The 506,997-nt window shown below is 34.7% G+C and overlaps 38 protein-coding genes and 4 long non-coding RNA genes across 68 annotated transcripts in view; 22 read left to right on the top strand and 20 right to left on the bottom strand.

Moving 5' to 3' along the window:
• LOC119068193 overlaps positions 1-6,891 on the bottom strand; it is a 132,951-nt gene extending 126,060 nt beyond the window's left edge. The window contains exons 1-2 of the mRNA XM_037171692.1: positions 6,200-6,891; positions 4,926-5,007 (exon numbers count right to left, since the gene is read on the bottom strand). The gene's annotated coding sequence lies outside the window, so the exon portion shown is untranslated. The remainder of the gene's footprint in view (positions 1-4,925; positions 5,008-6,199) is intronic.
• A 12,823-nt stretch (positions 6,892-19,714) lies between these two features.
• Positions 19,715-21,722, bottom strand: LOC119068174 (CAAX prenyl protease 2). Its single transcript, XM_037171662.1, has 4 exons — positions 21,561-21,722; positions 20,998-21,242; positions 20,701-20,937; positions 19,715-20,635 (listed from the first exon to the last, which is right to left on the bottom strand). Exons 1-4 carry the CDS (start codon positions 21,674-21,676, stop codon positions 20,361-20,363), a joined length of 873 nt encoding a protein of 290 aa, XP_037027557.1. The 5' UTR covers positions 21,677-21,722; the 3' UTR covers positions 19,715-20,360.
• Positions 21,723-23,222: 1,500 nt separating this feature from the next.
• Positions 23,223-24,796, top strand: LOC119068176 (60S ribosomal protein L10). Its single transcript, XM_037171664.1, has 5 exons — positions 23,223-23,332; positions 23,506-23,534; positions 23,795-24,100; positions 24,324-24,486; positions 24,553-24,796. The coding sequence occupies exons 2-5, from the start codon at positions 23,512-23,514 to the stop codon at positions 24,718-24,720; spliced, it is 660 nt and encodes a 219-aa protein (XP_037027559.1). The 5' UTR covers positions 23,223-23,332; positions 23,506-23,511; the 3' UTR covers positions 24,721-24,796.
• Positions 24,797-31,934: 7,138 nt separating this feature from the next.
• Positions 31,935-33,327, top strand: LOC119068177. The gene is made up of 2 exons (XM_037171665.1): positions 31,935-32,239; positions 32,776-33,327. The coding sequence occupies exons 1-2, from the start codon at positions 32,234-32,236 to the stop codon at positions 33,283-33,285; spliced, it is 516 nt and encodes a 171-aa protein (XP_037027560.1). The 5' UTR covers positions 31,935-32,233; the 3' UTR covers positions 33,286-33,327.
• A 1,923-nt stretch (positions 33,328-35,250) lies between these two features.
• LOC119068175 (endoglucanase-like) lies at positions 35,251-36,576 on the top strand. The gene is made up of 6 exons (XM_037171663.1): positions 35,251-35,400; positions 35,479-35,562; positions 35,707-35,824; positions 35,888-36,178; positions 36,249-36,312; positions 36,384-36,576. The coding sequence occupies exons 1-6, from the start codon at positions 35,392-35,394 to the stop codon at positions 36,487-36,489; spliced, it is 672 nt and encodes a 223-aa protein (XP_037027558.1). The 5' UTR covers positions 35,251-35,391; the 3' UTR covers positions 36,490-36,576.
• Positions 36,577-38,943: 2,367 nt separating this feature from the next.
• LOC119068172 (protein aubergine-like) lies at positions 38,944-45,997 on the bottom strand. Of its 3 annotated transcripts, none has more exons than XM_037171657.1 (12): positions 45,838-45,997; positions 43,382-43,505; positions 43,267-43,320; positions 43,146-43,187; positions 43,041-43,079; positions 42,729-42,969; positions 42,128-42,639; positions 41,595-42,067; positions 41,322-41,525; positions 40,457-40,633; positions 39,658-40,395; positions 38,944-39,589 (listed from the first exon to the last, which is right to left on the bottom strand). In XM_037171657.1, the coding sequence occupies exons 2-12, from the start codon at positions 43,481-43,483 to the stop codon at positions 39,325-39,327; spliced, it is 2,847 nt and encodes a 948-aa protein (XP_037027552.1). In that variant the 5' UTR covers positions 43,484-43,505; positions 45,838-45,997; the 3' UTR covers positions 38,944-39,324. The 3 variants fall into 3 exon arrangements, with proteins under 3 accessions (XP_037027552.1, XP_037027553.1, XP_037027554.1); XM_037171658.1 differs by having other exon boundaries at positions 43,382-43,495; positions 45,838-45,979; XM_037171659.1 differs by lacking the exons at positions 43,041-43,079; positions 43,146-43,187; positions 43,267-43,320; positions 43,382-43,505; positions 45,838-45,997 and having other exon boundaries at positions 42,725-42,963.
• Positions 45,998-47,917: 1,920 nt separating this feature from the next.
• Positions 47,918-63,285, top strand: LOC119068171 (protein piwi-like). Of its 2 annotated transcripts, none has more exons than XM_037171656.1 (11): positions 47,918-48,064; positions 48,178-48,213; positions 58,476-58,538; positions 58,598-58,939; positions 59,007-59,717; positions 60,436-60,908; positions 60,965-61,168; positions 61,235-61,420; positions 61,491-61,598; positions 62,024-62,647; positions 62,711-63,283. In XM_037171656.1, exons 1-11 carry the CDS (start codon positions 48,017-48,019, stop codon positions 62,973-62,975), a joined length of 3,060 nt encoding a protein of 1,019 aa, XP_037027551.1. In that variant the 5' UTR covers positions 47,918-48,016; the 3' UTR covers positions 62,976-63,283. The 2 variants fall into 2 exon arrangements, with proteins under 2 accessions (XP_037027551.1, XP_037027550.1); XM_037171655.1 differs by having other exon boundaries at positions 47,929-48,064; positions 58,598-58,948; positions 62,711-63,285.
• A 9,816-nt stretch (positions 63,286-73,101) lies between these two features.
• Positions 73,102-107,488, bottom strand: LOC119068173 (decaprenyl-diphosphate synthase subunit 1). The gene is made up of 8 exons (XM_037171661.1): positions 107,015-107,488; positions 85,605-85,748; positions 82,319-82,458; positions 82,026-82,167; positions 76,928-77,017; positions 75,277-75,408; positions 74,944-75,138; positions 73,102-73,502 (listed from the first exon to the last, which is right to left on the bottom strand). The coding sequence occupies exons 1-8, from the start codon at positions 107,216-107,218 to the stop codon at positions 73,281-73,283; spliced, it is 1,269 nt and encodes a 422-aa protein (XP_037027556.1). The 5' UTR covers positions 107,219-107,488; the 3' UTR covers positions 73,102-73,280.
• Positions 107,489-110,725: 3,237 nt separating this feature from the next.
• Positions 110,726-111,950, top strand: LOC119068170 (NKAP family protein CG6066). Its single transcript, XM_037171654.1, has 2 exons — positions 110,726-111,237; positions 111,310-111,950. Exons 1-2 carry the CDS (start codon positions 110,834-110,836, stop codon positions 111,923-111,925), a joined length of 1,020 nt encoding a protein of 339 aa, XP_037027549.1. The 5' UTR covers positions 110,726-110,833; the 3' UTR covers positions 111,926-111,950.
• An 863-nt stretch (positions 111,951-112,813) lies between these two features.
• Positions 112,814-122,384, bottom strand: LOC119068166 (eIF-2-alpha kinase activator GCN1). The gene is made up of 6 exons (XM_037171648.1): positions 122,287-122,384; positions 122,104-122,206; positions 120,106-121,076; positions 116,111-120,037; positions 113,924-116,054; positions 112,814-113,868 (listed from the first exon to the last, which is right to left on the bottom strand). The coding sequence occupies exons 1-6, from the start codon at positions 122,299-122,301 to the stop codon at positions 113,033-113,035; spliced, it is 7,983 nt and encodes a 2,660-aa protein (XP_037027543.1). The 5' UTR covers positions 122,302-122,384; the 3' UTR covers positions 112,814-113,032.
• A 1,545-nt stretch (positions 122,385-123,929) lies between these two features.
• LOC119068168 (protein spindle-F) lies at positions 123,930-125,882 on the top strand. Of its 2 annotated transcripts, XM_037171650.1 has the most exons (3): positions 124,013-124,075; positions 124,148-124,982; positions 125,045-125,882. In XM_037171650.1, exons 1-3 carry the CDS (start codon positions 124,013-124,015, stop codon positions 125,386-125,388), a joined length of 1,242 nt encoding a protein of 413 aa, XP_037027545.1. In that variant the 3' UTR covers positions 125,389-125,882. The 2 variants fall into 2 exon arrangements, with proteins under 2 accessions (XP_037027546.1, XP_037027545.1); XM_037171651.1 differs by having other exon boundaries at positions 123,930-124,982.
• Positions 125,883-128,927: 3,045 nt separating this feature from the next.
• Positions 128,928-134,648, top strand: LOC119068167. Of its 2 annotated transcripts, none has more exons than XR_005086099.1 (9): positions 128,928-129,372; positions 131,795-131,837; positions 132,952-133,025; positions 133,093-133,303; positions 133,359-133,411; positions 133,475-133,564; positions 133,654-134,146; positions 134,268-134,334; positions 134,458-134,525. XR_005086099.1 is itself a non-coding variant. In XM_037171649.1 (9 exons), the coding sequence occupies exons 1-9, from the start codon at positions 129,217-129,219 to the stop codon at positions 134,617-134,619; spliced, it is 1,344 nt and encodes a 447-aa protein (XP_037027544.1). In that variant the 5' UTR covers positions 128,933-129,216; the 3' UTR covers positions 134,620-134,648. The 2 variants fall into 2 exon arrangements, 1 of the variants encoding a protein (XP_037027544.1); XM_037171649.1 differs by having other exon boundaries at positions 128,933-129,372; positions 133,654-134,141; positions 134,458-134,648.
• On the bottom strand, positions 133,203-148,501 carry LOC119068169. 2 transcript variants are annotated; one of them, XR_005086101.1, is made up of 4 exons: positions 148,366-148,501; positions 148,228-148,297; positions 148,013-148,017; positions 133,203-133,214 (listed from the first exon to the last, which is right to left on the bottom strand). It is a non-coding gene; the product is annotated as an uncharacterized LOC119068169 (long non-coding RNA). The 2 variants fall into 2 exon arrangements; XR_005086100.1 differs by lacking the exon at positions 133,203-133,214 and having other exon boundaries at positions 148,015-148,169.
• A 3,335-nt stretch (positions 148,502-151,836) lies between these two features.
• On the top strand, positions 151,837-179,161 carry LOC119068162 (putative uncharacterized protein DDB_G0271606). Of its 2 annotated transcripts, none has more exons than XM_037171639.1 (2): positions 151,837-152,130; positions 176,024-179,161. In XM_037171639.1, exons 1-2 carry the CDS (start codon positions 152,122-152,124, stop codon positions 178,358-178,360), a joined length of 2,346 nt encoding a protein of 781 aa, XP_037027534.1. In that variant the 5' UTR covers positions 151,837-152,121; the 3' UTR covers positions 178,361-179,161. The 2 variants fall into 2 exon arrangements, with proteins under 2 accessions (XP_037027534.1, XP_037027535.1); XM_037171640.1 differs by lacking the exon at positions 151,837-152,130 and adding an exon at positions 166,543-166,654.
• A 2,310-nt stretch (positions 179,162-181,471) lies between these two features.
• LOC119068165 lies at positions 181,472-183,187 on the top strand. Its single transcript, XM_037171647.1, has 7 exons — positions 181,472-181,750; positions 181,818-181,958; positions 182,023-182,177; positions 182,247-182,352; positions 182,420-182,447; positions 182,708-182,852; positions 182,908-183,187. The coding sequence occupies exons 2-7, from the start codon at positions 181,881-181,883 to the stop codon at positions 183,092-183,094; spliced, it is 699 nt and encodes a 232-aa protein (XP_037027542.1). The 5' UTR covers positions 181,472-181,750; positions 181,818-181,880; the 3' UTR covers positions 183,095-183,187.
• LOC119068164 (probable chitinase 2) lies at positions 183,082-185,328 on the bottom strand. The gene is made up of 9 exons (XM_037171646.1): positions 185,204-185,328; positions 184,970-185,146; positions 184,625-184,725; positions 184,455-184,564; positions 184,248-184,397; positions 183,864-183,975; positions 183,616-183,801; positions 183,426-183,551; positions 183,082-183,299 (listed from the first exon to the last, which is right to left on the bottom strand). Exons 1-9 carry the CDS (start codon positions 185,280-185,282, stop codon positions 183,171-183,173), a joined length of 1,170 nt encoding a protein of 389 aa, XP_037027541.1. The 5' UTR covers positions 185,283-185,328; the 3' UTR covers positions 183,082-183,170.
• A 5,764-nt stretch (positions 185,329-191,092) lies between these two features.
• LOC119068163 (fatty-acid amide hydrolase 2-A) lies at positions 191,093-202,089 on the top strand. 4 transcript variants are annotated; one of them, XM_037171645.1, is made up of 7 exons: positions 191,093-191,255; positions 199,911-200,091; positions 200,162-200,672; positions 200,746-201,202; positions 201,270-201,510; positions 201,583-201,660; positions 201,924-202,089. In XM_037171645.1, exons 2-7 carry the CDS (start codon positions 199,915-199,917, stop codon positions 202,014-202,016), a joined length of 1,557 nt encoding a protein of 518 aa, XP_037027540.1. In that variant the 5' UTR covers positions 191,093-191,255; positions 199,911-199,914; the 3' UTR covers positions 202,017-202,089. The 4 variants fall into 4 exon arrangements, with proteins under 4 accessions (XP_037027540.1, XP_037027536.1, XP_037027537.1 ...); XM_037171641.1 differs by lacking the exon at positions 191,093-191,255 and adding an exon at positions 193,162-193,973; XM_037171642.1 differs by lacking the exon at positions 191,093-191,255 and adding an exon at positions 193,165-193,973 and having other exon boundaries at positions 201,583-201,696; positions 201,900-201,998.
• Positions 202,090-204,037: 1,948 nt separating this feature from the next.
• LOC119068161 lies at positions 204,038-205,072 on the top strand. The gene is made up of 5 exons (XM_037171638.1): positions 204,038-204,174; positions 204,269-204,345; positions 204,418-204,506; positions 204,674-204,769; positions 204,843-205,072. The coding sequence occupies exons 1-5, from the start codon at positions 204,115-204,117 to the stop codon at positions 205,013-205,015; spliced, it is 495 nt and encodes a 164-aa protein (XP_037027533.1). The 5' UTR covers positions 204,038-204,114; the 3' UTR covers positions 205,016-205,072.
• A 4,861-nt stretch (positions 205,073-209,933) lies between these two features.
• LOC119068160 (dnaJ homolog subfamily C member 16) lies at positions 209,934-213,577 on the bottom strand. The gene is made up of 9 exons (XM_037171637.1): positions 213,212-213,577; positions 212,921-213,124; positions 212,336-212,848; positions 211,889-212,103; positions 211,415-211,827; positions 211,123-211,354; positions 210,885-211,062; positions 210,616-210,820; positions 209,934-210,546 (listed from the first exon to the last, which is right to left on the bottom strand). Exons 1-9 carry the CDS (start codon positions 213,376-213,378, stop codon positions 210,316-210,318), a joined length of 2,358 nt encoding a protein of 785 aa, XP_037027532.1. The 5' UTR covers positions 213,379-213,577; the 3' UTR covers positions 209,934-210,315.
• A 2,296-nt stretch (positions 213,578-215,873) lies between these two features.
• LOC119068159 (c-Myc-binding protein homolog) lies at positions 215,874-217,308 on the top strand. The gene is made up of 2 exons (XM_037171636.1): positions 215,874-216,035; positions 216,151-217,308. The coding sequence occupies exons 1-2, from the start codon at positions 216,024-216,026 to the stop codon at positions 216,772-216,774; spliced, it is 636 nt and encodes a 211-aa protein (XP_037027531.1). The 5' UTR covers positions 215,874-216,023; the 3' UTR covers positions 216,775-217,308.
• Positions 217,309-222,485: 5,177 nt separating this feature from the next.
• LOC119068154 lies at positions 222,486-225,806 on the top strand. Of its 5 annotated transcripts, none has more exons than XM_037171629.1 (10): positions 222,486-222,648; positions 222,712-222,831; positions 222,893-222,928; positions 223,013-223,366; positions 223,603-223,677; positions 224,052-224,096; positions 224,320-224,565; positions 224,627-224,896; positions 224,971-225,075; positions 225,133-225,806. In XM_037171629.1, coding segments are annotated over exons 1-10 (1,863 nt in total). In that variant the 5' UTR covers positions 222,486-222,646; the 3' UTR covers positions 225,743-225,806. The 5 variants fall into 5 exon arrangements, with proteins under 5 accessions (XP_037027524.1, XP_037027523.1, XP_037027520.1 ...); XM_037171628.1 differs by having other exon boundaries at positions 222,890-222,928; XM_037171625.1 differs by having other exon boundaries at positions 222,890-222,928; positions 223,010-223,366.
• Positions 225,807-229,154: 3,348 nt separating this feature from the next.
• LOC119068158 (MICOS complex subunit Mic10-like) lies at positions 229,155-230,974 on the bottom strand. The gene is made up of 2 exons (XM_037171635.1): positions 230,733-230,974; positions 229,155-229,590 (listed from the first exon to the last, which is right to left on the bottom strand). Exons 1-2 carry the CDS (start codon positions 230,821-230,823, stop codon positions 229,445-229,447), a joined length of 237 nt encoding a protein of 78 aa, XP_037027530.1. The 5' UTR covers positions 230,824-230,974; the 3' UTR covers positions 229,155-229,444.
• Positions 230,975-231,676: 702 nt separating this feature from the next.
• On the top strand, positions 231,677-244,279 carry LOC119068156 (glycerol-3-phosphate dehydrogenase [NAD(+)], cytoplasmic). 3 transcript variants are annotated; one of them, XM_037171630.1, is made up of 7 exons: positions 231,677-231,961; positions 233,880-234,057; positions 238,996-239,202; positions 239,275-239,647; positions 239,719-239,872; positions 239,949-240,041; positions 241,967-242,239. In XM_037171630.1, the coding sequence occupies exons 1-7, from the start codon at positions 231,915-231,917 to the stop codon at positions 241,998-242,000; spliced, it is 1,086 nt and encodes a 361-aa protein (XP_037027525.1). In that variant the 5' UTR covers positions 231,677-231,914; the 3' UTR covers positions 242,001-242,239. The 3 variants fall into 3 exon arrangements, with proteins under 3 accessions (XP_037027525.1, XP_037027528.1, XP_037027527.1); XM_037171633.1 differs by lacking the exon at positions 241,967-242,239 and adding an exon at positions 244,034-244,279 and having other exon boundaries at positions 231,678-231,961; XM_037171632.1 differs by having other exon boundaries at positions 231,678-231,961; positions 241,973-242,239.
• A 2,191-nt stretch (positions 244,280-246,470) lies between these two features.
• On the bottom strand, positions 246,471-247,905 carry LOC119068157 (methionyl-tRNA formyltransferase, mitochondrial). The gene is made up of 6 exons (XM_037171634.1): positions 247,662-247,905; positions 247,390-247,593; positions 247,269-247,332; positions 247,132-247,206; positions 246,913-247,075; positions 246,471-246,847 (listed from the first exon to the last, which is right to left on the bottom strand). Exons 1-6 carry the CDS (start codon positions 247,850-247,852, stop codon positions 246,501-246,503), a joined length of 1,044 nt encoding a protein of 347 aa, XP_037027529.1. The 5' UTR covers positions 247,853-247,905; the 3' UTR covers positions 246,471-246,500.
• A 6,104-nt stretch (positions 247,906-254,009) lies between these two features.
• Positions 254,010-261,747, top strand: LOC119068153 (carbonic anhydrase 9). Its single transcript, XM_037171624.1, has 5 exons — positions 254,010-254,237; positions 259,940-260,058; positions 260,235-260,325; positions 260,405-260,818; positions 261,419-261,747. The coding sequence occupies exons 1-5, from the start codon at positions 254,189-254,191 to the stop codon at positions 261,676-261,678; spliced, it is 933 nt and encodes a 310-aa protein (XP_037027519.1). The 5' UTR covers positions 254,010-254,188; the 3' UTR covers positions 261,679-261,747.
• Positions 261,748-266,132: 4,385 nt separating this feature from the next.
• LOC119068146 (Y+L amino acid transporter 2) lies at positions 266,133-274,316 on the bottom strand. Of its 3 annotated transcripts, none has more exons than XM_037171615.1 (12): positions 274,053-274,316; positions 271,031-271,244; positions 270,568-270,675; positions 270,469-270,501; positions 270,323-270,404; positions 270,142-270,260; positions 269,956-270,081; positions 269,789-269,888; positions 267,496-267,664; positions 267,079-267,429; positions 266,828-267,005; positions 266,133-266,759 (listed from the first exon to the last, which is right to left on the bottom strand). In XM_037171615.1, exons 2-12 carry the CDS (start codon positions 271,197-271,199, stop codon positions 266,701-266,703), a joined length of 1,494 nt encoding a protein of 497 aa, XP_037027510.1. In that variant the 5' UTR covers positions 271,200-271,244; positions 274,053-274,316; the 3' UTR covers positions 266,133-266,700. The 3 variants fall into 3 exon arrangements, with proteins under 3 accessions (XP_037027510.1, XP_037027511.1, XP_037027512.1); XM_037171616.1 differs by lacking the exon at positions 274,053-274,316 and adding an exon at positions 271,579-271,772; XM_037171617.1 differs by lacking the exon at positions 274,053-274,316 and adding an exon at positions 271,301-271,426.
• A 1,097-nt stretch (positions 274,317-275,413) lies between these two features.
• Positions 275,414-285,904, top strand: LOC119068152. The gene is made up of 3 exons (XR_005086097.1): positions 275,414-275,479; positions 284,805-284,808; positions 285,894-285,904. It is a non-coding gene; the product is annotated as an uncharacterized LOC119068152 (long non-coding RNA).
• LOC119068151 (V-type proton ATPase subunit F) lies at positions 278,396-279,523 on the bottom strand. The gene is made up of 4 exons (XM_037171623.1): positions 279,364-279,523; positions 279,136-279,217; positions 278,830-279,035; positions 278,396-278,739 (listed from the first exon to the last, which is right to left on the bottom strand). Exons 1-4 carry the CDS (start codon positions 279,415-279,417, stop codon positions 278,695-278,697), a joined length of 387 nt encoding a protein of 128 aa, XP_037027518.1. The 5' UTR covers positions 279,418-279,523; the 3' UTR covers positions 278,396-278,694.
• Positions 285,905-288,551: 2,647 nt separating the features above from the next.
• On the bottom strand, positions 288,552-339,141 carry LOC119068144. 5 transcript variants are annotated; one of them, XM_037171607.1, is made up of 9 exons: positions 339,129-339,141; positions 332,588-332,589; positions 331,765-332,018; positions 315,931-315,977; positions 300,702-301,067; positions 300,337-300,624; positions 299,711-300,268; positions 299,400-299,619; positions 288,552-289,302 (listed from the first exon to the last, which is right to left on the bottom strand). In XM_037171607.1, the coding sequence occupies exons 5-9, from the start codon at positions 300,875-300,877 to the stop codon at positions 288,565-288,567; spliced, it is 1,980 nt and encodes a 659-aa protein (XP_037027502.1). In that variant the 5' UTR covers positions 300,878-301,067; positions 315,931-315,977; positions 331,765-332,018; positions 332,588-332,589; positions 339,129-339,141; the 3' UTR covers positions 288,552-288,564. The 5 variants fall into 5 exon arrangements, with proteins under 5 accessions (XP_037027502.1, XP_037027503.1, XP_037027504.1 ...); XM_037171608.1 differs by lacking the exons at positions 332,588-332,589; positions 339,129-339,141 and having other exon boundaries at positions 331,761-332,488; XM_037171609.1 differs by lacking the exons at positions 331,765-332,018; positions 332,588-332,589; positions 339,129-339,141 and adding an exon at positions 331,394-331,740.
• On the bottom strand, positions 333,807-334,917 carry LOC119068149. 2 transcript variants are annotated; one of them, XR_005086096.1, is made up of 3 exons: positions 334,506-334,917; positions 334,092-334,431; positions 333,808-334,043 (listed from the first exon to the last, which is right to left on the bottom strand). XR_005086096.1 is itself a non-coding variant. In XM_037171621.1 (2 exons), the coding sequence occupies exons 1-2, from the start codon at positions 334,828-334,830 to the stop codon at positions 334,157-334,159; spliced, it is 600 nt and encodes a 199-aa protein (XP_037027516.1). In that variant the 5' UTR covers positions 334,831-334,917; the 3' UTR covers positions 333,807-334,156. The 2 variants fall into 2 exon arrangements, 1 of the variants encoding a protein (XP_037027516.1); XM_037171621.1 differs by having other exon boundaries at positions 333,807-334,431.
• A 2,757-nt stretch (positions 339,142-341,898) lies between the features above and the next one.
• On the bottom strand, positions 341,899-343,577 carry LOC119068147. Its single transcript, XM_037171618.1, has 2 exons — positions 343,406-343,577; positions 341,899-343,348 (listed from the first exon to the last, which is right to left on the bottom strand). The coding sequence occupies exon 2, from the start codon at positions 343,324-343,326 to the stop codon at positions 341,962-341,964; it is 1,365 nt and encodes a 454-aa protein (XP_037027513.1). The 5' UTR covers positions 343,327-343,348; positions 343,406-343,577; the 3' UTR covers positions 341,899-341,961.
• A 1,576-nt stretch (positions 343,578-345,153) lies between these two features.
• LOC119068143 (acylamino-acid-releasing enzyme-like) lies at positions 345,154-351,097 on the bottom strand. Of its 3 annotated transcripts, XM_037171606.1 has the most exons (13): positions 350,864-351,097; positions 347,909-348,191; positions 347,672-347,835; positions 347,458-347,612; positions 347,146-347,404; positions 346,730-346,887; positions 346,492-346,672; positions 346,379-346,428; positions 346,072-346,318; positions 345,782-346,002; positions 345,623-345,702; positions 345,346-345,570; positions 345,154-345,283 (listed from the first exon to the last, which is right to left on the bottom strand). In XM_037171606.1, exons 2-13 carry the CDS (start codon positions 348,181-348,183, stop codon positions 345,166-345,168), a joined length of 2,133 nt encoding a protein of 710 aa, XP_037027501.1. In that variant the 5' UTR covers positions 348,184-348,191; positions 350,864-351,097; the 3' UTR covers positions 345,154-345,165. The 3 variants fall into 3 exon arrangements, with proteins under 3 accessions (XP_037027501.1, XP_037027499.1, XP_037027500.1); XM_037171604.1 differs by having other exon boundaries at positions 346,072-346,428; positions 350,864-351,094; XM_037171605.1 differs by lacking the exon at positions 350,864-351,097 and having other exon boundaries at positions 346,072-346,428; positions 347,909-348,199.
• A 1,027-nt stretch (positions 351,098-352,124) lies between these two features.
• LOC119068148 (probable iron/ascorbate oxidoreductase DDB_G0283291) lies at positions 352,125-353,280 on the top strand. Its single transcript, XM_037171619.1, has one exon. It carries the CDS (start codon positions 352,183-352,185, stop codon positions 353,188-353,190), a length of 1,008 nt encoding a protein of 335 aa, XP_037027514.1. The 5' UTR covers positions 352,125-352,182; the 3' UTR covers positions 353,191-353,280.
• Positions 353,281-354,825: 1,545 nt separating this feature from the next.
• On the top strand, positions 354,826-359,513 carry LOC119068142 (pyridoxal-dependent decarboxylase domain-containing protein 1). Its single transcript, XM_037171603.1, has 11 exons — positions 354,826-355,032; positions 355,222-355,640; positions 355,710-355,882; positions 355,950-356,173; positions 356,236-356,307; positions 357,702-357,905; positions 357,965-358,033; positions 358,102-358,718; positions 358,796-358,916; positions 358,988-359,178; positions 359,258-359,513. The coding sequence occupies exons 1-11, from the start codon at positions 354,934-354,936 to the stop codon at positions 359,424-359,426; spliced, it is 2,358 nt and encodes a 785-aa protein (XP_037027498.1). The 5' UTR covers positions 354,826-354,933; the 3' UTR covers positions 359,427-359,513.
• Positions 359,514-362,165: 2,652 nt separating this feature from the next.
• LOC119068145 (protein tweety-like) lies at positions 362,166-364,791 on the top strand. Of its 2 annotated transcripts, none has more exons than XM_037171613.1 (6): positions 362,166-362,798; positions 362,871-363,048; positions 363,121-363,428; positions 363,495-364,252; positions 364,312-364,490; positions 364,638-364,778. In XM_037171613.1, the coding sequence occupies exons 1-6, from the start codon at positions 362,667-362,669 to the stop codon at positions 364,724-364,726; spliced, it is 1,644 nt and encodes a 547-aa protein (XP_037027508.1). In that variant the 5' UTR covers positions 362,166-362,666; the 3' UTR covers positions 364,727-364,778. The 2 variants fall into 2 exon arrangements, with proteins under 2 accessions (XP_037027508.1, XP_037027509.1); XM_037171614.1 differs by having other exon boundaries at positions 362,167-362,798; positions 364,650-364,791.
• LOC119068150 (protein tweety-like) lies at positions 364,731-366,638 on the top strand. The gene is made up of 2 exons (XM_037171622.1): positions 364,731-365,307; positions 365,395-366,638. Exons 1-2 carry the CDS (start codon positions 364,997-364,999, stop codon positions 365,600-365,602), a joined length of 519 nt encoding a protein of 172 aa, XP_037027517.1. The 5' UTR covers positions 364,731-364,996; the 3' UTR covers positions 365,603-366,638.
• Positions 366,639-374,604: 7,966 nt separating this feature from the next.
• On the bottom strand, positions 374,605-376,497 carry LOC119068141 (DNA primase large subunit). The gene is made up of 3 exons (XM_037171602.1): positions 376,007-376,497; positions 375,331-375,936; positions 374,605-375,266 (listed from the first exon to the last, which is right to left on the bottom strand). Exons 1-3 carry the CDS (start codon positions 376,399-376,401, stop codon positions 374,654-374,656), a joined length of 1,614 nt encoding a protein of 537 aa, XP_037027497.1. The 5' UTR covers positions 376,402-376,497; the 3' UTR covers positions 374,605-374,653.
• Positions 376,498-378,207: 1,710 nt separating this feature from the next.
• LOC119068140 (DNA polymerase subunit gamma-1, mitochondrial) lies at positions 378,208-382,366 on the top strand. The gene is made up of 5 exons (XM_037171600.1): positions 378,208-380,040; positions 380,105-381,195; positions 381,263-381,422; positions 381,484-381,749; positions 381,810-382,366. Exons 1-5 carry the CDS (start codon positions 378,289-378,291, stop codon positions 382,039-382,041), a joined length of 3,501 nt encoding a protein of 1,166 aa, XP_037027495.1. The 5' UTR covers positions 378,208-378,288; the 3' UTR covers positions 382,042-382,366.
• Positions 382,367-387,359: 4,993 nt separating this feature from the next.
• LOC119068139 lies at positions 387,360-404,383 on the top strand. Its single transcript, XR_005086095.1, has 4 exons — positions 387,360-387,369; positions 387,764-387,767; positions 396,855-396,861; positions 404,030-404,383. It is a non-coding gene; the product is annotated as an uncharacterized LOC119068139 (long non-coding RNA).
• On the bottom strand, positions 398,796-401,868 carry LOC119068138 (beta-galactosidase-like). The gene is made up of 9 exons (XM_037171599.1): positions 401,691-401,868; positions 401,259-401,576; positions 401,126-401,189; positions 400,798-401,064; positions 400,589-400,742; positions 400,460-400,533; positions 399,921-399,980; positions 399,509-399,849; positions 398,796-399,367 (listed from the first exon to the last, which is right to left on the bottom strand). Exons 1-9 carry the CDS (start codon positions 401,820-401,822, stop codon positions 398,807-398,809), a joined length of 1,971 nt encoding a protein of 656 aa, XP_037027494.1. The 5' UTR covers positions 401,823-401,868; the 3' UTR covers positions 398,796-398,806.
• Positions 404,384-408,526: 4,143 nt separating the features above from the next.
• LOC119068137 lies at positions 408,527-426,227 on the bottom strand. The gene is made up of 3 exons (XR_005086094.1): positions 426,053-426,227; positions 417,433-417,437; positions 408,527-408,538 (listed from the first exon to the last, which is right to left on the bottom strand). It is a non-coding gene; the product is annotated as an uncharacterized LOC119068137 (long non-coding RNA).
• A 52,385-nt stretch (positions 426,228-478,612) lies between these two features.
• On the bottom strand, positions 478,613-480,844 carry LOC119068136. The gene is made up of 2 exons (XM_037171598.1): positions 480,121-480,844; positions 478,613-479,896 (listed from the first exon to the last, which is right to left on the bottom strand). The coding sequence occupies exons 1-2, from the start codon at positions 480,823-480,825 to the stop codon at positions 479,606-479,608; spliced, it is 996 nt and encodes a 331-aa protein (XP_037027493.1). The 5' UTR covers positions 480,826-480,844; the 3' UTR covers positions 478,613-479,605.
• Between the last annotated feature and the right edge of the window lie 26,153 nt (positions 480,845-506,997).

Below are 506,997 nucleotides of genomic sequence, written 5' to 3'. Positions count from 1 at the left end.
ATCATTTCCGTTATGTAAATCAAAGCTGCAATTTTTCAATATTGGTTTTTATTTCGATGAACCCGATTGATAAGAAATAAGACTCTATGCTTAAGACATTATACGGATAGATAAATGTGTTGGATTTCAATTGTAAAAGTTTTGCGATTTCAAAGTTTTTTTTTTTTTTAATATCAATTGCACTTTATAACTATTGTCCGATCCATGCGAGAAAAAAATGTAGATTCTGAGCAGGAAGTTTGTGCAATTTTTCATTGTCTACATTTATCGTATTCGTTGTTTTTTAATTAATGTAAACTACATTTGGACTTATCTTATTCCATCATTACTCTAACGAAAGTCGTGTTGTGTGATTCAGCTCAGCACAACATAATAAAGTACATCAGGCAGGAGAATTCGAGGCAAATACATTCATTTAATAAAGGGACCTAATTCCCGTTCCTAAATCCTGTTATTTCATTGCAAGCTGCAAAATCATTACATGAGGTAGTAGTTTTGTGATGAGCATAACTTAAAACTGTGCTTTTCGTTTATATATATCCGAGTCGAGGGCGAGTTATGCAACAACCTTGTCAAAAAAACGTGTACCGAAGCAAGTTGTGCAAAAAAGTTTAATCAATTACGTAGCAGCATTCAATGTTTTCTGGTTTAATACCTGCCCTGCCCTATGCGAAAGCTAATCATTTTCGCAGGAGACACGCAACCGCCACGTAATGGTCAAGTTTCGCATGGGGCAGGCAATATAAAAAATCATCGAAAAAATATTGGTCTCACTGTTGTTACGTCAAGTCGTTCCAAGTATCTCTAAACTACTACTGCACTACGAAGGACGCACCAAAAATCACCAAATAAAAAAATCCTTCATGAAACATTTACACATAAAATTTGTTATATTTTACTAACACGGTGGGGTTGAAATATCTGTATACATTTCTATAGATGTCGATTGGCGGTTTCTTCACAAATAAATGTCAATTTCATCCAAATAGCACTCAAACGACATTGACAATTACATCTTCCCCGAGAATTACGACAATAGACCGTGTGCAGTATAAATAATTTATTTTTAATTGATGTAGATTATTATTCTGTAGAACAAAAGTGTAAACAGAATATCTTAAAAATGTCTGCTTGATTTTATATCTCACTTTAAAAGCTGTAATTTGAATGAAAATAAAAGGATATCCGAACCATTCTAATTCATTCTAATTGGATTCTTACTAAGATTCTAATAAGTGGGATGGCATCGGGATGGCAACAATATTTTTCAATAATTTCTATTAAAAAAATTAAATATTTTTTTCAATGGTTTTCATGGTAAATCTTCTTTTTATTAAAATATGAAACTTTTTTCTCAAAATCGCACACGCTCTATTGTGTCAATCAAAGTGAAATGTCACATCAATTCCCATTTTGAGATGAGTATGACCAATCAGAACTATTCAAAACTAATCCAGTTGAGTCGTAGACGAGCATTGAAGTAGGTATACTTCAATGTGTAGACGGATAACTTTCTTCTCGATTTTCTCGTTATACTGGAAGTGTCAGACATTTTAGACATTCAGACATTTGCAGTTTACTTCAGCTGAGCAAATTAGCGTGTATGTATTCCATCACCTGCTTTCACGACTTTACCGCTTCGACAGCCATTCCTTTCCTCCTGTTTTGGTGATTCCCGATTATGGAAGAAATTATATATTAGCTTTCCCTCTGATAGCTCAACCAACAGTTAAACTATTGGGTATAGTTCTCTGCGAGACAATGCCAAAAGTTCAAAATATCTCTTAAATGTATTGATTTAACATAATGCCAAATGTCTATAACTGAACCATAATTGATAATATTGATACTAGCATAAACTAATGAATAATTCAAGAGATTGAGATTGAATTTCCCTAACGATGAGTCCCCACATCAGTAAGGAGTGCATAAATCGTATGAGGATACAAATAATCACCTCGAGAGATATATCAACTGCATCAACCGATATCTACATTTCGTAATCGTTTATTAATTACCTTTGGATTTAAAACAATTCATTGGAAAAGTGACTTCATGAATTTTGTATTGATAACTTCGTTACAAAGTCAGATAAATGATGTCCCCTTTTTTGTAAACCAAGTGCATACTACAATGTAAGTGCGAAATAAGAAAGAGGGAAAAAGTACATATATCTGAGATAAGAAAATTCATTCTGAAAGCTTCTATAAATTACTTATCGGAAATTTCATATGAAAATGTACCAGGCGCCACAATATATCTCTTGAAAAGTGCATCTCTATGCAATGCTTTTCGAATTTTTTTTTGTGTGCTTTTTTGTGTGTATGTGTGTTATATAAATGAAAATGAAGTCCCGCAGGTATTTCATATATTACTTATATATGTAACACAATTATTATGTTGCATATGGGAAAATGGGAAAAAGGAATATCTAAAGCGGAGAAAATATGGAGTTTTAAAACAAAGTTTTGTCATATTTTTATTTAGTATTTTTTTTCCTTCGTTTTCGTAATATTCATTTGTGTCGTTTTGCCTTAAACTGTGCAAGAGGTAACTGACATTCTGTTGGAAAAGCTTTACAGTATTCATATGTGAGAGGTTACTGACATTTAGGGTAATTTGTATGATCGCTGAAATTAATTGTATGCTTTTTTTCCCCCGTTTGTTGTTTTCGTTTTATGAGTTTTCACCATTTCACGTTTTATATGTCACACAATGCATTTTTATTTCGAGTACGGGAAGGGAGATAATGTCCCGCACAGATATTGTTCGAAATGATAATTGTTTATGTTCACTCAATGGTCAAAATCATGTTTGCGCTGATTTTTTGTTTTGTTACAAAAAAAAAACCGTAATAAGTGACATAAGCGACACATGGGACGTATAGAATACACATCCGATTATTAAGTTATACCTTTTTTTATCAAAGTTATTTAGGTCGACTCTCTAAATTAATGAAATTGTGTGCATATGTATACATTGTATGGGAATGTAAAGGTTTTATTTAATGGAAATACGTAGCTATTTATGCTACAAGAGCTGTATGTTATGTGCATTTTTCCGAGTAGTAGATTTTGTGTTGAGTATGTTATTGTTCCTAAGGAGTGATGTCAATATAATGGTTACGGTGTGACAGTTTCTACCAGAAACTTTCAAGGGCCTAAGACGGGTCCGTTTATTTTATTTATGCAGTGAGCGGATCCCTTGACGTACTGGTAGATTAGGAGCTCTTAGAGATTATCAGGGACCTTTTTTGGGAAAACAGTTTCCCATTTTTTCCTAAATTTTCTCAAATTTTCTTCTTTTTTGAAATGTGAGAAAACTTAAGAAAATTTGGGAAAAAAAATCGCAGGTTATTGAGCATCGAAAATTCCAAAATTTTCAATGCTTGAAAAAGTAATTCGTAACTTTCAAGAATTCGTTACTCTCGATCACGCACAACTTTGGAGTTGTTGCAACTCTCGAGAAGAGTTAGCTCTCGAGGATAAACCAGATTGTGGTTGTTATGTGAAGGTCTCGATGAACCATCATTCCTACGGTTAAATCTATAGAGAAATGGTTTTTGCAAACTAACTTGAAGTTCAAAAATTATGATCAATTGATTCCTATTTTCATATTTTTACAGAATTTCATTTCATCACAGATCTCCTAAAATTTTGAATTCAGTCAATTTTTATGAAATCACATAGAAAGCATCATGGCGACCACTGAACATATGTACACAAAGTTCTCTTTGAATTGATTGAAGTTGGTCCTCTTGAAAATGATTCCCTCCAGCAGTACTAAAAAAGTTTGTGCTTGAATATACTGACGGCCAACGTACATGCTGAATGGCTACGGCTTCTTCAAAACTATTCTTGTGGTAATGACAAGAGCATATCCTTGAAGTTTTATGTAGCTGATGCTAGCAGGGAGCAAAATCTTTTACATTTTTCCAAATTTTCACAAAAAATATTTTTGGAAAATTTAGGACAAATTTCTGAAAATTCACGAATATATGAGAAAGTGTTTTCCCAAAAAATAGTGGCTGGACATCATCGACTGTATTACCACATTAAATGTTTAAACGCGGGATTGACTGAAACCGATCTGTGTTGTCTTAAAACATCAGGACCTGTCCATGAATACATAATTAGTGCTTGACCAATTCCAGTTATTCTTGCGCTGTGCATTTTGAATATTCTGTCAGTATATGTGTCTTCCATATCAATATCCTATTATTACCTTTATGGTATCGAATAAAACAGAACATTTCCAAACATCCACCCACCCACATAAAACGTGTGCAGAAAAATACTAGTAAAAATAACTGAGACAAAGAAAATGGAATTCATTTTCACCCAAGTAGCAACAAAAAATAAATAATCGATTGCCCGAATACCTACTGACTGTTGAACACATTTGATAAAAGCGGATAAATCATCGAATGGTTTGTATAATTTCACACGATTAAATAATTATTTATGGAACAAAAAAAGTGCAGCAAAAATGTCAAGGTAGTTTCAGTCTCACTCAACATTATATGAGATATTTAACAGCTTTTTGTGAGTATGCAACGAGTTAATGGTCAACAATACCACTTAAGAATTCTGTCTCTTAATCATGGCGGATTCTTTACAAAACATTCATTCATGATACAGCCTTCAGTCATTGTCGACCAAAAATGCATTTTTTTTTCATACTCACTCAATATCGACGAATTGTAACGTAAGGACGGACTTAAATGTGAAATTTTTTAATAAAATAAACTGCATTTTCTATCTGGTCACTGTGTCACTTAGACTATGTATGTACTTATAATCTTGTCTGAATGCTCTATATTCTAATCGATAAATATTGATGACTATGACTAATTGAGTGGTCCCTTCAACCACTAAAAATACCATTTCTGATAAATGTGTAGCATATGAAACAAATGAAATTACCCATATATAAGTTCAGTGTATAGTTGATCGTGTATAGTTGTAGGTGTATCAATCGACTTTTAAAATTTATAGTTGAAAGTTTCTGTTAAATAAAAAGAAAATATTTTCTTGTTAGATTCTTGTTTCACATTCATAAAAAGGATGAATAATTTTTGAGTGTCATTGTACGAGGCGGAACGTAAGTAGTATACGTCTTAAGTCATAATAAAAAATGCAACAGAATTTGCAAATAAAAAATTCCGCCTTCGAAATTCATTGTAACTTTTATGAAAAGTTAGAAAAAAAAAACTTTCAACCCAACTTTAACTTTTTAATAATATTGACAACTGTACTTTTCACCTAATAATGATTTACCATCGTCAGAGCAGAGTGTTTCATTGCGGAGAACGAAAAAGGTAATATACAAAGAACGAAGCAACGATTACACGTTCTGTACATACCATAAAATAAACTTTAACTTTCGGATAAAATGTTTTACGTTCTACCCGTTCAAATATAAGTAAATTTTGCGCAAATAAAGTACCAGCGTAACTAAAATATAAAATGTTTTTTGTCTCATTGAAAAAAAAAAGATTTGACGTCTCATAACGGATTTTATATAAATTTTAAAAACCAGTTGAGATTCACACGAATTAGGGGAAGCTTTACAAGTTTAAGACATTTTGTTAAATAAGGGAAGAAACGTGCAAAAATATATAATTATGTTAAGTATCCACTTAAAGTATGCTTACAATTTTATACGAAGTTTTTTTTTTTTGTAAAAGAAAAAACATTTTTGTACTTTTCGATGGCAAACATTTCACTGCTTGAATATACAATAAGCATTTATGAAGTATAAAGCTTATTATATACGCAGAATAATAAAAAAAATTGTGTGTATCTAGATTCGATTTTAGAAGACAAAACTGAATTGAATTAAATTTCTTCGTTTATTTTTTTAAGTAAAATTTGCTTAATAAAACATAAGCAAACAATAACAAAACACCATTTATAAAAATTAAATACGAATTGAATCGTTAAAGAATGAATTGTTAAGAGCGAAAATTTTCGTTTTTTTTAGAATAGAAAAAATTACTCAACAAACAATACGACCCTCTTATAACAATTCAGCACAGAAATAAATAAAGATAAAAAGTCTGTCTCTATTTTGAGGAAGAACAAAAATCATCATTGAAAGCACAAGGAAACTCTTTATTTAATTATTCAATTTACAACAATAAAAAAAACGAATAAAAAATCAAAAAAAATTGAAGAAAATACAATTTAAATCCTACCTTTGTTAAACGATTTCCAAGTAGTAAGTCCAATATAATCTACAAAAACAAATCATCCACTCTGTAACCGTTTACATTATCAATTTGATTTTTTCCATTAAATTTTTTTTTTATTTTATTTTATTTTTATTTTCGTTCACTTCACAAAACAATTCAAACTTCAACACAGAACCTCCCTAACACAACTTTTTTTTTCCTTTTTGTTCCCCATTTCAATTCACAATCAATTGCCAATTCATTCGTTTTAATTTTATTGTACACAAGGGGCTATAACTATATCCTCTTCACCATAGAATGAAAAAAAATGTGTCCATGAGTATATATTCAGTTATAGGCAGAGTGCTCTATGTCATTCAAGAACTTCAAGAGTATATTTTTATCTATACACACATATTATCCGACAAAAGCTTCCAATACCTAAAAATTTCTCCTCTTTATATTGTTGTATGTTTCGAATCGCTTTTATTTTGTCAATCTCGACTTTTTCAATTCACATACTGATTCCAGTGTATTATAGTCGGAAATCACAGCATCCACTCAAAATATCGTCAAAGATATACGAAAGCTTTTTTTGGTTATGCCCTTTTTCCCACTGTTGATGGTTTTTGTTCGGTGTCCTTTTCCGTTGAACGCTTAATACTAACTGAATATCCAACTGGGAAAACGGTTCGATGGTAGTCGGTCGGTCGGTATAGAATGGTGAATATGGTAGGAAAAGAAAATGTTTAAACACAGTTTGCTGCGAATATACGAGAGCATCGAAAAGGATAGAAATTTCGGTACAAGAAGAGAGCTACATTTCTGCGGGGGTACATGGAAATATGTTGTTGATGCAGGAGCGGTGTATACATTTATGAGAACTAAGATGAGCAAACGATTCTTTCTTCTCGTTGCAACAACAAAAAAAGCAGCACACATAACAATCTCAACGAAATGAAATGTGCAATACACAACGAAATCATAGTACCAATTAGGGCTCTGAAGAGATAGCATGATATCAAACGTTTCGTTAAGTGAGCCGAATTTTTATTTCGAAATTATTGCTGGAAATGAATTCAAAATTTTGAATTCGTTTCGTATCCTATTTTGTGTACAAAAAATAGTTTTATGGAGATGTTTGGAGATTTATTAATTTAGTGGCATTCACTTTTGGGTTAGGAATAATGCCAAAGATTACAATTTGTATATATGTAAAAACATCACACAATAACATCACTCCCACTTTTAGAAACCTTTGACTTAGGCTCGTAAGATTATACACCTCTAAGCCCAGTAAAATGAACGTCACTGAGGTAACTTTATACGTCGCACACGTTAGAGAGTAGAATTTCCGTACTACGGGACCACTTTTTCTCAGTTTTTCGTCCCTTTGTATGAAAAGTTGTATACGTATGGTTTCGCTTGTACAGCTCGTAAATTACCAAAAATCAATCGTTCAAAACAGGTACGTAGATAACTATTCAATGAAGTTTTGACGAGCAGCGTATTCTCCAGTGGTAGTTTGTTTCGTGAGCGACGTATGAGGTCAAGGATTCATACAAATTCAAAATGAGCAACATTTTTTCCAGCTAAAATTCCAATTTGTATAATTTTAACACCATACACCAGCTGTACACAACTGCGAATGCTGAGGTAGATAGGATAGATAATGTCTCAGAGAATGTAATCTTAATCGTTTTTGCAACCATAGATATTCTACCGAAACGCCGACACATCAGATGGTTGTTAAGACCGATAATGAAAGATTATAATGACACCAATTAGAGCAGCAAAGTTTATGACAAACACTTCAGTGGGTTGTGCAATTTGTAAAAGACTAGCTATTCATCCATAGCATGATAGCTGTTTGAAATAGATGAATCATGGAAAATGAAGACCGAATCGTAATAGGTATACCAAACGATTCGCTATTGGAAACGAGGAGGATATAATCGTTAATTTGAGTGAATTTCTATAAAAGAAAATCCTCAGACGATATGAAGCCTTTTTCTTGGAATGTTAGAGGATTTTTGAAGGAGTTTTGGGGAATCAAAAGATTTTTCCAATTTTTCAAAGAATGATTTAAAGATTTCCATAGGAGTGACAAAGGATATTATTCTTTATCCGCTCCTCAATCAGAATTCGAACATCAACATCACATCCGTAGCGCTTATTTTGGGAATTTTAATTCCGAAAAATTCTGCCTTTTAATCAAAAAACTTAGTGACATATTTCTGGCCAAGACATTCTTTAAATTGATTTTTTACCATGAAGCCATGATGGCTCATTTTTGGTCAAATGGAGAAAAATGTAGAACACAACCAGATCTACATTTTTCTCCATTTAGGCAAAAATGAGCCATCATGGCTTCATGGTAAAAAATCAATTTAAGAAATGTCTTGGCCAGAAATATGTCACTGATTTTTATGATTCATTCGAACAAAATGAGGATCAATTTATGAAATTCAGTTTCTCAAATTGATCATTGATCCAAAAGAAACATGAACGCTGATGGCAGTATAAGAAAGACTTTTTCTAAATTCAAAATTAGAAATGTTTATTTGACACAGTAGAGGGACATATACAGATACGGACATATAAGAAATGGTCTCCGTCATTGTTAGCATCGATGCTAGAAAGAGCATTGCCGTTAAGTTCTAGTTAGGTCATGGTACTTTCGGGGCAATAGTAGTTGTGTTGACGAGGAGGATCAATCCGGGAGTAACGATTTCCGTCTAATTTTAGAAAAATTTGAGAGCTCTGCTACGTTCTCCCCAGTTACGAAATTTTGTAACACCCTTGATTCAGTCTTAACTGTCTTAGAATCCATATGCGCAGCCATAAATTTGGTATGGTCAAACATATTACGAAAGACATTGTTACAACCGGTGTTGATACATTAAAAAGAGAATCACCTCAAACGTATAGTCGGATTATTAAAGAAATTTAAACTTTCAAAAAGCTTTTACTGAGCTTTTAAAATGTTGTAACTGAAACTTAGTTATGTAAATCAATTGTCTTGAAATGTCAAACTTGCGAAAGCTACTTTCGGCGTAGCGTAAACAGAAATCAATTCATTGAACTTGTTTGGAAAATCACAGTTTCGAAATTTGAAAATTTTGAAATTTGCGAAATGAAATCAAACGTTTTCGAATCCTATCGATTGAATTAAAAGAACTCTTCAAGAAACGTAATTATTGCAAACATTCTAACTTCCACATAACTACTTATTACGCTAATTATTACAAATTCCGTGATTTTTCATGCGTTTTTTTTATTTAAGTAGACATTTTTTGTAATGGCTATTCCAGTATGTCTAATATTGCTACAGTAGCAGGAAAAAATAACGAATTCCGTAATTGGCGTAATAGGTGGATAATTAACAGTAATTTAATTATGAAACGTTTCTATATTTGGATGAACGTTACCTACCTGAGTACTTAATAAAAAGGTAATTTCCGTAAGTGCAAAATTATTTTATCACTGAGGGAAACTGTAACAGTTTACCGCTGTGATAATATACATAAGATTGAAATTGCATCGGGTTAGAGATGATTTTCGAAAGTTCTGATTCCGCTAAAGTTTAAATTTTTAATTAAAATCCTAAACTTAACCGTTAATCCGACTTATCACAATGCACAACTTCAGCAAAATGTAATAGTAAAAGAGCCCCGGTTCTATAGTAACAACAACAACGAAAATGATACAAACATGTCACGTGATAAATGTTTGTACTTTTAATTGAAGAACCAGTCTGTTGTATAAGGTGTACCGTCACAGAAAAAGGAAGTTTGTTTTTCACTGCACATACTATGCATACCTGGTGATAAATGATACGGTAGCATGAAATACGTTTTGGTATTCTACAAAGACATTTTCTATTGTCAATAATTAAGTAAAGTTGTATTTCAATTAGTAATGAAGTTTAAACTTATATGTTACTAAGGTTTTGGAGTGCAATAAATGCTTGCATGTTCATCTTCTGAACTGTTCAAGACTCGCATGAACGACGAAAGTTTTGCCAACATTCAGTTTTTGTTATTCTTTGGCTGTTAAAGTTTCAGATACACTCCAAATATGTAAATTTGAAATACAGAACACGGGGGTGGAGACAGTCAATCACAAAAGTGCAATGCTCAGTGAGGTGTAGTTGAGCACGTGACAGTCTCAAGCTCAGTGGCACACAGTCAATTTTATATAAATAGCCGAGAAAACAAAATTCCATCGTTTAATTTCCCCATACTGATTTTCGTTGCAACTTTTTTCTTCCAACTTCTTCTGTTCAACATTTGAATACTTTTTTCTTTCTCGCAGCAAGTTTGATTTTGCATACGAAATGTAAAATGTTTTCCCCATTCCTTTTTATATACTTTGATTTCTTTTTGGAGTGTTTTTCCTTCTTCTTTTTTTCGTTTTTGTTGATAGAAATAACACTCATAAAAATAACTTATTCTTCAATTGAAATTGTTACCTTCGTGTATGATAATCGCTATCTGAGAGGTTGTTTTTCATGCTGATGTTTCTCTATTTTCGTAATAAGAAGTACGGGTGGAAAAAAATTCGCTAAATACATAAATTATGCTTGAAATACGCTGGGTTATGTTTCATTAAAAGATCAAATTTCTGTAATTTATAAAAAAAAAGTTTTTTTCGAGCTTTTTTGTGGTTAGCTGTTAAATGAACTTTAAATATAGATACGGAACATAAATGGAATTTATCAAAAGTTGCTAAAAGCGATATACTCTCAACCTTGATGGAAATGTTTGCATTTTTAACTCAGTTTGTGGTTTTAAAATAACTACTTCGATGCAAATGGCGATGTTGGTTGCGAAAAATTCCGTTTCGCTACGTCCAGAGCCGGGCTAAGCCTTCTCAGCGCCCAAAAAATTTAATTTATTCAAAAATAGATTAATTTATTTCATTCAAGACTTTCCAGCGCCTCTATTTTTCTAGTGCCCTGGTGTTACTTGGTATGAAGAACGAGAAACGCGAATCGACTTATTTGGATTTTTTTTTTATTTTCTCCTAGAGGTGAGCAGAACGTTAAATTAATGCCGTTTTTATCTCCGAAACAAACACATCAATTTGTTGCACACCATTCTACTAAACAATAACGAGGTGAGGTGACGGTTACGGAGAAATCAACAATAGTTATTTATGTCTGTGTCTTGGACGATGGATTTTAGGAAATTTAAGGAAATTTTAGATAAATAGCGTTTCTATCATTTTCGAAAAGGCCTTTTCACATCGCACTTTGTTCCGAAAATCATTTTGCTTACTTCAGAAAAAAGTAAGAAAATTCGTTTTATGACTTGTGGCCAGAGCGTAGCGATACCATCGAATTTAAATTTCTGACTCTTCTTTTCCCCTCCGTGAACAAATAACTATTAATTGAACACTATTTTAGAACATACCTTCGGCTCGTGCCCTTCGCTAATAAAAAGTCGTTTAGCATGTGCCAGAATATGTTGTTTTTCATACCTAGGACCCGAAAAGTGTGACTTCGTCGCACTTTTTCTCAGTATGAAAAATATTATTCGTACCACGGACTAAAAGTCTTTTTTAGAGTATTCGATTCCAGACCTCGCCTTCGGCTCTCACACGCTAAAAAAATACTTTTAGTCCTAGGTACGAAATATACTATTACGCACACGATTTGTTAACCATGCAAAGAACACCATTTCGGTACATGCATCCAAAATAGCTATTAATATTTGATAACCAAAAGTGGTAGTTTTGTTGATCGTGATTGAAAATTAGAGTTTTTGTCTTGCTCAATTTATCGTTTATCGTAATTATTGTTTTTTATTTGGTTAATGGATCGATAAATTGAGCAAGACAAAACTCCAATAGCTATTAATGTTGTTTGTTAAATGTCTTCTTCTCCAAACGAAAAAGGGCTCTTCAAATTATGTATTCAGTAAAAAAAACGATCTCTGCAATATCATCAATAATATTGCTATCTGAAAATTATGCTCAGCGGCCTGGAAAATATAATTAATTGAATAGTCACCATATTGTGGGTACGTGCAAACACTCGTGAATCTATTCTCTGTACCAGTATCAGGAAACAAACAGGTATTAGGAAGTAAACAAACCGTGCAATGAATAAGCATCGGTACAGTCAATGCATGGATAAATTAAATGAAAATTAAATCCAATTCGAAACAACAAGGTAATCAGGTAATATTGTCTTCCATCAACGTTAAGGCAACGTTCCGCTATCGAATAGTTAAATTATCAAGTCAAGTCATGCCAAGTCATTTGCTAGAAATATTGAAGATTCCTCAGTCGCCGATGGAGTTAGTTTAGGTATCTGTAGGTATTAATCGTTTCACTGAACATTGAATTCGCTGGAATTAACTCTCGAGGAATATTCTCCAAAATAAAAAAAATTGTTCATCAAAGTATTTTTCGTAGCCAAACTAGTATCCAAATGGTTGATTTTTCACAGGAGATGTGAAAATTGTCAGTACGTACGAGACAACCTGACCTGACAACACATTTTTGTGCACCCATCAAAATGAATATTTCCACACTGGAATTTATTTTTTTCGAAGCTGTTATGTGAAAAGTTTTACGAAATAATCGAAAGTCATGCAGCGAAACTTTTCAGAAGCAGATGCCACTGTATGTGCTGATGAGATGCAGACTCAGCGCTGCTGATGAACCAGTTATGCTGGTACGTCATTTCTCGATATTTCTTTTTCCGAAAAAGTAAAAAAAAAATTATGTGCAACTTTAAGGGATTTTCATTTTCTCACAACTTGAAACTGAAGAGGGATTTTGCTCGTTAGAATTTTGGAAAAAATATTTTATTGTGGTTTGATTTGAATTCCGAATGGAGTCCCGGAGATGACACTATTTATACATTTTGTATTTTGTATTATTTCATGCGTGTATTTCACATGCCCAACGAAAAGAAAAAAATTCAATATAGAATCATCGAAAGTAGTTCAATAAATCAGTTTTTTTTTTCTTCTTCTTCTCTTCTCTCCTCCAGTCAATTCGGATTCGAATAAATTATTATTTATTTTATAGCCGCAAATATTATACCTTTTCTTTAAACGCCTTCAACATTTTTCATATTTATTTCTCCAGAAATAATTCAAATCGACAATGAATCTCAATAAAACGATTTTTTGACATAATTTCGCATTTCATATTCAAAACGTTATAAATCGATTAAGTCTATGAAATATTCATAACCCTTTTTTTACACTTCGTTCCTATCTTTTACTTGACTTATATATCACCGAACATATGATGTTCTATAGAAAAAAAAGAGTCAAAAAATATCCTCATGAGAATAATAAATTTAAAAAAAAAAATGTAAAGAAATCCTCATTTCCACACGGGCATATATCCGTATTAGAATGGGACTTCTTGCTTCATTCTTCGTCTTGTTTTTCATCACTTTGTTCGGGGGATATTTCTTTTTTCTTTTTTTTTTCTTTCTTCTTTTCGTGAACTAGTGGCAGGCAGAGGATATAATTCAAATTTTATATCTATGGCCTCATTTTCCCACCTTAACATAACATAACACATATTCGTATAATATTCTCGCGACTAGAATATATTTGTCGCATTATACTTTACTTTTACTCCCCTCCCCCCCATATGCAACACACACATATCATACAAACTACACGCAACAATATTCAATATATAGGCGCGACGGATCAAAAATATATCTTTGCCATGATTCTACTGATACTTAAATCCTTACCGAAAATATTACATAAGGAGGCTAAATGGATGATTTCTTTCATACCATCAGCAGCTCTTACCGTGAGCACTGAAAAAAATATACAAAAATAATACACCACAGTAATACAGTCAGATAGATATGGTAATATAGAAGTAAGCGAAGGCTATTATATATATATATGTATATACTAATATCACATACTCTCTCCTATACTGGCATCAACTTACTTACTTACATGCGAAGCAAAGAAGGATTTTTCAACGGGTGTCTATATTCATTCGAATATAATAACATGCCGCTGTAAGTTAAGTTCAAAAGTTGCGATATGAATGACTATGTTGAAAAGCGTGTCTAATAGAATTTTATATTCACCGAAAAATATTCCTCCGTAATATTCCTTTTTGGTTCTATATTTATGATTGCTGATGTGGAATTTTCGTCATCACAAAATGAAAATAAAAATGTAAAACCACCGAAGATTTAAGAAAAACAAACTTAACTTGAGACATGAGAGAGAGTGTGTCTATGTTGTGTATATATATGTAATGTTAACGAAAATTTCAATGGAATGGCAATAGCAAATCTCATACACAAAACAGGCGCTAGCACACAAGTTTGCTACACGAGAGTAGAGAAAGTAAGATAGAATTTTTTTTTATTCTGCTTCGTCTTAAACCATCAAAAAAAAAACTTGGTACCGCGAATATTTTTGGTCGAGATGGTGAAGATGATTGATGGTTTTTCAGACTCAATTTTATTGGCTTTTATGGATGATATATAAATGGGTAATGGAAAATGTTGGCAACATTTATTTTTCGGAAAATTATTACTAAAACGTCACTCAGTATACATAATATGCGTGTGTGTTGTCTATATTTAATGATAAATTATATTTTCCGTGTTCTTTTATATTTTTACTTTAAACTTTTCACTTATGCAAATCACTTTTTGTCAGTTATTGTATTATGTGTGCTATAGAGTTTAATTGGAGATGTGCAAGACGACAATATATTTTGTGTATGTTTGTTGGGGGTTTTGTTTGTACAGCGAACATAAATTTGTCGAAAATGCAAACGAACACAAGCAGCATTTTCACTTATTCAGCTGAAAAATTCATATTTTTTTTTGGTTGGTAAAAATGAAATAGAAGAAAAGAATTAAGAAGAAACTTATTACAAAATATAAAAATGAAATATTTCCTCAGCATATATTGTGGCAACGTATGCAACATTAATGGAAACAAAATTTATCCGTAGAAACCGGTTGAAGAGCTCCCCCTTCATGTCTTTACCGGAGTTGAGTGGAGTAGAGAATAAAAACAAATCTATTGTCATTGGAAATACGTCGACTTCCCAGTAGGGCACTGGCGAACAATCGTCTCTTTATGAATATCGTTTTCGACTCTTTATCCGTAATTTTATTGCATTTCAACTTATGCATTCAAATTCTAGCAATCAAACTTGGTCTTCAAAGTTAAAATTACTCTGTAGTTTCGTATTAAATTCGTTTAGATAAACAATTTTCGGTACTGGGAAGTATTTGAACGTTCGTTTAAAATCGGGCCAAATTAAAATAGAAACTCACTTTTTGCATGATGAAGTCTATAAAAGTGGTTGAACAAATTGAAATAACAAATGCAAAATATGTTGGTTGGAGTTAGATGAGCGTGTCAAAACGCTCCCCTTTTGATATTAGCATCCTAATAAAAAAAAATTGATGAACAAACTGAAGCACTCATGCAAGTAATACGAGATCTCAATGGAAAGTATTATTGAAAGCAAATCGTTCAACGTTCAAAATTGGTAACATAAACCTCATTTAATCTAACGTACAAAAGTTTTGCAGAGGTCAAGCACCAATAAAATCACTCTATAGTTGAACCTTTGACCCTCTCCCACAATGTTTGTTACAAATTTTTTTTATTTCATTCATTTTATCACAACTTTTGTTAAATTAGACCACTTTTTTGTCGTTACTGTCGATAACAGATGGTTAATAGCCTTAAAGAATTTTCTCCAAACATTCTGACTCCAGTCAATTATTTTTTTGATTTTTGAAGTGCGCGCGCTTTTCCATTTGGACCAAACTCACCAAACTGTTAACTTTTCAAAAAAAAATAAAAAAACATAGCTAACGCCGACCCGTACGAAACACCTATTCGTATCAAAAGCCTTTAATGTGAAACTCTTCATTTCTCTTACTTCATTTTCTTCTCTGCTGAAAAACTATTCTCCCTTTAAAATCACTTACATTATCCACTCTTTGCCTTGTTATCATATACAACTAAATTGCCGGAGGCAATATAGACAGCCCCGTACGAAGACAAATTTCATAAATTCCTATTTAAACAGCTATATACCGCTATATTTAACTATATTTCACTATAAATAAACATTTCACAGATAAATATATGCTATTATATAGCTCTACATGCCTGTATATTGCTCAATATAGCTGTATATAGGTATATTTAGATGTCCGTATATGGAATCCCTGAAACCCCACACACATAACAAATTATTTCCATGTTAACAGAAACTCTCTAAGCATCATTTTTCCCACTTTATATCGTTTTACTAAAATCCAATATGGCCGCCGGCAGCCATTTTGTTAGGAGACCGGAAATAGTACCGACGCTTTACATTCGTTAATACCTTTCAAACAAAAAAAAATTCATGAAATTCGGTCAAAATTTACTTGCGATATTGTCAAAATACACCACGTTCACTGTACTTCCGAGTAGCCAGATAAGAGCTCACTCCAAGAGACCTAGCTCACGCTCCGGAGAACATAATTTCATAAATTTTTTTTCCCTGATTGGTACAGTCAATACCTATCTAATAAAGCTAAAACAGACGAAATATGTTGAAATGTGGCCGACCTACAAGCAAAAACTGCTTGCCGCAGTTGTAGCTGAATATGACACATGAAGAAATGTCCACTCACTCACATTTGTTTCAGCTAGTTTCGGCTAGAGGTTTGGCCACTGACTTCGTGATTTGATCAGTTGTCTTAGACTGTTCTTCTACAAACAGTAGAAATAGAAAATCAGATATGTCACAGATCAAAGGTCTTAGGTGCAAAGAAGGGCTGGGGCTCTGATGAAAGTAGTCTCAGAATTCCACTTATAACGTCTCCATTGGATACATTATTTGACTTCATTTTGAATCTTGTATTTCAGTTTTTTAAACATTTTTTTTTACTATTTATATCAGATCACATCAGTTGTCGTTAATTCCTGAAGTTTTTGTCGATGGCAGATGATTCAATCAATGAAAACAATCGATGAAAATTGTTGCACTGTTCTCGCGATGTATTTCTTGGGATAAAAGAACAAGCAAACTTATATTTGAGTAACAAAATCTATATTTTCGGTTTTATAGTTAAATTGGAGCTAAAATAACTCATTTTAAAATAACAAGTGAAGTATAAAAGTTAAATTTTTGTTGTTTTCATTCTCTTAGAGGCAACTGTTAACATAAAATACTTTTTTCACTCAACGCTTTGTGCTTTATTTATGGTAAACAGAATCTATTCTCTGGAAATTATTTCCTCGAATTTCGTCCGATTTTATTCTCATTTGAAACTAGAAACTTAATGAGATTTAGGGAGACGGACAGAAAACAAAAGGAATTTTTAATTCACAAAAAAATGACTCTGAAACTAACTAGTTGTTCTCACATTGTGCGGTTGCGGGATATGGCTATTAACATTTATTAAATATTCACATATAAGTATTCATACCAACCAGCAATCCGGCAATTAAAGTATTAGTACTTTTTGATGTGTTTATGTGCCTTTTATGGACTTATTCGACATTTTGACTAAACGAATAATTTTCATCGACTATATTGAATAATCTAATTACAGATTTGCATAACGATCTGAATCATCTTGGAGATGATGCCAGTCAAGTTTACATTTATCGATTTTCGATTGAGCTTTCGAAAGTTTTCTTTTTCTTCATAGCAGAGCGATTAAATAAATGACTTGTTAGCTTCATTTAAATCGAAAGTTTTCTTTTTCTCCGAATCTTGTTCCTTTTAATTCATTTACTTCGTGGTAATGTTTCGGTTGAAAAATGTTTTCGTTTCGTCTCAGTACGGATTATCCGACTCTTTGCGACAATCACAATCGATCTTTAGATATTACTTTGGCAATCTATTAGCAAAATGTTCACACAGGCTGTATTTCTGGGATGTAGATTCACCGAAATGCGCTAAGATCACACGAAATTCGCTAAGATTTGCTTTAAGTTCAGTCTTCGTTTAATTTTAGCAGTTTTGGTAAATTCAGTAAATCGACCCAAAAGTTTTATTCTGCATTCCGCTTCAAAATATTCCGGTTGTGTGATGAAATGTGTTCAAGTTGCAAGACTGTTATCAATCAGGAATTAACTTGAAATGAGAAATGAAATAGCTAATTATGCCACCGAGTGAGGCCGTAGGCCTATTTATCAACAACGATTTGAGTTGAAAAATAGTATATTTCAACATACCACGATGCACACAAGATGTGTGTGCACTGTGCACGCGCAGGCGAAGGCGAAACCCAAGAGAAAACACACATCGAGTGTGTGTTGGGGTATTTTGAAAGATATTTTTCTGTAATAGTGAGAGTGTGTTGGTGCATTCCTTCGCTAATTTCTTGCATTTGTAAATTTCAGCCAAATTTATTTACCCGCAAAGTAAAGTCGAATCACGGCAGAGTGAAGTAAGATTTATTTTACTCTGCCGTGGTCGAACACGATTCCTCGAACCCCGATAAATGATTATCCAAATAAACATCGATAATAAACGACTCCATTTTAAATATTAATCAAACGGTACGCTACTTAAAACTGATAAATTTAATCGAAAAATGTCCTTGATTTTAAAACACTACTTAAGAATTAAAATTGATTAATGAGTTAAGTTGCATCTCAGTTAATTGTGTCTGTTGATTTTGAATCAAAATTTTTGATTATTTTTCTTAGAGTCGGTTTCTCACTCGCTCTAATCTACATAAGAATGCAAGAAACTGCTGATGCGAGATCGCGTAGTTTTCTCGTCATCATTGTGTGAAACTACAATTACAATTTATTTTAACTATTAAATAAAATTCTTCTTTTGTGCTTCGATTGTTTATTTACATTTAAATGTTTGTTTATTTTTTTAACTTCTTTCACATTCGACGCAAAGGAAAATAATTCAAATTTTCTATTCGTTTGTGATTGACAAACTTGACCAATGAAAAAAGTAAAATTGGAATGAGTCTCCTTCACGTCGCTATGTGTAGTTTACTGAGTAAAGTATGGTTTCCACTCAACAAAATGGACTCCGTGTGAGAGCCGTGAGAGAGCTAGCTAGCCGTCAAGTAAACAAAGCAAAAATTGAAAAAATTCAATTTGGTCTCTCACACGGAGTACTTTTATGGTAAGTGGAAATCAAGCCTAACTGTAGCTACATATTGTAACATGAAAGAGACCTACTTCAAATTTTTCGTTTGTTCTGTTGTCAAACTTGACAGTTTAAAAAAAGTAAAATTTCAAATAGGTCTGCATCGCGACGCTATGTGTAACTACAGTAATAGTTGAACTGAACGTATATTTCTTAAGGGAATGAAAAACGCCACAGTTAGGTAAAATTCGAACAACCTCCTTTAAGTGGTTGAGCCAAGTAAAAAAAATCAATTTTGAGCCGGTTGCAGTAAGTGCGACTGAGAATTTGAATTTGTACCAAACGAGCGAGTGGAAACAAACCGAAAAAATATTTCAACGTGATCTGAGGAGATATCGAAAAAAAATGAACCGCTCCTCAAAACCGTAAATACATTTTGTTAGAACTGAGTTGCTAGCAACTCAAATGTTAGATCGAATCGCAGTTGAAAACATTAACAGAGACTTCATAATTTAAAGAAAACAATTTTTTATTTGGCTCAACCGACAAAGGAGAAGTCGAATGATCTTATTTTCTTCTGTCGATACAATTGTTATCGGGGGACATCCGTAAATCCTCTTAAATTACAATTCCCCGTGTCACTTCTAGGACAAAAGCAAATTCACTTTTATGACACTAGAGTCTAAGCCCCTTCCCCTTAAAAATCCGACAGGATTGATGGATATCGCCTTTCATTAAAGATCCATACGCACAAACAACCGGAAGTAGAAAATATCGACCTGTATTTTCAAAATTCTCTATCTATACACCTAAATAGTATTTAGTACAAGTCAACACAACACAACAACGACAAGTCTATCAACAATTTTTCAATGAACAATCAAAATCAAAACGAAAAACTGTCACTTAATATCTTACGTGGATGGCACTTGATGAAATTTTGTCGTCGACAAATTGTTTTGTCTATAAATATGCGAAAGTTATGAGTCTGAATTGCTAAATTACATGTCAATTGTCCAACAATGTTAAAAATCGTTAAAAGTGTCACTTTCGCCTCTCGACCGTAATCACACATCATCACATGGACCGCAACTCAACTACTTTCCTTCGTCCAATACAAATCGTTGGCATACCAGGTCGGATCGGTGACGACCGGCAGTAAGTAGATCCATGCAACGAATCCAATGACATACGTTGCCAACAGAATGTGTTTTGTCCGTGTTGGCTGATTCAAAACTTCATTCACATCCGGAAAACCCATATGATTGCAAAATGCGTGTGCAACAACTGGCGCCATGAAGTGGCCAGTTCGGGCGAATAGGTACGCAGCATACATACCGAATATTGAAGTGTAACAGAATTGTATGCCTGATGGAAGAAAATCGGTTGAATTACCGATAATAGCAGGCCGATTTGAAATTGTAATCGCTTACCGGACACAATCAGAATCGTCTTTAAAGGCAATCCAGCTCTGAGCCTTTCGATTATGTGATGTAAATGACCGATGCCAAAAAACATCGGAGTTATGGCTACAGCTGACAATGGCTTAAACGACTGCAGTAGCAATGGCATCATACAAGCTCGAAATGTGAATTCTTCGGATAGTGGGGCGACTACATGGTTTCGAATCCACAGCAGGTTTTGTAGACACATTGCCCAGTAATTGGGATCTGGAACCAATACAAGGGACTCAGTATTCGTTCTAAAAACTATGTTTTAGAAGCAATAACCTGCATAGATGTCCCAGATTCCATTTAGCGCCTGTGTCATCAATGGTCCCAAGAATAAGATTGCAGTTAGAATGAGCGGTGTGAACAGAGCCATCCACAAGCCTTCGGTTCGAAAACCCATTACCGCCCATATTGACCGACCTTCTAATATCTCGTTCGATGTGAATAAGTAGATGAATGCAGGAGAAATTAGCATGACAATAAAAACGCTGAGGAAGCGTTTTTTAATCGTTGTCGGATGGTCCCTGAAAATAATAGGCGACTTGTATTAACAGATTGGACGCAATGCATCGTCAACATTCAGTCGTCATGCTCATCATTCATAGATCGTCACAGAAATATTTCCGAATGAAATTACCCGACTAGCTTAACACTCGATTTTGAGCGGAATTTCAAAATCAAAACAATGACCTGCTGCAAGCTATAATCGGCCTGCGCGACAAACAAAAACATCAACACTTGCAGTCACACATCACACAATAACATATTGCAAGGGATTTTTCTTGGAACGAATAAAACCGTTTGCATATGGAGTTCAAACACGATTTACAATTTTTCTTTACCTGTTGTGTTCGGTGCTCCATACGTACAGACTCGATACATAAATTATCGAAAGAATAATGCAGGAGCTTACGGATAAAATCGGAGATATTTTGTGGAGTAGGACATTCGAATCCATTTTTTTTGGTCGAAAATATGTGTATCTGTTGACAGTGTTTGACAGTTGTCATCATCCAGAAATAACAAGAGGTATCAAATTCACTCTCTCTTCTTTCATCAAAATATTTCTTTTTTGTTATACAAGCGCGAAAAATTTAAATTCAAGAACGACTATAATGTTTGCTTACAGAAAGAAATGAAAACTCAACTTTGTATGCAAAATGTTTCATTTCCTATTTCTAATCATTAATTTTTTTCCCGTCTGGGGCCGTCCATAAAGGACGTCCGCGCTTAGGGGGGAGGGGGTGTCCGAATATAACTTAAAGAAAATCAAACCAGTTGAAACGAAATTGCGATTTAATTTTCAAAAGAAGCCTTTTCTACTCTTTGTTAACACGATAACTGGAGTAAATCTCAAAGGATTAAAAAAACTTGTTTGGTGAAGAACGGAATTTCTGACGTCAGGTTCCAAGATAGATTATGTTGGTCTAATGATCTAGCTGCTTTTGCTAAACGAATTTTTCCATCTATTTCAATAGTATTTTTCTTGTTATGTGATTTTGCCTTGTTAACAAAAACGAATAAATAGAACAAAAATTACGAGTGTGAAGTTTACGGTCATGCGCCATTTCTTACTGGGGTATTTTATCGCCCAAAACCACTTACAGTGGAGGTGTGACGCAAGTCCTGTTATCCACTTACAAAAGAACTGATATCGGTGTAGGTGACGCTTACAGATTCGACTTGCGTCACGGCCCTTCACTAACCTAGGGCCATGATAGACAACGTTTCAGTGAAACTAAACAGAATCAAATTATTGATGAGGGATTTAGACCGTTCATGTAGTTCTTCTTCTAAATAAGTTTTTGTGGCAGTCAAAACCCTTCACTAAAATAAATCCATAAATCATTGCCATTAAAATACTATTGAGAAGTTCAGACAGTCAAGGGATATGACCCACCCAACAGGTAGTATGTTTAAATTGACAGATCTTCGGTTTCGAGTTTATTTCAAGGTTCTGAAAGAACAGGTTAAGACACTTTCGAGTTAATCACGAAGGGGGTGTGATCAAAATTTTCCTGTAGCGCCAACTAGGTTTGGAAAATTTTATATGACGATTCTTTCAGAACCTTGGTTTATTTGATTTTTCTTTTGTTGTCACACATTGACGACAAGTTCGGAAGGCTACGTAAATTGCGTGGTGAAACGTTACACATATACAAATTAAAGATTTTGGACCTCTCCGGAAAATCATGGCACATAGCCCAGAAAAGTCGCTACACAAATACACTTAAAGTCAAAGTCATTGGCTCAGCTTGACTCTCAGCTACATACAAATTCACAAACCTAGTTTGTTGACCGTTTTGGACACTATAATAGAAGTAACATCGAGAAACTTAATTTCAAACCTGAAACCCCTACAAAACAAGCACATAACGAACGAGCCGATCTTAATCCATTGCGCAATGTGAGTAAGACTTTTTGTTATACAACCAGTGCACGAAACAGACAAACCATAATGTGTTGGTGCGTTTAATAACTTGAGATTCTATCAAACGACTTCAATGGAATCAAACGAACGACTAACAAAAAACTGATTCAACAAGAAACCGTCATAAGCAGATGGCACTGTCTTTCGTTCTTCTCTTTCATTTTGTTCGAGTTTGTGATAGACGTAAGTTAAGACGACGGAGCAATTCGTCATTTTAAAGTTTTTTTAATTTCAAATCATCCATTCATCTGCTAAAGTTTTTCGTTTTTTCTAAATTGCATTCGATATTACCATTAGTTTTCTAGCTGTGCGTGCGATTATTTTACTAATTTAAACGAAATTTTCTTAAATTTCAGGCCAAGATGGGTCGTCGTCCAGCTAGATGGTATGTAATATTCCAGTAAATATAGTGTTCCGTGTACCCTTTAATTCATTGATTAAACAATGTGAAAGTGTCGAAATGATATTTAACGCATTCCATGAATGAAGGAAGATTAAAAACACGCCATATGGGTGAGGTGGAAAGGTTTCATAATTTCTAACCTCAATGTGGTTGTAACAAAAACAACACAACGCGGATGTGATTTTGATTCAATGACGAGTGTCGGCAATGATTCACAATGACTTTTACTTTTCCACTTACAGTTATCGCTACTGCAAAAACAAACCATACCCGAAATCGCGGTTCTGTCGTGGTGTACCCGATCCAAAGATCCGTATCTTCGATTTGGGCAAAAAGAAGGCCAGCGTAGAGGATTTCCCTCTATGCGTGCATTTGGTGTCCGATGAATACGAACAGCTCAGTTCGGAAGCCCTGGAGGCTGGACGTATTTGCTGTAACAAATATTTGGTCAAACATTGCGGCAAAGATCAATTCCACATCCGCATGAGAGTGCATCCATTCCACGTCATTCGCATCAATAAGATGTTGTCGTGCGCTGGAGCTGATAGGTAAGGATTTTTAGTTTATTGGCGCATTCGCTTCGGCTTTGACTTGGGAATGTTTGGATGACATAAAATGAGGAAAACGCACTGGGTTATGAATCTTCGTGATTAGTCAACCATTTCACTTTGACAACTTCTGATTTAGTTATCCAAACTTGCAATGGTTCTGTCGAGCACGCGTGCTGTTGAAAGCTGTCTCGACTAATGAAAATTTCTTCTAATCAAACAGGCTTCAGACTGGAATGAGAGGTGCTTTTGGTAAACCACAAGGTACAGTTGCTCGTGTACACATTGGTCAACCAATTATGTCTGTACGTTCGGCTGATCGTTTCAAGGCACAAACTATTGAAGCTCTTCGTCGTGCCAAGTTCAAGTTCCCCGGACGTCAAAAGGTAAACGTTGTAACCACGTTTTGACGGTCGGACTGTTGACTCTGACAAAAATTTCGTTCGTTTCAGATCTTCGTGTCAAAGAAATGGGGCTTCACAAAGTTCGATCGTGCTCGTTACGAGGAATTGCGTGATGAGGGACGTTTGGCTCCAGACGGTTGCAACGTCAAATACCGACCAGAACATGGACCCATTGCCGTTTGGGAGAAGACACAAACCACTTTGTATGGTAACTAAGAACTTGCATTGTTGGCTTTCATGAGGAAAAATAAACATCCAATTTGTACACATGAACTATGTTGACGACAGTGTATGTCAGTGTGTTTTCTTATCGAGCGGATTGAAGAAAAACATCGTGCAAATTCCCTCCATCCACGCTGTGTGCTTAAGTACGAGATGAACTGGCCACTGGTTCTTAAAATCATTTGAAACTTGCCTCGGTCATCGAATTTAGTGGAAAATTTGTCTTAGAATCAGGCATCGTTTAAATGTTGAAGGGAAATGTCTTGGACAATCGAAGGCGATTTTTTGAGAAGACTTCGCCAGATCTGTTAACAAAATTCGTACCATGAAATATTGCTCAAGATAGTGTTCAATGAGAGATGTTTTTGTGTCTGAACCATTTAATGTTCAAAATGAATTGCAATATCGCAACTTACCTTTAAACTGCCTAAATCTCATGGATAGTGGTTATGTGACCAATCAATCCTCAAATTCTGACTTGAAGTGTTTGTACAATTGCTTACTCTCGGTATAGGCTGGGTATGTACGGCAAATGGTGCTGTGGCTTATCACAACTTTATTTCGTCAGAAATTGTAATACGAAGAGAGTGTATATTGCAGGCAAGGCCTTGATTGCAAGGTCATGCTCTAATATCAGTAATCGTTTCAGAGGTGTTTGTGAAAATGTTGTCTTAAGTGGTTATATGCGTCCAAATTGTAACAGTCGTAGTGGAGTCGACAGACTTTAAATGGAAGCATTTTACAGGCGATATCACATAGCGTTCAAGACCTTGCCGTTTTGCTTATTTAAGTGTTGGTATTGAAGGCACCTTTGGAAGATCATTGCTTTTATTAATTGACGTCGCTATCGAAAGCGGATGAAGTTTCATCTCTAAATATAAAGTACAGATGAACAAGAGTGTTTAAATTAACGAAACAAATTTTTTTCGGTCGTAATTAAATCGATCGGATTCGATAATTTTTAAAGAATTTTATTAATTTAAAGACTGATATGTCTAAGGAATCGATAACAATAATTTTGGAAGATGTTTATTAGTTGAAAATTGTCAACGAAAAACGTTCGATATATGAAGGATGCATTCCATTTTACAAAGAAAAGTATTTCATTTCATTTATTTCAGTTTAAATGCGATTACAAATACAAAAAAAAACATCTGCGTAACTCTAGTGTGACGAAGTCAATTCGAAAGAGCTACGATTAAAAACACATACAACTACAGTGACTGGACAGTAAAAGGGTTATGGTTCGGAACATTTGGCGAGAGCGTTTTAAAATTTTTCGACCATTTTAGGCTAAACAAATCTAAATTAAAGTCAATGACAGAAGAAATTTTAAGTGCAACATCATACATAATCACATTTATAATTAATTTCAAACTAAAACTCTAAATTCAACATATTGTTAGTAATTATAATATCTTTTGATCGATCGATATGCTGTGTAGTAAAGCAACCTTATTTAATTGGGCAGCACATTTATTGTTAAAATAAATTATTCTTCTGGCTTGAAGTGAATCAAACGTAGTTGAATCGCTTCTTAGAAAGCTCGACAATAAAAATCTACTAATGGTGTGATTTGTAATTGGTATCAGTGATTGCATCAGTTTTATACATCGTTGGTGCATTGGAAAAAGTATTGAATCTCTAAACAGGTCAACTTCAAGTTCATTCTTACCAAACAGCATGGAGTTGACCTGATTGAAGAAGTTCACTCTTGTAGCACCGACCCAACGAGAAGAGCTAGTCTAGCTCAGCTAAACATCAACGTTTTATCTCCAGGTAACCTGGCAATAACTGCCATAGCTGAACGCTTCATAGAAAAACAACAACTGGAGACAAAGTTACCCTTTTCAAACTTTTTTTGTCAGTGTACTAATTTCGATCTATTGCCAAAGTCTATTCAGTTAATGTTCCTGTGACCTGTCCTGAAATACGATGATAGAGTTGCCTTAGTAAGTATGTTCATTTGTTTAAATAAGAAGTCATCCAATAATAGTTATTTACGAAGAAAGTCAAGTGAAAGTTCCTACAAAAAAAAATACAAAAATGGTGAGCGCACTGAAAATAATCGAATATATCCTTTACATGCGTCGAAAACCGTTACATAACTAGGGATACAAATGAAAAGTCACGTTTTCGTGTGTTTATTGACCTCGGCTTCGCCTCGTATCAACAAAATATCACACGAAAACTCTACTTTTCATCTTTTTATCCCTAGTCATGTAAAATACTATTTACAAACAGCATTTAATCTGTAAATCTATTTTTATATAACATGTTTCTGCATTATATTACTGAACACTAACCAGAGCTCACAAAGCATTTGTTCGTTGGACAGTATAGGTAAAATCCAACTGTGACAAGCTGAATCGCTTATGTATAAATATTTAACGAAAAATATTCTACGTGTGAGCTGCCTTGATACTTTTGTTGCGAATTTTTGGCTATTCTTGTGACAGTGTGGGTGGAATCAAAGAATTTGATTTGTCAGCATTTTGGTATGCTTTATTTAAATGAATAAAAAAAATTATCGACAATTTATTTGTAAAGACTTCTGATGGTGTTTGATGTTGTAACATCTCCACATTATGTAATGTGGAGATGCCACCACATATCTCTGCAAGTATTTTAGTATAGTAAAATACTGTTACACTGCTTTAATTAATGTATTGCTGAGGCTGATGTGGGCATGTCCGGAAGCGATACCATTTAAAAAAAATCAGGTTGTGCTAAACAAGTTAAGCATGAAATCAATACCCTCTCTAGCAAACAAACTTCGTTTTGACGCTGTCACAATACCACCTTATTCCTTTGTTCGTAGACTCATACACTTGTTGACTAATTTCTAATTTTACATGTAAAATGCAAAGGCTATGTTGCATTTTTACCACATTAATTAATGTAGTTAGGTTACTAGAGAGGGTATTGAATTGGGACGAAGTAAGGATTCAATGCAACTGATCACAACACAGATAATCATGACCCAGTTGCTTGGTTATGATGAACTAATTCAAGTTCTCAAAAGTTTCTTATGATCTAGCGTCGATGTTGATGGAGATAAATTCCGTTTAGTACATATACGTGACATAAAATATCTGAACAAATTCTGCCAAAAATCTTTCTTCAATATAGTCGTCCTCTATCACGTTTTAACTAGTAAGCTAAAAATGATGCTACATTCTCTTGTAAGGTATTGCGAGACGCAAACTGTAATTTTATTTCGTTCTAAAGACGCATCTCGGGAGTATGGATTGTAAATATTTTAATCTACTCCCTTCACAGACGAGACAATTGAGGCTAAATTGATTGGTTTCGATAAACTTCTCACCGAAGTATAATGCCATGGAATGAAAGTCCAGCAAGAGTCCAGGAATGTTGTTAGCGAATATTTTTTTGCCAGCAAACTCGGATTAAACCTAAAAGCGGTGCTTGTTAGTGTGTACTTTAATCGATGTAAATTCAACAGATATGTGTTCGAATACGAACCATATCTTTACGATCCCGACGGCCCGGACATTCATTATCCATATGTTCACTTCAGCTGAGTACAGCTCACTGTCCTTTGATCCAGAACTGGGAGATTGAACAACAATTGGCAAAGGGCATATCGGTGGCAGGCCAAACATGACCCTACAATTAATTGCAGTGATTTTCTCAGTCCGCTGGAGGCTGGAATCTAAAATTGTAGATGCTATGTATTGAACGAACATTCAAAAGAAATGGAACTTACCATTCGGCGATAACTGATTCGATCAATATAGGACACCTCTTTATATGAAATGGAACCCGATTGAAATCCAACATCGTGACCAATGTGAAAACCAATTTCTACAAATCAATTATACGACCGATTTTATGCTATGCTTCACCGATTTGGGCAAACCCATCGACTACTTCGTCATCACAAATGGAACGCATCTGGTTAGCCGAAAGGAAAATACTACGGTCTACCACTAACACTAAACGAAACGCAAACGAGGCAGCTTCATGTACGCTAACAACTCTCCTTCTGAGTTTCCTTACATTTTTGCTTTCCTTTAGTATTCAGAAGATTTCTGCTCTTTAATTTTTCCTATTTAATTTTCATGTGCGATACTTTAAAATGAGTCAAGTTCAACGTAAAGTAGAAGGGTTTCCTTTGCTTGAAAATGTTTTGTAATGTTTTAGTCATTTGAGAATTTCCACTGAGAATTTGCTCAATCGCAAACTGGCAAGCAATAGTAATGGATATAATCAAACAAATTTAACGTATTGTACAAAAACAAACGCAAATCCGAAGAAAATAGAGTAAAAAAAGTTACTTTCTTGATCAATTTAATAACATTTTTAGTAGAAGCAATTATTGGTGGCTCAGCTCTAATAGCATAGTCTATGCAGTTCAGATAATAGCAAATGAGGTGTCGTTGTAAAGGTAAGACGTGAGGCTATCAAGTGGTGAATGTGGCATCAAAATATATGGACTTTCACAAGTCAAAAACTTTCAGTAGGGTTGACAATATTTTCAAATTGACTTTTCTCAAAAAAGTACCGTTAACTTTTTTTTGTTAATTATTGATGTAATTTCGTCGCATGGTCCTAAATAATTATCCATAAAAAAAATTCGTATGCAACGACTTTTTTATTTAGACATTTTTCAAGCTCACCGTGCACAATGATATGTTTTAGATTGTATTTGTTATATAAACAAATAAAAATGGAACCAGATTGAATCCGTTGGCTGCACGGTAGGGTTCTCCGATTATTTCTTCCAACAATCGACTAATTTCAGCCACCTCGATAATATAAATGTAACTTTTATTCAAGTAGTAAGAATTTTTTGATTTGCTTTATTTACATAATGGCTGTATTTACATCACTGCCATCCACTGTTAAATTTATCCGATTATAGATCTCACGTCTTACAGTCCGGACGGAAAACAATGAATCTGGTCTGGTTATTAGTACTTAGATAAAACTGGGTGTATGGGTTTTCGATCTTGAAAAAAATATTCTTAGCTGTCTGATTGATAAGAACTGATTTACAAAGTGACATTGTGCTGTATATGATTTGATTTTCTGTTATTTTCCTTTTATTTATTGTCTTTCAAAGCCATTGTTTCTCACAGTGGCCCTCAATATTTTTTTTTTTTTTTTGAAGGATCAGCTCAGATATACACAGTGAAACGGTAAAAAATCGAAATTCAAAAAATGTTGTATGAACGCCACCGTGTTCTGTTGACATTACAAAATAAGAAAGAGATAGCAATTTCAAGAAACACTCTTATTTTTGGTATGTGTTTTACCTGAGTTTTTGAATTCTCCATATAAAAAAGATACAAAATTCACAGAAAACCAGTAAACCACCAAACAGAAAATGTGTCTCGTTTTCGTGTGTTTATTGAAAATTCACACGACAACTATATATGAAAGAGTGATATATACAACAAAGTTGAATATTCGTGGAACAAAAAAACCTATGTTGGTAGTACCGAATTTGAGCTAGTTAGCTGTCAAAATATATGAGACTTCGTAGCTCCTACAGCGCTTCAGCGCATCGCTACACCATCGTCTCATACAATTTTGACAGCTAACTAGCTCAAATTCGGTACTACCAACACATAAAATTTTAGCCTATGTTTTTCTTCTACATGTCGTTTATATCTCTCATTCATATATGCGAAAACTCTACGTTTCAACTTTTTATCCCTCGTTATGTAATATATATTCTACTATAATGTGTACTCTATTTTATCACATAAGCGAAAACGAGACAACAACATAGAACTGAAGTGTAATGTTTGAATTAAACTTCTAGTGAAGTAATTTTGACATCCGAACAGATTTAAAATAAGGGGCCTACTCGACGCAGTAGTCAGAATTTTTCATATGAATTTAGTTTTTTTTGTTAATAAAATACCACTGCGTGGACCAAAATATAATAAGAGGCTTTTTGACTGTTAAAAAAATCTGTTCTTATGCGTTGTGCCTGTTCTTGGAGTTCGTTGTGTTAATGAAACATGTTTGGTTTCTTTCGCTTTTAACGGTTACTAAACTACAACGGAAAAGTAGTTCAATTTCAAGGTAAAGAAGGAACAATGAAGAAAAATAGAAAATTGATTTCAAAAGAAGGTAAAGTCTGTAAAGTTCTGTTACGGCACTTAGATGTCAAATTTGGGGTACTGGAGCATGTGTGAGTTTACGTTTTACGTAGTTGAAAAGTTCGTTGTTTTAGCACCATGTGTCAAATTACCCCACGCAAATCGCGCAGTATAAGGGAACCTTAAATACTGCAGTTTTTGAAATCTATTAGAATTCACAATATCAAAGAATATCTTTTTTAACAATTCCGTAAGCTATTTCTAATACCATCCAACAAAAGATTTCTTTTGCAATAGAGTCCAAAACCTACTCCCCCTTGAAGAGCTGACGGGATTTCCAATGCCTATTGTAATTGTAATCATTCATACGTACATAACTTAGTAGATGCCTGTAGATTCGATTCGCAACAACACTTTTTCTCTGTTCCTGCAGATAAGATTAAGTGAACACTTAATCAGCACGTGGATCTGTTCATTATACCCTCACGAAGACCCAGAGAGAACACTTATAAAATACTTTAAAAATAGCTCCAAGGAAGGGCTCATTTGTTGTAAAAAGTACATACATGACTTAAATCAGACGAGCGTTATGTTGGTTCTGGGTAACGCATACAATTTTGTTGTGGGCAAAGTTTTTATCGAATTTATTCAAAATTATGTATTTCAAGAACTGCGATTTAAGCGCTATAGTGATATAAATAGTATATTACTATACAAAGGAAAGAATTTGATATTTAGTATCCGTATGAGTAAAAGTGTCCGAGGGCTTTAACCCGAGGTACTTTTACTCATCGTAATACGAAATATCAAATTATTTCCCGAGTGTAGTATGACGTTTTCCTTTACGAAGGAGGGAAAGACTTTCCCTGGTGACGGAAAGTCTACTTACCCTCTCTAGTAAAGGAAAAATAATATCTGACCTGTGTCTGACCTCAAATTATCTGAACATCAATTGAATTGACTTGAAATCTGAAAGGTAGATTTTTGGACTAGTTTCTACCACCCCCAAACATATTGTTAACAATTCCTGATTTAGTGGATACAAATGGCTTGCTGTCAGGTGTGGAAAAATCCGCTCTAACTCTAGTGCACTTGATGAGCAAATGTTTTGCTGATTTTTTTTCAATTATCAGCAGATGATCACTTTTCCTCTCACAAGCAAATAAACATTGGAATAAGTATCAAATGAATGACTCAATTCACAAGTTCAAGTTCGGATAATATACAAAAATATTGTAGTTTATCATTAAACTACACAGTGATCGTGATTTGTTGGTGCTAATTTCCATCTATTAAATTCTACAATATTTCCGTCGAAATATTGAGACTAAAGTTCCCAGTCTTGTGTTGAAAGTGAAGCAGTTCACTGTTGAATTTTTGTAAAGCATCAATAGATATTAGGGATATTGCTTGGATTACAATTCTTCGGAATGAAGGTGAGTGTTCTTTGAAATAAGGTACATTATCAAGCTTTATTCTTCTGGCATAGGACTTAAATTCTACCAATTTAATTAAAAAATTCTCGAAAACTCAGCATGTTTTAGTAATGTATTCCAAAATTTAAATGGAATTCAGAGTCAATGATGAGAAAATCTTAATCTCGGTATTTATGTTAAACATAAATATGATCGTTCGGCAGAACCATGAAACATAATAGTTCAACGTTTGAATTGTGAACAACTTTGAACCGTCAGTTTCACCTTATTTTGGTGTTAAATGCATGCTAATTTTCATAATTAAACCGAATAAGATGCGATTCGTTGTTATTTGATATTAAGGTAGTAAATAAATTTGTAGATTTATTTACCGTCGTAGTATTACTAGAGAATTTATTTGCTTTTTTAATCAGACTTTGGAGTTTTATCTGAATCACATTTGTATATTTAGTTCCAGGTCAGGAACTCTTGTCCAAAATAGGCTTCTCAAAATTGTGGCTCATTTAATTTGATCTTTAATTTAATATTTTTGCCAGACTACCGTCTTTGATGTACTTACCTTGAGTTGCTGTTTTTATGGACTACTTACCGTTAACAGAGCATCCGGCGACAATGTAATAGATCAAACCATCAGTTTACCATTTGATATGACAACTAATTCACTAAACAGAGTAAAGCGACAAGGAGGTGGAGGTTTCATACCATTTCGGCCACTGTTCGTTTACCGACAACAGCAACGGGAACGACAGGAAAGATGGAAAGAAATTGAAGCTAAAAAGAAGCTAAAGGAGCAGTATCAACAATACGAAGATTCAATCAAACAGAGTCAATTGTATTCGAGTCATCGTCCATCGACAACTGGCATTTCCTACAGTGGTCCGGCGACCACACAATATACTTCTTACAACAAGTATCCATACACACGGTACCCATCGTATTCTCCGTCGTACTATAATCAATATCAATATGAGAAGGATCCGTATTCAAATTATTATCAAAAATATTATCAGAATTATTATGATGGCTTTGATTACTCGTATTTTTAGCCATCGAAGTTATTGTTTTCAATAAAAATTTCAGATAAAAAAGTTTTTTTCAATGCTTCAATTCCAACACAAGCAGTGCCTTTTAACCTTTGGAAGCAGCCCTACGATTCACTACAAAATTTACTCAATGCAACGTAGTGTGCGTCTAGCACGTAATTGCAGTATTGTGTCAATTCACCTTCGACTCGATCAACCACATACAAACACAATATTACATGCTTTTATTTCGTATTTATTTCCTTATTACACACCTAGGGAAAACAAGAAAATTGCACACAAAATCCATAACATATTTCGGGATAAAAATGAAAAGTCTTGTTTTCATGTGTTTATTGAGCTCGGCTTAGCCTCGAATCAACCAAATTTAGACGAAAGCTCAACTTTTAAACTTTTTATTCTTTATTACGTAAATAACTATTGCATCAAGTTGCATACAACGTTTTATGCCACAGAGGCATCTAAAGTTTGCAACTTTTGCATATTATGATGCTGAGTGGCATAATAGTTATTTATCTACCAAGGTAGGTATGAAGGTATTTTTTCGAGCTAGATGTCGATTGTCGACCTGAGGCGAATCCGAAATTCATTTGAACGATCCAGAAGGCGGCATTATAATACACATTGCAATGCGATGTAAAGAGACGCGTTGAATGAAATCGAGTAGTCAATTCTTAGTATATACGATTCAACAAAACGTTCGGTATAATTGTGTGACTCTACAGCCCAATTGCTATAAACGCTGCTTTGTGTTCAAAAACCTTTTGGTGTTAATGGAAGATTTTTATTTATAAAAATTTAGTCTTCGTTGAAGGTAATAGGTTCTTTAGCGTGCGAAAAAGAGTTCATATTGGACTGCGTGCGAAAAAAAAGTTCATAGTGCACTGTGTCCGGGAATAAAGTGAAATAAATACCTTCAAAACAACATTAAATGGATGCATGGAAAGGTGATGATTATGGACCGGAATTGCGAAAATAACTATTTCGCTTTACTATCAACGGGTGACACCGTTTCTTTTCGTTCATAATAACGCGTAAAAATGTTACGTTTTATGCGAGGCATTTTACTTGTCTACTCGGGAGATTATGTTGTATTGTCTTCGACTTGGGATAAAACTTCCCCCTTGTAGATGCTAAAAGCGTCAATAACTTCTTCTATCCATAAATCATTGAGTCAATGTTTACGTGGTAGATAAAGTGCTGTAAAAACAAACACTTCCAAATTTCGATCAATTAATTCATGCGGATTACTCTATTGACTAGAATCGATAGGTTAGCATAGGTCAGAGATTAACGAATATTGAAATAGTAGATGGAAATTAATGAGCATAAGATTAGATAAGACAATTGCACATGGGGTATCAATATTGTGCAATCTAATAGTAGCAATGATTAAAATAGATTATGTTGAAGAATGTAGCAGGATGTAGATTTTACTATTTCATTTTTATATTACAAAATTTACCAATTCCAAACACATTCTCCGCAGCAAACTTATAATATTCTTTACATGGTACGCTACATGCGTCGAAAACCGTACTTTCCATGTTTCAAGCACTGTTTTCGATGCCCTTATCATGTAAAATCCATTACATAGCTCGGGATAAAAATGAAAAGTCTCGTTTTCGTGTTTATTGACCTCGGCTTCGCCTCGGATCAACAAAATTCACACAAAAACTCTACTTTTCATCTTTTTATACCGAGTTATGTAATGGATTTTACAAGCTAAGAGTGTCGAAAGAAGTACTTGAAACATGAAAAACGGTTTTCGACGGAGTGTCCGAGTGTGTAAAATAATACGGCGCTCTAGTTTATAATTAAAAATACTTTAAAATCATCGAATGGTGCATCAGCCTCTGGAATCAATGTTACTGATAGTGTAATCTAATTTTCTCTTTCAATTCGAGCTACGCGGGAAAATTTTGAGACTTATGAAATCCAAAATAGCGCTTATCTTCAACTGCGCACCAAAACACTCCGTATACTTATCTGGATTCAGATTGATTAAGAGAAGCTGATTGAAAATCTGTCTATCGGTTATATAAAGTAGCAGTCTCCCATGGCGTGTTAGGTATTCCGATTTCACATATCATTGAATTCGTATTAGCAATGATGAAGGTAAAGTGAAAATTCTGTTTATTCATTTGTAATAGTCACATTAAAGTTTAAAAAATAAAATAAAAATCGTTCCTCCAGATTCTTTTGGTGGCATTAGTTTTGGTTGCGGCTGTTAGTGCCCAACGTACCGGACAATCTACTCGATACTGGGATTGTTGCAAAGTAATTTAATTTTTGTTTTTTCTCGTAAATTAGTAGTATCCGACGGATAGCCTAACTGGGTTTTCGCGATAGTTTTGAAATATTTTTTTCGTTAATTTTTCTTGATTTGTCTTGAAATTTAAGTTGCGTGTATGTTCCTTTTAGCCATCTTGTTCATGGTCGGCTAATGTAGGAAGTCATATCAGCAGACCAGTAGCAACATGTGCTGCAAATGGAGTTACTGTACTTCCCTTGAACGTACAAAGCGCTTGCATCGGCGGAAGTAAGAAATAGAGAAAATGAACAATTCGGCGACGTGCAGAATAATTTAATCGAATTTGATTAGGTGCATTCGCCTGCAACAATAACGCTCCTTGGGCTGTAAATGATAATTTGGCTTACGGTTTCGCTGCTGCTGTTATTGCTGGACAGACACAATACGACTGGTGTTGCAGCTGCTACGAATTGACTTTCACAAGTGGCCCAGTTGTCGGCAAAAGAATGATTGTTCAAGTAACAAACACCGGTCACGATCTTGGCTACGATCATTTCGATATTCAAATCCCCGGAGGTGGCGTTGGATATTTCAATCAAGGATGCATGGCTCAATGGAACACTGGACCTGATGGATGGGGAGGTATAAGTTCAAGCATGCTCTATTTACCATTGCACTACACGTTTCACCATTATTTCTAAAAAATTTATAGCACGATATGGTGGTGTAAGTTCTGAAGCCCAATGCTCTCAACTTCCAGCAGTGCTACAAGATGGGTAAATTGTTTTTGTCGATTTTTTACATTAATTCACAGCTGAATGAGTTTTTTATCGCCTGAATAATACAGATGTAGATGGAGATGGCAATGGTTTAACGGTGCAGACAATCCATTCTTCAGTTTTACTCAAGTTGCGTGTCCGGCCGAAATTCTTCAAAGAAGTCAATGTCAATAATTTGTTTTTTATCATCTCTAATTGTGCTAATAAGCAAAATTGGAAAATAAAGAAAATTGGCAAGAATAGCAAAGAAAGCAAAGAAAACGACTATAAATGTCTGTGAATTGAGCAATCATTTCATTTGGCCCCACAGCAGTTTAAACTATGGTATAAACGAAGGTGTTGAAAGAAGATTTGACCTATTTCCAAGTCATGTCTTCGTAAAAATCCTTTATTTTGCCTTTATTGTCAGTTCTGTATTAAACTAGTCATCGGCTAGTTATCTGTTATCAACAACGGTGGAACATCGATAAAGTCTGTCAACTGCTTTTCTGTATTGTCAGTCCTCTTCCACACTAGAGTCCAAATCCCCTATCCACCCACTGGAAACTTCTAAAAAAGATTTATGTGAATAGCATGAATAGTGTCACACCCTTGTCCCCATCTCAGAAAGCTGATAATTTGAACAAGTATTGAAACCTCAATAACAATGATACAATCGCTAAATCAAACTGGTGTGCATACGTTATTTTGCACCAGTTGGTCCCATTTGGAATTGTATGTGACTAGCTGGTGCAAAATAACGTATGCACACCAGTTCGTTTTAGCGATTGTATGCAAACTGGACGCCTTTACACATGACGCCGTAAGAACTCTTCAGTTCTTTCAAAAATGTTTACTCCAAATTCAATTCAAAGACTAAGATTAAAGTTAATTCAATCTCAAAAGACATGGGAGAGAATTCAGGAATTCAGCATTGCCATTTTCTAAGATTCACTATCATACAAAATAATTCACATCCCATGTTGTGGTGAAATGGAAGGTAGGTTGTGCATCTGTATTGACGCTATATGAAGGTATACCGAAATAATGGTGCTCTTGAATGCTCAACTTGCATTTCTATTTTCGGAAACTGTTTATGATTGTAATGATGATATTCTGCAATTTTTTTAATGTAAATATGGCACTTTTGTCATATATGGCTAATTCCAATCGTGCTCAACATTTTTATTCGAAATTTTATTTTTGGAAAACGATGAGGTTGCAAGGCATATATACTACCTAAGACGAATAAAGATTAAGCAGACCTTTACGTTTATTGAGGTACGACTTACTTAATGTATAAGGTCAACATTGTCTCCTCTCAAAATTGTAACGAGCCTAAAACCACAGTAAATTAGTTCCAACGCTTAAAATAATTCCAATAGACGTTCAAACAGCACAATTAGGTTCAGAATAGATTTTTGGATTACATTATTACATTTAACAGTTCATAGACATTGCATATTCTTAGCCCACAACGTCCAAAATTGGAGAAAGGACTGGTGTGCAAGAAAAACCCTTTCGACAGACATCGCCCAGGTGCGTAAAAGAGAAAGACCTAAACACAGCTGGGCTGTCCAAATGCGACAACAGCGATTCGGGCTAATGCAACAAGAGAAAAATGAAATTGCAAATACGAGACTCCGTAACACGATCAATGAGGAACGCACCTCAGCCTTAAATTAAATTAAACGCTGACGATGAAAGTTAAAATTACTAGAAACTAGGAAAATTTTTGCGCACATTAGTCATAAGCAAAAATAAAGCGAGAAGGCGAGGTAAACGCCAAACAGCGAGGTATGCGCCAAACAGTAGACACTGTGAGTGTTATGTTTTGAATGTTTTTAAATAATAGCATAGTCACACACACGCATGGTGTCGATGTTATTTTTACATGCCTGCCTGGGTATGCCCATGTATTTTTTGGGTGCCGATTAGGATTCGCACCACCATGTCACATCTCGAGTTTAGCTCTATGCAAATAACCCGTCTTAACAAAGTGAGCCTCTAAAACTGCACCAATGTTGAAATAGGTTGAAATTTATATGACAAGGGATAAAAAGTTGAAAAGTCCAGTTTTTGTGTGAAGTTTGCTGATCCGAGGCGAAGCCAACAAACCAATCTTTCGACTCTAGGGAAATCAAATGTGTAAAAAAATGTGAAAAAAAATGTTTACCATGTTCTCAAAGGGCCATAGAATTGCCCATACATATTCTTTTCGTGCCTTGGGGCCTACATGGATGTCAATTTTGGATATTTTCTCTCTATTTTTTCCCTCTGCTTGAATTTTTTTTTTTTGAGTACTTGGTTTGGACAAGGTTTTTAGCTATTTTCAATTACAACTCGCGAAAATAGTTTACATCCAAACTTGGTCCAAACCAAGTGCACAAATAACTTTTTCAGCAAACTTCGTAGCGATTAAAGAAATAGGTGCTATAGGACCGTAAAAGTACTAACTTTCAGGTCATTGACTTTATTAATGACAAGGGCTACTTCATTGCGGTTTCGATCACTAAACCAGAGCCTTGATTTAAACTCTAATTTTGCTGCTGATGGATAAGCTGAATTTAATTAATTGCCACAAAATGATTGATTGCCATGTGAGGCGATTCCTTGAATTTTCGTAAAACAATAAAGAAAAACTTTTGGTAAAAAAATTTAATTAAAAAAAATATTCGAACATTTTTGGCTTACTCTACCGATCTTTATAGTAACAATTGGTGTTGAGAGATTTAAAAAAAATTAAATATGAAATCTGAAATTATTTGAGTTAAAATAGAATAAAAATTAAAATTGTAAAGAATAAAATGAATTGAATGAGACACAACTTAAACTTAAACATCACGTGTAATGCGTAAATTTGAAGAAAAATACCACGACAAAAATGATGTATGGCCGATTACAAACCAAATGTGACTCGTGAAACAAATCCCAGTGGTTGGTGAACTGTCGTTGCGAGTTGCATTACAAAAAAATTTGTAAAAGAAAAGAATTTAAAAAGAAAATGTTGGCCTGGAACACATTCGTAACTCAAAGGAAATACAATTGCTTTTCCAATAAATGCGACGGTGATTGATGGATAAAGGTACCCACGAGGAACGCTAATTTATGCGCGTATTGGCATACAGCTGGCACAGCCAAAGTTGACGTCCAATTGTAGTACAGATGCGTCATTTTGTACGTAAACTTCTGAATATCATCCGATGATAGTCCGGACGTATTATAAAGGATATTATAATTGGTTGGACTAACGGTGCCCTGTCTGACTTTCTGCGAAATCATGAAGAAATCGTGCCTGCAATTCAATTTTTAATTTGATTAATTTCACGCTGCTTAATGTAACTGAACTATAATGAAACTAACCGTTCCGGCAATGTTACAACGTCATCAACAACTGTTCCCGGATTCGGATTTGATGTACCTCTGAAGAAACGAGTGTTGATTCTCTTCGACACGACGACAAAGAGTAAATTGTACGGTGCACCTTTATACATCTTATCCAATTGGGCTTTCACGGCTTTGATCTCATGTTCACGAACATAGTCGGTCTGACCCTCTCCAACACCATCGCGGTAAATAAAAATCCTCTGCGGTAAAACTCCGTGAGTCGTTCCGTAACATTGTACTGCCTTTGCCATATGCAAAGCGAACGAATTGCACAACTCTTCGCCATTTGTATGCGCTGAAACCGCTGAAAAGTAGCTCGCTGATGTCTTCATATCCATCGTAGAAACGAGTGCACCATATGATTTGCTTTTATCATTGGTGTCATGGCACACATCAAATCCGACCACCATTATTCCTGATACAGGTATATTGACCATCCATGGTGCTCCACCTAACTTGGCGTTGATTTGGATTGCCACTTTTGTACCAACGGTCATTAGCGTACTTAATGGTTTACCATGTTTTGGAGTAATCGTCCTGCTGAGCATGACCTGAGATGGAACCGCCCTTTCCACACAACATTTCTTTTTGATCGCGGTGTATTTGTCAGAGTAGAGACCTTGCATTATGCACATAACAAGCTGCGGATCTCTGTTTAGTGACGTTTCTATAGCATTTACGTAAGATCTACCAAAATCATCTGCAATTTCAACCCTGAGAAAGAATTACGGTAAAAAATTTCATTTCTTACAAATGCCCGTAATTTAGAATTTACCAGATTGGGTTTTGGATTTCGTATCCCATTCCGGTCGCTGCATCTTTTAAAATACCTATGAAGTCTCGAGCTTCTTTGACTTTAGTCCTAGGTACAATTAAAACCCAGTTTTTTAGCGGTTGTTGACTATACATAGACAATTTGCGGAAGCCAGTCGACCAATCGTCGTTTACGACTCTGTAAAATTAAGAAAATAAAAATAATTAAGTGATGGGGACGAACACAAAATCCAAAGGACCGCCTCTGTGGAGAGCTTCCATGAAATTTCAAAATAACAATTCCTCAATCCGATCTGATCAAAGAATGATTGATCCAATGAAATGGGATGTCTCGAAAACTTTCTTGTAGAAACGATTCTGGTTCAATTGATAAAGAAATTAGTTTAGGAAGCAGTGACGGACTGGACATTCAATCTGTTTTTCAATATCCGGAACGGGATAGAGTGATTGGAAACACAATTTTTTTTAGGATGATCTCCTGCTTTTCATTAACAGAGACAAAACGGATCATTGAAAGCTGTCAAATAGTAAAACCTTGCGCTGGCAATCAGTATGCAGACTGCAGACATCGAATATGTACTTCCCGAGGCGGCTGCACAATCAAACACTTACCGTACGACTGTTTTTACAAGACAGACAAACACACCACATTTTGTGGACTTGGCAACTCTTTGCTAAAAAACTTGAACACTGAATGCATCGAGTCTAACAATCTAATAGTTTACTGCATTGCGTACCGGCCACAGGGCTAACTATTTCTGTTAAAAATTGTGAAAAGTCTGATATTTGAGGAAGAGCTTGTCGTCACCGTTATTCTTAATTACTTAGCACTGGATACACCTGGAAGTATATCATATAACACTTACTTTTGTCCGTTAGCAAAGAAAATTGGTTCCATCGGCAGCTGACGACCGTTGAGCTGAACCAATTGTGTGTCTAATCGGAAATTCCACTGTTCAAAGTTATCCACACTTTCTTTGGTCGACTGAAGTCGTTTATTGAAATCCATTAGCTTTTTGATGCGCTCACCCGGACTCAATCGTGTATGTATTGCCACATCTTCCATCAAGCTGTAATGAAGACCATTTCGTAATCAATATGAAGCGAGGATTTCATTTGAACCAATCAATACTGCGTACCGTCTATTATTTCGCATCTCATCGGTGAAACCTGTTGCTCGGCATAATTCCGGAACCAAATAAATCTGATCTGGTTCACCGCCTCTAATACTGCGAGCTTTCGATTTAATAACCAACATCGGCTGGTTCGGATAGTTGATCTTCAAGCCGTATTTCTCTTTATAATATTCAATGTATGTTTTTTCCCCTGTTTTTGTATTAAATGTGTCCATTGGAGACGATTCGAATGCGATATCATCCACAAAGTAGGTTTGGTTATTGTATTCTGTTAACACAATCTTTCCAACAACAGCTTCAATGCATCTTGTTTTGAAATCCGAAATTCCCCAAAGCCTATGAATGATTGTGAGGACGGTTTCGGTGCGCATGACTTTAGTCGTTACTTGGGCACACAACAAAATATCGGTTTCATGTTGTCGAATGGATGTCTCATAGCCCGGCCACAATTGCAGATGATACAATGCCATATCAATCTGTTGTATAAAGTGAAACAGAGTTAATTTCGCGTCTTAAACCAATAAAAACAATCTTACCTTTGCGAGGGCATCGAAAAAATTACGTCCAACTAGCTGTAGTTTTAATGCTGCCATACTTCGCCGCAAGATCAAATTCAATATTTGGATTGATTCACCATTTAACATGGAAATCAATTTAACAAATTTCGCTTTTATTTGAATTGGATTGTCATCACGATCCTTCGACATAAACTCAGTGACGTCGTTATGCAACTTCTTGGACAGGAATAGGATCGTTCCATCAAACAAATATCCACCCAAATGGGCTTTCTGTTCTTTAATCAATTTATTCATGAAACCTTGTAGCTCTATCAGCGGACTGAAATCCACTCGGTATTGGTACAGTTGCCAATCCGGTCTTTTGATAAGACGGAAATGATTGGTCGTTAAGGAAACCACCTGTCCAGTCTTTCCTTGCTTAGTAACGCCTTCGTTTTTGGTAACAACTAGGTCTGGATACAAGATCTGTCTGTCTCTTACTGATCCGCGATCCACTCTTTTTGCAGTACCATTATAGCCAACGGATGTGCCTTTATAGACAAAATGTGAACAAGTGAAATTTGAAAAGTGAAAATATTAGCAAGAAAATAGCAAATGACATTCGCCCTGTTGAACTCACGTGGTTCTCGTTGCTGTGATCCTTGCTGACGCGGTTGTTGCTGTGATCCTTGCTGACGCGGTTGTTGCTGTGTTCCTTGCTGACGAGGCTGTTGTTGTGCCCCATCCTGCTGTTGCGGTTGAAGTGGCTGATCTCGAGGCCTTGGATCGCTTCTAGACTCTGCTGCTGATCGAGACGATGAATTGGTATTTACTGGATTTGGTGTGGATGCTGGAGAAGGCTGTCCCCAGGCCGACTGCGTCTTTGAATTGTATAAATAATTTTTCATTTAAAGGAGTACGGTAATTGAAAATGGAGCAGCTAACTACATACCGGTGCTGCAGGCGCTGGTCTTCCCCATGGTGATTGAGTCTACATAATCGATAATTTGTTATCAAAAAATGGTTTTTTAGGTTATTTCAAAATAGGTTGACTCACTGGAATTGGTGCAGGTGCTGGTGCTCCCCATGCCGATTGTGTCTGTATAGAATAGATGATGAGTTGAAGAAAAAAAGCTTCCAAAAACTAACAATAGTAAAAAGGCAATTTAGATACGTACAGGTGCTCGTGCTGGTGCAGATGCGGGTGCAGACCTTCCCCATGCTGATTGTGCCTTTAAGTGGTTATAAAATTCATTATTTCATTATTTCGTGGTGCAATTGAAAAAGGAGTACCGGAGTAGGAGCAGGATTAAATTGTGCTGGCGGAGCATTACCACGTCCAGCTCCTGAACGAGTATTTGTTGTTGGCTTTCCACGCTTTCCACGGCCACCCATTATATTAGTTGTCTGTAAAAATTCAAGTCGAAAAGATTTTTAATTTAATGGAGCTGAAAACAATGAGGATCTGACATCGATATTAGGGGAGTTAACTCACAATTGATGAAAAAAAAAATTTGATAACACTGTAAAACCTTAACACTGTTAACTGCTACATAGGTTCATAAAACAATCCTATTAGCAATTCTCCTCAACCTTCGTTTGAATACAGAAAGCACTTATCTAATGGTAATGATCATGCAGGTATACAAACGTTTTCTTCCTATCAATCGAATTAAATCACCAATCCGAGATCGGTACGAGTTTTTTCTGTCCGTTCGAGAGCAGGTAGCAAAAATGTCATTTCTTTTCTCCTTTTTGTTTCAACTGTATTTTAGTCACCTAATTCTTGTCCCAAATGTAATGAGTTTATTTCAGATCTTCAGTCGTTTTGTGAACACATCTGCTTGCAAAATGTGTGAAACTTTTGAACAATTTATTTATGTTGTTTCCACAACTGTAATTATAATATTCTCACTATAATTTAAGTAAAGCACTGGGTACACATAAAAATGTGTCATTCGGGTTCGGTAGACGCTCTTCCGTCTTAAGCTTATTATGTTTATGTTAGCGGACTGCTCACCATCTAAGCAAAATATCATAAACACTCGTTTAGATAAGTGTAAGCCATTTATGAACACGAGAATGTAAAACAAACCATGGCTCGCAACGATTACCACACTCTCGTCAGCGTAAAATGTTAAAATATCAAACAAATTTTACCACCACATATCACATTGCATAGCTTATTATGCGCTGGTCAGAACGTATTTCGTAAGAATTTGCGACATCAGTTTTCTTTTACATAAGTGTTCTTACGTCCGCAGGCTACTCACACAGTTGAGTTTCGTTTTTAATTCAATCTTTCTTCCTTTGAAATAGTTTTTGGTATTGAGTCTCAATTTCAACGACTACACATTCGTAAAGAGCCGTTGAAATGGCAATGATATTGAAACTCTTTACGATATAATTGTTAAGGGGTTCGCTATATCGAAAATAGCAGATTGAACAAGTGTTTTTTTTTTTTTTTGAACAACAAGCTTTGGTAACTGCCTTGTCGACAAGTGGAGTTTGTAGATCCGAGCCGAAGGCGAGGTATACCACTACACCACTGTACCAGTACCACTACACCGTATTTTATGCATTCACTTGTGCATCATTATCCTTGAATTTATAGTTATGTGTACGGGTATGGGTTCAAATTATAAAGCTACGCTGATAATCACGTAAAAGATGGACAAAAATTGGTGACTAAAAATGTTTTCAAAATTGATATTTTAAGGATCAACGAAATGGAATAGAATCTCGGAATCTCCGAACGTGCGATATGAAGTATCATAACTCGTTCTTTGTGCGGGGTGTCAAAAGTTTTGACTATTAGATGCGCGGGAACACACCTTTTCCATTCAAACAAATTCATCAAAATCGAATTAATATCTGCGAGACCTTCCCAAAGTTTTGCAGTCTTGCTAAGAAATCCCTTTTTATTGTTATCACAAGGTGCAGAACGACTGTACAAAATATTTGTCTTGCTGTGTCTTGTGTTGTCTTGCTTCGGCTAAAAAAAAAACATAATTCTCTCGGTATACACGATGCTCTTTGTTCTTAATCTCTTTGTTTAAAACAAAAAATCGAAAAATTAGTTTCTTCAATGCTTTTCCCGCTCGCTGGTTGTTACGTCATCCATTATTCTTTGATTGGATAAGAATTTTAGGATGCTTGGCGGACCAGCTGAAAATCAGCTGAAACATAATCTACTATTTGAATTGATGGTCAATAAACGGGAAAAATGTTCTCGACAATATCCCTTAAATGACTTATTTTTTAAATTGAACCAACGCACAGTGCTTTGATTGAACCAATAAAGTCACTCATAACGGATTATGAAAATGCACTTATGAGGTGCCATTTAAAGGGTACCGAAAATCTGAGAAAACTGCAAAATGCAACAAGTAGGCACCCTCAATTTCGCTAAACTACAACACCATAACAGTGTTGCTTACCACTTGTTTCTTCTTACGAAAAATATCAAACCGATAAACTACATAGTACCACTGTTGTTATATTCAAATTGGATTATCTGCAACATTGTTGCAACAGATTCGCTTATTATATTAAGGCTATTTCTGTCTCGAATCACAAACGTGTCTGAACAAGATTCTAAAGTAATAATAGGTATATAATAGGTGACCTGATCTAAAATGCTTTGACGATGAAAGTTAATCATCAACATTCAATAATTAAAACACGCAACTTGTTGATAAGTTAACAGTTATTGAAGGGTTTTTGATGAAAGTGTTGAAATAACTTACGGGTTTCGTTCGTTCACTCCGTTCACTCACAATAACTTTAGCATAAAGACTTGACTTCTTCGCGTTCTGATACCGAATGAGTTTTGTGTTTTGTGGAGCTCCATTAGCTATACATACGTCCCATTCGCACTATAATCTTTGTTTGTGCATGTGCATTATAGTAAATGTTGATTAAACACGATAGCTGTTTTGTTATTATATGGGTGATGTGATAGATGCGTACTTTCAAGTGTTTCGGTTTAACCGGTTATTGTAATATTTAAAATATTGTGCGGGGTTTTTGTTCGGAAATGTTAGAACGTGTCTGGGCGACGATTATCGTATCTTCGTAGCTCATAATATTCGTAATCAGCTGCATGTATAAAATCTAAGAACTGTTAAGTTCTGAATTCTTTCAGTTACGAACGGCATGGGAGTCTACGACCTAAAATGCTAAATCTGTTGCATCGAAATATATGTATTATACTAAAAATAATGTCGTACAGGAAAATATTTGATAATTCAACAGATTCTTGTCGTTAAGTTTATCGAACGATGTTTGCGGATTATACGAGTTACCGTAACTTATCGAATAATTTTGTTTTTTTTACAATTACATGAGGCAAATCACATTTTTCTCTCTTGTATGACGTCATTTTTTAAACACCAAAGAGGAGTGCATGAAACGTTTTGACGCAATCATGAATAATAAGTGAAAATACTGAAACGTTAAATTTAATTGATTTTCAATGTATAAAAGATGAAATTATAATTGGTTCTTGTATGGCGTAAAGTGTTTATACTTACAAGAAAACCATCCAAACATTTGTTTTTTTTGAAACGTGAACAAAGTGCCTGCTCTTTTTTAGTGCATTTATTTTCAGGTTAAGTTTTCTGTCGATGATTTTAGACATTTCGAATATCATTGGACTTGATCTATGGTCAGAACCCACGACGTCAATACATGCACATTTTTAATATGAAGTGGCAGTGATTATAACCATTCCAAATCACTGTAAACCCGAACTTTAACAACATGAACGGCAACGATTTCATCCACAGCAACATACATACATTTTACATACAAACGTTGATGGGGTGGATGAAATTTCACAGTAATTTGACACTTCTAATGGCCTTGGAACAAACCTATACAGACAAGCTTTTACTCCGTTCAGATTTACCTTACGGTTACTTTTCAACAATGAGAAGTGGGAGGAACTTCGTTCGTAAACATATCGTAGCAAATATTGTTACACCAGATCGGTTCTCTTTACGTCACATCGCAATGTGTATAATAATGCAGTCTATGTAGACCATTGAAATTAATTTTCATGCTTCGGGGCCGAAAATGAGGGCAATTTTTCGGGTTTCTGGCACTCTGCATGAAAACTTACATGTGCACCTGTTTGGGACGGTTGATTTAAGGCACTTTCGCTTGTAAGCCTCACTTCGTTCGGCCTACAATCCGCGAAATTGCCTAAAATCAATCGTCCAAAACAGGTACATAAATAACCATTATGTTTTCATGGGAGTTATTCAATTGAACCAAATTTTCTATCTTTTATTATTTCCGAGATATGCGAGGAGATATGGCCCATACATAGCTCACACTTGCAATGCTCATAGCTTCCAAATTGGTGATTTTCGAAGAAAAAAAAAAGTGAAATACGTGTCGACTACACTGATAAAAAATTTCGTGATCATACGTCCAGTATGTATACAATGGCTGGCAGACAGCTTCATTTCTGCCTTACTTCGGATATGTATTCCAACGTCTCGCATGTATGTATATCGTACATGTTCGAATTTTTATTTTGACGAGTGAGAATACATCCCTCCCCTTCGGGTCGTACCATAACGTCTCCACTCGTCAAAATAAAAATTTGAACCTCGGACATAATGTACTAATGCAAAAGCCATTCTTTAATTTATTCAGTTTCGTATATCAAACTTTCAAACGAATCGGTAAAAATTTCGAATTCCAACGAGAAGAACGCACTCATAACAGTTAACACTGATAATGTGTGAGTGTGGATTATTTCGTAAAGAATGTCATTGGAGGGGATAAAAGAAGAAGAAGAAGTATAATAAAAAAAGTGAATCTTTCATGGGATACATTGTTGTGACAAGTAGATAGAAGCTTCATTCCTGTCGACGTGATTATGTACGTAGTGCGAAATTAAAATAGAAACGAAACATGGACGGAGATAACAATCGTCCTGAACAGAAAGGCTATCATGGCTATGTAAGTGTAACTAAATTGTTGACAGCAATAGTCGTGTGGCAATTATTCTTTTGCTTCCATGATTTTGAAAGTATTTTCCAATAATATGGTTTTTTCTTCTTTCTTTTTTGCAGCGCTCACGGGATGACCGAAACGAGCGAGACAGATCCGTAAGTTTTGCTAATTTTTTTCTTACAAATATTTAGTGACCTTGTACATTGTGTTCAGTACACAAGTTCCTTAACTTCCCGTTGGTCGAAAATTTTTCTTTATTATGTTCAAACATATGGTATCCTAACTAGGTAATGCACACATTCTCACCAATCGTGTCATTCGATCAATTTTTTTTTTTTAAATCAAATGGCGGCAACATAACTGTAAATTATTATCACTTAAACTGCATGCTTGATGAAAGGCAAGGGTAACATGATTAGGCAGAAACATTTTTTTATCTTCAAAAATGAACAAGTGACCTTTGAGTGTTGAAATCAATTTTTTCTCTACAAAAATTTGACGATTTGTCGCAAGATTTTGTTTCTAGATTCGTTTTTCAAATTATTATTATATTATTGAATATTGCTGGGTTACCAATTTTTAATTTTAATTTAATGGCAAATACTTGGCGAGTCTACAAGTGACTACCAAATATTCCTGGTTCTTTGCTTCTAAAATTTTGTTTTAAGGTGTTCTGTATTTGTATGAATTTAAATTGTTTTTGTGTTCTTAAGGCAAAACATCTGGCATAGATACGCAAAGTTTCCTACGTCAGTAACCTGTCGATATTTTTCGCGACCGGCCTTCATATGCCAAACGTACTTGTGTTAGCTTACAATTCACTCAAACGAAAAAAGGGTTCCCGACAACTTATTCAAGATGTAAAAAAAATGCGGGGAGAGGTGAAGATTTCCGATTTTAATGGGCACTCGTTTCAGAAATGATTTCAAATGAAAATCGTGTTTGCAAAACGGTTAATACAATTTTGAGACGTATTGTGAACAACATTTAAATTAGCAACGGAAAACCACAGCTTTAGTTCTTTAGTGCGCAATGATCACTCGTCTTCATAGTGGCAAAAGGCGTTCCGATAAGTTGTCAACCATATTCCGAAATGTTTTTTTCAGTTACGGTCGAAAGCCCCGGTTAAACCAATTTGTATCGAGTTAAATGTCGAGCACGTCCAGCAATTGATATTCTCGTGGTGCAAATATGTTATATGAAAAAGGTGTCTTTGTGCCGCACAATTTTGCCAGGAAAGCGAATTTTCATGCCAGTTGTATTCGTTGCAAAATAATTGCATTTTATCCATCATACAGCACATATAGTGCCACTATATAGATTCATCGTTCACAGTTATACATTTCTCACTCTTCAGTAGCTTGCATTTTTCGTTAATTATCTGCTATATTGTGCATAGAAATCCCAAATCTGCATATTTTTAAGCACTCATTCTCGTATGTATGTTGAATGAATCACTACATCGTTGTTTGTATACATGTGAAGTGAAGTTTACAATTGGCTATGCTTTACTACAAAGAATTTCAAACACAACAATTTCCACTTTTTTATTATCGTGACATGCGCAACGTTTCGCGCCAAATTTTTTTCCTCGTACGAAGTATAGCACAGAGATTAAGAATCGAGCGGATTTCAACTTAATTGTAATTATTCAGTTATTAATTTGGGATCATGGATTTTAGTGAGCAACTGGATAATGCGCTCCCAGGCTCACGGCTGTCCTCAACGAAGATAAAGTTTTTTGAAAATGTACCCACAAAAAGCGAAAAATTTTACTGACTTGCCGTAGAACAATTTTTTGCTCAGAATAACGGTCTTCATCGATAAAAAATATAAAAACGCCATTAAGCAACAATTTTTTTTCGTCGTTTTCAGAATAGTCGGGAATGGAGAAAATCGCTTTCTTCGAATTCGACATGGGGAAGGATCTAGGTGAAGACTAAGTAAAGTGGTTTTGATCTCTATTTAGGTCCCAGAACTCAGATCTGAAGTCATTTTGTGGGTACATTTTCAAAAAACTTTATCTTCGTTGAGGACAGCCGTGGGCTAACTTAAATAATTTCTCGTAAAGAATATTTTGCGAGGTAATTACTCAAAAAAATCGACAAATTATGTGGACTGATACTTATTTCGGAAATATCTTCCTGAAAGTTAATTCATCAGAGCTTGATAAATACAAAAAGAAAAGAAAATTTCTACTAAAGAATCGTTCCCTTTCATAAACGGCACATTCAACTTCACCTGTATTCCAATTACCCAATTACAGATTGTTCAATTCTTTTACGTGTTACGGCATGTTTCATTATCATTACATTGCCTAATCACGTAAAGCATTGTACTTACGAGGTTCCAAGTTGTATATTTGACAAGTGGGGAATACAGCCCTCCCCTTCGGGTCGGGCTGTAACACCCCACTTATCAAATATACAACTTGGAACCTCGGAACTAATACTATTAACCACTCTTCCAGTTGAGACGAGGCATTTATTACATTTTCTGATAGGAAATTAATATGAAATTTACCATCAAATTATTGTCAGTAGAACTTTCAATTTCACAGCAGAATAATTATCCTCTGTTCACACTTTGTCATCAAAATTTCACAAAAAACATAGCTAACGCCGACCCGTACGAAACACCTATTCGTATCAAAAGCCTTTAATGTGAAACTCTTTCATTTCTCTTACTTCATTCTCTACTTTGCTGAAAAGCTATTCGCGCTTCAAAATCACTTGCATTATCCACTCTTTCCTTTTTTTTTTAAGGATAGTTGTTCATCTACAAGTAGGTGAACGCGCACTCTTTGCCTTGCTATCATCAACAAATAAATTGCCGGAGGCAATATAGACAGCTCCGTACGAAGTCAAATTTCATAAATTCCTATTTAAACAGCTATATACCGCTATATTTACCTCTATTTCACAATAAATAAACATTCCACAAATGAATTTGCTATTATATAGCTCTACATGCCTGTATCTTGCTCAATATAGCTGTATATAGATATATATAGAAGTCCACATACGGGATTCCTAAAACCTCCACACATAACCGATTACTTCTATGTTAACAGAAACTCTCTAAGAACCATTTTCCCCAAGATACTTCAATTTTACTAAAATCCAATATGGCCGCCGGCAGCCATTTTGTTAGGAAACCGAAAATAGTACCGACGCTTTACATTCGTTAATACCTTTCAAACAAAAAAAAAATCATGAAATTCGGTCAAAATTTACTCGAGATATTGACAAAATACTCCACGTTCACTGTACGGCCGAGTAGCCAGATAAGAGCTCACTCCAAGAGACCTAGCTCACGCTCCGGAGAACATAATTTCATAAACTTGTTTTTTTCCTGATTGGATCAATACCTATCTAATAAAGCTAAAACGAACGAAATATGTTCAAATTTGGCCGACCTACAAGCAAAAACTGCTTGCCGCCCTGTGCCTGTTTCACATCAAGGGGTCTAACTCACAAGTCGGTCATCCGATTTCCATAAACTTTTTTTTTGTCGATCGGTATTGTAAATATCTTTCATTCGATGTATCATTTACGAGTATAGCGTTTAAATGTCCGGAGATATCTTCGAAAAACCGTAAAGCACTTATTGGGCCCCAGCTCAGGAGGGGTCGATCCAAAATCACTCATCTTCGAACTTAGCCTGTCTTTTGACATTACCAAACGGGGAAAAAAAGAATTTTCAAAATCGGATGCGTTTTATTCAAGTTATCGTGCAGACAGACAGACAGACAGACGGACATTTTTTTTCTTGCTGATTTGGCATCTCTGGACAACCACAATAGGTTTCCCCTTACTCAGGGAGTCCAATTCGACGTGTTACAAACGTATGCGTAAACCTATAAGACCCCAGTACTTCGTACGGGTCTAATTAATACAGACTCAACCGCAGTCATAATAAAAACAACAAACAAACGACTGCACTGAACTTAATTAGAATTGAAAAATTAATTTAATGAAATTTTGTTAAACCATTCTGTTCATACAAACATCTGACTGTGTTTCGTGTTGTACGTGTTACAGTTACAACTGGAGTATATTGTGTAGATTGACCATAAGGTAGAGGAAACCCCGAAGGACCTAAATTCTCCGATAGTTCTAAGAGTAATTTGACTTCCCGCTGGCCAAGCCTGATACACACATTACTTTTCATACCTTGGTCATAAATTTCGGAATTTTTCTCGTAATTTAAGCGCTCAGATACGTAAATAACTATTTCATGTAAATGACCGAAAAGTTGAGACAATGCAAAACTCCCGTTCTCGTCCCCGATACATGAAACACCAATTTATATTTGCCACTATGTGAATTACAAAAATATTTTTTTATGCCTTTCGCAACCCTCTCGGATTGTGCGTATCAAGGGGAGAGTAGTGTTTTACACCTCCAAAAAATCGTAGAAGTTTCTTATGAGATCACGATGGTTTTAGAGTAAGAAAAAAATAACTTCATCTCTCCCCAACCAACGTTGTCTTATGAGAAACTTCTACGATTTTTTGGAGGTGTAAAATGGATCGAAAAAACTAAAAACAAAATGTTAGGGGTCTCCCCCACTGACATTTTTTTTTTGTGTCACAATGGAATAGAAGGAAAAAAATACCTAAAGTGAGAAAAAATCTGGTTGCATCATGCAACCTTTGCCTTCGGTTTAGCAACAGTCCACATTCGCCAAAAAAAACGTTTTTTAAGTAACTATTGTTATCTTACGTCCTGATTATGAGGTTAATATAGGGAACTGAACAACTCCATTCAAGGTATACGGTCCTGGTGTCCTAAAAACAAATAACGTGAGCTGTTTATCTCAACAGACTATAATAACAATACGTAGTTCGAGTGGATTTATTGGGATGCTATAAATATTTCTATTTATCGCTAAACAAACTTATGTTAAATGTTGCTGAAACGCTTTCTGTATTTTATTATCCTTTTCCGTTGCTATGATCTTATCCATAAAAATTTACAGAAAAAATGAGTGCATAAAATACCGGTATTAGCTTAACCCCTCGGCCTCGGCACATGTTGATTGTAATTTAAATTTTTCCACTTTCTTTATCTGCTTTCGTTGACCACACTGACAGTGCACATGTCGTAGACGAAAAAATCCCCATTGACGATGCAGGTAAAAATTCAAATTGTAAAGCGCTGGCATTTTGTATTTAGAAAGAAAAGAAATTGATACAAAAAAAAACCATTTTTCCATGATGTGAAGCGATGTTAAGCGAAACGATTTTATTGCCTAATATTGCAGAATAATTTCGGTTAATGTTACGTGAATGTGAATCAATTTGTGATAATCAACCTTCTAATCGGACAGGCACTGAACTAGAAGACATGACTACATAATGTATTAATTCGGAAACCAGTTTGTGATACCCACAAACGCAATCGCAAGTTTTCGAGGACCTGTTTTTCGAAACTTTACATTTGTCGAAACAACTGTTACCTAAGCTAAATAGAGTTTCATAACTATTTCGCAATTCCGGTCCATAATCATCACCTTTCCATGCATCCATTTAATGTCGTTTTGAAGGTATTTATTTCACTGTATTCCTGGATACAGTGCGATATCAAACGTTTCGTTTCGGACGCTACAGAACCTATAAATAACGAGCCGTCAGAACAGTCGGAGCGTTTGCTGCTTTACATTCGTTAGTACCTTTCAAACAAAAAAAAAATCATGTACGGCCGAGTAGCCACATATAAGCTCACTCCAAGAGACCTAGCTCACGCTCCGGTAAACCGAATTTCATAAACTTTTTTTTTCCCGGATTGGTACGGTCAATACCTATCTAATAAAGCAAAATCTATCTAAATCCGTTCAAATTTGGCCAGCCTACAAGCAAAAACGGCTTGCCGCCCTGTACCTAGTTTACACCAAGGGGTCTAACTCACGAGTCGGTCATCCAATTTCTAAAAACTTTTTTTTTCGTCGATCGCTATTGTAAATACCTTTCATTTGACGTATCACTTACAAGTGTAGCCTTTAAATGGCCAGAGATATCTTCGGAAAACGTTAAATCACTTAATGGGGCCCCAGCTCGGGAGGGGTCGACATAAAATCGCCCATCTTCGAACTTAGCCTCACTATTTTGACTATCTTTCAGGGAAAAAAAAATTTGAAATCGGATTTGATTTACTCAAGATATCGACGTGACAGACGGACGGACAGACGGCCAAAATTTTTATTGTGGATTCGTCATCTATGAACATAGGCAAACACTTTGCCCTTACCGTCTGCTTCGAATTCCATCAATTACACACGGCATCGTAATCCTATAAGCCCCTTCGTACTTCGTACGGGGCTAAAAATCTTGCATTGATCAGAAATTGAACCCCCGACACCAAAAGCTTTTTGAACACAAAGCAGCGACTATAGCCATTCGGCTATAGAGTCACACAATTATACCGAACGTATTGTTGAAGCGTATATATACTAAGCATTGACTACTCGATTTCATTCAACGCGTCTCTTTCCATCACATTGCAATGTGTATTATAATAATGCAGCCTTCTTGATCGTCCAAATGAATTTCTGTATGCACAAGAACTTTGGAACAAAATGTAGGACATGTTTTGCATTGGAAAGGTGATTATGGCCCGAAATTGCGAAAAACGTTGTATCTACCACGGTAGGTATGTCGGTATTTTTTCGCACACGCCGTCTTGTCGACCTCGGCTTCGCCTCGGGTCGACAATCGACATCTAGTGCGAAAAAATACCTTCATACCTACCTTGGTAGATAAATAACTATTAAGCCAAAGTCCGTAAATTGACGTCTGTAAATTTGGTGTACATAATAGTTATTTATGACATTGAGTGCGAAGTCCTTTATTAGGCTCTAGATGTATAATTATGACACTTCGCACCGAGATTCATACAACGTTTTATGCCAAAATAACAAAATAGCTATTTATCACAAAACTGTTGCCTCATGTTATTTTTTTCGCAGCAGCCAATGTAATCTACTGCTATTGCAATAGGTTTGTTCCAAGTAACTGAAAACACGAACTTTGACAACCCAACCAATGACAATTTCATCCACAGCAACGTCAATGACATTTTATTTATGTTCTCTCCCCAATTTGTCACTTTTTTTTTGTTCCGCGAAGAAAAACGGTTAATCACACCACCAACACATGGAAAACGTTATAATCTCCTTGGTAAACAAATAACTATTTCATTTAATTTTGTTTGGATTTTTTTTGCGACATCATGAAGTCGTTTGTGAAATTATACCTAACTTCATCTGTCGATTGTTTAACGGACGCATGTAACTGTGTGGAAAGTTCGCGCATAACGACATTGAATCAGATCAGACAGCATGAATTCGCACACGCAACAATGTTACGTATGAGCATCAGGAAATGTAGTAATCCTGAATGTATACATCGCGTTATTATATGTATGAACGCATAAAGCGGATGAGTATAATGTAAACTACATATGGCGAATTGTATACATAAAGTTTTTCATTCAAAAAGAAATTTAAACAGAATCGTGCAGTGTAGGGACTATACCAACATCATATACATTTGAACGAAACGTGTCCATGTATAGTATATTTTAGGCTAATTAAACTATACGTATAAGATAAGATAAGATAAGATAATCATTTATTTAGCAACTAGCTATTATAAATACAATTTACAAATTCACAGGTAAAGGACTACAATACAGCACAAGTCATACTTCAAATCAATTTATAACCAACTTTCGTCTCCGAATCAATAAAAATCACAAATTGCTGACGTCCTTTAAAAAACTTCTCAATTTAATAAAAATATATTATTTAGATTATTTATAATTTATAATATATTTTAATATAAAAGCTGCAAACGAACGAATTGTTATCATTATATCAAGCGTCAATTCAACAACAATGCAAAATGTGTATGCATGATCCCCTGAAACTTTTCCAACGAAACATTTGGGTAATATTGCGTCGACTAAACATAAATTTCATTATTTTGCCGATACATTATTGCAGCATTTTATGTCACATAAACTATTTTTGTTTTTGTATTCAACGTTAAGTAAATTCTGTACGGATTGTTGCCGGCAATAATTTTATTGCATTTTTTGCCCTTCGAAAATCAGTACTATCCTTTGGCCAACCCCTGCCGTTGCATCAAAAAAGAAAGAAAAACCAAATTTATGACCATGATGTATTGAATTTTGCTTAACAACTAAAGAAAAAAAAAATGTGGGACAAAGTGCGGACAGAGATATTTCACTTAGTTATTGTTGTTGGCGTTGTTTTCGACAAATTTTTACAATCTCAGATATAAGTTTCTTTAGAATATGACTAGAATTACGTGCTGTGTTGTTATATCTCGAAAAACTGAGATAACGTCTTTCTAACTTACTTCAACTTAAACTCTCAGAAATTTAATTTTCCTTACTTATACTAATTCGCGTCTGTCTGAGGATTACAGAATTTTCAATTTGACTCCTATGCACAATGTTTTTCAATCGGTTCAAGTACCACACATGTTATCCATTACATCTCCGATTCTTATTTTTTATTTCGTTTCTTATCTGAAATGGTAGAAATTTTCTTAGATGGTTAACAGTTTTTTTTGTAGCCGACCTCATAGTGACACTCAAATGTACAACTCAGCAATATGTTACAGTCACAGTTTTAATTTATTTAAATTATAATTGCTGCAGTTTGTAGTGTGATGAGATTAGTTCGACCAACAACACGTAATTCCTATAATGGTTAGGTCTTAAAAAATTTCGTTCGTTTTTTTTTTTTTTTTTTAAATAAATGAATCGAAGTATTTATTTACAATGTATTTTGAGGGTTTGGGAGGTCGTAAAAAATGAAATTTATTATTTGTTCTTTTAATTACTGTAATGTAAACAAACCTGATGGGTATCCCATTACATGGTGATGTTTTTGTTAACGATATTAGAAAATCGTTAAGAGATTTGTATTATTAGAGTGGTCTCGTCAAATGATTTATTGTTGCCTTAAGTTCGGATGCGGGCAAAATTATTTTCTTTATTTCATTGTTGTTTCATTTTGTTGAAAACTACTTAATTCGATCATCCGAGATATTTTCAAGTGTAAAGCTAAATTTTCGAGAAAAGAAAGAACGCAGAATTGCGTGAATGTTACTCTTCCGTGACTGTTCCACTAAAACGCAAAATAAAGCAATAAAATTGCACAAACAAACAAAATTCTATTTTCCATAAATGGTCTCTAAATAAACAGACTTACAACCGGGCTATACTTACAACATCAAACATTAGCATTAGCATTGAAATTTGTTTTTTCATTCAATAAAATACGGACGGAAACTAAGCAAATCATTAGCCCTATCTGATAGCAAAAAAAAAACATTTCATATGAGAAATGTAGATAAGTTAACCGAATTCTTTCCGCTTTTGAAGATATAAACTGGCTCAAAGAAATAATAAACTAGTTATCTCACATTGCTTAAATCGTCGTGAGAACATTTTGAATACTTAAACAATAGAATCTGAATACAGAAAATGTTTATAAAGTACTCGAAAGTGGGGTATTTCTACTCGCTTACGTTTTTCGGAGTGGACAGCTGTGAGATTTTGTTAATCGGCCCAAGCCTCAGCTTGGGGTTTCGATGACGTTGTGGAGCTTAAGTTTGCTTAAGCAAACAATTAGACATCAATTAGAGGAATCATCTTTTGAAGGACACCAGCTGCATGCAAACTCAAAGTTATAGTTCGGATAATGCCATTTTTTGCGTTTTGCTTACACTAGATCAATTGCTCTGTTGTGCTGAATTTGCAACAGCTGGTCTTTCATCTTTCATTAATAAGGTTTTTATTGATACGCGAAATATTACTGATTCCTTAACCTGTCACATACGGTTATTCATCTGTTATCGATAACGACGACAAAAATATTGACAAGCTTTGGGCAATATGGTCCTTCATATAGTAAAATGCGTGTTAAAAATATTGAAGTACAAGATTTGAAATCAACAGATTAAAAATTGATCAATGGAAGTAATAGACCCGATAATAATACTGGTCATACGCTTGTCGTCTGTAACAGGTTAAGGATGTTATGTCAGATTGTGTTCCACTTTGAATTATGTGCTTTCATGCGTAAATTTCAACAATCAGAAAATTGTAGTACTTCGTAGCACCTGATCCATCTAATCAATTTTAGAAATTGTTAGGCACATCGCTGAATGACGTTTGGATTCGCTTAATTGATACCAATAAAAAGCCTCACCTCTGTGTTTAATAAATTCTTTGAATTGATTCTATTCAACTGTTCAAACGATCTAACCTTTTTCCAATTTACCCAGATTCAAATATGACAAAACCGCGTTTCGTACATTTCGGAAAAACTGACATGAACTAAAAGCAATTTACAATAAAATTCACTTTTCGTTTTACAGGGCCGCGAACAAGGCGGACGATATGAAAGATCAGATCGACCATCGTATGGCTCGTCCTCTCAGGTAATTGAAACAGAAACCTTTTGCGAGAGTTTGTGTAAATATCCGAACAATTCAATTAGGGTCAGAGTTCACGAAATCCTTTTGTCGGAGGTGGAAATGGAGGAGGATATGAGGATGGCGGTCGCGATCGTTACGGTGGTAACAATGGTGGCAGTCGTGGTGACCGCTATGGCGGAGATCGCGGTGGGAACCGTTACAGTGGAAACGGTGGAAGCCAAAGTTACTCAGGTGGTAGTGGCGGCGGTCGTGATCGGTATGGTGGAAATAGTAGAGGACGTGATCAGTACGGTGGAGGCGATTCATACGGCGGAGGAAATGGAAATGGAAATGGTGGAAGTTATGGCTATGGAAGAGGTAACAACCAAGGATATGGTGGTGGCGGACAAAGACAAGGATCATATGTAAGTGAAGTAACTAATTGATAAGATTTGGGAAGTGCATAGTTTTCAATAAAAAAATGTTTTATAGGACAGACGAAGTGGATCTGGTGGATCTGGCGGAACACACGGATCTGGGGGAACGCACGGATCTGGCGGAACACACGGATCTGGAGGATCGCCTTATGATGCAGGTCCGAGAAAAAGACCAATGGATGACGATGCCAGAATGGGGCATTCTCCGATGGATCAAGATCGTCCTAATAAAAGACACCAAACTGAAGCAGGAGCAGGTCCATCTCGTGCTAGTGGACGTAGACCCCCAGGCGAGAAAAGAGACGGAGAAAAGCGAGATCGTTACGCGATAATAAGAACAAGGCCAAATGATGCACCTCAAAAGCAGGGCAGTTCCGGTGAACCGATACGACTAAGGGCCAATTACTTTGAATTGATACAACGGCCGAACTATGAAATGGTTATGTATCGTGTTGACTTCGAACCGGAAGTTGAGTTGGCGCCTGTACGAAAATACTTGATGTACACGCAACGAGAGCTCTTTGGCGCTTACTTATACGACACAAAAAATTCCGTTTATCTAACACATCGGCTACCTCACGATATACTAACGGTCGAAACGACAGATCGAGAAAAAAATCCATACAAAGTGACAATTAAATTCGGCACCATCGTCTCAATGGATACAAGAGAAAGTCTGCAGGTCTTAAATTTAATTCTACGGCGGGCAATGGAAGGGCTCGATTTACAACTGATCGGACGGAATTTATTCGATCCTAAAGGCTTGGTAAGTTTATTTAGCATTTATTTTCGATTAGTGATGGATTCATCATTATGAATTTTATGAAAATGTAAGCTTAGAGATTCATTTGATCTCGTTGATCTCTTTTAATTCATGAAAACTGGAAAACTAGATCATTGTTCGCTAGCTTCAACCCATTTATTTGCTCGCTACCAAAATACCAATTTAATACAGAGTTTTTCAGAAACTCTTTGGTTGGCATAAACTGCAACACGCTAAGATCACAGACAACATTTTTTTGAAATTCTAAAATTAAAATTCAAACTCAAAATATTTCGTCAAAATATTGGAGTTAATGACAGGCCATTACCGTCTGAGTGTGTAATTGATGTGTTCGCCAGTTTGCATAGAAATAAAATCCGAAAAGTTTCGGTCTACGCGACGCATTATCCTGTTGATTCAAGTGGTTATTTTATTGCATAGCATTGCCTTTAAATCATTTTCATAGAAATAAAAAGTCCAACAGAACCCTTAAAAGGATGTTTGACGATTATTTACACAGATGAAAGTAATAAATTTGTGCATACAAAGTAGTTAAAAAAAGAAAGGAACATTGAAAACAACATGTTGCGTTGCGAACCGTGTACGTTGTTGATGATGCAGCATAAAAAAAATACGATTACCATAGTCGACTCATGTTTCTCTTGAAATGGTCATTGGATGATTAGGTTTGAGTTTTTTTTTTCTCATCTTTCAATTCCAGGTCAATTACAACAATTTCCATATTCAGTTGTGGCCGGGCTACACAACGTCCATACGGCAACATGAGGAAAGTGTGCTACTTTGCGCTGAAATAACGTCTAAGGTTATGCGCAATGAAACCATTTACGATATTCTGGTACAATGCCGTCGTGACAATGACTATAAAACGCAATTTAACAATGAAGTTCTTGGCCTGATAGTCTTGACTGATTACAACAACAAAACGTACAAAGTCGACGATGTCGATTACAGTGCATCGCCATCGGATACATTCGAAAGAAAAAATGGTCCGATCTCATATGTGCAATACTACCAAGAAAAATATGGCATCAAGATCAAAAACCATACCCAGCCGATGCTGATAACTCGATCAACGGATCGTCAGCGACGTGGTGGCGAGCAAGAAACCATTTCATTGATCCCAGAACTATGTCGCCCAACTGGTCTTACCGAACAGCAAAAGAACAATTTTCAGTAAATCAAATTTTCGATTTCCTTAATGGAATGGTTGTACATTTAAAATCGTTTAGATTGATGAAAGCTATCGCTGACCAAACACGCATGGATCCGCGGAAACGAATGAATGCGCTCGGTCGATTCAACCAGCGGCTTCAGACCACACCTGCCAGTCAAGATATACTGCGAGCCTGGAATATGGATTTGGATCGCCAATTGATCAGCCTTGATGGTCGCAAATTGAAAAACGAAAATATCATTTACGGCAATGACGAAAAGTTAGTCCACATTTCGCCTGGTTTCAGTTAATTTTTTTAATCAGCCGCTTTTCGTTCGCTTTTTAGAGACCTCACCGGACCTTTTTCAGATTGGCAAAATGCATTCAAAACTAAATCAATGTTTCTCTCCTATCCGTTGCGCAATTGGGCCATTATTGTGCCGGGTAAAATGAGAGGTCAGGTCAATGGCTTTTTACAAATGATTAAGAGAGCGTCCAGTCAAATGCGATTCGATGTTAGCGACCCTCAATCGTAAGTTGATTGATGAAACGTGGTAATAGTCGCTCACAGTCTCATCATCGTTGCAAATTTTCGATTTCAGGTATGACGTTGATGACCGACTTCAGTCTTATGGCCAAGCATTTGAAAATGCCAACAATCGTAACCCGCAACTAGTGATGGCATTCGTCAACAACAATAATGCTGACAAGTAAGTTGCTGAGCTAAGAATCAGAGCGCTATCAAATGTTGCTATGTGTTCCGCCGCTTTCGCTATACGCACCATGCGAATATATGTTTAAGGGATACTACATGTCGGATCGGAACATTTGAGTTTATTCGATAAATTGTTTGAAGTACAAGATTTGTACACACAATTTTATTAACTTGACAAAATCCTGTCGTACGCCATCGTCTGACCATTTTCTAATACGTTTCACACGGAATATGACTGTTACATTCCTTATCCAAGCAAGATGGGTCAGTTACTTGAAACGTGCTATTTCTGGCGAGTAATTCTTTAAAGCTTGTCAAAGCTTGAGCACATCAAAAGCGGCAATGGATTTTAGTACTGACACTGATCCATTCAAACTACATTACTGCCGTAGATGCTAAACGATTTCGTTCAATTTACAGGTATGCGTCCATCAAGAAATTGGGTTGCTGTACGTATGGAACGCCAACGCAAATTATTGTGCAAAAAACGTTGAACAACAAGAGTTTGATGTCAATCGCCACCAAAGTGGCCATCCAACTAAATTGCAAACTGGGCGGCACACCGTGGTTGGTTTCCATACCAACGAAAGGTCTGATGACTGTTGGCATCGACGTGTCACGAGACTCCAAAGACTCCCAAGTTTCATGGGGAGCTCTGGTGGCTTCAACGGACCTAACAAGTGTTACCAAAGAATCGTTTTTCTCATGCGTAAGCCGCCACACAAATCAAAATGATTTCACCACGCAATTGGCGGTTGACATGACCAGAGCGTTGAAAGCGTTCTATGAGCATAATGGCGCATATCCAAGCAAAATTGTTTTATATCGCGATGGGGTCGGAGACGGCCAATTGGAATATGTTTACCACACGGAATTGGCTGAAATAAAATCCCGTCTGGAGCAAATGTATGCCGAAAACAGTGCCGTGCTGAAGTTCGTGTTCATCATTGTGTCCAAAAAAGTGAATACCCGCATTTTCGGAACAGATGAGAGAAATCCACCATCCGGCACCGTGGTCGACACAAAAATCACTTTGCCAGAAAGGTAATAACTTGATTGAAGCACTGCAATCATCGACTAACGTTTCCACTTTTCCGATTCTTACAGACAAGACTTTTACCTGATCTCGCAGACGGTGCGCCAAGGCACGGTCTCACCCACAGCATACAATGTGATTTATGATTCGCTGCGACTACCTGCTGATAGATTGCAGCAGCTGACATATAAGCAATGTCATCTTTACTACAATTGGGCCGGTACTGTGCGTGTGCCGGCGGTGTGTCAATGTGCACACAAGCTGTCGTTCTTAGTGGCGCAATTTTTACATCAAGAGCCGCTAGCAGAGCTTGAGCGCAAGCTATACTTTTTGTAAAAAGGAAACCACCGTGTCTACCACAAACGCATTTTCTTTTGTAAATTTTTCGCTTTACTATCGGAAAAATGCGTTGTAAATGAAGCACACTTAAAAACAAACGCGAATATTGTTTGTTGTCAGCCATGAATGGAGATTGACTGGAATCTCAATTTTTTTTTCTACCAGAAGAACTTTTTATTTGAAGAAAAGACATAGAAAATTTTATTTTTCTTGTAATGAATTAATGAAAAACTGTTACACTTTAAGAAACATTAAATTTAAACAAACTGAAATAAAAAGAATTTTTTAATGTTTTTTATGACAGAGTTGTGTTTGATTATAATGCAAAATAAGAATGTTACCTCCACCAACAACATTATGCTGTTCATTATGTTCATTAATGACTCATTAGCTTCACTGCCATCCTGCTCAGGTTTTGCGGACGACCTCAAGCTGTTCAGAGCGATAAGCACATCTTATGATTGCCAACTACTTCAAGATGACATTGGAACGGTAGTTAAATGGTGCAAGGAAAATAACATGTTTCTTAATGTTGAAAAGTGTGCAGATATGTCTACTACTCAAAGTCTAAATAAGATATCGTTTCCCTATGCTGTTGATGCAGTAATGCTTGAACGAGTCTCAATAAAGACGGATCTTGGAGTCATTATGGATGACAAATTATCGTTTAGTGAACATATTGATCAAATGGTTCGTAAGTCATACAGTACACTTGGCTTTATATTTCGTTGTGGAAGATATTTTACTAACCAGTCTAGTCTACGGCTACTATTCTCATCACTCATCAGAAGCCGGCTTGAATACTGTTCGTCGGTCTGGAGTCCTTGGAGTCATAATGTGATGCAGCAGATTGAGGAAGTTCAGAAGAAGTTGTTAAGAATGGTCTATTTCAAGTTTCGTATATCACACCCGAGGCCTCCGTATCATGAACATCTGAAACTTCAAAAGATAGTTCATAATCGGGTGGATTCTGTGCTTTCTCAGTGTCTCTCCTTTCGGCATCCAGCCAGGACCACGAGACAGACAGATGCATTTTATCTTCCAACGATGGTCACCAACTATCAGTCGAATTCACCGTTTCATAGGATTCAACGGAACCATAATACGTTCTTCAGTGACCTCTACATAATCAACAATTCATCAGTGGTATTTGCTAGATCAGTAAGAAGGCAACTCAGCTGTTAATTTTAGAAAAGATGCCATGTTCATGTATCTCCGGTCTTCTATAACTTGATTAAAAATAGTGGAAGAAGCCGAAGTGTCAACCCTTCTCGAAAACATATGGAAGTGGTGAATTTAAAGCAGATGTTTGGGTGACAGGTGTAACCTGTATAAGACGGAAAAGTAAACAAAAACATAAACAAAAATCTCGATCGCAAAAGCGACGTGGAAGGTTCATGTGAGCCAAAAGGAAAAGTTTTACAGTTTATGGTGTATAAAGTAGTAAAAGTGAGTTTTACGAAAATATGGTTATATAATAGCTCTAAGTAATTGAAAACCGTGTATCTGTTCGGTATAATAAATACACGGCAAAACCATCAATTCTTGGAGTTTCATTTGTCGTTTCCAAGCGAAACAACCAACAACCAATTTGGATTACAAGCGACAAGCAATACAACAATTTATCAATCAATATGATTTACAGGGTGAAATGAGCTCGTCAGAAATTTCTTTGAGGAAAACAGCATTGGGTCAAATTTGCCTATCCTTTTGAGATAAAGAAAAAGGGTGGTAATAAACCGATCGACAGAAAATTCATTTTGATCGACCAAAAATAAAATTGTACCGACTGAAAATTACAATTTACCGACCGAAAGGTGATCGACTAAAAATTCAAAATAATCGACCTTAAATTAAGATTGGATCGACACCGTTGGTACCTTCCATTTAATAAATATTCCCGACTAGAATTTACCATACGAATGCCGCTGATCGACTCAGAAATATGAATTACCGACGAAGATGGTAGTGAAAGGATGGGTACGGTAAATTTGAATTTTTGGTCGTTATTTATTATTTTGTCCGGTAATTTGCTTTTTTTGTCGATACTTTAATATTTTGGTCGATCGTTTTTTGTCGATACATAATTTTTTTGATGGGTCAATTACAGTAGGTGATTTGAAATTACTTGGCGGTACCTAATCTATTTCTGTCGGTCGTAATGAAAAAAAAACCTGAATGTTATTTACAACCGATCGCAAATAGTTACTTTCGACTATATTTATTCCAGGGGTCCAACATTATGTCGCTCGCTTTGATATGATTTTTTTTTTTTACAGAATTTTGTCCTTATTTTTTACGAAAGGAATGTCCTTATGTCCTTAACCGATTCTGTGGGACCCCTGTTATTCCAACCCGAGAGCAATTTGTACCAGAAATGAAGACGGTATGGTTTAACCCAGAAATAGGCTTATCGATGGAATAATTATATCGCCAAATCGTGAAATAAATAAAAAAAAATCTTAATTTAATTGAAATGTTCATATTTTATAGACAACGGGAATGCAGCGTGAATGAAAATTACAAAAAAAAAATATTTTATCGGTGACGTACCTAACAGCCTGAATTAAAATTACGAAAAACAAAATTATTTCATTATTTCATTCACGAAAAAAAAAAAAAATTCAATGAAGTTACAAAATGAAAAATGAGAAAAGCAAAAGTAAAAAAAAATGCAACTTCTAAAAATAACACAAAGTTTACTGAACTAGCAAAGCTTTCCGTGCTTTTGATGGTCTCCCACGTTTTCGTTTTTTGCCAATTGGAACGGTTTTGGCTTCAATTGGCACTTCAATCAGATTTTTCCAAATTGCAATCCCTACCACATGCTTACATATATACTTTTTCATGTATGCAGGACAATTGCAGATGGAATTTCGCCAATTGTCTTCCCAAATAATTGTCCAACCAATAAATGCTCGGTTCTTGAATTGATCAAAAGTGGTCCAACTGTCAACCAACTTGAAATCAACATGTTTCGTATCATCTCCCGCTGAGATTTTGTAGCTCCTGAATCCGTTAGCATCGATTGAACTTTTTAATGGTTTGTTCAAGCGAGCCCAATTGTATGACTTGGTATATAAGTCCAAGTCAATTGTCGGAATTTCGATGACTTTTTTCGCTCCACTTGAGTACTCCTGTGACCATTGTAAATGCCATTCAAAAAATAGGTCGAGAAATTGGTTGAGTGGAAAACGATTTCGGTAAGTCTTCTCTTTCTTGATTAGGGAATTCCAGGATTCCAAAGAATTATTTGTGCTTGGAGATGGTATTGGTGTACAGCCCTCGTACCAATTACGATTATCTATCAACCAAACATCGTTGAAATACTTCACGAATTCTTCGTGTTTCTGGTACTTTTGAATGAACATCTTCGATGCTCTGTTGAAAATATCGGGATTCTGAGATAGCTGGAGTACATTGACATCGGACAGGATGGAATTCTCGATCACTTTGTCTTTGATCAATCGAGCTAAGTTCAATTTTAGTGCCTTCTTCATTCTTTCACGCGCTTTTAATTTCAAATAATTTTTTTCGGGTTGAAAGCGTGAAGAACTTACAAAATAGTAAAATTAAAATACCGAAAATTAAATAGATAATACCGACTCAAAAATCAGTACAGCATCTTATAATTTATTTATACCGTAAACGTATACGAAGAATACCGACCAAAATTACCGAAGAAATAATAAAAATTAACGACGCACAATCTGCAAGTAACGACTATTAAAAACAACGACTGACCATTTAATTAAAAAACTGACCAAAAAAAGAAATTACCGACCGGAACAGATCGACAGAAATAATAAATTACCGACGGACAAGTGATCGACTATTAAATTAGGTTAACGACAATAAATTCAAAGTTACCGAAACGTAAATCGAAAGTACCGGAAACATACCATCGACGGAAAATACGAAACTACCGACTGAGAATTTTATTAACCGGTCGATCAAACACATTAAACGGTCGATCGAAAAGATTTTTGGCCGGTAGTTTTACCATTTTAGTCGATCTTTCGTTTTATTGGTCGGTAATTTTCAATTTTTTGTCGATCTACTTCTGTCGGTAAATTTGATTTTATTTTCGGTGAAATTGAATAAATGGATGGTATTTAATAATTTCAGTCGATCAATTCAATTTTTGGTTCGATACTTTCGTTTTATTGTACTCGGCCAATATAATGTTCCAAAGAAAAATTTACAGAAAATTCCTGTAGTAACATTGCAAGACCAAAATGTCTTAAGCACATATGTCTTAACATTACAAGACAATAATGTCATAAGCACAAATGTCAGTAGACGTTTGGTCCAGTCCAAATCTGTTCGTGTTCGATATAGGAGCCTATTCGAATCCATTGGGCTTACATTACGGTTTTGCTTGTCCATTTGACATTGCTTCGTGGCTTCGTATGTATTCATATTAAATCGGATTTATATGCTTTGCAAGTAAATGACACGACGGAATCATTCAATTATATCACTGCAGTCTAATTGAGTTCACTGTAGTGAAATTGCCCATGTTACATTTTCGTTTTTGCATCTTTTTCAATCAACGATTGTCACACATATAAGACGAAATGAGTCAACAACTAATCGTAGACCATCAAATATTGCAGATATTTTTGAATTGATCTACCGCCAAAAACTGGCTGAATAATCATCATTACATAAACGTTCATACAAAAGTACTTAAAACAATACAATTATCACAGTTATCATAATTCCCAACTTTTCAATCATTTCATTCTTAAAAGATAGTCTACTTTCACACTTGGTCACATCAGATTTGCTTTGATTAATGAGCCTAATTAGACGAACTAACTGTTGATTAGTAAATACACACTTGTTGATAACCTAGCTTCAACCAGCAATGTTACCGCAGATTCTCTCAGATCGGATGCACCAACGATTGTCTGAATAAATTTTGGAGATATCAAATCGTCGACGATGACGATGTTACCCTTGTAGATGTCAAAAGCCGAGCACCGCGTCTGCTGCCGTACAACGTGCATCCAAACTTTGTAATTTCAGCTGCCTCCATCGATCCTCATATGGTACCAGCCTATATGTCGTCGCATTTCGTCGTTATATTTCAATTTCATGCACAAAATTTCGCTGGAGAAGGACACATTTCACTTATTCATCCAACATATTGGCATTGTTGACATGAGTCATTGCATGTGTGGGGTCGATGGACGCTGACACTTCCATCATTTCAGAATTAATCATATTAATTACAAAAAAATTTAATAAGTTTGTTTCAGGTGCCTTTGAAACCTGCAAATTTTACCAAATATGAGAGAAAAACTTTGAGCTACTGTCGGCCTTTACGTAGAAGTTGGTCTTCAAAAATAACTGTTTATTAGCTTCATTCCTCAAGTATCCACGCTTCTATGACTGTTTGAAAATCACGTTCTTTCAACTTTAGCGTGTCTCTGCCGGCTTCACTTGCACTTAGGGTAACAAATTTTTGTACAATTGTTATTAGAATTTCAGGCACTATCGATTGAAACCACAACCAGTTTTACACCAATCTCTCTGTAGACAGGATTGGCTATGCACCAATGTCAACGACGGTACGGATGAAAAAAAAATGTGGAACCTTGTTCAGTGCTCCGAGCTGACTAATATTATCAAAAAATATAAAAAGTGCATCGAAATGCTCAGTTAAAATTCATTTAACCGCACCATGATCGCCTTTCCTTTGCCTCATTGATTTACAATTTCCCATAAATTTTGTACTTGATGATTTCGATGATTTGTTTTGTTCAATTTTTCACTTTACAATCATATTAGAAATGAGCGACTTGCCTTTGCTGCATTTTATATAACCCACGACAAACCTCGAACCCCATTGACTGTTGAAGTTATCAAAAGACATTGAAACATTCTTTTATTTTAAAGGGTTGCAAACAGAATCGCGACATAGCTTATTAGATATTAACACAGGAAGTGGACAAACATACAATGGTTATTTGTGTACCTGTTTTGGACGATTGATTTTAGGCATTTTCACGGATTGTAGGCCGAACGAAGTGAGGCTTACAAGCGAAAGTGCCTTAAATCAACCGTCCCAAACAGATGCACATGTAAGTTTTCATGCAGAGGGCCGGAAACCCGAGAAAATTCGAAAAATTGCCCTCATTTTCGGCCCCGAATCATGAAAAAATCATGAAATTCGGTCAAAATTTACTCGAGATATCAACAAAATACTCCACGTTCACTGTACAGCCGAGTAGCTAGATAAGAGCTCACTCCAAGAGATCTAGCTCACGCTCCGGTGAACATAATTCCATGAACACTTTTTCCCTGATTGGTACGGTTTATACCTATCCAATAAAGCGAAAACAGACGAAATATGTTCAAATTTGGCCCACCTACAAGCAATAACTGCTTGGCGCCCTGTGCCTGGTTCATACCAAGGGGTCTAACTCACGAGTCAGTCATTCGATTTCTATAATTTTTTTTTTGTCGATTGGTCAATACCTTTCATTTGACGTATCACTTACAAGTGTTTAAAATGCCGTTGATATCGTCGAAAAACCCTAAAACACTTATTTGGCCCTAGCTCAGAAGTGGTCGACCCAAATATGCCCATTTTCATATGGGGTCTTGCCATTACCTATCAGGGAAAAAAACTATTTTTGAAATCGGTTGAGTTTTACACAAGTTATCGTGTACTAGACGGACGTTTACGGGGCTAAAAACCAGTTGAAAACTCTATTAGGAATGACTGATAGAGAAATTAGACCAATATTGTCTATCATTTTATTCCTCATCGATTGGAATCAAATTTATGAAAATTACTCCAAGTTTTTTTCGTTTTTGGCCAACACTTCATAAAACTGATCATTGTGAACTTCAAGACGTTATTTCTGATGTAAGACCCTTGATTTCACAGTCAATAGAATAAAATTCACAATTACTGCTAAAAGCTAATGTTACGTAATCAAATTTCCAATAATGGACCCTGGTTTTAAGGAGTTAGAAGTGTATACGAAACGTACGAAATATTGTCCAGTGTCTCACTGCTTCTTTTGCGCTTTGTTTTTGTTGTATGCAAGATCGTTGTCCGTTGTTTGGTGGTCGCTAACATCTTCGCTAAACGTAAATAAAAACACAATCGATTGCATCCATGACAAGTAGATTTTATTATGCAAGAAATACAAAATGTTTTTTTTTTCTGAACAAAATTTGCTGGTTCTTTTCGAACTCTTAATTTTGTTTCTATTTTTAAATTAATTTTAATTTGAAAAATACTCAGCTTTTTAATTTCATTATTTACAAACTTGGTTGATTGGTTTTTGGGTATAAAATATTTGCAACAAAATTGAAAGAAAAAAAAGGAAAATTAAAATTAATTTGAAAAAAGTGTGTTAAATTTTTAAACATTATACTTTTCGATCGATCGGGAATGACTGCACCCAAAAAACATAACAAACAGAAAAGAGTAGATAGCAATTTTAGATAGACAAAACATAAGATTTTTTTTTTCAATATAAAGAACGGTAATTAGTAAATAAAATTAAATTTGAGCGCAACTATCTATATAATGTTAATGTATACGTACATTACACACAATTGGTGTTACACACACCATTCCTTAAAAAAATGAAAATTGTTTAACGATAGATTTTTATAATTCATTTTTCTAATAATTTTGAATTTTATTTACAATAATTTTACAATTAAATTGGTATATACTACACTCACTCAATGCCAGACGCACAATTATATCCACTGTGTCAATTGACAATATTTGGAGAATATTTGCATCAAATTCTTTTTCAATTTTACAAATTCTAATCATGACCATAAAACTGATGGATCTAAGTTATTTTAAGTAAAATTTTGTCTACCTTCTAAATCAATCAACATCATTTTGATATGCACACAAAATGAGTGAAAACTCAAAAGGTGCATTTCACTTAAAATAACTTAAACTCGACATGGAACATTCGACATGTAAGTTGATGCTGATCTCTAATCTCTTTCATTCGTCAATGACTCACCGATACAAATCTGCATCGAAATCGGTACATTTTTGTTGACCATTGAATGGAACCGATTTGCACTCACGCTGTATTCACATACGCACACGAAATAAAATAAAGAAAGGGAAATGGAATTGTTACAGATGTAAATTCAATCGAATTATGTTGAGTATGGACACCCAGATCGGACTAATTAAGACAAGTAGCGATAGGCTCCAAAGTACAACACCGTGTCGTCTTTTAGATTCATTTCGTTGAGCAGACTGAGTCGACTCGAATGGGTAGATAAACACCTGCGCAGAAACATAACATTTCTGATGGAAGATGAAATGATTTTTTTTTGTGTTTGTGTGTGACGACGGAGTTATATAGCCATTTTACGTAGCGGGTCTGCACCTTCTGAATAGTCAATAGTCTCGGGCATCTACGTCCTTGTTTTGACATTTTTATTTTGATGAGTTGGAGCTCAATGCCAAAACTCGAGGACTATAATCCCACCAGCTCAAAGTCATAATGTCCAAACAATTTCGTAAATTCTTTTCCTCGAGACACCCTGCGGCAATGAATATTACCGGAAAATGTCATCAAATAATGAATCATCACCGTGGGGATCTGAGATTGAAAGAGAAATTCCTTGACAAAGTGTCACATCTTTTCTCACAGTAAAAATCAGAAGATATGTCTGGCAAGACAAGAGAGTATCAATTCCTAAGAAAAAATGGAATTTTTCAATATTTCGATGAATTATTTTTGGCAGTGATGGGATATTATTTGTCAATTTGTCTCTAAAAGGATATTCTTTCAATGATTACCATAAAAACTCTGAGATGAAATTAACCTATCGAAATGAAGAGAAAAGGAAAAAATCCGCGACTCTTAACGTCAATTGAAGTTAACGATGATCGAGTGAATAGAAAAACGGGACATGTCACATTAGCGAATTATAAGAAAAAAGAAATTTTTTAATAGAACTCCGTTTCAGATAGGTTGACGATGTCAAAGAAAGTTTTTTGATAGTTTAAAACCTCGTAAGCTTATTAGGGAATACTTCAGAAAATTCTAAAAAATTATGAAAATTGCGAAAAATTCTGAAAAAAAAGAGATTTTTTTCTAAAATAAGCCCTTGTGCCTGAAACGGAATTAAATTAATGAAATTTCATTTCTCTGATAAGTCACCAATGTTTAATTTCTGCATTTAACTCTTCAAGTGTGGTGTGTAGATAAACTTATGGCTAATATTCAAGAATTTAAAAACAAACAAAAATAAAGTAACGAACGAACACCAATCACTCTCAAAACTCATTCAACGATGATTCATAATGTTTTTTTAGTACAACTTAACTAAAGTCGAAAACCTTTCGCTCAGTAACACACTATGCGCTTTTTGTCGGATAAAATTAATGTTTCCATTCAAATTTACCACTGTGGTTGTTTTGTTAGAAAAATATTAAAAATTTCATTATCATCGAAATTGTCTAATTTAATCGATGAAAAGCTTTTATTTTTCGTGTGTGTATGCGTATTGATCTAAGTTTTATTATTATACACGGCCCGCCTTTTATTTTCCTTAAAATGGTTTTGTTTTGTGTGTGCACACTCTTTTGGTGGTAGAATGCACGCAACACACCACAAAATCCGTTTAATTTAAAACAAACAAAAAAAAAACTTAGTTTCTTCTTTCGGAAAATGTTTTAACTTATAACAAAAATCGGCAAATCACTCTCGCCATTTTTAATTGTTTTTTTTTTACATTTATATAATTATTTATCTATTATGCACATTTCCGAATATGCACATTGTGTTCCACATCTAAATATCTAATCAAAGAAAAAATAAAACAAAAGAAAAACAAGAAAATTGTGGAAAAAAATGTTTGCCATTTTTCCCACTTTTAGCTTTTTAAAATGAAAGCAAAATAAAATGATCGAGTCTGGTTTTTGGCAATTGAATTTCAATTGTCAAAAACCAGAGTCGATCATTTTATTTTGCTTTTACCTTATATAAATTGAAAACAAAAAAAAATTTATAACAAAAGAAAAGAATTCTATAACATAACTCTAACTAGCAGTATAATTAGTACTGTAACTACAATCCCCCCCATCATCTCAGCTCATCATTTTCATTGATTTTTTTTTGATTTTTTATTTTTTTTATCGAAATAATTTAACTACGGATTTTATTGCCTCTTCCAATGGGCGACGAGTTTATTTTTGTTGTTGCATTTTCTCCTTCTGTTTATGGTACACACGTAATAGCTTAGCCATTTAGTTTTCATTCTCTTCTTAATTCTTTCTTCTTCTTCTTTTTACTTCATTCGATTGAGAACGAAATCGTTGACCACAATCAAACCCTTTTGGTACGGCGATTCGGACAATTCTTGGGCCAGTCGAATGGCTTCGATGCAATGCTTTCGCGCTAGGAAGCGCGTCTGTTCTAGGCCTTGGGATTTATGTACAAGTTCGAAGGCTCGTTCAACGTCGCCTGGTTCTTCGAAGCGTCGCATTATCATTGGATTTAGTTCGGGGAACTGGAATGAAAGAATTTGGAGAAATTAGTTCGGGATCCATTCGTGAAATTTGCGATTGGAAAAGTATTTGAGTTTCTCGAAATTAAATGGTCGAATCGTACACTTTTTAGGACTACATCCATAGTTGTAGGTGGCGATATGAATAGAATTTTTAGAATCATTTCCTCGGACTCTTATCTCTTCTCTAACTGTTTGTTTCACCATTTGTACCATTGATAAAACAGGAACTATTTTCGGGGAAAAGGTTTCCTGTTTTTTTTTCAACACAATTTTCCAAAATTTTTCGGAAAAATAGTGAAAAATTTGAGGAAAATTGTGAAAATTTAGGAAAAATATGGAAAACGTTTTCCCAAAAATAGTCCTTCGATATAAATAAATCAATCACCAATCAATGGGACTTGCCATTAACTCGGTGCTCACTTTTAACGCAAGACACAACAACATTATCTGGATGTTTTTGCATTGCTACCGAATGTTAAACGAGAGTTCGTCTCAATTACGACATTAATTACGTTTAAGCAATGAAGAAAAAAAAAACAAAAACAACAAACGGGACTATAGAGGAGCGTCTTCTTTCCTGTATGTTTCACGTCGCGGAATCAAAAGTTATGAACGTTTTTGCACAATATCTCCAATGGTAACATGTAGAAACATCCGAATTTTAATTTCCCACGCCTATCGATAGCCAAGCACATACTCGTACTCGCATAACTAGTTCCACTTTCACATTCTAAACATCATTGTATGTGTATTGCCTCACTGTAATTATCTTTTAGAGATTCGGAAAATGATTTCATTAAATTGGTGGAATTTGAATAGAGTTGCAGTAAAAGAATAAGACGGAAATCATTGAACATGATTTGTCATCGTTTCGGTTCAGAAGGTTGACTTAGTTACGTAGGTTAGCGTATGCTTATGGTATGTTTCCTTGTAATAAAGTTATCAAAACAAACATTATTTGAAGGGGTCATCGATGTAGGATGTCAATATAATTTTCAGCATTTCGAATCTCATCCCCCCTCGTCCGCATGTATCCATATGTATTGAAGATACTGTGGATGTTATGGATGGCCAGTTAGAGGGGGAACTTTACTTGAAGTTCTTTTGGCATTACATTGCCCTGCTAGATTAAAAAAGGAAACAGAATAAAGCCGCAGCAGAACGCACATGCCGTCTAAACCGTCGAGAAATCTACTTTTTTTCTGTCAAATCAAACATACTTTGACTATTTGACTATTTAACGAGAAAAAAAACATCACACACACGCACACCTCAAATTTATTATCACTTTTGATATTGAACTCTTGAGCGCAAATATTTGATCAAAAAATCAAACAAAGATCATCTTACGTAATATCTCACATCTAAAATAAAATCCAATACAACACACCACGAACAGCATCAAACAAAAAAAAGAAGAGAATTTAAAATCTTAGTTTACCTTTTCACATGCGAAAAGTACAGGCGCTGTTGCCAATCCCAATTTTAAATCAGCTGCAGTTGGTTTGCCCATCGCTTCGGCAGATGATACAAAATCTAATAAATCATCGACTAGTTGAAAGGCTAATCCAACATTGCGTCCATATTGAAAAGCTAAATTGGCCATCGACTCATCAGCACCACCCAATATTGCAACCTAGAGTTTTCGTAATATTTTTTGTTTTGGTTTATTTTCAAAGAAAATGTGTGGAAAAGCGAGCGAAAGAGAAAAACATTCTAATTAAACATCGTCAGCGATTCGCTGATTGGTTCTCTCGCTGACCAAAATATTTACCGATTTCAAACTGTTGGCGATTAGCGATGCTGTTTTTCTGAACGTCTTTGTGAGGTAATGGGCAAATCTTTCGTTTTCGGTTTCTTTAGCTCCTAACTGCATAAATTCTCCTTGTACTAAATCTGTTAATATCTGTTGGGAAGTAGAAAACATTAAAATTTCAACAATTCTCATCATCAGCAATGTTGTGAGCAATTGCAATAGACAAAATCGAACGGAACTGCGAATCACATTATTGTCAAAGATATTTCAAACTCAAAGACTTCGAGATACCACTCAAACGAATGTCGCTTTATTACAAATACTGTAGCGGTGGCAATCGCTTCCACGTCAACCATGTCACAGATATTTGCAACGACTAGAGGTTTTAACAGTTATCGAAAATGTATGGTGAACGAAAAACCAAAAAAACATTAAGCAAAATCCTAAAAAATTACGAATCTTCGAGAGTCTCTCAGACATATGAGACTCCTGGAATGTAACCGTTATTCATTCTGAATGTTTTCATCAAAAATGTGTCTTGGTCTTGTAATTCGAGTGTACGAAGAAATCACATACCATTAAAATGGCCTCATAGTCATAATCCAATGTTGAAAATGAAAAAAAGAGAAGAATAACGGCACAAGCAAACATTCTTAGTAACTCGTCCAATTTCCATAAAAAATTGAATCAACAGAACGACGAGCGACTAAAAAATTGCGCAAATATTTAGCTATGGTTCTTTATGTTTGAGAAGAGATTTTATAAATTCTAAAATTATATTAAAACTAATATCGATTCATTCAAATACATGTCTGTTCGCTCTCTCATCGCTCAAATCAATGACCCTGGGAAAGGTGGCACTATAAGTTCTAGGCGCAACAGTTTTGCATGAAAATTAATCCAGTTATTGAAGACTAGATGTGAGGATTATAAATAGACTTTTAATTGAAAGCTCAATTATTTGAAATTGGAGTCGCATTAGCTGAATCAGCCGAATAATGTCTCAATGTACTGTTAAATTCAATTGTCCAAAAATGATGGTATTGATTACCGTTTGGTTGGGTATCGAACGAAAAATACCTCTAAACTGGTGAGAGGTGTAGCATCGGTGAAATTACAACATTCATTATCTTTATCACTTGAATCATATACCGCCAATATTGTTACATAATTGCAGAAAAAAAGTTCCTTTCGGTTATTTCAACTCGTAAATTTTGGGTTTTTTAATTTTATTATTTGTTGTAATAACATTAAGCCGTCCTACATCACCAGCGCGTTAATACTTTAATTCAATTGACAAACATTGTCATTTACTTATTAACGTACAAATCTTTTAGACCACTTACTTAAGGTCATTATTCAGTTTGTCTTTGAATTTTTCCTGTATTTTTACGAAAAAAAAAAAATAAATTTTGAAATATCTTTAACACGCGGAAACGACAATTTTGTGTTTAAAAGCAAATAAAGGAGGATGGGTTTAATGAGATGAATGGAAAGGTTGTATGTGATGGTGTATGGTGGCGAAAGAATGGTTAATGATATTAACCTTGACGTGACAATTCAAATATTGCTTTTATTTGAACAAAATCATACACAAATTGAAATGAAAAGGCGAGAGGGAGAGAGAAAGAGATTGGTTTTTTCTTCGGTAATTTCGTTTCAAACTTACCTGACTTAAAATTAAAGTAACATCATCGTTTTTTAAACGAGAAATCATTATTGAAGCTATTGATAAAATGTAGTCCCCGGTCATTGTGACCTGTAAAAGAAAGAAACAAAAATTTATTTACTCAGTCGTCTTTTTACCGTAACCACACAGAAATGATAAATAAAGTTGCAAAATTAATTCGACTTTAATCAAATTAACGACATAGTTACACACTCATCGTCTGTGTATTATATACCGAAAACAAGAGAAAACGAGCCATCAGAACAGTCGGAGCGTTTGCTGCGACTGAGCCCCGTACGAACCCGTACATCTATTACGTACGTGACCCTAGTTCGCCGGAGCCTTACTCTGACCGTAAACCTATTGCATAGCGCGCATAGCGCAATTACGAAGCCCCGTACGATCTTTCTTTCAAACTGACCTAAAATTTTATCGATTAGAAAGAAATTGCCGGAGGCAGTACCGACAGCACCGTGCTTAGTCAAATGCAATAAATTCCTATTCAAACAGCTGCATACAGCTATATTAACCTATATTTAACTATTAATAAACAATTTACTGATGAATATGCTAGTATATAGCTCAATATAGCTGTATATATTTATACATATATGGGATGTTTAAAACACCCCACACACATAACCAATCACTTTCCACTTTGCAGGAACTTACTATGTACCAATTTAGCAAAGTTACATCATTTTTCCTAAAATCCAAGATGGCGGCCGACGGCCATTTTGTTAGGAGGTAGAAAGTAGTACGTCTGCTTTACATTCGTTAGTACCTTTCAAACAAAAAAAAGTTCATGAAATTCGGTCAAAATTTATTCGAGATATTGACAAAATACTCCATGTTCACTGTACGGCCGAGTAGCCGGACAAGATCTCACTCCAAGAGACCTAGCTCACGCTCAGGTGAACCTAATTTCATAAACTTTTTTTCCTGATTGGTACGGTCAATACCTATCTAATAAAACAAAATTCATTAAAATCTGTTTAAATTTGGCCAACCTACAATCAAAAACGGCTTGCCGCCCTGTACCTAGTTCACACCAAGGGGTCTTACTCACGAGTCGGTCATTCAATTTCCATAAACTTTTTTTTTGTCGATAGGTATTGTAAATACCTTTCATTTGATCTATCTCTTACAAGTGTAGCCTTTAAATGGCCGTAGAAATCTTTGGAAAACGTTAAAGCACTTATGGGGCCCCAGCTCAGGAGTGGTCGACCCAAAATCGCCCATCTTCGAACTTAGCCTCACTATTTCCACTACCTTTCAGGGTAAAAAAATAATTTTTTTTTAAATCGGATTTGATTTACTCAAGATATCGACGTGACGGACAGACGGACAGACGGACAGACAAAATTTTTATTGCGGATTCGTCATCTATGAACATAGGCAAACACTTTGCCTTTACCGTCTGCTTCGAATTCCATCAATTACACACGGCATCGTAATCCTATAAGCCCCTTCGTACTTCGTACGGGGCTAAAAAAAGTCTCCTGCTGCAAGTGAAATTGTCCGAAAACTTTAATCATCTCGAACAGCATAAAAGCGGTCTTCGGTCGTATATTACATCGATTAAATAAATCTTTTGTTTTGATCGCATTCCGGATGTTGGTAACGAAAAAAGTAATCATGATTCGTGTTAGCCTTCATGTAATTTATGTTTTCTGAATTTAAAATGGCCTATCAACAGTGTCATAAGAACACTTGTCTGTTGGATGAGGCTATTGACATTGCTGTTTTATTAATGAAATTCACCATCAAATCGTTGCAGATCGAATGAAAAAAAAAAAACTTTCTACGAATAAAACGATCGAAAGATAACGAAAATTTTAAACGACGCACCACCGGATTGGATTAATTAAATTGCTTTTTAGAATTGGTAGACTTGGTCGAGTTGTGATCAAAAGATAAATTGCAGGGTAACGAATGATTTGTCGTTGCTGAACTCGTTGCTGAATGGTTAAACTAAGAGAATTGCTGTGCAGCATAATCTGTGGCATGTGCGTTGTGAAATGTGAAAACATGAGATTTTCTAAACATTTTAAATTTGCAAAAAAAAGAACGCGGTTTGATTTTACCAATTTTCTTGCTTTTTAAATTGGTAGCAAGATTTACTTTAGCTTAAACCTTGTAGTGGGCGATGATACTAGGCTTGTACTAGGCGATGATAGACGTTGCCTTTATATAGCAAAATGTTTGCTAAGATTATGAAATAAATTTTTGAAGTAGAAGATTTGCTCATATAAGTGGGAAATTTTGGTTATCTACAAGCTGAATCCCGGACAGAAGGCCGTAGAAACAATCCCCTAAGTGGATATACCGTCCAAACTTAACTGAACAAAACGACAAAGCAAAATTTGCAGGTGAAGTAACGAGCTATTTTTCCTCCTAGACGGACACGGTGTTGAGTAAAATGGTTATATCGTGACACTCTTTGCCATTTATAAAAGATTAAAAGTAAAATTTGAAAAAAATATTCTTCAACACGCAAGCAAGGCCATTCGGATGACAGCTCACTAGATAAACTTGAAAAGAATTCAATCGAATGAATAGAGAAAGTGGGAAAGTGTGGTTTATATGCACCATTGCGGTGTAGCAGTAATGTATATAGTGCTCGCTAAACTTACGCGCGGTTATACGATCAATTACAAAGTGTAATAACAACACAAAAGAAGAAAAAAAAATTGAATTGTTGACCATGTCGTTTTGTTGATCGTGTAGATTCGCAAGAATTTCGAAGGTTCAATGAGTCCGTTTAACTGGGAATTTGGGCAGATTTCATGTCTATGTGAAAACGAATTTCGGAGAATTAACTCCGTTTGGTCACCCAATTAATCCCGCAGAGTCAAATTAAACAATCGACATAAATGTTCTCACAACAAATTGTTCAACCGAAACAATTATCAAAAAATTAAGTTTAACGAACGGTCTAATAATATCATCGAGTGTTGTCATAAACTGTAATAAAGAAAACTCGCTCATTAACACCTCGTCAACAAAACTAAACATTAATGCCCAAAGATGTTGATTGCAACAATTTTTCTGTTGTTATTGTTGTAATACATTAGGTGTAAATTATGCAATGATGGTGTTATACTCATCAGTGCTTGTTATGGTTACGTTTTTGTTGAAAATTATACAAAAATTTAATGCCATAGATCACCCAAAAAAATAAAAACCTTGAATTGAATGTAATGTGACAATTTTCTTTGTAAATTTTTCGTAAGGTGAAATTAGTGTAGGTCGATGAATTTCGTTTGGCTCATATTTTCAGTCTCAAAGGTTTGTTTTGAAATGGATACACATATGCTCGCTCACTATAAGCACAATAAAATTGGGCAATGTGTGTTAGCGCGTTGACTAATTCAACTCATTCGAATCGACAGCTAATTGTAAATTATTTGCGAAGAATGCAATGCATTGATTACAATTACAACAAATTTGGCAGTAAGGTAAGTGGCAAATTATTGAATGTTCTGCTAGAGAAGTATTTGAATTTCCTAATTTTACAAGATCAATCAAAGTCTGGAAGATATCGAATTTTGCCTTCCTACCTAGTCATAATTCGTTAGTATAGTTAGTCAAAATTCGTTTGGGCTCTGATAATAATGAACCATTTAGTACTACGGAGGACTGACTGTCGGCTGTGATAATATTAGCTGAACAAAGGCATGGGACCAGTGCCTAATTCTATGCATAAATGTTAGCTCTTTCGAGGAGTTACGTAAACTTTTTGTTCTAAATTTTTTATGTCAAAGCAATGACAAAACGTATGAAATTCCATTGAAAATCTCCTTAAATCGTCGTTTAACAACAGCGGATAAAACAAGCAGCTCTCTATTCAGTTGTCTTTTATAAAGTGGTAATGAAGTCAAAGATTAGGAGAAGTTGTGGAGACCTGTTGTGCGACAGGTCAAAGATTTTACATGAAAAATTGAATGAAGCTTTTGAACAGTAATCTGATTAAGCGGCGTATCGATTGTTAATGGATCGGTTGGAGTATGCCACGTCCTGACCCTGAGGAACGAACGTTTTAGTTTATGATTTGAACCTTAGCCTTCTGTACAGTTTCCAACGTTCTGGACGAAAAACGTGCGAATAACAACAGGTGGGAAGGAAAACAATAAAAACGAATGTGAAAAAGCCAAATGACAATGTCAGAATCCACTTTCAACAGCGTTAAAATTAGCAAACGCGTAATATTCACAAATGGAAAATTGAAAACTTTTCGCTCCACAAAAGCGTCTTTTATCTACTCGGTAGTCTTGGCACTCTTTCATATGGCTCATGCCATATCACTGGTTCTCTATACATAAAAATTGTCGTTTAATCATGAAAAATTAGATCCCATTCGGTAATTATTATACGATCTACCACCATTGGCATCGATTTTGAACATTGTGAAAATTTTTATTGGAAAATTATCGGCAAAACCGTTTTGTTTATTGTATACGACCAGACCATTTACCTTGTTGCTGTAATTATACCGAAAACGTTTATCGTATTTAATAGCAAAAAAAACGGCATGTGTGAGATACATTTTATGAACGAAAAAAAAAAACAGCAACAGCAGCAGTAACGCAACATGAATGGATATTGTATTTTCTACAACATTTGTTGTTGTTATTGCTACTAACTGAACTTGCTCTAATAAATGAATTGAATGCAACTCGTTGAAATTGTGGTAAATGAATCATATAATTAAAATTCGAAAAAAAAAATCTTTAGTTTGATCTTAAGACTAACATTGTATCGCAACCGAGGTTAACAACTTTTCCATTGTCGAATGGAACTTGATTTTCAAAAAAAAAAAATGAACTTAGCCGAAAGAAAATTTCATCCCCCGTTATTGTTTTAATAATCTTGTCATAACCTCGTGATTTTGAATATGTTGTTAATTGAACAGTTCGCTGGATGAACTGTTCATCAATGGGTTTTTATTTTGCGCAACAGGTGAAACACTCGTGACTTCACAATCATGACCTTTTTTTCTAAAGTCGTTCCAATACCGGATTGTCTTGTATTAAATTGACGCAAACTTTAAACGTTAATTGGCAACTGTTTAACTCTCGAGGCTACAATTACTCACCTTCCTGTGATTCCATAAAACATTTACGCTGGGTTTTCCCCTTCGGAAATTTGACTGATCAATTACATCGTCGTGTATTAAACTAGCTGAATGGATCATCTCTGATATCATAGCTACATGCATTTGACTTTTCATTGGTTCTCTGTAAATTTATTGGTTATAAGAAACCAAAGAAAAACAAATTAAATTAAATTGAAAAAGCATTGTGTTCAATGGCATGATGGGTTTCATATTTTTGTCAATTTTAATCGTCTTGCAATTTCGTAAAAGAGATTTTTAACACATTTAATTACCTGTTGTCTTTGTGTATGTGATAATTAATTGCTCTAGCCATTAACATGGCAACCATCGGCCGTAACGCCTTTCCTTGGCCATCAAAATAATATTTTGCAATTGTGTCTAATTCTGGTTGATTTGTCCCACTTTCGATTAACTAAAAAAAACAACGGAAAAGAGCAATGGTCAATAATAATCCGATATTTAATCGACCAACGAGTTAGATCTATTTTTGGACGAAATGTTTATTCTAAATCTTTTGAATGACATAACAGCAAACCAGTTCTCTATCCAAAATAAATTAGAATCTCATTTGGAATATTTCCGTTTAGATTTTTTCTTTTGCATTCCTAAATTATATGAAAGCGATACTGTTAGTAAAGATAGCTAGGTTATTAATGACGCCCTGATTCGGAAGTGCTATACGAAATTGGCGTAATAAAGCGCTTAATTAAACGATCAATAAGACGAAATGCAGTTCCATTTCTCAACTGAAAAAAAATGCGGAAAATAAATAAATTGTAGACAAACAATCATCAATTATCATCGGGAAATTCTGCCTACTCATGCATTTCACCCATATATTTTTGGTTTCATTTTTTTTTTTCTCTATCTTCTAAACACTTCAGGAAATCGGAGGCTACACTTATGCGTATATAAATTATGCTTGATCGACGGATGTGCTTGCGATGAACGGTGTTAACAATATTTCTTTCTCATTTTTCTTTTTTGTTGAAATCTACTTGTAAAGTGAGTATTCAAACAATTAAATACTTATTAACAAGTGCCACATCTGCATGAATTTGATTAGACATTCGATTGGAACATGCGCGTAGTTTTTTTGTTGTTGTCATTACATAAAAACTACAAAGACATTTCTGGTTTTTCTTCTCAGAAACTCTTGACAGTATTAAGTCTGGGAGGGGAAAAATAGCAAGATAACTGAGAACGTTACAAGGAATATAATGGCAAGAATACTTCCATAAGAAGCAGTTCTGATTCGTATGGGTTGTATTCCTCAATTGGAAAATCCTCAGGTCAGATCTGAATACCATAATCAGGCTTCAGGTAAAATAAGGTCAAGTCTAGTCATGTTCACTGACAAATATCATCAATCGCTGATAAAATTTACAAATATTCGATACTATATCAATCGAATGTTTAATCGATAATTGATAAATATCCGAATGATAACCGAATTGTTAGTCAATATTTATCGAAATATCAGTCGACATTTACCAAGTATCAGTTGAAATACATCGATTTTATCGATAAAACCGAGGATAAAACATTCGATTGATTTTTTGAAAATATCGATAATCTGTTTTAAGGAAATAATGGGTAATCAGTTGAATTGTCCAAAATACTTCTTCAAGTCAAAATTGATTGAATTAGGTTCAAGTCAAAACAAGTTCAGGTATTTTCAGTTGAGCTTCAGGTTGATCTGACCAGTTCAGAGCCTTACGAAAACTCTTGATCCTAACTTGAGCTTTAACGGAAATTTTACGCATACGATGTATTGTTAGCCTCGCCGTCGCATCAATTCAATGGAACCGATTTTGTTTTTAAAAAGTGTCATTTTCTGCATAGTACTTCAGGGAAGAATGAGGAATTTCGAAAGTATCTACGCCATTATGGTTTTTAGTCTCAAACAGAAGTTAATTACTGCATTATCTGACCGGTCTCTTTTAACTTCATCACAAAAATGTCTTTCATTTATACTTCTCATGATAATTTTCCGATTTTTTCACTTTAATTGGATTACGTCTCGTCAAATCAACTTCGATTGATTGACTTAAGTTGAATTTTTAAATAGATAAAAGAGTTGGATGCATTATGTTAATGGCTTCCACGTTCAATTCAATTGAACAAATTACAGATTTCCAACCACATTGCAGAAATGTAACAAATATCCATTTGGAAATTGAGTTATAAAACGAAAATTGAACAAAGCGAAAAATTTTTGCTGCACACAAGATGGAAACAATTTTTAATGTACACTAATCTCTCGTGTAATTAGATAATGAATTATAACAATAAATACAAATCGAAATGGATTTTAACCGTTGCGCTATCTATTAGTTGGATTTCTTTGCGAAGTTGCAAGTCACTTGAGTGTGTGTATGTTATAAAGAAAGCATAAATTGCATTTTACTGAATCATATCGAATAAATCACAATCGGAATAATTTTATTTTGTTATTTTGTTATTGCAAAAAATTCTCATTTACACTAATTAATTACAATTTACCATTCGTTACATTCACAGGCAATTTGCAGTTTTTTTCTTTCTTTCTTCTTCTTCTACTTCATCTTTCCTGCGAACTTTTTTTTATATATATTAATTTTGTTACGATTTATATTATAAAAATTCGTAAAGATCAATAAATCAATTCGCATTTGATCATCTCGCCAGTATACAGTAACATACGATGGGAAATCGAAAACCGTACCGAATGTCCACTTTTACTCTCTCGCAAATGGTTTAAAAATGGACACATGTGTGGAAGTGTGTATGGACTGAATATGAAATATAATTTAAAAGATTAAAAGATTGATCGAAAAATGAACTTCATTAATTGTTTGAAGCCCTTCGGCGATTTTCGCTTTAAATTAAAAGAACACACAGCACAATTTTATTGTACGTAATGATGTGTGTGTGTATAAGTCGTGAAGCGCATTTTCTTATAAATTTATTTCATTTCATTTTATCGAGAGAGAAAGGTATTTTTCAATGGATAAATTGTAATTAAGAAATAAGGAGAAAAAAAACTCTTACTGAGAACGGTTCATTATTCGGACAATTTTAATCACATCGTTGTTACAGAGACTGCAAATTTAGAATATTTTTTTTTGCCGACATCGCAATGATTTATCGTTGAAATGAGTTAGAAAGAAAAAAAAAACGACTGACCGACCAATTAATTAGCCTAGCTATCCAGGTGACTGAACTGAATTCGTTAACTATAGACGTCATAATTCAAGAGCCTAATTAATATTAAAATGTTGTTTGAACAACTGGAATTACAACAAATAAAATTAACTTGAAAAAAAAAACCAGGTGTTAGATTTTAATACGTGTCATTAGCACAATTTGATTGGATCTAAGGATGCAAAACTAATTAAGCAAATTTAATTATCATTCACGTGTTCTATCATACAATTGCGGACTAGATTTTTTTTTAAATTTAATTCACTTGATTAAATAAATTCTGAAAGGACGGTATGTGGCCATATGGGTATTTGCTTCTAGCAGAAATATTTCATTTCATTTTATTAGTAGAAAAAACTGACAATCACTTACATCACGTATGTCTTGTGTAACATATTTAATATCATCGTCTAACAGTATGTATGGATCCAATTCAATTTCTCGCACTGGACCGGCAGGTTGTTGAGTGTGAACTGAACTGTATCCTCGCATGCATGGGTGTATGAGAGGTAGTGCCTGGAAAATAGAAAAAATACAAAAAATTAATTAAAATCAAAAAATTGGTCGGATGGTCTTTTTTTAAAAGTAAATTCAGTTTGCCGTTCAAAATGCCGTTTCATAATGAAGAAATAATTGAAATGGTGCATTCGTTATCTGATTGCTCTGTGCAATCTTACAGAGTTGATTTTTAATTGTATAAGGCGTTAACAACCGCAATACGCGGAAGATTTCTGTTGTTCTTTTTTAAAATACAAATTCAATTACTTTTGAGCCTTTAGTTTCTTATTGTTTTCAATTCTCTCGAAAGCATCTTAAATTTCGTAACCTTAAAATGATCACTCACCTAGCAAAATCGGTTAATTTGATTTAATAAACGTAACAGAAGGAAGGTAAAGCTATGACAAATGACGGCCAGTTGGTTGAGATCGAGATGATGTACCAATGTGCGGATCTTATTAAGTACGAAATCATCAAACCAATATTCATCTGCTGTTGTAACGTACAACATTGCACATCGACATCCTTCCATATTTCCGATTACAAAAATATACCCTAGCGAACTCAAGCAGTACACAACAAATTGTTCGATCGTTGCATCAGTGCATCAAGAATCAATTAATGAAAATAATAATTTTCCTCAGATCGTCTTCCGGAATTACTGTTATAAATATCCTTGTCGAAAAACGAATGAAGATTGTCATCGCCATTGTCTCTGTTGTTGTTGCTATGGTGGAGAATCATAGAAAGTCTTATACGCAACACAGCTGCATAATGAAAAGCAAACGGTAGCTTCTTGTTCCTATATTGCATGCAACATTATTGACGAATGAATGACAATTTAGCTAGCAGTTAAAAGCCATTGTTCATGATTCCATTCGCGACACTACACTCCACTTTAAATTATCCATTGCATTCATTGTTTGATTGCAAATGAGAGTTTTTTTTGTCTTTGAAGAAAGAATAAGACGAAAGAAAAATGCAAGAAATGAAGTGAGAAAAAAACCGTCGAGGAATCACCTTGAAAAAATACGAACCGACATTCTTGGGCATTATACCTATCATGGGCTACCGTTTCACGGTTAAAATAAATCGGGTTATCAGTCCAGAACAAAATTTATATCCGACCCGAATCGGTAATAAAAATTTATGAAAAAGTTTTCAACTTAATTAATAAATCAAGATTAACTGACACAAAACACTAATTTATTATATAATTGTCGACGGTATAAACGGTGCCAATTACGAGCGTCGATGCGGATTTAATTTATTTCGATTAAAATGTAAATTGAATAACCCATTACTCATGTAAGCAGAAATGCGGATAATGCCCTTCTTTTACGTTAACTTCGTTAAAAGCAATTTACCTGCTGCAACTAACCGGGTGTACTGTCATCATATCATTACCTTTTAACAATAGAAGGCTACATTCCAAGCATGTAAGCATCAGATTAAAATAAACAATAAAAATTATGAAAAAAAAAACAGATTTGATGGGTAAGCGCAACTTATGTATGCACAACGATGCTATTTTTCCAGTTGTTAATTATGCCACAATCCACAATGTATTTAGATGTTGAAATATCGGAAGTAATAACATTGCTATCATTTATCCGCTTGAAAGTGAAGTTTAGTTGGTGCTCAGTTCGTACAAAACTAAATGTAAGAATCAAATTCATTTTTTTTTGCCATAGGATGGATACCATCACTAGATATGTAGTTGTGTGTGTATTAAATTAATCGCAAAATGTTTAGTGTAACTGCCCATTCAGCTTATGGAACAGTTTTGCAACGTATCGTAATGCAGTTGTGAGCTGAATTGTAGCACGAACTTGTTAAACTCTATTAATGAAAATTGACAATGATAAATCGACATTGACATTGCAACATTTCAATCAACACAACTATCCAGTCCACTTCGTTATGGTTGCACATTAACAGTGTTCCTCGACTGTTAGAAAATTGATTTTTAATTTATATTCGTTCAACATACAAGGATCTGTAGCAGGGCTGGTGGATTTTCTGGGGCTCAAAATAATTTGAGATGCGTTCAAAGGTTCATTAATTTTAAGAATTCGCCGATCTACGAATGCTGATGTTAAAGGTACTTCCTCAGGGAATGCTTATTAAGCAACCTTTCGAACTGTACTTCGAACACCTGTCAAAGTCAAGATTGTTTCTTTTTCATACTTTTATATTTTGTTAGGATAGTGTGGACTGTATAAAACAGAAAAACGAAAATTCCGAATAAAATGTCTTAGTGGTCGTCTAATAAGACAGCACGCTATGAATTTTTTGAACATCCTATTTTCACGCAAAATGGGTCAAAAATAGAGTAGATTTCATAGAACCGTCACAGTTTCTTGAACATCCCTTCCTCAATATAACCACACTTTATAATGAACAATCTAATAGCCTAGTCATTAAATATATCACAAGGATGACATACCCTTAACTGTACCACAAGGATCAGTGAAAAGTAAGCTTGATGGCACGGTCCGATTTGTACCAGTGCATTAGTGCTATATAACAGCTGGTAGACATTGGTTTATCATTCAGAGAAAAATCTGCTTAACCAATGGTTTGTGTTCACTTTCGCTTAACTTCATAAAAGATGAAAAAAAAATTAGATTGCACATGCATTGTTCATGTTGCTTGTTTGATGCGCCTCATAAATTAAAAAAATAAATAAAAGATCATGAACACCAAACGATTTCCAAAGCAAGTATCAAAATGAACGATCGCTAAGAAACGTATATATACAAAATGCATTTCAATACCATTTTGTTCAATTAAACGATTACAGGTTTTCTTAGACTGTCAACAAATAATATTGCAAAAGAATTCAAGAAAAAAAATCGTGTTGAATACAAGTTTGAACTTAAATTATCATTGACATCAAATGCCATAAATATTATCTAGAACGAATCTAATGTACGTTGTGTATTTCAGCACCTCACACACAAACATTCTCGCGAGAGAGACGAAAAAAAAAACTCTACAATTTGGATAAAATTGCAATTATTATTCAGTTTAAAGACATCTGTACAGTAAATAATATACTGTGTAGTATGTAACGTATGTAACATGCATTGACTGTTCGTAGTACACACATGCCTTGCAATGCGTTCGAATTTTCAAAGGTCTTTCGTCCAGTCACCTTCTCATATTTTCAATCATTTTATGCATTAGATAATTATAGACTATGAAATAGTAAAAAAGAAAAAAAAAACTATCCAGGCGCGAGAATGAAACTGTGCTAAAATAAATCAAAATATTGCTCAACCGAAAACAAGTTCACGTTATCGTATATTATGCTAATAAAATAATGCTTTTTTAAACGGTGAGTCTCTATATTATACATATACGTGCAGAATATATACCACCTGTGTGTGGTATCCTAAGTCTAATCGACTTTACTGCGAGAGACACTATTAGCTCCATTCGGAATTCAAATTACATTTACAAAGTATTTTTATTGGTTTATTCATTGATTCGTTGCTTGCAAAAATAGATTCCTTCATATGTGATATATTAAAGTCGACCTTTGTTGTAGAAACGATGCATGAATAGAAGTTATAAATTTAATTATGTGATGATGATTAAAATATGGTATACAGTGTACCATACTATACACAAATACCATTTCAGCAAGAAAAAAAAATATTTAAATAACTTGGTTAATTAAACATCTTTTAATGAACGATAATTGTTAAAAAGATTGGCAGGGTATGAAATACCGCGATAACGAAAAAAAATCGATCTTGTCTTTTGAGGTTATTGGCAAAATGTACAAAAATGGATCCGCTTCAGGAATTTTCCGATTGATTATCGAAACGATCACGATCGATTAACGTAACATTTGAGCATATCTATCAATAAGAAAAACTTTCCATGTGTGAAGATCTTATGAATAATATTTTTAAAAAAAAATCCGGTCTCATTTGACGCATTCAAGTCTGCTCAATGTTTTAAAAGCTGTGACGTTTACAAGATATTTACCATTTTAGAGGTGTGAGATTCATCTAAAATCAGCAAATACATGACCCGACACAACCGGTTTTCGGTTATATTTCATCTGATATTTCCTAATGTCAGATTTGTCTAGGTCTCGGACTTGGATCAAGTTAGTGATAAACAGGATCCTTTTGTTCTTATCAATTCTAGAATTCTTTCAGAACATTGAGGATTGAGGTGAGTCAATAGAAAACATGTTAAGATAATGGAACAATCAACAAAATCGGTTTTTTTTTCGCGAAAAAATTCTAACGAAGCAAACGATGTGAACAAATTTTATTTATAGGCTTGGTAATAAATGCTTTTTTAGGCACACAAATTATGTGTCACAGTGTTCCATCTCAATATTGAATTTGGATAGTACGGTTTTTTGTTTTTTTTTTTTTTTTTTTATTTCGACAGTTGGTTCAAAATGTTTCAAAAATATGCATTCGGATTGGATCGGATTTCGAGAAATTCTCGACCCGTGCAGGCTAGACCACGCAAGTGTTAGGTATATTCGGTATATTACTCAAAAACGGAAGGTAAAGTGCCTGGGTTATAATTATAATTGTGCCTGGTGTTTCTGAAAAATTCCATACTCCAACTCAACTGTATACCAGCCTTAAAAATTGTTTTTTTTTGCAAGTTTCTAGATTTAAAAAGTGACAATAGCGGACCTAGTTCCATTATCGAACAATAAAATGATTAGAATCAACCGACAGTAAATACATGGATAATGTTGTAAACGATTAGTACTTCCCCCGATTCCATTGAACAAGATATTAATTAATGACAAAAATAAATTTGATGTCTATATGTGTGTAAAAAATGTCATCAATTTGATAAATAATCAAAACAAAACGATTCCTTCTTGTGAAAGCGAAAGCAAAATTAATCAATAAGGTGCAAATTTTTATTGCAAACATGACACATAACAGTCATTACGATGACATACAATTCGCAAATAAGTTTTTTTTTTTCTCTCTTCATAATAACGTATGTACACACACGTCGAAAGTAAGGAGAAAAAAAATACCTTCAGTGGTGTCTGAAATTAAAAAAAAAAGATCGATATGAATGAACATAAAAGCGCTAACAAAATTGTTGACGTACATGTCTAAATATGTACATGTTATCAGTTGCTAACTACATATTTGTAAAATGTATGATTTTTTTTTTCGTTTATATACAGATACGTAACATCAAAATATGTTAACTTTATATAAGGAGCAAACACTTTTAATTCTTGAATTTATGTGCCACACTGTCTACCACAGTTTTCTAGTTTGTCAGCAGTTATACAATAAATCAACGAATATTTTATTTGCGACACTTTTTTTTTCTCTACTCTAAAATTATAAAACAAACCGGTTACAACACGGGTTAAACGATCAAATATGTGTGTAGGATAATCATTTATATTAGGCAGGTATCGACTTGTGAATTGGACTACATACAATCTAACGAACGAAGAAAAAAAAAAGAAATAATCAAACACCTTCTTATGTAAAGAAGAAAGACACACAAAAAAAACGTTTTCTTTTCTCTCTTGATACATACGCAGAGCCCGTAATTAAACTCTCACTTTAGTAGGTAAGTCATATTGGTAAATCTGAAGACGTTCTATTTAAAAAAAATAAAAAATTTTGGCATATATGTTGGAAGTTGTACACACAATGGTTTAAAAACCACCAAAGGTTAACAATCATTACAAAAATTTGTGCGTTGATTTGTTGTATAATTTCGTCGTTTTACCATACGTTGAAGTCTTTTGTTTTGCTTTGATTTTTTTTTGGCATGCAATTCAAATAAATTTTTCTTTTTTGTTTTTCGATCAAACGTTTTTAAAAGAAAATCTGATAAAATTTTAATTGATTGGTTGATCCGACCAATGAGTCGATACATATCGAACCTACACCAACGGTAATGATTATTACATTTATTGATTATCTTTCGTGGAAACCGTGATTTTGTCGATCAACCTTGACATGAAAAATAATTAATGTTTGTAAGGTATTTACATTCATACATGAGTAATAACCAGCAATACAGAGAATTCGACGATTACTTTTTTTTCCCATTTTTCTTGAAGCATGTAACGCATATATGTATACATTGGCTTCCTAATATACTAAGCAATTGATTGCACACATTACACACGAAAATAAAGAAGAAAAAATCCGAAGAAATATATTGTACGTTGGGTAATCGCATATGTGCACCGCGCAGAAAATACATACCAAAGTTGTATATCATATAATCAATCGAATAAATATTTGTTACAAGGATGATCGTTTTCTGGTCGCTCCGTAATATTACCATGTGACGATGTATTTAGTCTATAAGGTGTGCCTAAGCATACGACTATGTTAATTTACATAGCACACATAAGCTATTTAGTGCTTAAATGTGTTCAACAATCAGTAATGACCCTTTAATGATAAGACAAATATTTACATTTTTGACCTTTAATTGTTGGTAACGTCAACGATTAACAAGGTGGCTGTACGTACGTTATAAATATTGAGTATTGAGTATTGAAACCAATAAACGCTTTGTTTATATAAAGAGAGAAAAAGTGATCTCAGTACGGTCTGCAAGCATGCAATTCGTACCCTCATTTAAATTATTCACCAAACGGTTTCATAACGATTTTTATGTTGATAGTTCTTAGTGGAACATAATTTTGTTGTTCAATTTTTTTTGTAATTTATACAATCAGAAGGTTCATGCAGTTATTCAATGTATTTGACGGTTCGTTAATTTCTTTTTTTTTTCATTTATAATGGCATAATCGATTCAAACTGAGCGCAGGTTCATAATTATTTCATTTAGAAAATCGTAAAGAAAATTTTTCGATATTTTTTTTCCTTTGCTTCACATGAATTTAATTATATAAAAAATATGGTAACCGTTTATCGATGAATTATATCAAAAGAATGTTGTGTGTGTACACACACAGTATAACATACCTGCCTTTTTTTTAAATATTATTTTATTTATTAAAAAAAATCCATTTTTTCCAATTGATTGTTGGTTATTCTATATTGCAGACCTCAACAGTCCATCTACACACATCATTGTTCGATATAATTAAACAAGTAATATACAAGAAGTAATGCAAAACGTGTAAAGAATGCATTGAAAAAGCTATTTTATAGCTTTGATCAACACAAGTTTTTTTTTCTTTTCAACATTAATGTTTCGGTTCCGATGTAACACATTTGCATAACAAATGAGGCGTGATTTTATTAAAAACGTTAATTCACTTTAGAATGGTTCACTGGGTTCATAAAAAGCATAATATTAAAATTCTGATGAGCTAGTAAAACATTGGATATACATTTATTAGACATTGATTTATGGTGGCTGGATCGAATGATCGATGGCTATCTTTTTTCGCAATTTTTTTATTTTATTGTTTTGACAAATAAAATTCGTAACAGAAGTTAAGGTACTGATGATTTACGTCTTTTAGAAAGTAGAATGGAATATCAAACAGGTGCTTCCATAAGGTCTGTCACACCTATTAAACATAAAGATTTATCATCTGTTATCGGAAAAAAAGCAATGAGCTTTCATTGGTAATGTGACCTTTTACAGCAAAATGTATGTTAAAACTAAAGAAATAAAAGGTCTTTCTGTAAATCTGTTGAAAATACTTAAAACATAGGACGCAACAGGTTGAAAAGGCTTCGCGAGTAAATCCAGGATCCAGCAGACCTACTGAAGCCTATGAGTTTATATGAGGTATTGAAATGAATAAGCTAATCGAAAAAACATGAAACATGAAAAACATAGAAAATTATAGCAAAAGTTCTATTTCGCCGATTAAATTTGAGAGAAACTGGCAGGTAAATTTCCGAATTTTTGATAATTTCGTCAAATTTTAATGACAAAACAAGTAAAGCAAGTAAGGTCTCATATAACAGAGTTTGTGACGCATCTAATGAAATCTTCGGAATTTGCATGGATCATCAGTCACACAAATTATTAATTAATTAATTATTAATTTAACAGCTAAGATGATATGCTTGCTGTTAGTAGAGAGATCGCAATTTCTAATTATAGTTAAGAGCTTCCTTAGAACATTAAAATTGGAAGTAAAACTTCTTCGTACAAAATGTATGGGTGGACTCCACTTATAAATCACAAGTTTTACGTCAGCCTTACTCACACAAATTTTTTAAATAAATATATCAAAAAGACGTTATTTCCCTGTCAGTCTTGTTATGCCTAAAACACGTTTACTGTTCTAACAACCGAATCACAGTCGCAGAAATATCGCCATCAATTCATTTAGTCACACCAAGAATGAAATGTTCTTTTTCTGAAAACAAAAGATTTACCTAGCAAGTCAATAACTCTGTCCAAGCAATTTTTTTAGTTAATTGTTTGGAATTTAAGGTGGATGATTTCGCATAATAAAAACGGATCAAACACAAAAAAATAGTGTTTTATGTATTCCAAGCAGCAATGGCTAATCTATTTTCAGTCCACTTCAAACAGAACAAAACAATCGTACACTTAGTATTCTATCCTAAGCACATTAATATAATACGCTGTGTACGCTTAGATATGCGAGAGATATGTTATTAAGATATTCTATACTGTGATTATAACTTTTCATCATCCGATTCGGACGAGTACACGTGCATATTATGATTGGAATAGAAATGGATGGAAAAAAATAAAGTTTATGAAACGATGGAATAAAATTGAAATTAAATTCCTAAACACCTGAACAGGAACATTGAGTTTTTATTGTAGTTTCACATAAATGCGTAACGAAATACCATTGTTTTCGAACATTACCCGGACACAAGAGAAGCTAAAAGTAATTCGAGGCAGAAAAGACTTGCAAATCGAAAGACATCGACAAAGACACGAACGTTCGAAGCTAATAAAATTGTAGTTGGAAATAATGTAAATATTCAAGTGTCAGTAAATTATATTCAATAAGGAACCAAATCCATTTAGATATGCTACAGTACGACTGTATGCGTATCCTCTTGCGATACAGATATTTCTATAACGAATAGTTAACAATATTTTGTGTACATCAAAGAACTTGAAGCAAAAAAAAACTTTAATTGATTTATTGTATCAATAAAATGAGTAGGTATACTCGTACACAGAAGTGTAAAATAAAATTATTAACTTCATATAAAACATACCGTATTTACACACGAAACAAAAAAATGAGTAGTATGTGTATATTGGATAGTTTAATATAAATTTTACTTTTATTTTACAGTTAAAAGTGTAACTTGAAGTCGAAAATTTAAAAAGAGAAAGTAAGTACATAAAAAGCCATACGAAGAAAAAATACAGTGTCTGTGCGACGCGGCGTGTGGTGTATAATATAAAAGTGTATAAATACTGTATATGCAACAAGTACAAACTGCTGCGGATAGTACAGGTGGCCGGTTTGAAATTTTTGAAAAAATCTATTGACGATACATATTTGCAATGATTCGAAATTTGATACACTCAATCAAGTTCGATTTTCTTCTCTGATACATGTTCATTGATCGAAAGAATTTCGTATTTGGGTGTTTGTGGAAATGATCCGCAAGTCTCATATAGAATAGGACATTATGATGAACCGACGGTCGATGACAACGATAAAAATGAAGCGATAAAGCGGCTAGTTTTTTCTTATAAAGCAAAATGTATGTTAAAACAAATGAAGTAAAAGATTCCGAAGGAAGTAAATGATCAACGATTGTATCACACTTGCGGTGAAACCTTGTACGACACTTGGAAAGAAGGAGCGAAAGATTAAGAAGATTAGGGCAGATAACTAAGAAAGAGACTTTTTAAGCGTCGAGTGTACATAGGAACTCTGCCTTTGTTCATTGATCGAAATAATTTCCTATTCGACAATGAACTTATGTGAGTACGGATGTTTGACATATGACATACATATAATTTTGGAAGAGACTTCATGGGTTGTTGTCGAGTAAAACTGGTTGGTTTTAAGTGTTAAGTGTTATTAAGAATTTTTAAATTACGTCTCTCCGATTTTAAATGTAAGAGAGATATAAAAGCAGTTGTAGGGACAGTAAAGAGGATTATTGAGACATAATAAATTGTCAATTTTTAGCAATAACAATTCAAATAGCATTTGGCTTCGAAAGAACAATGTTCTTTGAAAGTTAATGAACATGAAAGTCGAGTCTGTAATTTTGTTGGCGAATATAATTTAGTAAATGTAACTTTGACTGGTTTTTACTTTACATAAATTAAGACCAGCAAAAAAAATGAAACGTCATTCGATGCAAGTAATTGAAAAGGTAACAATAAAAAAACCCGAATCTATCAACCATAAACTATTTCCAAATGAAGCAAATTCATATAAAATTTCAGTTACGTTACAAAATCCATGTAATATAAAACGTACAAAACAATGTTAAGTTCAGACAAAACTCTGCTATGCTCAAAGATGCTTAATAGCTTTCGTGTTGTATGGTACGTACACACATACACACACAGACCACAGCAACAACAACATTTTCATACATGAAAGAAAGTTTTTAAGAATGAAAACTAACATTCTTCATAAAGATTTACCATTAACCACTGTTCATTTCACTTGTCTGTCTGTCGTTTTAGCTGTAAAAGCGATCGTACCACAATCAATTTACATGTGGTGTGTGTATTTATGTGAATTTGGATGCGTGTTAGTATAATTTATGATCGGAGCTTAATAAGCGTGAAAAGTTTTTTTTTGTTATTTCTCGGATTCTAAGCAATTTGAAAATGAAAAATTAACAAAAAAAACTTTATCGTTTCAACAAGTGAATTTAATAAAATATAAATTGATTATGATCATTAAAGGCGGGAGATTCACTACGTCATCCTATAGTATACTCGCGATACGACGCAATGGCTACAATATTGCGTTACTGGTAGCAACGATGAATGGACAATCGATCATTTTTCTTTTTAATTGTATAATTACGCTGGTGATACATTATTCATTAAATCTGTTACTTCTTTTGTTTGACGTATTGATACAAAATCTTGTAGTTCATTTTTTTGTAGAAAAAAAAATAAGGCAATACCAGTCACATATCATACCTTACATTAGTCATCACTATCGATAGCAGATTGCCGGCCGTTTGTTGAAAGGATAAATCCATCGTGGGTACGATAGGTATGAAGGAAGTCCGGTGTTATTGTCGAAAGTAAAAATAAGACTTGGACCCATTAATATTGCAATGAAATGAAAGAACAATTTCATTGATTAAGTGTAAAAAATTCTCGGCACTTGTGCCCCGATTTCTTTTGTTTCAATATTTAAAAAAAAAAGAAATTACGGGATTTTGATTAATTGAACAGATGAAACTAGAGATGATATGGCAATAATATGTCTACAACATTGTTTTATCATAAAATTTCTACAAATCTATACGTAACAATGGAATTTTTTTTTCCTGATTTATTTGTGCCAAAAATATAAATAAACAAAAATTAGCAGAAGAGAAAATAATTAAAACTCAATTATTTTCCAATTAGATATGCGCATCATCATTGTCGAAACGATTCACAATTAAATTGAGGTAAAATATGGTTACAGACTAAAAAGAAGTGCAATTTACAGTGTCTGAACGATAAATAAAACCGTTGAACAAAAACGAGCCAAAGTATCCGCATCGATCGGATTTCATTTGATTTGTGGATGTACGGTACACACCACAAGATATGAATAATATGCAAAATAGTACTGAAAAATGTTTAATGAATATTAAAATCGGCGTGTGATTTACATTAATAATTTAATTATCAAAAATTATGCCACACACCAAAGAAACTCTATCCAAGGTAAAGGAATACAGACGGTTTCTTCGTTCATACAAACATATATATATTTCATTTAAGCATTTCAGTGATATCACCGCATAGTGAATGGAATATGAATTAATGAAATTCACTGCCCATATATCCATAATATAAAATACAATGACAAAATATTTATTTTATACGAAAAGTTTTGGCTGACGTGCGCCTAAGCTTATTTTCGTTATAAATATATTACAAAATATAATTTACAAAAAAAAAAAACATATACAAAGCCCCATCATCTTTGGTAAAATTGCGAGAGTTCCGGATATATTTCACTAATAAAGGTATTTGGAGCAATGCCGAACAGCAAAAATGAAATTCAATTCTTATATTAAACGGATAAATTTATATTTATTTTGACGACGATGATGATGATGGCGATGACGATTATGATTTTTTTCTTAAGTATTTAAATAGAAATTCGTATTTTTTTGCAAGTTAATTGAAAACAAGGAGTGACGATTGGCAAAATGGATTTTCGTGTTATAAAACATATGGCGGTCTTTTGTTGTTGTTGTCGTTGTCTTTTTTTCATACTCGTTGAACAGATCAAATAAATTATGCAAATTTTTAGCGACTTCTAACATTTTTAATGTTGAGGGGTTTTTTTTAAATGAATATTATGACAAATTAGAATAAATAAAAAGTAACAATAAATTTCACGCGTTACTTTGAAATGTTTCCAGCCAATTCAATGTAAAATTTACATAAGTAAAAATTTTAAAATCTATTTTCGCCAATAAGCAAAATGATTAACAAAAACCGAAAGACTCGGTGACGTTGGAAATACGAGTCGGATCAAGTTATTCGCAAATAATGGATCGCCCATTTAGTCCTCGAGAGCTTAACGTGTTTTATTATCGTCATCCCAACTGAATAATTTATAGAATTATTATACTGAACAGATTGTCGACCGTTGAAAAGGATTTTAATATTCTGGTTTTTTCAGCAATTGACGTTCAAACTAAAACTTTTTTTTTCAGTTGAGCCTCGAGTTTCAGTTTTATTTTTACCTTCGCCTCCAAATTTAACCGAAAATAGCAACAAACACCGAAACATTGAGTTGGAAATCAGACTTATAATCATACGACTATAAAACAATTGTGTTGGAATAAAAATAGATACGGCTAATGGTGGCTCATGATTCATGAGTCACGAATTGTACTCTGACCTTAAGCCGCGATCAGCAGCTAACAACGCCTTGTCCATTGTAGCTGTACTGAAATGTACTGAAAATTCATTATTACGTTTATGAGCATGTTCAGTCATTGTGTGGACTGTGGAACAACTAAATAATCCCTTTTGCACCACACTGTGAGAAGCTAGACGGCAAGATTTTACTGGTAAGAAACACGTGCACCTATGATTGACAGAAACAAAACAAAAGCTTACCTATCCCAATAATGGTCACTGTATGGAACCGTAGAATATTGAAGGTCAATGGAGTTAAACAACAAATTTATTTCTATCCAACGATTAGAAACAAAAAATTATCTACAAATGTTCGCATAGTTGATGCAACAGCTTCTCGAACGCTTTTTTATGTAGAATGTTTATTGAGTCTAATGACTAAGAAAAAACGTTAGAACTAAAACGTCAGAACAATTTGCTGATCATAATTGTTAAAATATAAAATCAAATAACAAAATCTTGGTTTGTAAAAAAGACTTGTTTCGATCCATTTTTTTTTTGCTTAAGGTGAAAGAGGATGTGGTTAGCATAATGGGAATCCAGAGCGTATGTAATGTAATGTAATATTTGAAGGAACAATATAACACCAACACCAACAGACAAAGACAGCACAGTCGGATACTTTTTCGCATTTGGATTCAAATAATCAAATTACAGCTCTCGTGTAATCTAGATTAGATTAAAGTATAGGTAAGCCTACCTACCTTGAGAATCCAGATCAAAGATCTTTTGCTTTCCACTCCCTGACGTCATTTTAATTATCAGAGAAATTTCCCGGTTTTCAATAAGATGTTGTTACGACCCTTTCTAAACATGGCAGGGTTTCATCTTGAAGCTCACAACACAAAAGTGCAAAAGCTGAGTTGTGGACAATACCTAACGATGTATACGTACACCAGTCTCAAGTACCAGAGCACAAGAACATAGATCGGATCATTAAAACAATCGATCAATTTTGGGGAGATGATCGTTTCTACGATACTGCGATACCTCCAATTTTGATCGATCACCTGTAATACGCATATTACAGCGATAAGACGAAATTAATTAAATTGTTAATTGAGATTTAACTTATTACTGAAACACATTCTTTTGACATAACAACCTGAAATACATTTAGTGGACGATTGATCGTTTTTTATTTTCAGTATAATATTGAGAATTTTGCCGATATGTAAATTTGAAATTTATTGAAATATTCAAATAATATGGAAATTAGAAAAAGTTACGATTGAGTTGCTGTCATTATTATACAAGTGAAGAAACAAGACACTTTATGGTGTGGGAAAAATAGCTGGCAGTTATTTATTATGTATTATGATGAAGATTAACATACATAAAAATTTGGGTGTGCGTACGAGATATTATATGCAATATATGTCTCTTATAGATGGATATGTCTCTTGACAAAAAGACAAGAAATAATAAAAAAAAAATCGTAACCACAATGAAAATAGGTAAATAAACATTGAGAATCGGTTTTTTTGTGTTGTATATTTTGCTAATATTCACATTACACCTTGCCGTATAGACAATTTTTTTTTCTCATTTTATTTTACGGATGTGAAAATTCGCGGTTATGCTATTTAAACAAAAAAAAAGTGTATTTCCACACCAACATTCAATAAGCAAATTTTACATGATTTTAATTAATATTGTAATATGCGTGTGTGTGGCCGAATCGTTTTGATCATCGATTAATGGGTGACATACATTTTTGTCTTACATAAAAAAAGCAAAACGATCGAAAACAAAAGTCTGTGAGAGAGTACAATCAGCTCTTCGTAAACTTGATTTTTTTTCTGCGTATAAATCTTGATTTAAATTATGCGTCTGCATTATGAACCTATGCTTGGCTGGAGAATATACATATTTAAGTGAAGATGAAATGGAAATTCAGTTTTTGTTGTTTTCTTTATAAAAACATTTTTTTTTCGTCTGATATTGCATAACGCAACATAAATATGAAGAAAAAAAAATGAGTAAAAACAATAAAAATGCGAGACTGTAAGACGATTTTTGGGTGAATTCATCGATTAATGATGAGATCTCGTCACACACATCTTCGTGACATTTATTGTTCATGAAAAATTATCTCTGGGTTTTTTGTTGTTGTTAATGTTCAATTTGATTATAAGGTTTTTCATTGAATTTGAATTGATGGCAAAGGAGTCGAAAAAAAAAAACATTTGGAAATCAGACTGGGTAATCAGAGTTTCATCACCCAAAAATTAAGCAAAATCATCAATTCATTATTATTTACACACATCGCATTGTTTCAAACGGTTAAGTATCCCATTCATGATGAAAGCATTTATTATTTGTAAATCGAATCAAATTTTTGTGAACAAAATTTGTTTCGATTAATGTGATGATGATTATGTTGACGATAGTATTGATTCATTAATAAGAACTGCGGGGAATTCAATATTTTACGAACAGCAAAAATGCCAACAACAGCACCGAAATTTTTGTTGAAGTAAAAATACCTAACATTTTAATATTTCGTTTTGATGTAATATCGTCAAAAATTCGTCGATTCGAAATAAAGAAAGTGACGACGAAAAATTTTTATTTAAAAATTGAGAAAGTCGCAATATTATACTTTAATACATATGGACTGTTGAGTGTGGTATTATTACATTACATTATTAACTCAAGCTCAGACTTATAGATGAATCCAATTGCTTGTCTTTTATACACAGTATTATAAAGAATGTGTAACCTACTTAATGAATATGTTTGATCTTTGAAGTGCGTGAACACTTTTCAACCAATTTGTTTTTTTTTACCCAATCGAATCAATTATTTTTTTTTACTTATTCAATAAACACCTGAACTTAGACGATTAGGACAAAGATTTTTCATTGTATTGAAGATCGAAGAATTTTGTAAATCGAGGTCATAAAGTGACGCACCTCTCCATTTAGTAATTTTAGGAAGGAATCAGGTATGGTTATTCCGAAATATGATGACAGGTTACCTGAACCTCAACTGACGTGAAACTGATCTCACCTGAACTGAAACCTGTCAGTAATTTAGTAACTAGGTCAGGTCTCAGACTTATCTGAAAAAATTGTAGAAATTTTCAAGTATATCTGAGACCAACATAGTCAGGTTTGGTATGGTTGACCTGGTTTCCGAATCTTACATTCTATTTAGTTCTAGAAGTGCATCACGCATGGTTGAAATCGATAGAAAATCTATTTGGTTCATGGTTCTAAGCTTTACAGTTGATTTATGCGAACTGAATTTCAGGTGGAGAGAATTATTGGTTTACACATGTAAAACGGATGGAAATCGATAATTTTCCAAGATGATCTCCGTGTATTATGTAATTCAATATGTAGGTAAAACTGTCGAGTTGCTACCTATTCAATATAATATTCAAAATCTTTGACCAATTTGACTAAAATTACAATAAATAAATTTTAGCGCATTGAATGAAATATCAAAGAGATTGTATATTTACCTAATAAACATTAAATGAATTTTCGATAAAGAAAATATTTTTCGAAAAGAATGTTAATGAACTAGTTTTTCGACTTTTACTTAATGACCTAGATAGTTGCTTAAACATTCAAAAAAAAATATTGCAAATTTCTTTTAAAAACCATGCTATCAACCTCTATGTGTTATGGGTGATCATCGATAGCTAACGGGTAAATTTCATTTTTATATTATCACAAGTGTAACACCTTCCGTTTTTAAATATTTACACATTTTCGGTCAATATAATTAGTCCGAATGTGTGCACCACGGGTATATGTTTGATATATAACTGGAAATGGGGTTCGGATATATAATAACAACAACAAGAAAAAATGTGTAACTCAAAATCAGTTTTTCATGTGAATCAACATTCTGTAGAAGATGATTCGAATATAATTTCGGTGAAATAAATAAATAAAAAAAAACTTTCACTTAAAATTCACATTTCTGAAGCAGAAGAAGAAGTTTTCGCATCCTTCATACAATATCTGTCGGATATGCACATACGAAAAAAAAACGAAAACCATCACAATGTGTATGGATGACTTCCAGCATACATTTTATTAACTGGATTTTTTTTCTCTTAATTTTTATTACATTATTGGATATAATTTTTTAAGACCATTGAAAACGATTATCTAATTCATTAGACAAACAATTTTATTGATTTTTATTTTCATCATCTTTTTTGTGGATGTTCCATCTCATGATATGAATAATATTTAAATAAATATTTAACGTGTGATAGAAAAAGTGAAAGGAAAAGCAGACTTCGGTTTGCTTTTTTTTTTCTTTCTTCTGCTTCTTCGGCACCGAAACCGATTTTTGTTAATGAAAATTTGTGTTGTGTGTGGCTTTATAACGGAGTTGTGAGTTTGTGCCATGAATTAAAGACGACTAAAATACACACCAAAATATGCCGCTCAAAAAAAAGTTGCAAGTTCATGTGGACTCGAAGTATCCCATCAACAAAAGAATTTTTTTATATTTTTTTTTTATTTACTTTACATAAACCGTTGTTGATCAATACACAAATGAAATTTTTTTATAACTAAAATTGAATTAGCACTTCTCATTCGGTATGCTTCCAACAAAAACAATTGGTAATTGTCAGACCATTAGATGGCTACGTTGAGTCCATTAATAATTACATTACATTTTGTGTATTAACCAAGTGCATCAAGTTTGCACCTCACGACAACGCTATATATCCAATAAAAAAAAAATTGTGAGCGAAGTATTTTAAATGAATAAAATATTGTCGTGTATGTATCATACAAATAAATATAGATTGCATATTTACACACATATTTCAAGTGAAAGTGTCCTTGCATTTTGTATTTTACGCAGTTTGCAGTTTAATGTCAGAAGAAAAAAAAATTTTCAGACCATGATCATCATCAACATTTTTATCAACCGTTGCCCATCTACGTAGAGCCATTTATATATCAAAAACGTGTTATAATTTATTTAAGACAATATTTACAGTTTTAAATTGAATTTCTTTCGTTTCGTTTGCGATTTTTTTTTGTAGTTTATACCATCCTCTTCCATTCATACACCATGCTTACTTAATTATGTGAAAGAAGAAACAAATTGGTATTCTTAAGTGATAAAATGGTTAAAATTGGCATTTATATGGTTTCAACAATAATCGCAACACATGGAACAACAACGACGACGAGAGGGAAAAAAAACAGTTTTGATTGTGTGGCATTAAGCGTTCATAACGTTAATTATGACCGAAATTTTGACCCGACATTTAATGTTAATTCGGTTGGTTTCATTCTACTTTTTTGTGGCATATGAGAGAAGTCAATTTATTTGGATGATACTTATATTGACTGTCGCGAATAAACAAAACGAAAAAATTTATCTAAATAACACGATCATAAAAATCATTTTTAATCGAATTGGGTTGATGGTTGGATTAACACTTTTCTGATAATTTACTTTGTCAAGGCTGATAAATTATAGCAGCAACAATTTTGCTGTTCTACATTTTCGCTTTATCAAAAAAAAAATCAACTGAACATGGCATTGACATTGAATTATGCAGAAAAAAAAGAACTGCTAGCGCAGAACCTTTACAGAAACGATATTTTGTAGAGTTCCAATTATAATAATGAACGCGAGGAATAACGAAAAAAAAGAAATCAAAAATGATGCGGACGCTATGACTACATGGATTCGGATTAGCCCTGATTAGGCGAAAAATTTGTTTGTATGGATCATCATTTATTTTAGTCTAGTTCAACATATCATCTTATAGAAATATTTGATTCAAAATCTTTTACTTCATTAGTTTAAGCAAAAATTTTCATATCCAATACAACATTACCAGAACGCAACGCTCAATTTTGCCATCTTTATCGATAACAGACTACACTAAAGAGAAATTAATTAAGTTTTCCCTCTAGGATCTAACCTTCCAATATTGTGCAACTACCGGATACGAAACACCTGTCTGTGCAATCCGTAATTTTTCAATCAATATCATTGAAAAGGTACGAAATGTCAACAGCATCAATAGACGCAATAAAAATAGCTTTTCATATCCTATCTGAAGCATTTTAGTCAAGGCTTTAGCAAACGTTGACGTAAGAACAACGAATTCATTCATACTACACTGCTAAGTAAACCTGCGATCGAAAAAAATTTGCAGAAGTAATTAGTTAATGCAAACTAGTTGAAAAGCAAACATTGAAAAACGACTTTAGAGTATCGGACGGGATTTTGTGTTTTATTTATACAAGCGCTTTATTCCGTAAAGTAGGAAAACTTGATAGATGACTCGAAGTTGGAAGAAAAATAAAAAAATGCGACAAAAAGTTTCGAAGCTACGACTGAAATTATTGATTTTTAAATTTAAAAAAGAATCTAGCTGTGTTTGGGTGGGTATCATAAGCTGATAAATGAGTTTCGCTCTCGGTTTCGCTACTTCTTTGTAGTCTTGTTTAGATGGCTATGTCATCTGTTACTAAACAAGCGATAAGCTTTAGCTGCTGCGGTTTTATATAGCAAAATGAAGTAGAAGATTTTGCATTAGTAAAATGACTTAGATTAAATTAAATCTGAATTTTTAGAAGTAAAGAAGAAGTAAAAGATACGGCAATTGAACGAACTAGTGATTAGTCTGTGAAAAGGTTGTATAGTAGAAAATGTGTCTTTATCTTGAGAAACGAAAAGCCAACCTTCACATAGCGACTTTTTTTTTTAAATTTTTATGAATGGTTGTGAGTGTACACATTCTCGCTTCAACATTTCTGTTATGTCTCACAATTTTGCCCGTTGGTGTCATTTCGTCTTTGATGAATCAATTATTACACAAGAGCTGTGAATTAAATTTACATGAATACATCAAAAAGCAAGTATCTGATACAAAAATTCGAAAACCAACAAGGTCATTGAATTGAATTTTATGTATATTCACAACTGTTTTTCTTTCAATGAAAACGAAAACGAAAATTTTTAGCGAACGTTCTAAGTTGCATACGGGGAGAAAAAACAAAATCCTGCTCAAAACCAGATGCTCGTGTAAAAAGCGTCAGAAAAAGTTCAGAGTTGCTGATTAGCAATAAATTTATGTAATTCACGATGTTGACTGTTGACATTCGTTTTGGATAACAAACAACAAGACTTTTTTTTTTTTGTTCGGTATCACCGTAATATACTTGATTGGTACCACAGGCACCTTAATAGCTCGTTAAATGAACGAATATGTTATCGTCGCCTGAGTCGTATATATACACACAGGTTGAATCTATATACAAAGATTACATTCACTTAAAATGAAAAGTGGTTTTTGTAACATTCATAATAAATATTAAATTTAAATAAAAGCGCAAAGCGCCGATATCGCTTTGTTGTTTGTTGATGTTTTCTTCGTAATTTTTTTTTCCTGCCGTCTTTTTACTTCGAATCGAACATTGAATGTATGTAGAAAAAGAGCGAAAATTTTCACCACTTGTAATAATTAGTTGTGAATATAAATATTTCATCCAGCCCTATTCACTAATGCATCTTATACCTTCGTACACAATCGGAATAGTTCACGTTTTTCGTACAATTTTTTTTTTTGGTGTGATTTACATATGTATTGACATTTTTCGTACGGAACAGTAATGTGCACACCGAGCGGTTGGAATAAAGTCAAAGCGGGTTGAGGTTAAGTGCTAATATAGGAAAAACATTTCATAGTGCAAATGAGAGTGAATTTTATGACTGAAAGCGAAGTCCTTACATAACGACCAATTCGATTTAAAATCAGGCGCAGTTAATTGAACTAGGTTCGGAATTCAATTACCACAATCATTCACTGAAACACAACGTATATAAATATGTATATATACCATACCGTGTATACAAGATATACATTCGATTGAAGATTTTTACAATTAAAAAATATCAAGGGGAAAAAACACTTTCTTTTTTCGTGTAACAGAAAAATTATATTAATAAATCCACTGACTGAGTCGCGGATAGATCGGCTTTTAGTTTGGTGGTGACACAAATATCAATATTTTTTTTTTGTCTCTCTTCGAAAATATAAATTCATTAGCTTAAAAAATAACATAAATTTTTTTTTTGTTGTTTAAATAAATTATAATAATTTCATAATAACGCAATCAAAAACTGATGAAATCTTATGTAATCACACACGAAATTTCCCAATAAAAATTGTATTGAACCAACCAACAAAAAAAAAAGAAATATTTTGATGTGAAATAAGATAATCTCTGATCACTCACCTGTTTGCCACTATTGAAATTCCTTGTCAAATAACTGAATCCATTTAATGTTCTGGCTTGCGGATTCGATGTGAATACCGATCCAGTAAGAAACTTCCTCCGGGATTGTTGTTGAATCGTATTTTCGATGTTTGCATTCAAAAACTGACACAATGTTTCTTTAATCACACGGGCACATACCCGATTTGAACTTATACACGCCATCGTTAAAACAGTTGTGAGACGTTCTGTTGGTTAGATTTAACTTGGCACGGCTTCCTCTCGTCGACCAAGAGGCCCTACTCAAAAATCACAGTTCCCTACCACTTCATTTCAACCATCACTGAGATATATTTTTATCATTACAAAAATTTTATTTGATCTTTTTTTATTCGCAATGACTTTCTTGACAGTTTCACCATATGGTGTACGTGCGGTGTCAGAAATTTACGGCGGTAAAAGTTTGAAATATTTGAGAAGTAGTTAGTAGTTTCACAGACTAAAATAATAAGAGTTTTCGGTTAGCTTTTAGCAGCATGCAGTATGAAACGAATGAAGTAAGAGATTTAGTATCAAACACTTGATACTATAAACAATTGATGAGTCACATTTGTCAATGTATATTGAATTTTTGGTGTATATGACGGCTCTGTATCATATGATCATGATGGTTGTAGCTTGGTATATGTGTGAAGGGTCTGAACATAGAAATTGCATTGGACTTTTTGTATGAAATAGGATATTCGTAACGAGCAATATGTTTGCAGCGATGAGATTTGCAGTTCATATCATGTTAAATGCGAAAGCTTCCGGAATGTTTCTATTAGTTCAGATTATGAAGTCGACGATCACTGGTCGTCAGGAATCTCATCGCTAAATTCGAGTTGCACGAGATTTATGGGAGTTGGGTGGTTGTTGGGAAATCACGTATTGGAATCGTTGATGATTTATATACTTCCCTATTTTACAGACGGCTAACATATCATCAGTATAATTATGGAATCTGTCTTCGAATCTGTTGCTTCATTTGATTAAAAATTCATTTTGCTATACATGACCGTATTAGTCAGAGATCTTCATTTATTTTTTTAATCAATAACAGACGAATAGTCGCATTCGGTCAATCAAATGTACTGTGAATGGACTAGAGTCACACTTGTCTAAAGTTTCTGTAAACCTTTGTATATACACAAAAATTGTAAGCAAATAAAAGATATTTCATGGAAAACCACTTCCAGTGTTTGCGACTTTTCCTTCTTGAAGGAAAAAAACGGAAGGTATGACGTTCAAAGAAAATGTTACTTTGCAAAATAATTAGCTCGAGATTTGCTCTAATGTTCAAGACATCATCTGTTATCGACGGTGATGACGAAAATAAGGTGTGATTTCCTGTGTGAACAGAAGAAGTAATAGAAACTCGATAAAATTGATGATAATAATGGTGATATGCCTATAGTATGTGGAACTTAAATAAACATCTACATGACATAATGATCTATTTGTTATACAGATATCTATATTTTGTCGTCGTTCTGATATAACTTTAAACTTAGAAATGATTTTGCAGATTGTGACCGTGGTGAAAGTTCAACGATTGAAGAATTGAAGTGGCCTGGGAACCTGACACACATGAATCAAAACATGGCCTCCTAAATCGCTATTCCGATGCAATCGGCGTAGAATGGGGTAGAATCGGATCTATTGGTGCTAGCACTTAGGAACTGGCAGACGTTAGCTCAGCTGGAACGTTGGATAATTTCGAACAGGCCAAGACCCATAAGTGCATGAAAGTATAAAATAATGCGAGTTCGTCAGATGAGCTTCGAGAAATTAGTTCTTATAGTTCGGATTTTTTTTTCAGTCGTCAGGTACATATACTCAAAGTTTTCTTTTTATTTTTAAGAATAAAATTGCAAGTAGGTGTGTAGAGTTATAGTCTTATGTGTTTATTACAAATTATAATCTAGAGAATTACAGAGAAAAGACTTCTATCTTTTTTAATTTGAAATATTTACCGATACATTTTAGAAATTTTTTGGTTTTATTATTACACTCGCGGAATTTTGAAAACTGACACATTTACTGTTTCGTGGTTTACTGGTTTTTTGTGAATTTCGCATGTATTTTTATATGGAGAAATCAGAAACTCAAATAAAACACAGAAACAGAAAATGTGTCGGTTTTCAAAATTCCGTGTGTGTATTTGAACAAATAAAGAAACAACCTGTTGTTACCTAGAACTCTTCCTACATTTCCCGATTGCCACATTACGACCAATCTAATTCGCACAACTTACTTACATATAGCTATATATATGTTTTCATGCATTAACACTTAACAAAAGAATAGCTTACACCCACGACGTTTTTCACATTTTCACCACTTATATTACAAAACCCGAATCTAAATCGTAATACGAATCAATTTAAGATAATAAATTGTAAGGTCAGTTTGTTAACAATATTGTTGTATAATAATGAAAAACATTAGTAAATAATTGCGCAAAAACGCATCTGTGAATATCATAACACGTGCAAATGGAACATATGTTTACACTGTCAAAAATATTTAATAGAAATTTCGAAAACACTGAAACTCGTTTTACTTAGAAACATGAACCGAAGACTTAATTTACTTCAACGCTAAGCATGATTTTATATCCGGCTCAGCGATATTGATGATTAAAAATTTCATTTTCTTTTGTTCATGAAAACTCATGTCACAGTTAAGGGTAACCACTTTGTAAACATTATAAAATGAAAGTTACATCGTCTTCGTTTAGATTAAAAGTTTGTGTGACCAAAGACAGTGTGCCATTGATGATTTTTTTCAACATTATTAACAATTAACAATACATGGCTGCAGACTTTGGCGATTGATTGAAAATCACATTTAGGAAGCGCAAGACACATCTGTGGTAAAGATACGCAAGTCCTCGATTGTGTTTGTTTATCGAAGCTTCAAAGACCTAACAAGTCTACAACACCAAGCTAAGGGAAGCTCACACCTCCCACACTGAAGATAACTGCGGCTCGCTAAATATCGGCTCCCTCGATTGCTGTTAAGGAGTCAGGACATAGGTTTCCCAGAAATTACATGGGCACCCAGACATGATTAAAAATGACAGCGCCACCATGCCATCTGTTGAGTGTAACTCTATGTACGTTTCTTCCAAGGCCGTTCGAAATGTCAATCGTCATCCACAGAGAAGCCAACACAACCTCACTTTGAAATTTTCACGAATAAATTTGTTTAAGTTGCGGTTACGTTTGCTTCTGTGGATGACGGTCGGTTGTTTTCGGCCTGTCAAAATTCGTTTTTACCGTACGATGGAAGAAACCTATACCTCCGAAAAAATTCTAAAAATCTAGAATTGTATCTTTCATTTTTATAAATTTCTTTTGAGGTGTTCCCTGACTCCTTAACAAAAATCCAAGGAACCGAAATCTGACCAGCCGCAATTGTCGGCACTGTGCTCTTTTAAGTTAACTATGGTTACGTACGCTTTAAGTCGAGTTATTAAAATCAAATATCTGAAGTCTTGAACCTTCGACTTTTTGAAAGAAAGTTATAGAGGGCCCAATCTACGACTTTCCTAACTTTTAACATTAAAACAAATCAATGAGGAATCGTGATCCCGAGAAACTCGAACAATTTGTTGAAATTCGAAATCCCGCGTCGCGTCGAACCATTGTGAATTATCTGTGTCAGAACATTTTGACAGCTTTAACAATCTGTCAGAAAATATTTGCTAACGATTGTTGTGTGTTGTGATTTTCGATTTCTTTAACATCTTCGCTGCTTTTCAATCATTCAGTCAAACGTTTAAAGGAATACACGATGAGATCCTCAAGTTCATCACGGTCTCGATCACGGTCAAGATCACGTTCAGCGTCTCGCGATAGACAGAAACGCTCACGATACGACAACGATCGGAACAGAAGAAATGATCGGAATCGGGACACAGAATCGCACAGAAAAAGTAGTGACAGAGACTCCCGAATAAAAAGCGACAGAAATGATGTTGAACGGTGGCCAAATGACAAATACTTTGAAATGGGTCGAGATGGTGGAAGTAGTCGCGACGTCAGCAGTAACAGAGATCGAAAAGGCTTCGGATATCACAAGAATAATATTAGAAAGGATAAGAATGACGATTTTATGGATGCAAGGCGACTACAACGGGAAGCAATCGGTGAAGAAGGTTCAATGGCATGGGCTAAATCTCCAGCACGTCCAGAAGAGTGAGTATTACACTTTGTAGCGGTAGATGTATTTTTGGTCGATGATCTAATAAATGAATTTTCTAACTGCAGGTCTTCCGACGATGCAAGCACAAGTGTTCTTACTGACCGAAAAGCTAAAAAGAAGCATAAGAAAGAGAAGAAGCAGGCGAAAGCAAAGAAATCGAAAAAGTCTAAAAAGAAGAAGAAGAAAGCGAAGCGCAGCAGTTCGTCTAGTGATGACAGTGACTCCGGAGGCGATGAAGAAGTTTGGCTAGAAAAAACGGCTGTTAAAAATTCCAGCAAATCGAGCAGTTCAAAATCAAAAGACGGCGAAGATGGTCAAATCGGGCCAGCTGTTCGCCAAACATCCAGTCTTACGCACAAAGATTTCGGACATGCACTGTTACCAGGTGAAGGTGCAGCAATGGCTGCATATATTGCTGAAGGAAAGCGTATTCCACGGAGAGGTGAAATTGGATTGACTTCCGACGAAATTGCAACATTCGAGGACGTTGGCTATGTGATGAGTGGAAGCAGACATCGTCGCATGGAAGCCGTACGTATTCGTAAAGAGAATCAAATCTATTCGGCTGACGAGAAGCGTGCTCTGGCTATGTTCAGTAAAGAGGAACGACAGAAACGAGAAAATAAGATTTTATCACAGTTCAAAGAAATGATTCACTCGAAGTTACACCAAGACAAATAAATTGGCAAATTTGCTCAATGAATTCGAAACATTTTTTTGATATGAGAAGGAATTGCCGTTCCTGAAAAGGTTAATCGAAGACCACAACATTTTTTGGCCAATATCGAGTGGAATGAAGAACAAACAAACACCATCGGGTTTCTAATTCCTCAGAATTTTTTGTTAAGTAGACGAGATACAGCTTATAGACCTAAGTCTCTTTGTTAGTCCATAATTTAGTTACTCTGCCTAAGAGGAAAGTTTTTTCTTTCACAATTTTGTTTGCAAGCCTTAAGAAATCCCTACAAGAGCCTGATGTATTATCTCAGTTATATTACGTCTTATAGAAACCAAATTTATTTGTATCTCAATTTGTGTCAAAAGGAATACAATTTTTAAAAAATTATTGAAAACTCTGCTGTGCCGGACAACTTGAAAGTTCCTCTCACACAATCAACCTTTCAATATTTTTTTTAAAATTTCATACTTCGTTAGGTAACAGTGACTCAGATAATACACTGTAGTTACCACAATACCTACCTACACATTGTGACATCAGTTTGGTTCCTCTACGATGGAAGGTGACTCAGATAATACACTCCACTTCGGCTATCTTCTTTAGGGCTATTCTAAAGCTTCAGTGTCACAACAAACACCTTTAGGCTCAAGCAGTGTAACAAGAAGACAAAGACTTGAAGCCAAGGCGATTTATAGTTATTTATGCTCTGGGCCAATAACGGAATTTACTGAGTGTAATGTAGGATTTCAAGTTACTCTCTCAAAACATAGAGAATCAGCTACAACGGGAAAGGCTTTATTTGGGACGAGAACTTACTGCTGTTCGAAGAATGTATTGGAGTGACAACTGGCCACATAGCACAGTAATCGGACCTAAATCAAACGCACCGATGTCATTCTTGTTGTTGTACGACATTTATTGGAAAACAAAATAGGATCAATTAACAACCCAGTTTCACTTATCACGAATGCGTCAGCGACATGGGCATATAGGCAGCATGAATAATGCAAAATTAAAGTCTCAATTGACATACACATACTTGTGATACCAACAATAAATAAGTGTGTGATCAAAACAGTGGAAACGTTTGCGATTGTGCCGAATGGTAATCAAGACAAAAGTGTATCGTCCAATTCCTCCTCTTTTCCAACGGGCTGTGCGGCGACTTTCTGCAAAACTTTCGTAACCACCTCCGAGAGTGAATCACGAGCGCCAGCTTCCAATATCTGCAAACATTTGCGATATGTTTCTTCGCCGCTTCGTAGCCGAAGAATTGCGATCAATGCGATTTCCGAATTTGATTTTACGTAGCCGTTCTTCTCTTTTGTTCCATTAACCAGCATTGGAATGAGAGCTTTAAGCAGTTCTGGGGGAACTTTTTCCGGCGAAGTTGCCTTAGCCAAATAGTTGCAGGTCTTGGCCAGTAGCTGTTTCACTTCGTTGCTCGTATGATTCATAGCACGAACGAACGGAGGTATTACTGGTTGAGGTAACGGTAGTGACTGTGTCATGCAATGTTCCAGTAAATAACCGATCGATCGTATTGAATTGCTGGCAATGGGTATCTTCTCGGAAACAATGTTGTTTGCAATGGTTTTGAACAATTTCGGTTCATATTTCGGCAAGAACACTACACCTGGCGCTTCTTTGAGTGCTACAAATAATGCTGCAGACTTTCCATGTTTCGATGTCCAATCGTCTACGTCGTCGTTCAAAATGTAATTTAACATGGCATCATCCAGCTGTTCAGGCGACAAATATTTGCACAATGCACCCAAACAGCCACCGACAGCACTTCTAGTTATATCTTCTGGATGGTTCAGCATCGATACCAATGTCGCGTAAATTTGTTTTCTCAGGGGTTCAGTCAATTTGTCACCAGCAGGTGTAATTATACCACGTAAGGCCTGAAGCGTAGTCTCACGTTCGGCAGAGTCGTCGTTGCCTGTTATGAATTCGGTTATCATTTTGTGTACGGAAAATTGACTTTTTCTTCTTACCTTTGATACCATTGTGCATTTCGACAAACAGTGGATCAGCCCTCGTATGAATTACGACCAATTTAGCCAACGCATAGCCAGCCTTGATTCGAACGATTCGATTCTGGTCGTGCAATGCTTTCAAAAACGTTGTCTGCAATTGCGGTAAAAACTGCTTCAGCATAATACCAACTTTGTATAGCAAAATTGCTAGCGTCTCCAGCACAGCTGCTTTGACGCCGGCATTGAAACGATCGCCCAAAATACGAATCAATGGACCGGTGATATGTACAACTGATGGTTGCAACGATTGTGCACTGGTCAACGATATCACTTCACCCAGACCTTGAGCAGCGTTTTCCTTTTCCTCCGGTAATCCGTTCAAGATGGCTTCACGGAATACAGGCAACAATGGAGTGATGCCTTTTGGTAAACAAAAACCAGGTAATTCGTCGCCTTTTAAATCACTGGCAGCGAATCGAACCGCCTGTCGAACATCCGAAACGTGGGCAATTTGCTGTGTAGAATCTAGAGTGCGAGTAACGGCATTCAGAGCATCCCAAGACCGTTGCAAGACATCCTTGTCAACATCAGCGAGTAAACGAAGTAATCCACGTAGTAGTTGAGGTATGTACTGAGAATAATCACCCGGTGAATGTGTACAGAACGCAGACAGTAGTGCTGCGGCCGCTCGTCGAACGTCAGTTTGATCGGATTTGGTTGAATCCATTAGTGTGTCCATGATAGTTCTAACACCGACTTCATCGCTAACCGATAGTATGACAGCCTGACAGTATTCCATCTCTTGGGTCTCATTAGGCGTTCCTTGTGCTGCTGCCAATGCTTGAAGTAATGCAGGTAGAATTTTAGGCAAATATTTTGTTAGGGCTTCACCAGCTACGGAGGCTAGAATAGACAAAGCCTTTGTATTCACTGGGCTTGCAGTCAACTGTGGCACAAGATAGGGAAGAACAACACGAGATTTGATAGCCATGACTTGTCGTAAACCGTCTAGAGTACACTCAGCTACTTCTGGATCCGGATCGGATAAACCATTCAACATACTTGGCAAAATGTCGTCTAATGCTCTGGATCCTACAGTTGAGTGCAGAGAGTCAAATGTTTTTGCTGCTGCTTGACGAACTTCTGGCAATGGATCACTAAGCGCTTTTCTTACAGTCGGTACCAAGCTGTTAACGAATGATAGAACCATATCCTTCGATGTCGATGCCATGATTTCAGAGAGTCCGATGCAGACACCTTGTCGCTGGTCAGCTTGATCAGAATTCAGTCCACGTTCGAGAATTGGAATGATTTCAGGCAGTACACGTTCACCAAGTTTTCTAACTAAATCGCCTAATGTGCGTGCAGCAACTTGTCTTTTATCGTAGCTGGTGCTGGCTAGGCATCCTAACAGTAGGCTGAACAGAGTAGGCAAAATTTCGCGCAGAGTTCGAGGTGTGTTGGTCACAACAATTTTCCACACATGTAAGGCAGCTTGACGAACCATTAACGATACATCACTTCGTCCCATGTAAAGTCCAGCCAAAACACGATTTCGTCGTTCAGCTCCCAAGAAACGAATAATCGCCGAATGAGACTGCTCCGTACCGAAATTATCGTCTTCGCTGGCTGTTTCTGTTGTCATTTTACCGGATACTCCAGAAATTCGATACAGCAAATCGCCAAGTAATTGCACGGAACTGAAACGAATACGCCAGTTATCGTCGAACAAGCCTTTCTCCAATTCTGGCAGCAATAACGTCACAGCCGATTCCGCATACAAATTCACAATTCGTTGTCCGGCTTTCAACGCTGTGTCGCGAACAAATTCATTTTCGTCAGCCAAAGCTTTCAAAATGGGATTGATAATCAGGCCAATGTATGGTGTAAACTCATTCGGGAACGCTCCAGGCATGTAAATGAACATCATAATGTAACCGTCTTTGACATGTGGAGCAATATCGGTTCGTTCGGCTGTGGCTATTATTTCTGGCATCAGTTTGTGCAGTTTTTCAACTCCAAGACCGCCAACCACTTCGGATAATCCCTGAGCGGCACCAGAACGATCGACGCTGCTTGATTCCGATGTTAGTGTTTGCATCAGCCATGGAAGTAGATCTTCGAAAGACGATTCTCCCATTCCTTTCACCTGTAACGGCAACAATTAGAATTTTCAAGGAAAAAAAATAATTCAATATGACCTACCATAGCACCCAATGCTCTTGCTGACACAGCTCGCACTTCTGGTACTGGATCTAGCAGTGAAGTTTTCAAACCCGGAATGATGTTTGGTAAATACGGCGTTAGATCCTTCTGATCAGTTAGCGAATACATGTTACCAATAATCTGCGCAGCCATCTTCCGTGTCTCCGTCGATCGATCCATGAAAGCCCGTTGAACGACAGGCATTATCAACGCCAATGATGGTGCATCAATGAAATGAACAAACTTCGTTTCCAACAGACTTTGCAAACATTTCGATGTATTCGCTGACGGATCTTCGAGAGCTCTAAGCAGCACCGGCACGATGGCCTGAATTTCTGGATTTTTTATTACAGATCCGATTACTTTCAAGGCATCGCCACCCGCTTCCTGGACTTTTGTATGAGAATCGCCCAACACTTCGATCAATTTCGGTACGATGCTTGGCAAACACGACGACAATTGTTTCGGTGCACAGTATGCCATTGCACCCAACAATTCGACGGATGCAGTTTTTGTGCGCCACGAGTCTTCATCCAAGGCATTCAACAGTGAAGGCAACACCAATTTTACCCCATGTGCCGATAATTTACCCATCACTACTTTAGCTGTATCATCGGCCGCTTGACGAACATACTGACTGGAATCCCCAAAGCATTGTAATAAATGCGGCAAAACGTGGACAATGTAGGGTTCGAATAAGCGTCCCAGTGTTGTACACAACATTTCAAATGCGAACAAAGCTCCTTCGCGTGATTTGTAATTCTTCTTCTCTTGGATATGATGGGTGAGTTTGGACATAATGTCTAGCTGTTTCAACGATAAAATTCCTAATCCCTTCACAACACCAGCTATGCCATACGCAGCACCTCGCCGTTCTCCATACTTTTCTGATTTGACTAATTGATTGAGGAGTTTCTTGATGATGGATGACGCCTCGTCCTTTACTGATGGCATTAAATGTGGTATACAATTAGCTACAGCTTCTTGAACCTGCTGCGATGGTGTAGATAATGCAGCCAACAGACGTTTTACAATGGGTTGAATTCGCTCATCTTCTTTGTCTAAATGTCTGGCCAATGATCCCATTAGGATTACCACTGCTTGCCGAATGTTATCGTACACACTTGACTTTGGTGCCTTGTCTAAGAAATCTTCGAAAACTGGTAACAGTTTCGCAATTGTCTCTTTGCCATGCAAATCCACGATAGTCAATGCTGCGGCCAACATTTCTTTATGAACGATTTCTTCACGATCGCCGAGACCTTTCGAAACCATAAACTGCATCACTTTGTCCACATCAGATAGGTTGAAGAATTGAGCAATTTGACAAATCGCAATAGCTACACCTCGTCGCGGACCCCATTGATCAATTGCCGGCTCAATTTCTCGATCGAACTGATCTAATTTGGCTGGAATTTTCGTTAATTTGTCGTGATAAATTTCCAGCAGCTGATCCAAAACGCCTTGCACCAAAGACGGATCATCCTTCAGAATAGAGACTAGCGAAAATGCGGCTGCTTTCTGAATGCATGGCTCGGGGTGAATCACATCCTTCAGCAATTCATCGCACAATACAATCGGCACTTCAAACTTTGCATCCTCCCACAACGTATTAGCCAAATCTCGATTTTCCTCGGATACATCATGTTTAGCTATCCATATGCGTCTAGTCATGCACAATCCAAATTCGTAGTCGTCCGCCATTGTAGGCAGTGTCTTCATTATAATGGTTAGAGCACGTAACGCCACATCTCGTACAGCTTCCAAATGATTTTGCAGAGCAATTAGTAGACACTCTATTTCTAGCCTAGTGGCATCTGCACAATAATCATTTCCAGAACTGCTTGCGGCTACATCTAATAATGCTGCAACGGCTTGCGTCTGAATACGACCACGATGGATTTCGATCAATTTCATCAGCAGTACCATCATCTCATGCCTTGGCAAATATTTCGGATGGCGATAGTCGCATAAATCTCCATTCGGTGTCGTTCCTTTGATTTGAGCATGTTTCCCAATCAACTGAATGCCAAGTAGTAAGAATTGCTCGTTTTTCGATAAATCTTTGACGAAAACGGCCTTTTTAACAAATTCAAATCCATAACAGAATGCCGGAGCGGTCAGCAATGATGGTTCGAGCATGTTTCCTTCCGGGTCATTACTGTCGTCACTGGTTTCGCTAACGAACAGTTGCATAACGTTTTCGATTTCTTCAGACAGATTGTTTTTCGTCCACTTTTCTTCCAAATCACAGTGCGGTTCATGTAGTCGTAACGTCAATATCGCCAATTGTTCGCCCAATTCCTCCAAACCGTCAGAGAAGCAGGCCAAACGAAGTTCGTAGTAAAGTTTCGTAAGTGTAATCGCAGCCAACGGTGACTTAAGAACTCGCAGAATGTTTGTCAACAGTTGGCAGAAGTACAACGACAGTTGTTTCGGATTGCCGCTTTTGACACCATGAATCAGCGACACTAATTCCAATAGATTATCGTTGAGCACTTTCAATTTGTTCTTAATCGCCTTCTCCTTATCCGTTTGATTCTTAATCGCTTCCTGTTGCTTGGGTGTCAATTGTGGTGGTTTCCACTTGCCTTCCTTACGCTTTTTCTCTTCAATCTCGCGACGCAGCTGAATCTCTTCCAGTTGTTCTTTGTACGAATACACTTTGTTTTCTCGCTTTTGACTCAAATCCTTGTAGATGTCATCGGCATTCGGTATAACACTTTTATCGTACAGTTCGCCATCCGGAGTCAAAAACGTGAAATACTCGTCGTCCGTAACACAGGACATTTCTGGATTTCTCAAATGCGACGTCACTTGTTCAATGACTAACGGAACGATCACTTCAGGACTCAGCTTGCACAGCGTAGCAATGGTGTTCTCAAATATCGGTATCGGTTTGTAGTTGTCGATGACATTGATTTTGATTTGTTTCGAATTCAGCGAGATGAATGATTTAGCGTCCAATTCAAGTGTTGCTAAAATATCCTCCCACAACGACGGCGCATGGGCCACGACACACGGATGATGACAACAGATCAAATTGCTGAGTGCGACGATTTGTGAATCAGCCGACGATCCCAAGTTGATGGAAGAGAAAGCGCGTATCGATTCAGCAACCGATTGACCGGAAGTGCTGTTTTCATCCGCAGCGTCACCATCTGCATGAATTTTGGATGTTTGTATGAAGTGCAACAATTCCACGAATAAATGTTTTGAGATGTCTACGCCACTGCTGCTTTGAACCAGTTCACGTACATGCGGCAGACAATAATTTCGAACTTTCTTCGATGAACTATTCGCAGCGTAGATGATTGCCTTGTAGAGTGGTTCCGGTGGACCTTTCAACTTTGCGTAATGTTCTACCAGCAGAATTTTGCTCATTAGCATTACATAAGCCTGTGTATCGTTCGGAGCGGCCGAAATAAATTTCTCCGACACAAACACCTGTTTTGTCATATCGAGAACTACACCCCAGAAGCTCTGAAATTTGTTTGTACCATCAGCAGGCGATGATGCTTCCGTTCGAAGTAATATACAAACGGCACATATAGCCTCGGTCAGCAACGAAATCTGTGTCACATTCTGTGAGGCCTTCTCGACAATTTTGATCAATGACTGCGATATGTCAGCTCCAGTTGACAGTTTGCTGTTCTCGAGGCACGCGAGTAGCCATTGCAAATAGCTGACACGCACCAATTGTGTAGCAGACTTCGATTCCATTCCTTTCTTGAACACGTCGATGTATTTCTGGGGCAATTCACCGGTTAGATATACTGACCACAAGCTGAACATTTCCAGACCGTGACAGAGGACTTTTTCGTGAATTTCTGTTTCCAACATTTTGACGAACAGCTCTGTGACCGTTCTCAAAAGTGAATCCAATGATTGTCTCGGAATATTGTTGCAGCTTAAGTTGCCAGCACCCTATACAGACGACATATTAAAGAGGTTAACTGTCTGTTAAACCACACAAATCTATCGGTTCAACTCACCTGCAAAACATTGATGCGATACTCAGCAACCGTAATCTTTCCATCCGATCCATTCAAAACGGCAAAAATTTGTTTCATTAACGCTTCGATGGCCTTCACATCATTGCATTTCATTGCAACTTGTTTCAGCGATTCGACCGCTTCGCCTCTCGCACAATCGTCTTTCGAATACAGATTTTGAATCAACGTCTTTCCCATATCGAACGAAAATTCGCTGACGTCAATATCCAGTTCCCGAACAATGGCACCGACTCCTTGCAGAATAATTTCCGGACTCCGTAGCATCGCCCGTTGTAATGCGGGCAATATTTGTGATTTGAATTCGTTGTGAGTAATGGATTTTAGTATGACGGCACACAGTGTAACACAGTTGGCATTCGGCTTCACTTTCACCGTTATCAATCCTTTGATGAAATGTTCGATAACTTTCTCCTTGTTCGCCGTTAACGTGTCGCTGTTTCCATGTATCTTTTGTTTCAGCGTTAAGATAACGGACATCAACAACACGACTCCACTGGATGGTTCAATCGCTAACAGCTTTTGTAAGTAGACGTCCATCAGTTCCTCGTTCTGTTCGAAGAATGTGTTCAAAATTTGTGTCGCTTTCTCCGACACCTTGCTATTATCACTCGATACACCCAACTGATACAGGCCCGATTGGATTTCGATCAGTTTCGGTAACTCTAAGTTTGCCACACTGGATGCATGGTTCACATTCGATGCTATTGAAATTGACCAGCCCAATGCTATGACAGCCGCTTGAGATGCTTTCAATGCTGGTGCCGAAGCTAGGTCTTTATTGAGGATCCCTTTCAAAACATTGTTGAAATGTTCGAACGATGTGTCCGGATGGTGTTGAACCAGCGAGACAATCAAATTTTTGACTAAATTTTGCGATGGTGGATCTTTGTATTTGGTCAATGTTGTGCCAATCACTTTGCAAATACCGCGAACAATAGTAGCATTGATTCCTGAAATTTCAAACGAGCAAAATTGTTACAAGTTTTGGAACTCGTTACTGAAAATTTCATTTTCGTACTCCTCGACATGGATCTACTCGGAAAAAAAGTGAAAGTCGAACCAAAAGAAAATCCGATTCTACTGAAACAGCTGAACGATCGGGTAATGGAAGTATTCAAAATCTACGATTTCTTTGACGTGAATTGCATTCAAATCGAATCGGTTGGAAATGTTCTTCGTATGCTGGGCTGTGTGCCATTGGAATCGGACATTGTTAACTTTACCGCCATTTGCGAAGACTCAACGGAAAAAGGGAAAATTCGATTCGACAATTTTTTCAAAAATCTCTTCGCTTGGCTATTGGACGACAAAATGAAACCGGCCGATGAAGACCGATTAATCGATTGTCTCAAGCTAATCGATACCGGTAATGGCATAACAGCTGACCGATTGAAAGAGGTTGCTTTAGAGTGCGGTGAATCAATGAGCGACGAACAGCTGAAAATGATGTTAGCTATTGCCGTCGACACAAATACGGACAATGTAGTCTACGACTCGTTTGCCTGTAAGCTTCATCGTAAGACATCAATTTACGACTTGGCCAAAGAAATAGTTAAACCAATGGAACCAACTATTACACCTGAAACAGGTGATGCGGCTAAATAACAAACAAATTTTTGTTACAATGGAAACGAATCGACAATAAAAATTGCATCGTATGGTGAAATAGCTGCAGCATTCATATTTGTACAGCATGCGTACTCGATTCGTGATTTAATGTAGCAGATTTTCCGCTTCGATGATCAAAAACCGATTTTGTTTTAATCAGAAAATTAGCAAGATATGGAAAATGTACACGTTTCATGTATCGATCATAAAATTGGCAAAGACAAGGTTATGTCACGCGAAATGTACACACTCTCGTTTCGCAATTCAACTACCGGGCCAGGTAACAATATCATCGGCCATCAATTCGGCCAAGATTACGTGTTCACATTTATTTTAATTGTCCGAGGAACACATAAGTAACATCCTTACCCGGATTTTGTAGCACGCCAGACACATTCTGAAATAGTTCCGGCCTTTCATCAATAGTAACATTTAACACCCGATTTGGTAGGTCACGTAATGCTTTCGATAACTAGAACAAAAGTTTTCATTATTTTAGTGGCGGTTTCTTTGATAAATTGTGAGAAATGTGCGAAAAAATTGATCACAAACCTCCGCATCTGCCATTTTAATCAGAGAAAAACAAGAAATTTATTTTCCGATCCGTCAAAGAAAGGTATTCTGAATAAATAGGGTGCGTTCAATGTCTTTCAGTGAAGGTGTGTGAGCGTCCGACTTTGTTGCACAAACATCTCGTTGAGAAATTAATTTAATCAAAAAAATTTAATTTGGAGAAGAAAAATGCAAAAGCGAGAACACAGTTCGCGAATAATTCCTAAAAATGGTTACATATCTGCATGAGTTGACTAAGAAAACTATCACAGTCTATCACAATTAACCGTTCCAATTAAGAAACTAATTTCGGGATTAAAGAAATCATTTTCATCCTCCAATTTCTTCAACAATTCATTTAGCTCCGTATATAGGTACAAATACAGTTTGAGTTAGAATATTAGAAGTCATAAAATTTAATCTGCGAAAACCTAACATCAAAAACCAATTAAGAGGAATCTTCACTTAACAAATTTGTGGCCTACATTTGCTCGCAAAAATGTTATATTTTTGATGATAATTTTGCACTCGCCTCGCCTCCTTTTTTGGAAATAATAAAACCATAGTGCTAAAATGGGTTGGTGGAGAAAACTCAGAATTTTTCGGTTTTAATGAATTTTAGTGAATATTGCGTTTTCTCGTAGTATAGGTTACACCACCACAAACATTTATTATTTTTGCTCAAAGCCTACCCATTTTGACACAAAACGATGGTCCCACTTTTTCCAGAAAAGACTCAGATACGAAGTTATCATCGAAAATCTGTCATTTTTTCGCACAAATTTAGGCTACAATTTAGCGTTGTATCGATTCGTCTTAAGAGTCATCGGTTCTTAGCTAAAATTGTTGCCTACATTTGCGTGTCTCGTATTCCATTTATGATGATATCTCTTCACCAGAATGAAGAGATTTGCTTGTAGTCGTTTGACTGGCTCTGAGAAACGTAAATAATTTAACGAAATTTTCATAAACTGCTCAGTCTTCTCAGCGCCGGTCAAACTGCTACAACCAAATCTATTTTTTGTTGAAAGCCAACAAATTCGTGGTCCACGGTGAGCTTGAAATTTTTTTTAGTTGAAAGTGGATTTACCTAAAATGTTATGTCTGTTATTGCTGGAATATGCTGTAAACGGTATCATTGGAAAGGCTAAGCCTCAGGCTAACGGATACAGGAGTTGAAAATTGTTTGAAAAATGGTTTATCTCCCCGTTCAAGCTATTTTAATTTTTATTGGAAAATATTCAGGCCCCTGTCCTCTGCCATAAACAGCAATAACATTTTGGATACATCTACTTTCAACTAAAAAAAATTCAAGCTCCTATATAACGAATATACATGTCGTAGTTAGTCGGGCTGTACGCCAATTGAGGGTCAGTTCCTTGTGTGATTGTCCTTTACCACTTACCTGGTTGGCATAGCGTAATCTAGGATTCATAGCGATTGAAATACATCGCTCGCTAGGTGTAGTGAAGTCGGAGTCGGAACAGCTGTTACATGCTTCATGGTCGAGAGAGGATTTCGTGGTTTCGCCGCTATGCATATAAAGTTGTGTAAGTATCTGTTTTTGACGGTTGGTTTTAGACCCTTTCTCATGAACTACATTCAGAAAAATTGCCTAAAATTAATCCATCGAAACAGATGCATTAAATAACTATTGTTGTTCTTCATTTAAATTTCGCCTCCATCATCTACTGCTCAATCAATTTACGGCTCACAACTTTCACAAATGTCAAAATATTCAATCCACTACACCAAAACACAGCTTGTACGAGTCGTACTGTTCTCTTTGGTAACTTTTTAGTTTGTGTTTTTATTTATTGAGGTCTTACATCTAAACCATACAAATACATTACGTTATCAGTTGCATCATCTGCAAACCATCCGGATCCATTTTTGTTTGATACGTGATACGAAAATTCGCACAATGAGTGCATCAAAGCAGGAAAATTCGAAAGAGGATGTGGCTGCTTACTGTGCATTGCATGTCGCCCTACAAACAATGAAAGAAAGATGTTTAGCCCTACAAGAACGATTGGTGTCCATTGAGAACGAGAATATAAATTATAAACGGGAGGCTGAACCAGATAGCAAATCGAACTCATCAAACAATGAACAAAATGGACGCAACGAAATTGAATTATTGCGAATGAAAGTGACTGAATTGACTCGACAGAAATCCCAATTGAATGAACACATATCGATGATAGCCACGGAAAATCGTCAGCTGTGGCAACGGCTAACGAAACTGACAAAGGACGGCCAGAGTGTGGAAGACATGCAAGCTATCATTAAGGATATGACAAATAGCACAACTAGTGCGACACATCAAAATTTGATTCGGTCGAAAACATTTACACAAAATTCACCAAATCCGATGCTCAGACAAAAGTTGAGTGTGTTGGCCAACGTACGGGGTGAGGAGGAGAATGGTAGTTTGGAGGAGATTTCGTTGAAAGTGTTGAATGACTTTCTGCAAGGGAAGGCCGATTTTGAGAAGAAATGCGGCGAAATAATTCCAGCAACGAACGTACAGCCCAACTTATTGGGATTTGGTTATTTGAATGATGAAGCCATTGATGCTGACCTGCAAAGTGATACAAAGAAATGTTTGGATGGAATGTCGGAAATAAAGAAAGAATTGCTGCGACAACAAAGCGATTTGAAGGTAGCGTTAAGTAGTCTGCGACAAAGGAAAGGTAAACAAAGAAATTGTCCTACGTGGTGCAGTCAACTCAATTTCCATGTTTTTGTTATCCAGTTTTAGAGATATGTTCGACCTGCCAAGCCAATCCGAAGAAACCAGCCACCGCCGATAAGCTCATCGAAACTGAAGACATTCTGACACACCGTTTGGATGACAAATCAATGATCCTGAAAATGTCGAGCGATGAAACCATAGCTCAAATCGATTTCGTCGAGGAGAAACGGGTGGCCGATTGCATCGATAAAATGTGTCCAATGTGCGGCAAGGTGTACAGTGGTGGAATCAAATTCGATGATTTTCGGGATCACGTCGAATCGCATTTCATCGATGATAGTGATTTGGACACGAGTGTGGAGAGAAATTATGAGATTATTTCGCATGCTGTTGGCAATTTTTGACGAATTCCGAGAAAAGATTTTTTTTATCCTTTTTAGTGGCTGATGTGGTGGACGATGATGACGTATTATTATGAATGTAGAATCGTTCGGTAATATTTAGATTTTTCCCTGTCATTTTTCAACTGAGGACATTTTTTATTTGCCACTGTTCATGTGAATTAAGTTAAGTTTTAAGTTTTTAATGGTCGCACACCTCACATCATAATAATATCGGTCGTTACCATTAAAATGGGGGAGAAATTTTATGTTATTTAGGTTAATTACCGCGTTAGAGAATTTAATTTTGGATGTTGCGAAGTGTGTCGAACCTTGTTTCAGCTGTTTTCAATCAACTTGTTGTTCAAATCGGTTCCAACAACAAAACTTAGCTGCATGAAAACAGCTGAAGTGGAGGGGTTTAACATTGTCTCCATTTGTATGTGTTGCGGGTTAATTCCAACTGACTGCAAACACAAGTTGCAATTTATCATCAATAAACGAAAAAATAAAAGGAAATGTTTACTTCTCTTTAGTTTAGTACAGGTCTCTTTTCCAAATAAACATACTAGACTCTGGAGTCTGGAGCGTCTGGAGTCTGGAACTTCTTTGCCAATTCTATTTTTCAGTTTCTTTCGAACCGAAAATAATCGATCTTACCAAAATGTTTACTTTATTCACTGATGTGACGCGGAAACGACCCTTCACGTTTTTTTTTTCATGGTTCTATTCGAGTAAATGAGACATAGTGCTCTTCAACGATACACGGCGAACCAATGAGGCTTTTTCAATAACCGGTAATTGCGTCAGCCGGAGTCGCTGGAAGTGTGGGGACTCACGGTTCGCATTGGGACAGTTCAAGTGTTCAATTCTACAAGCCGTTCAAAAGTATAATGTTAGCTGATAGTACTAATTTCACGAACCCAACATTTTGAAGAGGTTATATCTCTATGAAGATTTTTATCCGGTAATTTCTCCGAACATAATAACGTATGAATAGGTAGAAAGAAGGACTACATACTAGCTGTTAAGGTTCACTTTTTATTTTTTTGTTTTTTTTTTTGAAAAAAAAAGTCTCTTGATTTTTTCAATTTTCTTGTATTTTTTACGATCTTTGATTTTATAAACCGATCCCAGATACACGTAATTAATGTAAGAATTGCTTCAAATAACTTAAACCACTTATTTATGAAGAATGTAAAGATTGGACTGCAGGCTGATCAGGCATTATTGTTTTGTTGGAGACACGTCGTTTAATAGAGCATGGCATCCTCTACCAATATCGCCATTCAAAGAGTTTCAAACTCTCTTCACCTTGCACAAATCACGATTAAAAAATGTCAAAATTTCAACTCGTAGCTGGCTGTGGCTACGTGGTCAGGTTGTCGAGGGAAGCCATTTTAACATGAATTAGCTTAGAATTAGTCCATCTATCCGTATTCAAATTGACTCGTTGGTCCGCACGGCCATGAGTGCCGGTTCTCCGAAACGGCTATATGGATCCGCGAACTGAATGTGGTTACTTATAGTTGAATGTGCCGGATATAAGCTCAAAGAACTTCAAACTCTGTAGAACAGATGTATCAAATCTGTGTATCGTTTGGACAGGTAAACATCAGCCACTTATCTGTATAGCACTGGATTACTTCCAATTTCTGAGCTAGCTAAATTTGAGAGAATAGTCGGCATCTACAAAAAGGTGAACTCGTTGACTAAAAACAACTTTCGATTCACAATAAACTCTGACGTCCATGGTCGCACGACGCGAAAGAACTCTCAGATTCATACCTACAATCAGCAATCTGTGATGAACTCAACGAATGCCGGATTATCTACGGCAATTAGTGAATTAGTGAAACTCGTCGTTTGACGGGCCTAAGAACATTTAAGAGTAGAGTAAAACTGAAAATCATGGAAGACAGTACCGACTTTTCTGTGATATCTCCTTTCAGATTTATTAACTGAATTGGCTGTAACCTCTTGTGTAATGTCTTATTTTATTATTAACCAAGAAATTTATGTAAGAATTCAACGCCCTAACTATGTTCTAGACTAAAATACTGACGATGAAAAGAAACTATAAAGTATAATCCACAACTAAACCTAATCTGACACAAGCCAATACAAAATAATACAAAAATTAAGATCAAAACTAATACAAATTTAAACGACGATAATATAATACAATCCTAAAAGTCAAACTTGAAACAGTAACTAACTCTTATAATTGTATTCCGCACTATATTTATAATTGGAATGATAATAAAAAACTTATTTATAAAAAATAGTATTCGAGTCCCTAAATAAGAACATGAAGAAAAATCAGAGGTGGTATCGCGACTCTATTTAAGTTGTGTTCAACCCCCGTGCATTATCAGTGAAACTATTTATTTGATCGTGGATTTATGCTTCGCTTACTGCAGCAATATTTTTGCTGAAATAGAAAGATTTCAGCAGATTTTTAGATAATTTTTTAATAACAGTAGTACTCCAACATCATTTTTCATAGTGACTCTGATGAACCTACGGACGAAAAAGTTTGAATATTCCGGTAATTAGGTGCTGATCCTACAAAATTTAAAAAACAATGAACTAATGAGAAAAATAGTGACATTAAATGTGGAATAAATATCGCCGTAGTCAAGCGATAACAGACAAAGGTTAATGATACTTAACTTTTCACCTCAACTCCTTTATATTGAGTTTATTACACCACTAAACTACTTAATTTGCCAGCTAAATGTCTTTAAATCATAGTTAATTCAATTCAATAATAACTTTTTACTCAAAAACGTGAGGTAAAGTTAACTTTACTTCACGAAGACGAATCTTAACCTCAAGCTTTTTTTTGTCAAATGGGACAAAATTATGGAAATGGTATTTCATGTGTGAAATTTACCACTAAAAGTCGAAGATGAATGTACTAATGCTGCTATATCATCTGTTATCACCAACGACAGGAAAAATTAATAATTAGCTTCGGCTAACGTGCGTCTTTATATAGCTAAATTTAAAACAAATAAAGTGAGAGAGTTTACGGTATCCATTTCATTGTGTCGAAAATACTTAGATCAAATTGATCAAATAGATTCGATAAAATTGTGTCCTTGTTGTTTGGTGAACAGTTTAAATAAAGAGTCGAATTTGGGCGAATCAATGCTGATGCGAATGATTAGCATGATTAATATACAAACCATCATTTTGCATTTGTGTTTACCTTGAATTATGTTGAAGGAAAAATAGACCGTGCACAGACAATAATCTCCTTTGATTATTTACTTTGCCAACATTTATACATATAAAAAGCACACACAAACAACGTAATATAAATAGATGACTACCCTAGAAAAGTAGAACCACTTTACTACTAAATATAGTGTATGCTATAGTTGGATATATATACTCAAGCGTGTAGTTAACGTTATAGCGTTTTTATTTAAAAAAAAATTTACATTCAAGTTATCGCAGTGTAATGGAATTTACTCAACGAAATCCCGTACTAGGTACGGATTTTCCATACACGTTATGTGAAATCGTGTGTATTTCCGTGATATTTTTTTCGCTCTGAATTCAGTTTTTCTTGAATCATCCAATAAAACAGATGGGAAATCATCAATTGGTTGTGCTGAAGTTAAAAGTTAAAACTGTATCTTGAACTGTAAATTGTTTTTTTTTTTTTGATTTTCCGATTTTTTAAATCCTCTCGCAGCTATGAACAATATTTTCATTGTCATTTTTAAAATTCTGTTATATTCGATTGTTTTAATCTATTTCTCGTGACGAAATTGTGGTGTTTGATTGCATTGAATATCAAGTCCAGTAACTACACGACGATGAAGGGTTAGTAGGGTGATGGCAAATTTTTGTCACGATCAATACGATCATCCACTACTTTGGTGTGAAGACAAGCGACGGGCTGAAGAACGAAGAGTGGCTAAAGAAAGTTTGGCATTGGTAAAACATCGAAAAGAAATTGAGCAAGCTAAAAAAATACGGGATCGCAATGAGGTAATGTTGGTAGTATACAACTAGTGTAATTACTAAATTGCTACTTTGATATAGCTTTCTCAGGGATAATTTGTTTATCCACTCGAGGGATTGTGGACCTCACTTTTGGTTCGAGATGCAAGCTTCCCCTTCGTAGATAACCAAATTTTTGCATAGATATGTAATATACTGTTGCATGACGTGAGAGATTAAATTCGCTTTGTCATACGACCTTTTTGGCATCATATGAGCAACTGATTGAATATCTTTCTCGTTGTTCTTTATATTCGACCCAAACTATCAATAGTTGAGGTATACGCTCAACCCCTTCTTTCATTGTATGTGTGTTGTAGTTTACATGTATTTACAGCATTCAACGAAAAAGAACAAAATGACCTTCTTCTACTTCGACTTTCTAATAATTCCGTAAAAGCATAAAAGCATTTAACTATTTAAAATCTTATCATCGTTTATTATTGTCTTCGCGGTGAATAACAGATGACTAGTGTCTGCGAAGGGTCAGCATGTTGGACCTTGTCAGGTCTGTAGATTTTGTAAAAAAAATTATTTGTCGAACAAATAATGAATTTTGTGAGAAACACCTTGCTCTTCAAAATGTAAAAATATACTCAAAGATAAACAAACTCTACCATTTACAAAACTAGCAAAAAATTCCATTGTGTTCCACAGGTCTTTGCCTTTCTAATGCTGATTTTTGGTCTTATAAGTATGCTTAACCTGCAAATGACCAGTATTATAATCAGGTCTATTACTTCCATCGATCAAAGTATTTTTAATTGGTTGATTTCTTATATTGCACTTTAACTTTTTTAACATACATGTTACTTATATAAATGACCATATTATCCAGAGCTTGTCATTATTTTTGTCGTCGGTATCGATAACAGATGAATAGCCGTATGGGACAGGTTAAACTCCATATCTCCAAATAAACAAAAAAGGTGAAGCTTTCAGAAATTCCATTCCACAAAGACCTTGGTAAATAATGATTCGTCCTTGTTTATGTGATCCAGAACAACTTACATCATTTAATCTGCCAATGATTTGCTTCATCATTCGTCGCCCATTTGATATCCTAGATAACTGACATATTCAGTTAAAGGTTACACCTATAGGTCGAGACCCAGTTCAGTAATGCAAATCGTGTTTATTTCGGACGTTGATTTTTTTTAAATATATTTTTTTTGAATTTTCTGATGCATGCATTCTCAATCAAAACAAACTGCCAACCTGCCAATAATTTTTAGAGTAAATGGCAATAAATGTTGATATGAGGACATGAAACATTTTTCAATTTTTTATTTGAAATTTTAAGTTTTGTAATGCATTCAATACGACATGATCTCTTAGACATAATCTATATGATACACATCAGTGCATTATATTAATTGTAAATATTTACCTTCGATATATTCTAACTAGAAAAACACAAATGTGTAAAATGCAAAATATTTCCGTACAATCCACGTAAAACTTCAATACTCCAACGGAACATAACTCATTGAATGAATGAAAACTTAGCGCCAATGATTTCACTTAATTAACATTCCTTTTTGCACGAGTAAATCGTCGAAATGTTTGTCAAAACATAATTTGTTTTTGTGTATTGAACCAACCTCCAGTCATGCCAAAACTTACTTCGACAATAAATAAACAAACAAAATTCCCAGATTATGTTTTTTCTAAAAATAAATTTTTCCAATCATGCCACAATGGCAGCTATATAAATACATAATTTTTATGTTGCCAACAACGGCATAGTAGCATTGAAAGGATTCGGTAAATAAATTATTAAAAAATGGTAAAAAATGTCGTTAGGTTATTTTTATATGCAAAAATAATATCGGAATGTCGTGTATTACATGGTTAGATGATTACTATTTCAATTATCAAATTTATTAGACGGAATATAATCGGGAAACGATTTTTTTACGCATATCTCAAAGCACATCCTAGTTGAAAATATTAAATCAAACTATATTAAGGAAGAAAAACAACATACCAAAGGCTCCGTTGTGTAATATATAGGACACTCTAGCGCCGTAGTAAAATTCAAAGAAAAGTCGCATTCATTGCGTGACACACAACGATCGAAAACCAAAAGAGAGAAGAAAAAAAAAAACTTTTTATTCTTCCGTAGTTTTCCAAGTTTACGAAAAGACCGTGCAATTAAACGTATCAGACAATGGTATTCGACATAGGTGTCTAGCCTAAAAACAATGTAAAAGTTGGATAGCAACACCATTCATGAATTTTGAAATTATTTAGAAATTCTTTGAAGCACATGAACTTGTATAACACTCCCCCAATCTTGTAATCAAAGTAAAGAATTTCGAAAACTTGAAGTTCAACTTTGCACAACTGTTTTAACAAAAACATGTCTCTCTAATTTATTTTATTTTTCCATTGCAAACTTTTACAGTATCGTGATATGATTGTGAAGCATTGTCCATGGGGACGTCCAGGTAATTGTAATTAGCGAATATGCACTCTAGAGACACGGTCTAAACTGAAGATACAGTAATTTTCATAGTTGTTTGTGTTGACATCAACTGAAATCATTGCTTGAGGTGATTAGACAAATTTTTAGAGGTTTTATAAGATTGGTAGGCTACCAGTTTGGTGATATATCCATTCAAAGCTTTGATCCATTCCAATTATTCGTGTCTGTCGAATCTTTTGATCTAAGCAATTTGAACTGATTGATACAAAATTTGTTACATACATTTAGACGACATCGGAGTTTATCGCTTATTCTTTTGTAGTAGCCGTCGTTAACAAATGATAATGCCGAGATATCCAGTCCGTCCTTTTATTTGTCTCATATTGGACATAGTGGACAGCACGACCTAGGAACAAGATTTGTACATATGTAGTACTTTAGTACGTGACAGTCATTTACGGCCATTTAACGATTGTTACGAGAGAAAAAATCGCAATGATCTTTGTGGAAAGAGGTCCACCCAAAATATGTATAGACCTTGCGGAATAATCAATCTTCGATACCAGTTACGACAATAGTCGACAGTTCCGAATTTTCTCGGAACTATAAACCAAGGTTTTGACTCGCTATAGCTTTCGTCTCTGAATCTCTGCAGAGAATCTCCTAGACTTCGCTTAAAGCAACAAAACAAACTTCAATATCTAACCTTTTCTACGAGTTTTATATATCTCTAACTTGGCTCTCCTTGGGAAACTTCAATTGAGTAGGGAAGCGTTAAAAGATTAGATTAAAAAGGGCAAGGTCGTTGCGTTTGTTAACAAATATAGTTGCTTCTAGATAAGTATATCAGCACTTAAACAATCTGTTTCTTTTTCTTGATAAGAATTATATCTTTTGATTTGTTGACCTTTAGAAGAGGAGTTGTAACTCGAGTGACTATTCAGTTCCCAAGAACTTAAGAAAATTGACATTGCCTTACAAGTCTATTTTTTTAAATTTTACGTTGCAAGACTAAAAACGCACAACCAGGCAATGAAGTGAGGGGTTCAAGAAAGTCAGTAAAACAAGATGGCTTCATTATTGTATGATCCCATAGTCTGTTCAATTTTATCTTTACAAAACTTTATTTGTAACAGGCGGAGGTGCACCAAACGAACAAATTAGACGAGGAAATATTTTACTGGAAGGACTTTATCCGGAATCAGGAAACGTAACAACCATTTCGAATCCCCAGTTCTTACTAGTTATATTAAATTTAAAAAAAAATCTGATTCAAGGACTGTAGAAAGTACATTCTACCGCCGTGTACCAAAGTAAATAAAATTGGTGGCGGAGGAGCGCCATTACGTAGTGCTTCCGGTCGGATATTAACACAATTTAGAGATGATCCAAATATATGCTTCAGCGATTCAATGAGAAATCACGTAGATATCGATCTGCGATACAAATCATCGCCGAAAAATAAAATGACATACAAGATGCAATTAGGTAATTGAGTGAAGAAACGTATATCCTTCAACAGTAAAAACCTTTTTTGGTGTAGATAAAATCATAGCTGAAAAGGAGAAAATGAACCAAAGAAGAAGTTCAGATCTGGTGAGTTTAATGGGCTCATTTGTCTTTGGTGTCAGTGTTAATAAAATTTGATTTGAAATGTAGCTTAAACATGATCCATGGGGGAAAGCTGGTCCTGGTGGCGCTCCATGGCGGAATCCTAGGGAAATAGGACAGTCGTTCATGAAGTCTATGGTATAGTTCCACTATTATCTCCATTTACTTCAGCAATTTGTGGCTAAAAACTAATTTATTCTAAAATCTCAAAACTATTTTCTGATCAGGGATGGACAGATAAAAATACGCTTCAATCCCTTGACACTGAAAATAAAAAGATGACTCCGCCTGACATACAACCAAAGAACCATGAGTCAATACGTGAAAATCCAGAACACTCAAAACCATCAACGATGCATGAAACAAGCACTTCAATAATTCCACAAAACTGTTGTTGTCACAACTGTTGCTGTGGCTGTGGTACTAAATTTTATCCCAACAAAACATCACCGAGAAACGAAAATCAAAGTCCGAACAAAAAATGTGGCAATCCCCAAGATTATGACGGAAGCAATCAGAAGCACAAAAGCAAAAAATCGTCGAATAATCAGAAGAGTAAATCGAGCGGGGAAAAAGAGCGACCGCCTCGGATAAAACGACTATGTATGCTGAACGGTGGTGTGGAATTGGTGCCGCTATTAGCTCGTCGCAGAGCCATGCAACGTCCAGTCAATTTGTCTACAACGGATGTGACTAAAAATCCAAATGCCAATAAGTAAAGTAATTTCATTTTTAACATTCGTTATCATACTGTGATCCCTGCTGCACTTCCCCTCATTTCACCCATCATAACATCGACTACCTGATGAAGAACACAATTTGCTGATTGTTGCGTTTTCAGGTTGGAAGAAAAGGATCACCTCAATGAACTTTGTAGACAAATCAACCAAAAGCAGCGTAGAATTGAGGTAATTATGCTATTGGTTTATGTGTCATAGTGGCTATTCAGTCACCCTGTACATAAGGGGCTTGTTGAATTCAACAGCTCAGGACTGATTCACAGTATTACCATTATATCGAACTGCTTCCAGATCAACAAAGAAATCGATAAACAGTCGAGCCAGAATCACTTCGAGAATCTGGATTCATTTTGGGGTCGTCCGGGACATGGGGCACCAAAGTCAACCAGAAACAAATTAAATTTGAACGATCTACTTTATCGGGTTCCATTTAAAGCAGAATTTGTTCTCTAAATTTACATTTGATTTGATCGTACACAGCAATAATAACAGACGATTTATGAAACCTACATTACCTACACGTACAAGGAGTAAATACAATCGGTTCAATTTTGTGTAAATATAATAATAATTGAGGCTTTGCATGCTTATTTGGTTAGAATAAACATGTTAAGACGCTGGTAACAGATCGAATACGTAAATCTAATGTATGATATTGTTAAACAGAAATTGTTAATTGAAAATAAAAAAAAAAAATCAATTATAGAAAATATAATATCCATACCGTATGTCCATCGATGGTAAGCACTTTTTCGCTGGTTTCATATTATTCATTCAATTCCATTTAATTCAAATTCCAAACAGAAATGGCCATAATCATATCATTAATGAATTAACCTATTAATAGAGGTCAACAATGATGAAAGTTGCGTGGGTCGACAAGTTTATGAGTTACTTTTTTTACCATAAAGACAAATATTTTTTTGTCTCTCTTTCTGATTCGCTTGACTTCGATCAAATTCATTAAGCTTTTAAGTTTTTGCGACCATTACGTGGTGTTAACATTTTATTACTTTTTCCATTTGTTTTGAAATTCTAAACACCGCAATGGCTATACACACAATAGACAACATTTTTATTCCTTTTTAATGATCTTCATTCGCCTTTTTTTTGAATTTATTTGTGACATTTACGATCGTAATACTAATGGTTCTTCATATAATCGCGTAGGACCTATAGAGCATACTTATAATCGAACAATATTTTTATATCAAAAAAGCTCCTAGAAAGCGAGAAACCCAGAGGCAGATTAACCTATGCCCAATCCGGGACATTGTCCATAGCGCTATTGGAGCTGTTCGATAGCTAACATACACTTAAGCGAAAGTGTTCTTTCCTATCTTTCCAAAGCAATTTTTAACTCAAAATCCCGTACTCGAAATGTATAATAGAACCATACACTCGAGTGGTGTTATGGTGGCGCAGCATGTCTAATTTCAAAATTTGCAAAATCCACCTAGGGCCGAGTAGCCTTCCGAGCCTTCAGAACAGTTGTGTGGCAATCCTGACAAGGAAGTTGGAAGAAAATAATGGCATGGTGACTCATGTCAATGAGATGAACAAACTATTTCAAAAATTGTTAGCTCTCGGTGAAACCAGAAGTCATTCTCCGTGCGACTTTAATTAGTTCGCTACCAGATAGTTACGATGCGCTAGCAGCAGTGTTGGAATCTCGTGACAAAGAACTTACTTCGGGTATTGTATGCTCAAAGTTGATCGATGAATACCAACGACGAAAAGAAAGAACTGCAACTGCTACAAGTGAAATATCATTTCGGTAACTACAAGCCTCATAATGGAAAACTCGCCGAAATATCTATCAAAAACAAAACTTGTGGTGTGACAAATGAAATTGCTAAGGTAATACCAAAAGGGAAAAACCAAATTTTAAATTTACTGACCACCACAATGATTAAAGTGATCGAAATCTTATACCGAAACAAAAACAACATTCACATGGAAATATCTCAGGAAAAAATTTAATTTATTTATAAATATAATTGTAGGTTCAAGATGTCCCTTTAAAATAATAAATATAAAATTCAATTGCTCCAATATTTTTCTGGAATTTTGCGAATTACCGAATGTGACCGATGCTTTCGTTAAGCTCATATTATTAGTACGCAGAGCCGAGTACATATATCCTCTTTAGTTCATGTTTTTTGTCCGCCGCCGCCCGCCGCAATCGTCTTTCTTTTGGCCGACGCAAACGAGATATGTGTACTGTAATTGTCCATCGGACGGATTGTCATTCAGATTGGGGTCTTCACTAGATTCGGAATTGCACATGTGCATGTCCAGTAAAAGAGATAAATTCTTGATGTTAAATTGAACGATTCTTTAATGAATAGATTACCCAGAGGTCATCATTGTAACTATTTCGGGTGTGATTATCATATTTTGTTCATCCTTGTTCATACTTTCTTTTCCTAAAACTAGAAATCAGGCATGTGATAGCGATTCGGTAAACTAGATTTACAAATCGGAGTTCTCTTGCTTATTGCTTTGACATGCTCTGCTCGGTTAGTACAACTAAAGGTTTTAGCTTTTCATGTCTTAACATTCCATGTTGCCTGTTTCCATTGTGTTGATGTGCGTTAACACTAGTTTCGTTCGTGGAATTGAATTTTAAAGACATGAAAAGTTGAAATTGTATGTGCGTCTAGTCTACTGTAATATAGTGCCATCATATCGGATCCTAATTTTTATTCGGTTTTCCATGAGCTTACGAGTCTGTAGTCTTGACAAGTAATGACTGCGATTTGCAAGACAACCGACAACGGGTTTCATTACAAGAAACAGTAAGACACTCGTCCGTCAATGGTGATCAATAGCAGTTAGATCCAAGTCAATGGCGTTAATTCATCAAGCAAATTATACTTTAGTTAACCCTTATTGACCACCAATGTCACAGCATTGGTTTATTGTAATTGAGTTTCTATTCGACCGAATAATATATGCAACGTTAGGTTAAAACTCTGTGTGTGGCATGCTGAGAATCGTCTTTAAACAAATAAAAATTTACCATCAAGATGCATAAAAGAATGCATGAAAGCGAGAAACCGAAAACAAAACATTTAGAAGACGAAAAAAACTAAAAAATTAATTAACAAAACCGTAGAAACAACCATTAAAGCTGGCTCATCAGGCATAGTGGACAATATTATGTTTATATGTGATGCCTGTCTGAGATGACAAGACATTTAGGTAAAAAAAAATTGCTGTTAAACATACAATATTATGCTGTAAAGTAAACATCAATTATTACATAAACGACAGTATTAGGCATGTTAAATTTGAAGTTGTAAATATGCCGCGAACTTTTAACGGTAATTAACATTTGAAATGAATTTTGCGTCAAAATATCTGGTAAGTAGTGGATACGTTCCTAAAAAGAGTTAATAAACGTGTGAGGTGTTGTGTGTCCGATGTGTTGCAGAGATAGAAGAGCATAACGTATACATATAACTCGAAGATGGACAATTTTTTTTTCTAACTTCTTCTTCATTTATTAAAATGACGATGATGAGATGAATACATAAATATAGTATGTGTTTAACCTCATAGAGTGTAGCATGAATATGATGATTCAAATCGAAAGTGTCGTATGTCACAGAAATATGCCAATAAATGTGAAAACTTTCGCAGCCCAACCTATGTATGATATGCGGCATTTGGAATTTTTTCTTTAAAATATTTTTAATAAAAAAAATAAACAAAATATTAATAATTAACATTGATGTTGTTGTGGAAGATGTTGAACGAGGAAGCCGAAAGAATCGGAGAGACGTATGAAAAAAAAAAAATTGCATAAAAAGGCAACCGATTAGCTTTTAACATATTTTTTTGGGGACCAAACCTATTCATCGATTCATTTGTTAATTGCAAAGAATTAGCTATAACTCATGGACGATGTCGTGCGCTGCGCGCGATGGATTCGATTCAATTTTGAATTAATTTACTAGCAAAAAAAAACACAATCAAGTCAAAATGGACCGTATGTGATGATGTTTCACTATTTCGCTATTCGAGTCTTTCGTAATTGTTATGTATAGGATGTAATAGGTATATGTACTACTTAAGAATTTATAATTTATTGCTACAAATGATAATCGTGTTCGCTGTCTTTGACTCCTTGTATATGCATGCATGCGGGCATACACAAACGTATAACTTACTAAAATTAACAGATTTGCGGACCACTCCTTGTGATTCGGATTAGTCGATTTGAAGCTGGCTATTAATGTCATTTTCCCACGATTCACCCTCGTATGGCAGGCAATTACGGATTTTATTATAATATTAATCAATTTTTTTGCAAAATCACCACTTCTTGATTGTTTAATTTGTAGGTGAGCACAAGTTCATGAGTATAATTTATATTATTAGTGTGATAGTTGAAAGCGTTTGGCAATAAATTTCTTTCAATGAAGATGAAATAATTTCTTTTTCTGCAAATTGAAGAATACTGTTGTATGATCGCTCAGGTGGTAAAAACCATTAAAAATTGCACGCCGCTGGCAAGGTGTTTGTAAATTAAATTATCCAAGAAATCAAGAATGACTAACATCTATGGTCACCAATTTAATTTGGCAAGAGTTTGTTATACAACTGGAAGTATCTAAAATTCTATTCTCAACTCAGTGAGGAAAATAAAAATAAAAGTTTTGTTGTCTTTGCTTTGAAAAACGTTCTAGCTCGGTGATAAATGATTTTTTTAGGCAAACGATATGTATTGTCACTAGAGATCGCCGGCCTAAATATCTAGTGCCTCAAAAAGCAAAGAATTTACCACTCGGTTGCATAAATAATTTATTTACTGGTTGGACAACGGCAGTCACAGAGAACGGACGTGTTTATGCGTTGCTCTCTAAAAGTGTTTCTTTTGTGTGGCTGTGTGTGAATTCATTTTCGATTTTGTCTAATTTCTGTGCCAACTTTTACGGCTTTGGTGTTTTTATTTTGCTGTAATGTTTAAATGGTGAAATTATTTTAAAGGTTTTATTAACGAAGTCAAAGTGTTGTTCTCGTAGGTCATTTTCTCTTTGATCAATAAAGTCGTTCTCGCCTCATTGTGCGATATCAACAATTGTGTTATTTCCTTTGTTATTTAACATGTGCTTCGTGGCGTCGGTTTACGGATTAACAATCGACTCTACCAGAAGCTAATGCTAAATTACGTGCTCGATTAATGTACGAAAATGACACATTGCCGTATGGCATCTGGCAGTCAATTTTAGTGCAGGTAAGGTACAAACGCTTCGGGTTCTCATTTGACACCCCAAAACCACATAGCAAATTTTTACAAATTTGCTGTGGTACAATCCCAAGATACAGAAACTATCTTGTACTCCAAAATGACCGCGAGGTTTAACAGATCTATTGATTGATACGTTGTATGGATGTCAAGGGATATGACGAAATACGAATCATTCAGACGCTACAACCTGCAACGCCAGAACGAGTTCAGTCACATGGTGGCATGGCGATTTATACGAAGAGGCAACTCATGGCCTATGGTGATTAGACACTTGCTATTACCTAAAACTAATAGCCGTAACCGTAACAAAGTCGGAAATATCAAAAAACCCAACATTCGCTTTCTCCATAAAAGAAACCATATCGACATAATGTCAATAGTAGAAAGAGCTACAACATGACAATGTTGATAGCGCCATCTTTGGGAAAATGTACAGGTCAATTAGTGATGGTTGTGGTATTCGCATACCACCCACGGCTTGGAGAATTCACAACGTATGGGACGTTAACACACGGTCGATTTGTGAACAATCTAAGTCGGGAGAGATATGATGTAAAATCACAGTCCATATGATCAAGAGACTTGTACAATAGCACAACAGGCCCATCTGAGGCTTAGGTGCTGGGCTTACACCCTCCCATCTAATCTAATCTAATCTAATCTACTGGTCGTGACACGAAAACATACGAAATCACGCGTCCAAAATCAAGCGAAACCTAAACTTTTAGTTTTTTTAAAGGTTTTGATGATACACATCAATTCTGTGGTCTTTGTTCGCCATCTCTCAGGAAGGCTCATATCAGAGTATTCTTAAGATAATTACACTTCTTTTTTCACAGCTTAATCTACTGCACTTATTTGTCAACCCGACCTACACGGAAAACTCATATATGCACCCCAGACGAAGAAATCGGGAACAGCTTCACGATTATAGAACATTAGTTGTGTGCTGCATATTGATCTGAGGATCATACAATGCCCGCCTAATGAATATTGTTGTTGTGTGCTGGATATTATTTTTCAGCGTGCAGGTCTTAGCTGTATGCCTGTTTTATAATATAAAATGACGCCATTTTTTTCAATTCAATAAACAACCTAATTTATCGTTTAATAGAAGAAATTGATTTAATTAACTTTATCAATTTTATTTGCGTTAGCAAAAAAAAAACAAAAAAAGTTTTTCGATTTTTTTTTTCTATTTTATTATTATTATTTGTTTTTAGCCGTAGATTTATATTTAAATTCATCATATTAAATTGCTAACAGAATTTTTTTTTTTTGCTTACGTTTTTTCCGGTCACCCACCCAAGTACGGACCGCGACCATCGATGCTTAACCTCAGTTTCTGACTGCCAACGACTTTACCACTGCTGCTATACTGCTTGCATATAGTGGCAGTCTTATTTCGAACCGTTGTTACTTTGCTTTATGCAGCACACAGGCATATTTATACCTGCATGCTGAATATTGACTAAATGAATAAAGTCGTCCGTATTTAGAATGGGTTATGCAACAACATTTAATTGAATTTATTTTCTATGAAATGTAGTACTTCTCCCCACTAAGCAATGTCATCGGATATTATTATTTTAATTCTGAGCCTGGTTCTGAATTAGAGGTTTTTTCAATCGTTCTACAAAAAAACTTTTCACATTAATAGTGAGCATCTATTACGCGAATTAATAAATTAAGATTGGCTCACCTAGTTTGTGTATATTACGTAGGTGGAAGCACGGGGTTTCAGGGGGTTTCGAACATTTAGTTTTTTCATGTTGCAGATATTGCAGTGTCAAATTCTGTCCAAGATGTGACATATTTGCAAGGTATTGGCCTTTTTCACAAAGTATAATCAGCGTAACCTTCGTAAAAAGAATCTTGAATCTGACAAGAGCACGTGTGCCAACGTGTAAAAAACAAATGTTCAAAACCCCCTGCTGAACCATGGCGATCCTCTTGTCAAACGGACAGTACATAAACAAATTCCATCATTTATTGCTGAATACCACCAACTATTTCTGTTAACATTTCAAAAGCCTTTAACACCGAAAATGGATTTAAAAGTTCGTTCGTCAAAATTTCTATTGAAATACATAAATGTAACATTATCATTGCATATTAATTCGGTAAAAATAGAAATAACTTTAAATGAAGGAATAAAATTAGATTTGATAATCATCTTTATGCGTATGTTCTTGAGATCTTCCTTTTATTTCATTAAAACAATAATTTATTGTTGCATAGTCCATTCTAAATACAGACGACTTTATTCATTTAGTCAATATTCAGCATGCAGGTATAGTTCGATAGTACCATTTAGACAATATTCGGCATGCAGGTAAAGTTAAGTAATACATCCCACAACTAATTTGAAGATATAATTCAGCACACAGCAAATATATACCTGGGAACCTCACAATATTCCTACGAGCTGAATAATATTGTTGCCGGAACTATATTTTGAAAATATTCATATTACATGTTTATTGTAATACAACACACGGGAACATTATTCAGTCTGCAGCAAATATATGCAGCACACAACAAATGTCGAATTTGCCGAATTTTCCGTGTAAGAGTACACTTAACAAAATTAACGAATTATCACATTTTTATTAAATTAAGTTGTAAAATGTGGTTCCAACCTGACTATATCAACACAATGATTATAGTCATATCGGGATTACGTTTTTGCGCTCGAAATACTAGTCTCGGTATAATTGGTCTCGGAATCGAATTAGGTTCTCTCCTAAAAAATTTTGTATTTCATTTATTTATTTTTATATTTTATTTGGATGTCGAAAATTATTTTCAGCGTTTTCATATTCTATCTTACATCAAAATTTTCTTCTTTGTTTTCCAATCGTAAAAAGTATTGGTAAAGTTAGCACAAGAAGCTGTTACAATTTACATGTAAAAGTATCGGGATTTTTAGCAAAGGCTCAAACCAAATCTCCTTTAAATTTTAGAATTTGACCCTTTAAATTTTGTTATTTAAATTCGTCACTTTCAATCAACTTTATAAAAAAACACACATTTTTTTGGCATAGTGTAGAATAATTTTTAGTTGATCCTTGTATATGGAATTAGGTTCTCGCATATGAATTCCATACACAAATAGCAACTAAAAATTATTCTACACTATGCCAAAAAAATGTGTGTTTTTTTTTATAAAGTTGATTGAAAGTGACGAATTTAAATAACAAAATCTGAAGGCTCAAATTCTAAAATTTAAAGGAGATTTGGTTTACCTCTCTGAGACAAATCCCGATACTTTTACATGTAAATTGTAACAGCTTCTAGTGAATAATTAAGATGGCGCGCTGGTCGCATGTTGACGATCGTTGGTAATTCTGTTAATTTTACGAATACTTTTTACAATTAAAGGATAAATAAGCAAAATTTTGATGTATGATAGAATATAAAAACGCTTACAATAATATTCCACATCACCACATCAAAATAAAATAAAAAAATTTTTTAGAGAGAACCTAATTGAAATAAATTAAGTTGCAAAATCAGAGTTGATTTGAAGAGGACAAAGAAAGTAGAAATGCCTGTCCTTAATATACGAATCAAACTGATCTGTAGTCGCTTAGTTAAAAACATTTTATCTAACAATTCGCATCATCGTTGCATAAAGTTTTCCAATTTCCCTAAATATAAATTTGATAACTATGCGTCGGATTTAGCGTAAACATTAACATGACTTGACCCATGTGTACAATCTGCATCTGTGTAAGCAATGATGATATAAAACCTTTGTCGCCAAAGTATTAAGTCCTCTATTTCACATATTAAAAATGTATGATATTTAGTAAAACTTATTGTTCGTTTAACTGAATACAATTTTATGCAACTCTTTGGTGTATACCGTGACGTGACATAAGAGGTTTAATGTCTTTCTTTCCGAGACATTCCAATTTGTGAAGTAATGGAAATTGGAAATGAAAATTGTGTTTGTTTGTTTGGAGGTTTGTTTGTTTTCTTCAAACACCTAAGAATACATCGCACAAAAGAAGGCAAATAGGTGAAGTCATTTAAAATGCAAAATTTTTTACACAAACAAAAATTTAAATGTTCGGCTCTGCGTTTATACACATAAATAATAACTGTGTGTGCCTCAAAAACTGATAAAATAAAATATCCGTTTTCATAAGCAAAAAAGAGAAATTATAATATATTGGCTGGTTTATAATGTGATAAAGCATAATTTTTTGATTTTAAGGTTTCTTGTGGCGCGTTTGATAACTGGTTTCATTTTTATTGATTTGTTTCTGTGAAATTGTTATTTTAATAAATCAATCAAATCTTTTCATTCAAAAAAAAATGTTGCCCGTTGAATAGATAATCGATCAATATGGCACATTTTCTTATTATACATATTACCACTCTCGTCAATTTTTGTTTTATTATTTATCTTCACAAAGGTATTAGGTTTCAAATAATTTGAAAGATCATCTCTATATGGGCACTGACTGACTTCTTTTATGAACATATTTTTAGAGAAAAGTGATTATAAAATAGTCAGCATTGCCAAACGATTTTTTTTGTATTTCTTCTTCCTCGTATATAGACAGAAGAATAAAGAAGTAAAAAAAAAAAAATTTTTGCAATGAATGGACGAAACACTTATATGGGATAATCATATTGCTTGACAGCAACGTTCCTTCCATGGATTACATTTAAATCATTATATTGATGATTGGTGATATCATAATCTAATTTATATATTCAACTGTTCGCCTTGATCACGTTTCGCAAACCATTAATTATTGATTGAAGTAATGCAAAATGTCTAAGACAGTGTTTGGTATGATAGCACATAAATTACGAAATTATCTTTTCTTTGAAAAAATAATAATTACAAATGAAAAATTGGATATAGAAATTGTTTAAAAAAATATTCATTTTTGTAATACCCTACCCATATAACCCACCTTAACATAAAATTCATGTTCGGTTGAATGGATTCCGATATTAGGACACGCATTAAAGCTGTAAAAGCTCTTGTCTTTGTCTGGTCAAATTTATCAGTTACTGGTGTGTAGATCAATATAATTTATCGGTGCAATAAAATGAAACTAATTATTTATTTATTGACCGAATTGCTATCAAAATGTTCAATGTTCATAGTTTTATTGCACGTCCAGTTTTATTGGGAAAGTCCATTATTCAAATGGTTTTTATTATCAACAAAATCGGAAACTCTACTCTGGTATGAAGGGTTTGTGGCATATTTTGAAATCTCTCATAAAAGATTTTATTTTCAGCGATGAACATTTTGAAATGCAACTAATTGTTTAACTTCGTGGAACAATATAAGTATGCATTCGTCAATTCGGGCAAAATAACTTCTTGATTTTTTATTCTTCATAGCGGAAAATGAAAGAACCAAACTAAATTTGCACGTTCAGCACACATATTTGAAATGTGCGATAATTTAGTCTGTTTTTTTATTGCATGAAAAAAAAAATTGTCGGAAACCGAAAACCATTCACCACTAAAATTATCGGGGTGAAGTTAGCCGAAAGCCAAAATCTATACTAGGAACAATTTAACCTTATGTGTGTGCTGTATGTGTATGTGTGTACATAACAAATCCTATTACATAAAGAGTTATGCTACGGCATTTATATATAACATGTTATGTTATTTACTACGGATCGTACATTCTATAATCCGATTGTCTGACAAGATATTTAGTCACTCTTGACAGGTGTGTATTTTGGTCGGTCCAAAATATTGAGTTCTCTTGACTGTGGTGCGTATTTTGGTCGGACCAAACCATTCAGTTCTCTTGGCTGGTGTGTATTTTGGTCGGACCAAGATATTCAGTTCTGATGGCTGGTCGGACAAAGATATTCACAAAATTTGCTGGGAAAACTTTTCAAAATAATAGACCGTGTGAAGTATAAATAATTTATTTTTAACTGATGTAGATTATTATTCTGTAGAACAAAAGTGTAAACAGAATATCTGAAAAATGTCTGCTTGATTTTATATCTCACTTTAAAAGCTGTAATTTGAATGAGACAAAAAGGATATCCGAACCATTCTAATTCATTCTAATTGGATTCTTACTAAGATTTCTAATAAGTGTGATGGCATCGGGATGGCAACCATATTTTTCAATAATTTCTATAAAAAAAATTAATTATCTTTTGCAATGGTTTTCATGGTAAATCTACTTTTTATTGAAATATGAAACGTTTTTCTCAAAATCGCACGCGCTCTATTTTAATTTATTTTTTTCAAAATTGCCTTTGGTAGAGAAAGAAATTGTATTTAGAATTGGAGAAGTGGTTATTTACCGATTTTTCTTTGCTGTTAAAACACGACGAAAAAAAAATAATTTGAGATGTTTTCTCCGGAAAAATATTTTCAATGGTTGTTGAATTCAGAGGCAAAAGGCTATCAGCCGATTGCATAAATTCTGCTCCGGTCACTCTACTAGTTCTACAACTATACTGGTGGGATATTCTCCCCAGCTCGAAAGCGCCATTAGGACTACTTTTGAGAAACAAACACCTTATTTAGGGCATGTTGCCCTTTCAAGCTTCGTATTTGTTCTAATTTTATTCGGTGCAACTACATCGTATTTATACCCATTTCTAGGGTATCTCGATCTGTTTTAATTCAATTGCACCCTTTGATCTGTAGTGACCCGTAAACGAGTCTCACACATGCACGTATGTATCATATCCAGCGTCGTGAGATTATGTAATGAGAACTAGAGTCAGTCTACCATTAGCACTCGATCAGTTAACAGGCACAAATAAATAGATCAAACAACCGACTCGTCTTTTATCATAATGCCAACGCCATTAAAGATCCTTTTAATTTTGTAGAGTGAAAACACTCTACATTCAGGATTTAACAATGGTACTAGGTTTACAGTGTTCGCCAAAAATTTCTATTGCAATAAAAAACCAGGTATGAGCTTACTCTACAGGTTAGATGACCACCATTTATTTAATATATATTCTTCAAATAATTTTTTACCATGAAGCCATGCTACATGCAACATGTTTCTAGCGATATTTAAAAAAAATCGTACAAGGAAAGAAGTTTCTTCAAAAAAAAATTTACGGACAAATTTCAGAATTTGAAATTGGCAAAAATGTCGTAAATTTGTAAAATCTAGTACCCCAGAAATATTGAGAATAGGACATCATCTGCAGTTCATCGCTTTTATCTTTGTAAAAACGTTTTAAAAATGTTATTTACAAAATTTGTGAGGAAGGAGGGTAGCTGTGACAGCTGCTTCATACCTAATCGAATCATGTTAACTTTAAAGAAAAAATCAAATAATGTAAATCGAATTCTACCTTAATAATTTTCTTTACACTTAAATTTGTGCATCTAACATCGGTTTGGTTTTCTCAGATGTTCAGCGAAAAGAACTTTACTTTTTATGCACTGAACCAAACCATATCTTCAACTTAACTATCTTTTTTTTCTGATCGGACACATAATTAAATTCATCTGAAAAAAGTACATTAAAAAAAAATTGTGTACACCTGCGGTGTGTTACAACAAGATGTTATAGGGACGTAGGTATGTAAATTGTAAGTGCGTTTCGAGTTAATTGATCATGTAAATCAAATAATTTTTTTTTCCATTTTCTGGAATGTAGTTACTGTCGGTGTAAAACGAAATAATAATTATCTCATTAGATGGATATGTACATGATGACACATGCAACATAATATCTGATGACTAATGATAGGCCTGTTATTCGACGAACTTTTTTCACACTCTTCAAAGATTGTTAAATAAAGATTGTTGTAATGAACACAATAACGACTGCAATAAAATGGCTAAATTATATAATTAAGGGGCAGGAAATGTTGCGGACTGCTGGGGCATGACTGATTTTAAGGTTTCATATTGACAAATTATCCAATTTCTACTGCTTGCACATTTCTTCACACGAAAAATGAAAGCCAGGGCCTAACTGTGCAATATGTGTTCCTTATACCGCATTCATCTTTGAAATATTTATCGACTAGGAGGAAAATACGAGAATGAGTTTGTCTTTAAATCGAAGTCCTAGATTGAATTCAGACCAGTTAGAGGTAATATTTTTCACGTTTGAATAATCTGATTATCTCAACCACAGCCCTGCTCCTAGCATGAATACTGAATTGACTAGTGTCAAATTTGGGGACTTTGGTAATAAGGGCTATCGCTTAAGATTGTTTGTTTTATCACTTCAAGGTTTTTTTTAAATCATCTGTGCTGCACTATCTAAGAGAAGAGCTTTTATGGTATTAACTTTACAACGTAGAACATTCTTCCTGAGAATTGTTATCAAAAGTAAAATGTCATTACTCATCCATTTTTCCAAAATCGACCAACTAAAAAGTGAATTTTGTTTATTTTTTTCGTTCGATTAACAGTAACATTAAACGAAAAATCACTTTAATTGATATCCGCCCATACATTTAAGAACCAATCAATTACTGTATGATGAGCCGAAATTGAAGTAAAAACTTTCTTCAAAAATTGTATACATTAAATAAACCAAAATTTAACCTTCTTTTTTTCTTAGGCGGACTTATAGTTTTCTCACATGGTGTTTACATACACTGTACTACAACTAAAAAAGTTGTTTTGCTAACATTAAAACTGTGTAGAATAATGTCTAAGAATAGTTGAATAGTTAGCTTAAATGATAAGTTGATGTGATGACCATGTTGGAAATTTTGTTGTTCGGACACCCTATGAGATACACAATACACTGCAATGAAAGAAAAAATATAAAGCAATTGCAGTGAAAGCAAATTTTTGTGACTTACCACAACTTTTCGAAACAGAACGCCATTTACAGCTGGATTCGATGAACTTCTTGGGATTTGCGTGATGTGGCTGAAATTTCAAGAAAATATTGTTAATTTTGATTGACTCTACCGAGTTAACAAATATTGTGGATTTACCTAAAAGTCTTCATCGCTCGTGTCACTGTCAGCAACTGTTGCAGTGGTGGCTCGGGTCAATGTTGGAGGTGTCGCGATATTGCTAATTGTGGGTTTTGTAATTGCACAAACTCCCTTGACAATCATGTTTCGCGCCGCCGATATGTCTCGATTCCAAACCGTTTTTTGTACGGCCTTGTGAATTGCTGGATTGAAAGGAACCTTCTGGAATTGATTTTTTATGTTCGGGTAGAAATGCGAACTTTATGTTGGCCAACTGCGCTGATTCGTTCCAGGAGATGAGCGGATTGTTTTGATATATCAAATGGCGCACTTCTCGTTCCTCCGTTTGCAGTTGAGACTTTGGTGCTATAATTGTGTTCGGCAGACTGATAATTCCAGCATCCGGATGGCAATCGTCACACACTCGATGGCGAATTTTTCTCGTGTCCCAATGTTTGTGTTTCGGCTGATCGAATCTACGGTAACAACATCCGAAAGCTTTCGAGGTATTGTATTCATCGACAAACATAGCGTCGCAAACTGGTTTCAGGCATTGGAACAGTTTACGTATGCCGGGGCACCTTCGATATTTTTTAATTGAACTTGATGGGTTCAACGGCTTCCCTTCGATGCAAACGAGTATACGACCATTTCCAACATTGTCGATCAAGTGTGAACGATGGAATCCATTGACTGCTGCGTCCTTATATGTTGATTGAGGTGCAAACGGCTGTATTTTCTCGTAGTGTATATTTCATGGCCTCGATGGAAAAACTTCATGCTTGATGTAATTCATGTATTGTGGAGTGACTGATGACGGATATTCGTCGTATACATTGACATCTTCTCGCTCCAATTTCGCTGCAGTTTCGTGTTCAGCCGTCCATTTCTTGCTCTTCTTGTGACGGTTATTTTGGCGAGTCATCGAATAAAAGCTCTTCGACGTGATTTTAATGTGTTTCTCCTCATTCGTTCGTGTATCCTTGATTAGCGCCGCGATGTAAAGTTTATACCCCGGGTCGACACCGATCATTAGATCATAAGTTGTTTTCCCAATTGTAACCGAATTGCCGGTACTTTTCCGCCTGCTTAGTCACTAATTCTTCGTACGATTCTGGTGATGCTTCGCCATTTTTTCGCCGAAATTAAATTGATACAGAAACTCCATCCGTGACTATTTCGTAATCAAATTCCTTGCCACTTCTTTCCATGTGTTTGATTTTATTCCAATGCAAGAAACTGAACCAATGCGGATTATATTCTCTGGTTGGTTGCTTTGCATCTTTAACTCGCGCATCTATGAATTTTGCATCCGATAGTCTATTCTGTCTCCCAGTTGCCGGGTTCAATTTGGATGGATGTATTTTCAAATGTTCCATTATTCGTTTAAGACTTACACTGCCGACCTTGATATGTTTCCGTCGGTGACTGTGTAACGGAACCACTTTGAAGTTGCGTACTCGAATTATTTTCCCATTAAGGTGACAGTCATGTTGATAAGCTGCAATTGCCCGCTGAATTCTCATGAATAATGGTACAAACGCAAACCACTGGATTTTCACGCAAAGGCACATGAAACCGCGAGTTTCTGTGCATCCGATTTCAATATCATTGGGATTCAGTATATACCAGAGAATAAAATCTATAAGTCCCTGATCTTTGCCACACTTTGACTTTGGGTTGAACATGAAATTCAGTGTGTTGTTTATCTTCCTTTTCATTGTAGCGTCCGGAATACCGACATTAACTTGAATCATTCGTAGTTTTATTAATGTGCACAGTCGCCTTTTCGCATGGACGACGATGTTGTTTTTGAAGTTGGTTTCGTAAAGCTGATTAACGTGTTTCAGTGCATTATTCAGTACTGCTGTGTCCTCAAAAGCGATACCATTTCGGGTCATCAACGATCGAAAATTTTCGGTCATGAACGGAGGATCTAGTTTTCTTCGTTAACAACTTTGGGTTACCGTCTGGAAGCATTCGTTAACAAGCTTCATCGAATTTTGTATTTGCCATATGCAACATCATCAAAGAAGCCACATAGCAGATCTTTGTCGTTCTGATGGCCATTTCGATGATTACTTCTACGATCAATTTGGAGTTTGCATCTGCCTGAACGATTGAATTTAACGAGCATTTTACGTTGGTGAATGACTCGTTCCTCTTATCTGCTTTCTTTGTGTACTTTCCAAAGAATCCAGTCCGGCAATCGTCGAACTGTTCGTGCGTGGAGTACAAATTCAGGAGCACGCTAATTCAGCATTCAGCATTCATCTCCGAATTGATTGCGCCGGATCAGTTTTACATTCAACTCAACAATGATATGGAGGCAGCCATGACGTCTGCCAATGAATTTCCCTTGCTGGAAGATGGTCACAAATGTACCGGACAACTTTGTGCTGCACTGTGGTAGGATGCATTTTACCGAGCTGAGATTTTGACGGTTGGCGAAGACGGTAAGTGCAGATCAAATTGAGTTGGACAATCTGGGTCCTGTCATTCATCGGAACATAAAAGTCCACTTCATCTACTATTGAAACGAATCGTACGCGACCGATCTACGAAAGTTACCCGACAATCTGGAGAAAATCGAACGAGTCATTATTACATTAAATACACCAAAATTTAACCTTCTTTTTTTCTTAGGCGAACAAACCATCATATTCACACTCATCATATTGATATTATATATGTTGGCTTTAAAGGTAAATATTGTGGTGTATTTTTTTGGTACAATGTTGTCAAAAGAAAATAGCAAATGTCAATCATGTCAGATTATTTTAAAATAAATTTATTTTAAAAATCATAAAAAATGTCTATTTTCAAAATATATTGCAAAATGATTCTTAATTTGTTCGATGGACGATGTCTGCACTCGGTGAATTATTGGGAATAATTTCCGTCTATAATACCCGAAAAGAGTATCTTGTGTATTAAATGTATACTCAAAAATAGTCAAATGCCAAATACGTGCAATTTGTAATCTTCGCCTGATCTGGTGTGTATTATGTTGCAATTATTAAGTTAAATTTATTAAGCCGATATGCGAATGGATATTCTATAACTCTTTTCGCAGCAAAATGTTTTTCTAACTTGTCCATTTACATTTGTTTATTCATTAATCCGCTACCGAGTGTGTGAACGCATCGAACAGCCATACAGTGGTGTATATATGCAAAAGAGTTTTTGTTAAATTAACTAAAAACCATCTCACCAAAAATTCAACTCCCACCGTTATGTTCAAATCAAAGACCAAAGAAGAAGAAAAGAAGGAAAAAAACCAATATCATCCATGCAAGTCAATGCTAGTAAAAATCTTTTTATCAAAGTTTGACCATCGAAAATCCATGATTGTATTTTATGAAACATTAACATCGAGTACCATATGAGAGTTTTATATATATACATGTGCCATTACAATAACAGTGGTGCAAAGCAAGGTACAGCATCTTGCGGTATTAATCAGTAGGTGAATGTCTTTCACGGTGTAAGCATTGATATTTTTGGAACGCGGTTCTTTCAAATATTTTTTAAAACTAAAATATTTTGTGTAAAGACAAATTGAGAGAGAAAAAAAGAATTTTTTTAAAAATTTAAATAAATTAATTGACTGTTAACCGGAGGAAGCGTACTTTAAATATTTATACGAAAGTGTTTTGCATCCGTCGTCAAATTAGTATAAAATAGTTGTTGTGGTTTGCAGAATTGATTGTACAGTGGTGATACCCATTCAGAACGTTTTTACACATTTCGGATTAATATCCAGATCACAAAATGAATTTGGCAAGTTTTTCTTCTTTTCTTTCTTTCTTATTTCCATCAATTAAACTCCGACTTTTTATTTTTTAACTTTAATTTTATTCAATTTGATTTAATTTGATTTTGTTTTTGGTTGCGATGAAAGTGTTTTTTGTATATTTGGTTTTTTATGAATTTAGGAAGCTCACATTAGACACAGATAATGGACTTTACTTTATACCAGCAAATTTATGCTTATTTCGAATTCAACAAATTTTTGTGCGAAATTGTATACAATTTATTGTGATGAACAGTTCACGGAACATCCAACGTCTTTGTTTTGATTAGATCTTGTTTTCTATTTCACATTTCACTGTTTTCTCAATGAGAAGTAGAATCAATTAATTATAAACGGAGTACCGAAATACACAATAATCGGATTGTCCCATAGGAGAAAAAGGAAATCAAAACAGAAACGAATTTTAGGGATAAATGTGCGAGCTATTTTGAACGATGGCTGATGTCTCTTTCGTTGTTTGCAACTAATTTCTATATTGGCTCCTAATAATACTGCACAAGCCCCATGAACATTTTAATAGTCCGTTCGTTCCTCGAATTTTGTTCCAAAATCTTCATATTATTTTAAGCCCATTCCAAAAAATTTTAATTTGGTTGGGGAACATATTTTTTGCTCAATTTTATGCACAATATTTTGATCGAGTTCTAAACTCCATTCAAAATAATAATAAATAAATATGAAAATTGTTACGGCGCAGCACGAAAATCTAATTCTTGAAGATTATAAAGTCATGATTCATGCGATATGATTGAGGTATTGAAAGATTTAGCCGTTTGCTGTGTGCAAAAAAATCCAACTTGCTGATAGAAAAATGATCTCAAGTTCTACAATCGCTAAACCGAACTGGTGTGCATACGTTATTTTGCACCAGCTGGTCCCATTTGGAATTGTATGTGACCAGCTGGTGCTATTTTGCACACCAGTTCGGTTTAGCGATTGTATGTCTTTTATCTGTTTTTTGTTGTTGCAAATTTACAAACTACACGCACGGAAACCGTTTGAAAGCCAGTAAACCTCAAAACAGAAAATGTGTCAGTTTTCAAATTTGCGCCCCTGCAATTCAAGATGAGCGGACTTATACTTTAGTTAAAATTGTTAAAGGTAGTTTTTTGGATAGTGGAGCCTAGATGTCATCGATAAATTTAAGGAAATTTAATCTAACATCATTTTTCTGTTCAATTATCACGTAATTAGTAATCTTCTAGTAACGAAACTAAAAAGTTGAAAAACGTAGCCGGAAGAGATATCTGATTAATTCTAATTGAGACATTCACGCAATTACTTAGTTGTCCATGTCCATAAATGTCATTTATATATTTTGCAACTACTGTGCAACTTTATATGTCTCCTCCCTTTAAACTTCTCAAGATACGTACTTGCCGTATCTTACTACTAAAACTGTTAACGTATGACTATCATAAATACATGCTTGGACCTAAAAAAGTACATATGTTCATAGTTTGAGACAAGAAAACCTTAAATTAACGTTAATAGAATAAGGATTTTGTTCTCATATTATTCGTTCGTCAAGCGAGTCGCCACCGGTCAGAAGTGTGTTTAATTTTTTTATTTTTAGAAGTTGGCACACATATATTTATACATACCCTTTTACCCCTTAAATACCCCTTAGGCATTGTCATCTCTCATTGACAACGACAACTACAAAATCTATAAACTTTGAGCAGTGTTCACCTTATAATAGAGAACGTTAGCTAAACGGCCGCTAACGCTAATTTCCAACGCTAAATCCCCCGCTAACGCTAAAATCAACGGTAATGCCCAGTCAATAAATGGTATCATTGTGAATGCATACACATGGACGACGCAATTTCGGTGTGTCTCGGTGTCGGTGTGTCTCGGTGTAACACATATATTGGCGAGTTATGAATCACTTCAGGTTATACCTGGGCCTATTTTAAGGAAATTAAATTCCCACAAATTCTCCAATTTTTCCATCACTTTTCGTCATTTTATCTAAAAACACAACAGATTGCATCGTAAATGTTGTTTTTACTGCCTTTTTAGTTGTTTTTCATGTCTTTGAGCTTAACTGATTACTTTGGAATGACATCTTTCAGAAAACCAAATTTAGAAATTTTAAGAATTTTTGTGAAATTTGTGAAATTTTGGAAATTTTTGGAAATTAAATTCCTTAAAATAGGCCCTGTGTTATACTCTTCAATGAGTATATAGAAGAGAAACGGGCAAGACAGGTAACAAACACACCGAGTCGTCCCTGATGAGTCCCCCAATGTGTTTGTCTTTACTTCACATTTCACTGGAATTGTAAAGATGAACTGCGAAGTTTTTGAATTTAGCGGAACAAAACGGTGTCTCTGGGTACTCTAGGGTAAACGAGACTCGGACGACTTGGACTTAGAATATGGCCCTTCTGTCGTGGTTTTTATTGTTCTGTTTAGCTCGGTTGAAGTCTTGAATATGGTAAAAAACTGACGCTGAGACTGAGTGAACGGTGGATCAATGGACGAGATTCTTTTCTTACACAAATAATCCGTAGACGCTCTAAACCCCTATGCGTCTTTCTTAATACGACAGGTCCATTCTCATTGCGAGATGTATCAGATCAGAGCATTGTTTTAACTGTATTTCTATATGCAGATGTGGTATTGGGTTCAGGAATGAATGTATTAAGAGGTAGAAAAGACGAGAAGAAGACGATTGCTTCATGGATCGGCGAGTTATGGTTCACTTCAGGTTATACTCTTCAATGAGCATATGGAAGAGAAACGGGCAAGACAGGTTTAGTTTTAGTCCCAAACACACCGTGCCCCAAACACACCTGAAATAATTTTGTGATTATTACTCCCACAATGTGATCGGATTAACATTTTATCAATAGAATAAGTAGATCTGACTTGTAGGAAGCCAGCGGTATTAAGCTGGAAACGTTTTTTATTCTCTTTTTAATGTTACAAATAGTATCCTCCACACGACGAACATGCAGTTGGAAAATGTGATTCGTAAAACGTTTTATTGCAATCAAAAGTGAATAAAACTTTTCCAGCTTAATACCGCTGGCTTCCTACAAGTCAGATCTACTAATTGCATTGATAAAATATTGATCCGATCACATTGTGGAAGTAATAATCACAAAATTAATTTCATGTGTTTCAATTGCAGGTTAACCACGTGTTTGTTGTGTAGTTGAGGATGTTTGTCGTCGAACAGCACATTGTAAAGTTTATAGATTTTTTCCAGCACAGTGTCGCTGCCTTCCTGCAAATTAGATCTACGGATTGCAGTAATAAAATATTGATCCGGATGACCTTTTAAATTAATAAATGAAAATAAATCGAAAATTGCGTCGTCCATGTGTATGCATTCACAATGGTGCCATTTATTGACAGGGCATTACCGTTGATTTTAGCGTTAGCGGGGGATTTAGCGTTGGAAATTAGCGTTAGCGGCCGTCTAGCTAACGTTCTCTAATAGCAAAGCGTATGTTACAACCATAATGATTTCGAGCGATAAATAGACTTATCAACTACATCGCGATACCTTTCATTTGAACTTCAATTAAATTGTTCGAAAATGTTGAGGAGAACTTCTCCCTTTTTGAATGTATATAAAAACGTTTGCATTCTGCATACTGCGACCGTAGGTCTAGGTCTAATATCTCCATATATTAAATTACAGAAAAGCGATACACAACATAAATAACACTAACATCGTTTTATCTACGATCTGATTTCTAAATATAAATTTACCTTATCTGGCTAGAATGTCTCTAGAGATCTAGAATTTACTCATTAGACCACTACCACCGGGAGGCAAATGGCCACGACTGATCATAAATCACGTATATTAAGATTGTTTGTTTTTGATAATTGTTTACGTCAAGCACATGTCCAGTTTTCTATTTTTTTCTTATTTGCCATTCGAGAAATTTTCGAACATTTTTTTTTGTTGATTTTTAAAGTTTACAACTTACGCGCAGCGTACACATTTTTCGCTTATTGAGTTGTCAAGTGCGTAAAAATTGTAAAAAAAAATCTGTAGAAAAAAAATTCGCGGCCACAGAGCAATACATCAACGGTTCATTTTGAAATTTTCATTTCTAATATTTCACTTTTAATCGAAGTATAAATTTACATAAAAATTAACAACCGAACAGGTTTTTCCAATATTATTGTAAAATTTATGCCACCATACAGAAAATATTTGTGTGTTTTCATATAAATACATTTTAAAATCCGAATAATTTTTTTTTTTTTCTCATCAAAACTTTGAAGAAAAAAGCACATAATTTCTCCCATATTTGTTGAATATATTTACAATATTTATATGTTTAAACATGTCTTTAAAAATGTGTCCATTTCTCGTACAACACTCTAATGCGAGAGAATGATATTGAAATGTTGTGCAGTTCATTTTGTATTAATTTACATAAATATGTATTTTCTTTCTAGTATATGCCGTGTTTCAATAAAACCATTTAACGATGTCATCATCAGAAAATACAAACAGTTATTATTGGCTGAGTAAATAGTATAAATATACTTTTTGATGGCATTTTTCCATTGATTATTATATGAAGAAAGTGCTTGTGACGACAGTTAAATTAAATTGACTGGCTGGTGCTTTTTTTGCACAATAAAAACTATTTCGTTTAAACAATTTCGACGCTTCTATTGAATGTCATCAATGCTACACTAAAACAGTTTAATGATTTACACCAATTAAGATTTTGTGCCCAAGAAGTCAGTTGTTGTCTCATGACAATTGCAGTTGAAACAAGTTTCTCTTTATCAAAGAATGTTTTAGTTAGGAAAATTTGTTGTCGATCGGCATCAGTAAAAAACAATTTAAAAGAATTGTGCATGCAATTGTTATAATGCTATCTGTTGTTGCCTTTAGATGATGCAGTTTCAAAGCTGTCCTCTTGGCGTACGAAATTATTGGTGAGGCAGAGGGGCATATGTACACAGAAAATCCTTTTGCACTCACAAGAATCTTTTGTTGAAAATATCCTCAAATTCGCAAAAAAAACTCACAAAAAATCCTTTAAATTTTATGAAAATCCTTGAAAATCAAACAAAAACTTCTAAAATGCTTGAAAATCCTTTGCAATTGACAAAAACTCCTTTCGAATCCTAGAAAATCATTTGAGGATTTTCTTTTAGAAACTCATTTTGCACTCAAGGTACACGATTACCTGCCCCTCTAGTGAGGCATCAAATGCACATAACTCTTAAAACGATTCCTTTTTTTATATAATTTTTATATTTAAAACAAAAAAGTGTTGCTCAGTGTTCGCTTACCATAGAGTGTCATCGATTAAAGGTCAATTAGCTCATAATTTCGTGTATTTATTAATGTATTAATTGAACCCGAATTAGTGCTAATCCTGGTTCATAGAAGTATAGAAACGACGTACAAAAACAAAATCATAAAATCTGCTACTTTATGTTCAAAGTATCGCGAAATCTTTGGTACATATTCTTTCACTTCGTTTGTTTAAGCATTTAATTAATACTTAAAAAAGAACATTACCCAGAGACCTTCATTTATTACTGCCGTCTTTGACGTAACAGATGGAAGACCGTTTCATAAAATATTTCATGTATAACTAAACAACGGTTGCATTCGAAGTCTTAGTTTAAACTTAGAGGTTTTACCTAAAATATTTTGCTTGTAACTCGTGGCCTTCAAAATTGCAAAGCTTTCCAAATCGTTTCGTGTGTATAAATATTTTATGGAAATAGAGTCAACTCGCCCCTGTTACCATTTCGATTAACTTTCTTTCCCACGAAACCTGTGATTAATATTGTTGCAGAATCCTGATGAGTAATTTCTCGAATATTTAAAAACGCACCAATGTATCTGATAACAGGGCACGGCACAATAGTCATTAATATTACTATTACAATCAAATTCAATATTACAACTTTTACGTTGGATACATTGTCAAAGGTAAAAGTTCATGCCACTTTCCATGTTCATATCTCACATACATTGTATGCATGTATTATATACAAACATCCGCACAGCTTCCTATTTTATGTATAAATTGCGAATATAAAACATGTTTGCAATGGTAATATATCTGCTTCCAACAGCAATCTAACTTTCAATTCTTTTTTTTTCCTGTCTATCTTTAGGTGTGTAATGTTAACTAATAACTGGCTAAATTGCGATATTAGGATGTGAATATATATTAATATATTCAAATAAACAATTGAGCTTTTAATAAATTTATTAATTAAATTAAGTGAAACATAAATATTATTTGAAGAAACGAAAAGAAACCACACTTCGTCATTTCGGTAAAGTAAAGGAAAACGCAAAAATTTACAATAATCATGCTCAAGAATGTTTAATCATTAATTAACCCACATTTATAAGATATATATGTTGACACAGGCGTATACGCGCATCGATCTTTTTTCTTGTTTTCTACACCTTCTTCTGTACATATTTTCATTTTACCATATTTATAGGTGTGATCAGATGTGATAATGACATGGGTATAGATAGAAAAAAATATTAAGATTTCAAATTCATAAACGTCATTTTATTGGTGATTTATGTTAATTTTAATGAGTGCGAGAATTAAGCTGTGTCTGCACAAATTGTTAGGTAAAAAGTTGATTAAATTTTAAAGAGAAAACAGTGAAGGATACCGTGCCTTTGAACTTGTACTTCAACAAAAGAAAATATTTTGTAATAACATTGAAGTCAGAAATGATTGACTTTCGTACAAAATTACTTATTCATAATTTATTACGAGCATTGCAGCCCACCCGATTGTATTGTAACAAGCAAATGGGAATCTTTTTTTCTGGGAAAACAATATCTCAAGGACGTTCTATTGATCTGCCTGAGCATAAAAGTGTTTTAAACATTGAAAGTTGCATAATTGTACATGGAATCATTACGACGAGTCGAAATTCAGTCTAATTTACAAGAGTATGTGGCGTGAGATATTTTTTCGATTTTATGAAAATTTCTAGTACAAATTATAGTTACGGTTAATTAGGCAACCGAAGCAAACTTCATTGAATGATAAATATTTTTCTAATTGAAGTCCTAGATTTTATTTTATGATTAGTTGACAAAATGTTACTTATTTTGGCTGTTGTGTAGGGAAATGCTTTTTGCACCATTTCTATTACATTTCGTCATAAAATTACCAATGTCTAACTTCAATGAAATTATTTCACCAGAAATAGAGCGCAAAGAATAGAATACTGAATAAGAAAAGAAACGAATTGTGACACCTCAGCGCCTCTACAACAGAGGGTTCCTATCAACTGAGTCTAACTAGACCCTAAATTTTAGTACATTAAATTGATGATGGGCGATGATGCCCAAGAACATTGAGTTTCAATTGTGATTTATACCTTTTTCAATTCACAAATTGTTCCTCATAATGGTGGTACGCCTTCGATACGATCATAAATAGACGAACGTCACTTAACATACCGCATACGAAGACACTTCTAATGGCCGTCTTAATTGATTATCGCTTTTCTGTTCAGATCTGTATCTCTACAATTCGAATTCCTGTCTCACAAATTGCTATCACGATCAAAAAGTTCCCATATCTTACAGATTCTTTAAATTAAATGTAAGAAAAGAGCTATATAATAACCTAAATGCCATGTTATTGCGCGCTCACTCTGCACGTGGTAAGAAATTTCCGTATAAAATCCAGAATTCATTTTTTCGTTACCTTTCATAATAAATGAAATTTATGCTCATATCGCATATGCATATAGATATGACAGGCTGTACATAAATTATAATAAAATGCATGTCTGTGTATAAAATGTATTAAATATTAAAGAAAAAGAAGAAAAAAAAATTCAAATTATAAAATATTGAAATTTAGCCGTTAAAAATATACATCCATGCCCTTCTTAAATCGTGTCGCGCTTACGTTATAAAACACCTACACTTTCTTTTTAAGCAAAAGATTTATTTAATTTCTAACCTCTTCTTCTTCTGCTTCATCTTCAGTCTTAAATAACTTAATAGCTAAATGCATTCGGCTCCGTAAAACTTGTTCGTGAATATAAATATAAACAAAATTTGAGCAATTAGTCAAGTCGAACTAGAATTACTATATAAAATCCATTTGAAAAACAATATAAGTAATACCGTGGAAGATCTAACATTATGTACGACGATTAAACAACATTATATTATTACACAGTATACCAAAGCCAAGAGAGTATACGGTACAGCTTCAACAGATGAATGTTGGTGTACAAAGAACTATGTGCACAATAAAAACGGTATAAACTCTTATAAGGTTGTTCGAGTTCGTGATAACGTAAAATGTCACGACTTTTTTTTATTCTTTTGCGGTACGTAAAAAATAGTTTTTACGGAGACACAAATGGTTGAAGGGACGATCGGCCTTTTATGTGCAACGTAAATGTTGTATAATAGAAATTACAGAGCAAAATTGTTTTGCGATATAAATAGGCAATTATAGCCCCAGTCGATAAGAATAATAAAAAAAAACTACAACGATGAACAGACCGATATTGTATCCATCAGTTAATTTCAATTTGAAGATGTTGTTGTTTTCGTACAGGCTCATGGAAAGAATTATAAGAACCGACAATTTCAGTCCAATTCATAATATATTCAGTTCACATACAACGTTACTCTACATGAACATAATGTTGTTCACTAGTTAGGAAAGACAATTTTCGACAGTTGAAGATGTGAGTTATACTTCTGTTCGGTTGAAGTATGAGATTTTTTAAACACACAAACGGTCGTCAAACATATCACCAGTTTTATCGAATCTGATACTTTTTTCGAAGTATTTTATAATCCATTTATACAAAATCTTCTACTTCATTTGTTTCCTATTAGTGATGACGTAGCCGTCGAGGTAGCCGTGTACCGAACGTTAAACTGGGAATGGCATTCTCAAAACAACGCGTTACATCATGTTTTCAAAAGAAAATGTTATTGTAATTGCAACTCCTCCTACAGAAAGTAAAAGAGACTTTTAACAAACAAACAAAATTAAATCCAACCAACTTACAATTTTTTTCACCGCCAATGCGGCAATGATTTGGTGAAAAAAATATATCCAAAGCTCTTTAATACTTCGCTTCAAGTTTCCGAATTTGCATTACAGTTAACGTGCTGTAAAACATTTAAAAATCATTTACTTTTGAGTAATACATAATACAAGTATGTCCAAAACTCAATGAGATGTTATATTGTGTATACTGATAGATACCGTAAAAAAAGTTCCCACGATAAATCTTGAATTTTGTTTCTTTGAAATAAAATATAATAAAAAAAAACCAACAATAAAACCTACCAAATTAGATTAATTCTATTTTATTTCAAACGTTTTTTTTCCTTTCGTCGTATACCTTCATTTCATTTTGTCATTTCCATTCGGTTATAATTCACAACAGTTTTGTATACGTTTTGTTGGATGGATCATAATTAAAACATTTTTTCTGTATCACATACCCATTTCTTTGACGTGTTTATATCACTAACGTATGAGATAATAATCAAGAATAATAATAACATTACGACTGACTTATGAATAGACCGATAAATACTTAACACCTACTGATGTCTCAATCTCAACTCGTAGGAATCATTGCATGTCTCTATGGGACAAATTGTGAAAATTGTGTGAGACGTGTTAATCAGAGCCGATGATGAAGACAATAATTCACTGGGACGTGTTTTGTACACAAATGGTGAGTTGGATGGACTTCGGTGTCCTGAGTACGAAACACGCACCCGTTAGTCCTAATGTCGTCTGAGGTTCCCCTGCATCCGCATTGCGAAATAATTTAAAAAAGTAATGGTAACGGGACAGTTATCAGTGCAGGAGTCTAGGTTGCATCGAGTTGAAACAACCATTCCAAAGGTCTTCACTACATATCGTTAGTCCGTCTACCGTCGATATTGTGCTAACGATTTGAACTCAAGGCACCAAAGACTGTTTCGTTCCGATTACTAAAAAAAAATAATTAAACGGCTGCAGCGGAACCACACACGACATTGGGACCGACGGATGCGTGTTTAGTTATCAGGGCACCAAGACTTATATAACATGCAATGCCACCATATGCGAACGTTCCTATTCCTAAAATTCCAAATTGTTGTACAAAACTAATTTTTTATCATGTTTCTTCTTTCTGTGACCAACACGAGGATTGCCTATATGTTTTGCGAGCAAACTAATAGAAACGTACTTTGTCGATCGTAAGTTTTAATCGTACCACTAGTCAAAGTGAAGAGTTTCCATGCGGATCATTACAATAATTTTTCATGCTTGCGGCTATCAGAAATACGAAAGTCCACAGTTTGTGAGAAAGACAGTAATGACGCATTTTCTTGTGGCTGTAGCATGATAATAAATTAATTATATAAGATTGATCTATTTATTCACACCCAATCCACCAATGAAAGTACATTCATTTAGCCAAGGTGCTGCCAATTAGTATCCACTTGTAAATGACCACAATAAGTAAAAGCTTTCGTTCAATGCAAACAGAAGAAAAAAAACTCTTCCGATGTTAAAATCAGAAGAAATTTTTTCCAGCTGATCAATGGCACTGATTGAAATTTATTTGTGTTATTTCACTCAATAGAAACGTAATAATGGCTAGTACATCAACGATTATATTTCATAAAACACAAATTTGAATGGAGTCCACGAATGGTTTTTACATAAAAAAAATATTTATCAAAGTGCTGAGATAAAATTTTTGATATTCAAATACAAACTTGACTGGATAATGGGTTGTTTCAATTAAATAAAAAAAAAAAAAAATCTGTATTGACTGTGCAGAGCAGCAGAGTAACTCTATATTAATGCAATGCATGGATTATAATTTCAATTATAAATCCATACGTCGGAGTAGAGTATATAATGTTTCAATGCTTTGGGACATAGATCGTAATCGAGCATCGACCATAAAAACAAATTAATTAAATCTCCACTGAGAGCATTTGAATTTAAAGTTATTGACCGCCGTGCGCGCTATTCACAAAAAAGACGTATAAATCTTTCAATGCTTCGAAATTTCGCTTTGTGCACATATCTGAACCAACAGAGAGATATATTATAAGTGCAGAGTCAGTGTGCTATCTATATGGACTTAGATTATAATAATATCGGTAAAGAAACATACACAAAAAAAAACCGTTGTACGATTCAACAAAAAAGAGCAGTGCTCAAATATAATTATACAATTATGTTGCTCATTTAGGAATGCAGATAATACACCAACCATTTTCTACGAAATATTTTGAAATTCGTAAAAAACAAAGTTTTAGTTTTTCTCTTAAAAACAGAGATATTGTTTGAATGATTGTAAGCTTAGAAACACACAAACACACTGTCTTTGCATTAGATGCTTTGTTTGATTTATGGAATAAGCTATAATGAGATCCATTTAAGGACTTTTTTTTAAATATAATCCTAAAGGCGGAAAAAGGTCACTACCTTATAAGGTAATGTCTTAGTGAGCATAAAACATGAGCTTTAAACTGTAATTAAAGATCTTTGGAAACTTAGGTAGGTTACAAATGAAAAAATATATTTTTTTTTTGTTAAATTTTTCTGAAATTTCCAATATTGATCATTAGCCTGAGTGAGTATCAGTCCTTTGTCACGGCTTATAATAACGACTTATTATTTTAAAACCTGATATGTCTCTAATGAGGGCAAAATAAAAGTATTGACCTTAAATGGCTGATGATATTTAAAAATTTAATTATTTTCGTAAGGTCTGTATAAGTAGACAAGTTGAAATAACAACCTTCTGATAAAATATTTTAGCTTTGTCATAAATCGGATTTACTACTTTTTGTGACAGGTATGATATACACTAGACCTATCCTCGCTAATACACTCGTAGCGTACAAATATAAAAGTCCTCGAACCAACATTTTTCATATCACAGTTTTCAAACCTAAGCCTTACGATGAACTGATATATACGCAAGCTCTTTGCCTATTACAATTTTCTTTCCACAGTCTTTAACATTTAAAATGTCGCACAGTCATTTTTTTCAGACAATGTCGTTGTCAATTCGCAAATGGCACAATGAAATTTTCAGAAAAATTTGACAGTGCGACATTTTAAATGTTCAATAATCTACGTACATACCGGAAAAAGGTACAAGAAAAAGGTTAAACAAAGTTACAAAAACGATATGAAAATCACGAAAACACTTTCCTCCTAAGAGTATACCCTGCACTGTGCAGTGCACCTATCTGATAAACTAACATTGTCACCTCAAATCTTCTAAGCGATACTTACGTTACGTTAATAAATTGTGGTGATTTATAAAAGGTCTTTAACCGACCGAATGTGCTTTTGTCGAGTGGTTTTTTTTATTATTCGTTACAGTGTGCGATATGTGTATGTTTAGTTTTGCTGTAACACAGTACGTGTACACCTATATAGCAACGATCATACAAGAATTTTATATACAAGAAAATGTTTTGATAACTGTTCAAAGCACTCACAGACACTTTCCTTTTTAACATCTCTTTATTGGTTTGTGGGAGAAAATTATTTTCATATTTTGATTTATAAGAGTTTCGAAGATCAACGCAAATTATTCATACCAGTTTTAGATTTATTTTACTGATAAGCCTTCAAATTTCACTATCTATGTAACGATTAGGTCAGAACAAAACGTACATTCAAGTCGGTATTTCAATTGCTCCATTATAGGATTCTAATAACTATAATCGACGTTATACATGATGGAGAGACTCTGCATATTTTGAATATACAAAGACCAACCGCTGTTGTTTTTGGTTTCTCCATTGAAAAATTAATATTTCTCTTCTTATACGTGAAAAAAATCCGCATCATAAACAGTGTGGGTGTTTCACTACTTTATTTATATTTATTAAACAGTTGAAATGGTCAAAACAAAATTTTATTGATAATTTCTCCATATCAAACATTGTTAAAATATTGGTTTTTATACACACCCACCTAGCCAGAGGTTTCCGAATGTAATTAATTTTAAAGAGATTCACTGGCATTTATTTGTTGTTTTCCATATTGTGGAACTATACTGTTGGTGGAAAGTGTTTACCTACAGCTACTGACCGCAACATTATTCATTCATATACTAGTCATAATGACATTGTTAGGAGATGAGAAAAAAAAAACGAAGAAATTTTTATTGCCATCGTTGTCATATCTACACGATTCCTCACTCTTTTCGGTCTTGTTAATAAATTTTTTTTGTGTAAAACTCTTGCATCGTCCATAAATTCACATGACCATCTTTCCGAGTGTCGATAGAATAGGTAGAAAGGTATAGCCTTAAGTCAACGATTTATGCTCACACATCAAATTGTCCATATAAATTCACATGTCCGCATTTTTTTAATGGTGATAAAATAGGTGACCTGTTCAGTAGCTTCGTGTCAACGATATTATGTCTACTGTTGATTTCCCGTTTCTCTCGTTATTTCATACGACTGGCTCAATAGTTAACAGCTATTATAGCTACCGTGTTCTTGAAACGCTGATAGTTTCTATTAGCATTGCTCACAAAATTAATTGAATTGTGCAGATCAACAGTAATAGATTCATACATGTACTTCCAGGCATTCGTTGAATCTATTACTTCTTTTTTGTTAAATCATTGCATAGCTATTGCTACTTCACTGGTTTTAACATAAACTTTGCTGTATAGAGAACGCTAGTCAGAGTTCATCCGCACTGTTTTTATCGTTGTTGTCGATAACAGATGGGTAACCGTTTCCAAAAGATTTTTCTTGTGACGCTTTTTCTAACCGACAATAGTCATCATCAATCATCAAACCAATGAGTTCTTTAAGTTTGAAAATATTTTCATCAATTTCATATCGCACAGGCGGGCCTGTATACAAAAAAAAATAATCAAACATCTAAGTATCTAAGCATCAATCTCTGGTGGATATAAAATTTAAAAAATTACCTCGAGGCGTCGCACGTTTGTAATGTTAATGCGTGACAAATTTTTTGCTAAAAGACTAAATTTGATTTGACTGGTTTTCTTATGAAAAAAATCGCATTTTCATTACTGAGTTTATAGTTGTGTCGACGGCATATATGAAAAAAAATATTTTTTTTCTTCAAATATCAACAACGAAACCAAACCATTTATATCGAAATCATAATCAAAACGAAACATTTTTTTTTTTCCAACTTCTCTCTTCTTCGTTTCGATTTATTCATTACGCGAATTTCACTTTCGCTGTTTTGTACACAAAACCGTTTTACCACTGCAAGGAAATACACGTCTGACGATCATGTTCGATTGTTGCCAATAATATTTATTCTTTGATTTTTGCTGTTTCGTCTGCAGCCAAATACATATATACCAACAATATAATAGTAAACTTTACATTTTTGCAGAACTTTAGGATCTATGAGGCGCGCATTAAAAATTATAGATTTATTTCGAAAGATAATCAATCAATTTTGTGTGTGTATTAAATAGGATTGTCTGTATGGTTTGTAATGGTTTTATCTTGATTTATTTATGTTTTATGATTCGAGAGATATAATGTGATGAATTAGCTGTTGGAGAATATATATTTCTTTTAAGATCGAATATGTTAAATATTTTATTAACATGTAATTTTCAAGCAATCAAAAATTAATCAGCCGAAAGAAGATTAAGTGCTGCGGTATTGATGGTAAAAATGACTTACTCTGATGACAATGATTTTTTTTTCTTTATGAAATTCACTTCTCGGCTAATTTCCCAAATTCCATACCGCCTCAACGTTGAAACTTTTTAAGTTTAAGTTCAATTATTTTCACCTATGATTTTTTTTCGGTCGGTACAATGAAAAATGAAAATCATATTTGAAAGGTCAATAACTCTCTACAAAAAACATTTTATTCGAGTTACGCTCGTGCTTCAATTAAATAAGCACCATAAACCAACCAATTTTTTTTTTGTTTATTTCGAAGAAGGCGAAGAAAAAAAAACCATTACGAATGGATCATACATTTTATTAACATCAACTTTTATCGAGACTTTTATACATGGAATAACAACTTACCTTATGTGTGCCATATATCTTCATTTTTTTTACATTTTAAAAACACCTCGTTGTCTGTTCAGTGAACATGGAATTATTGTCATTTGTTTTGGAATGGTGTTTTTATTCCACAAATTAAATTGATGCCTAAAGTGGTATGAATTATTTAGATTAAAGTGTAAATTGGAGTGAAATTTCTCAGGAAGTGCTTGACGAAATGAAGGAATTATTCTGCAACAATAATCGACCGTACATCCACGAATGTATTTTGATTCATTTTTCTTCTTACATATGCATTGCAAACAACGCATCCCTGTTTCGATTGGAAAAGAAAGAAGACGTAACCTGTCTCAAATTACATGTTCAATGTTCATTGCCGAGCATTTTTATTTGAATGAAGCGGTCTCATTCAACCATAAAAGTTTCCGGAATGATTTGTTTACTTTAACCTCAACTAACACGTCTTAACTGACAATATAAAAAACTTCGTTTTTTCGAGTTAAATAACTTTAGGCCTAATGTTAGAAGTTTTTAATGTGACATTCGTTTACATACAACTAGTTATAGACTGGTACTTCTTTTGATACTTTCATCTTTTACCTCGAAAATTTCAATAAACCATTTTGTATAAAAGCCTTCGTTACCCGGAGTCGGAATTTAATACTTATATCTGTTGCCACTGTCGATAACAGATGACATTTTGTAAACCGTCCAGAATTTCGATTTTTTTTTTAAATTGTGACAACTCGTTGGATCAAGTTGGGATCACAGCTCCAATGTTTAAAATTTTAAACACACGAGCATACAGTTGACGTCAGTGAAATTTAGACTTGAATTTGCTTAAGCTTTTCTCACCTAATCTTTATACAAAACTTTTGTGTTTAAATGTGCACTACCACATTCATGTGTGTAACTATTTCACCCGTCTAAAGACGTATGCGAATTCATCTCTAAATTTCGCTGACGTCAATTGCAACAACATTCTTTCATTCACTGGGATTAGCATTCTATCTAATACTATAAGTCATAATATTCAGTTAACACTCCTTCAATTCAATGTTATCTTATTATTAAAACGGTGCATCACACTACTCTCTACATTATTATTTTTACACTGATTTTCACAAAATTGTGCATCTTGCATTTGAAAACAGAATCATGTAAGACAACGCCATTTAAAACAATAAAGTCATTATATTTTGCATAAAATCCATTGAAGATAGTGTCTTCATCGATGATGAATCATCATCATATATACCGTCATTTTACAATTATGCCTTTGAAAATCGAAAACAAAGAGGTCACGAAGCAACACTTGTTTTCGATCACAGAAATTAAATGTAAAAAGCTTAATTTCTTCACAATATTTCGTATTAGATGTGCATATAGACCTGTTTATAAATATATATATACATCACACGTATATTTTATTCACGTGATATGAACACAACAGATTCGATATTTTTGTCTTCTACTTTTTTCCCTGTATTAATTTCGTACGTTTCATTCATAAAAAAAATATTAAAATTTCCAATAAAATCGAAAAGTGTGTTATTATCTTAACCTCTAAAAAAAGTTACTAATTTCAAATGTAAATAATCGCAGGTACTTAAATGCATAATATGCGGAGATGTGAGATATTTCTTCTTTTTCTTCAGCCAATAAAAAAGGCGATATTATTAAACGGATATTAAGACGAATTTTTTTCATAAATTCCGACAAAACTGTAAAGCAAGAAATTTGTCTGAAATTGATTTCAAATTACTTTATTTATTTAAAAAAAAAGTATTTGTATTATTGAAATATTTTATGCTAATACGAAATTTATTGGCCATTTAATAAGTATAATTTTTGGGTTATTTATTTGAATTTGAAAGAAAGTTTTGCACGATTTAAACATGTTTATCGGATCGGTAGTTCATAAGAGAATATGCACACACACATGGAAGAATCTATTTTGATTTATTGAAATGATAATAAAAACCGGAATGGCAAATAATTTCGGCAAATGATTAAAACTTAGCGAGATCGATGGTGACCCTTAGTAGTTTTTGGTCGAGTTTTCGATCGTAAAATACGACACTACAGCATACCATCAACTCCTAAATAACTGAGATGTGATTAAAACTTGTGTACCATAAAACATATGCTACTTAGAACAAATAAAGAACGAGACAGAGGCATGTTCTATTTTTGGAAAAAAATTCTTAAAAATTCCAAAAAAAAAAATTAGAAATTCTTAAAAATTACTGAAATAAAATTTTTATTTAATAAAGAATTTAACCACACTCGGCTCGGTAATACTATCTCATCCTCCAAAACACATGAACCTTAAACCTATTAAATTAGATATTGATATTGTTTACAAATCTAATAATCTCATATTTGAGAGTTCAATGCGAATTCTTGATCAACATAACCACAGATACTTTGATTTAATTAGAGAAGTTCGAGTTAATCATGTATAATGATGACTTAGTTATCCGTGGCTGACAATTCAACAATAGTAGATGCATTATATCTATAAAAGAATCAAAAAGTCGCATGATTATGTAACCTATGAAGGTTTTAAAAAACTTTCATGGGTTCGTTTATATATGTGCAAACCCCTTACTGTAGACATTATTAACTCTTATGAAATAATAAATGTCTTAAAACTTCGAAAACAGCAAACATTATGCAACAAAATCATTAAATCTGTTACTTCATTTGTTGAAATATGTTATTCGAGCTTGAAGAAAATCTTTTACTTCCAAATGTTTATTACTTATTATTCAATATAATAGGAAACTATACAATCCTCCTATTTTATTCTTTTCGCCATTGTCGATAGCATATAGCATATATGTCTAGATTTTCGTTCATATCCAATAATAACTTTTTCGTGTGATCTTCAAAATATTTGATTGGAAATTCAATATTCTGATATACATCAAGCAATAGCATCAGATCCAGAAAGATCTTTCTTTTTGTGTTAAGTTTGTTGGGGCGAAGCCGAGGTCAACAAACACAAGAGTTTATACTGAGTTAAATTCTGTGGACGACGAGTTGTACTGATCTCTAAATTTCTAAATTATAAACTGACAACTCATCTTTAAACGGTTGCGGTTTTGAAATTAAGTTTGAATTGTTCATGACCTAGAAATTTCATACCGGTCATCTATCTATCTACTTTATCGTCTTGTCTATTAATTTAATTACGACTCACTAAAATCTTATCCATAATTTCTAGTTTGAATTGAATTCACAAATTTAATTCCGAAAATTTAAATGATAATTTTGACCAAATTTGTAAATCATTTTTTTAATATCTCATAAACCTTAAGTGGAATGAATTTTCGATTTAATTTAATTTGTGGTTAATTTCTGAACCACTTTTCGATTTTAAATTTTTATTTTATTTTTGTCTTAAGTCTAAAAAAAATTGATTCACATTTAATGAGATAGAAACCGAAAATTTGTTTTTCTTTTCCTTTATATTTCGCTGGAAACGATTGAGAGCTATGAGAGCTATATTACGCGTAGAGAAAAAAAATTAAAAAGAATTGCGCGCGTTATTTACATTAAAATTCTCTATTCTTCATGTTATACTTATTTGTTTAATTAACTTTCTTTCAATTTTTCTTCGTAGTCTTCTTCGTTTACACTCTCGTCTCTCGAACGTAACAAGAGCTTAATTATATTTTTTTTTAAATATTTCTTTTCCCAAACAATTATTTTGTAATTATTGTTTATGTAAAACTTAATTCTATTTTCAGTTTCTTATTTATTTGTTATATTGTGTGTGCGCAGGGAAGGATTATACTGGTTTCATTACATTGAATTCAATTGAAATAAAAAAATAAATAAAAACTCTGAAATACACACACACAGAATTTGATAAGTATGGCAGTGAGTCAGGGGAAAAAAATCACAAAAGACAAATAGAAAAAAAAAACGTTCACCAATCAAAATTAATTTATTTAAATTATAACAACAATCTGACGATAGCAATTATTCGAATATAAATATAAAATCCAAATGTGTAAACCGAATGTACAAGTTGTTCTCTCATCCAGTGTGATGTGTGGCGCACAAAGAAATTTTACGCAACCGTCGATGTCTTTTTATTATTCGTTTGCTTAATACAATGCAAGTACAATTCAAACATCTATTGCCAAGAAAATATTTTATCCGATAAAATGCCATTTTCTTTGCTATCAATCATTGACGTCAAAATAAATAAGAATTCGTTCCCATTGTCTATAACAGCTAAATTGATGATAAGCAGCAAAAAGCGCCAAACAAACAGAAAAAAAAACAATCAACGGACTAAAAAAACCTACTACTTTATATAGTCTGTGAAATTGTGAATCGATAAATATAAACACGTCACGCATTTTCTTATATCGAATGCATTTCAATATACACAATGGGATCTCAATAAATGTGTGCATAATACATAATAATGCAAGTGCGAGATAAAAACACAAATTTCTAAATAATAATAAAAAAAAACTTCGAGTCTTGTAATAGGTTTCGGGTTGATTAAACTTTTGTATTTACCTTCATGGTAGATATAAAACTGACCAAACGATAAAGTGTATTTTATTTCATCGTGAGCGTGAGGAATTAATAAAAAAAAAAAACGGCCACAGAAAACCCATTATCATGAAGTGCAACTTTTCTTATTAGCAATTTTTAATAAAGCAATGTTAATATTTCTGTCGGATTTTAATTACACTGTAGACGTTGATGATGATCGGAACAGTCGGTTGGTGAAACGTGTTTTCCTCTAACTGAACCTATTATGAACCCGGCAAACGACTGTAATTTAAAACGTTTAAATAGTTCGTTAGACGATTGCAACATTACTTTTGAAGATAATCTGTTTTGTAATGTAACAACCAGTTGAGCATAGAAAAAATGGATTACTCTGTATCTAGGGTGAGCGAGAAGTCAGGGGTGTCAGAGTAATAATTTCGTCTTGGTCAGCTGTTTGTGTCATCAGTATCATCAGTTATTTTTATCGCCAGCTACTCTATTTTACTAACTGAAAATATTTTCACTATCGCCAGCTACTCTGCTTTATTGCCTGTAGCTCTAATTGAAGTGAATTTTACAAGCCCGCGTAAAAAAGCGGAAAAATTAGCGAATCTAACACATATAGATAGGCCGATCATGAACATTGCTTTCATAAATTACCGGTATCGCAGTGATTACCGGTCACAAAAAATTACAGTGATCCCCAAAATTGCTTTATTAAATTCCGAGTCATGTTTATATCCACTTATGTACTTATTGGGTGGTCAATAGTATCCACAACGCGCTTCACAATATGCATACAGTTCAACAAGACAATAACACCTTTACGATAAACTTCATTTATCCCTTGCGGGTACATAATATTTAGCAAGTAACTAGAGACTTCCACAAAATAAGTCAATAGTTCAAATCGTAAAATGGTTTTTTTTTTTGTTAAATAAAATTACGGACAACGATGATTCTGTATTTGCCTGTGGTATATCTGATCGATTGCAGTACCAATAAAATTGGAATTTATAATAAAAAGTTTAAGATGAAGAAGAAAAAAATCGTTGTGTTATCTCAGAAGAAAGTTTTGCAGACATAACATTTAACCAATCATTTTGTTTTGACGACATACAGCTACATCATCAGTCTGATAATACAGACAAATTGGTTTTTTTTTTAAGAAAAGACTTTTTTGCAATAAAAATAAAAATTTATTTTTTAACTAAGGAACTACACAATATAAAAAGATGCGCGAATTTTGTTGAGAAATCTTTTGTTTATTAATCGATAAATATTCGATCGAAATATATAAGAAAAAAACTTATTTCCAGAGGAGATGCGTCAACAATTTCACTTTTATGCAAAATGTAATTTATTACCGCATTTAACGAGAAAAAACGTATTTTGAATATTTAAAACTGTGTGGACAACTGTTTTTTTTCCAACGAAATTTATCGGATAGCTATGTCATACATCCTTTCGATCGTAAAAATCATATTACTTAACCACATTCGGTAACTTTTTAATTCAATAAAATTCTAGAAGCAATTAAAAAAAATCCATTCGAAAAAAATCATAATAAATTGTGGCTATTGATTTCGTATAAAAATATTTTCTTTAGGAAAAAAAAAGTGTGGTCGGTCTTTTATTGTTGACTATTAAAAGCCAGATATTTTGAAATAAAAAAGGAAAGAAATTATTGATGCACATAATAATAATATTAATTATCATCGCGCATCGCACTTTTTATTCAACATTGGAATGTTCTTTTATTCGCTGCTTTATTTGAACCGCTAATTACAATGTTATAATCGAGTTTTTTTTAAGGCAATTTACTATGCCTACGATGTCTTTAGATTTAAATAAATAAACTTTTTTTTTGCGACATTGGTATTAACATTTTCGCCGAAATTTTACTTTCTTCTTCTTCTTCTTCTTTTTCAGCCTGTTTCTATCCACTGCTGGACGTAGGTCTCCCCAATTCTCTTCCATTCCGAACGATCCGTTGCCACTTGTTGCCAATTTGCGCCTGCAATTCTCTTTATACCATTATTCCATCTCTCTGGTGGTCTACCTCTAGGTCTTGTTTTAGGTGGTCTCCAGTTCATGATCTTTTTAGTCCAACGTTCGTCCGTCCTTCTTGCAATATGTCCCGCCCAGCTCCAGTTTAAAGGTGCTATTCTTTCCATGACATCAACGACTTTTGTCCACCGTTCCATGGCTCTTTGTGCCACTCTTAGTTTATTTTCGGAAGCTTTTGTTAACGTTAACGTTTCCGCTCCATATGTGAGCACGCACAGGAAGGACACACGTATCGAACACTTTACGTTTCAGACTATTGTTCATTTTGCTTTTGAAAATTAACCTGAGTTTTCCGAACGCTGCCCATGCAAGACCAATTCTACGTTTTATGATGTCTAGACCCAACTTCAATTTGTGATCTAGGTACCCGTAACTGTCGATACGTTCAATGACAGCATCACCAATTTTAATGTCTCTGTCATCGACAATGTTTGTCATGATTTTCGTTTTCGACAAATTCATCTTGAGACCGACTTTGTTAGACTCCTCATTCAACTGTTGTAACATAATTTGCGCCTGATCTAGATCAGCTGTCATCATTTCATTCATTTATTATTCATTTTCAGTCGTCTTAATACAAGCGGACTATTAGAGTGTAAAATATAAAATTGTAAAAAGTGTAACGTATCAAACATAGTTAGAGCGTTTAGAGTCAGTTTCTTAAAAATACTCTCCAGAATCGATGTGAATAACTTAGGTGATATGGTATCACCCTGTCGTACACCTCTGCCAATTCTGAAATTTTCCGTTCTTTTATGGAGTTTTATACACGACGTAGCGTTTTTATAGGCGTATCGAATTGTGTTGGAGTACCTTGAGTCTACTCTGCACTCGTCTAATGAGTCCAATATCGACCATATTTCCACTGAATCAAAAGCTCTTTCAAAGTCTATAAATATCAAGACCACAGCAATCTTGTATTCATTGCATTTCTCGATTAGCGTTCTCATCACAAGTAAGTGGTCGTTCGTGCTGAATCCTGATCTAAATGCAGCTTGTTCAACAGATTGGTAGAATTTTACTAATACACATATCTCTCTGCGGAGTACTTTCAAACATTAATTGGCTACTAGCGAGATGAACCTCCGTAAACTCCAATTTTGTTTTACTTGTTTTTTTTACACAGTTTTCGAGGTATTTGCTTGGGTAGTTGATATATGTCACAGAAATGTGAAATATCCTTCGTTACCTCGATTTGTCACAGTCGACAGCCGGTCACAGAACATGTGGTGTGTATTGATACATTCGATTATACAGTCACACCGTGGCACTGCTCCTAGTATTAACATCGAAGTATAAAATTTTACATCTATTGCACATAATTTCTGCTTAGAAAAATCAAAAATAGCTATGTAAGAGGTTTCAAAAGGATTCATTTTATGAATTTTATAAATTTCTTTTTCCCAGTCAAACGTACGAGTTCTGTAGTCGTACAGTTGAAATGAAATTCGTTCAGACATGAATCTTATGAAATGAATTGTTACATTCGTAATTAAAACGTTTAATCTTTTTTTTGCAGTTAACTTAATGACTTAATGATGTACAAACATTTGTCCACTTAAATCAAGTTGAGTGTAAAGTGTAATATCTTTAAGTTTTTAAACTTAATAAAATTAGTAGGTTCGGGATTAATGTTCCAGCCCGATCAATTAATCTGAACACTGAAACCATGTATTCGTAAACCGAAGTGAGTTCACCTTTATTTGCTGTATGTACGTATAAGCAATGATGCCGATTATATTTACTATTATGTTGTATTGACGACGACGCAATTATTTTAATCTAAAATAATTAAAATCGAGCCTGATGATAAATACGATCTCCATATCTAATGTCTACCAGTAATATCACAAAATTATTAAATTAATCTCGAAATTAATGGAAAAAAAGAAGTGAAATTTTGCTAATGTGGGAAAATCTACCATAATATTTATGCTAATACATCATGTATAGACAAACATCAGCAAGGTCATAATTACATTATCTATATACCAACACAAAAAGAAGCGCAAAAAATAGATAAAAAATTTCTCGGGCAAAAATTTTCCATTTTATTACAATTACAACACTCGGTGCTATGTTAATTGTAATTTCAGTAAAATTGGTCTGCCATTATTGAGATAATGATGGCTCATTTAGTTATAATAGAAAAATGACCGACAAACATTTTTTTAAATATCGACAGCCGATGAAATAAACCAAAAATTTTAATGTTTTTCATTTCATTTTTCCTTACAGATCTTTCTGGTCGGTCTTTTGACTACTGTGGCGCTGGTTTCACAAACAGCAGCTCTTCCCGATAAAAATGATGTTGATGATAAGTCGCCATCGGTAGTAAGCCGATTGGATCCGGTACTACGAAAAGCCTTATTGCAAGCCTTAAGTAATTTAGAACGGAATTCATCAGAGGATGAAAGTGGCGATGCTGAAGAAACCACTCTCACTACGATCAGCGATGAAATCTTAGAAGAAAGCACTACATCGGATCAAACGCCAGCCGTTCAATATCATTCGTACGTAGTCGATGCCAACAACGAAACAGGAACGACCAACGATGACACCGAAATCATTCAGACAATTATTGTTAAAGCACCTCGACCAACTGTTTCATCATCTTTGGATGTAGATGAAGTCAGCGAACAGAGCGATAACGATGTCATTATCAAATTCGATAAATTGGATCCAGTTAAAGAAAGTGATATTCGTGTCGAAACAGTACAAGTTGCTCGAAGTGTATCGCCGTCAGACAAAGCAAACGAAATAAACGGTGATGCAGATGATGAAAATATTAACGAAAAATCGATCACTAAACAATTGAAGAAAGTGACCACGTATAAGCCAACTACAACCACGACCACAACAACGACAACTGAAGCACCGACTCACAATGAAGATGGTGAAAATATTGAGCATGTTAAAGAAAATGACGTAAAAATCTACCAAGCACCGTTGGTCACGGCCTTTACCATTCAGCAAGATGGAAATGGACTACCGAAAAATGTGATTCCATTATATAAGCAGGACGTAGTTCCAGCTAGCATGTCATTGCCAGTCGAACAATTTTCGTTCTCATCTCATTCTTCCAATCAAAACTTCCAAAATGTTCAATCAAACCGTAACACCAATCCAGCTCCTGCATTTTCGATTCAAACCTCCCATCAACCCCAACCGCCCGTTTTCAATGCCAACACCTATTCGTTCTTGGAACAAAAGCAAAAACAGCTTGAACAACAAATCGTTTTCTTGCAGGAACAACAGAGAAAACAGGAGGAATTATTTAGACAACAACAATCTTACCAAGATCAGCAAGCACTTCAACGACAAGCTCAACTGTTATTGGAACAACGTTTGCGAATCGAAGAGGATTATCGTTTGAGACAGCAAAAATATGAACAGGAGTTGAAAGCTTACAAAGAAAAGCAACAAGTTCAATTACAGGCAAGATTCAATCAGCCTTCTGTTGTTGTAGAGGGACAGACTACGCCAAATACTCAAGCGGATAGTGTGAAGGAAGCACCACTTGACCAAGCTCAAATTACTCAACAACAATTACAGACCCAGCAACAACTTCCCGCACAGCAGCAACTTCCTGCACAGCAACAGGCTCCTACACAACAACAAATTCATACACAGCAACAATTTCCCGAGCACCAACACCTCCCCGTACAACAACCACCGCAGCCTTTTGCGCCAGAATCAAATCAGCAAAACGTTCAAGTTCAACATCAAACAGTCACTGAGGTACAAAATCAGCAACATCTTCAAGTGCAGCCCTTACAACAACACCGTGAACAAGATATTGAACTTCAACGACAAATAGAACGACAAAATGAAGAATATCGAATCAAAACATTAAAGTATGAAGAGGAACTGAAAACATACAGACAGAAGATCCAGGCTCAACAGTATGCTGAACAACAGTCTCAACAACAACAACAACAACTCTTCTCTCGGCAACAGCTTCCATTCTTACCGGCACAACAATTCGCTCCCGCTCAACAAATATTCACCCAAGGACTACCTCAACAGCAACAACCGGTCCGATTCAATAACAATCAACCACAATTCCGAACAAACGTTCAAATCGTGCCAAGCGTGCAGTTCCAATCGTTCCAGGTTCCTACTCAACAAATGCTGCCGATCCGCGAAGCACAGACCTTCCGATCTCGTTCTCAAAGCGAATTCCAGCAACAAACAAACATTCCCCAACTATCCCCCGTCCAGGAACTTCCACAAAGATCCTTCCAGCAATTCCACACATCCGGTCCAGTCATTCAAAATTCAAACATCGATCCAGTCATTGCAGCACCACCAGACGCCATCCAACGAAACCGAGTCTTTCGTCAAGAATCGGACACAGCCAATTTTTTCAACAACAACAACCGAATTACTCTCAATCCGGTAAACAACAATGCCGACAATTATTTGCAGAGCTTATTGTTCCAATCGGGCATTTCCGGTCGACAGAACGAAGATCTGAACATTATCACCAAGGTGCTGGCTTTAAATCATGGCATTCAACAGTCGCCAAATGATCAGCAACAAATCCGTTTTCCACGACGTGAAAATGTGTAAGAGAAAATTTTTATTTTGCGTTTGCTGAAGAAAACGTGTTTTAGCGATTTTCTTAATGTCATTCTGCTAAATGTTTTGTTCAAATGATTGGAATTGAGAATTTGTGCGTGCGCAACAATTTTATTTTTGTAATACTTATTTTAGCAACAAAACTTAAGCGCATGAAATGAATTTAGGAAATCAATTGATTAAATTGCTGCAACAACAATTTTATTTAATCCATGCCATTGTGACAATGCTTTTCGTTTAAATTTCGATAAAAAAAATTTATTGGAACTTTTCTTTAATTAAATTATTTATTTCCTGCTGCTGCTTTTAAATTCTCAATTAAAAAGAAAATATTGTAGGTAAGGATGGAATACGGTAGTTTTAACGTTGCATTATACAGTATGTCTTTCGATATGGAGGTATTTTTTGTTAATCATAAGATATAATACGATGAATTTTATGACCAGTGACTACATCACTACATCTTGTGATTAACAAAAGCGTACTTTTATTCAATGAAATTACAATTTTAAAGAATTTATTACATCTAATCATACTTGCGCAATAGGACAATATATCTATTCGACTAGATATTAAATTGGGTCTGTTTCATATTTTACCGTTGAAAATTATTAATTGTCGCGTTCATAACAAAATACAAACACATTTTTCATGTAAATATAATAGAAATAAAAAAAAATTCCCAACAAACAAATCTATTTGCCAGATTAATTAATTAAGTTTAAGCTTTTCGATAGAGGTATTTATACTTAGATTTAATTAAATTATTTTATTGAACACAATACAACAAAAAAATGAATTGAAAAATGAACAATGTAATTTAAAGTTTAAATAAAACAATAAAAAAACTAAAACGATTCATTCCTCGTTTGGACTTGCGACATGAGATATTAAGAGCATATGTCACTGAAATTGTAGCCCACACTTTTGTCATTTTGACTAAAAAATTTAAGAAGACCATCACGACCACAAATATGTTAGCTTCGAATAGAAAATTGATTTATCCGTGATAGTTTCATCTGCTGTAAGAAACTTGAGCAGTTTACCCAAATTAGCGCAAACTGATCCTTGAAAATCCAACAAAAACCGAGGGGTGACGCACTTCCATTTAATCCATTAAATCCATTAAATCCATTTAATCCATTTAATCCAAAAAAAATTTTTTAGTTTTACCGAAATAATTAGGCTACCGACCTGAAAAATTTGTAAAGTAATTGCGAAAAATAGATTTGCACGAGCCCCAGCTCGTTTAAGTACTCGTGAGGTATAGGAAAATTTTTTTTGTGAAAAATGGTATTAAATTTATTTTATCCGTTTAATCCATTTAATCCACTTTACACCAAAAACTCCTAAAAGTGGATTTTTTCGCTTTTTAACATTGTAGTATGAGTTGTAGTACGTGGTTCGATCAAAATCAACAATTTTTAAGACTTTTACAGTATTTGGTAAAATGAACTTTTTTCCTATTTAATCCATTTAATCCAATTTTTATTCCATTTAATCCATTAAATCCATTTAATCCATTTAATCCATTTAATACCATTTAATCCATTTAATCCATTTAATCCATTTAATCTAGAAGTGAGTTACCCCTCGACAAAAACTATAAAAAATCCTCCACAAATCATAGAAAATCTTCAGAAAATCATTGAAAATTCTCAGACGATTTTCTTTCGATAGTCAACGAAATGTACAAATTTCCCGCACTCGCATATATTTAAAGACCCAGATTCTTTTTCTAAGCATTGGTTTTATCCAGAAACTACTTTTAGGAATCCTTCCTCCCTTTTTTTAAATTTTCCAATATTTTTCTTACAGTTAGAGGAAGTGAAATTTCAGTATGAATTTGCTTCAGATATTTTTACATGCAATAAAATCTGTTTCTACTTGTATACAACGTTTTTCGCAATAAGGGCAACGGGTCCTACTTTTCGTCACTTGTTGTGAAAATCAATAAACTGTTCCCCTATCGATTACATCCACAGATCTTATTTTAGTTAAAACAAAACAAAATTGGAAGCTCTGCAATATTTTTCAATCATATATAAGTGTTTATCTAGGTCACCTGTACTGTTGTAACGGTACCTACATCACATTCGAAACTAATTTTCATATCTAAACTGTCCACAAAATTTGCCACTTTACAACGATAAATGGTGAGAAATTCCTAATTGGATCGACGTCAAAAACGTCTCAACATTGAATTTAATCGATTTCTTAAAATAGAATAAATGAACAACAGAACAACATTGTACCCGTACTGGTTTTGTTCTACTTTTCTTATCTTATCGTCAATATTGTATCCATCAATTGTTTCAACAACTGAAAACGACACGAAAAAAATATTATGCGAAACATAAAATGTACGAAGAAATGAAAATTATTTGCGTACAAGAAAAAAACTTCAATCCTTTCCACGTAAAATATCGAAATTTGCGTGACTTTAATTTATTCTGTTTGTTCTGCAAAAAGGATTCGGAAATATTTCACGTTATCCGGCTATGGTGCAAATCGTACCTAGGAATGATACATCGACATTGTCATTTAGTACGAGTTTCTATTAGGGATTAAGATTAGTTGACTGAACAGTCCAAGGGTTCAATCACTCAGTTCTATCTCTAGACACTTTTTTCTCTAGAATGGGCGAATTTCATTTTTTTTTATAGTGAACTAGTTCTATGCATCTCACTGCAAAGGATCCCGGCTGACGGCCTGAGGTTATTTGCTTTTTTTATTATGATTATCGTTCAATCGTTTCGAGACGTACATTTTCTAGTCGTCAAAACTACGAACTAACTAAAAAAACTGACACTACTGTCGATCTAATTCAATATTTCTCCAACTCGAATTTCGATTCTTTGCCTCAGTCCCTTGCCCTTTTCGTCAATTGTTATACCACGAAATTTCTGTACGAAAAAAAATTCCATAGCGCAATGAAATCCATTTTCCAATACAAAATTTATTGTTATCAATGCTTTATTCTATAATAGACATCGAAAACCATTTATAACAAACGAATTCCCATTCCCATAACCGTCGTACAACTATATTAACTTCAATGAGTACGTTATACGTCTATATATACACACACAGCGCCTGATTTATACATCCAATAAAACGGAGAATATGAAAATCATGATTGCATGCACTTTAAAACTTGGATTTCAATATTCGAAATGGAAATGCTCCGACAAAACGAAATCAACATTTTTTCCATTACCATTAAATGAATCGGTTTAGTTGAGGAAGTAACAATCCGTCGAACAGAAGACAGATAGGTTAATAATCATTAATTTTTCGTTCACACTGAATCAACAATGGAAACAACTCAGGAAAGCGTTGGCAAGATTCGAATATTTTCAGGATTACACAGAGGAGCAAGTGAGTCCATTCACTCTGGATTATGATGATATTCCTTCACTGATAACATACGGTTTCGGTTTTCCAGATCGACCAATGTTGTAGCCTTGGACAACTGAAACAGTACAATCCGAATGATGTGATATATGCAATGGATAGGGGTCGTTTGAATAGTGTGTATTTCGTGTTAAGTGGAAATTGCACAATTTTACAAACTTTAAAGTTGATGGTGTGGCTATAAACCGTTCGATTAAATGAATTTCCATTCTAATTGCTTACATTGTTCGATACAGTATACGAATGTACACCAAACGAGGAAGTACTATTTGGCTGATGTTGAAGATCTGGATTCACCGGCCCGGTTGTTACTGGAAAAATTACATTGTGAAGCCGATAAAAAGAGAAAGTTCTCGACAATACCAGCAGGGAAAACGGAAAAGAAATGGTTGTGAGATATTTTCGAAGCTTTCATTGACACCAACAATATTAATTTAACTACATCTCTTCATCTCAACAGGGACACAGCGAAAGCCGACCGAAAAACAACGTGTCGGAATGATTCGAACGAAAGTATGTCGGGAACAAATGATCAGTTGCATATACCGAATGTGACGGAAGAGATGGTAGTATTTGATTGTGCTTACGAAAACTGTGGGCCTTTTTTATGTAAAAGTGAAATTTTCGTTTCAGCAAAGCGAAGTAAAATTTGTTCACGTAGGTAAGCCACCACACGCCCTGTAACATTTTTTTCAACTATTTAGACGATAATTTGCGCTCATTGAAGAGTATACTCGAACCAGAATACGACGAGCATGTATAAACCACTATCACTGACAGACTCTAATTTGTATATTCTCTTGCGACCATCCGGTTGGCTGGCTGGATTTTGTTTCTTTGTCACACTGCTATCATGTTCTTTCCTTATGACGTCCCGAATATTAAATAAAATTAAAAACGAAACCTATCTTCCGTGTACAGGAACATTCAGTCCTGGTTCTGTATTTGGATTAGGCGAAGAAATGATTGACAGAGCCATAGTTGCTAGAAATGTGGTTCAATGCTTAGAAATTCCTCGCTACCTCCTGTTTCAAAAAACTCAGAATTTGGGAAACATCTGGCAGAGGTAAGTTTTTTTTAGCTTCTTGGAACATGGAATCACTTACTTTCATCTACTCAAGACTGAAGATGTACCTCAATTCGTCCATACCATCGAGACAGCAGTTGTTCGAGGATTTTAATAGAACGAAAAAATGGACAGAATTCAAAGAGCATTTGGTCTACGAAATATTCAAAGTAAAACCATCGTGTAACACCACCCGAATACATGACATCCCCGTACTGTTTCGCATCGATGCTGGATTATAAATATTTTTTATTGCATTAAATTTCTCAATTTTATGGTTGAAATAATGATTTTTCATTCGATTAATCTGGAGTAACGTTAATATAGTTCTCGGTTGATTGCACTTAATAACGGGTAAGATTCACCGAAGCAGTCGCCATGAAAATCATCCGTATCAATTGACCAAAGCATAACACCAGCCAAGTTTTTCTCTTTCACGAAGCGGACCTTTAAAATGAATTCGAAATGTGATTCTAAGTGACCAAGCGATCTACTTGAATTAACTGATCTCCCGCTTTAAATAATCACCCGCCACATTAATTAACTGATCTCGCAACGATCTAAATTATTCACCTTTTGTTGAACTGTGTCAACGTCATCAAAACTGATCCACTGATCACCCTTCGATGCATACTTGGCAGCACTGTTCCGAAGGTAAGTAATCTTCCAGCCATTGTCTGACCTCACCTCTTCACAAATCTGAGTAGTAAATTTTTGATCAATTGAAAATGAGATCCCATGTCTGTTGTCTGTGCAAACTAACTTCGTTGTATCCTAGAAAACCTTCGGATTGACTAAAATTTCCTGCCCTACCAACTCCTTTAACCAATGCATTTAATCCAGTTGAATACTGTGAATACAACGTATAGCTCCGTCCGAATGCTGGTATACCTAAAACTAATTTTTCTTTCGGGCAACCGCTCTTGAGCAGATGTTGTACAACGGTTTCCTACAACGTTTTTAGTTGGCATATGGGGAAAGGTGACGCATAAATCAGAATGTAAAATTTACCAGAGTCTCCTTTTTCGATGGATCGCTGTTTTCACGTTTTAATGGGGCATGAACGCTGGTCTTGTCACGCTGTTGCATATCATATCCCATAATGTTAAGTAAATCCAAATTACTGAAATTAGCGGCAGTTTTAAAACAAGATTTTCGCAACTGATGTATAGTTTTCCACTAGTGATAAAATGGGTATCGATACCTTCGCGAGCACGATCTCTTTTTATCGAAATTCGTGCCCTCTCTATGGACTCTCACAAGACAAATTCTAACAGAGTTGCTTCTATTGAAAAGTTCGTAATTCTTGATGAGAAGCAACTCTTGATAGGTCGTTACTCTAGACGAGTGCCTAGACTCAGACTCCCTTCATAATTTACAATAAAGTTAACTAACTTGCACATGACTTCGAGTTCGTATGCCTTATTGATTGTGTATAAATTTGCGGGCACCGCTGCAGTTAAAATGCGACCACGTTTCGACAATTCCTTGTGCAACATTTCCAAAAGCAGACTGTAGTTTTCTCTATCATCTACAATGCCACCCCTAAAAATTACTCCATATAAACGTGTGCGTACAATCGTATACCGTATGAAAAAATACCGTTCGGTTGGATACTCCCAGTTAATATCAAAGCCATCAAAGTTAAAGTGGATTATAAAGCGAATCACACTTTCAACAAATTCCTTACGGCGCTCCTCATCTTCTGCCATCTAAATTTTCGTGAAAATTGTTTTAAAATGGACTGCGACCTAGAGTGTGCGAACACATACATACGAATACTTTTCAGATCCTTCGTTCCATCCTCCAATAGCGAGTAGAACCTTAGCACAAGGATACTCTTCCTTCAACGCAATAACCTTTTTATATCCACCTTGAAAGATTTATTACATACAATCACACCCCTCAACTTAACCATGTTTAGACACAATGCACTGCAAACGAAGCACCAGAACAGATTTTGTTAACGGTCATTTTTGACTCCTTATTTTGAGGCATTATACCAAAATTAAAAACTTAATATAAATGAGAATATCTGACTACTACGTCTAGCAGACCCATAACTTAAATTCTGTTCTGGTGGTTCGTTTGCAGTGCGTTGATAGACACCATGTTACCCAAATTAATGTCGTTGTGGTAATCCAGTGAGTCGATGACGCCATTCAAATTGATACCGGCGAAAGTGTATACGAAATGTGTACAGTACTCTAAGTCGATATGTTCGATTTTAAAGTTGCCTAACCCTGGTCGGTATATGGACCAACTGCCCCAATAACATATCACAGCCTTTTTGTCTGTTCAATTTCTATGTGAGTTATTCGTTGAAAGAGGTAATTACAAGGTTTAAGTACCAGTAGGACATACAGCTTCTGACTGGACACTTAACACGAAGCAGTAAAGCGACAAGAAAGAAATTAATATATTCTTCATCTTCAACGGGTTTTCTCAAAGAACTGTCAGCAGATGGGTGAGAATTGGGAAAAAATATTCTTATCAAATCGGTTCATGATAACAGTTTTTGGAAGAAATAAAAATTTACACAAAAATTCAATAAGCAACCAGATTTTAGTCAGATATGAATGAGCTCTTTCATAAGTGATTTGAGGTGACGTTGTCTGAATGAAGAAATGATAAAAAAATTACAAGAAAACATGGGAAAGTAACTAACAATAAGCAGCTTACCTTTTAACTCGGCTACGCCTTAGTAGGGACACTATGTTAATTACGATCTTCTTTACGCGATGTTATTGAAATATTAATATATTTTTGCTACGGTCAGGGTTCCCAAAACAATCGGTTCAAATATATTGTAATCCCTACGTTCCTGATTCTTCCTTTTTATTGTATGATAGCAAAATCATATTTCCACGTTTGGGAAGCTCTTTGAGTCGATCGTGTGCGATCTAATTACCGACCGCTTAGTGTCCTCTGTCTCTCCTGCCCAGCATGGCTTTATGGTTAATCTTCTTGAGTTCACCAGTCTAGCCATAGAGATCATTGAATCGGGTGGTCAGCTTGATGTTATTTACACCGACTTTCAGAAGGCCTTTGACAGATTGTCGCATAAGGTTCTGTTGAACAAGCTTAGGAGTATCGGTGTTGAGTCTGCGCTCTTGGGTTGGCTGTCCACAGTTAAATCGCTTTCCGATGCTATCCGTCTTCAATCTGATATTGATGCTCTCTCTCGTTGGTGTAAACTGAATCGCTTGGACCTGAACGCAGGCAAGTGTAAAGGGATGTCTTTTTCAAGGGTCCGTGATCCGATGCGCTTTCAATATTCTGTGAATGGGATAATTTTGTCTCGAGTTAAATAGGTGCTTGATCTCGGGGTTTGGCTGGATGAGAAATTGACGTTTAATGGTCACATTGACTTCAATCTGCAGGCAGTTCACTGATGTTCGAGCTCTGAAGAGTGTGTATTTTGCTCATGTGCGTTCTCACTTAGAATATGCCTCTGTTGTTTGGGACCCTCATTTACTGACGTATGTGAACATGATTGAGTCAATCCAAAAGAAGTTTCTGATTTATGCGTTAAGAAGGTTTCTGCGGAGAGATGCTGATTATCGTCTGCCTCCTTACTTAGATCGATGTGTCTCGATGGGGATTGAACCTCTTTGACGTAGGAGGATCAGTCTGTCCGCGGTGTTCATTTTTGATCTGTTGCACCGTCGTCTTGATGCCCCTGCGTTGTGGTCGTAAACCCTCGAAGAAGGTTGAAGATCCCTGTACATCCGCTTAGGAATAATGAGTTTTTCTTTATTCCGTTCCATCGGACCGACTATGGACAGCAAGAAACCCGTTAATACGATGCTTAGGATTTTCAACTTTTTCTCACAGTTTTACGCTGATGATGTAAAGAGGAACAAGTTCCGCTAAGTTGTCAGATCTGTGAAGCTTACTAGTTCATTCTTGTCCCAATTGGGGTTCCCTTTTCTCTCGGATGATGATACTGGCTGATATGAACAGTGTATTCATCCAGAGACTGCTGTCGACGCTTAAAAGAATCTTGTTCAATTTCGTCCATTCACTTTTATTGCCTTTGATTTGATTCGTGAGTGGAATGTGTCTGATCGTTCGTGAGTAGCCTCGTTTTTCACAGCCTTGTCGGTATTTTTGTGTTCTTTGTTCTTGAGTCAAAATATTATAATACTATGCAATGTAATGTAGCCAGGTATCTTAAAATAAGCGGTTGGTGTAATAAAATAAAAACATTAGAAATTAGAAGACTTTGTCAATAATTGGAATTAGATGCGAGACCAATACTAAGTTTACTGCATATAAGCAAAAAGTAAACAAGAGAGACACAACGTTCAACACAATTACAAACATTAACCTGTAGCCTACAGTTATGTTAGATAGTTAAAATTAACTTTTGAAGAATATGATGCCAAGTTTCGTGTTCACAAAAGTGTTTGCATAAATTTTTTAAGGCACACCATCGTCGATGAATGGTTCGAAACTAAGTTTCTATTGTTGGAATTGCATACATTTAGGCTTCATTTAAAATTTTATTTTTAATTTAAAAATGTATTTGGAAAACTCCTATCGTAGACTTGTTGATAAATGGGTAGAAATGAGTATAGAAGTTTTTGTGCTAGTTGAAAGATTCACATTTTCAAGTTTTCGAAATTGTTCAATCGATCGCTTTTCGTGAATATTTATGTTTCCAAAGCTGAATTAATAAACATGTATATTCAGTACATTAGTAACTAAACTAAGAAGTGCTCTGTGAATTCGGCATAAATTTTTCATTTCACTTAATGTTTTACGGACAACGCAATCCAACCGGTGAATAATAATTAACAGACGAAATCAAAAGTTAAGAAGTGAAATCCTACAACTTTCCTGACTTTTACACAAAGAAACCCATTACGTTAAACGGCTGTTTTGTAGATCGGAAGAAAGTGGAGGATTAAAGGTAAGTGCTTTTGAAGATGTGTTTGCTAATGTTTTGGAATCTGAATATTATTCAACTATATTATTCACGCTATGAACCCTTGTTATTTAACGAAATCGGATTCTTATGAGAAATTTTGACAACAGAAAATAATGATGAACTGCCAACTTTTGGATTTCAAGTTAAACATGTAATTACTGAAAAAATTATTTACGTAAAGCTATATCAACTGTTATCGACATCGACGACAAAAGTAACAAACTAGACTTAGCTACGATCGTCTTATATATCCACAACATGCATGCTGAAGCAAATGAAGTAAGAGATTTCTTTTTCAAAATTATTTGGATTAATAGATTCAATCATGGCCCTACGTTGGTGAAGGGCCGTGACGCAAGTCCGTTCACACTGAAAAATTTTACAAAAAATTTTCCGCAGGACTGAGGAACTTTTTGACTTTTCCCCCTTTGCTCCTACTACCCCCAAAGTATTTTATTCGTAATCTGGGCGTCCATACGAGTTCAACGAGCTATCACACGCCTCATAGGGTTAAGATTTGGCCGAGATATTACATTTCAAAACTTGGAAATTTGCAGAAATTTGTATGAAGAAATTAATTTTCATACATTTTGAAATTGATGAATTTTACCAACCTTTGTTACTTTGTTACTTTGTTACAACGAAACTTTTGAATTTACCGGTGAATTTGGCTGAAATTTTCAGGGTATGTTAAGGACGTAATTCTAAGAAACTAATTTGAAGGAATTTTTATAAAAGCTTATAATTTCGGAGCTATGAGCGTGTTAACCTATTGAGCTATGGGGCCTATAACTCGGAAAATATGGCAGATAGAAACCTCGTGTAAAAGACAAAGTTATAGAGTTTTAGATTCTAGTCGATACGTGTTTCATGGTTTTCCTAAAAAGTCGTCTATTTGGGAGCTATGAGCGTTTTAAGTGCCAGCTATGTCAGCCACAACTCGGAAAATACTGCAGATAGAAACCTCGTGTAAAAGACAAAGTTATAGAGTTTTAGATTCTAGTCGATACGTGTTTCATGGTTTTCCTAAAAAGTCGTCTATTTGGGAGGTATGAGCGTTTTAAGTGCGAGCTATGTCAGCCATAACTCGGAAAATACTGCAGATAGAAACCTCGTGTAAAAGACAAAGTTATAGAGTTTTAGATTCTAGTCGATACGTGTTTCATGGTTTTCATAAAACGTCGACTATTTGGGAGCTATGAGCGTTTTAAGTGCGTCAAATTTTCGATTTTCGTCAAATTTTCTATTTTTATCAAAGAGATCAAAGAGAAAGTTATACAATTATGTAAGAAGAATATTTTCGTTCAAACTGCACAATATGATTGTCTATTATCTGCGACCAAATTCTAAAAAAAGCACAACTTACAAAAGAGCTGATATCGTCCAAAACCACTTACAGTGGAGGTGTGACGCAAGTCCTGTTATCCACTTACAAAAGAACTGATATCGGTGTAGGTGACGCTTACAGGTTCGACACGCAAAAAGGTATGCGTCACAAATGGCAGCTGATGAGGAAAGTACGCGAAAGTTTTATCAACAAAAATTTACCAGAAAAATTTTAGGAAGAAAATTATAATAAAAAAGTTTGCGTCACAAGTGGCAGATGTTGAGGAAGGAAAATTTTAAAAATTGTGAAATATATTCCTAAAAATGGAATTCAAACGGAAGAAAGCCGAATCATCTGCCACTTTTTGACGCAAACTTTTTTATTATAATTTTCTTCCTAAAATTTTTCTGGTAAATTTTTGTTGATAAAACTTTCGCGTACTTTCCTCATCAGCTGCCATTTGTGACGCATACCTTTTTGCGTGTCGAACCTGTAAGCGTCACCTACACCGATATCAGTTCTTTTGTAAGTGGATAACAGGACTTGCGTCACACCTCCACTGTAAGTGGTTTTGGGCGATACCCAAATAATATCCTAATTGAGTGTGAAAGGTCTTTTGTTCAATTACGAATTGGTAATCGAGGGGATCGAGGTTCTACGAACTCCTTTTTGATTGACCTGATTATCCAGTGAATCAAAGTGCTTACCATCTCGATTTATATTTTATATTTCCATTGTGAATGAACAGACGAGAAGTAATAATCTACGGATAATATTGCCCCTTATCCTTGCTTTAGTTTATTGCGTGTGACAAAGACTGACACTGATGTTTTGATACGTTCACCCATAGGTTGCGTAATTTTTACATGAAAATTGCCAATTTGGATAATCAAAAGGGAAATGTTATCTTAGTAAATGACGAAAGCAATTATCACGCGCTTGCACAAATAACTTCATTTTCTCAATATACATTATATGGCCATTACCGGCAAACATACCTGTTTCAAACGTGTAAAACTATGACAATTAATTTTTTCCATTTTTATTTTATTTGGAGTAATGAACCTGTGGCTATGCTTGTTTAAAACTAACTAACTCCAATGTCATTAGTTATGTAGTGCAAGAATAAGAAACTAGTACCAAAATTTAGTCACATTACCTATTAACTTAACTGAATTTAAACTAAGAAAAATGTCTTAGACAGTCAAGTATAATGTTTGACACGATGATATCTTCTAACTTTCGTTAATATTGTTCGAATGCACACCAATTTTTGCATCAATTTTCAGCTATCATCAGATGTTTAAGACAGAGAGTATTCACAGAACAGTAAAAATGTGACCTAAATGATATGCAGTAAGGACAGTGTTGGTAGTAATTGTTCGAAAAAATAAAAAGATAAAATGAGGGTGCGAAATGACCTTTTTCGACCATAAAAGGGATTGGAATTTTCCATTATGCACTGTCATTGGCTAAGGGAAAAAAATCTGTTTCAACTCGACTATAACACTGTATTGCAATAATTTTATAGAAAGCCATCAAAGTGTCACATAATGTAATGTTACAAAAGGACAGAGTGATGTTTGTAAGTCGCCGTTAAAAAAATGCGCTCGTTTTTGGTACTCTCAATTAAATTCATTAATAAGACAAAAATGATCAAGCTTTGTCGTCATGTACCCTAAATTGTCAAAGAACTGTAAGATATCTTTTATGAGCGATGGTTCTCAATTAGCTGAAACAAAAAACTTTCATTAGAACCGTTTCGTTCTAATTGATGAAAATTCTACTGCGAACCATTTGGTAAACACAACAACAGCAATACAATTATGGAAACCTTCTTGCAGTGGCTTGAACACGGTTAAATGCTATAAATAAAATAAACTCGTTTAAATCTAGGTTTAAATTTGTCTATCATCGTCTGAAATTGACCTCGAATATTGTTTGACCGTTCCGCCTTATTTTTTTTTCTTTTGTTTATTTCGCGCGATCGATCGACTCAGTCCATTCAAATCATTCAATCTTTGCGTTGTTGTTCGTCACATAACATATTTAATCAGACTTGTTTCCGATTTTGTAACAGCAGTAGATGCTTTATAGATCTTAAATAAAATTCCATCAATTGTTTCACCGCACAATATAGGTAAATCAAATATTTAAATTGTGAAAAAATCTCTGAGCAAATATTATGAATGAATTTATTACGTGTGTAAGGGATAAAGTTATGTTGGTTTAATTTAATGGTGTTTGCTGAAGTGAATTGCTTAAAATGAATTTATACTATTGATCGTTCGTATATAATAATTATAATAATTATAGAGATATACTCGGGTCAGGTAGGTCTAAACAATTATCGTAACCAATTATTTAGTTGTAGACATTTTTTCTTATTTCACTATTACACCTTTATTGCAACGTAGAGTTCCATGTTGCTTTACGGCTTAAACTGCCGTCGAAACAAATTCATTTTAAAACAGAGGGAATTGTTATGGAAAATTTTCAAAAACGATTAGGGGAACGTCTTAAAATATTCTTTTCGTTGCACCTATTAGACGCATCTGTGGTGAAGGTGTCGAAATGGTATATCATGCCTGCACGGTAGTAAGCGGGCGTGACGCAGGTCCTCTAATATACAATTTTCCATTGCAAAATTCTTGTTTTGTCAAATGTAAGGTTTAACGAGTCGAAGGCGATCAGGCGGCATGTTAGATATTCGAGGCATCCCCGGAAACTCGGCATTAGGCGGTAAAACGAGCTTTAGCAGAAAATAAACTTGGCAATGTTGTCGTTATTATATTTTGCCAAGTGTGGTTGCCTTCGGTTCGTACATCGTACTGCTATACTCGTTAAAATAAACACCTCAAAACGTAAACTATTATCATTCTCTGCACCACTGGGAAATGAGTCATTATTTCATTGACATAAGTGTTAAAGCTCATTTCTCGGAAGCTTAATTGAAAAGTTTCAAAAGTCCAGTTTTCGTGTGAATTCTGTGACGAGACGAAGCCGAAGTCAATTAAAATACGAAAACGTGACTTTCCACTTGTCCAGCATGTAACATACTTTATGTAATTGCTTGAAACTTTATTTTTTGCCTTGTGTTGTTGCAGCCCCTGCAATCGGCTTTGGGCTGCAATTCTCACACTTGTAAAATCCATGTCAAATACTATTTTCATTCAAGGGTGTCACTTTTATATTGAAAAACCTATTAGTCTTTTAGTCGATATTTTTAATGGGCGTCAATATCATCTGCTATCGCCAGCAACGATATAGATAAGCGTCTAGCTAGTGCTAACATGGTCTTCAAACAAATGAAGTAAAAGATTTTGTAACAATTTCTTTTAATAGCTTGGAGCAAATTAATGAAGTGACAAAATCAAAAATTATATTCGTGATATGCTTGCCATCTGTGAAAGATTAAGATCAGGTCAAGTCAGAAAATACTTAGTATCAAATAAATATCCTCGTGACAAACACATATGCCACAGTACCAAATATGCCCGTCGTCGAGTTTCAAAAACTAATGGAACTTTCGAAGTATTGGTTTCAGTGAAAGACCAGAGTAAAAGAGTAGCCTGCAAAATGGTCATCCTTGTTGTTAAGAAACACTTATTACATCCACCATTTCAGACTTGTATACGCTATTTAAAAAAAAACCTAATGACGTCAATTATCAGACATTCTAAACACGTTGTTCACTGTTACATTGTTATTTCTAACCGAAATTGGAGTATAACATTTTTGAAAACAAAAATATAGCTAATTTAGCGACTCATTAACATACTGGACACCGTAATTAAGAATTATATATCATCTCTCAAGGACATTCTAATAAATCTCTAACTCTAACGTCTAACAGGCAACAACAGATCTAATTATTGCGATCAGCTCACGTCGGTCACTTTTTTTTAATATCAACAACAAGATGTGCAACTATCTCCAAAACGCAACGGTTATAGCGAAAACATGAGTGCCATGTGTTGAATGTGTTAGTTACCCGTCATTGAAACCGAAAAGCATTTACGATATTCAAAAAAACAAAAATGTTTAGTCTCTTGCTGACCGTAGACTGGTTAGCATTTGTGGTATATTATAGACGATAATTTGCACGCTGTATACGTGAAAAGACTTTAAATGTTTCCAATCATTTTCTAAATTACGTTATTCAACCATCATTATGCAAGGGAACGGAAATCTAGTAATAACGTTTACCATGTAATTGAACTCAAACTTTTGACTTTAATCGAATTAGATAAAAAGTTTAATCACAAAGTAGTTTAATGTTAAAAAGTTGGTGAGAGAATTGTGCGCGACAGTCAGTGCATTAACCGAGTATAATAATACAGCAGAAAAAAGACTATCTAATTTATTCGGATACGTACAGTGATTTGAGAGATATATCAATGCTATTTTATAAAATATAAGTACTCATGCAGAGGAAGAAGAAGTGCTGAACGATAGATTTGTGTTGTTTTTGGAGGAATTACAGCGCAACTACTTTTTTTCCGTCAATTTTCGGTGTACCAACTAGTAATGTGTTTTTGTTACAACAAATAAGACGTGAAAAATATTCTTCACTTGACTTCTCTTGCTAAAAACAGGTTTTCTAAACAATAATCACGAAAAATCGCATTGGTAGACTGTTAAACATATACCACATTTCGATAGTTTCTTGTACCTTGAGGCGCATATTGTGGTGAAATGTTATGAAATAGATCAATTAACAGAGTTTGAAAGTTTGTTTTCATTGCACGGTGTGTTTACTGGTCCTTTAACTATAAATTTTATCGAAAATTATGGAGTTTCTGTCGAATTCAATCGTTCGTTCAACCATTTATTATTTATTCAGATTCATCGACGAGTAAGTATATTCAATCCAAAATTTGCCTATACCTATCAATCCACCCACTTTACTTGCTTTACATGCCTTTTGTTGAATTTTTTTTTGAATATTTTTTTCGTAAAGATCAAATGTTGGGTCGCCAACATTTTATTTTAATTATATCATAAATGCGGTTCGGTCAATTGCAACATCATGTCGTGTGTGTGTAAAATATCTTATCTATTAGATTGAACGTAAGTTCAGCAACTAGTTATTAATTTCACTGACAGGTTTTGATCGTAATTACATATTAAATTTCCTAATTAATATATCCGTATATACACAAAAACGCTCAATACCACCACTTCATAAAGTTTTTTTTTTTATATTAATGCACTTACCTTAGAGTGATGTGTTATCTATATTGACGTCAGAACATGGAATATTTAATGAAGAAGTACAAGCATCATACATCATCATGACATCTAAGAGCCGCATATTTTTCTTTGATAACTTTTTCTTGAACTCCCTGCAACGCTCAAATTTTCAACCATTTCACAAGACCTCGCCAATATTCTCTATAATTTTGAGTACACTTTAAAAGAAACGAAAGTAACAGAAAATTTGGAATTAGTGCTAGAAAGGACATTAACTACACTGACAAAAAATAATTCAGAAGAATAACAGTGGCAGGTAATTTGTCTTTAGGTAATCCTTTTTCTCATTTAAAAAATGCGATACCTGGCAAAACGTGATATTAATGAAAGGATGGTAATATTCGAGCGTTGTTTTATATGGATTTACCAATATAATCAATAGAATTACCGTTATAACTTCCTGATATTGGTCGAAATTGAGTTAATAACGGTAAAATGTTTTTTAATAAATTTAAAAGGAAAAATTCTATTGGTAAATACAGAAATTCGGTTTTCCTAATTAAGGGGCCATACATAAACGACGTACGCGGTGTACGGCCTATTTTTGACCCCCTCCCCCAAGATAATAAGGAAAATTCGAAACAATCAAGAAAATTCGCGATTGTTCAATGTTCAAGCAAATATTTTCTCAAATGAGATGAGTTACCTGCCACAAATAATTTTATTTTCTATAAAAAGGTAGAAATTGTCTGGGAGACAAGTTGTTTGCCACAAGTAATTGTTTTTTTTTGTGAGTAGACAATATTTCTTAACAAAAAGGACTGCTTTGGTATTTGATGGTACCATTTTTACACACGATTTCACACCTTCGCAAGTTATACTGATTGACTGCTATTTCATCTGTGACAAAAATTTGCGATTTTATCTTTGGATATTAGAGAACGTTAGCTAAACGGCCGCTAACGCTAATTTCCAACGCTAAATCCCCCGCTAACGCTAAAATCAACGGTAATGCCCTGTCAATAAATGGCACCATTGTGAATGCATACACATGGACGACGAAATTTTCGATTTATTTTTCATTTATTATTTTAAAAGGTCATCCGGATCAATATTTTATTACTGCAATCCGTAGATCTAATTTGCAGGAAGGCAGCGACACTGTGCTGGAAAAAATCTATAAACTTTACAATGTGCTGTTCGATGACAAACATCCTCAACTACACAACAAACACGTGGTTAACCTGCAATTGAAATACATGAAATTAATTTTGTGATTATTACTTCCACAATGTGATCGGATCAATATTTTATCAATGCAATTAGTAGATCTGACTTGTAGGAAACCAGCGGTATTAAGCTGGAAAAGTTTTATTCACTTTTGATTGCAAACGTTTTACGAATCACATTTTCCAACTGCATGTTCGTCGTGTGGAGGATACTATTTGTAACATTAAAAAGAGAATAAAAAACGTTTCCAGCTTAATTGTAGCTTCCTACAATTCAGATCTACTAATTCCATTGATAAAATGTTAATCCGATCACATTGTGGGAGTAATAATCACAAAATTATTTTCAGGTGTTTCAATTGCAGGTTAACCACGTGTTTGTTGTGTAGTGGAGGATGTTTGTCGTCGAACAGCTCATTGGAAAGTGAATAGATTTTTTCCAGCACAGTGTCGCTACCAAACTGCAAATTAGATGTACGGATTGCAGTAATCAAATATTGATCCGGATGACCTTTTAAAATAATAAATGAAAAATAAATCGAAAATTTCGTCGTCCATGTGTATGCATTCACAATGGTGCCATTTATTGACAGGGCATTACCGTTGATTTTAGCGTTAGCGGGGGATTTAGCGTTGGAAATTAGCGTTAGCGGCCATTTAGCTAACGTTCTCTATTGTTTTCTAGTTCTTACGTACTATATAGTATGGTAAATTAACTAAGTGATTAGTCTGTTAAAAGTACATCAGAAGAAAATTCGAATCGAAATACAAAATTTTTTGATGACATACTGTATTTCTATTCGAATTTTCGTGTTTTTAGTGACTTTCAAAATGATTTATAAAAAAAGTTTTAACATTTTTTGGCATATGATACGAGACAAAGTGTCTTATAATTAGGTTCTCCATCGATAAAAAATAAAAAAATAAAAATTGTTTGGAACTTAATTATCTGATTGTACTGCCAGTGACAATGTTTTCCAACTACGAAATGTTGCAAAAACAATTTTTGTTAAGAAAAGATGCTTTAATAGGACCGACTTCTGAAAGTCAGTCTCACATATACATCAATTCATGATGACCGAAAATGTTGCACAGTAAGTGGCAACAAAAAGAATAACTTAAACTTGAACGTTACTGTTGTTAGCTGCAGCATTGTTTAATGTTTGCTTTCGAAAGAACTTAATGTTCAATTTTATTCGGTTTTTGTTTATGTTTATTAGTAGAACTGGCATTGGAGGTTTTCATTCACTGTGTGGCTCAATAAAGAATCTTCTTTATTGCAAAGTTTTTTTTTTTAATATCAAAATCGAATGTTAAGCTAAAGTATGTTAATCTTGCGCCGATTAATTTCAAATCATAAATTTTGGTTTAGCAAAATTTTAGCTTTATGATTGAAGTCATGATTAAATTATGAAGGCCAAGTTTTCTGAAGCAATGAAAATTCAACAAGCTCATCCAATACTCTTATTCAATACTATTGAATCAATAGCTACAGCATGCTTTTCCTTCGATGAATTCAGTATCAATAGAACAAAGTTTAACAAATTAATGTTGTGCTCTTCAAAGTGCAAAGTCAAAAAACCCTTTAAAAAATGAAATGTGACGCAAGTCCCCGTGTAATTCTGCGTTTGTACACAAACAATGTTTCATCAAGAATTTGATCCAAACATTTACGAAAGAAACTATTAAACTATTCAGCACAATGTGATTTGTGACAATTTCGAGCAAATGAGACAAGTTACAAATTTGCTGTATGCCTTCCACCTTACAGACAAAGTTTAGTCGTTTCAACTTTTCACAGCCGGGACGCATGTCACTAGTTCAACCATCCAGTCTTCAACTTCGTTTGTTCCACCTATTATCAACAGATTGATGGTGTATCATCAGTAGGTACATTTTGTTGAATAAAAAGAACCTCATCATGAACCCGCGTCAAATTAAAGTTAGAAATACTCGCAGCATTTCACACTGTCTGTTGCGAAGTTCATGTCAGTCATATTTTTAAAAGCAAATCCTAATTGTAATGCTATAACAAAAACCAAATTAGGATGTGATGTATAATAATAAACTCAATAAACGGTTCTGTAATTTTGAGGTAAACATTACGTAGTTCCTAAGTAGATGCTAATTGACGACTCAGCGTTGAATATATCGATTTGACATTGAAAATAAAACTAGAGAACAATTTGTTTGCTTTTACCAATAGATTTAATAATTAACCTTAACACCTTGGATGTGGAGTGTATATGCAATTCTTTTTGTACCCAACTTCAAGGTGATTGCGATGGAATTTCACTTTTTTATATCGAAATTCTTCACATAGGAGTAAACATTGCAATCGATTAATGTTTGCGGCGTAATTATTTGTTGTGGCATGTCGATAATTATAGCGACTCGTCATGGTACTCATTTTTCAAAATATTTAACTTTTAATTTGAATCCACTCACAGTAATATTAGAATTTTTTAAGACAAAGCTTAGTCTTTACAAATCGCTTCCGATTAAAAGTAGGCTGGTTTGAGCTTTGACTGTCGCGGACGTATTTTTTTTTGTGAAATAGAAATTTATCATGATTATACTCATACTTCTACGCCATATCATTTCTCTTAAACGAAGCATAAATCCAAGTTATTTCGAAGGCTATAATTCATAGTGGAATTCATTTCCATCATTTGTAGCACAGAAATGTTAGGTCTTTAACTAAAAACCGCAGGACGGATATTATTAGGTAACGTCAGATTTTTCGTCCATAAATGCCGAACCATAACGCTAACCCTAAATCCTGACCATAAAGGCAAATGTCAAACAATAAAGGCAAATGCAAAAATAATTAAATTTCGACTAGACGGATTCTGATCAAACAAAATGCCAGTGTGTAGCGCGTGATCTCAGGACTCCGGAAAACTAATTAGTTTTTGAATCGGACTTCTATATGCCGAGCGATAAGACTTTAAAATCATGTCGTGATCAATGTCTAAAATTTTAACTTTTTCAAAGTCTTATCTCTCATGGTCCGATTGGAAAACTAATGGCTTTGTCGGAATCCTGAGATCATGCACTACACAGTGGCATTTTGTTTGACCAGAATCCATCGAGTCGAAATTTAATTATTTTTGCATTTGCCTTTATTGTTTGACATTTGCCTTTATGGTCAGGATTTAGGGTTAGCGTTATGGTTCGGCATTTATGGACGAAAAATCTGACGTTACCTATTCTTAGTTGCGAAATAAATTAAATTACATTTCGCGTTGTTGTGAGGAAACACACTTCAGTAAACTCTTGATTGCTAAGAAACTGCATAACTAATTCAGACAGGTGTTATGTTAAAAGTCAAACGAAATACGGAAGAGGGTATAGCGATTTCTGGGAAATGTTATGTTAGACCTCAGGACGCACCCAGTTCAACTCAGTATGTTCTCTAGAAATTTTTTCAGACAAAAACAAATTCTGGGAAGTATTTTCGTGAAAGTTTTTTGTTTTTAAATTTTCTAAAGAACATATTGGGTGGAACCTGGTGGTCCTGAGTCCTATTCAATATAGAGACAATCGTAAACATAACTTTAGACTATAGGGTTATAAAAACTGCAGAGATATTTTGAGAATCCTTCATTTTCGTTCCCGTAACATGAAAAATCATTTGAAATTATAAAAAATCTTATTCCTTCCGTACACGATTGATATCAGTAAAATAACTCCAAAAATTAAATTTTTAGCAGGAAAGAATGCCAGATAGTTTACAAGAGCACGGTAACTATTGAGTTCTCGAATTTATTCAGTGTAAACTGTCGGACTATTTTGATTATTTTATCCGTCGTTAATAACTATATATAAACTGTATATAAACGTAACAGAACAACGTACCAGCCCCTAGACTTCGTAAGAGTCTTTAACAAAAACGCATAACTCCTGCTTGGTGTTATCACTTCTTGTTTCATATACGAAAATCATTTCAATTTAAATTTTCATAATAAAATCAAATTAAGTTTTTCTTAAAAGAGAAGAAGTGAAAACAAAACGAAATTAACTGGAACGAGTCAGCTTATATACTTGTACTACACAAAGATAAACATAAACAAAACCAGCTGTTTTCAATGTTGTTGTGTTTGGTTTTTACGCGTGCATTGCAAGAAAGAACATTCTGTTTTTAAAACTAAAGATAAACATAATGCATGCACCGCACAGACTTTAATAACGAATTTTATGTTCAATGTTTGGTGAAGTTGACCTAAATTTATTCTCGAATAAAGAATTCACAGAATTACACACCGAGACTATAATGAATTTCTTAAATATTCTGCTGTTTCCATCTCTCTTACATACCACCGAAATGAGTTCAACGTTTTATTTCAACGAAAAATCGATTTTTCCAGAATCATGAGCTATGCAATGAGGCGGTTTCTACGAGGTGCCATGGTTGTATTCGGTTGGTTCGTGGTACCGTACAGTCGGATATCAGTATTCCGAACAGCCAAACGACGATTACCGGCAATAACAAATCCATTGCTGGAAATTCCAGCTGTAAAGTTAGCAGAGATGATACGAAACAAAGAGGTCAGTCAACTCAATTGTAGTGGCCGGATGAATAATTTTTTTTGTAAAATTTATATGCTTATTTTCTTAGGTTACAAGCGAGGCGATTGTACAGGCATACATCGACCGATGTAAGGAAGTCAATCCGATACTGAATGCAATCGTTGACGAACGATTCGAAGAAGCATTAAAAGAAGCACGGATTATTGATCGAGACATCAGTAATGGAGTTCGAACCAAAGAACAAATGAAAGACCAAACACCATTGCTGGGACTACCAGTAACTATCAAAGAGAGCATCGCTGTAATGGGCCTTCGCAATCAGGGCGGGCGTGTGTTTAAAGAGAAGCGTGTTGCTGAAGAGGATGCTCCATGCGTTCAGCAAGTTAAAAAGCACGGCGGTATGGTACTGCTTGTGAGTAACACACCAGAACTGTGCATGTGCTGGGAAACGTACAACAAAGTATCTGGCCAGACGAATAATCCATACGACAATCGCAGAACGCCGGGCGGATCATCCGGTGGCGAAGCAGCACTATTGGGAAGCGGTGCTTCACTGATAGGATTGTCATCGGATATTGCAGGCTCTGCTAGACTTCCTGGTAAGTGTTACTCGATGGTAGCGGTAAATTACTATCTGCAGTTCCTTTTTCAATTACTCTTTGTTACTTCCAGCCATGTTTTCCGGTATTTTCGGTCACAAGCCAACTCCGTACGCTGTATCGTACCAAGGACACATACCGGGTTGTAGTGACAGAAATTTCGGTGATTACTTTACAATAGCTCCGATGGCTCGATACGCTTGCGATTTGCCACTTTTGCTGAGATGCATAAGCGATCCGAATGGAACCAAATTGACACCCGAAAGGGAGGTGGCTATCAATGACATCAACTTCTTTTTTATGAATAACGATGGGCCATCGGGAACCACCAGAGCGTTGAGCGGAGATGTTAAAAGAGCTATCGACGATGTGGCCAAACACTTCAATGCCAAACTCGTGAAAATAGACAAGCTGAAATGGTCTCTAGAACTGGCAATGTCTATGATGTTACGCATCGAAAACGTCGAAACAATTTACAATAAAGGAATCGATGGCGAACCAAAGAAACGCCTCGGCGTCGAGACGATTCGGTAATTTTGCGTCTGTACACGAAACGGAGAAACCAAAAACAAATTTCGTTTTTATGTCTGTCCGTAGTTATCTGTTGGGCAGATCAGAAAGTATTTTTCCGTCTGTGGTTGTGGGTCATTTACAAGAGTTGGTCAAATTATTTCCGGAATCGCGACACAATCAATTGACCAAAATTGCATCAAAACTGAAACAGGAATTTCAAGAATTACTCGGTACAAATGGTGTTTTTATCTATCCCACATTTCCGGACACAGCACATTATCACTATGAAATTTATCACAAACTAGTCGACACCAGTTACATGATGGTATGTATTGTACTTTCCAAACGTTTTCGACTCATTTTAAGTGTTAATGACTTATGCTACTGTTTCTGAAAGGTGTTCAATGCCATTGGTTTACCAGTCACAAATTGTATGGTTCGTCTAGATAAAAACAATTTACCAATTGGAATACAGGTAAGGATTGTGTTGGTATGCCAAACAAATTCTACTTAACACATTGCAGAATAATGCGCACGCTGGAACTTTAGGCTCCCTGGACTTTACTTAAATAGTCTAGGAATACCTCCAAATAAATTTCTAAAAATCAAAAATTAAATTTTAGATTTTTAGAAATTTATTTGGAGGTATTCCTCGACTCCTTTACTACTTCCCAGGGTGCCTAAAGTCGACAAGTCACAGTAACCGGCAGAGTGTTAAACAAAATTCATTTCTTTTAGGTGGTTACAAATCCGGGCCAAGATCATTTGATACTGGCTGTAGCTAAATCGATTGAGGCTCATTTCGGAGGATGGGTCAAACCTCCGGCATAGTCTAAATAGATGCGACAAATTTGTATTTTTATTTGTAATTACCAGAATGTAATATAAGATTATTTAACGACGACAGCCGTTTTAATTATCATATTTAGTGGCAAGGTATTGTCTTAGAAAAACTTGTTTTCGAATACCCACGAGACTGAGACTTCTCGTGAATTGATCCGAATTGTTCAGATTTTAATATGGATCGAAACAACATAAAACGCCCTTCCAATAAGAGTGGGAAAAGGTTTAAAACATTTTCATTTCGTCGAGAAGATTCCGTCGACAGCAATACTTTTTTTTTGTAATTCGAGCCACTCTAATACCGAAAAGGACAAGCTAAATGACACAATTATGTAGGCGATGATGTCTAAAGAATCCATGTCTTTGCAACAACTTCCACTCACCCTTTTTGGCAATTGGACCTTTCGCTTGGCCTTTCGATAAATCTATATTAACCGGTTACAGACAGCAAACATATGACTTTCTTCTACCAAAGTTTTTTTAATCTGTTGATTTCCAATCTTGTATTTCAATTTTTTGTAACATGTATTTTTAGTGAGCAACATAAGGACTTGAGACCACAATCTGTCTCAAGTGTCCAATGCATTTTACTGTATAAAGTACCATAATTATTTTTGTCGTCGTTATCGATAACAGATGCGACAGGTTAAGTTAGAGGTCAATAGTTGACACTCAAAAATATCATTTTTCATGAAAAGCTACGTTAAATGAAGCTATCACCTAATCCCACGAAAGTTAAAAAACTTATCTTGAGTTAAATTTAACTTTATGCAGCGTATATGCCATACGGTCTTCTACTAATATGATTGAATGTAGAAGCGAGTTCGAGTCCAATTTCAAAAATGGTAAGTGTGAAGATCGAATTAACGCAGCATAAAATCACCCCAATATAATAAACGGATACACTCACTCGAATAATTGAAATAAACATACCTCGCATCGCCTCCAGAAACTAGAGATATTGATTAGAAAATTGATGACAATAAACTACATAGGTTAAAACCACCAAATACGAACACCTCACAGTAGGCATTTTACAAAACAGCTGCAGCTTCCAAAGATCCACGAGGTGTACCTACCGAGATAGCCTAACATCGAAAATTTGACCTCTTGGATTTTCACTTATATTTCCTGACACACGAATGATTATGTTTAGCTGGTGGTATGAGAATGTAGAGGAGGTACAACACTACCAGCACACCAGACACGCCCAGGCCCTTGAACAATATTTTTTATTAAGTTGTTTTACTGCTGAAACGCGCCAATGTCAACTAATGTTAGAAATGGCTAAATTTTTGATGAATTGATTCTTATATTGACATACTAGTGGAGTATCCCGACTTTGCTCGGGACGGTGTTACTATAATGCCAAAATATATAATTTTTAAGCCGTCAAAAGTAAATTTTTCATTCAAAAATAATTTTGCGCCTGACGATCATAATTCGACGCTTTTCGTCACTCACTCTAATGATGAAATGTGCGTTTTTTCGGTTCATTTCTATTTATTTTTCTTTAAATATGTGTTTCGTCTCATTATGATCGTCAGGCGCAACAAACGTAGTTCATAACTCGTGATGAAAGCAAAATTTTTCAGGACACGTCGTAAGCTTACGAATAGTCCTGAACAATTGCACTTTTCATCACTCGTAACGAAAAATACTATTTTACGCTTCAAAAATTCCCAAACATTTCAAAAAAGTGTCTCCGTGCATGAAAGTGCATGAAAGTGGAAAAAGTTCGCGCATTTGTTCTAGCTTTTCCTCTGTAGTCGGTATACCAAGTTTCATGTCCTTAGAACTTTTCGTCTGGGCTAATAAACAGAGACAAACCAACAAACACTAAACTTTATATTATAGATAAATATATTGGTCTACCAAATAATATTAACAAAGGCAAAGGCAGATGTACGTTAAGCAGGGAATTTAAAAGCAGTATTTTTCCACTTCATCACGTTAAACATGTTTCACGAATCTGTTAATGGCTATTAAAAAAACTGGTCAAACCTACCTTTGTTTTTGTTCGTGACTATAAATCCTCGTCAATTCAGTTGCCAACTGTCAGTAACAACTAACATAACAGACTACAATGAGCAAGGTAGTGAGCATCGTTTTAATTTTTGCCGTCGCTTTAGGATTCGCTGACGCGGTAAGTAGTACACTCGTCTGGCATTATCCATTCTTTAACATTGATTCAAAAATAATGAACTCAATTTACACATTGTCACTGTGTTGTGTTATAGATCTTACGTTTGGACAATGAGTCAGAACTTAGAGAAGCTCAAGCAGCACTTTTCAATGTTAATTCAGAATCAGGATGGTACGTTCGGTGATGTTCGAGTTTGAACCGACGATATTTTAATTTCCGACTTTTCTTTTTTCGCTCATAAAGGCTTTTGCTTAATTATGTTGGTCCCAGTACTGTACATTTTGCAGCAGGAGGAGAGGGCGGTGCGGAAGATGTTGTTGCTCATTTAGAAGGTAAGACTCTTTATTGTATCAATCTGGATAAAACGTAAAATCCCCGTAAAAAGGGTCTTAAAAGAAGAGAAACTTATTTTCGTTGGAACTTTATCGTTAATTTTGTAGCGTAATCAAACCTAGTCAAAACAAATGATCTAACAATTTTTTGTGTGTGTTAAAATTAGATGACCAAATCCAGTACATACTGATCCGTGAAGGAGGAATTCAGGAAAAAGGGACTTCAAAAACAACTATTCGCGATGTATTCATCGCTTGGATTGGTAATCCACTAAAATATCAACTTTGACAACATGTTAATGCGATTCTCTCTTTTGGGATTATTTTAACAAACAGGACCTAACGTTGGATTTATCGAAAAAGGCAAGAAGACGGCGTTCCTTGGAGACGCTGAGAGTATGCTACAACCCTTCCATGCTAGCATTACAGCGCTGAACAGGGATAACTTCAACGATGAAAACATAATCGATCGCTCGCATCCACTTTCCGGTAGTCATGTAATTGATTGAAATAGCTGCAACTTTTGAACTATCCGACAATAAATTTTCTATTGCAATGAATATGTGCCCTTTGTCTTTCCCTTTAAAATGTGCATCACTCCGACACAATATCTCTTATTCGCTCATATTCATTAAGAAATGTGAAGACTTGGAACAAAAAAAAACGTAAAATGAAAGATTATGGACTCTACAAACCACACGCATTTCGGCCACGTCGAACACTGTAACTGGCTTTTTTTAAATTTCTAATGCAAATGAATTACTTACAATCGAAATTAAAGCATCTTCTCGTATTTCATCAGAGTTAGTAATATGGCACCGCCATGGTAGCTGATTCACCCACTTGCAACGAATATGATACATTATTTCGAAAGTCCAAAAATGCATAACTCGATATTTCAATGAACAATGCAAGACATCCCTCGCAGTAGAAGGTTATCCAATCAGGTTTATATGGCGATTATCAGCGTTTGTTGAGGCCACAGAAGGGCAGCTGACTCACCATTTTTCTTGGCAAAATCGGGATCGGATGTCCTGTTATTTTAATGGAGAATTCCAGGAAGGTCATTATTTCAAGGCTATCCAAACTGGCTGACGCAAATCCACTCTAAACTAAAGCTCTGTGAAAATTTGGTAGGTGGTCACTACAATTGCTAAAAGTTTCCTATTTGCAGAATAAGCACCAGCTAAATATCATCAGCTGGTGTTCAAACAAAAACACTTTGTATTGTGTACAGTGCATTTCTACGTTAACGTCATCAATGCGCGCACATAACACAAATGAATGAAGTAAACACATTGTGTAGAATGTGTTTTGATTGTTTATCATACAATGAGTATGTATTAGTAGATCAGCTGGTGCTCATTCTGCACATGGGAAACTTTTAACAATTGTACTTTTTTCAAGTAACATATTGTGTACATTGTTCGCGGCGTTCCACCCTTGCTTCCAATGACTCCCCAAGTTTGTTATTCTGGGAATTACTTAGAGTTCAATAATTTTGTAAGTAAAAGGGTCATTCCTTCCCATTTTAAGATGTGTTTGTGTGATTCAGGTTAAGATCTAATCTAGTCATAATCCAAAATAATTTCAAACACAGCGCATTTTTAATCTTAGAAAAATATTGCGAAAAATCGGTTAGCAAAATGATACAGTCGGCGACTCCGAAACAAGTGACTTGTTTCAGCTGTTTTTCAACCGATCCACTCAAACAAAGTGAAGAGTTATTACGTCCACGCGCTTGTCCGTCGAAGCAAGTGTAAGCACTTCAATTTGTATGAGTTCAGCTGAAACAAAATGCGTCACTTATTTCAGAGTTGCCGACTGTAATTACCAAACTCACTATCAAATAAAAAATGGTTTCAAATTTTTTTATTTATTTTTTTTTATTTTCATTTTTTGATGTCACTTGTTGACACGATTTTGTTTTTTTCTTTTCTTTTATTTTTATAATTTATATTTGGAAATATAACAAATGTTTTTTATCTTTATTTTACTTTAGTTTTTATATTAAATTTAATTTATTATTTTGTTCATTTTTTCCTTAATTTTTTATTCGGTTTCCGTGTGAAAGTAGGAATTGTTATAAATGTTGTACGCTTCAATATTTTTCTTTTTTTTTTGGTTTAGTTGGCTTATTTATTCGCTATTCTTTGTTATGTTTTTAATTAAATTTAAGTGCGATATTTAGAAGGTATTTTGTTCGATTATGTTTTAGATTAAATACTCATTTTTTTGAAAGCTTCTTTTTCTTCTAGTTGTATTGAATGGATCACGTTAGTTTTTCATGTGTTAAATTAATTAATTTGTAATTAATCTCACAATTTCTAAAGAACCTTTTTCCGTTGTGACCTTGTTTGCAATTTTCTTCGGCGCCGTTCAAAAATTATTTCTGATTAAATTGGGTGGTAAATTTTGCTAGGTCCTCCATCAATCATTTATTTAAAACTATCCATTTCTGTCTTATACAGATTGAAGGTGCGTTCAAATGATCCCAATTTCTTAGGAAAAAACGGTTTAAGTGAAAGACGTACTCCGCCAAAACGTTGTCTACACAATGATGGTGAGGTCTATTTTCCAATTTTATGTCTGTTCCATTTTTGTGTCAATTAATCTTCGAAAATCGATTATTTCTCCGCGCAAATGTAGACTCCATTTCAGTGAAGTGTGTATTGCTTGTCAAATAACCGGAAATTTAATTGAATTTATTCTATGCGATTTAATTTGTGTTTGAGTGTGTATAAAAAAGCTATCGGATTTTTCGCGTACTGTTTTTTTTTATATCAAATTCTGTTGTTTCCTTTAGATTTATTTTTTTATTTTATTTTTTTAAATGAAACTTATTTGCTAAAACTACTTGATGAAGTAAAAATAAACGAAGAATTTTAATAAACAACTCAAGTTGATGTGGCATATAAAGTTTCTTTTGCCTACACCCCGGAAAAATTGAAATTTTTCCGAATTTACATTAACCTTTTGCGTCAGCATTATTATTGGAATCTATTACGTCTTTCGACCGAAGTATTTTCGACATATTGTATACAATTCTTTTACTTCATTAGATTTATACATTTTGTAGAGGCTTGAGGACTGACCTCGTCGCATATTTTTGTTGTAGATAATAGATGAAATAGTCGACGTGAAACTATGTAAACATTGCCGGCGGGCATTCACTCGTAATGATGATTTATAAGTAGATAAAACAGAATCAACGGAAATTATTTTAGTCGAAAAACTCTGCTTGAAACATTTTTTTTTTCTTATTATTTAACGGTGAGCTGGGTGAGGAGGTAATTCCGACTTAAAGACTACAATTAAAATTAGAATTATACCAAATATCTAAACCGAAAATCTCACAAATCTAAACAAACAAACAAAAAACTTATTTCGATAGGTAGGTAACGTTCTAACATATCTCATATGGCCCGAATATGTAAACAACAATGGCATGCGATTTTCAAATTCAACAACGACAAACTAAATTATCATAATCTAATCCCGTCAGCCGTCAATTTGTCTTTCCATTTTTTTACGTGTTTGTTGGAAGTGAAATGTCACTAAGTCTTCTAATTCAATAGATTTAACATTCGTTTTGGTATTGTGAAGGGTTACTTGTTCATTGATACGTCGTTGGGTTTGTATGAGAGCTCAAAACTGAGCGGGACTAGCTAAAGCATAAGCGCTCATCAAACAGATGAAAAAGGTTTCAATTTTGCATCCAATACCAGTCTTTCGGTTGATCTTGAAAGCAATCAGTACAATCAGACGCTTAAAAAAGCTTCTTTCGATGCAGACGCACAAATATCTATTCTCCTTCCAAAATTTTCCTCTCCGTTAATTAGGGTAAGCGAGCAGTTTATACAAAGTAATTGGACGCTCGCCTTTTAACCAATAGGTTATCTTCTTTATTCGACGATAAGATATTATAGAAGAGATAAGTGGCTTGATACTTCCTTGAATAGGCTAACGGTAAAGCAGGGCCGTATCAAGCTGGCTGTGCCCCCTGAAGGTTCTATTTTTTTTAATTTTTCCCATACAAAACTTATTTTTGTGTTTTTTTTTGTTCTAGCGCCCCTCCTGACTTTAGAGTCTGGCTACGGCTAGAGCACTGCACCGTTCAGCCACGCCGAGGCCGCCGCCGAAAAAGAACATCAGCCGGAACCGCCACCGATACCCATCTCAGCCGCCTCAGCCGTGTTAAAAATCGGCGGCGGAAGATGGCTTGAGGAAGTTTTGGTTTTAATACAGTTTGGGAGAATTTTGCAGCATTTTTTTTCGTTGGCTTACAAAATTGTGTACGCACCTGTCGACTGGTAGAGGGCAGTACAATAAAGTCATGAATGTACTACATGTGAAATGGTAAAACGTGCGCGTGTTGTAGTTGTAGTACGAGTGAGATCAGCTTAAACAGCTAAAGCCGTTGTTGAATGTTTGATTCCAGTTTTGAATAGAAGCGGTTTCGCCTAATTCATATCAAACAAATATCTCTGTAACTGACTTCTGACTTGCGTACTTCTATGAGATTTGATTCGATTGTAACAATACAGTAGAACAAAAGTGAATATCGTCAGGTATTTTGATTTGGGACTCATTGTGGATTCCAAATGATTCCACACAAAATTTGTTTAACCAATAAAGGACACTAATATTTCATATTCGGAATTTTTGGTAGGAACGCGATCGCCAACTGAAATGAAATTAATCTAGGTCCTCTTTTGTTAAACACATTTTGTGTGGAACCATTTGAAATCCAAAACTAGTCCCAAATGAGTAAGCCTAACGATATTCACTTTTCTTCCACTGTATTTTAATTTTGTTATTCAGCCGACTGAGCCGGCTAGCCGCCGTAAATATCATACTAGCCGGCCGCCGAAGGGTGTCGGCTACGTTTTAGCCGCCAACTGTCCATCGGCTGAACGGCGCAGTGCTCTAGCTACGGCCCAACGGTAAAGTCCAGTCATCAAAAGTGGATTGTTTGAGCGACCGAATATAGATTAAAATTCAGCGCAAAGTTATAAAAAAGTTAGAAGCTTTGCAGATACTCTATAATCATAACCAAGGATGATGGCAAAATATATGCTTGAAAGGCTAGCACACATGGCTGATCGTGTAATATTATCCAACTGGCCAGCCCAATTATGCTGATCAAAAATGTTTTCGCGACACTTGTACTAGTGAAAATTGTAGGCTCGGAAATTTATCTCGGAAATTTTACAGAATTTGTGGCAAGCCTCAATAGGGTCTTGAAGTGTTAATGATATCATAAGCTATGAAGTGTTGTGAACGAACTAATGCGTAATTTATTACCGACGCCACGCCACCAGCATTATTATCGATTCAATTGCTTCTGTTGATCGTAGTGTTTTTGGATCGGGTCCATCGAAAATCTTTTACTTCATTTTGTTTCAGCATACATTTTGCTGTATATATCAGACCGTATGAGACAGTGTGAATTAATTATTTTATGTTGTCCCTAGCGATAACAGATGACATAGCCGTACAGAACAATAGTAACATTGACCCCTAATAAATATAATGAACGCACAAAATTGACTAGAATTACAATATAAAATAAATTATGAACAACAGCCTCCTATACAGGCTCACGTAACAAAGAAAAGGTAGTCCCCTTCTCTTTTCAACCGACAAATTTAAAAAATTAAATTACAAGAAAGAGAACAACAAATTAGCTTAAAATGACTGAATGATTTGAAAAGAATCGAATAACGAGACACAGTTCCATTTGTCTTCCCATTTGTCCCATGTTTTGTCTAGATATGCCCCCCGTCAGAACATTCAAATTCTGATTTTATTTCGTAGTAAAATCGGGCCAGTAGTTAATGTAGTAACGATGTGTCGTACCTTCGAATAAACGGTCCAGCCAATTGCTCAGTCCGTCCAGCAGGTTCTCTTCCAACAGTATTTTGGTATCACTATCATCAATGTCTGTGTCTTCTGTATCACTGTTCAATCCCAGAAAAGCGCCAGCTTCCGGGTCAGATGATGATCGAGTCAAGTGTCGAGTCATTTTGATCATTCGCTGAGAATGAGAGAAAGAGAAGAAAAATTGCAAAAAATTTCGAAACGGTGGGATGGTCGTAACTCTTACCTTGGCACCCTTCAGCGACTCGGGATGTTTAGCATGATACATGCAAAAATACTTTCTATGTCCATTCAACGCAAGAACCGTTCCGATGCAATTTCTGGGATTTATCTGTAAATCCCTGGATTCTGATAATGACAAACGCAGCAGATCCGCATACCAACTGTGACCCTTTTCTATTAACATGTGAGCAAACATGAGCGTTTTGTTTCTGCGAAAAATTGTAATGGAAATTTAAAATCATCACGAGACGGCGGAAGTGTCTGCTTTCATACTTTCTATAAGGCCAAACCGCTTTGTGATAACCAGGAATTAAATTGGCTCTAGACTGTAGATCGGTCACTAATACTATTGTCCTGCATCCAGGCTTTAACAATCGAACCAATCCGTTATACTTCTCCGCTCTTAATTCATGTAATTTCAACTCTGGAACATAGGCGCCCGGTTTCACGCCTGCAAATACAATCGATTTAAACGACAACCGCACACAACCATCATATCGTCACTGTTTACCATTGTTGTTGTTGTTACCACTGCTCTGCTTCTTCTGGACATTTTCCTCTTCGATACGCACCAAATAAGCCATGAAGTAACCGACCCCGACAATGAACACAAATGTGCCGATCACAGACAATACTGGTAACAAATGTTCTTCCCCGATATTTTCGCTCAGGTACTCAAACACCAAAAGCACTTTGTTCAATATTTGACTGAACATTCCCTGAGCGTGCTCATTTATCAAATCCTGTTGACAATTCAAAACGTTAGCTCCAACGTCTCAACAGAATTTAGCTTCCGAATTTACCTTAACTTCTGCCTCGTAGCTAAGCGCTTCTGAGGCTCGCAGTAGTCGCTGAATGGTGTTATCCAATTTCTGCTTGGTAACATTGAAATTATATTCAGCCGTTTCATTGTCCTGTCGTTTAATATGCAACGATGCGCCACTGACCCACTCGTACTTAATGTGCGATGTGTCACGACGCCAGATGATCACCAGCCGCAATAGTGTGTCTTCGCCGTCTTTCGTCAGTGCATTGACGAAATCGGTTTGTTTTTCCTGATAAATATACGCGAACCGGACCCTCTCCGCACTGAAGCCCGATTCTAAGGCAATTTTCCGTAGTGCGTCTCTAGCCTCGTCATGCATTTCCGTATTTTCGGTAACCAGAATCACGCACAAACGCTTCCGGGGACGATTCCATTCAGCTGGACATATTCCTAGGCAAAAAAATCATTTTCATCAAAATTCAGTTTTTTTGCGAACTTTCTCGTTGAATACCTTCCAGCAAGTCCTGCGACGAAAGTCTTGGCAGTGCTAGATATTGATTCGTAGCTATGACATTGTTCAATAGCTGTGTTGGAATATCGGACATAGAAACACTAGCGACCGGGCGTACTATGTCTTCGTTGAACAATAAAACGGTGTCCAGACTGGGATGTACTTTGTATCGCTCTTGGATCATGGCTGAATCTTTAGAATTTAACTGAACAAAGCTGCAAGGAGTAAAGTAAAAGTAAAAGTAATTATTAAATGAAAAAAAAAACGTCCTCTGGTGATCTGGCTGCAGAATTACAGATTCTATGAAAGTCGATGGTGTCGGTCGTGATAATAAATTTTCGGAACAGACGTTTTTGAGCTCTACGATAATTACGAACACTTCTAAGAGTGGCGCGATAGTCTTGAACCGTTACGTTTTGTCGAATGTAAAGATTAAAATTTACTTACCCGAAAGCGACACGATGTCGATAATGAAAGGCGCTGATCAAGTAACGTAACCTTGGCTGTGTTCTCGGCTCCATGACGAGTCCACGAACTCGATTGTCATTCCATCCACTCAAAAATTCATCGACATTGTTGTCGTTAATCGGTTGGATCAGTTTGTATGGCAATTTGATTCGCATAAAATCCACCACTTTCTGCACACTGAACACACTGTCTTTGTACACATAGTTCTTTCCATCCAATACCAGTACGATGCATGGTAATGAATGAACGCCCGTCTTTCGCAAAAGCGACTCTTCATGGCCAGTGTTTACCGTTGCGAAGACAACTCCTAGCGGTTCCAAATTGTCGATCATTTTCTTGAAGATGCCAGCCGCTTTCGAGCAGGTAAAGCACCAATCAGCATAGAACATTAACATATATGGAGTTGTACTGCTATTTGGAATGACATGAGTCTCGTAATATTTGGAAGTGATGGATAATTTATGCAAAAGACTGATATCGGAGTTGCGCTGACTGAAATGAACGAAACGAGAACGGGGAAGTTAATTTCATCCGATTGTGGTGCATCAACAAAGTTTTGTTTACCCGAAAAATTCCTGAAACGGATCGGTCGCGAATCGACCGTAGTGACTGTAATCATGACTCCCTTTAAATATATTAGCGTCTTCGTTCGTGATGCCATGCAAATCATACGCTTCACGCCGTTCTGTATCCGCCAACAGTTCATAAGCCTTTTTGATTTCAACAAATTTCTCTTCTGCACTCGGATTATCACTTTTGTCGGGATGCCTGCATTATTGAATTTTAAATTAACAAAAAAATTTCATCAATAAATTGGCGTTTATTGTGTGAATGTGAACATTGTGTGTGGCTAACCATTCTTTGGCCAGTTGCTTGTAGGCCTTACGAATCTGTTGCAGTGTAGCTTTACGATCGACTCCCAGAATTTTGTATGGATTACCCAAATCAGCTAACACTGAGTTCAAAATAAACACCCAAAATAATATCAAGGCAAAAAATTTCATTGATTTATCACATCGCATTTTTACACAGACAGACTGGAACGTCCCGTTTTTTGAAATTAATTCACCAATTAAATACTTTCAATAAAACATTTCTACGGTAACTTCGGGATTTTGTCTTAAATAAAAAACACTTTTGAACATAATATGTATTATCGATCACTGGATGGCCACAGTAAAAAAAAGAGAACTATAATGAATATTAATTATTATTGCTGAACCGATGTGCTGAATTAGACAACTGTCAAAACAGAGAGATAACACAGGACAGACAACGGATTGAATTAAAAAACTGTGGCGCCAATATCGGTTTCTCTTTGAAATTCAGTTTGGGTCATCATGAGCAAGGCTGTAAACTATGGGGAGGTCACGCAGACCGCCATTTTATTAGATACGCGGGAACACACCACGTCTGATGATTTTACATACAAAAAAAATTTACCACTTCATCACGGCGATGAGAATCATCACAGTAGGTGAATTTTTGTATGAAATCGGCCATTTTATCATCAAGTGTGGTGTGTCACCCGCGTATCTGTATCTGCGTGACCTCCCCAAAGTATACAGCCTTGATCATGAGTTGCTTCGATAAAGAAAACTTGAAGAAAAATAGTATTTTGCATAACGGCGAGCTTTTGCCCCGAGTGATGCATACTATTCTTGTTGGATTGTACATAGCAATCTACTAAATATTCAATCTAGTCAGTTGTGAACATACTTTGTTCATTCTGTTTGGAACTTTCTCGGAAACTACATCTAAATTCTATTGCTCGTAATAAAACCATATTCGGATTGAGCTTAAGTCATTTTATTCGTCCTGACGCGATATTCGGAGGATTCCAACAATTCTTTATGCCAAATACTACACAACAAATACGTAAATAACTGTTTTATAAAATTGACACTTCACACAATCTGTAATGAGAGCGTTTAACAAAACTTGTCGAAATTGTCAAATAGTTATTTACGTATCGATTGAGGAGGCCGGAAGAGTTACGTATTAAGTTTTATATGCTGCCTACTGGGGCACGGTGGGGCTGAATTAAATTTAAATTAAAAGGTCGGATAACCTCAACTTTTTTTTCATGAAATGTTAGCATGGGTTGAGTGTAGATAATATACATAAAAATTAAAAAAATTCACCGAGCCGTTTTTCAGAAAGTACTTTTCAACTGTTTGTAGACTGTCTCATGCATATGTAGAACGTTTTTTTGATATGCTAAGCTAACGTCAGTATAGTTAGTGCTCTCAGCTTTCGATTGATACCATATTTGCCATATAAGTTTGGAAAGTTTAGCAGCTACTGTCCCTACTGTGTGGTATAAAAAATAAGTGATTTTTGGAGCAAAAATTTTTTTTTTGTTTTTCTTTGTTTTTTTTTTTATTATTTAACAGAAATAAGATGAAAGAATAACAAAAATAAGGTTTTTCTTCAATTGTACAAAATAAAAATGTCTCTTACTCTCACGTTAGCTTAGCATATCAAAAAAACGTTCTACATATGCATGAGACAGTCTACAAACAGTTGAAAAGTACTTTCTGAAAAACGGCTCGGTGATTTTTTTTAATTTTTATGTATATTATCTACACTCAACCCATGCTAACATTTCATGAAAAAAAAGTTGAGGTTATCCGACCTTTTTATTTAAATTTGGTTCAGCCCCACCGTGGGGGACGAAAGTTGAAAAATGTAAGCCCAAGGGCCGAAAGTGACAGAAAAATGTAAACTGGAATTTCGCATGAGGTAGACTGTTGTATTGCTGTATAAAATTTCGCAGTTAAATATTACGTGACGATACGATACGATGTGTAACGATTTAAACCTTAAATTTAACTTTTATTTGAAACTTCGGAAGCCATTGTTGTGAAAAACGTTGTGTCTACCTTTCAATCCACGAAACTGACTGAATGACATTACCAACGAACAATTACATGCAACACAAAGAGACGGTATTGATACTAAATCCAAGACGCAACTTAATAACCGATTAATTCAATTAGATGTCATTATTGTGGACAAAAACCTGATGAAGCGATTTATTTGTATTGTGGTTGAGTTTCGAACCCACATCTGACAATCCAATAATTCAATGTGAAGTCTCGACTAACACACTGTGCAAAATTACCCTACTCCCTTTCCCATGTATTTCCTTACGTTGTGCCCTTCATAATTTGAATTTAGATGACTCAGTAGCTGAAACGAACAAGCTCTGATATAATGAGAATATCGTCTGAAGTTATATCATGTGACACAACCCTTGAAAGAACAATTTATTCATCGACATTTATTATCTATTTGAATTCAAAAACTGGAAAATTAATCTCACTATCAGGTCTTCACGAAGGCAAAACGGATGACTGTGAATTGAGACTGATGCCGCTCATAAAATTTGACCGTTCACAGCAGACAACACACTGTTCAACATTGTTTGTTATGTCTCTGCTTTTTTTTCAACAATCACACAATCATATTCATATAAGTCATGTCATGTCATTCAGCACGTATATATCCCATTTTTGCTGAATACACATTATTTGTCCCATTTTTTCACAGCCAGTTTTTTTTCACAAAATCTTAATTCGTCCATATCGATTTGCTCAAAGTTTTATTAAAAATAAACGTCCATTTTATCGCTAAGATCAATAAGTCGTGATATTCTGCAATCATGGCTTTCAAAGTAAGTTTCTGTTTCTTTTCAGCAAAAAATATTTTACCTTCAATTTCTAACCTCAACCCCTTTATCGCAAATGGATTTCATCTATTAACAATGGACATTGTCCACTCTTTTGCAGCCGATTGACAACAAGCGCGATCAATTCCGCAAATATCTGGAAGCTTCAGGCGTGATTGAAGTATTGTCAAAATCAATCACCAAACTAATGGAGAGTCCAGAAAAGCCAGAATCGCCTGTCGACTTTATCCGCGAAAATATGGGGCTCACACAAAAGGAGCTGAATCAGATCGAATTCCTGAAAGAAGAAGTCGAAATCTACAAAAAGCAGGTGAACGACCTCAAACTGGAAATTGCCGGACTGAAGCAGGAACGGCAAGAGGTCGAAAATGGACTTTCAAAAGTGATTGCTGATTCAATCGTTAAGGATGACATTGTCGTTGCTGTGTCGGACAATCAAAGCAACCAGCAACTCGAGATTGAGACAAAGAAGACCGAAGATGTGGAACCAACTGCACCGGTGGTGGTAGCGCCGGCCGCAGTGGTGACCGATGATGTTCAAAAAATTCAGAAGGTTGACAATGTCGAAGAGGTAAGCGCTGATGTTTCGGTCGTTGCTGTAGCAACTGATGCCAAAATCGAAACGAAACCGGAAGAAATTAAGGCTGAAGAAAAGCCAGCAGCAGCAGCCACCGTTGTTGTTGCAGCAGCTGGTGATGCTGCACCAGAGACCACTGACAAGTAAAAAGTGTGAATGCCAAACACATTTTTTGTTTCAATTTTTTTAATTTAACTATTTGCTTGTATGAATCTTTACAAGCTTGATATAATATATGGCAAAGTTAACTTAAAACTGATCTCTTATACATCGTTTAGTATATATATTTAAGTCGGGATTTCTTTTTTTGGTTGAACTTTTTTTTATAAAAAAAAAATTATTTGAATTTTTGTTATCTTTTTTTCACTACCTTTTTATGAACTTGAAATGAATCCATTCCATATCTAACGTGTTATTGAAGTATAAAAAAATATTAAAACATTTAAATGAAGAAGAATAAAAAAAAAAATAAAGTAAAAAACAATCATTAGATTGATGTATAAAAATAGTAATAAAAAAGAATGATGAACACAACAAAACACACACACACATAGACACTGAACAATTACATTTAGTCATTAATAAAAATGATGTTAGTTTTATGATATAAATGAACTAGTCAGTTTCTTTTTGAATCACATTTTTGTGCCTTCAATAAACAGATTTAAAAAAGGCGTCCAATTTCTTTTGTTTTTTCATTTCCTACGATTTTCTGCGTGAAGATACATTGAAAGTGTATGTGGCGACACGACACTTTGTTTGGTCCAGATACGAGAGCCAGGCGACGCCGTCGAGGCTTTAGACCGTAACTCGATTTGGCTATCAACAGGCGAATACAGAGTCAAAACAGAAGGAGTTTTAACCCGTGACTACATTCCTCGCACTTGGTTAAACAAAAAAGTTCCAATCAAGGACAAAGTCTACTAATTTTTACTATTTGTAAAGTCCGTTCTATAGATATTCGTTGAATATTTCTTGATATGAAAATCAAGAGGTTAGCTGGATCTGAATACTACTGACCTGAAATGTGAAAATCGCTAACCAGCCAGGTAATTTACGTCGGGTCTACCCCAGAGCCTAATGTTTGGGAATTAATTCCCAAAAAAAATCCCACATTTTTTTTTCTTTGCTTGTTCATAGTTTTTAAACGTTTTTGAACTTTTCCTGATGTTTTACAAGCATTTAATTATGAAAATGTAAAGCAAATTTTTTTTTATTAATTTTTAAATATTAGACCTCTGGTCTAACCTAAGAATTGCCAGAAATTTAATTTGATTTACCATAACCGTCTCGTGGTAATTTTAATAGCTTGATCAGAATTTCTTTGTAGGATCTCTAGTCTTGATTGATTAAGTCCCTAGTCTTGATTGATCAATCACTACTTACTGATGAAGAAAACTACAAGAGAATTCAATACATGTTCAAAACGGTTACGTGTAAACTAAACTGTGTGGTTTATCGCATTTGTGATGTTCAAATACTTTATATTGAAAAAATGAAAATTTTGAACATGGAATCACATTTAACTACATTATATTGCAGCGCGTAACTGGATAATTATTTACAATAGTTGAGTGATTCAAAGTGGCAGAACAATATGAGTACCAAACATAATGCGAATCAACTTTGATCCCGGTTTTGAATATTTATTTCTATTGACATTCCATAAGTATAAATCGGAATCATTAATTTCGTCAATTTTTGAACGCTGAAACTACAACCAAACTAGATATTCTCCATGCCACAACCCGACGCATTCATGTTGAACTGTTCAATAAATCGTTTTATCTACAGACCAGAGCATTGTCGTTTCGTTATTATTGTTGATTGAAATTTTGTCGTTTGTAATTCGTACCGGTTTACGTTGTATATTGGAATTGAATTACACGAATTGTTGCTTGCACATAATTAATTTTTGTCATTTTACAGTGTAATTAGACTGCATGTTCTTTATAGTTCCATCTGAATCAAAATCTCAGTTTTCAAACGCTGAGGCACCACATTTTTTTATAGTACTTCATCTCACTGGACTATTTTTTTGTGTAACAACTTCACATTGATTCATTCACATGGAATGTCACAGCAGTGAAGTTTGTTCATGAAAAAATAATTCAGTGACAGCAGTTTTTTTTATGAAGAAATAGTATTTTGTGTATCTGTTTTGGACGATTGTTTTTAGGCAATTTCGCGAGTTGTAGCCCGAACGAAGTGAGGGCTACATGCGAAAGTACCTAAAATCAATCGTCCAAAACAGATACTCAAAAAATTTTTCATGTCAGGGGTCGAAAACCAGAGAAAAATCTCAAAACTCCCTCATTTTCGGCCCCGACACATGAAAAGTACTAAATTGTATTAGATTTTACCCTTAGTTTCGTCTAAACTCCATTCTCCTATTGGCCCGAGTTCAATTCCAAAACAAAACAAATTTATCTCCTGTAATGTCATAATATTCATAATTTAAGTGTCACTTTTAGAATCAAAATGTGCTAGATTTAAACACGTCATTCACAGAACGTATGTTTATTAACTGAAAATTAACAACGTTTTTCGCAATAAAAGCAACGGAAAGTCCTACTTTTCGTCACTTGTTGCAAAAAGTAGTATTACGCATCTGTTGTGGACGATTTATTTTAGCCCGAGCCGAAGCTAAAATAGAAATTTTGAAAGCAGTTCGGTATCATATTTTATTTTTGCGTGTGCGAGGGCACACTTTACCTCTCTGTCGCCATTAACTATCTATTTTTCGAGCTACCAGATAAATATTTTTTGGTAAAATTAAGGAAAATATGGGGAAACATTTTCACAGAAATACTCTTTGATTTTATGATAGTCCTTGAGTGTTGTAGAAGATTCTAAAAAGATGACAGCCGAGTCACCTGCCACTTGTGACGCAATTTTTTGGGGTAAAATTTGCTTTGGCAACGCATCAGCATTTGCACCAAATACGCAAATGCTAGTTGGTTTTAGTAAGAATATTTCGATTTCGATGTGTGTTCGTTAGCTATATCAGATATTTTGCAAGTGATGACAGAAAAACTCTTGCATCACTTTTACCCTTCTAGTGTTCTTTTACTGATAGTTTACTATTTATTATTCCCTTGACTGAAAGTCAGGGTCTTACACCAGAAAATACCGAAATATGTGGGTAACAAAAAGGTTCACTGTGATTGAAATGTATGAAATGCTATGAAAAACGTTAAATGTGGGTAACAAAAAATCGTTGAGGGCACGATAACTTGAGTAATTTTCAACCAATTTGGATGAATCTTTTTTTTAAATTTGTGGAAGTAAAATACCGAGGCTAAGTTCGAAGATGGGCTATGTGGGACGAAGGATCTGGAAGCTATCCCAGAAAAACAGGATTTTACACTGTTGATTGTAGCCTCAATCGAAAAAGATTACTTTGATGAAATTTGATTTTGTTGCGTAGTGTGTGTAAATCGTATAAGTATGTTTTCGATAATGTGCATGAAACAAGTAGGAAGAAAAATTTCGTCACTACATGCCCAGCCTCTAACCGGTAAACATCTCTTGTTAGTGTACTGCTAACAACTTGATAGTTGACTATCAAATTTGATAGTTGACTAACAACTTGATAGTTGACTATCAAATTTGATAGTTGACTAACAACTTGATAGTTGACTAACAAATTTAATGCGTCTACTACCAAAGAAAGATGTTTTTTTACTCAATGTCTTACGGCAGAAAAATGCCATGAGCACACTATGATTGAAAAGTGTAGGAAATTTTATGAAAAACGTTAAATGTAACCATCATTCTTTGTAGGCAATATAAGAAAAGTCATTCTCAACTAATTTTTGAATATTTTTTTTTAAATTCATTATTCCAATTATCAAACAAAATATGTTACAACTACCATACGAGTGCGAGGTTTGCGGCCAGAGCGAAGCGAGAGCCGTAATTCTCACGAGTCTTAATAATTTTATGGGATATTATATTCAACCGATAGAAAAATTTAATTTTACCGATAAAAAATAATAAAATACCGATAGAAATGTGGTACATGTCGCTTGGACCTCTTCAGTAAATCAGTAAAAAGTAAAAAAAAATGTCTTTTCTTCACACTTTGTCGATTTTGGAAATATAAAGCCACGGCGGCTCGTTCCTAGCGAATTCATCCTTCAACGAAATGTAATGAGAATGCGTTTTTTCCGTTCCTAGGGAATTCATCCTTTTACAAAATGTAACGAGAAGGTTTTTTGTTCGTTCCAAGGGAATTCATTCTTCTACGAAATGTAACTTAAAACCAAAGTGAAAGAGTCCTCTCATCGTTCCACATTCGTAAAACTTCTCATCAACTCTGATTAAATTTGACAAAATGGCAATCAAACAGAATAATAGATAGCTCATACGAGTGAGAAGTTTGCGGCCAGAGCGGAGCGAGGGCCGTAATTCACACGAGTCACATTTTATTTGTGGTTGATTGAAAATCTTGCTGCAAATTTATAAGAAAAATGAGAACTCAAAGATCATTCGGTCTTCGAAGGTTTATTTGAAGAACTTTTTCTGTCAAATTTTGTTGTCATGTATAGAGTAATCGATATATTAAATGTAGGCATTTGTATCACTGATGCTTCGGAAGTTCAACAATGAAATTGATCAAATAGTATATTTCAACATACCCCAATACACACAAGATGTGTGTGCACGCGCGGGCGAAGCCCAAGCGAAAACACACATCGAGTGTGTATTGGGGTATTTTGAAAGATATTTTTCTGTAATAGTGAGAGTGCATTCCTTCCCAACCGTTACTTTCCTTCTCGACCGTTTACTTTCCCTACCGACCGATTCATATCATAGCTCACCAATACACTCTCACGTATACAGAAAAATATATTGAAAAAATTGTCAGTCAAGGGACCTGACCCGCCCAAAAGGTGGGACCTAGTTATTATTATTCGTTTATTTAACGTCTGACGGACATCACTAATAAAATACATAGTAAATTTCAACAATCAAAACTGAAGAATAGAAACAGTTACAAACATCACAATTAGTAGAAAAATAATTCAAAATAAATAATCAAAAAACAATTTTAAAAAAATAATTCAAAATAAACAATTAAAAGGAAGTTCGAAAATAACGAATCCCACGTCAAGCAAGAAAGAGAAATTTACAGAAATAGAAGGTTGAGCCTTGGTTAAACATCTGCTTCGATCGGTTTCAGATCGACCTGATTTCGTTGTACGATTTGGCTAGTACCATCAGCGTCAAGAAGAATTCGGGTTAAGTCTGAACCTGACCGATTTCTATTCAGATTAAGGTCGAATGTCGAATCCTACCTGTTCCTAGACCTAGAGTATTAATTTTTATTGAATAATGCTAGGGAAGCTGTATGCTATCGCAATTCTTTAGTCTGCAAATGGATTTTTTTTCGGAGTCAATCTCTCAGTTGTAGACAAACGAAATTTTTCTGCATCTAACTGAAATATAATATACTCTCAGTACCATTTCCAAGTTGAATTTTGTAAATGGCGATAGTTATTTGGGTATTAGGCATTAAACGAGCCTCGCACACAAGCGAACCCTTCAGAAAGGAAACAAAGACAAATGACGAAAGCGTGAAAGCATGACAGAGTAAAGTTAACCAGGCAGTAGCGCTGACTTGACTAGGGACCTGAATAATCTAGTAGCCCTATATTTTTTTCGAATAAATTTTTTTAATTTATGTCAGTGTTCATTTGAGTTCATTCTCATACAGTGTATTAGGCGTTTCGAAAATGAACCGCTCCTGCCTGGTTTATTTTACTCTGCCGTGGTGAAAGAGTTGATTGTAATGAACTTTTGATTTGATCATAAAGGAGCATAGTGTCAGAATTTCGATGTCATACCATTCCTCAAATTGCAGTTTATTACTCGTGTAGCGTTTACACGTTGCTATCAGAAATAAAAGTGTAATTTTTTTTTGGAATAGCGGCTGTAGCATTTTTTGCAAAAGTTTTAGTATTTTAGGTTTCGTTCTTGTTTTTATTCCTAGAAATTTTTTTCTCTTTGAAAAATGTGAGTAAGAAAATGGATCAAATTGAGCGTGTGGATCAAAAAATGTTCCAATTTCTTAATTAGGTTTCATTCGCATGGTATTGCACTAAAACCTAGTCTTGTACTGATCGAAAAATGGATTGCTAGTAATGAGGTTCAAGAGAATAATAACGAAAATTTGTCCCATGTTGTTGACAACATCAGGTACTTTTTGCCATTATTGTTTTATTATTGAAAATATTGAAAACTAGAAATATTTTAGTAGTGAAACGAATAAAGAATTGTCGCACAACGGTGAGAGGTACGTTCGATACAAAAACAGTTCGGACCATATATTTGCCATATTCAAAACTCAATTGAAATTGAATCAAACGTTTTCTAGAAGTGTCACCGGCGAAAGTTCGTTGCCTGAAACATTCGAGAATAATGAAGACGGCAAAACTGTGCCTGAAAATCAACAAGTGACATATGATTCAGCGTTAGTTCTTGGAATTAACAAAATCCCGAAGCTCTCAAAGTCGAAGCATAAATCGAAGAAAAAAGATCGACACAATCGCCGGTCTAAGAATGATTTACAATCGCGCGTTTCAAGTTATCTAACGGACGATACGTTTTCTGATCAACGCGACAACACTGTTGCGCAAATGAATGATGAGCAGGTGCAAGGATCGAGTGAAAATTTGTGGCGAAACATTTCGATCTCTGACAATATCGAAGAGAAGAGGAGTAAGAGAATCATGTAAGTTAGTAATACGAAAACTGGTATCCGCGGGAAGGTTTTCGAATGTTTGTTTTGATTAGCATAGGTCACTGCAGGTATTAATTATTGAATCTGTTACTTCATTTAATTTACAAAAACACAACTGATTTGTACTGAGCACAACATTCGTAAATGTTTTAATTGTTACCCATTTGGTCACTGCTTGAGGCTCTGGTAAGGACAATGAATTCTAAACTTAAATGTATCCTTTTCAGGCCCACTGCCACTGTAACTTCACATTCATTGGAAGAGAGCCAAGCTTTTTATGAAGAAATAGTGGTTGAAGAAACGTAAGTTGATGTTGACTGAGGAAATTTCCGTTCACAATGTGGTTTCATGGGGACATCCATAAACGACGTTTGCAATTCAGTGATGTCATACGGGTCTTCAAAATCATTAATAACTCCATAAGTTAATTGAAAATGAATTCGACTACCAAAAAAGCATACTTCTCGAGTTACAAATCTGTCGGATAACATTGAATTACGGACGTCCCTTATGGGAAGCACGCAACTGAAGTAAAAGATTGTAAATCCATCTGCGAAATCTTCTGTCAGCTAATAGAAATTCGGGGCGGAAAAATGTGTTTCGACATCATTACCAATAACAGATGATTAGCCGTTACTACAAAATTACTCATCATTTTTTTGTTTCATTATTTCAGACCACTCAATCTTTCTACTGATAAAAATAAGACGAAACAAATAAGGTAAGATCCGAATTCCACCGTCCACATTCTACGGAATTTCAGCCGAGAATTGCTTCAGCTGGTTATGCACATTTGTTCGATTCTACCACTACACGCGCACTGTTAAATCCGTATAAACACTCATAACCACTTTTGTTTGTATGAGTGAACCAGCTGAAGCGAACTGAGGCTGACATTTGATTCGACCTTTCATCTACTTTCAAATTTATTTAAAAAACTCAAATAGTGGGGAGAATGGCCGTTGGTCACACAGTTTCGACAAAGCAGCAGACTTCAATGGTCATTTTACGGGTGTGAAGACCGACAACGTATATCGAAATTATCTCGATATGATCGATAATATACAACAAAATGATCATCGATCGAACTCAGAGTATGCCGAAATGCAAGATAAATTGTCTCAGCCTCAATTCGAATTGGTCGACGATGTAGACGATGATCAACCGATCGATTACAGCATGAGTATGAGGTAAGAATTGCTGGTTCTCATCTGTAGTTGTACATGCGACCAAAGCGACGATCTATTATAGCTACCACCATCAAGTGAGAACTGATTTAGATTTTACTCGCAAAAATTTCACAATTCGTCGTACCGAATCAACATGTCTTGTCAGTCCAGCTGGATTCACACATACTGGATTCGCAAATAACGGATTTTCACCATATCTAGCACGATCCAATCGCGACAACCAGAAAAGGGCAACCCAAAGTGACCTTCACCATCCGGTGGCTCAAAAAGCATTCGAATGGCCATCGCTTTCTCAATATCCGCATGGATCCAATTCCGTTGCAACCAATGGGTCAGTGTTTTAAACTTAGACACATTATTTACTGAATATTAAGCAACCAAGTGATAATTGTTTTTCATTGATAGCGTTGCTGAGCATTCGTCAGGTACGAAAGTAGAAACCGTTGATGCATCCTCTCAAACTGAAATTGAAAGCGTAGCTGACCACCCCTGCGACGGGAAGTGTTACATGTAATAGAGAGACGTCAGAAAACAACGTTCGATTTCTCATAGTCTTCTTTTTCGCAGAAAGTGTCTGGACAACAACAACGAACTTATTTTGAAGATGTTTAACTGCTGCTTCAGCACGATGGCCGTGATGGCCAACGGTGCGATCTTGAATTGTTCGTCTCCAAGTTTTGCTGAACGCAGCAGTCAGATCCAGCCCCAAAACACTACTTCTCTCAGCGAAAATCGTTCGAATCTACGACTGGAAAACGACTATTACCACGAAGACAATGCACATCCTGAGGAAACGCAAGTTGCTAATATTCGGAGAGGAAGACGAAACAAGAATGATAAGAAAAAAAGGGGAATTCCGCAGAAACAATCCCAACGACTATTAGATATGGCCAGAAAGAATGGAAAAGTGTCGCAGAATGCGGATGAGGTGGAAGTTGTTCCACCAAAAAAATCCAAAAAAGGTGTGAATCAGGAATTTGAAGTTGAAAATGAAAATGTGTGCAATTCTTCGTCGACTGATAACAATTCGTTGGAAGCTGCCGCCCGTAAAATTTCTGTTTCGAGGATCAGTGTTTCGATGGAAACTACGACAATGACCCCGATAGAACCGATATTTCCGATAACCCCTAAATTTAAATCGACATATATCAAAAATAGGAAAATTAAACGTATTTAAATGAAAAAGTGATTTCTATTAACATCAAGTCGATGTTCTCAAATATTGAAGTGAAATAAAAGAATTTTTATGAAATTAAAATGTATGAAAATTTTACTTGTCTCGATGATTTTCGGCCAATCAGTATCTTGCCCTGTTTGTCGAAGGTTTTCGAAATTTTAGCAAAAACAGATTTCAACGTGCCTCGATGCTAATGCGCTTCTCGACGACTACCAGTCTGGGTTTAGGTCGCGTCACAGTACTTGTGCGGCTCTTTTGCGAATATCGTATGAAATAAGGAAGTCGTTTGACAAGAATTTTGTGACTGTTATGGTGCTATTAGATTTTTCCAAAGCTTTCGATTCCTTCCATCATGGCAAACTACTCCGTAAAAACTTCGGTTTTTCATCTTCTGCCGTGAGCCTTATCCGATGCTACCTAAGTGCTATCCAGTCCGTCTGTTTTGACGGCCACTTTTCTGAGTTGACTGGAATTCGCTCCGGAATACCGCAAGGATCGGTTTTAGGTCCGTTGTTGTTTTCGATGTATATTAATGACTTGCCGACTTGACTGAAGTCTACGTCGCACCATATGTTCGCAGACGACGTGCAGTTGATGTATTCCAGCCCAAAGAGTACAGCCAATCAGGCTGTTTTTCGTATCAACCAGGACCTCTATGCAGTTCATCGTTGGGCTCGCGAAAATTCTTTGAAGCTAAATGCCAATAAGTCCCAAGCCATTGTACTCGAGGATTCTAGATTCTTGTCGTCGAATTTGTTCCCTCCTGTCCTGCTAGGTGGTGTAGCCGTTCCATATGCAGACAAGGTTCTTAGCCTTAGGACTTGTCATGGACAAAAGACTGACATTCAGAGACCAGGTGCGCTTAATCTGTTCCAGGGTATTTGCTAGACTTTGTAGTCTCTGGCATCAAGGCCATGTTTTCTATCGTAAGATTCAGATGATGCTGATTAAGTCTCTTGTACTGCCGGCTTTTACGTATTGTGACTCGGTTTATTCGACAAATTTGTCGGCCGCTGATGCTCGGTCGTTGGAGGGATCTTTTAGTGCTTGTGTGCGTTTTGTGTATGTTAAACGTTCTTGGACGTAATGTCTGGTAGCGCCTTGGAGTAAATTTTTGTTCATTTATGTTATTATTTTCTAATTTATTGCCGCATCGAAATAGTTTTGTTTCTTTAATGTTTCTCGTTTTAATTTGTTTTTTCTTTACGTTGTGTTGATAGAGAGAGTTTAATAGTGTGAATTTAATCGTAAGGATATTTGTACAAGGTTTTTCCTTTTTATCCTGTGATAAATAAAGTTGAATTGAAAAAAAATTACTTAACTAGAAGAATAATTCAAAAAATACACTTCAGGTCTATGTTGTTGTCTCGTTTCCGCTTATGTAATAAAATAGAGTACACACTTGTCACGAAGAAGTCGAACGAAACAAATTTATTTTTTTCTTGAATAAAGCTTTTCCTGATGAGACCATGGAAACAGGTCGAAACGTCGAAATGAAAATTAGCTTTTTCTTCTAAGTTTATTCAAAACCAGTGGCATATTACCCCAGCAATACAACGTAAATTAGAATAAAATGTTATCTTTATCTTAGCTCTTAACAAACTGATATCATTAAATTTGTTGCTTCATACAAACGTTTTAAACTATATAAGGCAACATATCGCTTATAGAGTTTGGGAGAAGAGTTATGCAGAAGAGATTCCTTGGGTCTCAATTTACCTTAAATTATCCATTTTTCCTTATTTTTTTCATTTTAGTTTGAAATGAACAAAAATTAGGCGACAGTGATATCTCTGAGAGCATAGCAATGCTTCTAGCACGAACACTCATTTTTCCAACGTCAAAAAGCCTCCAAATTTTCAAATATGTACAAATATAATACGATTGCACGTGTTATGTGTTTTTATTCTCACAAAGAAATCATGACTAATATTTTTTCGCACGCAGGGAAATAAATGACCCTCATACTATACTAAAAACAGGGCTGAAACAGTTCATTTTTGCCACATAATTGCGAAATAGTATATTTCGTACCTAGGACTAAAAGTCGTTTTAGCGTGTGAGAGGTTTCTAGACAGAGCCGAGGGTAGAGACGGTTCCAGTAATATATGGGTATTATCAACGCACTGTCGAGTACCGAAGCTGACTTTGACGTCACTCAAATAGAGGACTGAACCGATCAAAGCTGGCTATTCTTTTTCATACAATGGCTATCAATTTTTTTTTTTTTAAATAGTTAACAGTGTGTTTTTGGCCTTCTAGTTGAGTGATGTCAAAGTCAGCTTTGGTGCTTGACAGAAGAAGTCGAAGCTTGCCGAGACTAATAGTGACAAGTGTGTACTCTATTTTATTACATAAGCGAAAACGAGACAACAACATAGACCTGAAGTGTAATTTTTGAATTATTCTTCTAGTTAAGTAATTTTGACATCCAACCTCCGCGCGTATGTGATAATAGGTATTTAACAGATACTCAAAAAAAATTTCATGTAAGAAGTCGAAAACCAGAGAAAATGAGGGAGTTTTGAGATTTTTCTCTAGTTTTCGACCCCTTACATGAAAAATCATGAAACATTTTCTTATAAGTTCACATTGTACTGTTAATTCCGTTGTTGTTTTTCTTGTTAGGCTTATCTGTGGGGCTTTCACTTGTTAGGAATATTTGTAGGGCTTTGTCTCGTTAGGGTGTGAGGCATTGTCTGACAACAAAAAATGTGCAACTTATAAGAAAAATCTTGTTTCAATAATTTTCTCATTCTTTTAAGTCAATAAGATGGTTAATCAAAACCGAAAATGTCATATTTCATTGAAAGCACGTTTTGTGAAAAGTTTCAACTTTCCCAAAAATGTCAGAGCGTCATGAGTACTAAAACGTATACTGGTTTTGTATGGGAAAAAATCGAAAAAAGGGTATCCAAATACTTCACAGTTTACAAGGAAATAGTCATATACTTTTTCGTCGATTTTTCCTCGGGTAATCCTCAGAAGAAACAGGGCTAAACTACATAAACAGAGGAAGTATATTGTACATCGTTTAGGACCATTGAGGATGAGCCGTATTTTACCTCCAGTTTTTTTTCTCCAAAAACCCCTGTCCTCAGAATATAGATTGTATTGCATTGCTGTGGCATGTGGGAGATAAAATCATTTCTATTGACTATTATTAACAGTGTAGCTTTAGAATGGCTTAAGCATGTTAGGGAACGTATAAGTTAAAAAGTTCTCTCCTCGGTTTGTTGATTTTTTCAGGAACATTAGCACTGTTCATTGAACAGTCTAGAGATGAACTAGAAAAACTAGACCAGGTGGGCGAGCATCCAAGTCTTTTAGGCTGCTGACACTTTTATGGCATTATTTTGGACATCGCGCCAGGTGGGCTTTCTAATACATACAAACGAAACACTTATAACAATAATTTATCAATTTCGATCATATATTTTCAATGCATTACTCTACATGCCATGTACATGTTCATTCAATGGGATACTGTTAAAGTATTGCATCTTAATTCCTCACCATACACACAAAAAAATGCCTTGTCGTTTTACGAGTATAAGTACCCATTCAGGAATTGATTTACTTAAAAAAGAAAAGAAGAAAAAAAAATACAAATTTACAACAGAAATAAAGGCTGAATTTAAACTCATTTAAATCACTAAAAACATATTGCTATTGGTGGCTGATGTTTTTTTTTTTTTTTCTTCAATTATGTGAGTTGGATGCATTTAATTCTTGTTCGCAGTTACGATAGGCCACTCCTATTCCGAAACCAGTACCCAATACGATTGGAAAAGCCCTTCGCTTGAAGAACAGCAATGAAAATACAGTGCCAATAAAGAGTCCACCGGCTGCAAAAAAAAATCTTAGTACACTTACAAGAGCGGCTAGTGCAGGAAAATTAAATTCCATAAAATTTCCTAATTTTTCCGTTATGTTTTGTCTGTTTCGCTAATATAACAGTAGATCTAAGTGCATCCGTTGTTGTTACGGCCTTTTTATGTTTTTGAGCCAAATCGATTACATTAGGTTGTTATTTTAAAAGATTTAAGAGAACCCAGGATGCAGGCCATGATGATGAATGGGAGAGACAAGCGTCAATGCTCAGATATTGTACCGTCAATTCAGTCGGATCCAAATAAGATTAAGATTAGCGTTAAGAGGAGGAAGCACTTTAATGACAAAAAAAAGTACTGGCATGGTAGCCTAAGCAATCGGGAAAGTCGGTAATGAAAGGACAAAAAAAAAAAAACATGATAAAAAATCACCAAGAAAGTTAAGGTATTTGTGAAGTGTTTGTGTCACGAGTCTGAAGAAAATAGAGACAACACTTGTGTAAAGGAGCACGACTCCATTGTGAAGGAAAGATTGTAAAATTTTCTGTGAGACTCATAGTCCTAGTAAATCAAATCTAATGCAATTAACCCTCTGACTAAATCTCCAGAAGATTTATTTTCAAATTTTAGCTTCAGTATTACTCTAAGTGTTTCTGAGGGTTTGTAGGTTTGAAATCATGGAAGCTTAGTTTAGGTTGCTAAGAAACTTGGAGTGCATCTTCAAATTGAATGCGGTGACCGTCGTTTCTATTTTGTAAGAATTCAGTTCCCTTTATTAAAATAGGGAATGAATGTCTTGACTGGTTGCTTTCTGAATAATATTGAAGTGCTTAAAGGGTTAAAAATATCTATGAATTAAGGTAAGTTTCACTTGATCGCCTCATCCAAGTTCTAAGTTCTGTTTTCTCATTTCAACTTGTTTGGAAACTTAAAATGAAAATAGATCTTTATGTCATCATGGTGGTGTATGCACGCACTGAATATGGTTCCGAAAAACTCGATCGAATTAATATTACTTTGGATGTTTCGGTCAGCAAAGTGTTAACAGTCAAAGACAATTCAACCGATCAGGAATTTTATTCCACAATAAATATTAAATTTTGTCAAACGATGTCGGAAAGCAGGTTATGTAATGATGCAAATACTTGAGTACTCACCGCCTTTAACAATAGTGTCCGTCAAACATCTGTCGATTTTTCGCCCAAAAATGTCTTCGGAAAAGTTTGTGTTTGATTTTTTCTCCGCCATCGTTTCAATGAAATTATAACAACCGCTTTTGATGCAACTCTTCGATCCCGACTCTAATCCAAAATAAAATCACATCAATTCCCGATGCAAAAGAGTGACATAAGGAGGAACGAATGAAAATGTTCGGTCTATCTGTCAAAAAACACAGCGTGACACATACGCTGACAGTGCTGACATTACTTTCTTCCTACACTAAAAGCACACTGTTATCCATAACTTTATCAGGTGTATGAATCGATCCGATTGCCGAAGTTAAATGATCTTGATCCTAGACACCACAGTTCAGTTCAGACTCTTGGAAATTTGAAAAACATGGCTATGATTCGTTGCTTATTACCTCGCGCTGGAAATTATTGAAGAAATGTAACTGAACTTTCTAATTTTTGGTTTTAATCGTTTTAATTCGTGGCCTGCCATAAGCCAACTTAGAACACAAATTTACGAAAGCAGACGTTTTGTAACTACTCGGTTAACGTTAACAAGCTAATTAATCTTTACACACGACCTTATCGGCTCAGTCGTTTAGAGCATGCTCATTGGTTTATTCCAAATAACTGTAAACCCGAACTTTGACAACACGAACGACGACGATTTCATCCATAGAGATGAAGATAACCTAAACGTCAACAAATTTCTTTTTAAATTTTTCGTTACAATTTTCGTCAGCCTGAAAGTTGAGGCTAAGTTGCCTTCTGTGGATGAAATTTGACATTTCGAAATGACCTTGAAACAAACCTATTGTTCATTATCAATATCAAGTTCATTATATTATCACATACATTATACGTGCCGGAGCTGGCATCACTGAAAAAGAGTGTATATTTTTGTCAAGGACTGTCACTGGTGACAAACCGTGAAAATATCAAACATCCCGCATTCAGTTTTGAACGATCCTCCGTTGTGGAATATTGTAACGATTTTGTCGACGTGCAAATTAAGTTCGGAAAATCGCAATAAAAATTGAAGTGCAATATAATTGTGTTTCAGTTGTATAAATAAGCCCGTGTGACGCGCTTAATTACATAATAAATTCATTCGCACAAATTTTGATTTAAATTTTTTGGTTATTTTAACTAACATTTTCTATTACAATGGCCACTGATAAGGTGAAAGTGTGTATTGTTGGTTCGGGCAATTGGTAAGCAATTATGCGATTTGTTTACTGTTTCATACCATGCGTTTTGCGTTGATAATAACTTGAAAAATAATCAATCTGATGAATCGAACATTCAGTCCAGAAACGAATTCGTTTTTGCGCGTTTTGTTCCAATTGGAAATTTTTCAATGTCATCGAAGCCCTTCATTGCCGTATCGATTTTCTAGTTGGATATAAATGCATTCAAATCGATGCAATGTTATCGTGCAAATGGCAAATTTCTTTTTTCCCGACTTTAAATTGAAAATGGTTATACAATCGTTCACAGAAAACACCATAGCACTGCTCCTTTGAACGTATTCGTATAGAACGGTGTATCAAACAGTGAATTAATCCGCCTTTTTTTTTGTTCTACGATATTTTTATTATCTGGTGTAGCACACCGATTACGTTTGTATTATTTTTCTTTGATAATGACAGAGTGTTACGGTACTTATAATTATTATTGTGTTCATGCCCATGCGGCAAGTTGATGATAGAACATTATAAGTATGGTATGCCTTGTGGTTGTATTGTAGACTTGTTTTTCCTGGACTTTGGTGCAAAGATTATCGATCACATCCGAAGAAATCTGATGCTGTCACAGTGCGAGAAATTTCCCATTCTTTAACAGAATCTGCACACCTGCAATTAAAAGTAAATTGCAGAGAAGTCTTTTTCGATTTGTTGATGTTCCCGCCTTATATAATCTCCAAAACAATGTACTTTGTAGCATAGTTTACTTTCATCAAAATTCTGATGTAAACTTCCTGTTGGCTATACCTGCTTGCTTCGTTGGGAGTTAATTAGCCAATCCAGTATAATACTGTTTATCAAGATTCTACATACAAACAAACGAAGTAACAGATTTAATCGTTGGTTGGGGATAAGACTGCCGCTTTATTGCACTGTTTCGGAAGAGTACGGTTTATATGAAGTACAATACAATGTAAATACATGAGAGCACGCGGATAATTTCCGATATAAGAGGTCTTCATTATTTGGAGAGAATGAATGGCATATTTCATTTAAATTCCATCATACCACTCTAAACTCTCAGGGTCTTCATAGTCTCATAAAATCAATTATTTTTAAAAATGTATTAAGATTTACGTCTGCTGGCAAAATAAAACCGGAATAACGTTTCGACGCCAGTGCCGTTATATTTTAAATTTTCATCTTTTTTAACCTTCATCAGACATGAAACTTTGGAAAATTTTCAGTATACCACTATCGAGCCAACTGTAAATTTATTGGAATATTTTTCGTACAAATCTCGATTTTCTGGTTATAACTATTCCAAACAATAAAGCAATTAAGTTTTGGCTTTGTTTACAAAGTCCAACTTCAAATAATTGAATTGGTATCGGGTCAACCTTATCTGAAACAAATCGAATGTTTGATTATTTGATCATGCTGCAATCAATGCCTATTTAACCAAGGCTGTATACAGCCTTGTATTTAACCTTTCATCTGTTATCGACTGCAACGACAAAAACCAGCGATGACCAACGGTCTTAGGGATGACGTCTGATTTTTTCAGTGCTGCCAGCAAATTCAAATTTTAATTATTCGACAAATATGCATTATCGTGAGTCAAATATGTATTCTACCCCAAATATACGCCCTAACTGTAGGGTAGAACAAACATTGTACTCTCCAGAACGCATATTTAGCGATTAATTAATGATGAAAAGTTGATGTCACTTATTAATGATCCCTTATGTATAGTATAATGAATGTTAAAATCAATGAAGTACAAGATTTTGTATCAATTATTGTGCGATAGTTTGAACAACAGAAGTAACAGACCTAACAATTATATCGCGATACGCCTTTTAGGTTATTTAGACTCCCCTTTTTTATCATTATTGTTAGCCAAGGAGGTTTTATTGTTCATCATCTTTTTCCTTATTTCCAGGGGATCGGCAATCGCCAAAATCGTTGGGGCAAATGCAAAAAATTTATCCAATTTCGAGGATCGTGTTACCATGTACGTGTACGAAGAATTGATCGATGGCAAAAAATTGACAGAAATCATCAATGAAACGCATGAGAATGTGAAATATCTGCCGGGCAAAAAATTACCAGAAAATGTGGTAAGTTTTTGCATTACAATGTCAATGCAACTCTTTGTTTTCCCCTTTTTTCCTTTTTCAATACTTTCGGTGAGCGAACGAACAATGGACTCGGCTGCCGCGTTATTTGTTTTTAAATAAATAATAGAAAATTATTTGAGATGAATTACGTTACTCACGTTATGTGCATATCGATTATGTTTATTTTCGTAACAGTTTCGTTATTGTATAAAAAGTGGCTTACGGTTTTTAAGATACGACGGGTGTACACACATCACACACACTACATGATCAGCTCACGCGTTACATAAGTCTTATCAAACATTTTTTATTGGCATTGAGTCAAGTTCAAATCGTAACGAATAGAGAGTTTATTCGCGTATCAAAATAATTACAAGAAGAAGAAAAAATATTTTATTTTGTCGAACGATTAATCCTTTCACAGAACTTATATAGCTGGTCTCAGTGTATTGAATGGGTCTAGTTCTGAGTATAGGGCAACTGACAATTCAATTCTCGTTTATGTATTTTCAACCGACTATCTGCGAACTTTTTTAGGACATTGTAAAGGTCAACCAAAAATGGTTCGTTGCTCAGCGTTCCATGTGTATATATAACAAGACTGCAATACAAATTTAGTTTGGTATTTTTGAATAAATTCTGCGAACATCTTTTTTCTTCTGTTTCTGCTTACGTGATGATACAATGAAATTAAAATTTTCTTTTATTTGATACTAAAAATACGGCCAACACTTTTGCACAAATGTACCGTTTTACCGTTATGGAAACAAAAAACAAACAAATTTGCAGTTTAAAAATAAAATGCATTTCCATCCTAGTTTCAGATGATCTTTTTTTTTGGCTTGCGATTGTATTTACAGAACCGAGACATGCCAACGAAAGAAATTTTATTTGTCAAAGTTATTGATGCCGTAAGGCATTTCGTTTGCGATAAATTCAAGGATTCACTACATTGTGGAATGAGCATCGCGCATCGAATGCGGTTGGTTCTGATACGTTCACAATTGTTTCGAAGGTTGTGCAAAAAGAGCTGCACTACCAGCAACCATTTTGACAATGATTCATTACCTGACTTGACTACTACCCCTTCAGAGATTTAAGTTTAACTCGATGAAAATACCGTTGCCGCGTTGGATCGTTTTTAGTCATTTGAGTTCCCCACCTCGATGTAGGGTAAGATTTTTGGCTGATCTGAGAAAAAATTTGACGTATAAGCTTCAGTGTTCTAGGAACTGCTTCTCTGGTTTGAATTTCAAACTTAGATCCAAATGTTTCGCAATATTTTAATATAATGTATGGAACTTCAGTAAACTTTCTTATTTTGAGTCTCACTGCTCGTTTAAGTTAATCTTCGCAAAACTGCTTCTCCAAATTGTTCTGTTGGATACCGAGCGATTAAATCGAGAAGACGATTTCGGTGTGGTGTATAAAAATAGCAGAGTAAAAATCTACAAAATATCTACATTCGACATCCTACGAATACGGCTAACCTTTGTGAAACGCTCTGAAAACACCAGGGCCTATTTTAAGCCAATTGTATTATCAAATATTCCCTAATTTTTCTCTCACGTTTTGTCCATTTCTATAAAAAAGCGATACCTCGACGTTCCTCCGTTGCTTCTCCGGCCTTTCTAGTTTTTTTTTATTCCTATGAGCTGAACTGAATTACGCTGTGATGACATCTTACTAGATTGAACAGAAACCATAATTCGGGAATTTTCGGTAACTTATTTTCCCTAGAATAGGCCCTGTGTACACGACTGTATTCTACTGTGTAGACCTTCACTTATCTACGCTGATCAATTATCATTCTCAGCGTTTCCGAAATTCCGGCAAGTGTGCCGATGATTTCATTCATTAAATAATTTCTTGTTAATTTTGGTTGATCTTATCAATTTACATTTACGATTCTATCGTAGCAAAATCAATATTAATAGTTGTGAAACAGAAATGCAAAATTAAATTTAAAAATTTTCCAATTTACAATCACTTCAAATTGTGGCATACGGAACGCTCTAAAAGTGAATCGCTTTTCGAAAAGTTTCCGTTCGTGAGCCCATGTACCATGTTAATGATTTTATTATCATTCCATTTGAAACTCAAAACTAAAAACCATCACACCGAGTTGATTTACGTCCAACATCGTCGACAATGTAAACATAAAATGCAAAAAAAAAATTGCAATACTTTGCGATAAAATTGAATGATAGCAAACACTTATCGCTCAACCACAAAGTTCATTAAAATAATTTTCATAAAAACATTATTTTATTCAATATGGGACAAGAAGAACAAGTATTACAACAAACTGATTAGATAAAATCAAAATCATCAAGTCTATGAGTGGCAATGAGCGTGGTCAAACAAAATATTTAGTCAGTAAAGTCTTTTTTATGTGGTGTGTTAAGTATTTTGATTAATTTTTTACGTACGACAGTATCATGTGTTATCATCAACTAAATATGATGACAACAATAAATACAATGAGCTCTCACTTACGTCGTCAAATGGAGCGAAGGATTTTCTATCAATCTGTCGAAAATGTTATGATAGAATCGATAACTATCCTAATTGCTATGCTTGCCGTTTGTGAAAGGTGCATATGATTACGCCATGGCCAAGGACGTTTTCCTTGTGTATCTAAAATGAAAATACAAACATATAATCCAATTGATATTTTAATACGACGGTGATCGACGGATTATATAGACTTCAGTAAAGAAATTAGGCTCCACATAAATAAACATTTGTATGCTGCCAGATTGACATTGAAATTTCACTCTATTCCCTTGACTGTAAGTCATGGGTTTTACAAAAGAAAATACACCGTACATAACACTATGATTAAAAATGTATTGAAATGTGATGAAAAAACGTTAAATGTTAAAATTTTGTGCCCTTTGTTAACACGATAACTTGAGTAAATCTCAACCGATTTTCAAAAACTTTTTTTTATTCGACGAAGTGTTGAAATCCTCAGGTCAAGTTCGAAAATGGGTATTATCGGTTCAACCATCTGGTAGCAGTTCTCAGAAGAAGCTCTTTGTTAACACGATAACTTGAGTAAATCTCAACCGATTTTCAAAAACTTTTTTTTAATCGACGATGTATTGAAATCCTCAGGTCAAGTTCGAAAATGGGCGGGATCGGTTCAACCATCTGGTAGTAGTTCTCGAAAGAAGCCTTTTCAGCTCTTTGTTAACACGATAACTGGAGCAAAGTTCAACCGACTTTCAAAAACTTTTTTTATTTGACGAAGTATTGAAATCTTCAGGTCAAATTCGAAAATGGGTGGCATCGGTTAAACCATCTGGGAGTATTTCTCGAAAGAAGCCTTTTCTTCTTTTTGTTAACACGACAACTGGAGCAAAGTTCAACCGATTTAAAAAAAATGTTTGGTGGAGAATGGAATTAATTCAGGTTAGGTTCTAAGATGGATTATGTTGGTCTTACAAACAAGCTGATGTTGCTAACAGAGTTTTTGTATCTATTTCAATAGTATTTTTCTTGTTATGTGACTTTGCCTTGTAAACAAAACCGAATAAATAGAACAAAAATTAACGAGTGAAAAGTGCGGCGAGAGCGAAGCGAGGGCCGCAAATCACACGAGTTTAAGTTTCATGTGTCATTTTGACAAATGGATACATTTTGTTGAACACATTCATTACAGTTTGTTTGAAATGTCAAATTGAAGAAAAAAAAAGAGTTTTTTTTATTATAGGTTGACATTTCCAACAATCTGTAATGAGTCTGTTCAATAAAAAACACCGCCTTAGTGATCAACTTAGAAGTGTCTTAACCTGTTCTTTCAGAACCTTGCGAAAATGGGTGGTATCGGTTCAACCATCTGGGAGTAGTTCTCAAAAGTCATTTGATTTTGCCTTGTAAACAAAACCGAATAAACAGAACCAAAATTAAAGAGTGTGAAATTTCAATTCACACGAGTTTAAATTTAATATGTCATTTTTTACCGGGGCATTTTATATACAAAGTTTCGAAGATTGTCAGTAATTTTCAGTGAAACTAAACAGAATTAAATCAAAAATGAGAGATTTATTAGACCGTTCTAGTAGTTCTTCTTCTAAATGCGTTTTTGTGGCCATCAACATACAAAATTACATTTCGTTGAAATAAATCATTGCCAATAAAAATACTATTGAGAAGCTCAGACAAACAGTCAAAGGATCTGACCCACCCAACAGTTGGGACCTAGTATTCCACGTATAATCGAAAATTATGCACATAGAAATAATGTTGTAATCGTGCAACTGTACCACACAGAGAAAGGTTTCATAATTGAAACTCCACCTATCACGTAAATCATAACGGATTGACGATTACAATTTCAACTTTTTGTATGGAAAATACCGGAAATTTCAACAAAAGTGAACTTTGCGTCCGAGGCGAAGTGAAAACAGATATGAGAAAGTATCACACACATGGAATAGTTATTTGTTTACCAAGTGAAGCCTATAGGAAATTCACACAAGAGCGAAGCTTTGCGAATGACACTAGTTGGAATTTCCTGTCTTCTTCCAGAGGTCGAAAGAAAAGGGGAGATAGAATAGAAATTTTCTTCCTCTAACTGTAATCAGACGAAGCTTCAACAAAACGCCATTATCTCATGGTCTTTTGAGTGGAAAAAATCAGGTCAATCACGCAGAACTCCTGAAAAATTAATTTCATTAAAATGATAGTAGAAAGTAGATTTTATCACGTAGTGCTAACGTCATCGATGTCTATGACGTTCACATTCAAATCCTTCAATACTTATTCGAGCTATTACAAGATTACCACAACAAAATAAAATTATCTTGAAACGTTGACGCAATCCCATAGATATGATTTATGAAAAACGCTGTCTTGGCGTGACATTTCCTTTTCGAAACGAAGAAGCTTAGCCATTGCTAAAGAGTCCTATGCTTAAAATAATTTTAGGTTGCCGTACCGGACTTGGTCGAAGCTGCCAAAGATGCCGATTACTTGATCTTCGTCGTGCCACATCAATTCGTACGTGGTCTTTGTGCCACAATGTTAGGAAAAATAAAGCCAACCGCTGTTGCATTATCTCTGATCAAAGGTTTCGATATTGCTGAAGGAGGCGGCATTGATCTTATTTCACACATTATTACCAGACATTTGAAGGTGCGTTGCTTATAAGAAGTATTGGCATAACAGACCTCGACTCTATATCAATAAAATTTCCAAATTTTAAAGATTCCATGCGCTGTCCTAATGGGAGCTAACTTGGCCAACGAGGTAGCTGACGAGAATTTCTGTGAAACAACAATCGGTTGCAAGGACCAGAAAATCGCTCCCATTCTACGTGACATGATGCAAGCGAGCTACTTCCGTGTCGTAGTTGTCGACGATGAAGATGCCGTCGAAGTGTGCGGTGCACTTAAAAACATTGTTGCCTGCGGTGCTGGATTCGTTGATGGTTTGGGATTGGGTGACAATACAAAGGCTGCTGTCATTCGTTTGGGTTTAATGGAGATGATCCGATTCGTTGAAGTCTTCTACCCGGGCAGCAAACTATCCACATTCTTCGAAAGCTGTGGTGTTGCCGATCTTATTACAACTTGCTATGGTCTGGCGTTTACATTTTCTATGAAAAATGATGTGAAGCTAACAATTTCGATTGAATTGATTACTTTGCAGGCGGTCGTAATCGTAAGGTATCTGAGGCATTCGTCAAAACTGGCAAATCTATCAAGGACTTGGAAACTGAAATGTTAAACGGTCAAAAATTACAGGGACCAATTACAGCTGAAGAAGTTAACTTTATGCTGAAGAACAAGAAAATGGAAGAAAAGTAAAATCGAAATTCCATTAGTGCATAGAGAAATGAAATGAAATTTCGTCCCAAACACGGGAAATTTTTTTTTTAGGTTCCCACTGTTCTCGGCCATTCATCGAATTTGCATTGGAGAATTGAAAGCTAGTGAACTAATCAATTGCATTCGCAATCATCCGGAGCATATGTAAGTCATGGTTGAAAGACACAGTTTGATTTTAATATTTTCTTATCGTTTGTTGCTAAAAAAATGAGAATCGTTTGTTGAAGCTGCTAGAGCATAGAGTTTTTAATTTGTAAATAAAAAGCGAACAGGCCACGAGGCTCTGTTTTAAAGTTTTAAACTTTTTGAACAGATTTTAGATTTTAGATAGATCGTTAAATAATGTTATCAAAAATGTAAATGCTAAACTGTTACCTATATAACAACCAAATCGAAATCATCTCCCGTAGCAGTCAAAATATTTAAAAATAATTCAACAAAAATCCTTTCAATAATATCGTTAATCGTTGTCCTGTGGAGCTGTTCAATTCTTTTGTGAATAACATTCCTTTGGAGTAGCGTTTGTGTGTCGATTTTACAACTTTGAGATCACGTCACGATGTTTCTAATCCGAGAAATCAAATTTTCTTTCCGTGATATTTTGTCACTAACTTTTGCCTCCCGCTGAATTAGGATTGCGATTGCCTTTGCGGCAAATGAAATTATTGAAGAGCTCCGCATTAAAAATTTTTAATTCGTCGTCAAAAATTTTTTAATTCGTCGTCAATATACATATCATAGAGTGTAGGTATAGTCAGGACTAGTCTGTGCTGATCTTTGTGAAATCTTTGTTCGGCAGGATTTCCATTACATCGTTAAGAGTAAAAATTGTACCGTGCAACATGTCAAAGACTTTACTAAATTCTCTGCTGAGACGCTGATTCATCTAATTGGTGGAGAAGCACGTCATCACGTGCTGCCTGCGATTGAAAGAAGAATTTTTTAAGGTTGAACGAAAGTTGTGTGGCGAATGACATAAACAATTTCAACCAGAGCTGTTTTCCAGATTTTTCCTGCTTGCTTCGAAATTTTCCCAAGAATCATTTCTTTTGGAAAATTAGAGAAAATGTGGGAAAATTCAAGAAAATATGGGAAAATTATCCCTGATTTAAACTCAAAATATCTTTCACAAACGAAGATTGGCGCAAGAATTAGCACAGTCCAATCCTATTGTAGATGTCGTTTGTTCCCGTAGAACGGTCTTATTAGCTCGATTATTATGGAATTCCGTTTTTTCTTAGGTTCGATTTGGAAGAAAAATTTAGATCAAAATATTGAATTGTTGCTCACTACGTTGAATCTGCTTCCATTTGTCAAGAAATTAAAATTGATTAAAGACATGCGAACAGTTATTGATTCGCAAGTTAACGGCAATTTTGTTTGATATTTTTTGTTATATTCAACCAAATCGGAGCACATTTTTATATGAAAATATTTTGCATGCATTGCCTTCATCCCTCTGATCCTCTCTCCTTTCCAATCTATTTTTGAAAAATAAAGCAGAAATCATTTCTATCAAACTCGACCAACAGAATTGGTTTGATAGTTGATTCTATTCAATCCTAAAATGCAGTAAAATTTCGTTTAAAAAAAATGATGGTAATAATAAGCACTGCGAGAAGTGCGAGTAGCAGTATCGTTTGGTCTACTGTCCGACGAAATGGCATTAATTCAGATACATTCAGTTACTTAGTTCTTTGTTTCCTTCATACATTTGAAGTTATGAAAACGAAAGTGTTCAACGGAACTGATTGCTTTTCAATATATCATCCTTACACGCACTAGCAACTAGCTGGAGACGGTATTTGATTTAACGTTTAATTTCGCTATCTCGCTACTTCAACACGAAAATAATCCCCATTTAAGTGACAAAAACATAAAATATTCTTCCATTGCATGCCTAAAAACAATCATTTTCTGTGCCATTAACTCTGCTTATTTTGTGTTTATTATTATCAAAAAAAAAATGAATTTTTGTTTGAAAATTTTCTTTCGTTTACTTTAAAAATTAATTTTATTTTCCCCTCTCCCAACCACCTTATTTATGTCACACATCAACATTATTAAAGGTCACAGTCACAACTTGGCAGTGCTAAATTGTAGATGCACTAATCATGAATACCCTGCCCCGCCCCTACTATATTGGTACAATCATCTTAAAATATTTTTTGTAAAAATTAAAAAAAGAAAAAAGTGGAAAATTTTTAATGTGAAAAGCTAAATTTGTAACTAAACGAAAAACACTAAAAAGAGACAGAGAGACATCTAAGCTTAAGAAAAATTATTTTTGTTAAAATTTACTATTACAATTCGAGACGATTCGGAACTTAAAACAGATTTTTTTTTTTAATTCTCATGTTTCCTTTTGTTGATAATTTGTGAATTGCTTGTCAATGAATTTTTTTTTTTGTAAATACTTTACACACAATTAATACACACGAAACACACATATATAGGTATGAGAGAAACAAAATTTATTTTAATTCAAGAAAAGTGTTTTTGTTATCCAACTATTTTTCTTCGAAAGAAACAAAGTCATTCTTCTGGTTGTGTTCAAGATAAATTAAATAAAACAAAACAACACGACAATGAAAAACTGTAAATCTTACATTTGTGTTGGTTAAATTAATACTATTTTTTGTTGCGGTTAAAACTTTACATTAAAAATATACTTTTGAACAATTCAACAAATGCCGCATTTTGTGTCCATGTTAACATACCCTACAATACCGGAACATCCAAAAACCTTCACCAATCTCTGTGTTTAAGAATTCATGCCTACATGCGCCTGTATATTTTGTACCTCTGCAACCACCCTCGCTTTTCCCCACGTTTTATGACATTCTCACAAAAAACAGAAGAAACATTCTCAGAGATCGCTGAACTCTGTGTCTAAATAGTGCAGCCAAATAGTGTTGTCTTTTTGAAGGAATTATTCGACTGGTCATTATGCGAAAAAGAATGACGCTGAAATTACAACTAAATAATAGTGATAATAGGGCCGGAGAAACTAGAAACTTCTGTAAACCGAAAAAAAACAGAGAAAATTTGTGAAAGCTAGATAATCCTCAAAATCGTAGAAAATCTTCAAAGACATTCTCAGAAAACCAAAAAAATCATTTGCACCCATTAAAACTCAAAAAGAAAATCCTTAAAAATGCATGGAAAATGATAAAGAAAATCCTCTACCCTTCTAGAAACGACTAATTATCATTTATCAATGACTAAATAAGAAGTAAGTTATGACCTCCTGCTAATGTGATGGTGGTCTGATATAGTGAAATGTATGTTAACGCGTATGAAGTAAAAGATTTTGTACCGGTAATATACTTTCTATACTTTACATAACCGAAGTAACAGTTTTTAAGATTTTATTGTGATTCGTCTGCCGTTTCTAAGAAGACAACATCCTGAAAAATCCGCAGAAAAAAAAAATCACTAAAAAAACCTTAGAGGATTTTCGTTTTTGAAAATTCTCTGCTCATCGAACGAAAATGTTTTCTTCAGATTTGATTCATAGCCTCTAATTTTAGCTAATTTCCATTATATCCCCCAAAAGTTTTAGATTGATTCTTTCGCCTAACGGATTATTATTCGAAAATATTGCCGGTTGTCTCTGTTCTGAAAATTAGCTATACCCTAAGACAAGTTTCAGAAGTTTTGATCATCCAAGGAAGGTATAATGGTAAAACTTATATTATAACGGCCTTAGAGAAGACTTTCCATACTGAGAAACAGTGGAAAATATTCTCTTCTCGGGACATCAACAAATCGAAACAAATTTAACTTCGGAATCCAAGTTAAACAAACCTTTCACCACAACACATTCTATAAGTCATTAATTTATCGTCTAAATATTAAAGGCGAAAAACTTTTCGTTTCACCAGTAAGTATTGTGTAAATATCAAATAATCAACAGTTAGTTACCCATAGTGCATCATCGAGATCGTGACGTTTTTCAAGTAGAAAAGTTTCTGCAAGATAAATTTTCATGAGCTTCTTAAGGTAGGTTCAGCATGGATTGGAAGTCATTTTCGTTTACTTCATGTTTCTGTTTAGTAAAATTCTGTGGTGGAATTTTATGTTGGCTGCTAAAATAATGAAAATTTTAAATGGAATTTATATTTCAATTACAGGCAAAATTTCGGCAAGTAAATGGAGTTTTGAATTGGTTTACCGACCGTTGTGATTTGCTTTCAGTTGAATCAGCTTATTATGGAATATTTAGTTAGGTATTAGTGTAAGAAAATTTTCCGTTAAATTACTCTCCAATTTGTGGTTTACATTCTTTTCAACAAAATTGGTCATTTAGTTCAGAAATTTATTTGTTACAAATCTCATTTCGTAAGTAGAAATAAAAAAATTGGATTTTTCGTTGTGTCGTTTTTTTTTCATATGCGTAATCGATGGATCAGTCCAGAGCGTAAAAGTATAGCCCCTTACTATAAGTAAACAGCGCTTATTGAACTTATTAAACATCATATCACACCTGAAAATGATTCTGGTGGTGTCGGTCCCTTTTGTTGGAGCATAAAGACGCTTACCTTGCCTGAATCGTCAATTTTTCCGACATACTTGAAGTGCATTTCGTTGTACGACTGAAATTGGTGGACTGGAAGTAATGCACTTGACCATTTAATATTTAGGGTCATATTCAAGTTCCACGAATTGAATCACGATTTACCAACGCTAATTTCGTTGAATTTGAATCCTTTCGACGAATTCGAAATAGTTTCTGGAATCGCTGCTGATCTCAGTCAGGTGCTTCAGCAACGAACCCCGACAATATATTGTTATTACCAGTTGAGGTGGGTGTAGTGAGTGCGGTGCAAAAGTGAATATTTCGAATTTTCCTTTCTTAATCCTAATTATTTTCGTAAATTTTAACTCTGCACAATACTCCGCTTCTAATTCAATGACAAATTTAATTTACTTCACGTCTGGCCCAGTGCCTGATATCTTCAGAGTTCAACGCAACGATTGTTCTGCACAGGATCCACTTCAACATTTCGATGCAAGTGATCGTACAGACATGCATAGCGTTGAAGCAGACGACGTTAACGATGTGTTAAGAAATAGAAAAGGCTTACCACAGGTCAGGTCATGTTGACCTGAAATAGAAATTGACTTAGACCTGACCTGACCTGAGTTTTCAGGTCATGACCTGAAATAACCCGAAATGACCTGATAACCTGAAATTGTATTTTCGAAAAAATCAAAATCTCTAATAAAATTCGTTAATCCGAGATTACACAGTTACATAATTACAAAAAAATAATCGTTTAACTCGTGATTTCTTGTACCTTCAAAATAGAAATCAGTTCCTGTAGAACTTGACAATTCGGCTAGAGCTGATAGTCTAATAACGCTGACGAGATGTTCCATCGAGCCAGAAGTCATTCAATTTTACGAAACATCTTTCGTTTTTACTCACATAATTGCCATGGCAATGTAAAGACTTTTGATTATTGTCTGTGGCTTGTGACGTTATAATTTACCAACAAACCAAAAGATTAGAGTTAGTGATTAGAATGCAAGTTCTGAAATGTACTCTGATAGTGGACTTTAAAACTATAAGTTGGTACATAGGTGGGTCCTGGGCCCACGAATTATTGCTCTGAATCAGTAATTTCGGTTCAAAGCAATGTTTAAGCTCTGACTCAACATCCGGAAAACATCCAGAAACGTCGCACAATCTATTATACAATTTGAATATTTTAAATTTTTATTGGCATCAACGAGTGGATTCTACGAGTCATTAAACCTTAACAGGTTAGCTGATAAGAGCTTTCAGTCCTAAAAGTTATTTACTGACCGCATAAAAAATGTAAAATGCTTGAAGTGTAGCTAATGATGTTAGTGACAATTGTACGACTTTCCTTACAGTTGGATTTTTTTTACAAAGAAACCATAAGCGCCCGCTCTAAGACAACAAAAACCTATTAGTAGGCCTAATCAGGAATCAATTGTTTTTTCGATTTTATATTAACAAAACTAATTTAGAAGAAACTTGAAAAATATCAGGTCAACCTGATAATATTCAGGTCATTTCAGGTCATGATTTTAATTGACCTGACCTGAAATTTTCAGATTGACCTGACCCGATAGTAGGCCTTACATCTATTGATATATCAAGGGTACGCTTTTATCGATTTTGGAATTAATAAAACAAAGTCTCATTATCGACAGACAAGTCAGTGCTTGTGTCTGCGGTACCATTTAAAGATGTAAAAATGTTTCTACAAACGCCATCCAATCAGCAAGCATCACCGTTTTTATTCACCTGATTCCGTTTCCGTTGTGTGTGATACGATCTCTCGTGGATACATAAATTAGAGTCCCTCTGTGGGGTAATGGGTACAATGGAAGGATGAACCATCAATCCGACTCATTCAAAACATGTTACTCTAATAACAAATCGAAGGGAAGAGGTTCTGGAATTATACCCACCACTGATAACATTAACACGAACCACTGAATTGCACTTTACAGCAGAGCACTGCACTGTCCTCAAAGGATTTGCATGAAATTTTCGAGAATTACTTTTGCAATCGATAAAATCACACACGATGGTTCTAATAGGCAAATCTGTTTAATCAACCTCTATACAAAATAGCTTTTGTCTTTCACTTTCGACAGAAATCCATTGTAAAATTCATTAGCCGACATAACTTTCTTACCCTCTAAGCCTAAATTTAACACACGAACACTACATCCATTACCACAAATCACTTTGAGATATTTATCTAATTTATTATATTCGACTGAGCCCGGTGGCCTGGTGCTTACAGCATCCGATGATGAATACATCATTTTCGTTATTCTCACTTGTCGATCGTTCCATCTGGTTGCGAGTGGTTTGAACGAATACAATGCTCTGTATAAATTGTAAATTTCAAGTGCAGATGAATTCCAATTCACTTGGGCTAGTTCTGGCATCACTTTTGGAGCTGAAATGTTTTTTAGACATTTTTAGATCGCTTTGTAATATGATCTCTACTTTGCAGCTGTGTACCATAAGTTACATGATCAGGATTTTGTTGCGAAGCATTTTTTAGTCTCGACTCGATATCTGGTAAGCATTTTATTAATAGATCAGCGCCTACATTCGACATCGTATCATGAAGTTCGGGCATTAAGCAATCCTTACTGATTGGCACTTCCTGCTGTGCAATAATCTGTAAATTCGAACAGTTAACGGAAAGTGAATTAATCGAATCTTAGGCCCAAATACCTCGCCAATATCGAAGTGCTTCGGTAGGATCCTCATTATAGTTATGCCTGTACAAGTATCACCATTCAGTATCGCCTGTAAGACAGATAAATGACACATTAAATTCCTGGGAAATTTTATATCGTTCGGGACGTTACATAAATGATTGGAGCAGCGCCTCTCCATCTGGGCAATAGACTGCCATGTACATTGATCATTCCACTAAAAGAGAAACAACATTGATTAGAATGCAACGGTAGCCGGTTGTCATTCACGCACTATGGCAGCGATGATATAATTGACGCAGGAATCAAATGACCGAATGACACAACCACACCGAGATCATACTTTTTGCACACATCGCTGGATATTGGCCAGTCGAAACAGTCAAGATTCTCGGCACAAGCTAACTTTTTCACCGGATTCGATGAATTCTTGAATGATGTCACGACGGCTAGTTTTCTCACTGTTCGACTATGTTTTCTGAGAATAATTTGAAGCACTCGTCAAATCACAGTGAATTGAAACAACATTGTCCTTGATAAACTTACTGCTCATTGACTAGGGCTCTCAAACTGGCTAACGAAAATTTGTCGGTGCCAAAGAAGAGTACGTCTATGCTTCTCGTCGGATTACTTTGAAAATTTCTACTTTTAATGCTCGTCTCATACAAATATTTCTGATTTCTGTTGCATTTAAAGATTGATTTGAAGAATAGACCCGTATTATGGACGAAGTTCATGTTGAACTGCGGTTAGGTTGTTTTTGTTTTCATTTTTTGAAGTGTCCATCTTTGACATTTTGCTGGTACAGTGAAAATGAACCGCGACTTTTCGCGCGCACATTTTTGAAGATTGACGAAACAAATTACACTGTCACGGTAAGAGTCCCACCTATGAGCCCCTTGGTATATTTTGAATGAAATATAAGGTAAATTAAGTATTATATTGTGAGGCCTCAATGTTACATGCCATTGAAAGTAATCAGCTTACCAAGTGCAAGTCCCACACCAAATCAAGTCCTTTACAAGAATGATGTGACTCTTCAAGAAGATTTAATAAGTTGATTTTTCCTCGTAAGTGTTTCCAAAAACTCATTCTACTCCAAAGCAGGAATTCCATTGTGTAGACAACTCTTTTTATTTGAAAGCATTATGAAGGATTAAGACGAAGAAATCCATCATTCAAAACGTACAATAGTATTTTATCCCGAGTTATGTAATGGATTTTACGTAAAACGTACTTTTCATGTATCAAGCACTTCTTTCGACGCCCTTAGCATGTAAAATCCATTACATAACTCGGGATAAAAATGTAATAGTATTTTACTATGCTGGTGCATGTAATAAGGCTATTACATGCATAGGCATAGGCCTTTACATCACTCGCATAGTAAAACGTCGTACTACACACGGAAAATAAAGTGATATCTCGTATCACGATGAGTAAATGTACCTCGGGCTAAAGCCCTCGGTTACTTTTACTCATCTGGATACGAGATATCACTTTACTTCCCTTGCATAGTAATGTACTATTACATGACTAGGGATAAAAAGATGAAAAGTAGAGTTTTAGTGTGAATTTTGTTGATCCGAGTCGAACAAAATTTACACGAAAACTCTACTTTTCATCTTTTTATCCCTAGTTATGTAGAAAACTATTTGAAAACTTTTCAACAACGCAGCGCGATGTTATAGCCGCTGTGTTATCATCTATTATGTACAGCTACGACAAAAATAAGCATTGTGTCTTAAAACTGATGAACTAGCAGAGTTTTCATCGATCTGTTGACAAGAACAATAGAATCAACAAGTTTTGTAACTACTAATGAAGTGCTTAACGTCTGCAAAAAGTTAAGCTCTCACACCACGTTAAGACATTATAATATGAGCAGTATCAGGTATTTACGTATCTGTGATGGACTGTTGAAACATTCCTAGATCACAGTTCGGAAGATTATTGAAGTTGGAGTTCAATTTTCAGAATACCACAATCATTATTGAAACGATTTTCGAATTCACCAGCTAGTTACTTACAGACAAAACAAAGTAACTAAAAACCTAGACATTTACATCGCTTCTGATATATTTAAACACTGGAAATATCACTTAGTGAAAAATGATGTATGATGTGTTTTTTACCAAAAAAAGAACTATTTGCAAACAATTAATACATCAGACATAGACTTAGCGTTACATTGACTGATGAGATATTAAAAGTGTAAGTATAAAGTAGACGAGAGATTTGTTTTCTCTTCAAATAAAAAAGTCCCATTGCTCATTCCTTAAACTAATCGCCTTTCAATGTTAAACGGTTGTCTAGACAGTCTTTTTTCTCATGCGTCTTTATTACACTTAATGAATTAAATGAAATCTTTAGCGCAGGGTAAAATATCTAAATACAGGCCTCTCCCCATTGCAAGGCTGGTAACCCTGCTGGTAACAAAATATGACGTCATCATTACCATAAGAAATATTGTTTCAATTAATTGGTTTCTGAACAAAGCTGAATTGGGGAGCACGTAAAAATAAGAACTGAAACTGATCGTGGTCAGATGTTTTGCCCTATAACCCGCTATTATTGATGGGCACCAAAAATTTATTTATAAAGTTCTAGAAAGAGGAAGTGGTGGAACCGGTGAGTGAGGAGCAAACTTTTTCTCCTTCTTTGTTATTTGACTTCAAGAATGCAGTTCATGCAAAAAGAATCTTTGTAAAATGTATGTTTCCGATTCTGTTTACAGCTCCATAAAATTCATGACAAAAAAATCGTTCCAACGACTTACACCTCTTCATTTAGAACTTAAGAATTTATATATTTGTTTAGCATTTTTTTTAGTTAAGTTCTGGATGTTTGGGATCTTTGAGATGGGTGTAGGTCAGTTCCTAAAATTTTACCACTCACCCAAACTCAAACATCTTTTCAGCACCAGATCTTTCGCCTTATAACTTATAAATTTTACTTTATTGGTAGTGACTTGGTATCTTTCTTTTGATTTATAACCGCCCGACTTATAGCTTACAAGTTGACTTATTTGTGCAAACTCTCTATTACAGAATATGACCGTATCGGAAATGTCCATTATAATATGAAAAGATGTGTATTAAATTCGTTGCTACATTGTACAATGGCCCATAATTTCAGCTACAAAAAAATGCATTATTAAGTATTAGTCCTAAGCTTTCAATAATTATCTTATATTTTTTTACATTAATGCTAGCGCTACCGTGGATTTTGGCATCATACCTTAGTCCTAGTTCCATTAGTATGATACGACCACACCCTCCTAAAATATGTCCTCTACGAATCTACACATTGCAGACTTGTACGTAACATTTATTTATTAGAAAATAGAATCTAGCTAATCTCAATAAATGTAATCTCCTTATTATCATTCGTCATGTCTGAATGTTTTCCACTGCTGATGGCTAATTTATTTTCTTTTTGTATTTTGACTTAAGATTATCGCCCATCAGACATCTACAATTCGCTAATTTTTGAATGGATTTTATCGGTTAAATAATCTAAGCTTCAAATCGCAAATTTTACATTTTTGATGAGCGATAATGTTAAGTCTGCACCTTAGCTTAGCCTAACGCAATAAGTTATCAGATTGCGTTGAATATCAATTATTCAAATTTAGTTTACGATTAGCGATAGTACATTTTCGACATTAGCACTATCTTTTGAGGCCGTAAGTACAGTTGACTTGAAATTTATTTTTGTATGAGATTATAAGTTGGAAAGATAAATACTAATATTAGAAAAAGTCAAAGAAACTACAAGAAAAGAGAATTCCCTATTTCCTTTACCGGCAGACATAGCGTCCCATCGTCGGAAGGCAGGGGTGAAAGATTGAACTATGTGAACGTTGGATAATCTCAAGGGAATAACTAGCAATTAAGAGACCTGATCGTAAATTACGTAAAGCTCGTAATTTATACCCCTCTCTTCCCCTTACGTAATTGATTTTTCCTGTGCGTATAAAAAGTATCGTTTCACATACTGCTTCTGAATCATCCTCCCTACCGTCAAAGACATTATGTGTACTACCGGTTCTGAGACTGATGATTTAAGCATAGATTCGAATTTCTGATTATTATTTTTCATTGTAAATGGCTGTCATAATTATATCGCACGCCCGTCATTTTTTAAGCCCTAATTGAAATAGATCGTTTGAAAATAGAAATTTCGGCGGGCGATAATAGTACATGATAAGTCTAACAAACAAACAAAATATTCTGACAAGTCGAATTATATATTTCATTGAAAAAAACGTAAAAGTTTAATGAACTTCTTTTGACTATGGTAGTTTTCTTATAACAAGAAGGCGCATCGATTTTTTCTCTCAAATCAACAGTACATTTTAATAGCTAAACAGGAATACCATTCAAAAATCAACCGTTTCATTTATAAATTTTGTTGAAAAGTTCCATTCTCTACCTCTCTTTTTTTCATTTTTCAGAATTTTTTTTTTTTTATTTTTAGATAGATACGATATTTTTATAAGCAAGAAATTCTACGTAGCACTACTTGAAAACATACCTGAATCATGTATCGTCAATAGAAAAATGGCAATCTTAGTAATTAGAAACATTGGAAAAAGGAAAATTTAATATTTTTGCTTCTTTCTCAAAGCTACAGCAGCGGTAAAAAAAAATCTTTTTTCTTATAATTTGCTAATGATGTACACGTCATGTCTGCATTTAACCTGTTATAGACGGCAAGCATATGACTAGTATTATTATCGGGTCTATTACTTCCATCGATCAAAGTATTTTCAATTGTTTGAATTCTAATCTTGTACTTCCATTTTTTTAACATGTATTTTACTATAAAGGACCATATTACCCAGAGCTTATCATTATTAAAAGATTCATTAACAGATGAATAGCTGTATGTGACAGGTTAATTATTCTTTTATAGATTACATATTCAATAAGCAACAGGAAAATGGATTCTGCGAAGAAAACTGTTTCCTTGTATGTAAAGATCGTTTTCCGTTCTTGCGAACGGTTGTAAAAGTGAATTTTATATTTCAAAATCAGCACGCTTAGCCTGGGTAATTGAATTAAATTGATACGAAAAGCCTTGAGATTATCAACTCAAAATTGGACTAAATATAAATGTGGTGAAATATTAAAAAAAAAATTATTAAGAACCACATTCTATGCAAGAATATGTTTTATGGCTTTTTAGGTAGCAATAAAACTTTTTTTTTATTATTGGTTTTGTTTCTATATATAAATGAGAGATTTATTACTTTTTGTGCTAAAAATTTGTAGACATTGTTGAAATTATAATCATCAACGCGATGATAATAGAATACAGTTTTATACGACGGAGTTTACATATAAAGGAAACCAAATTCAAAAAAAAATGAAAAAGAAAAAAATCTGAAATTATTTATTCCAGAATTTTATGGTCCATTTTTATGACTCTAGTTTTTTATGGTCCATGAAGTGAAGAATTAGTGAAGAATCGGTCTATCGCGGTCGGATCGTTATTACTCCTTGGCTTGGATTTGATATACTTGGACAAAGTAAGACAGCTTGAAGTAACGGCTACATCAACAACGACATAGCATTGTTCCTAGCATTAACACTGAATTATCAACAGTTATATTTCATCAGCCTTCGAATAGTTTCCGTGTTAATGCTAGAGGAAGTAGTCTGTTAACGGAGATAAAAATAAGCAATGAGCTCTGTTTGGTGGCTTATTAAATAGTATGTTGAAATAAACGAATTTAACTATTTTGTGTCAAACCTAAGGTGAAACTTTAAACTGTTTGAAAAAGGTTAACAAAAATACTATCGCCAGAAATTCCACAAAGACAAGAGCAGAAAGCTCTGCAAGACATTTTTAGAACACTACTGTTAGTAAGATAAAAGTATGCTATATAATTTTCACGGACGAACATTCATCTGTTATTGATAAAGATTACTAAAATAAGCGATGAGTACTGACTTTTATAGTTTTATATAGAAAAATGCATGATTAAGAGAAATGAATTACAAGATTTGTAAGAAGTAATAGATGAGGTATTAGATCGAAAAATTGGATTACTTAATGTTGATATGCTAGCCGTCTGTGAAATATTAAATTCACTAAACCCAGCTAATCGATGACAAACCTATTATGAACGCATCCTTCTTTTAAACTGTAAAACTACCCACTTTGAGGTAGCAAAATCAGTTGTTGCTGAAAAAGGTGGAAAAAAGGATTGATTTTTTATGTAAAACGGTATAACCGAAAGCTGTTTGTTCCACCGATTAAGACTTTTGAAAAGTTCAAATTTAACATCCCAATCAAACAGGTCTAAAACGGATTTCTTTATAATGAATTCGGTCGGATAGGTTGGAGTATACTTTGAAATTTCTCGAAGCAAACTTGTAAAGGTCATATTTTAATTGTGGTGACTTATACTGAGGACAACTATTTAATATTTCTTTTAGTGCAACAAGACACACCTGAACCTGACGATATACCTGACGATAAAAAATCCAAACTTAGAAACACAAATTCTTGTTTGTCTTATATCAAGGAAATTTCTACGACAAAATTTTCTTTTCTATTGTAACGTACGTTTTTACGGTTTCGCTAATTGAACGACTCTGTATATATACGTGTGCAAGATAATAAAATTAAGAATATCTCTAAAACTTAAAAAAAAGGTAATAGAAAATTAACACTCATTAATTATATACTCAACGACACACGCTACATGTTCTTTGCCTTAGAAAAGCTGCGCAGCCATTCATTTTATATATAATGTACTTTATCCAGACAAGAAATTTTATTTGGCAATGTTAAATATATATGAGCAGAAAAAAAAATCCAATAAAAAGTTTTCAAATTTGAAACGGTGGGGCGGACATTATATATAAACGTTCTAAAATGAAAATTTACCTCTAATAGGAAATTAAGTTTCATTCAAATTTTATTTGGTCTTCTTGAATGTTGTGTGTAAACAGTTAAGTGGTGTGCAGAGAACGGTGTGCAAATTCAATTACACTTACATAATACCGTAACTCAATCGATATTCCACATTTTATTTAATTTTAATTAACTCTAAAAAGATGATTTATCTGTGGAAATGGACACTGTTTACTTGTGTGATTAGTTCAGGTTTGCATTTTTATTTAACTTTTTTTTTTTATGAAAAAAATATTTTGCCTTAACTCATGTGAAGCTCATAATGTTTGACCATTTAGTTGAACCCGTGATTTGTTATTTGCACTATTAAAATGCATTAGAATTGAGAAGATATTTTGTGACCGGCTATGTGAAATTTGAAAAAAATTATTTCCGCAAATTTTGTATCAAAAACGTGGAAACTGAAGGACGAATACAGCTTTTTTCTCAAGTCAAATTAAAGAAATATGTCACCGGTTATAGACAGCGACGATACAAATAGCCGATGACTTATTTCGATGCATGAACAAACGAAGTAATAGATTTTGCACGAATTTGTTGAAAGTATTTATGTCACATACATACAACATTAGAATACTAGCGACAAGCTTGTCGGAGTAACAATTATTTTCGACCGCAACAAGGTCAAGCCTTACACAAATACTGATTTTCAAGCTATATAGAAAATAGATATTCTTGTACGCCTACCACCACGAAGGATACACAACGTTATTCTGCCTTATAACACTTTTTGTACAACATTGTTCACATTACATTCATTTATTAGTGCAAAGGAAGGCAGAAAGTTGAACAATTAACTTTAAAGAAATCCAAATTCATGTCAAGTCCATGAAATCCTGAAAGCTAATCAGAACATTTTTGTTGTATCCACCAGAAACCAGAATTCAATTCACCATTCATATTTTTGCGCATCTGTTTTAGAATCGAATGTCTTAAAACTGTGTATGAGAGTGTGTTAGCGTCCAGAACGTTGTTAAGAACAGTTGCACAACCGTTCTTGCGGTTTAATAATCTCCATTTTATAACTATAATAAGTTATTTGCGGCGTTTATTAACTTTTCACGAATAACTCATTAGCTGTAGTAACGGTTGTATAATGGTCATAAGCGGTTGCACAACCATTTCTACGACGTTATATTGACTAATTATTACATTCTTAATTCGAGAATTTGTCTAATGTAACCGATGACATAGAGAGACCTAGACTGGATTAGAAACCTCTGCACCATAACCAAAGCATGGACTTTTTTTTGCAAAGCGTTTTTCCAAAACATCCCAACTTTTAATTGATTTTGATAAATTAAAAAAACTTTTATTTAGAAAATTAGGCGGAAAAGTGGGAAAGTTTTGGAAATTTTGGACAGGTGGAAAACTTCGAAAAAGTGTGTCCTTCACCCAAAGGAAATTAACCAACACTTCCATGTGAGAACAATTTAGATAAACATATTGTCTATGTTTTAAGCCCTGGAAAAGATCAAACCAGGACCTGGTAACCAGATTATGAAAAATTAATTCAATCGCGTCAAAGAAAGCACGGATATAGATATCGAAGGGAAATCTAGCGACCATCGACAATTAGTCATACACCTCCTTCGATGTGTTGCCTAGGTCTCCAAAAGGCGAATAAAGTATTTTTTTATGTCGTGAATTGGTCCTCTTCAGAGCCTGACTACGATTAGTTGTACACTTATCGTAATTCAATTTGGCTTTACAAAAACTCATGAAACGTGAATTCTCAGTCTAAGTATTTCTAATTTTATTGTGTGGATTATCCGGAATATATAAAACAAATGAGAAACTAAAGTTTTTAAGATCAACTAAATTCAACCGCAAACGTTGTAACTCAATTTCCACTAATCATATCATACATAAACCAATTTCCGTACGCTAAGGTGCTGCCAAAAGCTCAACTCACTCAGGTGACCTTCAATATTTTTTTGGTGTTGTTTTATTCATTTATTTTGTCGAACTATAAAAATTGCACCACCATCTCACGTGAGTAAAGAAAACAGTTTTCATGTACGTAATCAAATAACTTACAACTGTATTCATCAGCAGATCAAATATTATTTTTCCTGTTCAAAATTCAAATTAATTAAATGCAATGAAAATGGAATCATATGAATTTCCATTCATAAATTAAACATTTTTTTGTTCTTCGATGTAATATGTCGTTCAACCGTATTTATATCCCATACATTTATTCAGTTGATTCATTTATTTTCTTTCACGTTACTCTGCTCATCCATCTAATAAATAATAAATTTAGCGCAGAGCAAAAAACTACAATGAATTCAATGATCTGAATATTATCGTTACAACTCAACCTTTTTTCTGCCGATCACTGTTTTAACTCGGAGAATACGACCTTTAGCATAGAAAACTATTGATTTAACATAAAAAAAACCTTTTTTTTCTTGCCGATAATACATTCTGAATTTCTATTGGACTAATGCAATACCAAAAACCTTGTGGTCCTTACACATTACAATACAAAATCCAGATCAACAGTTTGTCATCTAAAACAATGCAATAATTCTACGTTTTATGAACGCAGATTCGTTTAATCATCACCAATATACCAATCATTCATTCATAATTACTAGAACGACCTCAGTGCTCGATTACGAACAACAATAAAACTACCACTCATAAATGAAACCACCGAATGATTCATTATGCAGATAATATTTGATTTGAACGGAAATAAAACAAAAGTTTAAGAAATTGCCGAAAGAGATGCAGGTTATTAATTTGCAAACAAGTGGTGTGTATATGCGGTCGTAATAAGTATTTTTTATTTGGAATTGTGGTCTGTCGTTCATAGATAGATTAGATATTTTCTCAGGTATGCGTCTTTCGGATATTATCATAAATACACAAGAAACTTTAATAATTTGTTTGTTTTATTTTTTTATATATATTTGTTCGTCTGAGCACTTATTTGTCGTTACGAGACAAGTGGAAATCAGATGGTATTATATGGCAATAAAATCGAGCCAAATTGAAGATGTTATTTAGATCAAATAAGTGTGTGATTGAGATTTCGTTAATATTGACCATAGTTGTTGTTTTTCACAAAACATAAAGCAGATTGCATCAGCTCCTCCAAGCTGGGAAACTCATGAGACCCTATCAGGACCCTATCTATAGTCAATCAGGACTACATCAACTCCGTCCTAGTTTGTGATAAAATTATTGTATTTTCAAAACCAGCATATTGCTTTGTTTGAAAGGCTTTCAGGCCTATTATATTGGTCCATACCCGTCAGCATAGAATGAATCTTATAGTAATCCTAGACGGATTGGATTACTATAAGATTCATTCTATGCTGACGGTATATTGATGAAAACTAATGCTTTTTGTGTATAGTTTACACAAAGAATAAGCATTTAGATGAGAAGTTTGGAGGAATAGTATGAAAACTAAGGGAACTAAGAGATGTGATAAATTAAACGAAGACCGAAATGCCTAGAGCACGTTTTTGTTATTATTAAATGTTTTTGTCTACCTCTACTATCCATCCAGCAGCTCAAATTTTTTTCTTGTTTATTTACAGTCGATAACAGTTTTATTGTGCACCGCCACATTCCTTGTAAACATAAACACAATCATTTTTGCTCTCGCATTTATCACGTGCTCGAAATATCTGACAAAAATAATTTTTTTGTTTTGAGTTTTGATAAAGTCGATCATATCGCACATTCCATTATCGTTATATCAATACAGTACATTGCATTACACACAGTCTCATTCAATTTGATGTTTGAAATATTTCTTTAATCAGGAAAATATTTGTTTTGTTTTATGAAGGGGTCTCTATTTTGGAACCATTTAAAGGCCATGTTTGACTACAGGATTTGTTATACTATTGAAGTAATAGATTTCAATTGCAACACATATATTGAACGATTTAGAATAAGCAGACTCGATAATTATGTACTGCTCATGCACTCGTTCCTGGTATGCCAAGTTTTCAGTGGGATTTTTCGTTTGAACAAACACACATTAACTGTCACATATGTCTATTCATACAAGCTGACAAGCTCTGGGTAATTTGGTCCTTTATATAGTGCAAATGCATGTTAACAAAATTGAAGCACAAGATTTGAAATCAACAGATTAATAGTATATTACTTCCGAGGTTCCAAGTTGTGTATTGAATAAGTGGGGTGTTACAGCCCGACCCGAAGGGGAGGGCTGTATTCCCCACTTGTCAAATAACAACTTGGAACCTCGTAAGTACAATGCTTTGCGTGATTGGCAATGTAACTGAAAATGAAACATGCCGTAACACGTAAAAATACTTCCCTCCGTAAAAATACTTCCCTTCGGGTCGGGCTGTAACACCCCACTTATCAAATACACAACTTGGAACCTCGGAAGTAATATACTATTACGTGCTTCTGGTCGGTAAATGCAATTTTAGAGCACATTTTTAGCATTGTACACGAGATTTCAAATTTTTATTTTGACGAGTTGGAATACAGTCCTCCACTTCGGGTCGGGCCATAACGTCCCCACTCGTCAAAATAAAAATTTGTAGCCTCAGACGTAATTTTCTGTTAATCGATGGAAGTAACAGACCCGATAGTAATATGACAGGTTAAACTTTATATTATAGATTCGTTAGACCGTCACAGCACTGTACCTTTAATTGAAGTTACATTAGACAAAATTTTCACAATTTTTGTTTTGTTTTATGAGTTCTCCATCAAACAACCTCCATCAAAATGGATGACATTTTTATGTTTTAAAATGTTTTTTTTTACGATAAGTAATAACTATATGGAACGCTTAATTAAAATTACTCAAAATGAAATTGTTGATTTTAAAATCAAATTTACTGAACGTAATCGACAGATTGTTTTATTGCATTAAGTATTTTTCACTGTTCAAACATTATCTTTCAAAATAAAAATTTTGATTTTCGGTTGTTGAACGTCGTCGACCCATTCACGGACGGCAAGCATATCACTAGAATATAACTACCGAATCTGGTACATCGTTTCATAGACTTTTTTGCGACATAAAAAAAAACTTTTAACTTCATTAGTTTTAGACATATAGTAAAATATAAATAAAAGGCTGCAATATCCTGAGCTCAAAACTTAATTTTGTCTTTGTTGTCAATAACACATGGACCTCGACATGGACAAAATTTTTTCAACTACATCAATTCCATTCTTAAAAACTAATTTTTTTTGAAGGAAATATGTTACTGGCGATCTCATTCTGTACGAATTTTATTAAGGGTGATTAAGACAATAGTAGTGTACATACAAGTACAGTTAACCAATAAGTATTTGTTAATCTAGAGGGAAAAAAGGAATATTGTTCTCGAGGGTGATGTTAAAATTTTGTGGGTGAAAAAATAGTCAGCTCAACTGAAACTTCGTATCACTTTGTTGTAAAATCGATTCTACATCTATAGTCAACATACACGAAATTAAGGTTTTTCATGAGCTGAATCCTATTTTCCAGGAGTCAATAAAAAGGATAATATAAATTCGAACTCACGGAATTCGAGCTTTTGCAAAAAAAAAGCCGTTATTGAGACTGACCGTTGTGTTACCAACCCACACAACCGTCGGTTATGTAATTTACGTTCAGATTATGATACTTTTATGGTCAAAAAATCACATCATAAACAGAAAATATAGAAAAACATTTGATTTATCACTGTCATTATTAATGTCGCATTTTTTTCATTTTTTTATATTTTTAAATAAAAATGCCATTAGAGGACGATACCTATTCGATTACAATTTATGTAAATTAAGTAAATAAATTTTGTAGACGACAAAAAAACACTAAAATCTAAACCGATAAATTTAGGAGAATAAATTAGTTTCTGATTAAAAAATATTTCATCTTCTGTTAATTCGTTTAGTTTACGTGGAGAATGAATGTAGATTTGGCTATTCACGAGCAGAACAAAGACGATGGGCCAGACACCATCAACAATGTGCAGGAAAATATCAGTCACCGATAGCGATATTTTCGTCAAAGGTCAGTTGATAAGCTGCTTATAAGGCTGTGATTTATATGATTCTTGACTTTATTTAAATTATTTTTTACGAAAAAAACGGATATGGTCACTGGTTCAATCTACATGTAAAACCCGACCAAAACCGAATATAAAACTCGATAAAATTTTATTTAAAAAATTCTTCCCAACATTTCAGACAATCCCATTAACAATGCCAGCTATTGAGATGGTCGGCTATCATAATTTACTCCCTGGCCCATTGCTTATCCACAACAACGGTCATTCGGGTAAATAATTTTCTACAAATTTTGTTTACCATTTTATATCTAGCCGACCTTAAACGCAATATCTTTCCCATCCGTATAGTATCCATGTCCGTGCCGAAAGATGCATTGAAAAAGAACGAACGGCTTCCGTACATATTTGGTGGAAAATTGCACGACGAATATGAAATCGAAGGACTGCACTTCCATTGGGGTGATAAAAACAATCGAGGCTCGGAGCATTTAGTGAACGACATCAGATATCCAATGGAAATGCATATTATTCATCGAAACCGGCGTTATGCAACAGTGCCCGAAGCTCTGAAACATGAGGATGGTTTATGTGTCCTCGGTTTCTTCTATCAGATCAGCGAACACGAAAGTGATGTACTGACGAATATTGTGAGGAACATATCGTACATCGAAGAATACAACAAAACCGTTTTGCTCAATTCGACATTTTCGCTGTCATCGTTGCTCGGAAATATTGACACAGATCGATTCTACATGTACAGAGGTAGGAAGTTGTTTCATCAATACATTTAATGACCCCAAAAAATACAATGCTGTGAATTGTGACGTAGCCGTGCATGGCATGCATCTTTGCTATATTTTCTGACTTAAACTCATAAAGTGTGCCAACCTTCAGTTGGAAAGTCTGGTATTAAGGGAGTGTACAGCAACTGTTTTTTATTTGCCCCAAACCATGGCATGGCTCTCTCTAGTTTAGTAGACCTTGACCTTGCAACATCCGAGCTGGCCCCTGTGGACATTCCCAGAGAGTTCGAACGTGAAAACACTGACAGTGGAGTTGCCACTTGGTTTTCCCTCTTACACTCACAATTCTTATTGCTAAGAAAGCGCTGGGTCACTAGTCACTACTCGTTATCCAGTACACTTACAAACTAACAACGGTCGCTTGACAAAGTGATCGGACTAGCTACTAAACGTTGGTCTTGCAATATTTGTAACAAAATAATTACCTGAAACATTTGACTTACCAGTTCACACTCATAGTAGACTTGTAGAAACTCATCGTCAGAAATTTAACAATAAAAAAAGGAGGAGTCGACACGGCTTGACTGACAATTTACTTATACATGTCCAACCTTTCCAGGTTCATTAACAACGCCACCATGTTCCGAAGCAGTTAGATGGGTACTGTTTCCAGACACATTACCGTTATCCATTGCACAAATATCAGCATTCCGTCAGTTATCGAATGGAATCGAGGGCTCAGTGCTGGTGGATAATTATCGATCACTGCAACCAATTGGTAATCGACGAGTATTCGTCCGTAAGGTCAATCAGAAAAACACAAAACTTTCGCTAGTGAACAACGAAATTCATTACTCAAAGTGGGATTGGCTCTACTGAGCGTGATATTTGTTTCTTTCATTATACTCTGGGAATTTTCTGTAAATAAAAATCTGTAACTCTAAAAAAACTCAAAACCAAATATTACAATTGTCGATGGGACCAGATTGTAAGAGAATTAAATAATTTTTTGTAACAAAAAAAAAACTCTTTGCTATGTTCCCTTTGCTGATTACGTACAGACAACATAAGTTCGATTAATTAATGTTTCACTGTGAGAAATTTGGTGGAGTATGTAGAATTGTTTACGATAATGCACACTGGACATGAACAATGAACATTTACCACTCCTGGATGCATTTAATCACATGAAATATTTTCATTTGAAAAGGAACAGTAAAAACATAAAAATGCTTGTTTTTTTTAAAAATGAAATGCCTCTAAAGTGTCAACAAAATGTGTGGCAGTAAATCACGGACAAAAAACACCTTTTTTTCGACTTTTGTTGGAAGTTCCCCAGTAGGGGGGTCCATAATCGTATGGGAAAATAAAAGTTTCGAGAAAGTTGGCGGACCCCGGGGAAAACGAACCTATTTGACCCACTGATAAAAATGTATATGGGGCCGATGCGATCCGAGTTGGTTTATGGGTAGCTCAAGGACGAAATATGTGAAAAACCACGAAAATGAGGGTTAAAGAAAAATTGAACGTAACTAACAGATGCTGAGGTCACTTCTCAAGGTGAGTTGGATTATTTCACTTCAGAATAATCGAGAACGATTTAATGATTTGTAAGTGCATTCGCATCTCCCAAGTCAGTCAATGTTTCCCAATCTGTTCACCCAGTCTTTGGGTTCTTCCAAAACATTTATGGGATGTGCATCGGATATATTCATATCTAACGAGAGCTTATGGCATAAGCTTTCATTGCAAAAAGAAATTTTTTCGAAAACAATTTTTTTAAGCTATATAGAAATCGATTTTGGTGCAAAAATGTCAGGGTCGTGAACTCAGGAAATTTTCAAATGACTGTTACGTCAAGACACCAACTTGAAACTTATTGTGTGTGGGCTCGTTAGAAAGCCACTGTAAAGCCACCTTTACAACGACACCTAACACTTAATTTAAAGAGTGACTTCGCCTGACTTTGTATTACTTGGAAATTAACTGTCGATTTTTGTCTATATCAATATTGTTAAGTGTGCCCAGAAGGTATAAAAATTCCAAAAAATGAAAACAATGCATTTTTGTTGCTTTTGCATCTAATCTAAGTTGTCTGGACCAAAAAAGTTTGATATTGTCGTTAAAAAAAATTTCGCATAGAAAGTAATGGAAAAAATTTATGGAAAATTTCGGTGTTTTTTCACACATTTCGTCGTTGAGCTACCCATAAACCAACTCGGATCGCATCGGCCCCATATACACTTTTTATCAGGAGGCTATAAAGGTTTATTTTCCCCGGGGTCCGCCAACTTCCTCGACACTTTTATTTTTTGGACCCCCCTATTACCCAGCCAATTTAAGAATATTCAAATTAAACGACTGCGGTTTTAGACTATTGGACGAAGGGCTATCTGGGCATGTAAACAAAGAGTCACTAAAAAAAGCTCCAACGGAGCCTGGTCCACTTTCAAAAAAATCTCTCATTTTTTTTTAAAGGTTTGACTAGCTCGAAAACTTCTCACTTCAAAGGTTTTTCACCGACCGGTTACACTCAAGTGATCTGATCGCCTTTAAACTATTTTTTGTGTTGCCAGATTCATTAACTTTAGAATGACACCATTGTGGACTTGATAAATATTTTGGCAACGCGTGTAGTGTGTAGTCATTCTCCATAGAATTAACCGAAAAATGTTGCGCTGTAGCCAAACCGGCTGTTAGGAATTTCGCGACGCGTCATTCACAATAATTGACAAAATGACACATTTTGTATAGATCATTTTCATTATACGGTACTCGTCAACGTAACCCCACTAAATGTTTCGTCCAGTACTCCTTAACCTCAATTAATTGACGTTGACTGCGTTAAATTTACTAGTTTTTACATGAAAATAGTTCGTTCAATTCATTCGTTATTTTTCGACATGTCTGACAGCTGGGATCGTGTCTGACGTTTACAAGGTCATGAAAATGATCTATAAGGAAAATGTCACTTTGTGGGTTATTGTGAATGATGCGGCGCGAAATTCCTCAACACCGACAAACCTACTTCACTCAGCTATTCTGTTTTGTTTGACGCACATGTCTAGTGGTGACTCAATCACAATCATGATTACGGCAACAATCACAATATTACAAGTTAATCCAAACGAATGAAATGAAAGACTTCGTATCAATCTGTAGAAAACGCACAGTAAGGGATTCGATTGATATACCGGTGAGATGTTAGTCGTTGTGTAAGGTTAGTTAAAGGTCAAAATTAAATGAAACACTCGGCATTTTGCGTTGCTTTTATTTTATTTACATCAAATACAGTTCACTTGTAATTTTCAAAGCAAATCAATAATTTATCAATAAAATTCTGTCTTTTAAAAATTTCCAGTGTTAGACACCAAATCATAATTAGTTGCGTGGAGTCCTTAATTATTTAAATAATTATTTAGCTTAATGGCTTATTGGTCCAAAAATAAAACACGACACAAAAATAAAACGAACACAAACAAAAATCATATTTATTGCTAGCGATATTCTACTTCATAAATCTAGAGAGCTGCAGTTCATAATTTTTTTTTTTGGGGTGGTGGGAAAGACTACTCTTTTAAGGACCAAGAGCAAAGAACATGCGCACCCATTTTTATTTCCAACTTCCAAACATATGATCCATAATAAATTACTGTAAATGGGTTGATTTATAATTTAGGAAGTTAATTAATTTCTGTAAATAGGACTCGGTGAGGCTCTTGATCTGGAATCAACTTGATATGAAAGTCAAATTTATTGCCCTTAAAATTCTTTTTTATTCTATAGAATTTGAACAGCCTTACATGCTTCGTAGTATGAATTTTAGGAATTTAAATGAGCTTTTGCGTTGGTGATTCAGTCACAAAACCTTTTTTTTAAACAGTTACATCTGTTACCCGAAAGGATGACAAAATTAAACGACGAGTTCTGGCATATGTTCTCTTAGATATGTTTAAACTAATGAAATATTTTAAATCCGTTGCTTTAGACAAATGAAGTAATAGATTTGATGATTCTATCGCGATAATCTTGTAGAAGACCAGTTAGAACGACGACTATTTTTTTAAATTTTGATTTACTGAGACTAACTTATTTTAAAGCGAATAATTTCATAAGCGATGGGTATAATTACATGTAACAGTAACAGCGAGAAAAACCTAAGAGAAATAAAAGATCTTTCACAAAAATGTCACTAACAGATCTATCGTTACGGCGGAAATGCACAGATCTGAGGTTGCCCCAACTTTTATGTAAAACGATGATGAAACTTAGACGTCGCACACCTATTGTTTTCTTATTATTAAATGAAGGTTATAAATGAAAGGACAATGGGTGTCCGAGGCCTCATTCTTACCCGAGGATTGGTACGCTTACCCTATATATATTTAAGACAAAATGACAAAAGGAACAGTACATCTGCTCATAAGGGACCATTCATGGAGTACGCACTCTAAAAGTGAATTGGTATAGAAATATTTTTGAAAATTTGATGGTGACCCTTGCGACCTTGCGACAAATTGTGCTCTTAAATAGCAAACAATCGAAGGTCTGATACAATGTCATAAATGGGGGTTTTGTCAATGAATATTTGAAAATCGTTACTCTTCTTCATGATATACTAAGGAAATCTTCTTGATTTCTTCTTTGAATATTAAATTCCAGTCATAATTGATCTTCTTTATGGAATCGACGACATAAGCGATCTGGCTAGCTTGATCTCATATAGAACTTAATGTAAAAACTGAGGAGGTAAATATTCTTCGTACCAGACGCTGTACAATAGACTTAGTGATTAAAACCATCAGTCAGGGGTTTGCCGTTTGTAAAATGTGAAGACATTTAAAATTCAAAGAGGAATCACAGAGCGAAAAAAATGGTCAACTGCGATTGCAAACGAATACGGACAAAAGTGACGAGTAATTTCTATGCAAAAATATGTAACGTAAAGTGAGAATATTCCTTTTCCTTGTCAAGTTTTAAGTAATTAGAGGGTACGGATAAGTGAAGGTTGTCCCCTCACTTGCCTTTTTTTCACTCAGAATCAGAAAGATATCCAAAAATCAACTGAATTGTGAGATTATAGTGGGCAGTACTTCCGCCCAGGAACGATTTTCGGGAAAACATTTTAAAATATTTTCCAAAAATTTCCCAAATTTTTCCGAATTTTTCTACATTTTCCCAAAATAATTTTTTGTAGAAATTGGGGAAAAATTTGGAAATCTAGGAAAATATGGGAAGAGTCAAGAAAATTTGGGAAAATGTTTATCCAAAAATAGACCCTGACTGAGCCTTGGAAGAAAAAGGTAGCCATTAGAATAAGTATCTTATTCGTATTGATAAAAAACTATTTTTAGCATGAAATTGTACGCAGACATTAGATTTTTAAAATGAAGAAAAAAAATGAAGGAGAACCGACAGGATGAACTCAACATTCATCATAATAACATGAAACAATGCATTGAGATTGGTTTTAAAAACGAATTAAACCTACTTAAATACTGAGTTCTTAAAATATCTTTCGGGATGGGTAAGCATATTATCTGATAACGTTAGACGTGTGCCTTAAACCTAATTAAAAATAATAATTTCTTCGCTAGTTCAAAACTTAAAGATTAACTTAGACATAAAATGTTATTCGAATGATGGTAACACAATAAAATCCTTGCTAAAAGTTGAGAAATTTGTTTGTTTTTTTACCGATCGTCGCAAAACGAATTTTTAAAAAAACTAGTCGAACATATAGTCAGACAGAACTGTTGCAAAAAACGGAGATTCATAATTCCACAACTTATCCAACTACTTAGCTAATGAGTAGCAAAAATACAATCATTTTAAGTATAAATAATAAAATTAAGTAAAAAAAACTCATTAATGAAAACAGAGATACGAAGCGAGTCCAAATTAGTCTTGCTCCTCTTTGGCCGACATAAAAAGTCTTTGGCATGAGAACGTAACGGACCCTGTGTACAAAGATTAAATGTAAGAAAATCGGAAAATCTACAAAGAAAACTACGACCAAAGCACTTACGTATGGCTGAGTTTAACCACTCGGGTTTATTGCGCCACACCACTCCGACTAGATAAACGGGTATTCCAAGAACAGTTATCAGCACACCCATTCCAACTTCATATGGTGCCACGTAGCACGGTACAACGATGAGAAACGCGCAAATTACGATAAAAACGATTGGAACGATCAACGGTAACTGAAAAGTCAATAATTTATAAGTCGGTGAACCACATTCAGTTGAAAGTGAATTTCGAATCAAAATTTCGTACTTTTATGGGCCGGATCATATCCGGTCTTTTCCATCTAAAGTACAGCACCCCGGATACCGATACCATTATGAAAAATGATTCCACTATGCTACTGTACGTAATTAGCACATACACGTCTGGTATGCAAACCATAATCAGCGACAAAATGCAAAGGAAGACCAACGATGGCGTTGGAGTATATTTATCGATGTTGATGTGCGACAAAATTGTTGGCATGTGACCGTTACGAGCACCGACAAAGCACATTCGGGATGAAGTCATAATGTGCACGGATAAGCCACCGAATGCCGATATGGCCACCAAGACTGGAATAATCCATTGACCGTAACTGAGTACTTCGTTGCCGAATGTCTGGAATTTAAAGCAAAAATGTGTGTGAGAAATGGAATATGACGCAAAGCAATAGAGAAAATTTACCACAGCAATGGCATCAGACGCAATCATCTGTTGTGAATTCAGTACGGCACAATATGCCATGTTTGCGAATACGTAAATAACTGTAACCAGCGGTAATGATATATAAATTGCTCGAGGTAGATTTTTATATGGATCACGCAGTTCTTCAGTCATAAAGTTGAGGTAGTTCCTATGAACAGAAAATATATTTTTTTATTATTTTGAGTCGTAACAATATCTGACATTGTCAATCGAAGAAAGCTCACTTAATGTGCTCCGGTTGTAAAGAGAGCGCTGTTAAACGGATAGGGGATACTTTGAACAACATATGCAGTCTTTTCGCAATTGATGAACGATCACTCTTCAGACTCTTCAGTGTTAATGAAAAAGAATCAGGGGTCATTCACCTCCACATCATACTTATATCGCTCTATCGATTCTATCTGTTCTTGCAGTTCAGTACTCGAGTTCTTGCAGTTCAGTACTCGAGTTCTTGCAGTTCAGTACTCGAGTTCTTGCAGTTCAGTACTCGAGTTCTTGCAGTTCAGTACTCGAGTTCTTGCAGTTCAGTACTCGAGCCACCCGCCTCTACTTCAGGAAATCAGTAGATCAGTAGAAATCGTAGAAGCAAAATTGTCCAATCTTTTGCAACTCCTTCAAAAGGTTACGCGAGACTGATGTACAGGATTATGTTTTTCAGGTATTATGAACTCAGTGACGAGGATCTACTATCGTTAGATAGAGGGCGCATAATTTACTTCATAAAAAAAACGGGAAATTTCCCTGATGTTAGAAGAAGGCTGGAAACTTTGATCTAGATTTCGACATTTCTACAAGCAGAGTCTCGTAGCTCAAATCTTCAAATGTATCTTTATATCTATAGAAAACCTGACAAAAATTTGATGTAATTGATATCTAGTGCGAATAAAGGTCGACAATTAGGAAATTGACTTACTGAATCTACTGTTTTTGGGTAAATGCTGGTAAATTCATTGCTTGATAACAGGATCTAATACTATACTACTATCACTTAGACACTACAGACAACCCCATCATTAGCACGGTTTCTGAAAAACAGAAGAGCCACTTTCTACATCGAATACTCAAAGATAGAATCTTTCAATTTGAAACGCTTTCCTCTCATTCTATAATTAAAATTATCAATTTCTGTACTGTTACTTCTACTTGTAGACTTTGCTTGTTATCCACCCATATTATATACTGACCAGACACTTTCTGAAAGATTCATAGTTTTCCCTAGTTAGTTACATCCACCTCACATCGACTGCTTTCCACCCGTATAATGAGTCGTCAATAAATCGCTTTAAAAAACAAATCCTTGAAGACCATAGTTAGAGTTTCATCATTGACTGTTGACATATTCTAATCTTCGAACCTACGTTAACATCTAACGTCACTCTTAACGGAATTATTTTCGCTCGAAATATGTGAGTTAAACGAACTGACGTTCGTACGGGTACAAAAATAATGAGTGCAGATAACACGTCAATTTATTTCATAAAGCGATTCATCAGAAAAATAGAGCTCGAGTTCAAGACAATTTATGGTGTCACGGTTGTTCTTGCCGCTATCAGCTCTGGTCAACGAAAATTGCAGAGATTACAATGTTTTGCTATACTTATAATGAGTCCCATAACAATGAGCAACGATGCATTCGAGTACAAGATAATCGATTCTGCATTCATTTTCGTAAGTCATTTTGCTTCCGATTCAATTATGTAAAATGTGCAATGGATGAAATGTGTTCAACTGGTAAACATATTATTGCGCTAAAATTCACGGTTTTAATGATGACCTTTTTCAGATCAACAGGTTTTGTTCGTTGTCCCAAAGCAGCAATAAAATTTGTGAGATCAATTGCATATAATTTGTTGCACATGAAGTGTTTCAACGTCTCGACTAATTTAGTAAAGTTAATTGCATCGCTTCGATATTCTGTGTGCATAGCGTTCGGAATTTGCTCAATTTTAATTGGCGAGAACGTGTTTTGATTGTCGTTGTGTCGAAAATTGATGATGCGAAAATCATGATCATAAATCGATGCGGTGAACTGTTATCAGACAGCAATTTTTCGTTTTTCACTTTAACCCTTTACCGACGACAAGGATGTCAATCCAATAGAAACATTGAGTATGTCACTTCCCTTGATCAAACTATTTCAACTTTTTGATATAACTGTGAGACCGAATCAGTCTGAACTCATCACTTATTTCTGTTGTCGCCGTCTCGATAACGGACGACCAGAAATACAAAAATATTTTCCCCAAAAAAAATTCCATCGTAAACAACTCACCATCCGGCATACGAAAATATTCCAGAATAAAATGCGATGGAAATTTTGCCGGGATCGGTTTCAGTATCAGCAAATGGTTCGTTAAAATTGCTTGTGTTGCCTGGCCAAAAAACATACCAAATCGTTAGTCGTTATTGCATCAGTTTTGTATATGCAGCGTTACATACCAATAGCCATCCAATACACTCCCAATATTATCACCAACACCAGAGCGCCGATTTTGGTGAACATGAATACATTCTGCATTTTGGTGGTTGATTTCACATCGTAGCAATTGACAAATGTAAGGAAACCTGAACGAAAATTAGTGAAATCAGTCTCAGTATACCAAATGTTCGGATGCGTTTGCATACATATTAACGCAGCTGCCATGAGCTGTGCGGCCAATGTCGGTACCCCACAGTCACCGGGAAAGAATGGTTGCAGAATATAATTTGCTACCGTCAGACCCATGATGGCGTTTGTTGTAGGACTGGAAAAAAAATTATCGTTCGGTTCATTTCATATCGCCAAAATGAATGCAAATTGTATTACACAAAAATGAACATGGCATCCCACAGATATAAAAAAGCCGGTAACGAACCGAATGCTTCGAGAATGTAGGCATAATCACCACCTGGAACATTGACGTTGATTATCAGTAATTACATTTCGGTTAAGCAACTCAAAATGAAACAAACCTGACGTCAGAATAGACGTTCCCAATTCTGCATCTGCAATAAACCGAGGTAAAAATGTGAAAATGATGCTGAGTAAAATAAACAAAATGCATAACATACAACATAATGCACCGATCATCGATAGTAAGCCACATGTTATCCATATTAGCAATGATGCACCAACTGAATTCACTTCTTTTATTACGCCCTTGGGTGATATAAAGATTCCTGGAATTCACAATTCATTATATGAAATAAGCCCGGTTTCGAGACGCAAGCGCATACAATGCCAGCGGTAAAATTCTATTTTCCAAACAACAGAATTAAATGTGGTGTTAAGCCAAAACATCATAACACATTTGTATCTTTGCTTTTAAGTCGGTTCGGAGAGCTTTAAGTTCTTTCGTATTATACAGAAATATTCCACTTTTCTAATGGAATCCGAAAGAGCTTTCGAAAGCTGTCTAAGGCACATAAACAATGAGGTATGGTGTTTTGGCAACACGGAAGACTTCTTCAGTCGACTTCTTTAATTTCCATGCACTGTTCAGGTTTAATTTTTTTTTTTTTAATAAAATGTTACCTGATCCGAGTATAATTCCCAATATGATCGAAACACCTTCCAGTAATCCCAATTGCTTTTTCATCTGCACTTTATCATTGCCATTTTCGTTGGGGAACGGTGGGACGATTTCACTATTCGGACTCACCAGTGGTAATTCCGATGGAGTGCCAACGGCCGGTACAGGCATTTTTCAATTTTTCTTGTTTTTCTATTCCGTTAGAATCAATTAAATCTGGAAATTGATACAGAAAAAAAAACAGATTTTATGTCGATGTAGCATCAACTAACTCAGTTGAATGGTTTATACAGGATTCAAAACTCGACATCGACAAAGAACTGAATTTTCATTTATTTTCTTAGTTATTGGCCGTTTCGTTTTATTTTTTATTATTTGCAATGTAGACAGTTAAACGTATTCTTCAAACTGAGTCATTACATTTTTTTCTCTGTTTATTTTCTTATGGATTCGCGATGCGATTTATAATACGCTTCAATTTCATTTTACGTTTATTATACGTTCGTTCCACGTTTTGAAGTCGTTGCTCAAAATCAAATATTGAACGAACCGTTTATTATATACTCTGCAGAATACAGCAGTAACGACGATTCAATATTCAAGTGCACAGTTTCGAATGGTTTGCTTCGGGTTATACGTTTAAATTGTTCTTTCTCATCATTTATATCTACACACCGATTCACATGTATATGTCGAGTATAAAGTTTTAATCGCGAGAATTTTTTTAGTTTCTATTTGTTGATACATTGACAATCGTTAACTAATTCGATGCATTTAAATCATTTAATTGGCTCTTTCATAGCTCACATTTGGAGTGGGTCGAATTAGGAGAATTATTAATTTAAGCCGCGATCTAAGAAAATATGCCGCTTATGGAATGGTTTCTTTTTTCAGTCAAACATAAATTGGTTGTAACGGTTTCTACCAAGGTCTAATATTTGGGAATAAATTCAATAAAAAATTCTTCTGAATTCTACTAAAATGTTTAAATTCCTCAGAGAATCTCGGTGAATTTTTGGGCATTAATCCCCACATATTAAATCTTGTATGTCTGTTAAAACAACAGTACCAGTGCATTGAATTCTTTGAACTGAAACAACAGAAATAATCGAAAAAGAATCACAAAATCCGAAATTTACTGCACTGTTGCAACTCTATCTCACAATTGTGACTAAATGACTATATGATTGATTTATGGCTAGGTGTTCCATCTCAAGCAATCGAACCGAACAACAATCTAATTAAAAGCAATTAAATGCATCGTCAAAACATTGCGCAAATATTCAATTGATTTTCTATTGATCGACATATTCACGTTCAGTGTCACTATCATAACTCTACGGAAAACGGGCAACACAAAATGATCAATGAAAAATCGTTTGAATTGAACTTTTACTACTCATCGATTACATTGAACAAGATACGATTGAAAGAAAATAGAATTACACTCAATAGACCAGCCGAATAAATTTCAATGTTTCGTGTGCACTTCAACGCAGTCACAATATTCTCAACTAGCACGTAATTAACACTATCGACGTCGATTACATTGATAGAATTTAATTAATGTTTTGAGAGCAATTTAAACCCATCTCGGACGGTTAAACATTACATTGCATCGTCTTGTACTTGTATCAGAAGTTTTTTTTTTCTGTTTAGGTCTCAAATGAACAAAGAATTCTGTACAGTCAGAACAAGAGCAGAATTAATTTTCATTCAAAGGAAAGAGAACAAAATGCAAAACAAAACAATCGACATGTCCCTGTTGCGTTTCACAATAGTTTTTTTTTGTACGATGATTTTCAAATTGTTTATGGTCTTGCCATCTTTACAAACGAAATGTTCAGCAATGGAAACCAGTTCAGTTCCACCGAATGACCAATGATGGTGTGTGAACAAAACATGCAAATTAGAATTACTGCAATGAGCCGGTATGTGTATATTGACCATTGCTAGAACGAGGTTCTGATTTCGGTTTCGTCTTTTTTCTTTCATTCTTTTCGTTTGAAAGAAACTGAAGTTTTTTTTTACCTACGTGCCTTATGCCAACTGAAACCTCTACCTTCGTGCATCGATGCACGGTTCATGGAAATATAAAGTAACGAGAGATGATTAAATTGATCAACGTTTTTTTTACTTTGTAATTAAACTGTAGGTTAATTTATACGTGCAGTAGATTGGTGACTCTTTGATTGCAATTTAAATGCGTCAACGGTGCCCCATTGATAAAAATGGTCAAAACAAACTCACAATCATCAGTACTTACTCTTACAGCTCTCAGCTGGAAAATTCTGTTCGCGTCACTAACACATCATTTTACGCAAATCGAATCAAATTTTACAATATTGAAACTATTCCCATACAAAAATTGTCATTAATTTATATCGGTCAATAAGGAAGCAACAGCAGTTGCAGTACCTTGTTAACAATTTGTTCAAAAATTAATTATCAATAAAGACACACAGATTGAATGATGTACGAACTTCTAAACATCACAACACCTGAACCGACAAGACAATGTATAGTGTAATGTGTGTGCCGAATTACTATCTCAAATTCAAATGCCAACAAAAATACACTCCATGTGCGTGCAAAAAAACTGTTAAGTAGGTCACCAGTCGATACTCTGTTTAATTAAAATGAAACCATTTGTTGATATAGAAGCCGAAAGTGAATTAAGTAAAGCCAAAGTCACAAAATAAGGAAGCCAATCAAAGTAAAGATTAATTGTTTGCTTCTAATGAAGACTTATATGAAGACCATATATAAATTGACGTATTTTACAAATATTCCCGTATGTACTTAACGGACAGAGGCATCAATGACGCCAATTATTTTATTGATATTGATGACGCAACAATTCTCGGTATATCATCATGGTATACATAAACATATAAATTCTAATTGAAATTTTAGCATAAAAACTGAATTGTCCACTAGTCATTGTATCAAATCACAGGGAATCACAAAATAGTTTGCATATAATTTAGATAATAATGTGTGCATGTTAAAAAAAAAACTTACCTTACAATAGGAACCAAGTAGAGCGGCACGATTTTCATAACTAACCCAAAAAACTGCAGATCGAATGGAAAACGATGCTTTTAAATGTAGTTTTTTGTGGACGACACAGTTCAGCACATTTACAATATCACTGGGACGTAAACGACACAAATTTGCTGATTTTTAATTGAAAAATTTAATAAAAGTAAATAGATTCGATAGAGCACACCGCAGTCAGCAGTGACAGCATGATTGATGTAAATATTGGAACATAACCTTACAAACAGAGCAAACTCATTGTGTGTGCGATATTGGACGTGCGATATATGCGTTACCATATGTTCATACAGTCACGGGCATTGATGAAGATACAGAAAATACAAATTTTGTGTGGACTAGAAAAATGTGATGCAGTTATTGGTGGTGGGGAATGATAGTATGTAGGCAACATGCTACAATGAACAGGAAACTTTGTTCTTCGTGTTTCCACGAAACTGCGATTTTATTATCACCTATTTACATAATTTACACGAAAGAACGACACCTGTGAGTTCATCAAGAAGGCAGCAGTGACACTTAAATTTTCCTGTGGCGCCTCCACAAACTTAGAAGAATTTTCCAAGGTAAATATCGAGGGGTTGCTCACTTAGCTGATTAACATGATTAACCACTCAATAGTCAAGTCAAACGTCTTAAATCAGTTTCTATCAGTGTCTAAATCAGTTGTCATAATAAATCAACGAGGAATAGCGATTTATCAAGTGTAATCAACGAAATTTTACTGATTAGACGAGGTTCAATTTTTGCGTATTCAAAGTGAGCAACCCCTCGGTAAATATAGTGTGGAGGTAATGCCATATATAACCGAATCAGATGTGCAGTGACACGAAAGTTCGCTATAAACGCCATTGCTCCCTCACTTTAAAATGACAAAATTGCTTAGTAACCTAGGCCATCTGTTTTGTGATAGGCACAACATTTTGTGAAACACAAGTATATCATAGTCAATCATTTTATAAGAAGGTGTTATTAGCATCGAACTATTGTGCTAGGTGTCTTCGAGCCGATATATTTACCTTGGAATTTTCTGTGTACTAAAAATTGTATAATGAAAAATGTGTAACCTTCGAATTTGGGTTCTTTCAGATCATAGATTTATACAACAGATAGTATGAGATATTTTCGTGTGGCATCTTGATGTCGCTGCAAACAATAATAATGAACCCCATGAAAAGAGGTTTCGCTCATTTTTTTTTACTCTGATGCTCATCATAAATCTGTTAGTACAGACATCGATATAATATAGGGTAGATTGGTACACACAAAGAACGTTTGTGTGGAAAGATGTATGAATGTAAGCCGTAAGCCATACTTATTTACTTATATTTCAAAATTTTAATGTCCCCTGCCTTTTTGAATGTACCTTTTAATGTCCCTTCGCTTTTTTTGTGATTAAAAATTGTTGTGTGTGCGATGGTGATGTGATATATTTCCGAATTTTCGTTCTTTGTGTGTACAGCTGAATTTTTTTATAAAAATAATTTTGGAAGACAGGCTTGTATGGAAATCCAACATAACAACGAAAAAAAATTTGAATTTCAAAAAATATTTTATAAAAAAAAAATTCAGCTGTACCATGTACAGCCATGTACTACCCTATATTATATCGATGAGTACAGATGGTAGGCAATACTAATGAAATTAAATGGTTACAAATTCTTGAATCCGGTTCATAGCCAATTTTCTCACAGAACGATTACGGAATCGTGTAACTGTTACTGTAAAAAGTGTAATGTTACTTCAGATGTATTCATTATATTATGATACATGCCCTTAACAAACTGTTTCAACTGTTAAACTATTTTGTGACAGTGATTGGTTCTCTTATAGCACTTTGTTTAAGCTACAGCGGCTATAATTTCACTCTGCATTAGAGACAAAATTTGCAAATCAAAAATGGTTAGACTAAAAAAATCGTAAATCGTTGTTCTTTGTACATTCTATGCGGATTCATTGTTGCTTATATTTAGGCCTTCCAAATGTCATGAAGATGAAGATCTTTCATCTTTTGACCATAATAATATTTATAGGACCGAAGAATTTGGTAGGTAACGTAATCATAGAAGCGCCATCCAATATAGCATTATTCGCAAAACATGTTTTAAACAATTGAAGTAAAAGATTTTTGAAAATTCCTCAATCAGAATAATTAACGGACTCGATGTTGACTGTAATGATAAACGAACAAGCTGAATTGCTTGTGAAACTCGAAGCATTATCTGCCATATAAGGGATAAAATCATGAAAAGTCCAATTACTGTGTGATCTTGGTTAGTCCAAGAAGATGAAATCGAAATTTACACCTACGGTTTTGATGATTGTCATTCAGTTACATTTTGTTTATGGCCCAGAACGAGAACGCATGAACAAATGAGCAAATTTCGTTTTGAAATACTTGCTCGAAATCTGTAGAAGTAACGTTCATGGAACTTTATCACTTCTCTGCTAGAAGAAGTCAGAAGAATTCAATATATTTAACCAGAACCATGGAAACTGGCCTGACTCAGGAGAAACAGGAGAAGAATTCAAGATTTTCTAAATAAGAACATTTTGTATTGCCAAAGTATTGTAAGAAGACTAGTTGCCCATGGTGCAAATAGCCAAAATAATATAAAGCGACTATTAGCACTTGGAGTCTATGGTATGTGATACTATAGCTACTTTAGCTACTTCGAACATCAATGAATTCTGTAAGAAATCATAGTCAATAGTTGATAAAGCGGAAAGACGAGTTAAAAAGAAAATTATTTATTAAAACCCAATGCTTTCGGAAATTTATTGAAAAATCGGGATAAATAATGACAGTTGTTTCAGGGGGATTAAGCTCAACTGATTCCTTGTTACAGAAGATTTTGCTTAATATTCAGATAGACAATTCGGCATTCATCCAGAGAACATTAGGTAGAAATAGAGTGGACCGTGTTTTTAAAGGTTGCGCTATTCTCGATTATCATATATAAAATCAGCGTCAATAAATAGTGACAGGAATACAGCTACTCGAGGGATGGATAAACGTAAATTTTGTTCGAACCTTGTTTTTTTTAAACAAATGTTTTCTTGTTTTTTCTTGTTTTTTTCTGTTTTTAAACAAAAAAACATTCACTTTCTTTGGTTTTATTTCGGGTTTTTTGTTTATTTTTTAGTTTTATTGTTTTCTTAAATTTTTTTTTTGGTTTTAAACCAAAAAAATGATGGCTCTTGGTTGTTTTTTTTTTGTTTTTTGTGTTGTTTTTCTATTTTTTCTTCTTTTTTTTTATTAGTTTTCTAGTTTTTTGACCGTTTTTTGTTGTTTATTTTAGTTTTTTCTTTTTTTTTGTTTTTAAAAAGTTTTTGTTTTTGTTTTCGATGGCTTCGAACCTTGTTTTTTTTAGTTTATCCACCCCTCGGAGCTACTGTTAATTTTGGTAACCACCGGCTAAGCATTAGAAGTTACTTCGTAATTATAACTTCTATTAAAAGAGTTGATTTTTAATACAACGAAGTGCTATGCAAAAGGGTTATTACTTCTTCAAAAATGCTTCGAAAAAGGGCCGATTAGGGATGAGAGACGTTCAAAATTATCGATAATATCAATCGAAAGAAGTTATCGATAATCGATTAATCATACAGCCGGGGACAGTCAAAAAAGTGAATTTTTATTCAATACGTGTTTCATCGATTTCAGCTGTTTTGCCATTGCAATTTGTATTGTTAAAACAACTGAAATCGATAAACACGAAAATCATAAAAATGCACTTTTTTGACTGTCCTTGGCTGTATCGTTATCGATAATTTAATAATTATCGATAATTATCAAAATATCGAAATTCGATAATTATCAAAATATCGATTTTTTGATATTTATCTGAATATTCATGATAATATACCGATATATCGGAATATATCGATAAATATCGGATTTTCGAACCGAAATATCGATATATCAAATTATCGATATCTTGATAATTATCGATATCTTGATAATTATCGATTATCGATATTTTTTTGATAATTTTCGCCCATGCCTAGAGTCGATGCTTCATACTACAAAATATTACGAAAATGTAGTGATGTTTCCTTCTACAAAATGTGCAGCATTCTCTCAGTGTACAAATTGTCTCTTTATAATATAATGGCACACTGTGCAAATACCCAAACCAGTGCGAATAGTCTCTATCATTTTGTAAAGTTTCGACCTTCGCTTATCGTTGTTTAAAACACCCGCACAGAATTGGCCATTAGATAAGTTTAGCGAGAGTAAGGTGATCACAAGTACCAGTGTCCATGGATGATTGAGTGGCTCAAATAAATTAAATTGCTCGGTGTACGTTATGTACGTATGTTCATTAATTTAATTTTAACAATTTGGATTAATTTTTTATACATTTTGTTTTGCACACTTATAAACCGGATCACTAAATAAAATTAGAACCCTCGCATATAATGCAAAAAACACTACGAATTTCTGATTATATTCTTTTATGTACACAAAAAAAAACCACACAAATTGAACAGGAAAAAAGGAATGATTCAAAGTTCAGTTTGCTATGGAATACTGATCTTAAAAACGGTTCAATTTTATAACGCCCACGAAGCAAAAAGAAACAAAAAACCAACCGACTCCTTAACCACGGTTCGATGCAACCATATCATCTGGATTGAACATGCCCTAAAACACAGAAGAAAATTCACCTTGTGAGTGAGGACTGCCACCGAGATTGGGGTGAATAACGAATCATCGGATCCATCAATAATTTACCTTCGCACGACGTAGAATCGAATCTTTCGATGAATCGTACGGATGGTCCTTCGATGGAATTTCCAAAACAGCTGGTAAAGCAGCAGTGTGTGCATCGATCACATGACGAATAAGTTCGGCGTAGTTTTGATTGATTAAAATAATGTCAACGTCATCCCGCTTAACAAAGCGCTTGAAGCAATCCTCAATTTCACTGACGGCAGTGTCTGGAATTGGATATTCAGGAAATTGTTTGAATCAAATATTGAATCAGGATTTCAGAAAAAATGTCAGAGTTGGAGTGTAGCCCAACTAATTAGCACTCACTTTTGTCGACAACCATGAAATTGGGATGACGATTTTTGTTGATTTCGCCAACGCCTCCAAGGAGGAAACCAACGCAAGTGTCCTAAATTTTTAATGTTTTTTTTATTATTAAAAAAAATCCTTCTGAGTAATCAACATTCTGTTAGCTCGGATGCAAAATCGATTGTTAACAGTTTGATTGAATTGAATTTTCAACCAAGCGATACGTTTAAATTAACAATTTCTTACCTCATCTCCAATAACTGAAATCAATTTTCCTTTAGCTGCTGAGTGTAAAGCCATTTTAGGATTTTCGATTCGACAGAAAAACACCAATTGAACAATTTTAGTGAAAAAATAACACAGCTGTCACCTGACTCGAAGACGTGACTTTAGACGCTTTAGACAAGAGGGGACAAGAGACATTTTAAACAAACGATTTTATACTGTCGGTGACGACATCTAGTGGAATTGAATGAAGCGAAAATTTACTGCTGATTTCAAATGTATTATTCGTTTGCTATCGCAAAATTGTTTCAACAATTACACCTGTGACACCTCAACATCGGCGTTGGGCTAGAGGTTAGGTTGATGGTCATACTTTTAACGCCCTTTCCAGTGTAGTTAACTAGTCGACTTGCCCTTAGATACTGATAGCAAGAAGGATGGAAGGAAGAAGAAGAAGACTGCTAGTTGCAGAGCTGTGGCTGAAGCTTTAAGCAAACTGAAACTGACGCTGAGACTCTGAGTGAACGGTGGATCGATGGACAAAATTTCATTTCTTACACAGATAATCCGTAGACCCTTTCCACCCCTGTGCGTCTTTCTTAAGACGACAGGTAAAATAGTTATTTCGAACATTAGTCACTATCGGCGAAAAAGTTTCTATCAGAGATATGTAACGTCACGATGTTGCTTAGAAAACTCTCCAGAAGCTACAACACACTGATAACTGCAGTAGAAGCAAGGGAAGAAGGCGAACTGAATTTTGCATCCGTTCAACAAAAGGTTATAGCTGAAATCAACGTCGTTGGGATTCACGTTGTTGTGAATGTGCATTGACTGCAAACTTGAAAGGACTCGATTGATGTTTCTTTAACAAAATGGGTCAATTGGAGAAGGACTCTATGTGGTATGGGTCTTGACTTTCAAAAGTAGAGACAATGAATCGCAAACACATCATTCGAGGCAGCATACATCATAAATTGTGGTTGCTAGACCTGGCTTTTTAGGTCTTTTTTCTTCTAGAAAAAATACCCTATTATGGCTGCTTTGTCTGTCTTTCTGCCTGTTCCACAAATTTGGTAGTTTTGGTAGCTCTCATTCGGTAGTTGGTATTTTTGGTAGTTGGTAGTTTTGGAAGTTAGTAGTTTTGGTAGCTGGATTGATATTCCAAATTGCAGAGCCACTATGAGCAAATCAACGCCAGGCAAATAATAATTGTTTGTTATCTGATAACCGATAGCTCAGAGTTAACATTGCAATTCGAAATTTTAGTAGTTGGTAGACAACTACCAAGGCTATAATTGACTACCAAGCGTAATTTTTGGAGAAGAGATGTTTGCTATTCGAGACTACAGGACGACTGACAAAATTATTCATGCTCGCCTATATAAAGCTTAATTTTTGGTAGTTGACTACCAAACTGGTAGTTGACGACCATGCTGATAGAGATGTGGAAGAGATGTTTACTGTTTGAGAGCTGCACACCGACTGATGAAATTATTTAGGTTGCTTGCCTATTTATAATTCGATAATGTGGTAGTTGACTACTAAATTGGTGAAAGTTGGTGGAGATGTTTATTGTTTAGCATCTGGATATCGACTAATGAAACTATTCTTCCTGCTTGCCTCCAGAAAAAATCGAGAAAAAGAAAAAAAGACCTCACCAGACTTTAGTCGGTCAATTCTTGCTTTCTACCCAAAAGGGCTGCATCTCAGATGGAGCTATGGAAAACGATTGAAAGCATTTTGTAGTTTTTAATAGATTGTTTTTATTCGGTTCTTCTTTCCATTTTCATACAGAAATAAAATATACAATGTGTTCATCTTCATAATAATATTTTTTTGTTTTTTTTTTGTATTACAATAATATCTATACTTTTTAACATATTTTTTCCTTCTTTCATTTACTTTTAGTTTTCTTCTTTCTCTGTATTAATTCTTTCTTTCTTCTTCTTTCTTCTTTAACTTAACAACAATTTCATTTGTTTTATTGTATAATTATATATTGTACATTTTCACATATTTTATTTTCTTCTCACTTATAGATTATGCTCTTACGTAGTGTTGAAAAACAAAAATTGAAAATAAAAATGTAAAAAATAATAATCAAAATTTAATGTAAAAAGGTCGATCTGGCAAAAAAAGTGACTAATTAAAGCGAACAGAAAAGCGAGCACGAAACAAACAGAAATGGTAAATTATAAAAATGAGATCGCTATTTACTCTAATATTTTTCATTCAACTTCTCCAATTTTGATTATCTTTTTTCCTTGAAAATATTTCATTACACATTCATCAAATGAATTTTATAGTTTCCATGGAAGTGGATTCTTGAATTCCTAAAAGGAATTTTTTTAAAAAGAATTTGAAAGAAATTTTATGACAGGTTCTACGCCATGATTTAAAATTGCATCACGGGATGAATCTAGTCCAATATGTTTAAAGTTTTCGATATTGATTGCACATCATGGAAAAATTATATATCAGTAAAATGCATCGCAAAAGCTACCACGGCACAATGCATCATGGCTTTTAGTCTCATCGGACAAGAAGTAGTTATTTTGAATACAAGTAACGAAATTGATTTTTCTTTTTTATTGTAATTTAGTTTTTAAAGGATGGTCATTGAACAATGAACAACAATAACGATAAAATTTCATTGTACAATAAGATTCTATGTAAAGGTTACAATTTTATCATTTCGGCTACAGATGGTCCTTTGTTCTGTTTTCGTAAATCAGCGTGAATGCGCGTGTTCTCTTTGAACCGTTGGTGTAGAGAGGTGTGTTTGAAAACATCGCAAAAACCAGCTGAAGCAAAAGCACAGTGAGCTTAATGATGAATCTCACTGTAATGCTTGTACCGAAACAAATTTTGTTCCACAACTAATGTCGAAAAGTATATGTTATATCGTTACTAAAATGGCACAGGAAAAGTGTTCTTTACGTAATCAAATTATCAAAAAATTTAATTTCGAAAACATTTTCTTATTAACCGAAGGCGAATCAACATTGAAAACTTTACATTATCTTTCTACTTTCACCACAGTCTTCTGTTAATAGAATTTTGTTGCTTTAGAATATAAAATATTTTCGAATCTAGAATTTTGTACAGAGAGTTTATTGGATGTTTAATATCCAAATTATTCGCTATCCAAAATTCTATAGTCTGTGAATATTTTGAGATGGATATTCTAAAATTGAATTCTATTATCCATTGACTGAAACATGTATGCTGAGCTGATGCACACATTCGAAATTATTTATTGAGTATTTTTCTGTTGGAAACAACTGAATCGAACAATTTTTTTTTTTTTTTGTTTAATTAATTGGTTGGTTTGTTCACAAAAAATTATTTTTCATTAATTTTTTGCGGCAGGAAAAAGAAATTAAATTTTTGTTTTGGCAGAAAAATAAAATGCAAAGAAAATATGATTTTAATGGCACTTGCATCACATTTGCTCTAAACTACAAGCTAGGTGAATTGATAAAAAGAGTTTTTTTTACCGACTAACCGACTTTTATTACTATAACCAATGTTTGAAAAAGACATTTTTAAAAGAAAGTTTTTGACACATCTCGTCGTGTTGGACCTGAACAATTATTTACTAACCTAGTCACACGTTTTTGCTACATATGATGATCCTAGGACTCCTAGGGAATGCTTATAATTTTGAATAAATTTTATTTCGAATAATCAGCCCGTGAAGAACCTTCACTGAAGGTAAGCTTCTATGAACTTCTATACACAGACGAAGTAAGAGTTATTAACTACCATCATCAATCAAACTGCAGAATTGAGTAGTTTCGACAGAATGTTATTTATGACGTCTGCTGCGAAAATTTCATTCTCTAAGTTCATTTTCTTCAAAAGCTGCTGATGCCGGTTGTTCTATTAGCACATTAAATTCTAAAAAAAGTGGACGCTGCTATAATGACAGTCATCGTGTTTCTAACAGACCAAGCATTACACTAGCAAATAATGTCTAAACTTCCAGTTTTGACCTGAACGATTTTGTTTCGTTTGAAATGAAACCATTTTTGTTTTGTGTGATAATTTTACTAAAGGTAGGGTAAATTGAAATGATCGACCATGAAGATTTTTAGCGTATCGTGATTTGAAAACGAGTATAGAACTAAATAACAAGCTTTCGGTCGATTTGTATAACATTCAAAATGTTTTTTCGGTGTATTGAGCTTGCGCGCGCACATTTTTCTTCGAAGTCGAGCTTATACGTGTGCATCGGAACTGTTTTCAGATAATAAACCTAACAAATGCAATATAAACAGTTCGAATGGGCGTATGTAAGACTATACTGGCCTTTAAATCTGGATACACTCAGAGTCGATCATTTTAATTTGCTTCCACTTTAAGAGACGCTGGTAAGGGGATGTTATTGCAAAATGTCTACAAAGTGCCGGTTTCGGTAATTTTTATTATACATTCATTGAGATCTCATGTACAAAATCTCATAAATTTTTCGTTGTAACTGGATGCAATGTTAGAAATAAAATGTTTCGGAATTAGAAATAAAACAAATTCAATGCGAAATCAACAGACAACTTAAATTCAATTTTGTGATAGAGACTAAAATGCAAAACAATTTTTTTTTGAATAACAAGAGTTAAAATAAAATGCCTTAAAAACAGATGCAATAACCACCAATATATTGTATTGTGACTTAATATCACCACATCATTCCATTCATTTTTAAATCTAATACTTGTCATCGATCACATTATTTTCATTTTTTTTTTTTTTACAAAAAACATCACTTTTCCTAAAGCATTAATGAATAAAATCCCTTTCTTCCTCACATACAATTTAATTTTCAAGAAAAGAAAAAATTATAACCAAAAATACGACACATGGTTGATGATATAGATGAAAAAAAAAATGTAAAAGAAAACTTCAGTTTGATTATAGTGCAATTGAGTCAATTTGAATCTTTCATTTTTCTTAACAATCATTTTGAAACCGTTGAGTTGAGTTTTAATATTTCAAATTTCGTTCAAAACAAAAACGAAGACACAATGATATCTTCTGAATTGTAAATTTCATTTACTCGTAGCATCCACCAAAAAACTAGTCATTATACGTTGACAATAGCGGTTCGTTTTCGCAAGTGATGGCTTGGAGATTGTCATTTTGATTAGTGTCGCTGCATCCCTCGTGTCTTTGGCTCGGACCGCATACGCCACACTCGTTGAAATAAGAATATCCAAGCCAATATGTAGTCTATTGTTACAGTTCTTAGGGATATTGAAATTATGCCAGGATCAAGACTAGAGCAACCTTTAATTTAAAGATGGACCAAGGCATTTCAACAAAGATTTTTTTAAATTTTAATTTGAAATGAAATCTTTCTTGTGACACTGTCACAAAGACCAATCTGTTAAGGAAGGAATTTAAAAATAACACTACCAAACGCGTATGCTCAGCTAAGTAGACACTAGATTGAAAAGTTGTGTAGTCGTTCACATAAAAGAATTGAATTCCGCAGCTAATAGAACTGAACTGATCATAACTTTCGACAAAATAAAAAGATGTGTTTTCGTCTTGCCTCACATCACTAAGACTTGTTAATGTTGCATCCCTATGACTATTTTAAATACCAGACCCAACGCACTTCAAGCATGAGTGGACAGTGTGTCACACAACTGTATCACACTGTAAAAAATCATTTCATACAAAATAGTACTCTATTTGGCAGCTGTCGACTATGACCACTCTTGCTTGAAGTGCGTTGCCAGACCCCGTTATGATATAAAAATCGCCATGGTCCATTACATTCTTGTCTGACAGATTGAATTTTTTAAGATCGTTTTTGCTGGTAATGCCAAATGAAAATTCATAATTTGATTTGTTCGAAAACTTTGCATTTTCGGTAAACATGACCCATTGGTGGCTTCTTCGTGAGTGGCTCTTTTTGTATAATATTGTTTATCATTTGGAAAAAGCACTTTCGGTTAATTAAGGAGGATACAACGAGAGTTTTTCTTTTCTTTCAACGTTGAACGTTTCGATGATTTCTCTACAACAATTTTAAGGGTATTTTGCATAATATTTTTTTCTTTAACATTAATGGGACTTTTGCGAAACATTTCTACATTTCTAAAACCAACGAAACATAGGTGACAACATATTAAGAGCAACATACCACTTAAAAAGAGTATACAATCAAAATCAAATTTTATTGATGATACTATGTCCACACTAAACTACAACACTAAAAAAATAATTATCAATTCGATGGTTCGAATTCAACAGATTTGCGTTTTGTTTGTCGCGGATGAGGCATAAGTGGTATGAATTTTACAAATTACAACATCGATTTATAGTTGACATAATATCGACACTTAAACTTAAACACAAATCATTTTCTCTGTGTAAATTTAATTTAGCAGGGAAGTTTCTTTTTCTTTTCTTCTAGTTTTGGTTGGCTGAGACGCATCTTTTTATTTAATATTTAAGCGGCATTTTGTTTCATGTGACATTAAAAATGTATTTATCAACTATTACGCATATCATTTTGATTGGTTTCTTCATTATAGGTTGTGATTAGTTGAAGAGCAGCATTTTTGGTACACCGAGTTATAAAGGTATTCCCCATTTTGTCGAAATACGCAGCCTCAAGTCTCAAATTGTAATGTCTTTCGAGCCGTGATACTTTTCATTTCGACAAATTGAAGAGATCATCTCACTCGGGTACTCAATCCTTTTTCTCTTTTTTTTTTAAATTTATTTAAGCATCCTACATGTATATTCTATACAAATTTAAACGGAAAGGGCATACAATTAAGTAGTTTCTTCGATATATATATATAGTTAGTTTACATTTTATAAACGTTAGAACAGTTGAACTAGGTTTACTGCATCTAAACAAAATGTTTAATGATGGTCGAAATCGCTTCCATGAAACGTATCTTTCAGACGTCTAGGAATACTCGGAAGAAAGACTATCGATTAGTTCAACAACTTCATCTCAAGACAAGCCTGCACCAATTTTTCCCTCAGAAATTATTTTATTTCGTGTTGATACATCGTAGATCTTAAGACGGGGCGGACTGGCTATCAAAAGGCAGATAGGGTGCCAAAGGGAAACATTTATTCCGAATAGGAATTTTAACTCAAAAGAGCAGAAGCGCAATCGACCTTGCCAGATTTCACCATATAACCAGTCCGCCCCTGTCTTAAGTGTTTCTCAGTGATCACAAAGTTTGTCCAAAGTACATATAATTAAGATATAACTTCTCGGCAGACAACAAATCGCATACCATTAGCAGGCATAGAGAATGATTTCGATCCGTCTATGATAGAATGGAACATCGTTCGGTGAAATTTGGTCTTATTTTTGATATAATCTCTGCATTACGCAACTAGGCAGGCATGGTTGTTTTGGAAAGATTGCAACAGTTTCGGTTAAACAAAAATCTGTTTCTGTGTTCACACGCCCTATTGCCGTAGTCCTAAACGTAGCCGAAAATTATCCAGATCATCGCCACCGATGTTTTGAAATTTACTTGATTACTGCCAGAAATTTCAATGTTACTCGATATGCACTTTTGCTTTACATGTCAGGAAAAATGATCACACACAATAAGTTTTCTTTCAATTTGTTATTTATGCGCATGACTTTAATGTTGAAACATTTAATAAAGACGTGATTCATCATCATGATGACTCATTGTAACCATCTGAAGAACAGTAGTTATCGCGAGTGAAAATTGTCGGTCTCGTGATTCATTTATTCGACTGAATTGAATTTTGGATTTTTTTCTACGCATTTTTTTCTCTGTGGATTTTACTAAATTATGTCAAACATAATATGGCAGTCTGATAAATTAAGCGATATAAACATGATGACCCATTATGCTAAAATAAAATGATATAAAAAAAAATCAACAAAAATGCTGATGATCACTTCAGGACCGTAGCTAGAGTATATTCACTTCTTAGGTCACCATTTGTTTTACAAGTTGTTCCATGGCTAAGGATATCTATTTTGAACCGAGTAATCGATGGGACCACGATTTGATGACGTTATGGAGGAGTAACATTTACTCAACTGTTATAGAAATGTTTTGGAATTAGAACAAATTATAACGGTTGAATAGTTGTTTTTGGTCTTCTCAACTGTTGAACATCAAAGTACAAATTAGTTGGTACCATAAAGTTGAACGTGTCTGTGCGTTACCATCCTGATATTAAGAGCACAGATTTCAAAGCGAAAATTTTCACACCCGTCACAGTGTGAGGCTCACACACCTAGAACCATTTTAATAATTTTCCATAAATGATGTTGTAAACAGCTCTGAAGTATTTGTTAGTCATGAGGGCTCATAACAAACCAGTAGTTGATCTTAAGGTCCTCGAGGAGCTCTAACTACTTAGAAGCCCTAATAGAAATGGTTGCTATCGAAGCTGTTGCTATGGAAACAACTGCCATGAAAACCATACACAAACCTCTCCGTTTCGATAATAATGGAAATTTCAATGTTTCGAAATTAAAGTTGTCATGAAAATCTGACAGGATTAATATTATGTGAAAAAGAATATATTCAGTTGTGGATGTCCCCCAATTATGTCATTCAACGGTAAAATGTTTTCTTAAAACATCTTTCTTCCTCAGAAAAAAATCAACTAACGGCTAATCACTTAATTGTTCGGGGTCCAACTAACGCAACTTTTATAAACGGTTCCGCGTTATTCTGCGTTCAAAAAGAAAAATCGCTAAAATTCCGACTTTGAAAAATAGTCGGTCACACCTCGCTCAAAATCATGTTTCTCTTTTCCAACTACGGTTTTGGATCACTTTGGTCGTTCGTTCGGTTTTTTGTTAGATAAATTATTTTGTGATAGGATGCAATAAACCTTTGTGAACAGCGCAAACGTTTGAGGTTCAAGGGTTTTTTTTTTGTTTTCTCATTAAAAAAAAAAGAAGAAATTGGTATAATTCTTATCATTTTGATCAATATTATTCATTATATATAACTAATTTATCGTTTTCCATTTTTTGTTTCATTTTCTTTTTCTGTTTATTTCACATCTTCTTTTACAATTAGGGGGATTTTATCATTAAGGAAGATCACAATGATTGATTATTTCACAATTCAAAAACTATAATATTTAGAAAAAAGGAAATTTATAAAACTCAATTTTTTACCTTTTTTCCATATTTTTCCTTTTTCTTCTTTTTAATTTTTTTAAAAATCATTTTTCCTTTCAATTCATTTCGACTTTTCCATGGCCATGATTATTGTGATTACAATTTTTCTGACCGGACTTTCGACACATCTCATCATCACATATCACTGGTGCCGACCATCGACGCTTTTTCGAAAAAATTGCATCACTGCCATTACATTCAGCCATTCGATATATGGTAGATACGGATGTATGTTTCGACGCAACTGAATTGCATGTCGTTGCCATTGCATTACTACCGCTGATATGTTGATGATTAGATTTAATGGACCCATCGTCCGTATGCATGTTACGTATTAAGGATGTATGATGATTTGTTGTTACCTGATGGCGACGTTCATCATTTAAATTGTTCGTGGTATTTGCTAGCATACTAGCTGCATTTATGGCTGCATTCATCGATGATGTATTTAGGTATGATGCATAGAAGGCGAGCGATTGATGACAATCGAATGGTGGTACGGGTCGACTAGTTACGGTTGTACCAGTAGCCGTTGTCGGAGTCGTTTCCGGCTTTTTCGATAAATTTTGTGGTATTTGGTTTGAGTCATCGTTATGGTAAAATGATTGTGGTGCAGTGGATGTTGCAATCAGTGGTGAAGTGGGTTCACGCGGTGTTAACGAGATGCAAACATCACCCACCCGTAGACGTTGGCATTTCAAACCGAACGCCTGTATTGATCCCTCCGGGTTACATGAGGCCCAGCCATGACCATAAACGAAAAACGGATGCTCAGCAGTTGCGTCCATGTCGAACTGAAATGAACGGAAAGACATTCGCTTTAATTTTTTTTGTTTGGATATTCGTACCGAAAATAAAACGATAACACAACAACAGTACATTTATTGAGCAATTAGTTCAAGTTTTCCCTGGAGGGTAATTTTTTGTGTGCAGCAAAAATTATGTATAATGGCCAACAAGTTATGCAAATGCGTCAAAATCATGTTTACATTTGATTAAAAATGGTCTACGGTCTCGTGTACAATCTTTTTTTTTGTTGTACTTAACAACTGACGCTTGACTTGATATAATTAGTGCATTATAATCACATTTTCTATGATACCTTTCACACCTCGTAAATAACATATGGTCTATTATGTCTACCTAAATGCCTTTTACTGTATGTTAAATACATTTTCGGTCGGTTTTGCAGCCTTAATTATGATAAAACCATTTTAATTTCGAAACACTCGTACAGTATAAGTTTGTACCGAGTGCGGAACATCGAAAGGAGATCAATTTTATCGTGAAATACATGCAACAATCTACCAATTCAGAATTTTTGAAACGCCACTGTGCTTTCTGTGAGTCGTACCTAGCCCGAAACGGAAGCATTTTCTGAGTCCTTGCTAATCACCGGCTAATTACATTCTCAAGTTGATTTTCTGGGGCATAAAAAAAAAGAAATTTGGGTTAGGTGCTTGCCAGGTTCGGCCTGGGACACAAATGTATAGGCGATGTCTCTGATGGGCATTTCCATTTTTTATATAAAGAAAAGGTCTTTGGGTAGCCAGTGCTCTCCTGTGCGTCTCTCAGATAATAGTACTTTATATCTGCCAGTGCCTATGCTCTACTTATGCATTGGCGCAGGCTACGTCGATGTAACCCTCTTCCGTGTTGAATATAATAAAAATTCGCAGAACGATAACATTTTCAAGTTAAATTTTCAAATTAAATTGACAAGCAAATATTTTATTAAGATTATCTACCATGGACTTTTCAACAATGTCCTAACCATACTGATAAGAAGTGACTCAGTTTTTGGTTCATGATTTTTGTAAGAAAATATTGAACGTTCTGAGCACTGACATAAGATTATTTTTTGCTCGATTTTTTGTATGTAATTAATCAAAAGTTATAGTGTGTGGGCGCACAGGAGAAGATATAAAATTTGTCAACATTGAAATTAATTGAATTTCTCTACCATCGAAAATAATTTAGTCAAAATAAGGAATGTGTTACATTTTATCACCATCACATGAGCTGCATGAGCACATTATTTGCCACTTATAGAGAAGAAATAATTTTTATTTCTGATTCATCCAACAAAATGGGGATGATATCAACATTTACGATTATAAATTAAAACATTTTGTAAATGACAGAGGAGAGAGGAATCACATTTTAGGGTAGTTAAATATTCTACAAAACGTCCAGAAAAAATAGTGAAACGAATTCACAATTCGAATTCACGAACCAAATCACTTCTCACTTCAGACATGTAAGAGTGTTAGAGCACAATAATTTTAATATTCGTCTTGAATTGATCATTGTATGTTGCCATATTATTATCCAATTATTAATCTAGTTAAACGTGTACGTGCACATTCCACTCTTGCAGAGATGATGAAGCATTATGAGATTTCAACGATTGAACATATCGTTTGTAGTACCTTACCCGAGGGTATTATTGACTTTAATGTTAAATAGACGTCTTGTTGGAATAGGTCACATTTAAAAAATAGAATTTTCACCAATTGTACCAAACTGTTTTCTGAAACCAATAATTGCACAGGATGCCGTTTTGCTTCCATCGCTCATGGTTCCAGTTCGAATTCATCACAAAGCAATTATCATACTGTGACGAGAGTGGAGGGATCGTCAACAAAAGTTTTGACAGCTTAAACGAAATATGTGGAAAGTTCAACTCATTTACATTCTGTGACTTTGAATTTGATATATCAAATTTTGTTCCTTGACGTTGTGTCTCAAGCCAGGAACATATTAGCTATGTCACTTTCGATTCGTAATTAACCAGATTTCAAATGATAACACAGGTGTAGTATATGTAATACTATGGCTGAATGACCCATATAACTTAGTGTCATATTATTTAAATCTTTCGTTTACAATGATCACTGACTCGATTTTGTCGAGATGTAGATCATGTTGTCTTCTACATTTTTTTTACATTTGTACAAATATCATCATAATGGCTTTGTGGGTCTTTGACCCACTGAGATCTAGGATCACTTTCTAATAAAATCATACTGCAGTCGCGTTATGCAAAATAGTGTTGGATTTCGTGGCAATACTTATTATTCGACGAAACAAAACTTTTCAGAGATCATTCTGCGGAACATTTTTTTCGGACAAGTAGTGAAAAACAGCACTGTGAGAGTGAATTCCCTTAATTTCACAAGGTTCTGTGGGGGACTTTAGAGAATATTTGGCAGACGCATTTCTAAAAATGTTAGACCCTTGTCTTAACAGTTCCTACCGTATTCTCATTTTCCACAACAGTGCGTACGAGTCCACCGATAATTGTCACAGTCAATTATGCCTTCTGTTGAATTTTAATATTATTTTTCTCGTTTGAAAAGTAGCGATTCTATTTATGGTAAAATTTATGATTTTTCTCCGTTCTTCGTTTCTGTTTTGTATTTACTTTTGTTTTTACAGTCATAAAAGTACTCATGGTCCATACCCATTTCTATAATAATCCAAAGTCAACGAGTCAACGTATAATGTATCCACATCCACAATATCTTATATAAACTTTACATTGTATCCATCATAGTGTTAAGGTTAATAAGACTAAGCAACGCTGTGTTTGTCAGAAGGGATTTTTTATTTCGTTGAAATTCTAGATGATTACATCACCATTATAATACGAAAGAGAAAAAAAAAAATTGGGCTCGTTGAAGAAAAGCTGAGTTATTTGTTATGCCTGAAAATTCATTACCATTTTTCATAATTTATATCATGGAAAAAACGAAATGAAATTTAATCGCCACAAATGTTTCACGCATCACTTGTATTTTGAATATTTTAAGTGATATTTTTCAAAGATAACACGCAGTTAAGCATTAATAATTACATGATTAAAAAATGAATTATTAAAAAAAAGAAAAGAAAGAAGAAAAAAAAGCAGAAAAATGTACATGTGATAATTGAATCGACCGGCCTCTCAGTGACGAAAACTGAACAGATAAGGCGAGAAAAATGAAGTCCACTGATTTAACCTCTCAGAAACGGGGAAGTCATCTGTTATCGGCAACGTTGACCAAAATAAGCAATTAGCTCCACGGAGCATTCCCCTATAAAATTGCCGTTTCTAAGATCATTCGTTCGTCTTGTCCAAATAAAAAGTCATCAAAGAACCGTTGTTGTGTATTTGCAAAAAACGGAACAAAAACTTTTATATTAGATATGTTGCAAAGTAATAGTTCTTCTAAAAAGTTGCAGACAGTTATTGAAACGTTTGGTTGATTTACCTTGAATTGATTGATTTAGCATGTTTTTCCTAGTTTTCAAACTCTGTATTCCTTGCCTCTGATATATTGTATACTATTGGGGTCCCCTAGGAGTCGTTTACCATAGGACATGCACTTCTCTTAGTGCCAGTAGATTTAAATCAACAATAAATCGATAAATATACATTCTGTTAAGAGCAATCGACAGTTCGTTATTGTAGCATACATCAGGGCATTTGTTTCATATCTTTTTAAAAAAATCCTTTTTGAAAAATTTAAAACCGCAATACCAACCACCAACCACTTGTTTAAAACGAGAATATACATGTCTTGGGGACAAGGAAGTTTCTCGTGATTTGGCTCCTTTGCATGAAACGTTGTGTACAATAGATTTTGGACGATTTCGCGAATTGTAGCCCGACTCAATAAAATGGACAGTTTGCCGAAATTTGTACAAAATGCTCACTTTTCTAAGAACTTGTTCAAATGACATAAAAAAGTTGTTTTTTTATTCAAAGCTACAATCGCTAAATCAAACTGTAGTGCATACGTTATTTTGCACCAGCTGGTCACATACAATTCCAAATGGGACCAGCTGGTGCAAAATAACTTATGCACACCAGTTCGGTTTAGCGATTGTAGGACTTTTAAACTTTTGTAGTTGGGTTTTCGGTTTGACATTTTTCAAAAATAATTTTTTTGACGGGATTTCGTCCGAAATACGCTGAAATGCGATGTAAGTAATCGACAGTAGATCTTAAGTCAAATATGAAATTAGGGAATCCATATTAGCCGCTCTTGTTCTTTCTTTTGTCTTCATAAAATTGTGTTGTTTACAAGTTAAACCTTTAATATTTACAGCTATTGGTGGACATCTTCAGAGCCAGCTCCTCAATGACTGTTAATACGACGATATGACCCAATTCAATTGAAAATGTGTACTTTTCCTTGATGATAAATACAATTCTAATTAAAGTTGTTGCTCAAATCGAAATGGAATTTTGATTTATTTTAATCCGTTAAGAATTGACGTTCTGATGAGAAACCCGAAAATACTCTTGCTTATAAGATCGATTTTTTTTTTGCTTAAAATTCTTAACTGAAATTATCATTAAAAACATTTTACATTCCAAAAACGTAATTACCGTGACCCTAACCTGAGAGCTATGTTCGTATTATTGGGTCAGAAAAACCGATATATTTTTTTCATTCACTACTCAATAATGAAACGCAACTGACGATCGTTCGAATCATCCGAATCAAGGTACACAAGAACCAATTTTTCAGAGATGAAATTCTTTATAAAAGATAAGTAAGAAAAAAAAATTAATTATTATTTGAGCCTCATAGAATATTATACAACTTTCAATGGGAGCATTCAACACACAAATCAACATAATCACACATCGTCGTCGTCGTCCCTAGCAATCCAGTTTCGATTTTTTTTTATATTATTGTCGGTTGGTACAGAAAGAATGATTCTCTATTTGGGATTTCAAAGAGCTATTCATGTAGAGAGTGCCTCGTCAAAACGTGAACGAATACAAAGATTTGATGTAATCGTACAGAGAGGAGGGGTAAAAATCTTTGGAATTTTATTATTAAACAATTATAGCATTATCCACACCTTAAAAGAGTAAAAATAATCACATCGTCTAATTAAACCCGAAAACTCATTGATCTGAAATCTGAACATAAGACATAATTTGTGGATTATGCGTATAGAGCTCATTTTATTACAATTTTTTTTTACTCCCAATATTGAAGTCTATATGAAGATATTGGCTACTTTGTGCCGGTACACCCGTGAAACCCATATACACCCAATATAGGTATATACGAATTCAAATCCAATGTACACGATTATAATTTCGACGGAACAAAAGAATAACAGACATTCTTAATACGAAACAGGTTTAAAATCTAGCTGGAACGAGACGAATGGAAGCAACAACAAAAAAAAAGTGTATGGTCAAAACATTTTCACAAGAAAATTTAGATTTTTGTTTATAAGAGGAGAACAGGTCCCAAAATATAATAACACAAAAATAGCTTACAAGAGTAATTCCTCGTCTTCTTCATTTTTTTTTTTTTGGTTCTGTTCTGTTCCACTCTTGAAAAATATGTTTGTTTATACAGAAATTTGTCATTAATATTCTTTCGGGTACCGCATTCTTTAAATTAAAACATTTTAATCGTATGACAGAGCTGTGTAACTAGAACATCACAATAATTTACCGGGTGGGCTGGAATTCCGTCAATTCGGAATGCTTTAATAGAAATCAAATTTAAAAATCAAAACGTTGGCAAAAATTCACATGAACTCGACGAGAGAGACAAAAAAGAGTTCAATGTTGTCGATCTCTGCACGTTATTTCTATTTTAGCCGAATACCGGTTACAGTCAAATCCATTCAGCCCGGTATCAAATAAAAATTTCAAATTGTTTGTGATAAGTGATAATCCAAAACAAATTGGAAATTTTTTTTTATCTAAATTTTGAATAAATTTTCTTTGCCACAATACACAATTGTGACACCCAATGAGTTGTTTGATTCGGATAATGCGGCAGTATACAAATGTACAACGTTTGTATTGATTTGAATTTTTTATCATTGCAAATGGAGTGACGGATTTTCATTCAGTAAGCGAATCGTACGTATGACTATGTGTATTCTTAACAGCTGGTGAAAGCGGATAGTAAAATTAAAATATTTGAGAACTGTTTCGAATTGTCTGTGTTTGCCAATAAGATAATAAACCAACAAAATTGAGTAAGAGTTTCGTCATTACGTCATATGTTATATTACCAGAAAAAGTAGACTTTCGAAACTCGATCGAAAATTTTCCACTGTTACCGATAATTTCGCTAAAACCGCCTAATCTATTTCGCCCATCCCATATTTGAACTCAGGATAGCATTTAGTAGGGATTTTAAAGGAATTTGAATGAGTAGGCACAATGCAAACTGTATTTACAATCGAGGAATTAATTAAATTTCTATGCATGATTTGCATACATGCTATTGTTTGTATAAGTAGTGTATTTTAGCCGGTTTGCTCATTACAATGCATCGCAAATTTTATTTTACATGTTTGCTTGAAGGAGCACTCCTTTCGATGCATGTAAACTTTAAGATCCTCGGGATAAAAATGAAATAGATTGCCATAAGAGGTCGCAGGCCGAGAATGATAACGCACATTGTGTGTCCGAAAAAAACCATTTATCACTCACTCTTTTCTCAGTAAAGGCAACACAAGTTTGCTGTTCGTCACTGAGTCGAATGGACTTCAACGAAGTGTGCCTCTGGGGAGCTGAATAATTCGTTACGTACTTATCTCGTCAAATCATTTCTTTTTTGTTGATTTGCCTTGTCGTCTAAAATACCTATTACATTACTGCAGAAATATTTTTGTTTATCGTTTAGATTGATTTTGCCTTCGCTGCACGATGAAATCTCCTCTTCGAAGATAAACAAAATTTGCCTGCAGATGCACAACGTAATAACACGGATGTTCAGCGAAAACAAAATTTAAAACCGATTTTTCCTATACTTTTGAGCCTGGCGATGCCAATAATTATTTATGGAAAACAAATGCGACCCAACTTTCCAGATGTAACAAACATGAGAGTTTTTAAACTCAAGTCAAGTGACTTTCTTAAGAAGCGAAATATTCGCAGGTAATTTTTTCAGCTAAGTTGTGATGTGTATGTCGACCACTTTTCTTTATTCGCTTGCAAAAGATCAGGTTATAATTCTAAGTACTAAATGTTCATTAAAATTTTAGATTATGTTAATTGTCCTAACAGATCGACAGTGCCATACAGAATGGTTGGAGGGATTCTTTTGAAAAACAGCCTACCGGAATCGGACGCATTTTCCAGTGGACTTTTTGTGTTTAAAATTCATCGACACTGAAATATGTGCAGTTAAAAAAACCGACGACTTACACTGTTCTTACTGAAATTTCGCGTGGTACACAAAACGTTCATGGTCTTTTAGGGTGTCATTTGACAGGTAATTTAATGTGCTTTTGGGCCAAATAGGGTCTTATGTGGTTTGGATGCATCTACGATGAAATAGAAGTTGAAATGTTTAGGTGTACACATTTCATCATAGATGCATCCAAACTTCATAAGACCCTATTTGGCCCAAAAGCACATTAAATTACCTTTCAAATGATACCCCACACGAACATGTACGTTTTGTATACCTCGAGAAATTTCAGAATGAACAGTGTAAGTCTTCGGTTAAAAACTTCAACTGCACATATTTCAGTGTCAATGAATTTTAAACCCAATAAGTCCCTATTCAGCTCAATAGTACGTGTGATTACCTTTCTAATGACACCCCACACGACCCTGTACAGCTCGCGTAACTGGAGAATTTTTTGTAAGAAAAGTGCAAGTTTTCGGTTTTTGATCACCTTTTACCAGCCACACAAACTTCGAAGAATTTTTTTGAAAGTGGTTTTGGCTTCTAGGGTCGAATACCTTTCTAGGGACATAAAAAAAAAGTCTACTGGAAAATGCGTCCGATTTCGGTAGGTTGTTTTTCAAAAGAATCCCTCTTGAATACGACTCCAGCCAACAACTGGTTTTGCTGCGATCTCTTCACATTTTTTTTTAAATTTGTTTTAAGACTTTATCAAGTACCGATACAACTTTTCGCTTACAATTTTTCGTTCTAGACCTTCCATTCAATTTGATTTCTCACACACATTTTATCTACTTTTTCGTTCTTGTTCTGAACGTCCAATTGACCATTCAAATGACCTTGATGGTTGCAACAACAACAACGACAACATCAACAAAACAAGAGAGCTCTACAAAAATAAAATAATCTTCTTTTTTTCGAAATCAACAAAACAAGTCACGAATGCAAACCAGAAACCAAGAGTAGTCATCTTTTATATACATTTTTCATTTTCAGTCCAGTGTGTGTGCATTCCTTATCATATTTCACAACTAAAATTTTCATTAATCATCCAAAACACGTACAATACTCGTATCAGAAAATCATCCATTTCAGTGTTTCATTCCGTGTTTTGTTTTTGTATGCATTTTATGTGATGTTTCATACATATCTTACACATATTTGGTTCGGTTATAAGGTGTATTAGGTTGGTTACAACGAAAATAATAAAAAAAAAACTTTTGTAACAAAATACAGTACATGGAAACGAGGTAAAATAACGCATTGACCAGAACGTACGATACATAAATGAAACACCATCCATAATTTTGCACAAACAATAAAACGAACAAAGAACTTTAATTGACTGTCATTATATGCAGATGCTAACAAAAATATTTCATGTACAATCCCAGACTCGACACGACAAGATCTCACTCGATGCAAACATATCAAATTCTTGATCGGATTGGAATTGACTACATTTCGGGATGCAGACATCTCGTTGGCATGTCAAAAAGAAAAAAATAAATATATTCCACCGTTTTGTAACTGTCGCGACGATCACACGGCTTTGCCAAACATGGCTAAAGCGACGATGGTGATTGGTGATCCATCACCAATTGATTAAAAAAAAAGGAAAAAGAAACAAATTAAAATTGCTTGTAACATTTAAAGTAGGATACACTGGATGCATTGTGTGACTGAAGTCAATTTTTTTTTATCGTTGAAACTCTCTTGTTCACATACATGGGAGTTTGCCATTTTTCATTTCCTCGGGAGGATGTGTATTTTTAGTAAAATAATGAAAATAATTGGTTGGGTGGACGATGGGATGCTCTTTGTCATAATAATAATAACAACAACACTAACAACAAAACAAAAATTCTGTGGAGCGATGAAGGTGGCTTAGTACACCAAAAAAAAGAGCAGTTACACATAAAACAACGGGCTTGCAGTTTGTTATTTTGTGTTAAAAGGTGTACACATTATGATTCTCTATTATATTATAGGTATTCGAATCGGTTAAAAAGAAGAAAAAAACATCCTCGAAAAAAGATTTTCTAAATTCATAGAAATAAACAATGTTTCGTCTACATCGTCCGTCGCTTGAAATCTGTACATTTTCCAAGACTACTTACTTTAAAGCTTAGCGAAATTTTTCCTTATTCGACGGCTTATTACGACAAAGACGCAATAAAAAGGGAGAATAAAATTCTCACTGAATTTATTTTTAACTTGTCGGGCTAACGTTTCAAATGTTTGGTTACCAAGTAACTGATCCAACAAATTAGAAAACAGATCCAACTGCTGTACCAATTCTCATGATACGTTGTCATTGGTTGGTTGGTTGGTGTGTATTTTTTCCTTCTTTTCAAATCAGATTTGAATGGACACAACTAGGATTTATTGAAAAACAACATTTCTTTTTCCTCTCCACAAAGCTTGTTCGATAACAACTCGTTTACAGTCTTCTCTTTTTCTAAAGAATTATATGTCTGGAATAATGTGGAATAGACAAACGAACTGCGTAGAAAGCATTTTAAATCAAATATAAATTAGATCGTAGGGGAGTTATAAGAAGAAAATTTTTTGAAAAACAAAATTGAGAAATTGCCGAACTTTGTGTTGGCAAGTGGAATGGGAGCTGGTTTTTACAGTTGACGATGAATCACGTAGTTTTTATGGGTGTTTATTACAGAACAATCAACAATATTTTTGTCAAAATAAATTTCACTCACCGTATTGCCGTTGTAGCTGAACGTGATCAAAACATTATTTTGCATACCAGGCACAATTTTCACCACTGTTGTGTCAGCCATTTGAAGTTCTGGATTTTTATTTGACGACAAAATGAAATCTTCCGTTCGCATATCTTCAACGGGACGTAAATCCCCATTCGCCAACTCGATCAACGAACCTTTTGTAAAGTTAGTTGACGGATTGTTGTTATTGGTTGATCTGTTCGGATAGAAGAGAAAATCGTTTACACTGTAATTCCATCGCTAATACTCCCCGGTTACATTCATTACATTCGAGATAAAAAATTTACCTGACTATAGTACCATGAATTGATGGTTTCGATTTGACTTCTCGATCAGCGTAAGGCCTCGTTAAAATTCTGTGCTTAAGTGAACCTTCTTTACCTGATGGCACCTTAAAACCTGCAGCCTTATCATTGGACGTAATTGTACTGGAACAATCACCAGCTGAAGATGCTTTACATGGCTGTTGTCTTACATAACTAGAAGGTGAAGATGTCTGAACAGGATCCGATGATGAAATCACATTTGTTGGATGAGTTTTGGCCGTTGGCACATATAAATATAGTTTGCTTTCCTTATCTTTATTGTGCATATTTGAATTTTGTTGTTGTTGCTGCTGCGCTAACAGTGACAGCTGAGATCGATCGTTGCCTAAAGACGGTTTACCTGAACTTGAACCATTGCCGTTTGGCGATGTTTGCGAAGATGATATAACGTATGGAGGCGTTATTTTCACTTGTGGAATATAATTTGAGTAAGAGTCCAGTTGACCTGGTATATACGATGACGTATGATGTAATTGACTACGATTGGTCAATGGATGTGGAGGATAATGAGCCGGTGGTCTAGATGAATTTGAAAAAGAAATTTTGTGTTTAGAGGGATCCAAATTTTTCGCTTGGCACATTTTTACCCGTAGCTTCGTGCATAAAGACTGGGATAGTTTAATGATGGATAGACATGAGCACCTGTAACTTGAGGTGGGCAGTACGGTAGCTTTGGCGGCCCATACAAATTCGATATTGATGGCGACACGGGTTCAATATTGGACTGAGTTTGGGGCACGGATATGGAAGTATCTGCTAATGAGAGAGTTGTAGATGTTTGTTGTTGTGATACAGCCAAATTAACTGGACCAGTTTGTTCTGAGTATTTTGAACGCGGCGATGTCAGCCCATTCCGTATCGGACCATTACTGTATCTGAGATTACAAAGATGTTAAAATAAAAATTTTTGAATTTCTATGAAGCGCTAATTGGATTGTGGAGCGCTAATTACCTGGGTTTTGGGTGTGGTCTGGCAAATTCTGCAGCTGACATTGCAGCCGCTGTGGAACTTAATACCGGCAATGTTGATATTGGACAATGTGGAAGCAACGATGGAACAGCTGGCCCAGCAAAGTGATGCGAATATGCCCGGCCAGGCCCAAAGTGACTTTCCACAGCAGATAACATCGGCCGAACTAGGCTGTATTGGCCGTCGGCAGCTGCACCACTACTAACAATCTCAATATTGAGTTTCTCTGTCTCGGTATGTATGGGTGTCGAAATCCGTTGAGTTTTCGATGGCTTTGTAGTCGGAGTAATTGTTCTAAACGTTGGCCTATTAAAAGGCCACTATCGTATACTGCATTTATGTCGCAATCTGAAACAAATTTCAGAAAAAAGAAAATCAATGCGAACTGTACAATTTGTGTCCCAGTATTAGGTACATGGAGGTAGCTAATAAAATGTTCTTAAAATAAAACAGAACAAAATCGATCGACCATTTGTGTGCAGAAATTTTCAAATTTATATATACTCCATATGCTTGGAAGATGGTGTAGGTGAAAGCTTTTTAGGTTTGCAAAATGATTTTCCGTATAAATTCGCACGGTTTGTAAGTTAACAAAAGCCGGTGTGTGTATGTAATGTACACCATTTTTAAGCAAATTCATTTCAAACATTGTTTATGTGACACAAAAGTCAACAATGTTCTAAACTTTCAATTACTTGTGCTGGGAGTGTTCGAGTGTATACGATATTCGTTTTATAATGTATGCTGTTTCAACTCGGTTGGAAATTAAGGAAACCAGTGAGCAAGAAAAACCCGGTAAATTTTTGCTGATAGGCCAAGAGTCCATATCCGCATCAGTACCTCATAAGACCACCATATAGTAAAAAGAAATGTTCCGATACTTGAGCGGAATGTAAAAATGCCCTAGTATGTCTCAGTCATCTTGCATCGTAAAGGATGTTGAAATGAAGTAACTACCAAGGTAGCTAGTGATGTATAGACAATCCAACCGGTAAAGTTACATTTTCACTGGTTAATTTCACACAAATTAATCGGTTGGCTTCACTAGTGATGCACAAACATGGAATTTGAAAATAAAATTTATGTTGCGGGGTATGACGCACTGGAAGTTGAAAATTTGAAATTTTATCAGGCCAATCAATAATAGTGGATGCTTCAAAATAAATTCATTACATGATGAACAGTTCTACTTCGGTAAATGATTTTCGGGACGTGTAGTTGTTTGCGTTGCCTTCGGCTCCCATAAACAAACTCTACCCTTGACGAAAAGACAGTTTCCGAGACTTGCTGTTCAAAAACACAAGAGAGAGAGAGAAAGAGAGGAATTTACGTAAAATATTCTTTGTTTTCGCAACTGGACAGTGTAATGATCAACTCTCGCATTTCACTTAACATATGGCAATTATTTAGTTTCACTATGTATATCAGCTGACTACATTAGGTGAAGATGTGCGAAGAAGGTTGAACTGAACCTGATCTGACCATAAACCCGAAAATAAGATTTCAGGTTCAATGTGAACCTGACCTGATTCAATTCAGCTTATCTACTTTCGGGTCAGGGACTGTTATGCATGTGGGCTCGCGGTCTTTGCGTGTTATCATTATGATACAACATAAATTCCTTCTTTTTTTGCTAACAATATACTTGAAAAGTGATTGTGTAAATAAGAAAACAATTTTCCTATTTCGTTTATGCATTTTTAAACATTTTTGCTTCGATTTATATGTTAATAAAAAGATTTTCGAGTTTGAGTACTTAGTGCTGTACATAAATTGTATTGCCTGGTTTTTGTTAGCGGAAAATATTCAATTTCATCTGATGATCAATGATTTCAACGAGTTAAAGGCAGATAAATTTCTTCTACAAAAAAAAAAAACTTTTCAAACAAACAATTCAACTTATGTTGGGAAGTGTATAAATGAAAATCCATTAAGTAACTCCTCACATAATAATTTCTTTTACGTTTTTAATGGAAAATTGTGTGGATAAATTCATTTTGTGAAAATTTATGGTGATTACCGCACACACACACATCCACTCGCACACTATGTGTATAAAAGGTTTTGTGTAAATTTCCTTTGCAGAAATAGGAAGGAATGTCAAGAATATAGAACTGTGGGTGGAGCTGCAAAGCAATGTGGTTCATAAAAGCAGAGCAAAAAAAAAAATAGACAAAAAAGTGAAGAAAAATAAAATTCAAACACAATAATGGAATCGTAGGATCGATATGAAATTGTATGGCCATCAGATGTAAAAAAGCACATGGCGCCAATGTCATGGCCAAGGCCAACGAATATCTCAAACGCTACCACTTTTTGCCATATACATATAATACCATATTATACTGCCTTTGCGAGTATATACATATAAGATTTGATTTTAATGTACATACATATGTATATTTAAATTGAAAAATCGTAGAGTGGCCACCATTGCGCAATCGTACGATTGTATATTCAAAAATTTATACTATTTTCATTGTGCTTTACGGCACACATTTATCGTTAAATTTAATAATGACTTCCAAAACTAATTTACTAATTTCAGTTTTATTTTTTTCTCTTTGCCCGTAATTTTCTTAGCACTTTCGAAAACTTTCGGTTAAATGCCAACGGGATACATAGGAAGTTATCGGAGGGGGGTATAGCAAAAACTTAAACAGTGCAGAAAGTTCTACATTTGGTTTAATGGAAATAAAATTTTGAAATTACATGAAACTTATTTTCACGGTGAATAAGCTCATGCATTAATCAAATTGATCGAATGTTGAATTACATTTTCCATTTTCCGAAGAGAATGGAAAACTTAATTGTGAAGAATTTCACTCACATTTAATGCGGAAACTTTACTATCGAACATTTTATCGTAGAAAATTTGTACCTTTACGATGTTATTATCGAAGTTGAATCGGATATTGAGATAGATAGAAGAAGGGAAAAAAAAGAATCGTGTTACGTAGCGACTTTATAGTTTTTCTATCCTTCGGCACACCAGCGCTAGAATGTTTTTAAGTTGTAGTTTCACTATTATACCCTAGTTTTTCAACGACGGTGCCCTACTTTCAATATATATATTTCCAAAAAGCTCTCTCTCTTGCCATAGAATTCCCAGGCTTTAAATTCCTGCAAGACATAAGTTTTCTAATTCATCGAAAATTCAATTTTATCCATTACTAACTTGAATGGAATAAAAATGCATTAACGGAAGAAACATTGAACATACAATTCGCTGCTTGGGGATGAAAATGCTTTGAAGCGGAGTGTTCCAGTTAAAATTGGAAGATTTATGTCTTAAATGTATTTACTTTAAAGAGAATAGTTTTTTAGTCTCGGTAAATTTGATTAAAATGAACATTTACTCGGGGATGCAGAACGTATACACTTTGAGCATGGCCAATTAAGGAATTAAATTCTTAAAATTCTTACAAATTTCCAAAAATTTCTAAATTTTTTGTTTAAATTTAATAGATATTTATGCTACTAGAACTGAAAAATGGTATCTCGGTTCGATATGGACTAAATATTTCGAAACGAAGTCGAGTGGACAAGTCACAATTTTCATTTTTGCAGGGCTTCGCAAGTAAAATGCCTTAAGTAATTGTTTGGAGATTGTTATTATGCTACGAGTGATTTTAGCCCTTGCCTTCGGCTCGGGGCTAAAAACCTCCATTTCGGCAAAATAAAAATCTCTAAACAAGAACGTAATGTACGATTCTATATCGAGCGACTAAAAGTTCGCTTTCTATACCGTAAAGTGCGCTTTAGATAGATAGAAAATATAATACAAAGTTAGTTTGCTTGAGGACATCAAAAACAACTGCCAAAGTCATAAAAACGAGCATACGTATTTCGATAAGCGACCATAGGAGTGAATTTAGCCAAAATCGCTTAATTTGGGAATTTTTCATTCACTTAAAACAGGCCCTGACTTTAAGGTTTCATCGTCGATATAATGCGCCGCGAGGAAAATTTATTTTTAATTAAAATAGTCAAAGGGCTCATGAATCTATGAATGCCCTAGAGATGATAATTAATTGGAAAATAATAATTGACTGTAAATACCGCTGTGAAAGTGTATATCTGTTCGTGTTGTCAGAAACAATTTAAATGCATTCAAAACTGATGTTTTTTTTTTCATAAAAAATTTATGTTGTACTAAAATATGAAGGTACCAAGTTACACACACCACGCCATGTTGTCAACCTATTTAAGGGCGAAGACTGAACCGACTGTATACGTTTAAAGATGTAAGTTATATATCAGACAGACATTCAATTTTCATTGATATCGTGCTTATTAGACATTTATGATGGAATCAATTATTTACGTATGAACTTGTATACACGTTACAGACATAACCAAAAACCTAGAAGACGTTATAATATATATAATAACTAAGTCACTATTTATAGATAGAGAGAATACACAACAGTAAAAAAACACCAACGAAAATTTACATAACTCACTCATTAACAATTTCCTTTATCAATCAAGCTTTAATCGAAATCAAATTGTCAAAATAAATAATTTATTCGCTCCGAAGCTGCAATAATGTGTACATATATATAATATACTACGACAGTCATGATTTTTTAGATACCATATGTGATACGATATACGTTTATTTATCGCTGGCTTAAATGTAAACGAAGTGTACCAGCTGAGCATTCTTTTTACGCATCAAATGACCTTGAAGATTTTTTTTTTTCGTTCCCTTTCTCCTATATTATAGCTTTGCAAAGCCAACAACTTATTATATATTCTCTATTTAATTAGATGCTGAAAGAAACTCTTTTTTTTTCCTTTTGTGTATTTGCACAGTGATAAATTCGACTGTTTCTTTTTTTGTCTTTTTTTATTTATATACAAAATTGTATTTATCAGCTATACCATTTCAGATTAAAAAAACGAAACTCGTACACATGTATGAAAATTATCAATTAAATTCTTCTACATATTATGTATGTTACTATACGGTAAAGCACTCTAAACGAAACACTTTTTTTTTGTTGCGAATTGTTTATTTTCGTTTGTAGATTTATCAGATAAACAAAATGTCATTTTTACTTGGCTCGGCTGAAAAATAATTACAGAGTCAATTTGAAACCATTTAACAACACATAAATCAATTACAGTCCTTTCACGGATTTCATATTATATTTTGGTTCTTTTTTTATATATAAATGGCCCAACGACATAACAAAACAATAAAATGTCCATATCATCCGGAGAGCCCACTATCGGCAAACTCAGTCAGCGGTACACTGAAAACATGATATTTGAAATTTTGTCAAATACCCGTGCGGCACCGTATATATCTCTATGTATCTCAATGTATATATAATTCCCATACAGAAAGCTGTGAAAGATACTACAGACAGAAATAATAGCTGGATGAATGTAAAGAAAAAATAAAATATCGGTGTGCGGTGGGGTTTTTGTGTAGTAACAACAACGCAAGGATAATAACCAAAAAATACACTCGCCGAGTATAATGAATTGGGAGTGAAAAAGAAGACTCACATGTTTGGCATGGAATTAAGTGGGTTAGAAATACACACAGAGTTGCATATACGACGCTTTGTACGACGAAGAATATTTTTGGTATTAAAATCGTTATAGTCGAGCGGCTGAATGTACAAGATTTTGAAGATAGCAAAATTTGATAACGAGTTCATTGATAAATGAATGTGGTTATCGGTTATCGGCAACCGTTGAAGTGCAAAACAAGCGAGTCGAATTTTAATCAGATGAAGTGTGATTGGTGTTCATTGTTCCATTGATATTTTTGGTTCGAATTTTGTTTTTGGCTAGTAATAATGACGCAAATTGAATGGGATTATAAATTATTTTTTTTATTCCAAATTTACTTTTCAAGCTCAGCGTAAATTGATAATGAAATTCAATGTCTGTATTAATCGTGTCCATGTCAATCTGTTAAGTTGAATGGATATGTTTAGCACAGTTATTGGGTTGCCTATGACTGATTTAGCTTATCATTTCGTTCCCCAAACATTTCAACCGGAAGTTGTAAAGCGAACAGTGGACTCGTTCCGGTTTACAGTAAATGGAATCACATTGTCACCCGACTGTTTTGCCACATTTTGTTTATCGGAAATACGACTGTGCAAACGAGATGACGATATTCCGTTGACCGAATAATGTAATCGGAACATTGTAGTAAAATTACACTTCCAACGTGAGCCTCTGGTGTCAATCAACACCATGGAAGAAAAACCGAAAGCTCCAATCGAATGAAGAAAAAAAAATTGTAGATAACCATCACAATCAATGACACCGAAACGTTGTTTGTAAAATGGAATAGAAAAATCGTTTGTTTTTTCTTAGTTATCTCTGCGCAAAAATACTACGAAAATTAATTTGATCACCGAAAATGATTACACTATTTCGTTACGTTTCACAGGTCCCATATACACACGAGAACAGAAAGCAAAGAAACGTAGCCGTGCAGGGCCGGATTAGCATTTACAGCGCCCTGGGCAACGAGCCTTGCGGCGCCGCATGAAAAATTTATTAAAGAAATTGTACATTGTCAATCAAATCAAATAAAATGTTTTCAACATTTCCTCAAGAATATTATTTTCTAAGTAATGTGTAGTTAGAAACGGCGAGCGAGGCGAGTTGGCAAGCTTATGATAACATATAACCATATATGAATGAGAGATATATGATATAACCAGAGTTTTCGTGATTAATTCGCAAAACTTTCCCACAAACAAAAATCAAGTAAAGTTATAAAAAGGTTTCGCTCGTATTTTTCGGGACTTTAAGTTTGAAGTTTGTAGAATGAATCCGAAACAATTTTTTCTTGAAATTCTTCTTGAAGAACAAATCAAATCAAACAAATTTATTTAGCAAATAGCTATTTTCAAATACAAAGTTCCATAATCACAGACATTGAAAAATGAACACTACAATTCAAATTTACATCACAATTCTATAGTTTCATTCAGGTGTTCTTTCAATTTACACTCGAATGTCCTCTCATTATTCTCACTTTTCACTTCCCTTGGAAGATCGTTAGAACATGAACACGTTGTGAGGAAAAACCAAGAAAAAAACGTGAATTTTTGACACAATATTTGTGATACTGTTACAGTTTCATTATATTGCGAGATTTACTCTACTTGGTAAGGCAACGCACTGCTCCTAGCATGAACACTACTTTGACAAACGTCGAATTTGGAGGCTTTTGTGATGAGAACTACCGCTTAAGATTGATTGAATTGTGTGTTTGAACTCACACAACTGAAACAAGTCACCTATCTACACGAAAGAAACGGAGTGCCTATTTCTTATGTTCATGCTAGGAGCAGTGCGTTGGGTAAGGTCATGATTCGGAAAAAACGACTTGCGTTGGTTGAAGCAATTTCAAGGATCTAGAACGCGGGATCCCAAAAGTATTGAAGTTTAGGGCACTCTAGAATGATCCTTTGTCTTCACTCTGAAAGTGTTAGATCTTGAAATTTAGGTAATTGGCCTTGGATTTCGACAAAAAAAATCGCGAATATATGCCATGAACAATTTTCAATGGGCGGAAACGGATTTGTTCTGCAGCTTTTCCAGCTGCTTTATTTGTTCCAAACTCCCGTTGTCCGGCGATCATGAGCAGGTTTCAGCTCATGAGGAATTTACAAAATTTTCGAAAATTCCTCATGAGCTAAAAGCTTTCCATCATCCGACTATCACCGACGGCTGACGAAAATGAAGCAATGGAATGGTTATTGAAAATTATTTATAGTGTCTTCAGCCAGAAGCCTCAAAGTTCAACTTTTCTAAAGCAGGACCATCAGCAGAAAAACGCTTTAAATAACCAAATACGAACAGCCTTGGGTTAGTCGATGTGCGTGTATTATTCAAAAATATCAAGTTAGATGTGTATATGCATTTCTTGTAGCTCACATTTACCCCAAGAATGTAATGTACAGACGCAAGCGAAGCGAGCGCGAATTTTTTTTAATCGACGTTGATTTGTGCATGACTTATGTTGAACGTGAAATGATTACACTGTCGAAAAAATTTAATTTCTCAGCGCCTCTATTTTCCCAGCGCCCTGGGCCGGGCCCACTTTGCCCATGGGTTAATCCGGCTCTGTAGCCGTGTGTCTCTCTTTTCCACCCAAATGAAATTATTACGGAATACTATCTATCCGAACATACCATTTTTAGCACACAACTCCTTGATTCGTTCATTTCATATCGTTTTCTCATTTTATCTCGTACAATTTTGTGAAATATCGAATTCATTGAGAAGGACGTGTGTAGGAAAGTGGAAATGTTGGAAAATCCAGCTATTGTAGCGAATGCTCAATTGGAGGTTATTTTTATACACAAACCCGCATGTGGATCAATGGTGAAACGTATTAGAAGAACAAGAAAGTTGTGCAAAGATTGCGATAAAATACTACCGTACCTTGTTCTTTTATATCTATATACATCGACGGAATGCTTATTATGTTGTGTAAGTCGCTTTCGAGCCATTATGCGAGAAAGTTGTGTTGAGCACTCACATTGCCAGCGTCAAGGGGTTGGTTTATACGGAAAAATGAATGAATGGAATGAGAATTGACTAAGGTTCATAAATACGACCCCAAAAATATATATTTTTAACACCCCAACCGTGTTCGGGTTGTGTTACTATGTGACCGTATAGTATATTTTAGAGCGCATGTTGCTTTATGTTATTATGATAGCGTCTACGGCAAAAAAAAAGTTATAGTACAACTGGCAAACTATTGATGATGTAATTTGTTGTTGTTGTTGTTTTGTGTGTTCTAGCTGTACAACATGGATGTGTTACAGGTATAGAGCGTTGTATGCATTCTGAAGCTTTTATTGAATAATGGTGATTGATATTCAATCTTTGCGAATGCTTTCAAGAGCGATCCCATTGATGTATCGTTTATATCGTACGAACATCAATTTACGTTTCTTTTTGTTGGCTGCTGTTTTGTGAAATTGTTATCAGTAAAAACGTTACCGTTGGTAATACCCAAAGTTTATACAACGTATTATATCTGAAATAATTCGAAAATACTATAGAACACACTCGCTGGGTAAACATACATTCTGCTATAATCAATGAAGCTCAACTCATTCACGGTCTTTGCTTTATTTGTTGAGTTGCACGAGTGTTAGTGAAAATGATTTTTTTGTACACAAAAAATTGGTTCCCAGAAGCTTTGAATGTGTAATTTTAGATCAGATATAGCAGTATATACTTCATGTCTCGACTAGCAAAAAAAAAAAAACGCCCAGCATACTATTATCAGCCTAAGGTATGACAGGCTATGAAAACAGTGAACCAAAATCGTCCGTACAATATGACTGAAAAAAAAAATTCTCATTTCTCTTCACGAACATGACGGATCAACGGCAAATAACGGTATCTGCTACTATTATTTTCATGATCTCATTCATTGACAACTTCATCGTCGTCGTGCTTTTGTTTGCAAGATTGTATAATGTGATGTAGGTGTGTCAAGATATGGATGGGATTCGGGTGGTAAGGTAAACACATTTCTGACATAAAACAAAACTAACAAATTGTTGAATGGGAAGACAAATTAACATCTTTCTATTTTGAATTTGTGTTTTTCCATACGCATCTGGTTATTAACTTCGATGTCGTTTATGTGTACTCAGCTGGAAGTCATTTTCATTTGCTTATTTCTATTTGCTTTTTTCCATTTCGCTTTTTTTTCCCCGTTTGCTTACTTTTTACGTATATAATATTCGATGGTTGTATTTCCGTCATTTACTTACAGTATATATAATATGTGTGTTCGATTACGACCTTAATATTATTTACTTCAAACAATAAAAAATCCAGCCAATTTCGGACAGAAAGCTGAAACACTTTTATGAATGAAATAAACTTCATGCTTTGAAATTTACAACAATTTACGTGTACGCTAGGCACACGTGGTATTCGTGGCTAATATCTAGAATGTTTGTCGATTCTTTTTGTTTTATGTCAGACTTTAATTAATTCGAAAAGTGGTTGAAAATGACCGAATGGCTAAAGGGAACATCTGTTGACAGTGGTGTACTGGCATGAACATTTATATCAACATCACCTACACCTTGTCTATTCCTACAAATATTTAAAAAAAACAAAGCGGTGCGGTACCCATTTTCCTCATGATAAATTACTATTCTCATTCCATTCAGACATGTATACGTACAGTCCCAACCCGACAATGTAAATAGAATCCAGCAACGTTTACATTTTGCATACAAAAAATATTATACGCGAAATTTCCCTTTCATTCATTATTGCAATTTACATTTATGATAGTGTACGGGCATAATTGCTGCTATCCATTGAAATAACCTCCCAGCGTAATGTACAATACATTCACGGCAAATTTGCTTGCAAAGTAACTATCGGCATTCGAATGGAAACAAACAGGACAACCATCCGTCGTGGAAGAGGATAGCAACGCTGAATATATGAATAGAATCAGGATTTTCGCCGGCGCGGCATCGAAGCACCATTACATTACATTATAATATGATTGTGAATGATATAAATATCAGCCATTCGCATGTGTATATTATATGTATAATACACATCGTGTAGCCCTACATATGGATCTATCAGCAAGGTTATTCCGAAGCATAATTTCGTTTATCGTGAGCATGGGGAACGAACCACTATAGCACCAAGGATGATTTTACACATGGAAAAATCCTTTTGATAATATAGGGAAAGAAAAGAGGATATGTGTGGCTCGGATATTTCGTTGCATGCACACATGTAAGTAGAAACTATATTATGAAAAGAATTTTGCACATTCAGCGCTATAACGACTCATCTAACTTATAGGTTTTTTTTTCCTTTAGCACAATACCCGTTCGTTCGTTCGATCGTTCGTTAGTTTTCTGGACAAGGTTGTGAATCTTATACCTTTTTTTAGTTTTCTTTGTATAAATGGCGACAGTATTGTGCAAATTCTAAATAGAAGAGCTTTTTCACTGTCACCGCCATAGTACAAAATATATTTTCTATAAAAAAGGTAAAAATAGATTATTTTTTTCATCGTCTTCCAAACTACAAAGCGAACCATAGAATTATAATTTTAGTTAGTATAGTACCAGCATCAAGCGAATCAAAAAAAACTCCATATATACAACCAACAATCACACATTCAAATACAAATACATACAAATTGATCACATTGACAGTGGAATGAATATTCCCAAGTGTAGAATGAACATTCCCAAGTGAATGGTATATATAAGTATGGAAAAAAATGTAACGTAAGTGTCAATATGAGGTACAATTTCTCTATTGTAAGAACGTAATGTAAGTAAGACAGAGACATAATCAATTACAAGCCAAAAACGCTATATAAAAACCGGGAACTTGACAGGAAGGCGAATACTCGAATACTGATGACAATATAATTCGCCAAATGTATATATATATTATGTACCCCCGTACGCGTGTACACTATATATAACCCAACAGCCCACACAAATCGTGATGGAAATATTCCGAATAATCTGTTAAATTTTTGCATCAATTCCAATATTTTTTTTCCTCTCTTTTCTATTTTATCCTTCATACAATACATGACAAATTTAGCTCTCATATGATACACATAAATTGATTTCTTGTTTTTCGAATTATATTGGAAATTGGACGACAAATTTTGTTGTTTTTAATGCAAAAAAAAAAAGATTTGTGTGACGCAATGTTCAATTTTTGGGCCTTGAAACACTATACAATGTTTGCTAACCCCTGGTTAAGTGTCAGATAGTATAGAGAAATTCAAATAAATTTTTGTTTTTTTAATGTTGCTGGTAATTTTGTGGGGCAGTTTCATATTAGAACAAAAAGTGTCCCCCTAATATTTGAACCAACCTTTTTTCTTTGGAATTAGTAAACACAAATTCTTGCTGACATTCTTTGATGTACCTGAACTGAAATGTCAATAAATACTAGAGCGCATTAGAATGCACATTATAATTTCTTCCGTAAACCATTCGACAGTATGCGTTCTACTAGTTAATAAACCAAGAGTTTACATGCATATACTTCCCTCATAAGTTCACATTAGCCAATACAAAAGACATTTGTTATATGACTTTTATTTTGGAGTCCTAAGGACTGTGTGCCTCTAGTGTAAATACAGGCCATCACACATTATAGAAAATCTAAATTGGTGTCAAAATGAAGGTATCGGGCCTAGTAACGAATAGAGCTTAAAAATAAGATTTTGTCCGAGCCAGACAAGTTGATAATTCGAAGATTTGAGTTGTCTGGCGCAACACAAACTTCAGTTCTAAATTTTAATCGGTATCTGGTACCAAAACCTTCATGTTGATGCCAATTTGGGTTTTGTACCAAGTGTGCCGGCCGAGATATACACTAGGTCCATCTACGCTCGGGCCCTTCTAGGACGAGTCGTAAAATCAATTTTTTTCGTATTGGATAATTTGGCATAGGTTTCAAACCGCGACTGTATGACGGATTTATATACATGTGGGCTCTTTGTCTATAAGTCATTCTCATTAAAATTTACTAGTTCTTATAGTGTTAAGACAATTTGAACAAATGTAGAGGTTGAGAGAGTGGAATGAAATTTCTAGAATATGCATCGACGTGATTTGTTATTTGATGGTGCTACATGTCAAAGTACTGCTGAAAAATTGGATTTCACCAGAAAGCTGCATTCCATAATGCCTTACGATACAGTTGTGTTTGTCGTATTCATTCCAAATCAGCTGTCTACGTTGAAGATATTGTAATCGAAATTCACAGACGCATCTGACATGTGTAAAAACAACTGTCTGGTTCGATCAAATTCTTTATCCGAGAAAAATCAATTCAAAAATATTTCTAAGAATCAAATTATAATTTATTTATATCCATGTCATTTTCAAATATGCTGCGAAATATTCTCTCGCCATTTATTCGCTTGAGTTTTTAAGTTTTATAAAGTATAATATACGGACAAAGACATAACAGAAAAAAAGTGCCATAGTTCAATGATGCAAAATGACATTATTCATGATCACTATCATTGATACAATAAGTTGTAAACTTATTCCGACGACGTTAAAGTTCGATGAAAGTTGTCAATTGTTAAACAGTGTAATTCTGACAGTCGTTTGCATTGTACAAATAAATTGAGTGCAGGCAAATATTGGCGGAATAATTTTTAGTATGGTGAAACTTTAAAAGACGGGAACGGATGAAAATGATAATTACAATACTGACATTTTCATTTGCATTTTCATATTACAAACCTTTCACAGTGAAAGAGTAATGGTTTTGTGTTCTACCATGTGAGATGAAATCAGGGATAGAGTGAAGCTCCCCGTTTCCTCCCAATTTTCTCAGAATATATCAGATTATAACAGAAAAATCAACGCATCGTACTTGTACGAGTACGTCGAGTACGTCGAGGAGGACGTCGACCGAGTATTTTATCCTATAAGGTGCCCAAAAATATCGCACCAAAAAAACGACGAAGTTTCGTCTCACAATTGTGAATAGATACTTCGTGACGGGAACATTATATTTACTTTTAAAAAAAATCTGCCTTAACAACCCACGAAGGGCCTGGGGTTCAATTACTACTACACTAGCATCGCTGCTTATCGTTTTACCCTTTTCATTGCGGAAACTAGTATAATTCGACTCTTACCGAATTTTTAAACAATACTTTTGCGGGTAAGCTCGACACGCAACTCAACCCTGAACCGATTTAATCGGCTTTGTTTCGTTCAATATAACAATCGGTTCAAATGTGTCTGCATTTGTTCTTGACGTTTTAATCTAAAAACGGGTTTTCATTGATCAATTGTATTGCAGTAGTAACAAAGTGATAATATATGGTATTTTACCATTGGTAAATGTGAAATTACTGTGCTGGAAACATAGAAAGTATACTCACAAAGCGGTTTTAATGAACTCTCAAATGTAGTGTGTTCTAGATTCTAGATCATTATACTACAGAGCAGTTCCAAAATGCATTTACAGGTAGCATACGTAGCACTCATACTGACTTTTCTGCCCCATACTGATACTGCTCAACTTTATCATATTGGTGTTATACAACTCCAGTTTTAGAAGTATTTTTCAGAAGTAGCGAACAGCGAACATCATTGACTGTATAGTATAACATGTTGGAACAGATTTTAATTACGCTAAACAACGGTAAAATGGAAAGGGTGCGTACACTGAGTGTGTAGCCGAGCTATGTATGGACAGAACAACAGAAACGGAACAGAACGCGAACAAAGTACGTTAGGTAATGTTGATACGTTTTTGCCGAATTGCACCTTTGTCTCTGTCAATTGGGGGAGAGTGGTACCATATTATCTCATATTTATCAGTCGCAAATAATTATTTTGATTATTTCAATTTCTGCTTAGCTTGACAGTAAAGTATCTACCCACCTAAGCGTACCGCATATTTCCATAAAAGAGAATAAATTAATGCGAACATATCGGATTCCAGGAAGAATGAACAGTGAACAACAATGAAAAGGATAATTCTCAGTGAAGTACGATTAATTAACTTCAACATTAACACGTTGTCAAAACGATTCCCAGTTCCACATAAATTTGAATGATACAGTAGCTAAGTACTACCAAACAAGCTGTACAAGGAAAATTTGTTTCCTCCTCCCAATTCCATACAAAAAACAAAATAAAAAATAAAAAAAAAGAAAATTATATTTTGGTATTTTCTTCTTTTTCGTAATACGACAAAACAACAAACACATAACATCCCGCACTCTTATACCATCTTATATATACCATCCAAACATATTTCACCTATAGATTTTCTACATTATCAATGAAGGTCAAGGATACACGTGCCTCAATTTAATGTGTTATATGGAGAGTATCTAAAATGTATAATATTTCCACTGGCATTTTCGCCGTACACGAGTCTATTTGTTTTGTGCTTTATAGTTACATTATTAGATCTTATTATAGATAGTCAATTTTCATAAATTATTTATAGAGTTAAGTCTCTCTAATCTTCATTATTATTTTCGTAAAAAAAATAAAATAAAACAAAATTGGTTGTCATCATGGAAGTTTTGAAGTTATTATGGATTTGATTTTTTTTCAGCCTTTTTTATATGTACGATGAAAATTGTTTTTAATCATTGAGTGGGTCTGGATGGATAAAATGAAAATGAAATTCTACTGAAATAACTTACTGTGATATATCAGCTGTTTGATTTTGCAGTCAACAAATATGGTAGATCTGAAATAAAAGAGAGAAAATTAATTAATTTTATTTATTTATTTATTTATTTAACAATTTGAGGCAATAGAAGTAAAAAATAAAGAAAAATGTATGCCCACCAATCTTAGAAATTCAGCATAAAAAACTGCGAAAAAAATGTACAGCTGAACCTGTTTTGGACGGATATTCACATTCATTTGTTATCAATAACTACGACAAAAATAAACGACAATCCCTGACTAGTGCATTCTTTTGTGGCAAAACACACTTTCAAAGAATTGAAGTAAAAGATTTGAATGCAATCGATTGACAATACTTTGATCAAAAAAGTACCAAACCGATAAAATACTGCTGATATGCAGGGGCTGAGTGACAGGTTAAAAATATATTGTACAGAAACCGAAATGGTTTCAAAAAACTTCAGAATTTTTCTCTAAAATTAGTATGAGAATCGGTTTATTAACCCTTTTACCCCAGGAACTAAATTCAGCTGTCATTGACATCTAGTATTGCCATATCGTCAGGACGTTTTATTGGTAGTTTTATTTAGGCATTTAAATTCCCCGGTAAAAATAAAAGTCTCAAATGCTCGAAATACGTAGTCTCAGGGTCTCAGTTCTATGTATTTCAAGGCCCTTATTTTTACCAGGGTTACTGTAAATTGCCTAAATTTACTGAGATTTACCGAAAATTTGCCGAAAAAAACGGTAAATATTGGTAAATTCAGTAGATATTCGGTATATTTCTGTAATTTTCAGTAATTTTAGTAAATAAAACTACCAATACCAATACTATGCCTTGCTTTGTATTCTCACTAATAAGGTTCTCTCCTAAAGTTTTTGTATTTTATTTGGATGTCGAAAATTATTTTCAGCGTTTTCATATTCTATCATACATCAAAATTTTGCTTATTTGTTTTCCAATTGTAAAAAGTATTGGTAAAGTTAGCAGCGCGCCATCTTAATTATTCACAAGTAGCTGTTACAATTTACATGTAAAAGTATCGGGATTTTTAGCAAAGGCTCAAACCAAATCTCCTTTAAATTTTAGAATTTGACCCTTAAGATTTTGTTATTTAAATTCGTCACTTTTAATCAACTTTATAAAAGAAACATTTTTTTTTTGGCATAGTGTAGAATAATTTTTGGTTGCTGTTTGTGTATTGAATTGAAATAAATTCATATGCGAGAGCCTAATTCTATAGAGTCCATTAATCTGATACATAAAAGCTATTCTATGCCAGAATTTAAAAAAGTATTTTTGACTATAACGACAAATGGAATCTGAATGGTTTTGACCACGCATCATTTAACTACTTGGGTCAAATAATCATTGCGTCTTGATTCTGATATCATATACTATTATCAGATCTTGCCAGTTTGTTGGTATATTGACATAGGTAAACCGTTTCGTTTAATCAGACTATATTTTAGAGATAACATCAAATGCTGTCATTCGTTTAGTATTTCAGTATTTCAGTTATAACAGAATGTACAAAAGGATATATGAAATTTTGACTGAATTACTTGGTCTGTCAACTACTTATAATTCTGAAGCTTAAATTAACTTGTATTGTATCATCATGAATCATCATCAAGTATTAGTCAAAGTACAACTTGATTCGCCCGTAATAATAAAGAAATTTAATCAACTGCAGTTAAGCAGTTAATGGCACTTTTCACAAAAAAAAATCCAACATAACTTTGTGTTACAACGTAAGCAACGATGGAAAAATGATAGGCAATTAGAAAAATTCTATTAAAAAAATTGAGTTAAAAGACCATGTTCCATTTTCAATTGAAACACCCTGTTTGAAATAAAAATCCCGAGAACACTCATATTATAAACGAGAAACACAACGTATGCCTAACGCACAACCATTATTTATATATAAATTATATCTATAACATTAATATAACACAACAATATAACCTACTCGATACGATATGCTTTAATGCTGTCAAACAGCATATTTGTAAGATCATCAGACTTGAGTTGAAAAAGGTAAACCAACTCTACTTTTACAATTCTTGTAACCGCAACAATCAACTTAATTCTTCATTATTGTTGAGTACTTTAAACACACGTTTACGCTACGATCATTTTCTTTGATCATTGCACAGCACACCTATATGTATATATAATGATGCATATATACTACAATGTTATGTATAAAATGGCCTTGCGCTTCAGTTCAGCCCACGGCCAAGTATGTGTACGTACGATGTGTTTAACATCTATATCTATCTATATATATAATAATGTCTTGTCTGTTCTTCTTCTTTAACGTACTGGTTCTGGATATCGTTCATAGTTCTTTCGAAGTCATATGCAACAAAAAGATTGAGAAAATAGTCTTTTAAATTTGCTTCTAATTTTGTGTTTTTAATGCGTGCGTACGATTCAGGAGAAGTCGAAAACATAAATTATTGTTGAGTCATTACCGTGTAGATAGGAAAGGCGCATTAGAATAATCAAAGATGATCAATGGCATGCCAAGAAATTTTACTCTTCTCTTAAAGGTAGCTTAGGATTAAATCAGGGTCAATGTGCGCCAAACCCAAATTGAACCCTTTATTCAATAGCAATAGTAACATGACGCTGCGCCGTCAGACGGTACCATTGGCGTTATAAGGCCGGCGTAGTCCTTAGTCCAAGAAAACGATTAAAACTATGAATGAAAATAGTAACATGACGCTGCGCCGTCAGACGGTACCATTGTCGTTATAAGGCCGTAGTCCGTAGTCCAAGAAAACGATTAAAACTATGAAAGAAAATAACGACAGTCTTTGCAGTGTCTTACCGAACAGTTGGTTCATTGGAAACACAATGTCGAAACGAATTTGGACGAACGTAATTTTTTTAGCATAACTATCAACTGTCGCAGACAATTGATAACACTGTGATAAATTGTATGCATTGAAAGAGCACCTGATTCAGCGGCAAAAATTCTTTTATCGTTGCAGTACCGATCTACTCATTTTTAATCGTTCTGATCGTAGGTTAGGCAAATCGATTCCATTGTCCAATGTCATTTGTAAAAACAACAAGTAGAAGACATGCATACATATACATAATCGAAGTCAACTGTTACATAATTCAAATACAATTTTAAAATTAAAATTTTACGTAACAGACTCTCAAAAATCGACAGCAATCTTGTTTTTCTTGTTTCAGTTGATTTGAATTCAATTTAGCTGGAATGAGGGAAAATGACGAGAAGACGGAGATATATAACCCCTTTACCACTTTAGTTTAGATACTAAACTATACACACAGGTATTTGTTGTAGTCGATGCCAAATTGCTCTGTCCATGACTAAGAGTGGTTGCTGTCAAACAGTTTCTTCCTTAAGTCAACATATCAGAACTGAGTGGAAATCAGTTTGGGTCTAATAAAGAAGTGAAATCCTTCATAACCCTAGACAGGATGCTGTGGTGAGCAACTCAAAAATTTCGTTTGTTGTTACTGCAGGTGTGTTAGTCCGGTTCTAATTTCTGAAAACAAATGATTCGTTCCAGGGGCGAGCTGTAAGATTAACTAAAGATCCAAGAATCTAGTTTTGAAAGACTTCATTATTTACCATTAAGTGAAAGTAAGCGTGTCCGATTCACATGCAAAGACTTTAATTCAAAATTCCCGGAGAAAATTCCACAAATTTGTAAGATGCTTGCAACAAGTCTGTTATTGTTACTTGTGCGAAGTACGAGTACTCAATATTTCTAATCATACCCTCGGGGCATTTAAAATATGTGTACGATAACAGTTGCATTTCGGCTATACAACAAAGTTTCGAGGCAAAATAAATAAAGATTTTTTTTTTCTTCCTATTACATAAGAAATTGGTATGGAAATACAGTGAGCAAACATATTATCTCACTCGTGGCAACGGCAAACAAAAACCATATTCTTCCACATTTTGTTATCATCGAAAAACATCTGTGTATGCTTACAAATTGATTGGGAATTTTCCGTTGACCTTGATATTAAATAAAAAAAAGAAGAAAAAATGAGACAGAATCAAATTGACTATCTGTTAATTCCTGTGTTACATATGACTTATATTATTTACCATTTTATACCGATATTCCGATATTTCGAAACTAAGCTAAATCTTATGTCTGAATCGACAATTTCTCAAATAAATTTCTTAGTTAAATAAAATATAGCTTGCGCTGTATAAGTTCGTGGTCGTACCAATAGAAAACTAGGTAAACATTTGGTGTTTATTTATTTCGTATATACATAAAGTAATTGGCATAACAACACTCAACAGATGAAAATTTACAATACATTGTACGAACTAGGTAAAGTATATTTTTCAGTTCATTTTTAGTTTGCATAAATTGCAAAAATGACAAAATGTTCTCTGACTATAAAAATAAAAAACGACAGAGACAATCCAAACATAGAGATATATAGGGAAAAAAATGTTTTTTTTGTCGTCAAATGTTTAAAATTCATTATTTGCTCTACGTATAAATATATATTTCTGATCAAACACATCCATAGGATGCTCGTAGAAACGTCTTTTTTGTGTTTAAGATGCAAAATTAAATACCGGCATTCTTTCATTAATTTGACAACGAAGGTGAAAAAAATGCTATTTATTTTACTAATTTACCATTTACCTACATATTTTCTCTATGTGTATGAGAGGTGCAGAGAGAGAGAGAGAGATCCATTTGGAACACATTTATCATACACACATCGGATATGAAATATTCTTGCTTTTTATGCACAATTCAAATGTACTTCTCCTAGCGAATTTATTTATTTAAACAATATATTATATGAACGCAAACAAACATTAAAATAGTAATTTATTGCTGGGTCTTTCGTACGTGCATTATGATTATGACCCGACCAGGAGTAAGAACAATAGGAGTAAATTGATATTTTTGACTGATTCTGAAACTTTCCAACAAAAGGTATTTCGGTTTCGGTTTGGTTACGCTTGCTGACTGCTGGCTTTTTTTTAAACTTTGCAATTAAAATTTATTTTAATTAAAACATTTTATATATTTTTCAAAAAAAAAAAAAAAAAATGAAACGAGGAGATTGTGGGGTGCTGTTTATTTGAATACTCCGTTGTTTCATTCTACTGAAACTTTCAATCTACTTCCTTAGAACAAACGGTTTTTTCGATTTTATTTTTAATTGCTATTTTGTACAAAGAAAAAACTATTCAATCAAATGCCACTCGGCTAGATGGTGAAACGAGTTCCGAGTAAATGGCATTAAATAATCGGATAAATTTATATTATAGAGAAAAGCCGATTAAAAGGAAAATATGGCCTACAAAATGGGACGGGACACGATGTATCTGTAGTTGTACGCACGCCTCTCTTAGCCACATGTCACAAAAGCGACTTGTTGGTTTCATACGACCATCAGTAACTCGCCTTGCTGGAAACCTCTCAAAAATGCATACGGTAGGAAAACTACAACTTACTACTTTCGAAAGCTTAATGCTATCAATAGACACGCTCATACACCGTATGTTATACAGCAGGATCGGTGTTTTTTTCCGGTGATGTAAGCAAAATTTCTATGTAAAAAGTAAACCGGTAATGAATGATAGAAGGATGGAATTTGGAATCGTATGAACGTTCAAAGGCTTTTAGTAAGACGTAAAGAGTTGATGTATGTACTGAGAGGTCTTGGCTAATATAGGCTAGTCACCAAGAACGATGCATTGGTTGTAAAATAAATCTAAAGTCGATCATTGAAAATAATTATAAATTTTCGTCAAGGGGGACAATCAATATAAATCGTTGAAATTTACTTGAACCCATCTTAAGTTACAAGGAGTCCGGAATAGAACTTACTCTTCTAATCAACTGAAATGTCGGCAATAAACAAGATATTTTATTTTTTTGTTTTAAATTCCTATTCCTTCGTCTAAAATGGCGAACAGCAAACCGATCAAAATTATCAACGGTGTGAAGGTAACGTATTGTATTTCAGCAATGCAATTTTTTTTATTGTAACACAATTAAATGTGTAATTTACGAGCCCTATTCGCAGAAACATTAACCATGAAAAATAATAATTATTTTTTTTGACTCATTTACCTATTGTGTTTTCTGTGTATCAAGTATCAACGACACTTCTTATCACCGAATACAGTAATAACACCAATGAAAAACGCATTGACTGGCATTATTACATTTTCGCACATTTTGTTAATATATTCACAAATTTCATTATTCAAATAATAAGAATATTATTGTGTGTACTCTCAGATGAGTACATTGGGTTTCCTTGAGCTGCTTTTCGCGTTAATTGATTTTATGTGAGAATATTTGACTAAATATTTTGCCCACTCATTTTGTAGAAATTATTAGCAATTGATTTATGTTATGATGTGCGAACGATGTGTATTGCAGAATCCCTAAAGAAAAAGAAGCGACAAGCCTTCCCGAGATTCTATTCCACTTCAATAAGTAGGCAATTATTTAAAGGATTGTATTTGAATATAATCAGTAATGGATTTGACGTGTATTATTATCTTTCCTTTCAGGTAGTTGGGCATTATACGCTTGAAAAGCGTAGATTCAAATAATTACCCGTTATACCATTAAAATTTTTCTACTTTTCATGGCTCAGTTTTCAACATTTTTTAATGAAGAAGTTCGTCTTCGTCATTTTTTTTTACTTTTAGCCGCATGTAATTGACAAACAGAAGTTCACTACTAGTCGTCGAGAAATAGCTATTTATGCGAGTTTGATAACCATATTGTGTGACAAAAACCGTTCGATCACGCAATGTGGTATGTAATTTTGTCACGAAAAATGCAAAACACGATACGTGTAATTGTCACACTCGGCCTTGAGTAACAATTTGCAATTTTTCGAGGGGTGACGCACTTCCATTTAATCCATTTAATCCATTAAATCCATTTAATCCATTTAATCCATTTAATCCAAAAAAAATTTAGTTTTACCGAAATAATTAGGCTACCCACCTAAAAAATTTGTAAAGTAATTGCGAAAAATAGATTTGCACGATCCCCAGCTCGTTTAAGTACTCGTGAGGTATGGGAATTTTTTTTTTTGTTAAAAATGGTATTAAATTTATTTAATCCATTTAATCCATTTAATCCACTTTACACCAAAAACTACTAAAAGCGGATTTTTTCGCTTTTTAACATTGTAGTATGAGTTGTAGTACGTGGTTCGATCAAAATCAACAATTTTTAAGACTTTTACAGTATTTGGTAAAATGAACTTTTTTCCTATTTAATCCATTTAATCCAATTTTTATTTCATTTAATCCATTAAATCCATTTAATACCATTTAATCCATTTAATCCATTTAATCTAGAAGTGAGTCACCCCTCAAAATTTTTCTTGTTTCAGTGACGAAAAGTAGCTAGTTGGTGTAGGGACCCCATATTTGTGCCGGTAACTTCTTTTTGAAATCTACTACGATAAGTCGACTACCGGCTGAATTTGATGAATGTTTCAATGAAGCCTAGGTCTAAAAAATTCAGAAGTTTTGCACAGAGGTGTAAAGGAGTCAAGCTACCTGGTGATAAACTTTTGCACAGAGGTGTAAAGGAGTCAAGCTACCTGGTGATAAATGACTTTTTAGGCACACGACGCGTATTTGCCCACTCTGTCTTGAAAAATGTGTGTATGAAACTCAGAGGAAAATGCGTTTTGAGGCGCACGACGTTTATTGTCATACAAGTCCTTAGTCCTCCGGTGAAAATCTACACATAAGGATATGTAACCAATAAGTATTTGCACGCACTTGACCTGTTCTGGTTACGAGTTCATGTGGTTTTTCATGAAAATTGTGAATATTTTCAGTAACAGTATAAAATCTAGTAGGTAACACGTAAGTAAACGGGGCTTTACGCCCTCGATGTGTAGCCGAACTCGCTCCGCTCGTATTGGCATAATGGGTTCATAATGAGTGGTTAAACGGTATAGTTATAGTGATTCGACCTCGGATTCGACTGATAAAAAGCTACTTCATACGCAACGAAAAACGTTAATGAAAAAGTTCACTTTTCGCTACGGAATTACGCTAATGTTAAAAACGCAGCTCTCGACTGCTAGAACTTTTTTTTTTTAATATGCTCAAAAAGCGGAATTATTTTTAATGAGATTACTTATATAATTGCGTTAATAGAGAATCCAGTAAAAGAAGACGATCTGGACGGGGTAATAGAGATTATATAAGAATGATGAATGCTGAAACAGACGAACAGTTAACAAAGCAGTTGCTGAATTCATTCAAAATTTGATGTATACATGTGCAAAAATATTTGCCATCTCTAAATTATTGCATAATTTTTTCTTTTTCGTTAAATTCTCGTTTCTTTTTATTATAAAAATTTCTGTTAATCGCAAGGCATTAATTAAGAAAGTTAAAGACAAAGTCCATGCGTATGACACGATGACATCAGTTTTTAAAACAGGCGAAAGAGTCAGTTAAATAATTTATGAAATTATATACGAAAAAAGCGACACATCAGATCTGTATGTATATAGAATCAACACACAAAAAAATATTCAATATTTTTGTTAGTAAAATTTCATTTTAATGACTGTTAAATAATACATATTATTCTGAGTCAGTAGTTACTGATCCGTGTACGAAATCTTTTTTTTTTTGTAATAAAATATGTACAATTGTGCTAAACCCAAAATTGGAATAAATCTTGCGAGAAAAATAAATAAAAGAAAACAGAAACGATCACCGAATAGAATGGGAATAAGTTGTAAATTCAATAAATAAATGGCTATTAGCGCTACTGGCAATAGTATACACGTACGTGTGTACTACACAGCTCGTTTTTTTCTTCTTCATCAAATGAATTTGATTATTTTCTAAACTGTATGCATAATAAAAGATTTAATGACTCCCTCTTTATCATCTCATTTCTCGCACTTTAGACCAAAATAGACATTTCTTACTAACAAAACGAACCACATTTTTGAGTTATATTTTTATGCCATTGCTCGTACTATATCGTACTATACAACGTAGATTGGCATACCGAACAGAATTAATTTTTTGAGAAAATTGTAAACTTTTTTTTTTTCATGTTTTCCACTTTATCTCTCTGTCTTACACACTATCGGTCTCTGTCTCTCTTTCACTCTCAATACATCATATTTCCTGATATGATCTCAATATCACAACCACATATTTCACCACAGAAAATGTTACCGTTTAACTTAAAGTATTTATGAAAGTTTTCCTTGTCTTAAGGTTGTACACCCGGAAATAAAATTTTCAGAAACTTTGGAATACCATTCATGATATTAAGATTTATCAGACGCATGACTGATACAGACCGATTTTAAAAGGAATAAATCCCACAACAGCAGTCAAGAAAATATGAAACCAAAAAAAAAAAAATTGTCCTCCAAAACATTTGCATTGTACTGAAAGAATACCAAGAATAAAGCCGTCAAAACGAGAAACTAGGAATGGCAAATTGATAAAGTGCCATGACCTATAACTACACATATCTCTATACGTTTAATAATAAAGTAAAAGCGAGCTTAGAATCAGAAACATCACAAGACAAATAGCCATTGAGACGTACGCTGATCTCATCTCTTTCTTATGTTTTATTTCATATTTCTATACAACTCGTCCCTTACCAACGAATGGCAATGTGATTTTATCTAGTCAATTAACCAACAGCAATTGACAATAAACTTATTTTCACATATTTTCCTACAAAATCGAGTACGATGTGTGTAATTGAACGGTTGGACAAATAAAATCGAAATGAATAAACTATACTCGCTGTGACTCTCTCCGAAGAAACTAATCCGTTATCGCGTCTATTTGTCATCAAGTCTAATGGTCATTTAAGTTTATTGCTGATCAAGTTAGAATCTCAATCCGAACGAAGCGATTACGGTCGATAATACCTCAGTCAACTGACGGTGCCAATTAATTTTACTGCTGCTATACAAATTCATAGAATCAAACTTATGGAACTAGTGAATCGGATGATTCCACAAAAATGAATTGGAATTAAAGGTTTTTTTTTTGTTGTTTTTGTGTGTGATCAGTTTCCATTTCGAACGGGTAAAATTGATGACATGCTTCATTTTATTAATAGTAAATGCAAATTCCCTAGCAACCATAGAAGCAAAGGAGCATATCACTCCCCCTCAGTCTGTCAAGCTTTTGCCCATTAAAATGGTAGGTGAATTGAAAATGTTTTGCGAGGATTTTAACAAGATATTCGAATGCTAAGTACCGCTTTCAATGTGAACCGATATCACATTACAGAAATATAATTTAATCTGCTTATTATGTTATAACTAACGTAGCTCATTAATTGAGATACAAAATGAATCACTTTTGTGCTTCAATTGTGTAGCATTTTATATTTAAAAAAAAGAAGATATTATTATGCGATTAAACATTCGATACAGAGATTCGACGTTTAGTGTGCTATTATTTTTAGTAGAAAAAAAAATCGGTGTGCGAAATCATCGAATACACGACAACGGGCATACATACATTTGTATAATTTATATACTATATATATGAAGAAAAAACAAGCAGACGTCTGAGATTTAAATGCGGAATGTAGTAAATGCCAACGAGAAGTTAAAACGAAAAAAAACACACAAAAATGTTACTCATTTCGAGGATGCACGATGGTAATATAATTATTGTGCGTTTGTATTAAAACGACAATCTAATGTAAAACTTGATTTTTTTTCAACTTCTTAGATAACAGACTGGCTAGCATTCTACGAAATTGTACACACGATACTACGAAGATTGATTGTAGCGAGTGTAAAATTAGTTACAATTGTTTGTATATTGGTGTAAAATGTGCGGTATAAATGAATATATATTTCGATATAGTTCGTTCGAACGATTAACCGTTTATCGGTTTCAGTATAATAAAATGGCTATATCAGTAACAGAAAAATAAAATATATATAAAATCAAGATGGCGCGAAAAAGCAATTAATTAAATAATAAAAAATAACCTTTATGTGGATGGCATCGCATCGTAAACGATTATATTATTACGGAAATCAATTTTTTTTGTTAAATTTTAAATGTTATGATTAGCAACTTGCAGTGCTGAGTGTAATCATCATCATCACTATTATAACACACATACCCAGTCGTCAACTCATCACATTTTGATTCAATTAAACCAAAGAAAAAAAAAAACATTTCGAGAATGTGTCTCCTCTCACAACCACACACCATCGAAATGCGCTGGCAACCTTACCTAGAGCAAAATTTACGTTAATTCAATGAATTTATAAACAAATTTCGGGCTTCAATCCAATGTTGATTTTTTGAGTCGGACATTAAAAACTACACACTCAGACAAAAAACGAAAAGGAAAAAGAAGAAGAAATAAAAAAAAAATTGTTCGCGAAAATTGTATATTTTAGTGAAACATGTTTTATTAGGATTTACGAACCGTATGCCGCATTTATATCCAATTCATACCTATGTGTAGATAAAATACTATGTATACGAATAAAAAATGTTTTAAATCGCGCGGTTTAAGTGCATTATAGACGTAATTTAATACAAATGAAATAAATCATACTCGATTTACAAATGTAACATTTAAATGGATTCAGCTAATTGATTATGTTTGCAAAATTAAACCGTGTAAAATGTTGTTACCTGACTAAAACGAACGAGTCAATGTAACGACTCTCTATATACACATAATATACCATGCAATATAAATAAACGTATACACATCTCGTCGGGTTTTTTTTTTTAAATATATGAACGTATCTTAGATTCTTTTCAGAGAACACTAACTTTATATTATTTTATATACCGTCCCATTCCGAACCGAACTATACTCGAAACCCATAAAAACTTACAATTTAAACAAGAGAAAAAGAACTCAGAATTCGTTTTTTTTTCTTTTCCTTTAAATTTTTACATTATTATTTAATTGTAGGAGTGCAGACACAGAATACACACTGAATTTGTGTAGTGTGTAAAAGTGCTATATGAAAATTTTTAATGTTTACAAAGTGTGTGGCTCCAAAATATTATATACGAACGAGAGAAAAAAAAACCGTCGTTCATTATACCTACTATAAACGTGTGTAAAGAACACTTTTTACTATAGACGGGAGTATAGATAAATGATAAAAAAAATATCGTATACAACCAGTTCTGATTCAAGCAAAATAAAAAAAAAATACAAATGAAAACAGGTTTTCACTTCAAAGGCAGATTAAAATTTTTGTTTGTTTTTTTGTTTTGTTTTGTTTTTTTTTTCTTATTCCTTACTTTTAACATATTTTATAACGTTTATAAGAAGCAAATAAGAAAAATTACATGGGTATATGTATCTAATGGGATAAATGTCATCGAATGAAAAATCACTGCCGAAACATTCGGCAAAGAAAATTGGCTAAAAACGTGTTATGTACAAGTGTAAAACAAAGCACAAAGCACGGAGGAGAGTGAGAGAGAGGACGGTCATATACAGTTGATTATATTTTGAACCGTATGTGATTTAGACCGGCGTCTCTGGAAATTGCCTCTAATTAGATTCGATATCTAGAATGTCAAAAAAACAACAACAGAGAAACAGAGAAATAAAAGTTTAAATTAGTTTTTAATTCGTTAAGTGAAACGAGTTCACACCGGTCGCCCGGGCCGGTAAGCGTATACACGAGACAGGATTTTTTTAGGACAGAAAACTTTCAAACATTTCAAGTTAAATTAAGTGTTTCGATTCTTATGTCGCCTGTAAGTGCAGAGAGAATATCAGCAGTACAATTTTTTATTCTCCAAAATATAGTTCTATTCCTAAGTGCACGAATGGAAAGTTTTGTGCAAAGGAGGTGAAAACTGTCATACTGTCAACGTGAAGCGAAGCCGATTGTGGACAACATATACGTAAAGAGTGTATATCAATTTGGGAGTGAACTAGGAATAAGAACTTTTGCACGGATAGGATTCTAGATTCATTCAAATAAAATGAAAATTAACGGACTCTAAATTAATATGTAGTACTGCCGTACAGAGCATTAATTATTATGCCACTGAGTAGTAATTGCACAAAGTCGATTTTTGTTACCAACGTCTCAAAATCTGTTGTATTGTTGTAAATCGCAACAGTACGTTTTTATGCACTAGATATATAAAACTGTCGTAGGCCAATTGTGCCAGTACAAAAATTTTGTCCCCAAGAAATTACTGGTCAGCGAGCTACATACAATTTCATTGACAAAAATACTTTTACTTTTTGTCACTTAGTAGTGAAAAGTGAATTTTACGACCAAATCACACTTAAGTGTCATAACATGTAATTTCCTCTGTTCATGTTTACGATGGTATTTTAACACATTTTAACACACACTGCGTATGAGTAAGATAATGCACTCCGTGCCTAAAAGTTTGGATAACACACTCAATAATCATGTGATTGCCACGGATTGCCTGTGTCGAAATAGTTATTTATGACATAGTTTCGAACAACTTTTTATGCGACAGATGCATCCAAAATGTGGAGATTATGATGGCGAGTTGCATAAATACCTATTAATGGTGGAGTGTTTTCACTATAATTACTGCTGATCTTCCGCTTCTGAACCAGTCGATGTGGCCTAACTAAAGTATGGCCTAAACGGAAAGCTTTTAAGAGTAGCAAGGCTTCCTTTTTTCTGATTTTGAGGTTCTTTTTACCACCTAGTCATTTACAGAAATGTTTTGATTGAATTCCCAAAAGACACTTCCAACTTTCATTTATGTAACACGAATTCATCGATCTGAAATGCATTTCCAACCGGTTGTAGCCTTAACATCAAACCATACTTATATTAAAGTTCCTTTTCCATCAATTCAATGCTATCAATGAACCTCTGCTAACAATTACGTCTTCTTCTTGAAAATAAATGAATAGGGTTCATTTGAAGACGATTTTGTGGAAGCAAATGCACGCGAGAATTTCTAAGCAATTTTTTATTTTGCTCTTCGTCTCAACGTCATTAACAGCAGCACAATTCATTGTGTCGAAAGAAAATCGGTTCGAAACGAATGTGGGAACAGACACGAGAGGTTTAAAATTGTATAATCGATGTAATTACAGTGAAAATGCAATTACCGATTTATGTACTAAACGACAGTCAAATTCATTCTGTCATTGATGGACAATTCTGTTGGAAATTTCGGTGGTTGGTCAGTCAGTGTTTCGTTTTAAGTGTTTTAGGGAAATTAATCGAAAACTGATCGATATACTTTGATGTCACAAATTGACGACCGATCAACATTTTAAATTCCATGCGGTGCAGAATGTACGGAAAGTTGACAGCCATTTATTTTGTACAACGTGTGAACAAAGATTGCAAACAAACAACCGAAATGAGAGAGCTACGAAATACTAAACTCAGATCAATTAGTAACTTAGTCTGTCTGAAGTCTGCATAATAATAATTAAAATATCATATCACGACCATCACTGCTTCCAATGAGTTCAATTTTTAATTAATTCAAAGGATAGACCAGGAAATACAATCCAATAAGGATCCGTTAATTAACTTTGTTATGCATATTTGAATGTCGTCAAAGTCTAATAGAATATTATTCCACAATGATCGAAGTCTACAACAAGATTTCAGTTATGAATGTCTTTTTGGGAAAATTTTGGTAACATAATCGTTACGGCATACACCGTCACAGTGATAATACGTGTGATATATAATAAAATATATACGGTGTACGAGGCTTCAAAGTATATTATATTCGGGGAAAGGTTAATAACCTCGATTAAAGTCATCAATTAAGCAACTAAATAGCTATGCATGTACACAATTTGTATTTTACTAGACGGTAGACAGTAGACATCAACTCGAAAAATATTTAAGTTTATATTATGCTGTCAAGCAACACACGTTCGATATATATAACCAATTTTTTTGTTTTGTTTCGTATTATTATTTGTCTTCACACAAGAAAATGTGACCGACGAATGCATATATCATCTAAAAATAGTTTTGAATCTAACGCCTAAATTAATCAAGGTCACCCACTCATCACTCACAGCCACCCAATCACGTTGTTGATAAATTTTAAGAGCAGAAAAAAAGTGTTTTTTCTTCCTTTCAATTAAAAACAACAACTAAAAATGATTATGAATGTTTGTTGTTGCTGCTGCTGATAATGAAGACCGTATTTTCATTAATTCAATTCTTCACAACTATTTTCCAAACATTTAAATTTTATAATATGCAATGTATAATGTACACACCGTATTATATAGACACTACACCATCAGCTGAAGTGCGTTTTATGAATTAGATAAGTGTGTGTTTTTCTCACATCACATCAATTTATAATTTTTACTAAAAAAATTTTTTTTTCTTTTTTACAATTTTTTTTCTATTTCATCGTTATTGTATAACAATAACAACAGCGAAAATAACTCAAAAATCAAACTTACTCTATTCTGTATTTTTTTGTGTGTTTTACCAAGAAATTCTAAAAATAAATCCACTCGCTTGACGACTGCGATGACGATATGTTTAGATTACAGCAAATAAAAAACAAATTATATAAAAAAGAACCATAGCCTCTTACTCTTCGGATACTTTTGTATGTACAAACAATATTTTCAATCATGTGTGTACTGCACACAATCTGCATATGTATGAATATGAATATTTTTGTTGTAGTATTTTATGTTCGGCGTTTTTTTTTTTATTCTCTTCTGTGCACAAGTTTAATTCAACAAATTAAAAAAAGGAGAATTGATGATTGTATTCACCGCTCTATGATAATGTATATAAATATATAAAATAAAAACTCACTCACTCGAATCAACAGAATCAATTTTTTTTAGGATGATGCAAAATGTTCTGGCTTTTCTTTCTTTTCTTTTTTTGAGACAGAGCGAATGTAATGTTGCTATTGTTTTTTTTTTTCGTATTTATTTATTATTTGACACCCACACAATGTTGGATTATTCTCGTTATATTTTGTTTAAATTGTAAATAAATTGTATAGTAGAACCAACATTTTTTTCTGATTTTTTTTTTCTTTCTTTCACAAATATTTCAATTTAGAAACTTTTTTTTTTTCTTGTGTTAATGTTACGGCAAAAATATTTATAAATATTCGTACACAACACACTATTTACTGATGACTTTAGAGAAATTCGCGTAAAAACGTAAAGACCCGGTATTATAAATAGCTTCACAGTAAATTTAATATACACACTGGTACTCCCTAATGTGCACAACTCTACCGAATGAATGGCAATATATAAAAAAAATTTGAAACGATTCAAAAACACGAGCAAATTCTCAAATTTGCTATTTTTAATTAGATTTTTTTTTGTATCAAAATTTTTTGATTAAATTTTGCGAGAAACAAAAAATTTAACTCAACTTATCTATCTGTTAGAATTGGAAAAAACTAGAATACCACCGCAAAACACGTGTAAAATTGTTGAAACACAAAGTAATATAGAAAGAGAGCAGAAACACTCTACGGTTTGACTGTTTTGTTTGACTGACGTAAAGCGACTGCGGTATACTACTATATCTCTGCTTTATGTTACAACCCAACGAAATGTGTTACTTTGCTGTCATATTCAAAAGGAAGAAAATTTTTTTGTGCGTGCATGTTTTAAAACTGCTAAAATGTTCGAAACACACGAAACATTATTACAGATATATTAAATTGTGTGTATAGAGGTGTGTATATACAACACGGAGCGTTTTGTATGCTTTATATCTGCGGGGTGTTTGTGTGTTGGATTTGTTTTGCGTTTTGAGATGGTATTGATGTGTAGAGTTTTTAAACTTTGATTTTGGGTCTGTGCACAATGAATCACTTGTGATCGCAATACAACAGATAGAGGAGACACATTGTTATTGAGCCATGGCTTTTAACGCTTTTTGGTTCTCGGTGTCACTTAGAATTTTATTGATGGTTGCACGGATTATTGATTCTTGGGATGATGTGTTTAAGGTCATTTTCGGTAATGCTTTTTTTCTTCAGCGGTTCGAATAACTCTCTACTTTTGTAAAAAAAACCAAGCGTATCACAATAGAATCATTAAATCGGTTACTTCTGTAGTCGTCGATAATCGTTTCTGAAGGAATTAATTTCAAAAAACCAACAAACCTCCTGGTTATTAAATGTAAAAGAATGTCCAACTTATTCGTATTATTATATAAGTCGGAAAATGTCGGTAAACTTAGAGTAATTTTGAATATAAATTATACTATTCATCAAGACGTCAAGTGCTTTGTGTCGTGCGTTGTAACGATTTAATTAGGCATTCCAAAGTTAATCTACAACTTTACCTCTTTTTATAGAACAATCGTGTATGGAGTGTATAGAGCCCCGTTGTGTCTTTGTAGCGCGGTTATTATTTCAGTCGGTTTAAATATAATTTGTAAAAGCAAAAGCCTCTATAAAGCTATGTTAAACCTTTTTCCAAAGCATTTTAAAGGCCAGCTATGTCATGACACGACATGAATGTAAGGCGATGAGAGTTCCGGTTATATGTTATCTTAAATAGACGTCAAAACTAATGAAGTAAAAGATTCTCTATCGATTTGTTACTAATCCTATCGATCTAAAGAAATCATAAGACTCAATAACTTTACTGGTCATATGCTTGACGGTCACTAAAAGGTTTTAAAGTGCCCATACAGCGTTTATATGCACTAACAAAATTTATAAAGAAAGAGCAATTTTCTATCGGGCTATACATCTATGTCGGCTGTATGCTTTTATATATTTCCAGAGAAACTCCATCATAAAATCCTCGCTTCCATCTAAAAATGCCTGATATCGGAAATTTCTTATTGAGAACACATTTTTATCGGTTAGTCTCATTTATTTATTGAAGCGAAATCATGTCACATTTTGTGTTTTGTTTTGTTTTTTTCCTTCTCTTCTCGACGACCGAATCTATTGTTCTATGCTCAATATTATGGAAGTGGATGATAAGATTGCATGGAAACATAGATGTATCTAATTGGTTCTGTAATGCTTGGATGTGTATTTAATTACTTAAAAGATAGTTCATTGGGATGGGGCATGGGGAGATCAATACGCTGTACTCTGTTGCGAAACAATTTGTCCGAGAAATATTTGCTTGGATGAACCGAGGAGATATCTGATTACAACAAGAAAAAAAATATTTATTCCAAGACCAGATCGGTTCAATAACATAGATTGACGAAATTATTTAACTTAAATCAAATAAAACGCCTGTATCATCATGGTCAGCATGGTCCATCAAAAAATCGTCAAAACTCATTTGATCGGTCGGAGCAGTCGTATCTTCTAAACTCAACTCCGGAGCTATGTTCCAAATGGCATTTTGTAATTCAATATCATCAACCGGAAATGATGCTGGTGGAGTATTCACAGATTTTCCCGGAGTGGGAACGGTTTCCAATTGCTGCGATGGTAGCGTTTCTTTCGTAGGCTCCGTTTCCATACGCGCTGAAGTGCCAAGATCTTCAACAAAAAGCAACAAATGTTCAAACACTAACAAACACTTCGACAAACAATGAAAAACTGTTTTCTCCAACCTTTTGCACCGGCCGTTGTATTGTACGGAATATTTTCGCCAAAAAACGATTTCAATTGCTCCTCAGTGGCTGAACCATAACATCCATTTATTCCTTCAAACGATTGAATTGGTATGGTGTCCAATGGATTCTCGTACACATTAGCAGGAACGACGACAACATAGGAACTATCGCCTTCGTGAACAACTTCATCTGCTATCTTTTTCAAAGTCCGTAGCTCCAATTTCATTTTCAATTTCATTCTCGACAATTGCAGCTTCGATAAGTTTATGCACTTGCTATGACACGGATCGAGAAAACATTTTCGTTTCTGTGTGGCGCTCATCGTGTATTGTTTGATAGAATAATTTATATTTTTACTGAAAATGTCACGACGACACGGCGTGAGGTGCAAGTTACAGACAAATTGTTTTACTGTCAAAACCGTCAAAAAAAATTTTATCCCCACCATTAATTTTGGACAGCAAAGGCAACATGTGAGGTGAGAGACAATTGACACCGTAGAGCTTAAAATAGCGTATCCAAGGTACTGTTTCTATGTACAAGGTTGCGCAAAGGATTGGGATACACGATGCATACCAGCATAGCACTGAACAAAGCACTAGAACAGAATTTTCAAGAGGGGCCTTCTCGACGTAGTAGTCCAAATTTCTCATACAAAAATAAATAAATTAATTGGAACGCAGTAGCATTTTTCAAAAATGAAGGGCCAAATGACCGTTAAAAAAATCTGTTCTAGTGCTTTGTTCAGTGCTATGATACCAATGACCATTAAACTTCGTATCTATTATAATTCAATGCCACGACGTAGTAAATTAAGTACCGGTAGGAGTAGGAGCGGTTACTTTTCCGAAAGTCAAATTAGGAACCTTGAGATATGTTTAAATTAAACTTGGTTCTTGGCCCACAGCAAAATAGTAATGTGCTATTATTTGTAAACATTTGCGCTCACTTTAAAAAAATCTAAACCTACTTATGAGTTACAGGTCTTTCGTTAAATCAGCCACTTCTGCTTGGGTTTACTATGTCGCGTCAATGCGATTATCGCATGTGGGTGGAAAGAATAACATAAATTGGACTAAAATAGTCCGTTCTCACTCACTGTTGAAAATATTTAGATAAGAAACTGATTTGTGACTATTTCGTTTTTTTTAGCTCAGGGTTGTCATTATAAGAGCTATGTTTGGAAACTGTAACTCAAATATAATAGATTTTCGTAAATTTCCATTACAATTTCGTCAATGTAAGCGATCTATAGGTTTGTTCCAAGTAATTCGCCTAATCGGTTGGCCTGTAGAGGTGCCACATTTTTTTTTATAGTACTTCAAGTTAGATTGACTATTTTTTTTGTAACAACTTCACATTGATTCATTCCCATGAAATGTCACAGCGAAACACGAATTTCGACAGGCCTAACGAACCCGATTTAACTCACAGCGAGGCGAGACTCACAGAGATCGGTTTCCATATAAATATTGATGAGGTCATGTCTATATGGATGAAATTTGACAGTAGTTTGACAATTCTGTTGTAGCTCCTTAGAATTGTAACGCATACTGGAGCTACGCTGTGTGTTTAATTTAAGAAGTTTTTTTTTGGAAATAAATGAAAATTGAAATTGAAATTGAATTCGTATGGCACTGGAACAGACCAATCTAGCAAACAAACCCTCAGCTCTTTGTGTCAAATTCTTGTATTATTATTATTTATTATTTATTTCTTTGTATTCTACAAACACTATTCCAAATTTTGACTGACTACGCAGTAATGTACATGTAAATTTCAAAGGCTACTTGATTCTTTCACCACCTTATAAAAGTTGTTTGGTTGCTAGAAAGGGCGGTAACATTGACGAAATTGTAATAGAAATTTACGAAAATCTATTACATTGAAGCTTTAGTTTCCAAGCGTCATTTTCCTATAGCTGTAAAGTTGGTTAAAAAAATAGAATGCTGTCGTTTGTAATTTTATGACGAACTGTACTAGAAATGTAAAAGAATCATACAATAATCTATTACATTTGAGCTTTAGTTTCCAAACAGATTTACCTATAACTAATGTCCTCTTATAATGAAAAACCGAAGCTAAAAAATCAAAATATAAACTGTGACATTTCATAGATATTACAAGAGTTAAGTTATTTCAACTGAAAATAGAGCGCAAAGAATGAAGTAACGAAAAAAATGTGGTGCATCTACTGCATCTACAGGTCAACCGAAGTATCCTATAAAATTTCATGGAATTTTACCAGAGTGAAGTTATATCACCTGAAAATGTGTATAACGCAAAGAATGAAGTACTGAAACAAAGTTGGAGCACCCGTAAAGGCCACTATCCTATAGGCCTTCATTTTTTACTGCCATCGTTGTCGATAACATATGGAGAGCCGTTTTTCTCTTATGCACTATTGAAACAACTATTAAATGATGTTCACGTGGAAGAGAACAAAATAAATTGTATCCAATCGATCTTGTGAATATTTCAAGAACATTATCCATCTAACCTACAGCAATTAGGATAGGAAGCTGAGTTGTTCACACAAAAAACATTTAATAAAAACCAAAAAAATTCTATATTTCGTTTAATTATTCAAAAGTTATTGCTGCGTTTTAAAACATTATGAATCAGTGATTGACCTACAGTTTATGACTAATTCATTCTTTGTTTTTGCTTGAATACAATATTCAAGAGAATTCATCACTTTTTTTATGCACCAGTGAACTGTAACTGTATATGCCTATTTTCAATATATGGTTATTTATACCTGCGATTAATACCACATAATATTGAATTTAAGATGTGGCGTCTCATAGAAGCAGAGAGTACAAAATTACTAAAAAATTTATTTCGGTTTTTCCTTTGTATATATTTTACTGAAAAATGAACAAGGGACATGTTTCACTCTATCTGTACCAGCTTTTTACGCTTCAACGTCTTACTAGACTACAGCGTCGAAAGGGGATAAGACATCTAGCAAAGGATTTTTTTAAATATTTACAGCACATTCCTCCCATCTTCATAACTTCACTGGGAATCATTACGTTTTTCATCAAATGTAGACGGCGCGAAGACAAGCGATAAGCTCCGCTGAGCACCATATTCGTTCATAAAATAGCAAAATGTGTGACAACTAAAATGTGACTCATGCTGGGGTGAAAGAACAAGCTGAATAAATAATGATCTAGCATCTAATCCATCAGTGCAGATTATAAAATAAAATATGAAAGTGTTGGAGAAATAGTGACTCAGATCATATTTCCTCCTTTAAAGCTTTCCTTCATAACTCTCGACAGTGTTCTTCTCTAAATTAATCTGAAACCAGAAACACCTACCAAAATGGATTTCTTTATCCTTAGGCGATTATCTGGGACCGTTAGAAATCCAATGGGAACATGTAATAGGAAAACAAAGAGAAGATAATAAAAATTGTTTGGTATGTCTGTCAGGTTTCTGGTCTGCCCAATCATTTAATTTAGATTTCAGATAAAGTAAAGGTCAAAATTGGTTGAGTCAGGTTTAGGTCAAAAAAGGATCAGTTTACAGGTAAACCTGACCTGTTTCGAGGTTTAAATCAGAATTGGAGACTGTGTCGCTCAGTATGAGACTTTCGATATGTCAGCCTAAATATTACCTTAAACCAGATTGACCTGAACCTGATTTTAAAAATATTATGTGAACCTGACCACGGCAGAGTAAAATAAACCAGGCAGGAGCGATTCATTTTCGAAACGTCAAATAAGTGACATAAATGAAAAATTTTATTCGCAAAAAATATGGGGCTACTAGATTATTCAGGTCCCTTGTCAACCAGTCGTGAACTGACCTATAGGTTCCAAATGTAAGACTTAGTACCTCATCTTATGATAGTAATACGTTCAAAATTAGCTTTAGTTTAGAGTTTAAATATTGATGATGCCATTCTGATGCAAATCGTCAAAATCTGTACTAGCTTTCGATCTAAAGAGGAATCTAAACATGGCTAAATTGTTGCCTACATTTCGGGCCATATTATTATTATTTTGATGATATTTAATTTTGGACTCGTATTTTTTTTGGCAAAAGTACGACCATCGTTTGGTGTTAAAATGTGTTAGCTTCCAGTGAAAATTTAAATGTTTGTGGCGATGTAACCTAACTCCGATAAAATGCAAAAAATGTGTCAATTTTCGTGACGTCTATTTGAAATATTTTAGTTCATCTCTTTTGACATTTTGACATTAGAGCGTGTAAATGGTTTTTTACAGTGTATTACAGTTTTATGACACACTGTCAAGTTTCAGTACCATATTTACAGTACCACTCATGCTTGAAGTGCGTTGAGCTCGTCATTTTCTTCTTGTCGTTCTTGTCGTTTGTCAAAACATGAGAAAATTTTCCGAAAATGAAGTTAACTGCGTTCTTTCTGCGTTACAAACAAAAATGTCGAGGATATAGTGGCCCTCTTTTCTTCAAATCAACATTTTAAGCCTTCGGTATATTCATATCACTCTCGCCGGTGTGACATAAGGTCGTCTGTGCAGCACTTAATTTGCAATTCAGAGTTAAATGCATACATGACAGCACAATAGTCTCATTTACGCATCGTAAAATTGTTACTTTTTTTTGAACCTGTCTGATATAAACAAACTTTTTTTTTGTAAATTTTTACTACACACATCTTTTTAACAACGAACACAAAGGCCAGAATGCTCGTCGATACAGAACAACAAAATAACAGAAAAAACCAACCCTATTCATATCATTCATAGTAAATTCTTTGTGTCGCTTAAGAGGGTCAAAAATCTTAACAATAGAAACATAATAATAACCACTTGAGATTTTTATAACATGTATCTAGCTGTACATTGGATGCACACATTGAATATATATGTAGACATGTAGAACTATTTTTTTTTTGTTAATTTGTAGGTGTTACCTTTAAAAGTAGTTTTTAGAATCAGAGTGCATTTCAGTGTGGGAATAAACAAGTTGAATGCTTTATTAACAAATGACCGACCGATCCAAGTGAAATCTCTGCTAGAAAAATGCTATAATTGTGTAAAGTTATGGCGCTATATGGGTCTGAACAACAAAAGAAATATTGAGAGAGAAAAATAAACGAAGAAAACTATTTTTCGGTTTATATTCTTTTTTCTGGTTATTCTTTGGTTCATTGTGATCAGATGTTGAGAAGATACTTGTTAAAAGAAATTCCAACAAAAGGATCAATGGTCAAAATACATAAATCAAGAATTACACTTTAAATGAATTGAAATGAAGATTCTTTTTCGGTGAAAATACTTACAGATGTAATTAAATTCATATTTTCCTGGTAAATATTAGAAAGAGAAAGAAAGAATTTGATTGAAAAACTGCGATAGAAAATTTACAAATAAATCACAAAATTTAAAAAAAAACATAGCTAACGCCGACCCGTCCGAAACACCTATTCATATCAAAAGCTTTTAATGTGGAACTCTTCATTTCTCTTACTTCATTTTCTTCTCTACTGAAAAGCTATTCGCCCTTTAAAATCACTTACATTATCCACTCTTTACCTTGTTATCATATACAAACAAATTGCCGGAGGCAATATAGACAGCCCCGTACGAAGTCAACTTTCATAAATTCCTATTTAAACAGCCATATACCGCTATATTTACCTATATTTTACTATAAATAAACATTTCACAGATGAATATGCGAATATATAGCTCTATATGCCTGTATATAGCTATATATGCCTGTATATAGCTCTATATGCCTGTATATAGCTCAATATAGCTGTATATAGTTAAATATAGATGTCCAGTCCATATATGGAATGCCTGAAGCACCCCACACACATAACCAATTACTTCTATGTTGACAAAAACTCTCTAAGTACCATTTTTCCCAATACATATCACTTTTAATAAAATCCAATATGTCCGCCGGCAGCCATTTTGTTAGAAGACCGGAAATAGTACAAACGCTTTACATTCGTTAATACCTTTCAAACAAAAAAAAATCATGAAATTCGGTTAAAATTTACTCGAGATATTGACAAAATACTCCACGTTCACTGTACGGCCGAGTAGCCAGATAACAGCTCACTCCAAGAGACCTCGCTCATGCTCCGGTGAACATAATTTCATAATTTTTTTCCCTGTTTGGTATGGCTTGAAAAAAATTTTATTCGACCTCTCGTGGACATGAAATGTTTTTAGTGGCTTTTGTAGATGGCGGCACCACGAGTAAGAATAACATAACAAGAAAATATTTCGATGGGAAAATTTTTAATTAAATCGATTTTTCGAAGCTTCGAAGACTATTCGGACTCTAGTGGTGACTCGTTTGATCACAAAAATAAAGTGGCTGTTTAGCCTGAGGTCTAAGCTTTACACCTATACCAATCATGATAATCATAACTACAAACAAACATTTTTTATGAAGCAAAGACATTCAACTAGGTTACTGCGAATTTGAAAGGGTATATCAAATGTTGATGATTTCTATTTTGTCTCAAAAAGTATTTTTAGTTATTCGGCAAATTGTTCAAAATCAAAATTGTTGGCAAAATGAAGGTATTGGCAAGGCTGTAAACTCTGGAGAGGGAGGTCATGCGATGCAGATACACGGGTGACACACGACGCTTCAGACTAAAAATTCACCACAACATACAAATTTGATTTTGGTTATCTGCCTAGAACGATAATCTCGATGTTATCCCTCTAGGGCAAATTTATTTATTTTGATATATCTGTTCTCGGCAGATAAAATAGCGTATGCATCTGTGTTCTAAATGTTTATATTGACGATTTGGATTATTTAGCTGCGCCTTCGGCTCAGTAATTAACTTCCAAATCGTAAAAATAAACATTTTAGTCAGAGGTGCATAATCTAAATCTACATATCTATATATGAATACCTTTCTCGCATATCTAAAAAAATGGCGATCCTGCGTGACCTTCCAAAAGTTTACAAACTCAATTACAATTTTATTTGTTTTTATCCATCATCACTCCATCAAAAAACAAACCTTGCATTGTGATACGTAATCCGTGATACGGCCAGTGCCGCACTGGCTCAAAAAAGCCCTTCGAGCCCATTGAATGGAGAAATTTCTCGAAAAGCCCGTCGTCGTCATTTATCCATACAAAAATCAAAAGGCCCTTCGGGAATCGCCCAAACGCCCATAGGGCCAGTCCGGCACTGGATAAGGCCCTGGAGCTTTTAGTACCATGGTACTAATAATTGGTGAACTTAATCGTCTCTTATTTTACCACCTCAGAACAGTGAACAACTAATGATAATTTTCACAAAGAGACGTTTCTGAGGGGAACTGAAGGGTTTGTGGAATCATAGCCACAAGCTTTATCGGAAATTGTAACAGATTGACCGATATAAACGAATGACACTCTTTGGAAGTAATCCAACTCAAAATATTTTATTATTTCATTTTCGTGCAACTGAATTGTTAAACATTAACAAGAACTTACGTATAGAATTGGGTATCAATACGACCTTCGTAACGTTTCCGGTCGAGTTTGAAGCGTTCAGCCTTTACGATTTCCTTTGCTTCATCCATCGTTTTTACGGAATACAAACTGAAAATCAAAACATCATCCAGTTTCGGAAGATCTTTCCATACAATTTTAGCATTGCAACCTTTGGCGCTTGATGTGCACGGAGCCGCTCGTATCGGAGACGTCTTTTGAATTTGGTTCTTACGAATCTTAACCTTGCCATGAACGTAGCTGATTACATATTTAAACAGCTTCGTCAACGATGCGGCGGGAGCAGAGTTTGAGAAACCGCGGTTACCACATGTTGTTTCTCCATCACAGCCTTCCGTCTTGTACCAAATCAACTGACAGTGTGGACATCGTTTTATTAAATTCCGCGGATCTTGCTTGTCAAATAGATTGTAAGACATTCGGGGCACCACAAAATTCGTAAAATCGTCAATCAGTTGGACATTTTGGGCTTGCAATTTTATCGGAAACGTAAAGTAGTTCATATCGGTCATCTTTTCTCTATGTTCTTTCACAAAATCGTCGTACATCGTATCGAGATCATTCTTGAACTGGACCAGCAGCATATGAAGTAACTCGTCTCTATCGTCCGTTTCATCGAGGCTGCTATCCATGTCAGAGTTAATGTAGTCTTTTAAACGAGTTTCGAGCGCCCTAGCCTCATGTTGGTAAACTTGAAAGGACCGACTCATTTGAAATGTTGCCTCGAAGGTGTTGAAATTTAGTTGGAAATATTCATCGGATATCTGAATCTTTTCTGCTTTCATGTTCGATATGCACACGAACATACAATCAGCGATATCCGCACATGGACTTTTGCGGGAATAGAAAATGATATTTAAAACATCGGGACAATGCTTCGCAAACACTTTTACAATTCCATCGTAATCCTTTTCTGCGTTCTCCGATACATCCAAATGTGAAATCATCACGACGATCTTGTTTGCAAATAGGTGCACCGGTTGTGCATAGAATGTTTCGACCATTTTTTCGAAACGATTTTCATATCTTATGACAATAAAAATCGTATTGACAGCGGTAGCTGTTAAAGCTTCTCGTAATTGGAACGCATGTTTATACGTATTGGCCATGCTGTCCGTACCGGGCGTATCAATCAAAGAAAATGCATTCATTCCGAAACATACGTCGTTTCGAAATAACTTTTGAGTTACACTTCCTTCTCCAGCTCCAGCGTCGTGATTTGTTTGACATAACTTATTCGCCAAAGTCGTCTTTCCGGCTCCCGTATTTCCCATAATAATAGCGGTTGGCTTGTACGATAGCTCTCTCGCTTTGATATCGCTCTTGAATAACGGTTGATGCATGATGAAGTCACGATGGTTTATCCTGAAAATGCGATTGTAATAATTAAGTGAAATATAATTTGTTAATGAGCGGACATACAATTAAGTCGTGATAGTTGTAAATTATTTATTTAAGCGTTTGGCGAAGTTTTATAATTTTTTTTTTAGCAGCAAATTATAATTGTAGTGTCGTCGACCGGTTAAAAGATCAGAAAGAAGGAAATTTTCTCCTTAGCCAACTTTGTCGAAAAATTTGTGACTGCTTTGATCAAAGCACTCGGCTTTGATCTTTTTACTTAATCTTTTACTTACAATATTTACCTCAATAAGAAATGATTTTACTTTACTAGTGAGGTAATGTGGCCTTTCCCTCACTAGTGAAGACCCTTTCCCTCGCTCGTAAAGTAAAACGCCATACTTTACGCGTGAAAAAATTTGATATCTCGTATCACGATGAGTAAAAGTACCTCGGGCTGAAGCCCTCGGATACTTTTACCCATCTGGATACGATATAACAAATTACTTCACTGGTATAGTAATGTACTATTAAATGATATAATATTCTACAGTGCCAAAAAAGTCAATCTTCTGATTAAATCGATGGATTTAATGACGCTACGCTTCAGTGGTAATAAATTTCAATTATTATCTGTACAGATTGAGACGAAATCTTTTACTTTATTTGTAATAACATTACCATATTACCACAGCCAGAGCTTATAGATAGCGGAAGCTACTCGGTTGGTCAATCTCAAATGGTACTTACCACTTCTCTTTACATACCACTTCTCTTTACATACCACTTCTCTTTACATACCACTTATCGAAACTAACCATACTTCTCGAGAGTTATGAGTCCTCGTAACTTTCACCCAATACTCTCTAACAAACAAACTCTCAGCTCTCGATAGGGTATTGTTTGACTTCATTGAAAGTCGTGAGCATCAGAGAGTAACAAATTCGGCTCCAGAAAAACGAGTTGTCGATAGAATTACAGTTCTGCTCCAAGCGATTTACGAACTCTACAGAGTTGATAAAACAGGATGTTAAACTAGTGAACAAATAAGTTGCCGCTACAATAATTTGTTTCTGTCGTTGCTGTCATTAACACCTTTCTGTTATTCATCACATCCAATACCCGCCCTAGCAACCAAACTACAATTATTAAGGTGGTAAATACGTTTATGAATCACTGCTACTTTGTTTGCTCGTGTTGTTTTTGTTGTTTTGAAGCCATATTACAAATCAGCGTTTCTCAAACTTATTTTCCCCCCTAAAGCGATTTTTTGAGAGAGTTTGGATGCTATAGCAACCAAACTACAATTATTAAGGTGGTAAATACGTTTATGAATCACTGCTACTTTGTTTGCTCGTGTTGTTGTTGTTGTTTTGAAGCCATATTACAAATCAGCGTTTCTCAAACTTATTTTCCCCCCTAAAGCGATTTTTTGAGAGAGTTTGGATGCTAGAGAGAGTATTGTCACATCCGATCATTTTCACCGTCAAAAGAACATTTAAAAACGCGAAAAATTCAAAAATGGAAATTTTGTTTTTATTGTCGCTGTTATAGTAAAGTGTGAAATTTTAATCATTTCCCCAAAAGGCGCTACAGTTACAACTGATTATAGGTTAAAATATGACGACCAGTCCTTTACATTTGTCTCCATTTCTAGTGGTAACCACTTCATTCGCCTGATCAACGCACTGTCTAGCACCGAAGCTGACTTTGACGTCACTCAAATACACCGAAGCTGACTTTGACGTCACTCAAATAGAGGACTGAACCGATCAAAGTTTTTGGCCTTCTAATTGAGTGATGTCTAAGTCAGCTTCGGTGCTTGACAGTGCTTTAACCTGATATTATTCACTGAAAATGGATTGACCCGAAATTTTATTGAAAAATTGCGCAATTTCAATTTTAGCGTTCGCTCGAACTGCTGTACTAGCCAATGCATGATTATCATCGTAAATTGTCAGCCTAATATGGTATAGACGATTGTGTCATTCAAAATTCGTTTTTAAGACCGATAAACAACTCACTTAACATCCTTTCCATGGGCAAGCAACGTCCGATAGTAAATTAATCCCTGCGACATTGGCACACGAATATCTTTCGTTCCCAAGTGAAGCAAAGTGGGACATTTAACTTGATGCACAAGATTGATGGGCGAATATAGTCGTAATTTCTCTGCGTCGGCAGTATTTTGTACGGTAGGGATCAGCAACATCGATTCATCATAAGACAATCCACCTTCAACGTAAACCCTGCAAGGAATAAATTATTAATAAAGAAACAGGATCATTGTCGTTGTATTACCAGTCAGTGATATCAGTTGTTCCAATATTGGGATTCAAATCCGTCACTGGATTTCTCGCAACAACGCCTCTGTAAAATTCCTGCGGAAGAGAGAATGGAAAATTGGAAAGTTTCAACGTTTCTTTGGCAAATGATGAATAATGCGAGGAATAATGTTACTGGATACTGAGATGAGAGGTGAAGAACAATAAATCCACCATGTGAGCCACCACACAAGAAGACCAACTTTGAATCGATATTGGGATTCGATTCAATCAATTTATTGACAAGTTCATGGACTTGCGGCACATCTAATTTACTGATGTGGCCATTAAGATTGCGTGTTGTGTCGAACCGAGTGCCAGTGCTGCCAGTATAATTGACTTTGAAAACGCCAAAACCTGAGAAAAATGGAAACGTTCACCAGCTCGTTCGTGCAGCTGTGTGTAGCTACGAATTTAAAAAATTACCAAGTCTGGTAAAGTATGCCGTATCGTGATCGAAACTATCGGAAAGAACGCCATGAGGACCTCCATGCGGCAGAACAATTAAGGGAATTTTGCCTTCACGCTGAGGCTCAATATAAATTGACGGTGGCATTATCTCTTCCGGAGGCAATTCCGTTGGTAGAAATTTAATTGTCGGCTCAGGCTCAAAGATGGAAGCTGATTTGCTTAGTGGAATTTTGACGAAATCTCCTGATTTGATGTCAACTAACTGTAGAGACGGAGTTTTTGTCGAACTACTACATGTAGTCAGTAGAAAGTTATCGGTAACCGATAAAATAGCCTGAACATCAGTGGGAAATTTCAGTTCCACATCGATTGCTGCAACGTAATACAGAGATGGTATGTTCAGCACTTAGAGATATGTTTTTTTTTTCTACTCACACAAACGTTCAGCTACGCGTTTGATATGTAACAAATAATTCCGAGCATTGTAGCTGGTCAGAAAATAGACATGATTACCATCCCGCGAAAAGCAAAACTTTGGAAAGCTATCGTACACCGCTGGAACTCCATGTTGAGTGTCACGACCCGATAGAAAAATAGTTTCTGCTTTGATGCCAGTCTAGGAGAGTTTTCATTTGTGAAATGCTTAAAATCTAAAAAAATGCAATTGTCTCACGTAGCGTGGATCGGTTGACGTTGGATAGATCTTGGAGGTTAAAATGTTGCGCGAGGAATTGTGTGGACCTAAAATCTCCCGATCTTGCCAAATGACATAGTCTTGAGATGGCGACACCCGAGGACATAGAGCAGCGCGTTTAGCACTGCTTAAATAGCCTAATAAAAGCGGTCAAATTGTGATAGTAACTTTAATATAGCTAATTGCACAGCACTGCTACTAGCACGAGCATAGAAAACATTCGGAGGCTGGCACTGCGTTTCTGTTATACAGATAGATGACTTGTTTTCGTTGTATGAGTTAAAACATACAATAAAAACAATCCTAAGCGGTAGCTCGTATCACTAAAGCCTCCAAATTTGACACTTGTCAATTCAGTGTTCATGCTAGTAGCAGAGCTGTGCTAATTGTCTTACGATGTCCATGCTCATCCATTTGAAAGACTCTACTCTCCCGATTGACACAATAAACAGAACCTAGACGCCAAGGCGAATCGATCATTGACAGGCCAATGAAGGAGGAATTTCCAACCCATTGTAAATCGCATGGAAAATCATTGTTCGGCAGCGTGTAGTATTGAAATCCATTGGTATCGAGGCTGAGAACGACAACTAAACTGTTGTAGCAGTTTTCCAATTGTTCTCCCCAATTTTGATAGAAATCGTATTCGTGACCCTATCGAATTCTAATTAAGATTAAAATCAATCGACATTTTCCGATTGTCTTACCCTTTCCACGCTGTCTTTGTCGGTGTCGTTGGGATTATCGAGTTTTCTACGTGCGTACGATGTCCAAAATGGATCCGACTTCTTAACTTTTCTCTCAGCCAAATACATTAACTTGTTCTCTTCGGGACTCCAGACCATTGTTGTACCCCAGTATCCTAAAATTGTTGGTCAACAAGTTCACAACAGATACTAACTGGATGGCTGTTAATTTAACCTGATGTATAGACTGCTTTATGACTTCCTAGTTCTTTCAAGTCATAGGTCTTCTCCAATGTATCTTCATTCCAAATCTGTAACAGATCATATGCATCGCCACCTGTTCCTATTTCCACGACAACTGCCTTTCTTTTACCAGAATTCGAGTAACAAGTTAGTTTACTGTGAATTATGAAAACCAAATTTTCCGTTTAATGAAAATATGCGAGAAAATTCTTCATCTTTATGTGAACACCTTTCAATAGGAGTTGGTGGTGTGTCAACCAAAATACGTTCGGATGCATTAAGCAGATCTTGAATTGGTTCGTTGATTGGCTTAATCAATGTAAAACACTTGGCGAATGTTTGCGACTTTTTCGTGGCTAGATTATCGACATTCCATTCACTTGTGATAACATATTTCTTGTCGTATTCAAAGAGTTGACCTTGTTTGATCGTAGGGATTTTGACTATATCTACCCAAGTAGATACAGATGTTTTTGTATGTCCAGTTGGAAGTGACTCCTCCATAATTAACCCTCAAAAACTGAAAGATTTAAAAAAATAAATTGTGCGTCTGATGCAGACTACAACTACTCTTGTATCTAAATCGAAATTGAGGTCTTGCCATACATTTTACAGGTAATAGAGAAGTCAGTGATAAGACTTTGAAAACACAAGGTGGTCGACATTAAAAAAAAAAAAATCAAAGTCTTATCGCACCATTATGTTTGATCAGAATCCGTCGAGTCAAAAAATAATTAATTTTTCAGATGACAGTCCAAATTCATGCATTTAGCGTTAATGTTACTTTGAGAAAAATCTGACGTTCTCTATTGGTAGCATACTCGTTTCATTTAGGCCCTAGGTACAGGTTATGAACAAGGTTTTATGAGCAAAGGCAGTATACTCATTTTTACAAACGTCATTTTTACGCACTAGTTCGTAAATATATTAAAAAAAACCATTTACGCATTACCGTTCAAAAAAAAATCCTGCCCCTAATTGGTGTCTACCTTGACTTCGTTCCTAATCCTAATCCTATACCGAAAGCCGGTATAGTTAGGAAGTTAACGGCCAAAACGTTTACAACTTGTGAATTCGCGTTTTGATGATTGAATATTGTTAAGGGTCGAAAAATTAAAGATCCTGGAAGGTGAGCCAAAAATTTCTCTCACTCCCCGCGCCCTGGCCGCCCTTTGAAGGTCATTTGCAGAGTCTTTTTGTATAAATTATCGAAGATAGAAAATCCGACCAAAATATATCGATATGGTACTCAAATGAAAGGTAAAGGACCGAACTTCATTTTAGGAAAAAAAATCACAAATTTTCCTTTTCTCATGAGTTTTTCACAGTTTTCCAGAATTTTACCTAAAAAGACGCTAAAATTCAAACTTTAAAGTTAAACAACTTTGCCAACTTAATTTCTAAAGAAAAATTTTGTTCGTTAGGTTTGTTGCCCATTCATTTCTACACACTTCCCACTATTTTCTTGATTTTTTTTTGTTGCTAGAGGGTCGGTTTTGGTACAATTTCCCTACACCTCTCAAAATGTAAGACAACATTATTCTGACGTATACAGGGCAGATAGATAGTTGGTTCTCAAGGATAAGTTGTAGCATTTTGTTAGCACAATTGTTTTAGAAAACCAACGAAATATCTGACAGACGCCATCTTGGAAAATTTCGCTAAAGAAGTAATACGATCATATAAAGGAAAACTAAAAATTTTTATTTAAATTTCTTTGGAATAATGTATCTTAATCTATTCAAACACCTTCGCCTTCGGCTCGTGCTGGAAACCTCTCATTCACTAAAAAGGTCCTTTAGCATAAGTTATAAACAACGTTTTGTTTATAGTGGGCCGGAAATGAGCGACGAAGTCGCGATATTTCAGCGCTAGATAAACAAAAGCTATTGCTCAACATTTATTCAAAGTATTTAGAGAATTAATCAATTTGACCTTTTCTATTGCTGTCACAATCTTAAAACAAACAAATTCGCCACCATAGAACGTAGCGTCTTTACAACAAAGTATTTTCAAAAAAAAGTGTTACTGATGGTGGTGAGTGAAGTATCGACTAATTTCTGTAAACTGCCCGTTTTCCTCAGAGTATAGATTATCTTACCACAAACAGTTTTGTTATATCTTTGTTAAAAACATAATTTCGACGTCGTAATCATCAAAAACATATTTACTTAACATGTCCCAAATGTAGCATTTTAGCATACAACTGAATGCTCTTCAGTTATCGTAGTACATAGAGGCTTTCTCAACCGACGTCAGCCAGATAAATTATTAACTTTGATCAAAAGCTTAAATAGAGACAACACAAATTGACTTTAAGCTCAGTACACAGTACCTTAATGTGTACCTTGTGAAATTTCAGTTAGAAAATGGATGGCATATATTCGGAACGTAATACTAGTTTTACGTTAGATAATACTTGTAACGAAACGACGGTACTATTTCATTTCATTTCATTTATTTCATCTTAAAAAAATTCTGTTTTACATGACCTGCGTAACTCTAGTTTGCATTAAACAATTCAAAAGAGCTACTATGAATTGTAATACATAATTATGAACCGGTAAATAATCCCGGCATCGTATTACCCAATACATTTTCATTCAAAATACTTAGCTTTTCAATTTTAGAAATGCACAAACTTAAAAATGCAAAAGCAACACTAAAGCATGATTATAATCTGCGACTACAGCACTCCTTCAATATTATTTTTGTCAAATGAAAATTTATTTAATAATTGACCGGTTTAGTCTTACGAAGCAACTCTATTAAAAACAAAAATTTTAATCAAAATATTTAAGAGTTCACACTGTTTGATTGTGTATTATGAACTGTATATGCGAAGCTATATACATTGGTGCCGACACTTTTATATAAACAAATTTTATTCAACTGAATCAGCTGAGACGGTACACATTTATATACAAAGATGCATAAACGCTACAATGATTTATTTATATATTCCCAACTCATATCATTGATGTTAGACAAAAGCATTGCATGGACTAAGCCACCTTATATATTATAATAGGGGATTACAAATAGCCACACACAAAACCATACAACACAAATCATAAATTGTGATAAGCCGGAAAGTATACATTGCTCACGGTGTTTAACAATGTAAACAAAATTGTATAAACCAACAAAAAGGAGATTCATCTTTCCCATGCCATGTACTCACCGAAAATCGGGAAAATTCACTTCAACAAAAATTAAAAGTTTTACTCGAAATAATCAGATTTTAAACAAAAAGTTGAGAAAATTCTGTCGTTTTGTTTGTTAATATTGCCGAGAAGGTGACAGACTTAAGTATATTTTTATCGTTCAGATAAACATCCAACACTTGTGTGTTGTTCAACTGTGTCTTATCAAATGAAATGTCTATATAATGTATGGTGTCTTCAGTCCCAATCGTCACAATGTATGAATATGAATACAGACGCAATGAAAAAAATGAAAGTAATGCAATTTTGACAACTGGAGATGGAGCAGATTGTCGATGTACATTAGTGATGAGACAAAATTCAAATCCCGTCATTACTTAATGCTTACGTTCTCGCCATCTTATTTCGATCTTCGAGCGTTCACAATTTTTATTACGGAGGTCGCTGTATATTCCGTTACACTTTAAAATTGAATAACAGGAATAATGATAAGATTCTCCATTTCTTGTTTCCTTTTTGAACGAATTTCTAACGGTAATGATAGCTTCAGTATTGCGAAATTTAATTAGCTAACATTCAAAGAACTTGGAACTCTACTTTTTCTTTAAGTATCTTGGTTATAACCCGTATTTTCCACCTAGACGTCACTTTCACATTCACTTTTTACGGTGACTCGTTTTAATCCAATTATATTAGCCTCATTGACTTATTTAATGTGGGTGGGTGGAATATATCAGTTTTATCTGAAAAACGACCGCCAATCAACTTTTTGCAGTCAAACAAGTCACGAGTACAGATCTCGAATATGTCACGTACTTTCAACAAATACAAAATTTCTTACTTCATTAGCTTGGACAAACATTTTGATAGTATAAGACCATAATAGACAAAGCTCGACGCTTATTTTTGTTGTCATTGTCGATAACAAATAATAATGTCTGCAAAACGTTCACAGTGTGCCTAGCATACATAAGAAATTTACCGTTGTAGATGCTCGAAAATACTTTCTACTTTTCTCCAAGCAGACTCATGAGTACGAAGGTAATGAAAAACAAGAGCTCTAGCATGAAAGTAAATGATTTCAATGTGACTGTCCAATGAAATCTTATAAACTATTTGGAGTCGATTTACTCAAACACGAACCGAGCTCTTTTCCAAATATTTACGTAGTTAAGTTGTACAGACGGACGTGAACTTCGAAAAAAAAGATTCATGCTCTTATCATCACAATGATAATACTATCGGTTCTATTTTCAGTTCAAACCGTCTGAGACGATACTAATTCAGTTTCATAAATCGACAGCGAGAGTTTAGACTTGCTCTCTGAACGCTAACAATGGATAGCTTTGGAGGAGAAAACCACATTCCAATAATTGATATTAGTGAACTTGTTAGTAACAGCCCACGAAAATGTGATGTCGCTAAGCAAATTAATTCGGCATGTCGAGAATATGGATTTTTCTATGTCACTAACCATGGCGTCAGTGAACAATTAGAAAACAGGCTGGAAAGTCTTAGTCGTCAATTTTTTGCACAATCGGTTGAAGTGAAAAGTAAAATTCGAATGGATCTTGGTGGTCGTGCATGGCGCGGCTATTTTCCAGTGGGAGGAGAACTGACGTCCGGTCGACCGGATATGAAAGAAGGAATTTATTTTGGAGCTGAATTGGATGAAATGCATCCGCTGGTGCAACTTAAAACTCCATTGCATGGTTCAAATCTTTTTCCCGATAACATTGCCATGTTCAAGGAAACCGTTTTGGAGTACATTGACGCAATGATACGTTTAGGACATATAATTATGGCAGGTGTTGCCTTATCTCTTAACTTGCATGAGAGCTATTTTGCTGAACTGTATACTAAGAATCCGTTGCCTTTGTTTCGTATTTTTAACTATCCCGCCAGGAACAACAATACTCATGGTTGGGGCGTGGGTGAACATACCGATTATGGCATTCTAACTATTTTAAAGCAAGACAATCTTGGTGGATTACAAGTGAAATCTAAATCGCGTTGGATTGAAGCTCCGCCTGTTGCTGGCACATTTGTTTGTAATATCGGTGATATGTTAGAAAGAATGACAGCTGGGTTATACAAGTCTACTCCTCATCGAGTGAAAAGTCCAGCGGAGAGTCAGGACAGACTTTCATTTCCGTTTTTCTTCGATCCAAATTTTCATGGGGAAGTGAAGCCAATTGAATTGCTTGAAGGAAATGAAATTGTGGATGATAGTGCTTTACGATGGGACAATACTAATGTGTTCGAATTTAAGGGAACTTATGGTGAATATTTGTTGGACAAGGTGTCCAAAGTTTTTCCACAGTTACGGGAAGAAGTTTTATAAATAATTAGAAAATATGAAATTTGACCGTGACAGTTGTACATAGACTTGTAAGGAATTATCATTCTTTTAATAAAGACGAGAATAAAAAATGTAAAGATTATTACAATCATTATTGTCATTGAGAGCAGCTGCTTCATGAGTAAAGATGTACAGATTATCCCTCTGATTTGTAAAATCAAAGCAGCTCTCTAGCAACCGTAAAAATGTTTCGCCGTTTGAAATAACGCAAATACCGTAAAAGGGTTTTCTTCCTGTAGTACCAAAACCGTCACATTCACTCACCAAATTTAGTACCGAAAGAGCAACATTCTCCCCTACTATTTTCTCTCAATTTTCATTCCCGCTTATGTCAGTTTCGATCTTTATTCTTTCCCAAATGTGTCAAGTTGTTGTATGTACGCGAATGTAATGTTTTTAGTGTTTTGTGACAATGCATTCATAAGGATTGCTTTCAGCATTCATACGGACTGCTTTCGGCATTCATTCGGATGTCTTTCGGCATTCCTACAGATTGCTTATTTTTCGACATTTGTGAGAATACATGCACACGGAACGGACTTCTTTAGGCATTCATACGGATTACTTTCGGCATTAATATGGAATGCTTTTGCACCGGTATGTTGTTCAGTTTTGTTGTTATGTTTTGTTCGGAATGTGACTTTGGTACTCCAGAAAGAAAAATAGTATACAAACCACGGATCAAAAAGGTGTGTTTTAGACCCAGGTGGTGAAAACGTCCTTAGTCTCCGCTCCGCTTCGCGTCGCTCCATCCCTGGACGTTTTCACCACCTGGGTCTAAAACACACCTTTTTGATCCTTGGTATGTAACATACTATTTCATGCGTTTGTTCTCTGTATACAGTGTTAAAAGTGCGAAAAAAACGGGACAAAACCAGTTAATTTAACTGAGCTCGATATGTCAAAATTTCCACTCTCTTTTAACACTATACAGTGTTTCAAGAGACTAGAAACTTTGACATATCACCCATCGAGCTCAGTTAAATTAACTGGTTAAAGTGCGTTGACTAACCGAAGATTATAGGTTATAGCATTGCCATGTTTGAGTTTTCTTAAATTTTATGCTACTTACTTACATTAGTAATGACGACAACGTCGATGTCTTTATAATTGAAAATTTTAAAGCTACTGAAGTAAAAGATTGTGTGTAAAGAAGCGATACTGTAAACGGAAAAAGATTAAAAATGATTGCATGCATAGGTGATGTCAGCTTACAGTTCGTATAAGGAAAGCTTTGAGCATAGCACAGCTACTAGCATTAACACTCGTATATTAGACGGCAAAAAGCCTCCAGATTTTGATACATGTATGCGTGTAGACTTACATGTGTTGTAAGAAAACACGGAAGCTTATTTTGATACCGACCTCCTAATATTTTCTAACCGGGAGTAGTGCTATGCTGTGGAATAAAAACGTCTGCATCCGCATAAAAAAAAGAATTGTCCAATTATTTTCGCTTTTTCAGCTTCAATTTGAATTGATTGTTTTCCGCCTCAAAACTTTTTTCATAAAATTTAATACGATTTTAACAGATGGCACTGAATGCACATTACATACACTCACATCCACACATTGTATAATTGTATTTTTATTTATAAGAGTGACATTATATTATGTACATTTGACATTTATGAGTTGTCATTAAAAAAAAATTATTTTGCCACACAGGTTTTTCGTTTACAGTTTTTTGAGTTTAAGTGTTTTTCCACGGAAAGTGAATTTATTATGTCAGAAACACCGCAGCAATTAATGAAAATTGCGTTAAGCCTGAACAATGACGAAAAGCCTGAAACCGAGTCACAAATGGAGATACCCGCAGCAAAGGTGAATTTAGCTCAGAAAATGAATTATGATCCTCAATTTCCGCGCAGATATTGTGTCATCCGAGAGGAACGTATTACACATACACATATCTATCGATAGCGAAACTATGTTATCTGTTTCCAAATGATTTTCTTTTTAATAATTCATAAACGAATTCTACAATCAAATTGCTTGTTCTGTCCGACAAAGGTGCGGTCCGGCCTAGCCGAATTGGAATTGCAGACAAGCAGAGCAATGCAACGATTAGAAAACATAAAATCAATACCAGAGAATCCGATTGCATTGCCGACATTGGGTCTACTGCATCAGGAACGAAAGGCACCGGCCGAAATATTCTCATTCTTAGAAACACTGATTGCTCAATCAGATCAAACCGACGATGACAGTGAATTTTTCATTTTGCCCCCATTGGATGAAGTGTCACATTTAGCATTGTTATCACATAGCATCGTGGCTTATATGAGCCATTTGGATTATAGAAAATTATCGAAGATAACGTCAAAGATCTGTAACGACACAAATCGATGGTTAGCTCACTTGTTCCGTTTTATCGATGCTAACGCGTCTTATCATATAGATAGTACGGAAAGTATTTTAAGAGCCGTACGGTGAGTGGCACAAATGACATTATCCGATTGGCGATCGAACTAATTGTAAACAAATCAACATGTTCACAGTCTTGCTATTGTTACAAGATGTCCTGGCTATTTAGAGGGAGGCGTTCCAGCGTTAGCCAACCCATGCCTTTATATATCTGAGAATAGTTCGCTTGCCGGTTTACAATATGCGTGTCGTCAATTAGGCTTGCCGCTCCATTGCATTCGGCTGGTACCATCTAATACAGCATTCGGTAAGAGACGGAAATTTCTTTCGCTTCAATGGAAAACTATTTCTAAACGAACAATCATTGTCAATAGGCGCTATCGGAGCTATGGATATATCGGCATTGCAGAAGTTAATTGCAAGCGATTTGGTGGCGAACCGTACCCCATTGTTTTTGATTGCCGACACGGGTTCGTCAATGTGTGGCTACGTGGACAATATTATGAGACTGCAGGATGTTTGTCGGGCTAATTCGATATGGTTGCATTGTCGTGGACACAGTTTGGCTGCTATTGCCGTCACACAGGGCAGTGGTGAAGTAAGCTCTTTGTCGTGTCCGCCAATTGAATTTGATTCATTTGCATTTCGTTTGATTTAAAGGTGAAACCGATAGCCGATTCTATTTCGCTGAATTTAGGCAGCTGGTTAGGCATTCCGAATTTACCAGTGGCTGTATCCTTTTTATGAAACAATTTTTATCGTCACATCTGAGTGCTCATGAAGTGTTAAACAGTTTGCGTACCGGCACTTCTAATCATCATCATCACCATTCACAAAAATAATACGATGAATTCAACGCATGGTTGAGTATACTAAACGTCGTCCGATGTCATTATCGGATAATTTACATGTAATGTGCAATCAACCTGTATAACAATACTATTGTACATTTTGTAAGCACATATTCACATGGCCGAATGCATGGCATATCATTTATTTTGAACCGTACAAATTGTTGGAGCTAGTTTACGCCCTAATTTGTGGCCTAACCCTAACCTTCAGAACTGCTGGGTGAGATGGTAGATTAGATTGGATGATGCATTATTAGCAGTGAAAAAAAACTGTACGTCCGCCTATTCGCCTGTTGCTCTTTTTAGCTCCGTACGAAGTGCGTAACACATTTCTCTGTGCGCAGATATACCAAATCGCAATCGACAGACCGATTTTGAGACTTTCTTTTCCCTGAACGGTAAAATCATCAAAGTTGTATGACTAAGCTCCAGGATGGGAACAAACAGTCGAGATATGTTCGGAAACGGTTATTCAATCAGGGAAAAATTTTTAAAAATCGATTCACTCTGTCACGGCCTAGAACCCTTAGAGTACTCGACTTTCGTAGAGGCACTCGTCGTACAATGATAGGTGTTGATCTTTGCATACAAGTCAATTAGACGAGTTTTTATGTTAGTAGGTATGCCCAGTGCAGATGATTTATGATTTATATTTACGCAAGTACTAGGTATATGGGCTCGTACGCGGCCTATCGTGTCACGTTGCTATTATAGAGTGATTTCCAACGTTTGATTTCCGATTTGGACGACAGATCAGGGATTGCTTCCTCTGAAGTGCTCAAATGATCGCAGAAGTGTACTATAAAAATGCTATTTTCGCGGGTTTGTGAAAATTGATTTTCAGGATTGCAAAAGATTCAGGGCCGAACTGGTAATATGTTGAAATCTGTTAGGCCCGTTTGCGCCTCTTGGTTCCTATATTGGCGCATACCTCACATAATTTTGCGCTTTTAGAGTAAGATTTTGTGTTCATAGACTAAATGCCCGATGTACCCGCAGGTGTCCATTCCGGCCGTGTACAGATTGAGAATTATAAGACAAACAATTTCAGTTGATGATATTCACTAAACAACTCATGCGATATACACGTTGCTATACATACACAGCCTCCATTCAGGTTTTCCCTCATTTCCCTATTTCACAATTTCTGAACGACAATTTACATGAAGTTTCGATATATACATAGTGTGCTCAGTACGTATACGAGACGAAAATGGAAATGTAGTAACACTATCGCAAATTCGCTTACATTTTCCTTAATGACGAAATGAACAGCTTTTGCATCGTCAAATTCAAAATGTGGCTTTATCCGTATTCGAATCAGATCCGGTTCTCTCCAGACGATTATCTTCGTTGTCATTATGGACCACATTACAGGCGCTCGGCCGAGAAACTATATCGGCAAGAATAATCAAAGCTTTCGATTCATGCCGCATTATGTACGACATTGTGTCTCGATGCCCGGGAATACGAGTTTTGGTAAATTTTCTTTGAATTTCTTGTTCATTGAGAACACTCGCTAAAAATTGTATTTGCAGAGTAAAGCACCAGGTGGTGAAACAAAGACAACCATAACGGATCTAGTGATGAAACCAATAAATTTTCCGGTAATTTTAACCGTAAAAGAACACACATGAGGTCTCGCCACTAAACTTTTTTCCCTCTTATTTATCAGTTGTTGTTCGAAACAGCTATAGCCGTAGTAGTATTTCAATTCGATGGAAGTCAGTCGGATTCGACAGACGAAAATAGCGTCGATCAAAATTCAACTAATGCATCGGCATCCCAGGATCTAACTCAGAACATAATAAACAAATCGATCGAAAAAGTGGCCAATATTTCTTACTTCGATAAACTTAATTCATGGCTGGGACAAAACTTGCAACGGGACTGTTCGGATGTTGAACTGGAAATTGTCGATCATCAAATATACGGAACATGTATTCGTTTTTGTCCGTTAGAATTGGGCTTAGGCGATTCGGCACCATCACTCGAAATGTTGGAGAACGTTGCCAGTTGCTTGGAAGCTCAAATTGAAATTTTACGAGCGACGGTTAAGCATCGTGGTACTTTGAATAAATTAGTCGAAAAGAACGAAGTGTTGAGATTGGTTCATCTGACGGATTGGGCTGGATTGGGTGGTGTTCGATTCGTGCCAGAGGGCTGGGAAACACTGCTGACCGATCAGGCTAAAACTGAACTAAATAAATTGAATACGGATTTGGTGGAAACGTTACGGAATACGGACAATGCCTTTTCGTTGGGTGAAGCTGATGGATTGATTTGTGTGAGGTAATTGAAAAGAGAAAAGAAAATCAAAATTGAGGTTTGAAAATCACAATCAAATTGCTATTCTCATCACACCTCAGATTCGGAATGGTAACTGAAGACACAGATGTTGAAGAACTGTTAGAACTTGTGATATCGGTGGGAAAACGGGTACAAGAAAACTCTAAGGTGCTGGATACCATGTCGGAAATTGTGAAGAAGGTACGGTTTTGAGAGACACATTACAAGTTGAAAAACAAATTTTGACTGGAAATTTCAAACGATATCCATAGGGCATCGAAACAGCGACTGCAGATCTGCAACGCGAATCTGAAGAAAAACTTTGGTCGGATGGCATTCTTCGGCATGTTCCAGTTTTCGGACAAGTAGTGAATTGGTGGTCTCCACCGAAAGAAACTGGCATCAAAGGTCGAAGTCTTAATTTAACGCAAGGTGTGGTCGAAAGCACTGAAAATATTTACAAGTAAGTTCGTTGTTGGTGCCACTAATTCAACAGATTTTCTGATGATTTTTCTTTCCGTTTGTTCCTTTTATCAACTCAGATACCATATGCAATTGGCCGGTAGTGGTAATCAAATTCACGGAACGAAAAGTCCGCCAACACCAATGGTTCAAACGTCAATGGTGAGCGCTAGTCATTCGCGGAATGTTAGTCAAAGCAGTGGTACATCCAATGCGGATACTACGACCCAACCACCCGCTCCAGTATAGAAATAAATGATAAAAGAATGAAACTGTTCCGAGTGTTTTTAGAAAATCGTGTGGAACAATTTAAACAATGAAAAATTCCAAAACTAATTTATTTGAATTAATTTTACTGTAGTTGATTAGTATTTAAGCGACAATTTTACACAGAGAACCAACCCATACCTAAGAAATCATTTCTTTTTTTAGAATGCCTGACGCGTTGAAAAAAAAATAAATTTGTTTTTAGGTGCGCAAATCAGTTGATGTTGATTTTGATAACAAGAAAAAAACAAACAATACCCTAGCACGTACTTGCAATAAATTTACGAAAAAATGATTGCACAATAAAGTAAAAAAAAAAATGAACGAAAATTCGATAGTTTCACATATATGTAATGGCCCTATGACTCCTATTAGTATACCACAACTTGTCGAACACGTGAAGTGTATAGGGAGTAAGTTAGAGAAACTTATTATATTTTGCAGGGACTAATTTCCGTAAAACATTTTTCATTTTCTCAAATTTTCCAGCATTTTCCTTAACTTTACTAAAATTGATTTTTGGAAATCTTTTGGAAAATATTCTGACCCTGCTGTGATATTATTTTCTTGAATTTTCTTAGTTTTCTTGAAGTTTCTTGAAACTACACGAAATCGAGAAAATGCTGAAAATTAGAGAAAATCAAGAAATAAAAAAAAAAATCTAGAAAATTGGAGAATTTTCCACATTGACTATCTTTGGAGAAATATTAGAGAACAGCGAGAATATTGGGAAAGGTCAGGAAAATTAAGTAAAATCGGAAAATTGAGAAAATAAAGAAAGGGTTTTCGTCAAAATAGTTTCTTGGCAATACAAGAAAATATCAAGAAAATTAGGGAAAATGAAGAAAAATCGGAAAAATTGTTTTCCTCAAAATAGTTCCTGGTTTTTGTTGTGATTGCTACAATTTTACGTATAATTTACATTATCACTCTCCTGCTTTTCACGAACGAATCAACCTTCACATTATAATTTGTAAGACTTAGATTGAAATGTTGACAAAATTATAATGCTTCGGATTCATAGGACTATAAAATATGATACTTTCTGCCAACGGGCAACACCAACTTTCCGAATATATTTCTCCACCAAGAGCTGTTTCTCAAATATTTTTCACGTAAATTCATAAAATTCAATCTGAGAAATACATTTGAAAATTGGGTCCGTCCTGGTGCTTGATCTGCAGTATTTTTGAAAAGGAAAATCATTGTTGTTCAGTCTTTTCGCTTCGATTCAAACTCAAGCGTTACATCACATCTTTAATGCTACTTGCGAAAGTGTCAAAGTCTGATTTGCCTAAATACAGTTCCTTTTTGTTGAGTTGCACGTAACTGAATTTCTTTAGGAAAACATGTTCTTCCTCTTTCAAAGTAAATTTTATCGCAGTACCTATCTTTGTAGATTTATGTCTATATAAATCTCAAGTTTCTATAAATAAAAATTTCTTTTACACATTTTTCTGCAAAGGACAAGTTTCACGACATAATGGGTCATCATTAAATCGTGCTTTGAAATGGGACAGATGGGATTTCGGCCGCCGGAAAGACGCTCATCAATTGAAAATACGTTCTTTTGACCAATATTTTAAATACTAGCGACGATTTATTACAGATTTTCATCCTATTTCTGCTGAAAAAATGTTGAATTTTCGATTTCAAAGATGTCGAGTCAACGAATAGGGAGTAAGAAATGTACGTAAAAAGGTGAATGAAAATCGTAGATGATTCCTAATCATTAAATCGATTACCTTGTTCTATTAAAGTGTCGAATTCGAGAGCTTAGCTACTTTTAAAGCGTCCTCATCGTGTTAATTAGATGAGAGTGGGAGAGGTCAGTAAACAATAACATAAATAAGATCAATACCACCACCAGATGTTTGGCGTAATTGGCAACCATAAAGGTTCCAAATTGATTTTCATTCAAACATTTCTCAACAGAAAATTGCTCACTCTTTTAAATATATTCGTCTATCTCGTGAGAAACCGGCGCTGCGTATCACTTATAAACAAAATGAAATTTCATTGTGTTTAAAAGTCTAAAAGTGCCCTAGGCAAATATCCCACATCTACCGTACAATACATAAAAATTTTAGAGAGGCGAATTGGTGAGAGAAAATATATGAAGCGGGAGATTATCACCGTTCACCAGCACTAAAAATTCGAATTTCTATTGTACGCCAACAAAAAATGAAATTAATCTTGAACAAGCAGACATTTCAAAGCGGCCTGTCCGCTATCTAAATTTTTTTTCTCATTCAGTATTTAATTCGTACAAATCGTGAATTTAATCACAAACAAAATATTTTCTTACGAAAAATATTAGGTTCTTTGATTACAATTGCGTCATAACCGAAAAATTGTTTACTTTATTTTCTATTTCAAGATCAAGTACAGCGAAAAATACGCATAGTTTACCATGATAGATACGAGAATACCCATTGGAACTCAATTTTGTAAAGACGAAAATCTGCAGTAAATATTTCGAATGGGCTATGTGCCTTGGGCGAAATTTTTCATCGGAAAATATTTCGTGAAAAACAAAAAGGAAGAAATTCGGATCCACTTTCCTTCGGCGTCATTTGTTATATTTTCCACTTGAATACTAAAGGTCAAGCATAATATTGAGATAGTGATACCGACCATGATCAACTATGTGATGCCATACTTAAATTATTCGATCCGTGAATCGAGACGAAGCATTAAATTGTTGTATGCTGTAAACTAAGTTCAAATTCTATTGCATTCTACTGTCTGCCGGTGTCATATTTACATTTCATTTTTAAGTTTCATTATACAATTCGTTTTCGTATACACATAATATACACTGAGTTTGTCAAATTTTGAATTTCGTATTCCATCCCTTTTTGAACTGATAATAATACAATAGATGGCAACACCGGTGAACCAACCATCAACCCCAATATAGGTTGATCGATATTTTCGATTATTTTTGGTCTACACTGGTATTATTCAGCAAGGGTGTGACCATAGCGAGTGAATAAGTGTAAAAGGAGTTGTGTAGATGTGAAATTTTCTTGCAAAATTATTTGTTAGAAACTATTTTGGATTACCATTTGAGGCCGACAAACTAAACAGTGACGATGACTTAATTCAATTGATTCAGTGATTCTGTAACGAAATAGGTCGAGGTAGTGTGTGGAGTGGTTCGTAAAACAACCCTCAATTTTTGTGCAAATTTTATTTACGGAATTAAATCTAAACACAATGAGGTCGACTGTCGATGAGCAATATAAAATACCTCTAATAGCAAAGCTATTGCATACATTGCCACATTACAATATCACATTTCATAGGACCAATAGTACATTTAGACCAACAGATGAAGTGTATTTAGAGGTAAATTTTGATTGAAACTCCAATATAGTGTCTCGCCCATTTATGTTCAACGCAAAATGTATATGATTGTAGAGTTTAGGAATTTTGGGCTCGGTTCCTGCAGCTTTGCTCATCGTGTCGTTGTTTGGATTACTTTTATATTTACTTACACGGTGTTGTGATCGTAAGCCCAGACCAGCCCATTCCATTACTAGCTTGAAAGTAACCCTATCCGTAGTGACCGTGTTATGTTGCGCTGCTATTGGTTTAGGTATTATTGATCAATCCGTTTTGTGATTAAATTCGTGATTATTTTCACGGTCCCGTTTCTATTCCGTTAAAGGACTCTACGGCAATGATGATTTACACAACGGACTTCTAGAAGTATTGACAGCCGGTCGGAAAGTGGATAACATTATTTCATCCGTGCGCAATCAAACAAATATTCTGGAGAACACATTGTCTCAACGAATACGACCACAATTGGTTGAATTAGCGGATATATTCGATCAGCCTGCGTCGAATCAAACCGCCTTGTCATTGCTAATTATTTCTTTGAATGCGGTACAGGGAAATGTGACGGTCGCTACTAATGCTGCTGGAGATATTAGACGTCCACTGATGGGAATAACAATGTCTTCCTTCCTAGCAGTAAGTATATATCATAACAATCATGTCACTGCGTCATTTTAACAATGAAAAATCGTTGTGTTACAGACCGGAGACAAATGGGAACTGATCAGATGGCCTGGAACAGTAGCTGTACTCGCTCTATTGCTGGTACTGTGTGCTGTTTTATTGGTGGGAGTGGCTCGTCACTCTCGATGTGCGTTGATATTATTCAGTGTTTGTGGATTGCTAGCAGTAACTGGCTCTTGGCTGATGTCCGGTCTGTATTTATCAACATCTGTTGCCGTCGGAGATCTTTGCATGGATCCAGCTGATTATCTGGTTTCCGAAGCACCCAATGAACTTCCCACTGAAGTTCTGTTGTACTATACGCAATGTGAAACAGCTCGCTCGAATCCGTTCACCCAAAGATTACGCGAGTCACAAAACTCAATCAACAATGCCAGATCGGCGATGAATATTGTATCGAAAATTTCGCTGGTATTGTTCAAATCATCTGGACTACAGCCCAAATTAGGTGCCGTGATGGCCGATTTAAACATAAGCGAACGACTGCTAACGCAATTGACTGCAGTCGTCGATTGTCGAATCGTACATTACAGCTACTTGGCTGCCACACGAGGTTTATGCGAGGGAGGACTGCTGGGACTCGTTCTAATGTTGATTGCCAGTTTTACGGCTGCAATTCTACTGACTGTGATGGTGTGGGTGGATTCTCATACATGGATTTATATAAGAAAACGGAACGAGTATGCCCAAGTAGATGAACCAACTTATATATCACATCAACCCGTACCCAATCATCAGACAATGGCAAGGACATTGCCTCGAAATCACAATAATGGGTAGCTTTATATTTAAAATTGAAAATTGATCAGCAGAACTAAATCGGAATCGTTTCCAGCCCTCCTGCCATCAGTGGATCTCATACGTTACAATATCCTCGAAACAAACAGCAAGAAATTTTGGCTGCTCAACAGCATCAGCAGCAACAACAAAATATGCGACAGCTTGGCACACATACTCTTGGACGTTTGCCATCACATAATCACAGTCCACACCATGGTGGCGGAGGAAAACACGGTGAGATTTATTCAAATTTCATTATTACACAGAAAAAAAAACTTATTGACGACAGTCGTTGACTGAATTAATCCGAAAATATTTTGTTTTTGTCACCCCTTCAGCCGAATTCCGTTAACAGAAAATTTTAAAGAAAAATTTACAAAGTTTATTTCTCAGGACCAAACAAGACCAACGGTAAATATGCTACCTTGAGCAAGCAATGCAAAACACTGGAAGCGAATGACTTCTACTGAAAATCACCAGCCTGTAGCGACACAGGGCCTCCTCATTATTCTCATTCGCAGCAACCTCCTATAATAACACAACCGCCATTACCGCTACAACAGCAACAACATTTACAGCAACAACAACAACATTTACAGCATCAACAACATTTACAGCATCAACAACAACAACATTTACAGCATCAACAACAACAACAAATACAACAACAGCAACAACACCAATATCAACAGTATCACAACGCAGCACCACAGCCGCTACAACCGATTTACGTCAGACAAATGCCACCACTTTCCCAAATGAATCATCACAATCCTAGTGCATACGCAGCAGCTACATTACGCCGCCAGCCGAATTCAGTGCGTGATATCGAAACCATACCAAGTTCGAATGCTATCGACAGTGCCATGTATGAACGGGACAAGCAAATTTACAAATGCTCAACGATGAGGCCTGGTGGCAAGTACGATGAGAAAGGTTCATTTTCGACGAAACCATCCATACTAAATTGTCCGTTGCCGGAAATACCGAAACAAAATACCGATTCACAGGACAGTATCAAATTAGATTCAGTTCCGCCGCCGATGACTAGGTGAGTGCTAATAACTTTAGTGTGATGTCGTTTTCGTTCGATTAGCATATAACTAACCACCAAATCCGCAATTGTCCATTCGATTAGAACCCTTCAGCGAACGCTGAAAACTCCACCAACCGGCAAAGCCATTCCACCACCCAAAATAATGGATCCAATACTAAAACCAGTACAATCAACCGAACCAATTGCGGTACCCGTTCCACAAAAACCCCAATCACCTCCGACTGTAACCCAAACACCAACAACAATTAATCCAAACGACGAATCTAATTATGCTGTGACTGAATTGTAAGTTTAAAGAAAAATGATCATTTTGTTCCTTACTTATACTTTTTACGCGTTGAAAATGAATGATTTCAAAGAATTGGAATGCGATTTCAGTTCAGAAACAAACAGACAAAAATTAGTCGCTACAGGCTGCAAAATATAAATTGAGAAAAATTATGTTAAATGATATGAAGCAAGAAAAAATGCGCAACCAATACACTGCAAATTATACGAGAGCATTTTTTGTTTGTGTATCTTCGAAAATAAATTGTTTTCGTTTGTAAAATTTAAATTAAATTTTTTAGAGTTACAAACTTTAGATGTGATGGATATAATGTTCCGTTTTGACAACATAAACAAGTAGATGATTGACAAACGTTATTTGAAGGTGAAACTAATTTATACAAATACCAATAAAAAAATCGGGGCTCATCCAAGAAACGACATTTCACGAGAGCTTTTCGAAAGTCTGCACATTCAGTGCGTTTCAATGTGTCAGCTCTGTATTAGGATATGAAGTAGTTACCGATTCCTAACGCATGCTAAAAGGCTTTTTTAGCGAATGAGAGGTTCGAATCGATTTAGCTAAAAAAGCCTTTCATCATAAGTTCGGAATAACGTTTTTAGGACGTGGTCGCGATATTTTCACACTAGTTGGGAAAATTCTTTCTTTTGGCACTAGATGTGTAGGTGTGACAATACAGATCGTGTGCCTCAACAACCGAGCGGCAGCATACGGATTGGAATGTTTCTTATGTAGATTTGGAGATGAATGATGAATTAAAAAGGAATTGCTTAGAATCGTTCATCGTTTCACTGAGTTGTTTCTTTCTAAAAAGTGCAATAAAAATTCGTTTTTGTTGTATTTGTATAGATTAACTTTCAAATGTTTTTTAGCTTTAGAACCTAATCGCATTTTTAGCTAAAGAAATTGATCATGTACTGTGCCAAATCGAACAATTTATATAAAAAGAGAAAAAGAAAAACTTAAAATCTTAAAGAATAATATAGCTAGTATAAATTTAGAAGGAGCACAATATTTTCAATTGAAAAGTAAGAAAGAGTACGAAGAAAGAAAGATAGAGAGAGAGAGAGAGAGAGATAAGCGATAAGAGAGTTCGCTTGGTAAATAAATTCTCAAAAGAAGAGTGAAATATACTTTGAACGGAATGTGACAATTAATGTGTAATTTATATGCTCGTAGTTATTAGGGAACCCAATATATATACATTAATAGTCCATAAGAAGATATTCAATAAAAAGATGTAATTTAACGAATTATTTGTAAATAATTAGAGGTATATTTCATTGGATCATTGGACGAAAATGTTCTATAATTGACTTCACTATTTTTTCAGAATTTTATAATTCATTTACATAACACAAAATACACTTTTCTACTTTACACAAGCTCACCCCCAGGCTGAAAAGTACTGACACTGACCGTCTTTTTGTGGTTTGGTTTTATATTTATATTTAAGGGAAGGATGTGCGTGCATTTGGTACGGAAAGAACGATTCACTGATGACGTTCGATATAGTGGATAGTGCTAGACTGACGAGTTAAAAAAGGAATCCGTCAAATATAATATTTTGTTAAAACAATTTTTACAAGTTTTTAAAAAATGGAAAATACACCGTCTAATTGACAAGAAATCGTAATAGGTCGACCGATACCAAGCCCGTTGGCAACTCAATTTGACCTGAAAGATTAGATCAGGTCAGGTAGTGTTAAAAAAAGAGCCTGACCTAACTATTCAAACCTGCTTTCCAGTCAAAATTATCACACAAATATTTCAGGTGACCTGTCAGGATTCAGGTCAGGTTTGATTTTACTCTATATTCAGGTCAACTGGAGTCAATTGAGGTTATGTCAAAATTAATCAGGTTAAGATCAGGTGGTTTCAGGTAAATCTAACACATTCTGAAGGGGAAGTTTTTTTTTTTCGTTAGGATTGCAACGCTTCTTACGTTAGGATTGAAGATGAGGCTAGTTCGTATATACATTTTATCTGACGTAGTGTCATAATCATTAATCAAACTAATTCAATTCAATTCAATTAAACAAATTATTACCGAAAATAAATAGCAACAACAAAGTTTCGAAAAATTTGACCAAATATTTTCTTCAAGCGTTTTAAGCGACGAACTTTTTTTTGACCCAGAAAAAAGAAAAAAATATTTCAACAATATCCCTCACAAATAGGTCTGCTTCATTATCATCTAAATTTGAAGTAATAAAAATTTATAAATTTAAAAATCGATCTAACGTGTCCAGTATTCAGTTTATTTCTCAAAGACACCTGAACTAATTCAACCGAAAATAGTCGACCAATTTTAAAATTATTTTCAGACAAACTAGATTTGTTGTATAGTTCCATGATAATTATGAAATGAATTAAATATCAATTCATCAAATTGGAGTTTATTGGAGTTTCTTCCACATTGTGGTGGAAATTGGAAAGCAACAGCAATTTCCATCACAATTATATGTGGAATAAATTCCAGTTTTTATAGCACAGTTTCAAGATTTAATAAACCCAAATCAAATTTGTTTCCAGTTTAATTCATTGTCTGAAGCAATGAAATGAAATTGATTTGGAAAACATATTTGGTTTAACCAAAAATGTGATTTTGATATAAACGATTGTCTTGTATATACAATGACAACGTTTAGAGTGAGCGTAAATTATAAATAGTGGACAGGGACGCCGACTTGTGTTTGGGAGTAGTGGTGCTCATACAACAAGCGAATCTGGGAGTAGTGGTGCTCTTTCAAGTAAAACTGGAAAGATGTAGTGGTGCTCATCATTCGAGTAGTGGTGCCCGAGCCTCGCTTGTCCTTAGAAGTCCCCTGATAGTGGACACAAGATATTGAAAACCAGGTTTTGATTGGATATCAACCTCAATGACCAAGTCAGTTCTTTTTCATTAAATAGATCAAATATACGTCTAGGAAAGGGTCCAGACTTCTTGAATTTAGCTAAAGAAAATTATTGTAGTGTAGGACAGAACACTATTTTCCATTCAACCTTTTGCAGACGGATAAAAAGGAGGAACTAGATTCTAGGCTGTAAAGCTTTTATGTAGCAAAATTTATGTTAAAACAAATGAAGTGATATAATTTTGTATCGATTTGTTGAAAATATTGAAGGAGAAAACAGACAGTCAGCCTGAATTCTGTGAAAGGTTCAATAAATTAGGGATTCATCAACAGTCTAGAAGGGTCGTGATCATCGACAGTATCATTTTGATCATTATCGCTGCACAACATATTTATTGAGTTTTAACCTTTTGACGTTGAGAAGCGTAATTAGTTTTTTTAAAAATTAGTGGAAATTGTAAAATAGAAATTTTTTATTTATAAAACCAAAGAAAAAAGAATAAGAAAAATTAAAAATCTTTTTTATCTATTCTAGTCATTCGTAAAAATATATTTAGTTATAGCGATGTATAAAATTAAAATGGAAAAACAAAAATTAATTGAGAGAAGAAAATTAAATTTTCGATTTTCATATTACAAATAATTTTCTGGTAAAAATAATTTATTTGAGAAAAAAATAATTGAAAATTTCAATACTCGTAAACTTTCATAGTGCCTGTTTTTAAGGCCTTTTTTTCAAACAAATTCTTTAGACAATTTAAATTCCACAAGAAATAGGCTCCGTTAAAACTATTTTTACTTCCCATGTGAAAATAATAACTGTTTTTGGCTGCTTCACAAAAAATTACAGGACTAAGTCCGTAGAAAAGATGTAGACACGACATTATTAGATTTACGATATTTTACCTGAATCAAGTGAGTACCTTAGTATAAAGCAGAACACAACAGCCCATTATCAACATATGACTTCATTTACAATATACAAATTCTGTGTTCTTTGTGTTATCATGACTCATGAATCAACGTCGTCGTTTTATGTCTCCTACTTATTCGAATCGATCTCATGTGATCGGTCTGTATTGATTCACTATAAGCAATACATGGGCTCGGCGAAAGAGCCTGTTGAGGGACGTAAAGATACTTATCTGGAATCCTTACGATCCTTCATAAGTCTGTTTCACGTCAATATGTTCTTGAACATTTCGTAGCAATGATTATATGAAAACTAGCAACATACCCTGAGTTGATAGTGACTTTTGAGTTGTCGTTTTGGTGACCCCCACTATTCCACCATTTCCGAGGATTCCAGAATAATATTTGGTTGCCTAGTGATCTGAAAGGCATTGTTTAGTATTTTGTTTGGCAACATAAGTGGTTAAGATGACATAGTTTGTACTGTGTTGGTATTGTCTATTGTGTACTAAATTCAGTGCAATATTTTCACATGGGCTGGTCTTTTTTGTATTATTTTTTCTTTTCCACAATTCCACTTATTTATACACAAGAGAAACAAGCATTAGAATTGCAGTTAATTTTTCTAGTCTTTTTTCAATATTTTGCAATTTAAATTATTCGTTTTCGTTTAAAAAGAGCTGTATAAATAGCTAAACTGTAAAAAAAACAATTGTCCCCTATACAGATAGGATAGATAAGGGGATTCAATAAAAAAACAATTTAATATCGAAACATAAAATTTGATGGTAACACTTTAAATACCACTAGTTTTCGGAATTCGTGTGGTTGTAGTAAACTCTTACTCAATAAAAAAAAAAATATTTAAAGAAAATAAACAAAAACAAAGTCTGATCCTATAAAGTCTATTAATATATTTATTCGTTGAAATAATTGTTGTACCAATTTACGTTTGTAATCCAATTCTACAAAACTAAAATCAATACTGAATGGAGAATAAAAAAAAACTTTTTGAGTTTCTAAAATGTAAAAGCGAAATCATGGACCGAAGAATATACCAGCACCATGGCTAAAAAATAATAAAAAGTGAAAAAAATAATTAAAAGTAATTAAAAAACGAACTTTCAAACTGCATTTATATATATGTCTACAAAATACTAAAAACTAATAAATATACAAGAAACAAGAAAACAAAAATATTCAATGTTAAAAATAATCTTAATTTTTTTATATAAATGAAAAACACGAAAAAAAGGAAAGAAAAGATTTTACTGCTGTTTTTTAGACATTTTTTATATCATTTTCTACGATTTTTCAATAACCCATTACACACGAATAAGAAAAGTATCTAAAAAAAAACCCAAAAACATTAAATTAATAGAAATTATTGTAAAATTAAACGGAAGTTTTTTTTCTTTCTTGAAATAAAAGGAAATGTACTAACTGACATACCCGTATACTTTTCATAATATGGCGTTCAAAGTGTTCCAATCTAAATAATAGTCAGACCCAATGTTCTGAAAGAAGGCGGGTGGACACACAAATTTTGACTAGTATATACATTTTGTTGAACACACTCATTACAGATTGTTTGAAACATTGAATTTATATACTGATAGAAGGTTGATATCGAACAAGAAATGCGAGATCAACACCTCGCGAGATTTTTGACATTAGGCGAGATAAATCGGCAACGGTAGTCCGGTTTGTCTGTTTTGGTTACCCACATTTAAAATTTTTTAGCACACTCTGATTAAGAATGCATGAAGGTCGAGCTATAATTTTAAAAATGTGGGTGACCGGTAACTAGAGGTGTGCGCCGGCTTTGAAAACGTCGGCGGCGGTGCGCCGAGTGTTGAGAAGTCGGCGGCGGTGCGCCGAAAGGAAATTAGAGTCGGCGGCGGCGGCGTTTTCGGCGCGCCGAAATCTTTAATATTTATTCTTAAAATTTAAATTTTAGTTTTTTTCTAATCTAATATCAATTCATTAAAAATGTCGGGGAAACTGGAAATACTTTTTAGTCAATTAACTAATGTTTGACGTACAATGGAAACTCGAAACGTTTACAGGATTTTTAATTGACTTTCTAAAAAGGCGCCTAAGACCTGGAAGGGTCAAAGTCTCGATACCGACTAATGAAAGATTTGTACCACAAAGGCTTGCAAAACATTCTTTAAATCGGGTTTTCATTGTGAGGCCATAATAGGACATTTTTGTACAGAAACAGAAAAATATGCTAGACGTCAAGATCTACATTTTTCTCTATTCTCCACGGTGAAAAATCGATTTGAAGAATGGGTTGGCCAGAAATATGTCACTAAGTCTTACGAAAATTCAATTCAATTTTTAGTGTTAATCGATTATTGCGCTGTATCAACATTTCTAAAAATTCCTTCGAGTGAGAGTGGTTGATATCTAGTGCCAGATAATTTCATTAAAAACGTTTGTGTTTTTCTCCAATGTGTATTCCTTCGAAACGTATTTATCGAGGGTATATAAATAATGGTGGTACAACTCAAAATTCAAAATTATTTAGTGGAATTTACAAAATGTTTGGTAGAGATTATATCTAGTTCAATGACATAAAATTATTAAATCATTGATCTAGTTGTTATTTTATCACGTTATTTTGAAGCTTCAGATTTGAACTAGAACCTAGAAATTTCATTGTTTAATAACCAAATAGAGTTTCTGACATGGCCTGAAAACCTATCTGAAATCTTAAATTTTTGAAAGGACAACTAATCGACAAATCTTTAAACAGAAAGAGGAATTTTATGTCTTCAAGACATTGCCTAGTGTCGTTTGTACGGAGCATATAAAAGGAATATTTTTGTAAAAAATTGATTAATATGTAATATTTCGGCGCGACGAAAAAGGAATCGGCGGCGGCGGCGGCGTTGGTCGATTTTTCTCGGCGGCGGCGTTTGTCGGCGTGAGCCAAAAATCGGCGGCGCGCCGGCGTAAAATCGGCGGTGCACACCTCTACCGGTAACCAAAACAGACGAACCGAACTACCGTTGCCGATTTATCTTGCTCAATGTCAAAAAAATTGCGAGGTGTTGATCTCGCATTTCTTGTTCGATATCCACCTTCTATCAGTCTATTTCCTTGGTTTGAAATGTCAACTTGAAGAAAAAAATTAGGGGAATTCCGCTCATTTTTTTATACTGAGTATATCCAGTATAACGAGTATATCTTCGTATATTCAGTATATCGAGTATAAGTAGCATGTGTTTGACAACTGCCACATTTGGAAAAATGAAACAACATGCCAGTGTGTAGCTTGTGATCTCAGGAGTCTGGCAAGGTAATTAGTTTTTCAATTGGACCAATTGGATGTGTCACCGCCTTCATCTTGCTCAAACTCAGAAATTTCTTAACCTGAGCTTTCAGAACCTTGGTCAGACCTATTATACAATTGGTCAAAATGTGGCAAAGCCTATTTTTTAGAAATAGGAATTTTCTACAATATCTAAGATTTTAGAATTTATAGAAATTGGAATAAGCTACAAGCTTTTGCTAGTATACGTAAAAGAAAAGGGAAGAGGATGTGCAGAATCTACAAGTGAATGGTTGATAACAGTAACAAGAAACTCCTTCACTCGCCGTAATTTAAATAATACAGCACCATTCCTCTAGTGAACGTATCAAGGTCTTATAAAAGATATCTAAAGTAGTCAGACCTACTACACAAAAATGTGGTCATAAGGTGACAGAACCTTTTTTTTTCAGCAAATAATTGATTCTACAGAATTCTAAAAATTGCTTTCAAATTGTAAAATTTAAATGTTTTTTAGAATTCATGGAAACTAAAGTGGAAGCAAAATGAAATGATCGATTCTGAGTGTATACAGATTTGAAAGCCAGTATAGTCTTACATACCGCCCATTTGAACTGTTTATGGTGCATTTGTTAGGTTTTTTATCTGTAAACAGTTCCAATGCATGCGTGTAAGCTCGAGTTCGAAGTATAAACGCGCGCGCGCAAGCTCAATACACCGAAAAAACATTGTGAATGTTATGCAAATCGACCGAAAGCTTGCTATTTAGATCTATACTCGTTTTCAAATCACAATTCGCTAAAAATCTTAATAATCGATCATTTCAATTTACCCTGCCTTTACAGAAAGTTAAAAATTTTATTTTAGAAAAACTTCTAGAAAATTCTAAAAATTTCTAGAATTTTTTTTACGATTTCTAAAAAATTCTAAATTTTCTATTACTTTTCCTTGAAGTAGATCCTGCAGGGATCTTGTTAACCAAAGGGAATAGAATGGCAGATCGTTAATCTCTTTAGTTGTTAAGGTGCTTTCAGTCTAAACAAAATCATCCGTTTAGATGAAAAATTCATCCGTTTACAACAAATTTTCATCCGTTTACAACAAATGTTCATCCGTTTACGTAGACTCCGCCGTTTGAACACATCTGTCAAGTATACGTATGAACTAAACGGACGACTCTGAATTGGGCTTTATTGAACAATTTCAAATATTATATATACTACATGTAGCAGCAACAACTGCTACCTCCAAATATTGATACATTGAATTATGTTCGTGTGCATGCGCATGTGTTGTGTGTTTTAAGGTATCTCTCATGAAGTATATCACGCATGCCTACTATTTGCATCTCTTTGTATCACATTTTCAACAATAACTTTCACATCGCCCGTCACATACTTTAAGAACCATCCCTACGGCTTGGTTTCCACTTACCAAAAAAGTACTCCGTGTGAGAGACAAAATTGAATTTTTTCAATTTTTGCTTTGTTTACCTGATGGCTCTCTCTCCCATGGCTCTCACACGGAGTACTTTTTGTTGAGTGGAAACCATACTTAACTCACACCAAGAATGCATCACTCCAGGCGCAACGAGAGTAATGCTGCGCATATTTTTATTTCACCAGCATCCCATATTTTCTACGTTAATGTTGGAAGCTGTGATTATTGGTTATAGATGATCCAAAAGCAACATATTTCACTTCTCAGAGATGAGGATGGGAAAATTTACACTTTCTACCTGCATGAAGAATCTTCATTGAAGATTAAGAAATAAGGAATTTTCGGGGACAAAGTAATTGCTTAGCAGAGGGATCAACTTTTGACTATTTTTTTTTTGTTCTCACAGATACGTTCCAAGTCGGTGTGAAAACTCTAGAGATTTACAAAACCCCTTCAAATACATTGTCTGCTGTTCTCAAAATTTCTGATGAAAATTGAAAGGCCAATTCTTGTGTCAAAGGACGAATTTGTGTAATTTTTTCATTTATTGTAAAAAGTTCAATAATTCAACTCACTCATGTCCAAGTCGTCTTCCCATTCTTTCCTCACAATTTCTTCGTTTTCACGTTTTTCGGCCTCTTGCGTAGCATTCCACAACTCTTCATCATACATCGAATCAGCCAGCATTTTCTTCTTTTGCAAGACCAAGTCTGTGTTCGGTTTCCGTTGAACCTTTTCCACCTTTTTGGCTGCTGTTGGTGTTGCCGAATTCGGGGCCCGCTTTTCCATCACTTTTTGACTCATTTCGAAGTAACGATTCGGATGATTGATTCCCTCCTCCAAGTGTGTGTCGTGTGTTACTTCAAAGTATCGAGCGCATGCCAACTGAAAATGTCCTTTGCTGGAATAATTTAGCACTTCTTGAACGTGTGCCGCTCCAATACCATATCCCGATAAAGTCGTTTTTAATGTTTGCGTTTCGTAGATTTTGAATGGGCAACCGTGACACTGTTGTGGATTTGGATTCGGCAAGGCGATAACTTTCAAACAAGAGTACGGTGTGTAATTGGTCATGGAACCGGCCTTGCCGTAATTGTGTTTGATGTTATAAACGTAAGATTTGTCGAATTTGTCCGCTTCCATAATTTTGCTGAATTCCTCACGCCAAAACCTGTAAACGTTTCGACATTAGTACAATCATCAGCTTTAGATTTTCGAAAGAATTACGAACGCACCGAAGTGAGTCCTCCAATGTGACACCGATGCCTTTCAAAAACAATCCGTACTGCTGTCGCCCGTCATGTTTCATGTGATGTTTGGCACGCAGATTTTCGTGGCACATCCGAGCACACAATGGAAATGATTTTTTGGACAATTGGTCTAGCGATTCAATGGGAACATAAGCAGTGTCGGACAGAGTGTAGTCTTTACCGGTGTACGACGAATTGATGCCCTTCAGGAAGCCCGATAAACGTTCATCATCTTCGATTTCCGGTAACATTCGCAACGTTCTCTGCAGTCCTTTTTCAATGTTTTCCTGATGCTTTGCTGCCACAATTGAATAGAAGTCATTGGTGCTGACGTAGGCGAAACCATCCTTGAGGAAACATTTCCGAGATCGCACCAGGTCGAGTACTTCGGTGAATTTTACTTTGTAAAATTCGGATTTATCGGATCCTCCTTGTGTGCTGTCCAGCAGTCCATTTCGAATTTCATTTTTTTGATCCTCAGTCAATGGTATGTAGTTTAGGTCGTTTTGATCCAAAAATTTCTTGACTTCCACAGCAGACAAAACACCGTACTTTAGTCGAAACAGTTCCATTTCGCGTGTAATGAACCATCTGTAACGATAAAGTTCGGTACGGGTTGACAGTGCACACACCATCAAAGGAAACAAGCAATTTATCTTACCTCCGAAGTTCATCTGTTCGGCAATAAGCAAATCTCAATACAAAATGTGAAATGTAATCACGTTCCCGGGCCAATAATTCTGCCTCTTTCTTTCTCTCATCCAGCGTTCCCACCTGAATCAATCGGACGTAATTTTTCAGCTTTTGAGAATTCAACTCTTCCAAAATACTGTCCTTGTACTCATTGGACCAGTAGCGAAGATTTTTCGCCGCCGCCTGTTCCAATATCCTAAACACTTTTATTCGTTCAATGGCAATGTCTTCGAATTCCTGCAGGTTAATGTCTCTTGTTGGTGGTGCATAGTAGAATTGAATATTTTGCGGATAAGTGTTTTCCAATGACACCAATTTCTGATTTGTTTGTGGTTTCGTTCGAACACGACGGGCAAAATCCATAATTCAAAGGGTAAATCAAATTTTTTGTAACAACCCGAACTGATCTGTTTGCTTTTGTTGATTTTTTTTGAGCTACTGTTAACCAACTGTCAATTGCATGAAAAGCGCGGGAAAAATATTTTATTTCATTGATGAGTGAGTTCAATGCGCTGAATCCGCTGTCTTCATAACGAGTGGATGGATTCTAGGTTCCGAAAATTTTAACTTTTAGCGCAATCAATTTATGGAATGTGTGAATAACGTATAGCAGTCAAGGCCAGGTATAGTGAGGTCACGCAAATAAAAGGTAACATATCACACTTGATGATAATATGACAGATTTTCATTTAAAAATTCAACGTTTGTAATGATAAGTTGATGATGATATCTCCAAAGTGTACAGCTTTGCAGTAGCAGTAACTCTCTAATTTCTATTTTCTCGCCTGTCTAAAAAAAGGGGAGAAAATAGACATGCAAATCGTCATAAAAACGTCATTCAGACATTCAGACTTAACGAACGATAATTTCGTTACTAAAATAATTCTCCACCTGCAATTATTTACCTGTACGAACTAAACCAAAGTATATCAATCAACGAATATCAACATTGAGAAATAATAATACCGAGCAATATAATGACTGCTGCAGATGATTTTATATTTTAATTTATTAATTCTACAGATCCAACATAATCAATGATAACGAGCTTAATTCGAGTTAATGCTTAAAAAAAAGGTCACTCGCGTTCACCTTTGAATCGAATCTCCAAAGGAAAGTTAGGCCAATTATCCAATTAATTACGATCTGTAGATCCATCTGTTGCTAAAACATTGTATGAATCTGCGGCCTCGTGTCATAATTCTACTTCTAGAGCCTAAAAAAGTACTTCGCTCTCGATGTCATCAATAACTGTTAGGAGTACGACCAATGTGCGGTGTCTTAAAAGCCTGATTAGAAAAAATCAAATTCAGGACGATGGTTTCAGCGAGCTAAGTCTTTTGTATTTTCAATTATTTTCTAAAGAAATTATTCGAGCTAGGTTGATTTTTTTTCCTGTTTAGCATCTTTGTTTAACGTTCTATCAAACGATATTGCAATAAGGTGCATCAGTTCTTCTGCAGTTAGTCGACGTACGCACATTAGCCAAGTCACCACCACTCCCGTATTCAAATCCACACATAGTTAGTTAGTTAGTTAGTGTAAGTGGGTAATCCACACATAGTTGCTTTAACTTACGTCTAAGTCGAACGATTCCAGTGATTGTATCCAATACACATTCCATTCCATAGCAAATGAACGATTCTAGCAGCAAGAATTCTCGGTAAGAATAATGAGAAAATTCCATTTATCACATACGCGCGGTGTTCGGACATCAAAATTACTTAACTAGAAGTTTAATTCAAAAATTACACTTCAGGTCTATGTTGTTGTTTCGTTTTCGCTTATGTGATAAAATAGAGTACACACTTGTCACTATCAGTCTCGACAAGCCTCGACTTCTTCGTGACAAGTGTGTAATATATATTACATAGCGCTACCTCCTAGCATTAACGCACTCAGAGTTTATGTCAAAATAATATAAAATTTAGTACGTTTACGAAATATTTATGTACTCGGGCACACGTCAGACCATACATGCTTTACACTTTCATTGGAAAGTTGAAGACTAATGGCGGAGATGTTGATTAGATCCAACAAAAAATCATTTCGCACAAAAATTCAAACATTGTCAGAAGTTATGTCATACCGAAATGTCAAGCGATATTTCATTTTTTCAAACCTGGGAATTCGTCTCCAAAGTAGTAAAAACAAAACAAAACAAAAAACCTAACCTCATTTTGCGTAATACAAACTGTTGACCGCACAGATTTTGTTGTTGGAGACTACCAATTTTCTTCTGTGTTAACAATGAGACTATCGAAGTCCCATTTAAAGAAATGTGTTAAAATCAAAGACAATCTTTTTCCCAGAAGTGAAATAAAAATATTTCGTAAAAATGCTGAAGTGAAACCTTCTACAACCGTTGCATCAGCAGTCGTATCCGATAATAAGCTTAGTACAGAAGTTCAACCGAAAGCAGAAGTCGGATCCGATAATAAGCTCAATGCAGACGTACGAGCTAAACCAGAAAAGAACACCAGTTCTGAATATCGAGAAAATGAAATTAAAATTCAGATGCTGTCCAAGTCGTTGTATCAACAAATATTTAAAAATTCGCCCTTACGAAAATCGGCGGACGATAACTTGATTGAATCGTACACAAAAGATTTATTAAAGCATGGCATCAAAGCTGGTGAATCGCCCAAAATTCCAGACATCCAACTCAAACTTCCCCCATTCGAGGGAAAGGACATTGAGGAGCATTTCCTGAAAATAGCAACCGATCAAAGTGGCTGCTATCTGAAATTAATAAATTCGTTGTGTGACATGGAAGACGTTCCCGAAATGCCATCTGAATGGTCGATGTCAACCGGCTGGACATTTTATCACAAAAATGGTCCGCGCTCCGTACCGTACCCGAATGAGACAGCCATGGTCTTCGATATTGAAGTCTGTATGAAAGCTGGCAGCGCACCAACATTAGCTTGTGCCTTAGGAACGAACGGCTGGTATTCTTGGGTTAGTCCGCATTTGTTTGACGACACTACTTCAACTATGGAAGACCGAAAGTATTACCAAAACGATCTGATCCCGATGGAGTCAACGTCAATACAGTCCGGAAATTCGTTGAATGATCACATGAAAACCCCGAAAATCATTGTCGGACACAATGTGTCATTTGATAGGGCACGAATCAAGGAACAATATTGGCTGAACAACACCGGAACGAGATTCTTAGACACAATGTCATTACATGTGTGTGTCAGTGGGGTAACCAGTTATCAACGAGCAATGCTGAAGGCGAATAAAGAAATGGAAGACGACGACTTGGCGTGGAGTAGCGTAAGTTCGCTGAATAGCCTGCTCGAGGTTTACAAATTATATTGCAATGGAGCTACGTTGGACAAAGAACAACGGAATTTATTCTTCGAGGGAGAATTGAGCGACATTCGCGAAAATTTTCAAAGCCTTGTCAAATACTGTGCAACTGATGTCCTAGCTACGCATTCCGTGCTGAAAAATTTGTTTCCATTGTACAAAGAGCGCTTTCCACATCCAGCTACGTTGGCTGGAATGCTTGAAATCGGTATGGCGTATTTGCCAGTAAATTCGAATTGGCATCGTTACATCAACGAGGCAAATCTAACATTTGAGGATTTGAATATTGAGGCCAAATATCTGCTGGAGCGGCGAGCGAACGAGGCCTGCCGTTTAATGCATAATCAATCATTCAAAAATGATTTGTGGATGTGGGATCAAGACTGGTCTACTCAGAAACTGAAGTTCAATAAAGGGAAGCCAACGAAGAAGACGAAACAAGTAGATGCGACTGAAATAAATGAATCGCCAGCGTTGCCACCCAAAACTGAAGAGGAAGAAATGGATGAAGACTTCCTTAAACTGTGTTCCAAGTTCAGTCATTTAATTGAAAAGGTAAAACAACTCCCGGTGAAACGGCCATTGTTACCCGGTTATCCAGCATGGTATCGGAAATTGTGTGAAAAGTCGACAGAGAAAGATTGGGTTCCTGGTCCATGCAACATTGGAACGGGAATGCAGGTAGAAATGATCAGGCTAAACATTCCCATGACAACACATTTAAGATCTCATCTTCAAATTTCAGGTAGCACCCAAACTTCTGTCGTTGTGTTGGGAAGGTTACCCTCTCCACTATATAAGGGGACACGGATGGGGTTTCTTGGTTCCGTTCAAATCATCCAGCGAAGAAGATGAAGTGGACAGTCAGATTCCATTAAAGAAACTGATTGCAAAATGTCCGGTTGTTGACACAAACACCACTGCCAGCTCAGCCGAAAGTGACGAAGCATTTTGGACACTGTCGAAAGATGTCGAGGTCAGTTTGAGCAAAAAGGATTATTACAGAAAGAAGAAAGTCGATCATACGCAAGGCTTGTACACCGGAACTGGCATTTGGTGTGACGTTGAACTGGACGGGTGTTGCTGGTTTTTAAAACTTCCACATAAAAACGGTGACGCTTACAAGGTCGGTAATCCGTTAGCCAGAGATTTTCTGAACAAATTCTCGGAAAATGTTTTGTCTGGTGATGGTGTCACTGCCGAAGAGGTTATCAAAATTGCCCGAATGTTATCCTATTGGCGCAACAACAGAGATCGTATTGTCGCTCAAATGGTCGTGTGGTCGCAAAGGGATCGCAGGCTGAAAAATCGAATGGAATTCGGTGCTATCATACCGCAGGTGGTCGTATGTGGAACATTAACTAGACGCGCAATGGAGCCGACGTGGATGACTGCAAGTAACGCACAGAAAGAACGTATCGGGTCTGAGCTACGTGGAATGGTTCAAGCGCCACCTGGATATAAATTTGTTGGAGCCGATGTTGATTCACAAGAATTGTGGATTGCGTCTGTGTTGGGTGATGCTGACGCAACTGGCATTCATGGTGCTACCCCATTGGGCTGGATGACACTCAGTGGATCAAAATCGGATGGCACGGATATGCACAGTGTTACAGCTAAGGCGATTGGCATTTCCAGAGACCATGCCAAAGTCATTAATTACGCTAGAATTTATGGAGCTGGTCAAATGTTTGCTGAGCGACTTTTGAAACAGTTCAATCCTACGATATCCGATGGAGAAGCTAAATCGAAGGCATTTAAAATGTTTGCCATGACAAAAGGGAAGAAGGTGTTCCATTTGAAGGAAGAGTTTCGAGAGGATTTCATACACAAAGCGTAAGTGGTCCTGAGCCATAATTTAGTTGGAAAACAGGAAATTCAACCCATCGTCCACGTATTTCAGGTACTCCAAATATGATGCGCAAAAGGTGGCTGCAGCGAATAAGAAAACCGTCAAAGAAATGTTTGAAGAGGGACAATGGATTGGAGGAAGTGAAAGCGCTATGTTCAACCGACTAGAACACATATCCGAAATGATGCAACCAGTCACTCCCTTCTTGCAGGTAATTTTAACCAATCATGGACGTACAATTCGGCATCTTTTTAAAACATTCATCATTCCAGTGCCGGTTGAGCCGGGCACTTGAACCGCAACCGGACAGCGAAGATCGTTTCTTACCTACACGCGTCAATTGGGTGGTACAAAGCGGAGCTGTAGATTTTCTTCATTTGATGCTTGTTTGCATGCGCTGGTTAATGGGGCCGAATGTTCGGTTCTGCCTTAGTTTTCACGACGAAATTCGCTATCTGGTGCGTGATGAGTACGCCTACAATGCTGCGTTGGCCATGCACATCACGAATCTGTTAACAAGATCATTTTGTTCGAAAAGGTGTGGTATACCTCAGCTAGCACTTTCTCATCAATTTTGACACAAAAATTATTTCCACAGAATCGGTCTGTGTGACCTACCGCAATCGATTGCATTTTTTACTTCGGTCGAAGTAGATACGGTGCTGCGAAAGGAATCACATTTAGATTGCGTAACACCATCGAACGTTCATGGACTATCTGGTGGCTATGGCATTCCCAGTGGTGAATCTCTGAATGTTAGTCAAGCTATTGAGAAGGCCGGTGGTATGGATTTAACGCAATGGGATTGGCATAAGTCCAAGAATGAATAATTTTGTGATATGAGTATTTATAAGTGATCGGATTGATCGACGTATTGTACATTAAGTTTAATGATTACTGTTATACGTGGATGTGTTTACATTCTTAAAAGGATTTTTCATTGATCCGTTTTGTGCGAGAAATGGAGAAATGAAAACGTTGGATGTGCATAGAAGGCTAACAATGCAAAAAGTAAATTTATTTTTTAAATTAATTATTTTGTGTTTGTAAGCGGTACGTGTTATGTTCAAATATTTTTTTTCTTTAACTTTTCGTTATATTTGATGAAGAGTTTTATGTGCCAAAAATCTAATAAAAATTGTTGATTTACTAAAATGTTTCGATATTAGAAGCCATAAACAACATTGGCACAACACAACACAACAAGTTAGTATGTTGTGGCACAACAGAAGCGTCATGAAAGAGTTTTGCATTGAGGTCGTTCTACTTGCAAATCTAGAGCTAGCTCAAAAAAAAATTGACTATTTTATGAACAAAAACAAATATTTTAATCAAAAAATGAATTTAAATGATCGATAGACATAAAAAAGACAAAAAGTCTTGAAAATAGATAATTTTATTTAGCTTGCTCTAGATTTGCAAGTAGAACGACCTCAATGCAAAACTCTTTCATCAAAATTTCTTGTACATGATCAAGCATGGCATATTTGGTATCGTTGTAAAGCTGAGGCTATCACACGCTATCACATGAGTTACCACATTGATGTGAAATACTCATACCAGTAAGGTATGGAAGCGACCAAAGTTCTCCGAGGGTAGCCTAAAAGTACAATTTCTGAAAATGTAACAGAGAACTGCTATTCAAAAATAATTTGTTTGCTATTCGAAAAGGTTTGCAAAATGGGATCACCATTTACAGGCTTCCTCGGTTGTTTCGTAAATGAGATATCTGTCTTTCAACATGGTGAAATTTTGACTTTCAGCTGTTATTGCTCCATGAAGAAATTATCGAGAGCAATAATTTTTACAATGTAAATCTTAGAATTTGTCCCTCAACCGATTCCAATGTAAATCTTCAGTCCTTACTGTTTAACAAGTCCTGGCTGACGCTGTTGATGGTTCTCGGAAACAACTCTGGGGAGATTTTCTAAAACTTGTTTACTTGAACAGCACTCCCCCAACTCGCTTATAAAAAAACCGGGTTGGAAACTTACACGTTTAATAAAAATTCGTTCAAAACCACCGTGTAATTTGAAAACGCGTTTATTTAAATGTGTGTGCATTTCCAGTGAAAATGTTCATATTTTTAGTGTTGATTTTGTGATGTCATCACTGCTTTGAAAACCTTGCCATTATCTATTCAACTGTGGTGAACATAGAATTTACCTGTATTGAACATAGAATTCATCCGTGCTGATTATAGTTCCATCACAATTCTTCTCAACTTTCGAAATATCGTGGCGTATACACATTACACACACGCACAGGTAAAACACTAATCCAGAATATTTTACTTGCCGAAGCGAAACCACTCTACCCATTACTTTCGACTCGGTTAGCATGTAACAATGTAACATCCATAACAAAACACGGAATCAAAATAAAATGCCACGTCAGTAGGCATGTCATTCGGCCTCGCCTCGGATCAACAAATTTCTCACAAAAATTACAATTGTCATCTTTTTATCCCTTTACATGTAAATAACTGTCACGGAAGGTCAAAAATTTAGATATTTTCTCCCCCGAACTTTCATAAGACGAGGGCGTGAAAAAACGCTCATGGTCTTTTTAGTGGAGAAAATGAATGTTGTTCAATGTAGCAAAAGTCGATAAATAGTTCTGTTTTTGTTAACAGAGGAAAAAAGTTGGAAATTGTATTTCAAGGGTTTGCTTGTGGTCAGAGCGAAGGGAAAGCAGCAAATGACCCAGGAAATATCAAATTCTAATACTCCGAAGAGGGATTCTTTTGAAAAACAGCCTACCGTAATCGGACGCATTTTCTATTGGAATTTTTTTTATGCGCTTAGAAAGGACTTCGACCCTAGAACCCTTTTGTGTACCTCGAAAAATTTCTGTAAGAATAGTGTAAGTCTTCGGTTGAAAACTTTAACTGCACATATTTCAGTATGGATGAATTTTAAAACCATCAGGTTCATTCGGCTCAGTTGTACATGTGATTACCTTTCTAATGACACCCCACACGACCCTGTACGGCACGTGTAACTCCAGAAAGTTTTGTAAGTAAATTGCAATTTTTCGGTTTTTGCTCACCTTTCAATAATGAAAGTGGTTTTGGCTTCTACGGTCGAAGTCCTTTCTAGGTATATATAAAAAATTCTAATAGAAAATGCGTCCGATTTCGGTAGGCTGTTTTTCAAAAGAATCCCTCAAAGGCAATTCGAAGTTTCAGCGGAGGGGACAACATTCTCATTATAGAGGTACCAAAGTAAATTGAATCCAAGCTTTTTACGTAACGGCACGGCAGAGTAAAGTAACCCAGGCAAGAGCAGTCGATTTTGACGAGTGACCTAAATTTAAAAGTAGGCCTTTGATTATGCTTACTAATACAAATGCATGAAACGAATACGTAAACGATTATAACGGGATTTAGGTCCCCTTTTTTGAATGTATTTTGGTCGTCGGCTCCTGCCTGATTTACTTTACTCTGTCGTGGTAACGGTCATTGCAACGGGCTGTAAACACATACATAAAGCTCAGGACGAGGACAACTACCAAATGCAATGCCTATCAAATGAGTAGGTGAGTGAGTCACAAAACGTTTTCCTTAAAATATGAAAGATAACTTTTGCTTTTTTACTCTTCATTAGAATTTACCATTTTTCTCAGAAAAAATATTTAAAAATATTAACGTTATAGGGTGAGCGTACCAATCCTCGGACAAGAATGAGTCCTCGGACACCTATTGTTCTTTCATTCATAAACTTTTTTTATGAATGAGAGAACAATAGGTGTCCGAGGACTCATTCTTGCCAAAGGATTGGTACGCTCACCCTACGTTGCTATCTGTACACGAAAACGACACACGACATTCAAGAGATGATTTTTTTTTTTATTTGACATTTTGTTCTATTGAGAGGGGCCTTGAATAAATATATGGCAGTTTCCACGCTTAGTGAGAACTTACGCAAATGTATCCGTACCACATTTTTGTTCGTTACCGGTATTTTACAGAAATTTGTAGCGGATTTTTGGTTGGAACCGGTATTTGGTGTCAAAAAACCTTTGTTTTTAATGTAACATAGCGTCTGGTTCGAAAACTTTTTGCCTATCGGTATGGTATTTTGTTTTTTTTTTACTGAGGAAACGTTCGGAACGGTGATATTTTTAATTATTTTATACGTACAATCAAATTTAACTTAATACGTTATTAAAATGAAGTTTTGCACTTATTCTTGTTTTTAAATCAAGTAATGGTTCACATTTTGTTATAATACCATAAAAAACACCTTTGCCGTCGATGACTGCATACAATTTCTCTCACTTTAGAAACGTTCGGAACGACGCTTGATTTGGTTGTATTCGGCAGATTTTTCATAATACTTTATATTTTTTTTGTCTTAATATGAAACAGGTTTTAAATCATTTAAAATGTTTGAAATATCTTTATTTTGTATTGAAAAATTGCCATGCACGAAAATGTTACAAAAGAACATGCCATATACATAAAAACTGGATTTGCATTACCTTCAGTGTTTATATTCTTCCTTTTCTAAGTCCTATTCCTTCTAAGTTCCGCGATTATAAAAATCTGGTGACTTGGTCGCCCTGCACTGTCTTGCTAAATGAATTTTAATATGTGGAGTAATATCTACACAAAAATCCTTTTTGAAATTGAAATAAACATGCATTTTCTACTATCCACGGCTTTGTAACTGAATTGTAAATGGTTTTGCACGAAATGAGATTTATCTGTACTTTGTTTGTAGTGCAAACCATATTTACTTCTTGAATTCCGAGAAAAGTGTGAATGAAAAGTAGAATACATTTCAGATTAGTTTTAAAATTGATGAGAACCTGTATACTTACCAGTACTGCTTCTCTGCACTGCATCCGGTTTTGTTTGTTTTCGAAGACTAATGTTAGTGCAATTCCAAATTTCAATGCATTTTCGGCATTTATTTATGAACAAATTTATTATGTCGAATTGAAAATTCTTTCTATTTCTCTTCGTGTTTTTTTTTTAACTCAAAAACAGACTGCAATTCTTATCCATTTGAAAATGAAAAAAAAAGTTTTTTTCCCAAACATAGCTGCATTGCAATACATCAAAAATGGCAAAACACGATTCACATACCAAAATATTGAAAAATATCCTCGTGCACCAGCTTTATTTTCACATAACTTTTTAACACTCTCTACCAAACCAATATCCATATCGATATTAATCGCGAAAATAGTGGAGAGAGCGATTCGTGCTGAAAGATTATGTTACTTTTGGTTGGTTAAACGAAAAGATGCTGGTAACTCGTTTCGTGGCCAATTTTTCAAAATGTTTCTGTAATTCCAAATTTTTAAGGGGAACACCATGGCGTCACGTCATTACGGCGCCGTGACGCAGGTCTCAAACAACAGGAAAAAGTTAGAAAAAATATAGAAGAATATAAACTAGTAACAAGGGTAGTAAGCAGGTTAGTTTCGAGCCCCCTGTCAGTAGGAGCACTAAAAGATAAATTCTCTATATTATTGATAATTACATGACATAGTTTGAATGAATGAATTAAAATCACGAAAAAATCTATTGTAACCAAATGTAAATGAATATTTCATCGTAGTTAGTAAACACAAAACATAAAAAATCTTTTGAGACGAAGCAACATAAAATTTAAAGTTAAAAGCTCAAACCCCAACTTTGTTTTAAACAAAGAAACTTTAGCGGCATCGTATTACGAATAATGCTCTTATGAACATCGTTAAATTAAAACGTGAATAAAATCCACACCGGAAACGATTTTCCACATAACAAGCGCTTGGTCAAATATTTTAACCAAAAATGATTGCTACAGTGGACGTCATTGAAATTTAGATATGAAGCTGTTTTTCAGTTCACTCTAATACCTATAAGCATCCACGGATATTTTTTTTAGGATGTTATTTGTACAGAACAGTTTTACATGACAGCAGCTGAATATTACGTTCCACATACTGTACTGTACATTTTACATACTGACCACACTAAGTGCAGCCAAGATGTACATTGTACTGTTATGTTAACAATTGTATTTGTCCCGAATTAGTGCAGTATATCAGTATATTTTTCGTGGTACAGTCGTTGAAAAGTGAAAACTAACATGTTTTCTGTTTTGGGACTAGTTTTGGGTTGAATTGTGGGACAAAAATACTTAATTTAATGAACAACAGTGGCGCTAGTTGTCCAGCAAAGTTTTTATTCAATAAAATTCTGACACTTTTGATTCGGGGTGCTCACATTCGCACCATAAAAAATTCAAACGAGCAGTTAACAAAATCGAGAACATAAATGTACACATTTTTTGCGATGCTGACCCTTCCCAAGAATTGTTGACATTGTATCTTGAAATACACACAATATCCTCATTTTATTTCTGAAATTTAAAGTAAAATTGTGAAATCTTGATGCATTGGAATTGAAGCTGCTGGTCACATTTTTAAATGGTACGGTAATGAGCAGCCAAAATTCAAATGTCAGAACCACTGTTCGCGTAGTATTGTTCTCGCATTCATTATTCTTGTCTCAATTTGATTCGGTTGTGATGTGAGAAAATTTCTGCTAAGCTTTGTGCATTATTCGCGATTTTTAAGTGCGGTAAACATTGCAAATAGCCAAATATTTTTGTGAACGGCTTAAAGTGTTGAGGAAATTTCGGAAATATACGTGTGTGGAAGTGGAAGATACACATCAAAACATTGCTGTCGGTTTCAAATTTAAACATCCACAGCCAATGTTTTGATCGTGTTTTCCCATACAAATGATACGAAAAGTGAAATAATAAATTAACTAAGTATTTGGCCGCGGTTAATTGCTAATAAGTTCTATTTTCTAATCGAAAATCTTTAAATCGAAGAATTTGACTTCGGAGGAATTTTCTGCTTTTGATGTGGTCAGAAATAAATTATTTGTTTTTCTTCATCTAAAAAGGTTTTTTTTAATCAAACTTTCATAAGAAAGTTATCTTGTTCAAGAAGCTTTTTGAGTCTCTGTGTGCGTCAATATTTTCGAAATATTTAATAACACATGGAAATGTGCATCAGCATTTTATATGAACTGTACACTGATATCAACAGTTAGTATCTCTCACCGAAAACAAGAGCTTAGCAAATCGATGCATGCTATTCGAATGTTCGGTTTGTGATCAATACTAAATTCTATCTAAGAAGTTCCTACTATCAAAAGATCAAGTCTTAAATGAGGACGTTTGTAGTTGGCATTGAGATCCCTTTCAAGTCATCAGACTTTTCATTATCTGGGAGTTTTTAGTAATACAAAGTTCATAACAGCTGAATAATGATTTATCAAAATAGACTAGGAACAGGAACGCATTTATAGCAAGTGATATGAACGATTTTCGTGATGTTAGAGATTTTCGAACAGAATCAATCAACCGTATAGTTCTACCAAAAGCATGACAACGTATATGAGAAAGTACTATACCGTGGTAGGTACAGCTGCACTGATAAAGTCAACTTACACCTTGGATATTTCACTGTGCAGCATAAAGAAACGAAGGGACCCATTTCTAAATTATTTTTTTGATCGACCAAAATCTCATGACTGTGATCAATTCAGTCAATACACGTGTAGCGATTATAAAACACTCAGTTCAGTGTTGCTCTCAATACGTGGTTGTCGATACAATGGGGCGTGAAGATTCTCGTCGCCGTTATGATGTGAATTTTCAAGTCACGCAGATCTTCCCAAAAGCTTACAACCTTGACAATTCTTTCCTTACCAATTTTTACTGTTGAAGTAATTAGTTATTTGTCGCTGTTTTGGACGACTGATTAGAGGCAATTTCACGAGCTGTAGTTTGGGCCACAAGCGAAAGTGCCTCAGATCAATCGTCCCAAACTGGTACACAAGTAATTTTTCATGTAAACGGCCGAAAACCAGATAAAACCAAAAAAGTTGCCCTAATTTTGGCCCCGAAACATGAAAACATAATTTACTTGGAAATTTACTTACTGACCTGGAAAGGGGCTAATTTTGACATTGGTGCGAATGTGAGCACCCCGAATCAAAAGTGTCAGAATTTTATTGAATAAAAACTTTGCTGGACAACTAGCGCCACTGTTGTTCATTAAATTAAGTATTTTTGTCCCACAATTCAACCCAAAACTAGTCCCAAAACAGAAAACATGTTAGTTTTCACTTTTCAACGGCTGTAGTTGAGTAGTGCTATTGTACTGTTGAGCTATACTATGTACAAGATACAAGGGAAAATTATGCAGTTTAGTTGTAAGTACATACTGCTACATTGCACATTTGTACTTGTCCCGATTCGGCTGTGCTGAATATAATTTTATTGGGTGTAAATCAGCTGAAGCGAATTAATATATAAATGCCAAAACATTTTTTTTTTAGAAAGGTGTATGAAAGGAAGAATTTGGTTAATTGGGGTTAAAAATCATAAACAAGCCAAACAGCAGAAATTATAATTTGAGTAAAAATTTATTTCTGAAACTTTATAATAACAACATATGTGAACTGACTGTTCATACCAAGTAGTAGAAAAAAGTTTGACCGGGAATGTACATTTTACCGAAAAGAGTCATTTAGTGTTAGGATTAGGACAAGTTGAAATAAAAAATCGGTTGAACGGTAATTAATTTTGTTGAGAGTTCGCGAATTTTCCTTTAATTCAAAGTATGGTCTGGATGGCCTCTGTATGTTATGAGAAGTTTGTTTAATTTAAGGAATGTTGTAGAATTTTATGCAGCGCAGTTGTCGAATGTCGATTGTTGCGAACATTTTCTCCTTGCTAACTCAAATGAGGTGAGAAAATAACATCTAGTCAAAAGATTCATTATTTTTATGAAACAACATGTCTTCAGCCATAACTAGCACATACCACACTTCATATAATGTACACCTACAATAGGTTTCTTTCATCGTGCGGTAAAAACGAATTTTGACAGGCCGAAAACAACCGACCGTCATCGACAGAAGCAAACATAACCGCAATTTAAACAAATATGTTCGTTAAAACTTCAAAGTGAGGTTGTGTTGGCTTCTCTCTGGATGACGATTGACATTTTGAACGGCCTTTGAAGAAACCTAAACAATACCAATAAAATCCGTGCGTAAACATTTGATTTGCGCACGGACCTGTCAATTTACGCACTGATATGTGTAGCATCCACTACAACATTTAGCATCTATTACACCGTATCTGTCAGTGTGTAAATTTACTCCATTTAGATACTGAAACATAGGTAAGGTACCAATTATGAATATTTTGATTTGACATTACAGTAGATAAAGACTAATTACAATCTGAAAATTTACAATTGAGTGTAGAAAATGTTTCGCTCTTTTTGGAATCGTTTATTTTTTTCTCCCCTCGTCTACCATCAAGTGAACTATTTTTATGCAACGATCCTCTGCTACATTTGAGAACCTTGGCTAAATCTCGATTAGAGTGTTGAGTACGTATACTCGGTAACCATTGTTAAGTTCGATTAAAGTCCAACATTGTGGTGATTTACTATTTTAACTAGGTATGATCCCTACTTACAAAAAAAATGGAACGCGTTTCATAACACTAAACAATCCTAAAATCTCATCATGGAAGTTATTGCTAATAAATTACTAGCAAAATATCGATGAAAAAAGACAACTTATTTTATAATAAAACGTTTATCGATGGAAGATCACGCAAATGCATCAAAGATCTTACAATCGCTAAACCGAACTGGTGTGCATACGTTATTTTGCACCAGCTGGGCCCATTTGGAATTGTATGTGACCAGCTGGTGCAAAATAACGTATGCACACCAGTTCGGTTTAGCGATTGTAGATATGTTTTTTAAATTTAAAACTTAGAAACTCGGCTAAGATATAGCGTTTATTGCAATATTTACGTAAGCCATGTATTTTCTCGGGCAGTATTTTTAACGCTTTTAGCAGTAAATTTTAATTGGTAATCAATCGACAAAAATGAACATCGCAAATTCCTCGTTTAAGACCACACGTGACTAGTGGTAGTCGAAAAAATAATTTTTAGTGGCATTAAATTTAACATTTTGGCAGTAAATTTACTTTCGTTGATTAAACAATTTGATAAATGTTATCAAAAATTTGTATTTTAAATTACGGGATCTGTCCCCCGCCCGCGCTTTTTGCGAGTTTTTTTATGCCCTGCTTCGCAATTAAATTTAGTGCTAAAAGATTTGCCAAAATGAATTAAATTTACTGTCCCAATAATTTGTTGCCAGCATACGACATACGCGAAACCGGTCGCGATAAACTTTAGATACTTTGTTGCAAATTGTAAAATGATTTTAAAGAGGAAGAGAACTAGAATTTCTGAATGTAAATAAATGCAGGAATAAAGTAATTACTTGAGATTGAAATTTTATCAAAATATGCATGAGGTGACGTATGAGGTAATTAAATTGACGGTACGTTGATACCATCATTTGATGTCCAATATAAATACCAGACAATATCGTTGCAGTGAATCACTTTATTTTAGTTATCGGTGTAACACATAACGTCTGTATACTCATTATTCCTGCGTTATTATTATTGTGTTTGCAGTTCTTTGTCGTGTCTAAAAAACTTGGAATAACTAGAGTAACTCAGTCTGAGCTAACTAACATCGCCAATCAACCTGGAGCGATTAGAGCTGGTTCAACAGTAAACCCTGAGCGAAGAGCCGGAGAGTACGCACATGATGGGTACAGAGGCAACATGTAAGTAGCGCATACCAATAATATGATGAGAGCTGAAGATCGACTTTTGAAACGGTCCAATACTCGCCACAATGCACAGGGCAGAAGTAACGCTCAGGTAAACTCTCGTCCGAAAGGTCAGCTACGTCACTGCTGGCACTGTTACCTGTCTTCAGCCTCGTACATTTTTGAGAAAGGATTCTCGTATAAAGATATCATCAAAAGTAAAAGGCATCATTGAGCTGAAATTACAACACGTATCCGAAATTTTCATAAACTGCAGGCTCTTCTAAGCGCTATTCACATTTTAGAAATAGGATTTTTAAAAAAAAGATGTCGAAAATAAAATACTAAAAATTCTTAGTCTAAAGAACATAAGAATTATTAGTAATAATTCAAGAGTTGATCGATGTAACATAAGTGATCGCTGAGTTATTAAATATCGATCAGTTTAAATGCATACCTATTCGATATCTGCGTCTTCCCTTTCATACGAAACGTTTTTCAATGCCATATTTCAAAAACTGCATCTAAATCTCATACGGTTTTTCAAAGTCGCTCTCGACGACCTAGCACGCTGATCCATCACATGCTGATTTAAAAAAAAACGGCTTTGGAAGGCTGAATTTGACTTATCGGAAGCTGATTTTGAAGATAAGTCTACAAGGGCTGATCCGTCGGAGGTCGATTTACAAAAAGGCCTCATACGGCTGGCCTGAGGTCGATTTTGACACACGGCCTCGTAGGGCTGACCAGCTGTTGCGTAGGATGTCGATTTTAAAAAACGAACTCGTAGGGCTCACCAGCTAATCCATCGGAAGTCGATTTTAAAAAAACGGCCTCGTAGTACTGACCGGCTCAGCTCATCAGTTGGAGGCTGGGTGCTCCGAGATGCTCCCAGGTGCACCGAGATGCTCCGAGATCCACCGAGCGGCGTCGTAGTGCACCGACGTTGGGTTTTATATGTATAGATAGATGAGAGCCCTTCCGGATAACAAAAACAGCAGTACTTTGCTTAGATTGGTTTACTCTTTGACAGCTGATCACCGTCTGAAGTATACCATTGTTTTGGAAGAGATGTTTACTATTTGACAGCCAATCATCGACTGAAGTATACCATTGTTTTGGCATAGATGTTTACTCTTTGACAGCCAATCACCGACTAAAGTATGTCCTTGTTTTGGCAGAGATGTTTACTCTTTGACAGCCAATCACCGACTAAAGTATGTCCTTGTTTTGGAAGAGATGTTTACTCTTTGACAGCCAATCATCGACTGAAGTATGTCCTTGTTTTGGCAGAGATGTTTAATCTTTGACAGCCAATCACCGACTAAAGTATGTCCTTGTTTTGGCAGAGATGTTTCCTCTTTGACAGCCAATCATCGACTGAAGTATGTCCTTGTTTTGACAGAGATGTTTACTCTTTGACAGCCAATCATCGACTGAAGTATGTCCTTGTTTTGGCAGAGATGTTTACTCTTTGACAGCCAATCACCGACTAAAGTATGTCCTGTCCTTGTTTTGGCAGAGATGTTTACTCTTTGACAGCCAATCATCGACTGAAGTATGTCCTTGTTTTGACAGAGATGTTTACTCTTTGACAGCCAATCATCGACTGAAGTAGACCGTTGTTTTGGAAGAGATATTTACTCTTTGACAGCCAATCACCGACTAAAGTATGTCCTTGTTTTCGCAGAGATGTTTACTTTTGGACAGCCAGTCATCGACTGAAGTATACCATTGTTTTGGCAGAGACGTTTACTCTTTGACAGCCAATCATCGACTGAAGTGTACCATTGTTTAGGCCGAGATGTTTACTCTTTGACAGCCAATCACCGACTACAGTATACCATTGTTTTGGCATAGATGTTTTCTCTTTGACAGCCAATCACCGACTAAAGTATATCCTTGTTTTGACAGAGTTGTTTACTCTTTGACAGCTCATCACAGATTGAAGTTAGTTTATAGCATATCAAAAACTAAATTATTATATCGGTGATAGTGACTTAAGATGCTTAGGAAGTTTAAGAATGAAAAATAAGCTGATCAAAATTAAATTGCAAAAATTGTCAGTCAAGGGACCTGACCCACCCAAAAGGTGGGACCTAGTTGAAACAATTAAAAAAAACTGCTCTTTCATCCAACATGACCGATCATTGTGGTTTTCATCTTAGCATTCAGGTGTACACATGAAGATATATCTATAGAGGAGACATAGAGGTACATTTTTCTCTTTTTCAATTAACATTTAGCCAAGAAAATTTTTTACGATCCACTTTCCCGTGGAGACTTGACTAAATACAAAAACTTTCACAGCCTACTACACCAATAACAACAGCAACACATTATAGCAATAGCCATAAAGCTGCAAACAAAGTTTGCACATCTGCAATACAACAAATAAACCGACACCTTTTTCATAAGTAAAACTTACAACTATTATGCAATTTTACATGTAGAATAAATCTGTACACATAGCTGGAAACAAATGCTACCTAAAATAGAAGAAAATTCCATGTCGAGAATAAAAAAAGTCATATAAAATAACGGTGACAACAGGGAAAAATGCTGAAAGAAATAGTCTCCCATACAACGGTATTTGAACGGGAAATACTATACAAAACACCCACGACCGTTCGAAAAACAAGCTCGCTAGATAAATGAGGTCATGTCAATTGAATGTAAATAAGCGCGAATGCGATTTGTATTATTTCCTTCTTTTTCATTTTTTTTTAAATTTTTATTTCCAATTTTAACACCAAACGTTAGAAATAGACCCGGCGATGTTTCGTTGAAAATTCAGATTTTCTTTTTATAGGGGAAAAAGCGAATGATTAATTTGTATCCGAAACCGGAAACAGCTCTGCAAACAGTTCTGTCCGTATATTTTACATTATTATCACGAAACTATATTATCGAAACGGGCAAATATTTTGTAAAGTTTTAATAAATTTTCTTCAAGAATGTGAAAAATATTTACCAAAATGTTTACGGAGCACCCTCAAAAAATGGTATGTGTCCCACTTTGTGTTCGGTAAATAGGTATGGAATGAAAAAGTCCTCTGTGTGTAGCACGTTTTTTTGTCGTGCAAAAAGTGTATAGACATTTTATTGCATTGGGCATTTATTTGAGCATTTCGCACGGAAACACATTATTTGTGTTGTGATACATTTTTTTTCTCGGTGTCCCTTTTTTCCGAGTTAGAAATTCATATCATAAAATGGTGTAATGTAGCGTTTCCAAGAAGAAAAAACGTTTGCTAATTTTCAACCTGATATAATACTGTCAACGGGCAACTTGGTAAATTTATAGTTGCCGTGATAAGTGTCTAACATACCTTAATAAAAAAAAGTTTATCAGTAAAGAAAGCACTTCTGTTTTAATATAAAAAGAAAAGAAAATAAACGCAAAAAATGTTCAGAGAAATTCAAGGTGCATATGCTGTTATAGTAGAATGTTATATGTCGCTTGTCGTTCCGTAAAATAAAATTGTAATTAACTTTGTTAAATGTTTGAACGAAATTTACGCGTTAAGTGAGCCATCATTTCCCGGTCTCAATGAATTCTTAAAAAAATTACAGAAAGAGATGATTGTATCGTATTCCGGAAATTCCGGACCGGAATGTCTTTGGCTTTATGGCCAGCAGTACATTGAAATCGAGAGGCTAATTCTAATATTAACGATTACAGCACATTGTTCAGAGACATCTCTAGATCAGTTCCAGTCTGACCATAGTCAGTCGTTTGCTTTTTGACAGCCAGTTCAGAGCCAGTTTAGTCCTGCAGTAGATGCATTTGTCCTGAAGCTTTTGTATTTCGCTAATGAGATATTAGTGGTTAGCCTGACCGCATTGGTCAAAATAAAACAGTCTAGCTTGCACTATAATTTATTATATATTGCAAGTGTACCGTGCCGTATCAAATCGGTAACTACTTTTTACGTGTTACGGTATGTTTCATTTTCATTTACATTGCCTAATCACGTAAAGCATAGTACTTACGAGGTTTCAAGTTGTTATTTGACAAGTGGGGAATACAGCCCTCCCCTTCGGGTCGGGCTGTAACACCCCACTTATCAAATACACAACTTGGAACCTCGGAAGTAATAAACTATTAACAAAAGTCGTCTTGCGTTTTATAAACAAATCTATTACTTCGATTGTTAAATGAATGTTAGATTTTACTAAATAAGAGGACGCTCTAGTCCGATTAAATTGTTTCTAAACCGTTTCTCAGATCCGATATATAAGGATATAAGTTTCTGTGCTTTTTACGTTGTTTTACGTCTGGCAGATGAAAATTTTCAAAAAATCTTTGAGTCTCTAACTGGTGAGAGAATGTGACTTTTTCGTCGACCTGTATATAAAAATTCTGATTCCGTGCAAAAAAAAAACTCAATTCTGCATCATGGAATTCTTTTCCTTGCATTTTTCAGCTTTCAAAAGAAACAGATCAGCAGAGCTGTGTTTCGTGAACCATCCCAGCCTGAAAAATAAACCTTTGATCTCTCTGTGTTGTTTTTTATCTGACTCACATAAAAGCTACTAATTGTAAATTTATTGTAGACTGTAAATGTTTACATTTATATCGCCTATATTTAATAGAATGGGGCATAAGCAGCTATTTAGACAACAAGCTTCATGCAAAAAAAAAGTTCGTCCTACAAGCTGCAATAGGGGCTAGGGGTTGATTTTCACGACGAAATAATTAATTATTAAAAACAAAATTGAAACACACACAAGGCAAATGTCATTCATTTTGATACAGGTGCGAAAAAGTATGTCAATACAAGTGCGTAAAATATGTCAAATAATAATTAGTGTTGCCCTATATTTTGACACTGGCAAAAATTGTTCAAAATAATCTCACTTATCGACTGATGGAAAAAAAATCTGTTGGCCGAGTGCGAGAAAATCAATCAAGAAAGAGATCATTTCCGGCACCGAATTGTACAAAGTAAATGGAAATTAGAATTTATGTTAATGTGGATGCACATTGCACAACCATAATTATTTAACTTTGGAAGTAAATTCTGATTAAGTTGTGTTGTACAATTTCATCTTATATATTGTGCAGAGATTGTTAACGTATAGGAAAATAATGCGGGAAACATTTTCTAAAGCGGGTGTGATTGTAGTTTGTTTAAATCTCTTTAGCTTTTGTTCGAATTTCTTTTCGCAAAAGAAAAACTCAAAAGTGATACCATCTAAATTACATATAATGTTTCTACCTATAAGAAAATTCGTGCAAGTGCACTCGGGGTTTTTTTTCCTGATATATATTCCATGCGATATTATCATAAGGATACATCGTGACACATGCAAAAAATGCAAATTTTCCCATTGGCTTATTTCCTTTCAACCGGCTTTTCGTATAAATGTCGAAAAAGTTTTTCCATTTACAATTGATACATTTTCCACATTGCTAAAGCTTCGACATAAATGTTACACACCATTTTCATTTATTTTATGTGTAGCTGAAGTAGAAAAAATGAACCAAGTTCCTGTTGGATTTCGAGCTCTAATAACATACAGTGGATGACTGTGTGAAAACTTCAATGGATGAGCACAAATGCGGTGTATAAGTAAAATGTCTACAATACCTAATGTATGTGTAGTTTTGTACAGCGCAACAACGTGACTTGGCAGAGTAAAATAAATTTTCCGATTTTCTGCAAGCCCATTCATAAACGACGACAACTATTGCATTTTGCATTTTAAAATTACTTTTTTTATTGTTAAGAAGTTGAGGAAAAGCATTTTGTCATACCGTGCAAGCTAATCTTTTTTCTGTTGAGCAATAGTTGGGTACTACATTTTATAAAAGATATTTATGAAGTCAGTTTTTAAAACGGATTAAGGATTATCTCAGATTTAGGTGAAGTGGAAAGTTTGAATAATTCAAAAGTGTCATCTGTAAACTTTTTTTCTTTCTCGTCGCTGTTTAAATGCTTCTGACACAGTACGGTTATGTGTGTAATCGCATACATAATATTGTCATCCAATAAATTTAAATTATCGTCAATTGGACGTCCAATAAAAATTTGTTATTCCTTTGGATCAACATCTTAATTAGTTTATGCAACTAGTGATTAAAAACCGAAGAATTATACATTTGGCTGTGAATTGTAGCTCGAGTGAGTCCTTTAATCAGACACGATGAGTGGAATGGGGGCGTCTAGACCGGAGATAGAACATTTTTGATAGAGATTCCACAGATCTTTAAGTTGTAAATGTTCTTACAAAAATGGTCCGATCTCCCTACATAATTCACCAGACCAGTCCTGGTTTCTGCAACAGTTCTCAGAACAAAACATCGAAACTTTGTTTTCCTTTCAATTTTGGTACCTTTGCATATGCCCTTTCGAAATTCATGTCTTTTTCGCTCTAGAGTACGATATCCATTCCCACATTAGTGCAAAACCAATTTTGTTCTTTCACACCATTCGCTGAATGGCATTCACATGTTCTAATGGAAATATTCGTATCTGAGTGTGTACTGCTACAAAACACAAAGTAGATTCATACCATTTTCAAGTTCCGTCTCGTCCTAGGTTGATATCTAACGCGATTACCTTCACACGATACTTGTTGCATAAATAACCATTTCGAATTCGTTTATGCAGCAAGTGAAAAATAGCATTTTGAGAGTGAATTGTAGCTCGAGTCACAGAGGTGACTTACAATAAAACAATAAATGTAGGGAGGTGAAGATAGCGACCAATCGAAGTTGGATTGTGCATGCCAGACAAGCCATATTTTAAAAATAAATTCTAAGAAGGAAACAACAGTTCTAGAATAGCAAGAGGGACGACGACATAGTAACTTAGATATTGGATAACTTTGATATTGTTTAGAATTAGTCTGTCGTTGTTGTTTACTTGCTTACATTTACAATCATTGCACTTTATTCAAAATTGGTTTTCAATACTCGTTATAACCGTCCAAATTAGCAGTGTCAGTGAAGATAACAGTCCCATTATTCGGTGCCTTCTGCAACTCGATCAAAACAATTTCATTGGTTCCCACCGTCAATATCTCCTTCGGTACATACAAAGTAATTTGCGGACCCGTAACAGGCCAATATCTACCAAGGTTAAAACCATTCACGAAAGCGATACCCTTACCCCAACCAGTTGCATCCAAGTATGTGTCAAAAATCGGCGAAACACTAATGTCGAATCGTCCGTTGAATATAGTTGGGCCAGTTCGAACGTACGAACTGTAAGGCATATTTCCTGACGTGGACAGATTAATGACATTTTCAATAGCCGCATAATCTTCCAATGGGAATCCGGTTATCGTCCAATCGTGTACAGGTCTGTCGTCGATGTATACATCACCTAGAATGCCTTTGAAGTCATGAATTCGGTTATAGTTTATGCGTCCCTGGTTTTCAACGAATATTTGTAATCGATCTCCGGCAACTGCGTTAATTGGTATTTCGTGTATTTTATTCTCTCGCGATAAAATGCCAACGAAAATCTGATTGGATGAAAGAAATTTGAGAGTAAATATTGTGTTGCGTACCTAACGCCACTAATAAATGCTGATGCTATGTATGGGCAAATTATTTTCTAAGCCCAATCCAGAAGTACTAATTTCATATGCACCTATTCTACTCACTTGGTCTACGTATATGTAGGCACGGTCTCTTATTCCATCAATTTTTAAAATACTCGGATCACGGACAAAAACCGGCAGATTTGCTTCATACAAAACCAAACCAGAATATTGATTTAAAGCTTCGAATGTCATTGGTGATGTACTCCATACCGGTGTGCTTCCCATTTGTTGTCTGCACAGATTTGATGATAAAATATTAACCGGATGTAGCTGTACAGCTCCTAATGACATTTTTGGTTCCTTTTGGGGTAGTGGAATATCGTTTAGTGGAAAGAACTCGCCAACGATTTCTCGCAAAGCGTAATATTTGGGTGTCGGATCACCAGCTTCATCCATTGGAGCTAATTTTTTTTGTGAGCAATGGTTTCGATATCATTCGTTTCTTATTTAACATAAAACTGTATCAATATACCATCATAGTCATATGATGTCACATCAGCATTGAATGAACCCGGTCCTCCATCGTTGGCTCCTGTAAAAAGAATTTTCATTCTGACAACAGTTCTCGGTTGGTGTATCTCTCGATTGTATGATGGACATATAGGAATAGGTTCTTATCCAGGGATTATTTTCTGGAAAACATTTTCCAGTCTACAATTTTTATAAATTTTCCAAAAGTATTTTTCGGAAAATTACAGTCGAAGGCAGTCAATTTTCAGCATAAATTAGCTTCAGCTGTTTTTCAGCTGATCCATACAAACAATCAGCACCGTTTATACGTCTTTATACGGTTTTACCACTATCATGCGCGTGCGTGTAGCAGCTTCAACCGTATAAACCGTTTTGATTGTATGTGTGGATCAGCTGAAAAACAGCTGAAGCAAATTTATGCTGAAAATTGACTGCCTTTGACTGTAAGGAAAAACTGGAAAATTCTGGAAAAATTTGGTATAATTCAAGAAAATATGGGGAAATGTGTCCCTGTTTTTAATCTCTTCTTAGCCTGCTGACCTGCTGTGAATCCAAAATTTGTTCCACCAAAAAACACGTAAAAGTTAACACTAGCATTCATAGCCAGCATGTCCCTAAATTTTAATATTTTTTTAAGAAAAATACGAAACTAATCAAATCATTTCAAACCTTAATGTCTGACCAAGCGGATCGGTTTCGACACGCCACATTCCCTCTTGCCAGTGCGTCAACCATCCTGGATAAAATTCGGAGTTAACTAATGGACCGTCCGGTTGTACTGCCTTTAGATAATTCCAATAGTCCAATTGTGCTGACTGGCTTGCTAACATTTAGAGCAACCTTAGACGTTTGACGCTGTTTTAATATATAAAAGTTACCAGTTCCAAAATCTATGGTAGCAAAAACACCGTCTGTCTTTCCACATGCTACTTGAATTGGTCCATCTGTGGTGAATAGAAGCGCTTGCCCGTTCACATATTTTTCGGTTTCATCTCTGATCCAATTTTTGTAGCCGGCATCACAATCGTATGAACCGTACTCGTTTTCCACTTGAACCATTATTATTGGACCGCCATTTCCGTATAGTAGTGGCTCCATTTTCGTCATCAATTCAGCATACCATTTTGAAACTTCTGTCAGATAATCTAAACAGAAACCGTTTGTATTACAGTGGAATTTTATGAGTGGAAGCGAACTGTGCAATACCTGGGTCAGTTGTTCGTAAACGAATTTGTGGATATTTATGCAAGAGCCAATAAGGAAATCCACCCTGTATGATTGAATTGAATTTTACGTTCTCAATGGCCGACCGAAGTAAATGAAATATTTGCTATTATACCAAATCTCTTTCGGCGCAAATGTACGGTCCTGGTCTAAGAATAACGTAGAGGTCTTCCTCTTCTGCAACTTTAACGAAATTTTCTAAATCTGCCATTCCATCCCATACGTAGACGTTTTCTTTTGGATTATGTAACGACCATTCCACATAAGTACTGACAACATTCAGTCCAGCAGCTCTTAATGTTCTCAGCTTTCTCGACCATGTCTGAGGCAATGCTCGGAAGTAATGAAATTCTCCGCTGACATAACTGAACGGCTCACCATCCATTAAAAATTGATTGTTAGCGTAATCTACTGTAAACGTTCCATTTGCTCTCTGGGGAAGATTGGTTATCATTAACAAACCGGCACGAACTCTTAAAAACTCAAGTGCAAAAAGGCGTCTTTTATGAAATGAAGGCAAAGTTTTCGAATTTGTTGTTTAACTTACAATTGCATTTTCATTTCGTGCTCTCGGAAGAATTACTCCTAAGCAAATCCCCGTGATTCCTCCCAAAATGAGAAAACAAATTAGAACTTTGATTGCAACCGGCAATTGTAATAATTTTTGTAAAAAAGGCATTCGTAAGACGTCGAGCTCATCAGTTTAGCTTTTAACTGTGGAATAACGGTTCTCAAAGAAATGATTAATGTATCGACGATTTATGTAACGATGATAACGCATATGATTAGATTAAGCTACTGACTTTAATTACTTCTACATGATAAATTGCTCTAAATTGTGTTTTAATGTTCTCAAGATAAGTACATTGATTTCTTAGCTCTGGAAATCTTAGTTTTATCATCGACATGACATAGCCGTAGCGGAGTCCATGAAACGGTCGCTTTCCCGTCAATATTAAACAAACAAACAACACTTTCAGATGTGTAACACATATGGAACACTTTATTTTAATCCAGATAATTCAGCTTGAACCTGATTTAACTAGAACCTGAAATTTTATTCAGGTCGGGAAGTAACCAGATTCAGGTCAACCTAATTTATATCAGATCCTGATCGAAGTCTGAACCTCAGATTCACTATCACTGCCTGGAAAAAAAATCAAATTTTCTTGAATTTTCTAAAGGTTTTGCAAGTTTTCTCGAAAACGTTTTTCTAATTTTTCTTGAAAATATTAGAAAGTCCAAGAAAAGTTTTCTCTAAGATATGAAGTATTCACTACAACACATTGAAATAGCAAGTCACCAAGGAAGCAAGCCCTTTGAAAATAATTTAGGTCGAAAACACACGAGCAATTTTGCGTTGATGGGATCGACAATCATGTTTCGTTTTTCATTGTTCAGACTGTGGTGAATATCAGATGCTAGCTTTATTGCCTTTCCCGACCCTGATAAAAGGATTTTCTCATGCAAGCCGAGTTCTTTACCAGCAAACTTTGAGGCGCAGTCAAACACAAGAAAAGGAAATCTTATTTCTATTCCCCATGATATCGAATCAATCCATTCGTTGGTTACACGATGCAACCATTTCTCTTATTTTTTATATAAAAATTTAGTGGCCTATAACCCGCACCCGACTACTACTGATAACTTTTCGGATGTTGGAAGACGTTTCTCGGAAACGACTATCGATTAATTTGGAAAAGTTAATTTCAAAAACTGAATCGATCGTTTGACTTAATGGTGAAGATATAAATCGTGGCGTGGGGAACGTATCTATATGTCATATGCTTTCGGAATATTGAAAGACACAAGATTGTATACTATAAAGTACGACTAATATTTAAAATAGAATTGGATTGCTAAAACTTTGACATAAATATCGATAAATTTTATGAATAAAGTTTTTTCATCGTTCTCGTTTGAAGATTCCTTTTTCATTGGGCACAAGATTTTATGGAAACGATATCAAAACCAGAAAAGAAACTTCGTTTGCAATCACATCCGCAAAATAGCTAATATTTACCATGAATGACCACCATAAAGTTATATGAGGAAATATGGATGTTGATGGTTTACGGAACAACTATAATAATAGAACAAATATAACAAACAAACCCCATTCACAATCATGGTGAATAGAAATATTGTATAAAATATGGAATATTCCAGTCACGTGGAGGACGTGTGGGCAGCGTCCGAGAACCACCTTCACGTGTTATGCCTTTTAATAAGCCTCAATTAGTGTCTATTAAAACATATTTCATTCATATCTAACGTTTACATTTATTCGTTTCGTGTGTGAGTCGAGTATTTCGGACGGTTTGTTTGTGATTATTCTATTCATGTAATAAATAGATTTCATCCACCATTACTCTAAATGTGTTATGTAATTTTGATGTGTCACGGAGTAATTCACCAATTTTTTCCCCCTCCGACAATGACAATAACAATTCGTTGCAATGCTAGCACATTGTTTTAGCAACACTCCGCCAATAGAACGCAAACGATCAAATAGTTACTAACCGCTACAAGTTAATTGTCAAACTAGTTTGGACATTGTAGAGGTCAAGTTTGGTTTTTTTTTTTAAATGTTAGGGAAGATTACCCCGGAGTATATATATTGCATATGCCTTCATCGCCATCGCTAATAAAAAGAAGCGTATCTGTGTCAGTGTATAATCTATTACTTCTACTTCTGTTATTTTAACTATCTTCTAGTGAAACGCAATTTTGATGTTTGAAATGAATCGATCGACTAAATTGCGTAGCTTTTCCAAGTTTGAAATTCCAGAACAAGAGGAAAAGGTGTATCTACACTGTAGATTCTACAGTAACACTAAATCAATGCAAGTTCGATGTCCCAACTTCTCAGATAGATAATTTGAGAATCATCATCTGCTTCCATACTCCGCGAGGGAGCATAGGTTGTCCACAAAACTTCGCCATCGTATTCGGTTCATTGCAGGTGCCTTGACTTCCGTCCATTCTTTCTAGGCTTCCCTCGCTTCGTTGACGACTGTGTTGTTTTCAGTCTACCCCTCTTTCGCGTCCCCTGCGGGTTCCAGTCCAATGCGGTTTTCGCGATTTTTCCAGCAGGTCGCCGAATGGTGTTTCCTTCTTCATTCGTTTGATCATTGGCTTCATTTCCTCGCATTTGGTCTGCTTCAACAACTCAGTGTTTGAAATAGTTTCTGGCCAACGTATTCTCAGTATGCGTCTGAGACATCGATTGAAGAATACTTGTATTTTATTCTCGATTTCCGAGCAACCGTAGAGCAGCACCGAGATGCAATTCGATTTGAATTTCAGCTTCAAGTTTCGTGTCAGTTGTGTAGAGTTCCAAATGTTGTTCAGAGAAATGAAAGCTTGACGCGCTTTTTGTAGCGGTTTTGAACGTCTAAATTGGCTCCGTCGTCCTTTGCCAAGATACTTCCCAGATAACAGAAGTTCTCAACTTCGTCTATTATTTTGCCATCGATTTCCAGGTTGCACCGGTTGCACAGGTTGCAATTTAAGAATGGGTTGGTTATATTTCTTCTAATTAAAAACTTAAGTGTGATCATCAGTGTCATGCCTTACCTAAATAGACAAAAATGGTGTAAACGAATTTGTACACAGAAATAGTACTTTTTGCACAAAAAGGCACCGAAAACTCTTTTTTACACTAAAAAATCGATTTTGTACAATTTCGTCACTCCATGTACACTTTTCAATTTTTTTAATACAATTTCTTAAAAATGTGTGTACTAAATCCGTTATTTTTCTGTAAACAAACTCTTATTTTTTGTGCACAGGATCCGATAGCTGTGTACAAAAACTACGTTTGTACCGACAAAGACTTCCGACTGCTTATATATGGACACCCTTTGGCCGTATTATACACAGATGTCTTTTGTTAAAAACGTTTGTTGTGTGTATTGTAACAGGAAGTGTGAGTAGTGGTTGGTGTCAAAATTAGTTTGAACCAATCAGTCACGTTTTCACAAATTCATTTTTTCAATGGTCACAATGATGAACCAAATAGGTATGGGTATAATACACGTGAATGTAGTTTAGTTGACAAAAAATTACTTTGATGATTTGTGGACACAATAAGATTGACTAAATTGATTTCAATGACTAAAAAAATTTATAATCCACTGATAATGACAGTAAATTTACTTTACACCCTTCTCATATTATGAGCAGATCACCGACAAATCTGCTAATTATTTCAAACATTGAATTTCATCCGAAAAACTGAATTTCAATCATTTTTATCAGAAACAAATAAAACCACAGAAAATTAGCTCCATTGGAACTTAAAAATTCGTTGAACCCGACATAAGAATCAACTCGTAACACACATCCCCCATCTGACATTCTTGTAAATTACACTGCACTTATCCAAGATACAAATAAATATAAGAACACAACAACAAAACACATAAAACACACAGCTTAAGCACATTCTACACATTGTTTGTTATTTTTAAAATGATGCATCTTGCAACATTATTGCAGAGTATATATATTTTGCGAATTATACTAACATACACCAGCCGCTATACAGTAACCCACCCAATCAAGAGTCGTTTCACATTTCACTCAAATGGCATTTTACTCAAACGAAACTTTCTACACGAGCTTTTCCCTTACAACAACCACATAACTTTAACCACATCCAGTCGGAAAAGCCCGAACGATATGGTACAATTTCCAGTGTTCAGCTGAATAGGGTGCAATTAGAGGTGTGCGCCGATCTTAAAATAGTCGGCGGCGGTGCGCCGACTGGTAAGGGATCGGCGGCGGCGCGCCGGAAGAAATTTATAGTCGGCGGCGGTGCGCCGATCGGCGCGCCGATAAATTTACAAAAAATCTAAACTTTCGAAAATAATGCAAAAACATTGGAAAAAGCGTGCGCAATCATTTTTCCGAACACTGAAATCTTACTATCTTGTAATCTGAAGTATCAACCACTTATACAAGGGGAATCAACTGAGGCGTATCTCACCTTTTATATTGTGTACAATGTACAATCACCTATTATTTTGAAAACATCTAATTTAATGAATCCAAGAATGATTAATGAGTTTGCGTAAATGACATGTAAGCTATAAGTCAAATTATAATTTGGAAATTTTAAGTCACATCTTCATACCAGATGTTCTGCAGGCTTCTTATTTCCAACTTATAATTTATGTCATTTACGCAAACTCACTACTATTATCTTTCAATTTATGCAATAACCGTTCCCGTTGCCTTTAGTCCATCTTCGATGAAGGAGTGAGATCGTAGTAGAAGGTTTTCGCAAATAAGAGATTTAGATAAACTTAAATTTATAAGTAATAAGTGCATAGACTACGCCAAAATGATTTTTTTCCCAAATTTTTTAAATAAAGCAGCTAAAAATTGAAAATAAAGATACCCGTGTCTTTTTGACAAAAAAACTTGAAACCGGAAAGATTTTCCACTTTATAAATTCCTAAAACACGTGATTTGCGCCATTTTCCACCCAAATTCCACATAAGGTCTTAAGTTTGCCACTTTACAATTACAGTAGTTTTGACTGATTCACTGAATTTTGTTCTCCTTCTTCTTCCTCTTATATGCACAGAAAATAGAGTAACGTACCCAAGAGTTCACGTTAAGTGAGGATACAGAAAAGACAAATGCTGTTTCGACCTCGGGTATCGATGGCGGTCTCGGGCCAGCGTGATCTGACCATCCTCAGTAGTATCCATCGATACCCTTCCCAAGACAGCAGCAAACTTTTTCTTTGGACTAGTATTTATATGGCGACCATATAAAAGACGAGCTATTGGTAGACCACCAGAGAGATGGACAAACGGAATTAAGAATATTGCAGGTACAAACTGGCAGCAAATGGCAATGGATAGCAGTGGATAGAAACAGGCTGAAAAAGAAGAAGAAGAAGTATTTAAAAATATGCATAAAACACTTGCCATCTACTGATAGAAATAGGATACGTTATAGAAAGCTACTTCGAAGATAACCCTATCGTAGCATCAGAAACAAAATCACCGTCGTACAGTGCAAGTAAGAAGAAAAACCCAAAGTTTCAACAAAAATTTTTTAACAAAAAACTCCTTTCTACGCATATAGAAACATAGCAGCATATAGAAACCTGACTTATAAATTAAGAGCGATAAACATTTGCTAAAACCTTGTACATGTACTCAGGCACACACTTTTGTATAGATTTTTCAATTTAAGTATATATTTATTGTCGCCCATTAAAATTTCTGAAAGCACTAAACGTATAAAATTTCGGCGCGACGAAAATACAATCGGCGGCGGCGGCGGCGTGAGCTATTATTTTTCGGCGGCGGCGCGCCGAAAATTTAGCAAAAAATCGGCGGCGCGCCGGCGTAAAATCGGCGGTGCACACCTCTAGGTGCAATGATACACGAGAAATTCGGTTTATTTTCCTATGCGCTGTACGTACATTCACGCAGAAACGTTTTAGTTTGCATAAGCATTTTGAAATGGATGGATGGCATATTATTTCAGTTTATGGAAAGTATACTTGCTGAAACCCGCGTATTTATGAACATTGTGGAAACTGATAACGAAAAAAGATGACGAAAACGCAGGTCAACTAAATCTTGTTGTTTTTTTTTTCAGTTAAGCAAACCGAATGTTTTTTCACGGAAAAAAATATTTTCCATTTCGGATAAGAGAATCAAAGAAAGAAAGAAGAAGAAAAAAGTGGAAAACTTTCCAAAGCATCGCAACTCAATTATGAATGCATGGAAGTAAGTTCATGCAATAAAGTAATTAACGCCAACTTTCAGACAGTCATTGGAAAACTTAGGACAGCGCTGGAGAATAAGGTAATATGGTGAAGTTCGAATTTAATTTTCGCAAGAGAGCGTGCGGTTTTTATTGATCGATTTTATTTGTGTTTGGTTTTGAGTGCACAGAACCACCAAGTCTCTTTTTGTTTACTGTAAATAAGTTTGTATATTGATGAATGGGAAATTGTTTCGAAGGAAGTGTGCAGAAAACTTTGCGAGAAAATTTTTGCATTACTTGCATGAGAAGATACATATTTGCCACTCGGAATATCTAAATTTATACATATCCATATATAGGTGCTTCGACATGCACTTGCACAACACACGTTCATAATAAATTTTCTATCGACAGACATTTTAAGCGGAAAACAAACACGTTACAATTTAAGTGAAATGCACTTTATAATGTCGTAGGTTGTTGTAAACATCTACATGTTATGGTGTATATATATGCAGCTGTGACATAGTTACATGTTCATATAATATACAATCACAGCGTATAAATATCGTAAATACAAATTGCATATGGATATATAGGGTTCGAGGTTAAAAGTTGAGGTTAAATATTTGCGAAATTTGTTGATGATGATACATGCTGCTGCTACAACATTAGATTTGCATAGGAGTAACAGTAATAAATATTAGGAATTTTGAATTTCTAACTTTTACAGTCTAGCGAGTTGGTAAACAAACTAGGGAAATCGACGGCAACAATTTAATTTTGAGGGTTGAATAAATGAAAAAAGGGATTTGTTACAAAACAAAACGGTATTTTCTCGAAATGCGATACGACCTTTATGATTTGTCACCGCGCTGAGGAACAATATGGCCGAGTTCGTCGAGTTTTAAACCAATTTTCAACCAAATTTTTATTGTGTCGTCGAGTCACAGTGTGGAAGAAATGTCGTCGAGTCATAGTGTGGAAGAAAACGAGTCTAAGCAAGTCAAAAATTCCCGCTGCGTGGAAGTTCCCTTTAGCGTTACCTTCACGACATTCTCGGAATTCTACATAATTTAAAAGAAATCCTTCGGTTCTATCTTAAAATTCTATAGAGTTTCGCAGAGTTCTGAGAATTTAATGAGTAGCACGCTGAAATAAAATACATAAAACTCGTCAGTATTTTTCAATGACGCTTTTTAGTTTGACATAGTGGAGCGGAGATTTTGAGCATCCAGCAATGTTTCCATTTCTTAAAAAAAAAATCACTGAAACGAAGCGTAACTAAATGAATGAGATTTATCAAACTGAATCAAATTTATTTTACGTGACAACTACGTCCCACTTGTTGGTTGGGTCAGATCCCTTGACTGTCTGAACCTGACACGGTTGGTTTGAAACGAGATTAAATAGGGAACGCCGACCACCAATAGTTTTTTTTTTCATATTGTTAATCAGTGATGGACAAGAACATCACACAGGAAAAAATCAGATCGAACGGCTGGGCCGTTTCTGAGAACCAGCAGCTGTGTCGTCCACGGCAGGTAGAGTAGCGGTTAATTCTAACTTATATTGGGATTTGTAGCGGGACTAATTTTAAGACTTTTCATTTAAAAAAAATCACATTGGAACATCTGGTTGGGCAGCTGCAGCCCCAAATAGTCGAAAAATCACGATTTTCAATGGACGATATCTTCGAAATGGCCAAACTGTGACCATCTTTCTTTGCTACCGTCGGCGAACTTTGAGCACTGCTGGAACACTTCCAACGTAATTTTTTTAAATCAAAATATGTACAGTTGCTTAGCCCTAAGCGGTTAAAAATCGACTTTAAGAATGTGTAGGCCAAAAATTGGCATTTAAGAGGTAAGGTTTAACAAATGAAAATCTAGATTTTTAATTTAAGTATTTCATTGTTGTTGAATCGCGTGGCTAACTAAAATTCAGAAAAGAAAAATCTAGATTTTAATTTGTTCAACGAAATCACAATCACTTTCAAATTATAAAAAGAAATTATTACTGGTGCTAAGGCTATCGCGCCAAGATAGTCGAGAAACCAGTCCACAAATATTCTAATATGCTTTTTTTTGTACGGTGAAAGAAAATAAATAATTATTCAAGAGATGATATTCCAACGCACTATACAGGTGCGATGGATATCCACGTTCATACGTTTTTGATTGTGGCATGAATAACATAAATTCGATTGAAATGGTACAATCTTCTAGTTCTCCAGAATGTCCAAAATTACTATAAAAATGTCACTTTTTTGGTCACTTAATCAAATACACCATTACTAACATAAAAATTTCCTCTATAGACTCAACCATAGATGTGCTAGTAAAGTTCCGGGTTAAAAATGAAATCAATTATAATAATAACATCAACAATCTATTGCAAAAATGGTCAGTCAAGCGACCTGACCCATTCAAAAGTTGGGACCTGTTTACGATAATATCTCACTTTAAAAGCTGTAAAAGCTGAATGAGAGTAAAAGTTTATCCCGATCCAGTCTAATTCACCCAATTGGATTCTTACTAGGATTTTAATAAGTTGGATAGCATCGGAATGACAATAATTTCTTTTACATTTTTTAAATATTTTCTTCAATGGTTTTCATGGTAAATCTTCTTTTTATTGAAATATAAAACGTTTTTCTCAAAATCGCTCACGGTCTATTCCAGAAATTTCGCACGGTTCTCGCGATTACCTTTGACGACAAGCAATTATGTATGAACATTCAATTTAATTGAATTTTGATTTCATTTCAGATCCAAACTTAATATAATATCCGTTCACTTCGCTACATATTAATATCATTTTCATTAATTTCCTAAAATATCAAAATCGGGCATCCAGACAAATGTTTTCAGGGCTGGAGTTGTCAAATCTATTGTGATTTATTCGTATAACACATAACTGTAAGAAAGCGCGAAAAAAGTTTAATTAAGCAACATCACGATACAAGGAAGTAAGAGAAAAATCTAAACGATTTCGGATCTAAATCAGTACATGATTCCGCTAAAAACTACAGAGAAATCGTTCACCTGTACATCTTCTGATTTTGTAATACACACGATTTTTTGGTATACTCGCGGTCTACGTTTCGATTAAAGACACAGGCTCGAAAGGTTAATTTCCCTCAATAGCGGCCTGTTGCAAGATACAAGACTGAAAACTTAATATTTAAGAATGTATTGCAGATTGTAGTTTTACCTCAATCTTTCGTTTACTACACGAAACTGTCGAATATTTGATCTTGATCAATTGACCTCCCCTATCAACAGTTTTCAGTCCACGTAACCAGGATTTATTCTAATCTGAAAGGGAGTCCATAAATGACTTCAATGTTTTTGCGGATTTTCAAACCCACTCCCTCAATCGTTTTACGATTTTCCTATACCTTTAACATGGCGTGTCACACTTGTCCTCTTGAAGGTGGTCGACATTTATTGACCTTTCACAGACAGCTGTGGCATCTGTTATCGTCAGAAATAATTTTTCATCGATCTGTTGATGAAGTAGTAGAATTGACATAAATTACTGATTATCTACCGTTTATACATTGAATTTGATGTAGAAGCAACATTAAGTACGGACCTGAATGTGTGCTGTATTTCCCACGGAGAATTATTTCCGCATGTAGATGTTTTTTGTTTTTAATCCTTTTCGGTATAGTTATCGATTTACCGTATCACTAATTTTATTGTCATGGCAAGGGATTAAATTTAAAATTTTACACGTTGGATCTAAATTAATTATAAAAGCAATCAGTTATTGTTTTACCATATAAAATGATATCGTAGCAAAAGATGAACATTTTATCAACAAAAAAAAGGCGTAAAAAGAGAGCTGCTGGACGACGATGATTGCATGAACGAACGTGTAAGACATATACAGAGATAGCGACAGTAACCCTTTTCACAATTTTGTGTATATTATATATAAAAGCTTAATACATATTTTGGTCTCAGAGTTATAATGAAAATTTCACCATTAAATACTCCGAATCGGAAAGGAAAATCCTGGCTTTTATCTGTGATACCCATCAGAAGTACTGTTCTATGTTCTATCTATTTCGAATGTCCTTACATTTCCTATTGTGTTTTCTCATTCTGTTCATTCAAATGTAAAGGGAGACAGAGCCTCAAGGAGACTGTTCAAGCTGGAAACGGACTAGTAACTGAAATTGTCCAGATCGATAACTATGCTTTCACAGCAACATAATTTTTTTGACAATTGATTGTGTTGAGAGTTAAGTATAATGTAATAACAACTCAGATAGAAATGTAGAAATGCATGGAGCATATAGGAAGTAACAACACACTTCATGTTGATGAGATCGTAGTCGACAGCTGCCAAATAGAACACCATTTTGTATTAACAGTTACAGTTTAATCTATTTAGAGTAACAATAACTGAAATTAGCTTAGAAACTCTGCTGCTCTTTACTTAGATACCACAAATTTCTAACCCACAAAATCCACTGCCTCATATGTAAATAAACATTGTTAGGTATTTTGTACATGCCATGTACCAACGCACTGCTTCAAATATTTCTTATGTTCATGCTAGGAGCAGTGCATTGCATGTACTCTTTTTGTACATGACACGCATACATTGATTCGTGTAACAGGTGATACGTAACAGACGGTTCTGCTAGTAGCAGAATCTGCTACTGATGTTTCAATCTATTATTGGATGGATTGTATTTGTGGAATTTGACGAACGGTTATAACATGAAAAAATTTCTAAGTAATTTTTGTTAGTACCAGTCATGCTTGAAGTGCGTTGGTAGTAAAAATACCGTATCGGAAGCGACCTAAACTAATCGGAAAACAGATTTTGCACACAAATATTGGCATAGTTGTGTAGGTCGTGCCCGGAGTATGAAACACACATCCATTGGTTTGACGCCCATTGTGTCCATTCTAAAAGTTTCAAATTGTTGGCTAGTTTTATCAAACGGAAAATACTTAAAGACGTACCTCAATTTGTAGGTGCCCGCTTCATATACAACTTCATCCAAATATTTAGACGTTTTTACGATTGAAGAATCCATCACTTCATGGTAAATGTGGTAAGCCGGTACAACAAATGATTTCATTGTTCACTTAAAAATGAACCAGAAAATGTATTTAAAGCAAAAAAAAAATGGAAAAATGTTTTACTTCCGCTTGAAAAACAAGACACAAAATGCTTGAATATTTACCCATATACATACTACTGCTAGCTAATGCTACAAGGGTTATGTTAATACTCTGTTTGTCTTTTAAACTTAAACTTGAAACTGAATAATATTGAGTTAGGTTAAGCTGATAATCATATAAATATTGAATATAATACAACAAAGAGCTGAAGCAGTCTTAGAATACTATACAAGAGGGAATAATAATATGTGTAATAATTCAGACAGATAACCTGACCGCACAATTTAAAATCCCTGACTACATTCTCCAACAATAGATACAGATTACAAGAAGAAATGGACTAAAAATTATTGTTCCTTGAGTTTCGATGTATAAATATACCTAATCGCAGTGAATTTGCTGGTCTATGTTTTCGGTAGTTTTGCATATAAATGCCACAAATAACACATCGCATATGTTAACTGCATTGGGTGTGAATCAAATTAATTGGTAACGTAAGTGTTATTAGACGGCAACGTATTTCATTGCAAACAGTATCAATTTACTGAAGCTAATGATCTGGACGCATGCAAAGGCTTTAGGTTTGAACAAATCGTTTCGAAGAAACTTAACGAAGTGTTTGCTTCGAGGCTTGTTTTGATTTTTAAATTTTATTATCGTAGATGAAGCATAGTAAGTCGATATCAGTCTGAGTGAATTTGAGAGCAGAATATGCTAGCACTTATGATGAAAGACGTATATTACGCAAATAAAGGTTTCTCCATTTCCAACTGCTAAAGTCGTACAATTTGAATTACACAAATAAACCTTCAACTTATTCTTGCGCCAGTGAGTGTTTGAATTTCATGATTTCCTCGAGAGGGGGATTTATCACTTCAATATTAGAGTTGCTGAGAATCGGGGTGGCCTGTGCTTTTATTAAATTCAACCCTAAATCGAAACAGGTTGCATTCAGCAGCCCTACTAACTGGTGTGTGTGCTATCGATATGTACCTGAAATCATCAAAAACATTTCTCTACACATTGAATATATTTGAGCTGTCTGGAACACTCGAAAAAAATGAAACAAAATCTTATATGGTACAAGTCAGTTGAGTCAAGCAATGTTTAAAATTCACTCTGACAAACAATAACTGTGGGACTATTCACTATTTATAAATGAAGTCATCATTGTTGTACTCAACGCACTTCGAGCATGAGTAGTACTTTAAATAGGGGTACTGAAACTTGACAGTAAGTCACACAACTGTACAACACTGTAAAAATATTTTCATGTAAAATATAGTACTTTCTGCAGCTGACCACTATTATCCTTTTGCTTGCAGTGCGTTGTTGTACTGTATTTTCAATCAGCTCAGCTCTTGCGCTAATTTTTTTTACAGAATTTTCGACACTTCTAAAATATTGACGGTTATATTGCCAATATAAAGTGTGGGCGAAAATAAGGGAAAACTGCAGGGAAGAAAGTAATGACGAGACTTTACGTACGAACAGCTGCAGTATGACATTTATTATTCCTAATTCCAAAGTCTTTAACTTTCTAAGTCAAAAAGCAATTCGTTCAAACAAAATAAAAGTTTTACAGGTTGTTAGAGATGAAGATCAAACTAGTTTAAAGTCAATTTTATTGTCAACTTGAACTCCATGGTCTATTTCGAAGAACCATATAGCACAACGCTACCACATACATTGATAGTAACTAAAGTGATTTTTAGTGCTGCTTTGTCCACGTAATAAATCCCACTTTCGTATCTGTTACTACTATTCCTCCCGTTTCTCTGATGTCTCTAATTTCGTATATAAGATAAGTGACAAATGAGAGAAAACAGAGAAACCAAGAGCAGCTTAGTTACGAAAGTGACATCTTTTACGTGCCCAAATCAGTAATTTATTTCGCATCAAACACCTGGTCTTACTTTTAGATTGTACGACTATTTCTCGGCGTACATTAAGTCTACTACAAAGTATGTCTTCAGACAACGTATTAGCCAAACTTTTCAAACAGTTTTCACGACGTTCATCTTTGTAGCTCAGACTCATATTATAGTCCTATAATTCAGTTCCACTCTATTACCGTGTTCGAATCATTTCTAAATTTAATAAATCTCTCAATTCATGTAAGAAAAACATTTCATTTAAAAGAAAAATGTCCTTGGTATTCTTGACATAGCTCATCAGTCTTTGTTGACATTTAACTCACCATTAGATACAGTTTTTGTGAAAAAAAAATTTCGTCTCTCAATCTCTCTCTCTCTCTGGAAATTTCAAAATTCTCAATGTAATATGCCAAACGGAACAGAAATCAAAAAATTTTCCACTTTATTTTTCTATCAAAGCAATAAAATATAATCCTCTACATGAAGTGAAAAATCTTTTCCAAATTCCATTAAATCATTTCTAGATGATTGCCTTTCAGTTAATCGCCTTTTTTTATTTTCATCTCCTCTCTCTCGTTTACCAGACATAAGATTATATATATATCTGATTTCTTAACAAAATTTATAAGTCTTTAAAGTAAAAGAATGTTGATGCCATCTTAATCGATTTTCTTTACTTCACACGAAATATTTTTTTTCCTCTCTAAAAAAAGCAGATACGCGGAGTTACAATATTCTCGAGCAGAAAATACTGTAGGTGAACGAATGGATACGGCCAATTCGCTCCATTTTCTTTTCGTTCTTTTTTAACGTATACTTACGAAATATATATATACGTCATTCTAATATCGTTCTTTTTCAGAACTTCCCTCCTCTTCAGTCACACAAAAATTATGAAACCCTGTAAAAATATTGTATGTACCTTCACAATAGTCCAGAGACACCCTCCCCTTCTGAGCGTGACATGTGATATTAATGTTCCCTAGATCGTAGTATTGTAAAGTTGAACTGTCGATCGAGGTAACGTCTTTATCTTCCTCGCTCCTGAAACACTTGACAGAAACATTATAAACTTTCGGTCAATGTTTTAGCTTGATCAACATGGTTTTCTTTATAACCAAACGTACGCTTCGACTGGGAGGTGTACACTTAACTTTATCGTAAATTTCACCAGTATATGTCATAGTGTTTGTTGACTTTGACTTCATCTGCTCCTCATCAAAAAGCGACAATTTACCTGTTCGATAAATTGTTCAGTCTAAGTCGTGTGTGAACGTAATTGTTTCATGGCTTGAGACTGTTACAAACTAAACTGTTTGATAATTTTCAAACATGGATAAAAAAAAAACTTTCATCAAAAGGCAAAAGTCTGTTCTGCATTTGTAAGTTTAACACGGCGCAAAAAGTTTGTGCTACGGAAAATCATCCAGAGACATGATACTCATATGAATTTGCTTATTATGTATTTGCTAGTGAGGTTTCACTTAGATAAATGTAAAATTCTTTCGTTAAAGACATTTTTTTTGGTAAGATGCTGATGCCACTGCTAGACTGCCACCGATGTTAGTGGTGTGTCTGTATATATATATATATATATGTCTTAAGTCTTATATTGAAAAATCGATTTTAGACATTTTCCAATTATCTTTATAGGTGCTTTAGTCGTATGATGTGAGAATGTTCGTATGTACTTAATCTGGCTTTAACGACCATCATTTAGATTAAGTTGGATTATTTTACTTTAATAAATTAGGTGAATTTTGTTTTGTTCAACCACCCCCCTTTACCCAAACCCATACATACATCTATTAATGCGATGGAAATATGATTCTTATTATTATTAGGAACTAACAACATATGCCAATGATAAACATAATTTACAAGATAATTTACTATCATCACATCTATAGTGTCGCGTTAAAACCCGCTCTCATGTATTATTTGAAAGTATTTTCATTTAATTATACAAATTTCGTTTCGTATTACACACATAAACTACATAAACGTACAACGTAAATTTGAGATCTTCACATGTTTTAAAATAACACCAATTTATACCTTTAACTAAATACGAAAAGCATGAACATCTAAAGTATTTTACATGTTAAAGGGTAACGAAGCCCTTAATTATTCAAAAATGAAGACATTTTAATGGAAATTGGCCTAGATAGATGTTATAATGTGTATGTTATTGGTTGGCGTGTGTTTGAAATTCGAACGTGATTATAATCACGATGTTAGAATATTTTATTATGTTCATGTTTGACTTGTGGGTTTGCAAAGTGATGACTATACCCTCATCGAGTGAATGTAAAGTTTGCCATATCTGGGATTGGTCGATTTTTATGTGTGGTTAAGAAAATGATCCGGTTTTAAGAATGGGACGATGACAGACATTTGGTGTAATTTGTAACACCTTCAGGCGTCGTATGTATGTGGCTGTTTTACCACTCGACAATGTTTGAAAAGATAATCGAGCATTGTCGGTTTTTATTTTCAACGAGATTCCTGTGAATTATATTACACTATCTAGGTGGAAATGATGCTGTTATCCAACCTAGGTCTTAGTGTATTCGTCGAGGTGACAAGTCGGTCCAAGTCAGAGCCTATTTTATGGAATTTAATTTCTAAAATTTCACAAAAATTCTGAATTTGGGTTTCTGTTCAGTTTAGCTCAGTTTAATGTAAAGTTATGGAAAAATTTGCGAATTCTTGAGGCTTAAATTTCACTAAAATAGTTTAAGTAAATATTCGAGAGACTAATAGGACATAAAAGAAGATTTACAATTGGATCAGAGTGTGAAAGCAAAGCGAAACAGAAACATTTATTCACCTTCGATGTCTTAATCACGATGCGAAAGATAGACGAAAACGGATGTTATCATATAAACTTAACTGTCGCAGTTTAGCATCCATCCTGACATAACTTTTCATTTGTAACTTCATTGTCCTTTCTCACTCTGTCGACAGTGGTATCACCAGGTTTTGTTTTAATACTTTTTAAAAAAATTTCCGTCCCAAAAAGAAGCTTCTACTCACATAGAGTCCTAAATCTCAGAGTGTCTGTCTGATGGATCCGTTGACTTTTTAGGATGGCTTTCAAGGTATATATAAGGACATAGAACTGCTTCTAGCACGAACACTAATTTTCCAACGTCAAAAAGCCTCCAAATTTTCAAATATGTATTCGTGTACGATTACATGTGTTTTTATCAAGAAATCATTAGTGTGAATAAAAACACACAACATACGACCCCCATCTTTACGAGAAAATGGAAGGCCTATTTTGATTGCATAAGTCTCCGAATATTTCTTATGTTCATGCTAGAAGCAGAGCTGTGATAAAAACCCTGGTATTTACATTTTGTCTTTGTTGGCATAGTTTAAAAATATTTTGTAAAGTTCTAAAATTCAGTGGGTCAAATTTTATAAACGACTACATAAGCGGCTATATATTTCTTTGCTATATCAATTAGAAACTTTCTAAGTATAATTTTAACGAAGATGATTATAGTAAAATCCAATATGGCGGCTGTCGGCCGTTTAGTTAGAGATCTGAAAACAGTAACGCCGGTTCATTAACCTTCTAATAAATTTTTAAAAAAATATGAAAATCGGATAATTGCGATGTGAAAATTTGCAGATTAAGATCAGATTACTTTCAAATGAATCTGATCATAATCTGAAAATTTAAGAGCGTGTTTTTTCAGATTCAGTGCAGGTCAGAGCAATCTGATTCCTAACAACGACAAAAATTTTTTTAAAGATAAACAATTGGTTATAAAGTAACGGAGCTTTCAACGTCCTCCTTTCTTATATCAATATTTTTGTAGGTATAGAGTAGAGGACTTGCGTCATCCTCTCCTCTTTTAAGAGATTTTCGTCTGCTTATTAACAACAAATATTACTAAAGGAATACAAAGTAAAGTTCCATTAAATGTCATTTCAAAAACAATTCTCCTTCACCATAACTGAAACTTTTTCAACATGTCAGACTCAAAACATCTTGCCTCTGGCGTTTTTTTTTCTTCTTATACTTAAGCCAGCAGCTTATATTATGAAGCATTATGCGTTCAACTCTAAAATCGAAGTATTTATAAAGTTGCAATATAAATTGGTTGCTTCTGAGTTCCGACAGTGACTTCCTTGTCTTTTAATAAACCGTCATCCTATTTTTACGCTGAGAATATCTGTAAAGCAAGAAAATAGTTATTCGTGCAATAAATCGGGTTGTTTTTGTCGCCAGATGTGAAGACTTTCGCTTGTTTGATAACCATATTGTAACAAAAAAGAAACTATTTCATGCTACATACGATATAATTTTATCACTAGTGACAAAAGTTATATGAAAATACTTTTTTGTCACCAGTAATAGAAAGTACACCGACATATGAAATGACACATGATCCTGCACATGATACAATTTGCGACGGAATCCCATAAAATAGCTATTTGCTCAACTCGAAAACTGAAAGCTACATTGCTTTTTTTTTAAGAAAAAAGTTGTATGCAAAAAAGTGACGCCACAAAAAATTTCATTTGCCCTTACAATATTGGGGTCACTACAGTCCGATTTTTAGGTCTTTTTTCCATAGGAAAAAAGACCTATTGTGGGCACTTCATCTGTTCGTCCGTCCGTCTGTGTCACAAATCAAATGTGATTGATAAAAGTTAGGATTGCAATGCTATGAGCAAACCAACACCAGGCAAATCAATTATTAATTGTTATCTGGTAACCGATCGCTCATACACAAAGTGGTAGTTGACCACCAAACTAATACGGATGTTGTAGAGATGTTTACTGTTTGGGAGCTGCACACCTACTGATAAAAAAAGGCGGCTCGCTTGCCTATTTATAATTCGAAAATTTGGTAGTTGAATACCAAAGTGGTACTTGAATGAGTACCAAGCTAGTAGTAAACAGAAATTTTAAAAAATATGAAAAAAGACCTCAAGTCTATTCTTGTTATATTTGCTAGTGATCTAAGTTTTTGAAGGTCGACTTTCAGAGAAAATTGGCAATTTGATTGTAAAATTATTTCGACAGAGAATTCTAACAAAAAAATCGGTGGTCTGTCTTCATTCAAGCCCCAAAGAATCGATCGCCCAATGCATATAAACTATTCCCTCCGCGCCGTTACCGATTTTTCCCCTTTAATTTTAGTGACAAACAACATCTATTGGATGATGCATTTTTATTACCCAGAAAAAAGTGCAAAAAATTGTTAAACATTATCATTATGGATGCCATTTTTGGCCAGTTAATTTTAAAATTATTATTTGCCTTTGACAATTTAATTAATCTAATTAAAAACACAATTTTCACATTTTTTGTGCTCCATTTATATAATTAAAGTTCATTTCTCTGCGATATAAATTTTCTACGACCTAACAGCAATGATAAACAAATTTTGCGCTGTGTGTTTGTGTGGAGACAGTAGCAAAGTTGACACTTAACTTTTTTTTTTAAATCAATAAAATTCAAACAACACATAATTTCGAATCTGCGTTTATAAAAAGCTTTCCGAAAGAAATTAAAACAAAAAAAATTCAAAAATTCCATAGAAACTAAAGAAATTCAAATTAGCCAACAACAACGACCTCGGAATGGGAAAACATTTCTGAAACGAAAAACTTCTTGATTAAACCCATCGACTTCAAAGAAAATGTAAATGAAGCTTTAAAAACAAGTTTTTTTTTGCTCTGTTCTTCTTTTTCATTAGTTGAAACAAGGAATCTTTGGCGTAAGATACGGAAATATAGCTAAACATATCTGGTGTACACAACTCTATGGAAGCCAAACAATGAGCCACAGCAAAGTGAAAATAAATATTTTTTTTTTTGAATTTAATTTTTTAATTGGTTTTGTTCAGAGATACCATAAAGGAAAGGACACCCATATAAAAACGAAATTAATTTTTTTTTGCTCCCTGTTCCATGTACGGAACATGTAGATATATATATATATATATACAATACAATGCTTGAATGTTCAAACAATTCCCAATATAGCCTTAACAATGTCAGAACATGAGACGGAAATGAGAAAAATAGTTTTTATTTATTTCGTTTTAATTAAAAGTAGACAATCGGATCAGAGGGTACACAAGGAACTCATTGTTAGATTGGACGAAACATTATATCGTTTCGAATTGATATGTATTTTCTCTCGTATTGTGTTTGATGATGGACAATGTTCAATACAAAACAAGAATTTAAAAAAACAACTACACAACGAACCAAACACAGGAAAGAGGAAAGGGTTTAACACCAAAAGCTTAAATTTACCTCGAAATGTTTCGATATTGAAAACAGCACCTCTGCTCTACGAATACATGAAGTGGAATGATTTTTGCTTATATTTTTTATATTTATGATCGAATATACTATATACCAACAATTTATGCACGGTACATTCAAATCGATTTGAATAAAAAAAAAATTAACCGCATACCAAGTGACGGTGAACATTTACTGAAATTTACAGTGCATTAAGCAAATTTACAGTGTTGAACTGAACAGTTCTATCGACAGGTCGAACGTTAACATCGATTCACACACAAATGGAAGGTGCTTGTGATTTTAGTTATCGGTGATAATATTTGTTTTATTATTCGATTAAGCTGGTAACTTTTCACTGTGATAAACTAGGCCACATCTTTTGGGTGGGTCAGGTCCCTTGACTGACTGACTGATATTTTCTCAATAGATTTTTGTATGCGTAACAAAAATATCATAGATTGATCTTGCTCAAAGCAGATCTTTTTCTTATTTTGTGAGGACGTATTTCTTACCTACTGAAAATTGTCCCCATTTTCTCATAAATAAGGTATACAACTCGTTGATTTTTGTTTCTAGCATAGACAGCACGAAATCACACATCAAAGTCTTTTCGGAATATATGACAGATTATTACACCAATACTTACCATTAATGAACTTAAAACCAAAGTAATTTCATAAAAAAGTTTTGTGAAAGCTGTCGAAAATTACTCCGTATGATAAGGAGACTATTATAGATAGACAATCTGGAATCTATTGAGAATTACGCGAGTTATCGTTTTATCAAGCGACGAGACGAAAATTCTTTTGGGAATATCTCAGAGATCTCCCACCCGTTATAGCCCATCTTCGAACTAACCTTCAAGAATATAATTCCCGGTCGAATGATGTTTTTTTTTTTTTTTTGGAAATCCATTCAGAATTACTCGAGATATTGTGTTATCAAGCGACAAGACAAAAATTCTTTTGGGAATATCTCAGAGATCTCCCGTCCGTTATAGCCCATCTTCGAACTTAACCTCAGGAATTTAAGTTTTTGGAAATCCGTTGAGGCTACGGAAAGTTATCGTGTTTTCTAGGAATGAACAAAATGTGACCAACATTTTCTGCACTTAAGAGTCAATTTGTCAAAACTTCGAACAATTTAAAAATAAGCCATCGGCTATTTTTGGAGGTATACAGTAATTGAATCAGGGGACCCTCCTGAGTCATTTGCAACAAAAAAATCGTCGAAGTAATTATGTTTTCACGTCAGAAATCATGAAAAAATGGTCTGCACTAGGGTGACCAAATTAGTTTTTGTTGCATATCACCGACAATACGTAACACATTTATCTGAAATTGTGGTCATTGGTCATTGAGGACGCATACGTGGGCTGCAAAAAAAATTCGAAATTTTTCGTGTATGTGGTGCAGCAAGTGTATTAGGGGAAAAAAATTACAACTTGTGGAGTGTTTAAAAAAAACTACAATGATAGACTTGGAAGATATGGGTGTCGTTGGGTAGGTAGTGACCTCTACTATCCATGACACCATAAACCTACCGCGCGGCACGACTTTCGTTGAGCTTAAATTTCGCGTCTATTTTAATTTTTCTGACGTATAAGACAATTTTAAGTCAGGGTATCATAATGTGACAAACATTTTAGAGTTTTTATCATCCGTAAGACCCATAACTCTCAGTCAACTGAATAACTCGATTTTTGTTCTTTTTGTTGTTTTCTCATTTATTTTTATTTTTTTAAATTTCAAAATGTAATTGGAAATGTGTGTCCGTTTCAACCGGAAAAATAAATATGTTATTAAACGACGGTCATTTTGAATTAATAAATGGATTAAATAATACTCTCAGTGTCCCCTTGCCACCCATAAACCCTAACCATTATTATAATTTTCCGAACCCTTTCAGCCGTGATAATGTAATACTACATACGTCACTAGATCCTTTATAACACATACTGTGCTTGCTGCTGTTATATGATGATAGAACCGTACATGTCTAAATAAACACACATGACATAACATATTATTACAATTACAACAGAAATGACCTGCAAGTTATATGTACCCAATTATTATTGATAAGCAGCCGGAGATAGTGTAAGTTGGATTCATCTATCGAGTTGTGTTTATTGTCTAGACCTGTTCAGTATTTCAGAATTGAAATGTTTCCAAATTATGGATTTTGTTATTTATTTATTCAACAACATGCTTCAGATACGTATAAAGGCGTCATAATCGGCGTGCAGCAATACTGGAAAAAATCTTTAGATTGGCATGTTGGTAAATAATGTGAAAGACGAGTTATTTGAAAGGGATCTGGGTGGCATCACTGAGGCAAATTTAAGTAAACGAATGTCAGTGATGGCAGCCATGTCCCTTTCGAATGACCACACCGGACAATTGATGGAAATAGTGATGTCTTTTGTTGATCCGAGGCCAAGTTTATACGACTCTTCAACTGAGTAGTCAGGCCTAGTAAGATTCAGAATCAAAGTCCTAGGTGACAAGTGAGACTAACTTAACCTGAACCTGTTATAGATGTATTTAGACCTGATAATGGAAATGAGCGACGAGATCTGGTGTTGATGATGATGAAATGATTAAGCCTTAAATTTTTCATCAACGAATTTATTCATATTCGACAGCTCTACAGCTCTACAGCTCTACAAAATAACTATTTGATTGACAATGGGTTAATAAAATGTGGATGCATATACACTAAACAATATTATAACAAAGCATATAAATTACTATGACACTATCAGAGGCAAAGTGGTTGATGTTTTGGCATTGACGTTACTCCCACATAACCAATATGTTGATTGTCATTCGTGGTTTAGTAAAATGTTGTGTTTAATTTTGGGAACCTACCATTAACACTGATGAAACAGTCCCTCGACTGCATGAATATGATAATTGGCACCATCTCATTTAGAAGTATTATACAGACGAGTATGTTGTTGTTGCGTCAATGGTTGATTATATTTTGTGTATTTTGCATTTAGATATTCAAATGGTAAATCAATAAAATAGTTATGATGCAAATTAATCGGATCGGACGGACACGATGTAATTATATTGACATTTATGCGGACCATTGTCAGAAATTGATACTCCCCTAGCACGTTTCGTGCGACCAAGATTCGCATAACAACATGTTTATGTATCCATATAAAAATTCACAGGTTTCTGGATGTTTGATTATGACTTAGTTGGATCGCGTGATCAATAGCGATCGATAAAATCAAACACGATTTTAAAAATAAAGTAGTTACCGTTTTGCTGGAAAAATCAGACTACCTGTCAATACACATCAAGTTTTAAGAGAATTAAATTACCTACAATTCACGCAGTTATTCGACTTATTCATGAAGTGCACTTCTAAGTATACAGTATTGAAAATTGGATTTTTCATGCTTCGGGGCCGAAAATGAGGGCAATTTTTCGAATTTTCTCGGGTTTCCGGCCCTCTGCATGAAAACTCACATGTGCACCTGTTTGGGACGGTTGATTTAAGGCACTTTCGCTTGTAAGTCTCACTTCGTTCGGCCTACAATCCGCGAAATTGCCTAAAATCAATCGTCCAAAACAGGTACACAAATGACTATTTGATCTTCTTAAATCAGTTAATTAATTTAATTCCCTATTCGTACAATGTGTGTAAAGGTGACCCTTCTGAGTTCATCCGTCGACAAGTTGTGTAAGGAAAACGTTTGGTTTGATCCTAATGAATATATTCTTCTGACAAAGTGTCGCTAAGCATTTTGTTCGACCTTGATACTATTTTCATCAGAATTAGCGAATAGGGAAGAGAAGATAAGACATTGTGCGAATTATTGTAAACCAAAAACAAAAACGAACGTACAGGCTACTGAGGCACAAGAAACGGGAAGACCTTATCAAAGAAATCGAAACTTTGAAAGCGCATAACAGGCACGGAGATGTTCGTGAATTCTTCAGGTCGGTGAAAAAGAGTCGAAACGGTTTCAAACCGACTTCAACGAAAATTCAGGATGAAAATGGTGAATTATTGAGCGATAACTTAACGAAATTGAAACGGTGGACGGAGTACTTCAAGAACCTGCTAAATCGGCCCGAATTAGTTCAGCAAACACATTGTTCATATCAAGCTCCGGGTGAGGACAACATACCAATAGAATTGATCAAAGCAGCCGGAGAACCTTTATGGAGGAGGCTTTATCAAATGGTGCTAGTGGTATGAGGAGGTCATGCCGGAACAATGTAAGACAGGAGTTATGATACCGATACACAAAAAGGGGAGCAAGCTGATTTGTCACAATTTCCGAGGCATTTGCCTTCTGAACTCGGCGTATACTCGGTACTCGGCGGAGTACCAGGGCGGATTTCGAGAAGGAAGATCGGCCATTGACCAAATATTCACCATAAAACTGATAATGGAGAAAGCATACGAATTTAATATCACGATTCATCAGCTCTTTGTGGATATTAAACAGGCGTATGATTCGCTAGACATAAATGCTTTCTTCAATATCTTGGAGGAGTTCGGGATACCAATAAAACTAATAAGACTTGCAAAGGCGACATTGACGGATACGAAGTGCAGGATATTGATTAAGAACATGCTATCTGACCCCTTCTCCATCGATACCGGATTCAAACAGGGCGACCGCTTATCTACTCATTTCTTCGACTTGGCATTAGAAAAAGTAGCTAAAGCACTGTCAATTTTTAACACATCCAAACAATTATTGGTTTTTGCGTCTTTCGGCCTTTGCGGATGACACGGACCTCTTGGGTAGAGGCACAATCAAGGTGAAAGAAAGTCTGGTGGAAATGGACGAGGCGGCAAAGAAAGTTGGATTGGTTATTGACGAAGACAAAACCAAATACCTCGTACTAGATAGGAGTCAGGGATCCAGAATTGGACAAAACATGACCATGAATGAGTACAATTTTGAGGTTGTCCAATCTTTCAAATATCTTGGTTCCACTGTCAACGTTGCTAACGATCTGGATGAAGAACTTAAAACCCGAACGGTGCAAGCTAGTAGGTTTTTTTATGCATTGAAACACCTCTTCAGAAGCAATCTACTAGATATTACCACGAAGTATCGGCTATACTAAACTCTGGTTAGGAGTGTTGCCACTTATGCCTGCGAAACCTGGACTTTAACAGTAAATCAAGAAAACAGGCTGAGGTGTTCCGAAAGAAAAATTTAACGCTCTATCTGTCGACCAGTCAAAGTGACGAATCAGAACAAATAGCGAGCTCATGGAAATTTTTGGTGCCGAAAACATTGTTAGTGTCATCAAAGCGGCACGACTAAGATGGGCGGGTCACGTGATCAAAGAGCAATGAAAGTTTAACGTTTCGTCCCTGAGTTGTGAAGTAGTTGTTTTCCTAACGCATGTTTAAATGTTTTTTAAGCGAATGAGATGTTTCCAGCTAGAGCTCTATTTCCTAACTAGTATTAAAATATCGCGACTTCGTCGCTTATTCCCCACGTCGCGTCGTTTATGAAAAACGTTGTTCCTATCTTATGCTAAAAGGCTTTCGAGTGCCTATAACTATTACTTCATTACATTTATCGTTTAGCTAGAACTCATTGCTTATTCAATCGTTCTTGCTAACATTAGTAAACGGATAAGTCTGGGGTGGACTTACAAACACAAAACGGGTAACTTTAATTCGTGCAATTAATAAGACTATTTGCAATTAATTACTATCCATTAATATTTCCATAGCCAAAAGGACGAAAATAATTCATTTTAACTTCTTAACGAAAACATCGTCATTTCAAGACACACAAAAATCACTTGCAAACTTGCACGGCTTGCACACTGCAATATAAATTTTCACCGATATATGTTGCAACGAAATGCTTTTAGAATTCTTATACGATGCCATGAAGCACCACATGAAAATGCATAGTGCATGATGAAAATTATTTAAACTCTCTACACATTTACCCTATCCATTTACCCGCTTGTCCGCGGAACAACAGATCTGAACCGGATTTTGCGGTGGAGAAAGCAGAAAAAGAGTGATTACAAGTCTCACAAAAAAAATGTGTAACAACTGCACAACTGCTACGAAATGTATTCGATGAATTCATTTTTTATATCCGTTGAGATTACAATCCATTTAAACTTCAAATAGAAAATTCTAACAATTTATTCGGGTTTATCTTATTTACGTTGAATTATGGCGTTTACGCTCACACTGATTGTTTGTTTAATCCGTTTGTTTTCTGCGTGTGCACATATTTTATAGGAATCGATTTTGAAACGTATTTCACCATTTACATCCATCGGGGTATGGTGTACCTCTACTCTATATAAGTATGAAGCGTAATTGCTGATGATGCTTCTATGTACATTCCTCTAAAGACCTTTTAATTTTATTACGGTGCGCTTGATGTAACCATCATCCAAAACTTCAAGACTTTTGAAGTTTTACTTTATTACAACGTTGTTATATCATAACGTAATTCACACAGTCTTGCATATGTGCAGTGTTCCTTGTTCTTTTGCATTATTTTAAGGAATTATCTCGGTACTTTCGGTTACGTCAAGAGTGTAATTATTTTCGGCTTTCATATTATACTCTTGGTTTTATTACACAATTTTTTTTTTGTGTGTTTCGAGAGTGGGAAAAATAAGAGAGAAGAAAGAATTTTTAGACAATTAAAATTTTAATTATTTTTTAATGTTCTTTTAATCCAGCCAAGGATAAGTTTAATGGTGTCATTAGTTAACGAAGTTACATACCTTTTTAAATTTATTGTTCATGGAAATACTTGTTTCTGTCGGATAAAACACTGTATATTATTTGCTCAGATTATTATTATAGTCCTTTTTAACAGTCGTAAACCGAAAATATACGGAGAGTTTATATTATGTGAATAAAGTGGATAATAAATCATCATGTGTGTGTATGCAGAGATGTGAGTGAATCAAAATATAATATTTATCTCTACTTTCGTCAAACATCACTACGTATACCAAGTGATTTTGCCGTTTAACTCGGTCGATTTATCACATTCATTGCTTCGATTTATATTTAGTTTGACGTTTAATGTTTAACGGCGCTCATTGCAGTATCAACAAACACTGAGTCTCAACATAAATTTCTTTTTGAAATTAAGTCCTCTAATCGAATCAGAGATGCTGACTGTGGTTTTGCCTGTGTGGACCAGATATTTGTTCTCAACATCACATGAGTCAATGTTAGAAATCTGTTTTGGTCACTGATCCGCAATGAAATGTTAAAGCTTCATGGGGGGACGTTGCCCATACAAACTTTCCAGTGGGTGGAATGAACGCACTTCAAGCATGAGTTATACTCTGAATCTTGACAGTGTGGCACACAACTGTAAAACACTGTTAAAAACCATTTCATACAAAATAGTACTCTATTTGGCAGCTGTCGACTACAATGATTAAATAATTTCGGTGTGCCTATCTAGCAACAGCTGGTTTTGCATCAACTGGTGAACATTGTAACGATTATTATCGTTGTGTTTAACTTGCTGTTCTCTTTTTTTGCGTGTGTGTGTGTATGTGTGACGGGTAACAAACGATAAATTCAGATCGTACTAACAATAAGATAGATATGATCACTTTAAGAATATGTAACCAATCGCCCCTGTACATTCGGCGCTACTGAATAAAAAAAAGGGAACAAAGTGCGATAGAAAAAACAAAACAATTCCCTACATCTAAGCCATCCACACACATAACTTATCCTTTTTTGATTCGGTTCAAGGAATTTAGTGTATTGTTCAGGTGAGTGGTTATTTTTATTAACTTGGCATTCACATTGTGTGATGCGAAATGTGTTGCTCGAGAGTTATTATATAGGCAGGACGGTAGCAAATGTTTCGCGGTCTCTATCTCTACGCATCGATCGCATAGTGGGCAAATCCAATGGTACACATATGCTTGTTTAAAGTGACCGGTATTTATGTTCATGAATAAAATTATTTTGAAGTAAAATTCGTACACTTGATTATGGGTCACGCGCTTAGTACACTCGACACCATCAGAGCAGTTCTAGATTATTGGAAATCTGGAAAATTCTCAATCCGATGGAAATTGTACACGCTCGGAATTTTGAAAAACGACACATTTTCTGTCTCTGTATTTTACTTGAGTTTTAGATTTCTCCATCTAGAAATGCATACAAAATTCAGAAAAAGTCATTGTAGCACAAAACAGAAAAGATGTCGGTTTTCAAAATTCCGTCGGTGTAAGACAGTTTGATCGGTCACTTTTAGAAAACACAATTTGGATTTGTCACAGTTTTAAAAGTCATCGATGTTCTCAAGCAATTAAGTGATTCCCAGGATATGATATTTTGGCGTAAAATTTGAATTCGCTAAGGCATTTTCATTTTTTGTGCCAAAATATCATAACCTGGAATCACTTTATTGACTGGGAACATCGATGACTTTTAAGACCATAAAAAATGTTATTATGTGTTCAGAACTAACAAACATTGTTTCCATTTGAATTCAGCACTCGTGAATATTTCCGTTCTAACAGGTTCCTGTGTGATCCAATGTCTGTCATTCTCGAGATCCATGTTAAAGATGAAATCATCAAACGATTGATTGGTCATTTTCTTTCTCAGCAAAGTTCTAAGCATTTTCTTCTTTTGTTCTAGCTGTGTGTGTTATGTAAATCCAAAACCATTTTCCGAATATCTCAAACAAATAACAATTTTCAATCAAGACGGATGCATGAACTTAACACAGGTTTTCAAGAAGAAAAAAAGTTTCCCTGCAATGCAAAACCTTAGTCTCTGAGCATCAATTAGAGTATTATTCAAATATATTCAAATTCCGTATGTTTAAAGAATTTCTTGTCTAAGTGAAATTTCAACAACTTCTTTGAGTATCCCCGGTAGTGCAAAATTTAATTATAAATGTTCGAGGAAAGTTGTGCAATTCTTCAGGTTACCTATCTATGCAGCATTTATTTACCTCCGTCGTAATGCTTCACAACAATAAGACCAACAATGATTACATTCTATCAGAGATTAATTAAAACATCTCATTCTGTAAATCTGTTTTAAGCAACAAATGTTTTTCTGAATTTTACCCCACTACCTGCTTTAGATTGAAATAATTGTTAATTAACTCTACAGTTACAGATTCAACAATAAAACATTGTTACACAACTGCATGTAAAATAGTTATCCAGAGAATATCAATTAAAGCGTCGCGTTACAGGTATACATAATACCAATGAAAGGTTGCAGAAAATCATTTCCGGAAAAAATGTCAATTTTTCATTTAACAAATAGATGTATCCAGAGATGTCTCATAGAGGAAAGAGAGTGTTAGTTTGGGAAACTATACATTCTGCTTTTGGCTTTAAATTGAATCGATTTTTTTTTTCTTGTTTGTTCCATTCTGTCCAGGGTGCAATAAATAACTTTTAATTGGGTTCAGAATCCAAATGTTTATCTGTGTTACATTTACGTGTACCGGCTACCTATTCGTAATTTAAATACCATATTTTAGCAAAACTTTGAAAGTGTTAAATCATGTTACGTTCAACACAAGAGAATTATAAATATAAATATATATTTAGTGCTATAGCACAATCAATTGAAATGTTTTCTATTCAGGGGTGAATATACTATACACATACATATAATGTGTACAGTGTATGCGCTTATCAAATGATCAATTCAATTAATTTAAATAAATTTATGTCGTGATGGAGGTAAATTGATTTATTTATCTTGTTTACAAACTACAAAACTGATGTGAATTTGAATAGCACTTCCACTTTATTTAATTATTTATTTATTTCTAAAAATGAGAAAGTTTTTTACTTTTCTTGTTTCAAGTTTTATGTTAATTCCAGATCTAAAAGTTTTCTCAGCAGCATAATGTACAGTTGTAGAAATTTGTCTGGACTTACTACGGAGGATAGTTTTATAGACGAGCTTCGATCAGCAGCTCTTTTAAGCTTTTAGCTTTTTGAGAAATTACATACTTCACCTTCAATGTACCTTTGATGCTCATATATACATACAAGTCGCATTATAACGGAACGAAAATCATTAGGTGATGTGTTTTGTCTCCCTAGCATCTGCGTAACGTTCCTAAGTTTGTTCTCAGTTAAATTTCAGGAGCATAGCACTGCTGCTCCTAGCATTAACATAAAACAATATTCGGAGGAAATATAGAAAAAATTGGAGGTTTTCTGACGTTTGACAATCGAGTGTTAATGCTGGGAACAGTGCTATGGTAAAAGTTATTATTAAATTACCGCATTGACAATGTACTTTGCTTTAGCGTGTTGACAACTGTTCGTTGAAGATAACAACGGTTAAATTTCAATCACGCCCCAAATTTTACTAGTAGGACGTTATGGATCGAGGTGGCTAAATACATCCTTCACTATTAAAATTTAACAAACTACACAGGCATATCTTGGCCAAAATTATTAAATCCGCTACTTCTTTTCTTTAATATAACTACTATCAAAATAACATCTTTTACTTCGTTTGTTTTAACATTTGTTTGGTTATATAAGAGAACACCATCTATACTTATCTCTTCCTTTTGTCTTTGTTATCAATAACACATGATTAGCCGTTTCTAAATTGTCATAGTCGGAAGTTAATAGTCTCGGTTGAAATTCACACTCTAGTCACCGAAGAATTCTTTGGCTACCATACTACACTACAAAGACTTTGGTTTCGTCTTCGTCTGCTGTTTACTCATTTTACATTTGAATTCGAGTAAAGTAAATTAGTTGAATCAATATCTATGTAAAGAAATTAATTCTCACCTTAAATTTTCAGCCAAATCTCATGCAATACAACGACAAATAGGTACACAGCTGCTTTTTTTTATGCCAAGAAATATCATCCCATCTAGCATACATTTTTCATGCTATACATTACGTTAACGTTATACCACGTAGATGAGTATACGCATTACAAAATCAAATAGAAGATAAAAATCTAAATTTCTCAATTATTTTGAAATTTTCTTTTCAAGTTACAGGAAATTCAAACCAATTACTTCGCCGAGTGAGAGTGAGTGAGATTTTAAGTTAGGAAATTTTTTTCTTACTTTGAAAAGTTTTTAACCTTGTTAAGTTTTCAGGTTAGCGAGGGAAAAAAATATGCCAAAGTTGTTTCATTCATTTGAAAATGCGAAAAATACGCTTACAGAAATTGTATGTGATTCTATTCTGAACATACCAGCATGTTTATTTCATATGGCTTTCGTATACGTATTGGCTGTCTAAATTTTAATACACAAATTCATAATGCATGAAGTTATAACAACCCAGCAGAGCTAGGAAAAATTGTAAAAAGAAATCAACTAAATAGCTATTTTCCTAACTAATGGTGTTGTTTTGTGCAGTAGATGTGAGCGCACAAGATGCCGATACGAGTAAAGCGAGTTCGGCAACGCATCCATTTTCTAACGTGTTAACAACAAGGTTTTATCTACTGTTAGTGAAAATATTCATTTTCATACAAAACCACACCAACCTGTAACTAACACAGAATCGCAAATACCTACGTATTGGTTATATGCATAAGACATAAATATAACCAAATATATACTAGGTCCCACCTGTTGGGTGGGTCAGATCCCTTGACTGTTTGTCAGAGCTTCTCAATAGTATTTTTATTGGCAATGATTTATTTTAATGAAATTTGTGTATTTTGATGACCACAAAAACGCATTTAGAAGAAGAACTACTAGAAGAACTAATAAATGTGTCATTGATGATTTAATTCTGTTTAGTTTCACTGAAAATCTTCGAAACTTTGTATATAAAATGCCCTGGTAAAAAATGACGTATGTTTTCAATAAAATTTAAACTCGTGTGAACTTCACACTATTTAATTTTGTTTCTGTTTATTTGGTTTTGTTTACAAGGCAAAATCAAACTAAAAGACTCCAGATCGTTTTGACAAAGAGTAGAAAAGGCTTCGTTTGAGAACTACTCCCAGATGGTTGAACCGATACCACCCATTTTCGCAAGGTTCTGAAAGAACAGGTTAAGACACTCCTGAGTTGATCACTAAGGTGGTGACCCGCAGATGCTTTTTATTGAACAGACTCATTACAGATTGTTGGAAATCGGAAATGTCAACCTATAATACTTCACATTCGTTAATTTTTGTGCTATTTATTCGGTTTCGCTTACAAGGCAAATTCACATAACAAAAAAATACTATTGAAATAGATACAAAAATGCTGTTAGCAACATCAGCTTGTTCGTTAGACCAACATAATCTATCTTAGAACCTAACCTCAGGAATTAATTTCATTCTCCACCAAACATTTTTTTTTAATCGGTTGAATTTTGCTTCAGTTGTTGTGTTAGCAAAAAGCAGAAAAGGCTTCTTTCGAGAACTACTCCTAAGTGGTTGAACCGATACTGCCCATTTTCGAACTTGACCTGGGGATTTCAATACTTCGTCAAATAAAAAAAAGTTTTTGAAAATCGGTTGACCTTTGCTCCAGTTATCGTGTTAACAAAGGGCACAAAATTTAAACATCTAACGTTTTTTCATCACATTTCCATACATTTTTAATCATAGTGAACGTGTTACGTACGGTGTATTTTCTTTTGTAAAACCCATGACTTACAGTCAAGGGAATAAATATTTGCGCACGGAAATTTTCGTTTATAAATCTACTGCGCGTTTGCTAACTGCGACTTTGATGCGTTTGCTGAAGATTATGAATATTATCAACTTACAGTAGATAAAATAAGTTTGACGATTGTATAGTGTGAGTATTACAACGAACAAACAACTTCCCACAATTACAATCCAATATTACATTCATTCCACTTCCACTGCAAGTTGTACAGTTTGTACGTGGTTCCAAATTTTTATTTTGACAAGTGAGATTTATGTTGGATTTTAAATGAAATTTATCCTATTGCAAAAATGTTTTTTTCCAATCGCAAAAGTGTTGCCACTGTGAATTACGCAGCTTTTCTATGGAAAAATCAGAATTTTCAGAATCTAATTGAAAATAAATAAAAATTTTAGTAAGTTTACGTTTGACTGCTTTCCATAGCAAAGTTTATCCATTGTATATTTTGGGGGTTATTCACAAATTACGTATTCCATTTGGAGGGCAAGACAAGACAAAAACAAAATCGTGCGCATCTCACAGGTTCGGATTCTTTCATCAAAAGGGTAATTTTTTCTTTGTATCGAATGCTCATTTATCTTTCGAAAATATCATAAATCCAATTCATTGTTTTCCTCGAACGTGCCAATATAGTTTCGAAAATAATTCTTCTTCGTAAATTAAAAGAGAAAATTTAATTGAAGTAAGTATTTCAAGCAACAAATCGTAAACGTTTCAGCCATGTCTTCAATTATTTTCCATATTTTTCGAATCAATTTTTACCAATTTTTAGTCGGTGAAGGGGGTTCTGAAATTCGTCATTTTTCGTGGGCGTACTTGGTGAATGTAACCGAAACATGCTTCGCTAGCTCATACTAATGTACAGTCTAGTTATTTCAACTATTTTCTCTCACTCTAATATATTCTTGTGCTGATAGCAGTGACGTAGTCGAAAGATTCATTCTAAAAGTAGCTTGTGCCACTGTGAAGATGAATTATTAAAATTGGTCCACTGTACAAACTAAAAGCTATAATATATTGACATTGACCGGCCATGCTCATCAGAAATTCCGATTCGATTATTTAAACCGCATATGTGTAATAACCATATATTTTATGTTCTTGTCAAAAAAAAGGGTCTCATCGCCCGATTTCAAAATATTTTTCAATAAACGCCCATGCAGGTATAGATAAAACATAAAATATAGCGTGTTTGTTGAAAAAATAATAATCCAATTTTGATGTACGTTTGTTGAATATGCAATTGCTTTGAAGAGAGAGAGAGCGAAAAAAAATGAAAAACAAAAAAGTGATTTCAATTTATTTCGTGACATGAAAATCAAAGACAGTTGATACCATCCGACATAATTTATAATATATACTCGGTATGTGTGTGTTGCGAGCTTTGCTTTTCATTCCGAAGCACATATTGATGGCATAAGAAAATTGAAACTTCGAAATTGTCACATTTACTTACATACATTAATGCGCTTTGTATTGGCAATAAATATTGGAAGAGAAGAGGAAAATACGACGAATCTATTTAGCGTTCAATACAAGACAACCCAATTAGATAAAATGAGCTCCCCTACATAAATACGATAGTAAACGGACCTCAGCATAATGTTAGTTTCCAGGCCTGTGTATTATACTCATTAACGATTTTAATGCTGTTTTCTTAATGAAAACACTTCCATCGGACATTTGACGATCAAATTCAATAGGATTGCAATAAAAGCGGGAGCGAAACTTTAAGCTTCCCTACCTTTTATACAACGTGCGGATGCTCCATAGGTTGGTATAGTGTTTAGTTTCATTGGTTCATTAAAAATCATTCCGAACAATATGCATCTGTTCATAACGATGACAGAAATAAACGAGAAGATCTGACTAATAGGCTTCATAGCAAAATGAATGTCGAAAGAAATGAAGTAAAAGATTTCTTGGATTTCTCCACTTCACCGACCGTGGCTTGTTTCTTTGCGATGCAATTGTGAAGAATTAAATCTCCGAAAATTTCCTAATTTTTCCGTCACGTTGTATCTCTTTTTCTAAAATCTAAAATAACGATACTGTGTGTTCTTCTTTAGAAAACACAATTTTAGATCTTTTAAGAGTTAATGAAAGTCATGGATGTTCCCAATCAATTAAGAGTTATATCGCAAAAAGTTGAACCAATTTTGGTGAAAATAAATACAATGGTTCGGCAATCCGGACAAGCTATGGCTATGACTGAAAAATATGGGTCTACTGGGCAGAGATTTTACTTCGACAAAGTTTTTGGCTTGCAACAAAATTTATCTGGGGTGTGTTATACGTTGAATGAAAGAGGGGAAGTCCAGATACAAAACCCTATAGTAACTTCCACGGATATGCAAAAATGCGATGTTGCAAGCCAGCAGGAATGTCCAAACATTTACTATATTTTGAGTCATATACGATTATACTCTTTATCTTTAGGTCAACATTTCAACTTTGAGAAACATTTTTAACTGGAGCTATCACAAAATAGTATATTTTGGACAAAAAGGAACAAAAAGGTGCGTACTGGGAACGAAAAGTGTAAAAAAAGTGAGAGAAAAAGTTGTTGTTTTGGTGAGAGAATGTGACATTTTTGGTCCACTTGAATCAAAAAACTGTTTATGCTATGCAAACTTTACATCTACGGCCTGTGGCCTCGTGTCATAATTACACATCAAGAGCCTAATGGTTTGGTTTGGTTTTTATTGGAAAACATCGATTTGTCATTCACAATCATACTACAATTAAATTATAAAATCATCTACACCTATAAAAAATATTTGCGTATGGTAGGTATGGTAACTGTGCAGTTCTTTTTACAACACAGCTGAACATTAGTTTTCAGCATATCTGTAAATTGTACGTAATTGCTGAATGTTGAAGGTAATGACAGTACTACGCACAGCTAAGATCTACTACTGTTCTGTTACGTTAACAAATGTACTGCCACGCTAACAAATGTACTTGTCCCGAATTGGTAAATCAGAGCAGTACATGATTTGTGTCATCAGATTCAAAGTACCATTCAGATGTACAATGTACAATATAGCTGGATGCCAGTTTGAACGTAGAAGCCGCTAAAACTTCTACAATGTTAAGAGAGACTAAACACCGCACGAACTTTCGAGACAATTCGAGGTACGTCATAAACCTATTTTTTGACATTCTGAAATATCAATCTTTCTCTTCTGTTCGAAAGTTAGCACTTAGGGAGCACCCGTTATTCCACGAATTTTGTCATAAATGTATCAGGCGAAAGAACTCAGACCCGATTCTTGTTGGTCTTTTATGTTCAACATGCATTGATAAACTTTGATTAGAAAGGCCCAGAGCCCAGATTAAACAAATCCACTCAATTAGCGCTACACGTTTGTTTGTGAAATCGAGCTTCGTTATCCTTTGTTTGTAAACGTCAGTTTTTTCATGTCATGATTTTGGATGGAAATGAAAACTAAAATTGAGATATTTTTGCTAGGAAAGTCGTTGTATTTAATTCACGCCGTAAGTCGAGGGGGTAACAACTACGAAAAAAAATCAAAAAATCAACTTTTTTATTTCGTTGACTTTTCTTAATTTTTTTTCGTACTTTTATGATAAAATGACGAAAAATCCTTGAAAAGTTACCGAAAAATACATTTCAACACATCCTTGTATGAAAATGACGATGCGTTAGAAATATTTTGAATTTCAACCGAACTTACGGCGTGAATTTTGTTGGACCAAAATGTTTTCATAACAAAGCTCGATTTGACGTACAACTTTTATGATAAAATGACGAAAAATCCTTGAAAAGTTACCGAAAAATACATTTCAACACATCCTTGTATGAAAATGACGATGCGTTAGAAATATTTTGAATTTCAACCGAACTTACGGCGTGAATTTTGTTGGACCAAAATGTTTTCATAACAAAGCTCGATTTGACGTACAACTGTGTAGTACTAATTGCGTTTTAACCGGTTTTGAGCAAGACAGTAATGACACATTTTCAGGCCGCAAGGCAACAAAGAATTTTAATTTACTAGTAAGGTAATGTGGCCTTTCCCTCACTAGTGAAGACCCTTTCCCTCGCTCATAAAGTAAAACGCCATACTCGGGCTGAAGCCCTCGGATACTTTTACTCATCTGGATACGAGATATCAAATTACTTCACTGGTATAGTAATGTACTATTGCATTGGTTTATAGTAAAATTGACTTTAGGGAAATGATGTTTGGAAACTACAGCTCAAATTTTATAGATTGTCGTAAATTTCTATTTCTAATACATTTACACTAAAGTCAGCGATTTTTTTTTTTGTGAACTAGCTTCACTGCTGTGACATTTCATTGACATTCAGGGTGAAGATATTTCATGTGAAAATAGAGGGCAAAGAATGAAGTACTAAAAAAAATTGTGGCGCCTCTACAGGCCATCTGACTTTTCCTATGTTGCTAACCTTATCTTAATCGATGGAGTAATGCTTAGACTGATGCCTTTATTCAAGATAGAATTTAGGATGACACACAACAACATCGATGTTTTAACTATAATATGTTTATGTCGAAGATAATCTGAGAGTTCGTGTTATCCATTATTCAACCACTTCGCCCTACCCTTTACCTTGATTAATAAAACGATTGTTGAAACGGAGTGGCTAACAAGAAACAATCAAGAGAAGTGAAACATCATAATTCAATTTATAAGCGGTGCACATTTCACATTATAGAAATGTCAGTTGTAATATTATGCGTATTTATAGACATATTGATATGTTATGCTCATCAAATTAATGCATATAATATTTACATGCCATTATCTGATATTATAATAAATCCGTCTGTACAACACTACCTACTCGTGTCACTTGTACATACATATATACCACGACTGGTATGGTGCACCCACTGTGTGTATAGATAAATTTTACGTTTATATTTCGGATTCATATTCATATCATTTCGAAGTTAAATTTCAATTTCGAATTGCGTGTATATACATGTGTGCAGAAGGGCAATATTATGACTTTTACCTTATTTGCATTTAGATTGAATTATTAACAAATAATATAGTCTGAGACTCTTATTCCAGATTGAAATTGTAAAATTTCGAAACTGGAAAATTCAACCGACAAAACGTGGTAACATGCTAGAAAAAAAACGCAAACAAAAAAATGGTTTCTTGACCGGTCAACAATCCAGACACCCAAAAAATCGATTCCGAAAATTTCCTTAAGTATTTACTATCATTTTCTTTCTTGCTTGTGAGCACATTACATCCTATTCTTCCTATCATACGTGATTGTACGTGGTTATCCAATAATCTTACTAAAAGTGTTAAGCTGTAAATTCTGTCCTGTGATTCTGATATGGTGTTTCGGAGGGCTTTTGTATTGAGTGCTTCATTGGGCAATAACAACTTTCGTCAGTGAATTCAAATATTTTTTTAATGATTCAGACCATCCACTTTTGTCAATCTGCCGCAAATCTTTTGTGTCACAAAATTGATGATTTTCACATCGTCAGCGTTGAGCACAGTTGAGGGTTCGAATAGAATATAGGTTCGTACGTTGCCGACTTCTTTACAAACTAAAACATTGCAGTGATTAAAGTATCGGCCGGCGAATTTTGTAAATTGTAATGCTACAAGAAACAGCACCACGTTCGAACCAGCTGCAAATTCCTTATTTAGTTCTCTTTCCAATTTCATCACATCGGGAACAACACGACGGACAATAATCTGAATATCGAGCATCTGAATCAGATGGTGAATATCAATTTTCTTAATTAAAGCATAGTGTTTCAGGTTGCCTTGCCCCCTTACCCTATCAATTTCTACCCACAAAATGGTTTGTATAAACAGATCATGTATATATATGAAAACGGCGATTCTGCGAGATGTTTCCACAAATTTATAGGGGTGAATTCGCTGTACAAATGAATTGAAAGCTTCATTACATGGAAGAGGGTACGCCAAACTAATTGAATTGAACCAATTATGGAAAATGTTTGTGAAAAATGCGAATTAATGTTGGAGTATGTAAGAATAACATCGTGTAGAGTAGACTGATAAACAAACATGATACAACCTGTTCGTTTAGCAATGTAACAGCTCTCTGCTGTTCAACGTTTTTGATCTTTGAGGGCGATATAATTGGAAAGATGATTCGTTAGCGAAACGAAGCAGAGCATATCAAACATTAAACGTCAAAAAGGTTTGCTAAGACAACTAAAAATTCTTCTGTGAACCAGCTGTTTCGACTGAACCCCATTAAATGGTAAATTTATGATTATAGCACGGATTCAACCACGATTTCTGCTTCAGACTGAAATAAATTGCCATCTGTAAACACTTGCGTTCACTTCCCAAAATCTAAGTCTGCTAACTTATGAAGATGAATATGATACGTATAATTTTCTTAAGTTGATTTTAATCGTGTTGCATGTATAATATTCGCATAGGTACGTTTGAAATTTCGCCCTGTGTACAGCGAATATGTTTATATGCTTCCTACTGCGGGACGAAGGAAAAAAATATAAACCCATGGGCCGAAAGTGACAGATAGGCGTTTTCTAAGCTAATTAACGTACTGTTCACAAGTTCTAGAGCCAGTAGCTACGTCTCGTTACATTTTCAAATTTTTATGTATTTAATGTTGTAAATTAGCTTAGAAAACGCTTAAAATTGAAGGTTTCGCATTGTCAGAACCTGGGAATACATTATAAGCTAAAAAATTATTGATTTGAGGCAATTCGACTTTCGCCACCAATATTCCATGTACCAAAAACACAACTTTTTGTCAGGTAAATATTTAATTTAGGTGTCCCAAATCAAATCAGATTTGTATTTGACTCAACGCGGTCCATTTAGCATATTTAAAGTTTAATTTACATTTTTGCATATTTTCATCAAATTTTGTGTCTCAAAATCACCATCGGGGAACTTTGACAATCAGTCATGAGCTCAAAAAATATTTTTTAGACTTGATCTTTTTTATAAAATAATCTGTGAAGCCTGGAGATTAGATTACCATGTTGACTCAACTTTTTATGTACACTGAGCCCACCGTAAAAAATCGATATATGTGACGTGGACCGAAAACGACGAAATTTTCGAAAATTGATCTGGCGGCAGCACAAAATTAAAGTTTGAAATTTTTTTTCTTCCATAAAATGATCAGATGGACCAGGTGAGTGAAATTCCGGCTGAGCCTTAAAAGAACTAACACATTTTGTAAAAACCGCTACACCCTAATATATAAGCCCACGCGGCGAAAGATTTGCTTTGGCCCCTTTGGCTTACATTTTTCTGTCACTTTCGGCCCTTGGGCTTACATTTTTCAACTTTCTTCACCAGTAGGGAGCATATAATAGTTATTTGCGTATCGATTGAGGAATGTGAACACTGAACACTCTTTTTCTGTCTGCTTACCTCTTGGCAATCCATTGAACCGATCATAATGATACTGTGCGGTGCTCTCGATTAAAGTGTAGATAGACGGTTGCAAGGACATAGCGTTTCATGAATGTTTCAAACGTTGTAGTGCTGAACCCTATCACAATGACCAAAATTAATCTCTTCACCGCGCTATTACACTGAACAATACCTTTTATGTGTCACCGTTAATTTATTGTTCGCAAAATCGAAAAATTGTTTCATTTCTACGAGCTGTGAAACGTGCAACCAGACGAACCATTTTCGAAATTATTTTATTATCTCAAAGATTTATCATCAATTCGTTAAAGTCCCCCAACGCCATTGTTCCCAAATTTTATTGTTTTTTATTTGTTGTATCATCTCTGATATCTCCTGTTTATGGATATTTATGTTTAAATTAGATATGTTCAAGATAATACTGGCAGTCGCCCAACGATTGTTCGAATTAATACTCTAGATAGCCTAAACAGAAATTATTTGCCTTCCTAAACGCATGATGTTACTCGATACGTTTCATAATGTTTTGGATAATAATGGGAATATGGATCCATATTATACATTTGGCTATGGTGATGGTGTGGCTGTAATTTTATACGTTATGGTAGACCTACAACAGAAAATCTACCTTGAGTTACTCTATTCGGATAAGATAATCCCCTTCTAGCATAAATACAATTTCGTATACCATGTTATGGCTAATATCGTAAATAGAAACAAAGGTCCATTGCCCTACCTCCACATCACATCACAAGGTTTATCTTACTGCATGGGTGGATTCAACGACGTTTGCGTTATGTTGTATATTTGTATCATGTAGCTACCTAATAAAGGTTTTTTATTTGTTATTTAGGCTTACCTGTTTAGTGTTTCACATAAATTTTTTATGGGGGGAGCCTTTCTTGGTTTGGATATATATATATATACCTAAAAAAGCATAAAAATATTATTTTTATTTGTTTTAATATGATTAATCGAATTTTCTTTTATTATTTTCGCAATGAAAGTTTTATTTTTAGTGTATTGCCTATCTGCGGTAAAATGCTCAATTCTATTACTGTATTATGCGTTCATCCATCTAATATAAATAATGTAGCGAGATGCCACGAATATACGTATGTATTCTGTATGGTGGGCACACGACACATCCATAATATAAAGTATGTCACGTTATGGAAGGGAGACGGGTGCACACAGCGTTCTGTGACAGAGCGTGATAGCTGGTGGATTGGGAGTATCGTCAAGCTATGTCGAACCGATTCTTATGTAAAAAACAATATGAACAGACTAAAATTAGCCATCGCCGTGGAAACCTGTCATTACGTTTCGTTTTGATCAACCGTATAGCTTGTCTTGTCTCAAGTTTTTCAAGTTAAAAATTTGCAATTGGTTCGATAACATATTCGATATGTCACATACCGTAATGAAACTAGAGACAAAATAAGTTAACAAAATAACTGTGCCCTTAAACCAGAGAATTTGGCACCCTTCACATCGCTGCGCCCCAGGTGAAGTGGCTGAACTGGCTATATGAATGTGTTGTACTTCCATTGACATAGCGGGAATAAGAGTTCTGGGACCAGAATTTGTCAGAACGAGTTATGCAAAAAGTAGCTATTTTTGCGCAACTTACGTTCGGGATTAACCATATCGGTATGTACTCGAACCGTTTACAGCTGCAAGTTTTAATATATGGAGAATTTTTAGCAGATGGTAATGAATTCCATTGCCTTGATAATTGCATCCAACGGTGATATGCTTGCCTGAAAAAGTTTTAAAAGCACCACAAATTGATTACTAAAACTTTCATTTGTATGCATACATATCATTTTTCCTGCGAAGCAATACAACTTATTCTCTGCTAATGAATGATATTGTTATGTATATATAAATGACTAGGAAAGCTTACTTTTCGGCAATAATCTGATTTCATTATTAAAATATTCATAGAGAAAATATTGCAATATGAAGCTTTGAAAGCATTCGTACGACTTGAGCCACACAAAGACTGCATTTCGTATAATGAAAGGGAATAAATAACTTTCATAAACAAGACTAGAATTACATTGACATTATCCGACTACATATAGCTCATTGAGTTAACTGCTACTGAAATTATTCCTGTTGAAGACAGCCACGAGAAATCGTGCTTCTATTATTAAAATTACAATGAAAAGTATATGACGATAGTAGATGTTCTATACAATCTGCACAAAATTGCAACTGATAGTTTTGAACCAGACGAGCTCACACACAAAACAGTTTGTTGAATGATACGTTGTGCGGGTCGAAAATCATTTACTACTTCAAATTGCAGTAATTACATCTAAAATGCAATTTATTACTAGGTTACACGTTTTCACGTGGTTATTGACCATAACAAAACTCTCAGTCGCATTTTTTCTATGACTTTTCTTTGTGAGCGTTAGAAGGACCCTAGTGTACAAGTCAGTCATCACATATCGCAGAATATCCGAAACAGAACTGTGTCACTTGGTTGGTCTTAATACAAATTTGTGCTAAGCACTCTAGATAAAAACTTATTGGTTACTTTAGTTCGAAACAAAAAAAAATTATATTTTTTTTATCGATGGAAAACGTCATTATAAGATACTTTGTTATAAAAAGAGTTTTAACTTTTTTTGGCATTTGATATAAAACAAAGTATCTTATAATAACGTTCTTCATCGATAAAAAATAAAACTTTTTTTTTGTTTGGAACTTAATTTTGATCCTAAGCCGAAGACGCGGATCAAAATCCAACTCGTCAAAATAAACATTTGGGACAAAATTACAGAATTTTTCTCGTAATTTGTTCACTCGGCATGGAAAGTTATGTATACGCATCTGTTTTGGACGGTAGATCTTAGGCACTTCTTGCGCTTGTCGCCGTCGTTCGGGCTACAAATCGCGAAATTGCCTACAATCTCTGTCAAAAGCAGTTACGTCAATAACTACTATTATACGTAGATGCAGAGATAAACCCGAACTACTCCGAGCTGATACATATTGTTAGTCTTACCATGTACAAAATATTTTTCTAACATTTTCAATAGTCGTCAAGGAATCATACAATTATTTATAACGAGCATATGGCGAAATGAGAGAAGTAAGTAAAACAAGAGAAGTAAGAAATTTATAATAATGTCGGTACATTTAAATGTGCATGGCTGTAGTGATAAATGCAGATAAATCGTTATACGCACGATAATATCTGTCATATTTTGACCTACACTGTAAATTTCAAATCCAACTCTTTTCTCAAAAGTTGCAAAGTTGGTAAAATTCATCAATTTAAATGTATGAAATTCTATGTTTTCATACAAATATCTAAAATATCTAACGCAATGGGAAAAAGGTAAAGAGTCCCTTAGCCGCTAAATATTTTTTTTTTACATTTTTCGTAGTGTGGACTTGACGTGACACCGCGATAGGGCAATTTCGGGATTTCATTTGAATGCGTGTGGACACTTAGTTCAATAAGAGTTACAAATTCGATAATTATTCTGGTGATCTGTGTTCCGTTTGTTTGTAAGGTTAAACTTTTACCTTTTAATACCATAACGATGCAAAAACCGGGACGAACCTAAAATAGATGTGCTTAAAATCAAACATTCACTGTTCGTGAAGCGTAATATCCCAGCTTCGCATCGTTATCAATCACTAAATAAAAAGGGTTGCTTTTAGTGTTGCAAAGTCAATAAATTGTCTTAGATATACGCTCCTCACAAACGTAATATCTTAATATCATCAGAGTCTAGTCTGTAGTCATAAAATTAAATTTGCAATAAATCCCAGAATGTCTGCTGTTCGTGCACCGTGCGCTGCATATATTTCTGTATTATTTTATACCATGGACGATGTTGAGCATACATTTTTAAGCATGAGTCTTATTGTTTATTGCAACGAACTGTCCAAATTTGTTCACACTAATATTCATTCACGACCGGTTCATTCAATATTATAAACTAATTTCATCTATAGATAGATAGATCCATTAGAATTAGTAGACACCTATACTGTCAACGTAAGCGACTAAAATGAAAATTATTTGCCATCGTGTGCTAAAAGTATAATTTTGTTGACTGTGGCTGAATTTTGGGATGGCGACCGTAGCACGTAACATCCAAAGGGAAACAAAGATAGAACCAAAGCCGATAATTAAATTGTCAATTTAATTACGATATAATGGCCTTAGTAATCTTGTACAGGAATTGATTATAGACGTGTGTATATAGACGACAATACATACACGTATAGACGATAGAGATGTTGTTTTTTTTTAAATTCAATTTCCCCTATTCATCATGAACATATTTCAGCAGACAAAGGCAAAAGCGAAAAGAAAAATCGGATTTTTTTTTGTATGTGCTGTTGCCTTTAAATTGAAAAACCAAATCTAATACCATTAACGTTATCCTTTTAATCATAATATATAGTTGGTAATAGGGAGAAAAGTCTTTTTACCTCTCTTATAGCCATAAGCTATATCCTCGAGGTAAAACAAATTTATTGATTGTTAAAGCGGCTCAACTGTTCTACTTTTACACTATAAAACTACGTGATTGAAATAATAAATTGTGCTCAAGAAAAACAAAAACAGAACATACATATACACCAAAAACATAAGAAAAAGGACTAACAAAAGGAAAAATAACTGAAAAAAAGAACCAAGAAAAACTAGGAAAAACACTTTGAAAATGTGCACAACATTCCTCCGTATATGTCTGTGTATATAAATATATCGTATGTACAAGGGTTTGGCTGGTATGTGGGTAAAATTCCTAAGTAAAAAAAAATAACGAAAATAAAATACACGATGAATGCTAAGGTAAAGATATAAACTAAAAAAATAAAAATAAATTTTTTGGTAAATAAAATAAGTTGAAAAGAGTAAAGCCATGTTTTGAAGATACGGTGCATTTAAGGAGTTGAGTAAATGTAGGATTCTTGTAAAGCGAAAAAATAATTGCTTTTATTCATGCATACAAGGGAGATATATATATATACGAAGTAGAAAAAAAAACAAAAATGAATATAGGACATACTGTATCATATTGTAGTCCGAAAGTGGGTTGAACATTTAAATTTATGGATGAGTATCGTATGGAGTTTTTTTTTTTACATAAAAACGATATACTCTACACACTGAAAAACACAACAAATACTTCATTTGACTATGTCAATTTTGCGGACACACTCACGATAATTAAGACAGTTTTTTGAAGACATATTCCACATGCATGCTCATCAATCTTTTCAGTGAGGAAATTATAATGAAACTCAAATATAATTCAAAACATTTCACATCAGCGAATCAGGGAAACTTTTCGTAAAAACAGTGTTTAAATATACTAGTTGCATTTTTAAAAAAATGTTCATTACATATTACGGCACAGTTTTCTTTGACATCGAAAATGCTCTGTTTTTTTATTCTCAACATATGGTAAATGGTTTTTCGAAAGGACATCGTTTATTGTATAACATAAGAGAGGAAAGGTATTGCCGACGGCTTCGGCTAACCCACTTTTAAGTATAAATTTTGAGCCTTCTACCTCGAAAGAGAGCGACATAAAAATGTCGTTGAGAGGTCCCACATTTTTATATATTTTTGAAAACCTACTACGCAATTTTTCGAACTCATTGAGAAATAATCTGATTGTTTGGTCTATTTCGGTAAAAGAAAAGGTTTTACTCAAAATATGGCCATGGGATGTCCTCATACTTCACCGAAATTTTTCAATTTTACGCCCACATCTTCTGAATTATCAGTCGGAATGACTTCGGTGACAATCGGTTGTATTTAGTAGTTCCCAAGATATGGTAGCTCCGGGCTCGTGACCAAGATATGGTAGTCATGCCACTTTATTGCATTTTTGACACCCTTTCCCATCCTATTGACGTGACAAATCACATACTCGAAGAATGTCCGATATTATCATATCGAGGCCAACTGCAGGAGATAGTCGTCTTTGAACCTGACGCCATGCAATGGTGAAGACGATTGGAACTCTGAACCTTACGGTAAATTTTTGTGTGATATTCTATTCGTTCGTCTCTTTTGATGACCCAAACTGAAGTTTGTGATATTTTTAACCTATTACATTTGTCAAGTTAACTATTGATTTACTATTTTTTAGATGCAAGAAACATGTTGTAATTTTAAGAACGCCATACGCTAAATAAATAAACATTGACGTGACGTAATTTGTGAACGAGCCCACAGATGTTAGTCGCATTTGAACCGAAATCTATAAAGAATGGTTTGTCGGTACATATATGATGAATTATTGCTGTTGTATTCCGTCATCAGAAAACGACTCGTTTATTCTAAACCTAACACTTATGCAAACTAACAATTTCAAGTAGGTTCGTAGATGAACATATTATAGAATTATTACTGGAATGTGCGATCATGTGCTGGCATTTATTTATTTCTTGATAATGCACGAACAACACATCTCCATAAATTTGGATTGTGTACACACTAAATGATTAAAATTACATTTTCCATATATTTATTGTCTTTCGTTTTCTCACTCTCTGAGTTTCACATATCTCTTACGTCCTGCCATATATTATATATGGATGGCAATATTGTTATACACCAGACATTGTTGTATGTGCCCAGTACTAGCTACGCAGTATTACATAAATGTGGCAATTTATTAGGATTATGTTCATGATATTCATTACAAGACCAATATTAGACAGTAGACAATATTGTGGCTACGATAATGTATAATGCTATGAATCGAAAATTCAAAGCACAACCATAATCGTATTTTATGTTCCCGGAGAAAAACGCACAATAGCGTAAATGAGTGCAAAAAACGTGTTTTTCACACATAATTTCATTTGATTTGATGTTTAACCCTTCAGCAAAACTGCCAAAATGATAAACACACCCAGAAGAACATTGCTAGCATAGCAATATAAATCGCTCCCCCGTCTGCGTGTGTGTACTATATTTATATTTCTTCGGGTATACCTTCCATCCATATATAAATTTCTAGCAAGTTTGAACCCAAATCACAATTTCACATTTTCACATGCTCGTTTTGTATCAAATAAACACTCTTTGAATCATGACATATATTCTTACACAATGATTAATAACCTCCAGGAGTTTACTATCGCCCTTGTTGTATATACAAGTTAACATAGTTGGAAGCATCGTCTCTTGTTCAGTTAGCGCATATACACAGTACGGGCGAGAGTACGAGACACGGTTAAGCTGAACATATATAGTCACCGTATCCCGTCCATTATTTATCGTTACCAAAGGAAAATCCGGCTCTCTCTTATGGAATGAACATTTTTTGAAAGCATAAACATGAGTCCTTATACCAATAGGAAAACTGAATTCGAGACTTTTGTTCTGATATGTTGGAGTTAACCTCGTTTCCGTTGGGTTCAGTACACACACAATGCCCGCATTTTGTATTATTACGGTACTTCATATGTTATATTGAAAGCATACAAACTCATGTGAAATGTAATACAATTTATATTTGAACAACTTTGGGAGAAAATAAAACATTTGTCGGGTTTGTTTGACCATAATTTTTCATGTTGTGTTGAAAATTTGTCGTAATTTATTTTCATTATTCCAAATTTTCGATAATATTTTATGCGAACTTGAAAGGGACACTCAATGCATCATCATCATCATCTGAATTAATTTTATCTTTGTGTAACAAGCCATTACGACAGAATATTGGATATTGGACAGTCTCTTTCTAAATATTCGTTATATTCGAAAATTGGATTGCTAGTTGCTATTGTTCTTGTATCAAAGAGTCTGTTTACTTTCGAAGTTTTTTTTTCTCATTTCAGTGGCGTAAAGGTACCTTTTCGAAACGGAATTGTATAAAAACTGTTCTCGTAATTAATGCGGAAGAGTAGCACTTCGTCTATATTGTGAAAAATAAGTATTATATACAGGCCCGGACTGGCTCAAAAAAGCCTTTCGGGGAAAAGTCAAATGGCCCTTCCGTTCGGCTGAGCCTCAAACGAACTAAGACATTTTGTAAAGACCGCTACACCTTCAACAGTCATGCCCATTGATTATTCTTTATTTATAGTTGAATGTATATTCTATTTGTTTCTTTCTTTGCTTGCTTGACTGTAGGAGTCCAGACGGCAAGTCTTACAGATTTGAAACTTGGCATACAGACGGAACGCGCGACAATAACTTTGCATGTTTACATTTCGCCGCATTCTTTTAAACGGGGTAACAGTTTTGTAAAGTTCTGAATCGTCAATAGTATTTTTCGTACCAAGCCAGGAAATGACTGAATGATTTTTTCAGCACCAGTCTTAAGTTTTTCTTACGAGCGAAGCGAGGTACCTGTCGAGGTACGAACAACGTTTTGTGCACAGGAGAACTGAAATAGACAAAACACATCAATTAAACTTCACATTTACCATATTAAATTCGTTCAATCATATAGTCATTGAAAAATTCATTCAAAGCCGTTCTCTATTGTTGGTCAATTGTAAAAAAATTTTCCCGCACCATATATCGTTCGGGAAAACCTGATATTTCATAACAAAAAATCATGGCAAAATATGTCGTATTTCAGTTCTCCGGTGCACAAAACATTTTTGTGCCACCGAGAATTGAAATACGACGGATTTCAATATCGATAACTAGATTGAAATGTCCAAAATTACAACACCCGTTTTCATGGCTTATTACAACACTCAAACCCGGGTTAAAATGAAATTCGTATGAGTTTATTACAGCATTCGTTTTAAAAAATGCAAAGCAACGTGATCGATCAAATTCGAAGAGTGATTGTTTACAATGAAAATTCTGAATTTTTGTGCATTTGTCTATTTCAATTCTCGGTTGGCACAAAGCATGATGTGTTACACGTATTGTAATGAGATTTTTTCAGCACACGACCCAATTTTCCTTACTCGCTCCGCTCGTAAGGAAAACTTGGGTCTAGTGCTGAAAAAATCAACATTACAATACTTGTAACACAACATACTATTGTGCCACCGCGAATTAAAATACGGCGGATTTCCATATCGATAATAGATTAAAATGTCCAATATTACCACACCAGTTTGATGGGATATTTCAACACTCAAAGCAGTGTTGATATGGAATTTGTATGAGTTATTACAACATTCGTTTTTTTTCGCTCCGCTCGTATCGAAAACTTGGGTCTAGCGCTGAAAAAATCAATATTACAATACTTGTAACACAACATACTATTGTGTAGGGTTTTGGACGATTGTTTTTAGGCAATTTCACGAGTGGTAGCCCGCGGTACATGCGAAAGTGCCTACAATCAATCGTCCAAAACAGATACTGAAAAAAATTTCATGTAAGGGGTTCGACCCAGAGAACCAGAGAAACATCTCAAAACTCCCTCATTTTCGGCCCCTACACATGAAAATAATTGTAAACGAAACATTTACTTTACGTCATTATAGTAATCCCAAGCAAAATCTGGAGTGCTCCACTAGTAGATGGATACAGTAAATCATATAGTGATAGTGTGACTAAAAAAACAGAACCACGTTTTTGATTAACTTAGTGCGTTATCCGAGTTAAAGTTTGGCATGTTCGTTCAGCATGTTTCTCACACTCGCATTTGCTAAAAAGACCTGATAAGCAACCTGTTTCATAAGTAGCTATAAGTGCACTAGGGGGCGCATTACATCTACTTTCATAGTGTTGAAAATGTCGTGTGATTCTCACGTATTAATAAAGCCAATTAGGAAAACATTTTGCTTAGTTTATGTGCTCGTATGTAATACCTTCATGTGAAACTTGTTGCATAAATTGCGCCGGTGAAACAGTAGTGTCTCACTTGAACGCTGTGCCCCCCAAGTATACTAGCTATTTACATCAATAGGCCGTCAAAGACAACAACAAACATGCGATAGACTCCGCACCGCACAAACAAAACATAAATCAATCGTAAACCGTAACACAGTAAAACTGACTAAAATTGTCATAATGTTGCAAAACGAGACCATCAGTTACAGAAAATGTTCGTCGTTCCCATCGCCTAACTTCATTATAATCTATAAACCAAAAATCTCTTCCGCCATTCCCAGGAAAATGTCAGTGTTAATTATGTTCTCAAAATGTGTAAATTGTGTATATGTATAAACTGCCTGGCCTAGATTTATGTTCTAAACTAAAATGTGGTCACACAAACATAAATTGATGGTCCCTTATTCAAATGGGAAGTCATATCTATGGGAACTATTTTCCCGACTGAAGTGTAAGTAGTTCCGTGTGCTCCAAATATCAAAGCTAGCAAGGTGTTTGTTGCATATTTTCGAGTTGATGTTTTATATAGTCATTCGTATTATATGTATGTGCCTCGTGCTTAGTGAGGTGAGCTTTCGTTGGATTGTAAATACTTAAATACATATTATTATACAATACAGAAACGGAATATAAATAGAGACATCCATTCTGGGCGAAACTGTCAGTGTACATAAATATAAATTTAAGTTATGGAAAGGCATGAGAACGGTTCCTTCGGTTGATATGTTTAAAGTATGTAATGCTACTGTCACGTTATTTATCATTATGCTATGGGTGTTGTGATGTTTATAGTCTAACGAACATATCTAATGATTGCAACTTAAACATTTAGAAATAAACGAGAAATGTGAATTGAATTTATGTACATCTTAGAATTGGATGTTATGTGCCGTTCCGTTATATGGTATTTATGGAACATTATTTTGAATACTCCAATTCTTGATACGGAAATTCGTTTTTGGTCAACAACATATTAGAGAACTTTAGCAAATCACACAATAACGACAAAACCAATAATTTCCAACAATAACGAAAACGATATTGACACGGAAAAATTTTATCATTGTGAATGAGGCGGGATGGGTAAATATGTTCACAAATCATGGTGTGTTATGTGGTGGCAGAATTCAAACTTCTTTCATTTTGTGTTTAAAATTTTTTAATCCGATTGATTTGACATTTTCAAATGAAAGTCACACAGAGGATATAAGCGTTTCATGTGAAAAGGATAAATTTATATGAATCTCTCTAGACCAGCGTTGACAATAAGTGAATTTTTATGAATAAATTCTAGTTTTAATCTTCACAAGTTGTCAAGGATTTACTTTGAATTAGCACCTCCAACTAAGGAGAACTTATAAATATAAAATTGAATCCATGTGAAATAAAATCGCTGATTTAGCCTATCGGTTTAATCAATGGGAATTTTTGAAAAAAAAGAAAGACAAACGAGAGGAAAAAGCACTAGTCTTCAGTTTTAGGACGTGTGCTGAGAAAATCACTTTTCTGTTGAGGTAGAAACAACGATTTATGCACAGGACAACCGAAATAGACAAACGCCCAAATGAATCAAGACTCGAATTTATGCTCCAGTAGATCCAGTAATCCAGTATAGCTCCAGCAATCCAGTATATTTGAGTATATCCACTATATTGTCTATAAATCTGTTGACAGAATCGTCATATCGTTGATTGTTTATTTAATTTAGAATTCTTGTCTACAACGTGTGTCTCTCTGAACATACATAGATTTATTGAAATCTGTAGACTAGAACATTCTGAAGCTAGTGGAAATGAGATGGAAAAATTTTGCCTTTTGACGACACAATTTACAGAACAAGTTGTGCTGTGGTGAGCATAACCTCACAAACAGCACGTGGAGCACATGCTCACCCGAAACACATTTTTTTTCGGGTAACTCCCTTTACCATTCAAATAGACACGTTGTAGACAAAAATTCTAAATTTGTAAGTTGACTCAAAATTTCTAGTTGTAAGACAATTATTATTGAGAGTCAAAAATTGCGCAACCAATCAGAGGATGCGATTTTATATTTGTCTCAAGTGGTTTATGAAACAACAGCATCAGACAAATATAAAATCGCACCCTCTGATTGGTTGCGCAATTTTTGACTCTCAATAATAATTGTCTTACAACTGGAAATTTTGAGCCATAAATAAGAAGTTAAATAAGATTGTCCACATAACAGATTTTTATGTAATTACACCCGCTACTCGTAAAATTCACCAGCACTGCAAATGAGGTATCAATGGAAAGCTTACAACTAGCATATTAGGGTCACATTAAGCGTCATCAGTACCAGCCCAGACCTGTCAAAAGTTCACACAGATTTTGAAAATTTTTGTTGTACATTTTTTACAACATCTATCAATGAATCTAATGAAACTAGACATTCCCCGAAAGTAGTTGAAGTCAGCTTTCCAATGAGCCCACTCTCACCCGGAACGATCTCCAAAAAATTAGGTTAAAAACACCCTTTTTCCATCTTCGGATATCTTCAGCCAGGAACCAAGTGTAGCTCGAGACTGTGTGATGCCTGTTTTGAGGTCTACTGGCAAAGACCTTTCAAACCATGTGTATATTCATCCCAGACGAAATAATAGCACTTTTTCACTGCTATTATTTCACCTAGGTAGATAAATTTTTTAAAGCTGAATATCTGCTTTTAAGATAGTTGTCCGGTGCACAAATTATATTTTTCTACTTCAATTTAATTTCTGTTAAAGTACTTCATAAGTATTTTGAATTCTGCCACCACATAACACACCATGATTTGTGAACATATTTACCCATCCCGCCTCATTCACAATGATAAAATTTTTCCGTGTCAATATCGTTTTCGTTATTGTTGGAAATTATTGGTTTTGTCGTTATTGTGTGATTTGCTAAAGTTCTCTATTTACTACATAGTCTTACCGAATTAAATAGTTTCGTTTGGGAATAAAAACCGAAATTCATGGTGTAAATGATGTTGTAAATAAATGCAACACCAAGACAGGCGAGAGAGAAGACGAGAAAAAATAACTCCATTTTGATCAACATAAAAACAACATTGTGGAACGTATACCATTTGCAGTATTTTATGTTGCCTGAGACATTTTCGTCTCTGAAAATAAATGAAACTTTTTTGCTTAGTTGACGTGAAACTCCATAAAAAGAAGTAGAACAAGTAAGACGACAACAGTTACATTATGCCCACACTAACATGGGACACAACCAAAAAAAAACACTTTTGGCATATTCGCTAAAGAATGAGCAAAAAAGCAAAAAAATCTAGACAAATGATGTTGACTCAATTGGGTGTAAATAATACCGATTTGTTTCTCACTCTAATAGTACTACATATCGCTCGATGAGGGTAGGCAATATACTCGAAAATAATAACACAAGAAAAAATACTCGAAAAATCTCACCGCCACACATATTTTCTTATACTCCACCAAAACATAAACCTTCAGACAATGATTAATTTCCATCGCTGACATTAAATTAATTTTTTTCTTCTCTCGTTTACTATTTCTTTCGGCGGTGGTGTGCCGTTTTCTCAAAGAACATTTTTTTACGCTCTTTCGCTCGAAGTGAAAATTTTTTGTAAAATAAATCAAACCCACATTTCAATAAACCATTTCGTCGACAACGCAATGTAATGTAAGTAGTAATCGTATGTTAGATGAATTTTAAATCCTTATCCAATTTCGACAAATTCCCTTTTAGCTTAGACATTAGCTACATTAGTAATCAGGAATAATCGCGTCAAACGAGGTAGCCATGAAAGGGAAGAAAAATTGATTTTGCTTTTTTCTTCTTTCGGAATGGGGGGGGGGGGGTGAAGCTACTTAAGATTTCGATAAAAGTTTTAATAAAACGTAGTATGGTGGGCCGAATTTTACATTTCATTCCACTGACATTTGTGAGGTGAATTACTATTACTTGCGAATAAAATCGGATAGTCATTACATATTTAAAGATATGAGACGTGAACCTGAATAGGTAATTTCATAGAGAATGTAGGACAGGTAAGCCGTTTGAAATTGCTTAAAAAAATAGTCGGGTGACCGCTTATTTCTAATACCAGGAAATACCGAAATTGGTAAATAACAAAAGAAAAATTTGTCAGGCTTTCTAAAATAAAATAAAATGGTAAGTTCGGCCCACCCTATAATCCACGGTGTGGTTGAATGCTTGAATATTTGACGGCAAATTTGATATTTTCGGATATAATTAATCTGCTTGGAGCACTGAAAATTCGATTTCCATCCGAAGTATTCAGTTCACCGGAACTAAGTGCACCTATGGGGTGAGTGGTGCAGAGATGATTGAAGTTGCAATTGGTAGTAAATGTAATGGTACAAAAAACATGGTTTATGGATATAAGTGAATGAGGTAGGAGGATGTTAAAGTTTAAAAATTAGGATTTTCGCAATGTTTACCATGGGTCTATGAAAATGTGAATACGGCCTGATCATTTGTGAAACTTTGAAAATAATTCAAATTACAGCGTCAATCAGTTAGAAGAAATAATTATAACCCAATAGTATTCACTTGGAAGGGCTGACATTTGGGGTTTAGCAAAATGTCAGGATTTCACCCATTTCAAGGGAATGCGTTCGTAAAGATCAAACTTATGTTGTATTACCACTACCGAACCGGGTCTACCTAAGACGTAAAGTTTTGTGATAAAATATTTAAACCTCGAAATGCATGGTCCTTCGTTGCAATTGTTTCAATTTTGTGCTCCGATACGTAATTTCTATTAAATTTATGTATCACCGTCACCAAACGACAACCAATATGGCAATGAATACGGAACTCTCTCATCCCATTTTGTAACAAACCAACGTGCCTTCAATTCATACAAACTTTATCCGATACATATACTATTCTGGGGTACATTGAAATGTCATCAGTCAAAAAGCCTGACATTTTCCGCTTTTATGGAAAAGTCATCCTTTTTACGAAATATTTTTAGGTGAAAAGAATAAAAAAAAAACAAAATCACCAAACTACTAAACCATTCATGATACATTAAAATGTGCTTTCAGGCAATCATAGGATATTATTACACATCGCATCTAAGTTTGTTTTTGATGACTGTGAACTTAAAGCTTTATCGTTCGACAACGTTAAGGGTTTAATTAACAAGTTGATTCGGATTATGCCGATTAATTGGAATAAATATACCGAAATATGACCAAAATTTATCGATTTATATGAGTTAAATAGAGAACGAGCGAAGCTGTTGATTGCAGTGGAAAAACGTTGTATGTTGAGGAATAGATTTCTGGTGGGTTTCGATTTTTGTTTTCTACACGTTGTCACACATTAGGACTTCACCTAGCACAAATTAAAGACCTTGGACATACGTTTGACATTGCAATGTAAGCAACACAGAGAAACTTAATTTAAAAGCCCACTGAAACCCTGTCCTTCCATCTGCATAAGATAAACATACCGAACGAGCCAATCTTAATCTATCGCCACTCAACCGCAATAACAAAGCACACATTTTAAATGCTTCCAAGCCATTGTAATCTACTATACTCTGGTATAACTATCATCATATGCACATTGCATAGATAGTCAAGGAGCAATTAAATCTATAAAAATCTTATATTTCAACAGATCTAATATAAATAGACTCACAAGCGTTCTAACAGGTCATAACACTTTGAAAAAACATCTTCACACGATAGGTATATCGACTGACCCGTACTGTGATATGTGCAGCGATATTGAAACAACAGAACACCTCCTTTGTCATTGCCATGAGCCAAGAGCATCACATCTAGGCTCGTATACAATCAATTACAAATCAATTTGGAGTATTGCCCCAACAGAAATCCTTAAATTCCTAAACAAGTCTAAGAGAATTTAAGTAACTGTTAACTGTGGGGAAGCACAAAAGGCCCATCTGAGGCGTAGGTGCAGGTTATATTCCACCCACTTCTTCTATCTATATATCTTGGTTATACCACTGTCACGTATAAGTATTGCAATTGTATTGACTGACAAAACAGGTGATGCGTTCGACGCAAATTTAGTTGACTCTAACTGTATATATCGAAACCTTAAATCTTCGATTATACTGCGAAATCGAATCATTATAGCATATTCGGGATTCAAGTACGGCAATTGCCTAAAATCAATCGTCCAAGACAGGTACTTATGTAATTTTTCATGCAGAGGAAATGAAAACTCGAGTAAAAAATTGACCTCATTTTCGTGTTCGAAACAAAACATACCGGTTTGGGACGGTTGATTTAAGGCGATTTCGTGAGTTGAACAATGGCAGAGTAAAACAAACCAGGCAAGAGCGCTTGATTTGACTAGAGACCTGAATTAAATAGTATCCTTATATTTTGCGAATAAAATTAATTCAATTTGTGTCAGTGTACATTTTCATACACCTAATACCTAATACACGTCCTATATTTGACCTTTCTGTCTGGATTTTTTTACTCTGCCGTGCCAAAACAGGTACGTAAATAACTATTACTATGATCAAACCATTTCAATTCGCTTTCTCGTTTGGAGTTTCGCTTCGCTCTGGCCCCAGACTTCGATATTGTTGTGATTCCCTATTTCGTTCCCTTGGTAAACAAAATTTCGTTCAAACCTAGCCGCTTCAGTTAGCTGTAATAACAAGAATGGATACACAACCCACAAAAGGATTCACAATATGACCGTTATAGTCGAAAGATCCTTTGTGTATTTTCCCTTATACTCTAAATAATCACTTTGATTTTGTCATTTTATAAAGACTTTTCCATTTTGAATCCGATATTTTTCGCGTAATGTACAAGAGTTGCAAGTGCACTTTTCAATTTGCAACAATTATTTTTTATTAAAAGTGCATATGAATTCGGTGCATTTTTAAAAGGTTTTTAAAAGGATACATGAACCAGCGAACCGTTAAACAAATTGAGTTACTCTAAAATCGGACATCGGTTGGTACATGTAATGAAATGATGTCTGCTTCTGGCATAATGATGACGCTGCACATCTCGTCAGTTTCAATTTACTTAATTTGATATTTGCGTATAAAGCAACAGTCGCCCATGATGTTGTGACTTTTTTGACCATTGGCGACAACGATTATCTATTTAGTTTAAGTGCTGAGCAAAATTTGTTGGAAATTACGCTGATACCTATTTGTTGTATAATTAGACATATACGAGCTATGCCCAATGGGATTATCTAATGAAAATAGAGCTCAATGTACGTCACAGAACATGTCTATGTCGTGTTACTATTGTTATAATATTTCACTTCCACAGACAATGTAGAAAAACCTTCAAAGCAAAATTGAATTTTCTGTAGCATCCTGTTACGTGTTTACTAGGCCCGATTTATGAAATAGGTTAAGTTAACATACAGGTCGTAAAAACATGTAATATTGAATTCTATAGGAAAGCAACGAAATTAGGCTTGTAGCCAGTGAAGCTATCAAAAATTTAATAAAATGTGAAAAATAAACTTTATATTCGTGGTATACGAATTTCGTACTCAACCCAAATATTCTTTTTAATAAATATATTTTTCACATGTACGGTACGGAAAGATCCCCCTTTTCGTTATTTATAAACCGTACTTTTCATAATAATTTTTTGTCAATTATTTAGCCAAATGGAATGTGAATTACTTTTACATGCTTTTGTATTCCCTGGGGTCGAAAGTAGCTTATTACACATCTCGGGAAAATAAGAAAATTGAATTAGGTCTTAAAAGCATGTAAACTCGGGATAAAGATGAAAAGTCTAGTTTTTGTGTGTTTTTTTTATTGATATCGACTTCGCCTCGGATCAAGAAAATTCACACGAAAACTCTACTTTTCATCCTTTTATCCCTTGTTATGTTAATAGCTTTGTTTTAGAGATTCAGTTGGCTCTGCACGTTGAGGCTTAAATTTTTTTTTAAATAAACGAGTAAGTTAACATCCAGGTTTTTTTCATAAGTGGAGTGAAGGAGTGGGGGAGTGAAGTGCTGTTCAAGTAAACAAGTTTTAGCAAAATCCCCTGAGCTGTTCCTGAGAACCAACACCAGCGTCAGCCAGGGCTTGTGAAACAGTGAGGACTTAAGATTTACATTGGAATTGGTAGAGGGACAAATTCTAAGATTTACAGTGAACGAATTCATAACATTAAAGTTTTGAGCTGAATCGCCGTAGCATTATTCTAGGGTTTTTCGCTTGTACCAATCTGATTCGACGTCCAGTATTTTCATTTCTTTATAGTGAGTATTATCTAGACAATGTCGGACGAGCGCAGTTTTTGAGCCAGGATTGAACCTTGATCTAAAATCATAGTCATGCTCCTTCGTTCGAGTACAAAGGCATCTTTTTGTCTCACCAATGTAAAACGTGGAACACTTTTTGCATTTGGTCCTGTAAACGATTCCTTTTGGAATCATCTTCGGAGTTTTCGTTTTAATGTTCGAGTAAATGTTCCGTAGTCTCGTTATCGTTTTTGTTGCTGATCTTAAACAAGGATTAACCTTCTTCAGTTGTCGTTGAATTTTATGTGTCCATTCAGGAATGTACGCAACAGATCTGTAGAGACGGTTGAAGTGCTGGATTAGTTGATGGGGAATTGTTGATCGTCTCATTGGCTGTATGTATCGCTTTCTTAATCATCGTCGTTGGATAATGATTTTGTTTAAGAATCTCAGTGATACGACGGTAGTTTGTCCCTTTGAAGATCGATGGATGGAATACTTGGGACTAATACTACACAGCATTGCCCATGAAAATATTTTCACGAATTTTCTCAAATTTTCGTGAATTTTCCAAAATGTTTTTTGTGAAAATTTTAGAAAATCGCGAAAATCTGAGAAAATCGTGAAAATTTGAGAAAACTCGTGAAAATATTTTCGCTAATATAGGCAAGGCACTGATACACAGTGTACAAATATCCTATTACAAGTGCAGTTAAAATGGTGATGTAGCGTGCTTGCTACCGAAGGTGTTATCAAAATGGCAAACTAGTAGTGTTGACGAAGGACTTGTATACTAAACTATTGAGTTACCAGTTCGCTGGTTCAAAATACAACGGCAACATCTGCTTGGTCAACAATACTTACTGCTGAGTTAGAGAGCAACGTAAATGTTCACAAAATGCAAATTATGAATGAAAATTTGAGTTGTAATTACGCATCTGTCACATTAACGTTGCTCTCTTATTGGCCAGTTACGTTTCATTTAATCGATACATTTGACTTGTGGCCGATATACTGCCATGCGGAAGAAAAACAATTTCCAGTGGAAATAACAAAAGAATTTCCAGTAATTTATCCAAATTACAGCAGTATAGTAGATACTTGTTCTTCCTCTGTACTGAGCGTTATATGGCTTGTTCATTGTTTGTAATGTCAGTGATTTAATCGATGATGGTGTGTATAGTCATAGTCGGAACGAGTTCCTTATGCAAGTTCATTAAGCCAATTTTCTACGTTACAACGATGTGAAACTGAAAGTGATATGCTTTTCGCGAGTGGTACATCGTACATCGTACATTTTAGAAATCTTATCCACTTTTCACCACTACGCCGTATCTTCCGACATTTATGCACTAGCGGTTTAGAGTAGGCTGATAATCGTCATTATTGGAAAATTTAAAAATTTTGAGTGGCACTCAACGGCGGTGCTATTGACTTTCCGAAGACACATGGCTTATAAACTGCTTCACCAACCGCTCATGCATACGCAATATTTACTTTCGCGTTGAACTTAAGACTCGAAGTCTTTTACGAGGTAGTAGAATGCGTTGAATATTGGGACTACACTACCACCTCATAAAATATTCATTTTAAACCACTATCCATCGCCAGTCGTTATTTAGACGTGTCGATCCCAATTTGACTATTATTGTGGCGTTAATGTGTGGTTTTCACAATATGTGACGTTATTAATGAAAATTTAAATACCACTCTGCCATGGCCGTATTTTTTGTAATAATTTAGTATTTGCGGACGTCTCTTGTAAATAAACTATTTATTAGTAAACAATGCTCTCCGAATCATAAACATTCGCTTACTATATCCACACCATATCAGGCATATCACCAGTGGCATGGACGTAATTTATATTTCAAAAAAAACCTCATAACAATTTCAAAGAAGCGAAAGCGACATTTTTATGACCACCGCACAATAACCATCAATTATTTATTGATTTGAAATATTGTTATATTGTCGATGTTATTATACAGCTTTGTGCTAGTTTTGAAAATGGTATCGAGATATACCGCTTGTGGGACCGTTTGACATAAATTGGAAATATTGAATTATAATGCTATTATGAAAGGCTATGTCAAGATGCCGAATAAAAGGGTACTGGAAACTTTTTTTTTTCATTGTCCGTTGCTGTAGTCCGCTTAAATCGAGTGAGGTTGTACATATTTGAATGAAAAGAGCGATTTTCTGCTGTATTCAGCGGAATTGTTTATGATGTGCGGCTTTGTTGCTGAAAGTTTGGAAACATCGCTTGTCGCTTCCAAAACCTCTAAATTTGTTCTATTGGTTGGGCGTTCCATGGAAAATCATTGTAATTTTCATTCGGCAAAACCAATTCACCGATGTTCTTAGCTGACGTGGCTAAATAGTATTTTACTATTCGCCCTTGCAGCTCATTTGTCTCCTACACAAGAATCACTCAAAACGAAGAAATGACCAACGCGGGCGATTGTGCACATTGGCTCCGACTACCGTCTGATATACAATCGTTGTAAATAAAATGCAGTTATCTATCATTCACATTAAATTAAACATTAATATGTTAGATTAGGGAGGGCGAGTTCGTTCTTCACTGACAAAAAAGTTTCGAAAAACTCAGCTGTTGCAGCTAACTTTGTCTCCAGGTAATCTACAATAGCTGCCACAGCTGTAGCGCTCCATACAAAAAATACAGCTGCGGCAGATGATGTAGATTACCTGGAGACAAAGTTACCTGCTACAGGTGAGTTTTTCGAAACTTTTTTGTCAGTGAAAAACGAACTCGGCCTCCCTAATCTAACATACTAATGTTTAATTGATAACTGTACTTTCCTAGCAGACTTGATTCAAAACAACATTAGCCCATGCTTTCTACTGCACTGAGACTGGTCAACACGGTTGAAATTAAACATATTTTTTCTCCCTGTCTCATCATCAATGATGATTCGTCATATGTCGAAATTGTGCCTATAAATTAATGTACAAGACATGTAACCCAACATAATTTGAAATGAGGTAACCAGGTCACTGCAAAAACTTTTGATGATATGGAGAAATTGTATCGTAGTCGTTCTACTAGGCCCTAGGAAACGGCATTTTGTCTGAACAAGCCTACGAGAACCCTATGTTGCCCTAAGTTTTAGGAAGGTCATGCAGATCGCAATTTTATTAGATACGTAGGAATACACCAGTTCTGATGATTTTACATATGAACAAATTCACCACATCATCGAGGTGGCGACAATTGAAACGGAAGATGAATTATTTGTATCAAAATACGCCTATCATCAAGTGGGGTGTGGCGCCCGCGTAACATCCCCAAAGTTTACAGCCTTGATGCTGACAATTGAAACGAGATAAAGAGAAATTATGATCAAAGCACCCACAGCGTAATCACTTAAGGGTGCGAAGTAAATGATAGAATTGTTTGACTTTGGTCCTATAATAATAGAAATAAAATTATTAACGGAATTAAGCCCATTCATAAATCAAAATGCACCCCATACACAATTAGTGAAATCAACACCGCTTCAACCCCATCAACAAAAATCAAATTTAATTAAACATTCCAATGTTCTTCCATGTCTGCTTTCGTCTAGCTTAATGAATTTTTATGATTACTTTTTCGTCTCTACCGAAAGCTGTTCATCATTAGCCACCTCACACCGACTGAATAACTGACATCCGTGCATTATAATAATACACAAGAGACACACGAAACATTTTCGAGAAAAAGAGCAACAAAAAAATGCCAAACAACTGGGAAAGGTGAAAAACAAATCGCAATCATTTACACCCAATTGAGTCGACACAATTCATCTTTTCCCTTTAATTTTTATGTGTGTGTTGCGAAACACATTTCCTCTACGCTCGTTTTTCCGAAAAAAAAGGTTTTTTCCTCTTTCTAGCTGATGTTCGTTGCTGTTTTTGGCCTCGTACGATGTTCTATAGATTAAATGTGCCGTTTGTAAGAGGGGAGTAAGTGCTAAGCGTTGGGCTATTAGATAGAGTACATTGAGAGAGGAAATTTTCAACTGTAAGGCAATATTTCGTATACCGACATAACAATCGTATAAGTGGGTCCGTTTGCCTTACAAATGAAACAATAGAAATACTTTAACAATGGCTCTCTGCACTCGTCTCATAGATACCAAATGACCACCTGTATCTGAGAAAAGGACTACTCAGGTGAGTCTTACCCAATTTTAAAAACGAGCACGAAGATATAGTCTATGAAGGGTTCAGATCTACTTCGAATAAATAGATTTTACGTTCACAACAAAGGTTGGTTAGGAGGCTGTTGCGGGCCTAACGTCGCAGCGATCTGCTACGTTCTCAACTGGTTTTTTGTTGCTGTTCAGTTTACATCACATTGTGTACACTTTACTATGCAGTCATATTACTTCCTTATGAAAATAATATATGTACACACGTAGGATAGGCTGTTAAAAGTTCTTTTATCCAAAATTCGGAAAAGAATTTTGTTTAATGTTTAGCGGTTACTGGTTTTATGGTAGAGGCTGAAACAATACAAAAACAATGATTTTCCTTAATTCGTCTGCCGTTTAGTGTAGTGGTTTTTCATCTTACATTATTCTATGGTCTTGTAGGGCGATGCGATACATAGTTGCCAGAAGTGTGGTGGTTATATACGTAAAAACGTAGTCATTTAATGTGGTTTCTTATTTTTATACACATTTTTTTGTTGTTGTTGCTGTGGCCAAGATAAACGAGAAAATCTGAAAGACATTAGTGGCGTGTCTGGTAGAAATTGTCTATTTATATGCGATTTATTGTTTGAATGGAAGTTGCTATATCTGTTGTTAATCTTAATCTATTTTAATGTTGGATAAGTTTTTGATAAATGAGGAAAAAGATTCAAGATTATTGAGTCATTTGTTTTTTGTTGCATATTGCTGAAGATTTAATGTAAATTGCGAAGTGTGACTTCCATGTGAATGACTTTGGTTGTTTCATACATAAATGTTTTTATAGGTCGTGCTGTTCTGCACTCAATCTTATTGTTACATACGCTATTTGTTAGACTCTGGCAGAGCTATTACAACCGATTTTTAGGAGTTGTAAAATATATGAATGTGAAGCGTTTTTATTGTAAAAGATGAATTCTGTTTACTCAATTAACGACATTTTGTTTCATGATGAAATGAAAAGTTCTTCATTACTCGTGTCTGTGTGATCTCAAGTTAGAAGGAACTATTTATGGTATTCTTTGGTGTTCGCAAAGATCACTGCTGTAGTACTTAATATTCAGAACATTTTTTTGTGAAAAACACATCGTATGAGCAAAATTCCACAAAAGTTCTACGTTTCAATCGCCCAAAAAACACGATAAGAACAATGGTTTACTTATCCGTACTCTATGTACATTTAAAACATACAGTAAGTGTTAGACAGACAACTTAATTGATGATTCGTAATAATACACCACAATCATATCACATCATCTGCTTTTCTGGTTTTTGACGAGAAAACAAGCAAACATTTAAAAAATAAATAAAAAGTTTGTACCGGATTTGAACTCGGCACCTCTTACCACGAACCTTACACTATTCACGCTATTCCTCATTTTTTAAATGCTGCTATTCATAGAGTGTCCAGCCCGTGCCTCTTACTTGCCAAGCTCAGACGTACTAGCTGAACTAACGGGCTGATGAGAAGAGTGAATGTAATTTCGAACGCTTATAACGTACGCTTGAAAAGCAAAGTGAACCACTGATTGGGCAAGTAACATGGCTGTGTTTTTTAAGTTTCAGTTTCTAATTATCAAAATGTTTGTTGATTTTTTTAAAATTTTATTTAAGTTTTATGCTGCTATTGAGTTTTTCCCAACTAATCAAACATATAATTACCGATCGAGGTCGGCCAAATCTAAAAAGGAACGTTAAATTGATAACTGACACGTCACTATATGAATAGTGTCGTAGGCATCTCACGTGTCAAATATAGAAATCACAGTAGTGTACGAATCAAGTGCACAACGATATACGGATAAAACTAAAAAAAAACGATAAACCCAACGGTTTACTCATTCGTAAACTGTACATTTAAAACGTACTTTCTACGAGTTACTCTTTAAAATTAGGCGATTTTAATGTACATCCAAAATCTCATTCACTTGACTGTTCACTGTAAGTCAGGGTCTTGTGCTGGAAAATACCCTAAAATGTTTGTACGAAAGGTTGTATGATATGTTTGTAAGAATATTTTGCTTGTAAACACGATAACTTGAGTAATTATCAACCAGAACGACGCAGAATATATGAAAATCCATCTACGCACTACTTTGATCGCACTACTGTATATAAATTTGTTTTCTTTCTTTCTCTTTTTCAGTACTCGGTGTGCCAAAGGATAATGTCTTAGTACTTTTCATCTTTGCTCCTATAGCAAACATTATAATTTTTTATTATAGAATTGTTTGGGTACAGGCTCATTTAGATCAGTCGAAAAATAAGCACAGTAGAAATTTTCGTATTGAAACAGAAGAAAGGCGAAAGTTGAAAGAATTGAAAATGAAAAAGAAAATTTCAAAACGAGATCTTCAAATTTTCATTTGTTGAAAATAAAAGCAAAAGTAGAGTATGAGTAGGAAATAGCTATTTATCTACCAAGGTGGTAGATACAACGTTTTCCGCAATTTCGGGCCATAATCACCTTTCCAATGCAAAACATGTCCTACATTTAGAAATTCATTTGAACGATCAAGAAGGCTGCATTATAATACACATTGCAATGTGATGTAAAGAGACGCGTTGAATGAAATCGAGTAGTCAATGCTTAGTATATGGGTAATTCCATGGTTAGTTGCGTTACAAATTTCGTTATCTGTGAGTCTTAAAGTTAATTGTGCTGGCTATGTTTTGCGGTAACAAATCAGTCTATAAATTTTCTAATACTCAGGAGACACAGTGCTTTCATACCAACAAGAATTGGAATTTTTAGCCTGCGAAGTCTGACTTGTGTGATCGCAAAAGTCGGCGGTTAGTTGCGTTACACGTTTGTGACTTTTCGAAATATTTTCACCAAATAAAAACTGATGATTATGGACCGGAATTGCGAAAAATAGCATTTACTTGATCCTGTGCCTCCGATTCCGTATGAATTTCCTATATCACCATAGAGGATACACTATAATTACGATTAATGCCAGCCATTCCATATTTGATGGTGTATATATCTGTAAAATTGTCCATTTACGTTTCAACTTTCGTCAGGGACACCGAACCAATAAACATATTATACCATGTAGAGACAGAGAACATTAATTTAAATTTTATTGCTTGAAGCTGTTATTACAATTCGATAATGGTTTGTAATATATTTAACTGTCGATTCAAGCAAACGCTATGGATGATAAATAATATTACATTTTATATTGTAAAATAAATGGCATAATAGTAATGTGACCGATATTGAACATCCGCCATATTAATATTTATCTTGGTGTAAAATATCTATGTTTTTATGTACATATTACACATATCCAACTGTCCCATATTTTCTATTATTCGACGAATATTATAATATGTTGTGTGTTACGTATAACATTGGTGATATTATGGTCCAATTGCGGATGACACTGTATAATTCACAGAGAAATTTTTCGTCCAAACGAAACAGACCAAAATAATGTTCAAATAGTTCACCCAGAGAAATTGTTTGAATTATTTATTGTTACAATATTGTCGTTCCAAATGTATTACATTCATAAAGCGACCAACCATCTCTAGCAAATAAATTTTATTCAAGTTTCACAATTTTGCCCGTATAATGCTGAATGCTGAATACGGTCCCAAAACTATACAATAGTGTGAGTATAGGGTGGCATTATAGTCGCATATTTCTTTCTCTATTATATATAGATGTATATATACATACATACCCGATCCGGAAAATGTAAATTCAAATACCATATTATTTGGAATACTCTATCGCATAAATTTCTCAAACAATAATAGCCATCATTTTCCATTCAAAATTGTCGTTTATTTTTGTTTCATTTTGCTGCCGTAAACACATCTTAATGAAGAAAATTTGTAACGAAATATTGCCGTTTTATGTTAAATAGGATCAAGGAAATAGACACTGTTTTCATACAGTCGACGTGTATTTTATTCCACCAAAAGTTTTTATTTCATTTTTTTTCTTCGCTTTCTTCTTCTTTTTTCTTACTTTTTTCTTGTGTACACGTTACTGCAGACAGAGAATAAAAATAATCCCAGAATTTTTTTTTCTTCTTCTTCTTCTCGTCTTTCTAACGCGTGAACAGTGAAAAGAAAAATTTAAATAATCTGCACACAGAATTCCCATGAAAGTTGCTTATTGTTCGAAATTGAGGGGTCATGGTTCGTAATGAGCTCATTTAAATTCTGTAATAAGCAAGAAAATGAATGAAAACTTATCGAAGAAAATCTGAAAGCGGAAGCTTTTATAGAAATCACATCCATATACATACTGTATATAACAACACAACACACACCCTTATGTGTCATTGTGTATAGTTGAATGGAAAAGTTTTTCATTAAAACCACTTTAGGAGAATTATTGTAATAAACACCAGTATTTGCTACTGTTTCCATAAGACGGAATTAATGCGGTGTCAGGTGGTTCGAATAAGCGATTATTCTTTTGTAAATGTGAACAAACTTTTCTGTAATTTAATGATACTGTGCTGCTCTGATCTCACCGAATTCAACAATTTCTCAAACTAGTGTGTATCCTTTATGGTCTTCTGTTTTCTCGAAATTAAAGCACTGGTGGTTCGGTGGAACTGGAGTGGCTGGTTTTGCCTGTTACATTAGTTTTTAGATTTCTAAAAAGAGTCGTACTTTCTTTCATAATAGTTGGGCGTGTGATTGATTTTACGTAGAAAAATGATTAAGCGAAAATGGGTACTAAAATTTTTCCGGAGATAACATTTTCGTTTTGCTAAAATAGCAACCGGTTCTTCTCGGTTCAGACGGTTCTATGAAAATAAACCAAAATATTCTGAAACGGTACACATAAACAGTCACCTTATCACCCTGACAATTGACACCTTCTCTAAATTAGTTAAATATACCTCCTGCGACTTGAGTCGCAGAGTGTTCACGATTGAAAGGCAACCTTGTTCAGTGTTACTTAAAAGAAGTAATCGCCAGGTCCAATGACCTTTTCGTAGAAGCACCAACTTGTTGCTGGAATCAAACTTTCGTTTTCATCATTCAACCGAAAATGCAATTTTATCATGAAAATTTAATGTTGCCACTTTTGGCGCGGTACATTAAATCGCAATCAGCATTTTACTGGAAAAGAACAAACTTTAAAATGTGTCTGTCGCCGCTGTACACGGATAATCACCAATAAATCTTCGCAGAACGAATCCAACATGATTTTAATTAACATTTCATCAAAAACTTCAACTTAAAAGTATGATATATACGCAGTGTGTATTATAATTTTGCCACCAAACAATACATAATTTCATATTCTCCACAAGAAATTATAATTATGTTGAAGGTTGATAAACGGGATTACAGACAAAAGCTTTTATAAAGCTAATTGGATAATATGTTACATTGCCATTTCTCATTCCATCATTTATCTCCATGTTATAATCTGAATTGCGTTTGTATATACATATATTATCCATACATTACGCGTTTATATATACGACTCCTAGCCGTATCATTTCAACATCGTCATCACCATCATCTTCTTTTCGGTATCGTGAACACTGGGTGTACAATATATACATATATATATATGGGATACATATATGGACTATATATACATTCCAAGCGAAGGATCCACCATATATCCATACACGAAACAATTCGTTTTCAACAATGAACAAGAATATCGATTAAGTAGGCGTAAAAAAATTCTTAAGCACTCTGCGAGTTGTATAACAAGAAGTTCTCAAACATTTATCCTTTTATCATCTCTTCAGTAATAAATGGTATGAGTTAGAATAAGAGTCTTGTGGAGATATGTGTGGATATATGGATGTTGTTCGCATATTATACGTACAAAACACACATACACTGTCAATGTTATATGTATGCTACATATGAACTTAATATCTTTGATGTAATATAAATATGTTAGATTTTGTATGGCGTATACGTAATCCTTTGCATAAGGAGGCCCGCCGATATTATTTCGATAGCTTGAGTTAATATACCGTCGAACAGTTGATATCATTTTATACGTCGTTTAGATAAGACGCAATCAACCGTATATGATGTGATAGATTTTTCTTGAAAAACTGTGTACGAAAACGAAAACGGGGAACGATAAACGTGAGCGGGGGGGAGATAAAAAAAAGTTTTTCTTTCCATGCTACCGATTTTTTTTTTCTTCGTCTTATTCTCAAAAACTTGGAGACTTTTATTTATTAAAGGAAATTGAGTGTGATGAGTGTATGTTAAATGGTAAAATATTGAATTGTTGTTTGTTTACGAATGGGAATATCGAATTAAGAAATTGTTCCTACTTGAATGAATACTCCAAAAGGGAAGAGAGAATCAAAAAAAAAACGAAGAAGAATAAGAAAAATAAAGAAAATAAAGACGAGGAAAAACTTTTACCTTTTATTTACTTTTCTGTTGAGATAGAAAGCAGCCAGTACCCAATTTAGAGAATTCATATTGGTTGGCTCTACTTAAAAAAAATATTGGTATTAGGCATTCTGTCGATAGATCATCCTCTTCAATAATGCATGATTTCTTCCCTACAATCATTTTGATATTCCACATTCCTGACTTTTCGGATCAAACAACCGATTCATAATCAGAATATTTAGTGATTCTACATGCATAAATCTTTTGTTTAGTCGCCTATAAAGTTAAAACGTTATTCTTAGATGTGTTTAATTAGTGCATTAAGGCCATACGAATAGCGTTTACGACGACAGTGATGATGTTTTTTTATAGACCTCCCCTCATCGAAACCTCTCAACTTTAAGAGAAACAAAAAAACGTTTGTAACTGAGCCTAGATCCAAAACGAATACGGATGGTAACTTCGAACGCTATTTTAATTGGGGTTACCATTAGCAATAACAGAATTACCATTATATTTTCACGATATTAGTATTGGTCGAAATTAAGTGAAATAACGGTAAAATGCTCCAAAATGATTGCAGAGAAAAAAATACGATTGGTAAGCTCAGAAATTTCGATGCTGGAATATATTTTGGCTGGAAGGAATCTCAGCCCGGTGTGTTTCACAATGATATGCAAGATGACACATTTTTTACGCGGAAAATGTCGCTTTGTGAATCACGCCCGCCGGCTGAATATTACCTAAATCTTCCTATAATTTCATTTTTACATTATTTATGACTGAAACGAGGTGATCGATGTAGTACTTAAATTTCATTTCAATCGCCCAATGCTTTTACAGGTAAGCCGCTACACCGCTGTACACTCAAATTTCTCCTGACATGATCTATTGAATCGGCTTTGTTCGGTCTACTTATTTGACCATCGGTTTTTTTATCTCGCTGCCTGCGCACGAGTAGCTCAATTTCGCGGAAAATGAATGTTTAGATTAATTCAGAAAAATAATTGAAAATAGAAAATTAAATTCCTATAACAAAGGGATGATGGCATTGATTCTCTGTAGCTGCATTTAAATTAAAACAAATCGTTGAAGATCTGGAAAATCTCCATCGAAACTCGTATAATGAAACAACTCAGAAAATTAGAGAAAACCTTCAGTAAACGAGATTTATATCACGTCCGCTTTTCGGTAAAAAGTCAACTCTTATAAATCATCTTGTAATTATCAAAACATGGTTGCTTTTGTTCTAAAAACATTGAGTGCTTTGAATGAATGACTGCAGCTTGCACCGAATACGACAGTCATTAGTGCTAGTATTTTTCATTTTTCTTTTTGTTAGAAAGTTTCAAACGGTACATATTGACATCGAATATAAAAAAGAAACTGACGAAACTGTTTGTTCTGGCACAGAACGCGACTGAGGAAGAACAGGAGTGTACGTACAGGATAAAATAAATTTTTTATTGAAAAGTTCAGTCATTCATCGATCATGCAACGTTAAATATTAAGCACACAATTTATCGTAAGTTTTAATTAAATTTGGACTCTGTTCATAATCGCATTATAAAAAGATTCTGTAAATATACGTTACGTCTTAATTTAAAGGAAAACACACTGCTAGACTGCCACATAGCACATAATTTGATTAAGTTGTCGAGCCTAACATAGAGAGTGTTAAATTTTCGATTCATCAATCTCGTCCTGCTAACATCCCATCCCATCACAATAACCCTTAATCTCCGATTTTTTTTTTTAATTATATGTTCAACGTACGACAACGCCGTACTAAGATATGGGGTACTTAAATAAAATTTGAATAAATAATTCATTAACAATTTCTCGAAAATATTATAATTAACGAGACATTGTTTATGTACGAGCTTATTCCGTCATTATTTACATGAACTTTATTACAAATAATGGAATTATGAATAATACTCCAGAGGGTGCGTGAATTGTGAATTATGTCTACAAGCAAAAATGAAATGGAATACATTATATTAGCGATCTTATGTTATGCGAATAACATGCAAGCGTATACGCACACATTCACCTATCTAATAGACCCATTCATACCCATCAAATTTTGTTACATTTGAAATTCTGCTAAATTCACTTTTCGCATAATTTTGGCAGCAAATTAAATTAATTTATTCACACTCGCACTCAGGCATGAGATATGAATATATTTTAGACGTCTCATTTTTTCATAGATATGTGGGAGTATGTATATCATGATACACTGCAGTGTTGTTAAATTCATTTAACAGTAACGATGTTTACTATAGAAGCAATCTTAAGGCTTTACCAAATTCCGTTACCCTGAAAACTAGCTCATAGTACATTGCAGGTAGATTCGTTTGGAGAAAGTACTGTGAGAGTATCCCTAGTGTATAAAGTATCAAGTCTAGTACTTCATCTGTTTTAAGTATTTTCATTGGTACAAACTCTTTTCGGCTGAGCTTATTACTCGTTTGCAAGGACATCCGGTGATATTCGTATTTTCTAATTATATTTCCCACTTTCAAATAATAATTCATTCTCCAACATTTCAAATTTATTGCCTTGGAGTCAAATAGACTTAATGTTGCCCAAGCACATATATTAGAGAATGCCACCGAAGTGATATTCCCAATCTAATACCATTCTTGCCAGTTCAACTCTGTTGCAACTATGTTACACTATTAGAGGCCTTCACAATATTTAAATTTTGTTTTTTAAGGAAAAGCCGAATAACCTTTTATTACCATGTTATGTGAATGGTGTGGATGCAACGCCCATTTACAGCTTTTGTTATTATGTTTGAATAAACTTAATTCGTGTAATTAGTTTCTGGTATTCATTTTGAATTGTGTAGCACTTCAGGTATTCAGCGTAATTACCAATTTGCACGATACTCCGACTACAATCTCAATTCTTTTATTTCACATTGCCTTCGTAATAAAATGAAAATTAGCGAGAAGAAAATTTAGGAGAGTTTCACAAAATTTTTGCAATATAAACCGGCACAAAATAGTTACGTTTACACGAAATTTCCACTCTTTCTGCATCCTGACTTATTATGGTAATTCAGTGATGTTCACTGAACAAATCTCTAGTTCGTTACAGGTTACAATATAGAGACTTATACACAAGCTTTAACAAATCTACTTACACTTTCTGCTGCTTTTGGAGGACCGCTGTTCTTCCACTAAAATTAATCACTAAATCGCCACGTTTATTAATAAATTCAAAAATTTTATGTGGTAGAACAATTTTCTTCCTTAAAGTCACTCACTCCCCTTTATTGAAATAAAATACAAAACCTGTGTGAGTAGTCACAGAGTCATGATTAATTAAGAACGGATTATATTCTGCTGTAAATGCTTTTTGAATGGTGAATCTGATGGTGTAGTTTAACTTTGTAGCAAACAGTAAAATATATGTAAATGTGAACTTGTTAAATGGCATTAGAGACGTTGGAAATTTTGTCGTATTAGTAACATTGGTTATAACAAGAAAGTTTTCACTTTTAATTTAAATATTATGTGAATTAAGCTCTTACTCGGTTGTATCAAAATTAGAGACTGGTAGGATGGAGCTTTCTTTTTCTTTCCGTTATACGCATGAAATTTGAAAGTATATCCGGAACATCTCTGCAAAGAAGTGAGTGAAGTGTTCATATAAATTTGAGGAATGAATTAAATCGGAATCCGGGCGTCATTTATAGTATATTACGTCCTTGTTTGGAGATTTTTATTTTGCCTAGAGGGAGGTTTGCAGCCCGAGCCGAAGGCAAGAGCTATAATCCCTCGTGGAAAAATTACAATCTCCAAACAATTCCGTAAGGTATTTTACTAGCGAAGCCTTGCGAAAATCAAAATTTTATTTTCACAGGGTGCTGCAAGTAAAATCCATTACATAAATCGTTCGACAACAAAATTTGTATACTTTTCTGTCCTGGATTTTAGGCGATTTCACAAGTTATTGCCCGAACGAAGTGAAACATATACGTAAATCAGTATTTATGTCCACGCTTCAGCATAGCAGGTCCAATTAAAGGATTAATTCAAAAAGGATTTTTGTCGTAGACTGTGGTTTTTTTCGGTAAAAAATACCAGTTTCGTTGGAAAACATCTTACCTGTCACATTTGTGATTCAATACACCAAATTTCAAGATTTCGCTTCTCATTCCAACACACTCAATAAGAAGAATTCCAAATAACAAACAAAAAGTTATAAAAACGGACAAACTAAGTACATTCTACTGTCTTTCGAAACAATCCAAGTGCAGACACTTTAGATTGTAACTATTCTAGCTATTGAACAGATTGTTTCATTTAAATAGAAAAGTGAAAATTTCAATTTGAACAAACTACTGCGCTTTTGAATACATTATTAACCTTCTTGGTACTATGAAATAAAATAAAATTGAATCGAACATTCTCTGTGTGGTGAGCATTGGTAATGTCCTCCGACTTTAAGATTAGTGATTACGGATGTCATTTTACTGTTACCACTTAGCCATTAGCAACACACCATCAACGTCATTGCTTTAATTTTATTTACTTGAAAGGGAAACAAGCTCTCCAAATATCAAGAAACACAAATAAATGTTTAATCTCTCTCATCAAGATTTAATCGTTTTGAAAAATGTCTTCATTTATAATATCGTATACAGTAGACATACGTACGGCAAAAAAAGATTCAGCATAGCAGGATTGAAACCAGTAGAGGATAATAAAAACACTAACGAACAGGACATTTGCATAATTTTCAACCAAGGCTGCACAAGATGTAATGTAAGCTGTTCGAGTTTGAATGACTGTATGGAATATGTGTGTATATACAGAATAAAATCAACCAACCATACCAAAAGAAGCATATTATATGCATCATCGTGGATGTATGTAAGCGTAGCACAAACTTACATAAAAAATGGTTAAATTTGTTTTTAAATGGTTATTAACCGGGGGAGAATATGCTCATGGATTTCTTTTTTTATATTTTTGTTGAAAACTTGAGAATAAAATCATAAATTGTCTGCTTGCTCCAGTTTTGTTCGTTGAACGCAACGTAATATATTACCCGGAAAAGTTTTATCCCTTTTGGGTTAACGCTTGACTAAGTTATTAGCATGGTAAAGTTCCTTAGTCGGAGTATAAGGTGCGGTGTATACGATTTTGATCAAAATCAGCTTAATGTTATTTTTCCTAACTTTTATATATGAACTGAAGATAGATTATAAAGAAGAAAAAAAATTCTATCAAAATGTAGTGTACATAAATGCATGCTACTACTCCTTAACTCCTTAACTAAAGAAATTATTGAAAAAAAAGAAAATTCTTTTGAATTTTTAAGTGGTAAAATAAATGGATTATCAACACAGAAGGAAGGAAGTCCGCGGAAGCTACACTGACAAATGTACACATCCATGTGTTGTGAGCTTTATCTCACATGAGGAAAGCATAACTCCTGTCTGAACGAATGAAATCCAATGCCTATGCTGATGTCATGAGCCTCCAAATATTTTCTATCTTAAAGCTAGAATCAGTGCTATCACTTCCAAATACAGTAATTAACAGTTGGCGTTCCGCTGACACCATAGTTAGAATGAATATATCTGAATATCGAACATTTAAAAAAAAATGGAGACATGCATCCAATACATCAGAATGATACAAAACCTCAAATCGATTGTCAAAGATTTTTTTTTTAATATTTAAATTATTAGGTTTGACATTTTTTCAGAATTTTGGATGGAGTTGACAGCAATGGGATATTCTCAATCAATCTCCTTTCAAACTTTTTGAGTTTGTCTACATTTTAATAAATCAAATATATTCGGTGTTCAGAATAGTCATTTACATAAAAAGCGATGAATACTTGAAATGTCCGGTTTTCGTGTGAATTTTGTTGATGCGAGGCGAAGCTGAGTTCAACAGACACACGAACACTTGACTTTATAGTTTTATACCGAATTTTGCAATGGAATGGATTAAGGTCATAATATAACATTTGATGAAAATAACGATTTGCGACCCGCAAACATGTAAATTGGTTTTATGCACATAAAAAAGAACAACACTTTTTGCATCTACACATTTTCCTTCAAAATATCGAAACAACCAGATACGTAATCACAAACAGATGATAGAAAATCGTGTTACGAAAAGAATATTTTTCTCACAAGTCATGAATCTTAAATTCCGGCCAACATTTATATTATTATTCGAATCGTGTTTATAGATTCCGCGGAAGTCGAAAGGATTTTCGTCGTCTACACTTTGGTTAATTTCTCTGCTGTTTTGTTTTTGGTGTGACTAAAATAGAAAATAGTATATTGTACACCGTGTGGCATAATGTCGATATTTTTAGTGGTAGTAAAAAGTTTTCCATACGAGCGAAGCGAGATAACAAATAATTATTTCGCAAATGAAACTTTGCGGAAAAAATACAAACTGCATGAAATTTGACTGTCGGTGTAGAGTAGATGAAGGAGTCTGAAGAAAAAAGTTAACTTGTAATACAATATAATTTTATGACCAGATGAATTTTGATTCCTGAAACATAGGTATTAGGTAGCTACGTAAATAATATGAATAATATGAATGCACAACACCACAACGGTAACGGATAAATTTAGGCTTCAAAGACCTAAATTGAAGTAAGCGCTGCAACAGGTTACAAAACTGCGTTAAAAACTTCACACACCAGATTCAATGCAAGGTTTTGCATTCATCTAAAACGACGAACAAACAAAGGCAGCCAGGAATACTATGATATTCGCAAGAAAAATCAAAATCAAAAAAGAAATATCAAATGTAAAGCTGTATCACTATGTGCGTCTCTCACCATGTTTTTTCAAAACGCCTTTTTTTCCTTAAAAGAGGAAAGACCTTCAACCACCAAACGGTACAATTAAGTATTAGTAAGAAATACTTAAAGTTCGTGATTTACTGCTTATCAGACGAAAGCTTCAACAAAACTATATTGAGCACATGTCAATATTTCATCAGAATTGCTGATTATCAAAGACCTTATTTACCTTACATACGGCGAACATAATTTCAGACATTCTTTAGCAGATGCATAAATCTCACATCAAACATTTATTCAATCTTTATAATCTGTGTGCATAAGAACTTCAACGTGTATTCTCAATGGAGCATCAAACAGACTATGCTCCTTTATATTGTTAAGTTCAAAATCAATGCATATCAATGTTTCACAAGACATTAAGAACATGACATATTTACCATCAAAGAAGTTCATTAAGTAAATACATCTAGAGAGCCGGTGGAAAAAAATCGTCTCAAAGGAAACGTGACGAATGAGAAAACTTTTTTTATGTACAGAAATTGAAGAGATTTTCTTCTTATTGTTAATTCGTAAAGGCTTTTATTGCCGTTATTTCCATCAATGAAAAACATATAAAAATATGAAACGAAAAATGTCTGACAAAAACGGTATCAATATCAGCACTAAGATTAAAGTACAGTATATATGCTGATCAAAAGGATATTCTACCAGCTCAAAACCACTGACATAGAAAACATCTAACAAGCACGAGATTTGTTTGTGAAAATCAGTAAAAGTATCGGTTACTACTCGTCTAACGTCTCCTTAAAATTCGTCTACCCTTTTCACCATCAGCAGTATCGGATTATACTTGTCATAATAATTCTGATACAAGTGAAAACACGACAGAGTAAAGTAAACCAGGCAGGAGCAGAGGACGCAAATCGTTTACGTATTCGTTTCATGCATTTGTATTAAGTAAGCGTTTTGCACCAAAATCAAAAGATAAACTGATGCATTTAGGTTTCTCGTCAAATCGACTGCTCTTGCCTGGTTTACTTTACTCTGCCGTGGTGAAAACAATTTTTCCTAAAATGACATTTTTGGTTGAACTATTTTTCTTTCTTAGGGACTGTTCACAAATTATTAGGGGAGAAGACAGGTGTTATACCAAATTTGGTTAAATTTTGACTCTTTTTTGAAGAGGGCGAGAGACGCCTCCTCAATATAACGCGACGGCGTATCATTAGGGAAAAAAAAGAATAATAACCGTCACAGGCCAGTCCACACCGTTGGAATGGTTATCTGCTTTTGAGCGATATCGTTCCACCAGCCATCAGACGTATGAGAAACTTGCTGTCAATGTCTAGACAAACGAAAATGTTCCGCTCAATAAGGACTTTGAATTGAAATCCCGTAAACCAGCTGTCAGTACAGCCAAATCGCTTAACGCAACCGACTACCACCCGAAAGAAATTTGGCACGACAGAGGTGGCAGTAGCATCTTGTTTGACTTTGAAATCCACTCTGCCAAGTCCAAAGAATTCACGCTTCCCCATTAGTTGTGTAGTAATCTAAACAGACTGAGAACTGGGCATGGTCGATGCAACGACATGTTATACAAGTAGAAATTGGTTAATAACGCCAACTGCCCATGTGGTCATCAACGACTCATTGATGGATTGTCCGATACATAAGTATGGTGGCCCTGGCCCTGTGACAGACTTTCATCCATTGGTTAGCTAACTGTTGACTTCGCATCAACGCAAAATTGAAAAGAAAAAATTATACCAAAAAATGCAAGAATGACGTTTTATCAAGTAGACAAGTATAACTAACATTTATAAGTTAAATTAATTAAAGTTTAATTTATTGTCAAGGTTTTTTTTTTAAAGAAAACCAATGCCTTATTCGAATTTTCACTGAAGTTTCATATTTTACTTGAAAGGCAAAAGGTTTTTTATTTAACAAAAAGAATTTTTAATCTTGGAGTACCAATAACGTCACATTCTCTCACCAAATTTAGCTCAAAAACAGCATCATTCTCCTCTTACGTTTTTCTCCACTTTTCATTCCCGCTTATGTTATTTTCGATGATATCTTTATTCTTTCCCAAATGTTTCATGAACTTTTTTTTTCAAGTTGGATCAACTAGATGATCTTACACATTTTACAGCACCAGTTACTACACATGCAACAGCACCTGTTGCTATACACATATAGCAGACCAGTTACTACACATGTAACAGCAATAACTGTGTGACATCGCAGTATATGCTCAATGAACAAAATTTTCGGTATGTTTTGTTCGGAATGTGACTTTCGTACTCCAGGATGAAAAATAGTATCACTCGGATCAAAAGATGTGTTTTCACCATCTGGGTGACACACCTTTTTGATCCTTGTGATGTAATATACTATTTGTGTACAATATCAAGGTTTCTACGTACAAAATCAATTTTTTTTGCGTAAAAAATCAGTTTGTATGTGCAAAACTGACTTTGTACACGAAATGAACTTATTTTCACTATCTAATCAACAATTCAAGTGGTCTTCACCTCAGAGAATCACTTTGAAATAACACATTTAGCAATAAACGCGATTAACTGAGATACTATATAGACCACTTAAGAGCACTTATGCAAATATATTTTCGATGATGACTTTTTATTCGAATTATTGTTGAAAGAGGTTTCCTCATCGTTTGATGCCGAAATATATAAAGTTTCGACAGCCGCTGGAATTGTCCAGATTTATATAGTGTCATCCGAGGAAACTCAAAACTCCTGAAATTTGTGATTTTTTGTGGTTTTTTTTTTTCAACTTTTGACTTTTATCGACTAAAAATTTATAATCGAAAATATATTTTCATAGAAGGTCGGAGTGTAAATTGCTCTTAATTAGATAGTGAAAATATTAAACATTTTCAAATTAAATACAGACTAGGACCGGATTCGCTTCACTATAAACTGAATAGACAAATTCTTTCACTTATTTCCTTGACTAAGTCGGGCTTTCATTGCAACTTCTAACAAATCTTTTTCGGTTTTACGACGAGCTTCAAAGTTTGGGATTTCGCTGAGTATTTGAGATAAATAAGCTACAAATGGTTCTGTTCTCACTTCGTTTAGAGTCATTACAGACGCAGAACGTGCTGTTGGTATATTTACCATAGAGACATTGGAAGTTCTAGAGAAAATTCCGCTTCTTCTCGGTTGATATTGTTCTTGATATCCTATTGGTGCTGTATCATCTTCGCTCAAGTGTTCTGGGACGGACTAAAATAGAAGATTACGAGATATACAAAGTACAATCAATCAACATCAATATATTAGCGGTAAACCATTATGGTTCGCAAAGTTCATGAGTATGATGATTTCGTAGAGTTTTGACATTATACATTTGGAAGAAATGTCAAAAGCTCACGAAATTACCATACTCACTCACAAACTTTACGAACCATAATGGTTTACCCCTATTATTTTTTAATTCTTACACTCACTTGTATAAATCTTGAATAAGCATCTCCACCACGCAGTGAATCGATAGCTATCTTGAAAACGTCTTCGAGTCTTCGTTTTGAAGTCAATGCAATCGATTTTTTCGGAGGGCTTTGCCGATAAGCAACCCTTAGAACTGTGGAATATGGATCCTCGTCGTCGAAGTTTTCAAGGATTTTATCGGGTTTGTAACGTCCCTTGGCAGTATAAGAATGTAACTTTCTGACAATGAGTACTCCCATTGATTTTGAAAAAGATTTCATGACATCATAGAATTCAGTTATAACTTTATGCACGGCAATTGCTCCAAGCTCAACCTCGGTAATATTTTTGCTTAAAAGATACTCTTCATAACACTTCTGCAGCGATTCTTCCTCGAAATGGATTTTCAGTTCTTTTTTTCCACAATAAAAGCACAATCTGTTTCCAATGTGAAGATCGTGATTTATGGCAATATGTGTCAGTATCGATGTATATGTGCCAAATAATTCGCACCTACAACACTGTACATTTTTCCCATTAAGGAAAGGACTATCTTTATACTCATAATATGTAAAGTTTTTATATGAATGAAAGCAAAGTAACTCTTCAAAAAGTTTCGGATAATTGGTGTTCTTAATTTTCTCGTATAAACCATTCCGTTCAATTTCGTAATCAATTATACACATAAATTTCAACGCAGTCTCGTCATTTTTCTCATCATCCATTTTATTCAAAGCCACATGAATTGGGCGAGTCTCCAAAAAATTTCTAACTTCTTCGATATTGACCATTATTGCAGATTGAAGTTTTCACTTTAACAAACGATTTTACTATTTTTAAACGAGCTTGGGATTTTATTAATGAATACGATGACAGACAATTGAATGCGACACAAAATTTCAATCCTATTTAAAGCTCGCAAGTTCACGATATAAGTTAAGAATCCAATTAGTGCACGGGCAAACTGAATTCCAATCACATGACAGAAAGAATGCACGATGTATGATAAGATAGTACTCCGTAAATGTAAAAGTGAGATCTCAGAAATAATATAAATTTTATACAATTTCACCTTAGCACTTGTATTTTGCTAGTACACAAGACTTCTGATAAGCCTCTGAATTGGCGCGGCTAATATGCACATTGAAAATACATTGATCTTGAAAAAGATGTCAGAGTATTGCGATGTAAGGTAAAGTATCGCGGTTCGACAAAATTTTGAAAATCTGAGTTTGAATTCGATTGTTTCCGTTTCTTTGGAAGATATGTACGCAGACATTGGTTTCGATCATTGAGTCAATTAATTTTCTATGAAACTAGCTTAATTATGTTAATTTTAATGTTGCGGCGGTTCATGTCAGTAGTATGTTCACCACCCGCACAAACCACATCAATTGCATTATATCAAATTCATTCCTATCTAGAAGGTCGAACGATTCAGTCGAACAGTATTTTACCGATCAATAAATAGTTTTATATTAAGGAAAAACTTGCCGTTTTATATCGTACCCCGCACTGGTGACCCCGCGTTTGAACGTATCGCAAAGTAAAGTATAATCCGGAATCGTTTCGGACCGAATTAAATTGAACGGGCCGATCAAAAGTTTTTCTTAAATCGTTTTGCAAGACAAATTGGAGAATTTATTTTTATCTCGATCGAACAGTGTTTAAAGCAAGACAATAGTTTCAAAGTGTTGTGCGTCGCGTGCGAATGGAAAAAACGCATTATAAAAGGCTCGAAATACGAACGAAATTGTAATAAAAGCAGCGAATATACATTTTTCTTGACGAAGTGCATCCACCATTTTGTTTTGTGCCATATGTCTTCCATTGTTCGAAGTGCTAATTGTTCGACTAATAGACAACTAGCGTCACTCGACGAGCAATAGCCAAACTTCATCAAAATCAACGAACTCAACGAAGCAACAAATTGAACGCTCATACGACGAAAATAACTGGTACCAACCGTTCATCACCGTCAACGAAATGTGAATTTGGACGTCAATGCTTTAGTTGCCAAAAAAAACTGTACGCATCGTTCACAGTTCATGTACTATTTCCACGATTTGATTTAACTGGAAATATGGCTAACGAACCAACAAAACAACGACCAGCATAACAACACACCGTCTAGGTGGGAATCATCGTCAAAGAAACGAACGACAAACCGAAATCAATGCTGGATATCCTTAAAAATCAAAAATATTCTGGGATCCAGTCATTGATCAACCTTATCAGCATTGGATTTCCTACGAATTTTTAAGAGACCAATCGAAATACCGAACGAACGCACACTCAGGCATCAACTAGAAAAATCCATCTAATATTGGATAAAAGCAATACGATGCGAACGAATTTTCGGGACGATTCAGCGATTCAAACAAAACCGAAAATTAACAAACAACCGAACGACACAGCAATCAATCGAAAATCAACGAATTTACAGCGACACAGGCCTAATGTTAAGGTGCCTCAACGATTTGAAACCATCACCTACGGCCTAATCAATCCATCTGGTATGCATAGGGCGCAAGCGAACGACTCCACCGTCCACCTAATCTGAACGCGAGTTAAAGTTCAGCGAACCGAAACCAACGAAAACGAATAGCAACAAAATTTCACGCGAGACTTGTGAAATCATTCGATCTACCGCTGCATTCCTTGGGACATATTATCTTCCGGAATTCAGTCAACGGATATGCGACCGAAACAAATCCATCTGTATGGATCAAGAATCGAAACGACACAACCACATACCGTCTAGGAACTACGATCTGCTATGAATCAACAAACGAAGCGACCACTCGAATCTGAACTTCTGCGATCATCAGTTCTCATTTTTTATTTTGTTAACTTTTTCAATCATTTTTTATGCGATTTGACTCGATAACTTTCGTCGCGATTTTTCGTCTGTAAAAAATGTTCTAGGAGGGGAGTAGTGCGGCGGTTCATGTCAGTAGTATGTTCACCACCCGCACAAACCACATCAATTGCATTATATCAAATTCATTCCTATCTAGACGGTCGAACGATTCAGTCGAACAGTATTTTACCGATCAATAAATAGTTTTATATTAAGGAAAAACTTGCCGTTTTATATCGTACCCCGCAATGTTAATTTCAGTTAATTATTAAGGTTTTAATCGAATTCCGGCTTCGACGTTTTGGATCGCGGTTCGACACTACGGCAAAAATCGCGGTTCGACACATAGAGGTTTTAAAACAAAATATGAAAATCAAAAATTGATACGGAAAACTAGTTTTATGACTTAGTTTGAGTTCAAAAACACTTGCTATTGCGTATTATAGGCTGAAAACTCGCTTGAATTTTCCTTAATTAAACTGTTCAGTATCAATAATTTCACTAATATCGATATTATAAATGCAAAGAAACTAAAATTTTCAGATAAAATCGTGGAAGTTGTGTCACAACAATCACTGTCGAACCGCGATTTTTTCCGTGTCGAACCGCGAACAATATTTATTACACATAATTTCACATAAATAATCACTTTTTACACTTGTTTTAGATTGAATTCATAATAGTAAACATTAATAATGCTAGTAATGTGATTTTCAAGTTATTATTTTAATTAGACGTTGAACAATCTTCAGCCAAAAATCACGAAAATTCATGCGAAAAAGTCCATGTTTCTTGTGTCAACATTTCAATTTTGATTAGATTTTACTGATCCACTTCGAAAAACATTTAAATTAATTAGAAAAATTAGATTTTCCACTAAATTATTTGATTTTGTTTCACTTTTTCACATACTAAAGATGCTCACGAAGTGTCGGAAAACGAACCGTTTTTGACATGTCGAACCGCGATACTTTCTTTACCTTATATAAAAAAGTGTGTGCAAAACTCACCGGTGGAGTTGCGGGAGATGCTAAGTTTGTACCAAGACAACAAAGAAAGAGCAATCTTCGGTTTTACTTTCAAATCGTTTACCGAAGTAAATGATTTTACAGTATTCTTTTGACGAAGCACTTCTGTGTGTTGGTCGTTTCAACCCGCCTGAAGTAGTTGCAAAAGTGAAATATAGGTAAATATAGCTGTTTAAATAGGAATTTATGAAATTTGACAAAGTTTCAAAGAAATTTCGAGAAATATTTCTTGAATTTCTCAAAGTTTCTTGAATTTCTCGAATTCGAGAAATTTCAAGAAATCCAGAAAATTCAATAAATTCGGGAAACTTCGAGAAATTCAAGAAATTTCAAGAAACTAATTTCTCGAGTTTCTTGAAGTTTCTCGAATTTCTTGAATTCGAGAAATTTTAAGAAATTCGTGAAAATTCGAGAAATTTCAAGAAATTCAAGAAATTAGTTTCCAAAAAGTAGGCCCTGTTTTAGTGAGCCCGCGAATGGCATAAGGTGCACTCTTTCCATCGAAAACAAGAATCAGGTCAGAATGACCAGTGAAAGTCAACACATGGCTGGAAGTCGATCACCCAAAGTTTACAATTGTGTTATGCTTGGAACGAACCTATGACAATTAAATGTCACAATTCATAGCGTACAAATGATGATGAGTGAAGTAAAAATGAAATAAGAATGACACGATAATGGTAAGGCAAGATCAAAAGGTAATTTGTAAAGTGTGAGCAGGAATGAGGTAATTTGATATGAATGTTACTATGAATGAACCTGTAGCTAGTCCGATCACTTTGTCGAGCGACGGTGATTGTTGTTAGATTAAGTTACAACATACCTCGAGTAGCGATCCAGCGCTGTTCACGGTAAACGTGACTTGTTTGATAAACACGCTTACTATAAACCGGTGAGTAAAAGGGGGGATCCAATTGGATAACTCCCACTGTCAGTGGTTCAACGTTCAACTGGTTATGTGCACAGGCACCAGCTCTTGATATGTCACGGTCACGGCCATTTTTTTTTTGTACATAATAACAAGATGTTAATTTAAGTGTAAGTGATTTTAACGGGCTCATTGCTTTTCAGCGGAGCAGAGAATGAAGTGAGAGGGATGAAGAGTTTCACATTAAAAGCTTTTGATACGGATAGGTGTTTCGCACGGTTCGGCGTTAGATTTTTTTTCGCTGATTTGGCAACTCTGGACAACCACAATAGGTTTGCCCCTACTCAGAGAGTCGAACTCGTCGTGTTACAAACGTACGGGTCTAAAAATCTTTTTTTGAAAAATGAAATTATATTCATCCTATATGGTGAAAGATATGCAGGTTAATAGTTGAAAAAAAATCAGCAAATTATTTAAAGAACACATACATTTACAACGAACCGCCATATTGTGTCAATTGTAAATGTTTCTTTCATATTTATACATCTCCGGTGTTCTATATTTAATCCTACGTATTAACATACTCCTGTTAGATGTGATTCGAAAGAATGACACTTTTTATATCCCTTTCGAATGCACTTTACGTACACGTATGTATAGATGAATAGACTTAATGTATGTCATGCATAGGAAAAATATATAGTCGGAATAGCACCTATAACACAGAAATATTTGAGTAAGACCAAGTGAAGCGTAATCTGTTTGATATTCAAATGGCTCTGGCTATGCAATGAAAGAACTACAGTTTCGTATAGTATGCTTGATATCGACGTTGATATAGGTGATATAGCTGCTGAATACGCTTTTGTAACTTTCAACATTATTTAACAGGAGCATCTAACGTCTCCCCACTGTGATATGCATATACATAATTTCAAATGCAAATTCTGTATGTGTCTATTCAATGCATAATCTCCATTATATATACGTACATTGGAAAATATGGAATGTATTCATTCTGGGATACATTTAATGTTTTTGTAGTGTTTGTGAAAGGCGAAACCTAGATAGAAATTAGAAGTATTATGGAAGCAGCCTCAATGTGTTTAACAAACGACGATGAATTTGTATAAATATGCTACTTAGTGCTCTAGGTCAGTTTTGTCTGCATGCCTGTTAAATTGCAATCTGTGTTATTTAGTGCTAAGGGTTTTATGAGCATATGCAATCAAATAATAGCAATTTATGATTAGAATGTTGTGCAAAGAGGTATTATACAGCGAAAACATATACGTACCGTACAGTCCATTGCGGTAAAATGTCAGTCAGAGTCCGAGTAAACGTGTACGAAAATCATCATACAATTTTACGGTTTTTCCTAAGTTATTGTTCAGACTTCATTTGCGAGAATTGTTAGGTAATTGTGTTGGGAATGGAAGGGATCTGATATCAATTTAAATGGAAACAATTTGGTGAAAGTTTTGTTCAAAGTGGCGGTTGTATACAATGTAAATGGTAAATTCCTCGAGAATTACACAGACTAACAATTTACGACTAGCCAAAAACCTTAGTTTCGATATTTTTATGGTTTGAAATATCAAAGCTTACTTATCAAATGTTGGTTAGAATATAAACGATGCTATCCCATCGAGTTGTAAGAATACTTGAAATTTACAGTAATCTGCTGAAAAAATAGTTATTTATGCCAATGAGTGTGTATTCACGCTACAGAGTGATAAATGCTTTTTTAGACACACGATTTGTATTTCAATCACGGCTGAGTTATCTTTTGCTTTTGGAGCTCAGGCTCAATCTTTGCTAAACAGCTTCTTCTTCTCTCGTTTTGCCATTTTACGTGACGTGAGGTCAAGGAAAGAACTCCAGCTTTGAAAGTCGAAAGATGTGAAAGGGAATTCTGTTCTTGTAATCTGCGCCCCTGAGCTTTTCGTCTCAGGTTAAGCAAAGTCTGTGACGTTTTTCTCAAGTAAAAATACCAACAATTTCATTGCACGGCAAAGTAAATTACCAAATATATAGTATTTAGGCACTAGTCGAATGACTGTCCACTTGGGACCGCACCGGGCCTTTTCGGTCACAGTCCACCACTGAACCGTCTGTTTCACATAGCCGCAGGTTAATGGTTAATCAAGGTTAATTCATTAATACCTAATTTATCTCTTTTAGGTCATTATGAATTTGATTAATTGACAGGACTATATGACAATAATGCATAGCGGCTACCTACAGAGCCTAATTGTTTGCTGGAAAATTCATTTGTATTTCATTCAACCAATGTTCTGCTCTAATGTAAAATCCTTGGTAAGTCTGTGAATTGTCGAGGCACTTTCCATCGTTTCATTTTGTGGGTTCGTTGCATTGTCTCAAAAATGAATAAATTTTAATTGTTGAACAATTCATTTATAATTTCCCAAATAAGTTTTATCAAGCCGTCAGTCAGTCAGTCATTTTGATTTCGTAGAGTCTCTTCCACAATACACCGCATATAATATACGCGAATGCATAATTCATTGTTCAATTGTTCAATGATTTAATCCATCGACTTTGAATCTATGAAGAATTTATCATTGTCAAAAAGTATTATTTGGTATGTATGTTGAAAAGTGGTTGAAAGCCATACAACACACTCTCTCATCAAAGCGATTATTATTACAAAAGTAGCATTTTCATTCAACTTCTGTAATACGTTTTATTGTGAAATTTTAATTTTTCATTGTTATACGTTACTCATTTTCAGTTGGAAATATTATTGTAGATAGTTGTGCAAATGTACCAAGATATTTTTGATGGCATCCGCTGTAAATGGTAGCATTCTCTTTTCATTTACATTTATCGGTAATTCTATTGTGAACCATGTTACAGACGCTATACAATCGGTTCAGTTCGAATCACTTTATTTATTTTGAATCTTAATTTCGGCTGGACACCACCTATCGAAAAATTAATTGCCCATTTTTTAGATATCCTGCAGAAAAAATTAATTTAATCGAAGTTAATTTAAGAAAGCGATATTGAAATTGCGAATATTGGCGAAGGAAATATCGCATTGAGATGGTATGGTATGGTATAGCATAATTAATTTAATTTAAACGCTACACCATACGGTGCTGATATGTAAAATCAACTTAATAAAAACAAAATTCTCTCAAAATGGTACATCGGTATACACCGTTTCGATTCTAGAGAGTGTTATTGCCGTTACCACGTTACATTTTGACGATTGGTATATAGAGTTCGCCTTATATGATATAAAGAAAACGCGACGTGATGGAAGAACGTTGAATTATTTACTACGAAAGCAATACGTATACGAATGTATGAGGTGAATACTTTACAGACATTGTGGAAAACGTAATGCAAAAATTAGGAGAAACGTACACTGCAGTACAGAATGAGATAAAATTTTGACAGAAATTTGCAGAAAATATCGAACCATTCAGTGATTTACCCTAAAGCAATTCCTTTTTTCAGTTCAGTAATGCAGTAAGTATTTTGAGCCCACTTGTCGATATCATACTATGTTCCAAAGTCAAGCAAAACTTCTGCGCACAAGTTCGTAACCTGCTATTGTATCTGATACAATAGACGTAACACGTAACAGATTCATTGATTTTTACAATGAGACGCTTGCCGTCTGTAAAGGTTTGAACACAGGTTTGGGATCAGTTTCAATGCTTAGTCTATGAGTCGAATCTCAGAGAATCTGAGAATCGTTCTTACCACCCAAAGAACATTTAAGATCAACAGTCTTTCAATTATTATTACCGTGTTTGATCCGCTTAAATATTAATTGGAAATAAATTTTTTCTTTCAAAGTAATCAGAGTTCCACACAGATAAATAGCCATTCATTATTTTTCTCGATGACTGCTTTCAGCGATAAAACTTTGATTAGAATTTCAAGCGATGAAAGTATATGTGGGTAAAAAACACTTTAAAATCATCATCAAAATATAATTTTATTCAAAGTTAACAAGATGAAAACTGATGATTTTCTTTTAATAACGTTCGCTAATTATTTCACCAAGAAAGTATCATCATTTGACCCGAAAGGTAAGTAACTTACGTTAAGAACAGCTAAGACAAGCACAAAATGTACAACTCAAAAATGACGTCGGAAAAAATATGAATAAATTAAACAAGACGGTATGAAGCAATGAAAGAACCTTTTTATTTAAATCTAAAAAATGTGAACATTCAGGATTTAATAATTAACCAAGAAAGGTGTAAATAAAAAGATACCTGAGGCCACAATTTATTCATATTTAGAGCCGGAGAAATAATCTAATTAACCCTGGTAATAAAAATACTTCAGCTGAATATAAAACAACCAACAATGAAAAAAGGGACGAAATTCCTATGTATTATATAAGTTTAGACGGTCCCATGGCTTTATACATTACATATTTTAATCATACTTTACCAAACTGACCTTACCCAATACTTCTTTACAAACTTGTCGCATGCTCTCTCTCTCTTTACATTCGCTTTTCATAACACGAAAATTTTACGTCGATGCCTATAAAAGGGAACAAAGGTTATATCAAAAATTGAAATTAAAGACCACCTGAGGCCAAATGAATTTGTGATAAGTCCATAATTATGAATATTAAAAATCATCGTTGCTGGTTTCCTTCGAAGCTGCTTTTCGAAAAACCGTTACGTTATTGGAAATTTACGGCGTTCGGAAAATCTAAGAATTTCTTTGTTTTCTGCAGAAAGAACGGAGCGTCTTTTTTCCTTAAACTGATTACGTGTAAAGAATTGAAAGCTTATTAGTCTTTAAAGTACTCATCAACATTTGGGGAGAAAAGTAGATTACATTGAGTTGGGTTGGGTATAAATATAGAAATTTGAAAATTTTCGGTTCAATTAGAATATCTATTTTTGTAACTTGTTGTGATTGGCTGTATGTATATACTTAAACAGTCATTCTTCTATTTGAGCTCAATTTCGATTTCACGTGTTTCTGCACTAGCTGATTCTTGCTATAAGAGCGCGTCGGAGCGTTCTTTCAGCTGATGAACCAACGCTTTTAACAAGTGTAAAATGTGCTGTTTTTCATTCCGCTTATGAATCGCTGGAAGTGTACGTGCAAAAAAATGTGATAACGGTAGGTCTTCAATTTCCTCTCCTTCTTCAATCAGATGTGATATTGCAACCAAACTTATTTCCTGTTTATCCTTCGCTTAAAATATTATAATTGACTTGGATTCTCAGAGTTACTATAACTGAGGAATAGCCTATTTTTTGAAAAAAATTATTAGAAATTGTTAAATTGAAATTTTTAAGGAATTTATGGAATTTCTAGTTATCTAGTTTCGTTGCAACCACGATCTCAATGAGAACCTTTCGATTTTGTAGTAGCAGCTAAGCCAAGTGGTTAATCAGCCAAGCATGATAACTACTCATATATAGTTGGTTTCCAGTAATGCAGAATACATAGTGTCCAACTCAGCGATAGAAAATTTCCACTCGCTGAAAAATGTCCGAACGTGTGGAACTAAGTGAATGAGATGACATTCATATGCTTGTGTATGCCATGTCAGCATCCGACCTAATTTGATCTCGGCCAAAGAATCCATCGCACCCTTCAGAACATTAAACATAGTTTTTCTGCTCTGCACATTTTAATACTTTCATACGATCTGTGACCAGAATTCTAAAATTCACTGTCGGAGTGTGCGACTAAAAATATAGCCTAAGGAAATTTGTCTTGAAAGTGGAAAGTTTGTGCATTATTGCATTTATTTTATAAACAACATGACGGTACATGTCCGGAAGAAGCAATAATGTGTGTTGAATATAAGCTTTTGAATGGATGTTTTGCTTTACAATATCACATTTCGGTCGAATGATTTCGAGATTATTGTTACTTTTAAGATGAAATTTTCGATGAAATTTTCAGCGTATACGAGACCGGCACATTTGTCATACAGTGTTGAACAACATTTTTTATTTGTCATTATTTCTGAACTGTTAAATTATTTAGTTCCTTTAACTCATTTTATGACGACTCGAAATTCTCTTGGGTCTCATAAAACAAAACCATTTTCCATACCATTAAATCAATCATTCTTAAGTATAAACATACGAACGTTTCACAGAAGAAGAAGTAGGAAAAAAAAAATAAACGAACGACAAAAAGCTCTAAAGAATTGACGCAAATTGACTCTGGAAAATATTGCATATACCTCGAAGGCGTAAAACCATAAAAAGACATCTTTCCTACATGTAACATATACACGAACGATAAAACATTTTCCTTTTTTCAGAAAATATAATTTTTTTACTTACATAGACCGACTCACTCGTTCATGTCATCCGTAGTTATTGCTAGATCATTACATCTCGCATATGTGACACAACACATGAAATGGGAAATATTTATTTACTTTGCGAAAATGACGTGTTCGGCGCAAATAATGCTGTAAATATTAAGGTAAAGATAGGTTGAAGATGTAAATCCCATTTCGGGAAGATTGTTCGTTGCGTTTTTTCTTTCGCTCTTTTTATTTCGACTATCATGCTGAACTCACTGCACGAATTCTGTCAATGAACGAAAATATGTTTTAGAGTGTGACGTTGGGGATCAAAGATAGTCGCGTTACCTGTATCCGGATATCATCGTGTGCATCGTTATGCACGGTTTAAAACCTGTGTCATATTATACTATCCGATTTGAAATACCTATACATTTGTTCTGTTTGTCTTTTATTATGATCGCTCAAACGATGGTCTGTTATCTCAGCTTTCGCCAGGGAGAATTTTTGCGAAAGCATATTGTCAGATTTTTCCAAAAATGTCCTAGATTTTTCCTAAATTTTTCCTGATTTTCTCAAAAATTATTTTTAGTAAAATTTAGGAAAAATGTAAAAATTCTAGGAAATGGCTTCCCAGAAATAGTCCCTGTCGTTCACACATTCATTGTGGAAAATCCAATCTCGTGTCAAAATTTGTCATCTGTTGTTTGTCATTACCGGAATAGCATAACTTTACCTGAAATCTGATTGATCCGAAAATAGTTTAATAGTTTCAATTATCATACCAGAAATTACAATGACTAGCATTCCATCGACATTACCTCATTTGCTATGATTCACGCCAACAATTCAGGTATGTTGCATCGATAAGATATTTGACGAAACTTTGAGCACCACTTAAAAATTTTTTGAAAGAACGGTTGGGACGATTTGTTTAATTGTGATAACATCGATGATATTTTGCTCTTTATTAAGATTTTTTAAGTGATGCTCCAAATTTTATCGTAGAGAATTCTACTCACTTACACCTACTGTTGACGTGAGACTGCCAGCATATCAGTATAAACCCATTTAATAACGAGAAATTATCATAAGTGTGTTTCAGGCGACGCTGAATTTCACGACTGTGATTAGGGAAAAACCTTGAGCTCTTGTCTGCCTCTACGTGGACGGACTCCAAAAATATTTTTTGTACACTGATAGGGGCTATTTACGCCTCTACGACCTTTTGAAAATTGAGTTTTTTAAACTTTGGCGTGTCTGTATCGTCTTCCCTTTTACTAATGGGACCGAATTTTTGTACCATTGCTATTAGAATTTTCTGACCACTACCGATTGCAACCCCAATCAGTTTTCAACCACTCGCCCTGGAGACTGGATGGGCTACGTTCCAATGATCGAAACACTTAGAAAAAAATTTACATTTTCAGTTTCAGTAACTGTGCTTGAGTTGATACACCCAAAAAATTATATTCAGCACAGCTGAACATTCCTTCCGAATCGGGACAAATGTGTAACGTTCCCTTCTATCTTGTACATTACATCACATTACAGTACATCTTGTACAATATACAATAGTACAGTTCAACAGTACAATAGTATTGTTCAACTACCACGAAAAATGTACTGCTATACTGTACAAATTCGGGATAAGTGGGACATAAGTACAATTGCTAACATAGCGGTACAATGTATCTTAGTGTATCAGTATGTAAAATGTACATATATGCTGTATTACGTTCAGCTGTCTTGTAAGCTAGTTCTGCACAGTTAACATCCTAAGAAAAACCTTAATGGTCCCTTAAAATGGTGCTCGACGGGTCTCGCCCATTGTCCCCAACAAATACAATACTACGAATTGCAAGTTCTTAGTACTCTTAAGAGAGCTCTCTAGAGAGCATTGAAACGGCACATAAACTCTTATAATAGCCCACAGCCGCAGTACTTCGTACATGTCGAAAATGAGGTTTGTTGGATTTACCACTACAAACACAGCCCTACCTTAAGCCAATGGGATTAATCGCCATCTCGACCATGACGTCAAATTTGAATACCTCGACTCTCAAATCAATCTGTTCTGGAAGAAAAGAGAAAAATCGTGAAAATGATTGCAAATTTTGTGAGAGTTGAATTTGTGGCTGACCATTTTAATTATACTTTTTTTTTCGCAAATCCTTGCTTATAAAGGTAGGTATTCTAAAATGTTAATACTCTGTCAGTAACTTAAACGTTTTCGCTTCGACGTAATGTGTCGGTAATAATAAAGTGAAAGGAATTTCGTTGTGTATGTTGTCTGTAATATGTCAGATTAAAGACATTTTTTTTCTGCCACCATAAACTTTGACAAAACGTATGCAAGAATGTATATAATACAACGTTTAAATGGTGACAACATTCCATTTTGTTAGAATTTACCATTACGCCGCGCTCTGAAACCACTCATACGTACTCACGGTGTGCCTGAACCAAATTTAATCATAAAAATTTGCCCCTCTGATGTCTCTTCGTATTTCATTTTTTTTGGGTCATTAGCAACAACCTTTGTTCGAAGATGTAAAAAATTGTGTGTTTCATCGATTTCCATACATTTTCACGGGGTATGTGAAAGTGACGAATATAAGTCGTCTCATATATTGAATATTGTTTGTGGAAAGAAAATAGTTTTTTTTGTATGGTGACACTAATGGAAAATGGATGGACTTCGAAATAACCGCCGTTGAAATAGACGTTTTATACCAAATCTATCGGCTTCCCGTTGGAGACTTCTTTCAAAAAAATGTGTGTTTTATGTCCACAAACAATATTCAATCAACAGATTCCATATATAAGAAGACTTAATTTCGTCACTTTCGCGTACCTTGTGAAAATGTATGGGAATCGATGAAACAAACATAACTTTTTACCCTTCGAACAAATGTTGTTTGTAATGACCCAAAAAAGTAAAATACGAAGAGAAATTAGAGGTGCAAAATTTTTTGATTAAATTTGGTTCAGGCACACCGTGACTACACAGCTTACATCCATCTACTACATGTGGTGTATACATCATGGCTGAGTAAGTCGACATACACCGAACATAACATATATTTTGAAAATAATTAAAATTGAATGGGCGACAAAGTTTTAACTTTATGTTTCCAGTCTCTGGGATGATATAAACTTTAGTCTTGAAAAGTGCAAAGTTAACTTGAAAGTATTGGATTGTTCCGTTCGGTACCTAAAAAAACGAAAATCGCACATGCCTTTACGAATGTAATGTGGAAAAGTTTCTTTTTTCAGTTTCAAGCTCATATTATAAACTAAGTTTTTAAACGCTGTACCACTCTTCTACATCGGAATATAAGTATATATCGATTTTGCTCTACTAAAAGGAACATTTTTGTCATAAGTTTTCAATGTTTATTATCAGTTAAAGTTTTCCATAGAGTGTGTGAACGGATAACTTTTGCTTCATAATAATGTTGAAGACGAGGAAGGAGTAAGTCAAGAAATTTAAGTGAGCACACGATTTTACTTTTTGCCTTTTATTGGGTTTATACACATAAGTGGATTGAATAAAGTTGAAAATGTATCGAATTACCCTTTTACCTTTTTGCTATTGCATGACCTTTCTCGGATACTTTTACCTTTAGTCTAGATTTTTCCGTTTCGTATAGAAATTAATTTGATTGCTCTTCCGAATGTTTTCTCTGGAAACTTCGGACGGATTCGTTGAAATTACATGTCACAAGCTGTATTCGTCAGAGATGGGGCTGAATGGGATTAAATTTTACAAACGTTGGATTTTGTGCGAACTCTCATTTCCACTAAATTGAATTAATTCGTAATTTATCAATTCGTAAACGCACTGAGAATCGAAAGGTAATTCCAATGCCAATGTTGAAGCTCGACGATTAATTCGATTTTCGAAAGTGACTAAAGTAAATTATATCTTATATCCTATTCTTTCGTGCGAGGGGGCAAACAACTTGGGGCATATGTTGGCACTCGAGGAAATCGTTCCTTTTGACTGATCAGTATAAATGTGGTAAAACTAACAAATACGAGCACCTGCTGCAATTTTCCCTTTTTTTCGCTCGAACGAAGAGAAAAAGACAATGGAAGGCTCATATACAATAGGTGCTCGTTTTTTCTACTTTTACCTTACGAAATGTCCTTGTTGTGTGCTTTTGACAGCTTGATACACAATCTTTAGTACTTGCATTGCTTTGGCACACGATCGATTTTGTACTCATAATAACACATTTTTCGGTGCTCTCGATCGTCAGCAATTCCATTATAAATCTTCAATATGAATTACGCCAACGCACTTCAAGCATGAGTACTGAAACTGGACAGTGTGTCATACAAACGTAATACACTGTGAAGTTTTTTTTTCATGTACAATAGAGTACTCTCTGCAGCTGACCACTATGACCACTCATGCTTGAAGTGCGATTCCGCAAATAAAGGTTTGTATGAATACTTCGGCTCCAGTATTAAGTAAATCAATCATTGATGTTATGAAGCGTCGAGAGTTGCGAATACTCGCCATGGTTTTTCTCCGCTATAGTAGTTGATCTGTCACTTGGGCTACGTTGAAACGTAAAATTAAATGCGAGACTAGTACTTTCCCTAACGCACGCTAAAAGGTTCCGTGAAAGTTCCATTTACTTCAGATCCATCGGTTCAGTTGTGATATTGAAAATTGGTCGAAAGAAATCTTCACACCCACACATTCAGGTGTTCTTTACCCCTCGGTGTTATCAAGTGTGCTATTTAAATTGGCGACACCGTCGTCTTTTATTACTCATTTCGGCATTATCTTTGTGCTATTTTTTTTTACATTTATATCTCTTCTCGACCCTCTCAAGCTCACATCCATCAAACAGGTAAAAAACACTGACATAGAATTATAGGGCATAAAAACGAATGTTAAGTCAATTACCGTTTTTACATCTGACCACGTTCGTTTTACTAAACGAAAATTCGTATTCCAAAAATTAATTTTATTATACAAACAATTCAGAACCACAATATAATTAGATTATCCATCTCCCGACACCCATTTTCCGTATTAAAACATTGTATATATATAGCCCGAAAACACTTACAGCATAAAATACACAAATTAAACACACTTAATTCGGTTATAATTTCACATGGCTCACAAAATAAATAGCCATTTCGTGTCATGTCAAATATCTAAACGTATCAAAAATTTTGATTTACTTCACAACATTGGAAAACAGAGTGAGAGAGAGAAAGAGATGACAGGGAAAAACGAAGTATTTCAATTTTCACAGAATAAAATTCTTGCTGTTGTTTTATGTTTCGTTTATTTTTTTTTTATTTTTTTGTTGGTTTGTTCGTGAGCTTTTTGGAAACATGTCAAACAAATTTTCGACGGTACATAGTGTGTGTGTACGGTTTAGGCTGAAAGAAATTTGTGGTTTCTTTTTTAGTTCTTTTGGGTTATAAATTTTTGGGTGGCGAACAACGAACGTGCGGGATTTTTACAAAACATCATCCATGCCGATATACCAGCACCGTGTTAACTAGAATTGTGTTGTTCCACGTATATTTTTTTATCTGTGCGATATATACGAAAGAGACATATACATGCGACGAATGTATATATGTATCTCTGCACATACATTGAGGGATTCTTTTGAAAATCCACCTATCAAAATCGGACCCATTTCGTCTGGGATTGATATATACATGGTTTGAAAGGTCTTTGCCAGTAGACCTTAAAACAGGCCTCACACAGTCTCAAGCCACACCTGGTTGCTGATGGAAGATCTCCGAAGTTGGAAAAATAGTGTTTTTTATCCGAAATCTTAGGCCGTTATAAATGATCGTTCCGGGTGAGATTGGGCTCGTTGGAAAGCTGAGCTTAAGTACTTTCGGGTCATGCCTAGTTTGATTAGATTCATTGATATATGTTTGCAAAAATTTGCAAGAAAAATTTTCCAAATCTGTGTGAACTTTAGACAGGTCTGGGCTGGTACTGATGACGCTTAATGTGAACCTAAGATGCTAGTTGTAACATACATTGTCTAAGCTTTCCGTTGATACCTCATTTGTAGTGCTGGCATAACAGAACTTTTTGTTAGTACAACCGCTACTCGTAAAACTCGGCAGCAATAACCAGCACTGCAAATGAGGTATCAATGAAAAGCTTAGACAATGTATGTTACGACTAGCATCTTACGAACGATCATTTATAACGGCCTAAGATTTCGGATAAAAACACTATTTTTCCAACTTCGGAGATCTTCCACCAGCAACCAGGTGTGGCTTTAGACTCTGTGAGGCCTGTTTTGAGGTCTACTGGGAAAGACCTTTCAAACCATGTATATATCCATCCCAGACGAAGTGGGTCCGATTTTGATAGGTGGATTTTCAAAAGTATCCCTCATTGTGTATACACCTAAATTCACATCATGTAATAATATACCTTTTTGCATGAATAATTTATGTTTAATCAAAGAAAATTATATTCAAAAGGTGATGTTGTGTATATGTTGTATTTTCACATTAGAAAATACTTCCATTTTGTACGTAATACAAATTGATGTGCTTACATGAAGTTGATCCAGGCTGCTAGAGGCTCTTTATAAATCAATATTGAAAATAGATTTTAACGAATAAGTACACCGAGCATACACACAGAGAGAGTGAGGGAGCATCAATGTATACATGTAGAACTTCATGCTTATACAAACATTTTATGTGATACTCTTCTCTTTATTGTAGCTTGACGGAAAATTTATGTCTAACGTAATACAGTGCTCTGGCACACACAATAGGGGTGGTCGATTTTTTGGGATCGGAAATGGACCCCTACAGAAAAAATTCTAGTTGCCCATAGGTACCAAAAAGCCACATACAAACTTTTTTCTTCATCATCTCCAGGTGGCGAAAAATCAAAATTTGAAAATTTTCGAGTAGCCGATTATTTCCCTTTCTAAAAACTACCACGACCAGGCTGTACACTTTTTTCAACCTTAAAACAGCATTTTATCTTTCTATGAGGTCCACTCTAACATATAACAGAGAAAAAAAAATGAAAAAGTTTGCTGGCCGAGTTTTTGTGAGTCATCAAGTTTCGCCGAAGTCCGATTTTCCAAAATTTTCAATATGAAAAACAAGTTTTTTTTTGCCGAATTATTTATAAACTTGTCTTGCGATAGCTCATTGGAAAGGTATTTTCATAGCGGGCGCAGAAATAGAAACATTACTAGGAAAAAAATTTAAATTATTTTGAGTTATACCTGTTACAAAGCCTAAAAACAGGCTAAATTTATCAGCAAGTAGAGAAAATTGACTTTTTAATACAGCAACTTAATGCGATTTTTTGACAGAAATTCATAAATTAGTAGCGAAAAATACGTTTATAACCAAAAGAGTGTAAAAATAAGCAATTTAGAAAATCCAACTTTCTCCTTGCTTAGCCTGTTTTTAGGCTTTGTAACAGGTATAACTCAAAATAATTTAAATTTTTTTCTTGGTAATGTTTCTATTTCTGCTTCCGCTATGGAAACACCTTTCCTATGAGCTATCGCAAGACAAGTTTATAAACAATTCGGCCAAGTAAAACGTTTTTTTTTATATTGAAAATTGTTGAAAATCGTACTTCGGCGAAACTTGATGACTCACAAAACTCGGCCAGCAAACTGTTTCAATTTTTTTTCTCTGTTATATGTTAGAGTGGACCTCATAGAAAGATAAAATGCTGTTTTAAGGTTGAAAAAAATGTACAACCTGGTCGTGGTGGTTTTTAGAATGGGAAAAAATCGGCTACTCGAAAATTTTCAAATTTTGATTTTTCGCCACCTGGAAATGATGAAGAAAAAAGTTTGCATGTGGCTTTTTGGTACCTATGGGCCACTGGAATATTTTCTGGGTGGGTCCATTTCCGATCGCACAAAATCGACCACCCCTAACACACAAAGTCTATAAGAATATATTAGGTTTTTGGAAGTGTCTTGGATTGAAAGGCATATGAATATGATGAATATTGATGTTGAAAGAAAATTTTTCGGTTACACTGTGCCCGATAGCTGTTTTTGCATAAAATGTGTATAGTCGAAAGTTTTTGGGTGGATTGGATATATAACTGTAATAAAGTCGGAGTTGCTGTAAGAAAGTTCCCAAAAACTTTTTGGTATGGAGAGATATGTTTATAAATGTAAGTGGGCAGTCCTTTGTGAGGAGCGGTTAAACTTTCACATTATATCTTAGGTACGGTTCAGATTATTATTTTTTCATTACAATTTAAAATAATATTAATATTGTGTTTGGTGAAATATTCAAACCTCTTCTGTTATAATGTCGACTCTTTGGGGCATGATTAAATGGTGTAAACGGTCCTTGCTGACCGGTCGCAAAAATAATTTCAGATTTTCTTAGTTTATTTATTTATTTATTTATTTAAAGGATTTTCGATAATCCCATCCACGGTCTTCAACCAAGCAAAAGAGCAAACCATTCTTGCATTATTAATCCCGATTCTGTTTCCATTTCAGTTTATGCCGCTGAAAAAATAATAATAATTCAAATAAATTATAACCAAGCGTCTACGACATTCTAATTCAAAATATTTTCAATGAGCTTGGCTGACGACCCCGATGACAACATGGATCTATTCAATTAATGTTTGTTTGTCAATAGAATTAAATTTTTTATAAGTTTCAATTATACAAAGCAAAGTTTTGCGTTCAAATTTCGCATAAAACTTTTCGTTTGTATTAAGTTTCATTTGAACATAAAATCACATTAACTTCGGCGGATTTGTTTTTGTATAAATAAGAACCTTTCTTGAAATAAGAAACATACCGAACAGTATACTTAATTATTTTCCGAAAATTTCTTAAGAATTAATTTTCCCGGCAAGCATTTCCTTTCGTCATCGAGCGAGTTTTTTATGCATTTGATGACAAGTCTGCTTGCCACAACAAAATTGAGATGATAACGCGAGGTTTCGCAACTTAATCGCAGACTGATTAAAAAAACCATTGTCAGATTTGTAGGCAGGCCTGAACTGAGCATACCAGGAGGACTTTTCCATTTTACAAACTTTCCTCATTCAACGCCCGAAGGGCCTTTGGGTAGCCAGTTCAGGCCTGGTTATAGACCAAACAAATCTGATTGATTCATATCAAGTCGAAAATGAGTGTGTAGTGTCTGTACGACTTACTGGATAAAGCATTGTTAGGTGTTCGACTTCTCCTAGTTTCGCTTCTAGTAAATAGATGGCACGACACAAGGTTTGGCGCTCCATGTTTCGGTACTTAAATGATCTCAAAATAGAAGTAGAACCACAAGCAGCGGACCTAGTTAAGTAATGATGCAACCCCTAACCCTTCGTGGGTTGTTAAGGCAGATGATTATTATTAGGGCAATGTTTTTTTTCGGCAAACCGTACTCTACAATTGCTTTCATGATTGATTATGTTGTACCGCAAAATATTGAAGGCTCTAAAATCTATGAAGTCAATGCTTGTCTCAAGCACGTTTTCCACCCAGTACTAAATGGCGTGCAAAATTTAAATCTTGCGGCATAGCTACAATGTGCAATTCTCAACGTATCATGCCCGCACGTTAGGTAGTAAGCTGGTGTGACGCTAGTCCTCTTCTAAAAAAAACTAACTACGGAACATGTTTACAGCAACTTTCTGACTACCCCTTCGTTCCAATGACCTTGGCACTGAGGATGTTGAGAAAACTACTGTTAGGTGTTGGCATAATTGTTAAAATAGGAAAAATTATATCCTGAAAGAAAGTCAAATCATGTTCCACTTTGTGACGCAAATGTTTTTTGGTATAATTTTCTTTCTAAAATTGTTGGGGTCATATTTTTAATAAAACTTTTTGCTTACAGGCAAAGAATGCATCACCCTCAGCGATATCAGCCATTTTGGAAGAACTTACGTCACTTTCACCCTTTAAGGATTTTTGACTGATAGTTATTACCTGACACCCAGGGAGTTGTTGCTTATAAAATATGAGTGATGGGAGACATCCCTAAAAAAGCATGTAAAATACAAGTCTACTTGATGACCTGATTCCTTTATGGAAATTCATGACATTGCCTGAAGATATTTTTTTTAATGATAAATTCGCTGAATTTCTAAGCACTAACAAGCTGCTATCAGAGAAGCGTTTGAATAAAAACAAATCAATGCAAATTTCGACGCACTGGACGCACTGCACTCTATACATCAATGCATAAAAGAATATTTTTTTAATTACACTCCATTCATGCAACGTTATTGCTTTTTGTTTAAGTTGTATTTATTGCCGTACTAATCAGTGGCTCAACGGGGATTTACGATTTTATATTTTTCAAATAAATTTGAGCCCTGGGAAAAAGAACTTTAAATTCATTTAAGAGTGCCGATAGTGCGTTGGATACAAAGCTATTGAAAATGGTTAACCGGGATACAACTTGCCGTAATATGTTCGAAAAGAATGTTATATTTATCAATGAAATAAGGTATATATCTGAAGTGAATAGAATTTAAATGAATTTTCATCATTTATCATTTCATAGAAAATTTGTCATTGTTTGGGTTTTGTCATGTTCTTTGGGGGCGCTTGGGGATCGAAATCGTAACGTTATTTTATGTTGTTTCGACTAAATTTTTCAGAGGAAATCTTTGCTCTAAAGTTTCGGATATATATCACGAGAGCAAAAGATGATGAAAATGGGTGGAATGAACGAGGGGGAAATTATTTCAAAATAATCTCATATAACCGAGTCGAATTACGAATTGCAATTATTCGCTTTTGATTCTTTCATAGCACGAAAATTTATCTTAGTTGCTTTAGAATCTTTATTGTAAGTGAACGAGTGGGCGAACAAATGAACCAAAAAATAAACCTTAGTGCTTCGTTTTATGAGAATTGGGACGATTTACTTGCCTTTGTAATTGCATTGGCCGGATCGACGAATTTCCATTCTGACCGAGGTCCGAAAGTTCTAAAGAAAAATTCAAAATGGAAAACGGATTACAATGGAAAATGCTACATGGGACAACACTTACGGCGTGCATTCAGAGCTCAGTCAGAATAGAAATTGGTCGATCTAGCCGTTGCGTTCAATGCAATTCACGCTGTAAGTTCGGTCGAAATTCAAGATCTTTCTCACGCAACTCCTTGTAACGCAGCGTCATTTTCATACAAGAAAGCGTTGAAATATATTTTTCGGTTCACTTTTTCATGGACTCGTTCACTTGAAATTCAAATTTTAGTCACACTTACGGCATGAATTTTAAAAGCAAGGAAAAAGTAGAATATTAGACAACCAAAGTTTCGGTAAAAGGTTTGAACCATAAGCTTCTCAATCATGTCATTGCTTACAAACGAGAGGTTTCCAGCATTAGCCGGAGGCGAGTTACGGAATTAAGCTCGCAAAAATATCCTCTAAGCATCAGTTAAAGACTAAAAGGACAACATTTTTATTAACAAAATCCATTCTCGTACAGTGCAGTTTGGAAAGACAATTTTTTAAATAAAAAGTCTTAGAATTAGTTCCGATCCCAAATAAGTCAGAATTAACCGCCACTCTACCGGCCGTGGGCGACACAGCTTCTGGTTTTCAGAAACGGCCCAGCCGTTCGGTATGATTTTTTCCTGTGTGATGTTCTTGTCCATCACTGATTAGTAATATGAAAAAAAAAATTATTGGTGGTCGGCGTTCCCTATTTTATCTCGTTTCAAACCAACCGTGTAAACAAAAGAGTTTTTGATTCTAAAATAAGTCGTTACCTCGTACAGAATGAGCAACTTCTAAAAAATCACCAATAATAGAATCTTTTTTTTAGAAAAATGTTTACAAAAAGTAAGTCCACTTAAATAGTAATCCGGGAAAAAACCATTGAAAATTTAAACATTTCCATCATTTTTCAATCATGTATTTGCTGAGTCCAAATATAACATTCAATGAAATAGCATTCAAACAACATTAACAGCATCCCATACGAAAATCAACAAAAACTAACTTCCATTCCCTTCCACATATACGTACATTTACATACATGTGTGTAACATTATAGTCACCCCAAATTCCAATTCGCCCATTATTATTTAAAATCAAATACATTTCAACAAGATGTATACACAAAAAAAAGATGGAATTCCATTGATCAAAAATCGCACACACTTTAAAGTATTTTTCGAGGCAAGAAAAAAAAAATCGAAAATTTTCTGTTAAAGCTTTCAATATTTTCTTTATGTGCATAAAAGTAAACTTTTTATATTATTTATACCATACTTCGATTTTTGAAAAATCATATTCGGGGGTTGTTTGCTCCATTTTCCATTCAGTAAAGCTTGGGGGATAACATATGATGATGTCTAAACACTTTCGTTGAATACGGAATATGAAAGGCATGAAAAGAAAAAAAAAAACGCCGGAAGAGAAAAAGCATAAAAGAAAGCTGCTCGAATTGAAAACTGACAATTTTTTTTTTCATTTGCCTTATAATATTATTTAATAAATTTTTCAGCAGATTTTCGTAAGTGTTAAAATACGTAGACGTAAAGACGGTGGGAAAATTGCCGGAATAATGAATGATATATCCGGTGGTATTCCATTACGGATATCGAAAATTTAATGTATAGGGTGTGAAAGAGGGGAAAATCTATTACAACGTTTTGTATAAATGAGTGCTAACAACGATATCTATTTGCTTTGAACATTTCAAAGAAAATCAATTTTACAATTGCTTTGTAATGAAAATATTAATTTATGTACAGTGCGATCAAAGTAGTGCGTAAATTGATTTTCATATACATATATTTGCGCACTAGTGCATAAATTGACATTTGTAAAAAATGAGGATCTCACTGCCGTAAAATCTTGTTGCTTACACGTTAGTAAATGGAGCTTTTGCGCATACTTACAATGTGTTCATCAGGGCCTACTTTTTGGAAACTAATTTCTTGAATTTCTCGAAATTTCTCGAATTTCTTGAATTTTCTCGAATTCGAGAAATTCGAGAAACTTCAAGAAACTTGAAAAATTAGTTTCTCGAAATTTCTTGAATTTCTCGAAATTTCTTGAATTTCTCGAAGTTTCTTGAATTTCTCGATTTTCTCTAAAAGTTTCTAAAAAGAAGGCCCTGGTGTTCATCATCATCATCATCATCATCATCATAGTTTATTATTATCTCACATCTATTGCGCAAAAAAGCTATTTTTGAAGCTCATTGGTCGTCTTGTGCATACCAGTTGGTGATAAATGCAACAAAAAGGTCGACGCGCAGTGGAAAAATAGCAAAACAAATTGTACAAAGTAAAAATGGTACAATAAATTACTACTCTGTAGCCTCAGACTGCAGGTCGACTATTCTCACATGGTAAATTGAATTAACTGATTTGGACAGGAACTCTTAATTTATCTCTCAAAACCTCCGCGTGTCAATAGATCACTTTGCAATGGCGAAGTCTATCAAACTGACAAAAAAGTGTTGCAAATCTTACCTGTTGCAGGTAACTTTGTCTCCAAGTGATCTTAATCTATGTTATGTTATATGCTACAGTTGCATTTTTTGACTGGAGAGCTACAGCTGTGACGGCTATTGGTTACCTGCAACAGGTAAGATTTTCAACTCATTTTTGTCAGTGCAGTGCGGGTAGTGGACGTTCTATCTCTTGAATATTCACTAACTAAAAATTGCATGTCAAATCAACTTGACAAAACCAAAATCGCATGAATGCCACTCAGAGTGAACAATTAGTATCTCAGTCTAAACACTTTACTTAATGAAATGCGCTAACGAATAGAACTTATGGTAAAACAATTTCCCCATCTGCAGATTATCCACTAATTGAGTAGATGTCTATTCAATACTTAAGGCTAGGCTATGCGATTAGGACTGAAACACATTCTAAAAAGCAGTACACAAAAGTCTTTTATGATTCAATGCACATCTTCAAAGAAAAAATTAACATTTTCAAAAATCATTATTTAAAACATGTCGCTAAGGAGCAGTTATCCCTTTTAATACATTGCTGTCTAGACTATGATGTCACATAAAACGGCCATCTAATTCGAATCGTTTTTAATTATATTTTTACAATCTCCTTTTCTCGAACGATTTATTTTCCATTTAATTTTTTGAACTTTAAATCGCATAACTAATAGCAGCCAGAGCGCATTCTCGCGGGGTTGGTAATTTCAGCGTTATTATGAATGAAAGATTTTTATCATCTTCTTGACAGAGAAAAAAAATCTATTTTTCAGGGTGCAAACAGCTCCACACACAGATAGGATTTTTTTCACGCAAATGTTGTTCGTTCAAACTGTTCTTGTGTTATTCAGATTATCCCATAATTTTGTCTTAATGTACGACAATACCCTTAAAACTGAATATTCCATAATAATCTTTGCCATTTCAGCCCAAAATGGAGCTGATCCAGCATGCACTGTAGAACTCTCTCACCCACAGAGCGTATCTATCTATATAATATGCATGATAGCCCCATAAAGCTTTACGGATCGCTTTTTTCTTCTTTTTGCCATTTTTGTTCCATTTAGAAAGTGCGTAAAAGAATGTTGTTTCGTGTGCTTTTGTAACATACTCGCAAATGCTTGTACAGATAAAATACGCGCCGTATGAAAATATTACTTCAAATATTATTCACAACACTAAAGAAAGAATGAATGAATGTTGTGAGTTCTCAAAGATTTCGTTGAATGTGAAAGCATTATGTACCCGTAATGAGTATTACTATCAATTATTTCCATATGTAACTTTTTCGAGACTTCTATTCAACGTTTATTGCACACATTTTATAGAGGATGGTCAACGGAAGTGGTGTTTTTTTTATATATGAACACTTCAGCAAATGACTAAGGCGCCCAAACAAATTGGCGCCGGGATCTACAAAAAAAACATTTTTTTTTTAGTCCAGTCATGTACATTTGGTTCCCAAAAGATGCTTTATTTTTCAAGATTTTTTTGAATTTTTGAGAATTCTTAAAAATCAAGAAAAATTTCTTGATTTTCTCGACATTTTCTTGATTTTTTCGAAACCTACGTGGTTCTAATAGTACATGTCTCCGATATCGATTTTATTCGCTTATTTTCTAAGCTGTCAGTCACTTCAATGCTAGTAAAGAAATGATTCTATTTACTTTTGAAGTCTATTGGTCGTATGAGTATTTCTCTATTACTTCATTTGATTTAACTAATTTTAAAATCTTTTACTTCGTTTTTGTAAAAAAAAAATTTGCTGTGTAAGACCGCATTAGTAAGAGATCTATTCCAGATTAAGAAAAGATGGTTGATTCAGTGTACGAAACCCACATGTGATATAATTTTCATCGGACAGCTATGCAATCATGACCGGGCGCGTTAACACTGCGGCAGCGACCCATCACTAGAAAAAATTTCAAATTTTCCTTATTAAATCTCTTTGTGAGTAGTTTTGGTTTACAGTTTTTAGCTTCAACATGTTGTTTGCAACCACCATAAGCGCAGTATTCCAAATACACTCAATCAAAAAGGATTGTGTGAAAAACACCCACACGAATTTCCAATATGCATATTTTTGCAGAGGCCAGCGTTTTGATATTTTCCATTTTACCAGAATGTTTGCTAGAGATAACAAATAAAAAGAGGGGAAAAAAAATCGAGAAATGTATTCCAGTTAGAGATGCGTATTTCATCGCGTAATTAAAAAAATATCAAGGAGTAATGTACCGAAACGTCCATAATAATGGCAGCGAGACATTTTTCTTTTTATTAGAATCGTGTGTGGGCCACACTGTATGGAATTCGATCGTAAAAATTGAATGTTTATGCTAAGTCAATTATTTACGAGAGCTAATACTGTTTAATAAAAATTCCATATACTCTCTCCC

This window comes from Bradysia coprophila, assembly GCF_014529535.1.
Source record: "Bradysia coprophila strain Holo2 chromosome X unlocalized genomic scaffold, BU_Bcop_v1 contig_173, whole genome shotgun sequence".
Taxonomy (NCBI): domain Eukaryota; kingdom Metazoa; phylum Arthropoda; class Insecta; order Diptera; family Sciaridae; genus Bradysia; species Bradysia coprophila.
Note: the sequence above shows the minus strand (reverse complement) of the source record. Positions and strands in the feature narration are given on the sequence as shown.

What these genes read in the sequence shown, in the direction of transcription:
- LOC119068174 (XM_037171662.1), bottom strand. Translation starts at nt 21,676, where the DNA reads ATGGATTCGAATGTCCTACTCCACAAAATATCTCCGATTTTATCCGTA. An exon ending in TGGAGCACCGAACACAACAG is followed by an intron (nt 21,243 to 21,560) that starts GTAAAGAAAAAT and finishes TATTATTTTCAG; the next exon opens with GGACCATCCGACAACGATTA. An exon ending in AATCTGGGACATCTATGCAG is followed by an intron (nt 20,938 to 20,997) that starts GTTATTGCTTCT and finishes TATTGGTTCCAG; the next exon opens with ATCCCAATTACTGGGCAATG.
- LOC119068176 (XM_037171664.1), top strand. Translation starts at nt 23,512, where the DNA reads ATGGGTCGTCGTCCAGCTAGATG. An exon ending in GGTCGTCGTCCAGCTAGATG is followed by an intron (nt 23,535 to 23,794) that starts GTATGTAATATT and finishes TTCCACTTACAG; the next exon opens with TTATCGCTACTGCAAAAACA. An exon ending in TCGTGCGCTGGAGCTGATAG is followed by an intron (nt 24,101 to 24,323) that starts GTAAGGATTTTT and finishes CTAATCAAACAG; the next exon opens with GCTTCAGACTGGAATGAGAG.
- LOC119068175 (XM_037171663.1), top strand. An exon ending in GATACTGGGATTGTTGCAAA is followed by an intron (nt 35,563 to 35,706) that starts GTAATTTAATTT and finishes TGTTCCTTTTAG; the next exon opens with CCATCTTGTTCATGGTCGGC. An exon ending in CCAGCAGTGCTACAAGATGG is followed by an intron (nt 36,313 to 36,383) that starts GTAAATTGTTTT and finishes TGAATAATACAG; the next exon opens with ATGTAGATGGAGATGGCAAT.
- LOC119068172 (XM_037171657.1), bottom strand. Translation starts at nt 43,483, where the DNA reads ATGGGTGGCCGTGGAAAGCGTGGAAAGCCAACAACAAATACTCGTTCA. An exon ending in GAAATCCAAAACCCAATCTG is followed by an intron (nt 40,396 to 40,456) that starts GTAAATTCTAAA and finishes ATTCTTTCTCAG; the next exon opens with GGTTGAAATTGCAGATGATT. An exon ending in GTTGTAACATTGCCGGAACG is followed by an intron (nt 39,590 to 39,657) that starts GTTAGTTTCATT and finishes ATTGAATTGCAG; the next exon opens with GCACGATTTCTTCATGATTT.
- LOC119068171 (XM_037171655.1), top strand. Translation starts at nt 48,017, where the DNA reads ATGGACGGAGATAACAATCGTCCTGAACAGAAAGGCTATCATGGCTAT. An exon ending in AGAAAGGCTATCATGGCTAT is followed by an intron (nt 48,065 to 48,177) that starts GTAAGTGTAACT and finishes TCTTTTTTGCAG; the next exon opens with CGCTCACGGGATGACCGAAA. An exon ending in AAAATCACTTTGCCAGAAAG is followed by an intron (nt 62,648 to 62,710) that starts GTAATAACTTGA and finishes CGATTCTTACAG; the next exon opens with ACAAGACTTTTACCTGATCT.
- LOC119068173 (XM_037171661.1), bottom strand. Translation starts at nt 107,218, where the DNA reads ATGGCGTGTATAAGTTCAAATCGGGTATGTGCCCGTGTGATTAAAGAA. An exon ending in TTACTTTAATTTTAAGTCAG is followed by an intron (nt 75,409 to 76,927) that starts GTAAGTTTGAAA and finishes ACTTCCCAACAG; the next exon opens with ATATTAACAGATTTAGTACA. An exon ending in TACTTTTCGCATGTGAAAAG is followed by an intron (nt 73,503 to 74,943) that starts GTAAACTAAGAT and finishes CTTTCATTCCAG; the next exon opens with TTCCCCGAACTAAATCCAAT.
- LOC119068170 (XM_037171654.1), top strand. Translation starts at nt 110,834, where the DNA reads ATGAGATCCTCAAGTTCATCACGGTCTCGATCACGGTCAAGATCACGT. An exon ending in TCTCCAGCACGTCCAGAAGA is followed by an intron (nt 111,238 to 111,309) that starts GTGAGTATTACA and finishes TTCTAACTGCAG; the next exon opens with GTCTTCCGACGATGCAAGCA.
- LOC119068166 (XM_037171648.1), bottom strand. An exon ending in TGGCGTGCTACAAAATCCGG is followed by an intron (nt 121,077 to 122,103) that starts GTAAGGATGTTA and finishes TTGAAATTTCAG; the next exon opens with GAATCAATGCTACTATTGTT. An exon ending in CAAGAGCATTGGGTGCTATG is followed by an intron (nt 116,055 to 116,110) that starts GTAGGTCATATT and finishes TTGCCGTTACAG; the next exon opens with GTGAAAGGAATGGGAGAATC.
- LOC119068168 (XM_037171650.1), top strand. Translation starts at nt 124,013, where the DNA reads ATGTCAAAATATTCAATCCACTACACCAAAACACAGCTTGTACGAGTC. An exon ending in GAGTCGTACTGTTCTCTTTG is followed by an intron (nt 124,076 to 124,147) that starts GTAACTTTTTAG and finishes TTACGTTATCAG; the next exon opens with TTGCATCATCTGCAAACCAT. An exon ending in TAGTCTGCGACAAAGGAAAG is followed by an intron (nt 124,983 to 125,044) that starts GTAAACAAAGAA and finishes TTTGTTATCCAG; the next exon opens with TTTTAGAGATATGTTCGACC.
- LOC119068167 (XM_037171649.1), top strand. Translation starts at nt 129,217, where the DNA reads ATGGCAAATTTTTGTCACGATCAATACGATCATCCACTACTTTGGTGT. An exon ending in AGTCGTTCATGAAGTCTATG is followed by an intron (nt 133,565 to 133,653) that starts GTATAGTTCCAC and finishes TTTTCTGATCAG; the next exon opens with GGATGGACAGATAAAAATAC. An exon ending in AAAAGCAGCGTAGAATTGAG is followed by an intron (nt 134,335 to 134,457) that starts GTAATTATGCTA and finishes AACTGCTTCCAG; the next exon opens with ATCAACAAAGAAATCGATAA.
- LOC119068165 (XM_037171647.1), top strand. Translation starts at nt 181,881, where the DNA reads ATGGATAGGGGTCGTTTGAATAGTGTGTATTTCGTGTTAAGTGGAAAT. An exon ending in TACAAACTTTAAAGTTGATG is followed by an intron (nt 181,959 to 182,022) that starts GTGTGGCTATAA and finishes TGTTCGATACAG; the next exon opens with TATACGAATGTACACCAAAC. An exon ending in CGAATGTGACGGAAGAGATG is followed by an intron (nt 182,353 to 182,419) that starts GTAGTATTTGAT and finishes TTTTCGTTTCAG; the next exon opens with CAAAGCGAAGTAAAATTTGT.
- LOC119068164 (XM_037171646.1), bottom strand. Translation starts at nt 185,282, where the DNA reads ATGAAGAATATATTAATTTCTTTCTTGTCGCTTTACTGCTTCGTGTTA. An exon ending in TGGGAGTATCCAACCGAACG is followed by an intron (nt 184,398 to 184,454) that starts GTATTTTTTCAT and finishes AGTAATTTTTAG; the next exon opens with GGGTGGCATTGTAGATGATA. An exon ending in GTTTTCTAGGATACAACGAA is followed by an intron (nt 183,552 to 183,615) that starts GTTAGTTTGCAC and finishes TTTACTACTCAG; the next exon opens with ATTTGTGAAGAGGTGAGGTC.
- LOC119068163 (XM_037171641.1), top strand. Translation starts at nt 193,909, where the DNA reads ATGGAGTTTCTGTCGAATTCAATCGTTCGTTCAACCATTTATTATTTA. An exon ending in TTATTCAGATTCATCGACGA is followed by an intron (nt 193,974 to 199,910) that starts GTAAGTATATTC and finishes CGATTTTTCCAG; the next exon opens with AATCATGAGCTATGCAATGA. An exon ending in TCGACACCAGTTACATGATG is followed by an intron (nt 201,511 to 201,582) that starts GTATGTATTGTA and finishes TGTTTCTGAAAG; the next exon opens with GTGTTCAATGCCATTGGTTT.
- LOC119068161 (XM_037171638.1), top strand. Translation starts at nt 204,115, where the DNA reads ATGAGCAAGGTAGTGAGCATCGTTTTAATTTTTGCCGTCGCTTTAGGA. An exon ending in TGTTGTTGCTCATTTAGAAG is followed by an intron (nt 204,507 to 204,673) that starts GTAAGACTCTTT and finishes TGTTAAAATTAG; the next exon opens with ATGACCAAATCCAGTACATA. An exon ending in TGTATTCATCGCTTGGATTG is followed by an intron (nt 204,770 to 204,842) that starts GTAATCCACTAA and finishes TTTAACAAACAG; the next exon opens with GACCTAACGTTGGATTTATC.
- LOC119068160 (XM_037171637.1), bottom strand. Translation starts at nt 213,378, where the DNA reads ATGCGATGTGATAAATCAATGAAATTTTTTGCCTTGATATTATTTTGG. An exon ending in AAGCAACTGGCCAAAGAATG is followed by an intron (nt 213,125 to 213,211) that starts GTTAGCCACACA and finishes TCAATAATGCAG; the next exon opens with GCATCCCGACAAAAGTGATA. An exon ending in TGGTAACAACAACAACAATG is followed by an intron (nt 211,063 to 211,122) that starts GTAAACAGTGAC and finishes TTGTATTTGCAG; the next exon opens with GCGTGAAACCGGGCGCCTAT.
- LOC119068154 (XM_037171625.1), top strand. An exon ending in AAGAGGAGTAAGAGAATCAT is followed by an intron (nt 223,367 to 223,602) that starts GTAAGTTAGTAA and finishes TATCCTTTTCAG; the next exon opens with GCCCACTGCCACTGTAACTT. An exon ending in AATAAGACGAAACAAATAAG is followed by an intron (nt 224,097 to 224,319) that starts GTAAGATCCGAA and finishes AAAAAACTCAAA; the next exon opens with TAGTGGGGAGAATGGCCGTT.
- LOC119068158 (XM_037171635.1), bottom strand. Translation starts at nt 230,823, where the DNA reads ATGGCGGAGAAAAAATCAAACACAAACTTTTCCGAAGACATTTTTGGG. An exon ending in GGACACTATTGTTAAAGGCG is followed by an intron (nt 229,591 to 230,732) that starts GTGAGTACTCAA and finishes TTTTTTTTGCAG; the next exon opens with CCGGTGGACTCTTTATTGGC.
- LOC119068156 (XM_037171630.1), top strand. Translation starts at nt 231,915, where the DNA reads ATGGCCACTGATAAGGTGAAAGTGTGTATTGTTGGTTCGGGCAATTG. An exon ending in AAAAATTACCAGAAAATGTG is followed by an intron (nt 234,058 to 238,995) that starts GTAAGTTTTTGC and finishes AAATAATTTTAG; the next exon opens with GTTGCCGTACCGGACTTGGT. An exon ending in TCTTATTACAACTTGCTATG is followed by an intron (nt 239,648 to 239,718) that starts GTCTGGCGTTTA and finishes ATTACTTTGCAG; the next exon opens with GCGGTCGTAATCGTAAGGTA.
- LOC119068157 (XM_037171634.1), bottom strand. Translation starts at nt 247,852, where the DNA reads ATGAACTTCGTCCATAATACGGGTCTATTCTTCAAATCAATCTTTAAA. An exon ending in ATTATATCATCGCTGCCATA is followed by an intron (nt 247,333 to 247,389) that starts GTGCGTGAATGA and finishes TTTCTCTTTTAG; the next exon opens with TGGAATGATCAATGTACATG. An exon ending in AGCACTTCGATATTGGCGAG is followed by an intron (nt 247,076 to 247,131) that starts GTATTTGGGCCT and finishes TCGAATTTACAG; the next exon opens with ATTATTGCACAGCAGGAAGT.
- LOC119068153 (XM_037171624.1), top strand. Translation starts at nt 254,189, where the DNA reads ATGATTTATCTGTGGAAATGGACACTGTTTACTTGTGTGATTAGTTCA. An exon ending in TACTTGTGTGATTAGTTCAG is followed by an intron (nt 254,238 to 259,939) that starts GTTTGCATTTTT and finishes TAATTCGTTTAG; the next exon opens with TTTACGTGGAGAATGAATGT. An exon ending in CCACAACAACGGTCATTCGG is followed by an intron (nt 260,326 to 260,404) that starts GTAAATAATTTT and finishes CCATCCGTATAG; the next exon opens with TATCCATGTCCGTGCCGAAA.
- LOC119068146 (XM_037171615.1), bottom strand. Translation starts at nt 271,199, where the DNA reads ATGCCTGTACCGGCCGTTGGCACTCCATCGGAATTACCACTGGTGAGT. An exon ending in AGTGTATTGGATGGCTATTG is followed by an intron (nt 269,889 to 269,955) that starts GTATGTAACGCT and finishes TTTTTTGGCCAG; the next exon opens with GCAACACAAGCAATTTTAAC. An exon ending in CGTCTGATGCCATTGCTGTG is followed by an intron (nt 267,430 to 267,495) that starts GTAAATTTTCTC and finishes TTTAAATTCCAG; the next exon opens with ACATTCGGCAACGAAGTACT.
- LOC119068151 (XM_037171623.1), bottom strand. Translation starts at nt 279,417, where the DNA reads ATGGCTTTACACTCAGCAGCTAAAGGAAAATTGATTTCAGTTATTGGA. An exon ending in TTTCATGGTTGTCGACAAAA is followed by an intron (nt 279,036 to 279,135) that starts GTGAGTGCTAAT and finishes ATCCAATTCCAG; the next exon opens with ACACTGCCGTCAGTGAAATT. An exon ending in CGATTCTACGTCGTGCGAAG is followed by an intron (nt 278,740 to 278,829) that starts GTAAATTATTGA and finishes TCTGTGTTTTAG; the next exon opens with GGCATGTTCAATCCAGATGA.
- LOC119068144 (XM_037171607.1), bottom strand. Translation starts at nt 300,877, where the DNA reads ATGTTATCTGCTGTGGAAAGTCACTTTGGGCCTGGCCGGGCATATTCG. An exon ending in AGACCACACCCAAAACCCAG is followed by an intron (nt 300,625 to 300,701) that starts GTAATTAGCGCT and finishes TTGTAATCTCAG; the next exon opens with ATACAGTAATGGTCCGATAC. An exon ending in TCAGCTACAACGGCAATACG is followed by an intron (nt 289,303 to 299,399) that starts GTGAGTGAAATT and finishes CGTTCATTTCAG; the next exon opens with TTCGACATGGACGCAACTGC.
- LOC119068149 (XM_037171621.1), bottom strand. Translation starts at nt 334,830, where the DNA reads ATGAGCGCCACACAGAAACGAAAATGTTTTCTCGATCCGTGTCATAGC. An exon ending in TACAACGGCCGGTGCAAAAG is followed by an intron (nt 334,432 to 334,505) that starts GTTGGAGAAAAC and finishes TTTTTGTTGAAG; the next exon opens with ATCTTGGCACTTCAGCGCGT.
- LOC119068147 (XM_037171618.1), bottom strand. Translation starts at nt 343,326, where the DNA reads ATGCATCAACCGTTATTCAAGAGCGATATCAAAGCGAGAGAGCTATCG.
- LOC119068143 (XM_037171604.1), bottom strand. Translation starts at nt 348,183, where the DNA reads ATGGAGGAGTCACTTCCAACTGGACATACAAAAACATCTGTATCTACT. An exon ending in GGCATACTTTACCAGACTTG is followed by an intron (nt 346,003 to 346,071) that starts GTAATTTTTTAA and finishes CATTTTTCTCAG; the next exon opens with GTTTTGGCGTTTTCAAAGTC. An exon ending in ACCTCTCATCTCAGTATCCA is followed by an intron (nt 345,703 to 345,781) that starts GTAACATTATTC and finishes TCTCTTCCGCAG; the next exon opens with GAATTTTACAGAGGCGTTGT.
- LOC119068148 (XM_037171619.1), top strand. Translation starts at nt 352,183, where the DNA reads ATGGATAGCTTTGGAGGAGAAAACCACATTCCAATAATTGATATTAGT.
- LOC119068142 (XM_037171603.1), top strand. Translation starts at nt 354,934, where the DNA reads ATGTCAGAAACACCGCAGCAATTAATGAAAATTGCGTTAAGCCTGAAC. An exon ending in AGTATTTTAAGAGCCGTACG is followed by an intron (nt 355,641 to 355,709) that starts GTGAGTGGCACA and finishes ACATGTTCACAG; the next exon opens with TCTTGCTATTGTTACAAGAT. An exon ending in ACCATCTAATACAGCATTCG is followed by an intron (nt 355,883 to 355,949) that starts GTAAGAGACGGA and finishes CATTGTCAATAG; the next exon opens with GCGCTATCGGAGCTATGGAT.
- LOC119068145 (XM_037171613.1), top strand. Translation starts at nt 362,667, where the DNA reads ATGAGGTCGACTGTCGATGAGCAATATAAAATACCTCTAATAGCAAAG. An exon ending in CAGATGAAGTGTATTTAGAG is followed by an intron (nt 362,799 to 362,870) that starts GTAAATTTTGAT and finishes ATATGATTGTAG; the next exon opens with AGTTTAGGAATTTTGGGCTC. An exon ending in CCTCGAAATCACAATAATGG is followed by an intron (nt 364,253 to 364,311) that starts GTAGCTTTATAT and finishes AATCGTTTCCAG; the next exon opens with CCCTCCTGCCATCAGTGGAT.
- LOC119068150 (XM_037171622.1), top strand. Translation starts at nt 364,997, where the DNA reads ATGCCACCACTTTCCCAAATGAATCATCACAATCCTAGTGCATACGCA. An exon ending in GTTCCGCCGCCGATGACTAG is followed by an intron (nt 365,308 to 365,394) that starts GTGAGTGCTAAT and finishes CCATTCGATTAG; the next exon opens with AACCCTTCAGCGAACGCTGA.
- LOC119068141 (XM_037171602.1), bottom strand. Translation starts at nt 376,401, where the DNA reads ATGGATTTTGCCCGTCGTGTTCGAACGAAACCACAAACAAATCAGAAA. An exon ending in CGAACAGATGAACTTCGGAG is followed by an intron (nt 375,937 to 376,006) that starts GTAAGATAAATT and finishes TTATCGTTACAG; the next exon opens with ATGGTTCATTACACGCGAAA. An exon ending in ACATTGGAGGACTCACTTCG is followed by an intron (nt 375,267 to 375,330) that starts GTGCGTTCGTAA and finishes AAACGTTTACAG; the next exon opens with GTTTTGGCGTGAGGAATTCA.
- LOC119068140 (XM_037171600.1), top strand. Translation starts at nt 378,289, where the DNA reads ATGAGACTATCGAAGTCCCATTTAAAGAAATGTGTTAAAATCAAAGAC. An exon ending in ACATTGGAACGGGAATGCAG is followed by an intron (nt 380,041 to 380,104) that starts GTAGAAATGATC and finishes TTCAAATTTCAG; the next exon opens with GTAGCACCCAAACTTCTGTC. An exon ending in AGATCATTTTGTTCGAAAAG is followed by an intron (nt 381,750 to 381,809) that starts GTGTGGTATACC and finishes TTATTTCCACAG; the next exon opens with AATCGGTCTGTGTGACCTAC.
- LOC119068138 (XM_037171599.1), bottom strand. Translation starts at nt 401,822, where the DNA reads ATGCCTTTTTTACAAAAATTATTACAATTGCCGGTTGCAATCAAAGTT. An exon ending in TTTACGAACAACTGACCCAG is followed by an intron (nt 401,065 to 401,125) that starts GTATTGCACAGT and finishes GTTTCTGTTTAG; the next exon opens with ATTATCTGACAGAAGTTTCA. An exon ending in TACCATAGATTTTGGAACTG is followed by an intron (nt 400,743 to 400,797) that starts GTAACTTTTATA and finishes TCTAAATGTTAG; the next exon opens with CAAGCCAGTCAGCACAATTG.
- LOC119068136 (XM_037171598.1), bottom strand. Translation starts at nt 480,825, where the DNA reads ATGGATGATGAGAAAAATGACGAGACTGCGTTGAAATTTATGTGTATA. An exon ending in CTTATTCAAGATTTATACAA is followed by an intron (nt 479,897 to 480,120) that starts GTGAGTGTAAGA and finishes CTTCTATTTTAG; the next exon opens with TCCGTCCCAGAACACTTGAG.